At 33.4% G+C, this 576,716-nt stretch overlaps 4 protein-coding genes and 1 pseudogene across 8 annotated transcripts; 4 read left to right on the top strand and 1 right to left on the bottom strand.

Annotated features, from left to right (window-relative positions):
- The first annotated feature begins 36,096 nt into the window (after positions 1 to 36,096).
- LOC123538424 (medium-chain acyl-CoA ligase ACSF2, mitochondrial-like) lies at positions 36,097 to 41,830 on the top strand. Its single transcript, XM_045322519.2, has 4 exons — positions 36,097 to 36,203; positions 36,439 to 36,547; positions 37,205 to 39,173; positions 39,885 to 41,830. Exons 3-4 carry the CDS (start codon positions 38,238 to 38,240, stop codon positions 40,665 to 40,667), a joined length of 1,719 nt encoding a protein of 572 aa, XP_045178454.2. The 5' UTR covers positions 36,097 to 36,203; positions 36,439 to 36,547; positions 37,205 to 38,237; the 3' UTR covers positions 40,668 to 41,830.
- A 17,608-nt stretch (positions 41,831 to 59,438) lies between these two features.
- On the top strand, positions 59,439 to 61,849 carry LOC123538747 (3-[(3aS,4S,7aS)-7a-methyl-1,5-dioxo-octahydro-1H-inden-4-yl]propanoyl:CoA ligase-like; annotated as a pseudogene).
- A 7,924-nt stretch (positions 61,850 to 69,773) lies between these two features.
- Positions 69,774 to 71,847, top strand: LOC123538848 (uncharacterized). Its single transcript, XM_053530395.1, has 2 exons — positions 69,774 to 70,311; positions 70,907 to 71,847. Exons 1-2 carry the CDS (start codon positions 69,837 to 69,839, stop codon positions 70,921 to 70,923), a joined length of 492 nt encoding a protein of 163 aa, XP_053386370.1. The 5' UTR covers positions 69,774 to 69,836; the 3' UTR covers positions 70,924 to 71,847.
- Positions 71,848 to 82,234: 10,387 nt separating this feature from the next.
- On the top strand, positions 82,235 to 93,055 carry LOC123539113 (uncharacterized). The gene is made up of 9 exons (XM_045323595.2): positions 82,235 to 83,206; positions 83,593 to 83,752; positions 84,886 to 85,031; positions 86,386 to 86,556; positions 86,962 to 87,123; positions 87,515 to 87,700; positions 88,252 to 88,452; positions 91,078 to 91,356; positions 92,046 to 93,055. Exons 1-9 carry the CDS (start codon positions 83,134 to 83,136, stop codon positions 92,780 to 92,782), a joined length of 2,115 nt encoding a protein of 704 aa, XP_045179530.2. The 5' UTR covers positions 82,235 to 83,133; the 3' UTR covers positions 92,783 to 93,055.
- Positions 93,056 to 141,223: 48,168 nt separating this feature from the next.
- On the bottom strand, positions 141,224 to 544,513 carry LOC123538982 (innexin unc-9-like). 5 transcript variants are annotated; one of them, XM_045323426.2, is made up of 6 exons: positions 544,126 to 544,513; positions 430,650 to 430,731; positions 353,714 to 353,776; positions 151,787 to 151,945; positions 148,026 to 148,751; positions 141,224 to 146,250 (listed from the first exon to the last, which is right to left on the bottom strand). In XM_045323426.2, the coding sequence occupies exons 4-6, from the start codon at positions 151,942 to 151,944 to the stop codon at positions 145,914 to 145,916; spliced, it is 1,221 nt and encodes a 406-aa protein (XP_045179361.1). In that variant the 5' UTR covers position 151,945; positions 353,714 to 353,776; positions 430,650 to 430,731; positions 544,126 to 544,513; the 3' UTR covers positions 141,224 to 145,913. The 5 variants fall into 5 exon arrangements, with proteins under 5 accessions (XP_045179361.1, XP_045179363.1, XP_045179358.1 ...); XM_045323428.2 differs by lacking the exons at positions 430,650 to 430,731; positions 544,126 to 544,513 and adding an exon at positions 354,380 to 354,830; XM_045323423.2 differs by lacking the exons at positions 353,714 to 353,776; positions 430,650 to 430,731; positions 544,126 to 544,513 and adding an exon at positions 299,072 to 300,393.
- Between the last annotated feature and the right edge of the window lie 32,203 nt (positions 544,514 to 576,716).

The raw sequence follows: 576,716 nt of genomic DNA, 5'->3' as shown, positions 1-576,716 counted from the left end.
CCAAAAAATTAAATATTTAAACACCTTTCTGTTGTTTTTATGCAATTTAGGGTTTTCCAAAAAACCCCCCATTTCTATCCCCAAAAAAATTTTCGACAGAAAAAAGGGGTGCTTTTTTAAATTCATTCAGTAGAAGCACGCCGTGATAGTTAGATGTTTTCTGTTCATGTGCCAAAAACAAACTTTTTGGGTTTTTGTAAAATTTAATTAAATTTTCGTTTAATTTTTAAAGGGAAAAGGAGTTTTTATTTAAAATGTTTACAAAAGAGCAATTTTTGGTTTTTTTTAAAAAACCCGTTTATAGGTAAAATTACTATTTTTGTATTTTATTTTTAGTTTTTTTGGTTTCGGGGGTGTTAAAAAAATTATTTTGGCCCTGTGTTCAAAGAAAGCAGGCCCCATTTTCTTTTCGTTTGTTTTTGTTATAAAATATAGTTTAAACCCAAAAATTTTTTATATTTTAAAAAAGGGTATTTTTTGAAAAAAGTTGAATTAGAAGCTTTCTAAAAGTTAAAAGACTTGAATTACGAAAAATTTATGGGGACGGAAAAATTTAAATTGTTCTTCGGTTTGGGATAAGACACATGACCGAAATTTTTGCGGTATGGTAAATCTGGGGGGGCCGCTTCGCTGCCCCCCCCCCCCCCCCCAAATTCTTCAAATTATTTTTTTGAAATTTAATGTTTCTCTTAAAAAAATGGAAAACAAATCGAGCTCTTACTAGGGGCCCCAAGGGGTTTTTGGCGCGGCGTCATTTCTTAAAATGTTTTTAAATTTTCCCGGGACATTGTTCAACTTTCATATTGAAAAAATGGAATAAAATTTGCCTTTAAATTAAAAAAAAAAATTTTAAGGGGACAGTATAAAACCCAGGGTGCGTTTAAAAAAAAAAATAATTCCTTCAAATCAGAAATCTTTTAACCCTTTCAATTTTGAAATACTTTATGAGGTTTTGGCCTTTGCCCTTTTTTTTTTATTTTGTTTAAAAATTGAAAACCCCCTTTAAAATTTCCTTCATCATGGCGCTTTTTGACTGGGAAAAATTTTGGGTTTTATTAACAAAACTTTCAAACTTGGATCACTTTAAATTTATTTTTTTTAAAATTAACGGGTTTAAATTTTTGGGTTTGCCACCTATCTAGTATATTCGGAAAAAAATTGTAAAAATTTGGTCTATTCAAATCTGTTTTCATTTTTGTTTAAAAAATTTTTTTTTCCAAAAAGGGGAAAAAAATTTTATTTAAAAATTTTTTTTCAAATCTCACAAAAAAATGTAAAAAAAACTTTTTCCTTTCTGAAAACTTTTAAAGAGATTCTTGATTTTTTAACTTACTTACTAGTTTTTTCATTGGGTTTTTTAAACTTTTGGGGGCCCAACCAAACAGAAAATTGAATAAAAAACCTTTTTGTTTATTTTCGGGTGAATTTTAGTTTTTTGGGTTTATTTTTCCCAATTTCGCGTATGTAGTTTTTTTTGGGTTCGTATTGTGGGTTTAATTTTTGTTTTGCTTTTTTGGGGAAAAGGGGTTAAATTTTTAAAAAGTGGGGTTTACTCAGCAGTGTAGGAAATTTATTTTTGTTGAAATTGTGAAATTTTAAGTTAGTGTGCTTTTTTTAAAAAAGTGTCCCATGTTTGTAAGTGTTTTTACTTCAGAAACGCGTAGGGTTGTTTGTTTTTTAGTTTTGAAAGTTAATTTTTGTGAGATGGGTTTTGGGGGGTGTTTTTCATCAGCGTATTGTAGTTTTTTTTGGACTTTTGGGGAAATTTTTAATTTTTGGTGCTTTTTTTAGGGGGGGGTTTTTCTATTTTTGGAAGTGTTTTATTTTTCAGCAGTGTTTGTATTAGTTTGGGTGTTTTGAAATTTTTTGGTATTGGCCCCAATTTTTTTATTTTTTTAAAAAATTTTGGTTTTGCTTGGTTTTTTCTTACAGTTGCCTTTGTTTTAATTTTTTGTTGAAATTTTTAAAAAATTTTTCCCGTGCCGTTTTTTTAAATTTTTTTTAAAATTTAAATGGTATTTCCCCCAAGCCCCCCCAAGTGGGGAAAAAAATTTCAAGTGACGGCCTTTATCAAAAAACGTTTACAGGGGAATTTTCTTTTTTCCCCATTATTTTTTATAAAAGAAAAATCAAATTTTTTAAAACATTTTTTAAATTTAAAAATTAAAACTGTCAATATAATTTTTTTTGGGTCCCTCAAGTAAACGGGTTTAATGTGCCCACTCTAAATAAAAACCCATTAAAAAATTTAAAGGTCGAATGCTGTGAGTCGTTTTGAAAATTTTGCCGCTTTCCTTCAAAAAAAACCCTTTGGGAGCAGAAGTAAAAACCTAAAATTTTATTTTTCCACAATATGTAACAAAGTTTGAAGGAAAAGGGTAAAGAACTTTGCCCCGAAATGAAATCGTTTTTTTTAAAGGGGGGGGATGTCTAATTTCACTTCTGTTGCCCCGAGGTAAAATTCACTTTTAAAAAGCAGGGAAAACGCTTATCAAATTTATTTTTCCCATTTTTATGCAATAAATCATTAACAAGTCTTTTAAAGAAGTGAAAATTTACCCCCCCCAAAAAAAAATAAGGGGAAAAAAAAAGTTTGTTCCCGTGGGGTTTGAACTACGGGGGCCCCTGAAATTGCAGTCAAAGGGAGGTTTATGGTAAGGGTTTTAAATTTTTTTTTCAAAAAGAAAGGGACTCATTTTGGGCCTAAAAACCTTTTGGTTTGTGGATAGATTAAAAATGTGTATACTTCAGAAGTGTTTTGTAGTTAAATTTTGGGTTTGTGTGCATAGTTAAGAAAATGTGATAATTTAGGAAGTGTTTTATAGTTTAGAAGAAAATTATAGTTTTAAAAACGGGTTTTGTACTTTTGTACGTGTGTTTTAGTTTAGTACGTGGTTTATTTAATACGTGTGTTTTAGTTGGAAAAAAAGTTTTGTATAGTTTATTGTGTGTGTACTTTAGTCGTGGGTTTGTTTTGGGGGGTGTGTTTGTTTTGTCGTGTGTATTGTTGAAGAAGTTTGTATAGTTTAATTTTGGGTTTTACTTTAGTACGTGTGTATAGTTTAGGAAGTGTGTACAGTTTAGTTCGTGGGTATAGTTGAAGAAGCATGTATAGTTTAATACGTGTGTGTATGTCAGTACGTTCGTATAGTTTAGGGGTAAAAGGTTTTGTACGTGTGTAATTTTAAGAAGTTTTGTTAGTTTAATACGTGGTATATTTGATCTCTTGCACTTTTCCCGGGGATATTGAAGTCCGAACGACAACTCTGCTCGGAGTTTTGGGGTTTTTAATGTATAAATGGATATTGTTTAGTTAGCGTGGGATACTTAAATTTTTTGAGGTTATAGTTTAATTAGTTTATTAGTTTAGTTTTAGTGGGTTTGTTTGTTATTGTTTACAGTTTTGTTTTTTAGTTTGGGAGCCCTTTTTTTGTGGTAAAAGTTTAGTTAAATTTTGTACAGTTTAGGGTTGAGTAGGGGAAATTATTAAATGTGTTAGGTTATAGTTTTTGTTTTTGAGAAACTGCTTTAGTTTTGGTGTTTTGTTAAGTTAGTATTTACGTTTAGTTAGGGTTGGTTGCTTAAATAAGTGTGTAGTTTTGGGTTGGGTATTTATATTTAGTAAGGTGTATAGTTTTGAAAGTGTGTTAGTTAAGTTTGTGTGTTAGTTTTGTTAAATGTTTTGCTTAGTGGGGTGTTTTAGTTTTTTTAGGTGGGGTTTTGTTTGTGGGGTTCAATTTTGTGTGTATTGTTCGTATATTTTATTTTTGTTAGTTTAGTAAAAGTTACGGTTTTGTTTTTTTTGGGGTAGCTTAATTTAAAAGTGTTTTATGTTTTGTTTTGTATTGTTTTTGTGTGTTTTTGTTTTGTAAGTTTTGTAAGTTAGTGCGTATTTGTCTTGTTAGTGTGTATAGTTTAGTTTATATTATCAGGGCGGTAACGAATAGTTTTGGCAACCTTCCCAAAAAATAAAAATCTATTGCCGGAAAACAATGTCCCCCACCGGAATGCTTTTTTTTGCTGTAGAAATAAACATTTAAAGGAAAAGGGCCTGGGTTTTCCCCAATTTGCCAGAAGGGTTTGGCAGGTTACACACGGACGGGGCTGGGGAAAAAGGACCAAATGAAAAAATTTTTCTTTAAAACCCTTTGTTTTAAACCCTTTTTTTAAATTTTTAAAGATAGTAAAGCACTTTTTGATTGGAAATTTTAATTTGGGAGTTTTTTTTGCTAAAACTAAGATTCAGTCTTCGATTCGTTGGAACGTTTTTTTATTTGAAATTTTCTTTGCATGTAAACTTCTTTTTTTGTGTCACAAAGGGGGGTTCAAAATTTTTTAAAAAAATCAAAACGTAAAATAATATGTTTATCCCCCTTAAATTTCGGAAAAAGCCCTTAGGGCCCGGGGGCGGGTTTTTTTTTATTTTTAAACGATAAAATTTTGAGATAAACTAACTCGAAATTTCGAGTAAAACGTTATTCGAAATTTCGTTACTACCCCCAAATTTCGACTTATTTCCCGAAAATTTTGCTTCCCAACTTTGAAATTTCGGTTTCTATCCGAAATTTTGGGCGTTCGTAACTCGAAATTTTGGGTTTCTAAATCGAGTTAGATCTCGAAATTTCCCTTTTTGTTAAAATTGAATGAAAATCCCGGTCGCGTGCAACCCCCAGGCCCTTTTTGTCCAAAGGGCACACGCGTGTCAAAAGTAAATTTTGGGGTTTTCCGGGCCGAAAATTTTAAAAAACATGAAAAAAATCGTTTTATTTGGCACCCTTTGTTTGCCTCAATGGATGAGGCCGTACACAAACCCCAGGACCCCATTTTTAAAGGTCAAAAGGTTTCCCCTTTGGTTTTCCGGGGAAATTTCCCAAAAATTTTTCCCGGGGTTTTAAATTGACATGCTTTGGGGCAATCCCTTTTTTAATTTGCAGAAAATTTTTGCCTCCAAAGAGGGTGAGTATCGAGTGATTCCCCCGTCCCTGTTTAAAAGGTCCAAAGGGCAAACCCGGGGGGGTGGGATTAAATGTCTTAAAAAGTTTTTGCCTAGGCCATTTTAAATTTGTCTTTTCCCTTTTAAAAAAATTTTTTTTGTTGGCAGAAATAATTTTCCCCTTTTTTTTACTGCTTTAAAGGGGCACCGGCTTACCTCAAAAGGGAAAAAGGGCACACTAAGGGGTTTTTTGGGCATTTTTTTTTTGATCTACCCCGTTCCTTTAGGGTTTTATTCATGATGAAAAGTGTAAAAATCTATTTGATCGCTAAAGTTTTTCGGGGGCCTTTTAAACCCCCTTTTTTTGTTATTCTTTTTGGCGTTCGCATGCTAATTACAATTATGTTGAGGGGTGCAAGGCATTTCGTATTTCTTTTTTGCTGGGAAAACCCAGTTGGAAATAGATTTACACAAGGTTTTTTCCATCGCCCCCAAAAAACTATAAACAATTTTATATCTGGGTTTTATTAAATTCTTGGTAAAACATGATAACTGTTTGGAAATTTATTACTAAATCGAAAATTTGGTTTTAACCCCAAATTTCGAGTTTTTTTTAAATCGAAATTTCGAGTTCGTAAGTCGAAAATTTTTGGGTAGTAAGTCGAAATTTTTAAAAAATTTTTTTACTCGAATTTTGAGTTAAAATTTCTCGAATTTTCGGGTTTTTTAAAAAAAAACGCACCTGGGGACTAATACTTTTTTCGTACTTTTTTAACCCCACCTTTTTTGGGCCGAAAATTTTTATTATTAAAAAAGTACTTCTTTTAAATATACCTAATATTTTTTTAAAAACCCTTTTTTTTTTAAATCATGTTATAAAAGATGTTTTTAAAAATTTATTTTTTTAAGGGAAAAAACCAAAGCCAATGCCTGCTTCCCTTGTCGACCCCTCGCTACCGTGGTTGAGAGGGTGGGAAAAATGCGACCCTTTTCGTGGGGAACAAAACCCGACTTAAAATAAACATTTTCCATTTTGGGGTTTTTGGGTCCCTTTTTCATTTTATCAACCAATTTTGTTTTCTGAAACGCGTTCCTTTTGCCAAAATTTAGGGGAATGTTAAAACACGTTTTAAATCTACCCAAAACAGCACAAACAGCCCCTTGTAAATTTTAAAACCCCTTGATGGACGCCCAAATTTTATAGAGCAAAAACCCTATATTTTTGTAGATTTTCAGAAAATTTTCCAAACCTTCTTTTTCAAATTCAAAAGGACGAAGGGAAAAAAAAAAAGGCAAGGGGAAAAGGGGTCTTTTTTCCCTGGTGGGATGGAGAAAAAAAGCAATTTAACAACACTAAAATAAAAAAAAACATTGAAAACCCTTTTTGGAAATTACTAAATTTTTTTTCTGAAAATGAATTTTATCACTCGTTTTAAAAAATCAGAAATTTATAGTTTTGTTCAATTCGTAATTTTTTAAAGGAAAGGGTTCGGGCGGTCAGTTCCAAAACCGGGAAAGTACGGGGGTGTCAGTAGATTTTACAAAAAATTTTATCAGTGTATGTTGGAACCTTTTGGCTTTGTCATTTTAAAGACAAATTGGAAAATTGTTAACCAAATATCTGTGTTTTAAAAAGGGAAATTTTAAGATTTGCAATTTTTTTAAAGGGGTTTTTTAACAGTTCTTTTAAAATTTTTAAAAAAAAGGGGACTTTTTTCTTTGCTTACGACCGTTTTAGTTTAAAAACTTTTTTTTATTTTGTTTAAAATGGAAAAAAGATAATTTTGGAAGGAAAACAGTGAAGAAAAAATGTAATACATTAATAACGACACTACCTTTCTACTGCAAAAAGGGAACGTTGCACTTCTGTATAGAATTCAATAAAAAGGTTTTAAAAGGGAAAAAATAACAAAAAAAATAAACAAAAAATCCGAAAAAATCTTTGTGGCCTTTTTTTTTTTATAGTAGGAAAAATGTTTTGACTTTCAAATTTTTTTTACACCTTTTTTTTTCCCCAGCTGAAATGGTTTGGGGGCCCTTACACAGTGGAAAAAAAAAAAAAGTAATGGTTAGGAACTTCAAAAAAGGTGGGAAAATTTGGGTTAAAACAATTGAATAAAAAAGATTCAGCGTGAACGGGAAGGTTTTTTCTATTTCAAATGTGTCTTTGAAACCCTGGGGGGCATCTGATATTCACTCGTAGTAAAATTATTGTCAAAAAATTAAAAAAGTTTTTTTTTGTAGGGTTCATAAGTCAGAAGTTTCAAGCGGGGCCGGGTTTGGGGTTTCTTTCGGGAAGACAATTTTTAAATTATCTTTAAAAAACTTATCAAAAAACACCACAAAAATTTTTCCCCTAAAATAAAATTTATTAAATTTTTTGAAATTAAATTTTTGGGGCGTGCTTTTGTTTAAATTTTTTTTTTTAAGCATTTTTATAAAATTTTTGGAAGTTACTTTTTTTGCGATTTTTTGTCATGTTTTAAAAGTAAATTGAAATAAAACAATTTTTTTATTCTTTGAATTCGAAGGTTTTTTATAAAATTTGTTTTTTCTTCGTTTTGGAAAACCTTTGTAGAGTAGACTCAGTAGTATAAAAAATTGTGTTAAAAAATGAAAATTTGTTTGCCCACTTCCCTAAGAAAATTTAAAGTTTTTCGAAAAAAATATTTGGGAAAAAACCCCTTTGAATGTTTATACAGGGGAAAGGGGAAAACAGGGCCCCTTGCCTGGGGCCCGGAGCCCAATTTGGGAATATTGAAGAAATATTTTCGAAGCCCGGGAAATCTGGAAAACCCGAACTAGTTGTAGAAATCGTAAAACACTGCCCCAAATTTTCCCCCAAAACTTTTAAACCCGCTTTCCTTTTTGTTTTGGGCAAAAAAATCGTTTTTTTCAATTTTAAATATGTTTAAAAGTGTTTTTGTAAATAAAAGGAGGGGGCGAATTTTTTTTATAAACCATTTTTTCTTCGGCCCCGTCATTTTTGAAACTTGGGAAAAATTTGCCCCCGGTTCCAAACCCAACGACATCCACATTGAAAAAAAATTGATTATCTATTGATCTAACCCGGGACACAACTTTAATTCTTGCATATGGACTTGGGGTTTTTGGTGATTTCACCCGGTTTTGGGGGAAAAATAAAATTTTTACACCCCCGGGGTGTAAATGCCCTTAAAAGAATACATCTGTACAGTAAAATTTTTGTAAGGGAATAATAATGTTTTACGTGAAAAAGAAAAAAATCAAATACCTTTTATAGTTTTCTTTGTTTTCCCTTTTAACATATTTTCGATTCAAAAAAAGTCATTTTACGGGAAAAAACATAACGTTTCTCTGCGATGATTAAAAAAAAAAATGGAACTATTTTGTTTTTTCCGTCTTTGTAACGTCTGACGTTCTACCTGTTTACGGAGTAAAGTTCCCCCGCTTTTTTAATACGCTACTTTAAGGGAAAAAAATGCTATAAGAAAATCATTTTTTTGAATTTTTTTTTTTAATTTTATTTTTTGAATTTGGCATGCAAAAAAAAGATTCAATCAATGGTGGTTTGGGGCAGAGCAAAAAAGCCCCGTTACCGGGCCCTAAACGTTACCCGAGAGGGCCGGGTTTTTCCCCTCCCGCACCTACCACCCCTAATAAAAACCGTTTAAATTTTTTGGTGAAAAAAGCCTTAATTTGGGGGGTTTCTATCTGCCCCGCTTTTTTTTGAGTAAAAAATAAAAAACAAAACAATTTGCGACGTTTTTCAGGTAGATGTCCAGTTTTTTGGGGAGCTTTTCAGGATTCGAAAAGTTTAAAGGTCTGCCCCCAGGGTTTGACATTAGACAAAATTTTTGGAAAAAAAATATGTTAAAACCCCTTTTGAAATTATATGTTGTTTTGATCCCAACTTCTGAATCAAATTATTTAAATTTTAAAATACTAGGACATTTGTGCCCCCTTACGTTTCGCGTTTAGTTTCTCTTCCCCCTTTTTATCAGATGCTTAGGTTTTAGAAATACCGTTCTTATTAAATTTTGGGGGCATTTTTTTTTTCAGGTCTTACCCGGGGGTATATTTTTCCCAAAATTTCTCGAAAGGCCCCAAGCAATCCAAAAAAAGAAAAAATTTCGGGCATCCCGGGTTTCCCGAAAAAAACCTTTCTTTTTTTACGACCCCCTGGGGCCCCTTTCTATGCTACACTTTTTACTAAATGTGTATTTGTTTAACAACTACTTAACGGACTTTTTAGTAAGATTTCAGTTGTGAAACGAAAGCAAGTTAATTTTGTCAGTCTTCCTGGTTCCGTACAAGTAATAACGTGTTCTCCTCGCAAATAACTAAAAAACTTCTTCACTTAAAAACTTTCTGTGAAGAACGAATTTATCATTTAAGAAAAATTTTGCCCCTCCTGGGATCAAAACTGCAATATTTTGAAATTTCTGTAGTGGGCGGGTGGGCTAACATTTTTAAAAAAAAAATACCCCTTTTTTTACATTTCCGGGGGTAGGCTTTGGGGGCCCCTTCCCTCGGTGTTGGGAAAAATCGTTTTTCACAAATCGGAGTGTGGGGCGGACTCCTGTGCGGTAAAAATTCGTCATAAGAATAAAAAAAGTTTTAAAATTTAAACGCTTCTGTAAGAAAATTTTGGGGCGAAAAGTTTTGTCTTATTTTTTTTCTTTCAATTTGTTGAAAACGATTCGTGGTAAATTTAAACTTTCTTCCCCTTTGTGTCTTTTTGCGGTAACTCGGGGAGACCTTGTTACCCTTTAAAAGTTTATTGCAAGCCGGATTTTCCCTTAGCGATTTTTTTTATACTACACCCTTTCGTTTAAGGGAATTCATTGTGGTAGTATGTGCATTTTTAAATAATTTTTTTTATTAGACTGGCCTAAATTGGGTTTCAGGTTAGAAAATTTTAGGGATAATCAAGGACGATGGTCTGTACTGAGGGTTTTAAACTAACGGGGAGTGTTGGGTTGGGGAAAAATCCAAAATTTTTTTAAAAAACATTGGGCAGGGATGCCTTTATTTAAAAACCCCGAAAGCAAAAGAGGAAAGTTAAAAAAAGAGAAGTTTTTTAGAAATTTTTTTGGGATCGTACTAGGAACCCTTTTTTAAATTTTAAATACTTTATTACTTTGGAAAAATCATCAAAAAACGATTTTGATTGGGGGTTTTTTTTGCGTTGTAAAGTTCAGCCCTTTTTTTTCAAAAATTTTAAATTTTTTCTTTTTTTTGTTTTTTATTGTTATTTTTTTAGTATCAATTTTTTCAATTCGAAAAATTTGTTAAAAAATTTTTTGAAATTTTTTATTTCGCAAAGGATTTTGGGGGATTTTTTTAAAAGGGGGAAAAAACATTTTTATTTTAAAATAAAAAAGTCATTTTAAAGATATTTTTTAAAAATTAAAAAAATTTTAATTTCTACCACCCGGGGGGACCTTGAGAACTATTTATTAGTTTTAAATGGTCTTCAAAATATGGGCGTTAGGTTTTCAAAAAGTAGAAATTTTTTTAATGGGGGAAAAAGGAAATATATCCTTTGCTATTTAAGGGTTTTCGTAAAATTTATAAATTTTATGCTTTCTGTTTTAAATGTTTGTTTTTTCTGCAAATTTTGGGGTTTTACATGTTTTTGGGAAAACCCCCTTTTAAAACGCCAGCAAAATTATTAAAAACTTTCCATTCGTGCAGGTGGGAAAAAAACATTTTTCCCTTTCGAAAAAACAGAAATGCAGTATCAAGTTTCAAGCTGGGGATCACAAGAACGGGATCTTTGGTTTCAATTTAATTTCCTCTGTCAACCCCCGGCCCATTTCAGTAAAAGTGTTTTTCTTTATTCAGGCGTTTTTAAGGAACTTTTAATTAAAATCAGCTAAATTAAAATCAAAAATAAATTTCCCTTTTGGGCCTACTTTATAAATAAAAAAACTTTTTTAAATGTTGACGTGCCCCATTTAAATAAAAATTTTTTTAACCGGCAACCTCTCAATCCGGAAATTTCATTTGCTTTCGTTAATATCAAATTTGGCTTTTTTTGGTTTTTTTAAAGTCTATATGAAATTTTATTAAAAAATTTTCAAACGCCGGTTTTCTTTAAAAACCGAATTATCAACACGGGCTTTATGTTTTTTTTGGTTATTGGGACTTTGTACAAAAATTTTTTTGTTTTTTTTTTGCGAGGAGAACCCGGGGAATGGGAAAAAATTTTTTTCGGGCATTTCCGGGGGAAAACATCCCTTTAAAGAGGGCACTAGATGGGGGAGCAGTGAGAGAGTTTTCCACAAAAAGAAATTTTGGGGGTTCCCCTTAAAATGATTTCTTTAAAATTTCTTTAGATCTGTTTTTGTTTCGTTCTTGTTCAATTTTAAAATTTTGGAAATTTTTTTCATACCGAAATTGACAAAGCTTTTTTGTTTAAATAAATTTTGTTTCTTAGGTAAACATGTTTCCTTTTTTGTATGCAATGAAAAATTATCAATGGGTAATTTTTAATTATTTTAATAAATTAAATTTTTTTTTTCAGAGCCCGGGGAACCAAAAATATTATTAAATTGAATGTCGTCATGCGGGATTTGTGACGTCACTTCTCGTGGCTTTGGGCATTTATTGTTCCTGTGGAAAATGGGGGAAAAATTTCTTAACATACTGACCCGGGGTTTCCCCTTTCCCTTTCCCGGGGCTCCCAACCCCTTTTTGTGTTTCCCCATCCTGACCCTCCAAAAACAACTTTTCCCTTTTTAAAGGTTTTTGGGGGGGTTTTTTAAAATCTTTCAATCTTTATTTAACAAAGAAATAATCCAACAAACCAAAACAATACTTTAGTTTTTTGGGGTTTTTCCAAAAACCGACATACAATGTTTGTAACTGGCCCGGGTTTTTTCCCATGAAATTTATGTAAGCCCTTTGTTCCCAACCTTTTTTTAATCAAAGTGTGAAGTAAGCTTTTTTCGCGGTTAAAAAAGAGATTTTAAATTTTTTTTTAAATCGAGAAATTTTGCGGGGAGTTCACTCTTGGTTCCCTTTAAGATTTCTTGATCTTGTTAAAAATTCCCCTTTTAAATGAAAAAGGGCGTTAGTGTAGTCTTTCTGACTATTTTTTTTTTAAAGTTGATTTTCTGGGGAGTTAAAATAATTTTTACTCGAAAAAGCTTTCAAATTTTTTTTTTTTAGGGTAGTTTTCCTTTAAATGACGCAATTTTTCCCCGTGAATACCCCATTCTTTGTAGGTATTTTGGCTTTCCTTTTGGCAAGAAAAAAAAATTGCTTTTTCGTTAAAGAAAACCGGGAGAATGCCGGAAAGGGGATACGGGAAAAAGAAAGTAATTGAACGCAATTTAAAGCCGGGTTGTATTTAATTTAAAAATTAAAGGGGTTAAAAAACAGGTTTAAAAGCTTTGTCAAATTGTGTTTGTGATTTTTGGGGGATATCTTTTCGATTTTTGCTTTTTTTTTTTGTGGGTTTATTTTTTGGGAAAAACGATTTTTGGAAATTTTTAAAAGTGATTTTGGGAAATTCATTATCTTTATTGTCTTACCATTGTTGTTAAAGGGGAAATTACTTTGTTTTTTTCAATTTTGTTAAATTTTTGAGGTTGGGGGGAAATTCTGAAATTCCCCTTTTAGGGATTTTTAATTTATGGGGTTTGGTTTCTTTGTTTTTTTTTTTTATCATTATTCCAAAAAAAAAATCAATTTCCAAGGGGGGAACAAAATTTTTTGCTTTCTAATCAAGCATTTTTTTTATGAAAATTTTAACAAAAAAAAAGGTTTTTATGTCTTTTTTTTTAGAGCATGTTTTACCCTTTTAGGCATTTATCTTCGCAGTGGGGACAATTTTTTCGGGATTCGGGGAAAACTTTTGGAAATGTCTTTTTTCTTATTTATTCCCCAAGAAAGGTTTTTGCAAAATCGAAATCGTGCGTTTTGGTAATAACTCGCTTTGCGGCCCCAAAAATTCCCGTTTTCATCAAAAGTGGGCACTGGGCAGTCTTAGGAAAAGAGTGACCCCCAGCACGAGAGGAGGAGGACGACAAAGGAAAATTTCGCAATTGATTCACGAATGACGTTCATGGGGGTTTTGGCCATTGTCCCGGACAGAAATTTTGTTTCCCCTTGGGGTTTTTACGCTGGTTACCGTCCTCATGAACCCTTTTTATTTGTTTTTTGGTTTTGTTTCTGGAGGAAAAGCAATTGACCCGTAGAAAAAATTCCCCTTTGTTTTACCATTTTTCCTTTTATAAAAAATAATTTTAATATCATTTTAATTTTTTTACTGTTTTTTTGAGATTTTTCCCCATGTAAAACCCGAACCCCAAACACAAACAATCGCCCGCCCACGCACCACGCGCACGCTTTCGCACAAGCACACAAAACCCGGCCTTTAGAAGTGACCATCACCGACCCAGTAGTTTTTCTAAAAAAAACCCTTTTGGATAGATTTCCCGGGGGAGGTAAGGTTTTTTAAAAATTTCGAGGAAAAATTTTTAAAATTAAAAATTTTTTTTTTTTGGGGGTTGTAGGGGACGGATGGGAAAATTTTTCCGCCTGGGGTAAATGATGAAGCAATTTTTTCAACAATTTTAAAAACAAAAAAAATTTGGGTTTTTGATAGCACTATTTTCTTACAGTAGTGTATTTAAAACAAATCGAGGGTAACAGAACAAACGTCACGACGTTTCAAAGACGAACAACAGATTTGACTTCCGGTTTTGTGTTATTACCTGACATTTAAGTTTTCCAGCAATGGTGAAAAAACCCGGACAGTTCCGTCCAGTATGCAAGAAATACTGCTGTACAATTGTCAGTCGCGATTACCCAATCCTGCTCAAATGTGCTTTGGTAATCATAGTACACGAGGAAAGACAACAAATGTCATTACATCGTACACCTATTTCTTGCATATCAGTAAAGGGTCTGAGGGGTTTTTTTTGGTGCTGGAAAACTCTATCCTACTTCCTGCGTGTAAGATGACTCTCGTGCTGTAAATGACATGTAACGAATTACATATATGTAATAGATTTCTGTAGTAATTTTTTAAACGTAAAACCGGATAAAAATTAAATTTGTATATTTCTTGATTAACAAAACTTTTCTTAACGAAAAATGCATAACATTAATAACATTAATCTCCTACGCAGTGAGCTCCCCTTATAGTAAATTTTAAAATTTTTATTTATCGAAATGTTTTTGTGTATTTTTCAGAAACTTAAGGCTAATGTGGGTGATGAAGTGAAAAATGAAAAATAGCACCGAAAAGAAGAAAATAATTTTTGAATTTTGAATCATTCTCTTCAACGGTCATATGATTTTCTTGGTCACGTGGTATTTGTGACAGCAGTGGGATTACTGTGGCTCATGGGGAGATAATCAAAACCTAAACTGTTACTCCCACGGCAAAAGTTAGAAAACCTAAAGTTGTTATCAAAACTTACTTTCGTATGTCCTAAATAGTTGTTATTTTAAGAAAGAACTTAGGAATTGTCTTAACAAATTTAATGTAATGCTTTATATAGAAACCTTTTTATTTTGAGTGTTATATGATTAAATGTGTTTTACGGGCACGAAATCTTTCAAAAATGATATAAATTTATTCGTTTTTATACAAACTGTGTTGTAATCTTTCATCATAACACTTGAGATACCATGGAGAACACGATCGAAATACAGATTTTAGGTTTTAAAGTGAATCTGTGTCATTTGTACGAAAAAACACCAAAACTGCATTTCCTGCTGTTCGATCCACTTAATCCTTAACACTGCTTCCTACTGATTTATAATCCATATGTGATCTTTTCTGTATGTCTTGGAACTTTCTGAAATTTGAAGGTATTTTAATTACAACATCAAAAATGTAATATTCATAGGAAAAATATTTGTATTTCAAAAGTTTACAAATTTTTATAGGATATATATGTATACATATAGATGGCCAGCAAACGTAACCATTTTGTACCAGAGCTGACATGTTCTCCGCAACTAAATGATAACTTCACCACATTAATAAGGTCTAATTGACGAATAACTTCAGACGTATTTGGCCTTAGTCAAATTGCTATGGAAAGCAATCACTGGAACTTCAGCAGGACGATCCGTATAGGCCGGTAATAGAACTAGAAATTATGTCAGAACCTTAAACTAATTCAAACATAAAGCCTTATTTGTGATTTACAATCTTTAGTTATTCATGCAATAGCGAAAAAGTCCTCAAAAGAAATCCAAGCCAAACTCTGAAAATTAGGTGATAATTGACGGTAGCTTCCTTAATTAACAAATATGCAAATTTCTAAAATAATCATAAACAAAATAGTATCATCTTATTACACATATTAAGAAATCATTTAAAGACATTAAAATATTACGACTTTAGTTAGTAATTTATGTTATCAGTACACACTCATGTAGACATTACTTGAATCTCTAAATTTGCTTGTTTATATTGAGATACAGTTTATAACCCCTTAACTTCAATTGCCGACAAGTTGGTTTTAGAAATTGTAATTTGTTTAGAAATTATGTTCTGATTTGACACTATGTTGAATCTTAGGCCCGACGCCTTTTTGAAAAATGTAAAAACTAAACGTTGCTACATATCGCTAGAAATCTTGAAATATTTTGATATTCAAAACAAACATTTATGCTATAGCATACCAGTAGTAGAACAATACAGCATATGGTCCACAAAATTTGTTGGAATTAGTTCAACCCCAAAAGTTAAAATGACCAGCCTATATAAGATCAAGACGATGTGTTTCATGTCAAACTATTTTATTGAATGAATGTAGCAGTATGCACAGTATTTATGTATTTTGTTGAGTTTAGTCTACACTTTTTTTCTACAGAGGAAAGCGTATTTAAAAATGTACTGAAAAGGGATTGTATAAAAAAAGTTTGCAGGTGAAGTTGTGAAAAAACATTAATTCAGGGAGGGCCTAAATTGTCCGCCTATCATCTTGTGGTATAACTATATTATACCAGTATTGTCAGAATGATTTTCACGAAGTTCATGTGGGAGGAAAAAGTAGAACAATTTAGCTTGTGATGGGTCTTTAACGTTTTAGAGATATACGAAATAAGTACTACCTATTGTTAAATATTTCTATTTGCAAAATTGCCTTCTCAAGGTAAGCGTGTGATCTGTGTCAATACAAGGTTCTGGACTTTGATGAAAACTCATTATTATTCTTTTTGTCCAAAGGATTATTTTAGTCCCTGAACATCCGTTGTATTTTCTTAATCAGAGAGGTTATCATTTCATACCTGTACAGGTACGCGTACGTGTATGAATTGTTTATCTATTTACGCGACTGAGGAGTCATATATGCTTATTATCATGTTCAGACATTTTCTGCACTTGTGAGCACACGTGTAAGTATGAAATTGCAACCTCTATTGAGACACGGACGTTCGCCATGTTAAGTTTCATCCTAAGTCATGGTCGGACTACACTTAAAGGGAGGATTTGTCTAAAGTTTGAACCTAGATAAAACATGTTTATTGAAACAGCTTTTTGCGGATTTTACTCCCGAGTTATATCGTAATTTCAAACTTTATAATAAGTAGGCTTCATGAAACGGGCACCAACATGAATATAATATAATATGTTTAAATATTATGTAACGACCCATTATTTCATTTTAGTACTACCCTCTTTAATAGCTGCACTTTATGTAATGTTTACGTTCCCCACCCGTGTTGAAAATAGCACTTGTTGTTGTTGATACTTGTTCCTAAATGTAAATTCATTAATTTTGTTTGTAATATGATGTACATAAATATGCATGTTTTCGTTTCCAGATTTTATTTTTACTGTGCATCGTCGTTCGCGATCGGAATATTCATGGAAGTTTGTGCATGAAATCGGCAGTATTTATTTCTGGTGTAAATGCTAGATTTCTGCTATTCAACTGATTTACGCTTCTTTCAACCGATAAAAATCGATAATAAATGTGATTTACTTTCGAAATATTCCCGAAATATCCTTTCATATTGTGCTTGTTGCTTAAAATCATGAAATAAAAGTGTAATTTTAAGTTACTTCCTGGTTTTGGAGCCGCCATTACTGCGCTTCACTCTTCACAGTCTCAGAGTATAAAAGTAGGAACGGCGCGAAATTCAAAACAATACCGAACAAGGACGGTATTCGTGCGGTACGCCTACCAATTATACCGAAAATAAATATAATAGCTTAATATACCAATTGGTATTAAATACCAATACCAATTTAGAATCTAGAGCTACCATCTAGTTCATAATACCAAATTTGGTATTTACCATCTAAGATGAGCAAAGAAGAGGTAATATTCTTAAATAAATAAAGTGTGGAATTGGTTCTCCTTGTCTCCATCTCCTGCATTATCGTATACCAATTGGTATTATATACCAATACCCGTGTTCTTTACCGTACATACTCATATATCAAACTTCATAAGATTACTTATAATCTAATATCCTTGGATTGGTATTCAGTGTTTATAAATACCAATATTGGTATACATCATCTGGTATTAATACCAATAGAGAAATACAGTGTAAAATATCTTTTGTGTTTATACCGGAAGTCGCGCTATATGTGTAGTGGTCGTAATAATCAGCTTAATCTATCATTGATACCAATTGGTATAATTGGTATCCGATACCTTTTATTGGAAAATACCAGTACATATTGAAATAGCGTGCGATACCAAATACCAACGGTGTGTTACAGTGTGAACTTTCTTATAAATTTAAAATTCTAAATAGTTGTGTTAGATACGCGTAGTGTCTATTATGTTTAAGCAGCAGTGATACCAATTGGTAGACAATACCAAATTTACATACGAACTGCAATACTGTGAAATCATTAATTTTCGTGGGGGACTAATTTTCGTGGATTTCGTTGTAGAGTCAATCCACGAAATTTAATCCCAACGAACAAATAAGATTCCCATTTATTTTATGTTCAAAAGTTGAAATCCACGAATTCATATCCCCACGAAATTGCCGTTTTGACCAAAACCACGAAATTTCATGCCCACAAAATTAAATGATTTTACAGTATTAAAGCAACGTTTGTCGTATTAGAGCTATATCAATACCAATAATCATTGATAGTTTATCTATTAACTGACGAGTCATATTTAGTGAATTACATATACCGGCGAGTTTTAATTCTGTGTTTCTAGTGCTGAAAGTGTTACCTATTTCAAGGAAGTGTTATAAAATAAGTGTGTGTTTTTAAGTTGAAGTGTGTAATTAAAGGAAAAGCTAAAGTGATTTATGGTGCTTAACTTTACAATTACGGGAGAAACGCGATGCACAGATAACATTTGACTGTTATAAAAATTGTCTTTATAGCATATTATTACATTTCCGCTTTTACTTTATATATTAATACGTAGCTTAAGTAATGCCATGCTAGTGTTTTGTCTTATATTTCTGTAGTTAATAAAAGTTACAGTTAAACTTTAAAATTGACTCCGTTATATTTTCCTATAATTATCTATGAAAATCACTTTCGGTATTTGCCAAAAGCCGGGCCCAGGCGGACTCACGTAGCACCCTTTGCCAACGCTCGACGGTGGGGGGGGGGGGGGGGGGGGGTTCGCAACAATTACTAGCACCATATAAGTAGATATATTATAAATTGTTTTTGTTTATTCAACGTTCTGATGAAGTAAGGTTTGAAATGACGCATATCCTGCACTTTAGTGTGTCCATTTTATAACAAATATAGAAATGTGCATATTCCAAGATATTTTTATGGTGGCTGATTTGTGCCATTTCGTTATTTCGTTCTGTCGCAGCGACAAAACGACAAACTTCGTTATGGCACCCCACCGAACGTCGCCCCGCCGAACGTCATTATAGCGCCCGGACAAACTTCGCTCCGCCGAATGTCGCCCCACCAAACGTCACCCCGCGGGGCGACATTCAGCGGAGTGAAATTCGGCGGAGTGAAATTCGGCGGGGCGACGGTTGACGGGGCGAAGTTTGTCGGGGCGACATTTGAAAGAGCAACGTTCGGTGAGGCGTCATAACGACGTTTGTTATTATGTCGCTGCGAAAAATAACGAAATGGCGCAATCAGCCACCATATGTTTTAGAACTCATCCAAGCATATATAAATCCATTGCAATGTTTAATTTATTGGTGGTTGCTAGGGTATTTATATATATATACAGTCAAATCCGGCTGCAGAACCTCCCTTGGGGACTGAAAATGCTGGTATTTATGAAAACATAATTTTTCAAGACAGGTGACGTGTGACCATAGTAAGCAGGTTATATTTTTTGGAGGCTGTCTACAGTACGGGTCTGACTGCATAAGGGAGTTCATCGGTTCTAAGACAAAGGTGAATGTACCGAGTAATATAGCAAAAACAAAATTATGTGGGATAAGGCCGTGACTTAATTGTAAATTTTCAAATGAAAATTATGGCATATTGTAAATATATAGCATGGTATATATGAAAATGATGAGAAAATATGAAAGACAAAGATCCAGCTAAAATGCCTGGAAGCAACATAGCAGCGCGAAGGTGCAGAAAACTATGAAAATAAGCGCAGAACATACCAGACCTAATAGGAAATTGTAGGTTCTAGTACTTCGCACTAATGAGAAACGAGGCAAAGATGCTCTCACCGGTCTCTATGACATGAGATGATATATCAACAAAAATATTCTTACTAGATTAAGTAAATACGAAATGAAACATAAAACCAAGATCAAAATAAAATCTGATATAAGTCAAGAAAGTCTTCAGCAAACAAACGCACAAAAATATTAAAATATTGAAAAATTGTTTCAATGTAATATATGAACAAACGGACCGGTGCGAGGGAATGGTTATAGCAAACTATGCTACAATAATAATATAATCCATCCAAGCGATTGACTGAGCTAACCGGCAGACTGGAAACGTAAGAAAACAGGGGGCATTTACATGTCTGTTTCAACATAACCCATGTGTTAGAGGTTTGTAGCAAAGTGATCCACAAATTATAATAATATGTACGGACCTACACGTACATATAACAAATGCAACTTTCGACTGATCACTAATAATCGTATGGCCGATAAGTTGAACAACCCTGTTTATATAAGACACAGTCAATCCATGGACCAGGTGAATGGCCGACCACATGGTACAAGGCCCCCTCTAACGGTTAAAGAGCGCCCGCCCAATAACACCAATAATAAGAGATGACCAACCGAGCGCGAGGTTGCAGATACGAGAAGGTGAACCTAGACAAGTGAGCTTCCATTTTGATGCTGCCGTAGTATACAAGAATAAAATATTTTGTGGACCACTAAATATTGCTCACAACACGGGCAAAAATTAAAATGAAATTAGAATTGACTTGAGCCAAACATTTTGATTAAGAAGACTTTCTTTACTGTACCCCGAATAAAGATTACAATTTATAAGCGCTATTTAAGTCACGACAATAAAATAATTCTAAATTGATGAAATCAGATCAATGCAAGTAATATATGTTTACTAATAAAATCAAGTTTATATACGCATACACGCTTTATTTTCGGCCTCTCTTCGTTCGTCCGAAAATAAATTATTTCTTTCCTTTACTATATAACTAATACCAAACAAACAACTTAAACTGGTTTCAAAGATGGTGGTTAACTACTGTTCATATAACAATTCAACATCCCAATAACACAATGCATCAATAGAACGTCTTCGAAATATATATAGATAGAAATACCATAATTCTTTCCAAATATGCATGTACTTAAGCAATCAATATGCCGAAAGAAACATAAAATATACCGGACTATTTATGAACATATGTAGTAAGACAGAATACAGAATGGACAATTCATATGTAATATGACAAATACTTGTCATGTTATCTTAATCTTTACGCATTATTATTATTATTTGTTTTAATTTCATCTAGAAACTACCCAGAAAGACAGGTAAATCGTATGCTGCGAGCCGGCTGCCCCAACTCTAACTCTTTTCTATTTTTTATGATATCTTTATATAAGAGGGGGGAGGTAGGGAGAATCCGAGGCTCTAACCAGCGAAAAGGCTCTCTCCACCCCCTGCTTTCCGAGTATTTACTATCATCAATGTTTCTAGTAGATAAGATAAATGTGCCAAGCAGAACAAAAACAACACGAAAAACTGGGTAATATTCATGAGCTGTCATCGAATTATAAATCGATGTACAAAACGATGTCCTACAAAAATATTTCAATTATGTTTTTTTTTTTTTTTTTTTTACAGAATAAATGACATTAAGACCATCTCCTCATATTTCTGCAAATACTATGCCAGAATGTAGTAAACCCGCGTTAATTCATGATATCTTCGTGCTTAAATTCAAACAAAATTTAACAAAAAAACAACAAACAAAGTACCAAAAAGAAAAAGATAGTAACATTCGGAATGTTTATAAATGAATACATGCAGTTTAAAATCAAGCCGGTTTCATTCAACCGTATTGTTCCATGATGATTAAATGTACCAACAGAAGCATACTAGCAAAATTGAGTTTATACACACACACTGTAAGAGTTTGTTCTCTAATATACCATAGATTACAGAAGCGGCGTGACATGTTTGGTGCAGCAGTACAGTTTGTGGCAGGGTTCAGCAGTATGATTCACCATTGTGACCCTGAAATAGATTAAACTTGACGGCAGAAATATGTTAAAAAACAACCAATTTACTGTAATGGGAAGGGTGGGAGGGAATTTTTGTAAACGATCTGTCCTCTACGGATTTCCGATAAAGAATGTACTTGTCACTGCACTAAATTTGCCCATGAAAATCCCGTGGGATTAAAACTTGTCAGACTAGTATTTGAACTGATACGACTATAAATACAAATACAGGTGCGGATTAGCAGTGAGACGTTATGTTAGGCAAGACGTTACCCACCAAAATTAAAACAATTTATTTCATTAGAGAACATAAATTTACTTAATTCAAATAAAAAATATGTTCTGCACGAATTAGCAGATGTTTTGTGTTTAAAATGTTCCAGAATTAGAAATGATTATTCAAATAACTAATTTTTGGAAGGTGATTTATCAAAATCACCTTCTCTATGTAACCGCGCAGAATTCAATCAGGAATAGACTGTCTCACAACTATTTCGTATCTATCCGCTGTACAATGTAGTTCAATGCGGAATAATTTACCACCTCTGACGTCATTATCGTTACAGACCGGAAAATTTGGCCTACTCTATCACCACCTTTGAGGCAGCCGTGGACTTGATCACAAACTTACAAGTACTCATGCCCAGTAAAAATAGTTCAACATACTTTGAATATATACCAATGGCGCAGTAATTTACTACGAATAACTATCGGCTGCATGCCTTTACTTAACATCTTACTTTACAGGGGGTTTGAATGCATAACTGTATATATCACCAAATCGCAGTATCATATTGATGATATGGTTAGCCGAATCAAATCCTATATGTATTGGGTTTCTAACTATCAAAGCGCTGTTAGCGCTTGTGCCATTTTTGGAATGGATTCTTTTCATACACGTACTAACATAAATAACCTTCCATCAGTACTCCCTTAACCTCCCTTTCCCTTAACCTCTGTTGGTTTAAATCAAGCCTTGCTTAGAGTTAAGAATTCTTTCATGTAAGAAAGCTATGTGGCTGTCTTACGGATGATTGATGATTCTATCCATGTGCCCGCCTGTGATAAAATGGAGGGGTAACTGGGATTTTTCTCTATCATCAAAAGACGGAAAGTCGCCATATGACCTGTAAATGTGTCTATGTGACGTTAAATCTAACAAAAGAGTAACTAACGACTTCTCCGTGTGACTCGAATGTGGGGCACTGTCATGTGTCAAATCGTTAAGAAGAACATACGGCGCTCCTGAGGATCGAAGTCGAGACCTTTCGAGCCAACATTTCTAAGCTACATGTACGCAGCAAGAAAATGAATTAATGACATCAGAATTTTACATGTACCAATTGTTTAAATTTTCTAAATAATCATTATCTCTCGCTGTAATTTACAGACATCCAAAATCACGAATTACAAATAATAACGGGAGTCAAAATTCGAAATATACCGTGCTACCTTATCATGTAGCTTTTACAAAACATTGTATGGATATCTCAATAACCGAAACTTGTCACCCATTAAAATATTTTAGGTAATTCCCGATTTTTCCCATTAGTTTTCTACTGCGTCATCTAACTTACAAATCGTTCACAGTAAGGTTAAAGCGGACCATCTCATATGAAACTTTATAAGAAGGTTTAATAATAGAGGTCTTTTTTATATATAAAATTTCAATACTACATTTCACGCCATTTCTCAACAAAGGTATTTGCCTCCTATTTTATCCGATTTGAAAGGGTTTAAGTAATATTTCAATCTTAGAGATACGTTATACGCTTACAGCACATGTGGATATCGTATCATTTACCGGCAAGTGGTTCGAATACTTGATCATGTAAAAATTGTGTTTGAAATTAGGTAAGTGCATTTAAATTTGGTCAATATATAATTTTTTTTATTCATTATTTTGAACTGCATTGCACCATTATCTTTTGCGAGGATACTAAGATTTATTTTTAATATGCCTCACATCCTTTTCACTGGCTTCAGCTTACCTCTGCCATACAAATATGTTTAGCGGGCTCTATGATCAAATGAGATCAAAACAATTTAAACAACATTATGCCCAAGTATTCAGGGTAGCGAATAAACGTGACCTTTTGGTATCCGTCCCGAGAGGGAATTTAAGAGCTAGCTACCATGTCCTGTACTCAATCAATGTGTTTTCCACTGAGCTACATTATGAAACAGTGACCTGACATGCTTTTCCTAAAACTCATTGAACCAAACATCGAAATTGTTTCAATAAAACTATCCTAATGACAAATAAAGCTGATGAATTTTATGACTTTCAACACCTTACACGACATAGAATCTCGCAAGGGTCCTCGATCATGCTCACTGCATAAAAAAGGGTGCCACTAATTTTACGCTGTACGGTGTACATACGACCTTATGAATGTAAAAAAAACATTTTTTAGATGTTGTAAGTGTTTGTTTGGGACTGTTTCTGAAAATAAATCTGTGCTCTTATCATTGTGTACCGTCAAATTTCTCTACATTTACTCCTTATCCACCCTTTATATTTTTGTAAATACGTCACGTGACGACATAAAGTTAAGCACGATTTCTGTTTTAGACTAAAAAAAAAAATAAACAAAAAATACTGAATCATACGTGTAATTGCTGGCTATATTAACAGTATATTCATTCATATTAAAATATACTTAAATACAAGATATAAAATTAAAGTATTTCTATAGATCATGTCTAAACCCTTATTTAAGGGATGTAACACAAGCTTTCAAAATTTGGCCTTGAAACTTTAAAGGTGTACCAGACCCAACTTTCATATTTTAAAACTATACATAGTTTATGTAAAGCATAAAATTTACAAGTATGTGTGCATTAACAGTGAAAATTTGTGTGCATTAACAGTGCTATGCATTAGGTTAGAAAAAGTACATGCTGTATACATATATGGCAGAAATACATTACATTGTATGTACTACCACTATAAAACTGATGTTTTATTTATAGGTTCGACTGTTACTGCATGACATTTGATTATAAATGTAACTCAACATACACAATTTATATATTTAGTAAAGTTAAATATATTTGATGGGGATTTTCTACATTTGAAGTAAATATCTGAAGTATTTTTTGTGAAAGATAGCCATTTGATATCTTTAACCATTTTCAAAAATTTAACCCGTAAGTCAGTTTCATGCAAATTTTATATATGCCTATGCACGTATGTTTTATTCAAATATGAATTCTGTTTACATGCTCTGTAATATAAATTCAAGATTGAAAAGTGGACTACTGCGTTTGTGAAGTAAAAATCAAACACTGGAGCCTGTTTCTCGGCACTCAATCTCTAACTTGTGGCACGGGAAAGTGGATATAAAACATTAACGTTGCAGGGGCCAGTTTCGTATTGTGGCCCGGGTATGTAATATTTTGTATAAAATAGGTATATGTATTTTCGAAGCATACCTGATAACAGCTCATTGAGAAACGCAATGTCTCACATACCTAATTACAGGTCAGTTAGAAACGCAATATCTGACAATAAGAAATGTAATGTCTCATATATACCTGGTCACAGGTCAATAAGAATGTCTTGAATACCTGATCATAAGTCAACAAGAAACGTAATGCTTCGCATCCTGATCGCAGGTCAATAAGATACTCAAAGCCACAAATACCTGATTACAGGTAAACAAGAAACGACATGCCTCACATATCTGATCACGGGTCAAAAAAGTATCCCTGAGCCAAACAAGAAAATCACTGCCTCACATACTTGATCTCAGGTCAATAAGAAGCGCAATTTCCCATAAGCCTTACCACTGGTTAACAATGAAGTTACTGCTTCACATACCTGATCATAGGTTAAGAAGAAACGCAAAGCTTCACATATTAAATATGTGATCATAGGCCAACAATAAACGCAATGCCTTATCTGATAAATAATCAATAAGACGTTTGTGTGGAATATGCTATTTGAGAAAGATATTTAGAAAAACAACGGTGTTCCGTTGGGACATTTATGATATATTCATCAAATTAAGTAAAGTTGAAACAATGAAACCTCGACGGTAAAACGTCAAAAATACGATGGCGATAGTCAAAAATACGATGGTAAAAATGAACAAAGAAATAACACTGGTAAAAGGTCGAAAGTACATCATAGTTTCAATTGTTCACCATAAAAAATTGGAGATGTGTTGACTTTTCGATTTTTCCCGACCGTTGTTTCAACGTTTTATATACCGAGATGTCCCGAACAAGACATGGATAAAACACTTGTACATAACGGTTTTAATATGTAATTCAATGCTATTAATGACTGACTGTACGACATATTTGTTTCTGTGGGTTTCGATCAAATTGTTTACTTAACGTATCAACGAGATATATGATGAAGATGAGCAAACGTATTTTCTCTATTTTTTATTGCTAATGAATAAATACAAAATGCACATGATATAAGCAGGTGAATGAATGAAGATTTTAATGTAATATCTGGAATAATTCTTTATTATACAAAACACAAAATGCATTATCTCACTGTGTATGAATAAAACAGTTTCTCTTTAACTATAAAACTACACTTCTCACTTAGTTTTATTCTTAACACTCATGCAACACCTCTGTTTAATAATTGCATTTAATTTTTCCTTTCAATTTGCACGCTTCCTCTCTGAACTAATATTAACCAATATTAACTGATATTCAGTTTTTCAATTTGGTCATATGTCTTCTGAAGGTCCGAAACGCTCTAATGCTATTCTCTCTAACTCTTATCGATACGTTTTGCCACTTCTTGTTTCAGGAAACTTCTCAAAGAACATGTAAAATTTCGGAAGAACGGTGAAAAGCCCTGGTTTATCAGCATGATATTCACGGCAATACGTTTGGACATCTGTTCCGGTTACTTTTAAAAAATGCAACACAGTGAGAAATAATGTTAACTTTAACTGTATCAAGTTAATGCAATTTTTTTAAACATTACTGTTACGGTTCCACTACCTTAATATGATATTTACTGGTTGTCAAGAGTTTCCCGACTTTCGGGCAAAAGCGATTTTTTCCGTTTGTCCCGAAAAAAATGGGACATCTTAAAAACCTGTTGGATCTCGGACCGTTACATTTTGTGCGTACGAGACGTTTAAAATAATTTCAAGGGACTAAAAAGGTACATATTTACTAAGGACAGTTAATCTCATACAAGAAACGGTTGATTACATCCAAAACAGTTTGTGGTAGAATTCAATATGACATTGAACATGGAAGTTACCTTGAAATACAATTACATTTATTACCAAGTAACAAGTTGCCAAAACATAGCAATAGCAACACAGCTTCTCTTGGACTCAATTTTGTTATATGCACTGGTCTTTTTATCTCTCTTCCAAAGACTTAAATATTAGAATATTTGAACGTAACTACCAAAAATACTTAAAAATTATTGGCTATCTAAACAGCATATTTAAATGTGAATGCTGAAATAATGGAGAACTTAAAAAAACAACGATGCGAACTTTATGTGTTATACAATATTATAAATGTTTTGAAGCATCCGCTTTATAGTGGAAAATACATTTCCGTTGAAATCATCCGTTTTATATCCATATATTGTGATGTTGAATTTGATTATTGTGTCACAAAACAGAATGTTAACCCAGATATTTGATATTGTAGTTCGAGGACAAACTTTTATATTTCAGCATGTGTAGATCATATAACCGTTAAAAGTCAAATAGAGATACCTTCAGCATGTCAAACAACTAGTCCATATGTGGAGTCGCTTTGACATAAAAACGTTGTTATTATATACCAATGTCTATCTTTAAACTCGGACTCAGTTGTTTCTTTATTGTTTTGTATTTTACAACACTATTTCAAGAATCATGTCGAGAAGATATATAAAAGGGACATTTAACAAGTCCATATCAGTTTTAGTTTAGACAATGTGATAAGAGGGCATGTCAATTGGCAGGCCTTTCCGTGAATTTTGCACCAAGGAGTCAATTCAATATTTATGAATGAACTATTAAAACAGTCGTTATTTGCTGTGTAACGGCTGTACAAATTCTCCAAATAATTAGATTCAGTGTTGTTCTGATCCCTTGAATTCATGTAGTCCAATCTCTATTACATTTATATTTGTTATTTGCGGAAATGTTGCAGTTGCAAATTTCATTATGCCACATTAATTACTGTAATAAAGTCGGTTTTGCTGCTATCTTGGACTATCGCTATATACTTCTAGAGAGGGTTGTAACAGATTATAGAATCTAGGAAGTTAGTGGCACAGTAGTAAGCAGCTCGGATTACACAACCAGCGACTGTGTTCGATTCCCGAATTTCAACTTCATGTGTATACACAAGATCATTTTCCTGTCAAGTGGCTGTCGTAATATGTCATTCCATAACTGGACAGAGTGTTTTTATTATTCCTTGTCCTGTCGGCTCTTGGAGTCAGTTCAATATTTGTGCCCCTACCACTCAGTAAAGGGGCATATAGATTTGGTCTTGTCCGTGTATCTGTCCCTGCGTCCGTTCGTCCGTCCGTCCGAAAAAGAACGTGACGCGCCTAGCTCAAAATGTATTTGATATAAATTGATAAATCATTGCATGAGTCTTAATCATGACATGAACTTGCGCATCTCCTAGTTTTCGTCTGGCTCCGCCCCCTATTTTCAGAGTTATGGCCCCTGAGATAGTAAAATATGCCCTATCAAACAAATGAGCCATGCGGTAAGTTAAACAGTCCTCTGCTAAAAATGGTAAACGCACATCCACGTGCACACAATAAAATGAACTGGTGAACAATTGGATAAAGATTAAATGCTAATACAATGCAAGTCAGTAAATGTTACTAATAATAGATTTAAACATTAATTTTTATTTAGGTGGTATTTCATGATACATACTGAACCCGGATGAATTGAAAAGCACGTAACTCGATATGTATAATCGGCGCAGCTGCTTTAACGTTGCATAGATGTCTGCTTGATATTTTAGTATATATATTACCATGTCAATAACCTGACAGAGTACAAGGACGAATTAATCTAAAAATATGCTGCAATACACGCTAATAAATACAAATACATGACATTTATATAGCGCAAAAAATATAAAATATTCTATTGCGCTTTACAATAACATAACACACATTAATTTTAAACATATACATTCAAAATATGAACAGGATTCTACAAGTTAGATTTAGACATATATAAATACTATTTTATACCACTGTTATTTTGTATTTAACAAGAGTACACTCATTGTTCGTGTGTTCGTGAAACTGACTAAACAAATGTGTTTTCAGTTTTGATCTAAAGCTGGCTTTAGACTGAATGTTTTTCTGATATCTAGATAGATCGTTCCACAATTTGGGACCAACGACGGCCATAGATCTGTCTGCTAATTTTTTTCGCCGTCTAGGGATGTTAAAGTTAGTGTCACTTTGTTATCGTAGTCTGTACCGTTGTTGAGCAGGTAAAAATATTTTCCTCAGATATACTGGAGATGTACCATTCATGAGACGGAAGACTATCACTAGGATTTTGAACAAGACTCTAGCCTGAACTGGAAGCCAGTGTAATTCTTTCAGAAGTTCAGCACATGGTTGTTCATAGGAAGCATTCATGACTACTCTAGCGGCATGGGTTTGGACTTGTTGTAGTTTGTTTATTTGGTAGGCTGGAATTTCGGTAAATAAACCGTTGCAGAAATCAATATGGGAATGAACCAATCCATACACTAATGATGCAGTTGACTTTTGTGTGAGATGTTTCCGTATAGCTCTAAGGTTTCGTAACTTCACATGAGCTATCTGGCGGAGTCTGGTCAGGATCCATACTGTTCGCTTTCAAACCCTATTGCAGTTAGAAAAAAAACTGTTCACGAACAGCATTGATCCTGTCGAGACTGCGCGGATGCGCAGTCTGGTCTGGATACATGCTGGTCGCAAATGCACTATGTTGGTTTTCTCGTGGCGTAGCTTATATGTTTCTTACACCACTATATACTTTCTTTGACAGGTCAGATGTGTCATTCATGAAGATTTTGTCTATTGATTGTTTGTACTGTTTGTATCCTGAGTACCAAGGAACTGTCGGTCTACAGAAAATAGTTCTTTCCTTTAGAGTGGCATGTTTCTGAACAATGTCTGACGTGATTCACAAGATCATTGACATTGGACGAGTGCACTACAATGTTGTTTAATTGCCCAAATTCTGCTTGTAACATGTCTGGATACAAATTTCCAATTGCGAGATTTGATTTATTTCCTGATCAAGGGAGGGCGACACTGTTCAATTTTACAACTAACAAAGCAGTGGTCAGAGATGTAACAGTCTGACAAAGGTTCTGAGACATTCACATGTTTGTCTTCTAGCTTTGTGCTCATCAGGTCAAGAATATGACAACCAGAATGAGTTGGAGCATTGACATGTTGAACCAGTCCAAACGATTTCAAACAGTTCTGGAATTGTTTGGTGTAGCAATTTGACTTATAGTCCATGTGGATGTTAAAGTCACCTAACAACACCAGAGACTCAGATCTGATCGTTATTTGTTCAAGAAACTCAGTGAATTCTGTCATGAACATAGCCTGAGTCACTTAGTGTCTCTCTAAATACGGCGGTCTATATATTCCAAAGATGTAGAGAATGAACGATTTACTACATACTTTCCATTTAGCACATTCAAAGGACATACTCAAAGCCGTAACCTTTCTGAGACAATTATCAATTCTCCCCTGACACTGTCATCACCATCCGGCTGTAGCCAAGTTTCAGTGATCACACAGAGGTCTATACCCTCTTCCAATATGTGCTGAAAAAAGTCAGCTGACTTTCCTTGTACAGACCTTATGTTCACAGTTGAAAATTTCAATTGTTTCTTTCTGTAGGTGTTTAATAAGAATGAATGATCTAGTTTAATTTGGGTAGAATTTGAACGTTTCAATTTTTTTTTCTGTGGACATTGAATATGAATGTATCAGGGGCGTCGGAAGTGGGGCCGCAGGGGCCGCGGTTGCGGCCCCAATAATTTGCCCCAAAACGATTTTTTGTAAATTCAGAAGTTGGAGCCGCAGATCCGCGGACCCAATATTTTGTACAGTATATTAAATTTTGCTTCTCTTTAAACAATACACGCTGTCCAGACTAGTGTGTTACCGTGGTGACGGTGACACGATCGGGGTGTTAATTGGAGTCATACACACGTGTCCGTGATTGGATTTACGCATGAACAAATCAGCATGTTTTTAACTGGCATGTCTTTAGTTAATGGTACGTTTAAGCTATATCCCGCCGCAAAGATCTAAGGTATTAACTTATAAAATTCAGAAAAATAATTATCATGTTTTTATTTTATGAAAGAGGTAAGGTTTAAGATCACACCGCTAAGATATAAGGAATTAATTACATAAACTGTTTTTACTAAAAAAAGAAAAGAAGAAGATATTTCAAACAAAATAAGAAATCCTTTATGATACTCATAATGGATACTCCTAACCAACCACTAAATTTCAAATTTCCAAAACGCACGTTTGGAATAAAAAATCCTGAACAGCGCTCTTTCAATGTTCAGTGGTTCAAAATTCATCCTCGGATTCACTATGATGAGGTTTTGGAAAAGTTTAAGAGACTGAATAAGCCCACTTAGCTGATTTGAGAATGTTGAAAACTGTTGAGTGAATTTACTTGAGTTTATTGAATGTAACATGAATGATTATTGTCCAATACATTAAATACGAAAAAAAAACATATATGCATTCTTTGTATTGCGTTACACATTATTAATTCTGATAAGAGTTTATTAAACATTATTTTGCTTATAGTCATGTAAATAGTAAGAAAATACAGGCTTGAGATGCGATTCAGTACCCCTAAAATGCACCAGAACTCGCCATTTATGATCCTGTTTTTAAAAAATTTCAAGGGGAGTTCCACCTTAACACCCTTACGGGAGGGGGATACCCCCTCCCGTACCTACCCCCCCCCCCCCCCGCATCCTCGCGGCCCCAATATCAAACACCTTCCGACGCCCCTGATGTATGATCTAGTTTAATGTGGGTCAGATGTGTCAACTAAACATCAGCTTTAGGATGTATCCTCGGGCGAACAGCTAATACTTTTTCAGCATAGCTAATGCCTTCTAGGCACAAATCTATAATCCAATAATTGGTCTCTACTGTACTGCCTACCTATACATGGATTAGCCATAACTTCGAGTGAGATGTTGTTCACCAAAACTGATGAAATTATTGAAGCGTTACTCCAATATTTGAGCCGCGCCATGGGAAAACCAACATAGTGGGTATGCGACCAGCATGGATCCAGACCAGCCTGCGCATCCGCGCAGTCTGGTCAGGCTCCATGCTGTTCGCTTTTAAAGCCTATTGGAATTGGAGAAACTATTAGCGAACAGCATGGATCCTGACCAGACTGCGCGGATGCGCAGGCTGGTCTGGATCCATGCTGGTCGCACACCCACTATGTTGGTTTTCCCATGGCATGGCTCATTTATCAATTTGCAATTGTTTTACAGCAGAGTTATTCATTAACCCGAAGATAATTCCATAAAATAAGTACTTCAGTTTGTTGGTCACCAGTTTATAAAACACTGAGCCAAAAAACCAATCTCTAGTTTTTGCAAAATAATCCAATTTTGCAGAGCAGAAAAAATTGCAGCTTACACCTGGCGCAGAACAACAATAAAGTACAGGCGTGATTTCTAAATGATTATAAACTCCCGTAAAACGGGATGTATTTTTGAAACACGTGAAGTGCAAAAAGTCTATAATTAATTTCCTAATCGGACTTTAGGGGTGGGGGGTTGTGGTCATTATAGAGTGTCTTAATTAGTAATCTTGGTAAAATACAGTATTCACACTACTACTACTATAATAATATTTTTTGGATTGACGCCGAGACAATTATAGGTCATATACCTCCAAACTTTAGAAGGTTCAGGAAAAAAACCTAGGTGTCTCTCTTGGCATTATTTCACCATTTGCTTGCACCTGGGTAGAATCATCCAGCTGGGTCGACCATAAGCAGTTATAGTAGTAGTAGTAATGGTAGTAGAGGTAGTAGTACTATCTATGAAATGTTGTTATTATTATTGCTCAAAATTTTGTTATAATTATTTTCTTACTTTTACAATCCGTCCGTAAACAAAACGTCCTTTGTGAGAACGAGACATGGCAGCATATCATTACACTAATCAATATATGAAACGAGTTGTTTGCATAGCACATGTTCCACAATGATAATATCTTGAAGTAGTTTTTTTAATCTAACAGAAGGTGATCATCTACTTATCCTAATTAATAGTACCTTGAAACTTGCATAGATCAAATAAAATCTGTAAAATGATCCTTTCTGTAAAAAGCGCCTCGGCTATTGACAGAAAACATTGTTCATCCTCATACGTACTGCAACCTTACATAAACATGAAGTTGTCTTTTAACTTACACTATTTTAAGTCAATAAAACAAAATTATGTAACATGCATTGAACCTTTCAGATCTAAAGTTTATAAATCCAGACATTTTTTTAATTAGCCATACATTTATCGCCGAGGATTATTTTTTTAACAATGAATTCTGAAAAAATAGTTGTCATGCATGGAATTTCTGGCATTCTCTCTACAGTGCACGCAGTGGTCGAGAGGGCTAAGATGCTTTCCTACGGCGGTGAAGGCCCCTGGTTCGAATCCTGGCTACTGCCGTTGTGGTGTGTCCTTCGGCAAGGCACTTTATCACGATTGCCTCAGTCGACCCAGCTGTAAATGGGTACGAGCAAAATGCTGTTGGTAAGGTATAATTGGTTTTAATTTTTCTTAAAATAGGATCGCTCAAAAGCTCAACAGAGCTTATGTTAATTGTTTCACAAAGCGACGGTAAATAAAATTTACCTTTACCTTTAAAGTTACCTTTTACCTTTAAAGGATGAATAATAATGATGACGTTTGTTTATATGTAGTAATACAGATGCTGGCCACGCATTAAAAATGCAATGAAATTCTGGAGACAATAGAGGGGTAAAGTGTTATTTAGAAAATCTGTATATAGTACGTATTCTAATTAACGCCAGAAAGGCTAATACAATTAAGGTTTAAATAATTATATCATCATGCCTTCTAAAGATTAATTGAAAGATGAAAGTCACTAAAACGGGGCATTCATTGACGATAACAGTTACGTAATCAGGAGTTATGTACACGAATAAAAATATTTCCATTTTTTTTTTCAAATAGATGTAATTATTACCCTCAGTTTTCGTATACCGCGTCCAGATTTATTCTACGTTGTCCGGATAAATGACATTACACCATTACTTCTGGTTTATCAAAATTACACAACTACCTTAATAGCATGTCTTAACTATTAACATTACTCGTGCTATATACACTTAACTTATATTAAGGTAGCAAGGTACACTTGGATTCAAACATTTTGGACACGGACAGGATTACATGTAGCGAGTCGTAATATTATACTTCCCTAGTGAACAGAATCAGGGTGGCCATTTTATAAATTTTGTGTGCATGTTTTGTGCTTTTAATTAATGACAAAATCAGGACTCTCATACAAGAATATAGAAGGTTTGTATCCCACCCATAAAAATAACATGCCAAAATAATCAATTTTGCACTTTTTAGACAACCTGCAATGACCCTGTTGCAGGAACAATGTCCATTATTTTTGCATTTCTCAATTTAATAGGCACTACTGAACTTCAAGATATAAATGGAATGTCGGCCAAGCCATCTCGTTTTTTTTTTACAAAGTGGCAAAAATGTACCCGAGTGTCAATTAACAAGCATGGAACGATGATTTGAATTTTCCGCACTGAAGATGACTCATCGATTCATACAAAGCTAGCAGTATTCATGTTTTACAACTGACATCAGAAATTTATATGTATCAGCTGTTTAAATTTTCTTAAGAATTAACAATCATTATCTCTCGCTGTAATTTACAGACATCCAAAATCAATAGGTTCTAATTATTACAAATATTAACGTGGGCCAAAATTCGAAGTGTACGCTGCTACCTTATCATGCAGCTTTAAAAAAAAACATTGTCTGAATATCTCAATAACAGAAACTTGTAACCCGGTAATCCCCGATTTTCCCATTTTTCTATTGCGTCATCTAACTTACAAATCTTTCACAGTAAGATTAAAGCGAACAATCTCATATGAAACTTTATATAGTAAAATTAATAAATATACAAAATGTATGTCTTTTTATACAAAATTTCAATACTACATGTACATTTCACATTATTTCTCAACAAAGGTATTTGCCTCCTATTTTGTCCGATTTGAAAAGGTTTATGTAATATTTCAACCTTAGAGATACGTCATGCGCTTACAGCACAGGTGTTTATCGTACCATTTAGCGGGAAGTAGTTCAAATACTTGCTCATGTAAAAATTTAGTTTGAAAAGCTTTTAGTGCATTTCAATTTTGTCAATAAATTGAACTGCATTGCATCATTATGTTTTGCGAGGATGTTAAGATTTGTTTTTTTCAGGCCTCACATTCTTTTCCTTGGCTTCAGCTTACCTCTACCATACGAATATGTTTAACGGGCTCTATGATCCAATGAAATCAAATATAATTAAAACAACACTGAGCCCAAGTACCAAAGGTGGCGAATAAAAGTGACGTTTCGGTATCCGTCCCGAGAGGGAGATTAAAGAGCTAGCCACCATGGAGTCCCCCTTCTGTCCCGTCTTCAACCAGTGTGTTTTCCAATGGGCTAGATTATAAAACAGTGACCTGACATGCTTTTCCTACAACTCATTGAACCAAACATAGAAACTGTTTCAATAAAACTATACTTATGACAAATAAAGCTGATGAATTTTATGACCTTTAATACCTTACACGACATATATCCTCGCAAGGGTCCTTACTCATGCTCAGTGGATAAAAAGGTGCCACTAATTTTACGCTGTACGGTACATACGATATTATGAATGTAAAAAAAAACCAACAATTTTAGATGTTGTGTTAGTTTGGGACTGTTTCTGAAAAAAAAACTGCACTCTTATCATTGTGTCCAATCACATTTCTCTACATTTACTCATCACCCACCCTTTATATTTTAGTAAATACGTCACGTAAAGTAAAGCACGATTTCTGATTTAATCTAAAATAATGATAAACGAAAACAATACTGAAGCATACGTCTAGGTGCTGGCTATATTAACAGTATATTCATTCATATTAATAAATTATACTTAAATGCAAGAAAAAACATTTCTATAAATCATGTTTAAACCCTTATTTCAGAGATGTAAGACGAGCTTTCAAAATGTGGCCTTGAAACTTTTAAAATATAGAACAGGTATGGCTATAAATAGTATTTTCCTCTAAAACAGTCATGATTTGTCATTGTCACCTGTGTGTCTATAAATACAAAGAGGACAAATGGCTCAAATGACCGTTTATGACGAACCAATATATTTAAAGAGTGTCATATGATATTCAGAAATAAGCTTGCAAACTTGTTTTTGCTAGACGGCTAGAAAGTTTAACTGCAATATAACTTTGTTATACTTTGTAAAAATCACGCATCATGTGGATGCAACAGGATACAAACCAGCACACTTGTCGAGTTTCAGCCATTGTCATTGTTTAATATTCGGATACAATTTGCACATAACTTTACGGCAAGACATTATTAGGTTCTTGTGTTTCTTTTTTGTTTTTGTTTCGTAACAAGTTCTTTCTAAATCTGTGTGCCATATAAAAATAAGCTTGCGATTTATTCTAATTTTTGTTTCAATATTATCCATACATGGCACTAATAAGTAATTTCGTTAGCTGATACGGATTATGTTTAAATAAACAGTGGAAAGACATCAATACATCAATATATCTACCGCCTTTTCGAAATAATTTGTCTCATTAATATTTCAGGTACGGGCAGGCACCTGGGAAGAACTACTGATCTTCTCTAAGCCAGCTGGATGGCTTCCTCAGTCATGAAAATATTCTACAACCAATACGAGGTTTCCAACTCACATCGGTAAGGAGCAAGTGATTCAAAGTAAGCGGCTGTAACTGGAGTTCCCCCTTGCACCTCATTTACATTAAATTTTTATATTTGACAATACAAAGAATGCCGTTATAGACTGATCATATGTGTATTTATTAAAATAACATACAGTCAAACCCGTATTAAGCAGACAGTCAAGGAAGCGGCACAGTGTGACTGCTTAAAGCAGGTGACTTCTTTTTAATTACACTGCAAGGGTTGATTTCATGGAAGCACAGAGCACAGCATCCACAGTCAGAGCCATTCATCTAAAAGTAACCCCTCCGCAAGCAGAAACTGTAGTCTTTGGTTGCGTCGAAAATTCAAGTACATTTTAATGTTAATAATTGAACTAGCGATACAATGAGCTTCATATGGTTGTTTATGTAATTTTGGAATCAAGTACATTGTTAGAAGTTTTATTTGCTGGTCATCTGTACGGACTTTCAAATTAGAAACTTCCGTGATGTGATCAGTGATCAAATGTTGTTCAACAGAAGTACTCAGTGTATAAGCTTTAGTACTATTTAATTCGTTTCGTAAAACATTAATATAATGTAGGCGTGAAATGATGATAATATTGTTAGCCGCCTTGTCTGCTGGAACTAAAACATACTTAGAATGAAATTTTTGTTTTTTCTTTTTCAGATGTCTTAAAGTAAACTTGGGCTAAGGTGGAAGTAGGTGCTTATTTGTTTTATACAATTTAATACGGGAATCGACAATATTAAAGATGTTACGTTTCCAAGACGATAATGCATTGATTTCAAGACATTGGTCTATACTGAATGTTGATCTACAACCTGAACATTTTGGAATATTGATCCACGATTGCAGACCTGGGTCTACGTTGTATGTCGCCTACGACCTGTAGATGTTTTAACGTTGATCTGCTATCAGGACATTTTCGATTTAAATTTAAGACCTTGTCTTTTTAATGTTGATTGAAATACTTAAAAATAATGCAAAGTTCATAATACGTTAACATATTAAAATACCACTTAAGACTGGATATCGATCTACGACCTAGGCAAGTTTGAGTGTTGATTTCGGATCTGGATCTACATTGAATTTCATCTTCGACCTGATTATTTTCAAATGTTGATTTCATGACCTTGAATTACATTGAAGTTTGATATACAACCCGAATGTTTTGGGACTTTAATCTACGATTGTACACCCACGTTTACACTGAATGACGATTTACAAACTGAAAATTGTGGAATATTAGATTTCAGTTTACGATATTAAGTCCAAGTTTTTATCATGAAAATATGTTTACAATAATACAATCCTTTCAATGTTAGTGAAGAATAGGGGATGGAGGTTTGGTGTTGTTCTTTTCATTACCGTTCATAAACCAAGCCTGCTATTAAAACACTTCGTTTCAATCTGTGATTAAAATAATAGATCTCGTCCTCATATAATCGTATAAAACAAATTGGATCTCGACCACGCTACTCGTGAAGTATTTTATCTATAAACCAGTCGATAGAAATAAGCATACCATATATATACACATATTACCAAACAGAGTAGACAGATAAATAGGTTATAAAACTGGAACATGTCATGTAAATTTGTTTTTTGCTGTTATCTCTATTCGCATGAGTACGTATATCAGATTTACATTTGAGGACATATAAATAGTTTCAAAGGGTGACTTCACGTGAAAAGTAAAATGGATAAAATGTTTACGAAGAGTTATGTTAAAATAGATCGTCCTCCAATTGAATTAAAACACAAAACGATTCCAGAAGTATTGAAGTACTTCTCAGAGACAAAGGGAGACGGCGAATCTATTATTTTCGTGACCACGGACGGGGGTCGCAATGTTGTCACTTGGTCGGAACTTTACCAAAAGTCTTGCAAAGTAGCAAAATCTCTTATTAATTTGGGAATTCGGAAACAGGAAATCATCGCCATAAATTTGCGATGCTGTCCAGAATGGTTGTATGCTACATTCGGAGCAATAATGGCTGGGGCAATCCCTGTGAGTATAACGTTTACGTATACAGATGGAAACGACCTTATCGCAATGATGGGAAAGCTAGAGAAGTGTTCGCTGCTAGTTCTAGATCCTGGATTAGAAAGCATTAACTGGGACATCCTTCGGAGGCTTCTTGACGAATATAAAGCGGACGGTAAAGTTCGAAGTAAGAAAATGCCTTACTTAAGACATTTGTTATGTGTTGCGTTCGACAGAGAACCAGATGCTTCGAATGTTAAGGATTTCAGAGACCTTCTAGACGACTACCATCCTGACATAGAACTTCCCGACATAGACTCTAGTGAAATTTGTGGATTATTTCAAACGTCAGGAAGTATAGGGGTACCCAAGCTCGTAGCGCAGGTGCATCTTAGCACAATGAAATTAGCAGAATCACATGCATTCGACATAATAGAAGACAAGTACATCTTGTTCAACGATCAACATTTTAACTGGGGCGGAGGTTATCCATTTTCCGTTCTGACCGGTCAAACAAGGGTTACATTGTCCGAGTTTTGTGATCCGCCAAAAGATAGGATTTCATTTATGATTGAAGTTATAGAAAGAGAAAGATGTTCCATGGTATTTGCTCTACCATCTTTGATGCAAGAGCTTATTAAAAGACAGGTATAATAACAATTTTGCTGACTTAATTTCACTGAACTGGGTCCAATGATCCAAAGCCATTACTGCATGTTTTCATATTTAAGAAATTAAAGACTAATCTAATGGCTGTATAGCTGATGGCCCCTGTGTAGATGCTGGTTTTTTTTCAGTGAAAATCAAACGCATTTTTCAGTCGATCAAGTCTTTATTTTAATTTATGCTGTATATACTATAAGTTAAAGCAAACCAGTTTGATGTAGTCACAACGAATATTTCGAAAAGTATGAGACTAACTCGCTTCCGTAGAAACTATAATTATTGATTAAGATTACTTCAAGGGGTTTTCAATAGCCATTTTCGTTGGAAATTCCAACACAGTTGTTTTTGTTAACGCTGTATCATACCACACTCTTTATACACTGGTGTTATTGTGTTATTTTATCGTACGCATTGAGACTCTTGGTAGAAAGGAAATGGGATCCTACATAAAAATGCTTTGTTCGCTGAATATACAAGTGAAGCAGATTATACAAGAAAGCTGATAACGGTAATTCTTCCACATCCAATGACAGTATTTTAGGTCGATAAGGCTATTCAGTAAGGGAGAATCTAGTAAGTAAAAGCAAATCAGGTTGATGTAGTTATTAATGATTAATGTGCACATGTAAATACAATTACTTAACTCATAACAGAATGAAGACATTCTCAGTTTTATTTTATTTACTTTTCCAGGACAATTTACCAGATGACTGGCCTGTAGAAGCTATTTTAACCGCAGGACAACCTCTTACGAGTCGACTTGCTACCTGTGTTGGTAAAGCTTGCAAACATCTACTGTGCTTGTATGGTGGAACAGAAACTTTTGGCGTGACGGAGGCGAAAATAACGAACCCAGATGATTTCCACGAATTTGGATGCGGAAAGGCTGTGAATGTCCCCGGATTGGAAGTGAAAATCGTTAACGAGAATGGTGAAATTGTCCCCGTCAACCACAGAGGAGAAATGTATGTTCGATCGGAAATTATGTTTAAAGAATACTTTCATGATCCTGAAAAAACAAAAGCGGTTAAAACTCCAGACGGATGGTATAAAACAGACGATATCGGCCGGATGACGGAACACGGACAATTCTTTGTAGAGGGTCGGAAATCAAACATGATTATTACGGGTGGTTTAAATGTAGCTCCTGAAATCCTTGAAAACGTCATGAAAACATTTCCTGGTATCGATTTAGTAGTCACAGTACCAGTTCCAGATGACGTATACTATCAGGTTTTGTGCGCATGCGTGATAAGGAAACCAGGATTTACAGTTACCGAAACAGATATCCAAACGTATTGCCGTGAATATCATGCTGATAAACCAGGGCTTTTCACCGTTCTTCCGAAGTTTTACATGTTCTTTGAAAAGTTTCCTGAAACAAGAAGTGGCAAAACGTATCGGAAAGAGTTAGAGAGACTAGCATTAGAGCGTTTCGGACCTTCAGAGGACGTGTCCAAACTGAAAATCTTCTAAGAAGACATTAAGTTATTAATGAAACATGCTACACTTATTATAAAACAGAAAAACGATTATGTGTGAGTGTTGAGAATAGTACTGTTAATAAAGGAAACATTGTACTATTTTCGAGATAACGAGTAAACATAAAAAGAAAGTTTTCTTTACTACACAATGGGAATATGCATTTTGTGCTTTGTCTAACAAAGAGATACGCCAGATATTACATTTAACACTTTTTTCATTTGCCTGTTTTTGTCAATTGTATATATATATATATATATATATATAGTAGAGAGAATTTATACGAACTAAATCACCACCACAATATACCAGACCAATTACGGCAAAGCGCCTAGCAGTACAAGCGAACACGCACATGTCACAACAAGTCCACTAACCCAATAAGATTAGTTTCGATGCTGCTTTATATGCAAGCCCAAATTGCACTACACATTCGTACTGGTTCAACATTTGCATATATATACTTAAATCTCTGTTTTCATGTCTCACAAATCAGTAGTGACATTTTAGTCTTTTTAACTGATTGGGACCAGAGAAGCTATATTTTCTGTCTCTGAAAGTTAACTGGATCTCGAGGATACATTGGATATATAGAGATAGTTTGCATTTAGGGATATAATTATATTCAGAACAGTTGACTTTGCCATACGTGAGATCCGCTAGGATACAAGTTCGCATTATAAATTATTATATAGTAGAGAGAATTTATACGAACTAAATCACCACCACAATATACCAGACTAATTACGGCAAAGCGCCTAGCAGTACAAACGAACACGCACATGCCACTGCAAGTCCACTAACCCAATAAGATTAATTTCGATGCTGCTTTATATGCAAGCCCGAATTGCGCTACACATTCGTACTGGTTCAACATTTGCATATATATACTCAAATCTCTGTTTTCATGTCTCACAAATCAGTAGTGACATTTTAGCCTTTTTAACTGATTGGGACCAGAGAAGCTATATTTTCTGTCTCTGAAAGTTAAATGTATCTCAAGGATACATTGAATATATATATTGTGACGTCTGTGGGTACACACGTACAGGTTATCATAGTTTCATGGCTATTGTTCATGCATGCTTTTGAAACATTATATGATATCGAATAGAAATACTGACATCTTATATTGACAAATACATATATACTGTGAACGGTTAGTTTTGGCTACAAGGCCGGATTTGTTACCATCTATTTTGTATCTATGAACCTTCAGACCTCGCGATCAGTATTACCTGAAGTAAGAATTCATTGGTCCCTTTTGTTTTATACAGCCTTTGGTGACTTTCATCACGTGGATTAACTTATTTTTGCGAATTTGTTCTCGTACACAAACGTCAACTTTCCTTCTACACATGTCTTTGTCTGCGCAATTGCAGTCGTTTTAACGTGCAACTTTGTATTATTATACGGGCACGGTTTTTCCTTCATTACCGGCTCTTGTAGATGCATAGCGCATGTGCATCGGCTCCGTGGATTCGATCTGCGCCTCAGTTACGTGCACTGCACATATGCATCGGTTCGGATACGATGTCAGCACGTTCGCGCTACAGACTTGGAACGCTCGAAACAGTTCTTGGGAGTTGCTTTCTAGATTTTCTACCGATCAACAGACATTTTATCTAGCTTTTAAAACCACTAACTTAAGTAAAATACGTAAACTTACAGAAATTTAGGTAAAGTTTAACAATTTAAGCATTTTAAATTGTTTAAATATTCTAGTAAGTGTTAATGTCCGTTTTTTGGACAATTTCCAAATTTATTGACACTTTAAAAATTGCTAGGGCTTTGCTTCTTTTTGAGGTCTGACAGCTTGTGTTTAGAGTTAGGGAAGTATTTCTATATTATCTTTGATAAATTACTGCACCTTTTGAATTAAATGAACACATAAATAAATTATTTTAACTGTTACACGGTGTAATCATTTCCGTTCAAACTGTGACTCTAGCCTGTGACATTTTAGTCACCGCGGCTACATCACCTCCAGAAAGAGAAGATCTAGTGTCTTCGTCTGAATCACATCACTTAGAGAACCACAACTTCAGAGATAGATCGTCATTTATAGCACTACAACTCTACTGAGCCCGCCCCGCCCCCTCTAAAATATCAGCCTTGGCTCATAGTGATGCTTCCACAATTTCTCCACCGACTTATTTTCATCACACTGGTGGGCAGCTAGGCAGGGATTTGAACCTACGTTTCTGGGGCCATTCATGAAGAAATATTCAGTCAGCCGTACTTGAAACGTTCTACATTTTAACTCGTTAAACATCAACCTACCGTCAAGGTCAGCTCCGCTCATTTTTGTAAACAAAGGGAGACTACGCATACAACGGTTGTTACACCTATTGACATAGTTACTTTTTTCGCGTGTTTTCGCTTGACTGGTGAAATCTTTGCAAATTTCGAGAAGAATGCTTCAAATTAATCAATCATTGGCAGAATAATTTAATTTACACGAGTTGTAGGCTAATAGAATGCTGTAGCCATAGAGTGCAATTTTCATCACAACAGAGAGACTGATCGTCTATTTCATCCCTACAATTACTCTTAATAGGCAGACTTAGATATTTTTAGATATGCTGGTAAAGTGAGACCCAGCATATACGACCCCCTGAATACACCACAACCGCAAACAACAGAACCCTAGAGTGATTCAATATAGTTTGTACTCATAATAGTTACAGGCAGATTTAGATTTTTTTCTGATTTGCTGGTCCAGTGAGATCCTCCATATATACGACCCCCGGAATACAGTACAACCCCAAACAACTGAGGCCTTACAGATTTTAATAGATATTGAGCATTTCTTCATTAATTATTAGGTTTAGACATTGACACCAAGCCCAGGGATACCATGATGAGTGGAGATCAACCCCCTACTACAGCACACGAGTTAATAAAGTTAGACACAGATAAACCTCATCAAGATGACCATGTTCTGAACCAGCTAAATGAAAGTATAGTCATCGGTAGAAAATCTAGAACGTCACTCACTTCTAGATAAAAAGATAGTCTGGATGAAGAAATCTTGGCGACTCCGAGTGGGGAGGTGACCTTTAAGGCTGCCAAGACAGATACAGGCTAACCCAGATAGAATGACCCGAGTGGAGCCGCCTGTGTCCGGTGCGGTATTGGACCATGATTACAGTAAGCAAAATGACGAAACTGTGCGCAATAAGTATAGATGTTTGGGAAATGAAGAAATGCATAGGTGTTGGGCTTAGGGTGTCCTAATGAATAACCCTGTTACTGTAGAAAGCCGTGACCACGGATATGATACGGACATGATAATATGACAGCTCAGGTTGCAACAAAATCCTACTCAGTCAATCCTTTGGTTCTTGAAAGGTCCCGACTACAACTGAGTTACGAGCAAGCAAGTCTTGAAGGTTTGAGTGGTCGCATGAGTTCTACACACTACCTGACGGTCAACTATTTGCGAACCACAGGTGGCAACGACACCTAAGGTAAGATAGACTTCAAGCAGTGACGACCCTGGGGATAAAGGAAATTATTATTTTACTGATAATCCAGTACAGATGTCTAGAGATACTGCAGCCGTGTTCATGACACAACTAAGCAAAAGTAGATTTAATGATTGCAATTATAACCTAGGTTTTATTCGGGTATTAGACAATTACGTTCAGCGACAGACCACCTCATTTGAGAATAAGTTAAGACAGTTCGAACTTGTGGCCAGAATGAATAGATGGTCGAACATGGATAAAGCCGTGAATTTAATTATTAATTTGAAAGTCAAGGCACTTAGCTCATTAAGCATAAAGCACAGCTGCAAAGCAGACAACAGAAGAAAAATGAGACTTTCAAGATCTCGCATCTAGCACTAAAGAACAAGAAAATCATTCCCAGGAGCTACACCTTTAACCGTAGAACAAGAAGCTATCACATACTTCTTACAAGCTTTAGAAGGTAGTAAGTTGCGATTTTTTGTATACAATCCAGACCAGATAATCGACAGAAAGCTGTATCAATGACTTTAGAATGTCAGCTTTTTCTTCAAGAAAGATGGAAGGGCATGCGTTTCAGTCGTGGTATTAGAGACAATGACTGCCAGCATGCCCACCAGCATATAAGTATTGACAATATAGAAGACAGACTAGCAAAGATAGAAAACAGCACTTAACAACCTAGTAAGCCAACAAAGAATAAGAGTAATATTGATTACTTTCATTGCGGTGAAGCCAGAATGGTTACAACCGAGTACCAAGACAAGCAAACCAGGCTCGGAACAAGGTAGACTTGAAGAGGCTGTAACTGAGGGTCTAGATACATTAATTTCAAACGACCCAAAAAGTATAATGGAATGTATATGACAGTGAAAATTTATGACACAGTATGAGAAGCTCTAGTTGATACCGGTGCAACTTGTACTATTTTACACCCGAAGATATATGCAGAATTAGCCCAAATGTATGATTTATCATCAAGATGTGAAGAGCACTCCAAGTTAAAAACATATTCAAACTTAGGGTATGGTAAAACTACATATAGTGATTAATCGACATAAATATAGACCAAAGGTGATTATCACAGATGTTGAAGTACCTATGGTGATCGGATTAGATTTTCTACATGAAAATAAAGCTCAGATAGACATTATTGATCCCCCTATTCTGTTACAGGGAGAAAAAGTAGTCTGCCAGTTAAAGAACAAAGCAACTTCAGTATACAAAATACAGTTAGCACAAGATACTGCCATACATCCTGACAGCGAGCTAATTGTAAAATGTAAACTAGACCGTCAGCCATTTGATTTCAACACAGGTATGATAGAAGCACCGAGTGACGTATGGCAAAAAAACAACAATGTGTTCTAGTTGATAAAGCCTTGGTTAACCTCAACTACGACCGTTTACCAGTAAGAGTGATGAACATAATAGATAAACCTGTGAAATTATACAAAAATACAAAGGCATGTCAGATTAAACCAGTTGAGAGAGTAAAGCCAGAAGAAACCAAAAGGGCCATCTCACAACATTTATACTATAGGAGAAGAACTGTCACCTTACAAGAGATACCTGATCAGTATATAAAGCTTGTAAGCCAGACCTTACAGAAGACCAGGTAGTTGAAGTTAAAAAAGAACTATTAATAAAATATCGAGATGTCTTTTCTAGGTCAAAAACAGATCTAGGTCAGACAGATACAAAATGCAGTAAAAGCCAGGTTAGCACCACCGATAAAGCAATAACCTGAAAGAGTACCTATAAGTATGCGATGCGCGAGAACGTAGAGACAGAAATGATTGATGCAAAATTAATAGAGCCTAGTTCTGATCCCTGGAGAAGTCCCATAGTTCGTGTGAAGAAGAAATCAAAGGAGATAAGACATGTATAAGATATGTGTCGACTTCAGGAAAATTAATGCTGTAACATTATAATAAAATATTCTTACCCTTTGCCAAGAACACGTGATTGCTTAGTTTCCTTACAAGGAACAAAATAGTTTTCTACTTTAGGTTGCATATCTGGGTACTACCAAGTGCAGATGCACCCAGACGACAAAGACAAGACTTCTTTGGTTTGTCACAAAGGGCAGTTTGCCTTCAAAGTGATACCTATAGGAATGTGCAACAGCGCTAGTACCTGTCAACGCCCCATGGAGCTTATAATAGCTGACTTACAATATGAGATCCTCTTCATCTATTTAGATGACCTGATAGTATATGCACAAATAATTGAAGATCACCTGTACAAGTTAGAGTTGACACTACAAAAACTTCAAGAAGTCAAATTGAAGGTATCTCCCAACAAATGCTTCTTGTTTCAGATAAAGGTTAATTTCTTAGGCCACACTGTATCGGAAAAAGGAGTTCAGACAGAATCCAGCAAGATAGAAGCAATAACAAAGTAGCCAAAACTAAAAAATGTGACAGAGGTAAGAGCCTTTCTTGGAAAAGCAGGATACTATCGCTCATTTATCAAATCCTTCGCTAAAATTGCCCGCCCCTTACACAAATTGACAGACAAGGACGTTCGCTTCATATGTACGGATGAGTGCATGCGAGCATTTTTAAAATTCAAAGATGCTCTGACGTCAGCCGCTATTCTGGGATATCCCAATACGAAAGACCACTACATTATAGACTGCGATGCCAGCTCATTTTCGATTGAAGCCGTTTGCTCACAAGTACAGAACAATGTTAGAGAAAGTAATAGGTTATTTCAGTAGAACATTGAACAACAAGAATTCAAATATTGTACAAGTAGAAGAAAACTACTTGCAATAGTAGAAATCAGCTAAATATACTCATTACTATGTGTATGGTTTGTCCATTAAGATTAGGACAGATCGCGCCTCTAAAACTTGGCTTATGAATATGAAGTTATCAAGCGGTCAATTAGCCAGTTGACTGGAGACATTAAGATCATATGATTTCGAAATTTCTCACAAAGTAGCGCGAAACGGCCTTTCAAGCAGACCATGTGACCCTTGTAACGTCTGTGAAAGACGCGAAAAAGCGTCGAGGGAAAAGAAAAAGAAAGAGACGTGTAGAAGTGTTACTCAAGAGTTTCCAGAGAATAATGAAGCATTAGATTTTGTGACTTCAGTGAAGAGGGATGAGTGTAATCATAGGACCCATCTACAACACAGTGTAGTTAAACCCAATTGCTGGTCCATCAGTTGGACAGAGAGACAGCTGGGTAAAACCATTAGAAATAGCAGTTACAGCAACGTCAATTACCGACACCGTCACCAATGACGACCGCCGACATCGACGACTACGCCAACCGCCGACAACGTCGCCAATTACAACCACCGACTTTGACGCTTACACCAACCGCCGACATCGACGACTACGCCAACCGCCGACAGCGTCGCCAATGATGACCGCCGACATTGACGCCAACCGCCGACACCGGCACACAAGTCCATCCTCCATATTCAACGAATAGTCGAGCTAAGTACAATAATGTGTTTAATGTTTGATGCAAACTGTGACATGCAATTAAAAGATTAATAGAAAGATAGAAATATGCCTTATGAAGTAACAAGATTTCAATATAATGAGAGATAGATAAGTATTTGGAAACAGCTCGTCGGCTGTCTCTGCAGACGATGCTGTAAACTGACAAATATAATATCTAGAGAAACAAAGCAAAAGAAGCAGATGTTTGAAATTGCTTACCTAAAATACCAGTTCTAAATAAAAAGAATCATTACAAAATTTCTAAACATGCCAGACTTAGTCATCAAAATTTCAAAATCAGTCTTCCAGTTTCATTTTCTAAATTAGTGCTATCTTAATTATTAGTGCTAAATTAGTGTTAACTAAATAGCATGATTTTTCTCACAGGAACACTTGATCCGATCGATCTAAAATATATCTTCGTCAGAAAATCAAGCAAATCAATTAAAACGATTGACAATGCATTAAATTTCTTGTATAATACATTAAGGTAAGGGCTAAACATAGCACTGCTTGAATATTTTGCTTTGCTAACACTACAATATTGCATCTTATCTTTTCCCAGTATCATAATTGGTTTAAACATATTTTATTCCTTCTTTTTTATGACAACATATACAATTTACATATACAGAACATACACAAAACATCATAGGAAAGGTAAAATGGTTGGACCACAAGTTCATCTAACATCAGTATTTCGGTCCTTCCGTCCGGCCCGAAGGTATTTTTAATGGAAAATTTATATTATTGATTGCTTCATAGCATCACTATTCTAGGAAAATACAGTGGAATCTCTTTAATCCGAACATGCTCGGACCAGAAAAGAAGTTCCGTTTAGAGGGGTTTTCGGAGGTTTTTATTTTAGACCGAAATTTTATGCTGTTTGTTATACATATTATGAATATCCATGCACTTGTGAATGGATTAATAAACAGAACTAATATATAAGCAAGATGTCGATCTATTTAGTGTCATGTCAATTTTCATGTTAATTTAACCTTTTCAATATAAATTATAAAGTTTAACGTCAATTTCACCATTCTTACATTCGCAGAATGTAGCTAAACGGAGAATATTTTACTTGTCTGGTTTGGTTCCACTTACAGGGAATCAAATACCTGCTCAAGTCCTTAATTCATGAAATAAACTATTCTACTTCTTCTTCTTTAAGAAATTGTACAAAAATATGCAAAGATTGTACAGAACAAACAAAATTATAAGGATCTATATTAGCAGCACTTATCACAAGTACGGCTATTCTTATAATAAATTACAAATTTCGCTTAAATCTTTTCACGTCTGTGGTAATTGCATTCATCTACAAAGCAGACACCTGACATGACTCAGTTGTAATTACCAGTGCTAGGGAGCCTTTTGTGTGTTGAAACCTTTCTATTGAGCAATAATTAAAACTGTAAACAGACTCAGGAGTGTCAAAAATGAGCAAGATTGAAATGAGAATCATTGATTTTCATGGCAAAGGTTTGGAGTAGAAGGGTACATTTTAACGTCATTTAATATAAAAATCTAACAATTTCAGAGGATAAATGAAAGTATCGAGACCAAATTTGTTCTGTCAAGAGAGGTTTTCGGATTAGAGGGGCTCGGATTAAGGAGGTTCCGATGTACTTTGGGATTGCTTAATGTTTTTATTGTTTTTAATTTTGTACAGCTATAGATATGCAAACGTATTAAATCCTTGTAGTGTTGTGTTATGCTATGCTATGCTGTGCTGTGCTCTGCTATGCTATGCTATGCTATGCTATGCTATGCCATGCCATGCCATGCCATGCCATGTTATGTCATGTCATGTCATGTCATGGCCATGTCCTGCCATGCTCTGCTCTGCGAGCAAGATGTTTGATTATTATTGACCAGTAAAATAGAATTTTCTTCTTGGCTAGCCTAGATTATTTCCGGTAATGACTTACTTAGAAAGTGGGACCAGAGCATTCTAGACCTCAGTAACACATTACTATGTCTTGCTTGTTCAAGTCCTTTTCACTAGTAAACATTACTTAATCTTGCATGTCAAAGCCCTTTTCACTCGTAAAACATTATTTAGTCTTACTCGGTTAAGCCTTTTCACCGGTAACATAGAATTCGGTCTTGTCCCTCCTTTCAGCAGTTTAACATTATTTCGTCTTGCTTGCTGAAGCCCTTTTTGACCAGTAGAGCATTACTTGGTCTTCCCTGTTGAAGCCCATTTCAGCAGTTATTTTGTACTTTATCTTGCCCATTGAAGCCCTTTTCACCAATAATAAGATATTAGTCTTTCATGTTGAAGCTATTTTCATCAGTAATACGTTAATTGGTCTTACCTGTTTAAGCCCTTTTTATCAATAACATAATGGTAATTGGGTTGCATGTTTTATTCCTTTCCGAAAGTCAAACGCTTTTTGGTTTCGCCAGTTAAAACCCTTCACACCAGTTACTTATTATTTGGTCTTGCCTATTAAAACCCCTTTCAGCAGGTAAACTTTTTTTGTTTACCCGTTAAAGCCAGTTTTACCAGTAAAACATTATATGTGGTCTTGTCTGTTGAAGACCTTTCCATTCAGTAAAGTATTATTTGAAGCCCCTTTTCACCACTGAAACATTATTAGTTTTATCTGTTTAGGGCATTTAAAAATTAAAGCAAGATTTATGCTACCTATAACGCGCAAGTTTATGGCTAAAATAAACTTTTTTTCACTGCTTAAAATGATACAGAAAGTAAGGTAAAAACTGACAACAACATTTGTTTAAAGGATATAATTTTCTAACATTTTATATAAATCAACACTAAACAAGACCAAGGTCAATGTGTGTCATTTCAGACATGCACTGCTCTTACATTTTGTTCTCTACAGATCAACGTTACTTTTAAATTTTCATTAAGAATAATATTATTTCTCGATACTTTCCTTTATCTAACTGTACCGCAAATTGCTTATTATATTCACAGCTGTGCATTTATCGGACAGAAATTCAGTCGAACGCATGAAATGTACATAAAATAGAAGGATATGCACTATAGTATAGATTTGTGAGGCTGAAATCACACTGGCCAAAACTTTCGCGGAAGCGGTGGTTCTAACGCCGCGACCGTGGAGGATTCGTCGCAGAAACGGTGGATGAATATTGCCGGATGAATGTAATCGGTATCTTTGCAATGAGTTTTATCTTATTTATTTTCACGTTTAGCTAGAAACAACAACTGAGACAGGAACCCACATATGTACTCTTCCTGTTGAACAATTGTTCAATGCAATTCCTCGTCATTAATGTAAACACTTCTGAGGGACTGCTGATTTTGTAGAATTTCGATAAAAGTTGTACATGTTTTGTACAAAACGACCCCTGATTACGTTTGCATTATAGCGTAAGTATGACACTATCAAACAACAACTATTTCCTCGTAATCGGTCATCGCAGGCATATAAAATAATCGACCAAAAATGATTCCAACGCAGGGGCGCTGGATACAATTGCAACGCATTACCGTGTGTCCAATTCCGTTAGTGACCGTCTGGACTTTTTACTTACCTGAACTATACTTATCCCGGGATTTTGACTGGGGTACGACCATTACATTACTTTGACAAAAGACAGAAATAGAAAATGGATGTTTAGTAATAATGTTGTATTGATTTTACTATCCTGTTTTGACTGTTGAAAGTAACTTATATGTTTTGAACCATATGTTACTGAACCTACTGCTAAGAGCTAACGCCATGTTCTTATCGTAAAAAGTGCATATAAAATATGCTGCGTTTTGTATGTTTATAATATGAACGCATGAACGTGTACTTTGACATTCATTTCCCCCCAAAATATAAAACAAAATTTCAATGGAGAACATCGAATACTAGTATTTGAATAATGTCTGATCCGATTCGATTTTTACATCATATATCTTATCATAATGACAAATGTACAATACAACAAATAATACGAAATGAACAATACAACAAATAATACGTAGACATCTACAATATGCTTTTTTTTCCAGAGTTATATAACAGAATTTTAATATGACAAGAAAAAAATTCAAGATTTCTTTTTTTGATATTGAAAACTAAACAAAGAAACATATTATCAAAGTTTAACAAAAGACAATCAGGAAACCATGATACTTTTAAAAGACTAGAACTTCAATTATCACTCAAAAAGGTCACAGCGCCAATCAAATATCAGAAAACTGGGCGCTTTGATTTATTCTTGAGATGGTACATACATTTCTTTCCATTTTTAATTTTCACAGTGATCCAGAGCAAAAGGTAAGTTTCCGTATTGGCGTAAATATCCAATTAAAATTGTAAAATACCATGTAAAATTTTAATATCAAAACTTAAATGTAAAACCAAAATACAAAGTTGTCATTCCAGAACCAAAATACAAAGTTGTCATTCCAGAACCAAAATAACAAGTTGTCATTCCAGAACCAAAATAACAAGTTGACATTCCAGAACCAAAATACCAAGTTGTCATTCCAGAACCAAAATACAAAGTTGTCATTCCAGAACTAAAATACCAAGTTGTCATTCCAGAACCAAAATACAAATTTGTCATTCCGATGCATGCGTAGCACAGTTCATGTCCACGCAAGATTTGATAGTTGCCGCTCATGGTGCAGGACTACGATGCAGTCCGAATGTAACAAACTATATGGATATATATGAATAACTGACTAAAAATAAGCTCTCCATGCTCTGTGGCGGAACAAATATCACGAAGATTTAAAGCAAAATAACTGTTGTTTTTTTTTCCAACTACTTTCTTAGTAGTAAGTTGGCGTCGATTTGGGAAAAGGATGAGAAAAAAATTTGAATGAAATTATATCGAGTTCTTCTATGTATTATCTGAAACAAATAAGAATGTTGACAAAGAAATTTTATCATTCCGGAAATCGTGTTCATAGGGGAAGTTTTTAAGCGAATGGACAAATAAGTATCCGTGGTTGATCAGAAACTACGTAACATCCATTTGAATAGTTTTACTGAATACACATAGTGATCAAACGTCCTTTAATCTGTTTATTTCTTTGTTCTTCAGTTTCATCCGTGGTGAAACAGTTTCATCCGTAATGAAAGCATAAAAAGGCAATATACTCCCACTAAAATACTTGGATACCAATCTATTGCAAAGAACATGGGGTAACGTGTTTTATAATACCAAATTCAGTTTACAAACAAAAATGATTAGGATGGGGTAATGCCCAACCCACTCTGAAGACTTACTTGTTACTGTGCACAATATAACATTTAAATTTTTGATTAATTAGCACTGTAAGTATGTGTTGAAAACAGACCGGTCATATAGCATAACTAAGGATCGTGGATTTATATATTATAAGGAGTCTTGGGTTATTAGTCAGTGTGATGTAATTGTCGTAACCAAATCAAATCCCGGGAATAGTGCAGTTTAAGAAAATTTAAACCCCAGAACGGACATTTAAGGAATCGGACACACCGTAACGCGTTGCAACTGTATCCAACACCCACTGCGTTGGAATCATATTTGGTAAATAATTTCATATTCATGCAATAACAATTCAGGGAATACGAGGAAATGAATGGTGTCATACTTACGCTATAATTCAAACGTAATCAAGGGCCGTTTTGTATAAAAATTCTACCAGTTTGATCAAAATTCTACAAAATCAGCAGTCTCTCATCAAACTGTACAGAAGGCAAAGGCTTGCACTGAACAAGAGTTTGTAGCTAGTAGAGTACATATGTGGACTCCTGTCTTACTTGTTGTTTCCAGCCAAATGTGAACAAATATGATAAACTCATTACACCTAACCGGCCATATTTATCCACCGACGAATTTATCTGCGACGAATCCCCCACCACCGCGACGTTTGAGCCGCCGCTTTTGCGAAAGCTATAGCCATTGTGGAAATGTATCTCCTTGTTATTCCAATACTAGAAGTTATCCCTGTTTTATGATAGAATTAATAAAATATCTTCATGAAGACACATTTTATGTTTTAAAAGCGTCCGAATATCCTATCTTGGAAATAAAAGCCACATCCGATAATTCCTTGTATACTAATAACGCTTGTGTTCTTGAGGTCAGAGGGAGCTAACTGAATTTCCATCAGCACACAGTGTAACGTTTTGGGTTATGGGCCTTTCATAGCATCCAAACTTTTGATACCACCTACTTAAGATAAATGAAATATCATAGAAAAATCTATCATAAATTTGCAAGAAATATGCAAGCTAGCCGTCGCTTTTGGACACTTTCTTCGCTTTCAACTTGGTTACCAATGACCAGGTAGTATATTAAAAATACCACACAAACATGAAAATACCCTTATAGTATATTATGTACATTTCTTATTCAAAATGCATCAATCTATATGATGTTGGTCGGTAAACATTAACTAGAACTTGATTTATGAAATAAGAAGGTTTTCAAACACACCAAACACATGTTATACCAATGGGAGACCACTTTACATGGTAAATAAACACCTCGGAATTCTCTATACATTTTCAACAAATCATAAGCCATGTGAGTCGCTTTTATTTGGCCTAAAATATGATTACCCGGTGTTCATTTTATTACATACGCACATCACAATTTTTAATTCCAAGGCACAAAATCTGTATTTTACGGTCCTTCCGATAAAAATCTTGGATTCCACTGTTTGAAATTTTCCGTAATTTGTTACCATCCGCAGCAGAAGTTCTAGAAAAAGTCTTCCTTTATGTCCCCTAAATTGTTCTTAAACTTGAGCTGTCTTAAAGACTCATGTAAAAATACGACGGGCACAACGTTTTTTTTTTCGAATATAACATGTACAGTGTCAATATTATTGCCGCAAACGGCCATGCTTATTTCAGATAAAATTTAATAGTGATATAAATCGAAAAAAAAAAGTATGGTCATACTTCTTTTCAAACGATCACATCTTTGCTGTCGTGTTCACACTGCTGTGGCCTGTCATGTACCACGGTATATATCCAATTTGCTCATTATTTATACCAAATTGCAAAATTGCATGCACGATGAAATTCCAGCAAACTGGGCTCAAGACTGGAGACACAACGATGCTTGAGCTGTAGGCTATCTGCCTGCCTGTCTGCCTCGCCCCCTGCCTCCCACCCTACCTACCTACCTTTTCAGTTTGGTGTGTTTTCCTACCTGAGACTGTTATGATAACTGGTACAATTTAACGTATTCTGAATCCCTAGTATCAAAGCCACTATTACAATTGGCCAATCAAATTTATAATATCAATTTCAAGAGAAATGCCGACTTCTTAGAAAGACAAACGTCGAACAACAGCCTTGAACAGCAACAAACAACGTGCCTGACATTGACCAATGACAACGGTTCGTGTTATCATAATGCGTTCCTAATTAAAGGGATATTTCTTGCTACTTTTCGCATTTCTACGCAGTAACTGCTATTACTCGAAGTTTATAAAGTGAACACATTCTCCTTGGTAGTAACCAAGATTAATCAAAGTACTGAAAGTACAGAAAGGCTGGCTACCATAAAACACTAAATGACTATGTTGGAAAACTGTTTGCAAAATCTGAAATATAATGTGTTTTCCGTATCAAACTAAGGCGAGAGGTAACATCTGAATTAACTTGAAAAAGGTAGTGTTATTACAGACTATAGCTGGTGAAAAACACATACATAGTGTTTGTTTCATTGGGGATAACACAGTTAGTGAGACAAACAGAACGTAATTCTCACTTGGGAATCTGACAAAATATGCACGAAGTACATGTAAAACTTATAGACAACAAAGACAAAATGAACAACGAAAGGAACACAATCGGGCACCGTCTTGTAATTGTCTGTGGCAAACACACCATTACTTAATTTAAACCTGCGTTTGTATCATTATGCTTGGTCCTCACAATGGTTCCAAAGACAACTCTTAAAACCAAGTTGAGTCATTGACTTTGATATAGACTTGCATATAAATATAAATGTTTGTTTTTTTCTAGAAAAAAGGTCATATTAATATACTGAGAAGCAATCACATGGAAAATGTACAAACTGTAAGGGGTACAAACGAGAGAAGTATTGCAGAGCAATACAAGACTTCCTACTTGTTAAGAACATTGCAAGCAAAAATGAGGTATTATAAAAAACAGTAACTAGAAACGGAGGAACTAAAAAGGTAAAAGAAAAGTTAAATTCCTATAAACATATATACATATACTTAGCACAGTAAGGTAGAAGAAGCGTATGTGCGGTAGGGCTTTTATTATGAGCCGCGTATAGCCTAAAGTAAAACACGGAAAACTAATCTAAGAAAATCTAACAATAGAGTATGCCTGGGAAAAACTCCATTCTTTTTTTAAGCAACTTCGGTATCTTCATTATTTATTTCGATGTTTCTAACACCATGAAATGTGTAATATATTTTAGACTCGTAAATAGACATAAATATATAAAGTTGTTGACAAAACTCTAATTGCACGATTTTAAAAAGTCAGTTTGTGTAAGAACTTAACGCACTATTTCTGCTTAAAACAGACTATCCCACAGTTTTAAAATAACTTTGTTTGCATGCATAATGTAACAGTCTATATAGATGTGAATGAACAAGCATAGTGACGTTACGCCAGCTTAATAAAGAAACGCGTAGTAAGTTTGAATATGTAATTAGCAATACCTTTATAAAGATCTGTTTTTTCTTTCAAATATATTTCCCTTAAAAGAAAACATTATAAAATTTATTATAAAATGCTTGAAAAACAGATTTATTGAAACAAGTAAGTTTATCCATTTTTAAACAAATTCATGGTAAAATTGATATACAGCAGGGAACTATTTGAATTGCGCATGAAATAATTTTGTGTTCTCAGTCTCAGCAGTATTTGTGATTTTCTATCTGTGGCAGTTATACTCTAGCGAACGAGTTCGCCAGCCTAAAAAGATAATGGTGAGTAACATTTTGATACTAGTTAAATTTGATCATAATTTCATTCTTCCATTCAAATTTCAACACAACTCCAAAAACATGCATGCAAATGACGAACTTGATTTCAGATCTTTATAATTGCATGGGTACTGAAATTATATATTAAAGCAAAACGTAAGGGTTAACAACATAAGGGTTTGTCCTTCCCAATTGTCACACTGAAATAAACAAAATGAGCATCATAAGAATCTTTCAGTGATAGAAAGCGCCACAGTTACCCGACAGCCAGATCCTTCAAGTAGTGATAGATTCTTTTTCATGCATATATAGAAGAAATAAATAAATACAAATGCTTTTCTTTTAAGCACTGTGTTATTAAAGTGAGTCACTTAAACCTGGGGTGTAAGACGAGGCAAAAACACGGAAAAATCCTGTCTGGCAAAATGACTCACGTGGCGCAATTTAAGATTCATACGCTACTATAATAAGCTAGTGCTCAAACGAAAAGCATTTGTTTTATTTCGTTTTACTTTATTTCTTCTGTTGTTATTTCTATTATGGCCACATGAAACAACGATTGCGTGCGTCTTCAAATCTGGGGTTACATGCACGGTTATCACATGGATGACTTTAATAAAATTCGGCATTAAGACTGTTACGCTTGTTTTTGATTCTCGTATGATGTATTTGACAAAAAGAAAATATGACTTGTTGTTGCGGTTAAAAAAATTTGATACCTCACAACATTTATTAAGTTATTGAAGTAAACTAAAAACATTAATCTTGCTTTCAATGGGTTTATTTTAAAGTTATTTTTTATGTTTTGTTGCTTCCCCAAGATTTTGAATATCACTGATTTTACTGATTTTGGAATTTTTGCCCGTCTTAGTACATATGTACCGATTACACCGGATAAACATATAATATCAGGTGCCGTTAAAGGTCTCTGAATTAGATGGACATGTGTTTTAAATCAGCCGCCTACCTGTTTAATTTTGCTTGTCTATCATCTGAGGCGGCCTGTGTCGACTTGCTGAAGAGGACACCGGATTTCGCTTGCGACAGTTACATTGTGTATATTGATTTTTTTTTATGTACGATCTGATTATTTTTGATTTTTGCCTCACGATTTCAAGACCTTGGTCTACACTTAGTCTGAATATTGATCTGAACAAGACCTGAACATTTTGGAATATTGATTAACGATAATTGCAGACCAGGGTCTACGTTGGAATATTGATTAACGATTGTTGTCCTGGGTCTACGTTGAACGACGATCTACGATCTGAATGATTTTGAGTGTTGATCTCGCATTGCAGACCTCGGTCTGTATTGTATGCCGTCTACGACCTGTTCGTGTTGAACGTTGATCTGCGATCACGGCATTTCGAACTTGTCTTTTTAATGTTAATTAAAATACTTAAAAAAAATAACGTTAAAATATGAAATACCATTTTATACTTCACTGGATTTTGATCTACGAAATAAACAATTTTGAATGTTGATTTTGGACCTGGATCTACATTGAATATTCATCTTCGGCCTGATTAATTTCAAATGTTGATTTCAAGACCTTCCATTATATTGAATTTTGATCTACGACCTGAATATTTTGGAATTATGATCTGCTATTGCAGACGCGGGTTTACACTGAATGACGATTTACGAACTAAACATTGAATACTGGATTTTATTTGACGTCGCGGGAGTGTAATAGCGTCATTACATAAAAATGATATTACACTAGTGTAATAAAGCTTTGACGTCGACGTCGTTATAGTATAGGAGACTTTGGTCAAATTGACTTGTTTATATAGTAAAAGAAAGTAGAATTTTTAATGTCTCGACAGCTACAAGTGATAAAAAGAATACTACATTTATGACATTCCACACTGAATTTATTAAACTCGTTGAATAAAATTGATAAAATGCTCGGCAGAGCCTAGAATTTTATTATTTTATTCAAATCGCTTAATAAATTCAGTATGAAAAGACACTCATGTTATATCCTCTATTTAATCTACGATATTAAGTTCAAGTTTTGATCATGGATATGTTTGAAATAATGCAATCCCTTCAACTTTACTGCCATCTTATTGGGGATAAGGGACGGGTTGGGTGTTTTTTTATTTTTCATTACCGTTCATAAACCCTGTCTGCTATTGAATCACTTGGTTTCGAACTGTGATTAAAATTATTGATCTCATTTTCATATAACAACTCGTGGCCACGCTACTCGCGAATTATTTTATCTTTAAACCAGTCGATAAAAATAAGCATACATAATATATGCAAATATTACTAAATAAAGTAGATAAAGGAGTTCTAAAATTGGAACGTGTCATGTACATTTGTTTTTCCTGTTATCTCTTTTACATGAGTATACGTATCAAATAAAAAAAAATTTGGTCATTTAAATGTGTGTTAATCCTGTACGTGCATTTTAGGACTTATAAATAGTTTCAAAGGGTGATTTCACGTGAAGAGTAAATTGGAGGAAATGTTTACGAAAAGTTTTAATAAAATTGACAGTCCTCCATTTGAATTAAACCACAAAACGATTCCGGAGGCAATAAAGTGTTACTCAGAGACAAAGGGAGATTATTGGATTTCAATCTACGAAATCAAAACAAACCAGAAAATTCAAGTTTTCTGATCATAAACATGGTTGAGATAATGAAAATCCATTCAACGTTAAGGGTATGGTGGGGGGGGGGGGAAGGTCGGGTGTTTATCTTTTCATTACCGCTCATTAAGCGTCCCAGTCAAATCCTGTCTGCCATAAATAATTTTGTTTCCGTGTGTTCTTAAAATTATTATTCTCATTTTCATTTAATTATATAAGAAAAGCTCATGGCCACGCTACTCGTGAAGTATTTTAAACCATTATATATGCAAGTAATAATAAATAAAATAGACAGATAAAGTGGGTTCTTAATTAAGAACAGGTCACGTTATATGTGGATTTTGCTCTTATCTCGAGTATGCATATTTGATTAAAGTTGTGGGTCGCTGAAAATTGTGTGAATTTTGTACAGATAGAAAGTTTTAAAGAGTGACTTCATTTGAAAAGTAAAATGGAGGGTATGTTCACGAAGAGTTATGTTAAAATTGACCGACAACCATTTGAATTAAAGCACAAAACGATTCCGGAAGCAATAAAGTACTACTCAGAGACAAAGGGAGACGGCAAATCTATTATTTTTGTGTCCACAAACGGAAGTCGCGATGCTGTTACGTGGTCGGAGCTTTACCAAAAGTCTTGCAAAGTGGCAAAGTCGCTTGTTAACTTGGGAATTCGGAAACAGGAAATTATCGCTATAAATTTGCGTTGCTGTCCAGAATGGTTGTATGCTACATTCGGAGCAATGATGGCTGGAGCGATCCCTGTGAGTATAACGTTTACGTACACGGATGGAAACGATCTTATCGCAATGATGGAAAAGCTGGAGAAATGTTCGTTGCTGGTTCTAGATCCTGGATTAGAAAGCATTAACTGGAACATTCTTCGTAGGCTTCTTGACGAATATAAAGCTGATGGTAAAGTTCGAAGTAAGAAAATGCCTTACTAGACATTTGTTAGGTGTTGCGTTCGACAGAGCGGCAGATGCTTCCAATGTCAAGGACTTCAGAGACCTTCTAGAGGAAGATCATCCTGACACAGAACTTCCCGACATAGGTCCAGATGAATTTTCCGGACTATTTCAAACATCGGGAAGTACTGGAGTACCTAAACTTGTGGCGCACGTACATCTAAGCTCAATGAAGTTAGCAGAATCACATACATTTGATTTGATAGAAGACAAGTTCGTCCAGTTTAACGACCGACCTTTTAACTGGGCTGGAGGTTATCCAAGTTCTGTTCTGACCGGTCAAACAAGGGTGGAGTTTTCCGAGTTTTGTGATCCATCAAAGGACAGGCTTTCATTTATGATTGAAGCTATAGAAAGAGAAAGATGTTCCATGGTATTTGCTCTACCTCCTTTGATGCACGAGCTAATTAAAAGACAGGTATAACGACACATTGATATCATATAAGTTGCTAATTTCATTTCATTCAATTATAATTATGTATCCAGAATTATTACAGTAGCTTCGTATTTATTGAAACAACAACAACAACAAAACTCTAACCTAATGAACATGATCGTAATGAATTCTGCGTAGAAGTTTTCAGTGACAATCAAACACATTATGTCATAGCTTCAGTCATCAATTCCAGAATTTTTAGCGCCTTAAATCAAACCAATTAGATGTAAGTTATACATAATACATCTACAGAATGAATTTGATATAAAAGTGCAAACATATTCATTTTTTTTCTTTTTTCATTTACTTTTCCAGGACAATTTACCTAACGATTGGTCGGTGGAAGCTATTTTAACCGCAGGACAACCTCTTACGAGCGGACTTGCTGCTTGTGTTGGTAAAGCTTGCAAATATCTACTGTGCTTCTATGGTGGGACAGAATGTGGTGGCGTGACGGAGGCGAAAATTACGGACCCACATGATTTCGTTGAATTTGGATGCGGAAAGGCGGTGAATTATCCTGGATTAGAAGTGAAAATCGTAGACGAGAATGGTGAAATTATTCCCGTCAACCATAGAGGAGAAATATATGTTCGATCGGAAATTATGTTTAAAGAATACTTTAATGATCCTGAAAAAACAAAAGCGGTTAAAACATCAGACGGATGGTATAAAACAGACGATATCGGCCGAATGACGGAACACGGTCAATTCTTTGTAGAGGGTCGGAAATCAAACATGATTATTTCGGGTGGTTTTAATGTGGCTCCTGAAATCCTTGAAAACGTCATGAAAACATTTCCTGGTATCGCTTTAGTAGCCATAGTACCATTTCCAGACGACGTATACTATCAGGTTTTGTGCGCATGCGTGATAAGGAAACCAGAATGTACAGTAACCGAAACAGATGTCCAAACTTATTGCCGTGAATATCATGCTGATAAACCGGGACTTTTCACCGTTCTTCCGAAATATTACATGTTCTTTAAGAAGTTTCCTGAAACAAGAAGTGGCAAAACGCATCGAAAAGAGTTAGAGAGACTAGCGTTCGAGCGTTTCGGACCTTCAGATGACAAGTGTCCAAACTGAAAAAACTTCTAAGAAGACATAACGTTATTAATGAAACATGATACACTTATTAAATAGAAAAACAATAAGGCATGACTGTTAAGAATAATACTGTTCATAAAGAAAACATTGGAAAGTTTTTTGGAGATGGCGAGCAAACATAAAAATAAAGTATTTATTTACTACACAATTTGAATATGCATTTTGTGTTTTGTTTAACAAAGAGATATGCCAGATATTACATTTAACACCTTATTCAATTTTCTTGTGGTTTTTTTTTTGTGTCATTTATGTATATATACATAAATTAAATATGCTTTTTAGAGATATAGATTCAGCAAATGAGATGGCAAAGAGGACCTCTGTCTAAGCCTGACTGTCAAGAAAGATACTTCATTGATAGACCACACGGGACAAGGAAGATTCTTCCGCATGTTCAAAAGCTCTTCAGTTATATACATTCTAATACACTATAATTGTTTGATAGTTATCATTGAAATGAGCCTCCGGCAGTGAGGTACTAAGCAATAATTATTTTGAATCTATTTTGATTTACACTATTCACTAACCTTGTTTACCTACGAGGGTCATCCATTAGATGGTGAGAATATTTCTACAGCACTGCCTGATTAATCGAGTGTATTCATATTTACATATACCTGACTTATAGCAATAAAAGTGAAGTGTGATGTCATAACGTCGCTCACTCATGCGTTAAGCTATGGTCAGTTTAAACATATTTTATTGCTCATTCAGTATTTACAAGCTCATATAACATTTTTTACAAACACAAACAAATAAGCAAATGGGTCGGGCCACAAGTTCTTACAACATCCTATGGTCAAGCTATGGTCACGTTGAAGATAGAGGAACAGCGCTTACAATAACATAGCTTCTTTCTAAAGGAAACCGAGTGTAGAAATATTTGAAACTCTTCAGTGTGTTTGTGGAAAAGATGCACTCCCACAAGATGCAGTGTATAGATGTTGTTTTTTTTTAAAGATTGGGCGACACGGTGTACTGCGCATGCGTCAACCGCGCAAATAAAAAAATTATGTTAGAAAGAAATTAATATTTTAGTAAATCAAGCTATTTTAAACGAAGGATTCCAGTTTTTACGACCCTGTTTAGGTAAAAGGAACATTTTTTATTCAACTTTCGTCACCTTTATCAGTTTTACTGGAGCTTTTAGAAGTATTTATAAGACGTTAGTATTACCGGACGCTTTGTCTACATCGGGGAGCTCTTGAGCCATAGACGCTTATTAAAAATAAAGGAAATGGTGCATAAAATCATTATTTTTGAACTGTTTATAGCCGTTTAGCTAATACAAGTGGGTAACTTCATATATGAACACATTTATAATGATGCAGTACCCATAGTTCTGAAAGTCTGTCATCCACATGGCATCAAACTGATTAATAATGTTAATAGACATTTGCATTCGGGGAGCATAAAAATATGTAGTCAATCGATAAAAACAGTTCAACGTTAAAATGTTAGCAAACAACCATTTTTATCATTTGAACCACTAAATGTTTTGAGAAAGTCCCTAAAGTATACCCGAAGTCAGATTCGGATTCAGCATCGGATTAATTCGCAAATGTCTAATAGGAACATATCATCGGATGACGGAACTGTTATTTACATTCTTCATTTCATATTACCGGTGAAAGCACCGTAATAAGTGTTTTTGACTTGATTATTTTCATATCAGTCATACAAGAAGAGTAAAATCCACAGCTATCATTTTTTTGTACTGTTTTAAGCTCTACCTACTTATTCTATCCAGGGATATTGAAACTAATCCAGGACCAATAAAGTATCCATGTGGTGGATGCTACAAGCCAGTTGCAAAAACACATCGAGCCATCTATTGTGATGCGTGCTACTTTTGGTGGCACATTAAATGTGCCGATATTACAACTACTAAATATAAACGTCTTGGTAATATCGAAGACCCGTGGATATGCAACCAGTGCTCAGCCTTCCACTTTACTGACAGCTTCTTTGACAATACTGTTTTATCCATAGACAACTCTCTAAATTCTACAGGTGAAGAAAATATAGACAATTTTGAGGGTGTAACTAAATTGAGGAAGCAACACCCACGGAGATTTTTATGTGGATGTCTAAATATCAACAGTTTACGTAATAAATTTTAAAGTATTCAAGAACTTTTAACTGAAAAGACTATTGACCTTCTTTTTCTTTTAGAAACTAAAATAGATGAATCCTTCCCAGATGCTCAATTTGCAGTCGAAAACTACCACATGTGGTGGAGAGCTGACCGAACATCCAGTGGCGGAGGTATTATTGCATATCTAAAATCAGACATTGCAGGAGAGTGTGTGTGTGTGTGTTCGGGTTTAACGTCTTTCTCAACAATTTTTCAGTCATATGAACGACGGTGTCTACTTGTAGCAGTGAGCACAATGCTCAACTTTATAGTGCTGCCTCACTGGAATATCACGCCGTAGACACATGACATGATACCCCACCCAGTCACATTATACTGACACCGGGCTGACCAGTCCTAGTACTATCCTCTAAATGCTGAGCGCCAAGCGAGGAAGCTACTAGTACCATTTTTTACGTCTTTGGTATGACGCGGCCAGGGATCGAACCCACGACCTCCCGCACTCGAAGCGGACGCTCTACCACTAGGCTACCGAGGTGGTGCTTGCAGGAGAGAGGAAATTAGATCTAGAATTTAAAGTAATAGAATCAATCTGTATTGAAGTAAAATTGGAAAATAAGAAATGGTTAATTTTTGGAACATACAAACCTCTATCTTTAACAAATTTAACTTTTCAAGAAAATTTTGATATAAGTCTAGACATGTCCCTTACCAAGTATGAAAATATAATGATAATCGGTTAACTTGAACATGCTCTCTGATGATAAAGTCATACACTAAACAATACTTGTGATATTTTTGCCCTAGAAAATATTATTAAAGACCCTACTTGTTTCCAAAATCACAGTGACCCTACACTCTTGGATGTTATTTTAACAAACAGTTCAAATCGTATTTCCAATACAAGTAACTTTGACTGTGGACTGTGGACTGTGACTGCCATAATTTCATTGGCGCTCAATGTAAACATGATGTCCAAAAGCTGAATAATAAATTTTGCACATATAGAAGTTTTAAACATTTTGATGTTGAAAATTTTCATCAAGACTTACTCTGTTATATTTCTAAATTAGACTGCCTAAGGGATGATGTTAATTTATTATATGATGTTTTTAGCAGGACTTTTTTAGATGTAGCAAACAAGCATGCACCTTTGAAAAAGAAAAGGGTTTTGCAGAAGCCAGTATCATTCATGAATAAAACTCTGATACAAGCTATTTACAAGAAAAGAATGTTTTTCAACAAATTTAAAAAGAATAAAACTACTAAAAACTGGGAAAACTTTAGAAAACATAGAAATGTAGTAAATAGCTCGAGAAGAAAATCTTTAAATAAATATTTTATTGACAGATGTGTAGGGGTGCAAATCCAAAAATTTCTGGTCAACCGTTAAACCTTTCCTCACAAATAAAGGTTGTACTAAATTTAAGGACACTATTTTATTAGAAAAAGATAAACTTATTACTGTTCTACAAGAAGTCTGCAACGTTTTTAATGATTGTTTTTGTAAATGTGGCTAGAGGAATTGGTAATGACAATATTATCCCAAATGAAGACCATCCAAGTATTGTTGTTATTTTAAATAATAAATCATGCCAGTCAGAACTAATTTTTGAGCCAGTTACAGAAAATTACATTTGTAAACATAACATATCAATCAGTTAAACATAAAGAAAACCACTGGAGCTGACCATTTATCAAAACTTGTAAAACTAGCCGAACCAGCAATTTCAGGTCACCTTACCCTTCTGGTTAATAAATCTTTTTCAGCTTCAGTTTTCCCCGATAGCTTGAAAATTGCTCAGGTGACACCACTGCATAAAAAGAAAAGTACACTAGAGAGAGCTATTAATACTCAAATTGTATTTTTTAGGAACTCGTTAACATGTATTTATCCGCTTTTAGTTCTGGTTACGGTTGTCAAACGGCCCTTTTAAGAATATTTGAAGATTGGAAACAAGCCCTAGATGAGAACAAATATGTAGCCTCAATTCAAATGGATCTTTCTAAAGCTGTCGATTGTCTACCACATAATTTACTCATTTTGAAACTTAAGGCATATGGTGTATCCGGAAATTCCCTAAAATTAATTCGAAGTTACCTTAGTAATAGGAGTCAGTGTATTTAGTGTCAATTTAGCAATGATTTTAAAGACATCTATAAAGAAGTTCCACAAGGTTCCATTTTAGGGCCGGTTCTTTTCAACATCTTCATAAACGATATCTTTCATTTTGTTACAAGTTAGTAAATTGTATAACTATGCTGATAACAACACTCTATCACATGCAGATCATAATATTAATACTCTTATAACTACTTTGGAAAATGATAGCTTATCACTCATTAAATGGTTTTCAGATAACAAAATGCAGGCAAACCCAGACAAATTCCAAGCTATAGATATTGGTAATAAAACAAAGAAATGTAATGTCTCCTTCAATCTAGATGACAACATTATTTCATGTGATGAAGAAGTAAAACTGTTACGATAGATTTTAAACTTAATTTTCATTCTCATGTTTCAAGTCTTTGTAAAAAAGCATCTCGGCAATTGAATGTATTAAAACGCATTGGACGTAATCTATGTAAATTAGGTAAACTTAACATCTACTACTCATTTATCATGTCAAATTTTAACTTCTGTCCATTGGCTTGGTATTTCTGCGAAGAAACTAACACTAAGAAAATAGAAAAAATACAAGAAAGGGAATTACGTTTCATTTATAACGTCTATAGTTCAGATTATGCAACTCTTTTAAATCAGTCTCAGCTTCCATCTCTGAAAGTTAGGCGTCAAAGGACAATTGCTATAGAAACTTTTAAAATAATTAATAAACAGACTTCAGCTACCTTCATGACCTAATAAATATTAATGATAAACCTTATTCTTTTAGGTATACAAACACTGCAGAAGTGCCACAGGTAAGGACAACAAGGTATGGTAGCAACTCCTTCCGTTCTTGCGCTGCCAAGCTCTGGAACTCCTTTCCTCAACATTTTAGAGATGAGTCGAACCTAAATCAGTTCCTGAGCTTGATCAGTGCTTGGAACGGACAGAGTTGTCGCTGTTCATGTTGTGCCAACAATGCATAACTGTTGCTCATGTATTTATGACAATGCTTTTTATGTACTGCATGTTGTTTGTTTTATTTTGTTCGTTTACTGTTAACTTTAGTACATAGCTTGCCAATGCATACTTCACGCATGTAAATTTGTTGATTTGCTCTGCTTATAGTTATGCTAGATATCAATTATATGCTTATGTATTTTGCAACCTGTAACTGCTTTTGTTCTCTGCTTAGTTTGCATGGTTTTTTTGTTTATTATGTATATGATAAGTTTGCATTTTATAAACTCCGTTTAATATCCTACCTGACAGATATGTGCTAATCAGGTCTCTTTGAATCTTATTCAATGTGATATATGGTTTTTGAAGACATTTTTTACCTGGTGCACTTCTGTGTTTATATTAACTTAGATCTTAATTATATTTAGACTGTGGGTGGTCAAAATTAGCAAAAAACTTTCAGTTTTTACCTTATATAATTTGAAGTTCTGCAGCTGTATTATGTATAATGTGCTTTTTTATGCTTGATAATTCATGTGCTTTTCTAGGTGCTTATTTGTTTGTACCATAATATGTTTGTTTTTTGTTATCTGTTGCTAAGTCGACCAATAGCTATTCATTGCTAATGTTGTAATGTTGACACCAAACTTTAAATAAAAATTTGTATCTTGTATCTTGTACTATCAAAGCACAGTCAGTCGCGACCAATTTAGGAAACGATTTAAGAAAATACTGGGGAAGTGAAAAAGTTTTTGTCTCTGATACATAAATAACCTGCGAAGAGATATCGCATGATATTAGAATCAGTCAATGGTCCATACATACGATTTTTACGAGCAAGACGGTCATGAAACAGATTGCGCAAGACGGGTAGCTCATTGACTGACGTCAGGGCAAAACAGAATTTATTCGGGATAAGAAAGATTAAATATAAACTGAACACAACTAAATTCCATTGTTGTTTATTTCTTATAAAAATCACTTATTTATGGTCGTTTTGAGACATTTTCTAGCATATTAGATTTTCAGAAACTTGTATTCCCACAAAGAACTATATCGCTACTATAGAAAAAGGGTATAAGCTTTAAATTATGAAAGAACGCTACCCTTCAAATATTACAATCGGCTAAATTTACTCCTTCTCGCTACTTTCAGTGTGTCTCTTTTCGAGACATAAAATTCTTACGCCACCATTCTTAACTGACACCCGATAGGAACATGCACATTTCGACAGAATCCTACACATACATACTGAAATGCAGTAAAGTAAAATATTACAGGATGGTAATAAGAAGAGGCTCGAGGAAAGGAGAAAATGTAAGGGTTATTTATATTTCGACTACTTGAGAATAGACCTGCATATGTTACATTTGATATTTGTTGTTGTTGGATTTAACGTCGCACCGACACATGATAGGTCATATGGCGACTTTCCAGCTTTTAATGGTGGAGGAAGACCCCAGGTGCCCCTCCGTGCATCATTTCATCACGAGCGGGCACCTGGGTAGAACCACCGACCTTCCGTAAGCCAGCTGGATGGCTTCCTCACATGAAGAATTCAACGCCCCGAGTGAGGCTCGAACCCACATCGATGAGGGGCAAGTGATTTGAAGTCAGCGACCTTAACCACTCGGCCACGGAGGCCCCTACATTTGATATGGTAGTGATCAGCATAATTATATAAACAGACGCCAAATTCTACAAAATATGACTTTTGAGCTGTATACAAACGTACACAGGGCAATTATGGGCAGCAGAGCAACATTTGATCTGCTCCAAGTACATATCTATTAATTTTCTGTAAATCATCTTGATATCTGACGTAATTTTCGTTTGAAATCAGCCGCCTTCCTGTGGATGTTTTGCTTGTCCGCCATCTTAGGCGGCCTGTGACTACTTGCTAAAGAGGACTCCTTGGATCTCGCTTGCGAAACATGGTGTATATTGAATTTTGATGCACGACCTGATTATTTTGGATTATTGAACTACGATTTCAAGACCTTGGTCTACATTGAATGTTAATCTACGACCCGAACATTTTGGAATACTGATCCACGCTTGCAGACCAGGATGAATGTTGATCTACGTCATGAATGATTTGAGTGTTGATCTCACATTGCACACCTGGGTCTACATTGTATGTCGTCTACGACCTGAACATTTTCGGCCGTTGATCTGCGATCACGACATTTTCGACTTAGATTTACGACCTTGTCTTTTTAATGTTGATTAAATTAGTTCAAAATAATTCAAAATTAAAAATACGTTATAATACAAAAATGCCATTTTGGACTTCAGTGGATTTTGATCTATGATCTATGACCTCTGAAATTTTGATTGCTGATTTTGGACCTGGATCTACATTGAATGTTCATCTTCGACCTGATAAATTTTAAATGTTGATTTCAAGACCTTGGGTTACATTGATTATTTATCTACGACCTGAATATTTTGGAAATTGGTTCTACGATTGCAGAAGCGTGTTTACACTGAATGACGAATTGAATATTGGATTTCAAACTACGAGTCCAATTATTAAGTCCAAGTTATGATCATGAACATGTTTGAAATAGTGCAATCCCTTCAACTTTATTGGGGGATAGGGCATGGGTTGGGTGTTGCTCGTTCATTACCTTTCAGAAACCACCACTGCTATTGAACCACTTGGTTTTGATCTATGATAAAAATTATAGATGCTATTTTCATATAATCGTATAGAAAACTCGTGACCACGCTACTCGCGAAGTATTTAATCTTTTAACCAGTAATCTTTTAACCAGTCGATAAAAATGTGCTTTTACAGTAAGCACATATTACATGTATATAACAAACTATTACTAAACAAAGAAGACAGATAAAGGAGTTCTAAAACTGGAACATATGCACATTTGTTCTTTTTTATTTCTGTTTTCTCTCTTCACATGTGTATGCATATCAGATTTAAATTATCGGTCATTGAAATATATGTTGGTTTTGCACGTTCATTTGATGACAGGTAAATAGTTAGAGAAGGGTTACTTCATTTGAAAAGTAAAATGGAGGGTATGTTCACGAAGAGTTATGTTAAAATTGACCGTCCTCCATTTGAATTAAAACACAAAACGATTCTGGAGGCATTAAAGTACTACTCTGAGACAAAGGGAGACGGCGAATCTATTATCTTTGTGTCCACGGACGGAAGTCGCGATGTTGTTACGTGGTCGGGGCTTTACCAAAAGTCTTGCAAAGTAGCAAAATCTCTGATTAATTTGGGAATTCGGAAACAGGAAATTATCGCTATCAATTTGCGATGCTGTCCAGAATGGTTGTATGCTACATTCGGAGCAATGATGGCTGGAGCGATCCCTGTGAGTATAACGTTTACGTATACAGATGGAAACGACCTTATCGCAATGATGGAAAAGCTGGAGAAATGTTCGCTGCTAGTTCTAGATCCTGGATTAGAAAGCATTAACTGGAACATTCTTCGTAGGCTTCTTGACGAATATGAGGCTGACGGTAAAGTTCGAAGTAAGAAAATGCCTTACTTAAGACATTTGTTAGGTCAACTTGTTTTCTGCCCATCTTGTATTTTGTGTTGCGTTGTTGTCCTGTTGTCTTGTTCTTGTTGGCATTTCTTTCCTCGTTCTCCTTACTATCCATCGCCCCCTCCCATCCCTTCTCCTTGCATTTGTACCCCCTCTCCTTTTACTATGAGTAAGTTATCGTGCCCACCATAATTTTGGTCGCCGGCCGTCTTTAGGCGGTGCCCGACTGTTCTTTTTTCCTGCTTGTGTATGTATCTTGGGCGGTACCCCACAGTGTTTTTTCCTTACTCTTCTGTCTGTTTATCTGTGTATGTTAGTTGTGTGTGTGTGTGTGTTTGTATTTTGTACGTTCGCTGCTAGAGAGACTGCGTCTAAGGAACGTTGCTTTCCCTGTGGAATATTCACCCTTCCTCTATTTTCCCCCGTCCCTTTTATCTACCCTTTACCCCTCCCTTTTTCTGTATTTCGCATGTAATTAAAATGTACTTGTTGTTGGATTTTTGAAGCAACCCCTCTACAATATTTTTTCTATTTACAAAGTGCAAACATCCTCAGGTTTATTTCATTTTCTTTTCAAGGACCATTTGCCAGATGACTGGCCCGTGGAAGCTGTTTTGACTTCAGGACAACCTCTTACGAGTAGAATCGGTGCTAGTGATGGTAAAGTTTGCAAATATCTACTGTGCGCCTACATTGGGACAGAATCTTTTTGCGTGACGGAGTCGAAAATTACGGACCCACATGATTTCGTTGAATTTGGATGCGGAAAGCCGGTAAATTATCCTGGATTAGAAGTGAAAATCGTAGACGAGAATGGTGAAATTGTTCCCGTCAACCATAGAGGAGAAATATATGTTCGATCGGAAATTATGTTTCAAGAATATTTTAATGATCCTGAAAAAACAAAAGCGGTTAAAACCCCAGACGGATGGTATAAAACAGACGATATCGGCCGAATGACGGAACACGGTCAATTCTTTGTAGAGGGTCGGAAATCAAACATGATTATTTCAGGTGGTTTTAATGTGACTCCTGAAATCCTTGAAAACGTCATGAAAACATTTCGTGGTATCGATTTAGTAGTCATAGTACCAGTTCCAGACGATGTATACTATCAGGTTTTGTGCGCATGCGTGATAAGGAAACCAGGATTTACAGTAACCGAAACAGATGTCCAAACTTATTGCCGTGAATATCATGCCGATAAACCGGGACTTTTCACCGTTCTTCCGAAATATTACATGTTCTTTGAGAAGTTTCCTGAAACAAGAAGTGGCAAAACACATCGAAAAGAGTTAGAGAGACTAGCATTAGAGCGTTTCGGATCTTCTGATGACAAGTGTCCAAATTGAAAAAAAAAACTAAATGCAATTGTTGAACAGAGGAACGATTACCATGGTGTTGCATAAGTGTTAAGAATAAAACTAATTGAGATCTGTAGTTAATGAGGAACTGTTTTGTTTATACACAGTGAGGAAATGCATTTTGTGTTTTGTATAATAAAGAATTATTCCAGATATTACATTGTAATATACCTGTCTCTGTTAAAACACGCATACGCTAGAATGACGTTACGTTAACGTGCGGTGACGTCAATGTTTTTCTTGCGACCAAGAAAGAGCGCTACCATATCTTTTCTACTATTTTAGATTAAGACCATATTAGAATCGAAATAATTTATAACAAAACCGTATTTAACACTATTATACACTTGGGCGGTAATACGTCGTACGAATAATTTCACTCGGGCTGCGCCGTCGTGAAGTTATTACGCCCGACGTATAACCGTCCATCGTACATAAATAGTGTTAAAACACTCTTTTGGTATAAAGTTATTCTTAATTAAAATCTTCATTCATTCATCTGTTTATATCATGTGCATTTTGTATTTATTCATGGGCAAGAAGAACTTGAGAAAATACGTGTGCTCATCTTCATTAACTGTCTCGTTGATGTGTTAAGTAAATACTTTGATCGAAGCCTATAGGACAACCATATCGTACAGTCAGTCAATAATATATGGAATTACATGTTAAAACCGCAATGTACAAGAGTTTTATCCATGTCTTGTTCGGGACATCGCGGCATAAAAATGTTGAAAGAACGATCGAAAAAAGTCGAAATAACAATGGTGAAAGTCAACACATCTCCAGTTTCTTGATGGTGAACCGTTGAAACTATGATGTACTTTCGATCTTTTACCATCATTGTTTCTTTGTTACGACTTTTTACCATCGTACTTTTGACTATGGCCATCGTATTTTTGACTTTTTACCGCCGAGGTTTCATTGTTTCAACTTTACTTAATTTAATGAATATGTCACGAATGTCCCAACGGGACACCGTTGTTTTTCTAAATATCTTTCTCAAATAGTATATTCCACACAAACGTCTTGTTGATCATTTATCAGATGAGGCATTGCGTTTCTTATTGGCCTGTGATCAGATATGTCAGGCACTAAGATTCTTGCTAACTTGTGGTCAAGTTTATGAGACACTGCGTTCCTTATTGACCTGTGATCAGGTATTTGAGGCATCGCTTTTCTTTTTGTGTTCACGGATACTTTTTTATCCATTATCACGTATGTGAGGCATGGCCTTTCTTGTTTACCTTTCATCAGGTTTATGTAGCTTTGAGTTTCTTGTTAACCTGTGATCAGGTGTGTGAGGCACTGCGTTTCCTGCTGACCTGTTATCAGTATGCGAGGAATTACGTTTCTTGTTGACTTGTGATCAGGTATGCAAGACATTCTTATTGACCTGTGATCAGGTATGTGATACATTGCGTTTCTTATTGACCTGAGCTCATGTATGTAAAACATTGCGTTTCTTACTGACCTGTGCTCAAGTATGTAAGACATTGCGTTTCTAATTGAAACGTGATCAGGTATAGGTGACAATGCGTTTGTAATTGACCTGTGATCAGGTATATGAGACATTGCGTTTCTTACCGACCTAGCGGGAAAATATACATTTGTCAGAGCATGCGCCAGGGATTTACAGAAGGTCGGTGGTTCTACCCAGGTGCCCGCTCGTGATGAAATAATGCACGGAGGGGCACCTGGGGTCTTCCTCCACCATTAAAGCTGGAAAGTCGCCATATGACCTATCATGTGTCGGTGCGACGTTAAATCCAACAAAAAAGGGATAGATATTCCTGTCTTTCTCTAGAGAAAAACCTTGTTTAAAATAACGTGCACGTTGGCGATGTCACATAGTGCTGGCACCATAATGACGTCATAAACTATAAAAAAATAATGCCAGAATATACCCAAATCTATTTGTCACCACGATCTATTTTGAGCGTCATAGGCAAGAAAACTGATCTTGCATGTCTGCCTGTGTAAGACAGCTGTTTTCCAAACCCTCGGGACAGCTTGGATAAAAACTTCGCTAACGCTCGGTTTTTCATTCCACACTGACCCTCAGTTAGGGAAAAACCCGTCTTACACAGGCAGGCATGTAAGATCCTTATAATTTTTCTCATTGAGATGTGGTAAGGTTTATGAGACATTGCGTTTCTTATTGAGCTGTGATCAGGTATGTGAAACATTGCGTTTCTTGTTGACCTGTAAAAAGGTACGTGAGACATTGCGTTTCTTGTTGACCTATGAATAGGTACGTGAGACATTTTTTTTTCTTACTGACTGTGATCAGGTATGTGAGACATTGCGTTTCTTATTTACCTGTGATCAGGTTTGTGAGGCACTGTGTTTCTTGTTGACCTGTGATCAGGTATGCAAGGCATTGCGTTTCTTGTTGACCTGTGATCAGACATGCGGGACAAGGCGTTTCTTGTTGACCTGTCATCAGGTTTGTGGGTCATGGCATTTCTTGTTGACCTGTGATCAGCCATGCGGGACATGGTGTTTCTTGTTGACCTATGATCAGGAATGCAGGGCATTGCTTTTCTTGTTTACCTGTGTTCAGGTATTTGAGGCACTCTGTTTCTTGTTGACCTGTGATCAGACATGCGGGACAAGGCGTTTCTTGTTGACCTGTGATCAGGTTTGTGGGGCATGGCGTTTTTGTTGACTTGTGATCAGGCATGTGGGGCATGGCGTTTCTTGTTTACCTGTGATCAGGCATGCAGGACATTGCTTTTCTTGTTTACCTGTGATGAGGTATTTGAGGCATGGCGTTTCTTATTGACCTGTGATCAGACATGCGGGACAAGGCGTTTCTTGTTGACCTGTGATCAGGTTTGTGGGGCATGGCGTTTTTGTTGACCTGTGATCAGGCATGTGGGGCATGGCGTTTCTTGTTTACCTGTGATCAGGCATGTAGGGCATTGCTTTTCTTGTTTACCTGTGACGAGGTATTTGAAGCATGGTGTTTCTTATTGACCTGTGATCAGGTATGTGAGGCATTGCTTTTCTTGTTTGGTTCACGGATTCGTCTTTTAGACATGTGATCAGGTATGTAAGCATAGCGTTTCTGTTGGGTAATGCGTTTATTAGATTTAGCAAAAAAAAAAAAAGAAAAAACCATACAGACAATGTTTGGTATCTATAAATTTTTTGTAATATAATAAAATGCGAGATATTGCTTGCACATGGGTAACTTTCGCGTATTTTGAATTTGGAGGCCTGTATTAAATGCTCATTTCTCTAGATTTTCTCAATATTTTGCAAAGGAAACTAAGCAGATCGTTGTTAAATAGGTGTGTTTTGAGAATGGATGCTAATTCTGGATAAAATAATTTTTTTTTCTTGAAGCATTCATTTATCTTACACAACAATTACCATTAGTCCTATAAAAGGCATATGAGCCGCACCATGAGAAAACCAACATAGTTCGTTTGCGACCAGTATGGATCCAGACCAGCCTGTGCAGTCTAGTCAGGATCCATCCTGTTCGCTTTCAAAGCCTATTGCAATTAGAGAAACCATTAGCGAACTGCACGCATCCTGTCCAGACTGCGCGGATGCGCAGACTGGTCTGGATCTATGCTGGTCGCAAACGCACTTTGTTGGTTTTCTCATGGTGCGGCTCATATATAACCAGTTGAATGTAAATGCATTTGAAAAACGCAGCAGTCCACATTTCAATCTTAAAATTATATTACAGAGCACGTTTACTTCAAAGAATTGACATTTGAATAAAATACGTCTATTGGCATATATAAAATTTACATGAAATTGACTTACGGGTTAATGTTCTGAAAATGGCTGAAGATATCAAATGGCTGTCTTTCACTAAAATACTTTAGAAATTTACTTCAGATAGAGAATGTCCCCATCAGATATATTTAACTTTACTAAATATATGAATTTATTGTGTATGTTGAGCTTTCAATCAAATGTCATGCAATTACAGTCGATTCTTTAAAAAGTGCCAGTTTTTAGTGGTAGTACATGCAACGTATTTATACTGTTTTCCTCCATACATGTATACAGCATGTACTATTTTAACCTAATGCATAGCAAAGCACTGTTAATGCACACACACTTGTAACTTTCATGCTTTACATATTATTAAACTATTTGTATTTGTTCATGATTTAAAATATGAAATTTGGGTCAAGTACACCTTTAAGAATTTATTTCAATGTAGACTACTTGGTACAATAACAAAGATGCAATTTAGGTTTAAATATCCCACAGAAACTATACTGTACATTAAATGTGTTAGAACAGTTAGTGCATGGGCAGCGGAAAAAATGCTTTTTTTTTTATAGAATAAAGGATAACTGACTGAACTGAACTTTTTCCGTTGAATTTTAAATTTAGTGATATGGAAAATTATGGATTTTTTACTGTGAGTGACACAATAGTTTTTAAGGCTCTAGAACTTTCTTGTTTGAATTTAAGTCAGAACATCTTTGTCTTTAAGTACACGCGTATATTGGGGATCGGATTTGTGTTTTGCAGGCTCCATCCTCTGACTAATGGTCGATTCCTTATTCTGATTTAAATTACTTCTCGGCTCAAACTTTAATGAATGAAAGTAATAAAACAAACTCTATCACAACCCAAAACAGCCAAACATCTTGAAACTATTTCAATTACTTAGGGGAAGAATTACGGCACAAACATTGGGAAATGGTGTTGGGCCCGGTAATGACTGATGAAATGTGACACAAATTAGCCAGAATCCTGTTTGATTTACTCATCTACTTTCTATTAACTGGAAAAGTACCATCACATCTGAGGCTGACAAATGTTTGTGTTATATAAAAAGAACAACGACTCAAATTAACCTTTAACCTGCTGAATGCAAGCAGTTATACCTTTGCGACCTAAGCAGATCAAGATCAGCCTGCACATCCGTACAGTCCGATCATGGTCTGCACCGTTCGCTATTCAGTCAGTAAATAAACACCCTTTAAATGATAAATGGTTCTGCTCAAATTAAATGACGGACCAGTCCATTATAGAAATTTAGCAGGGTAAAGGTTAAAGACCAGAACAGTAATATGGAGAAAAAAAATCACTTTTAAGAAGTTAATCTGTTCCTATTTCTGTTTTTGTCCCTTAGGCCCTTGTCCCACCCCTAGACATTATTTCTAGTATCGGATCAATATTCACCTTTCCGCCTTCTTGCTAAAAATACAAGTCTCTACATAACATACACTTTCTGAATGGCCTGTCTTTCAATATGTGTTTTGTTACATGACATTAGAAATAGAGTTTCTTTTTTCTTAAGTATCTGACTTTGTCACAGCAAACTATAGCAAAGCAACTGTTGACGCCGGTTATACGAATAAAATGAATCATGTAATAATTGTAACATAATTATGACTACTTGAAAGCATAATTACTAAAAATGGCACACATTTTATCGGAAACAGAAAGCATTGCAGCACATAAATCGATGGGCCGATGGTCTAGTGGTAACACGCTTGACTGTCAATCCAGTGGTCCGGGGTTCGAATCCCGGTCCAGGCACTGGAAATTTCTGAGATGCTCCTGAGTGTCTCCCACCTAACTAGAGGCCTGTACCGGTTCTTCCCAGGAAAGACGCTTCGCGTGTACCGGTGCTATACACCGGGCACGTTAAAGAACCAGACTGTCTATTCGCAAAGAGCTAGGCTAAGTTAGCCAGACACGTCTGTATCTAAAACGTTCTCTCTGTCTGTTCTGGGGGCTTTATCTCACTTTGTCCCTCTGGTCAGATCGCTCTGTGTCTGTACTAGTAGAGGATGAATTTCGCGCCCTGTGTGGCTGCGTCTGCTATATGTAAACCGCCTTTAAACGTGTTTATCATGAAAAGGGCGCTATATAAATCTGGTATAATAATAATGATAAATTTTACGGAGATTCCTAGATTTATAATTGACAGAAAATCTCTATAAACTATCTTTGCATCTAACTTCGTCAAAGCATAAATGTGAGGTATGTCATTTGATAACCCGAAATTTCGATACACAAAGATCAAAGTTTCGAAATACGAACTCGATCTTTCGAGTCATGAAGTCCATATTTCGAGATACTAGCTCGAAATTTTTGTTACCTAGTCGAAATTTTGAGTTACTTACTACCATAGTATACGTAAATGATAAGGACCTAGCCAAGATTAACCTATAGCCTGCTGGCGGCAACTGAATCTGCCTTTGCGGCCATGGTCTGCATTGTTCGCTATTCAGTCAGTAAATTTTCAGTGTGCACCCCTTTGAATAATAAATGGTACTGCCCAAATTGAACGATGGACCACTTCATTTTAGAAACTTAGCAGGGTAAAGATTAAGTACACTGTACAGCGTCGGATACCCCTAGCCGTGTAAGATGACCGTGCAGCGTTCGCTCGTAAAATATTTTCACTGTGTTAAGGTTTCCGACCAAGTTTGAGTATACAGACATTCCCTACACGAACGTGTAGTTACCGGCCAGACCAAGAACGGTTACCTGTGTGGTTCATTGAGAGGCCTGGTCATAGAAGGTAGTCGGGTACGTAGTGTTGCAACTTAGAATATTCCACTATTTTGACCATACCTTGAAGGTTTTCGACCTAGTTTGATTCCCTACCACTGGAGCACATCATTCATGTAAATGTAAGTATACATTCTAGATACAGTTTGAAAATCTGCACTATAGCTCTAGATCACATATTGATGTATGATAGTATAATTATGTTCAAATCTCTACATGCTGGGCACAATATATGGATGTTTAGGTAAACACATCCACTTTACATTTGAGCCACGTCAAGCAAAACCCTACCTTCCGGGTATTTTCGTGACTTTCCGGCCAGTGTAGATCAATGCCGTCATGCGCATCATTCATATTGAATTAGGATCATAATATTGCTTCTCGAAACAGAATTAGTCTTTTTTGACTTATTAGCGAATGGATGCTCATGTAGATCTGGGTCCATGCTGGACGCAAAATTCCAAAGATTACAAGGTAGGTTTTCGCTTGACGTTGCTCATTTTTACTATCTAGGAGTCAATAAAGTAGCCCATTAACATGTTTGGCCTATGAAAGGCAGACAGACAGACGTTTATTTTTTTTTTTCGGATTTAAAGGCAAGATACTAAGTCGCAATTTCGAGATATCGAGTCAATAACTTTAAGTAAACCAATTCGATCGATTTGAAATTTCGAGTTACTGGCCGCATATAACATCACAAAATAGTCGAATTTGGCCTAATATAACAAACTAAGAAGAATCGCAAGCTGGAGCCAATTCTGTTCAGAGTAACTTAATCGTACTCGAAACAAGTAAACTCACATTTCTTTTCTATACTGTAACAATGAAAAATCAAGCTTTCTCTCCTCTTTACACGGTCTCTTTGTTTACCGTCTTGTTTGTTTAGCTGCCACCTTAAACCGATATGGGCGACTCATCATGAAGGCTGTAAGCAATGTCAATAGAAGGATAGTGCAAAATACAGAAGATGTTCCGATTTTCAGAAGCTATCCTGGTTTTTTAGCGCGCCAGGTGACTCTTAGTTTCGTAGTTAGACAGTGATACCACTGGACTCCCGCGTTCACTCTTTCTGTAACTTTTTTTCTATAGAACTTTAAATGACTAACCTACCGCAAATTACGTATATAGGTCAGCAGAGAATAAATCAATTCCTAATGACATATTTATTACGTATCTGGTAATAGTTTACAGCCATAGTAACAAATTATTCCCCTTATAAAACTGTCACTATTTTCTCATATAATTATGCGTCATCAAGAAGAAAGAAAAGATATGCCTATTATCAGAATTTTGTTTTTGTTGTTGTTGTTTTTATTTTCTATTGCTTGTTGATTGTAACTCTCCTAATTATTTGGTAGTCCTGATTTATTTTTGACATTACACGTAAACAATAACGAAACGACGGCAGCAATAATAATTTTAGTAGTATATAAGTGTCTCATCCATATACAAATACATATCATACATTGTAAGAACACAAGACATATCAAATATGCAGTTTTAAACAACATTAAACAATGTATATGGCCATTTACTTTATAACGTGGACGCAGTAAAACCACATTTTACCAGTATTCAGTTTGAGTAAAATTCTAAAAATTATCTATCCTTGTTTAAAGGGAAAGAAATAAGATTTTAGTCAATAAGACTAAAATGTCTGTATATAAAATATATATTGGCAATGCCTAAAACCAGAGATACAATAAGAGCTGTCGAATGACAGTACCCTCGACTGTCTGAGACCTATCCACAAAAATGTTAGCTTAATTAACATACAAAAGCTTTGCTAAAATTCACTTTATTGAAAAAAGGAAATAATTTTGTTATGTCAAATACTCATGAAGAGCCTGAGAACATTAAATACACTAGTCCCTGTAAGAAACTTGCATACATGCAACTAGAATTTCTGTATTAAAAGGGATACATTTTTACAATAAAATAAGCTCGCGTTAGGATGTCCAAGACTTAAAGCATTCAGTTATTACATGACAAACCTGCTTACATGAAATATATTCAGAAAAAAATTCTAACAGAAGTTAAAAAGGACGGATTTTGACAAAGTGTAAAATTCACTTTACCTGTGACAGCAACTCGTGATGCCAAAGAATATATGAAACTTGAAGGTATTCAACCTAGTAACTTTTTTTTGTAAATTTTAAACAAAAATTCTACGCGAAATAAAGGACATAATTTAGACTAAATAAAAGCTAACGTTATATAACCTGTCCTGTTTGGTCATCTTATTACACCGAGGACCTGTGAAGGTTGAAAGCATCAAAACAAAATAAAGTTAGAACATCTAGGAAGAAAAAAATATGTTTAATTCAATTGATAATTTATCTTTTTGCATTGCTTTAGACATTTGGACAACAGATAAGTCACCCGTCATACTGAAGATCTATTAACTATTAACGTCACTCAGAATTTATTTACTTTCAAATATTAGTTTATAAACATTTCTTTCTGTTTTTTTTTTTTTTTTTATTGTCTGAAAACTGTTTACATTCTTTCGCGCAATAATCATGACAATCCTGTTTACCAGTAGTGAAAACTGAAAAAGACATACAATGAAATCATTTCATTTCGTACACAGTTTTGGTATAACCCTTATCATGCTGGACACGATTGATTCTGTCTATGCGGCCAGTGGAGGTCATAATCAGCCTGCACATCCGTGCAGTCTGATCAAGAGCTGCGCTGTTTGCCATTAAGTAGATATCTTCATTGGTAAGCAGCCCTTTTAACAGTTAATGGTACTGTCCAAACTGAAAGATGGGCAAGTTCATTATAGAAATTTAGCAGGTTAAGGGATAAACAGCTATTTTATTCGTGGATTTCGATCTTTGAACATTTAGTGAATGGGAATATTTTTTGTTTGTTGGGACTTTTTTTACAACTCAGCCAGAACATTCACGAAAATTAGTCCCCTACGAATATGAACAATTTCACAGTATGCCATCGAATTTAAAATCGTGTACCATTTTACTTTAATCGACTAACAGAATTTCATTTGACGTTATATTTAAAGATGGAATATGCAGTTGCTAAAATATCTTTTAAAATTAACTATAAGCCAACCCGCATATAGCTGAAAACCAACACGGTAGTGGACAATGTAATTACTCGGTTATAACGAAGACAATTTACCTAATAAAGATATAAATTGTCTATGCGCAGAAATATGCGCAGAAATATACGCAACTATTCAAATTCGTCACTTTTTTGGGGCCGGTGACGTAAACCACACTCATGTTGTATCTTAGACGACGACAAGTTACTACAATCTCGTGTTTTACAATGACAATTAATGACCAATTAATGACTGTATTAATAACTCTGATAATGTTACATACTTTACCGATTGATATGTCCCATTATTGATAGGAGAAAAAATAATTGATAATACCGTATTGGTGTTTATTTTATAATAATGTTGATCTACTGACAGCTTTTGGCCTGATTAATTTCGGTTTGATGATCGAGTTGTTTTCGTCAAAGATCGGCATAGATTGAGAGTATTTTCGTGAGTTTACGTTACGGTAACAACCGGAAATTATGACTGGAAATGATTGTTTTTCTATGAACTGCTTACAATAATTTTGTGTTTTAACTAGGACGGGTTAGTGTGCTTAATGTAAGTTTAGTGTCGTTAGATAAAATATTTATCAGAAAAAAATAACATCTGTTATAAATTTAACCTTAACTTTAACACGGTTTACTGTTTCGTTTAAATAGTGAAATATTTTCTAATGTAATTTTATGCTTTTCACTTACATTTTCAACTTCGAGATTTACCAGCCTTTGGACTTCTGTAAGCGGTAAAATATCGATTTTATTGACAATGGGTTTTATTTTTGGAGATTTACACACTAGATTATTGCTTTTTTCAATTAAGGCTCATCAGCAGTCACGTTTATTACAGATTGTTGTGTATGATTAGAAAACGTTAATGATTTTGATACTTGAAGATTTATTTAATGTACGGTTTTCAATAAGCAGTGCTTTTCTATTCTTGCCGGGTTTTGTTTTTTTTTTTTTTTTTTTTTTTTTTTTTGGTATAAGCAACGCATGATAACTTAAATATTCATCATATACAATTGTTTTCGTCTAACATTAACATAAACATCTGGAACAAGCACACTTGTATTCTAAATGCGCAACTAGTTTTGTTTTAATTGTAACATTAAAAAACTTTTTTTATATTTTAGACAGTAATGCAGTTTCATATCTTGCGATTATTGCAGAAAAGAAATGTATTTTTTGTCAATTTCACTACATTATTTCCTTGCCAGTGAAAACATGCCAATCAATCAGTGAAGTGTAAACAAAAGAAATGTAAAGGGGAAGGAATATGTTGCGATCCAAAAGACTGAATGGTCTAAACTGGTTTGAGCTCTGCTGATAACATTTTTATTTGTTGACATATTTATTCGCGGCCTTCGATTACATTTGTTTTGTTGAGTGGAAAATTCTTTCGCTGCCGATTTGGTTATGTATATGTAAAGGAAGATTATTTTACGTGAAAAAAAAATCATTTGGATAACCAAACAATATTCTTTCAAACCTTATTTATCAGGCATATCTTGGCGCACTTCTTTGTATATGACTTATCGTCCTTTTTATGTTTTCGCTATTTTGTAATTCTAAACATTTATTACAGAAGTTAAAATTTGTGAAACTTCCTTATTTTTGCTTGCGGACGACTGTAAGAGTTAATGTGAAAATTGAAAAATACACAGTTTGCTTTACGACAAGAATGTGCTCGATACATTGGTTCATTCTTCCTATGAGTTTGAATATAAAATAATTTTCGAAATTCGAGGGTGAATTGAAATACATCAACAGTTTAGTTCACAATGAAAATATTCCGCGTATTAACTGAACATATATTATTTTTGAACATGTATTTCAGTTAAGATACAGAAGATTCCAGTATGGATAGAAAAGAGATAAACAGTGTAAGGATTTACAGGATAGTGCTATGGTGTTGCATTTTTGGTATATTTGGTAAATATTTCTGTTTTGTCTTTTTCTGCACGATCATAACATTTTTCGATTAACACAATTCTGTATATCACATGCTTTACTTTATGATAAAATTTCTTCTTTATTTCTTTCATGATAATATGTAAGGTTACAAATGCCATTAGATCGCATGACTGTTCATTTATATTTGCATGTACATATTACTCGAAATTTAATTTTATTTATAAACTAATCAATGGAGTAAAAATGGTATAAACAGGCTTATAAGGCCACTGTTTGATTTGTTTACTCCAGCTTACGCACATGAAGACCGTGGCGATGGTTGTTTACTAAATGGCCAGAAATAACAATTATTTTCTAACGCTATATCTGACATAAATATTATCAGAGCTTTAACACTATTCCAGAATGCATTGAAATCAAAGTTAAGAAAGGCAACTCGGCTGAGTTCGAGCTCCCAGGGATTAAGTCTTGCGGTCAGTACTCGCTGCTCAGTCCAGCTCTTCGTCCAGTCGTCGTGGTAGAGGGCAACAATTCTACAAATATCATTGCTCCATATGATAAAAGGTAAGAAAAAAATGATTGTGGGTCGTCACTATGAAGTTATTTTCAAGAATTTGGGTCTAATATTATCATTATAAGTTTTTATGACTAGTAGCTTATGTAACTGTGTATATCGTTAGTGCTGAACAAAACGGGACCCATATTCGAGATGACAATGATGCAGAAATAAAATTCCTGATTGACATATGTGAAACATAATTTCATTTTCATCTTTTAATTATAAACGTATCTAAAACAGTCCGGTCAAGGTAATTCGTACCGTACATCTAGGTTTTTGTAACAAATGTAGGTACCGTCCCGCAGAGAATAGAGTCACGGAATAGGAGAAACTATTTCTGCGTGCAGTATGTACATGATCTTGCCAAAAAAATACAATACATGCAACTTGTTTATTTGTGCAATATAGGTCAATATTCTTTTGAACTCATCCTATTTTTTTTTTTTTTTTGTAAAAGCGACTTTACTTCAATACACAGGTCTAATGGTTTGATGACGGGGTTTAACAGCATTTACTTTCAAAATACCGTAGAAAAATCTATGTAGTCTGAAACTGATTGAAAATAGAATGATGCATAATTATTATAGATCTGCACCCTGTCATTTGTCTACAGTAGGCCTATTATTCACTAGTTATAATGTTCGCTTAATGACACTTGCGTGTCAGTTATAACCGCCGAACATACTTTTTATTATTGTAATTAATACGTGTATAAATAGTAATAATGTGATTTATATGAAATGATAATAAAAATTACTTACCGCATTAGAAACACAATACAAGAACGTCTTAGTTTTCTGTTTCGTATTTAGACTAAAAGACTAAAATATTTAATTTTGATTGACAATGGTCTTGAACGTGTTCCGTAGTATAAATTGGATGTGTCCTTGATCACATATACTTATTGATACGTATATTCTAATATTTTGTCTGCGAGCCCACCTGAATGGCGAAGGCATTTTCAGTGAGAGTCTATCAATCTATCGCGATTTCGATATGACAAGGTCGAAGCTATTTTGACGGATTTGACGAAACACTGTACGATAAAGACCTAAGTGATTTGCAAACAACTAACCTCTATATCTGCTATGCTAATTCTTCATGAGCCAATTTACAAATTTTTAAATTTGATTTCCAGAGCCTCTATAGCTGAGACAAGGGATGGTTTCAAACTTACATTGAAACATTTAGCAGAGACGGACGCCGGGAAGTATAAAGTGACGTCATCATCTGTGAACTTAGCCCCGCCCTGCGTTATTGAATCTTTTTACGTCACAGTTTTAGGTAAGGTAACTGATATATGAAACAGTTAAAAAAAATTGGCTGAAAAAAAACCTCTTCAAATCAGCTTTGATATTATAGCGTTACAGCATTTAATTTTGTATTTTGTCGGAGGCGTTTCAACAGTTGCGCATACATTTAATTAACTGTCTATCATGACCCATTTCCAGAAACTGTGTTCTGCACAATTAAAATGTAACAGGGTATGTAGTAATTTGCAGTTTTATCAGTTTTAAATTATTATTTACATTGTCGGCGAACAAAATATTTTTGCAGTTATGCATACACATTTTCCGGGCGAAACGTAGGCCTAATAAAAAGACAGAGAAATGTGTGTTGTAGAGCAGCTTCCACCTTTGATATGATCAGAAAAACTAAATAGAATTAGCGCCTATCCACCAAAGAGTACCAAAAGAGTGATATTATATTTAAGGTGAGCCGGTGGTCTAGTGGTAACACGCTTGACTGTGGTAACACGCTTGACTGTCAATCCAGAGGTCCGGGGTTCGAATCCCGGTCCAGGCCCCGTGTTCACAAAACATTTTCAGTCTCAGCTGAGTCTGATAATGAAACTGTATTTGTCATTTATATCTAAACAGCATGTTTAAAACGTACTTTTATATTAATAACTATTTTCAGGTGACTATTCAGTATTGATGGTTAGTCTTAGTTGGCATTTAACACGGAAGTTGTAGTAAAATTGATTTAAAATTTCAAACTCAAACTCAGCTGAGACCGAAAAATGTTTTGTGAACATGGGGCCAGGCACTGGAAATTTCTGAGATGCTCTTGAGTGTGTCCCACTTAACTTAGAAGCTTGTACTGGTTCTTCCCAGGAAAGACGGCTTCGCGTGTATCGGTGCTATACACCGGGCACGTTAAAGAACCAGACTGTCTACTGTAAAATCATTTAATTTCGTGGGCATGAAATTTCGTGGTTTTGTTCAAAACCGCAATTTCGTGGGGATATGAATTCGTGGATTTCAACTTTTGAACATAAAATGAATTGGAATTTTACTTGTTTGTTGGGATTAAATTCCGTGGATTTACTCAATCACGAAATCCACGAAAATTAGTCCCCCACGAATATTAATGATTTCACAGTATTCGCAAAGAGCTAGGAAGTTAGTCGGAGAAGTCTGTATCTAAAAAGGATTTCTCTCTATCTGTTCTGGGGGCTTTATCTCACTCTGTCCCTCTGGTCAGATCGCTCTGTGTCTGTACTGGTAGAGGATGAATTTCGCGCCCTGTGGCGGGGCGTTTGCTATATGTAAAGCGCCTTTGAACGTGTTTATCATGAAAAGGGCGCTATATAAATCTGGTATAATAATAGTAATAATAATAATATTCTTTTCAGAACCACATGACGTGCATATGGAGCCCTGGGAAGAGTGGTCATTTTGTATCAGTCAGTGCAGCCCACATAGACATAGGTCAAGGTCAAGGAAATGCAGTGTTAAAGGAGCTTGTGATGACATGGGACCTACATTTCAAACAGAAACATGCGATAATGCAGCACACTGCCCAAGTAATTTTTCTTCTTTTTTTGCATGAGAAGTACTGTTATAATAAATTTTATTCATAAGAATAAAATTCAATGAACGCGCAAACGTGAATTAGTCCTGAGATATCTGACTTAGTACTTTTTTATATACTTTCGCTCCTTGTAGCTTTAGTTCGGTCGATTTATAGACACTAGTACATGTATATTCTGTACAAGTTACAAACAATTCTGTCAGAGTTAAGAGGTAGAAATGCTTCACACGAGTCAAAGTGAGAAGAGATATAAGGACAGATGACCAGTCTAATATTTACTATACATAGCCTTACGAGTATAATAAATTAATTACGTTTTAAGACAGCAACTCACAAATGGGCTGTTTAAAAATCGATAATATTATAAACGACTATATTTGTAATAATTACATTTTAGAATGGTCCAGTTGGGGAGGTTGGGGAGCATGCAGCGCAAAATGTGGGAAAGGATTTAAAATCAGGAAGAGGGCGTGTCTAAGTGGAAAATCCTCACTCGTCCGGAGCTCTGAATGCCGTGGAATATCCACTCAATCACACATGTGTCTGACTGTTTGTGAAGGTAATGCATTTGAATGCCTGAAAATTGAATAAAATAATTATATTTTTGGAAAACTGTTTGTATAGTTTATCTATATTTCTTCTGAGAGAAATATATATTTTAAATTACATAAATTAGATTGGTTATTATTTACATATTAAAACATTTTATCTTTTTTTACCTTATTCTGAGTCTTAAATGTTTTAATGTTGACCCAAATTGACTGGTAAACGTTAGTCTGAAATTGCAACATTTCCATCGGTCAATATCTAAACAGAGATAAGGATTAACCGATCAGAGGGGTTTAAGCCACATCAAAAACTCACACTTTTTCTCCCGCAAGTGCTCATTATATTAAGTTAGCTCACGTGCATAAAGTTTTCAATTTTAGTGAAAATATTTATAATTACAGTTGTCGGTACATGGACGCAGTGGTCAGCGTGGTCAAACTGTACCGCATCATGTGGAAATGACGTCATAGCACGTGGTACAAGAACACGCGAAAGATCGTGTTCAACAGATAGCAGACAACGTTTTGTGACACAGAACTGCATAGGAGACCGGACGGAAGATGAAACTTGTAGTTCAGAGTGTACCAGTATGTATCTAACTTTTTGTTTTCTTCGATTCCATAGTTAACACTTATTGAATGGCTTGCCGGACAATAGTTAAAACCATTGCCCGAAGTCCGAAGGAATAGCGTTTTTAAATAAAAAGATATCTAAGAGTGACCGGAAGTATATGACAGTTTAGTAGCGTTCCTGTTTATGAATAAAATCTACATCTTACATTCAATATGATCACAATTCAAAGAATGATTTGATGTTTATATACGCGATGTACAATACCACTGTGATTTCTTTGACAGTTTTTCAATATTCATATTTATGTATAAAATCTGTTTAAATAGAAAACTATTTAAGTGACACGACATTTACGAGCTGATCTGATATTGTTACAAATAATATTGTTCTTGCTTGCATATCAGCATTTATGCTCCACTCATCAGAATGGACTGGTGTTTATGTATATGATGTTTGAACACTGGCTATTCGAACGAATAGATTCTATTTTTATTTCTTTGGCTGTTCATCAGTGTCTGTGTCTACTATTCAGTAAGAGAAAATGTATATTTTTTATTCCTTACAGCCCCGACTCCGTCAGAAAACAGCACAGAAGCGGTCCACATACTAGGTGTAGCAGACGACAATTCTGGGACGACCTTTAGCATAATCCCTGTGGTTGCTGGATCGGCTTGTGCTTTGATTGTTATTGTTATTTTGATCATCTTGATTGTACTTAAGACTCGAGTTCAAAGGAGAAGAGACAGTGTGCCAACACTTAGACCATGTATGTATTTCTATGATTCATTGCAAAATAGGCTGGTAACAACTGTTGAAGTTTAACTTCCCATACCCATACCCCTTTCAATCGACAATATGCTAAACTTCATTTTTATATAGAATTTATATGCAGAAAGTTTCTTATTAGCTCGATTATTCAAAGAATAGGTAGAGCTATTGGACTCACCCATAAGGCGGCGCCCGCCCGCTTAGCTCAGTAGGTAGAGCGTCGGTCTACGGATCGCGGGGTCGTGAGTTCGATCCTCGGGCGGGGCGTATGTTCTCCGTGACTATTTGATAAACGACATTGTGTCTGAAATCATTAGTCCTCCACCTCTGATTCATGTGGGGAAGTTGGCAGTTACTTGCGGAGAACAGGTTTGTACTGGTACAGAATCCAGGAACACTGGTTAGGTTAACTGCCCGCCGTTACATGACTGAAATACTGTTGAAAAACGGCGTTAAACCCAAAACAAACAAACAAAACCATAAGGCGGCGTCGGCGTCCCGATTTGGTTAAGTTTTTGTATGTAAGCTGGTATCTCAGTAATCACTCGTAGCAATGGATTGAAACTTCATACACTTATTAACTATGATAAACTGACTAACATTGCACAGGTTTCATAACTTTATTTTGCTTTTTAGCTCACCTGATCGCTCACCGTCCGGTGTCCGTCCGTCCGTCCGTCCGTCCATACTTTCCTTTAAACAACATCTCTTCCTAAACCACTGGTCCAATTTTGATGGAACCTCACAGGGATGTTCCTTGGATGGTCTTCTGTAAAAATTGTTCAAAAAATTGAATTCCATACAGAACTCTGGTTGCCATGGCAACCGAAATGAAAATTTTTCAAAACCACAGGGTCTAGGGCTTTGATATGTGGTATGTAGCATCAACTAGTGGTCCTCTACCAAATTGTTCAAATTATCTCCCTAGGGACAAATGTGCCCTGCCCCGGGAATCATATGGTTTATTTAGACTTTTATAGGAAAAACTTTAAAAATCTTTTTATCTGAAACTGGAAGGCTTAGGCTTTTGATATTTGGTATGTAGCATTGCCTAGTGGTCTTTTACCAAGATTATTCAAATCTTTTTGTCTGAAAGTTCAAGGTTTAAGCCTTTGATATTTGGTATGTAGCATTGCCTAGTGGTTCTCTAATAAGATTGTTCAAATTATGCCCCTGGGGTGAAAAGAGTCCCAGTCCTGGTTGTCATTTGTATATGAGTTATATAGGAAAAAATACTTTAAAAATTATCTGATCATATTTCCTGTTTAATTATAATTACCTGATGATCTCAAGTAATTAGGGGTCACTTGACTGTGACCTTGACCTACTGACTTACATTTTTGTTTTTTAAGATACAGCCTTGAAATTTGGATGACATTTACAATTTTGCACACCGATCTTAACAGCATAGAAATTTAGGCCACGTCAATAACTTTCGATAAACATTTCAGTACTCATCTTTAATGTTCTTAGCCCTGACCTACTGACCTACTTTCTTGTTTTTGAAGATTTCGACCAAATGTATAATGTTTGATACAGATTTCAATACTTATCTTCAATAGTCTTAATCGTGACCGACTGACCTACTTTTTCGTTTTGAAGTTACAGTATAGAAATTCAAACCACTTGTATATTTTTTATACAGATTTCAATACTCATCTTGAATAGTCTTAATCATGTTAATCGTGACCTCTGACCTACTTTCTTGTTTTTGAATATACAGCATGGAAATTTGGACCACATGTAGAACTTTTGATACAGATTTAAATACTCATCTTAAATGTTATTAACCCTGACCTACTTTAATTTTGAAGCTACAGCAAAGAGATTTGGACCACCTGTATAATTTTTTAACAGATTTCAGCACTTATCTTGAAGAATATTTACCTTGACGTCACCTAGTTTTTATTTTTGTTTTTGTTTTTGAAGCTTTAGCAAAGAAATTTGTTCAAGCAAGCAATTAAACTCAGGTGAGCGATATAGGGCCATCATGGCCGTCTTGTTTACAAAATTATGCCCCTTTTCCGTCCTAGCAGGTTTTGGTTAAGTTTTTGTATGTAAAGCTGGTATCTCAGTATCTACTAATGGGAATGGATTGAAACTTCACACACTTGTTCACTGTCATGATCTGACATGCAGTGCACAGGTTCCATAACTCTACTTTGCATTTTTACAAAATTGTGCCCCTTTTTGACTTAGTAGTTTTAAGTTAAGTTTTTGTATGTAGACTGGTATCTCAATACCCACTAATGGGAATGGATTGAAACTTCACACAATCGTCCATTGTCATGAGCTGTTTTGCATTTTTACAAAATTCTGCCCCTTTTGTCGACTTTTATATTCATTCAATTGACAAGGCTGTTGAATAGTCGAGCGTTGCTGTCCTCCGACAGGTCTTGTTAAAGTAGCTTTTTACTTGTTTAAATTTCGTTCGGAGTATTTAAAGTATTTCAACTAATACGACAGACTCTAAATTCCCTTGCCACTGACGTTTGTTACCAGCAGATACTGGAATGAATATTAAAAATAACCTCATATAGCCACCCAACGTCTCGCAAACACATGCATTTTCATTATTTCTATGCTTAATAATTTAACATCTCACATATTTCAATTTATATAGCTGATGCGGCGAGCAACCGGAGAAAGAAAGTGTCTAAGGAACGCCGGTCAGGCACACCATGCAATGCTGTTGAAACAGGAACCGGAAACGTGTACTCTGAACTGAATTCCAGTTTCTGCTATTCGTCGTCTGAATTTGACTCAGTTTATTCTGTAGACAATCCTGGTTTCCCCAAGTCATCTGCTATTAACGTCATGGAAACAATTAAAGATGATGAAGGCGAGGAAGAAGTATCAGACGGCTATGACAGCGAGTTTGATGACAATCCAGAAGTCACAGGTACTGTGATTTATTTACAAAATTCATTTATGTACTGCTTTCTCTGCGAGCATTAGGCTAGCGTTTAGGAAATGAGCTAAGATGGTTACAGGGCCTAGATATGGTGGACGGATAGCTCAGTGGTTTGCACAATGGCCTTCCAATCCTGAGGTCGGGGGTTCGATCCCCGGCAGCTACTCGGGAATTTTTCAGAAACGCTTTTCAGTGTTTCCCACCCAGCTAGAGGTGTACTGGTCAGGAACCCAGGCAATCCTTGCGTGTATCAGTGCTATACACTGGGCACGTTAAAAAACTAGACTGTCTATTCGCAACGAGCTAGGCTAAGTTAGCCGGAAAAGCCTGTATCTGATTTCTGATCTCTCTGTCGTGGGGGCTTTCTCTCACTCTGTCCCTCTGGTCAGATCGCTCTGTGTCTGTACTAGTAGAGGATGAATTATGCGCCCTGTGTGGCTGCATTTAAACTATGTAAAGCGCCTTTGAATGTGAAATTGATCGTGAAAAGGGCGCTATATAAATCTGGTATAATAATAATAATAATAATAATAATATACAGAAATGTTACCATTATAAAGCAATCTCCATACTTTCACATCTTGAAGGTCGTATTCCTGTTTTTTTAGAAAAACATAATTATTCTCAAGCGTTTTCATGTAAAACATCTTTATGACATGCTTTACCTTATTTTGTAGGGAGATCAACAATATGTGAAAGAAAGGAGATCATTTACGAAAAATCCAGAGCTTCGTGCCAAAGAACAAATTCTGAAGAAGATAAGGTAAATTACGGTGATAATAAATCAATGGAGTCAGAAGACTTTGTCGTCACCGAGAATGAATGTTACGAACCTCCTGAATTGTGGAGTAACGATGACGTCATACATAGCTTTGGAACTAATACATGCCACGATGACGTAACACATGCTAATGAGATAGAAAGTATATATTATGAACCTCCAGTCGAAAACGAGGAAGATGATGCTAGTAAACGGGCAGAGATGAAAAGACAAGAAAGTGAAATGACCGAAGAATCAGTGTATGAAAATTGTGAAGCAAGTAGGGGAACAATTAAAACTTCAAAACAAATGCATGCTGTAGAAAATAACGACGATTATTATGAGATTCCAGAGAACACTAAATCTATTTCTACAAAGGAATCTAATACAAATATCACTGAAGAAACTGAAATGGACATTCCAAAGTTTACACAAGTTAATATGAGAAATGGTAGCATAGTAACAATTGATGAAAGATATCCACATCTTTCTAAAGAAGATTTAGACAGTGAACATACTTATGTAAATGAAAAAATACCTGATGACGAAAAACACTTTTATGTTACACCGAAGTATTCATACGGGATAGGAATGCAGGAAAATAAAAGAGATAGCAAGGAACACATATATGACATTCCTAAATTTGGAAAATAATTGTGACATAAATTCTGATCGTATTTTATCATTAGCATTAGGGACTTTTTGACGATCTTACGAATTTAATTATGTATTTCTATTTCTAATATTTCTAAACTGCAATGGATGGCCGAATTATTAATAGATGTTGTATGCATGCTATCTAAGTAAGCGTGCGAGTGTATGAACTATTTTTATAATGTGTACAAAATGACATGCTTCGACGTCATCAATATTTAAACGATCTATTTATTTCATTTCATTTTATTGTAAACTTGTTACTTTTTAGCTTTAAATATAAAACACTTGAGACCTATATATCTCATATATATAATTTTCCTCTGACTACCTCGCCTTAATAGTTGGTGTAGCAATGCTTTTCAAATGATTTAGATTTTAAACTCAGTTATTTCATGGATTACGTAAATCACGCAATGCTTAAACTAATGTCATACAAATAATAATATTCAACTTATCTCTCATTGGCATGAACTACTATACCTGAAGAGTCTTTTTATTGAAGTTCCCAGCAACATGCATTCTACTTAAAGCTGCAACTCATTATATTTGCTCTAATTCCTAGATTCGCAGCCCTTTAAGATGTAACCACGATATCTTGGTTGTGCTCCGCCAATATTGCTTAACCTAGTCTGTCTGTAAGCTGGAATTCTCCTATTGCCCGGGAAGTCCTGAAACTTCTTATCTTTCTACAAGCTTCCCTATGCATAGCTTATGCAATAGTCTATAGCACTGGACATTATTCCGTAAAGGTATAACCAATAGTCCTTAGCTGTACTTCGGCAGTAATGCTATACCTAGTGTTAAAATAGCTGGAACTTTGTTAAATCTTCTCAATGCTGGTGAAAATGATTGTATTAAGACATCAAATGAGTCAGTATATTCTGCAGTTTTCTCCCATTTCCTGTAAGCTAATATAATCTCTTATGGTAAGTAATCACCTGATTGTACTACATAATGCGCGTTGCAACATATATTTACATGAGCATTATTGTATTGCGAAAGTACTTGCCATCTATCTCATAAAACGCATTAAGAACTTAAACGCCTAAAGCTAATATATGGCAGAAACATACATACATGTCCGAAAACATAAATTTGTCTATGAAAGAGCTGAAAACGCCTTTCTCATTTCTTAGAATTATCGTAAATTTCGACATTGATTTCCACACTGAGATAAACAAGAGGAACATACTGGTCATAAGCTACTCACCTGCGTTTCTCATATCAAACGGGTTTCAGTTTTCTACAAACATTACAGTCAAACAACTTGAAATTCGAATGTTTTCTATGTAGTTATAGAGTGAAAACAAATCCCGTCCCAGAGGTAATGATTATTGTCCAATCAAGATTGCTTGGCTACTTCTGGTAGAAGGAGAAGTTTCCATTATATACATATAAGGAACAGTGACTAGACTACTAATGGCATTGTAAATAAATTGACACCTCTTGTTAGAAGATCACCAAAGGAACATTGCTGTAAATCATTTGCGCAATGTTACACAAACAAAAAATAATTTGAACACTTTTGGTAGACGGTCAACTTAGAAATATTTATCTGATTTATTTTAAATCGAGTATTCAGTTTCTGCACGATGTTTAAAGTTTTCATCATATACATATAGGAAAAAAGTGACCATGCCTTGTTTAACGAATCAGTATAATTTAATCAGTCTCTGTTGAGGGTCACTCAATGAACAATTATGTTTAAAATTATTTAAATCTATTATTTAGTCTATATGGGACTGGTAGTTTCTAACAATAAGATTTTTTAAGTTTCCACTATTTACATATTTGAAAATTGACCAAGCCCGTTAGCGGTCATGCTTTTTGACGAATCGTAATTTTACGGCTTCTAAATCCCAGCTGCACCAGCAAAATATGCTGATAAGGAAAGGAGATGCCGACATTCCAGCATTGCAGCTAATGACGATTTCAAAGTGTGAACATATAAGTAAAATGTTAATTTCATTTTTATATCTTACTCATATTTCGAATGTAGTTCTATGCTTTCGTTAAATTATGATGTTAATTGTGGTGGCAAGAGCTTTTCAGACACTAGAATTGCCTTTTTTATATGGAAGACTGTACTATAATACCAAAGCAATTAACTGATACAATATATGAGCCGCGTCATGAGAAAACCAACATAGTGCATTTGCGTCCAGCATGGATCCAGACCAGCCGGCGCATCCGCGCAATCTGGCCAGGATCCATGCTGGTCGCTAACGGTTTCTCTAATAGGCTTTGAAAAAGCGAACAGCATGGATCGTGACCAGACTGCGCGGATGCGCAGGCTGGTCTGGATCCATGCTGGTAGCAAAGCCACTATGTTGGTTTTCCCATGGCGCGGCTCATATGTTTAAATATTATGCGTAAACTAGATCGAACGTTCTATAATTTCCTTTTGATTGCACTGTCAAAAAGATATGTAAAATGATGCCGATGAAGTCGACTGGAAATTAAAAAATGAATTATTACCTCTTGATATTCAACAAGTTAATATATTTAAGATGCATCAACAATATGTGTTTAAAGTATGTATAGTGATAATGAAGATTTAACATAAATCAAATGAATCTACATTAATTTATACACGTGCGATCGGATATGCCCAATACACCCTATGTAAGTACGTGAAACGGATCGATTGGATGCGGGAAAACAATATTTTGAGTAGTTGTAGATGATTTAAAGCGACGTTCAACTATATTATATCTTGTTTCTATATTGCAGCATTGCAGCTAATGACGATTTCAAAGTGTGAACATATAAGTAAAATGTTAATTTCATTTTTATATCTTACTCATATTTCGAATGTAGTTCTATGCTTTCGTTAAATTATGATGTTAATTGTGGTGGCAAGAGCTTTTCAGACACTAGAATTGCCTTTTTTATATGGAAGACTGTACTATAATACCAAAGCAATTAACTGATACAATATATGAGCCGCGTCATGAAAAAACCAACATAGTGCATTTGCGTCCAGCATGGATCCAGACCAGCCGGCGCATCCGCGCAATCTGGCCAGGATCCATGCTGGTCGCTAACGGTTTCTCTAATAGGCTTTGAAAAAGCGAACAGCATGGATCGTGACCAGACTGCGCGGATGCGCAGGCTGGTCTGGATCCATGCTGGTAGCAAAGCCACTATGTTGGTTTTCCCATGGCGCGGCTCATATGTTTAAATATCATGCGTAAACTAGATCGAACGTTCTATAATTTCCTTTTGATTGCACTGTCAAAAAGATATGTAAAATGATGCCGATGAAGTCGACTGGAAATTAAAAAATGAATTATTACCTCTTGATATTCAACAAGTTAATATATTTAAGATGCATCAACAATATGTGTTTAAAGTATGTATAGTGATAATAAAGATTTAACATAAATCAAATGAATCTACATTAATTTATACACGTGCGATCGGATATGCCCAATACACCCTATGTAAGTACGTGAAACGGATCGATTGGATGCGGGAAAACAATATTTTGAGTAGTTGTAGATGATTTAAAGCGACGTTCAACTATATTATATCTTGTTTCTATATTGCAATGAAAATATATGTGTGTATTAAGACTATTATTTGCACTAGGAAAAAAACACAATTCCCACAGGGGTCCGTAACATGGAAATGGTGGAGCTTATGTTCAGTCACAATGTTCAGCGTAGACATGTATTTTGCAAGTTACTTGCTTAGATATTCAAGCATCTTTCAATATGATAAAAGATTCTTGTACATCTGTCCAACTGACATTTGATTCGTTTTTATCAAATTTTGTTGCCGTTTTATTATCGCTTATCTGTATTCAAATACCAAATGTAATATACTGGTGGAAAGGTCGTCACTTTAGGTTTACAATGACACCCTGATCATGAAACTGGTTTGTTTGTAGAAGTCGTAGGGGCTTGTTGTCATGACTCTGTTCAGGAGCCCAGTTAACAGATTGTTTTCGACTTACCTTGCATACATTGATATTTACTATAGAACAGAACATTCCACGTACGCTCATACTGTTAGTGAACATTATTGGTAATGAACACATTACTAAATCTTGCATCTAACGATACTATGACTTGATTATACGGGTAATATACCACTAAGATATGGCAAGAGAGAACCGGTTATGGTATTACAAGCCTTAGTAATTTTAGTATTTGTTTCTATATTGCAATGAAAATATATGTGTGTATTAAGATTATTATTTGCATTCGTTAAAAAAACACAATTCCCACAGGGATCCGTAATTGGTATACAATGTATGGGGATTTTTTCGAATTTCGGCAAATCGTTCATAGGGCCCTTTTAGACGTTGTCTAAAAATGTCAGGTTATGCCTCGGATGTCAGATATTTCCGAATTTGAGAGCTTCAGACCTGGGCAGTTTAGAAATATTTTCAAAATTAATTTCGTGTTGTAAATATTGATTCTACGGGAGAGTAAATAGGCCACTTAAGGCTAATACATTTTAGTACGTTACGGCTATGGAAAGGATATGCTATGAAAACGTGAATGTAAAACATGTAAACATGTTGTAAATGGAAATGGTGGAGCTTATGTTCAGTCACAATGTTCAGCGTAGACATGTTTTTTTTTGCAAGTTACTTGCTTAGATATTCAAGCATCTTTCAATATGATAAAAAAATTCTTGCACATCTGTCCAACTGACATTTAATTCGTTCTTATCAAATTTTATTGCCGTTTTACTATCGCTTATCTGTATTCAAAGTCCAAATGTGGAAAGGTCGTCACTTTAGGTTTACAATGACACCCTGATCATGAAACTGGTTTGTTTGTAGAAGTCGTAGGGGCTTGTTGTCATGACTCTATTCAGGAGCCCAGTTAACAGATGTTTTCGACTTACCTTGCATACATTGATATTTACTATAGAACAGAACATTCTACGTGCGCTCATACTGTTAGTGAACATTATTGGTAATGAACACATTACTAAATCTTGCATCTAACGATACTTTGACTTGATCATACGGGTAATATACCACTAAAATATGGCAAGAGAGAACTGGTTATGGTATTACAAGCCTTAGTAATTTTAGTATTTGTTTCTATATTGCAATGAAAATATATGTGTGTATTAAGATTATTATTTGCGCTCGGAAAAAAATACAATTCCCACAGGGGTCCGTAACGGGTATACAATGTATGGAGATTTTTTTGTGTGAACTTCGGCAAATCATCATAGGTCCTTTTAGACGTTGTCTAAAAATGTCAGTTTTTGCCTCTCGGATGTCAGATATTTCCGTATTTGAGAGCTTCAGACCCAGGCATTTTAGAAATATTTTCAAAATTAATTTCAGATTGTAAATATTGATTCTACGGAAGCGTAAATAGGCCACGAGAGGCTAATACGTTTTAGTATGTTACGGCTATGGAAAGGATATGCTATGAAAATGTGAATGTAAAACATGTTGTAAATGGAAATGTGGAGCTTATGTTCAGTCACAATGTTCAGCGTAGACATGTATTTTGCAAGTTACTTGCTTAGATATTCAAGCATCTTTCAATATGATAAAAGATTCTTGCACATCTGTCCAACTGACATTTGATTCGTTCTTATCAAATTTTGTTGCCGTTTTACTATCGCTTATCTGTATTCAAATGCCAAATGTAATATACTGGTGAAAAGGTCGTCACTTTAGGTTTACAATGACACCCTGATCATGAAACTGGTTTGTTTGTAGAAGTCGTAGGGACTTGTTGTCATGACTCTGTTCAGGAGCCCAGTTAACAGATTTTTTCGACTTACCTTGCATACATTGATATTTACTATAGAACAGAACATTCCACGTGCGCTCATACTGTTAGTGAACATTATTGGTAATGAACACATTACTTAATCTTGCATCTAACGATATTTTGACTTGATCATACGGGTAATATACCACTAAGGTATGGCAAGAGAGAACTGGTTATGGTATTACAAGCCTTTGTAATTTTAGTATGTATTTCTATATTGCAATGAAAATATATGTGTGTATTAAGATTATTATTTGCGCTCGGAAAAAAATACAATTCCCACAGGGGTCCGTAACGGGTATACAATGTATGGAGATTTTTTGGAACTTCGGCAAATCATTCATAGGGTCCTTTTAGACGTTTTCTAAAAATGTCAGTTTTTGCCTCGGATGTCAGATATTTCCGTATTTTGAGAGCTTCAGACCCAGGCATTTTAGAAATATTTTCAAAATTAATTTCAGATTGTAAATATTGATTCTACGGAAGCGTAAATAGGCCACGAGAGGCTAATACGTTTTAGTATGTTACTGCTATGGAAAGGATATGCTATGAAAATGTGAATGTAAAACATGTTGTAAATGGAAATGGGGAGCTTATGTTCAGCCACAATGTTCAGCGTAGACATGTATTTTGCAAGTTACTTGCTTAGATATTCAAGCATCTTTCAATATGATAAAAGATTCTTGCACATCTGTCCAACTGACATTTGATTCGTTCTTATCAAATTTTGTTGCCGTTTTACTATCGCTTATCTGTATTCAAATGCCAAATGTAATATACTGGTGGAAAGGTCATCACTTTAGGTTTACAATGACACCCTGATCATGAAACTGGTTTGTTTGTAGAAGTCGTAGGGACTTGTTGTCATGACTCTGTTCAGGAGTCCAGTTAACAGATTTTTTCGACTTACCTTGCTAACATTGATATTTACTATAGAACAGAACATTCCACGTGCGCTCATACTGTACGTGAACATTATTGGTATTGAACACATTACTAAATCTTGCATCTAGCGATACTTTGACTTGATCATACGGGTAATATATCACTAAAATATGGCAAGAGAGAACTGGTTATGGTATTACAAGCCTTTGTAATTTTAGTATTTGTTTCTATATTGCAATGAAAATATATGTGTGTATTAAGATTATTATTTGCACTCGTTAAAAAAAACACAATTCCCACAGGGGTCCGTAATTGGTATACAATGTATGGGGATGTTTTCGAATTTCGGCAAATCGTTCATAGGGTCCTTTTAGACGTTGTCTAAAAATGTCAGGTTATGCCTCGGATGTCAGATATTTCTGTATTTGAGAGCTTCAGACCTGGGCAGTTTAGAAATATTTTCAAAATTAATTTCGTGTTGTAAATATTGATTCTACGGGAGAGTAAATAGGCCACTAAAGGCTAATACATTTTAGTACGTTACGGCTATGGAAAGGATATGCTATGAAAACGTGAATGTAAAACATGTAAACATGTTGTAAATGGAAATGGTGGAGCTTATGTTCAGTCACAATGTTCAGCGTAGACATGTTTTTTGCAAGTTACTTGCTTAGATATTCAAGCATCTTTCAATATGATAAAAAAATTCTTGCACATCTGTCCAACTGACATTTGATTCGTTCTTATCAAATTTTGTTGCCGTTTTATTATCGCTTATCTGTATTCAAAGTCCAAATGTGGAAAGGTCGTCACTTTAGGTTTACAATGACACCCTGATCATGAAACTGGTTTGTTTGTAGAAGTCGTAGGGGCTTGTTGTCATGACTCTATTCAAGAGCCCAGTTAACAGATTTTTTCGACTTACCTTGCATACATTGATATTTACTATAGAACAGAACATTCCACGTGCGCTCATACTGTTAGTGAACATTATTGGTAATGAACACATTACTAAATCTTGCATCTAACGATACTTTGACTTGATCATACGGGTAATATACCACTAAAATATGGCAAGAGAGAACTGGTTATGGTATTACAAGCCTTTGTAATTTTAGTATGTATTTCTATATTGCAATGAAAATATATGTGTGTATTAAGATTATTATTTGCACTCGGAAAAAAAACACAATTCCCACAGGGGTGCGTAACGGGTATACAATGTATGGAGATTTTTTGGAACTTCGGCAAATCGTTCATAGGGTCCTTTTAGACGTTGTCTAAAAATGTCAGTTTATGCCTCGGATGTCAGATATTTCCGTATTTGAGAGCTTCAGACCCAGGCATTTTAGAAATATTTTCAAAATTAATTTCAGATCGTAAATATTGATTCTACGGAAGCGTAAATAGGCCACCAGAGGCTAATACGTTTTAGTACGTTACGGGTATGGAAAGGATATTCTATGAAAATGTGAATGTAAAACATGTTGTAAATGGAAATGGTCGAGCTTATGTTCAGTCACAATGTTCAGCGTAGACATGTATTTTGCAAGTTACTTGCTTAGCTATTCAAGCATCTTTCAATATGATAAAAGATTCTTGCACATCTGTCCAACTGACATTCGATTCTTTCTTATCAAATGTTGTTACCGTTTTACTATCGCTTATATGTATTTAAATGCCAAATGTAATATACTGGTGGAAAGGTCATCACTTTAGGTTTACAATGACACCCTGATCATAAAACTGGTTTGTTTGTAGAAGTCGTAGGGCTTGTTGTCATGACAATGTTCAGGAACCCAGTTAACCGATTGTTTTCGACTTACCTTGCTAACATTGATATTTACTATAGAACAGAACATTCCACGTGCGCTCATACTGTTAGTGAACATTATTTGTAATGAACACATTACTAAATAATTCATCTAACGATACTATGACTTGATTATACGGGTAATATACCACTAAGATATGCTGCTCTTTATGTATAAGCGTAGCATTTTAACACAGGATTTTTTTGTTTACTTTCCAGAATTCCACTCCTTTGTAGAACTTTATTTTACGAAAGGTCTATATACCCCTTTCAGAAAAATGAAACTCACGTTGAATTAATTTACCATGCAGAGAAACGCAAGACAAACTTTATTCGTGAGGCATATAATGTTTTTGCAGTTGAAACGGCGATCTGCATAGTGTTTGTCGCTCTACTTCGTGTGTTTTAAGCGTGTGAATTACAATAAGAAATGTATCGCTTTGGAATCGGTGCAGTGGTAAGGACAGGATGATGTTCTCATTTTAGACAGAAATTAAAATTTGACATTGCAAAAGTTAATACACATGACCTATTAAATACATTTGGTGCTGGCTGTTTCTTTGCGTAACAAAACTCATTCTTATACGGCTCATCGCAAGAGAGAACTGGTTACGGTATAACAAGCCTTAGTTATTTTAGTATTAATTTTGATTATTATGAAGTGAAGTCTTAACGTCAGACGAACGTATGCCACTCCTGATAATATGTGCATAATGTAAAACTATATCATTCTTTCAAAGTTAACATTTCTTCTGACAGACAAGTACGTTTTATATTCTACTGAAATAGATGAAAGGTAGATTAACAAATGTTTCGATGTCTAAACAAAGAAAACATCCAAAGGCTGGAACAAAAAAAAAAAGCTCAAAGAAAGGAACATTTTCACAATCATTTCAACAATAAATCTTGAATTCTGCAAAGAAACAGCTGCTGTTGGCCATTGAACGAGATCACTTATGCGTGAAAGCGTGTTTAGAGAACAGTCGGTGTTATTATTTACATATTGCATATGATAGTGCATTACAAAAGCAAGCCCCATTTCCAACTGTTTTACTCTGAGAAACCAACAGTAGCATATAACCCTAATGTGAAAATAGTCTTAGTCCTTAGCAACATAAGCTGAAGTGAACTTCGTTCAATCTTGACTAAAATATCTTTTAACGTTTTCTAGCTTTGTAATATATAAACAAATCAGCAGTGAAATGGTGGTGTTTTTTAACCGAATGGAGCTAAAGAAGCTATTCATTTCCTCTCTGAAAGTTAACTTGGTCGCGAAAATGTAATGCACTGATAAAGATAGTGTGCATCAACAAGAGAAATAATTAAATTTATACTGTTTCTGCTTATGTGACAACCGCGAGTATACAAGTTCGCAGTATAAATTATTATAGATAGAGAAAATTTATGCGAACACACTACCACCATAATACACAAAGCCAGTTACGGCTTTGTACAAACGAGGTGTATACTCGACAACAAATCCTCCAGATCAGTAAATGAGCCGCACCATGAGAAAACCAACATAGTGCATTTGCGACCAGCATGGATCCAGACCAGACTGCGCAGTCTGGTCAGGATCCATTCTGTTCGCTTTCAAACACTATTGCAATTAGAGAAACCGTTAGCGAACAGTATGGATCCTGACCAGATTGCGCGGATGCACAGGCTGGTCTGGATCTATGCTGGTCGCAAATGCACTATGTTGGTTTTCTCATGGTGAGGCTCAAATGCTGTTTATATGCACGCCTGGACTGCACTACAAATACAACCACGGATTACTTTATTGTTTTCTGCATCTTCAAAAAATGTAAACATTTTGAGGATTTGACAGACATCTGCATAAGAATTGGGATGAAAGTCGTTAATTCATTTGTTGGCTTTGGTTGGACATTTTATTCCAAATCTACGTAAATACTTTTAAGATTTACTAACAGTTGGGAAGAAATGTAACGTTGACATATGCCATTTTTGATTTTTCGTTTAAACGAAAATAATATTTAACGAATATTTACCTTTTGACATGGTGAATCTACACACTAAGGCACTTTTTCTATCACGAGAAACTTTTATGAATAGTAATTTGACAAAAACACCTTATCTAGTCGTCTAGGCAGTATAACAACTATCAAAGATATATTCAGGTATGAAGATTCTGACATGTGTTATCGTTTCTAAAAATAGTATATTCTTGCAAACATATTGATTTTGTCGAAGACTTTATGTAATTCTAAATCTTGAGAAATGTTGATTTACAGACATAAATCCAGACATAGAGTAGACTTTTGTACGTTACATTATAGTAAACAAATATCAAATGCATGCGTTCGTATACAATAAAATAAACTTGCAAGGGAACTTAGTACCTTTTCATTTTAAGAAAGGTGAAAGAACCATTACTTCAAGAACGCTCATTTTTATGGGGGCTTCTGCTACCACTGTCTAAAAGTATACTAACTTTGAGATATCTAACAGTTCTTAAGACCATCCTAACAATTACCCTGAACAATGATTTCCAACCAAGTGTATGAATACAAATATGCAAATTTATGGTAACGTAAACAAAACAAGACCTCCGAAGGGATGATATTTAGCTAGTGGTTGTTCCTTCATAATCGTATCATACCACAGTACTGCCTAGAGATCTCGTAGTATTAACCCTTACCATGCTAAATTTCTATAATGGACTGGTCCATCTTTCAATTTGGGCAGTACCATTTATCATTTGAAGGGGAGTTTACTGAAAATTTACTGACTGAATAGCGAACAGTGCAGACCATGATCAGACTGCACGGATGTGCAGGCTGATCTTGATCTGTACTTGTCGCAAAGGCAGAATCATCTCCTGCCAGCAGGCTAAGGGTTAACAAGCCGTCCGACATGACAGAATTGAAAATGTTGCACGGTGGTTTGACTAAGCGGCAGTTCATGGAGGTACTATCGTCTTACAATTTCATTTATTTGTGAGTTCGTGAAAATTGGCCGTATCTTATCATGCAGCGGGGCAAGCTTTTATGCTTAGCGGATTTTCGGGGAGATAATGTTTGCCTCTCCACTTGTTTAATTGTAATTACTTACTAATACTGATATTTAGAGATGCATGTGTTCGGTGTTTCCTACATAATGCTCACATGAAAACCAAAGCTGTATAAAAAGTGTCTATATAGTTAACGGTCGGCAGTGTTCAAAACCATTTGAAAGAAATCTGAAAGGCTGAATGACTTAGAAAACAATATCTATTTATTTTATATAAAAATCCTCGGGTGTAAGTTTTGTTTTAATTTTCACCACAAATAATCGAATAAAGACCAAACCTTAGATGAACCAAACCAAGTTCACCTAAGTGTTAACTATAACGTTGGAGAAAATACATGTATAAACTAAACTATACCGAGTGTCTCTGTGATTAGAAATATTAAGGCAATGTGACCGTGGTAAGATGGAAGATAAATCACAACTTGTTTAATATGTATAGTACCAATTTACCTAACTGCGCGTTTTTGGTGAGAAATGCGAGATGGAAATGGGTAAGTATATTTTGCCGTTCATGACCATGATTCTTATCGTATACCTAGGGATAGGGTTCAGTAGCATTTTCTTTCTGGTGTCAGTGGGAAAGACAAGTTGCTAATGTTGTGAGACTAGTGGGTAAACCCTTTTGCCTAATATAATAGTTATCTGTTGACATAAGTATATATTGGCAATAAAATATGTTAAAACTAAAGTCACATATTGTGATATTATATCTAAATTTGGTTAAAAAGTTGTATTCATCTTCTGTTACAAATATTTTACATAAATCACATTTTCATCGGTGTCAGGCTGTATATCTCTGACTTTCTTTTTCAATATTTAATTAATGAGATTTAAACGCGGTATTTAGCTATGAATATTTATTTAATATTAAACTTAAATTTTGTCTAATTTCACTGATGTAAACTTTGAAGTTAGCTACATGACCAGTTGTTATTTTGAACGGTCCGCAATTATTATAGTAACGACTGTCTTACAATAGCTCTGCTACGCTATAAAGTGAATATGTGCCGTCTATAACGGTTTTGCACAAGGTTAAATCGCTTCTGCATTACAGAATTAGGTTAATTTCAGTAAACATTGTGGTTCCATTGTTTCGACCAAATTGATATTGATTTTGCAGTTTGTTTAACCATATCAAAAGCCCGAGATTAATCAAAACTGTGTATCTGAAAGTTGTTATTGGCATTGAATGATTTCGTTTTGTCCCTGAAGATCTTCATTGCCATCTGATGTATACATTAATGGTGTTTTACTACTGCAATTTTGTCTCTTTTACAGTCATATTTACTACAGTTGTGGAAATGGGCCATTTTCTTGTTCATTGACCCACTTAAATGAAAGGAAATTTAACAGATACCATTGACTGACGTGAAAAGAACATCAATTATTGATGAAAGTTAAAATTCTTGACAGAATGTTGAATAATGGAGTGTTAAACTCTTTCTTTCCATTTTTAAATGGCACATAGCAGATCAGACTCTTAAACTGCCAATATTTGAAAATTAAAGTTGAACTAAAGTTTTAAAGTGTACTTACTTGTTTTGTAATGATGCCTAGGGGAAGTAATTTTGATTTTATACTTTTTTTTGATGCAGAAGAAATATATTTGCAAAACGTCATAAAGATACAGTGTCATATGATTTGTTATTACATTATTACATGACATATTGCAATATTCATGTAATATCGAGTGAGATTACGGACGATAGTATCTAGTAAGGAAAACAAATCTTAATGCAACATAAAACATTCTAAGGACAATGTATATATTTCTGATGTTTCATTCATATAACTATTAAGGACATTTCGAAAAAGTAGGATGTTGAATAGCCTGGCAGGGTAATTCTGTTTGTGGCCATACAAGCCAAGTTTTATTTTAAAACGGAAGAGTAGGTAAGTGTTAAAAAGCAGTTTACCAAGTTTATGTGAGAAATCAATTTTATTCAATATATAAAATTAATGTAAATTTAAAACAATTTAACAATGGCCTATAACGGAACGTCTAATCATATATTTTCAAAGACTTCACTATCGTTTATAACCAATAAATACAAAAAATGATTATATCATTCCAAAATGCCTTGTAATACTATTGTATAATCGATAGGAACATGCTAGTGAAAGATGAAATATTCAAGAATGAAACAGCTGTTCAATGGGAAATGTGACTTGCCTTGAACTATTAAAGAAGCGGTTAGGCATAGGTCTGTTTAATCATAGTTTCTAAGTCACCTTTGCAATGTTGCCGGGATACTTGAACTATAAAATAATCTATTAGGCTAGGGAAAATTAATCATTTGTTTCCAAGTCACCTTGGAAAAGTTTTCGGGAGTCAAAAGCAGTGATGATGCTATCAGACAGAGATTGAATGTTGAAACTGTCTGGCTTGTACTAAAAAGCATTGCCAAAAGAAAAATATGATTATTAGTTTCTTTGTCACCCTTGCAATTTTTATTTGAAATGTAGTAAAATATGCGTCAGGTAAAAAGTTATTTAATGTAATTTATAACCTGTTAAAGAATCTGTTAATCTATTAAATGTTAATTGTTAGTTTCTCAGTCGCCTTCGCCATGTTTTTGGAGACTAAATAGAACGTAATTAAAGCATATTTAACAGAAGCATATTCATAAAATATATCATATTTAAAACCGCTTGCCATCCTGTATCTATAATGTCATCCGATAGCGTTTATATAACAACAACATTTTACATTTGAGGCAAATATAATTTGTTTTTGCATATTTTTATATAATGATTGAGGGATTTTCTTTTCCTTATTGTAATGCGGCGACTATAGCCGGTTCCACATCTAGTCCTACATCAGAACAAACATGTCTACTTGAATGTTTATCCATTTCACAGAACATTATATAGAGGAAGGTCCTGAAAGATTTCACTAATTGCAGAGATATAAGCATGAATAAGGCAAGCATTAGAATTCGATATAATAAGAAACTAAAAATTTCCGCTGAATATTTGCAGAGAATAAATTTGATACTGGAATTAGCAGAAATTACTAACTGGTTTTATTTGAGGCTGGAGAGAGAGAGAGAGAGAGAGAGAGAGAGACCGTCTAGGTTTCGTTTATTTGCACTTAATGTTGCGTATAATTAGAAAATAAAAAACTGTAAAAACATCCTTTGGAATCGTATAAGCAGAGTAATAGCACACTCGGTAGCATTGAGTCTGTTCATGAGAGGTAATGGAAAGGAGAGTGCAACACCTCTCAAGCCCCCTAGCACCGGTGTAAACGGAACTCTAATACAAATCTATTGAATGGACTCCATGATCACAAAGGACCAGAAAATAAAACAACACTGAATCCAAGTACGGGGAGATTTTTTACAGCCGCCACACGGCACTTAATGCTGTTGTGATAGTTAATTAAACCTTTGAAGGCAAAGAATGCAACCGCAGAGTACGTTCATGAGAGGTAATGAAATGTGAAAGATTTGAATATGACATGAAATGAGCAGAACAGTTAAATATGTATCTGTTCGCTTTACAACTTTAAATCACAACAGCATGCATTGATTTATACACTTATATATGTATGGAGTTATCCACATGGATTGATTTGATGCTGTTATGAGATAAGTTATTATGTAATCATTTTTATCACGGGCTGTGAAAAGAAAATGTAATGAAAATGCACATCTGCGGTCATTGATCTGTTAGCGCTCAATAAGCTGTTTCAGTATTTTATATATAATAATAAAAGTTTTTTCTTCCATTTCATTCAAGACAACTTCCCTAATGTGCGTGATGTCCCACAACTGGATAAGGTCGACGCAAATCCAAGTTGTAAAACTTTTCGCTTTAAATCGTACAGTCTTGTGAAAAAAAAAAAACGGAATCGAATAATGCCTTAACTAACCCTGAAGACAGAGATATTTGATTAATGTGTCTGTCTCACGATTCACTCCAGTTCTCAGCATATTTGTTGTTCCTGTTATATTTTATCGTTGCAGACATTTATCAATGATATTGTAATACGATATTTGGATCTTAAATAGAGTTGGTAAATAATTACATATGATTTTAATAGCAGACGATAACTAACAAATCAATGAGCTTCTGTACCGAATAGACAAGAAACAATGGTTTTTGCTTCAAGTAATAACCCAGTTTATGCCTTTAGCCATAATAGTAGCTTTATTATGCCTATAGAAATTTAATGGGTTTATTTATGTTTCACTTTATTGCATTTTAACGTCTTAATAACGCAGATTCACCATGATATATGCCAAAGAAAGCTAGTGATTGATTTCTTAGAAATATGTTTCATAACTTAGTTCCTTCTTTTATCCTACCCTCATATAAGATATAGCACAATATCGGCCTGCCTAATAAACTTTGCTTTATCTAGTCAGTGTCAAGATATCACTTTTGCGGGAATTTTTGAAATCACTTATTTCATCAAAATTTTGCATTTAAATCATCACCATTGTATTGGAAATGTCTGAACTTGGAAAATGAGTGGTCAAATCAAAGGTTTTATTCTGAAACAAAAAAGTTAGTGCTATTTTTCACTTTTACAGCACTTCAGTAGGAAATTTTGAAAACAATTTTTTCCGAATTTTTCATTGAAACTGTTATCATTGTATTGGAAATGTTCTAACTAAGAAAATAAGTGGTAAAATCAAAAGTATTTATCCAGAAAGAAAAAAATTATTGCATTTTTTCAATTTTCCACAAACTGAATTACACTAGCAAACGTCATATTATATGACGTCAAGTCTGCACGCTGTTGCTCTTTCAACGACTTTCCCCAAGTTTTCTGAACAGGTAGGATAAATAGAATATTAGATTACTGTCTGAAAAAAAATTAAATTTATTAGGCTCGTCTACGAAAAAATATAAGAATCGGCAGAGCCTCGCCTAATATATTTTCTTCTACTCGCCTAATAAATTTAAATTTATCAGACAGTAACCTAATATTCTCTATTTATTACACATTCTTGGCACACTATAATGACAAATATCTATCGAGAAAAACTTATATTCAATGAGATAAAACAATGCTGTTTGTATAAAACAATCACAATTTCTTTTGTTAAAATGTAATATCTTATGCACATTATGTATGATTCCTGACTTCTAAAATACACGGTAAAATATGTTAAGCAGAAAAACGGCGAGATTTCGTTATATTTGAGACTCACGATGAGCTAGAAATATCATATGTATTGTAGCACTTATCTTGTGGATGATCCGGGTTCTAACTTTTAGACAAGGAAACCACACGCCAAAACAAAGAATCTTTTCTGCAAAGAAAACAAAAAGAATCAATGAAAGATAAGATATTAATTAAAAAGTATGGACACCAACAATGACACAACATACATGTATACATTCTGCTATCAAAAATGTAACATTTAAAATGCTACAAAAAGATACCAAAAGACAATCTACAAAGCTGGTCCACAGTACGTGTGATATTACAGTCACGTGATGCACAGTCAAGCGCTTACTTCGTATTACCACAATGACCGTTTTTCGTGCATTTAATGACAGCAAGTCATTATTCAAATAATTCGGTAATTATACGGTAATCTTTTTTGTACCATAAAAACGCATAAGGGAAATATATATTTTAAGTTTGTTCTCTAAAGGTCCAGCATTTACCGTAGTAAAGCTGTATGATTTCGGAAGACCCCAGGTGTTCCTCCAAGCATTATTTCATCACGGGCGGGCACTTAGGTAGAACCACCGACCTTCCGCAAGAGAGCTGGATAGGTTCCTCACTTAACAAACTCTATTTAAACATAGATATTCATTACAATTTCTTTATTTGTCCGTAGAAATTTTCTTTTTAACAGAAACAAACAAGTAATGAATAAAACGACTTGAGTTCATTTTGAAAAAGTGTTGCCAAAGTTCTCTCGAATTCCCCATATATTTTCAAAATTACAAAACACCCCTTTACCTTCGTTAACTTTTATATATATTTGACAAAGAATTGATGTAAATGTACAAGACTGCGCTATGTCACAGTTACAAAATCTTTTCACATTAAATTCTTTCTTCTTCACAAGAAATCTACTTATATTTCTAAAAATGACTTATTCATATCCGTTCACACGCTAGCAATATAACTAGGGCGCACTCTGCTATAATTCATTATTTATGTGAGCTAAATATCACAACTCGAATATAAATCTAGGGCACTCTCTATAATTCATTATTTGTGACTAATATACAATCGAATATAAATCAAAGCTAAGAGAAAATTCGGAATTTAGCTGTAAATAATGTTCAGCACTTAAATTCAGACATAATCCATTTTACAAGTTCCCCGGTTCGTCTCAAGAAATTTAAGGAGGGCAATTTTTCAATATTGATGCATTTCGGAATGAGTTTAACAAACGGCACCAGTTTAATGATTCTATCTCATCCCTGTACACTGTAATACAACCATTTTTAACCAAAACGACTGACCCAGTTAATACGTTAGTCAGTTGTAGTGTTCAATAAAATACAGGGAAAGTGTACCAGTAATACATGATTCTGGAGTGATATTATGGGATTCAATCTAGCAAATCTATAAAATTAGCGCCAGATTCGGCAATGTATTTTAGCGATTCTGTATTATCGAGATCATGGTCAAGCAATCCATTGGCGATATTAATGATCTTGGATATATACGTTACTAAATTGGTAGATTTATGAGTTTTAGCATAGTGAGTAAAATTTTAGAGTAAAAAAAACAACACTTAAATGATATCAAAATCGGGACTATTTTGAATCTTTTGTTTATGTTTTGGTTTGGGACAGAAGGTTACGTGTGGTCAAATAGTTTTGTTTGTAAACTGTATAGAGACACACATATATAGGCATACATGATTTTCAAATGATATGTTTACCATTTGAAATTCATATGATTTTCTTATGATAGCCATATCAGTTTCATATGTGACGACATTGTCTGTGTAACTCAACATAGTTAACAAATTCAACTTTAGTGCAGTGCGTGTAATATGAATAATAAGTTCTTATTCGTCAGAGCCACCGACACTGACACCAGGAAGAGGCCGGTATCTGATGGTTTACAATAATTCGGACAGGATGTAAATAAAGAATTCGGACATGACGTAAGTAAAGTTCAAGTTTAGGAGCATATTTGCATAAGAGTTCTTTAAATTCAAATCAAAATATCCAATGAGAGTGCTTCAACTGACTTTTATCGTTCGCAGGTACGCATGGATGACAACAGAAGAAATCTGCTCAATGCAACGTTACCAGCTTAAGGTCAGTCACCTCCAGACGCTGTTGATTTATTGAATAATGAGAGTTCAATTGTAGCGTCCGTTGCATCTACTTATATATTTACAATGACACGTTTGTCATGATTTTAACCATTTCTAGAGGAAGGATGGTATTCAGACTATACACCACTTAATCTGGGTATCATTTTATTTCATATAGACTCCATTTAAATGGTAACGTTATTTCGACAAATTATAGAATATCAGATTTTCATAGACTGACGTTCCCATCAAGATTTGTATTTCTGCTATAGAAAAATAAATAGAAATGGGTGCTAGCTTTTATGTATGAAGTTGTACCACAGTAACTGCAAACATCTAAGTTAACTCCTTTTCTCTTCTTTCAATATCCGTTTTCTGGAACTAAACTTCTTACACCGCCATTTTCTATCTAGCATGTGATAGGAGCATCAAGATTTCGATAGAATGCTACAACAAAATACTGAAATGCAGTAAAGTAAACGAAAACATACTGCTGTTCAGAAATGGCAAGAGGAAAACAAGAAACACTCAGGCTCTTTTGTATTTAGGCTACTTGACTGTAAGGCTTACTGTTGATTTGGAAGAGATCGGCATAAGTCTGCCGTTATCAATTTTATTAGATTAATAGAGAAACACCTGACTGATTACTCTAGTTACTCAACTTTATTCATTAAGATGTGAAACAGTATTGCAATCTTTAACATGTAAACTGTTCACTTATATTTGTAATTTTGTTGAAGTGTTATCAATGTTACAATACGATATCAGTCGACGTCAACTTAATAAACAACAGCTTTATTTGTTTCTTACCATAAAACCCAAATATAGTCACAAATTAGGATGAAACATTTGTCGTAAACAAATAAACATATACATGTACATTAAATGTAGAAATCTAGAATCTTTTAAATATGTTCTAATATAATAATGAACGAAACGAAAACAATTCCATTCATTTGGTACTGTAATGTTGGAGAAACAAACACAAACATTTGCCTACAGGAAACAGATGCAAACGTCTGCTCCTAAATTACAAAAATCTGAGATGTTGCTGCCACTGATAAACACTTCTAGCAGGTCTCTGTTTGCATATATTTAAATAAAAACAAATATTTCACTAAATGTTTCAACAAGCGTCTAATTCCCCTTTTATTGAACTACTGGTAAAGTTATTTATTTGAGACTCACACGATAAGCTAGAAAGATCATATATATTATAACACTTATCTTGTGGATGATAATGGTTCTAACTTTTAGACAAGGAAACCACACGCCAAAAACAAAGAATCTTTTCTGCAAAAGAAAACAAAAGAATCAATAAAAGATATTAACTTATTGATAAAAAAAGAATGGACACCAACAGTACGTGACACATTCTGCTATCAAAAATATTACATTTAAAATGCTACAAAGAAAACAACAACAACAAAAACCACCCAAACGACATTCTACAAAGCTGGTCCACTGCACGTGTGATGATACAGTCACGTGTTGCACAGACAGAAATGTAAGGTTTACTTCGTATCTCCACAATGACGTGTTCGTGCATTTAAAGATGACAACAGCTCATTATTCAAATAACTAGATAATTACACGGTTATGCAGAAATCTAGAATCTTTGAAATACGCTCTAATATAATAAACGAACAATTTCGTTCTTATAACCAATGATGAAATTAGTCCTGGGACTTGGCAGTGTTATGTTGGAGAAACAAACATTTGCCTACAGGAAACAGATGCAAACTTCTGCTCCTAAATTACAAAAATATGAGTAGTTGTTGCCACTGAAAAACACTTCTAGCAGGTATCTGCTTGCATATATTTAAATAAAAAGCTTCACTAAATGTTTCAATGAGCATCTAAATCCACCGACTAAAATCGGGTCATTATAACAGTAGCTCGATCTGGGAATGCTTTAATCATTCGGTTTGAGTCGGATCTCACGAGGCGTGCAAGCACCGAGTGTGATCCGTCCTTGCAAAATTCACGAGAGCCGAATATAAATCCCAGATCTAGCTACTGTTGTAATGACCTTTTATTATATACCTCCACGTATTAGTTTATAAAAACATCTAACACGCATAAACTAATACGTGCGCATGTATTACTTCATACGTAAGAAGATGGGATTTTTTCCATACTAGTACGTGCGCACGTACTAGTATGTGCGATGATGTTTTCTGTACTAGTACGTGCGCACGTATTAGTTATTACGTGCGCACGTATTACTTTATACGTACGAAGATGTTTTTTATACTAGTACGTGCGCACGTACTAGTATATGCGATGATGATTTTTTGTAATAATACGTGCGCACGTATTACTTTATACGTACGAAGATGTTTTTTATAGTATGTGCGATGATGTTTTTTGTACTAGTACGTACGCACGTATTAGTTATTACGTGCGCACGTATTAATATAAAAAACATCTGTGTCACCTCTGTGCCACAGTAGTTAAATCACAATTAGAATTGTTATTCATTTCAATAGTTAAGCAATTTCTGTAAAATCAAGGTCTATTCAAGTTTGCTTGCTTTAAAATGAATAGATGGATAGGGGCTGGCACAAAACTGCTATTTCACTAGTATTGGTCTCAATTGAAAGCCTATGCTTTGAATTTTAATTTGGTGTGCAGGATAATTCCTACATAACCTATTTTCATTTGTTAATGGCCATTAATTTCTTGACAAGTTAGTTGTTAATGTCCATTAATTTCTCTCAGCTAAAATAAATTGAGACTTGACAAGTCATCGAATACAGTTTAGGCTGCAACATTGTATAAGATATAATATTGATGTAAAGCAAAAAAGCAGCGTAGTTCAATTTAATTATTCTTACACAATGTATAAGTTCAAAGCTAAAATATTGAATTCATCAGAGAACAAATAGAGTTTCAGGTTATGGTGTATTTTCTCGTCGTATAGAAGTAACTCAGTTGCGCGACCCTAATGTCATTGTACTGTCAATGACTCTGTCTGTAACGTTGCATATAGTTAAAAGCTAATGGTTTTAAAATGATAGATTTTGACTGTAATCATCGATCTGTTCGACACTGGAAAGGCCGTTGAATAGAGTTTTCGCAGTAGTCACTAGTAATACAAATGTATACGTGCTACATGCCTTTGTAAAACTATGTCATTTTATAGAAGTTTACATAAAGTTACTGTAAACAAACAAATACGTTCTATTTTCTAGTATATCTTCCAAATAGAATAAAACAAAGATAAAACAAAATTTCCGCATTCTAAAGAAAGGAAACATGCCGTGCATCAAAATCACCTCCATCATCAAAAGCTGTGACCTAAATTGTGTCGGTGTGTAAACCGAACAAAATCAACAAAATCAAAAACAAGATGCGTAAGAATCTCATCGAAAGGAATATTTAGACAATCAGTTCAACAATAAATCCTGCATTCAGCACAGAAACATACAGCACAGCTGTTGTTAGTCATCAAACGCAATCACTTAATCTTGAATTGAACAGTCGGAACTGCTATTAATATACTGCGTAGAATCGTTCACGATTTGTTTTGCATTACAAAATGAAAGCGAATGTATAATTGTGCATACCAAGTTGTAATTTTCACTTCGTAGTGAATCTAGCGACCATTTTCCTGAGCTGTGTTTTTGTTTCAACTGCACGTATTTCGTATACATCTTATAATTTTATATTGACTGGTTGCCCAAGCTGTTTTGAAACGGAATAATATGATTTCATTACGGACGGGCCAAATGGTTTTTACACTGGTGTGTACGTTATATGTTTAAACACTATAAGTGGAACTTAATTACCACAAGGAACTCTAAAACAGGGAAGCTGGCACAACGTTAAATTCTGGCTTGAAGTTTACGACCGTTTATATAACTGTAATTCATGCGTTTTGATTTACCTTGAAACAATGATATACTTCAAGAAGTGATGTACATTCGTGTGCGTTAAGTTACGGTAAACTGAAATTACAGAATTTGTATCAAATGCGCACGTTAAAAATATTTAGAAAAAACGCTTACAAGGAACCTATTGGGCTTCAAATATTTGATTTGATTTGATTTAAAGCTTTATCTGTTGCTTAGTGGAACTAAACAACCTACTTATATTTGAAAAGACACCACTATGTAGCCATACAGACAACATTTGGTGAAATTCCATCAAATAATTATCAGGACGTTGTTGTAAGCTCTGTCGATTGCTTTGAATTGCTTAATAAAAGAATTGAAATAAAACTTCTTGATACAAGTCTAACCATATACCAGCTTTGAAACAGGTTTTTCGTAGTACTTTTTGAAATTTTACCTTATATAAATTTTAGTTTGCAGCCATTTATAATATGTAAAGTGACAGTACCATTTGAGCAAAACGTGAAAGCGGCATATGATGCTACATGCAAAGAGAGGAGGATACAATAAAGGTTCAAGTATAGAAGTTATTTAAAACATTTTCTTTCTAATCCCTACATAGCCCTGGCGGCATATGTGTACAAAGGGTTGGACACTTCAGTAAACATTTTAGAAAGACTTCAAAGATTTGAAAAGATATTACTTTCTAAATTTTGTGAACAGCAACCGAGTGGTTCATAAGAAAGCATTGTTTAAAGATATTCAGTTTTTTTATACAGATGACAAATAAAGAGTGGATCTATTCACACAAGCCTAAGATAGGACAGTACAGCTTTTAGAATAGTGTACTACGAATTTATAGGTGAACAGAGAAAGTAAATTGTGAGCCATTACAACTAGGCATAGACCTAGGATCGTAACTGATTCAAATATCTTTTGTGTACCATATTTAATTGCATGTCGTTTCACCTTGTGCAAGTACTCAGCCTTGCTTTACTGCGCATTAAATAATGGGTCGGCAAAATATCTGGTCGGCTAACAAGCTTTGAATGATGTAAACAGTTTCAGAACATGATAGATGATAACGTTCTTGCTGTTTCAAAAGTGCAAATGGTATGCCAGTCTCGTTCCTTTTCAAAGAAATATAATATTGCTGCGTTTACAGCATAGAGCATAGGAATGTCTGCAGGAACAGGAATGTTTGAATAATAATTAATTTTGTTTGTTTGTTTGTTTGTTTGTTTAAGGTTTAACGCCGTTTTTCAACAGTATTTCACTTATATTACGGCGTGCAGTTAACCTAAACAATGTTCCTTGATTTTGTACAAGTACAAACCTGTTCTTCGCAGGTAACTGCCAACTTCCCTACATGAATCAGAGGTGGGGGACACAATGTCTTTTATCAAATCGCCACGGAGAACACACGCTTCGACAAAGGATAGCACTCAAGACAGACCCTGTAATCCATAGATCTGCGCTCTCCCTACTGATCTAAGTAAGCGGGCTTAAATAAACATGAAATCGTAATAAAATATAATATTTATACAAGTGACCGGATATAAACAGGTCTGATGCAATGATTTTCAACTTCATATATCCATCCAAGTCATTGTCTTATAAAAGCTTTTATCACAGGTTTGACGTCGCGGGAGTGTAATAAAGCCATTACATAAAAACGATAATTCACTAGTGTAATAAAGCTTCGACGTCGTTTATAGTATAGGAGACTTTGGTCAAATTGACTTGTTTATATAGTACTTGTTTATATAGTAAAAGAAAATAGAATTTTCTATGTTTCGACAGAAAAAAGCTAAATTGTGATAAAGAGAATATTACATTTGTGAATTTCCACATTGAATTTATTAAACTCGTTGAATAAAATTGATAAAATGCTGCTCGGCATAGCCTCGCATTTTATTATTTTATTCAACTCGTTTAATAAATTCAATATGAAAAGAAACTCATATAATATCCTCTATATATTAGTCTCACCAAAACCAAAATGTTAATACCCTTCTGGGTGAAGGCGCAATACATTTATGATATATAAAAATTAAAATATATGATTATTTGTCAAGATTTGAACCCACATGTATATACTGTGATTTTACCAGCAAGTTACAATATCGACCTCTTTACCGATTGTGCTGTCTGGACTCTTGTTAAAAATGGTATAAAGCGCAAACTCAAAATGCGCTTTAAGCGATAGTGGTCGGACCAGTTTTGGAATTCAGATATCTATCACAAGACATTTATTTAGTAAGTTTCCAAGAAGTAAACAGGGCATGTTCTGATTGAGTTCAACATTAAACACCCCAGAACAAAATGAACATTCTGAAAGTTTATTGATCAAAAGTGGTCAGATGTACATGTACAATTTTGCAAACAAAAAATGAAATAAATTTCACACAAGATATAAAATGCAAGAAAGATATACTTACTAATCTTCATAGAAAATAATTATTTAAAATCACAGACACGTGCAGAAATTGTTGAAGTTATGCATTTTCAAGTGCATTCACTTGTTAATGATTCCCTAGCGGAAGTGATATTGATCAAACAAGAATGCAGGAAGAAACTGTATTTTGCAAGATGTCACAACGAAAGTTTAGTGATGTGAGTCTAGATACCTATAATAACTTGCCCATTGCAACATCGATGAAAAAAAATAGTGAAATTACAGACTGAACTCTAGAAGGCCTGACTAGCCTAAAGGAACTAGCGTTGGAGCCAGCTTGTCTAGCCACGTAATGGCAGACATATTTTTAAACACTAATTGTTCACTTAGCATGGCCACAATGGTTTTAATTAAAGATGCTTTATGTTTAAATTTTATTGTGGATGTATTTTCGACATTTTGGTAGAAAACATGGAAAAGAAGGTTGTATTTGATGGAGTGAAAGTAAATTTTAGAATGAGTAGTATAGCAGGTCACAGCAGTGTGATTTTGATGTGATTTTGCAGGAAGTAAATGTGACAAGAGAAAACTCTCTTTGAAGATACATGACTCCTACTTTTCGTTTCATTTTATGTCAGTATTATTATTATTCTTCAAAATTAGGTTAGGATTTGTTCTCTGAAATTGGTCTAGCTATGTTGTGCAGCCAGTATTATATAGTATATGCAGGGAATACTATTCAGGCGTAAGTGACCTAGTTAGGGAAACTGACATGAAAGATCGACGAAGTTGTAGAATTCTCGTACTAAACCGTGCAGTCTTCCATGAAATACAAGTCGATTGGTGTCTTGATTTCAGGTAACTAATTCGCAGACCCAGTTCTATCGGCAAAATGATTTTAATATGTCTGTCTTATAGTCAGGTCCAGTTCTTAGCATATCTATTGTCTTGTTTTATATTATCGATAATAAACAATCGATCCTATTATGATATACTACTGTATAGATATTTATAATCGAGACAATTAACCTCGAGTAAAGCGTTACAAACGTTTTTCGATTTCATCGTAAAAAGTAGTAAAAACAACTAATTTTCATGCGTTTCCGTAACATATAGTCTGTCAGTAATTAAGTTTCAAAGCATTCTCAAGAAATATAGCATTAATTTCCAGATAATTATCTAAAAATAGTTTTTTTGTTGTCGAACGATCTGGAGGACCGAGTATAATACTTAAGTCTTGATTTGATCATTTTGAGACATGTTATTTAATATTTTCAGAAACTTTCTTTAAAACTCTTGCAAACTGTCCTATCTATCAAGCCAGTAATAAATATTTAATCCCCAATTATATCTGTATTATTGTGGGAAGAACTTATCTCAATGCAAAACATTGTCAGATACGAGCATATTGTATAACAGAAAATGTTTTTAGTCTAATAAAATAAATTCAGATCCATTATTTATGCTGTTAAGATATAATGTCGTTTGTACTATAACACACAACATATAAATTATAAAAACAAGAAAAACACCAGTATTTACCATAGCAATTGATATTACAATGAAATGACCTATCACTAAGTTTTTAACAATACAGTTATTTCCTTTTAACTTGTGTCATACAGAGGTATAGGTAAATGCAAGGTAGGATTAATATTTGTGTCATTGATTGATCTCTAGAACTACATCTACGTTTTCTTATCTTTCAAATGATTCCTTTGGGAAAGGACATTAATCAAGCGGAACGTTATTGTCGTCATCTACTTAAACATGCTTTTAATATTGATATTAAGAGCAAACAAATCGAGCAGCTACATTTCCAAATGGACAAGAAACATGGGACTGTACGTTTGCATGTAAATTTGTACTAAGTCTTATAAATTTATTTATTCATTCGTATATGCGTATAGAAGACTTCATTTTCGCTTAGATATAACGATTTCGTTAGCCTAATCAGTAACATGTGTAATAAGTTGGCTAGACAATCGACAATCGACATTCGCCATTTATATAGGAAAAACCAAAGTCGAGCTGGAATGTTCAGCTAGCTAAACCTTCAGTTCGGCATTCGTTTTTATATAGCGAAAACTTATGTCGATGTGGAATGTGTATCCAGCTAGACATTTAGCTCGACATTCGCCATTTATATAGAGAAATCGAATGTCGAGCTGGAATGTTTAGCCAGCTAGACATTCAGCTCGACATTCGTTTCGGTACAGCGGAAACCATTGTCGATCTGGAATGTTAAACCAGCTAGACATTCAGGTAGACATTCGGTTTTATATAGCGAAAACAAATGTCGAACTGGAATGTTTAGCTCTTCATTCAGCTCGACATTCGCCATTTATATATGGAAATCAAATGTCGAGCTGGAATGTTTAGCCAGCTAGAGATTCAGCTCGACATTCGTTTTTTTATAGTGAAAATCAATGTCGATCTTGAATGTTTAGCCAGCTAGACATTCAGCTCGACATTCGTTTTTATATAGGTAAACTTCCTACACATACCAGTAACGACTTCCTTTGATATTTAGATGTTTGATGTCACGTTTTGCGTGCTTACGGATTTATTTTTAAATTCAAGCGGATCAGCGTTTAAACTTTTAGACATAGAAATAACATGCACACACAAAGACTAAGCATCATTTTTGCTAAAAATTGAAAGACAAATGAACGAAAGATAAACTGTTGCAATAAATCAGCGAATAAGTATAAGATTGTACTGAGCACACTTTGAAACAACGCCAAATGGTTAGTGTCTGGGACTGTATATTCGATACAGTGTAAGTTTTACTTAGAACAGTAAATACCATGCTTAAAAGTTTGTATAGCCGTTTTGTTTACAGCTAGATACTGAAACATTTCTGGTAAATTCGAAAACATCATATTTACGTCGTGTTGTGTTGTTGTGTTAAAAAGGTCAACTTAATTTTTAAGTTTACTATGAATAGTAATACAGATGGGTCATTTTTCCTAAAGAATCAGTTGCACGCCTTGATTATTTTGACATGTCTGTCTAGCTAGCCGGTCATATTACTGGTAATCGTTCTTCCATCTACCGAACGTTACGTTACAAAAAAAACGCATTACGTAATAACAAAATCACAAAACACAATGGACGCCATGTTGAATATCAGTTACAGTAAAATTTGCTTCGCTGCTTACCTTCTTTTCAGGAAGTTAAAAATAAACAAAAAGGCATCTACCTTTACATCTGTTTGACCCCTTTACTGGTTATGCTTGATTTTTTGTAGTTAGTGTAGTGTACATTTTTCGTTCTGATCGAGCACTTCTACTTTGTAGTCCCTACATTAATCAAAAACAATTAGCAATGCGTGCTAAACGCGTTCTTATAAATTAGTCTAACTGATTTTCTTTCAAGAAACCTGTAAACGTAATTTATATCATGATGAAATAGCCGGTTACATGTGAAATCCATCTTATATATAAAGTTAAAAAGATCTACTCGGGCCCCCTTCTGTACTTCTGTAATGATTTGTTTCATTTGAATTAGTTATAACCTAGTTTGAAAGGCATTGTCATTTTAGCATAGACCTTCGATTCAGATGACTGGTTTTTATTGTTTTACTGCGTTCTAATTGACTGCGTCTTTATAACGTTTAATGGCACTGACCACCAGATTTTGGCTAAAAATATTGTTTCTTTGAAAAGTGAAGTTTGATAATCAGTTTGAACATTAGAATATGAGCTTTTGTTTCTAAACTATCTTAAAAATAACAAATCAAGAAAAAAGCATGCCAGAGGCGGGAATCAAACCCAGGCCGCTGCGGCAATAAAACAATTCCAGAGTTCTTGACCAAAACACCACGGATGAATACGTTCTTCACGGTCGTTGAATATATAGCTTTAATAAATAACAAAAGCAATTTACCTCCGGTATCCCTTTGCAAACGCTTTCCAATTTTAAGTAATAAATAGTAAAAACAACTAACACTATATTTTTGTTTTCATAACATATAATCCGACAGTAACTAAGTTTCAAAGCCTTAAGAAATATAACAATAATTCTCTGATATCTAAGAATTTTCTTTTTTTTTGTTGTTGTTGTTGTGGTTCGATCTGGAGGTCAGTGCCTTATATGATTAACCTTTAGCCCACTGGCGGCAAGGGATACTGCCTTTGCAACTAATGCAGACCATAATGATCCTGCACATCAATGCAGGCTCGACTTGGTCTGCACTGTTCGCTATTCATTTAGTAAATTTTCAGTAAACACACCTTCGAATAATAAATGATACTGCCCAAATTGAATGATAGACCAGTCCATTTTTAAAAAATTAGCAGGGTAAAGGTTAAAAATGTCAAGAGACACCATGATTGTGACTGCATACACACGTTGCGAAATAATTACCACTAATGTAACTATTGGCTTCATTGTGTTATCGATCCTAAAGAAGTCAGCCACTTTTAGGTTGTTCACTGATAGATGAAAAGGTACGTATTAAAGACGTTTCGATTTTGACGTTGCCCTCCTTAAAGCAATGATCGACCTTCAGGGAATAATCGCCTTCAAGCTATAGACTTTTGGCGATTATTCAAAGTATCAGTGTCTAAATAATCGATGACAACATATTTTAGTTAATTGCACAACATCTGTTGCACAGCTTTTAACTGAACTATCAAATAGCTTTGAGGAAGGGGAGGTAAATCTTTAAAAAAAGTTATTGTTTTATCAAGGATATAAAAACCATAAAAATGCCATGTTTTTGCTTTGTTTCTTTAGCACACATTCTCGAAAATAAAAGATAAAATTAATTTAAATCTGTTTAAACATTCCTTATTTTTCAAAGGAGTTTTCTTTTTTACAGTAAAAAATCAATTGATTAATGTTACAGTACAGAATCACTTTAGTTCATCTTGTAATACTTATACTATATTTCTAGTTTTCTGCATACATTGATTCAGTTATTACAAAAATATCATTTGTAAATATACGTCAATATGATACTACGCCACGAGCACAAATTTTCGAATATTACTCAAATTTCTAAATGACATATCTTTGCACATGCTAGCGGATTGTAAGCTTTTATCTATAATTTAGTATAATTATCAAGCTACCTAAATCCGTAAATACCCTTTTTAAGTAAATTGAGTTCGAGAGTATCTCGATTATATGAAATAAAACATTAATTCTTTTGCTCTAGTTGGAAAATGTTGTCAGAATTAAGGAAACCGTGGGCCTAACAGAAAGAATGTACATTATACCAATTTTGCATTTCCATTTGAGAATTCTTTGGTTTTGCAATTATTGTACGTCACTAAATGGGATATTATTAACTTAACTGATGAAACTTTAACATTTGTATGGATTTAAAATACATATAAATGCGCCACAGGTACGAAATAACAAGAGTTCTTCCATATATTTGTTCAGAGTGGCAAATACTTTTGACAAAATGTGCATGTACAACATAACGACAAGGCATCTTTACAAGTAAAGAAATACCCTTTGTTGTAGACTAAAGGTGGAACACCCTGGGCAATAACATCATCATACAGTTTGTAATTCATGTCCAATTTTGTCTTATGATTTAGCAACATTTGTAATATATGGTGGTGTTAAATTAGGTACAGTAATCATTAAATGTTGTTTTTTTTTTTGCATGAGTTACATGTTATAGTGAATCAAACCTACTCAATTTATTGTTAATTTCAGAATGTATATCTTAATTTCGTGAAATACCGATTTTTCTTGAAATTATCGGCACGAATTTTAGTTATCGAGTCTATATTGTCCTTCTAATCATTTCCATACGTATAAAAGCATAATAAACAATATTTGATTGTGTATTCACCAAAAAACGCAAATCAATTATAATCTTGTGAACAAAAGATGAAAAAGATGAAAACGTTTAACACACTTGATATTTTGAAGATTCTAGATTTTATGATTTTAAATATAAATATATGTTTGTGAGAAAATGTAACCCTTATAATCAAACAAAACAAAACAATGACCTTATTCAATCTAACGAAACAAAAACAAATCTTTCCTATAAACAAACTGTGATAAATTTAGCCTGGAGGTTTGGCATCGTCATGTTGTAGAAGCACTATTCACAATGCTACAGGAAACAGATGCATACTTTTACACAGGAATTACAAAGTTCTGAGAATTTGTTAACATTGAATATCACATCCAAACGTAACGCAGAAAGGTGTATTTGCTTAAGAAATAATATATAGCAAAAGAGTGCTTTAACACTATTTATCATTTAAGTTATGCACGATGGGTGGTTATACGTGGGGCGCAATAATTTCACGAGGGCGCAGCGTATTACCGCCCGGGTGTATAAATAGTGTTAAAACACGGTTTTGCTATAAATTATTCCGATTCTAATTTGCCCTTAATCTAAAATAGTACATTAAATATAGCAGCGCTCTTTCTTGGTCGCAACAAAAACATTGACGTCACCGCACGTTAATGTGACGTCATTCTAGCGTAAGAGTGTTTTAACAGAGAAAAACATATTAGAATTGTATATATTTGCATGAAGACAAGCAGTTTAACAATATATACTTTAACGCGCGTATACTTATTTGTATCAATAAGAATATTTAAGAAGCTCTTTAATTTGGCCACATTTTTCTCCAGAACGGCGACATGATGTGAAAATGACCATTAACCTAAAAGCAGTTATTTATCCGCTTTAAAACCTGACGACAAATCTTTTCTTGGAGCTTAACCAGACATTAAACCTGATTAAATTTATTATTGATAGAAAATCTCACATATATATTAACCTTTCATTTCAATTTTATTTAAAAGCTATCCTTTCGAGAGCAGTGTGTAGATCTATGTATAATACAGACGGCATTGATAGAAATTAAATGCTTTTGATACGTATATAATAACTACTGTAAAAACATGCATATTCGTGTAATAAATTTTAAATGCAGATCTTTTGGAAGTACCTAATGCATTCAAGCAAAGAAATAACAGACATGATTCATGAGAGGTTATGAAATGTGCAACACCCCTCACTCCCCGCTAGCACCGGTTTAAGTGGAATAAAACAGAATAGACTAAATGTTCCCAAAGGATCAGAAAACATAACAACACACGCCACTGAAAAAAAACTGTTGTTGTGATAGTTCATAAAATCTATAAGATGATCCGTAGGAAGCATAGAAAGCTAATGTTGTATTCAGTTAGAAGTTACATTTTTTGAAGTAGCAGTTATTTTATTTCTTTCAACTTACTGGGCACCATTCCCAAATTTATCAAATTTTATTTGCATAAAAAGTGGGAAAACAACAAGAAAGAATAACGTATCCCTTTTGCATTAGCAGAAAATTTTGAGAAACAGTTAAAAAATGTGAAGGATCTGACAGGCGTTTTCATAACCCGTTTCTCCTTTGAATGTCATTGTCAGACCTTTTTCGCACAAAAAATATTCATAAGTAATACAATATTTAATGTTCTCGTAGTCAGTTTTAATTATTCCTTCGTGCACAGATATTTTTAGAATTGTTAACCGGTTAAAAAGTTTTTGACACTAGCGTATACGTGGTAGATCTAAGCACACACTACGTTTGCCGCTTTTCGTATTACAATAAACTATTGTAAATAACAGGTTCACAGAAAAACTTATATATATTCGTCTAGACGATATATCAACCATCAAAGACAATTCCATCACGTAACATTTTAGTGTGAAGAATTTTGACATGTGTTGTTATTTGAAAAATAGGATATCCGTGCAAACATAGTGATTTTCTTTCAACCCTCTGACAGTGTGTAACTGTAACTCTTGAAAAATGCTTAATTATTGACATACTTAAAGAAATAATATATAGATGCATATGAACTGAAGATATATCCAATGCATCCGTTTGTTTGGAAGAAAGCATTTTCATATTATGAAAAAGGAAATTTTTTTAATAAATAATCATGTTACCAAAAATAGGGTCTTTTGCCAGTTTGTATTGTATGTAAAGAAACAGAAACAATAAACTAGCTCATTTCTTTCAAATGTTAGATTCAATTCTGCTATAAAAAAATTCACACAAAACAAAAACACAATTTTCAGATAAAAAGAATATTGTTTTGACAAGTAAGGATCATGGGTCCCTTCTCTTATTCTTAACTAGAAGATATCATTTTAAAAGTGTTTCTATCTAGCTAGGTTCAAAATATCGAGTAGAATAGAAAAATCTAGTTTTTTTTCAATATTCAATACGATATCACATATACACCAACTTTCACAATTCTTGGAGCACGGGTTGTATAATTCTACACATTTCTGTAAATCAGCTTCTAGTTTGACCGACCCTGGATTACAAAATGCAATGTATTGATGTCACGACTTACATGGTGCTGCAACCCCACTTCTTTAATTCATGGGCTGTTGTCTTTAAACTCCTCTACCTTGTTAAAACAGTTTCTACAAACGACCTACCTTGCTAGAAGTCAGTGGGGTCCATTAAGATATACACTAGAGCTTTCTACCCCAAAATCCTGGTGTTTCGACTTCCGCACAGTTTTAAGATAAATAAAGAACTGTGCACATTAAAATCTTGTTAATGTAGAGCTAAATGTATTATGTTTCGACAATTAAGGAACACTGATCTCTTCCCTGTTGTTTTTTTTTTCAGAAGATATATTGTACTTATATAGCTACAAGTCACTAAGCAAAGCGCTGGCGGGGCACATGAATATAGGGTTACATCGAGAAACTGCACATCACGCAAATGCCCCCTTGTGATATTCTACGTAACTGCGTTGATTCTGTTTTGCTTATTAAATGAAACCAAACAGTTTCATTAATCGGGGACACATGCATCGAGAAACTTCACATCATGCAAACGCCCCCATGTGATATTCTACATAACTAATCACTCGTTACTGATTTGATTCTATTTTGTTTAACATTCTACTTTTTAAAGACTCTATCGTTTTCACTCTGTTTTATTAAAGTTTCGGCTTTATGGCCTTTATTAGAATGACAAATTTCGAGAAAATTTCTACATCATGGCGTTCTTTCAGTTCAACAACAATTGAAATACAAATCCGGAACTGACGTAACGTTGTTAAACGTCACCGTCGAGTCCCGCTAAAAATCGAAACACATTTACGGTTCACAGAGAATGGCAATATTTATCTTGTAAATATTATAATAGCTCTATTTAATTTTACATATTGAATGATAATTATTGGAAACAAATATGTAACACAAATGTGTGCAGATTCACGACAATTGCATTCTAAATCTTCCTATGTATTTTTTTTTTTTTTGTTTTATAAAAGTTGGGTGAGATATATGTCAGTATACTGCTACACAAGAGTAATGTAGCAATATATACTACAATTATATTTACAAAAAATAGATAAACTTAATCAAATACTTTGACTAAATTTTCAGTAAATCGTCAAAAAAGTATTAAAACATAATATTAACTATAGGAACAGAATAATATGATTTCTATCATTATAAAAACTCTAAAAAAATAAGAACAGTTTAAGTATCAAGGGAATTAATTCAAAAACATTTTTAACGTAAGAAGACGAAATGATATACGGAGACAGGTAGGGAGAATCGCATATCTATACAAGTACAAAATAATTCAGATCTTATGCTGTCTTATTACTGACAGTGCAATATGTAATATTAAAGATAAATAAGAAAAATCTTTAGAATATGTTTGGAACTATTTTTATTCGCTTCGGTCACATCCGGGGTTTTCTGAAAATATATTAAAGGAATACATCTTCACATTTCAAATTAGCCATGATGGGTCAACAGACATATTTAAACATATTTTCTCATGACGCATTCTTTAACCTGATTGTATGAAATACCGACAGACTGTAGAACAAGGTTCAGACATAACAAATATCTGTCGATTTGCTCGAAAACGGGTAAAAGCCTTTATGTTTCTCGGACCCTTCAGTGAAAACTGTTCGGTTGATATTCTTGCAAGCTCCAAAATACGGTAGTTATAGGTCTAAACCGCTATGCGGTTTCAACCTAAACACCACCGAGTACGGGTGATTTTTTTCAGTAACGGCTGTGCGATTTAATATATCAAGTATTTTTTTATTTTTAATTTTACCAGATTTCTAGTATCCCGTATATACTGGTTGAAATTACAAAATACATTTGTGTGTGTGTGTGGGTGTGTGTGTGTGGGGGGGTGTGTGTGTTTGTGTGTGTGTGTTTTGTTGTTGTTAAGTTGTATAAAAATTTGGCAATGATCAATGTAAACAGATAGTTTGTAATTCATATCCAAATTTGTTTTATGATTTAGCAACATTTGTAATATATGGTGGTGTTAAATTAGGTACAGCAATCATTAAATGTTGTTTTTGTTTGCGTGAGTTACATATCATAGTGAATCAAATCTACTCATTTTATTGTTAATTTATCTTAATTTCGTCGTGAAATATCGAATTTTCTTCATGAATTTTAGTTTATATTGTCTATATTGTCCTATTTCCATGTGACTAAAACCTTAACAAAAGTTTATTTGATTGTGTATCACCAAAACAACGGACATCAATCATAATCTTGTGAACAAAAGATGAAAAAGATGAAAACGTTTAACACACTTGATATCTTGAAGATTCTAGATTTTAACATTTTAAATATAAATATGTGTGTGTGAGAAAATGTAACCCTTAAAATCAAACAAAACAGAACGATGATCTTATTCAAAGTAACGAAACAAAAACAAATCTTTCCTATAAACAAACTGTGATAGATTTAGCCTGGAGGTTTGGCACCGTTTTGTGGTAGAAACACAATTCACAATGCTACAGGAAACAGATGCAAAGTTTTACACAGGAATTACAAAGTTCTGAGAATTTGTTAACATTGAATATCACATCCAAACGTAACGCAGAAAGGTGTATTTGCTTGTATATACATTTGTATTTGCATTTTAACGCGCGTATACTTATTTGTATCAATAAGAATATTTAAGAAGCTCTTTAATTTGGCCACAGTTTTTCTCCAGAACGGCGACATAATGGGAAAATGACCATTAACCTAAAAGCAGTTATTTATTTACTTTAAAATTTGTCGGCAAATCTTTTCATAGAGCTTAACCAGACCTGATTAGATTTATTATTGATAGAAAATATCACATTATATATTAACTCTCCATTTTAACTTTGATAAAGTTTTCTTTCCGACAGCAGTATGTAGATCTATGTATCCTACAGATGGCATTGATAGAAAGTAAATGTTTTTTTAATACGCAAATACTAATTACTCCATCAACATGCACATGTTTCATATGTAGATCTTTTCGAAGCATCTAATGCAATCAAGCAAAGAAATAAAAGACTTAGTTCATGAGAGGTAATAAAATATGTAACACCCTTAGTACCCCCTAGCACTGGTTTAAGTGGAATGCTTTAAGAGTAAAATAGAATAGACTAAATATTCCCAAAGGATCAGAAAATATAACAACACTGAATCGAAGAACAGGGAGACTATCCACAGGCCACATAAAAAGTGCTGTTGAAATGGTTAATAATAACCTTTAAGTAGACACTTTTGAAACATAGAAAGCAAACATGCAAATTAAAACCAGCCTCGGCCAATGAGTAAATGGCCTATAATTGTGTCGGTGCGACGTTAAGTGTTTAATTTGTGTATTAACGTCTGCAAAAACTATGTTGGCTTCTGCAGACGTTAATACACAATAAACCTGTATTACCCCTATATTTTGGCCTCCTAAGTTGCAAATTCGTTACTTTATAGGAGGTTAAATGTTGTGCGTTAACTAGTTCATCTAACTGCTTTCAAAATACGTGTGAATGTGTCTTGTCTTTATCAGGGAATTTAAATGTTATCATAGGTCCCATTCTGCTAATATCTTGTGAAGCCAACTGTGTGCAATTCTTTTTATAGTCCTAAGCAATTTGTTATGAACTCAATGTCCTTCGAAGAAATCTTAGTTAAATTGTCCGCGTGCCTAGTCCTTTATGTTCCTGTGAATTTGCAGCACACTGAAAAGCATGTTTTGTGTTTTTAGTAATTTATTGTTGTATTCAGTTAGAAATCACATTTTTGAAGTAACAGCCATTTTATTTCTTTCAGCTTACTGGGCACCATTCCCAAATTTATCAAATTGTATTTGCATAAAAAATTGGGAGAACAACAAGGAAGAAATAACGTATCCCTTTTGTATTTAATTTAGCAGAACATTTTAAGTAACAGTTAAAAAATGTAAAGGATTTGACAGGCGCTTTCATAACCCGTTTTTCCTTTGAAAGTCATTGTCAGAACTATTCCGCACAAAATCATTCCTAAGTAATATATTATTTAATGGTGTCGTAGTCAGTTTTAATTCCTTCGTACACAAATATTTTAAAAATTGTTAACCGATTAAAAAGTTTTGGACACTGGCTTATAAGTGGTAGATCTAAGCACACACTAAGTGTGCAAGTTTTTGTGTTACAATAAACTCATTAATAACAGGTTCACAGTATGTAATCGTCTAGACGGTATATCAACTGTCAAAGACAATTCCATTACGTAACATTTTAGTGTGAAGAATTTTGACATGTGTTATTATTATTTCAAAAATAGGGTTTCCGTGCAAAGATAGTGATTTTCTTTCCAACTTATTTTGTAATTGTAATTCTTGAAAATGCTTAATTACTGCCATATTTAAAAAAAAATAATTTATAGACGTGTGTTAGTAAACGGAAGATATATCCAACGCATGCGTTTGTTTGAGAGAAAGCATTTTAACGTTTAGAAAAAGTAAAAAATGCACCTTAAGTAAATAATCATATTACCAAAAACAAGGGTCTTGCGCCGAATGGGGTCACTTGCCAGGATGTATTGTATGTAAAGAAATAAAACAGTAATTCTACGATAAAATATTGATTGAGTAGAGACAGACCAAAACGTTTTCAAAGATAGTAACACATTCAGTAAGACCTGGAAATTGACTTCTAGGTCTTCCAAATCGTCAAGAATTATCATAAAATAGAAATTTTTATATTAATATTTGAAGTTTTTATTCACTTCCTGCATGTGTCTTCGAAGAAAGACATCTGTTGCCTTAGCCATATGCTTACAAGCATAGATATCTACTTATTTACTTCCATTGTACTGACACAATTAAATGGAAAATGAAAAAGACAATAAGGGTATATTTATATGAGCCGCACCATTAGAAAACCAACATAATGCGTTTGCGACCAGCATGGATCCAGACGCGCAGTCTGGTCAGGATCCATGCTGTTCGCAAACAGTTTCTCTAATTGCAATAGGCTTTGAAAGCGAACAGCATGGATCCTGACCAGACTGCGCGGATGCGCAGGCTTGTCTGGATCCATGCTGGTCGCAAAGCCACTATGTTGGTTTTCTCATGGTGCGGCTCAAATGTACTTCAGTGTAGTGCTACGTTACTTACAAAAACATTTCTGGCTTTTTCACAAGAATATTATTCATATTTATTAAAATAACTGAATCAAATCTGTGGATATACTAGCAGTTTTTAAGCATTTATCTGTAATTTAGTATGATTATCAAGCTATAAAATTGCGTAAATACCCTTTTAAATTGCGATAGATTCTCGAATTTCTGACATAAAGCATGTTAATTTCTTTCATTCTAATTGGAACAAGTAGAGACTCCTCACCACGTAAACATAATGACCGCCATTCTTTTATCAAATATTGATATGTTCAAAACTCGCTCATTTTTTTGTGCGATTTGAAAAGTTTTTTTATCTACCTTAAATGATTTCACACTGGCCATAGCTTTATCAGATCAAGTGGTTCCAACGTTGTTTGAGCGGTGAATTTTACGCCGATCAGATGGAGAAATATGGCCGATACTACAAATTTCCGGTATTGTAAGTATGATTTAAAGGAATTTCTACCCGTTAAATAACGAATCAAATGAAAACGATGGGTGCACCTGGAGCGCAAATGTGTCTATGTTTTAGCACATGTGGCCATTTAGCTGAGATTTGTGCCGTTTATTCAAACACTTCTGTACAGTCCGGCGGGGAAGCAGATTTTTAACAGTTTTTGACAATATCGCATCAAATATAGTGTTAATCGGGAACAAGTAACTGTTACAACACTTTTTATGTAAAGGGCTACCTCTTAAAACAAAGCGTGTGTATTTTCATAGAATTATTCAGGGTTACTTCTGAAAAATTGGCCGAAAACCTAATGCAACGCCGTTTCGAGTGGGTCGCTATGCAACGCAATCAAGTGGATACCGTTCTGTGTCTTACTTGCAAAGTCTTATCCGTCTTAAAAACAGTCATTAAAACCTAACAATGAATAAATTTAGAGAGTTTTATAGCATTATAATGATCCCGCAATTTCTAATATATTGTACATCGAACAATATCATTAAGTAAATAATAGTAATAGTTCGTAAAAACAAGAACCAGTTCACGGATATCTATCTCCTCCACGAATGGTACTGAACTGCATACCAAAAGCGGGTTGACTCTTTAAATCAGTATAGTTACAGTTGGTTACTTTTTAGTCCCTTAAAACCGATACATTGCGATTTCATTACTAATTTGTTGTGCATTTAAGCTGTTCATACAAAATAAATAAAATTTGGTCCATGATAAAAGTATTGATCAGTTGTTTGTACATATTTTCATTCATATTCCTGTGGTAGCGTTCATTTTTTTTCAGAGAAATAAATCACAAAGAACGTTAAAATTGGCCAGGGAAAAGACAAGATTTTATTTGTCCTCCATAAAACAGAAACGACGTAATAAACCTCTATGGTCCCGTTCATAAATGAAAATACAAATGAAATACAGACACCAATGAAAGAAAATAAACGGACCGGCAATACTAATAGAGATGTGCCACAGTTGTACTAACCAAAGAAGAAAAGCGATGTTTGCCAACGGGTACTTATTCGATTTGATAAGAGTTAGAAATATTGTAAAATAATGTATCTTTTGCTTCAGAAAGTTGTCTCAGGACAGCCTTGTCGCTTGCAATGTCTAAAAAACTGTCTCTTCAACTGTTAATTCTTCAAATATTTCATCACATAAAACTCTTTCTTTTAATACCTTATTGTGAACAGTTTTTTTCTTGATATTTTCGTGCTTGAAGTTGGAGTTAGAAGTCTTTTGGTTTTTTTTTTTTTGGGGGGGGGGGGGGTTATTCATTTTGAGGACATCGAGAAAACGCTCTTAATCGTTTGCTTGATGACACGTCTCTGTTAGTATTGCTGGTCCGTTTATTTGTTTTTCATTGGTGTCTGTATTTCATTTGTATTTTTATTTTTGAACGGCGACCATAGAGGTTTATTACGTCGTTCTGTTTTATGGAGGACAAATAAAATCTTTTCTTTTCCCTGGCCAATTTTAACGTTCTCTGTGATTTATCTCTCTGAGAATAAATGAACGCTACACCAGCAATATGAATGAAAATATATACAAACAACTGATCAATACTTTTATCATGGACCAAATTTTATTTATTTTGTATGAACAGCTTAAATGCACAACAAATCAGTAATGAAATCGCAATGTATTGGTTTTAAGGGACTAAAAGTAACCAACTGTAACTATACTGATTTAAAGAGTCAACCCGCATTAGGTATGCAGTTCAGTACCATTCATGGAGGAGAAAAATATCCGTGAACTGGCTCTTGTTTTTACGAACTATTACTATTATTTACTTAATGATATTGTTCGATGTTCATCCTTGCTTTATGTTTTTGTGTTGATGTTTTTTGACAATGTCCTAAGAAATATGTTAAATGTTAAGCTAACATAAAATGTAAAAGTACAATATATTAGAAATGGCGGGATCATTATAATGCTATAAAACTCTCTAAATTTATTCATTGTTAGGCTTTAATGACTGTTTTAAGACGGATAAGACTTCGCAAGTAAGACACAGAACGGTATCCACTTGATTGCGTTGCATAGCGACCCACTCGAAACGGCGTTGCATTAGGTTTCCGGCCGATTTTTCAGAAGAAACCCTGAATAATTCTATAAAAATACACATGCTTTGTTTTAAGAGGTAGCCCTTTACATAAAACGTGTTTTAACAGTTACTTGTTCCCGATTAACACTATATTTGATGCGATATTGTCAAAAACTGTCAAAAATCTCCTTCCCCCGCCGGACTGTACAGAAGTGTTTGAATAAATGGCAAAAATCTCAACTAAATGGACACATGTGCTAAAACAAAGACACATTTGCGCTCCAGGTGCACCCATCGTTTTCATTTGATTCGTTATTTAACGGGTAGAAATTCCTTTAAATCATACTTACAATACCGGAAATTTGTAGTATCGGCCATATTTCTCCATCTGATCGGTGTAAAATTCACCGCTCGAACAACGTTGGAACCACTTGATCTGATAAAGCTATGGCCAGTGTGGATTTTAGAAGACTGAATATCTAGCAGACACAATGAACCTGATAACATTCTTGCATTTTCTTTTAAGGACTTTTCAGATACGCAGTGATTGTACTTGGCTAAATGAGATACTGGGGACTTAACTTTAAAACATACCATTTGTTCAGATTCAAAATAGATATACGTGTGGAATTGTGCCACGGGTATGTGATACTGAGTGTGAGGTCTATTCAGTGTGTTAAATATTGCAAGAAATAAGTATATTTATCAATGTTTGACGTCGCGGGAGTGTAATAAAGCCATTAAATAAAAATGATAATACACTAGTGTAGTAAAGCTTTGACCTCGACGTCGTTTATAGTATAGGAGACGTTGGTCAAATTGTCTTGTTTATATAGTAAAAGAAAGTAGAACTTTTGATGTTTCGAGAGGAAAGGCTAACATGTGATAAAAAGAATATTACGTTTGTGACTTTCCACATTGAATTTATTAAAAACGTTTAATAAAATTGATAAAATGCTCGGCAGAGCCTCGCATTTTATTATTTTATTCAACTCGTTTAATAAATTCAATATGAAAAGACACTCATATAATATTCTCTATATAACAATTAAATATGACAAGTTAGCTTTACACGCAAATAAACAGTCCTTGCAGTGAATCCTGTGCAATAACCTAATACATTTTAGGCCGAATAAAAACTGACAAATATCTGTATTAATTTTCATATCCCATTTTATTCCATGAATTGGCAACATTTGTAATATATCATGGTATAAAATTATATACAACAATCAATAAATACTCATTTTTTGGCATAATAATACGTGATGATATAAGTTTAGTATACTTTAAAGTACACTTATCATTGTGGATTAAATTGAATTAATTTGACTAAAAGGAAAATACAATCACATAATCACATATCGTTTAAAATGGAATATATATCTGAAAAATATATGTTGTGATGGGCGACAAAATTTGCTTAAGGAAAAATGAATTGTTTATAAAAATTGAGAAACAAACTGCAAACAACCACAGAGAAAGCACAAAAACGAGACAACAAAACTGGGTTATCTAAAACATAAATGAAATAATTAAAAGAAGTCAAATGATCAGGAGATTAATGTTGGCAGATACGCTCAATGATGGATGAATATAAGAGATATATCTTTTAAAAGGAAAGGACCCACTCTGCTATAATTCATTCTTAATGAAAGTTAAATAACACAACAAGCATTATAAGTGTATTCAGTGCAGAACTGTAAATTCAGCTGGTGATTCCATAAAATGCATTTTGCAGGTGAATTACTATGTTTTAAATCAAAGGTAGGCAAAACACCAAAAAGAAAATCAACGATTGAAATTATTTGTATTTGAGCGTTTGGAAAAGTGGAAAATACCAACAGCTAACGGTAAAAAATGTACTACCAACTAACAAGGACACTACTAGCTAGCAATTCATACAAGTGGTCTAAATTATCTGAATTTAAGGCTTTTTCAACATTTGTTTATAATAGACTTGTGCCTAAATATTCGAAAAAGAATAATTTACAATTATTAGATTTTTAAATATTATTTTTTCGGTGTCTTTGCATAATATTTGCGAATCACAAATTTTAGGTAGAATATTTTGTACATGTACTTTAAAGATTTAATGTGGACTAGGAGTCGATAATAGCTGAAAAATAGTGATGAAATGACTTTGGTGTGAAGAACGGACAAGCTCGCAAAATCTTCAAATAGTTGTAAAATGCATGCATAAAACAATTCCATATGTACCTAAAATTGCAACTACTGGTTAGGACATGGCAGTACTACTAAATACTGAACAATGTGATTGTAAATTTCAGTACATCGCACATTTAAATGAAGAAATAAGTTACATTTTCACAAATGATCACTTGGCCTGGTAAAATGCAAACTTGGTTAGATAGCTTAAAATACCTTATGATATTTACATGATTTCAAAAAATATCCGTACAACGGAATTAAATATTTTAAACAATTAATATCATCTCAATATAATTTTTTTTATATACGATGAAACATTTCATCGATTTATCTGAAGTCATTTCTAACTAGAAATGTGTCAACAAGACACGGATGCCCCCACTATGTGATGTAAGCAAACATAAGTGCTAGTTCTGTGAGTAACAGCACTTTAAAAATAAGACATGTACACTGACCTATATATCTATTTCACATTTAAATGATAAAACCCTATCGGTTTGTGGTGAAAGTTTGTTGTCTCAATAAACTTCAACACCAGACAAAAAAAATGCCATAAAATCTTTAACCTCTGAGGTGTGATCTTGGCCCTTAACATTTAGGGATCTAAAAATCTATAGGAAGATCCTTTGCTTAAGTCTTGCACTTGACGCATCGTATTATTATAGTGAATATTTGTGCTAAGTTATTTCAATATCCTCCTATGTGTGTAAAAATACAAAAAGGCCGAACAAGAAAAAATAAGTAAATTCTTTGACCTCTACGTGTTTCATTTACGTTACGTCTAAAACTCAACGCATTACCTAGTACTCGTAAAAGTATGTGCCAAGTTATATAAATATTTATCCATTTATATAAAGGTTACAAACCGCAGGTCTTTGACTTCTAAAGGTGGTCTTGACCTTTAAGCTTGGTCTTGCAAACAATACATTGTCTAGTTTATACCTAGTTACTAGAATATCCATCCATTCAAACAATAGTTATAGACCGGATACGAAAACACTTCTATGTATGACCTTGACCTTTAAGGTAGATGTCTTGAATTTTACACTTCTTTGGTGAATGGTTGTGCTAAGATTGGTTTTTAAGTAATAATCCTCACATAAAAGGTTGTTGAGTGAAAAGAAAAAAACTTAAATATTTGACCTCTTTGATTGTGTGTGACATTGACCGTTAAGATGGGGATATGGGTCTTAAACGTTGTACGTCGTCTAGCTATGCTGAATGTTTGTGATAAGTTATTTGAATATCCTTGCATGCATAAAACGGTTATAGAGAGGACAAGAAAAATGACCTTGACTCTTTGACCTCTGACTGTGACCTCTATAGATGTTGCATGCGGCATGTTGCAATGTTACGGTTATTATAAGTGCCAACTTATTTCAAATCCGACAATGCCAGACAATATTTCATGAACACATATCGGACGCACATACGCACGCAAATACATACACGAAAAGGGGTGACACAATAATCACCATTTCTAATGGCGGGGACATAATGACATATAGAGTTAATAGCTCATTGATTTAATTTGGTGTTATAAATTATGAATCCTAACATTTGGACCAAATTACTGTTATATTTTAACAAATCCCCTGTAAGTTACTTTACTTAACTTGAACAAATAACAAATTGCACTACCCGAATAAATACAAACAGTAACAAGACAAACATTAAAAGACAAAATAACAGTAAGAATAAATAATCTGAATGCTTAACTATGTAAAACCAAAAATAAAATATTTAAATACTATATACATAGAAAATTTGACTTCTGAAGAAAGGTGAACTATACAGCACCCAAACGGAAATGAGCATCAGGGCATACTTTTAGTAGTCTGTTTATAAATACTTTTAGGATAATCAGACAATATGTTATTTATCGTTTTACTGATATAAAGTTATTACACCAATTAATGTACTTATTGATACTGATTATTTACAACAAATGTTTATAAATGTGACTTTTTTTTACAATTCCCTATCTTTATTGTTATGTAAATCGCCGGTTCATAATTTGTGCGTTATAACTTGTCTATCATGTACGCATGTTTGTTAGGCGAAAGTAAAATCTTGAACAAAAATCTATGCAAAAATTGTATCTGGTGCCATGAAATAAAAATTGAATAGTTGTAACCATTGACTATCAAGTCATTTATTAAAAGTGTGATATTTTACTTCAGTTACCAAAGAGTGAAAATCACTCTATAGTACATGAGTTTACCAGAAACACTTGTCTCCGTGGAGCAAATGTAACTGCTTTTTGAAGACCACAAATATCTAAATTTAGAAAACTAACTGATATCAATATTAAAAGTTTTTTTTTTATTTCCCCCTAATCTTTCATCTCCCTTGTACAGACAAGATGATGTCACTGGATTTTGGTTTGGAAATTATCTATACAATTAAGATATAGTTTGCCTAAATATGGAATATATGCCCTTATGCTCATTTATGGTGTACAAATGTGTCTGTATAGTGTATGGTATCTGTACAACATGTACAGTACAGCTATTGTGCTTTTAGGATAACTTGACATTCACGTAAGTTGGTATTTATTTCCTGCGATTTCATTAGCAAAATAGGCACTCAGTGTATTTTATAATATTTAGCATTCCTTTTCTTTTATATATTAATACATGATAAACCTTTTTCAAATAAATATTACCTAATAACGTGTATTCAAGTTATCATAAAAGCACGGTAACAATTTGAATATAATTACATATTACAAGCTATAAAATTTCTAAATATATTACTAACGGTTTTAAATACTTAACACATTATAAGAGATCAGTGGAGAATTTGGCATATAATAAGAGAACACGATGACAAAATAACGTGTTAACCATATACTTAAAAATAAAATCTAGTCAACAGTCCTTTTTTATTTTATTTTTAAAACCCAGAAATTGTTCTGACGAAAACTTTTGATACCTGTCATAAAACTTCACAATGTTTTATAAATAACGCATTAGCATACCCTTTTCAAGATCTTGATAGAAAATATTTATTCTAAAATAAAACAAGAGGACCATGATGGTCCTGAATCGCTCACCTCTTCCCACATGACCCAGTTTTGAGTATGACGTCATTTTTTCTATTATTTGACATAGTGACCTAGTTTTTGAGCTCATGTGACCCAGTTTTGAACTTGACCTAGATATTATCAAGATAAAAATTCAGACCAATTTTCATGAAGATCCATTGAAAAATATGGTCTCAAGAGAGGTCACAAGGTTTTTCTATTATCTGACCTATTGACCTAGTTTTCGAAGGTACGTGACCCTGTTTTGAACTTTATCTAGATATCATCAAGGTGAACATTCTCACTAATTTTCATGAAGATCTCATGAAAAATATGGCCTCTAGAGAGGTCACAAGGTTTTTCTATTTTTAAACCTACTGGCCTAGTTTTTGACCGCATGTGACCCAGTTTCAAAATTGACCTAGATATCATCAAGGTGAACATTCAGATCAATTTTCATGAAGATCCATTGAAAAATATGGCCTCTAGAGAGGTCAAAAGATTTTAATATTATTAGACCTACTGACCTAGTTTTTGTCCGCAGTTGACCCAGTTTCAAACTTGACCTAGATATCATCAAGATGAACATTCAGACCAACTTTCATACAGATCCCATGAAAAGTATGGCCTCTAGAGAGGTCACAAGGTTTTTTTATTCTTTGACCTACTGACCTAGTTTTTTAAGGCAAGTGACCCAGTTTCGAACCTGACCTAGATATCATCAAGGTGAACATTCTGACCAATTTTTATGGAGATCCATTCACAAGTATGGCCTCTAAAGAGGTCACAAGGTTTTTCTATTTTTAGACCTACTGACCTAGTTTTTGACCGCACATGACCCTGTTTCGAACTTGACCTAGATATCATCAAGATGAACATTCAGACCAATTTTCATACAGATCCCATGAAAAATATGGCCTTTAGAGAGGTCACAAGGTTTTTCTAATATTTGACCTACTGACCTAAATTTTGATGGCACGTGACCCACTTTCGAACTTGATCTAGATATCATCAAGATGAACATTCAGATCAACTTTCATACAGATCCCATGAAAAATATGGCCTCTAGAGAGGTCACAAGGTTTTTCTATTATTTGACCTACTGACCTAGTTTTTGAAGGCACATGACCCACTTTCGAACTTGACCTAGATATCATCAAGATGAACATTCTGACCAATTTTCATGAAGATCTCATGAAATATATGGCCTCTAGAGAGGTCACAAGGTTTTTCTATTTTTAGACCTACTGACCTAGTTTTTGATCGCACGTGACCCAGTTTCGAACCTGACCTAGATATCATCAAGATGAACATTCAGACCAACTTTCATACAGATCCCATGAAATATATGGCCTTTAGAGAGGTCACAAGGTTTTTCTATTATCTGACCTACTGACCTAGTTTTTGACGTGACCCAGTTTCGAACTTGACCTAGATATCATCAAGGTGAACGTTCTGACCAATTTTCATGAAGATCTTGTGAAATATATGGCCTCTAGAGAGGTCACAAGCTTTTTCTATTTTTAGACCTACTGACCTAGTTTTTGAAGGCACGTGACCCAGTTTCGAACTTGACCTAGATATCATCAAGGTGAACATTCTGACCAATTTCCATGAAGATCTTATGAAATATATGGCCTCTAGAGAGGCCACAAGGTTTTTCTATTTTTAGACCTACTGACCTAGTTTTTGACGGCACGTGACCCAGTTTCGAACTTGACCTAGATATCATCAAGATGAACATTCTGACCAATTTTCATGAAGATCTTGTGAAATATATGGCCTCTAGAGAGGTCACAAGGTTTTTCTATTTTTAGACCTACTGACCTAGTTTTTGACCGCACGTGACCGAGTTTCGAACCTGACCTAGATATCATCAAGATGAACATTCAGACCAACTTTCATACAGATCCCATGAAAAATATGGCCTTTAGAGAGGTCACAAGGTTTTTCTATTATCTGACCTACTGACCTAGTTTTTGATGGCACGTGACCCAGTTTCGAACTTGACCTAGATATCATCAAGGTGAACGTTCTGACCAATTTTCATGAAGATCTTGTGAAATATATGGCCTCCAGAGAGGTCACAAGGTTTTTCTATTTTTAGACCTACTGACCTAGTTTTTGACCGCATGTGACCCAGTTTCGAACTTGACCTAGATATCATCAAGATGAACATTCTGACCAACTTTCATAAAGATTCCATGAAAAATGTGACCTCTAGAGTGGTCACAAGCAAAGGTTTACGGACGGACGCACGCACGCACGGACGCACGCACGGACGGACGACGGACGACGGACACCGCGCGATCACAAAAGCTCACCTTGTCACTTTGTGACAGGTGAGCTAAAAAAAGTACGCAACCAAGTATTGATAACTCGAATTCAATAATCCCAACTTAAATTGTAGTGAAAGAATTCGAACAGAATCAAATCAATGTTTGTTAAATTCAGAATTTATACTTCAACTTCGTGAAATGTCGATTTCTGTTAGAAACTACCGACATGTATTTTAGTCTACATTGTTTGTCTACTGTTTTTCCAAACTCCCCGCAGGATTACTTCCCCTTACGGTACATAAATCACTGCCGTCACGAGTTGCTTAACCAGATTTGTTGGTTTTTTTATTTTTTTAAATTGCATTATTCGCATCTAGATGGTAATATTCGCGCACATAATGGTTCAAATAACAAACTGAAGTGACTTTTGTCAAAAATATCTATTGGACACAGGCTGTCGGAATTTGTTTCTTTGGCGTCCACGCTATTTTGCAGTGTCATGTGACTTTCTTATCGTCACGTGGTATCTTGTGAATGCAGCGGTTATAATGAACGCAAGGGAAGGTAACCGCTGTGAGGAGCTTGCTGTTTTTCAAACACAACAAAAAAGATGTCTGTCCACAAAAGCTTAATAAACAACAGTTTATATTTATCACCATAAAACGCAAATATGATCATACTGTTGTGAACAAAAATTATGATGAAAACATTTACATTCACAAATATACATATATATATTCAAAATGTAGAATCTAGAATCTTTAAAATATCATAAAACTATAACTTTTATAATCAAACAAACAGAACAATGTTCTAATAAACGGAACGAAAACAAATCTGTCTTGTAAACAAACTATGATGAAATTAGCCTGGGGGTTTGGCACCGTTATGTTGGAGAGGCACATTTTACAATGTTACACGAAACAGATGCAAACGTCTGCTTCTAAATCACAAAACTCTGAGGGTTTGTTAACATTGAAAGTCACTTCCAAACTTAACGCAGAAAGATATATCTGCTCGCACATATTTACATTAATACAATGACTTTTACAAAATGTTTCAAAGATTGATATTTAAAAAAGAATCTAAACATTTAAATATCAAGAATATTGAATAAAGTCTATAAACTGTACTCTAGATTTTTTTTAGAAAATACCGCGGTATGCGTTAAAGTTATTCATTAACTTTATTTTAAGTTTTCCAATATGTAAATATATGTATATTACAGATGGCAGTGATAGAAAACTAAAAAATGGCTTCATTATGTCTTGATGTTCATTAACTGAATATATATGCATATAATAATGTGTGTATCAACATGCATATGTGAGTAAATCATGCATAGTTTTAATGACGGCAATGTGTTAAGATATGCTCTATGATAAATCATTATGACCTGCATTTATGCCATGTAATTTATCAAAGAATTTTGTAAAATAAATATCCCAAATAAAAAAAAATCAATACACTCTGTGTTAGTTTAAAATACATATAAGGTTGACACGGGAAAATCGACATAATATGCATTTGATTTGGTTAACATAAATTTGTAATCCAGATAAAATTTACATTTTAGTATGGACTTTTGTAACATTAATAAGTGTTCTACTGACAAACAAATATGTTCTTTATTCCTGTTTGTCTATACAGTCAAATAGATCAAATACAGATTAAAACAAGTGTTTCGTTTTCTAAACAAAGAAACCTTGTTTCCATATCCCGAATACTGATACCAAAACTCTTAGAAAGGAATCTTCAGACAATCAGATCGACAATAAATCTTGAATTCAGCACGGAAATTGACGGAACAGCTGATATTAGTCATTAAACGCGATCACTAAAGCATGAAAGCGTGTTGAAGTTAACAGTCGGTACTGTTATTAACATATTGCATAGAACTGTGCACATGTTTTTCTTTTGCATGGCAACAACAAAGTTAATGTACAATTAACCTAACTATGCTAATTTGTAAGTTTCACTTACAACAAAAAAAACATAAGTTTTGACCAATATGCTGCAAATGAAATTAATTGAAAAAGTGTAAACCCCAGTCTTTCTAAAAACAGGTGTGCACGCGCATTGTCCTTGTCGGGGGACTTCAATATGATCGGTGTGAAACCGACTGTGTGGAAATATTTTGTAGTCCTAAGCAGCAAATGCTGAAATTTACGTTGCTCAATAAAATCTTAATTAATCTTTCTCAAAATAGGTACTATGCTCATTGTCAGTCAGTCAGTTTAAGTTAAATAGGAGTCCATCCGCCCTTTCAGGCACAATATAGCATAACGCTATGTAAGAGTATAGACCCCCGGCATGTCACCAGGCATACCGTTAAAGAGGATTTTTGAAGTCAAAGTTGTGAAGAAAATTTACCTCTACGCAATTTCCGTAGAGTATTAGCCAAAAAGTCCAGCCAAACGCTGATCTCGGCCGCGGCCAATGAGACCATGAACGACAGAGACGTGGTTGCAAGACAAATACTAGAGGTATCGAAAGTCGCCCTAACAAGGGCGGTTGGAGCCGCAGGTAACTGGCTGGTAGTGTTAGTCGCTGGTCCCTCGTCGTAGAGTTGATGTGCCCCTCCCCTCCCGCACCCCATGTTGAGCGTAGGAATTAGGAACCTCGAAGGTAGCTCCTTCCACACAAAACGGTTCCTTTTAGGGCCACACCCGCCGGCTTCAGTCAGGACACAGACAGAAAAAGGCCAATATAATTATGACCTAGTTCCGTCAATGCCCTGTGCCTTCTCGAGACGTGCACTCACCGGCGGGTCAGAGAAGTGACTATGCGCATTGTCTTTATCGCAGGAGTGGGCCCCGTTTGTTTACCGTGTGAAACCGACTGTGTGGAATTACTTTGTAGTCCTAAGCATAATTATGCCGAAGTTAATGTCGCTCAATAAAATCTTAATTAAAATGTCCATGTGCCTTTTCAAAATCTACAGAAGAAATCTTCTAGTTTAACAAATGTTTCCCATACATTCGTGTACATGCGCATCAGACTGAATGATATACATGTGTTCTGTGCATAATAGTCATGTACTGTATTTTGTTTATGACTGTTGACAGGCATTACTATAGATGTATTCCAATGTCAAGGAAGAAGTTACATTTTTCTTTCATTTGAAGTAAGCTGCTACACTTTTTCTTTAAAGCTTACCGGGCACCACGTCCAAATTACAAGTAACTATCTGCATAAAAAAGTGAAAAAAAAAAACAAAAAGAAGAAAGAAATTACGTGTTCCTATAAAGATTTAAAGGATCGCACAAGCGTCTCGTTAAGAATTCCTTTATTTGCTAGAGCAACAAGACCATTGTCAGACTTTTTTCCGCGAATAAATTTTACTTGAATAATGCAATATCAAATGTGGCCTTAATGTAACGTTGTCGTTTTCAGTTTTGATTTTTCGCCTCAATTCACCAAGATTTGCCTCTACACAGATATATAATGAATTATTTACTCTCATACGGGAACTACTTTTGACACCGGCGTATAACGTGGTAGGTCTAAACACAATTATAAAAATTTGCTAAGAATAGAAATGACAAAAAGAAAAGTATCTAGTCGTCTAGACAGTATATAAACTGTCAAAAATATCTGCACTACGTAACATTCTGGTGTGAAGATTATGACATGTGCTATCACTTCTAAAATTAGGATATTTGCGTGCAAACACACTGATTTGTTTCTTGTTTTTCTACAATAATGCTAAATTACTGACATACAATGTACTTACAGAAATAATCTGAGTAAACTAAAGATATATCCAATTCATATTTTTGCTGAAGAGTTTAGGTAAAACTATCAAGGTCAAAAACTGGACCAGACCAATTATAAATGGGCAATTCATTCATGACGTCTGTACTCAATGTGATTTGTACCACCTGACAGAGGTTTTATTGATCATAATATGGATATACTGTGTATGTGCCATTTCAAAGTTTAATAAATATCTCATAAAAGTAAAATGATTAATACTATTAAAGAAATCAACAACTATTTCATATACACAGTTATTAAACTGAAAACTTAAATTGAAAAGACTGCTTGCTCCTAAAAAACAGGTTCTGGAGTTATAAAACTACTTTAAGCTGAATCTCGAGGATTTGATATTCGAATTTTGAAAACGACTGAATACAAGATTAAAATCTGACTTTTGTCTCAAAATTCACTGTCTTAAAATTTAGTTTGGTAGTTTGGAATAAAGCCCAAAACTCTAGTATCTGATTACTGAGTACAATTTTGAAATTTGACAATGCATTATAATATTTCATTCTTCAATCTGTCTCAAACTTCTTTTGTAAAATATTGGGACACAGTCCCGAAGTCGCAACACTCAGTTTTAAGACCAGTCTCAAAACACCAGCATCTGACAGGTTGATTCTGAGATCAAATTTGACCTTGACCTATGACATGGCTGCATTTTGAGACTGGTCCGCAAACACTTTTTTACAATCTTGTGACTAGGAGTGTTGAGCATAGAAGTAGTCGTTGTTTTTTTTTTTGTATCTCATAGCAAAGACCAAGGACGACTGTTTGCCGTACGAACATTCCCTGCAGATTGTCCACGTATAACATACTTCGAACTGGGGGTTTGTGGCACGTAATTTTTACCATAGAGATATAAGCTTGACCGGGGATGTGGCCTGCCTCGATAACGTTCTGTCCATAACATTCTACGACCTAATCTCTGGAATACGCTTTGAAACAAGCGGAAGAAGTCCTACCGGAAGTAAGTGTCATACCGGAAGAAGATTTTCTTACAGTCAGACGTCTTCAGCCGCCTCGTCGAATTCATTTCCTAGTGAGTTGTTTCTTATCTGTGCAGCCTTTTTAGTTCTATACATATCCCATAATCCTGCTAAAATTTCTGCAACAACTATGTCACTTGAATTTTTGCCTACAAGTCTTAACGTAAAGACACCGTCATGCCTTAAGTATTCCATGGTGAATCTATTAGCTAGTTTCTTTTCCGGTCCAGACCCTATACGGTCCATTACGCGAAGGAACTTGCGGACATATTGCATCCGGGCAGTTGGAAAGACGGTGTACCAAATCCAGTGTGCAAGACTGTAACACGACATAATTGAACAAAAGACGAACCTGTAAAAAGCAAAAAGATGCAAAAGTAAGAAAACGAAGGGTGAATAAAATTCTACAAAGCAGTTTTGTTTAGTCTTAGTTATCTGAATAGAATCAATATCAATTTGAAAGTATTTCTTTGGTAAAAACAGCAGTCTGTAAACCTAGCCAGCATTCTTGTGTTCCATATAATATCAAAATAATTGCTAATTTACCAATATGAATCAGAGCTTAAAATCAAACAAGAGGGCCATGAAGGCCCTGTATCGCTCACCTGACCTATTGACCAAAAGATCATCAAAATTAACATTCTGACCAAGTTTTATTAAGATATGGTCATAAATGTGGTCTCTAAAGTGTTAACTAGCTTTTCCTCTGATTTGACCTGGTGACCTAGTTTTTGACCCCACATGACCCAGATTCGAACTTGACCTAAAGATCATCAAGATTAACATTCTGACTAAGTTTCATGAAGATAAAGTTATAAATGTGGCCTCTAGAGTGTTAACAAGCTTTCTCTTTGATTTGACCTAGTAACCTAGTTTTTGACCTCACCTGACCCAGATTAAAACTGGACCTATAGGTCATCAAGATTAACATTCTAACCAAGTTTCATTAAGATATGGTCATAAATATGCCCTCTACAGTTTTAAGTAGCTTTTCCTTTGACTTGACCTGGTGACCTAATTTTTGATCCTACATGACACAGATTCAAACTGGACCTTGAGACCATCAAGATAAACATTCTGATCATGATTCATGACGATACAGTCATAAATGTGGCCTGTACAGTGTTAAGAGGCTTTCCCTTTGATTTGACCTAGTTTTTGATCCCTGATGACCCAATACCAAACTCGTCCAAGATTTTATTGAGGGTAACATTCTGACCAAATTTCAGTAAGATTGGGCCAAAATTGTGCCCTCTGGAGTGTTAACAAGCTTTTCCTTTTATTTGACCTGGTGACCTAGTTTTTTAACCCAGATGACCCAAAATCAAAGTCGTCCAAGACTTGAATTGAGTGTAACAGTCTGACCAAGTTTCATTAAGATTGGGCCAAAATTGTGACCTCTAGAGTGTTAACAAGCTTTTCCTTTCATTCGACCTGGTGACCTAGTTTTTAACCCCAGATGACCCAATATCGAACTCGTCCAAAATTTAATTCAGAGTAACATTCTGACCAAGTTTCAATAAGACTGGGTCAAAATTGTGACCTCTTGAGTGTTAACAAGCTTTTCCTTTGATTTGACCTAGTGACCTAGTTTTTGACCCCAGATGACCCAATATAGAACTCATCTAAGATTTTATTGAGGGTAAGATTCTAACCAAGTTTCATTAAGATTGGGCCAAAATTGTGATCTCTAGAGTGTTAACAATCAAATTGTTGACGACGACGGACGGACGGACGGACGACTGACGGACGACTGACGGACGACGGACACAGGGCGATCACAAAAGCTCACTTTTGAGCACTGTGTGCTCAGGTGAGCTAAAAACATATTATGTTCCGTAAAATCGTTAAATACTAATAAATGCCGGCAAAGTAAATACTTCTTTGTCGACAGTTTATACGGCATGAATATTTATTCAGCAAAATCTTTTTTTAGAATGTGACTATTTTTTTTGGATACTGATGATGACGACGAAGATGGTGGTGCATTTATACCGCTTTTCAAAAGTTTCTTTTTTTCAGTAGTGTTCCTGGATTCTGTACCAGTACTGAACTGTTGTCCGCAAGTAAATGACAATTTTTCCACATGAGGTAAGTGAGAGAGGTAAACAATAACAAGATACTTACCAAAACCAAAGAAAAATATATATCTTTTCTGAGAACAAGTTTATAGGAAGAACACATTGTACGGTATATCGATGAAGATTGTTGAACTGTCTGATTTGAAAATCACAGAGTGTCACTCGTGGAAACCTATGACTTGCTGTCCAGTCTTCCTTTCCATTTATCAAGTCTTCCATAACTTGAAATCCAAATAAATTAAATTCTTGGCCTAAAAATTCATTGAGCAAAAATAACTGGCCTATAGCATTTGCGATATAAAATGCTTTTGTAAGAAAATATACTCCGACTAAATAGTTCCCATATCTCTTTCCGCACAATATGGATAACTTTGCGGAAAGGAAATGGCGTATAGATACACAGCAAGTGGATCTACTTTCTCTTTGATTGTCTAAGCAACGGTCTAAATGCCGTACCACGTACTTTATAGTCCGGACCCTATTTTCCGGTGATTCATACTGTGCATCGCTAGCAAGGGAGACAATTCTGTCAACGTTTATTCCTGACTGTCCGTTTAATAACCTCCAAATTATACATGGCAAGTAAAAAAGAAGTGCTTGCACTAACAGCATCACAGGAATCCATTGGTAATAGTTGAGTTCCTTCCCTTCTTTTTCGTGAATATTTAACGGGATTGGGTCCTCTATATGTACGTAATATGTGTTTGAGATCCAGCATATATTGTTCGCATAGTCCACATGTGTTCCCGGAAATTCTGCGGGACACCAACATCTGAAGAAGACAATTAATGTGATTAGCGTATTCAATAAATCTATGCAACCAACTATTTTCTTTTGATTTTAGAGTCTAAAATTGAATCATCTGAAGACATGTGAAGGACGTTCATTGTAGGGTCATAAGGCAAGGCTTCATGAAGAGCCTCAAATTAATGGGGAAAACCTTGTGATTGAGATTTAACACTCGCTCTGAACTGCTGACAAAAGTATTGGATACAGGGCTGTCCCAGAATGCCATTGACAAATTTCGTGAACGGGTTATTCGTTTCAGTTGTTCAAAGTACTGTAAAATCATTTAATTTCGTGGGCATGAAATTTCGTGGTTTTGGTCAAAACGGCAATTTCGTGGGGATATGAATTCGTGGATTTCAACTTTTGAACATAAAATAAATGGGAATTTTATTTGTTCGTTTGGATTAAATTTCGTGGATTGACTCTACAACGAAATCCACGAAAATTAGTCCCCCACGAAAATTAATGATTTCACAGTATATCAGTTGGCAACCCGTACGTGCAAAGGGAGGGTTCAGTTTGAACATAATAGAGGAGAGGCGTTGGATGCTACAGACAAAATGTGGCAGCGATCCAAGTCTTTCTCACTCTCTTCTTATCCCTAGCGACAGTATGTGTGCATTGGATTAGAAGCATCCATGCACATTTTAGTAAGATCTTACAAATATTTAACAATTTATCTTTTATGAGCAGAAATCGAGAGGTTAATAAAAACATTGTTTTATGATTTTCTATTTTTTATTCTGATCACTTGTATGCAGTTAAGTGTGGAACCTTTGCTCAAACCTAAAAGGATGAGATTGTCAAAGCTTTAAAAATGATGTTCGTTTGTTTTGGATTTAACGCCGTTTTTCAACAGTATTTCAGTCATGTACGGCGGGCAGTTAACCTAACCAGTGTTCCTGGATTCTGTACCAGTACAAACCTGCTCTCCGCAAGTAACTGCCAACTTCCCCACATGAATTATCAGAGGTGCAGGACGAATGATTTCAGACACAATGTCTTTTATCAAATCGTCACGGAGAACATACGCCCCCGCCCAAGGATCGAACTCGCGACCCCGCGATCTGTAGAGCAATGCTCTACCTACTGAGCTAAGCGGGCGGGCTTTAAGAATAATATACTAGGAATTTGTGTATTTTAACAGAAAAAGGAAAATAGTCATTCTAACTACAGGTGCGTTTCAATAATTTTGTACCAATGCATTTATAGTAAAAAGTCTTTGCCACATTGAATAATTGAAATATTACACAGAACACATGTAATAATTAAGTATTCAGTGATAAAGAAATGCAATCTTTAAATGACAAAGTTTAAAACCTGGAAACAAAATGTATGATTTACCTAAAACATTGTGTAAAGAACATATTCTGCAAAAAAAAAATAGTAAAACAAGGTATCAAAGGCTACATTTACCCAAAGACAGTCATATCCTTACGAAATGCATTACTGTAAAATCATTTAATTTCGTGGGCATGAAATTTCGTGGTTTTGGTCAAAACGGCAATTTCGTGGGGATCTGAATTCGTGGATTTCAACTTTTGAACATAAAATAAATGGGAATTTTATTTGTTCGTTGGGATTAAATTTCGTGGATTGACTCTACAACGAAATCCACGAAAATTAGTCCCCCACGAAAATTAATGATTTCACAGTATATGGAACAACCACCCGACTTCCCATTATAACATCAAATAAACATTTAAGCGCTTATGTACTCAACATGGTAAATACAATTGAAACTCTATTATCATTTCTATCATTGTTTCCCAAACGACATATTTTACTTTATTTTTGAGAATCCATTTCGAAAAACGAATTGCTTATGTTGTACAAATGTTGATTTACGTTAAGGCATCTTGGATCGTCTGAAAACATCTAACATTGGCCTATTATGCCGACTTTTTCAAAGAAACAGCAGGTATTAAAATACCATAATAGTCTAGTTATTGCACTACAGACTCTGTTTCATCTGCGATAATTCTGAATTATGTATTGATACGTGTTTGTCTTCTATGGAATACTTAGGTTAGTTGCAGGCTTTGTACAGAGAAATTCATTGGGGTTGTGTAGAATGTTTCCGATGAATCTCTGTCGGGTTTTTCATTTTAGAAATATGCCAACTATATTATATTCTATTACATGTCATTTCACCGTGTGCGACTCCTCAAAACTAGCTATTATACATATAAAGTGAGTGGCCATAAGGACATCCGGTCGCAAAAAAAATTGATACGAATCCCACTAGAATCAAGACCATGTCCCCCAAAACACTAATAATGCTTTTTGGCAAGACAATTACATCACCTTTATTTAAAAGTGGTTTTATTTTTTAAAATCGATCTGAAATAAACAATACTTAAATCAAAATTCATTTGAAATTCAGTAAGTCGAACGTTCTTGTACGATTAAAATTCTTGCAATAAAACCCAATTAAAAGTAAAAGAAAGACAAATCCGCTATACAGATTATTTGAACTCAAAATGTTTTAACTTAAGCTATAGCATGAAAACCCACATTTACCAGACATCGTTATTTGGCTGTAACATCCGAGTTTATTGTGGTCTCGTGATATAACTGTAACATAAGAGCTCGCACGTCGTTATTCAACTATGATAATCTGCAATAATCAAATTCAGGTAACCCTAATATTATAATTCAACTGAAACATTTGTTTCACGTTAGTTTTCATATGTATCGTCGGGGTTCGCGTTACCATCATGTCGCTGTTTAACTTCCACCATAAAATCCGATTTCAAGTTATCTTAGTTTCGTGTTGCAACTGTAACATCTGAGTTCGCATTAATATGTTACCGATAATCAATTTTAGCATCCGAGTTATTCAACCCAAATACTGCAAATCAAGTTATGATGCTTGCAATGTAAGATGCAAGTATGAGTAAACGGGGCAATTTTCAGCTTCAATGTTTAAAAAGGGATCATTTATGTTTGAGCTATCTTTTATTCCAATGAAACTTCTGAGGTCGATTTATCAAAAATCAACGGTTACACACATACCTTATAGGATCGCCGACGTATTGTCTGGCACTAACGACGACGGTGAAGATGATAAGGATGCCGGTTGTATAAAGATGATTCAGTCGGTCTACAAGATCGTCATCATTGCGCACTTTGACGTTAGCTACCCGTCCTACAGACCCAATAATACTGTCCATCCTGAAACATATAAATATAACAAGGATGAATATACAAAAACGTCAAATATACAAAAATAGCATTCTACATTCCAGCCTGGAATATAAAGATATGACAACATCAAACGAAAATGTATATTAAATAGCAGGTTATAATCCATCCTGAAAAAACAGATATTACACAATTAAACACAGATAGTCAATTCTTTGCAGAAATCGCAGGCCACATTTTTGTTCTGAAATATAAAGATATGATAATAAAACGAAACTGTCATTATCTTAGAAATAACATCCTGAAATATTCAGATATGACAAAATTATACAAAAGGGTCATTGTTGAAGAAATAACAGCTTATCATTTAGTATACTGAAATATTCAGATATGATAAAATTAAACAAAATTGCCATTGGCGCAGAAATAACAAGATATAACCTAACCTGAATATACGATTATATTGCCTCGTAACTTAAAAGTAGATACTTATGTTACTTCATATATGTTGCAGAGCACAAACCAGAAACGAAGGGATGTGTAATTCAATTTCTTAGTGTATTTTACGTTGCGTTGAACATATTTCTTCAACGGGCACATTGATAAATAGTTGTATTTATCTATCTCTTAATTAAATCAAAATTTCGTTCGTGTCAGGCTCTACTATATCTACGGGTTCTTCAATATTTTGCATTTAACTGATGTGATTAAATGTGTCATTCGGGAGTTATATTTTTATAATGGTAAACATTATTTTTTACCATTATCTAAAGACTGAACACTGTAGTAATTTTTTACTTTGTACGGCCTGCAAATACTGTAAAACAAATATGCAGTTATTGCTTGTGCAAATGTTGGTCTGGCTTAGACTAAATCAAAGCTTCATAACAAAACTTCTGCATTATGTGCTTCCAGTGTTTCTTCAAAATAATATTGATTTTCCATTTGGTTCAATCATATCCTTAGCCCTAGATAAATCAAAGTTGTGTATTTGAAAGTCGGTTTTGTCATTATATGTTTTTGTTCGGTCCCAGTAGAGTTTTAGTTTATTTGATGTTTATATTGATGCTATTTCACTTTGTGCCTCGTGGCAGTCAGAATTTTTTCACTAGGGTAATAATTAACTGTTCTCCTTCGCCCTCTTAAAGGATATGAAAATAAATGGATTGACGTAAAAGTGGCACCAATTATTCGTGAATATTTAGAAATTTTAACAAGCTTTAAACGAAGCAATAACTTTCGAAATGGGACAGATGTTGGGGTTTAAAGCTTTTTTGCTGTTTTAAATATCACGTGGTAGGCCAATCTCTTATTTTGCTGAAGAAATATAATATCTGCGACATTGTTTAGCACAAAAAAATACTATAAAAACAGCAATCAAATGTGGAGAAAATATTGATACTTGAATAAGTAGACTGATATTGCAACTAAGCACGACCTAATATAAGCTGGTTTGAAGCAACCGTTTTCAAATACCAGCTGTTACGCTGAATTATAAAACCAAGCACACTTCACCAAGATCAATGATATTGTCCTGCATCTAAAGGAAATGGTGTCTGGTCGTAACTGGAGTATATAATTAATAAAACAAACTAAAATATATGTGTAGGTGTGAAAATATGAACCAAGATCAATGCTGCGATATTGCCGTTTTTTTTAGGTCCGACATATTTACCGACTGCGCTATTGACATGTCACAAAACTGTAATTACGTGCTAGCTCAAATTGCGCTTCACAAGTACCAGATTAGTCGCGGTACAGGTCAGGCTGGTTTTGGAATACATTGACATGAATTACATTTTACGAAGTAAATAGGACTTATTTTTGTTACTGCAATATATAACGCCCTAAATTAACACGTTAAACATTCTGAAGAGTGCCCAGATGTACTGTTTTGCAAAGATGAATAAAATGAATATCACATAAGATACAAAATGAAGAATGATACAATTTCTGATCTGCCTACATGTATTTGATTTTATAGAAAAGAGCACTTGCATAATTGCATTTGAAAAGTAAAGTAAAACGTACACATTTTAAGCGTATCATGTGTTAATGATATGTACCCAGGTAGAATGTATCCTGACTAAATAATGACGCAAAACAAAAAAAAAAGCAAGATGCCACAAAGATACCTTTTAATGCGTGTCATGTGACTTATTGTCTTATTAACTTAATAAAAGTATGATTTTCTAAGAAGTCAATAAAGTCTTATACTAAAAGTGGGTATGCAAAAAATGGCATCACCTGAAACCATTAATTTACTTTGTAAAGACTTCGGTATCGCATTACATAGGATAAATAAATTACATATCAGCTTACAATATTTTCCATTAAATGCCTTATAATTCTACTGCCACATATGGAAACGGAGTGTAATATATAATCGATAGGAGCATGCTGGGGAAGATAGATGAAATATTGTAGAATGAGACAGCGCTTTAATGAGAAATATGACCCGAGTTGATCTATTAAAGAATCTATTAGGCTAAAGAATGTTTTCTTATTTGTTATAAGTTTCTTAGGCTCCTTTCAAAACAAATGTTGCTGATAAACTAAATGTACATAGAATGTGATGCCTACTGGGGAATCTATTAGGCTAAGAGAAATTTTATTGATAGGCTCCTAGTCATCTTTGCAATGTTATTTGGAGATAACGTGAAATATGTCGCAATCAAACAATGGTTTTATATGAAATATGGGTCTGACTTAACCTTTATCCTGCTGGCGGCAATTGGTTGTGCCTTTGCGACCAGTGCAGGCCAAGATCAGCATGCACATTCGTGCAGGCTGATCATGGTCTGCACTGTTCGCTATTCAGTCAGTAAGTTTCCAGTGAACAGCCCTTTAAATAATAAATGGTATCACCCAAACTGAATGATGGACTAGTCCATTTTAAATTTAGCAGGCTAGAGGTTAAAGAATATGTTTGACTTGGGGAAATCTTTGGTTACTCACGGTTTCTTACGAAATTTTGTTCGGCTCGAGTCAAAAGTGCATGCTAGGCGTAGGAAATTTCTATTATTTGTTTTGAGGTACCTTCACTTATATAGTATTAAGAAAAACATTGTACTGTTCGATGGTAATTATATTACGTCATGGATGTAGGGTCTTTCAAATAATTGTTGGAAATGAATTTCAAGTATATGTCCACAAGAGTATACAAGTAAACCCCGATCAATTAATAAATCTTTCTTTAAGATAGTCTGGCAGTTGCTAAATATAAGTTTTTATATTGATATAACTTCTATATGATGCCTCAAACAGGTGATTACATATCATCTAAATGTATGTGCGAGTTAATTATAGCTTGCTTTCAATCTCTTTGATGTAATAATTTTTGTATTTTCCTCCTTTTCTTCGTTCCTGAAATGCGATAAATGCTGCCATCTTAGATTAGAACAAACGCGATAACTTGAAATAATTTTTCATAATCAAATTTAACACCATACTTAACTTTATATAGAGGAAATTCCTGAAAGATTTTAAAGACTTCAGAAAGCGATAAGAATAATTAAGACTGTTGAAACTAACTAAAGATACAGAGTTTGATATAAATAAGAAGCCCGAAATCTCTGCCGAATATAATTTGATTACTTTTGTTTGCTGAGGCAAAAGTATTAGATATTATATTAGACATCATGTACTGGTCCCTATGGATGTAGGAGAGGATGACATCGCTTGGGTTTCGAACCCGTTGTGTATTTGATGTAATGTACATTAAGGAAGATTTGTACGTGCCGCTAAATGAGCAGACAAAAAATAACAACAAATAAACGCCAACAACATGCATTGATTTGTACATATATATGTACGTAGAGTTAGCAGCATGTGTTACGATATTTAATAATAATGCGAGCTTTTTTGTCACAGGCTGTGAAAAGAAAATGTAATGGAAATGCACATCTGCGACCATCGATCTGTTAACGGCAAAAGATTTTACTGTGAGACTTCAATGAACTAATACGGTATAAAAGTCGTTTTCATTTCTTTTAAGACAGTTTAATTTAGTGTGCTTGATGGTATGCAAACTGCAGCTCTCATACATGATCAACGTGTAAACCAAACTGTACATGTTTCGCATCAAATCATACATACAGTCGTCCATGAAAAAAAAAAACAAAAAAAAAAAACAAATGGAATCGAATAATGTCTTACAGCAGACCTAGATCTATCGTCTACAACATTTGATTAATGTGTCTATCTCATGATCGACTCTAATTTTTAGCATATTTAAGGTATTTGTTTTATTGTTATCGTTGTTAGCAATCATTGATGTAATTCTATACTACTGAGACTGAAAAAAGAGAATAATTAAGATTTTTTTCTTATCCAGTAACTGTTTTCTATCGAAAAAAAAAAACGTCATTGTTTTATAAGATTTTTATTGTCGCTATCATATTTGACGAGATAACGGAAAAGATCGAAAGCTTTTGAACAACATGTTTAGAAAAGCAGAATTAAAGAGCTTTTTATCTGAAATGACGAGAAACAAGATCTGATTTGTCCTTTGTCACAGTAGATATATCTGCCTGTAAGCATGTTATGAATTCCTTTTTTTTTTGTTTCGAACTTCTTAACAACTCAATTCTAATCAAACGTGTGGTGAATGCTCCAGAAAGGTAGTGACTGATTTCTTGGAAATATGTCCTTCATTCATACATTCAGTTTCCATTAAAGTGGTAAGTTATATTTCAAAGTTTATCTCGTTTGGATAAAAGAATACCATTATAAACAATAACACTCTTGTTTTGATACATGTGATATTTCATGTACATTTTGCATGTTTCCAACCAACCCAGATTAAGTATAAAACACAACGGATAAAAACAAGCGGAAAATGCCGGCAAAGCATGACTTTGGCGGCATACAAAGATCTCTATACATGTGAGCCTTGCTTCTAACTCTAAGACTTGAAAATAACGCAAGAGAAAAAAAAAACAACAAAGAATCTTTTCTGAAAAAAATACGAAACGCAAAAATCAATGTAAGATAAGCTGTTTATCAGTGGATAACTCTTCTATGAGACGGTTCTGAGTGCACTTTGGAACGAAACCAAAAGTTAGTTTTATCAATTATTTATTCAATGCATTGTTTGTTTTACGTAGGACGGTAAGTGCCATGCTAAAAAGTGTGTAGTGGCTGGCTGCTGGCATCTTCTGAGAAAACTCTCAAATCAGAAAATGAATTTGACCATTACATGGCTCGTAATTTAAATCACCGGTTCATATTTTGTGCTACTGACCGGTTTATTCTAAATGATTCGAAGTCAACAACCTTAACCACCCGGCCAGTGTTTGATGTGTGACGGCCATCCAGGCGCCTTAAAGAAGATCGGTGGCTTCCCTCAGGTGTCCGCTCATGTCTGAAACAATACCTGGAGGAGAACCCTAACCTGGGTCTTCCTCCACCATCAAAAGCTGGAAAAGTCGCTCTATGACCTAAATGTGATCGGCGTGTCTATAAAAAATAATTGAAATGGTATATCACCATAATCGTCCGTTTATGAGCGTCTAATGATACAGACAACTCTCCAATCTTTGCGATAAGGCGCTTATTATACCATAAAGCTTTATGAAGAAATACGAGGGTAAGATTTATATGTGCATTATTATCATTATTATTTGTTTTGTTTTTTTGTTTTTTTTATCCGAAAACAACATACTTTGCTGTGCTGTAATGCTGCAGTCATTTTAATTGAAATATAAAAACCTTTAAGGAAGGCACAGTAACTCTTTCAAAGATGAGAATTGTTTTTTGTTTGTAATTAAGAATATAACAATGTGCATAACATTTGAGTTTTGTGTAATTAGCACGCTTGCTGGCTATAAAACTATTTTTGTCTGAAAATTTATTGTAGTTTCTTGATTTTTCTCTAAGGAATTTTCCTCCCGACAAAAACAATTCAGTAATTAAACGAACCGTTTGATACAATATTAAAACTTGCCATTCTTCTCGCTTTCCAGAAAAAAAATTATGCAAAGAACAAAGTTTAACTTTAATAATTCGATGCTGATGTTTTAAATTATTTTGCTTCGTCACTTCCGTTATCTTGCCACGTCATTATATAGCTTCTTTACAAATTTACTCATATTTATAAAAAGGATTTATTCATTTCAATGCACGTGCTAGCAGTTATATGCATCTGTTTGTGATTTAGTATACTTATCAAGTTACGTAATTGCGTAAGTAAAGTAAGTGCGTAGTTTGCTTTGTCAGTCGTGCAGAATTTCAAAGAAGAAAATGTTCAAATTAGTTATAAGATAAACCGTATAATGTTACACTCTTGAAAAAGGGTAACGATGGTAACAAGATGGAAACAGGAACCTCCTTTTGAGATTTGTTCTTAAAATTCTATTACATGTAATTCTGTTACAACGAACGCAGTAATCATTTCTAAGGGTAAACTCTCTTTTTCATTAAGCCGGTGTCTTATTTTCAATAAGAAATACAATATAATAATCTTATGACAATTACTTACATGAAAGGTATATACATTTAATGACTGTTCAGCTGTGTAGTGAGGTGGTGTCTAACTTTTTGATGGTAGAGGAAGACTCCAAATGCCCTTCCGGGCACAGATTGGCACCGGGGTAGAACCACCAACATTCCGAGAGCCAGCTGGGTTGGCTTCTTCACACGAAATAGTAATCTACCTCATGCGAGGTTTCGATCCCGCAGAGGCGAGAGGCAAGTGATTTCAAGTCAGCGACCTGAACTTCACGGCTACGGGAAACACGCATCCTGCGCCGTTTCATAATGATAACTTTTAATACATATGAACTGCTTACACATGTACTTTGTAATTATCAGTAAACACAATATATTATATTACAAATATGAAAAATATATGCTATCTTAACTATTTCACGGTATACTATATATAAAAGTATAAAACACAAGTATCGTGCTCTTCAAGATGTATTATGTATGCTTGCTAGACTTTCAATCTAATAACATTTCCTTATAAATAAAAGTATCAAGTTTCAAAAATTTCATTTAATTTCCTTTCTTACTGTATCAAGGGGCCGGAAAATTATTTTGCTACATCATAGTCCTCACAAACATTCACGAAATAAGACATTTAAAGGATACGTTCTGGTTCTCGACCGTAATGTTACTTCCTACATTTTTGGGGGTTTCAAGACATAAAATTGCCTTACCCCTTAGGAAAGCTTGAAAGTGTAACTGACCGGCTGTCAAAAAAGACGTCCTAACCAAGAATAAGGAATGGCTATTAACGCGATTTTCTGGACACGACACCAATGTTTTGGCTACATGACAGACAACATTCACCTATGGCCTGGCAATCAAGCGCTGTATCATTTCCGCTGCCAATTAATGGTGTGATTGACATGTTAAGATTGCTGGATATAAGACCTGTGTGATTGTGATAGATAACTTTCCCTAGATTATACTATCTCGACCATCTCGTGCATCAGGAGGCGCTGCATAGTTTGAGAATACATGATATATATCCGCGCAGTCTGGTCAGGATCCATGCTGTTCGCTAATGGTTTCTCTAATTGCAATAGGGTTTGAAAGCGAACAGCATGGATCCCGACCAGACTGCGCGGATGCGCAGGCTGGTCTGGATCCATGCTGGTCGCAAAGCCATTATGTTGGTATTCTCATGGCGCGGCTCATATATATCTATATCATATACAGACTCTTTTGCAAATGGTAATATTTTTCACAAACATTGAGCAGTGACCTCAACCGACAGAGAACGCATTTTAATTTAGCAATATATGTCTACAATGAATGAATCACGACATTACATTTCCGTTCAAATTTTATAATCATATTACCTTGGACTTGGACAAACTGTGCAAATACTTTGTTTATTATTTGTTGTTGTTTGATATTTTTAGTTTTTCTAAAAATCATTTTAAGTAAGTCCGTGCCAAACTGGATCTATTTCTAGCTTCCTCGACAGGATTCGCTTTCAGCTGACAGATAACTAACCCAAACAATTATTTCTGAAAACGTTAAAAACAACCAGTTGAATGTTAAAAAACAAACAACAGAATATTAAGAACAGACAGACATAGTTTTCAGATAGTTGTAGTTGAAAAAAATGTCAAAAAGGCCACACTGAAGCAATTTCCTTAAGATTCTAGTTGTGTTTGTTTCACTAATGGTGTATGCTTTTCTAACTGGTAATTTGTATTTTGTGTCTGCGTTATCAAACACCTTTAGTTTTGTGCCAAGTAAGATGGAGTAGATACAAAACCTAAGTTTTGTGTTTTTATTGGCTCTTCCGTTGTTTTTGCTTGCCTGGTAAGTAAATTTTCAAAAATTACGAAAACGCTAACCAAAGATTTAATTTAGTATGGCCTCGTCCATATCGCTCTACATAATTAAAAAAATCATAGCCTCTTTACTTGTTCCTATTTTTCATTAATTTTATTATTATATAAAATCATTTATTGTCTTTTATTCCTGTCAAAAGTAGACGTTTCTCAAAATCTTTTATTTAAACGCTACAACGAAAAAAGACCTGCAACGTAAAGCTTAAATTAACGTTTAAAAAAATGAAAATACCTTTTTTTTTTATCTTTTTAACGGTGTAACGAACGGCTAAACGTATACTCGATATTCTTTTCTCACGACCAAACCTCTGTACAACATAATGCAAATATGAGCGGTAGCCATGCTTCGTGCAGAACCCCCAAAATACCACCTTCTTACTTATATCTTATACATAACGGAAACCATAATGAATCAATTTTAAGGGTTTAGATAAGGCGCTTTAAAAGTCCTAAATTGCAAGATGAAGAACAAAACTATTGCAGCACAGCTGCTTGTTTGTTTTTGTTTGTTTTGGGTTTAACGCCGTTTCTGTACTAGTACAAACCTGTTCTCCGCAAGTAACTGCCTACTTCCCCACATGAATTATCAGAGATGGAGGACGAATGATATCAGACACAATATCTTTTATCAAATCGTCGCGGAGAACATACACCCCGCCCGGGGATCGAACTTGCGACCCTGCGATCCGTAGACCAACGCTGTCCCTACTGAGCTAAGCGGGCGAGTGCAGCACAACTGTGACCATATGCATGTATATGGGATATACGATACACATCAGTATATTGATACGTATCAGTATAACCAGATAGTATCAACGGTGTATATAGATATAATACAGAAAGGAATTAAAGTCAAGCTTTCTCATATCTTCAGGTCTATCTGCTATATAGAATACTGTTTGGAAAATACTGTTTTCGTCTACAGCTGAAAGGTGTGACAAGACCATAACAGAACGCTAATATCTGAAATTTACATAGGAAACAGCTCGCTCACACTGTATATGAGTGGAACATTTTATTGAAATATATAAACATTTTGTAGATAGCAACATTTATGCAATAAGCACAGATCTCACATAAATATTGTTTAAGTTAACATACTTTTACATGGTTCAAAGTTTTCCTACATTACTGCGGGAGTGATGCAATAAACAGTATTTTCTACATATTGAAACATGTGTGAATATTTTCAATGAAAGCGCAGTCTTAATTTAAGTAGTGAAGATTGTTCTTTAAATAAATTCCCGCTTTTGGGTAATATTATATTAATTTGTTCATTTTTAATAAAAGGAATCCTAACAAATAGTTCACATAAGTACTAGCAGATTCTATATGGTTTTTTTTATTACAAACCAGGCTCAAAACTTGGTGCAGAAAACTCTCGAACGGCGCCTCATAAAAATAACACTTTGTAATTATTTGTGCAGCTTGTTGTTCTTAATGCAATGCTAATAGTTCTGAACGCTTCTAACATTCGTTGAAAGAATGTTCGTACTATTTGTAATAAACATACCAGGTTTCGTGCTTATAAATCGCAGAAAATATGCACCGAGAGAATCTTCAGTCTTAATCATGCATTCCATATGTTAAGATTTCATTGGCCCTCATCAATGCAAATCTGGGCAACTGTTGTTCCTACTGAAATATCCGTCTTCTATTAATGCGAATATAATATTATAAGGCAAAACATAAATAAATGAATGTACCTGGCTACTAGTGAGAAACATTTTGGGATAAGTAACTGAAGCCAGCTTATGTCTTTGATGGCGTCTCGTAAATCCCTCGCTAGTTGCAAGTTTTCGTTAAACGTGTTTTGTATTCTCCGCTAAACAATTGAGCAAGGGGTTGGTTTGGTTGCAAGAAACACATATATTGTTCTTATGGCCTTGTAGATGTGTGCAGAAGATAAATAACATTCAATATATCATTGCCAGATGGATTATAATGTATAAAGAGCATTCTAATCAAATATTTTGATGATATTAAGTACTTAGAAGTGAGTCTGCACCGGAGGGGATCAAAGCTAAATAAACATCACGTGTATGAAGATACTTTTCCAGAAATTCCAGACAATAGGTTTGATATGTCTTTCATTACAGCAAGGTTATAACATATGATATATTTTTTTCTCTACAGAACATTGGCAAGTCATTATAGAAGTTGAATCTGTTGTAGTCGTAGAGGATTTATATCAAGAATCAAACGCCATTGCTCCATAGTAATATAGGAATGTGGCTGCTAAATAAAATCCGTCTTGACGGATTTTGAATAATACTAACTCGCAAGTAACTGATACCCAAACCAGGTGTAGGTTGGGGCCGGGGTTTGTGGAAGGAGGCAACGAATGCCATAATACGTATTGTATTCTGTCAAATTGTGATGGAAATCACATGTAGAGATAGAACCTAAAACTTTTAAAGATAGAAAGACATCAAATAATGTCTTGAAATTGATTTCTAAGTCATTCAGATAACCGCAAATGATTTTATAAACGTGAAATTTTATGAAAGTTTTGTTAATTACTGAAATTTTAATATTTATTTTAAAGCTGTGACCACAAAGACTGACAACTCTTGCCTTAAGCAAGTACTTGCAAGCAGTGATATCTATAGTGGTTTACTTCCCTTGACATTACACAATTGAGTGGAAATGGAAAGGATTTTAGACACAATCATACTTTTTTTATAACGGAAACAATTAGAAATACATTCATATGTATTTGATTTACCCTTAAAGAGCTGCTTCAGAGATTGTTTGGGGATCAAACTTGCGACCACTTGGTAAGCATGCGCTTCCAATCTGGGTCCATTAGCAACTTATCTATAGTATGCTTAAAATAGGTGCGTATATTTTTCTTGGGCTGTTTATACTTACATATTTCTATGATAATGCATTTTTGTTATCCTTCCTGTCAAACAATGCCTCCGTTTGTAAACAAATGTCCATTTATTATATCATCTATTATATTCATTACGCATCCGAAAAGGTGAATGGTCCGAAAAAAATGAACACCTGTGTTGTATTTTCCTGAGCACGAATATTGCGTTCAAGGTTCTTATATTCATTTTATATATGACTATTTTTAGCATCGTGTAGCTATTTTTGTCTTAATCTCGCCCACATGCTATCAAGCAATATGACAAAATATCGTATATATTTTATATCTGAAAATTAACACGTTTATTCCACTACATATTTTGAACGTTCATCAGTTTTTGTCTTGTATCTAAAACATCCATAGAAGTCTGAAATATCCACAGAAGTTACATTGATGTTACCATAATTTCCAACATAACGTCTATTTTCAAGCATCTAATAACTGCACATGGAAATAATAGTTTAACTGTACTATACAACTATAAAATCGCAGTTTTCAAAGTATGTCGTAACACCGGAACAACAGCTTTTTGGCAATTCCTCATTTGGGGCTTTGTTAAAAATACACTCAAAACAATTTCAACACGTTCAATATTCTGACTCCTTAATCCAGCTAATCTTGTGCTTTCAAAAATATCAAAATGAAATAAGCCATGTATCAAAATGTTGCCGACAAACGTCAGAGTTTTCATACCTAATCATATCAAACTGGGATATAAAATCATTTCTAATTAAGAAACCTAATGAAAGATAGTCTTAAAACCATGGTAACGAGTATTTATTTCAAGAAAAACCCACGTTTTTTTTTTCTTTTCAAATGAACTTTAAGTAATGTCTAAAATTTGATTTTGTTGAGAAACAGACGTGAGTTTCACTTAAAAGAATCGCGAATGATAAGGTGTATGCAGACCCCCTCCCGTTATGTGTTTTTCTTCAGCTGAATTTGTTTATATAAAAGTGATAAGATTACACGTATCTCTTAAAGAGCGATCATTCAATGTTCCGACTGAACTTCATAAACGCAGTTTTAAAGGGACATAACTCAACTTTCGAAAATTTGAGAAAATAAATCATATTGAAATTCGTCAATCAATATCATTTTAATTGAGAATTTATTATTGTAATATCAAGTACAGCTGAATTCTTTCTATCGTACATTTCTTTCCTATTGTAAATTACATTTCTGTTGTGCGTCGCATTTCTAGGTACATTACAATTCTATTGTACAGCATTTATATGTACCCATACTACTTGATAATATATGTACCCATACTATTTGATTGATAATATATGTACCCATACTATTTGATAATATATGTACCCATACTATTTGATAATATATGTACTCATACTATTTGATAATATATGTACATTTACTTATCCTATCTAATCATATTATACATTCGTATAATTTGATAATACAAGGCCTTTTGTTACAACCTAGCATGTTTTATAATCTCATCAAGATATTGTTTTGATTTATATTCAACAGCTAGCAAGCAAGAGTAATGTTAAAGAAATCTAAAAACATTTGCCATAATACGAGGAAGCTGCTCTTGAAAAAAGTATTGTCCAGTTGGATAAAAACATTCATATAATCAATATAATTTAGTTTTAATTACTTTCTTCAAATTCCCTGATTAGTTAAGTCATTCAGCTGGAGTCTTAAGTTTACTCAATCTTAAACTCATTAATAATTTGAACAGGTTTTTCGTGTACGACAATCCATAAATATTCCACAAAGTCTACATCAATCTTTTAGATCATTCCATGCCTCCATATGAAACATATTGAACAAATAAATTGTTCCTTCGTCAGATTATATTCAATAAATGAAACGTACATTTTATCTCATTTCGAAGCCAAACTAACTTCAAACTGGAAGCCATGCTGATGTTAGGATTTGAAATGTAACATATGCACATCATATGTCTTACATGCTGGATATGAGCCGCGCCGTGAAAAAACCAACATAGTGGCTTTGCGACCAGCATGGATCCAGACCAGCCTGCGCATCCGCGCAGTCTGGTCAGGATCCATGCTGCTCGCTAACGGTTTCTCTAATTGCAGTAGGCTTTAAAAGTGAACAGCATGGATCCCGACCAGACTGCGCGGATGCGCAGGCTGGTCTGGATCCATGCTGGTCGCAAATCTACTATGTTGGTTTTCTCGTGGCGCGGCTCATATAATGCTTTCAAAGATCCCACAAATACATTTGCTTTTAGAAACAGTACTCTAGTTCGGTTAATTCATAAGAATTTCAATATTTGTGGGGAAATTAGGTTGTATCCTTACGTAATTAGGACATGTGTATGTACGTATATATAAAAAGATATCCAGCTGGTTTTGTATACATTTCAATTTAAGCAATTGCAAGAATGAAAATTTGTTAATTCAAAGTTCCATATAAAATCCCAGACTACTATTGAATTGCGACTATGTAAATTCACACATTAATGCAAAACAGCCCGAGTCAGTTTTCGTTCTTTTACATATTTCACTTTCTTCACACGAGTTTCGAGACTGTAAATATTTCAAATGTTCAATTTTTTGTCTGTATCGGCTTACCATAATCATTTTTTTAAATTTCACAAATGGATGCACAAAAACAAAACAAAAACAAAAACAAAAACCCGAACAATTTAATCCAGTTCCATCCAGCTTAAAATATCACATAACTTTTTTTTCTTAGATTTTTTCTCCGTTTCATATCGAGGTATTAAATGATAGATGAATTCAATTAGACATCCTATATATTTTACACGGAGGTTCTGATTATTTTTTTATGGCGAGATGGAACCAGATGTTCCATTTAGTTTTCTCAGGTAGTTAAAACATGGATAATGAAAGAAGTCACCTGAATAAAAAAATGTGTGGTTATGGAGAAATACAATAATATGTACCGAAGTGTACGATATTTTCTAAGCTTTATTGTATGTGTACTTGTAGTTTCAATTAATGCATACACGTATCTTTCCAAAATAACAAAATTTGATTACTCTACAAATAATTAGTCTTTAAATAAATACCTGGTGTTTTTTTTCTGTCTCATTTACCATATATTCTTTTTTTTAACATGAATGATATTTCATTATTTTTTCTCACTAACTGACCGAGTGACCAAGCTAACTGGTTACATTCGATTCATTTACAGGGACAGTGGCCTTTTTTCTTCTTATTATCAAACACGTGACAGGCAGATCTACAGGTAGACTTGGGCCTAGACACTGATATTTAATGTTTTGAATTTCTATTTTCAAAAGTTGTGGCTGTAGTTCTTCTATAGGTTATTGTCCAGTATGATGATCTTACAATCAATTGTTTGAAAAAATCTCGTACATGGACTGGCTTTTGTCGTTATTACAGTGACTAAAGAAATAAAAATAGTCCAAGAATGTGTTAATAAAACTGCATTTGATAAAGACCAAACATGCTGTCAATTTACAAAAACTCAAACGGTTTGGCTAATTGCATTCTTAAGAGCATAATCATAATCATTGTCCAGTCTATCAGGATTCTGTTATACAACGGCATCAGAAGCGCATGCGCAATGACCTACTTAAACTGTGAATCTTTATCTACTTGATATCACCAAAACCAAACTTTTATTTTTTTACGTCTTTCAGTTGCACTGATAAGTAGAGATCTCAATCTTGTAACAAAATGTCTATTTTATGTGGCTTTTACGTAAATAGCTCAAAGGTATATTGCTTAGAAAATATTAGTATAAATAGAATGGAATTTTAAAAGCGTTGAAACATATTGATGTCTTAGCAATAAGATTTTAGTTCGTGACATAAATAAGAAGGTTGTACTAAATACGGAATAATAGACTAATAATAGACTTGTAAACGTTCTCCATAATTAAATGTTTCCCGATTCGTTCTCAATACAACTCGACTCATTATTTTTTCAAATATCAGCCGAGTCTGTACTTCAACATTTACCACATGGAAAAATAAAGACAAAATACTTTGATTAATTTATCTTCTTGACTGTATTACAGTTAAGTGAACGAGGCGATAGGGATTTCATCCTATTGATCAAAATAAGCCAAAATAACCTAGCGTAATTGTATTAGTAAAAATAGTAGAGAGAGATTCCTATACAAAAAAAAAATCATTACAGCAATTTAGGCAGTTGTTTCGCCAGTAGATTTTTCTCTATTCTGTTGATCGGACCACCTAGACGTTTCAACAAAAAACGACGTGAAAGCAACAACGATTTTGATATTTTTGGTTATAAACTTACAATGCGTACTATTTATGTAACATTAATTACAATATTATTTTGAAGGATAGTGTAATATACAAATGACGATGCAAGTTCTTTAATGCGCAGTATGTATGATAACGGAAGCTGTAGACTCTAGACATCAAAGAATTTATAAATATCATAGATTATAATACCATGTAACAATACACTTGACTGACTTAAGACACTAAGCAAACATCCACTCTTATTATAACAAAAGCTATAATATCAAAAACAAGACTGTTCCTAGGATGCTACTATGCCCCATGGCACTTTGAATGTAGTATGGCCGAAGTTAAGTTTAGAACTTTGACAACGTGAGCTGGTTTGGCGCGACAGTCTCTATTGTGTCACACTATGCGATATTTTACAATCATGCATAAGAAAGATTATGACCGACACTTCCATAATGCATATCGAAAAATGACCTTTAAACGTCCAAGTGTGACTTGACTTTGAGCTACGGACCTGGGTTTTGGTGCGACAGCGCTACGTGACACTTTATGCAAGTATTTTAAAATCATCATCGATGACAAAGATATGGACGACACGCCCATTTCATGCAATCTTAATGTAAAGTGTGATGGCCTTGAGCTAGGATGGGCTTGCCGAACACGTGTTCTGTGTACTATTCATGCCAAGTTATTTGAAATCCATCATCGTGACAAAGATATGGACCGACACGAAATTCGGAAAGACGACAGACGGACAGACGGTATCAAAACTAAGCTCCTTCGGGATAAATTCATTACAATATTTCTGATCCATGAAGTGGAAATGTGCTATAACTTAAAAGACATTTCGTTTTAAAACATTCGGCGCCACCGTAACATTTAAAAGTTGGGCCATACCATAATAGCATATCATAATCATTAGGCATAGTATGAAATTGATCGTATTTTTAGTCAGTCACTCAGGAAAAGCAACTATACAGCCAGTAACAACAAATACTGTGTATATATGTCATGCGTGCGTGAAACATGTATGCGTATCATATGTATGCGTGTAACATATGTTAGCGTGTAATTTTGCATGCATGTGACTCATGATTAAATATGTAATGTAAACAGTTAATTGGGTCACAGGTGACATTCCTGCTTAATTTTAGAGGAAGATCATGTCTCACCAAACATAGCAAACTATATACTATTGTCAGTTTTTATTTTGTAGGGTATGAACAAAGTTAGAGCGATCCAGCGACAAAGGTTTCATTAACACATATGATTGTATCAAGGTAAAAATTCTCACTTATATTTCATTACAATGAAGGGATATCGTCACGTATGAAAGAAATTATGTGACTTAAGAGAGATGTTGCATGCAATGTTTTTCATGCACGACTTAATCGATACAGCCTGTACTCACATGCAGAAACTTTTAGAATGACCCGTCAATGTGTCATGTAGAGAACATTTTGGCAAACCAAAACCTATCTAGACTATTCAAATGTCCAATAGTTTGGTTATTATTTTGTAAGGGTTTTGTGTTAAAGTGCATTTTTATCTCGATGATAAAAATTGCCATAATATAGACTGAACAAGTGATGTTAAATAAGACTCATACTGCTCTGTTTATGTGCTGCCACACTTGTATGACATGAATATATCTATTCTTGTAAATCCTTTCATATAATTTGCAGCTTTAATCTTGATTAACGGAGTATAAAAATATTGATCCATTCTATAATTACGTCCCTTAAGCCTAAGTAATGTTCGGTGTAAACGAAGACGTGATTTCTAACGATGGGATCCGCAGACATCTAGTTGGACAGCTGCTTATCGTTTTCAACATAATATTAAACCTTAGGACTTTAATCATAGTAATATACGCAAGATCTGTTTGCTCAAGTTTTGTAATATATAATACCTATGTATATTGATATATGAAAGTATTTAAAGGTTTATTCTGAACAGTGTAAGTTTTCAAAAGGTAGACCGTTTTCATATTTTGGGATAGTCTAGACATGGGTAAAGATTGGCTTCATTCTTCGCGAGATTGTGAATAATATTACAGGAGCCAAAATAAAAAACAACGCTTATTTTGATGAAATCGTCGAAATTTAAACCGTGCCAAATTCTACCAAAGTACGGTACTATGTCTTCGAAGATTGTTTACACATTTATTTATTGTGCACAAAACATGACATTTTTTTTTTCATAATATTCAGTATACTTTAATCCCAAATCGTGCAACGCCGCAAGGAAACATTTTTGTAACAAATAACAATTAGTTTACGAAACAACCTATACACATCTCGAGACACCATTAAACCATTTTGTAGCAAGAAACTGCTAACATCATAGGAACTCCTAATTAGCCAATTCCCATAACGGCTTCTACACACGAAAATTAACACCAACAAAGGCAACACGTTAAACAGCAAAATATAGATAATAAAAAATGTTTTAAGGACTGGTTCCATATTTTCTATAGATCAAAAATGGTGATACAGTTTTCTTGTCAAATAACTCTTAAGTTTTATTCTAAAAACAACTCCTTTTTTAAGGACAAATGTGCTATATAATATAGTTTTTCAGGAGTATTAAACTTATTTACTGTAAAACTCAAGTTTTGGTAGATTTGGATGTAAATTGAAATGATATTTTCTTACATGTACGTATAATATCGTTATCTTTTTCCTTTAATGTAAACGGAGAATTAATTTGCCAATATAGTGTGTATTTAATTTAGCTAATTTCGCATGACTGTATGAAATCGTCCGTCTGACACAGACAATATAGTTTACATGTCATATATCAGAATAACAAAAGAAATAGTGTATACAGTTATTCGATTATTTCTCTAAATTGCTTCTTCTATGCCAATACAGAATGAAACTTGTGCCTAGAATAGTTAATTCATAACTGCTTGCGTACAACTAATGAGAAATTAATAATGTAGATAGAAAAAAAACAAAGGAAAGAGGTTGGATAAAAATACATATTTGAGAAAAAAAAAACCTAAGACTTTTAAAACAAAAAAGGCTTTAAAATATCTCTGTTGCAAGATGCACAATCGAAATATAGAAATGCCTCGGGGTACAAATCAATTAAAACATATGTTAAGTACAAAAGTATTTGTAAATTGATAAATAAAGATTCAAAATATATTAAACTTACGTGCTGGTAAGAATTCCATAATACCTATCATTATTTGATGCACACGTTTCTCGTGGAGAAAGTTTATAGTTCTGCTAGATTAGGGTTCTGTAAAGTCTTAATTAATCACACAGGAGCATTACAATAGAAATAAATCGGCTTCTGTAAAGAAAGATGGTATCCAATTAGTGAACGACAAACACTTGTCTATACATTCAAGGTCTATTTGTTTTATACTGTGTTCGTATATAAGCTTTAACCGGTTGAGTTACCCTTGCAAAATAGTGTTACATTTGCCCCTGTCTTAATATTAATCATAATTTCTTATGGTCTTCTTCAGCCCGTCTTGTTCCGTTTGTAATCTGATTCACAATTTTTTGTGCTGATCTGACTAGCTCCACCACGTGACTTTTCTAGAGATATAATGCTACAGTTAATGCCTTTACCACTTTCAAAGGACAAATGTCTAAGTTTCAAACATGTGACCAGCAACAACCAATCAGATGTTATATAATGTTGACATAACCATGACATGTAACAATACACTGATGAATTAAAATTTTTAAAACTCTGATACAATTTGTCTGCTCCACAATATGGAGAGCGTTTCTTTGCAGTTAATGGGAAATACTGCACACAAGAATGTATTCTTAAATGTATATTTACGTTTAAGGTTTGGTCTATAGACTCAAATGTAAATTGTAATTTTAATGTTACAAATATGTTGGGTTTAACGTCGCACCGACACAATTATAGATCATATGGCGATTTTCCAGCTTTGATAGTGGAGGAAGACTCCAGGTGCCCCTCCGTGCATTATTTCATCACAAGCGGGCACCTGGGTAGAATCACCGACCTTCCGTAAGCCAGCTGGACAGCTTCCTCACATGAAGAATTTAACGCCCCGTGTGAGGCTCGAACCCACATCGGAAAGAGGCAAGTGATTTGAAGTCAGTGACCTTAACCACTTGGCCACGGAGGCCCCTTAATGTTACAAATCATACTAACATTTCAACACAAAATAAACTTTAGTTACTTCCGCATTACGTGTCTGTGCTAGGACATGTAACAAATGAAATGTTACATAATTTGCATACATACTTTTAAACAATTAAGACATATACACTACAATGTCATATATTTTCGCGATCATATTTTTCTCTCAAAGTCATCCTCTGTGAGATTTTCGATATCGAAATTTTCTTTTCTGTGTAAGCGTTATACAATCGCTTGTATAGTGGAAAAAAATGAATGTCAAGATATTTGTTTACAGGCCAGTTTAAGGTGAACATCTAGTCTAAAACAGTAATTGGGTACTTCGAGTATATACGAGCAATTAAAATACATACACTTACGTAACATGTGTCCGGGCTGCGATTTATCCAGTATGTAAGCCTGTTCAAGGCAGATAGCTTTATTCGGCGAAAATAAAAGTTTTAAAGGCGTATGCTAGAATTCCCTGTATATGAGATGGGCGAAAATTTTCCCAATAACAGAATTTCTTTAAACTTCGGATATTGAAGGACAATCATCTAAGAAACAAAAATATGCAATAAAAATCATACGTCACCGGAATCGAAAAACGTCATTTTGGGAGGAAATGCCGTTTTCAAGGGCAGATAACTCTTTTTCGATACCGGTGACCTATGATTTTTATTGCATTTTTTTGTTTCTTAGATGATTGTCTTTCAATATCCAAAGTTTAAAGAAATTCTGTTATTGGGAAAATTTTCGCACCAAATTCTAGCATACGTCCTTAAGGCGGCTGTAACTAGCAAACTGTATCTTTAAATACACTGTTATTTACACAATGTAACTTTGTAACTTTCATTATAACGGTTCCCAATTTTGCGATATACACATGATGTAAATGTAACCTTTGTGGAAATCTGTAATTCTGTAATTAACACTACGTAATTGTAACTTTTTCAAATATACTGTAATCCACATTATTTTCAAGTATGATGACCACTAAGTATATATTTCTGCAATGAAAATACTATTGTAGAGTTCTGAATAATAGTAAGTGCTTTTCAGCAATTTTTTTATGAATAATAAGTAATTAAAATTGAAAACTAATATATCGCATAATGAGCGTTAATTAAAACAGCTGGTGGTAATAACCACTGTATAATGAAAGCACGTGTGACTAGGAATAAAATCCGTTTAAAACATTGTTGTTTTCATTGCAATATTATAACGTAACAGCGTAATTTAAGACGGAAGCAGTTTGTGCAAGTCATTTGCCAGTAAAGCCTGTGAAATCTTACACAACTGTGATTTGTCATCAGTTGACAACATGATATCTTTTGTAGAAAATGTTTACAAAAGCTTAAAGATAAAGATCATTTCATTTTTTCTGTTGCGGGAACTTCGTGCAAAATATATGAAACAGTGCATATGTAAACCTTTAAACAGAATACAGATGTTCCATTTGATTTAACATATCCCAAGACAAAAAAAGTATGCTTGGCAATCCTTCCATATGTTACATATAACGTACATTCAGCCATAAAGTAACTTTCTAACCCTTATGTTTATTGCATAAAGCTTCTTATCCGAACATTTCCGAACATATATGTCGTCAAAGTTGGTAAAAGAATGTGTAGGTAACAATATATTATTTCGGTATGTATTTACCTTAAGTTATACCATTATATGTATATCGTATTTCAATGAAAACTTGTGTTCGACACTATCTAAGTTGTGTCAGAAATTTCTCCAAAAAGCAGACGTACATTTCAAACCTGAAATGGTACAACTGTCATCTTGCTAACCGGAAATTCAGGAAACTACGTCCATTTTAAATCCAATCTTCGCTGCGTTCCTCGCATGTTTTAGGAAATCCTGCTCATATTTGTAAATTTCGTTTCTTTCACAGTTTAATTTTTAAAATCCAGCAGATGTATTTGAGAAATCCACTGCCCATTCAAGTAAAATATATATGAGCTCAATTCAATTCTCTAGTAAAATGCAATTATAAATTATAAATATCACTTTGCCAAAATGTCAACTTCTAACTTTACAACAGATACATTTTAAAAGAAAAAAAATCCATCATTTGATAACAAACAAGCTAATTTCGCATGTATGAAATCGTCCGAAAAGCACTAATCTCGGAACGGCAGTAAATATCACTGCTTTAGACATATGATGGACATAACTTCGGATTGCTTTGTAAGAGATGGTAATAATTACTCTGAATCTATGAATGTCTAATGAACATAATATGTTGCTAATAGCCGCTGCGATTTCCGTTTGTTACCTTTTGTATTTATGGTAATCACTGACACTAAGTGGTTCAGACATGAAATATTCTGGTGGTCCAGCAAACTCGCCAAAAAACATGTTTGAGTAATTTGGCCAGGTCAACAGTACTCTGCACCGATGACGTCACTTTCCAATTATATAATCTTAAACCGAAAGTGGAAACACAAAATATGTGATACTTACTCAGCAGGATCTGCCTACTCAAAGTTTGAATCAACAATTTTAAAAAACAATCATGCCTTTTACAATATCTTTTCACAATACTTCATAGACAATTAACATGTACTGACAAGAACTTGCGCAAAAAAAATCTATCAAGTCTGCATGTAATATATTCAGACATAATGTAAGAACATTCTTTGCAGGTTCGGAAAGAATCGCGAATACGCAAAAACGATTTCAGTGGAATAGCGTTCAGTATTATTACAAACCCCAAGCAGTTACTGCAAACCATTGACATACACAACGAAAATGTTTGGTTTCTTTAAACTTGACAAAAAGTGGCCAAAATTACAAACATAATGCAGTAGTTGTTTACGGATGTTTCTGTATGCCAAAACTAAATTACACGTGTTCTGAAAGGTTATATCGGGCGGGTAAATAAAAAAAGCACTTTTGAATTTCATGAGAAATATATCAAATCTAGATACATGTGCACGAAAGATATGCTCACTGCAATGTTAAGCATCTTCCATAATCGTATGAATATCCGCAGATGTCAAACTGCACGCATAGACGGATTAAACTGTAGGAACAGCCTTTTTGCATCTTTACGCCAGTTGAATATAATAACAGATTTATTCGTTTAACTGAAGGTTCTTTGTAGTTGTTTTGTAAACATGCATATTTTTTGTTAAAACCGCTGTTTTATAGATATTGAAATCCACTTGTTCGTTGTTTAGTGTCGCCGTATATTGTACTAGATAACATTTAACTACTGCTGTAATAGTATTATCAGTGTGGTTGATCAGTTAGAACACGAGAAACCCATGCAGTCTACTTAAATTGTACAAGTGCCAGCAATAATTTCGACTTCCCCTGTTATCCAACAGGAATATCTCTTTTCGCTGGCTGTAATGTTAAGTTACTTTATATTCTTTCTTTAAATAACGCGAAAATAACATCCGTGCCATCAGTTTTTGAACAAACGAAAATCTCGAAATTTGCCTCTTCTTTAAACCTCTCAACATAACAAAAGAAACCTTTTGGATCCAAGATGACATAACAAAGTTTGGAGTCAAGTCTCAAAACTCCATTATCTCATTGGATGATTTTGAGCTCAGTGTTAGACTTGACCAATAGAAAACATGCTTACAAACTCTATTTTAAAATCTCAGAGCGTAAACCTTTTTTTTTTTCAATTTCAAAGCATATACATACACTTCTGTATATTTCTAAGATCCAGACTTAATGTAATAATAATTTCAATGTGAGAAGGTAATTATAATTGTAACATAACAAGTGGCCATTGATTTTAGCACTATGTAACAAGTTAACGTCAACAACGGAAAAAAATCTCCTTTTTTTTTGTCTTGATATTTCCCGACAATTGCCTCGCGCCATTAATTATTACGACTTACACGCGAAACAATGTGGACAATAAAGTATTCCGTAGGGAACTTTATATCAAGTAAATCTTCTTGGAAAAATAGAAAAAATATGCATAATAGACTGTGGGTTGTAGCCAATTAATGCTAATAGATAGAGATTTTGCATTAATTAGCATTGTCGGTGGGTAATTAATGACGTTTAACGCCAAAAGTCTCTGATGTTGTGCTTAAATTCTCTCATTATTACAGAATCCAAAGATCTTTTCTTCTGCAATAAGCACCACATAAAAATAAATCTCGACAACACAAAAATGCTGTATTCTACGCATATATAAAGGTAAACCTGATAAGCCTATCCCAAAACCAACCCTGATGAAATCTATCGATCTATACATATATAAGAATACGTGCTTTTACTGGTTTGTCGAACAAGAGCATAAACGAAACAGAATTTTGCAGATGTAGCAAAATATTAAGAGGAAAATAAAACTGAATACAATGGACTAAGGAGAAATAATTTGTAAATCTTTCGGTACAATCTTTTCTATTAGTTTTTGTGAAAAAGTATGTCGCAGATAATTAATATTTAAATTATTTATACTATGGAAAAAGATACCGGCAAATTTTTGCTCCTCTACAGTAATGTACACGCCACTACCTTTCATAATAACGCCTCATGTGGTTCTGGGACGATCTGTGTATGAAAAGAATTGGAACCACTGCCTTACCCTTGCATGATCGTAAGAGGCGACTAATAGGGTCTTAACACTTGGTTTTGCAGTAACTCTGTGATTCCAGCAGGTATGCAAATTTTGATTCCATACCTCATGTTTTTATTTCGATGTAAATGAGATGTGGATTCAAAATTTGTAGTCCTGTTTGGCGCCATATAACCTATACTGTGTTGGTGTGCCGTAAAACCCAAATAAATAAATAAATTTTCATAATAACGACTAACCACGAGAAACAGTAACAAACTGCACACCCACTGTTACCATATCAAAATGTTCATCCCTTCCATGTTCGACTTAGCATGCCCGCAGAAGAGATACATAATTGCTCGTTAGTAACCGTGATAATTTTACTCCTGGGGAAATCAATAGCAACGCACGTGAGGACCTTACTTCGATTTCAAACAGATAAAAATCATAACTGTTTCTTTTTTACAGCATGTTCCTTTGAATCGCCCACACCATTAAAGCAGATTAAATCATGTTGAAGAGAGAGATTTTATAGCCAATACGTTTATTTCATCATCTCACCAGATTAACGTCTAACAGAAAAAGACATAATTATGCGTGTATGTTTGTTTGACATAAATTTACAGTTAACATAAAAAAGTATTTCAGCTTTTCAAACAAAGAAGGTGATGTGTTGAAAATATGACAAATTATTCCAAGCGCCGATAGTTCAAAGAACAATATAAAATGCAATTCCTATATATACGTACCTAAATGTTTTTATACTGATACACAGTTACTGTTATTTCAGAATTTTAAATTATTATTTAGACGGATTTTTTCCAGGAAAGAAAAAAGCTATGAAACGACGAAAAGCGGAAAATATACGCTTCAAGAGTTAAAAAAAAAGAAAGCTTTACACATAAAATAATAAATTCACATTTTAAACTACCATCTGCTGCTGAGTAACACATAAAAAGATGGTTCCGGAATCTCATTTCGGAACTATTTTCGACGAAATGTTACACATAATATCTAACAGACTTTATTTCTAAATGAATAATTGTTAAAACGTTTTAAAAACACTCCTCATTAACAAACACAATTGAAATAAATTAGAAACATCACGTTTAAACAAGAAATTACAGGTAAACTAAAAGGCCTGTGTGTGAGTCATAATGAATAAAACACAAACTGAACATGGTTTTGCATATGGAATGCATGATATGTATTAACGTCTGTAAATGTTATTAATTAATTTTGGGAATGTATCCTATCTCTGTATAGCTCATTAGTACCAAAAACCAAGAAAAGATCCGGAGATTTGAGAACAAGATGCAAATACTGTAAAGCAGGAAAGGTTTGCGGAGATAAAAATTCGCGGACGTCGCGAAATCAGAATTCCAAACTAGATCGTATTAAATGCATGTAAACTAATGTCCTATATGTAAACGCAGCGATTTCTGACAGAATTTACTGCTTATTTTGGTTTAACACTTTTTTTCAACAGTGTTTCAGGTATGTATTTATTACATGTTTTTTTTAGGTAAATTATCGAAGATTAGAGTGAAATATATCTTGTATAAATATATTTTTACTGGTAAGAAACTATAAAACGGGCCGGTTTATTTAGTCAAAACATAAAATAAAAAGAAAATTTGTTTGTTTTACATGTAAGATCAACATTTCTTTCACTTATGAACATCATTTATTACATTTTCACTCGTGGCTGTGTTCACTCTTGAAAGATATATCAATATTACACTGAAACAAACAAACTTTAACCTTTAGCCTGCTGGTGGCAAGTAATTCTGCCTTTGCGACCAGTGCAGACCAAGATCAGCCTGCACATCCGTGCAGTCTGATCATGGTCTGCACTGTTGGCTATTCAGTCAGTACATTTTCAGTAAACTCCCCTTTGAATAATAAATGGTATTGCCCAAATTGAATGATGGACCAGTCCATTTTAGAAATTTAGCAGGGTAAGGGTTAATATCCTCTATATATAAGAATTGCACGAGCAGCAATTGGCTACACTAGATTAGTAGGCGAGTGTAATAAAATCGTGATTGAAAAGCGTGCTCCATCAAGGTTTCTAAATTTTCTTAACGAGCCTGTTAGCATAGTTTTGCTAGCTATTGTACAAACGTTTCTTTCATTATGCATGTCTGAAGTTAGAATACGATTTTAGATGAATTTGAATCAGAATTTAGCAAGGCTCGGGGATTTACGTTCGAAAACAGGGATGACTTACCGAACAACAATACCAAGTTCCGGGTTTAATGTAATGATCTTAAGCGTCAAGTTGTGAGTTTTTTGTTTGTTCTGATTTTCAAAACCTCAAACATACTAAATTATTTTCAAAGCTACAAAATTTAGTTTTAAACATGCATTCCATGCATTAATGAACGGAAATATGTCCTGCTGTTGTATTTTCAGCCAATGATCATTGGTCAAATGGACCTAAACGTTCACTGCTCTACAGAAGAATTAATTGAATTGGCCAAGTTGTCAATACAAAGATGAATAGTGAAAATATATGTTATGCTGATATCGATTCATAACAAAGTTATAGCCTTCCAATTTAACAGAGCCACATGGTGAACATTGTTTGATTTAGAATGTTTAACTTTGTGCCTTATCTACAGAAAGGAAACGCGACGACGAGCTTGTGGTTGAGAGGAGCATCATATTTTAATACCTTTTGTGAACTCTTAAGAAAACTGAGTTCTGTTTCCTTCCAGAAGATATTCTTATTAAATATTCAACGTGAAGGCATTGTTAAACTGTTTAAAATAAAACTGAAGCGTTTATTTCTGTGACAGTCGTGTACATGATCATCATAATTGTGATTTAAAAGCAACAAGAAAGACAGACGCCATCAAATTCCATGGAGGCTATTTTACATAGCTTTCTGTGCGAGCAATTGCAAATACAATGGCAAGCCGGGAAACAGCTATTGCAATATTTAAACCAAAAGAGACTCTTTCTAAATGAAAGCTGTTTCCTTTTTTGTATAACTTGTCGTTGGTATACCAGTAAATGTACTTCAAAGAGCTGTAATAAACTGGCAACTGACTATCCTTTACATAAAGCTAACCCTGTGCATCATTAAGCGACTTTCTATTTTTGATGGTGGAGGAAGACCCCAGGTGCCTCTCTTTGCATTTTTTCAGGTATTGCGGGCGCCTGGGTACACTAACGAATATGAACATAATAATTATGTATGTGCACGTTTATAGTACAAAGTAAAGCTAAATTACATCCATTTTTAACATCAAAATTAATCTTTTCTGTAGATTTTACAGACAGGTCGATGATCTTACCGAGTCACTTTGATTTATGCTTAATTTAGTATAATATTTTGTTCTAAACAACGTCATCTTTTATAAAAATTGAAACAAAATTTAAGGCAGTTTTGATACGTGGCCAATCAATTTTTAATTGTTTGCCGCCACTACGAAACTTAAACGCAGTTAAGTGAACACTGGGCTTTATTGTTTTCTATGTTACATAAAGGTATTGTAACCGTTAGGAATGTTACTATTGAAGTAGTACCTCTATTTAATGAATCATTTATTTCTTACGCACACATGCTCGTATCGTCAGCGGGTAAGTGCATATCTCTTACATCAAGTATACCTATGACGTTTATATATTCCAAGTTTTTTATTTAACCTGAGAAATACCTGTAAAACTGCAGGCATTTCGACATACTATACTTTGATTATTGCATGTTGATGTTGTGGTTATACTAATAGAAAAAAAATCAAGGATAAAGACATGGTAGGAAAAGCAACGTTCTAAGAAAGAAGTCCCTTGAAAAGAAACCCTAAATTGGTGAAGTATGGATGTGTATATTAAGACTATATACAATGTACCTAAAATACGAGGGCAGAGTAATCAAGTTTACAACACACTAAATAGCTGTTCTTCTTTACTCTATATAAAATTGATATATTTCCAATGGCCACAGTACACATCAGGACCCATTTTAAATGCATGTAACTTTTCCTGAAGAATAATTTCCGCGCTGAATAAAAATCAAAAGAAAAGTGGGGTCATGTCTGATGCAAGAATAATATTTTCAGTCAAACACACAAACTGCAAAATCAGCTAAAATGAGACCCCAAATTGTAGTGATGGTGTATTATATAAGTTTCCATGACAAATTCTGTCATGTTATTATTTCATTATGAAAATGCTACCTACATGTCAAACATAGATATGTCATGTAATTTCAGCAAAAAAATGCAAAGAAATTAAGGAATAGAGCTGTACAGAGCAAAAAAAAGTCTGAGGACTATTTAAATCCGCCATTATGCGATCATTTTCCTATTTAGTGTCTGTAAGCCTCAAGTAAAAGAGATAATTGACCGGTATTTAACCTACTCATGTTAATAACGTGTTCAACGCTCCTTTTCAACAGTACTTCAGTTATGAAACGATGGCCATTTTAGTAACAGTTTTGCGTTTTACGTCAATTTGCGCCACTTTTCAACAATAGTTCAAGCTATATAACGATGACCCGCTAAGGTTTAATTAATGCCCGGAATACGTATGCCGGTTATGTCATATTGGACAATTGTATAAAAGATTAGTTTTGTGCTGTTTTTTATTAAACAACAATGCAACTATATAACAATGGCCGGATAGTGATTTATGCTAGTTGTTAGTTGTTTTTTTCGGACAGATTAGTGTCGTCAGCAAGTTCAGTTACTATTTCATTTCATCTTTTCTTTTCCTTTACTTCACTTCTCTTCAGAGTTCCGTATGCAAATACTACATGTCATTTTATTCCCTTTATATCATATCATGTTTTTAAAACCCTTACCCTGCTAAATTTCTATAATGAATTTGTCCATCTTCCAATTTGGACAGTACCATTAACTGTTGAAAGGGGAGCTTACCAAAAAGATACTGACTGAATAGCGAACAGTGCAGATCATGATCAAACTGCACGGATGGTCGCAAAGGCAGAATCAATCTGTCCAGCATGGTAAGGGTTATATAGTATTTCATCTAGTATGTTAAGCAGTTACCTTTCAGAGTTTCAATAATTACATATATAACATGAAAGAATTTACATAAAAATCAATATCTACAACGTGGCAATATTTGAAAACTAACTCACCAGGAAGAAGCCGACATCTTACGGAAGCCAGAACTACAATACTTTGCAAAAAGCTCATCTAATCGTCTTTTAACGCGTTTTCCATGTAAAATTAAACTAACATCAATTGCGTTTGTTACACTTACACCTATTGTGTTATTAAGATGTCCGTTGTGAGGTGAAGAACGACTTTAACATCAAAGTACATGTAGCACCACGCCCTTATTTAGAAACATTGATCAAACGTTTGTGTTTTTTTTTTTTGTGTGTGTTGAGTTCGCGTTTCAACAAATGATACAATAGATCTATAATTAAAATATTTCCTTTTACACAAGAGTCGCTTTATTTAGTGTTTAGTGTTTATAAAGATTTTGCAGATGCTAATGTTTCGCTGAGTCATGATGACATAATACTGTAACGGAGAAACACCTGTAACCCAACGATTGACAAATTACCAAAGACATCGACGTCAAAATGTAAGTCTTAAGTCAATATATTAGACGGTTGACCAAACATCTTACTCTGAAGTCCATAGCAACTGTGCGACTAGCAAGCTGGTGTATGCCTCATTTTTTGTTATGGACTCAATACAAAAAAAAATGAGTATTTTCACGCAAATTTACACTACAAACAACATTTTCTTTGTCTTTACAAAATTTAAACTACATCTGTCGAGAGTTACAGAAACTGAATCAGATGTTTTGGATTTATTATAAACAGGCTGTAAGGCGGTTACCATTTTCTGTAAAAATTTTTTTTTTTTTTGGTCAAATAAGATCAAACTGTGTCTAAGCAAATCACTGAAACTGACTGTAAATGATGAATGGTTACACCATAGGAAAAAGACGTGGTCAGCAATTTTCATAACATGTCGTCCATACACCTCACCGTCTTTAAAGTAAAGACGTCGGTAAATTAACTCCCTTTAAATCGAAATGATAATAATTTAAGGTGACATATATCACTAGAATGGAAGTTTGTATACTTTATTTAGTCACCGTTTCTATTTGTTACGAACCAGAATGCAATTTCAGGGAACATCTCCAAAACAGGGCTCCCATCTGGCTTTATGTACTGATAAGGATTTCCCACTAACCAATCACGTGCTTCATTTTAGAGAGGCCCTGACTTAAACAATTTGTCCCAATTCAATACTATATTTTGTTCGTAGGCCATATCTTCTTAAGTAATTCAAATGTTGTACAATTATGCCCAACACATGCAAACCAGAAGTAGGATGGAATTTGCTGAGATGGTTAATGCAAAAAAAGACAAAAATATATAGAATTTTGAAAAATATTTTTGAAGACTTAAAAGAAGTTAGTTAGTCGGTTGTAAGACTACTTGTGAAAGTATCCTTTAAAACTGACTCAGTTCATTTTAACAGGAACCAACCTTGCTATAAAGAAATCATACTTTTCACCGATTATTTGCTTTAGTTCTACGGAATACTGTTTTGTCGATAATTTGGAGATGGGCAATGGTAGGATAATTATGAAGAAATCCGTATTCCGTACTGGTCCGGACGCGGTTAATTCTGTATGTACATAATTGATACTGATAAATATTAAGATGAATCATTATAAATATTGATTATCTGATAAAATATATATATATATACTGACGATGTACTTGATAAAAATGATGAATATGTAATTATACTCATGTAAATAAACATGTATATGCACAAAATCGTTATATCATGGACCCGCCCGTGGCAGTGTATGTCAGCGACTTCCTGGTAACTGGTTAGATTTGGGCTGATAAAGTGGAAAAAAAAGGTAAAGGAAGATAAATGGAAAACTCTCACGGAAACGATATACTCTGATATACTTGAACAATTCTATTCATACAGACTTGTAATGTAAATATTATATAAGTGGTACTTAGTACCTACTCTGAAGAGAACATTGTGCTTATCCAGACAACGACCACTGATATTTTATTCATAGTTCAGATAAACCGAAATATGCTCACATCCCTTTTACCTATATATACTCAGACCGACGTCGATTTGAAACCAAAGGATCATACTTATGTAAACTCTTCTATAAAATTATATCTAAAAATAATTAAATTAGAGTCATTTTTATAGATATATGACCACGTTACTTAAAAAAAAAAATGAAATAATTATATGTTCTTTGTACGAGCTGTAGATTTTTTTGTCATTTAATATTGAAGATTTTAGAACGTTGCATTACTACCAATAAAATCGCCGGTTGATAGTTCGTGTTATCGACCGGTGCTATTGACCGGCAAATTGTGCAGGGCTAAAGTCATAACTTTAAAGAAAAAAAAATATGACAATTTATTTTTGATGTAATGTGATAAAACGCTTGTTGAATGACATGCCTGCCTGTAGTAAAATACCATTTGTTCATGGTCCTTCAGACCTGGGTCAATAGCTTCGTGTTTTAAAGATACAAATTGCTGTCTTGTGATTAAATGTTGATCTCTTATCCTAGAATCACCAAACACATTATAAGACGAACTTATAATACGAACTTTATTAAGCATTAAACATACAACAACAAAACTACAGTACAGTCAGAAAATGACAAACATTCATGAATTTTGCAGAGTAAATTACATAAGTCAAGAAATAAAATAGTTCGAAAGTTTTTCAAAGAAATTAAAATAAAAATACTCTTACCATGAAGCGTGTCAAACAATTCCCTGATTTCTAGTTAATAAACCATTCACCAATTCCCTGATATTTAGTGAATAAACCTTTCACATTTTACTACTATAACGTCTGTTTTAATGAACAATATCGCAACTTTCCTGTGTGTAAGGCTCTCTTAGGAATTCTTTGTTGTCTTGAGTCATAACTTTCAATCCCAATACTTATGAATAGTACTACGCGTAAATGACGAAATATTTCCTTTAACTCTTCCACACCCTTAAAACTCAGTTCGATATCATGAATACATGCAATTATTTGTTACAGAGACAAGGTAATGATATAACTTTATCACTGATCATTTGTATAGAGAGAGTAAAAAAGATAGGCTACATTATTATAGTTACCATAGAAACAACAGCGGCTGTACCGTTTACTACTAGAGTTACACATGTGCAAAAGATTATTAATAAACCCCACGCGCCGCACATATTATTTGCATTGTAGTTCTTAACGTTCTTTGGGTTCTTTGAGTCACATTTTGCTAATCAATATTCCCAATAACTTGCAGCTATATTTTCTCTGGTGATGTGGGTTACCGATAAACGATAATATTACGTAATTAATTCAATTAACGTGATTAGGAGATTGATCAAAATATTAAATATAACATACAATTTTTTGCCGTCCTAAACCAGCATCAAAGTTCTGTAATATTTTTGCTTATGCTTATTTTTGTCCATAGAGTCTGTTTATAAGAAGGTTTATAACAGGGCTGCTTAATGATAAAATACTTTTCTTGTTACGCATATTCATAGCATCCCGTGGTAAAAGTGGGTTTAATGACCAAAGGTTTGTCAATAGAATCTATACACATGTTCGCTTTAACGCGGTAATTTAATAATAAAATAGTATCTTTTTTCTTTTATACATAGCCATAGCATCCAGTGGTTAAAACATACATTTTTTTTCAGGAATAGCATGTACTTTATAATCTTAATATTAATGTAATATTTACTCTAATATTTACTCTAATATCATATACACAAACAAAGCTGAATATTCGGACACAGTGAACTGAACGGTTAACAAGCTGTTATAAAATGATAGCTTAAAATGATGTAAACGTCTATCAGTCTTAAAAAAAAGAACATCATATTCCCTAGACACGACCTAAGGAAACAAAGTCCTGTCTAAGGAAACTATTATAGAGCGCGCATGAAAAACAACATAGACTTGCGACAGCTGCATCAAGACTGCCTGTGCACCGCGCAGTCTGGTCAGATCCATGCTGTTCGCTTCATAGCTATGAATTAGAGAAACCATTAGCGAACCAGCAGGATCCGACCAGACTGGCGGATGCACAGGCAGTCTGGATCATGCTGGGCAAAGCACTAGTTGGTTTTCTCATGGCGCGGCTCATATAATAGTTTCATTAGACCAACATATTGCGATTGCCACCAGCATGGATCCAGACCAGCCTGCGCATCCGCGCAGTCTGGTCAGGATCCATGCTGTTCGCTTTCATAGCCTATTGGAATTAGAGAAACCATTAGCGAACAGCATGGATCCTGACCAGACTGCGCGGATGCGCAGGCTGGTCTGGATCCATGCTGGTGGCAATCGCAATATGTTGGTTTTCTCATGGCGCGGCTCATATCAATAAACAGTTTCGATAAGTTCGTGATGGTATACATCAAGAGCGTACAATATCAATATTAATATTACTTCTCGAGAAACGCCGGTGATATTTAGCTTCTGATAACTTCGGAATTTCTACGAGAGTACTTCCTAATTCTTTTGGTCCATTTAATCCGTTTACCAGACAGTATTAAGGCCAAAGAAAACAAATGTTTGTATTAACATTGAACGATTATTGCTACTTTTTTTTCCAGCGGTTATGAAGAAATAGTTACTTATGCACACTGTTTTTGGTAATATAAGGATTTGTTAATTTGAAAAGGTACGGCCCTTTGTTTAGACTATGGTGCATGATAAAAAAACAACAACAAAAAAAGAACAACAACAACAACAACAAAAAAGGAATAAGACGCATCTGAAATGATGGATTAGAGAAATATTTGGCCTATCAACATTCACCTCTTTTCACTTATTTTGTTACATTACATAGTTTGTATCAAACTTTGTTGAAATTTTCTTGAAATGAATTTAAGATAACGATCTATGTCTAAAACTTTGAAGAAAATGTTAAGCTCCAAGTCAATTCACCATAGTAAAAAGAGCAGGATGTTGACTTATTAATTTCTAAGTCAAATTAATCTTGCAGGAAATGAGAAAAAAATACAGATTTAGAAAATTGCTGTCGGTTAAAATTTACTTCTTTATACTGCTAGGAATTCTAAAATGTCAAGCCAATATATCAACAACAACCAACCTTTTGTAAGGAAATTGTCAGCAAAAAATGAACCCAAAGCAAAACAAATTAGTTATTGAAACAAAAATGCATTTAATGTTTTAATCCCAAATTTCTAAGAACAGCCGAACGCTCCACTTAACGCAGACAAAATGAACGCAAGAACAATTGCGTACAAATACATTAAGAAGTAAGAGACACATAGAATCAAGTCTCTGTGCTCTCGGTAATCAATGAAGTTAATGCTAATAAACCTAAACATGTGACGATAAAAAGGCAAGAAAGAACAGCTGGCCAGACCATTCCATGAATTAAGCTTACTGGATCAATATTTGCACATATGTTGTACGTTCATTCATCCACCTTTGGTATTTACACCCACGAAAGTGTTTAAATCGGATTTGATACAGTGATATTTACAAAACTTTTATTTTTATTTATCAAAGCAGCAACAGCAGCAGACAAAAACAACTGTTCTTATACTCTAAAATAGATACAGTAGATCAGCTTATAAATACAGTTTTACAGCCTTCTATTGGTCATATTTATCGATAAAAAACATGTAGTATACTTATTTATTTGTTTATACTAATTTATTTTAGGTCGATTGTGAATCAAGTTCCACACTCTAAATACCTCATTCCTGATGGAATACATCGCCACGAGGGTATGTGCGAAAAGAAGCCAGTTTCCCTTTTAATGCTGAGCGCCACGCAAGGGAGTACTGGTACCATTTTTCACGTCCTTGGTATGACGGGACCGGGGATCGAACCCACGACCTCTCGCACTCGAAGCGGATGCTCTACCACTAGGTTATTGGTACTATAGGTGCCCAATCGTTCTCTTTCAATACATATAATAACATTGTATCGCATCATACATGAAAGTGAACTCGAACATAACAAACTTTGAATTTCTCAGTGATCGTACCTGTAACCTTATTTAGTGTTCAGTTCCGTTCAGAAGACTATTAAGTAATTTGTATTCAGACCCTAGGTCTTATATTATTATGCCCTTGTATTTAAAGTACGAAGATTACAGAGCTGGGACTGAAGTTTTGCTGGGATCGTAAATTTTAAAGTGAACAACAGCAGTTTAGACATTTTTTTATGATAAAGATTATCAAGTTGGTAGCAGGACTAAGAATTAACTAAGCGAAAATTTAATGGACGCTTATTAGTAAATTTTCATATGTTTCCAGTTATTCTTATGTCTAATTTTACATTTTTTTCCCCTCAGTTTGTCAGCTTTTTAATTGGAAATAAGTGTTAATATCTACATTAAATATAAATTACATTAGTTTTCAGCTTTATTATGTTTGGGTCTAATACCTCCAGATAATCTGATGAGGGCAATGGCTCCATTTGCCACTTTAATATCAAGCCATTGTTTTAAGACTTTTCAAAGATACATGACTTGTAATTTTATGTAGAAGTCCTGGTTATACGCAGCATTGGATTTATATCTATATTATCTAATCAGGCAGCATGTGGCACAGTTAATAATAAATCAGCTGTGCACAAATTTTCCAACGAAAAGGCATAAACTCTTGTGCCCGATAACCAAAATAACAATTCTAAGAACTAGTTCAGGTTAATGCCCTACCGAGAATACCATTCTTGCATTGATTATTTCCCTTTCACCGTTACTGCAGAATCTATTAGTATTTTTTTTTTCGTTCCTTCAAAATCAGTTGCTTTTTGATCCCACCAAGTGTACTATTATTTCGCACGAGAAACACGTATATGGAAGGTCTGTGCTTCTACAAAGACACCCGTTCTCGCCGGAAATAAAGAGCGAAGCTTCCTCCGCCATTGAAAAAGTCACCACATTTGCGACTAACCCCCCCCCCCCCCCCCCACCCACACACACACTCCATGGACAGAGGTTTTTAAGAATGTGTCGGACCAATATACCAAGGTTTGTAATTGACGGTACCAAGTCATAATATTTAAAGCTCGAAAACGAAGCTGTATAATGAAGGAAATGTCCAGACCATGTGGCCTTATAGATTGATAAATGAAGGTCTTCGGATGTTTGTAGACTCTTCGGACGAAGTACACCTGTCATTAAAATCAGTGCGAAGTGGATTTATAGAAGTAGTTAAAATATATTTCTGGACAGTTTACCGAAAATAGTTGAATTTTATCCTTAAACTTCAGAGAAAAGAACGCCCAAATTCTTGTTATTGTTAAATTGCTTTTGTTTGTGTACCAGTACAAACCTGTTCTCTACAAGTAACTGCCAACTTCCACACATGAATCAGCGGTGGAGGACAAATGACTTCAGACACAATGCCTTTAATCAAATAGTCACGGAGAACATACGCCTGCCCGGAGATCGAACTCACGACCCCGCGATCCGCTGAGTTGCGCTCTCCCTATTGAGCTGAGCGGTTCCAGCGTCGTGGTAAATATAGATATGGAACAGTTTTAACGCCAACAGCCGCGAAAATTCTAAGCGAGATTTAATCAAACAAAATAACAGTTATCACGATTAAGTTGAAAAGTAACAAGAGTTCAATTCATTCATCAAGAAATTTCTTACTTTTCACAGACAGTAGAACTGACATATATAATATATTTCCATATCGTGTTTAACGCATGTGCGATCAGGTGGGCGATACGGAAATATATTCAGAGGGTTGAGGGTCCGATAAAAAGCAATAAATGGCACCTGGAACAGGTCAATAGTCTGGATAAATGTCAGAATCACTCATATTCATTCCAGTAGAAAATTAACTCAGTAGTCTCCCTTACATTGTCTTGTTCTTTTAATGAGTGCGTATTCTTTTTTTCTTTTTAGAAACATATGACATATTTCTCACTGGTGTTGAAAAGATGATTTTCTGGATTAGCTGACCCCGAAATTAATTTGTAAACATTTGTTTAATAACGAAAAGACAGTTTCCAAGAAAAAAAATATGTTCCGTACTATGAGCATGCGCAAACGCGTTAGTAAAATAACTTACCCGCCTTGAAAATCGAGGATTTCCGCAAGTATCATATTCTCATAAAAATAAGGTTCGGGCTACAATCAAACTTAACCGTGTAGTGTAAGATTTACATAACTCGGCACAGAAAGGGCTGGTTTCAGTGTGTAGGGGACATTGCCCTGCATTATATTGGGACCTCACTGTACATCTTTCAAATACCAAAAAACCTCTTGTAAAACCATACACACAGAAAAATGTCCTGCGCACATCGATTTTTTCCAGTCCATAACAATAATTCATAGTTTATATTCGTCGGTGACTATAAATCTGAACACGTCTGACACGTTAATTTGTCCCCAGCGCAATTAGGCCTGTGGTTTTACGCATTTTTATGTTGCCATACATGGCATAGTGTGGACGATAAATGTTTTCTCCATTAAGAGAGCTACTTTTTGTATTAAAACCGCATAGAAACTGAAACTGAAACTGCTTTATTTGATTAAACGCCTAATTTTACACATAGTATATTCACCGGCGTTGTACATTAAATTATACCAGATTTATAGTTCAAATGCAGCCACACAGGGCGCATAATTCATCTTCTACTAGTACAGACACAGAGCGATCTGACCAGAGGGACAGAGTGAGACAAAGCCCCCACGACAGAGAGATCAGAAATCAGATACAGGCTTATCCGGCTAACTTAGCCTAGCTCGTTTCGAATAGACAGCCTGGTTCTTTAACGTACCCAGTTTATAGCACTGATACACGCAAGGATTGCCTGGGTTCCTGACCAGTACACCTCTAGTTGGGTGGGAAACACTGAAAAGCGTTTCTGAAAATTCCCGAGTAGCTGCCGGGGATCGAACCCCGACCTCAGGACTGGAAGGCCAGTGTGCAAACCACTGAGCTATGCGTCCACCCAAAAGTAAGTATTTCTTTGCTTGTCAAATATACAGTTCTTTAGTGGTGAAAATTATGTCAAATGTGATGCCTCAGATACGGTATTATAGCACTTGTACATATAGGAAACTTTCACCGTGCCATCTTTTGCCAAAACGGAAAAAGAAAAATAGTTTCCGAAGCATTTTAAACAGATACAGGACTAATTTGACATTGACCTTCGAGAGAAATAATCCTTAATTAAAAGTTGTTTCGTTTAAACAAGTTTTGACTTAGCAAATGTTAAACTGCAAGAAAAAAAAAAACCCGCTTTTAATCAAATAGCGCAGTGTTTCCGGAAATTGAATAGTCCGTTTAAGATAATTAAACTTGAGAGATAATAATCCTAAAATGAAGTTTTCAAAAACAAAAAATGTGGATTTCAGAAATATTCTGCTAATTACGAAAGTTTACATGTAATGTCAGAAATACTGGTAAAATTTGACATTTAAACATAACTTGAAATCTGACAAGGCCTATCTAAGTTGAGAGTTGAGAAATCGAAGAGATATTATCAGAAAGGGTGTACAATTTTTAAATGGGATATGGTATGGTACTGATTTATAGCTTGAGTAAGGCCAGACCATTGCTATATACATGCACACTCGCCTTTATATATATTACTGTAACATATTATATGACAGTATCATATTATGTTCTTATTTGTATAAAATATATCCTCAAAGCAGGGGTCTTTAAGTATCTTTTGGCGGCCGTACAGTTGTAAAGTCTCTCCGTACTTGGATTCGGTATGATAATAGAGTATATTCAAACTTGTGTACTTTAAATTGGTAGTGTTCCACATTTACCTCTCATGAACAAACTCAGTGAAACTAAGAGTGCTTTTGTTTTGCTTGGTTGTGCTCTATTCTTAGAATCTTCTTAATGTATATTTTATTAACTATCGCAACGTAAGTCATTAAGTACCAGGTGGCGGCCGTAAGAAATTTCCCCTTACTTGTTATTTTGTGTGATCTTTTGGGATCATGGTATGCTAAGTAGCGTGAGAGGTGTTGCAAATTTCATTACCTCTCACGTAAAGACTTATCAAACTTAGTCTGCTATTATTTTGCTTGGTTGCATTCTTCATAAAATATATGTGTTTTAGTCCTATTGTGTCATTAACTCTAGCTCAAATCAATTCTAAGATATATACATGGTAGAGAAAAACGCAAAAGTGGCATTAATATGATAAAAGATGTACGATATTGTAAAATATGTGACGTCTCCCGGGAAATATGAAACCTCAAACTCTGAATCAATTATAGGCATGCATTACAACTCACTAGACGTTTACACACTCCAAAGATCATCTCCCGTATATCATCGATTACAAATGTAAGCGTTGACGTCACGTCAAACTACTCTATTTACGCCACAGAATATATTTGCCGTATTTACACCACGGAATAATACTTCCTTTTCAATTTGTTAACATGAAAGATACATTAGAATCGAAGTAAAATATAGCGGGACCATGTTTTATCACATCTATAGTCACTTCGAATCGGTTATACGCCGCGTGTAATAATTCACTCAGGGTATAACCTCGGGTAGTTATTTTGCAGGCGTATACCCTCCTCGTATTTTTTCGATATGTTAAAACATGGTTCTGCTATAATATTATCTCTTAACTTAAATCATAATATCATTGCACTATTTCACGACATGTATGTTGAATTCAGTGAGGAATATGTCTTGTACGACTGTGATTGCCAAGTTTCGTGCTATTATAGAATATATAAAAAAAAATTCAGATTCATGTAAGCTATTCGAAGGGCTACAACTCTAGAACCCAACAATAAGAATACATTCTGCACGGATACAAGACGATTTCAAACATTGGAAAATTGCCGGTGTATTCATTTTACAAAAATATTTCTTTAAAGACTGCTAAGCAACAATAGTAAAGTGACTTTTCTCCTTAGAATTGTGGGCTTTTAAAATATCAAATACTTGTAATGATCAATAACAGGATATATCCTACATAGCACTGCAACAAACAAGATATATCAACTGCAATGCCATCAAATCATTTTAATATTTATTGCCAAATCATCTGCAAGAACCTGGCAATGTTTTAGCCCTCAGTGTATAAGTGTTTGACACTATAAATTGTTAGACAAATTTTATGATGATACTGATATAAATATAATCAGACTTGTAATTCTCAAATGACACTTCACAGTTGGCACTTTAAGCAGTTACACAAGAGTTCAGGGTAATAAAACTGATTTTTAGGTCGACAGAATCTTACATACAGAGAATGGATGATAACATTCATTTCCACTCAGGTTTAATTTTACTTCTAAGATTCCATCACAGTTCTTACGTGTCTTGTAATAATGTGTCCTCAGAGTATCTTGAACTATAAATTGTTAAAACTGTTTGGTTTGTGCTTCGCACCGTTTTTCAACAGTATTTTAAACTATACGGGTTGTTAACCTAACCAGTGTCCCTGGATAAACTATTGTCCGCAAATAACTGTCATCTTCTCCTCATGAACCAGAGATGAAGGACGAATGATCTGGGAGACAGTCGTAAAGGAGGGCATATGCCTCAATAGGGGATTGTACTCACGATCCCGCGATCCGTAGGTCAGCGCTTACCTTGTTTATACCCCAGTCACAAATACGGCGCGGATAGCTACGTCTAGCCACGGATAGAAACGTAGTAATCCGTATCGATCCGTATCGAGCCGTACCTGAGCCGTACCTTAAAGTAGTAATCCGTATCAATCCGTTCCAATCCGTACGGCTCAGGGACGGATCGATACGGATTACTACGTTTCTATCCGTAGCTAGACGTAGCTATCCGCGCCGTATGTGTGACTGAGGCATTAACTTAGCGGGCGGTTAAATTTTTATGATTCAAGCTTATATGATATGAGTATGATATAAACTATAGCTAAAATTCGCTTCATTGCAACAACTGTTTACTGCGTGAATAACACTTCTTTTTTGGAGCTTTCATACATACCTTACGACAAACCCAAATGTGCTCCTCAGAACAATGTTGTAACTGGATGTTTATAAAACCTTACAAATTTTAAAAGTACTTTTTGAACTTCGAAAGTTAAAGCATACATCTGGAGGATGGTTACAAACGCAAGCAATGACGCGCAAGGAATGGGTACGCATCTCATACGGGATTTCCAAATTGCGGCCTCCCGTAGTTTACATTAAACTGGCATAGTTTAGAATACGCTTAATTAATTTTCAGGCGTCAAGAAAGCTGTCACAATCCCAATTTTTCCATGAGTAGACGAATAGGAAAAGGAACCGAATACAAAAGGAGACTGTTGTTTATACCCCAGTCACAAATACGGCGCGGATAGCTACGTCTAGCTACGGATAGAAACGTAGTAATCCGTATCGATCCGTATCGAGCCGTACCTGAGCCGTACCTTATAGTAGTAATCCGTATCAATCCGTTCCAATCCGTACGGCTCAGGGACGGATCGATACGGATTACTACGTTTCTATCCGTAGCTAGACGTAGCTATCCGCGCCGTATGTGTGACTGAGGCATTAGCTTAGCGGGCGGTTAATTTTTTATGATTCAAGCTTATATGATATGAGTATGATATAAACTATAGCTAAAATTCGCTTCATTGCAGCAACTGTTTACTGCGTGAATAACACTTCTTTTTTGGAGCTTTCATACATACCTTACGACAAACCCAAATGTGCTCCTCAGAACAATGTTGTAACTGGATGTTTATAAAACCTTACAAATTTTAAAAGTACTTTTTGAACTTCGAAAGTTAAAGCATACATCTGGAGGATGGTTACAAACGCAAGCAATGACGCGCAAGGAATGAGTACGCATCTCATACGGGATTTCCAAATTGCGGCCTCCCGTAGTTTACATTAAACTGGCATAGTTTAGAATACGCTTAATTAATTTTCAGGCGTCAAGAAAGCTGTCACAATCCCAATTTTTCCATGAGTAGACGAATAGGAAAAGGAACCGAATACAAAAGGAGTCTGTTTGCTTAGTTAGATTGTCCAGACCAGAATTAAATGAAAGTAAATTCGCGATGAATGCGGAAGAATTAATGGAAGACAGCTGACTGGCAGGAAGAAATAGCACTTGTCCACATCTCCAAATGTTATTTGATTATCATATACACTGATATAATTAGATTTCATTAATTCAATGGATGTTTTTTCAAGATTGTGACGTATCAATTTTTTTTCTGATTTTCTTGGTTTAGGTCAACGGGTGTCATGTAAACAGCTCGTTGTAGGTTATGACAGAATCTGCTTAATGTTAAATTTGTACTATCTGTTAGAGTAGGGGTTGGACTAAGGACATATGTGATCGGAGGATGTTTGATCAGGGTCCAAAGTTCTCATGAACAGAATCTAGAGGCCAGTCTCAAAACTTAAGAACATGCTGGTTGAATTGGAGCTCAGATATGAAACAGACCGACATCCTGATTCAGCTTTATAGTTTTTGGACCCAGTTCTCTCGGCTTATTAAGAATCTGTCCTTGGTCTCATATTTTGAATTGGAAATGCAAAATATTTCACAAGTCTATTTGCTACAAGCTTGAGTTCAAAGTTTCATTTTGCAGTGAAATATCTCCTAGGTTATTCAATAGTATATTTTATTCTAAGTAGCGAATTGCGTGTTTTCAGTCATCATATTCGTATATTAAATTGATTAGGTTTGGACTATAAAGCAAAACTAATGCAGCAGTCAGCCTATCCACTGGGAAAGATTTCGCACAAATCGGCCTAGAAGCAGAAACATTTTTAGTGTGTAGGCGCCATGGTTTAAAATTATATTCCATGTAAGTGTACTTGTATCAGGAAACGTATGATTCCATTACCACTTCCACAAGACTCTTTTTAGACATGTCCTGAGTACATCGATTTTTATCTGCTCACTGCAATAACCCAGTGTTTATATACAGCACGAAATATAAATCAGAACACTTCCGACACGAAAACTTGTCCCTATCACAATTAAGGGTTTGGTTTTGCACTTTTAATGTTGCTGTTCGTGACGTTGGATGAGCGCTAAACGTTTCTACCATTGACAAAACTCTGTACTTTTGGTTTGAACATCTCAGATTCTGTGTGATTTTCATGTCGGTCATAATCCTACATATAGATATTTTTTTTTGAAATTTTAGATGCAGATTCATAGCCAACGTGGATTAAGGGAAATTGAAATGAACTAAAATAAAGGCTAATTGAATTAGACTCTTTAAGTTTTGACCAAATGTTTTATTACATAACAATCCTTAAATAATGAAGTCCTTGCAAAGGTGAGTGTTTCAAAATTGTTTTGAAAGCTTATTCATGATGTTTAAAATGCTGATGAAATGTAACATTTTGACATTGCTTGGATTTATCTAAGTTGAGACTTTAAAAAAGATGGAAGTTGGAATATCTTCGAAAATCATGTCAATTATGGTTGTGTAAAGAGAAAGGTTTTGGTCAATATTGCAGTTACAGCTGATATGACGTTTGTCTGAAACAACAACAACAGACCATTGTAGTATGTAAATGTTCTTGTAGCTGTGAATATATTGTCTGACTGACTTATCTTACCTGTATTATTACATCGCTTTAAAACGCCCTAGTCACTATTTTAGCAAGAGATATTCTATAGATGAGGCAAGACCTACTTTATAACAGGGGTTAAACAGTCTGGTAGTCTATTTATTGTAAGTTACGCAGCCTGTAAATACATGTTTTTAAGTAAATGCCCCGAAAATAAACTATTCCATATCATTACTTATTCTAAATAATACCACAAAATTTACTAGCTTAATCTTGTTTAAACATAATTACTGAAGGGAAAACATGCTTTGGTGTAGTATACAGTGTGTTCGTTTCAGACAGAATCGATCTTTCGTGATGCAATTATTTACAAGTTCAGGTACAGATAGACATAAAATGGTATTTTAGCTACAAAAATAGCGAGAGCACCTTAAATATTCGACTTTTACAATCTTTATATTAAAAAGTTAAAGAAAGAATAAGAAATTTTCGCCATTCACCATCATGTCAATTCTTACTATTGACAGAGGAGTTACAATGAAAACGCAACAGTGTATTAATTGATGAAAGGGTACCGATATCGTAAAATATATGACTCTCCCGGGATACTAAACCTATGAAAAGTTTATTATAAACACTGGCATTTCCATTAAAGAAATGGATTTTATATAACAAATATTTTCTCTAACATCTAGCAGAGATTTTAGAATTTTATGATATTTATTTTTGTGCTGAGAAAAATGACCTGCTTAATATTTTTCCTCGAATGCATTCTATGAACAATTCTAAATAATGTGGATATATCTTAGAACGGTTACTTTGCTAGAACCAAACCAAACCATACCAAAACAGTTGCAAACATGGCATAATTGTCGGTTGCAGCAACAAAAGCATAGCTTTCAACTTTTACTCTTTACATGTTATTTAAAGGTCCATTACTAAGGGAAAGTGAGTTGGCAATTTTTTTCATAGCCAGTGCATAGACTTCTGCAAGACACTAAATAATGAAGATTGGCAGGTCAAAATTTACAGAAGGTCTTTGGAACTCAAAGAAATGTATGTGTATTATGTTGAAATTTCAATGAATCGACAGAATGACCCACCAGGTCTTTTTAACTTTCTTCATACTTCATAGAAAAATAATTGTACATATACTGCGATTTATTTCGAATTTCTACATACCAACTTTCATTTTCCAATAAAATGAAATAGTTTCTGTACTTTTTAAAAGAAATTAAAATGTTTACTTTCCTTAGTATTGGACCTTTAACGTTTTCTTTCATAGCTCAGATATTTTTATTACTCAATATTCTTCGAAATAATTGGATATGTTCTACAATTTCAATACGACAAACAATACATAATCAGTTGCAATTTCATTCAATTTATTAAAGCTTTTATAGTTAATTCATCTATTTGACCCTGATAATGTTATAATATTAGATGTATAAGTGTTTCACTTCATAGTGCGTTAGACGTATTGTCTGATATTAAACCAGTCTAATGGGTCTCAACTGACTGTTTTATTCAGTTGCTCTAGGAATCAGGGTAATAAACTTATTTTTAGGTCGGCTTAACCTTTGATAGTCGGTTGAGATGCAGAGAAAGAATGGTGGTTATTTATTCCTGATATTCCGTCTGTGTACTTAAGTGTTCTGAATTGGAGATGAGCGTAAATGTAATTTAAGAGACTCATCCCCTGTGTAACATAAGATCGTATGGTGACTTGGAAGCTGTTGACACCAGGTGCCGCTCCTGGTGTTATGTTTAGTACGGGTGGATGATTGTAGATGACGATGATAATGATGATCAAGGACAGAGTACGAAAATGCCATCTCTTATAGCTGATATGAAACTGGCAATACGTTAATACTATATATCTAATTCATTGCAAGTCATTTACAAATTACCTTAACGTCACTGTTATACATGAATAGAAAACAAAACACACCATGTCACAGAGTAAAATAGGAAAATGTTTGTAGAGGGAGTGTCCGTACTACAAATAAAAGAAAGTAAATTTGATCTGAAGCGGAAAATGAAATACGGCAGACAGTTGACTGGCATGAAGTGATAAAGGACCGCACCATATTTGTGACTGTCACTTGATTATCGTGTCCACTGAAGAATTAGATTAAATTAATTCGATAGAGACTTTTCAAGCTTGGCACGTATCATTATTTATATGATTGGGTTATTGTAGGATGTAAAATAGTTAGTTTAAGGATAGGACAGATTTTGTTAAATGTTTGGGTACGATCAAAGTTAAGGTATGCGCCGCTGTACGAGCCTGTGCCGGTGTAAAGCATGGATATTTCGTACTGAGGCTCGATGTCTGATTTACCGTACGGTCGGGCAAGCAATAGAAAGTGGGCTGTCGAAATGATTCCGTTAATTTATCAAACAAAAAATATGGAAACGCTGATAGACGCTGTAGGTAGGTCAGGCATGTTTGATAGAGACGGAATGTCGGAAGTTGTGGCACACAGGAATGAAGAGATGTCTATCAGTTAGATTAATTACAACATTTGCACATCACATAACGAGGATGCCAAAATCTTATATATTTTCTAGTACAGCCTTTTAGACTTTTTAAATGACTATTTCAAATGCAAAATCTCTATAAAGGTTAAACATTTATTGAGCAAATCACAATTCACCAGATCAGAGGAAATCTCTATAAAAATTAAAAATTTATTGAGCAAATCACAATTTGATATCCGGGCTGCTGGAGTAGCGCAGTAGGCATAGCACAATGAATGGAGAGGTCGCAGGTTCGATGCCAGGGCGCGGTGGAGTTTGACAGAAGACAGTGCGTCATTTATCTTCCACGTTTGTATTATATGGAGAATTGATCAGTCACTTTCGGAGATTAAGTCAGCAATGCTTCGGATTCCAGAATACCGATAAATTGACATAATTTGTTTAAATGAGATGACTTGAAAAAAAATATGTTAAACCCAATTAGTCCAACAAGCAATCAATTGAACAGGTAGAAATAATCAGGCTTGGAACATCATATTTTGCTCGACAAGCGTTTACAGAAACCATTGTTTCCAGTAACCTGAAAATGTTGAATTAATCCTGAGAATCCTGGTTTCCTATCTGTTGTTGTTGAGGAAAGGCTCGTGTTATTAAGTTATTAGAAATAAATACATTCAACTGTAATTTCAATTACTTTGAGGATGTCTGATTTGTTCTTGACATTTAATAAGTATCTTCCTCTAAATTGGCGAAGGGAAAACATTAAAAGAAGTGCTAGACAATATTTATTGATAAGGTATTGTGACTATCTTATCTCCGTGACTCCTACCGCCTCGGTAGGTTAAGGTAAACCCCTCGCTTCGAGTGCGGGAGGTTATGGGTTTGCTCCCTGACCACGTCATACCAAAGACGTGAACAAGAAACTAATAGCTTCCTTAGTTGGCGTTCAGCATTAAGAGGATAGTATTATATCCGGTCAGCCCGGTGTCAGTTTAATGTGACTAGGTGGGGTATCATGTCGCTTGACTACGGGGTGATATTCCAGTGAGGCAGTGCTATAAAGTTGGACATTTTGCTCACTGCTACAATTATAAACAGACAAATAAAGGAATGGTGTTTATCTTGAACTACATATGTTACGTAGAATGAACTAGTAGCAGAAATCTAGCGCAAACTTTCTTTTTTGCAATTATAACAATAAACCTTAATACAGTTTTACAGAATGATCTATTTACTCATATTTCGCAGAAAATATCTTGTTATGTTCTATAACACTATTTTTTTTTTCTTCTGAAAATATCAGATACTTTTCTCTCTGGTTCAATTAATGGTGCTCATTCTATAACAGATATTGTGGCAAAATTGCTCTGGTTCATTGACCCACATTTATCAATGACTGGGAGTAAAAAAAAACATACAAAGAAGTGAAAACGAAATTTAAGCCACAATTGAAGTGTGTAAAGGTAATTGTTAGAAAATCAGGTACTTATTTTATTAAATACTGATGTCAATTTAGACAAAAAAAAATATGGTCGAATCCCAGTTATTTACACTCAAACTTTTATCAGAATATTTTTAATGGAGCAACAAAGTTTTCAATTTTGTTTTTGTCAACCAGTAAATTCAACTGTGTTTGTTTACATTTTAATGACCTGTGACATAGGTTGTTCACATATTGACTGGAGACTGATATATGTCCAGATTTAAAATGCTTTAATACATTTCACTTACGCGCAATAATTACTAAAACTACCGACATATGTATTTGACAACATTTGGCGTGTACTGGGGAGGACATTTAAATAGGCTTTAACCGTTTGTGAGATTACGTTGGAAATGTTAATTTTATTAATGATTTAAAAACAGTCCCTATGGAAATTTGTTTTATTTCTTAACCTTTTTTCATAATTCGGTTTCTTTCATCAACTTTTGAGAGGAATTCTTCTTTTTACCATAAATGTGAAAATAAATCGCTTAAAACAAAATTCATACAATCTATTGTAAAACGACGAATAAAGAAGATTATTTCCGTGATGTTCGGTTGACACAAGGACATTTTATCGATGAAGACGGGATTCTTTTTATCGCTGGAGAAATTATGAATCTGTAATGCCGTCATTATTCAAATATTTCTCAGATAAAATCTGATAAAGAAAGGAAACAGTCACGACGAACTGTTTGAAAAGGCATGCCGACTGACGAACGTCAATATTTTAAAAGGAAGAAAGTAGACAGGATATTAAGATCAATATCATAACGATTATGTCACTGTTACTGTTGATTTGGTAACATTCGCGATGTGTGTTTTTTTATATTCCCGCTGATAACCCCGTATAATCCCACCCACGATTTCAAAATATTACATAATGCCCTAAAACATAAACGCTTACGCAGCGCAAATGAGAATGCTAACCAAGAAATAGGCGAAAATTACCTACTCCAAATATTCAAGTTAACATTAGATTGTTATCTGTTTTACGGCTAATTGTTAGACCTGTCTTTATAAAGAATACACAATTGTGGCTTTGTTGTAATTGCATTTCATAATGCATTTATATTGTCATCAATGTTAGCGATATCCTTTTAATCGCTGACAAAATCTCAATAAAGCAGTGCATTTAAACTGCACTCAGTTTTACAAATTGCAGCTCTTTGTATTAGGTCTCGGCAGAGTATTTGCATCTTTTAACCTTTGCATTCCGAAGCCAAATTATGCTCCGATTTGTTTATCATCTCAATTTGCTTTGAATAAGTCTGGCTATTATTTTGATTGGATGCATTCTATGCTTCCAAAGGATCTTCTTATAGATTTTTATTAGACAGTGGGTTATTAGATATAAAATTATATTCCTGGCAGCAGCCGCGGTAGCTGTTATATATTAAGTGCTATCTTGTAAATTCTGGCTTAGCTCCTTGAATTACGACAGAAATCGCACTTTACACTGCAGTTATGCCAGATAGATAATGAAAGGCAGCGATTAGGATGAATATTGTATCGCCCTAAACGAAATAAAGACAGATGGCTCTCTCTTCCATTCCGTCTGGTAATTAATTTGATACAAGAGAGCACTTTAGGAAGTTCTAAGAGTCATTCTATTTGAGAGAGACAATGGTTTAGGAGAGATTAAATAGTGTCTGTTTCCGGTAAATTGGGTTTGAAATGCCTCGATATATTTTATAACAACAGATGATTGACATCGATGCGATAGCTCTGTTTTTAAGAACAAGTGTCTAGTATTAATCTTCCTCAATGAAATCTAAAAGAGGATCTTTAGAAAGCATTAAACTGAACAAAGCCAAACCGTAACACATTCGGTTTGACTGAGTCTGTTCATGACAGGTAATGTATTGTGAAACACCCCTGACGCCCCCTACACCGGCTTAAACACAAGTGCATTGAATAGACTCCATGTCTCGCCCCCTGTGGACCAGAAACATAACAATACTGGGTTCAAGTATAATTGCAAAACCTGAAATTTCGTAAAATTAGTTTATTATTATTGCTCTCTGGTACTCACTATACAAAGTTCGAGTGCTTCAAACGTAAAGAAAATATAATTATGTTAATTTTGAAATGAGTTTATGCGTTATTGCTTTCTGGTACTCACTATACAAAGTTCAAGTGCTTCAAACGAAAAGAAAATATAATTATGTTCATTTAGATAAAAAATTTAAAGTTACGTTTGAGACTGATTTTATAGCGAATTAGTACGGCTGCACATAAATTTTTGGTAACTAGTAAAGTATGTTTTATTTTTTTTTTCACTAAGAGAAACGTAAGTGTAAACTCATGGATGCGATAAAATTGTTCTTAACATGCTAAAATATTATTTGTTATGCAAGTTTGTACATATTGCAGAAAAATACCTGATATACCGCCCGGATGGATAACTGGAGTGTTCATCAACCATTTAAAACTCGTAAGTGGCATTCTACCGAACATTTTCTGGTCTAGCAAAGAACTCGACCCAACAAAGGGAATTCTTTTATTCAGGTATCGACCAGCTGGTTTTTCTTAGTGTAAACTTTCATTTAGTCAGACTCTGTGATCCACATGTCATTTCCCCCTATGTCGTACATTCTCCTAGGCGTTATTCCACGAAATTTCACACTTTATACTTTTTATGGTGTCTAGTGCAGACAAATTGAATTTCCGAAGCAATCTTCCTTAACATGGTTTTAGGTGCATCCGTACACTTGATTGTTTGAAGTTGGGTTTAGTTAAGCAAATTGAAAGATAGGGGAAAATTTACAGTGTAATCAATATGGCGCACGTCATTGCTAGGCTAAGCTAAAGATGGGTGAAAAAAAAACATTCTAGTATGCAATGTGTTTCAGAATTCTTTTCCGCGATACCTTCGTACATGTTTGAATGAAGCATGAATGCTGTTTTTTTTATCAATTTTGCAGTTATTACTTAGTGTCACACTTACTTCAATCTTATTGTACTTTTTTTTTACCACAAAAAAACCCTTACACACTTTTATACGAAACTTGAATATTATACGTTGTAAATATATCATTCTTGATATTCTAAATGAATGATTGGTTAGTCTGGATCGTCAATGCAGTATATTATGACAGGTTCTTATAATGGTGGATGCATTAGTGATATAAGTGTGACGGTTTGTTTGCGCATAGTTTGTTAAATGTTCAATTTCAATTTTTAATTGATATTATGTATGTATGTTGAATTTACTTCGTCACTGTCCAGAGAAGTATTCAAGGAGCAAAAGGTGAGTTTCATACTGACACACATACATTATCGGTTGCAAGTTCGTTCAAATTACTTTTTTTTGTTCAGTTATCTACAGATGTCTGGCAATTCATTTCTCCCAAATAGTACTAGAGTTTGGGTTAATCGTTTTATAAAAATATGGCAAGCCTGTTATGGTATTCAGGTAAGCAACAAAGCCATACATTCACTTCTCAACACATATTCCTGGCATCATTGCTACTATGTGGCTTAGTTTGGCAGAGTTTTTCCTTCTCCGATACTGACTTGAAACTGCTCTCATTCCACAAGTCCAGTACACATATACGGTCGGTTCCAATAAGTGCATGATAAGTGTGTATACAGTAAAACCTGTCTTAAGCAGCCAGCCAAGGGAGTGGGAAAATGTGGCTGCTTACAGCTGGTGGCTGCTTAATGTAGGTAATATAGAATGAATGACCATTCTGGGAAATGAGACACTGACTGCTTAAGACAGGTTGACTGCTTAACAGAGGTGACCGCTTAAACAGGGTTTACTGTAATTGGTTTCAAGACCGGCTTAATTAGGATTCGTTTTTTCCCTCAAACTTACTCGAAACCTTTCTAACCCCATTTCTAATGTCGTTAATGACAGACAAACTATAAATGTATATTAAATGTTTGCCAAGACGTTGAATATATGCTGGAAATAAAGTCTGCAACGGATGTCACTTATTTCATTAACTGAGTATATGTCTCACCCAGGCCTTTACAAGAGTCTTTTATCAATCTTTTAACCATTTATATCGTCGTCTACAATTATACTGTATCCAGTGGAAAGCACTTTCTTGATTTTGGTGTAACACAGATTTGTCTAGACAATATCTTTTCCGGTGTTGTAAAAATAAATACGATTCAATTATTATGATAAAGTCATTATTTTGTTGCTATTCATGAAAAAAAGAAAACAATACGCTATGTTATTGAATACAAAAGACATCATTCGCTGAGAAAATTTGTTCGGATCAGAGAATTGTGAAAGCAATTTTTCGCTGAATGTGGGGCAATTTATATCAGACAGATGACTGGCATGTAGTGATAGGGGTTGTCTACATATCTGTGTGTTATTTGGTTATCGTATCTGCCTAATAATTAGATCTCCCTTTCCCCCTTTCTTCAAACACAACAAACACATTTTTTTACGCTCTTAACGTTTCAGATAAGCGTTTTATTGGATTGCTTTTATTAAAGCAAAACGAAGCCTGAAAATTGTAATGTATTATCTGCAAAATGTTAAGATATAATGATATTAATGTATAGCTGTGGAACCTGGAGTTCTGACCTACATCGTCCAAACATTGTTCAAAACTATCACTCATGACCCATTAATATCACATTCACAGGAACTTAAGAAAATTGATTTATTTTATGTTTTCCAGTGAATTATAGAGTTTTCTCAGTGAAATAAAAGTGATAATCCACCGTTTTGAAACAGTAGATTATCATTTTTATTTTTCACTGTTTTTGCCGAACTAGTTCCGGTCCTCCGTCGCGACTGAAGTCAAATTGTATACCGAGCGTTATGAATACGGGGGACAATAATGACGATGACGTCGTTAAAATTACGTCATTTGTGTTATGCTTTCTGTTGATCTTTCACGCGATTTTCGACATTTTATAAATAACGTGACAAATGTAGAGTTTTACACATAAAATAAAAAGAAAATTTGTTTGTGTCAGTGAAATATCAATTTTATTTCACTCGTGAGCACCAAAAAAAGTCATTTTCACTCGTGGCTACGCCACTCGTGAAAATATCAGTTTTTGATGCTCACTTGTGAAATAAAATTGATATTTCACTGAAACAGACAAATATCCTCTATATCTCTGTTATTCTGATATAATTCAGAACGTTCTTAATGCTGAAGATGACAGCAAACAGTTCAAGTTGTGAAAAATATTGATGGTGTACATAAATAACCATTGAACATATTAGTGTGTATTCAAATACTTTATTAGGCGTAAAGTGAATTTGAAGTAATATGCAATGTAATACGGATACAGCAAACAAGTAATTGGGGAATTAGTTTTATCTAAAAACTATCAGCTTAGTATTCTTCAGAAATGCTTTTGAAACAGCGCATCCTCTCCATACTGCCTCATGGAAGGCAGTGCTTACTGATATATACTGCCCGGCTTATGTTTGATCAATTTTATTAACATATTACTTTATATCAAAGATGTTTCAATCGATAAAGGAGGATAAATGAAAGCTGAAAAATATGAACGGTAGAGTTATGGTCTCTGTACACTGCACTTCCCCTAAATGTTCTCTATCATTGCATGGCATTTGCATGAATTCCCTACGGCAGTTTTACAATTCTGTTCTGGAGTTCTCAAAAATAAGGATGGTAGAGTTAGGGTTCGTAAGTTCGTATACATATCACCTTGTTATGCTGATCAATGTTGCCGATTCTTTTAAATCCATCATCGATGACAAAGCTACCAACCGTGCACGAAATGCGGACGGACATTCAATTAGTGCGTTTTACAAGCGTTTACATTGATAAATAACTGCAAAAATAACAATTAAGAAATTGACTAGTTTACTTCAAAGAGTTTTAATGTAAAAACGTAAACGTTAGAGTAGAGGTAAAACTTCAAAGCATGTTCTTAATTCAATTACATTCTGCTGGGCGTAATTCGAGAAGGTTTCACATCTCATACTTTTTAAATCATTGATTCCAGAACATAGAATCAGAAGCGATCGCCGAGACGACGTGTGCGCTTGAATAACGTTAATTTAAGAACATATAATGAAAAAAGGCAATTTGTTGGTAAATAAATAGGTCACATCTTTCTCCTATCTACGGTAGTGTCCTGGTACTAGCAGAGATATTTGTAATAATCTTAGTGAATACGTACGGCTTGCTTATTCATACGAACGACGTATTACCTCATACCTACGTCTCACTAGTTCGTATGTACGTATAACTATGTCGCACGTAGGAGTTACCAAGTCATGCATAAGAGTTAGTAAGTCATACATATGAGTTAGATCGTCATATGTATGAATTAGTTAGTCGTACGTATCAATTAGTTTGTCATATGTAAGACTTACTGCAAATCTATCTACTGGCATCAGAACTCATTATTCTTTACGAACGTATTACTATGTCGTACGTAGGAGTTCGTAAGTTATACATATGAGTTAGATGGTCATATATGTTATACCTGAATTAGTAAGTTGTATGTATCATTTATTAAAGCGACGTAGGCCTTACTACAAATCTCTCTACTGGCATCCGAACGCTTCCATATCTATCTGAAATGGTTCATATGATAAAGATAATCAGTAACTGCATTATTTCGTGACGCTCTACATACGAATGACTTTCATTATCACTTTTACAGCAAGGACACCTAGTTACTCACGGTAATGTCAAAATTGTTTCATTTTCATTTTAAATATTTTTCAGTGTGTTGGTGAAATCCCTTGCAGATTTTTTTAAAACTCAGATAAATTAGTATCATTTTAAAATGATTTTGAAAAGTTTCATTTAATGATGATCAAGTTCTACGTAGTGTCGGCAAACATTAACAGTAAATTAGATACTATCGAACTACAATTGAGCCGTGCCATGGGAAAACCAACATAGTGGCTTTGCGACCAGCATGGATCCAGACCAGCCTGCGCATCCGCGCAGTCTGGTCAGGCTCCATGCTGTTCGCTTTTAAAGCCTATTGGAATTGGAGAAACTGTTAGCGAACAGCATGGATCCTGACCAGACTGCGCGGATGCGCAGGCTGGTCTGGATCCATGCTGGTCGCAAACCCACTATGTTGGTTTTGTCATGGCACGGCTCAATTATATTGCCTCCTCAAACAAATTTAATTTACACGAAGATTTGCAGACAAAATTGTGCAAGTCATTTAATTAACTGTATTCTTGTCAACACCTGGTAGTAGCAACTGTCGCTTTCTTGTAACCTTGGCTTTTCTCCTTTAGGTAGTGGAGTTGTAAAGATGCCCGAGTGATCAAGTGTTCACGATAACCATTTCGGCATTCTTCGTTCGTAAATGTAGCTTTATGTGGACTTGGATTTCCGTAAAGAAAACGGAGAATACCGAAAAGTATGATAGTACACTGTACTGGCTATATCATACATTTAGTGAACCTTGAATAATAGTACTAGCTTAGACAGATATCTTTATCAATTGTTGAAGTAGGACTGACCAGTTATTCCATGCTATCATATTCACTCATCCTGTTGAAATCTCTAAATGAACTGATTGGGAATAAATATGTTACAGTAGTGCAGTTATAATAAGTGTAGTCAAAATGAATAGAAACCAGTCCATTTTAGAAATTAAGCAGGGTAAAGGTTAAAGTAACGACATCAATCGAATTTGCACATAATTGGACTAAAGGCAAGCAAGATAAAAATTAAAAAAAAAAGAACAACGATCGGGAATTTGATCTTTAATACGGAATAGAAATAGTTGGCACCATATTCCATTTAGTCTGAAAATACATTTGATACAAGAGAGCGCTTACAGAGGTTCGGAGTGCCATTCCCTTTGACAGAAGCGGGGCATTAGGAGAGATTAAACGCTGTCTGTTTCCGGTAAATTGGTAAGAAAATACCCCAATAAATTACAAGTCGACAGATGATGGACATAGAGTACAGTGCTAAATCTCAAATGCTATTGGAAGAGGAACATACTATATGGTTAGTGTATTCTTCTTCATATTTGTTGTTTAGACAATGTATTTTCTAAATTATACGTAAGGAAACATACGGACTCTGTCTTTGCATTTATCTGGATAAAACACTAAACAAACAACAATTCAAGTTACATAACAATATCACTAATTTCAAAAGGAACGACGCTTTCTGATGGCTTCATTTGACTTTATTTAAAGGCAACAGACTGGTAACTTATAATAAATTCTGTTCAGTACTAACAATGATTGCGAAAAGTATTAAGAAATCATAGACATAGAAGCAATAGAATCGCAAGTAACCTCATGCGCTAAATTAATTAGAAATAAGTTATAAAAGAAATGCAGATGTTTTAATTTGAATATCGACTTGCTAACTCCGGACTTACGTTACACTCTTTGATTAAAGTTACCAGTAATGTCAAGTCATTGCCCTCTTCTAGACAAAATGCGTTATTCCAGAGAATTTCACACATTGTACTTTTTGTGCTGTCTAGTAAAGACTAATTGAATTGTAGTAAGAATATTCATTAGCAGGATATGTCTAGATCACAGACTGGCTTACTTAGATTGCGTTAAATTTAGAAGTAGTAAAATCAATCGAGCGCACATCTGTGCCAGCTCGAAATGGCGGTACAACTGTCATTCTTTATACAAGCATTATTTAGAATAATATTTCATGATGCTTTTTGAGATTCATTGCATCGCGGTCATTCTGTAACGATAGTTCAGTAAAGCTTTATATCATTAACTTAGCAGAGGTCTCCGTGGCCAAATGGTAAGGTCTCTGATTTTGAACCACTTGTATGTATCTCTGTGGGTTCAAAACCACACATGGGATACAGAATTCTTCAAAGAGGGGATTTCATCCAGCTGGTATACAGTGGTTCTACCAAGTTTCCCGCCCGTGCTTGGGGGTCTTCCCTAAACAACAAAAGCTGAAAAGTCGACAAAACTGTGTCTGTTTTACTGTAATACCAATAAAGAAACACCATTACCAATTTATCAGTTTTTGCACCTTGAAATTTCATTAGTTTTTCAAATATTTATATTTTTTCTCATTTTATCACAATTTTACGCTTTTTATTCATCCGCATGGACGTTTTTTACGGCTTATCAAAAATAAACATCCGCCATTGAGTAACAGACTGATTGTTTAATACAAGCACTGTGTTATCATGAACAAACTACTGTTATATTGTTTTATAAACAAAAACTTTCTGAAAATGTAAAATTGCACGTAATGCAACTGAAAAAAACCCACCCCCAATTGATTAATCATACTTAGAATTTCAAGCTAGGTTTGTTTGTTAAACAATTAATTAACACTGTAGCTATTATTCAATCTTTAACTTAGTATCGTCCGTGCTTCGAATCTACCTACCTTTATCTTTATATGGTTCACCACGTACATTTCTTGATTTGTTTGATTTTGTATGGTCTTTCAACAGTTATGGTATCTTAAAAGGTCTCACACGATAATGTCCGGAGAGCATTACAAATTTTTGCGTATTGCTTTGCAGGTAATCGTGTATGGCATTTCTACAGTTTTGTTTGTGAATCACATCGGTTTATTTTATCTTCATTTTAAGAAAACTCATAAGAAGATCCCTTGGATGCATAGAACGCAACCAAGAAAAACAGCAGACTAATTTTGACTGAGTCTGTTCGTAAGATGTAAATGATATATACAATACACGTTAAAAGGGCATAAAAAGGTTTCAGAGAGCCATAAATGTTAACATTTGCCTATTCCCTTATCACACACACACACACATTTAAGTGACTTAAATATGGCATTCCCGTAACAAAACGTACATGTATTTTTATGCATGTAATAACGACTATTAAATATACCTGCTTTCTTATTAACTTCGTGATGGTATATACATTAATATAATACACAGTAGAATATATGTCTCCTGGAAAAGTAGAACCATTAAACCCGTCACTGTTCCAACAGAGCTTTTTCCCACGATAAATATAAAAATCAGGTTTACTTAAATTTGAAGGGAATTCCTATTATAACATGAAACAGTAAAATATGTGTCTAGAAATTCCTCAAACGTTTGTGATGTTCTATTCTTGTGTCCATTTTCAAAATGCGTTTGAGTTTTAATCTAATGTGTTCATTCACTTTTTAATGTGTGATGTGTGTCTTTTGTTTGTTTGTTTTGGGTTTGGCGCCGTTTTTCAACAGTTCATTTCAGGTATGTAACGGCGGGCAGTTAGCCTAACAAGTGTTCCTGGATTTTGTACCAATGCTTACCAGCAAGTAATTGCCAAAGTCTCCATTTAAGGTAGAGGATGAATTAGCTCAGACCCGATGTTTTTTATCAAGGAGAACATACGCCTCAACCGAGGATCGAACACTTGACCCTATGATCCTGAGATCTGCCTTCTACCTATGTCAGCGGGCTGGAAAAGGGTAGAGTTAAGAAAAATGTTACCGATACAACTAGTAAACTAGATAAACTAATGGGTGTTGTTGATGTTGCCAATGCCACCGATGAATGATTCAATTTAAAAGACATAATTAAATGTTATTTGAAATAAGTGAAGGCAAATGTGTACTGTGTGCGGGAGGTTTAATATTAGACAGCTGATTGACGTAACTGATAGTACTCGTCAACACCTCAGGGTCTTATTTGATTATTGTATCTTCTATATAATATAATTTGATCCCTTTTTTCTTTACTTTTCAAAAGCTATTAGAACCTGTCAATAAATCCTGATACAAGTGACCTAGTACTATAAAAAATGTCAGGAATCTGTCAAGTATTTCCTATTAAATTTCTAGTTTTATTTCAGATACTTTCTCGCAACCTGATCTCCTCATTGATTTGATCTGTTTTGTTTACGTTTTCTGGATTTTCCGCGAAGTACTGACTTAGAAACGGATGTCCTTCAGAAACTCTTGAATTCGAGCTTCTTCATGGGTATTCATACAAGGAAGCCATCCCATTGACTTTTCAAATGCCAGTGCGCCTTCCAATAAGAACCTCCATCATTCACGTTTGAAAATTTTGCATATGACATTTTTAGTTGACTTAAAACCTAACGCAGCAAGGAAAAAATCCTTTTAAGATTAGTTTCTAATAGTGGACATGCCATAGATATTTTAGGGATACATCTGTAGAAGTTAAACTTTATAGAAACACCAAAACAAGTCATGTTCTGTTGCGATGTTCAATCTTTATTGCTGGTGATAGACACGGGGTTACCATTCATGCTTGGAAGGAAAATTTGGCGGAGCCACTGACCTTCCCGCAGCTACTGTAGACTGAAAGTTTCCCAACAAGAATAAATTTGACACACCAAACAAAAATCAAACCGAAAGCGGAAAATGAAAAATGATTATAAATTAAATATCTTAACTACTCTGAAACGGATATCCATCTACCATCAGAAGTTACAAAATGTCGCCATATGACCTAGATTTTGTCGTGTTTTGACTCTACACCAAAGAAAAACAAACAAACAAACGCAGATTAACAAACAGAAATGAATCAAACTGGCATAAAACAAAATTTCTATGTTTCACAAAAAACTTTTAACAGAAACTGAGATTACATTAAGTTTGAATGACGTCTGAGAAATGCAATTAAATCACTTGTGCAAATGAACTGCAGCTCTTTCAATTACAATAGAAAATTGAATCAAACAGTCCATTTGCTGAATTTGTTATTACGAAGCGTTCGGCTGACGCATTACCATTTCTTCGTTGTAGTTGAAACAATTTCATTTTGCAGCAAATTGACTCTGATATTCGAACATTATTCAAAATATTTATGTTTATAAATAAGATAGTGAACAGTCTTGAAATGTTAAATGTTCGTAGTTTATACATAAAATTTTGTATTGCTTTTATTGTAGTAAAATGAGCCGTGCCATGAGAAAACCAACATAGTGCGTTTGCGACCAGCATGGATCCAGACCAGCCTGCGCATCCGCGCAGTCTGGTCAGGATCCATGTTGTTCGCTTACGGTTTCTCTAATTGCAATAGGCATTGATAGCGCACAGCATGGATCCTGACCAGACTGCGCGGATGCGCAGGCTGGTCTGGATCCATGCTGGTCGCAAATCCACTATGTTGGTTTTCTCATGGCGCGGCTCAAATGTATATTATGGTATTCGAAGCACTCAACTTTCAGTGTTTCTGTAAGTTAGTGTGACCGTTTTTACAAACATAAACCGCAGTGAACTATGATATATATATAAGGTCTAGGAGACACACGCTTTCATAAATATACCTTGGAAACTGTACACACAACTAATGATGGGCTGTGTACCTTAGCTCAATTTGCCCCTAATCAACGGTTCTGTAGACATAATTATCTTCGCAACAGTGGTTTATTGTAAAATGAAAGCGTACTTTTAAAATTTCTGGCTTCTTTCTAAAACTGAAGACAGAACTCGCAGAAATCGCATTTTGCGCTGATGTTGCGTCTTTTGAATAAAAGGAAAATATCGTATTGTGTAAATAATTGTTTTGCTCGTAGAAAATTATGACACCTTGTAAACTGAAGCTCTTCCATTCTCTCCCCGATTATTAATTTGATAGAAGAGACAGCACTTACAGAATTTCTGAGTATCATTCTCTATGACAATGTCATTCGGAGTTTAGGAGAGAATAAATTCTATCAATTTCCGTCAAATTGGGAAGTAAATCCCTCCATCAATAGCATATCAATGTATGATTGACACAGTAAATTGTGATATATCTCTTTTGCTACTGAATATCAGAGGTAATACTTTTCTGCTAATGTAGAAGCATGACTAAAATAAAAAATGATTAAACAGTAAACGCATATCAACAAAATAAGAAGAAGAACTCTATAAGACTTGACTTTCGTTCTAATCCTTTCCATCAACTGTACTTGTAATATAATTATGTATATTGTTGGGAATAAGTATGCATAAACCAACAAAATAAGAGTATTCTAGTTAGGATTATCATGCACACTTTAACGTTCCCTTTTAGGGACTACAGTTAAATGAGTCGGAATCTTAGTTGAAAAATATCTTACATAATCACAGTTTTAAAAACTTAAAATTAAATTTATACATATAATATATTTAATAAAACTTCTAACTCTGCATATACCTCTGTTAACTAAAAGATGTTTGTAGGCAATACAGGCATATGGGAATGAATGACCCTGTATATTTTTTATGGAGAGGCAGATACTTATTATAGTTTCGCACTAAGGTAATATCGATATCGACAAGAACCTTTTCTAAGAGTTTTAATTAAAAACAAAAAATATTCTGAATTCTGTGGGTGGAATTAAACGGAAACTTCAGGCCATTTCGCTTATCTAGCCGCAGAATAAAAGAGAATGTCGCACATTATACTTTTTGATGCCTAGTGCAATGAGCAAGACGTCAATTAAGATCATGATCTTTCACACATGAAAAACTTTACATTAAGAAAATTAAGTAAAAGGTGTAATTTTCAGGTAAATCTATAGCTTGCAACAAACACGATGCTCATCAGCTGCGATAGCGTTACAAGATTTATTGTTTCTTCTTTATGTTGTCACTTAGATGCTGTACGGCACTGAGTGCTATTTTAATGTCATCAATCCAACCTAGTTTGCTGATATCTTGCTTGGTTACCTTCTGTGTCGTAAATGAAGGCCTTCATACTAGACTAGCTACTTGACTGATAATAAAGAATTTGTCAAACAATTTCGGATTTTTGTAGTTTTAATTTAATCTTATGTAGTAGTGACAAATGCCAGTCTATTTTATCAATTTTTACCTAAATGAGATACTGAAATAATGAAATAGTTCACTATACTTGATATGAGAAGAAGTTATAGACTTTTACAGAATATGCGGTGAAACTTCAAGTGTTGGAGGGCAATTATCTTGTACTGATCAATCCATAACGTGTCAATCATTTAATATGTATTTTTATTACATTCATTTTTGCTAACGGTTAGTAGAATTTATGAAAACGGTGTTCAATCAAAAGTATTTCAAGAAATCTGTAGAACACTGTGGGCTTTAAGTCAGGGCTGTGTAAAAATAATGGAAGCTACATAGTGTGAAACTAAAACTAAAACTGAACAGATAAAAGTGTAACTTCAGACACTAACATACGTATAACTAGATAAATTGTGGGAACTTTCAAAATTACAATAAAACAGATTAAACTGAGATGAACATATCACTGTAAAGGTTTTGACTTTATAAATTTCGTCTGAATATCTGAGAGGATGATTAACACTTTATATCTTACTGCAAAAATTGGGTCCCAATCGCAAGGAAAGTTTCTATGCACTTTCATCTTTGTTTCCCTTTACCCGAATGTTTTGTTAGAAATGTAGAATATACTTTCAAGTATGTATATGAACATGTTTTTACTGAAATTCAACATACATAAAATGTATATATTATACAAATTCATATTGTAAGGTTAATAGGTGGATGGGCTCTCCGACCCCTATTATACCATTTACGGGGATAATAAACGGGGTTGCCATCTGGGCCTCAAAAAAAAGAAGAAGAAATACTTTCAATTAGATACCTATGTACTTGGAATTTAGCCTAGGAATAATGATCCATTAAGAACAGCAATTATTCTTTGATATTTTAACCGCAATCTATAATTGAAAACTGTTTTACACGGCCTAAATACATCAGCCACAAAAAGCATTTGCTTTCAAGTTGTTATTATTTGTTTGTTCCTCTTTCGAGAAAAGACTCAAAATTTATTGAAATTCAATGTTTACGAGAGCATTAAATTGGCGGTGTTGAATTATTCAGTTCTTTACAAAATATCAGCCGATAAGGTCATAAAAATGAAAAAAAAAGCTAATAAAATCTGAGAATTTTATGAAACACATGCTGTGAAAATCATTAAAAGTTTGGCGTATAAAAAATTGATTTTATGCCATTACGTCAAGTATTAAAGCGTTTTTCTTGTCTTTATTAGTTTAAAAGTAATTGGTATTCTAACTAAGCACTCTAAGACCCGGAAGAACTAATCAATTGTAAATTATCTCTAGGAATGTATTTTTAAACAAACTTATAACTACCCCTCAAGAACAGACTCTATAAAGCAAGTCTGCTCTTATTATGCTTGGTTGCATTCTGTGGTTCCAAAGGAGGTTTTTAATGATTTTATTTATACAATGATTATCTGATTCCAGTCAAAGTTTAAAATATGTCCTAAAAGCTAAAGGAAATCTATAAAACATGCAAACAACAGGGGATACTGACGAAAACAAATTGTACAAAAGCTATTTACGTTTAGTCCTTTTACAAAATGATGTTGACAGATGTTTGTATTCGTACTTGAGCTAGTGAAATTTGCTATGGTCGGGTGTATAGGGTATATTTATTTATATATATATTATTTACAAAAAAAATATAAATAGTGATTAATTGTTCTCTATATACCCAACAAACTTTGCTATGCTGAACATTTGAAAGCATATTGAAAGCAGAAACATTTTCATGGAAACATGACACTTTTAAACATTGTCTGTTTATGTGTTATACATTAATATAAACTAGAGTAACATAGACCTTTGTTAGTAAATCATCAGAAAATATGATTCCAACGTAGTGCTATTGTCAATGTGTTTAATATTACTTCCAAAAAAATACAAGAAACATTATTACAAGCTAGAACAAAAAACAACAACTTAAAAGTTGTTTTGTTAGATACTGATATATATTCAGTTATAGTGTACTAAATTTTGAACACTGCATCTATCTGAAAGTCCATAATCTTTGTTTCCCTTGTAAATAAATAAATGGATCATACAAAATTTATATTAACAGTGGTTACCTAAATGGTGTACAGACATGCAATTGAATCTAGATACATTTCTGTATAAACAATGCTGTAATGTGACATTTAGACATCTATTCATTCGGGAATATCGTAGCAGTGACATTAACAGATATGACATCCGACATTGATAAAGCTCGATGAATGTTCCGATCGATGGAACCTAATGGATATAATTACATTTTAAACACCAATATATCTCTAATGGTCATGCGGCTTAAGAAAGTAAATATCACAACACGAGCGTCCGTATTTATTAATGTATAATTTCTTTCAACAGTACTTGGCCTTATATGTAACGCCGGCCATTTGACCCAACAGGTTTCCTTGGATGCGTGAAAGTAATAACTTTATTCTGCGCAAATCTCTTTCAACTTTCGATCATATGTCGAGTAACACTAGATGCATGATAATAATTACTGTCTCCCTCTTGTATCGGACTAGAGGCCCCTTGGTTGATAATCATGTGCTGTAACTACGTACCAAACGTACTTTAATATATCGATTACTTAATATACTGGTTGCCTTGGTCCGTAGCCATGAACGTTTGAAACAACATACCATCAAATTTCCATGATTCTGCTTTATGAGCATTTGAAGTGAGTTTTCTGTAGCTGAAGAAGGCACACTCTTGTAAAGTTTGATCACATTATGCACTAATTTAATAGAGCAAAATGAAAATATAGGATTCTAAAGTCTAAGTCTGAATTTCAGTCTAAATTTCAGTCTGAAAACTAGACTTGATAAATATTGGCACTGATTGTCTTCCAGTGACAAAATCTTTTTTCCCCGCTTTTTCTTTTTTATACTATATATTAAATAGTATTTGAAAAGAACAATCAATGTGTTTTTAACATTGAAGTAACGTTAATGATTTACTTTACATGGATAAATATGGCCTGAATGGGGTCAGTAATATATGGAAGGAGGAAGACGCCAATTAGTAACTAGATACAGTTAGATTTAAATGTACATGTAAGTGGATGTCTGAATGGTCAGTTACCTACTTTACATATATTTGAAATTCGATATCTTTAACTCTCTTATTTCAAAATTCCGGCTATCTCGAAAACATTTTCAAGTACCGTCCGTCCCGAAAACACCCTTTGAATTCGAGATATCAAGATTCAACTTTATTAAAAACAAGTTGCCTCCATGTCCGGGGGCTTTAAATCGATATCCTTGTTTTCCACATATAGTCTTGCCTCAGGATGTTGATAGATTTCACTTCGGAGTGTCATTATGGAAATGCTCAGTAAAGCTCAGAGCTCATCAAATGTGAAACTTGTTAATTAACAAATTCTGTAGCAAGTATGAGCAAAATAACTGTTGCCGCATAATTGCACGTTTCAGTATGAACGCATTTTTTGAAAATATATCAAATGTATCTAAAGTAAACGAACATATACAATTATTCAATTAACACAAATAGTCTATTGGGTTGCGCAATTCCTTTGAGATGCGCACGAGTTATTATCGTTACTGAATTTTCAGGAAATACTTCTGTATGACAAATAGTATTTAAGAGAGAGAGAGTGAGAGATTTTGCTCCTACTGATATCTGGAAAACTTCATAAATCTTCATAATAATAGACAATTAGATCTTATTGCGTATGTAATTTATCAGATATATATAACAATTCAATTAGTTTATACGTATATTAATAATAGAATAACAGTATATTGTAATGAGCAAACAGTAACTGACAACATGCCTCTAAAAAATACTGTACTAAACTGATCTTAACCAACACAGTTCTAATTCTTCTAAATGAAATAAGTGTTTGACTTCCTGCTTATCATCCGCGTTTAATACTGGGGTTTGAGCTCCGTGTCAAATACATATTCTGTTTTGTTTTTTTTTTATTTTGTAGAGATAGTTATGCAAGCTTTAGTCTGAACGCTATTGAACTGTTATACAGATAAGCATGTCTCATGTTACTCCGAAATAAGTCACAGACCAGACCAAAAATGTAGTTTGTAGTAACAATCAGGGATGTGCCTAATTATAATTGTAATTTAATTAATTATAATTAATTACAACTGTTGATCTAATTGAAAATAATGAATAATTAAGCACAAACTAAATTAAAGTAATTGAAGTTAATTAATTACTGACTTAGATTTGGGTTGTAATTGTCAATTAAATCTAATTACTTTCAATTACTTTGGCTTTTTTACTGATCAATGGGCGTGTGAAATTTTCACAGTGACAGTAAATAGCTGACAGGTATTGTTGTATCAACAATCAGGTGTTAATGTTAATCCCTATTCAGTTCTGTTAAGTGTGATCACTGGGTGAACACTTTAGTCACTAAACCTATAATTAGGAATGACGTACAGAAAAACTGATATTGAAACTTGTCATTCTGTCGTGGTATTACACATAGTGCACATCATGAATTCAATTTGCTGCTTTTATGCACATTAATGTAAATAATTATGTTGAATAATAAAAATTGTTTTGCAAATGACTGAATTGTTTGAGATGAAATAATTAATTCTAATTAATTACTTTTGGCAAAATAATTGTAATAAATTAATTACGTTTTGAAAATGGCTTGTAATTTAATTTAATTTAATTAGCATTTTTCTCAATGTAATTGGAATTAATTAATTATTTTTGAAAATAATTAGGCACATCCCTGGTACTAACAATATTGTAAAATGACAAAAAACATTCGTGTAGTATACTACAATAGAACATTATACTCGTACTGTTTCTGCACCTTAGGGAAAAGCTGAAGAAAATCTATTTATTTATATCAAGCCATCAAACTAGCCATTTTTGTATTAACCGTGAAGTGAGTCCGGATCAAAGCAAAATTTATTTACTTGTTAGGTGAAAGAAACTAATTGTGCCATTAGGTTTGATATTGTTTTGACAGAAATAATTGGTATATCTTGTCGCACGTCAGCAGGAAAGATACGTTACTAGATACAAGCAGACCGTTAATTTGCATTCCTTGAAAATAGCCCATGATTTGTCTATATTTAGACACTACAAATATTAATTCCAATCCTATGCGAAGAAAAGTCGAACCGTTGCTCCTAGCCACTTGATTTTAAATTAGTTTCCAGGCATCAGAATAGCATAGCAATACATGCATGGCATTATTTTAGGCAGGGACGAATAAACTGAGTAGAACCACAGGCCTTCCGAAAGCCAGCTACATGGTTTCCTCACACGAAATAATCCTACACCCGAAGCCAGCCTCATTGACCACTCGACCACGAAGCCCCTTTTGTGTTCGTTCAATGTATATTGTTCCAAAATTCCAGGTTTAAAGATAATGTCTCTTACTAAAGAAAGTGCTTGACTTAATCATCCTCTTTTGAGCCGTACAAAATATTTGTTGAGTTTAGATATTACGTATATGAACATTATGTTGTGGATGAAATACATACTTCAGGTGATAACAGTAGAACAGAAACAAAGCACTTGTAAAAAGTCAATACCGACAGCTCGTTGGATCTAGAACCATGTTTGATCGTGGGAGACGTGATCTTTTCTCTGCATGTCTCATTGCCGAATTCCCGTTATTTATATAAATTATACCATAAGCTGAAATGCACATATCTAAATTATCTTGACATCAATTGCAAATCGTTTGAACATACTTGAGTTCCCCCATAGATGACAAAAAAAAATGCTGTTATCTTGCTTCAACCTTTAATGTACATTGTTGGCTATAATATTTTCACTATTGGAAGCATAACTGTTCTTTGCAGAATATTTGTATTTCCTCATGTTGTACATATGTACCTGAGATGAAATAAAGAATTTGTCTGTCTGTCTGTCTGGAAATGTTCAATAACCTTTACAAATATAGCTAGTAATACAAAAAAAACTCAGATTATACCATTAACGACCCATATATTACTATCCATTTAATAGTGTTTGTTACAGATTATGCAGTGCTTGACCAATGTGTTCGTTATGAAACTGTCGCTCAACCACGTTTTTTGAAATCCAGTTAAGTTATGTCATTAAGGGACTTAAACATCATTGTCTTTCTTAAAAAAACGAATTCTATTTTCAGGCAGAAAGTATTTACATATCTCCAGCGTTTTTAAAAAAATCATTTTTACTGTTTAAGACAATTTACTGGAACTGGCTGCAATTAGCACGGGCACATCTGTATTCAGGCTCTACAAAATCCAACTAGATTCCCAGTCAAATTTCTCGCGCAAATCCAATTGATGAAATAAATAGTTAACTTCCAGTATGATCTGAAGAGAAAATATCAATTATTTCGGATACTTCATTTGACTTCAAGAAAACCGTCAAAGCAATTCAATATGTATTAAATTGAAACATGTTGTTTCCAAGCAACAGTAACCATGCTGTCTCTCTTTACATTTATTCATCTTTCCACAAGAGGCTTGTTTCTATATAAAACATTTAATAATCCCCGAAGGGTATCGTTTACTTTGTATCGGAATTTGCAACATTTCAAAAGTACTTTTGTGGAATTTCTTTATAATCTAAAGGGCCAGCTTTCAAATTTCGCTGTGAACGGTAGCATATGATTCATTTTAGCAGCATTCAAACTGTTGTTGTCAACAGTTGAATAAGATACATTTCAGCAAGTCTTAGAACAAAACCACAATTACAGACTGAAAAAAAGAAACCTGATAAACATATTGTTACCAACAGTTGGCTTTAGATCCTGAGTTTAACTATTATGATTAATCAAGAACTGTCATTTTGAATTCTGACTAAAACCTGTGAACATTTATAAGACTTGGTAACGGAAGGGATGGAAACTATTATGATCATTTTGATTCAGTTTGTGAAACTCTACTTTAAACAATCAATGAAAGAAAAAAAAAAAGAAAAAAAAAAAAAAATGAAAGCGAAATTAGAAATTGAACACGCATTTAAATCTTAACAATCTGGCTGGCGATCAGAAGTAATTGGGAAATTTATCCAATACTCTCATTTTCCACATCACATGAATTTTCTAAATGCTGAAGATCTAATAATTAAAGTCAAAGCAATAAAATTAAGTAAGGGCTCAGTTCCGAGTTTTTTTTCTCTCGAAATATCTATTAAATGAGTACGTCCTACGTATTGGTTCAATTTTTTGATAAGTTACTAAATGAACTAAATGATCACAAGTACAGTTTCTTAAGGATGTACGAGTGTTTTCTTCAGGATATCCGCCATTTTTAATTATATTTCTTCGAATTTTTCTTCCTAACAATTTTTTTTTGGCGAAACGGAATGCTAAATAATTGAAATATGGCTAATTATGTACCATTTTACCAAAACTATTCTACCTTTATTTTGGCTGGCATTTGCCTAAAACTGATGTAAGATGTATAAAATGGGGTAGGTGTCGGTAATTTCAAATATCTATGAAAGTAGATCAGGTTTGGTTCTGATATTTTTCTGACTGATATATATAATGATCAGCTATAACTGAAATAACAGTTTTCAACATAGCACATATTTTCCAGGAAATATAAATTAAAACAAAAAGAACCAAACATATAAGAGTTCACCAGTTTTTAAACATTTTTTCTAAATAAATCTCTTAGATGCACGGTGACCCCTACTTTTTTTCTTTTCATTTTGAAGCATTTTTGCTTTTACATTTATTCCATTGAAAATAAAGTGGGTGGGGTAATTATGTCAGCATGTAAAAATGAAAGAGATTTGTTAGTGACATTTATGCGTATATAACACTGATATTACCTTGTATTCATAGTAACCGGTAAGACCAGAAATCCCTATAACATTTAGTGGGATATCATATGTTTTATAAAGTACCACCATTTTTTCAATTTGACAAAGTTTCAGAAATGCTTAAACAGTGGGTGAAGAAAAACCCTATAAAATTAAAACGAGTTCGGTGACCTGTGCCTTTTCTTCTCTTATCTATCTTAGAAACTAATGTTCTTCAAACTCACAGAGTATGAAAAAGTTCTTAACGTTAGAGAAAAACGATCCTACATCCTTAACATTGCTGCCTTTCGTACGATAAGACCCAGTATTTGACATAATTTGCTTATTTAGATATCCAACCTATCTTATTTATAGTACTGCTACAAGAATGCTGCTTAAAATAGGTTTTTAATTCACATAACGTTTTTCTATATATAGTCTAACGAAACTTTTTTGTACCTTTAATTATATAGTCTAGAAAATGTAGATGCCTCGCCTGTCAAATCTAATAAAGACTATGACAGTGTTGAGCCCAGCTCCTAAAATTTAATCTGGCAGTAGTTTGTCATAGCGCTTGAGTAATCCTGCGATTCATTATTGTCATGACTGGTATGCTTTACAAATTGACAGATTGTACCTTTGATGTTACTTCTAACTATAACGATTATGATCAAAAAGATTGCAAATAAACATTCTCTTATATAATCTTGGTACATCTTTTTTTTACATTTCCAATTCTACTGTTGCAGAGAATTATATATGGCAACTGATCTTGTTTACTACGATACGGAGGAGGAAATATCACGATCTGTTTGGAATTTATTTCATTATTTTAGTTTCTGGATTAGAATAGAAATTGTTTATTGCTTATTATTCTTGAAATAGCTAAGATATTAAGAAAACTAAGAATCTAGGTCAACGACTTTTGCTCTAGAAATGCTGTCTATAACGTTTTAGTAGATTAGGTATCTTTGAAATACACTATTTTAACAAAAGTTGGTTCTGTGCACAGCTTCACTATTTGCAAATAATACATGTTGCCTTATGTGGAGGTACGTTGTTAGTCTTTTGGTAAATATTAGCTTTTGATGTCGTTGGAATTTGCCTGTAGGAAGCGCTTGGGAAATATATGGCGTAAACAGTAAAGCCAATGTCTGGTACAGTTACACATATTTTCCACTTCCGGTTCGCAGTACAAATAATTGAGAGCGTTATTTGATACTGATTTTCTCTTCATGAATTTGGTGTATGTCTCCGTGTGACACACAACTGATTTTCGGGTAATATGCATCGAAATTCAGCGCTTACTGTCTTGCTGATGTAAGTATCTCGTTTTACTAATAAACAAAATGTGTGACAAGTATGAATTCAGTTTACTGTGAGCGAGAAGTTAAATTAAGAAATCATCAGATGATTGAATAATACTGTATATATTTTATGATTTACCTGACTGCAATAACAACTTAATTTTGAACATTGCGACTGGAAATTGTTTACACTTGAAAACCCTGTTTATAGCATTTTATTTAACTGAAAATGCGATACATATGACAGTTATAAAAATTAGAAGTCTGCAGAACTAGCTTAACACTGCTGTACAGACCTGACATTCAATCATTATAATTTTCTGTATGAACAACAGTGTAAAGGGACTTTAAGACATATGAGCCGTGCCATTAGAAAACCAACATAGTGGCTTTGCGACCAGCATGGATCCAGACCAGCCTGCGCATCCGCGCAGTCTGGTCAGGATCCATGCTGTTCGCTTTCAAAGCCTATTGCAATTAGAGAAACTGTTAGCGAACAGCATGGATCCTGACCAGATTGCGCGGATACGCAGGCTGGTCTGGATCCATGCTGGTCGCAAACCCACTATATTAGTTTTCTCATGGTGCGGCTCATATCTTTTCTTTCGGAAAAAGGATGGTATTGGCATTTACAGATATGACTCCTGACATTGATATAGTTGGATGAATGTTCCGCTTGGGAGAATCATATGAACATGCCATGCCACAAGGTCGTAAACTAGGTGCTAATTCTTTAGGATGTGTCTTTCGTTCTAATCCTATTCATCGATCCTATTTGTAAATATTCGTATATGAACATAAAACAAATATGTTATTTGTACTAAACCTGCTTAAAACAAATTGTATTACACAAAGTGTCATAACTAGGTTCCTGAAATTTTAATGACTTTACTTTGCAAATTTGCGTCATATAGATTTAAAAGCACCCTGTTTATTCTTCTTTTATAGTGTTTCATTTGAATCAAATGAGCTTAAGTAAAATTCACAAAAATTAAAATTTTCTGCAGTTAATTGGAATATTTCATTTTTAAGGGTTTAAGAAAAGCTTTGTGATATCCGAATTATCAATACATAATAGAATTCTTGAAATAAGTTAACTACACAATTTACGTGTTTTTTTTTTTAACAAAACGCAGAACCAGTAAGATATGGCCAAAACAGACATTTTTTTTTTCTATTGTCTGTTTGACATTGTGTGTTTGAACTTAAATCGACATATAATTTGTTTAGCTATCTTTTCATTGTATATGTTTGTTTTCATACGTTAACCTTTACCTTGCTCAATTCCTTAAAAGGACTGGCCCATCATTCAATTTGGGCAGTTCGGAGGGGTGTTCCCTGGAAAATTATTGACAGTGCAGACCATGATCCACAGTGCAGACCATGATCTTGGTCTCAGTGGTCGCAAAGGCAGAATCACTTACCACCAGTTTTAAACGTTCAATAATATTTTAAATCCGATATCGTGATGAATTTTCGGAAACAGTACAAACGTGTGGCATTAAGCAGTATATGAAGAAATTATGATTGAACATGTTAGTTAGAACTTTTGATTAGTTTATTTAGATTCATTTGCGAACTTCTATGGATTCGCCAGAGACGTACTGAAGTCAGCTCCAATCGTAATTGAATCTTCGGAAAGTGTTTCGTTTATGTCAAAGAGTATTTTCCAGTGATTTAGCTCCCAGTGGTATCTTGTAAACTTCACAAATCTTCATAATCATAGAAAATCAGATCTTTTCGTTCGGAGATTCTCACATACATATAATGATTCATATGCGCCGGGAATCGGGTAAAGAAAGAACTAATCTTATATAAGAATGCACTCAACATCACAAATAGCAAAATATATCAACACATTCAGAGCAAAACATAAGAAATTCATGAATGGAATCAGTTTTCCATTAAATGAGTCTTAATTCAAAACCACACTTAAAAGTGTATTTTCACAAATTACGTTTCTTTACATTCTCTCTATGAATATCATATGCAATATTTGACGATCAACAAGTGCTTGAACCTTATTTAAATTTTGTTCAGAATAAATATGTTCAAGAGGACGAATAAACGTTCATTTTATGACACTAAGATTTTAGAATATTTCTTGCATTCAGCTGTGTGAGCATAAAACTGTTCACTAGATAATATAAACAATTTCTTTATGTTTAAAGATACACTTTCTTGACATACACGTCTGGTCTTTATAAACTGTATAAGCACGTAGATTTTCGCTAGGTGCCTTTGTATTTCTAGATTAACGAAAATTATATGACAAAAATGCAAACAAAAAACATGCTATCAATAATCATATATAAATGGTCTACAAAGCCGTAATTTTGCAAAAAGTTATTTCATATTTCACTAGTTTTACACATTCTTTAACCTGCATATCAGTATGTAGCGTAGCATCAATTTTGTCAAATTTATGCGCATGCGCCGAGATAATAAAATTTTATCTATACGAAAAATTTAAGATCTCTTTTAAACCCTACATGTATTTTAATATCTTCAAGTATTTTCGCTATAATATTTTGAAACGGACGGTAGGTTGCTTGTACTGACAAAATAAAACTGGTTTTCACTTAATTTAACTAAGTAAACTGATTTCGTAACCTTTAGAATGACACAGTCCAATTTGCCAACCTTCATTGTTTATTAAAAGATCAAAATTAGCTGATAGGTTTCTACTAAGTATCAACATTTGGTATTGTCCGTGTTACATTCTAGTAGTACAGCAGTCATGCAAGCTTTAATCTGAACGTTCTTTGCACTCCTAGACAAAAAGACAAGTTGGTCTCTAAATTGGAAATCAGATCAAGAGTTAAGCTTCTAACAAACATTGTTATACTACACAGTAACAAATTATTTTCTTGTAATATATGTAATAAGCATAAACCATTTCGAAATTTCTGGAAAAAAAATACCCGAAGAAGATCTATTTACGTAAAATAATCTAGAATCAAGTGAGTCATTGTCATGTAAACCGCGATATGAATCCGGATCAAAGCAAGATTTATTTGTTTGTCTGGTAAAAAACTAATTATGCCATTACGTTTGATATGGTTTTGACAGAAATAATCGGTATGTCTTGTCGCACGTCAGCTTGGAAGAAATGTTATTAAGTACAAACAGACTGTTAATTTGTAGTCCTTGAAAACGTCTCATAAAGTGACATATCAGTCTTTATTTAGAAAATACAAGAAAATAAGACAGGAAACGTTAAACGTAGTACGAAAGGCCGAACAGCTGTCGTATTGCCTGAAATGGTTTTTGCTGTAGCTAAAGACAAACTGCACACTGGTCCACCAGGTTCATGTTTAAGAAGTAATGCCTCTTACTAACAAATATGTTTGAATTATCACGGAGACGAACAAAAGTTTTTGTCGGAACTGATAGATCAATCATACCCGAAAAGTCGAAACAAATCGCTTTTCAAAGGTAAACCAATGGTAGAAAAAAGTAAAAAAGAAAGAAAACAACAACAACAAAAAGAACACACATATACAATTGAATATGTACGGCTCAAATATAACCGTCCACTTAATTGTGCCTGTTACTTACTACGCAGATTTGTTTCTTCAAGGAGCGACCAATACGCACTAAGCTTCTTTTATTTGACGATGTTTACTGACTTAAGACTTAATGCCATACCATTTCTCAAATGAAGCTTATTTTCAAACCAAACTGTAAAGTTCTACATTTTTACAACATTTAATTGGAAATGCATCAAGTTGATATGGGCATATCAATTTAATCAGATCTGTACTGCGACTCTACAAAATTCCATTCTAAATTATCAGACAAATGAACTCGAGAAATTCTGATTTGTGAAATATATAGTTAACTTTCCGCTTTCCACGGAAAGAAAATATCAATTTCTAATACTTCATTTTAAGCATTGGCTCCAAGAAAACCGTTGGAACTTTTCAATATGTTGTCAAATTGAAATACGTTGCTTTCCAACAACAGCGACCATACTGTCATGCTCAACATAAAAAAACTTATTTTTAAAAAATGCGTGTTTTCATGCAAGACATGTAAAAATCCGCGAATGGCTTATTTTAATTGTTGAACTTAGCAACATTTCTATAGCATTTCTGGCATCTTTAAGAAATACGCCAAGACAAGATCTAAAGTAAGCCTAAAACTATTAGACAATTTGTGTTGTCAAATGCAGAATCGTATACATTTCAGCAAGCATAAAACCATTATCACTTCTAAAACAGTAGAGGTATTGACAGTTTGGATAACTCATTAATACACACTTCAAGTTTTTAGTATAAGAAATGTAAAATAGAAAGAAAACTGCATAATGTTTAGTGTCTTGCAGTATGTTGTCATCGTACATTCTTACTTTTTTTTTATTTTAACGGCTTCGACTTACGCACGTTATTCATAGGACCATACCTTACCACAATCTTTCATCTCCGGACAAAATTCAATGGATTTTATATATCTCACAAATTTAACCTTGTGTTAACTGTTGATGAACTATTCGCGTACGCTTTAAGTGTTTTACCATGATTACCTAAAAGCGTACATGCATGCTATTGGTTTAATACATTTTCCTGTATAAACAATACTGTTATGGGACTTTCAGACATATTTATTCTCCCGGGAATGGTATGATAGCGACATTTATTGATATGAAATCTGACATTGATACAGCATGATGTATCGTACACACGGAAGAATCCAGCTACAATAATGCAATTTTAACAGTATGTACATGTACCTAAAGGTCATATAATAGCGTATTTATTCACTAACCTATTATTAAGAAGCCATTAGATAAGACACAATTTAAAAAAATAACAGTTGAACTTCTCTTCGTTAATTGCTGCAACGGATTTGAATAATACGAAATTCGAGATATTATTTGTTATGTATTTCGGTTAAGTGCATGCGATGTCGCATTCAAAAACACGTTAATGAAATAACAATTTGCATTTGCAAAATGTGACGAGACAGTAGATTATTTAATGAAAAAACATTTTGCAGGAGCTTAGTGTAAGATATACAGATATAATCAAAGAACTAGAATCTCACCTTCCGTACCAGATTAATGTTTAAAGATATATATACTAATAATACAAGAACAACATCTTGCCTACACTATGTCGTATACAATGATTTTTTTCTGTTTTGACAGAAAGTGTTTCTGTATACATGTACGTCGACTACCGGAACACATACTGCATGTTACAATAATTATTCAAAGAAATCTGTTTCTTCAAGCAAATTTCTAAATAAGGTCACCTTTCCACAGCAGTGCCCTCTTACTCAACAAACAAAACAAATAACAGACTTCCATGAGATATTTCTGTCAAGATGTCGTGCAACATTTTTATTGTCGTGCAACATTTTTATTGTACCTAACATTAACTGACTTTAAATTACAAGTGATCAGGTATGAATGGAAAACATTCCATATCTTATGTAACTTTAAGTAAATATTTTCGGGGATAAAATCGAGAAATTTCATTTATTATTTTCTGAATACGCATTCAGTTGTTTTATTTCTCATTTTATCACTAGCCCGGTCGTACCTGAAAAAAAAAGCCAGCAGGGGCAGCTGAAGAGGCTGTAGTAGGGAGTCTTATGACCTCTTGCTGTGTCGGTGTGACGTTTAACCTAACAAAAATAAAAATGAAAATTACGCGGATATACGAACAAGATTGATGAAGTTGTACCCAGACTAGAGGAATAGATAAATAATGAAGTTTCACAGACTACCTCTGCTATTACTAGTATCAGTCTGCCTAAGCTAGAAATTAATGGCATCATTCAAACGCTCAGACGATTCTATCGGTTAAGGAGAACCAACTGCTGTTATGTACACTTAGAGTTGTCTAAATTAGACGGCTCGTTTGTCTGTGTTTAAGAAGGCAATTTTATCATCTAAGAGAGGCAATCTTTAGTAAATATGAAAGATTCCACTGTGTTACCTATAGTGTACCTGTTTGTCCTCTTTACTATTTGCCTTTGGTGTCAATGGCCAAAATATTTAGGCTCACTGTATTTATTTGTACAGTTATATTCAAAGTGTTCCGAAATGTGTATAAATCTGTACATATGCCTTCATATACTAGTATCGACATAAGGCTGACAATATTCAGATTTCTATTTATTTGATTACGTAATCTCCATATGCGACATTCCCCAATCGTTATAAGGAACCATTATCAGTTACGGCCGAAGACTGCCGAACCAGCATACGAAAACAAACGAACTTGTACGGAAATTGCCGAGTGCCGGTTACACTATTTTAAAAGCAGGAAACTGACGAATGCAGACGATAACACAGCAATATCATTAGACTTTGCTTTAGGTCTTGCAAGCTTTTCCACAGGGACGTGCAAAACTTATAAATAACGGAAGGCAATATAATGATACCATCTTCCTCAAAGTAATTCCTTATGACAGATAGTATTTTCGCGCGAATTCGATCCCAAAGGATTCTGGGAAACTTCATAAATCTTAACAATTATATAAAATAGATTTCATTACAGTTTTAATTGAAACCATTTATTGTATCGTATACACGCACACACACAGAGAAATAAACTGGAATAAATATGAAACCTAACAACATTTTGAAAGGTATCAATAAAAGATTTTATAATATATCAAGATATGATATATTATATTCCTGATCATGTTAATGTGTAAAACAAAGAATTAGGAATGTATAGAATTGGAACATGTGGTTTTCCCCAGTTAAATCTTATTCATGAATTTCCCGGATAATTTGGACTATTGCAGGTTCAGTTTCATTAAGACTTAGTATTAAAATGTAAATGTCTTAACTCTTCCTAATTTAAGGTAGTGGACCCGTAATTAAAATCGCCAAATTACGTGTTCACTTTATGCGATGTCGGCATTCTCCGGTTTTTAAGGAAAGCAGTGTTGGCGTTGAGCTATAATTACATACGGAGAAGAACGAACAGGCTAATAAGAATACGTAATCACAATGGAATTGTCGAGCATCATTGCGGGTCCACAACCTTAGATACATTTACTTTATATACATGTGCTGAAGAAGAAATCATTGTTTTTCAATCCACGCTCACCACTCTGTCTTCTCTGTTATGTAAAGTATGTAGATCCCTTGATATAGTGCAAGAGAAATATGATTTTTCTGCTAGGACAAATACGCCTCTGAAGTTTCCTGACACAAACAACTGAAATCTCTCGCTGGTTCATTTTTCAGGTTTGTGTTGTTCAGATGTGTTACATGACAAACGACAAAGTATAACTAAATCAAGGGAATTTAACAACAGCTCAGTCAAGAGACATCAGTTGTAAGTTTGTAAGAAATGACACATATTTTGGAACAAGTATTAGTATAACAAATGCTCACAAACGTCATAAACTGAGACAAAAGGTGAATAGACGGAAATCAGACTGTAAGAATTGCACAGGCTGTCAAAAGTTGCAGTAAATGAACATGTAATTATTTCCTCCTTTCCTCCAAAGATGGAGTAGCACGACAAATTTTCCCGCCGTTTATTTCATTAGCCGCTTATATCATTATTATCAATGTATTCATCTTGACGTATCATCCATATTTGTGTAATGAGTGCGAATGAATAATATTGTCTGGCGACATGAGGTGGCTTCAGTGGAAATGTTTATTGAGATGAGAGATTTTGTCTAGTTTTATAAGTATTGGCAAATTTAATGTAACCCTTTGGTACTCATTTAGGTTATTAGAAACGAAACAGAAATGAAATCAGAGATAACTTTATTTATAGACTCTTAAGAACAATTTAGACTATTTAAATTCCATACGCCAAGAAACCAAAATTCTATGCTTAGTCGTATGATTAGACAGCTAAATTCCATGTTAAGTCATACAACCAGAAATTCTACGGTAAGTCGTATGACTAGAAAGTTGAATTCGATGCTAAGTTTTAGGAACAAAACGCTAAATTCCATGACCAGAAAGCTATGAACAAAAGGCACTGCCTCACGGATTTTATCAGCAATAACGAATGAGCAATCGTTTTACATGCTCTTAATATTTAAAAAAAAAAAACTATTTGTCATCTGCTAGAGATATACGACAGTAAATGTGATAACTTTTATTGTGGAAGTGAAACGAAATATAGTACTTCCAGAGTACTGAATGTACTCTGTGAACTTTAAGTAATGATTATGTCATTACTTGTACCAAGTTTGCTAGAAGCTCGGAAAATACGGGTTTCTTAATTGCACACTGACGTCATAGATGTAAATATGGATAACATTTAGTGTCACCTGTATGTCTGAAGCTTGTACACAGTAATACAATCAAAAGGAAAGAAATGAACGCTAACTTTAACTACTCTATCATGTTTCTAGCATACAGTTAGATATAAAACACGAAGAAAAGCAAGAAAATAATTTTTATAACTGTTATACCTTGAGGAGGATACTATAAAATGGAACAGAGAGAACTGACTGAGCATAATCAATGGAAGTAACGTAAATATCTACAAACTCGTTCCACGGTTGTTGGACTTTGTCGAACCTTCCTATTCCTTGCACAATTAATTAGCATTCATGTTTTCACATCTATTCAAAATGAATTTCTATATCTAACTTGCAACAGGTGGAAATAATTCCTCTGAGGACAAATAAAAAGGAAAGGAAGAAATAATTCCAGATGAATTTCAAATTAGTACAACTAGGAAAATCAGTTTAAATAAACAAGTATTGGCAACAACAAAACCGCGTATCTACTGAATGAAGGAATATTTGCTACCACGCGATTAAAATACTCTTGCAAAATAAGCAAAATGGTTACAATTGTCTAGCGTCTGCAGGGTCAGCGGAAGTGACCTTAATGTATCACGTTAAAATACCTTAAATATCAAGCTGTTAAACTGCTATATTTGCTTGTGGTGCGAGGGTCACTTTCCAATAACATTTGGCGAATTTAAACTAATTGCAGCATACGTTTTACGTTGATTGTTATAAAATTTAAGTTAATGCGAAGTAATACTTTTCTTCTCAAAAAAGAAAGAAAATTGTTTATCCGTTACAAAAAATAATTTTGTCTGTCTGCTTCTTATGTCTAAAAGCTGTAAATTATGACAATGTAATTGATGTACGTTACAGACAGATCAAAAGTATAGTCGATTACGTAAATAATAAGCGAGATTAACAGATAAGATTGACCGTCGCAAAAAGTATTGTTTCTTGTACACAAAAAAACAAAGTATTAGTTTTTACAGCTGAAATTACAAAAGAAAAAAATAGCAAATGTTTTTTCAATGTACAATTATCCTGTCTTGCACTGTCGTTTAATACTTTTTATCGGGAAAAAAGTTGCAAAATGTATAAAGAGGAATGAATGTTGATCAGAATGATACTATATTTTGCAGCAAGTGAAGTTATTGAGCTAGCCGACCGTCTCCGGCGTGACAGGTCACGGATTGGAATTCTAGTCAGAGTTGAAGTATGTTTAGTTATTAATTGCTATCTGTGGCAAGTTGCCTATAACGCATTTAGCTTGGAAAAGGGCTAAACTCGACGTGGACACATCACCACTTTCATGCTGATATATATTTCCATTGACGTTTGTTATTAATTTCCCACATGTATCCAGGAGAACTGACAGTATCAAATGCTTCAAGCGTCAGCTTGGTTACGACATTTAAAATACCACAAAATCAAGACATGATTTTAAAGTTATAATGTTTCCCAGCAATAACGAACATGCTGCATCGCTCATTATAAAATGACACTTGTTTAGACTAATAAATCACCTTGTAAAAACTGTATAACATTAAGAAAGCATTAGAAAATTCACTAAAAGATCCTGACATTGTTTAAACATTTGTTTCATTTACATTGGTGCTGAAATGGACGACTGAATTCCAAAAATGAAACGTAACGTGTGTTGCAATATGACACTGATAAATATAGTTTAAAATTATACAGTCTAATACTTCTGGCAATTTACTTAGTTATCAGTAAAGCTAAAAGGGAATATTTCTGTAATTTAAAGCACTTGTTAAATTATTTAAAGAAGAGGACAAATAAACGTGTTGGTCGTCTGATGACAATACGCATTGCCAGACAGGCTAACTTGAATGTCCGGTAGATAATCACTCACGATTACGCCAGTTTTCAGATGCTGATGAGCTCAACGTAATAATTAAGAGACTAAAATGGAAATTAAGGGGCAGTAAATCAACAAGTTGAGCAGGCCGAATCCATACACAAGGCCTCATTTCTACGCCTTTACAGCATCGTTTGAACCTAGACTGGCGAAGCCATGCCCATGCCACCGTTTCTGCGCCTATACAACATTGCTGGTTCCTAGCCGAATCCATGTCAAAGCCCCCGTTCTTACGCCTACACAACAATATCATATGAGAGTTGTTGAACTTCAATCATAGAACGTTTCTCATAAGAAAGTTTTGCATCTCATAGGTTGCGCTATTATATACAAGCTTGATTAAATATAGACGTTTAATGAAATATCCTGGATTTGGTTTCCTATTTCGTTTTGGAAAAAAACAGCTAATATCTTTGATGTTACTTCTATTCATAAAGATTATAAAGATACCAAATGAATATCGTCGTTTACAATTGTATCAGCACAGATTTCCAATATTGCCGCTGGAGAGATTTTCTGCATTTGATCTCTTTAACTGTGGCTCAATGTCGCAAATTAAACGTTTTTTGTGTGTGCGTTTATGTTAGAAGCTGTGTTCTTTGGATGCGTAGGTGAATATGGTTTATACATGCCATATGGGATTTGCTTGCTGTACGTAAATGCAAAAATCTGTAGATGACTAATCCGTATATTATTAAGCTTTATGTTTCTTTGTTTGAATAATGAAACAATGAACATATGAACATTAGAATGAAAACATCATACACTGCGAACGTTCCTAATAATTTGAAATGTTCTTTTTATAGTGCTATGAATGAAGACATTGATTAGTTGATTAATGTAATTCTTGTCGACGAAGACATATTTAAAATTACAACTAACTTTTTAAAAGAGGTAAAAAGATAGAACATGTCATTGACAAAAAAATATTAGAGGTACAAGTCATAATCATCTAGGCCTCTTAAAGTGTTATAACAATGGACAGGAAACATTCAGTAATTTAATGACATTACTTGTTTACGCTTAAAGCTGTGTAACTGGATATGTAAGCTATACAGTACCATCAAGAGTTCAGCCATGTCGCACTTGTTGTCCCTACTGGTGTACAAAATCTGTCTTTGATTAACAACTGATCTGTTTAGACTTTTTAATAATTATCCATTACATCAACTGATTATGGAATTTTTGCACAAGCATATAAAGCTGCTGAAAGCAAAGGTCTGAACACATCAGAGCATAAAATATTCACTGCGAGACCTATTAACACTTTGCTGCATTTGCAGGCATCACTGCTGTTTACAAAACAGAACTCATCTATTTTCCTCGTCTAAATAAATCTCTGAACTTTACATGGAGACATTTTTGTTATCTCACAATAAATATTCGAAGTAATTTCTGTTAAATCAGCAATTTGAAATTTGAAAAAAAAGCTACAAATACTACATTAAGAAAGTAACAGGCCATTATCCTCATTTAGCTACAACTATACTTGAGTAATTGAAAACAACTATTCGCTTTCAGTTTTGACCCGCCAACATGGAACGATACATATGACGTCATTGTTATAGATTTGAAATCAGTTGTCAAAATCTTGGAGATGACTATTTCAGTTCTTAGGCTGAAATATAGTGAAAAACATATTGTTTAGTTACATCTTTTTCTATTAGTTTATTTAAAAAGGCCACATATGAAAAGTTACGTTGTAACAGTGTAACTCCAAAATTACGAAATAACTTAAATAGTTTACACTAAGGCGATTAGACTAGTATCATATTTTCATGTATAAACAATACTGTAGTTTGACCTTCAGACCTATCTATTCTTCCGGGAATGAGCTGTATGTTAAGAGACATCTATAGATATGATTTCTGACGTTAATATGGCGTGATGAATCATCCTATAACAATACCTAAAGGTCGGGTCTTTTGGAGCCATAACAGCTTCGAATACGACTCAGATACGAGAACAAATGATCTAAGGCCAATCATTTTCTTTGTTGCTAAAACAGATAAAATTTGTAAATATCCAAGATGATAGCTTAAGTTTATGATAACATACGAATACAAGAAGCTTTGGATAATTAATAGAAATTTCTTTTCAATATGCGTATATTTACACCGCAGTGTAATGCGTATTTGATATTTGGTCAGTTAACAAAGCTGTGTCGGGAGATGGGTAAGCTTGTCTCGCAAATATTTAAGAAAATGAATAACAGTTAAAAAGCATCGAACGAAAACATAACTAGTCAACATGTACAGTTAAAACAAGACATGCTTATTTTTGCGACCTTCACGTCATCTCACTATATTTGCGTCAGTGTTTTTTAAAAACCCTTCAAGGGAAAATAAATTGAAGTGACAATAAACACAGCATTTTCACATTTTATCTCACAGTCATATATTGATTTTGAATTAACATGGTTAGACAATTGATTTCTGCAAGTCGTCCTATCATGGCAACATTGGCGACAAAATCCCCAGTCCAAAAGCAAGAAAAGGTACTGAATGCATTATACTCCAGACTAAAGGTTTAGACATAATAATGAAGTTTCACTGACTAGGTCTTTGCTGTAATATTTGTATCTTAGCTGGAACTCATGACATTCTAACCCTCAGACGATTCTTAGCTATCACTTGAGAAGAACCAGCTGCTATTATGTACACTTAGCCCTGTCCAAATTAGACGTATTGTTTGACTGTGAAGAAGGTGATATATATCATTCAGGAGACGTTAATTATTTAGTGGTCATGAATAAATATGGCCTGGGTAATGTCAATAATCTATGGAGAAAAAAAACTAGAAGTCTCCCTAGTAACTGAGCAACTTCAAATAAATATTTTCAGGGACAAAAATGACAGGATCAGAAAGATGAGACTGTGTTATTTTTAAGCTACAAATGCAGTTTTAGCTGAAATGATATTTGTCTAACGCGAAAGACAAGATGACATTCCCTTTGAAATATGTGATATTTCGATTTAAAATAGAAGATATTGACTGCAGTCTCGATGTTGAAAGCCGCAAAGTAGTCATCCAGATTTCATCATTACACCTATAATGAGACAGTAATGATCGTACGTGGTGTTGTACAAATAACTGCGCAGTAAATGCAGAGCTTAAAACAAGCTTCAATAATTAATTGTCTTTGACGGATCTTCTGAAATAATGCGTTACGACAAATGAGTTTCTTCGTCAGGCTCCCAATGGGGTTCGGAGAAACTTTATTAATCTTCTTAATCATGCAAGATCAGACCTTTTTCCTCGTATCTATTTTCTTAATTTAATTGAAAATGGCCATGAAAATGAAGTGATTTGTTTTCAGTGCATATACATGTGCTAGTGTATGATATTCAAAAATAGAATATTTAATATGTCAAAACATGTGTAGAATATTCAAAATAATTAACAAAGAACTAGAAAGTAAGCAAAATATGACATAATAACGTTTTGAATATGTTTGTTTGTTTGTCTTGGGTTCAGCGCCGTTTTTAAACAGTATTTTAGTTATGAAACGGAGGGCAGTTAACCTCACCAGTTAACCTGTTCTCCGCATGTAACTGTCAAGTTTTCCGCATGAATAAGAGGTGGAGGACACAATGTATTTTATCAAATCGTCACGGAGAACATACGCCTCGCCCGGAAATCGAAATCACGACCCCACGATTCGTAGATCAGCGCTCTCCCTATTGAGCATTTCAAATCTGAATTGCCAACTCAAGTTAATTTTATGTTCGGAAACCAATCTTTATTTATTGTTCCATTCCATTCAGACTACAATTCGAACATTATGTGTTCAGTTTAAACAACGAATGGGTAACTGATCTGCATATAGAAACAATCTTCAATTTTTGAAGTTCAAAGTAACCCGTACTGGCACTGCTACTGAGTTACAGATATCTGTATTTAAGATGTACAAATAAGCAAATTCATGCCAGTTCTGCCTTCACTATATACTGCAACAGGTAACAATTTGCATGAAAAAATAATAAAAAACATAAATAAATAGAATAAATATAAAAAAAATGAATAAAATAAAATAAAATAAAATGAAAAAAAAAAAAAAAAAAAAAAAAAAAAAAAAAAACAACAAAAAACAAAAAAAAAAAAGACCAGCCGTGTGTGGTGTAAGACTAGGTTTATGACAACCTCCTCAATCGCCAGCAATAGCACCAACTTTAAATTGTACACTATTCCATTAAGTTATAGATACTTAAAAGGCTGAGAGAGCAAAACTTGAACGTAATCAATTCTGTGTTCATTGAGTTTATTCAATATCTTTGTAGCAGAATTCACCTTAAGCCGGTGCTAGGGGCGTTATAAATGTTTCTCTTTCCATCACCTGACATGATCAGACTCCCATCAAAAAGCTATAAAAGTATCTAACTAAAACCTTCTTAATAATGTACATGCACGTTCCAAACATAAAATATAAATTAGAACAAAAGCAAACGATATTGCTTATTTTATTTTAGAGTTATTGTTCAGTCAAACAAGAGTTATATTTGCTAAAAATAAATGCTCAATACAGACGATTTTTACAAATTTACGTTTTTTCTTGTGTGGCTGTTATATCTGTAATCTTAATTCAATGACAACTGAATTGACGGTGTTTGCCTAATTCAGTTTGGTATATCAAATTATACAGCCGATTATATAAATAATATATTAAGTAAAGACGAAGTAAACTAGAGTTATCACTAAAGGTGATGAATGTACCCCCCGCATGCACTGACACAGTACACTGCAATTTGACGCACACAAGATTGCATTATTATGTGGACAGTATGTATATAGACTGTATGTATACAGTATAGTAACAAAAAAAAAGTCCGATAACTATGCAGAATATTTATCTAAAAGAACGTAACATGCACCATGCACAACTAGGGTTGGTACTGATCACTTGTGTGAAGTTTCATTAAATTGTGTGCAAGAGTTCGGAAGATTAGGTGCACACAAGATTGCATATGCAGACTGTATGTTCATAGTATGTTAACAAGAAACAAAGTCCCATAACTCTGCAATTTTGTCGTTGAAAGAACCTAACATGCCCCATGCACCACTACTGTTGTTACTGATCACTTGTGTGAAGTTTCATTAAATTGTGTCAAGGGGATGAGGAGAGATGGTGCGCACAAGATTGTGTCTATATATATAGTATAGTAACAAAAAACAAAGTCCCATAATTCTGCAACTTTTTTTTCTGAAAGAACCTAACATGCCTCGTGCACAACTACTGTTGTTACTGATCACTTGTGTGAAGTGTCATTAAACTGTGTCAAGGGGATGAGGAGAGATGGTGCGCACAAGATTGTGTCTATGTATATAGTATAGTAACAAAAAACAAAGTCCGGTAACTCTGCAATTTTTTTTTCTGTAAGAACCTAACATGCACAACTACTGTTGTTACTGATTACTTGTGTGAAGTTTCATTAAATTGTGTCAAGGGGATGAGGAGAGATGGTGCGCACAAGACTGTGTCTACGGACGGACAGACAGACAGACAGACAGACAACCTGAAACCAGTATACCCCCCTTACAACTTTGTTGTCGGGGGGTACAAAAACAGGCGCCTTAGAAAGTTCTACCTCTCATTGAAATAATAAGAAGAATCAATAACCCGCTACGGTAATAGATTTTACCGTTCTGAATATAATATATCATCAATTTCAAATTGTTTCTTGTAATTTTCATTTGCTGGATTTCCTCCAATGGCTTCACAAATCATTGATATTGTATAATCTCGAAAGTACTCAAAAAACTTAAAAAATGTTCGCTGTAATCATGTCACAAAGACAAAGAAAAATATCCTAGGATTAAAACCAACTCATAGTTTAAAAAAAAGAAATTTTATAAGTTTGTGGTCTGGAGTGGAATTTCTTTACTTTAATTTTAATTGGAATGTCATAAACCAACACTGTGAATCCCTAATGATCACTTTAATTAAATCTTCATAGTTATTCTTGATTTTCCCGCGCAATAATCTTCCAGAAACTATATCATTAAATTCCAGTTTTCAACACATTAAGATGTCTCCCGCTGTGTCTTAGTTCCAAGAATACCATTAAAGCAATTAAAACAAGAAGCATAAGATTGAAACATACTTGATTTGTTTTTACGTTTCCAAGCAACAACGAGTATGATGCATATTTCATTACAAACACCGGAGGCGAGTAAATTATGACACAGAAGGGATCAAATACTATCATATATAAATGCTTTGTTTCATTTTTTTTTATAAATATGCTTAAATTTAATATTCTAAGCGTCAGACAAGACAAATAAACAGAACCCAACAATAAAGTCATCTGATTTCATAAACTAAATAATTTTAGGAATTCGAACTTTAAACTGGAACCACTGCCTTACCCTTGCATGATCGTAAGAGGCGACTAATAGGGTCTTAACACTTGGTTTTTCTGTAACTCTGTGATTCCAGCAGATATACAAATTTTGATTCCATACCTCATGTTTTTATTTCGATGTAAATGAGATGTGAAACCAAAATTTGTAGTCCTGTTTGGCGCCGTATAACCTATACTGTGTTGGTGCGCCGTTAAACCCAAATAAATTTAAACCCACGTTAAATGGGAGTAAATTCTTTTTTTAGTACCAGCAAAGTTAAAACGAATTCTTAGTTCGATAGTTTGTATTTCGTCCTTCGTTTTACTACTTTCAAGTGGAGCGTGATTTGACATGAAAAAGAATGACTAAAACAAATGCTTGCAAAAAAGGGATAAAATTGAAAAATACAAATATTATTCAGGTCTTTTACTTCACCATTTAAGTATACAAGGCTGTATTGTTCTTTAAGCAGAAAATACATTTCAATATATTAAACAGATAAAATGATTAATAGCACGGGCGATTTAATGTAGTAAGTATATCGTCTTACTACTTTGAATACTTACATAGTATAATCTTTACTCTAAAAATAAAAAATAGAAAGTTTTCACTAGTACATATGCAGACGGATTCATCTATGCGTGATCTTGTGGAACTTGCATGATCTTCGTCGAACCTACACAATTACCGTGAAAGAATCTTCCGCACTATATTTCCTTATGATAAATAGTGTTTTCAGGAGATTCCGAACCCAGAGGATTATTGGCATCTTCATAAATCTTCATATTCATTGGCAATCCGACCTTACTCCTCAGGTTACAAAAAAATAACTGTAAAATAATTCATTTTATTGCAAATACATTCGCAGAATTAAGAGATCCAAGAACAGGATAAATATTTAATACCATTAGTAAAACTATAAGTAAATATACTGTAGCATAATGTTTTATTCCAGTTGCAAACACGTCTACTGACACAGGTTTACTTTGATTAAAACTATTTCACTAAGTAAGAACGGATTGAGTGGAACATAAGACATGTGTTTTTTTCCCAAATGTTTTTATTATTATTATAACATAACTTCTGGTATTGATAGTCGACATCGCGTCATGTAAATTTTTGCTCTACCGACTATGAAAACTAAGTAGAAAAGCAAATGTTCCGATGCTTTTATAAAAAGGTCTGAAAAATTAAACAGACCGAACCCAAACAGTAAATTGTTACATACACCATTCAAATACAGTCAAATAAAATGTGTTGCAATGAAATAGAGCGGTACTCAGGACAAAACTGACAAAAATCTATTTGAATAAATCAAATTATCTTGATTGAAGCGATCCGCTTTCATATAAAACTTGATTAACGTTCAGCTAGATGCAAAAATAGTTTGTGTGCTGTATGGCGGAAAGTAATGGTACCTTTTTATTTGAGATAATTTTGACAGGGATAATGTATATGAGCCGTGCCATGAGAAAACCAACATAGTGGGTGTGCGACCAGCATGGATCCAGACCAGCCTGCGCATCCGCGCAGTCTGGTCAGGCTCCATGCTGTTCGCTTTTAAAGCCTATTGGAATTGGAGAAACTGTTAGCGAACAGCATGGATCCTGACCAGACTGCGCGGATGCGCAGGCTGGTCTGGATCTATGCTGGTCGCAAACCCACTATGTTGGTTTTCTCATGGCGCGGCTCATATGTGTATGTTCTGTTGCCATTCAGCAGGGATCATCTAGTTTATGGAAGTGTCTGTGGAAACTGTAAGGTATTATATTTCTAAGAGGATAAACCCATTCAAATGTCCCATAAACACGTTTTATTTGTCATTATTTGGTGGCAATAAAAGAATCTACTGTGTTCTACTTCCTCCAAATTGGGTAGTCAATTTTGAAATCAGTCTATGTCTCCCTTATGAATTCTTCTATAACCTTTAATCGAAAGTAAACTTGACTACAAATTAGTCAAGTCGTTCAATAGTTATTTATTGTTAATAAACAATATATCTTTTAACTTGTTTTAATATATCTTAACTCTTATTTCATCAAAGATTCTTTCATGACAAATAGGAGCAGTATAATATCAAATTCACCTTACTTATCAAAATATCAAATTAAGTCAAACCTACAAGATAAGACTGGTAACAGAAATGTGCTATTGCACAGTATACATCGTACAGAGGGTAAAATTACAGACGAACAGTCGGTCGCCAGAAATGTACAAAATCTTTTCAAAGTTATCCAGAGAGATGATAAAGGGATTACGAGCTTTCATTATAAGAAATCTCTGTTTAGTTCTTTACATTTGAACATGATTATCATGTTCATAGTTTTTCGAAGCCGAAGCAATTAACAAATAATGTAAGCACAACCATCATTTCATACCCCAAACAAAAAAAAAGGTATTACTGAAACATGATTTGCACATCGCATTTACAATTTCGTTTTCATTCTTTGTTCTAATTGATCCAATATTGCATTCTTTGCAAACTTTTGAAGAAACAGATGTCTGAAACGATAAAATCGTCATCTTAGGAAAGCTGTTAGAATAAGTCTAACGTGCCGCCGTAACCTACGCTTTCTACGATAAACGTACAGACAAATGCACGTTTCTCAAATGACTGTGTCACAAATGTTGACAACGTAGCCACTCGAGTGCTGCGACCTCTGGAGGAATATCCCGTTTTTACATGACGTCTTAGCCATATTGTAAGCACGCGATCATATGTATACAGAAGTTATGAAAAAAGTAGTTTTGATTTTCAATTTAGCGTAAATATAATAAACAGAATTAATAATACACGAAGGTATATCTTGACAGACGGACTATCCCTTACATTTAGATATAACCACCAATTTGGTACTTCCAGAAGTCCGAAAATTCGAAGCCAAGAGGGGATAAATATTACAATTTACGTATTTTGCTATAGTAATTTGAAAGGGATCATTATATTGCCTTTAAACTAAGACAACTCGAATGTACATAAATATACCAAATGACTTCAACGTGTTCATGACTCCTTTTCAAGTGAACTTGATTCTAGGGGCAATAACCGTATTATGCTGCTGCTATGTTTATCTCAAATAGTACTTTAAATAACAGAAGTCGACATGGGAACATCAATTCAAATTTAATATGAACTCAGATTCTCCAAAAAATTATTGCAGATTTCTAAACAAATTGGATAGCGCTATAAATTTCCATAAACAATATTGTTAGCTTCCCGCACGTTCTAAGAGAAAATATCAATTTCAACTGCCGTTTGTGGCGCCATGTCTCCAAGAATACTATGACAGCAATTAAACCAAGGCATCCAATATGCCATAAAAATTGGAGCTGGTTTTAAAATTTATAACGTTTCTTAGCAACAGCAACATGCAGCATCGCTCGTTATTATTTGACTTCACCTCCGGATGCGTCCAAATCATGCCACATATTAATTCTTTAAAGTATCGTTTACTTCCAACAGAAATTTTATCAAGGGAATTTGCAATGTGTGAAATAAAGTCATAAGAAAATCTGTTATAAAATTGGTTTATCGAACCATGCCATTGTCCTAATATGAATGATAAAGTGCTGTTATAGTGTAACTTAAACATTCTTTATTTAAAACTTTATACGATATCTTTTGTTTAAGAAAGCTTTTACAGCAAGAGCAAAACATACGAAAACCCTGTCAAAACTATGAAAGCTCCTTTATGATTGATTAATACAGCGTGTGATTCGGACAATTTGGAAATCTAAAAAACTCTTGACAAATAAAAGAGTTTGGTTATAACTGAGACATAACATTGAAATAGATTTTTATGATGCTTTATGATTGTAATAAAGAATTATTAGCTGGACTTTTGAATTAGGTTTCATTATCACAATCGAACAATAAAAGCTAAACTGAGCAAATATAATGCTAAACAATACAGTCAAATGCCTGGGTAAAGTCACTTGAATCATGGAAGGCGTCCAGGTTTAGTCCAACAAAGTAAAATGATACGTACATCTACACTTCATTGTGATCATTTGTATGAAGTCTGTTTTTTATGGGCAGTCAATAAGCAAGGATTTTGACCTGCGGATACAAAACAATTTTGTTTGACACATAATCTTACTGGTAATAACTGAAAGTGTTGTTCGCAACATTATCTCATTATGGTATATGTGTTTGCATCAAACATCATTCACCAGAAGCTCAAAAGAATATGGAAAGGACACGAACAATATCTTTTAACTCTGATCAAACCGCAAGGCTATAAACTTGGACCAATCTAAAGATAATTAGTAAGTAATAGAGCAATATTTCAAAAATAATTTCTTGCATTAGTGAATTTGTGATGAATATGGTATATGTTATTTTCATGAGTTTGATATAGACACGAACAATATCTTTTAACCTTAGATCAAACCGCAAAACTATAAACTTGGACCAATCTAAAGATAATTAGTAAGTAATAGAGCAATATTTCCAAAATAATTTCTTGCATTAGTGAATTTGTGAAGAATATGGTATATGTTATTTTCATGAGTTTGATATAGACCTCTCTTCCAAAAAGTTTATGAATTAACTTGATAAATTTCTCATTGTTTTTCGTTTTATTTTGTTACGCGGATTGAAGATCCCGGTGAAGTTTACTTTATTTTAACATATATTCAATCCTGTTTTCAGTATGCTGATGTGTTTAAAATGAAGCCAGCTGAATATGAAAATACGAACCATGCCGAATGTTTCAAACTTCAGGCTAGACAAAAGAACGACGCTTCATTGACTAGATCTCTTCAATCTATGATCTCGCTGTCTAAACTTGAAATAATGAGATTTTAAACCTCAGACGATTCTCAACTATCACTTGAGACGAACCAGCTGCCTTTATGTTCACTTGCCCTGTCCAAATTAGAGGTATTGTTTGCCTGTGAAGAAGGTGATATATATCATTCGGGAGATTTTAATCATTTAGTGGTCTTGGATAAATATGGCCTGGGTAATGTCAATATTCTATTGAAAATTTCGAGTCTCCTATGTAATTTAGTAACTTCAAATACATTTTTCCAGGAGTAAATAAGTAATGTGTTGCTTTTGAGGTTGCAGAGCTGTGTCGAAAATGAAATCCGCCGCTAATGCAAACATTAGACGAAATTATGTTTAAAACGTGCGATGTTTCGATCAGAAGCAAACGTTATTGCGCTGTTAAACAATGCAAATAAAAGATGCAACTGTTGCCCTCGGACGTAAAAGAAATATTTCTGTTGTGTTTAAGGGTAACAGTGACGTACTCACTTATTTCCCATTATTATACCCACAATTATATTTTGCGTCATACAGTCATTTTCACAGTAAAATGCAGAATTTAAATAAGCATGAACCATCAATTATCGCTAAAAAGACTTTTGGTGATGACAAATGATTTTCTTTGGTGATTTACTCCCCATTGGGTTTGGGAAAACTTAAAAATGTTCGCCAATGTGGGAAGTGAGACATTTTTCCCTTTCAGTATAATTGATAATGGAAACGGAAGTGATTTATTTTAATTGAAGATACATACATATTCAAGTATTTAATTAGGACAAGGCTAGAAAAAAAGTAGACTATTAAAAGCAAATCTAGATATTAGATAGATAGATAGATTTATTCAGGTATATATTAACGTTTTAAAGAACATATACGAATATATGAATTATTGCCACAACTCTTTTTTTCTACGGTATATATCTGGTTCAAGTGCAATATTTATCATGCACGGAGGGGCATCTGGGGTCTTCCTCCACCATCACAACTGGAAAGTCGCCAAATGACCTATAATTGTGTCGGTGCAATGTTAATCCCAACAAATTAATGAATTATTATTCTTAACTCTTATTTGAGTCCGATTCAGGCTTCAATATTAATCAAAGGCCTGAAGGGCCTGAGTCGGCTAATGAATGATGTACTGACAGTATAGTCTACCAGTTTCAGTTTGTTTTAGTGTTTTTCTTAAAATTTCATAACACAGCTCGATATTTACCCAAAATATTATATCCGGGTACGATTACACTTTTCTCCAGTTTCAACAATATATTTTACAAATTGTGATGATACGAAGACATTTAGCAGCAATTGGCAGTATCTGACATTGAAGTTTACGGTTAAATTACCTCTTATTTAAATCTTTTCATAAAAAAGTTGTTTCGTTTCGTGAAAGCAGCCAAACATAGACGATCTACTTTCGATTTCAAAAACTACAAGAAAATACAATTTAATGTTTCGCCGATTTGTTTATTTCTCGAAAAATAAGAATTAAAATCATTTTTAATATCAGTAGTAACTAAACAAAGCAGTAAGAGCTTCTTCTTCCGATAATTTATCCGTTTACTGACTGCAAAATTCAACCCACGCAAAGTTTATAGAAATCATACGATGCGTGTTTACGTTCAATGTGAGAGAATTAAGGCTGATCGGCTATGTTACCTAATGCATCCAGACGATTCAGATTTTGTTTTTAAAAAAGCATTGTGTGCGTTTCTGTAATTTTATATACGTTTTTATACGCTTAGAAATTATTAGACATGCGTACTTGCATTATTTCTATACGTAATTTACGCTAATGCGCATCTTATCTGGAGCCCTGTGGAACTATTTTTTGTCTTTCGCTGGATGATACCCAAGCTTTGTAAGCCTGCGCAATTCTTAAAATGCACATTTATGCTTAATGAGTTACATTCGAGTATTGCACAATTACAAGTCATAAATATGACAGATTACATCGTATATTGGTCATAGCAAAGGGAATTGACACAACTTAACTTCATTCATGCAGTGAACTGTTTGAAGTTTGAGAAATCTAATGGAACTACATCCCTTCACGTGTTATTCGGTCTATTTAGAGAATCGCTGAACAGCAAGGACTCGTCAAAAGGCTTTCAGCCTTTAGCCGACTCAAAAATTAAGAAAAAACACCAACAACGAAAAAAAAAAAAAAAAAAAAAAAAAAAACAACCAACGAAAAGCAGACTAAAATGCCATGGACACTTACCTGTTATAAGGATAACATGAGACTAACATTGTATTCTAAATTTGAGAGATCAATATTAAATGACGTAATAAATCATCTGTTTGCAAATTTTATTGACGTAAAAATTTGAAAGCCTCAGCTGTATTTTTGAACATTCTGTGTAATGAAAACGGTTATAGTACACGATCCTGACATAAATCAATATCGGAAGACAATAATGATTATATAGCTTTATTTGTCTTTTGTCAGAGAATGGCTGCTAAAATTACTGTTTGGCGCAAAAGTCAAAAGTGATTCGCTAAACATTACAGTTATAACTACTAATATCGTTCGAAGTCTTTTGTCTGTTAGACACGTTATGTCTAGCACCTAACAATAATGACAACTTAACTGACAACATTTATCTAAATCAGTTTTGTATATCGATACATAATCGATAATGTAAATATTGTATTAGGTAAAGACGAAATAAAAACACTTCTTTAGACAGAACAGGCGGCCAGAAAGGTTATACTTCTTCATTAATATAATAAGTAGAATTAATAACACTCTTTGGTAACAGATTCCGAAAAATATCATGTTCAAAATTTGTTATAGCTGGATTTCTTCGAATGTGTTCCAAAACATCAGTATTGCACTGTCTCGGACTTGCTCTGACTTCTGGAATAATGACCGTAGCTACATTACAACTGTGCGATTTTACTTTGCCAGGGAATGAATTAATGTGAATCCAAATAAAAACAAAACAAAAATGTGTTACGATGCTGTGACCTAAAATATTTTTACAGGAAATGTATTCAAAATAAATGTTTTATTTCGACATGTTTGCATTAACAACGATCATTCATAATAATAATTATTATTGAGTTATACTGCATAAAATCTTTATTGACAGTATTGTTAACTTCACGTTTACTGTGAAGGGAATGCTAAAATTTAACATGTCTCACACGGCGTTTTAGTTTAAAAAATATCACCAAAGAAATTAAAACTGAAACATACTTTGAAGATGTTTATGTTTCCAAGCAACAACGGAGATGATCCACAATTCGTTATTCATTGACAATGGATGGGTTTACAGTATCACACAAAATAAAAATTTGAAAGAGGAGGGATCATCTACTAAAAAAAACTTAATGTGTACTATGTCTCAAATATATTACTAACACGCTTTTAATTTGATATTTGAATCTTAGGACAAAATAAGATAGCAAAAAAATGAAACCAGTTAATTACACAAACACTGGTTGAGTTTTAAGATGATGTTTAGACACAAACACATTTCTAACAGTTATGTTATTACTTATATTTATGTTAAGGCGCATACTTAATCTCATAGCTATGTTATTAAGACGCAAACTAAGACTTTTATTTATGTTAAGGCGCATACTAAATCTCATAGCTATGTTATTAAGACGCAAACTAAGACTTTTATTTATGTTAAGGCGCATACTAACTCTAATAGCTATGTTATTAAGACGCAAACTAAGACTTTTATTTATGTTAAGGCGCATACTAACTCTAATAGCTATGTTATTAAGACGCAAACTAAGACTTTTATTTATGTTAAGGCGCATACTAACTCTAATAGCTATGTTATTAAGACGCAAACTAAGACTTTTATTTATGTTAAGGCGCATACTAACTCTAATAGCTATGTTATTAAGACGCAAACTAAGACTTTTATTTATGTTAAGGCGCATACTAACTCTAATAGCTATGTAAAGACGCATACAAACTCTATCAGTTATGTTTAGCATATACAGAATTATTATTATTGTAAAGAATCATACCTACTGTAATATTTTTTTTTAAAAACGCAACTAGTTCTAATAGTTATGTTAAGAGGCATACTAACTTTAATAGCTATGTTAAAACGTATACAAACACTTATATTCATGTTAATATGCATACTACCGTAACTAATTAATATTCGCGTCCAGTTATCGCTATATTCGCGCAAGCCACCTTTCCGCAAATATTAGTTTCCTCACAACAAACCTGTAATTTTCGCGCCCGGTTTCACCTTGGCCGTACACAGCACGGCTATTACCGTCGTATCCTATAAGCGGTCTTAAAATATGCGCCATCTCTCAGGGATGCATAAAACCTTCAATGAATGTATGCGACTATCGTGAAAGATTCCTCAGCAATAATATTCCTTATGACAAATAGTGTTTTCGGGAGAAGTCGATCCCAGAGGATTATGGAAAACTTCATAAATCTTCATAAACCCTTAGAAATCAGACCTTATTTCGTATTTGATTTCTCTGGTTACCACTAAGAATTATCCATATGATTCATTTTACTGCAAATGTATTCGTAGAATTGTGAGCGGAGATTTAAGACAGCTTATAACAGACTAGTCAATACCATTAGCAAAACGATAAGTAAATATATTGAAGCATGGTACTTTGTTGAAGATAAATTAAGAGATATTTAAACCTTTATTGACGCACGTGTAGATGTTAGTATTTTGAATTAAAACAATTTTACAAAATTAGAATGGGTAAACCGGAACGCAAGATTAAGTCCGAGTTTTCAGGATTTTTTATTGTCTGTGATATTCAGACTTACGCTGTTTATAAAGGTACTGCATCATTTGCATTTAAAAAGATATCTAATGTCATGTTGAAATTTGGTATAATAAATAATTGATAATTTTGTTCAGAATCAACTGTAACAGTTGCAAAATGCTTTGCTATACCTTCAGAGATGAATTATATTGATTAATATTCATTTAAAGTTAAAACCATGATATTTCTTCCAGAATGTATTTGTTTTTCTATTGTCAGCATGGCCAAGTGTGGTTTACATATATTATCTGATGCTGAATTATGTAAACATGAGCTTGAAACCGTATTTTGTGGTAAAAAATGGCTCAGGGGTTTGCCCCTGATAAAGCTAGAAAATGGGGAATTGGGGCTAAAATAAACCCCAATCAGTCCCCTAGACCATCCAAAGAAACATTTGGGTAAGTTTCAGGGTTTTCTGACAATTTTCGATTTTCGACTTTTGTGGCTATTTTTTGGCAATTTAATATCTGGATATCTAGGAAAATTTGCTGCTACCTTTGATAAACCTAACACACAAAATCAGACTAAAACAGTAGATTATAGTTAACTATCTACACAAATACGAAATGTAGTTCAATGAAAAACAATAAAACACATTACAATACAATTGTGCATTAGATCATTTCAAAGCTGAGAAAAATGCCGAAATTCTATATAAATAAATCCAATTATCTTAATTGTAATGATTCACTTTCATATAATAAATTGATAATCTTCCAGATAAATACAAAATTCATTTGTTTGCTGTATGGCGGGAAGTAATTATATCGTTAGATTTGATACAATTTTGACAGGGATTATTTATATATTTTGTCGCCAGTCAGTAGGGAAGTTCTCGTTTTGACAGACATTATGGAAGTTAAATTAGTTAATATTAGGATTCTAAGAGAATAAATGGAAGTTAAATTAGTTAATATTAGGATTCTAAGAGAATACATTGACATATAAATTAATGCCATCTTATTTTCAAGTTTTCCGGCGTCTAGGTTATGGATTTAAAAGCCTGTGAGACATTTATTTTCAAAGTGATTTCCATTTAAACGAGATAGTTCATGTCCTAAACAAATAGTGATATATCATGACTCTTGTAGTTTGAACGTCTATAATTCTCGAATGAACGTCTATTATTCTAGAGCAGCCTCTACCATTCATAGTATGAAAGTCTGTTATTTCAGTATGAATGGCTATCATTCTATTATCAACGTCTATCATTCTAGATTGAATGTTTATAATTCTAGAGTCAAAGTCTGTCTTTTTAAGTAACTATGAAGTCCATCATTTTTGAATGGGCGTCTATCATTCTAAGTATGAACGTCTATCATTCTAGTATATCATTATAGTATGAAAGTTTATCTCGCCTCCTACAAGTTTTTTGCATTTCTATTGGTCAACAGACGTCACGTGGAGACAGGATATATTCCATATCCTGCTAGTATATTTCAGATATGAATTTTGATTAAAACAAAATGGCTGCCACACTGCTGGCTTAATTGAATCAAGCCAGATTATTTATTAGCTCCAGTGATAGTATCGTTTCCGAGAGTAAATTTAGTGTTTTCTTGCCGATTTCATTCTATTTAAGTTGAGGCTCATGAAGTTTGACAAAAGTTAGCCGTAAAAGCGGAATAACTCTGTATGGAATACACAGACGTTGAAATCTTGTTTTGGAAGTTAAATAGTTAAATCATCGTGAAATAAAGGAATTGACATATTTGTTGCTCAGCAGTTTGTTGTAGGATCATTTAATCTACGTGCAAGATAAATGATTTAACAGGAAACGGGATGAAAGCCGAAGTATCAAGACATTTATGACATCGTGATATCCGGTAACTTTCGAAGGGATGGAACAAGAAGTTTTTAGTGTTTCTAATATAAACCAGTTCATAGTCTGTGTAAATGAGCTTTTGTGTTTTGTGATTTAACCAAAAGACAGGTCATTTTGCATTTTATGGCTGGTGTAAATCAACTAGTGATGACCAAACAAATGATTTGTCGGCTTCCAGTCTGCACTGTAAGTAGCTTTGTTAATTTACAAAATGTGTTGATTACTGTATCGCCTGATATGGATTTCCTCGACAGCGTATATCGCGTATCCTGTCACCAACAAGCAGTGTAACTAATATTAATATTCTAGTATTATACGTAGAGACTTCAGTGTTGTTATATTTTCTGGACCTTTGGGATCTTGGAGTCCATTCAACATGTGTAATTGAGTTCCGCTTAAGCCGGTGCTAGGGGTGTGTGAGAGGTGTTGCACATTTCATTACCTTTCATGAACAGACTCGATCAAACCAAGTCTGCTATTATTCTTCTTGGTTGCATTCTTTGTTTCCAAGGGATCTTTTTACAGATTTTATTGACTAAATTGTCTATCAGCTTCATCTTTAATTAATTAGCCAACTTGTTAATAAACACTATTTCTAGCAAACTAATGAAAAGTGTCTGAATTATCAATGATTCCTTAAGAATAATATAATACTACTTGTATGGCATATCAAACATAACGTACATAATATATTTACTAGATAATAAATTAGGTAAAACCTAAATTTAAGAATAAGAAAAATCAAGTATGTATATTGTCTATAGTTAAAAGAAGTAAATAAAAGAAAAACATAAGAGAAAAACTCTAAGATACTAAAAAGCTCTTACATAGACCGGCAGTCAAAAAAGTGTCAAATATATGGTAAGCAATGTGTTATTTACACATAGCTACAGCAAACGACTTTATAAATTGTTATTCCAAAGAGGGTATTGTGTTTAAGTAGGTCCAATGTGCTTGTCATTTCGTTGTGATAACTAGAATCTAGTTTATAAAATGAGTTCAAATTTGTGATTCTAGAGCAAAAAGATGTGTTGTATCGTTTCCGTGTTCTAAACCTATTTGTGACATTCTTCACTTAAAATGGCAGAAATTGACGTGGGCACATCACTTTGATTTAATAAGAATTCATGTTCAACAAAATCAACTGCAGATTTCTAAACAAATTTGATAGCGCTATAAATATTCATAAACAACATTGTTAACTTCCCGCAAGTTCTGAGAGAAAATATCAATTTGAAATGTCATTTTTGGCGCCATGGCTTCAAAATGCAATCATTGTAATTAAAACAAGGCATTCAATATGCCATATAAATTGGAGCTGGTTTTAGGATTTATAACGTTTCTTAGCAACAGCGAACATGCTGCATCGCTCATTACTAAAAGACTTTATCTCCGGCAGCGTCTTAAATATGCCACTCATTAATCCTATGAAACCATCGTTCCCGTCCTTTAGAAACTGCGTCAAACGATTGCGCTCTGTCTAGAAGTTGTAAGAAAGTGTGTTACGACCTTCAGTACTTGAACCTTACCATTTACCTAATATAAACATTAATAAAACCATATTTTGATAGTTGGTACTTCCTGACGTTTCAAATTCTGTTTTATAAAAAAACATATAAAACAGTAATGGAAAAAAAACGACATTGTTCAAATTTAATGATAGATACAAAGTATTCTGAGCACTGCTTCATTTTGAAATCTAGAGAACACTTCACAGAAAAAAAACGCGTGATTGGCCATATTTTAAAAACAAGAACATAAGACTCTTAACAAAAACTAAATTAGATTTTTACTATGATGAAGAAGTGCAAGCTTGGCTCTTGTATTAGTTTTTAGTCCTACAACCCAGATAAATTGAGGAACTTAAAATGAACTAAACGCTGAACTGTGTGACAGGCATACAATTTATCGAAAATAAATTGACATTTCCCCCCAAATAAACCTTCGACTCCCCGCAGGTGTTCCGGGCATAATTACAATCTGATATAGTCAATTCGATACAATTATACTTGATTCCACTTGTATACGAGCATTTGTGACAACATTTTTGGTATAATAGTAATGCAGGTTTTATAGATCATTATGTACTGATTAAAATATTTACTTTGACTGGTTTAAGGATTTTAGTGACCATTATTTAGCAAAGGCGGTACTGTTTTATGTGTGAGTACAGTAGTATTTAGCGTTTAGCAGAGCAGATAGGTAAAGCATATCTATTAAAGTGCAACCCTTCTTTGAAATCGCCAGCCATTTTGATTGGTGAGACACCATTGCAATTAGTACATATACCTGCCGAATGTTTCCTGTAATAACATATATCAGGCAGTTAAAAGTAGCTGGTGGCTCTCGATCTCACTTCAAAGCTACGCAAATATACAAATGAAACGAATAAAGTTATAATTCCATTTACAAATAAAACAACTGTATTACAGTACAGATGATGTGTCTTATATGTCTCTTGACATTATGATAGCAGTGAAGTTTATTACAGGTGCTATGGTTTAATTATTATAAAAACTGGGTTTGTTTGTTAATTAAAAGGGAAGACTTGATAGTGAATAGTTTGATATCTTTGAATGAGCATAGCAAACCTGATATTAAATAATATTGGATTCATTTCAAAATAATTGGTTTCAGATTGCACGAAATTTGATATCATTCTAATGCATGGAATGGAATGAACAGAGGTTTTTTTTATACAAAACATATTTTCTGGATTCTTGCTAAACACATCACAGACCGCAGGGGCAATTTTCATACAATGTAATGTATGCTCATTTGAAAGTTAAACGGTTTGCAGATATAACTTTAGTGTTACGAATCATAGCCCATATAACACATTTATGAATTACAGTAGAACGATTTCACTAGTTTTTAAAAGGCATCGTATGTAATATAAGTGCCTATTCATTGGAAATAGCAATCGAATTACAGGAAGCTATTGTTGGAAGCACAGACAGAGAGCAGCCAAGCAAAACAAAAATAAGCATGATCGGTGTAATCTACTATGTTAATGAGCAGAAACTGAGTAGTAACTTCTCTTCACCACCAACCTCACTCTCAAGAACCAGCTTGAACAGAACTCTGTTACAAACTCTTCGCCAACACCCTCACTCTCAAGAACCAGCTTGAACAGAACTCTGTTACAAACTGACATCGAATGCCTCCTTTGCCAAGTGGTTTATGCCGTCGACTTCGAATAAGTTGCCGTTCACCGGTGTGGACTTTAAACCTCACTCAAAGTCAGACTTTCTCACTTGACAAACCTATTCAGCTGACGTATGCAATTCCCGATGGGGTAACTGGGATATTCCTCTACCATCTTAAGCTGGAAAGCTGCCATACGACTATAATTGTTCACCTCCCTATGCTTTCACCTCAACCCCAGTCTCAACGAGAAAAAAAACAACAAGAAAGTGCAAAAAGAGAGAAAACAAACAAACAAACAAACAAAACAAACAAACAAAAACAACAACAACAAAAGAACGACACTGAGAAGTCTCCATGATCCCAGTTATGACACCAATCCCGAGTCCAACAGTCCAGCAGGACGACTTTTAACGACCCTCGCACAGCACTCCAGAGACTGGTTTGATGGTTTTACACTGTATCAAATCTGTAACACATCCACTCTGAAGCATGAAACGCAACCAGTCAAAGCATTTGAGGACTCGGCTTATTTACCGCGCTTCTTGTCTTACAATCAAATTCAACATAAAAAAATATTTTAGGTACTCAGGTACTTTTTCGTCAGAAAAGTTTTATAATTTGTATTTGTCAGCTAACCTTGTCAATCAAAAGAAACAGAAATAAATTCCAGTTATAAAGTCGCCATCTAATGATTTGTGAGAGGCGTATTAACTATTATTGGCTACTGTACATAGTGGACAAAAAAATGTAAGAGGTATGCCACTATCATAATGTCATGTCCATATGTTACTAGTTTCAGATAATATCGTACACTGGTAAACATAAGGTAAATTTGTAAACTCATAAACAATTGCAAGTGTGCCATCAAGTTTCAAAAGTCTTAAAGGCATCCGAATAATCATTTATCTAGTAATGATATGGCTGACCATTTTAAAGTGACTACAAATGAAATATCTACAGAAATAATTGTGCGTTCTAAAATCTCAAAGTTACTTTTAGATGGTTTTACTAATTAACACAATGGTGTATAGCTTGCATGTTTACTTGAATGTAGGACGCTAATAACCCGCTTAAAACTTAGTAGCTATTTACTGGTTCTGTTGTCTTCAGTTTTTTATTTCGATGAAAAGAAAGGATGGCACGCAATACAAGATATTGTGCGTGAAAGATGTTTCAGGTAAGTATACACGGGCAATATATTTTACGAAACAAACGACAATAAATACTCACATATTCACTGAAAGTTATTGATATTAAATAAATAATATTCATCCATTTGCCAACCCCGTATTCTTAATTAAAGTGAACATTCATAACCACTATCAGGATGGCTAAAATATTATATTACCTATTGGCAATATCTCAGGCAAAAATGAGAGTAATAAGCCCAGTCAGACGCCAGAATATATATACGTCCGAAGGGCAAAAAAGTTAATTTCGGTAAATATCGATTGTACCCCTCACCCAAGCTGGGATATTTCTGTCAAAATAATTATCGAGAATATCAGTCTGGAAAATGATTGTGTTAAAAGATTTCTGTAGCATACATAACCAATAAACTGTATCTCTTTCCACCATCTCAGTGGAGCGAATGAAAGTAATTACCACATGCTGCCTTGGATATTTTTTCCAAGTTTCATCTACGTTTAACACTCAGTAATTCTCTTGCCTTGCACGAAGGTTTCAAAGATTTCGTCCTTATTTTCACAAACATGTAGGAAGAGCATCTACAAAATTTTATACCTACAACTTGCCACATTTCCGTAAAAATAATATTTAAACGTGATTACAATTATGGTTAAAGATATAGTATGCTCAACATTTAACAATATATTTGATCATAAAATAATATATTTGGATGTAGCAAATCCTCATTAAATCTAAAAACTAACTGTATTCACAAATGTCATGTATTTTCAGTTATTTGTTAACAAAAGATTTTCACGGTAGTACGAATTCATACTTACATGTACTTTTTTTTATTCTACCCAATGCATGGTTGGTTTTCGTGTGTTAGTATTTATTTTCAAATATAAGATTTTGGCACACGGTAAGACTAACACTTTATTTCAACATATAGCTTTTAACAATAACGTAAAATAAAAAAAAAAAGCATATAGATCAGATAACCTATGAATGAATTTCCACTTGCGTCGACTTACAAACGAAAGAGATAGTTCGAAGCAAACCATTAATATGGACCGTTTGTTACTGCAAAGATGCAACGAATATTCACTAGAAAGTGAAAACATTTCTAATTTTAAAAGCAATGTTAACAATTAAATTACTCCTCAGAGCTTTCATTCTTACTTTTAACACCATATTTTACTAACATAACATGTTTCTGTTAAAACAATTAATCAATGAAACTAAATAGCTAGATGGTGTGTAAAAAACATGTCTGGAGGGAGGATAGTGCAATAATCCTTTGCCGAAAAACCTTTTCGCTCAGAGTTTTACGAATATTTAGGCAACTTCTACCAGCCTACATACTTTGATTTGTTTATAATTACACGCGGGGGACTTCGGAAAAGTAAATTATTACTGCAGAAGAGAAAGATTTCCTCCAGACATGCATGGTTTTGTATTAAAATATTATTGTTGGTGCCAGATGCAATTATATGACATGACTACACTCTGTTATTCGATGTAAATGTCCTCAGCTGGTGTAGAAATAAATAATAGCTCAGGGGAATAGTAATGCATAGAAACAGACTGAATGTCACAATAATATCTTTCGTAAAGTGGAAATAACATAGATCAATGGCTTTGACACGTACCGTTTTATATATATTACATCTATGTCTATTGTTATTGAAACAAAATTTAAAGCAATGAACGTAAACAAGCAAAATTCTTGTAATACGAAAGAATTTCTTTCTGATGGTATCTCTTTATGTGCATATAAAGCACTCTGTCTACAGTAACAATTTCAGCAATTTTAGTGTCAAGTGTTCTAACGTACAGGTTCATTTTACCAGGTCCGGAAGTTTAGAAAGATGAAAACCTTACTTTTTTTCTTAAAAAACAAAGCAATACCATGCTACTGATAAACAGAAGTTACATGATTCAAAGTTTAGTTTGAATAATTTCCACAAAAACATACATTCTTTAATCAAAGATATAATATTATGAAATTTATGATCAAATTACTAAGAAAGTGAAAACATAATGGATAACAATTGACACTAAACTCCACCAGGCATTGTTCTTTTTATATAATATTTGAAATTTGTGTAAATTTTATCTTAATATCAAAATGCATGAGTATCTCGAAGCTGTATCAGGACATCTTCTCTACATTGTACCTTACTATTAAACTTAGGTTGTTCTTTTAAGACTAGAAAGTCTACTCACAAATTAACCTTCTAGACACTTTGTGAAATATCCTAAATGTAACTGCCTTACGCTTTGGTTTTGGCAGCATTTCAATCAAGTTGTCTAATCATTTGTTTTGGTGAATTATTCTACTTTTTTTAACAAAACACGTCTGTTCTTATCTTTACTAAGCCTATGAGTTCATTAACCCTTACCCTGCTAAATTTCTATAATGAATTTGCCCATCTTTCAATTTGGACAGTACCATTAACTGTTAAAAGGGGTGCTTACCAAAAAAGATACTTACTGAATGGCGAACAGTGTAGGCTGATCTTGGTCTGCACTGGTCGCAAAGGCAGAAACTCTTGCCGCCTAGCAGGATAAGGGTTAAATACTAACGAGTTCATGTTCCATACGCTAACATATGGTTCACTGCATCAGGAGAAAAAATAAACAGGAAAAGTCAAGTTGAAAGAATGCAGTCACCAATACTGCACTTAAATGGAAATAGTGATATATGTAAACGTATAGGGGTTAACATCGGACCCACACTGAAACAAAAATTATGTCCTGATACAATATTCACATACATACACTTACACTTTTGAAATCATTTACAAAAGTTTAATTAATAATGATAAGAATATGTTACATTTAATGGGATTTTAAAAATGAACCTCTTACAACCACAGAACACAAATGCACATTTTATGTCAGGTTTCAAAATTTCGATGTTTTACAATGTCACGTTATCAAATACCACTATTTCAGTACTCAGACAGTATAGACATAACGCTCAATGCATAACGTAAAACAATACCAAGTTTACAAGGAGGTTAGTTGAAAATGTATTAAATTGAATGTCGTTGTGAAAGACAAAGTAATGTGCTGCTATCAATTATGTTACTTTATTTGCAACTTAAAGAATATATTTGATATTATTTTTTACAGAGGAGGTAACAGACAATCTTATCTTTGTTATCGTATACGGAATCAAGCCTTCTTTAGAATTAAATGGTTTTTAGATAGCAATAGATAACAAACACCATAAGCTGTAATCATGCCATTATCATACTTTAATAACTTAATCAGGATAAATAATATGACCTCTTATCTTGACACTGACAGTATGAACAGGTATTTTGTCAGCCGTACCAAATATCTTGTCATTTATAAACAGACACCTTTGCTGCTAACAACAACAAAGCTACACACACTAATGAGACCGGTAGACATTCTGAGAAGCACCTTGACTTTTATTGCGATCTGGTTTGGTTTTGACATTTTATTCAGATTGGTTTGAAATGTGCCACATCTTTCAAGAAACGTGGCTATCATTATCTTAACTTAGCCTGAGATAGCTCATTAAATACCAGAGGTCATATTGAATTGCACATACCTGATACGCTAACGCATCGATTATTACTGTTTACTGTACCAAATATAATGCATTTTATTTATCTATATACACAAAAGTTATGCATACTTTTGTCTGCTGTGTTAAGAATGGGATTAAACCATTCCAACAATCTATGTTTGTAATGAGAATTGTTACCTTTATGAATTATATATAACATTATTTGATTAAGAAAATGTATTCATTCATTTTGCAAAGCATTAGATCTGTCTAGCTACTTCTACGAACAAAATAAGTTTATTTAATCTAATGGTCAATTTGATAAAAGAGGCTGACACCATTTCAATTCCTGGAATATCATTGAACGATTTCCATAGCATGATAAAAGCTTTTAGCTATAACAGGAAGTTATATGGCATGTTATGAAATATTTACACAAATATCATTTATCTTGCTTTTGTTCATGAAAATTGTTTTATGTCTCATACAAAATCTCTAAGCCCATACAAGTGATACATTTTATTCTGACAGGAGCTTTCTATGTTATAAAAGCTAGATAAAAGCTAGATACATTAGGCGACATTAAAACTGAGCAAAACTAAGATTGGAAACTGACATACTATTGCACGTATTAAAAGTGTTGAGTTTTTAGACAATGCTAGACATTTGATAGTTCTGGAACGTTCTACTGAGTAAAAGTGAAAACTATTTTTGTGATGAAGTGTGCTTGCTTGATTTGTAGAAAGGTGCAACGTTTATATACAATATTTTGTTGCGAAATCAGTTCTATTTAGCATCTAGCGATGAATGAAACGCAATTAAATGTAATGTTTGAAGGTTAGACTAGAGTTCTAGAAGCACTAACAATCAACTCAGGAGTTCGGATAAATCAGCAATTGCGGTTTCTTTGCAAACAAATAGTTTAGAAGCAAATAAAGAATGTAAAAACTATTGTTAACAAACAATTAGATTTCAATTAAACTTTTTGGAGATCTTTAATGCAAAATTGATTTACCAAAAATATAAAACTTCTGTCCAATTTTGGGGAGAACTTACATATTTTATTATTATGCCATGAAACGATCCACTTTCCTCAACACCCCAGTCTTTTTATCTACCCCTTACCATTGTTTGTATTTTGCATATAATCAAAATATACTTGTTTGAACCTGCTTTGCGATGCATGACTCTATGGCTTTTTTGTAGGGTTGGCGAGATTGTGGTAGTAATCTGTCTGTGCTCTAAGTTTTGCCTTCATTTTATAAGATTTGCAACCATAATTTAGATATGTAACCAAAATGAGTAAACCAGTATCTTATTGAAGAAATTATCTAACCTCTAATTTGGGTCCAGGCAGTTACCAGCAAGAAGCTAAATCAAAGAAGACATCTCGTGGACTTGGCTTTTAGTAATCTTATCAATTCTTGTGACATGGTTATACAATCGTAAGAGAAGCAGTTCGTCCAGTTTTGTTTCATTGCTGTAACAAAACACCACCTTGTGCCTAGGTCTAACACAAACACCATACAGTTGACACAGAAGAGCTACATTTATTTTAGTGAAATTGGTGCGTACCTTGGGGTCCGGCCTTTGTTTGCTTTTACTTAAGTTAAAATATGCATGAATTTATCAGCTTGTTAAATATCCCTCGCAATTTCCACTGAATATATTGCCATGTAGAATTCGAGGCAATAAAATACTATTCAATTAAACGAACTTTCTGTGTTTTTTTTCCAAAAAGTGCATCGATATATTTAATGGCTGCAAATAAAATACCCAAATGTTGCTAGTTCTATACATGTAATACATTTTGCAGATTTTTTATCATTTTATTACATTTTCATTTTTTTCTATAATCTGTATAATTTTGTTTATATCTCAAAAATGTCATGAAGTTGTATATGAATTAAATAGTGTTCTCTGTGTACATGTACACAACAATGTTTTGTTGATAATACCCAAAAATCTCGATAGTAAGTAACATCATTTTTTCATATTATTCAGTCATTTAGGCTAGGAAGCAGTGGCTTATATACAGCCTGGCTTAATTTCGGCGTAAGAGAATACGAAACGCTTAACGAAAAGCAAACTGAAAATAACATACCAATAGTGCCCATGACTCCACATCACACTTTTTCTCTGTATCCTGTGTATTCCCGCCAATTTTACTCCAACGACCAGTTCCCTCTAAGGTTTATTTCAAATATCAAAATCAGTCAGTCCCAATAGCAATTAGAAATTCAAATTTAACAATTCTAACCAGTTTAAAACAAATATAGTAAAACCCCGAACAGAAATATTTTGTTAAAAACTAATTTCAATTTTAATCTTGGTGTAATTTAAATGAATTTCATGGCACCGCATAAGCTGCAATTACAATTCTCTTTTGATGCGGCAGTAACAGATAACTAAATGGCATGGGTCAAATCAAGAGCATTTCACATAACAATATATTCATACTTCCATTTATGTGTTGCAATATTTCCGATACAAGTAAGAGCCATGTGAAGAAGCAATTCCTTAAATCAAACAGTCTATAAACATTCTAAAAAGTACGTACATAGTTCGTACGTACATAGATATCTACTTCAGAATACCGGCAAAAGCCCAACAAGTGGCTTGAGAGTAAAGTTTACACAAACGGAGAAAGAGAAATTTATGTTTTTTGCGCGAAGGCAATAAGTAAGGAACAATCACTGTTTTCTTCCAAAAAGATATAAACATCGCACTACCAATTGTTTTAACGGCCAAAGACTGTTAAATCGATTTATACGCCCTTATCTGAGACAGAATATTGTCTCTGTCACAGAGAACAGTTCTTTCCAAACTATTTAGAAATATCCGAGATTTTACTCACGTCAATTGATGAATTTCTACTTAGGAAGATGAAGTGTCTAATTAACAATTTTGTCTTGTGATAATTCATTGATAAGAGAACGCTACAGTAGAAAAACACAATGCAACAAAGTAAATGATACTAAACAGCTTAACATATAAAACAGAGAACTTAACTTCAAGTATTTTTTAGATAGGTCGTCGTATGAAAAGTATAAAATCAATCAAAATTCCATTTGAAATGTGAGAATTAAGGTCAGGCTTGCAACGAGCAATGAGACAAGCGGATTCGCACGGTTATATTACATTGTATTCCATAAGGACAACACTTTTAATGATTTTCACTGTGTCATATATATGTGTTAAAATTCCCGAACTCTAAAGAACTGCTATCATTTATATTTATTTATTTTTTTTAACCCTTATCGTGCTGGACACCATTGATTCTGCCTTTGCGACCACTGTAGATCTTGATCAGCCTTAACATCCATGCAGTCTGATCAAGATCTGCACTGTTCGCCAATCAGTCAGTATCTTTTTGATGAGCACCCCTTTAAACAGTCAATGGTACTGTCTAAATTGAAAGATGGACAAATTCATTATACAAATTTAGCAGGGTAAGGGTCAACTATAGTAATATCATTTTTTTACGTAACTTTCGAATGTTGTATTTCATTTATATATTAACGATCTCTACATTCCTGTGCCGACAGTGCTTGCTTGGATACTTAAATAAACCTAGTACAATTTAATATCAGCCAAACTATTTTGTATATCCTTAATTTTCGTAAGGTTGTTACTAATCTGACTTAAGTATTCCGTAAAACCTTTTGCAAATCATAAACAATTACTAGTAATATCGTTATCCAGATCACAAAAAATCTTTTTAAAAATACGGTCAAATAGATTTTTTTTTGTTAACTCATTTGGAACTGGCTCAAATCCAACAAATAAATTACGTTATCCCGTGTTTACCATGTTTAATAACTCCATTGATTCCATTTCTATACTTTTGTTTATGCGTTTTTATCTTAAGCTATCGAATTGCAGTTTTTTTGGGAAGTAATGATTTTAATCATAAAATGAAAAGATAGCAATTACTTTTAAAGCAGGCAATGAGCTTCTAAATGATTAGCTCATCCGAAATGCATGTTTTTACTAGTACGTAAGTATTACAATGATTGCAATTTATCTAAAATACACTTTTTAAATTAAGAACAAACTTTTTGGTTAGACCATATTTGTATCAAATTTAAGTTTACCCTTTCGACAAACAACGCCATAATTGTTCTTTTAAATATCAATGTGACACATGTTTTGCATATTTCATTATTGTATGTCATTTTATTTAAATGTGGTCAAAACTGCTAGTAAGTATTATAGTGATTTGAACACAACTTTTTTTTCTAAAGTCAGCTAAAGCATGACTGCAATTGTTTCCATTGCTCTTAGCATTTAATTACATCAATACATTACATAAATTTAACAAGGTCAATAAATTTACATAAAACTGTATATAACCCAGAAATATTGATTTTTGAGTGCATTCCTTTGGTACAAACCATTTGTTAACGCAAATATTGAATATGTTAGAAAAACAAACATTTTAATGGACTATTAGTCATTCAGAAAGCAATATCGATAATTTGAATATTTCCATAGACCTTTAATGTTTACTTTCAATAGCATGCTTACTGAATTATTGTTTTGATTCCGTCTGGAATTTTGATACAACAGTATAAGCTATCCATTCTCATCTAGAATAAGGAATTTCAATATCCTCAGGCATACATTTACAAAGACAAATTACATGAATATGAACAAAATGTTAACCGAGTCAGCTACCATGGTGTTTAGTTGTTGTTTTATAATTCTACAGGATCTTCCAGCTGAATAACCTTCACAGCAGTTAAGTATTTTTACGTTCTGCGTCGTGGTCGTAAAATGTCGTCCCGTACTTGTACTTAGTGTTGTTATTATCTATCGGGGTCTATTCAATTTCTTATTGTAGACAGTGTTTTTGTTGTTTCTGATCCTTGATCTTTTGTAATCTAATAGTATACAATTTTTTATAGACATTGGTTAAACCATAGCTGGAGGACATGAGGGGTGTTGCAAAATTCAGAGTGCGCTTTTAGTTTCCCTCGTTGTGCTTTTACGCTTTTTCAAAACGATTATATATTTATAGATATGTTTTATTTCAATTCATTTTCAAAAAAGAACTAGCTCTACAGTTCAATGATATTTTGAAATGTATAGTTAATTGATTTATACCAGTATAAATTTTACCAAAATATAAGTCAACAAAACAAACCAACCAACAAGAACAAAAGTTTTGAGTATGATGTTTACTTAAAAGTAACCACCTTGAACACAACTTGACCACCTTGAACACAACTTGACCACATTGAACACAACTTGACATCTGAAAACTACAACCTGTCGTTTGAGAACACACCCTCGATATACATTGCAAGTGTGGATTCTCGGTTATGTTTACACGAATATTTCTGAAACTTTTACTTTAACTAAAGTATCTACTTTGCTTTACTGATAATTGTACACCTGGGTCTTAAGAGGAACAAAATAATTACTCGATGTTTATAGAATATCATGTTTGGTACCAGATACAATTATGTATCAAAACTACAGTCTGACGCTAACAAGCGGTTGTGTTGCGACTAAGAAACCAGAACAATATACATGAAGGGATATAGAAAAGGAATGAAACTGACAACAGTGTTCTTTTTCACTATAAAATAACATGACGTAATGAAAAAATAACATACTCAGTCGGACAAGCATTTTTTTCTAACCAAGTAAGCAATCAACAGAAACATGCTCAAGATCTTCAGCTACACTGCTGTTCTTTCACGTAAATGAAAGTATATCTATAAAGATCAAATTAATAACGTTGAAATTCTTTAAAAGGTGCTATTTCAGTTATATTACCTTGTTGTCTATGTTCTAAGCACGTTCATGGCCTTACAATAAATGAAAGGCTATGGGCTAATGAACATGACAGGTATTATGAAAAGAACACTGAATTTTATTGCCATTTGAATGTGGTATATCTATCATGGTTTCAGCAATGTTTCCTTTGAAACGCTCCTTTGTTTAGAAAAAGCGCCTGGTAACAAGACCAGCCGCTCATTAAAATAAAATAAAGAAATATTCCGTTTCACACATTTAATACGCAAGCGTATGGTTTTTAAGGTTGTATTGCGGCATATAGTAAAATATAAAAAAAAATCTGTTGAAAAGATATTAAATTGCATGCGAAGATTCGCGTGAAAGAACAAGTATACCTGAAAGGCATGGTGTTTCTAGTATTAACGAGTTCAAAAGCATCTGTCTAGTCAATTCACATTAAATGTTACGTTGTTTCTATGTACAATTTGATAGTTACGTATATCTTTCAAACTGAAATTAGTAAGCGAACCACCTTATGTACGTGGTGAAATAATACCACTAGAATTGAATTAGATGCAATATCCTGAATTATTGGGTATATAATACTCATCTCTTCTGCAGAACTTTACACGTGTTTAGCATGTTGTACGAAAAGTGATATGTCGTATATTGAAATAATTTGATAAATAAAAGGAGGCGGTGAAATAAGTGTTCTAGAAATGTCCCTGGACGATTATTAATCACTTGATAAAAGCTTTTAGCTATAACAGAAATTTATGTGAAATGAGCCGCACCATGAGAAAACCAACATTGTGCATTTGCGACCAGCATGGATCCAGACCAGCCTGCGCATCCGCACAGTCTGGTCAGGATCCATGCTGTTCGGGGCTAAAGGTTTCCCTAATTGCAATAGGCTTTGAAAGCGAACAGCATGTATCCAGACCAGACTGCGCGAATGCTAGAATGAACGCTAGATACACAATATGAATAGCTGCAGTCAGGTAATTTTGCGGAGAACTTAATTAATGCTTCTCGTTCCGTTCAATCGACAGCAACAAGTAGCCGATTTATCTTGTACATTACGTATATACTTTATACATTCAAGTTTTCAAAAATATAGCCCTTTCTTGTAAAGATAAGTGTAAGAAGGATATATGAAATGTAAGTAACACCCACTAGGTAATATGGTATGACTGGGAAATGCTCAGCAATGCTGATGTATTTCAGGTCGGTTGAAACGAAACTTTTACAACTATTATTTACAACTATTATTAATCTCTCTTGGTATCTCATTCATAATGGATATTTTTCATAACGAGGTATGAGAGAAGAGGTCAGTTTCCTTTTTAATGCTGAGAGCCGAGTAAGCCGTTTTTGGTGTGGCGCGACCAGGGAGCGAACTCGTGACCTCCCCCAAGCAAGTCCAAGAAAAAAGGCTTATAAGGCGCCACAACGTTGACATAAAACATAAACTGAAAATAAAATAGTTTTGATAAGACGACTAGCATATTTTTAATGGCCCCTACGACATAGGTATTTTCCATCTAATCTTCTTATTTTTTTGATTTTGTTGGGTTTAACGTCGCTCCGACACAAGTATAGGTCATATGGCGACTTTCCAGCTTTGATGTTGGAGGAAGACCCTAGGTGCCCCTCCGTGCATTATTGTTTGTTTGTTTTGGGTTTAACGCCGTTTTTCAACAGTATTTCAGTCATGTAACGGCGGGCCTCCGTACATTATTTCATCAAGAGCGGCCACTGAGTAGAACCACCGACCTTCCGTAAGCCAGCTGGATGGCTTTATCACATAAAGAATTCATCGCCCCGAGTGAGGCTCGAACCTACATTGATGAGGGGCAAGTGGTTCTTAGTCACTCGGCCACGGTCTTAATTTATATAATACTTAGAAAGAATGAAAACCTATTTATCGCATTTTCGTCATTCAAGGCTATTTTAGATTTTTTTTTAACCTTTACATTGTAAGAACAATTTAACATACATAAACATCTAGCAGAAATGCCTTAAAACCATTACGTTAAGGGGAATCCTATCGGGGCCATCGTTTATTCGGAAAAGCCCACGCTGAAAAGAAAACTGAAATAAAAACACAGTCAGTAGCAAAATGTTCTTGCTATAAAGTATCCAGAAACAGCAGTAATTTAGTTACAGCATGAAATAATAGGCCTTCACCAATTAGCTTATTATTAGGATAATAGCATAATAACTATATAAAGTACATCCAGTCTCGAAAAGTACATTATTATTTATTTGCAACAGAATTTAACCCTTAATTTATTTTCATTGTTATCCAGGTATTGTCTAATTTCATGAAATGATCGAAAGGCAGAAACAATGTTTTGACCTTGTATGTATTCATTAAATTGCCAATTTTGATTGAGACATTTGTTTACAGTGATATATTATACTAGTGACTTCCTTCTTTGTGCATTCGTTTCCAAATTGGATTCCAAGTTATTCGACTCTTTATGACGCTGCTTCCATGCATTTATTCGGTTTGGATGTACTCTTGTTAACTTACTGGTCTATGATATTAATCTATATTTCATTGTTCTTTTACATATTCAAAAAAGATTAAATGGTTTTACATTTGTGAAAGACAACTGAAATATATGACTGGTGGATTTCACCGAAGGGCACAGTTGTGAAGATGGAAATGTATCAAGAATTGAGACAAGCCCTAAATTCAAGTTCACATTAAATGAATATATCCAACATTAATCGGTTTCTCAAGCATTGTTAAAATGCAACAGCTTTATCGACCTAGACACTTGGAAGAACTGCATTCTTACCATTTATTGTTGCATGTTAACCTACACGTAAGAGAAACAATCATGCAGTTTATCCTATAATACCAAACAATTTCATTTTTATGACTTGAAGTATTGGTAGATAAAGCCAAACACTCTAAACATAATAGTCATGAACCATCAACAACAAACAATAAATAATTATCTTTATGGGTCTTTAAGCGTGTTAGCAGCAGAATAATTCGAATGAAACACCAACTAGAAGAAGGAAAATAAACATGATTATTTATCATGTTTTTGTATTTTGGACAAAGATTCAATCGTTTTCTTTTCTACTGCTACATTTTACAAAAAAACATTATCTCAAAAATAGACTGTTACCTTTGCCAAAACTGAGCAAAGACATAGACTTTTTACGAATGAGAACATTTTCGATTCTAAAACTTCATTGCTAATACATACATGTGTTCATTTCTTTCATTTTTCTGCCTTCATTTAACACTTAATAAGATCAAAGCGAAAAACGTTGTTATTTCGATAATACAAACAACATAATAACTACATATATACTCCTACGTCTAACTTATAATTAATCAAGTAAAACATGCTTATTTCTATTTTGTGATAAAAATACAATTTTGGAGTAGCAAAATAAAGAAGGTTTTCTAATTAAAGAATAAAACCGATCTTTATGAAAAGATACACAATACTGCAAAAAGACTGACATACCAAAAGTGTCCATGACTCCACAGCATCGTTTCACTTTAAACTGTATCTTCCAGCCAGATAGCCCCAAAGCAGTTTAAACGAGTTAGCCCCAAAGTAGTTTAAACGAGTGCTTTCAAGTGTGCAAATGTATTTTAAATATGTCACTCATTCATAAGATGATTTCCGGATACTGTTTCAAGTCTCAGTATAAACGGCATGACACTCACTCATGATAGGTTTTCCGAATACCTGTTCAAGTCTTGAGTCAAAACGTTATTACACCCAGCCTTAAGAAGTTTTCCGCAAACTGTTTCAAGTCATAGTCAGAAAAGCAACACACTCATCCGCAAGAAGCTTTCCGAATTCCTTTCCAAGTCTCAGTCAAAAACGTACTTCATTCATCCATATGTTTTCCGGAAACTGTTTCAAGTCATAGTCAAAAAAGCAACACACTCATCCGTAAGAAGCTTTCCGAAATTCTTTCCAAGTCTCAGTCAAAAACGCACTTCATTCACCCATAAGTTTTCCGAAAACTGTTTCAAGTCTCAGTCATAAAAGCATCAAAAGTTTTCTGAATATTTTTTTCAAGTCTCAGCCAAAAAGGCATTACATTCACTTATATCCAATTATAAATTTAGAATTGAAAAAAAGGAAACATTTGAATTTTCTGCCTCCTATTAGTCAATCTAACAAATGTTACATGTACCTTAGTTATTAAAGTCTGTGAAATATCCACAATTATTACTTTAATCTGTAATAATTTTGTAGCAACCCGTAATAAGTCATTACAGAAACCTTTAAAATATAATAAATAAATGAATCGTTAACATCAAGAAAGTTTCATGGTTCAATATATGCTCTCATTCATGTGTTGCTAAATTTCCAATACGATGAACGAAAATCTGAAGAACCAATTTCTATGACCAAATATTCCTTCTTTAGAAAGATGACAAAAAACGTATCCATTTAGGACACTTTAACAAATGAGTTAATAACCGATCTTGAGTAAATAACGATTGTCACTGAAAAGGAAAAGAAAATAAATCCCACAAGTGCTTTGAGAGAAAAATCTTAACACACAGAGAGGAAGAGAAACCTAATCATTCATTATATATCTTTACTAGAGGATACGATATATTCAGTCTGTTCTAGAATCAAATGCTTTAAGAACTATTTCACTTCAAAGGAGTGTTGGAGCGTTAGATCGATTAATACGCTCTCATTCGCAGTGAAACAGTGTCATTGTCACAAAGAACAGGTCATCTAAAATTTTCAGGAGAGGTTCAGAAATATCTGACATCGATCGATCTATGCCTAACGAAGGAAATGAAAATCGTTGATTACGACTTTTGTCTTATGATAATTCATTGATATGAAGTGTTGCTTAAGGAAGGAAACGAATAAACAGCAATACAAAAAAAAAAAAAAAAAAAAAAAAAAAAACAGCTTTGTACATGTTTCCATTCCTGTGATGATGTGATGATTTAATGATATTAAATGAAGATCGAAGTAAGACCGTAGGTGTCTATAAATTTTTTATTGACAAAAATTTTCTAAATACAGAAATAATTTAACAGACTTTAATGATGTTATATGTTGATCCTTTGGGATCGTGGATACTCTTCAATTTTCTTTTTATGATACGATTCAAGCTTAAGCCGTGCTTAATGTGGTTTTGGATGTTTCACTTCTCCTAACCTGTCATGAACAGATTCACTCAAACCGAGATTGCTGTTATTTTGCTTACACGTATTTGCATTCAATGTTTCCAAAAAGGTTTTATTGTAGATTTATGTATAGTAGAAAATATGTTCTGTATGGGCATAAGGTTTTCATCTATTCATTCATGTGAAATAGTGCATTAAATTCATGTGAAATTCTCACTATTGCAGCTATAAATAGAAATAAAGTGAAAGTGACATTATGAATGCCCAAAGACAACGTATCTTAAAGTGACAATAAAGATTGAACTTAATTCCTCAGCTTGAACAAGGACTTAAATTGCTATGTATATGTGTATGTGTATATAGGCCTGAATATTGTAGATATTACATGAGCTACCCTATTATTGGAGCAAAGAAATAATTCATTAAGTCTTTAGAATAGTCACAGGTGACTACGTAACCAGAACAATTTGTATATAAGTATAATGAATATTTAAGTACATCACAAAGCAAAACAACCACTTATCGCTGTATGCCATTTCACAGCAGGAATATATAACAGATATAAAAAATGAAAGCTGTTATATCAGTTAAAACCGAACTAATGCACTCGTTAGGCAAATTTGATGAAAGGAAGGTTTGAGACAAATACCATGTTGTACATAATCATTTGATTCCATTCAGATAAATTAAAACCGAGATGTCTTCTCACTTGAAATAAAAGATCGCACGAGATTAAACCCAAAAGTAATGTTTAAGATATTTTACAGAGAAATTGCATAATAACACAAAAAGCACTTTAGAAAATTGGAAGTGAATGAATTGAAATCGATACAAAAACAACAAGAAAAACAAGCTTGTTTCGAATAAAAGAAAATCTTCATGATGATTAAAATAAAGAAATTAATCAGGAAATTTGACAAATTGAAAAAAATGTCAAAGTTAACAAAATGGAAAAACAAGAGATCTAATCTGTTAAATTTCTGTAAATTTGTTGATCAAACTGAAAATTTGAACATTTTGTCCAGACAGTTTCTTAAGATCTATGGATATGTAACGGGAAAAGAAATAACTGGCGTGACAAGGAAACTGTGGAAATATATTTAATGTCACAAAAGTGTTGACGGAATAACCCCTCAGGAATGAAAATTGATGACAAACTTCGGTACTGAGTTAACCACAAATGTAGTTGAACTGCAAACGTGTACGATGCTGAAAAAGTTAAAATTCCAAGGGATATTCTTGTACTTTTATTTATTAAAGTAATATGCAATGTTTTATCCAGTGCATCTTTTTATATTAGAAAGTATATAATTTATTTATTTATTTATTTGGGTTTTACGGCGCACCAACACAGTATAGGTTATACGGCGCCAAACAGGACTACAAATTTTGGTTCCACATCTCATTTACATCGAAATAAAAACATGAGGTATGGAATCAAAATTTGTTAAGACCCTATTAGTCGCCTCTTACGATCATGCAGGGGTAAGGCAGTGGTTCCAATTCTTTTCATACACAGATCGTCCCAGAACCACATGGGACAGAAATATATAAATCTATTCATTCTTGAAAATGTTTTTAGATCTTTAATTAGACAGAAGCTCTTGACCGTCATCAATTTACAAACTACAGGTATATCAAAATTTTGTCACATGGTTTCCTCAAGCAGACAATATGATCGTGAAAACGCACTAAAACTATTTGTTAACCATTGATTGCTAGTAAAACAGTTTTCACATTTAGTGACATATATTTGTTTCAGTAATTTTTAATGTTTATTATTTATTTAAAGATTTAGAAGACCTTGGTATACCTGAAAACTTAAATAAAGAGATATAGTTCATTAGGCGTTATACGATCTCTGAAAAAATCATTTATTGCTAAAACGATTTCAAGTAGCTTATGGGGGTGTTACATTAAAAAGTACGCTGACAAGCGTGCAAAGGTGTGTAAGAACTGGGACTTGCAGCTTACGACTAATTTTGTTATTTGTTCAAATCAAGTAAATAAGGGGAACTGAACATTCAACATAATGTCCTTCATTGCTTCGAATTTCTTTTTTATATTGTAAAATGTGCAAAGGCTTTACATGCTGGAGTTAGGATCATAACTACATTAATTATTAGAGACTACCCTATTTAACTTTACATCAAGGATAAGACACGATTTAAAGTAGCTTAATGGTGGTGTTACATTAAAAAGTACGCTGACAAGCGTGCAAAGGTGTGTAAGAACTGGGACTTGCAGCTTACGACTAATTTTGTTATTTGTTCAAATCAAATCAAGTAAATAAGGGGAACTGAACATTCAACATAATGTCCTTCATTGCTTCGAATTTCTTTTTTATATTGTAAAATGTGCAAAGGCTTTACATGCTGGAGTTAGGATCATAATTACATTAATTATTAGAGACTACTCTATTTAACTTTACATCAAGGATAAGACACTCATGAAAAGATTTTATTTTGTAATACGAATCAGATGAGGCCTAGCACCCGATATCGAAATTCATATACTTCTAACGTTTCCTCGACTTAGTTACTAATGTGTTTTTTATCTGAGCAATTACAGTTGAACTGGTATCCCCGTCAGCTGTTACAGGTACCAGTACATGTGAAACAGGTATCTTTGAAGCTTAAAACCATGTTTTAGGTAGTAAAGCATAATAGTAGATGCACTTGTGAACTTGTCAGACATACTTCTAGTATGAAGAACCTTGACCTTTATTACCGTTTGGTATTGGCATTTTGATCAGAACGTTGAACAGTTTACTTCGGCGAGTTTCAGGTTTTTTTTTCGAAAAGCGCCTGTTGTTGTCTTTATAAACATAACATATGAGCTCATCTGATGTCTTAAAACTCATGTTCCGTTTCAGTGAGCGGCTATGCAAACATAATGTCCACCTATCAAAAGTATGTTTTGGTAAAACAAGTTTACTCAAGCAAAGTTAATTTTAAGTCCATATTTTTCAAGGTTATTCAGAATTATTCCATTGTTTTGACGTATCTACGCACATATACTTAAATGTATCCTCTAGCTGTAACATCATTTAGTTGTATCTGAATTGTGTATATGTCTAAAACGATTTAACTAAAGAATCTGCAGAGGGTTTACGTGTCTCACAGCCATATTGATAAAGTAATGCATCATGTTCAAACAAAATTATGGCATACTGAACATAAGAAGGCGAGTTTAAATGGCTCTGAACGATTTTCGGTCTGATAAAACGTTTTTACTTTTGTAGAAGCTGATGCAAAGGAAGTATATATTATCACTTTATTAAATTCTTTCCGTTCCGTTATCAAAACTGATTAACTTGTGTTTTTATTCATAATTTGGTATCTGTTAAATGAAAAGATGCCTAAGGTTTATACCATTGTCAAGAAGATACTTCTTGCAATAGCAAAATTTTTTTAAAGCTGTATCGACCAAGACGCATTGAAATCTCAGGGTTCTATAACTTTAACAGTTATTTTGCAATTATTCACTACTCGAAAGAGACATATTTCAGTATCCCGCCATAATTCCAGTATCATTTGTATCATTTTATAGATGTCTGTACATATCGTTAGAATATTATTCTCATCACACAGAGATCTATATATATATATATATATAAAGAGAGAGAGTATATATATATATATATATATATATATAAAGAGAGAGAGAGAGAGAGAGGTGGGGAGAGAGAGAGAGAGCTTTAAAATTAGAAATAATAGCAGCAGAAGAAATACCGCTCCTACTTATTTTGAACAATTAGGGACAGGAATTATGCTATATTTAGTATAATAACAATTTCAGGGGAGCTAACAAACATGATATAATCTCAGTCTAACAACTGCAAATTGTTTATAATCACTGATTAAGCTAAAACGTCAGAGAATATTTACGGAGGTAAGACCTGAATATTTGATGATCTTCAACGGAATGTCTCTGTAGGACTTCTGAAATACATCGATCTATACAAGAAATGAAGTGTCAAATGCTCCGGGTGTTTCTTTGATTGGTGGACATCAATAAAATCAAATCTGACTTTAAAAAAAACAACACACTTTTGCTCATTCAAAACCGACGATCGAGTGGTTGTTCCGCTATGATCACAAATTATAAAAAGATAAAATAAAGAATGAAAACGTGTTGTTAAGTAAAATAACTAACCTGACTGGGCTTTCTCGTTTATTAAAACACTTCTTTGGTCCTAATTTATTCTACTTGAGGAAACAGGAGAATACAGAGGTTTCGATCAACATGACAGAACAGAGCTTGCATAAATATCACTTAAATGAATGTACATGTATAAAAATATATACAAGTAAGAACATACCAGTAGTGTCCGTGACTCCACATCATTCTTGTGCCTTATCCGCTTTCTTTCCGAATTAGACGTCTAATAAGTTTTCAAGTAAGATCAATCTTGCAAATTTATGCCAAGTACAAGGTCGACTTCACATTTGTTATTGCAAGATGGAGGTCATAAAAGCATCAAACACGTACTTATTAGAAGTTATCCGAATTTAAGTTTTCATAAAGAATCATTTACACTTCTGGCACTTTTATCGTTGAAATACAATCATCAACAAAACAAACGATGTAAGCTGTACCAAAAGTCAATATCATTTTCCTTCAGTCTATATTAACAAATTATTTCTGCAGAAATTTCATGACACTGCATGACATTGATATAAAAATGCCCTTGATGCTCGCACAGAAACATAAACTGAACAGGCCGCCGCGAAATAAAGAAGTTTCAATGATTAATGTACAGTCATCTGTGCGTCGCAACAGTCCAGTAAACCAAACATACGAATGAAAATCAAATCCACAATTTGAAATGCAAACTGAAAAATGTACATTTGATACATAATTAGCTATTCTATACCTTTTTCTCTCGAAAGAAAACTTCATCCCCATGGCGATTAGAGAGAAATAATCACTCTCTTATACACAGAGAAAGCGGTCTGAGGATTTTTCATTATATATCAGTCATTCACGAAGGTAATAAAGACAAAAATACAATTCAATACTTTGCCTCAGTCTATAAACACTCGTTTTGCAGAATTTATCAAGTATTATCTTAACGGGCAAAAAGTGTGGGACCACGAGATCGATCTACACACTCTTATTCTCGGCAAAGTGTTGTCATTGTCGGTGCCGCAGAGAACACTTCTTTTCAAATTTTCAGGATTGATTTAGAAATATCTGAGGGTAAACTGATGTTAATTGAATCTCGCTTAATGAAGGAAATGAAAATACTTGATTGAGCGTTTTGTCTTTCGATAATTTATTGATATAAATTGCTTCCAAAGTGCGAGAATAATATTACATTAAGCGCAAAATGAGAAAAGAAAGTTTTTATTATTGTATAAAAACAGCTCCACTGGGAACATATAGTTTATACATGAATATCATTATTATTAGAATCTTGTGAAATGGAATATAGTGAATATACTTTTTATGAACATACAAAAGACTTGTGTTCAAATGAATAATGTAAGTTTTATTTTAGATTTCATATTTATGTTCATAAATAACTTAGTATTAGGGTGTAGAACAGATCGATAAATAAAATCAAATATTTTTTAATAGAAAATTGTAAGAGAGTTAGCAAATTTTCCTGCCTTGGGGCATGCCTAACAAAACATACAAAGTCATCTTTAAAGTACAATATCTAAGTAATTAACAATTAAATGAAATGCATGACATTAGAATACATTATTAAGATGGTTCTTATGAACCTTTTTCACAATCTACACAACAGTGGAAGTTAATACCAGTGTATGTTGATGCATTGAGCTCTTGTGCATACAGCCCTAGTGTATGCTACATTTAGCTATAAATATAAAATAAGTTATTAATTGTGCCTGGCTTTGCATTCAGGAAACTTAACTATATTTTGAAATTAATGTTAAAAATGATAAAAAACAAATGCATTTTATTTCACATGACAAATCACCTTGTAATAGTAAATTTATATGCAAAGTAAAGTTACTGAGCGGACAGAAATGACCTATTATCCTTCACCTCTACGTGTCACCTTGACCTTTAAGATAGGCGGCTGGGTCTTGCAAGCAACATATCTCCTTTCGGGAAACATTTGTGACAAGTAATTTCAAAATCACTTGAGGAATGGCAGAGGTATGGCCTCGACATGAAACAGACCCTGTTTAGTTTCGATCTCCAAGTGTATGCTTTACCTTGGAGCTATGTGTCTTGTTCTTGTGGGTTCTAAGTGACTATTGTTTAATCTTGATTTATAAAGTTTGATAATTTATATTTACGATTAAGGTTTAAAGCAGGGTACTCAAAATGGGTGTGAATTCAAGCAACGTACTAACTCCTTGTCGTATCGTTGTTTTGCTTGGAATACATTTCAATGAACGGAGATTTCGAACTTCAAAAAACCGCAAATCACATGGGATTTTATACAAAGAAAAGTGTTAAGCATTTTTTTCTTTTTAATTTCACATTTAAATGATACCCTTGTCATGTATAATTGACATGCACGTGACAGAAACACAAATAGAATTTAGGAAAATTGAACTAAAGTTTAATAACAAATCCCCCTGTTTCAGAATTAAATACTTTAGAGAAAAGTTGTGAAGAAAGACTTAAATAAACTGAAGACAAACTGCAGAACAAACTTGTGTAAAAATTCCTTTCCGTATATTTATTTGAAATAGTGAGGTAGGAAATATGCCGTAGATAAGAAATAATAGTAAATGCCAATGTGACTATAGTCGCAGAATTAGACAAACTATCGAACGTTATAGATATTGACAATTTCTGCTAGAACGTCTGTAGGCAAGTATCAGAAAAATATCTTTAATGGTGTAAAAATGACACTGCGGAAATAGATTTGGTGTCACAAAAAGTGTTGATGACAGATTCCCTCAGGGGTTGCCTGAGTTATTATGGATGGACAATAGTCTGTTTTGAGTTAATTACCCATTGCGAATGTGGTCATAGATATTCCTAGCGAACACTGTCTTAAAAATAGTTCGTTCAAATTAGACATGCTAAAATATACTAGAAAGCTTACTTGCACACACATTAAAATTATTATCATTTTCATGAGATTAATAGTGTATGCCTACTTTTTGATATATGTGTTTTTACACTTTGGTATTTACACATGCGATTTATGGGTATCTATTATTGTTTTATCATTGCATCGCGAACTCTATCAAAAAAAAAATAAATAATTTGAAATTAATAACAGAAGTTGAATTAAAACAATACCTATGCTCCTTTGCAAACAGTTTACTGTCTTTACAATTCAATGGCCTGCAAATCAAGTATATTTTCGGGCAATCTTTCTGAAGTTTTCTCCTTATTTGCTCTGTGTGCTTATTTATTATACAATATCTCTGCATTTAATCTTATCAAATACAATTACGAGTCACCAAAGCAAAAGTGTTTAATATATGCTTGATATTTGTTGCTTTTTTAATTCAAAATTTTCAGTAGATTCTCAAAATATAAAATTGCGAAGTTTATACATTTCAGGAATATTCACTGTAAATTATGTATAAAGTAATTTTGAAATTAATGACGTTATTGATAATGTTTGAATAATACTTAATCCTGTTTCTATTTATTTAAGACTTCAATACTGATTGTAAATATTTTTTCAACGAAATGCCATTCTTCAGTATGGCATTATTGGCTCTCTCTACCACTGAAAACTCACATACATGATAAAGATTGCTGCTGATCTAATTAGGTTGTTAGTGTTCTATAAACAAGCAACACTGTAGTTATGCTTATATTTTAAGGGTGTTTAGCTTTGTTTACAAATCTAGCAGTACATTCCAATATTTTACCAAATTTTCCGCCGCCGATGCCTAGGAAAGACTTAACAGAATTATTTTGTAAACTGATTCGAAACGGGCTGGTTTCCAGTACGATAATTTTATGCTTCCAAAAGTTTACTTTCTCTGTATTTCAATAATCCATTCTATTCATTTAAACTTAATCATATTTCTACTTTATTGGATGATGCAGCCCGTATAATGATAGAATCAGTCGTGAAATAACCACTTAACGTAAACGGTTATGTAATTAAAACATTAAAGCTTACTTTAAAGAGCCCTTTTTAAACATTCTCAATAAACATTTACTTCATTGTAAAATACATACTTTTAACACTCATTTATCTTTGAAATTTAAAGGTAATAAACTTATGAAATGAAACATTGTGCCAAAAGAAGTGGGTGGCCTTCCATTACTTTTAAACTAATGTCAAACATACGTTGTAGTTAGTTCTTCCTCTCTGGTGAAAGATAAACCTGTTTGCACTTTATATTGTCCTTTCATTTATCTAATCACGGTTACGGCAAAACACTTTTAATTTTTTTGTACAAATGTAGGTTTTGCGAAATTTCTTTCAACAATTTTTAACAAGTATTTTACATGGCATCGAGGTTGAAACATAATTATGTTCTTGGACAAAGCAGTATGACAACAAAATGTTTTTCGGCCGAATAGATTGAGACGTCATGTATTATTTGATTTATAATACAAAATAAAACGACAAGAAGCTACTAGAGTAATATTTGTTGAAAGGAACGGTAACACTGTAAACGTACATGTCGGACAATATACAAAATACTTCGTTCGATATGCTGTTTTATAATCTGAATAGCGTCACATTGAAAAAAAAAACATTTTACATTTAAAAGATGATATAAGCCAACAGTTTAAAATCTATAACGATGACAACAGCTCAGAATTAATTGAACTTAAGTAGCGAAATTAGATTCTACACAAACCATCAAAGCTCTTTCAACGCACACAGAAATATAAAGGCAATGACATATCAGGAAGTGAATAAACCACTTGTTAATCCGCTAAATTCTGGAATATCTGTACAAAGATCAGGTAGATGAAACAATTATGAAAGCACCCACAGGGATAAAGAAGCAATTATATCCACACAAATGCAAAAACAGAAAACTTCCATCCTATTAAAGTCATAATTCACACTTATCATACAAATCCATCTGGAATTCATAATAATGAAATATTTCACTTTTTTTTGTAATAGTTATTGTAGTTAAAAACAAAACCGAAGGCGGTAAATATGTCGGCAAGCAATGTATAATCACTTGTAAAAACTCCATTAGTTCCCAAGAAGTTAATTATTAACTGACGGTTTCTAGCAAGGTTGATGGACTTCTTATAATAAGTTCTTAGAAAAAAAATCACCCAGGTGTACAGTGCTTTTTACGTCTATGTTTATATTTCTAACAGCTGTTACTAGTGTGTTGGCAGGTTGAACATTTTTTGTAGTTTAATTCACGTTGTTGGCATATAGAATTTAATATAACATAAGAAACACTTCAGAAGATTTGAACCAGTAATAAACTGAGTTATTAAGCGTTCATAACTTCTAAAGTAGATTTTAATGTGCAGTTTGATGACTGCACTAAGGAGAATGCTTCACCTGCAAAATGGGAAACTCGTGAAAAATGTTGAAACGCAGAGATAAAGATATGGCTCGGTTATTTACATCATTTGTTCATTTTACATGATGAGCTGAATTAGGTTAATTATTGGCAAACATTTTAACAAAAGATTGACCCAAAAACGATACAAAAATGGCTATAGTATTTAAACAGATCATTATTTTATTTTTGAAAATATGGCACGCTTTCTCCAAGCTTTTTCGTATAGGGCATTACCTCAAGCTGCAAGCTGTAAAGAAATATTCCGCTCAGTGACCAAACTCTTGTTGCAGTTTCTAGTTCTATTATCGTTTATATATTTTTCCTAAAATAAATACTTCCTAAATAAAATATAAAAAAAGATACACGCACATTTGAAAGTTTAAGGGAATATACTTTTATAAAGCGTGACGCGCCACTTTAATAGCAACTAGGTTTGTATCAAGAACTTTAACTTAAGACATATTAGACAATAGGAAGATTTGATTTATTGCTTGGAACAAAAATAATGTATTTTGCTCGAAACAGTTCTACCAGTATCACATAAATTCATTTGCTTTTATTATCTCCTTATTGTCTCTGAATATCGTTTCCTTTAAAACGGAAAAAGCTGTACGTAGGAGCTTAAGCAATACTAAATTAACTTTGTATGAAACGCAAAGATCTTAACGCTTGCTAACACAATTGCCTCATTTTTCTAAATCTTAAACATTTACGCGAGAAGGCGCCCCTCTAGGGACAAGTGTATAATCTTTTGGAGAACCGGTTTCTGAACTGATCCAATGATTGAATTAATTATCTCCTATCTTTATTTATTGCTTCTTTACTATGTTATTACAATCGAAGAAGCACAACACGGAGCTGTTTTAATATCAGAAACGGCTGTGTTATCTAAGGAACAATAAAAGCTTAAATGTTGTGTAGATTGAAAATAACCTAAGCAATTATTAAAATATGTGTAATTGTTTTAATTGCTGAGTGCAACGGTGCATTTTGGACTAGCCTCTATTTGCAAAACGAAGTTGATTACATGTGCCGATTCTTTAATGTTTTAAAATAATGGCTTGTATTTTCACCTAATTGTTAGGTTTAACGTCACACTGACACAATTGTAGGTCATATGGCAACTTCATACAGCTTTGCATGGCGAGGGAAGACCCCCTAGGTGCCTCCATGGGTATTATATTCGGTAAGATCAGGCACCTGGGAGGAACCACCAACCTTCCGAAGGCAAGCCGGATGTCGTTTTCACTTGAAAGACATTTATACCTTAAGTGCAGTTTTGAACCCACAGCGGCGGTGAGGACCAAGTGATTCCAAGTCAGCGACCTTAACCACGCGGCCGCAGACACATTAATTTGTCATAGTGAGTTTACAACATTACACTTAATATAAATATCATTGCCACAGAACAGTTAGGTGTGTAAGAAATTACTTTGATATTTTTGATAAACAGTGATGTCGGTAAAAGTAATAAGGTTATGAACTATTTAGCACGTTGGTAAATATCACACTTGTTGAAATACCTTAAATTAGGAAGACTGTTAGATCTTTTGACGATCTCTGAACGTTACAAGATATGTTTAAATCTTTAATATTCTAGCTGTAAACCTGTTTGATCGATTGTAGGTTTAAAGTAAAAATTATTATCTCGGTCTTAAAACTCGTATATTCTTGCTAAAGTAAAACATCTGCTAAAGTAATTTGTAAACCAATCATTTTCTACACACCCATCTTAACATATATATGTACCATTTATACTAGTTGCAAATCAGTGGGAAAGAACAAAGGTATGCAATTAAAGGTATTACTTTCCATGCGTTTGTACAGACACTAGTACATGATCGGAGAAATTATAGTATTTACTAGTTGTAAACGCTGTGCAAAAGGTCAAACTATATGTTAAAGACATACTTATACATCAATGACTGGGCAAAATGCCTGCTGCTTCTATCCTAATCTAATCTCAATGATTAGGTTTTTGTTTTGTTTTGTTTTTGAAGGAAAGTAATGATGATTCTTTATAAAAAATATAGTGCACCCAACTCCTAAATGTCTTTTTTTTTCCATTTAATTTATTACATTGACTAAGTAAAACATTTAAACAACAAGTACAAAGGAAATTTAAAATAAAGATAACGAGGCACTGCCTTAAAACGGTATGCGGCAAAACACCACAGGGGAGACAAAACTGGATAATCATGAGCACCAAACCTCACTCGAATGTAACCTGGCCGTGACCTCTTTTATTAAAACGTTTTATAATTTTACCACTTAAGGAAAATCGCAATGTATATAAACATCTCTATACGAATCAGGGTTTTATTATACTTAGTCGCTGAAGTCATGTGTCTTTTGATTACTTAAAAAGGACCAAATCTGAATTATGCAAGTAATATCTTTTAATTAAAAATAGGCTTACTCTTTACATTGTAATAACGGGATGGTACTGGAAAATCATTATGTTCATGTCTTCAACTTGACTATACGTACACCTTTGCAAATCTCATAATATACTTTATCAAATTATCTGATTTTCTGAGAAGATGATAACAATTTTTAGAACAAGAGATTGACTGAGCTTTGATGAGCTTTATACGTTTGCTTAGGAGTCCAGTGTATACAATAAGATCTGCAGAAAAATAGAGACACATATCTGATGTTATGCGAAATAATGTTATTTGAATTCTGTTGTCGATAAAAAATGATTGAGAAATAAATGAAATAAAATAGATATCCATATATCAAACATTCGGGTTCAACCATACTCAACGTTATCAGAGCGGAATGACTCATTTTCAGATGTGAAATTTGACTGATGTATCTAATTGTATGTAAAGTTATAAGCATGCAGAATGTTTTGTCGTACGCTGTCCATGTGTACCGAACAAAAACTGAGTCAATTGCTGCCTTACAGGCTATTATTATCAACCAAAGTTTAGATATTTCAGAGAAAACGTGATTTATAGATGGGAAATACCAATGAACGAAACTACTTTAAGTAAGCGACAAGTTATTTCCCTTACAACAGAAAGCTACCAAAATAAATTCCACAAAAATTAAACCTGTCAGAAGCATTATCTCAAGAGAATGTTAAACATACTAAGCAGCCATTTATACCCCCTGTTAATTACCTTTCTAAGAGAGTACCTGCTACATTTTTGTTATCAGATAAAGAAAGCAATTTTGTAGAGCAACGGTTGATCTACGAGAACAGGCTGCAGGTGCCTGGTGCACCAAGAAGCAGTTTGGATTATGTAACAACCTGTCTGGTACAAAGGTATAAGCAATTTAATTTTTTTTACATGCTGTTTGGAACCAGGAACGGGACATGTGTTGGCTATAAAAATGAGCGCTGCTACATCAGCTTCTTTTCTTCTACAACGCAGACAGAAAAGGTGGAACTGGTAAAGAGCACTTATAAACTGAGCAAACAACAATTATCTCTAGGGGATCAGGTTATATAGCTGCTTGTTGTTTCATGATTATTATAGGAGTTCTGAATTAAAATTTACGAAGAAAAAAAAACAACAGAATAATAACACAATATGTATTTGTTGTTTGTTCTTCACTTATCATTGCACGAATAAAATGTTTACTGTTTGCTTTTATATACATGATACATTGACAAAGTTTTTCTTTCAAGTTTTATGGAATTAAAAGTAACTTTAACAAACTTATTTCTTATGTATTCAATATGTACGCGATACAAATATACATGTGCGCTAAACAGAAATAATACTGTTTCTTCGTAATAGAATGACGTTTAGCGTAATTTCGTATTTTCGCAGGTAAAACAATTGTGCTTTTCTAAACGAACTGTATACATTTAAAACACATGTTGCACCGTTCGGTTTATAAATTCAGGAAAGTTATTTCATTTTTTTTTCTAAATATCACGCGTGTTTTAAGTTCATTTCAGGAAAACAATAAAAAATCCACTCTATTTATTAATACGCATTGGTATATCATGGTTTAATCTTTATTACATAAAAATGTCGTTTAAGTACAACATTGGGAATACGATGTTATGGATGTTGAAACTGATTGCTGTCATTTCGGCTTAATCGTGCTTGCGTATCGTTGAATCAAAAGCAGTGTGTATTTACTTATTCCCTACAGCGAAGAATCATTGCTTATTTCGCTTCTGGTTAATGCAAAGTCGTCTGCAGCAGATAAATAGAGACATGAATGCATATGATAAAATCACAGGATTTGTCGAAAAGCTCACTGTCATTTGTTTTTACTTCAAAATCGTGTTGAAACTTACGGAAACATATATCATATCAAAACGAAATTTGTTATTAAACAATATTGTTATCAGAAACGAAACATATATAATGCTTTTTTACATCATCGAAAAACGTTTTTCTTCCTTTAACCCTTATCATGCTGGACACAACTGATTCTGCCTTTGCGACCAGTGTAGACCGTGAACAGCCTGCACATCCGTGCAGCAGTCTGATCAAGATCTGCACTGTTCGCCATTCGGTCAGTATCTGTTTAGTAAGCACTCCTTTTAGCAATTAGCGGCACTGTCCAAATTGAAAGATGGACAAGATTATTTTAGAAATTTAGCAGGGTAAGGGTTAAATTCAGAATTCCTAGCATTAGATGTTTTAGAGAAAACATTACATCGAGTTACTTCTGTAGTCAATTAAATTCAGTTAATGTTGATATCCGAAATAATTTCAAAAATTAATGTAATATCTAACGCTTCATACACTGGTGTCCTTACTAACATACAGGGCTAGCTTCTTATAAAAGCTTATAAGTGGAACCTTAATTATGCTAATGTTCAAGATAACTGAGACTGAAAGATCTGTATGACCTTGACCATTTACGCAGAAAGGTCTCTTTCGGTTTATATATAATTGCTTGTTCTCAGCTAGCCAATGCATTTGCCATTATTGCTCTCACAGAAAGCAGGGTAAAAAGACTTCCATGGGATTATAAAGCCTCGATCATATTGGTGGTTTAAAACAAAATTCCTTTCGTAACAACGACACGTCGAGTTCCTGACGCCGGAACAAACATGTACCAGGTTAAAGAAAAAACGAATGATCCGCTGTCAACTTATCTTAAACTCCAAGAAACTTTCTAAATTATTCCTGCTGACACAAAAATATGAAATTTGTTTCCCCTTGCAACAAGCGCAATCGAGATTACATAATAAATCAATGCAACTGAACAATTAATTCGTGGCATAAAAAAGAAATCATCATAGATATTTACTTTGATTTTTGTTTATTGCCAAATGTCGTAGGAAATTGCAGTTTTTATCAAATCAAAGTCAGTTCTCAGACTGTTTATATGCACCTGAGGTGGAAATAATCTTCATGAATAGCTAAGCTTTATAAATATATCAATTTCTAGAACAATCACCGTTGTTTTTAAGGAAAAACGTCTTTATATCAGAAAAAAAAAACGTTAATGCAGAAAAAAGTTTCTAGAAATGTCAAGGGAACGTGTATGAATTACCCAATGATTCGAATCCATAACATATCCTGTTGAAAGATACTTTGATCGTGACCGCCTCTTATTTTTTTACACGAGTACCAGCTAGGGTGTCCGGGGTAAAGAATAAGAGAATCGCAGAATTTAGATGATAGACGTTCGTATACTCGTGCTATTGCGAAATACACACAAATGTAAGTATAAACTAAGCTTTCCTAATTAAAACAAGACATGTTCTCATATAAAGCTCATCATTTTTCTTTTTCCGCTTAACATGCAAGACAAAATCAAATTAACATCCTAGCCAACTTTCTAACAGTTTAGTTTCAAGAAAACGAAATTTTCTCTTTCTTTAGGTATAATATCAATCATCAGAAATGGCTAATTGAATTTGACTTACAAGTACAACTGTACATTCTTGTAATAATCAAGACTGACTGAAAGAAAATGTTCTAGCTGAGAATTGTAAAATTGGCTTCACTTGTACTAAATTGAGCGTAGTATTTTTGTATGAATAAGAAGATACTATAATTTTAATTCTTTTCAACAGATTCTGATCATTTATTTCAAGAAACATTATCAGTTTTCATATATAAATCGAAAAGATCATCTAAAACCAAGCAAGAACACAATAACAGTAACAGTTACAATAACATCAGAAACATTATTAATTAAACACTTAAAGATGTGGAAAGTTCTTTTATGTGAATATTTTTAACCGGAGAAAAAGACTTAGATTGCCAAAGTGAAATAGCAATAAACTAAATGAACATTTGATATAAAATATCATTAAGACATTATGATATTCATTTCAGTATAATTTATGTAAAGTGAATACGTCTTTTTAATAAAAGAGGACTGTGCGGTACTGAGACTCAATATTTCAATGATTCTGTTCAACATTGGGTTAAGCTTAAATCAATCTTTTAAAGATGTTCATAATGTGGCTACTACATTTTTTTTTATTACGAACATAAAATATATTCATTTCTTTTGAAATCACATTTTCAGTAATTGTTTTCTCTAACATTTGTCAAAGGTTTGAATATTGATTAACATATTACAAAGTTTTATTGAATACATTGTTTTTGATACCCTCCCTTTACAGCTCTTAATGTACAAGTTCATGTACAGTATTTCAAGTAGTGCTTTTCTTACCAGATAATTATGCATAACATCTGTTTAGACAGCTTTATCATATGTTTTCAATAGAAATTTTAAAACCGTATGGGACTTTAAATTATGGCAGACATAAAGTCAAAACACAGCTTTGTTTTGTGATTATGCGCAATTTATATTCATAAACTCTAGAAAGCAATATGAATTCATACAAAGGGAGATCAAGGAAACTCTGATGCATTTCTAATATCCTTTTAATTTCTTTAAAAACTTAGTAAACACGTCAAATGTAAACGTAAATCGTATTTCTCAGGGCTGAAAAGTAATTAGGTGTATACTTATGTTAAAATAATATCAGTTCTGACATTAACACCACTTGAAAATTCATTACAGATAAGAAATCAGCTCTGTCGATTCATCATTGAATCATCATTATTTCTTATCTCACGTGAAGGCATTCATATCAATTTTATTCTGTACGCGTATTACTATGAAAAAAGACAAGGCATTTCTTTGTACTTATCAGCACCATGCAGCTTTTATTCAAAGCACGGTACTTGAATATATGTTTGTATTAAACCTTATCACGCTGAACACGATTGATTCTGCCTTTGCGACCAGTGTAGATCAGGATGAGCCTGCACATCCGTGCAGTCTGATCACGATCTGCTCTGTTCGCCATTCAGTCAGTATCTTTTTGGTATGCACTCCTTTTAACAGTTAATGGTACTGTCCAAATTGAAAGATGGACAAGTTCATTACAGAAATTTAGCAGGGTAAGGTTTAAAGAGAAAACTAAATAATAAGCTTCAGTTTTAAGTCACGAAATACAAATAGCTATTGACAATTTTCTTTTAAGGTAGACACAACAACAATGACTATCGATTCAATGTTCAATGTTTTAGGGGTTCGTCTCTCAAAGAGCTAAGTTAAAGAAGTTGAACTTTAGTCAAAGGTGGTTCTCGAAAGATTACTAGAAGAAAACTGAGTAAGCCCTTGACTCCGAAATACGGAAATTTAACTTATTCACCATCATAAACCTATGTCAGAGACTTATAGACCTGTAACGATTTGAAGTAAGTACCTGACTTATATGTTTTGCAATCATCATTACGTACTTGTGTGTCACATTTAACACATCCAGCGCTCGTACGTACAATACAAACTATGATAGCAAAATGTGGTCGGTTTACTACATGAAACTGAATCATGCGATATTTGTACCACACAACTCATTTCATTTAAAGAAAGGAAGAAAAAGCCATTCAATGATATCAAAATGATGCTACAATAGGAAACAAATCGATCTGTAGAAAAAGATTTCTATATCTTAAAACGTCCGAACGCTATCTAATAGAATTAAAGATATTACGTGTTTAAGAAAGATTGTATGTAAAACAACAAAAGAATAAAGTATGTACATTTGAAACAAAAATCAATGAATCTTACCAGAAATAAACTGTTTGTAGCATCCTATGTAATAATGCAAGTTTTATACAGGACACATAGCTCTTTGTGTTACAACCAAGTTTGTCCTCAACGATAAGGAATACGAGATAAAAGGAAATTTATGGAAACTACATCCTGATTGGTTGCTATGGTGTTGACTCGCATCCCATATGACATAGAAATATTAACTGTTCTGTGACAAATGAAGATAAAATAGACATTCATTGATATTTATTCATCCCACTTTAAACATTAACGGATTTGAAATTAATTTTGTATTTCCCACGCGAGCTACGATGCTCAATTGTAGATGGCATTTTCTTATCTATAAGGCAATAAATAGTTTCGCTTCTTAAGAAATGTATTGTCGATATTTGATTTTATATACGTTATAAGCTTATTAACAAGTACAAAAATTCTCAAACAATTTTGGCAAGTCATCCTATGTCATTTTGGCAAGGTACTATGTGTTCACCCGGTTTGGTTTGGTGCTGTTTACTGCAGGTATTTGGACATTTTGAATTAATCACTTATTTTTCTGCAAAGAAAAAATATTCAGCTAGTCTTTGATATGCAAATGAAAGATTAGTGTCAGTTACCCGCGTACAATTAAAAATGTATTTGCCTATTAAGGCATATGTATCTACTACCGAATGTGATTTTAAAACGTCACTTTATATAAATTATACATATCCATTATGCATAACTTTCACGAATATGCCACGGCCTTTTCATAACAAAAAATAAGGTCAACACTAGTAGTCTTCCAAACAATAACATTGTTATTACACTTGTTCGAACGTCAAATTTTGTCATTTATCTCTGCAATGCAGAAAGAAACAGTTATGGAAAGTCTGCCAAGTTAAACTTTGCGTAATGACCGTTCGAAAATTTTAATAAAAGAATCTGAGTGTATGATACTACATCTAAATTTCAAGCCTAGTCAAAAAATCTGAAAACAAAATCATCGTGTGATACATGTATTCTTTTGAACTTTAAGAAGACAATTTGACGTTAGATCGACAGTGTATTTTTTATAAGATTTCTATTATTTCTTAGCAGCAAGGATTTTCTGATAACTTACAGTTGTCTTAGTTGTCTTAGAATATGTAACGACTGAACATTTTACGATGACTCAGAAAGTACCACGTAGCTCTTTTCAAATTGAAATAATTGTCAAATTACTGATACATGTAATTTTTATTGCTATCTAGAAATGTTTTTTGTTCGAGCTGCAGGATACAGTGTATGCTTTATGCAAGAAATATAAAGGTGGCTACAGTCCTAACAAAAGCTGTATTCATGATTAAAGTTGTAAATTGTAAGACCACAATCTTTATGTATTTTAGATATTTAAATAACTATGAAATTATATCTGGACATCATAACAAATGAGCCGCGCCATGAGAAAACCAACATAGTGCGTTTGCGACCAGCATGGATCCAGACCAGCCTGCTCATCCGCGCAGTCTGGTCAGGATACATGCTGTTCGCTAACGGTTTCTCTAATTGCAATAGGGTTTGAAAGCGAACAGCACGGATCCTGACCAGATTGCGCTGATGCGCAGGGTTGTCTGGATCCATGCTGGTCGCAAACGCACTATGTTGGTTTTCTCATGGCGCGGCTCAAATATTGATAATTGTTTGCTGCATTGTCTCAGTATATTTAAATATCAAATGTACTGTTGCGGTATTATGCTGAAAGCTAAAGAATGGTGTCGGGTGATATTTACAAATTTGATTGATTGGTTTGGCCAATTCGCAAAATACATACAGAATAAAAAATAACATGTTTTGCTTTACTGGTTGCAAAAATAAAAACATTGTAGTTATAACAGTGTGGATATGAGTACTAAACTTTCAAATTTGGACACACTTATATCTATCAACACAAACAGGTTCTGTACTACAGAAAGTCATTGGCAAGATGATCCTGGGTTCTGTGTAACACATTCGCAATATATTGTTGCATGGGCAGACAACTATCGGGGAAATTATTAGCACGCGGAATCCGCCTGTAATCTACATATAACTACCAGGATCTTGAAACTGTAGACGGCAAGTGCCAATCTAAAACGTGAAAACAAGATAAGCAATGCGGAAGACAAACACTTAAAATTTCTGACTAATACGATACTATAGTTTTCTTCTTATATATTCAAAACGATGTTGTCAACATCAGTGCAGAGACTTCAACAAGTCTTGAAAGTTCAAACTGAGCATCAACATTGATGCATACTTCAATATACAGGAATCATTTAGAAATCGACTTTCATCTTTATTTTAATTTTGTTGGGGTTGGAGTGAGAGAATAATTTGTGCTCAATAAGTCATACATGGATCACAACCAAGCAAAATAATAACAGACTCGACTTAACTGAGACTATTCAAGAGAGGTTTTGATACGTTCTTGAAGATGGGATGTTTGAATAGACTGAGAGTGACATACTGTTTCGACCTTGCCAAAATATATCTATAATTAAACAATATCTCAGACAAATGAAAATCCAAGCATAACTCTGTAAATAACTGGTTCTCAGATAAAGCAATAAACAGTGTCATTTTATAGTCCCGGTCTAATATGCTTCTAACGAGGTTTAAATACTCATCTTGGTGAGAGCATTATTTATTTTCTGGCAAAACTTATGATCACAGCTTATTAAAAATCTGTTTACATACAATTTTATTAGTTGAGAATGAATGGTGTTTGATAAAACAGCGGGAGCTTCCTTCCTTAAATCTTCTCTTGAAGAATTTTATTAAATTCATTTTTCCACATGATCATGATGCAAAGCATACAGGGCCGAAAACGAGGCGGGTAAATACAATTATATATTGTAAGCCTCAGTCAAAATTTCTATATTATGATTAATGTTTTAACGATAGCAATCACTTTATATTCAAAAGGGATAAAAAAAGTATTTTAACAAGTATCTAGTGAATTCATCAGATTATTAGCAATACACATGAATCTAATAGACTTGTAAACAATGTAAGTTTAATATGACCTATTTTTCTAAGTAAGTGACGTAACAGAGTGACGTTACTAACACGCGACAATCTAGGTCTTTAACTTGTTTTGGCTACGCAGTGTTATTAAATACTAATAGAAGCCTGTTGCATTAGCATCTGAGAAGGAAATGGCCAAGAGATTAAAGTCGGGCTTATTCTAACACAGACTTTATCAAATTAACTATGGAAATTAACTTTAAAACAGACTGAGAGCTTAAAATAGAGTTAAGCACGTTGTAACTGGGGGTTTTAAAACAGTGTATAAGGCTTTCAATGATATTAACGCCATCGCCGTCAAACAAATGGGACCATTAAAAACCTCATATACTGTTGGAAATAACATAATTGCAGTAAACTTAACCCTATATTACAAATCGGCAAATCTAAACAACCGTGACTGAGACGCCCAGATGCGATTGCCAGCAACTGAATCGATTTCAAAGCCGAGACTTCCTCATTGATTCTGCATAGGCAGTCACAAATATTAGTTTCGATCAACAACCTTGTTACATATTTCAACACTCCTAGCTCATTAAGATAAACAAGTGGCAATTCTTTGGGTGAAAACGAAAATCGCGGAGAAAATTATTCGCCAGGACGGGACTGAAAATAACTTTAATGTCGACGTTGCCAAAGCATATTATGTGTCATCTCACAAATCTCTGGTACTTAATACTGAAGAAAACAGAGGCACGTCAATATGTATATATTCTCAAAATAAGCACACAATACCGCTCAATGTAGAAACTTACTCGTTAAAACACAGATACATTGTATAAAGCATGTATTAGCCTGCTGTTGTAAAAAAGTTTATTTAATACAGACGGAACTGTTTTAAGCATTAGTGTACATTTTTTGCAGTGGTATTAACAGATTGCACAAAATTTTATTCAAGATTATCATCACAAGTCCGAATATGCGTAATTAAGAAATAGTCTGTTGATATTTTTATAGAAATAGTACCCACATACGACTTTAATAAACGTATTTCGTAGACAAAACAATGAAGGTAATATTAGAAGTAAAGTGAAGTTGTAAATGAACAGTTAAACAGAATAATATGCACCACAGAAAACATATGCAAAGGAGCTAAAATTTTAGAACCGTGACTATACCGCTCAGGTACAACAGTCAAACATCCAGACAATTTTGCTTCTTTATTCTGTTAACTTGAATCAAGGTTCTTTCAATATCAAAGAAAAATGTTGTTAGGGAAACCGTTTCTATGCTGAGACTGAGAATAGCATGTTACTTTAACTTCGCCAAAACATATACATTTGTATGTATAACATTACGCTTTCTCTTGCACGAAATAGTTTATCTGCAAACAACCATTTTAGCAATTATTTACTATTTACTAAACTTACCAGAAAGTATTTTATAAACAAAACAAACCAATGAAACATTTCTAAACATTATACGTTAAGGTATATAGTAGGATATCTAAAGGGTTTGCCAGATAATTGAAACACCGCTGAAAAATAACACTTTTATCCAAAGTTAATATGATGTTTGCTTCGGTTCCCTCAAACTGGTAAAATAACCTTGGCAATGTCGAAGTCTTGTGTGTTTGCTGATTGACGGCATTAAGCGACAACGACATGCTTATCGATGGAAAATTTCCATCTATTATTATACTAAACAAATTGATTCCTATTGAAAATAATGAGAGTGTTAAGAAAGTAAGAGGATAAAGTTATATGTGTGAAGCAATTATCAACGACTTGACAGGAGCAAAGCCACAGAAACCTTCGAACCATGACTGCTTCGGCTGTCGGTAGTATTGCAAAGCAGTATAATTTAGATTGCCGGACTCAGATTCGATAAACCATACCTTTTTGTATAATTATTAATCAAAACTTGTCATTATCGAAAGGAGTTCAGTCATTAGAGTCTTGTATTTGAAATAAATAAACAATTTATCTTTTCGGTGACTCCGCGACATGTGAAAAATATCTAGTATCTGGTATTCGTTTCGATGAAAAACGTTTAGATCTTACGCTTAAAGAAATAATTGTTCTTTATATATTAGAATATGTCAATTGCTAAACTTCTAAAAAATAATCACACTAAATGCCTCTTCGTGTACGAAATAAATGTATATAAGGTTGTAACGAGACTTCAAAATTCCGTCTAACAAAATAAAATGATCTGTATACACCCTTCAGCTAAGCTCAAATCAGGATTACATTTTAAATCAACACAGGTGAATAGTATATACTTGACATAAAAAGAAATCATCGTAAAAGTATATCTTGATCTTTATTATCGTGGGGTTGCAGTTTCCATCCGACAAAAGTCAGCTCGCAGTTTGTTTATAGGCTTTATACTGATATCCCTATGTCTTCAAACCGCAATATCAACATGAAAATCATTGATATAGCAGACAATTGCAACTAAAAGTAGTAAATGAAACGTTAATGTACATATTAATATAATACACAATCTCCGATACTGGGGTTTCTGGGAAAAGGATCTAGAGAGTGATTGAAATAAGTTTGATGAAATAAAATTTGTTTAAACTAAACATCACTAGTTACAACAAACGACGAGAGGTAAAAAAATGCAAGACACCTCAGACCACTAAGCATTGGCTTAAGTGCAATTCTTTTACAGAATTATTGAATGAGCTACACGAGGAAATATCACAACGTAGAGAACACAAAGGGAAACTTCTTACGGTCAATACAGGAAATTAAAACTGTTGTTGTGATAGTTAATGAAATTCTAAAAGAAAATCATTCATTTAAAATGATAACAAAATAATGCAAAACATGGTTATATAACTTATCGCTCACATTTAACACTCAATTTGTAGATAGCTGTCTAACAGTCAAGATTCAGACCCCTGGGAATCCAGTCTGACAATTTCCTTTTTGTTCTGCAAATTGACAAATTGATAATACCAGAAACTCGATGAATGCCAATTAACACTAATTAGCGCAAATTTAGAGAGATCTTTAATGCATAGATAATAGATATGAGTTCTTATTATCAACAACTTCCAAGGCTTAAGATTCAGCTAAATGTAACTTTTCAATTTATCTTCCTTTAGATTGAACATCAGTCGTCAGAAATGGATAATTAACTTTGACGTACGAATACAACTGTACATTCTTGTTTTCACTGAAACATCTAGTCCGCTTTTGTAAAATTGGCTTCGCTTATAATAATCTGACGGTAGTATAATATTAAGAATGTTTACAATGAGATATCATGTTTCTCGAGATACCTTGATGATGTTTTAAATATCAACAACCAGTGTATTTTAGAAATGGACAAACTCATGTTCTTTTTTTAAAAGATAACAACAATTTAATAAAGCTTATGCCCAGATTTAGAAGCGTTATTTTTGCATTTACATTTATCAATTACTGTGAATGGTAATTTAGAAACAGAAATATATGATAAAAAAGACGATTTCGATTTGGATATTGTCAATTTTCCCACCTGAACGGTGATGACCCTTGAGCAACACCACATGTTTTCCTTTGAAAATTTGAAAATCTTTATTTCATGGAAAATTATCACTACATTGTACTTATATATTAAGTGAAAAAATTAAGCAAGTGAAACACACGCAACAAGAACAACGATAACAACAATAACTATAGCCACTACAACGGTAACATAAATAAACGATAACATCTTAAATAACATTTTATTAAACACACGAAGAGGTAGTAGCTCATGACCCCTGATGTGAATCGATTTGTGCAATTCTTAGCCCGTTCCAATATGCCTTCATACTGATATATACATTAGCTTAGGTAAAGGTAAATATAGAAGATTTTCTAAGCTACAATGAAACCAGTTGTATGTGTACGCTAGGGTTAAAACAAAAAAAAACTACTGACACTCAAACTACTTGAAAATTCATTATTGATAAGGAATAAGTGGACGATTTCATCTCTGATTCATCAGTTTTTTCTTATCTCGTGAAGGCATTCATATCAAATCTATTCTATGTTGTGTATTACTATAAATTAAAGCAGATGTAATATTTTTGATTTTAACTTTATTTTTACATATGCACTTGACGTAAGACAATAGTAAATTCCGGTTCAAACTGACCGATGAAATTCAAAAAAGTACTAAATCAGCCTCTTGACAAAAATAATGCGACGCAACGTTTTGCAAAAGTTTTCTGTAAATACGTTTGAATGTAAATACAGTCAAACCTGTCTATAAAGACCACTCTTGGGAGAGCCAAAATGTGGTCTTTATTGGGAGGTGGCAACACTGTAAATGTTAAAACGGGAAACAAAATATGATGTCTTTAGAGCCAGGAGGTCTCTGTTCAGAGGTGGTCTTTAACACAGGTTTGACTGTGTGTTCATTCATGAAAACGTATCATGCACGATTTGAAACATGTTACTCAATTTAGAATAAAGGTAATTTATTGAACAAATGTGCTGCAAACCGTGTCATCTCCCAGGTAATACCATAAAAGTAGGACACGACGCGAACAGTAAAAACTAAATTCTAAAATCTATTATTAGTTCTTAAAGTTCCATAAGGCTTTAAATTCTATATAAAAGCAGTTAAAACAGCTGTCCAAATAGGTGTTATGCATAATAACATGCCTAGAAAAGTGCTACTTTTAAAACTGCACACGAACTGTTCTAGTTAAAGCCATAAAGGGAGGTAATCAAAAGCAACATATTCAATAAAACATTCTACTATTTTCATTAATATTCAAACCTTTGACAAATATTAGAGAAAACAATAATCAAAAATCGAATTTAACACCAAACTAGAAAATGCTTTTGTAAAAAAGCGCATGTCTCCCCCAATGCAAAGTCCTATAGGCAAGAAGTAAATAGGGGTCAGGAGCGAAAGTCAAAGAGACACTGATGGTTGGCTGCAATAGGGATCATCTACTTGGCATGTCCAGTCATCCCGCTAAATTTCAACACTCGTGGCCTAGTGGTTCTCAAGTCACTGTTCAGGCTCCTGTGACCTTGACCTTTGATCAAGTGACCTCAAAATGAATAGAGGTCATCTACTCTGCATGTCCAATCATCCTATTAAGTTTCAACATTATAGATCAAGTGGTTCTCAAGTTATTTCCAAATAATGATTTTACATGAACAGGCCACTGTGACCTTGACCTTTAATATACTGACCCCAAAATCAATAGGAGTCATCTACTCTGCATGTTCAATCATCCTATGAAGTTTCAACATTCTGGGTCAAGTGGTTCTCAAGTTATTGATCGGAACTGGTTATCAATGTTCAGGCCCCTGTGACCTTGACCTTTAACGGAGTGACCCTAAAATCGTTAGGGTTCATCTACTCTGCATGACCAATCATCCTACGAAGTTTCATCATTCTGGGTCAAGTGGTTCTCAAGTTACTGACCGGAAATGGTTTTAAATGTTCGGGGCCCCTGTGACCTTGACCTTTCACAGAGTGACCCTAAAATCGTTAGGGTCATCTACTCTTTATGACCAATCATCCTATTAAGTTTCAACATTCTGGGTCAAGTGGTTCTCAAGTTACTGACCAAAAATGGTTTTCAATGTTCAGGCCCCTGTGACCTTGACCTTTAATGGAGTGACCCCAAAATCAATAGGGGTCATCTACTTTGCATGTACAATCATCCTATGAAGTTTCGACACTCTGGGTCAAGTGGTTCTCTAGTTATTGATCAGAAATAGTTTTCAATGTTCAGGCCCCTGTGACCTTGACCTTTGATGGAGTAATCCCATAATCAATAAGAGTCATCTACTCTTTATGATGAATCATCCTATCAAGTTTCAACATTCTGGGTCAGGTGGTTCTCTAGTTATTGATTGGAAATGGTTTTCAATGTTCAGGCCCCTGTGACCTTGACCTTTGACGGAGTGACCCCAAAATCGTTAGGGTTCATCTAATCTTCATGATCAATCATCCTATGAAGTTTCAACATTCTGGGTCAAGTGGTTCTCTAGTTATTGATCGGAAATGGTTTTCAATATTCAGGCCCCTGTGACCTTGACCTTTGACGGAGTGACCCCAAAATCAATAGGGGTCATCTACTCTTTATGACCAATCATCCTATGAAATTTCAACATTCTGGGTCAAGTGGTTCTCTAGTTATTGATCGGAAATGGTTTTCAATGTTCAGGCCCCTGTGACCTTGACCTTTGATGGAGTGACCCCAAAAACAATAGGGGTCGTCTACTCCAGCAGCCCTACATCCCTATGAAGTTTGAAGGTTCTAGGTCAAATGGTTCTCCAGTTATTGCTCGGAAACGAAGTGTGACGTACGGACGGACGGACGGAAGGACGGACGGACGGACAGGGCAAAAACAATATGTCTCCTGGGGGAGACATAATTAGTATATGTTATGTTAATTGCGGAAAACGTGACAGCCACATTTTAAACAAAGACATTATGAGTGTTTAAGGCCATTCAAAAACGACGACTGTAAATTTGAATTAACAACAAGAAGTTTCTTGCAATGTTAAACATAGAGCAACTTCAAATGATTATAGAAAGAATAAAATCATACTTGTCATCAAGTATTGAGACTTAAATAATACATGCCAATTATTGATGAAGAATCATTCTGTGCCAGCAGCAAAAATGAAAAGAATGATGTAAATTAAATAATATTCTCATAGGAAATAAACTGTGTGTAACATCCTAAGTACTAATATGTGTTTTAATTGGTAAAAGCCAAAATTTCGTTAAACGATAAGAAATTATACAAAATGAACGGAAATTCATGAAATTACATTCTAATTGGTTGCTTACTTACAGAATGATAAATATGACTCAGAAATATCAAATGTTCTACGACAAATGAATATAAGACAGACAGTAAATGATAATTCATCCAATATTTAAATACTAGCGGACGTTAAATCAATTTGTCTATGCCATGTGATTATGACACTGTGAAAATGGAATTATTCTTATCTCTATGTTAAATAGTTTAAAGCAATTCTTTTCAAACTCGCAAAAACTTAAAGGCTAATATATTTAGCAAACGTTATAAATGACGATAAACTACATGTGCACATACTGACCTCATAATCTGATATAATTTTATGACGTCGTCGTGCATGAGGATTTTCTTAATTTATACTATTTTTATAAAAAAAACAATGATAGTAACTGTAGGCAAGAAACATGATCTAACATAATCATCTGCATGAGAATGACCGGTATTTTTCGAATACTGGAGACAATATGAATAAAAAAACTCGTTAGCACACTTTTGAAGCTTACTTTATTTACTTTTAAATAAAAATCGAAAGATAAAGTAACAGCTTGTATATACACATGTTTATCATACCATAGCGGATGAGAATCCTTGATAATGTAGAATTCTCTTAGACCTTTTCTTGTTACCTTTTCTTCAGGTGGTAACTGATTACTTTATAACCTCTCAGAAACAATCAATACGGAAGTAAATGTCAAATCACTGATTATCTTTAAATATCTTCTTTAACCGAGTTCTTAAATGGATTTAGACAGTGAATCTATGTTTTACGCAATAAAGGGAGATTGAAATCAGTATAAAGCAAAGGCCATATCCATGTCGAATTGTTCACGATTCCGAGGAACTGAAGAGAATTTTTATCAAAGCAAAACCATTCTTGAAACAAATTTATTAATATCTGAACATAAACTGACTAATACTGATCAAAACTTGAAATCGAAAAGAAAAGTAATGTTTTGAAACAAAAATACTAGGTAAGCTAAACCGTAAACGGATGATAAAAATATGTCACAGAGTTAAAAGAAAAGCTCCACTAGCAAGATACAAACAGTAAACATCGACGTCAGAACAGAGACTTATACAATCAGTCCCGGGTAATAAATTTGGTGCATGTTTGAGTACGTTTGACTGCAGTAGACAAAATATGGAAGGATATTAGATAAGTCATGAACACGGAATCTAGGCACATGCTGAGAAAGTCGAAATAACTATATAATCTCACATTTTTTTAACCCATGATCAGTTAAAGATAAAGAAGCAAATAATTGGTTCTTGGATAAAGCAATTATCACAATAATAATGAAACTGTCAGTTTTTATATGCCGGTTCTCAGCCTTTTTTTCTAACGGGGTTGATAGATACTCTTATAGGTCGTAGGCTGGACTGTCTTTTTTAAAAGAAACCCTATACTGAAAACGTTTTAGAACTATTTAAATGTTTGGATAATTTAAATGACACCTCAAAGTATATTGGAAAGATCGTAATGTCACATGTCACAAACAAGTCACAAACAGGGGAATCATTGAAAACCGTGACTTTGCCGCCAAGATGTGTTTGCGAACCTTTTCAATCGATTTCAAAGCCGAACCACAGCCGGTCACAAATGTTCAATTGGATCATCAATCTTATTGCATATTTTAGCACCCTCAGCTCGCATAGGCAAACCACTAGCATTGCTTATGGCGAAATTTTCAAGCGTAGAGAAACGTATTTTCTCTGTCGGGACTAAAAATAACTTGTTATACCGACACTGCCAAAGTACAAGTATAATCAAACAATATAAATGCTACTGAAGGTAGAAATTGATTAATTCATACTGAAAAGAAGCTGATACAAAGCATGATATAGTTAATCTAATATTTAAAACAGTTATGAATATTTTCATGTCAAGTATCCTTCCTTGTTTACATACGCTTTTCGCGGTTGCAGTGCATGTCAGTTAAATATTTCACACAACTAGAAAGTCTTAAGTCTATGTATACAAGGTTTCTCTTTCTATGGTGATATTCAAGATGGCACAAAATGTTGTTACTTCTATACATAGAACTTCAGTGTTTTATAGATGTCTTTATAGTGTCTTCGTAGATCTTTTAATACTCACTTATAAACTTCGGAGAAAAGATAATATAACAAATAAAGCGGATGGTTGATGAACAGTTGTACAAACAAATACATGTGTGTATGCATCGCAGAAAATACAAACATATGCCAAGAAACTAAAACCTTAAAACCATGAAAATACGGGCAAAAGCAAACTTGATAAAACATTCAAAGAGGTTTGAAGTCGTGATTCAATAACTTGACGCCGCCTTTTCTATTAGCTATTGTGTTGCATATCTCAACACCCTTAGTTCGTTTAGAACAAAAAATCTGACATTTCTTTGGATGGAAAATTCAAACACGGAGAAATCTCTGACGGGACTGGGAATAACATGCTATTTCGGTTTTGCCAAAAACATATGTATAATCTCACATCAACTCTAACAGGAAATAGCTTACAGAACCAAAGTTACAAATGCGAACTATTCTTCAGCAAATGAAGCATGTATATAATTTATAACTGTTTCTAGTCTAAATAGTTTGATATTTATTAAATATACTAGAGAAGTGTTAACTATTAACAAAGACGATTCGTGTTTGCTGTTATACAAAAGTAACAAATAAAACAGAAAAGTGGAAACGCCACAGGTCGCTCAACACGACAAAATCGAAAGTTTGATTGCGCCTGTTCATGGACGGTAGTGGAAATGCATGCTACCGTTCACGCCCTCTAGCCCCGGGTTGAGCAGAACTCAACATTTTCAAATGCTACAAGTACAAAATCAATTTAGAAACATCCGCAGATGTAAATAAAACCTGTTTTAATACATACTATCATATTTATAATGTGGCATTGCTTAACGGGTTAACAGATAAGATACATATACTGAAAAATGTTAGGGAAATCACTTTGTGACGTGATAAGCTTAGAAAACCAAATGTATCGTGTACATTGTGGAATTGTTAAACTGTGTGACATTCAATTTCTGAAAAAGTATCATTCAAGATTATTTTTGATATTTGAACTTCATTAGTAACTTTTGTATTATAATATAATATGATACCAAGCATATTCTGTAAAGTATTTATAATCTGAGCAAATTTACAAACTATTTTTCAACTTACAGATGAGCACCGGTACTGTCACCTACAGATTCATGCGCACTTGGGGTCGATGAGTGTGACGTCAGAGCAATAGTATGTTGTATGTTATCTCCTGATTCCGAGCCCCTTCTAATTGAGCTCCTACGCCGTCCTAAATGCCCGGGTGTCAAACCAGATCCAAGTTCACTAGCGGGACCAGCAAAGTCACCGATAAATCGTACCATAGACGGCATAATGCCCGTCAAAAAACACGTGACATAACGTCACGTAGTTTCAATGTATGTATGTTAATCCATTACGTCATTAGGTTGTAAACAAATAATATTAAAGGAATACTAGTATTTGCCTTTAAATTGCTAACGATATGTACGAAAATCTTTGGCATATATCTTCTTTAACGAACAAAGATGGAGAAAATCACGTTAAAAAGGTATGTTTCAATATACTTATTACTTAGTGCCAAAAGGCTAAAATGGTAAGCTACACGCAACACTTGTAAAATACGCTAGCAACGTCTTGTGTTTCAAATTGAACGTGTCACCTCGAATAGATTTTACACAATTTTCAAATGGCAAACCAGTGTTAAATCATTTCAAAGAAAGTTTGACAACGCTGCATGCTTTGAAAATGAGACGAGCACTGTACATAATCAGAAGGTCATCCCTGGAACAGCAAAACTGTTACAGCTGGGTTAAGAAGATACTTTAATCAGTGTTGCAGTTTCCATGAATTTAATAAAAACATTTTCACAATCGACTCTTCTAAGATCTGAAGGCATCTGTTACAACGTATTTATTAATATTTCCGTTGAATAAGTATTTTTGCAGAAAGGTAGTACTAAGAATAAATAAATCTTAAGAACTCCATTATAATGAAAACTGTACCATTTTACATAAAACAGATTTACATTTCGAAATAAAACAAACATTTACTAATTTATTACACATTCACATTCAGCTCGTATTTCCATTTCATAATAAACATCAAACACAAAAATCAAACAATTAATTAAATATTTGAAATGTCGTTTTTATTTCCTTGTACAGGGTATAAGATATCACGAATAATTTATTATCTTTAAGAAGAAGCCAACGATAACTTCTCCACTGTTCGAACTTCTGCAACAATTTATTATTCGTCAGTCACAACAAATCGGTAAGTTTGACATTCTCTTTACATCATAAACTAAATAAAGAAAAGTTCCTCGAGGATTGTCTAATTATAACAGGTACCTGGATTTGCACAAAAGTTCCACGTAAAACTGTCAGTTAAACTCCTTCTCCAAGAATAGCTTGCCATGTTATATTAACAATTCATCCTGGGTAATACGTAACACAAAGTCTTATCCGCTAACACATGCATCGAGTGTTTATAACTGCACGATTTTAATGCCAAGTTCAAAAGCATAAAAAAATAAGCTCAACCCCAAAGTAAAAGTGAAAGGTAATCGTTACCTGTTCTCTGTATAATTTGGTATAATAATGTAGCTTCGTTTACTTGCATGTTAATAGGTTTCTAAAGTTTGATTTGTGTTCAGTCTGTATACATTTATCTTAGCCATGTATTTATTTTACTAACTGGATAGACTGAAACTATAAACATCAATTTTTCCCATCATAAACTTCACTTAATATATTTAACATGCACGTGAGGTTGATGTTTGTAGAGCAATTTGACACACTTGAGACTTCACCTTGGTAAGAAGGAATTTGTTTTCCGTATGTAAGCAACATATAGTTTTGAATTCAAAAGCTCATTTTCGAAATACCTGAAGTGCACTTTGCTTTTATATTCAAGATCATCCGAAAATACAAAGTTCCATAATGCAGTTTTATGAATTTAATACATGATTGAAGTAAAGTGGAAAAGAGTACTTTGTCTAAAATGTTTAAGCCAAGGATTCTTTTTTATGATCAGATGAGAGACTGTGTTCAAACATAAAGATAAGCCAACGTGTTTCCCTCGGCGTGCATGCCTAGACAATTACTGGCAAATATATTACGAATGGTTACGGTTTGCCTTACTGTGTAAAAATCTGAAACTAAATTTGAATAATTTCAATGTATCTTCTGGGAGCGTATTGCATTGGGAAGCATAGAGTGATGCTAAGATAACGGGCAATGATTGAGTTTAACTGGTAGGCTTTATTTGGTGATATACGTTCGTGATGATTGTAAAGCTCTCTGTTAGAGAATGGCATTGATCAGAATTGCAGTTCTATTTTACGTCAATCTGACTAAAGTACATATCCTATTACGCTACGCATAGGATCTGAGAACGACCTATTCATTGCCTCGTTCTGACGACCCTTTCGCTAGCCAATCAGAGCCTAACTTACAACATCTTGGAAATCTACCTGTAGCCTTGACTTTTGATATTTACAATTTTTATGTCATAATTATTCAGATAGCCGGTTAGCTCAGTCGGTAGGCCACTTGCTTTGTAAGCGAGGGGTCCTGGGTTCGAGCCCTGGAATAACTGCAAATTTTTATTACTCTTTGACATTCGAACATGTCGTCTGATTGGATAAAATAAAAATAGCAATACTGGAAATCCAAAATATACAGAAGACGAATGTGAATGGGTCGTTCTCAGATCTTCGTTTAGAAGATCAAGTACTTTAGTCAGATTGATTTTACGTATGATATGTGTTGCATCTTCTGTTGCAGTACCGCAAAAGCTTCCGTGAATTTGTTAAGTTTTATTGGTCTTTACATCTTTTGTAACAATATGCTGTTATCAGCGGGATTTTTTCTTTTGTTTTGTTCCGTACGTCAAGTTGAATAAGGAAAAGTGTGAAATTTGGCATAACCAAACGTGTTAAAACTTTCAGTTCCCTTTATAAGAGTTAACGTTGAAAGTCGGTGTCTCTACATTCAACTTATGTTTATTCATACAGTAAAATAAGTATTGTGTGATGCTTTATTTGTTGGTTGTGTTCCCAAAACACCTCCTCTTTCACCTCTTCCCATATTGCCTACCATTTGTATAATATTAACACTATGATAAAATGTATATTTTGATGGTTATTTGAAGCGACCACTCTGTTATGTATTTCCACAACAGGGTCAATTTTTTAGTGTCGGTTTGTGTCTCTGTTTGCATTTGTTGTGCTTAATGCTTCCAAAGACTCCCCTCTCATGTTTATATTTCTTCGGGATATCTATCCTTGGTTTTTATCTTGCGAACTTGCTACAAGACTCGTTTACAAATAACAAAAAAAAAAAAAAAAAAACGGTTCTCCTATCTTCATACATTTTGTCGGATACATAATTTCAGATTTTGGAACTAGTTTCACTTAATAAGTTTTATAATAGTCTTTTTAAATGATTTAACATTGTGTATTATTTCTTCTGGTATAATTCATATAAATTTCATATTGAGATATGTGACTGAATTATACACAACATGCTTGAACGTTTATATAAATATTCATTGAAGACAATCGCAAATTGCCGTCATGAATGTGTGTAGTTTTTATTGGCGTTGACGAATAATAAAATAATTAATAAATGAAAAAAATATTTTAATAAAATTTGTAAGAAATGCTTTAAAACCAAGCAAAACAGTGTTCGTGACAGGTAACGAAATGTACAACATGCAACACTGGCATATCTCAAGATATATATCGTTTCTCTGTCTTAAAAGTTTACGAACGTTGAATCTATTAGAACCTTTGATAAAATCTAAATATGACACGTTCTATACTTTTATACAGCATGCAGTGTACAATATTCGTGTCGCTGCAAATAGCATCTGGTTGACAATCTGCGTTACTAATTACCTTTTTACACATACACGGTTTTGACATATTATCAGCACTTAAATTTAGCAGCGCCACTATAAAACAGTTTAATGTCATATATTCCTGGAAATATTCTGTCAGAATGTACGCAGCGCTAAATTTGCTTTTCTAATGATTTGCAGCTATGAGAGATTATTAGGTGCGCAGCTGGAATTTAACATTTGATTTGGACTTGTTCAGTTAATTGCTTGAAGAAAAAAGAAAATAATCACGTAGGTAAACACTCTCTTTCTTTCATGTCTTAATCGATACCAGATCAACAACGCACCTTTAAAGTAAATGAAATCTTTCATTATCAAGGTTAACACTATTTTTTTTTATAAAAGACAAGAAGTTTCACTACGTGTTTAGGTAAATATTAAATAACACTTTTATATAAGTATCTTTGTTTGTTAAATAGACTATATGAGACAGTGAATATCTTAAAGCTTATAAAAATGAGTTTGGTATAATGTTAAGATAATACATGTATATGTAACACTTCCTGTCGTATTATATATACTCTTTATTTCCACTTTTCAGTGATATACATGTTAATCACAACCTAAATTAAAGATGAGAATGAATATTAACAAACAATTTTGTGCAAACTATATAAATTGCAATGAGATTAGTTCAAGTTTTCACTTTGAATCCTAATTAACTTGTTTATTTACATGTGGAGAGAATCTATCTTCATTACAGAAAATATTTGTAAGATGCAATAATTACATTTATTCCCTTATTAATTGAATTTTTGCATAAATTAATCATCTTTGTAAACAAAGTACATACATGAAACAACATATCGAATGGCAATTCTTAAAACGTGTTTATGAACTTTTTTTTTCAAGTGTTTACCAATGAGTTTCTGGAATATTGTGTCATTGTCGTCGTTCAGTAATTCATGCAATACATTATTATTATTATTATACCAGATTTATATAGCGCCCTTTTCATGATCAATTTCACGTTCAAAGGCGCTTTACATAGTTCAAATGCAGCCAAATATGCAGGGCGCATAATTCATCCTCTACTAGTACAGACACAGAACGATCTGACCAGAGGGGCAGAGTGAGACAAAGCCCCCACGACAGAGAGATCAGAATTATAATTATACAGGCTTATCGGAAAAATTAAGCCTATATAATTACAAAAGAATTCACCTCGTTTATGTTTCATTTCATCACAGTTATTTGCTATACGCACTAACTTGTTATTACACAAATTTCTGCCAGAATCGCAGAGAAAAAGGTATTTTGTGTGTAAAAGCTTAACTTGCATATATGGTTTGTTTTACACCGTCGATAACGTTATGGGCGTTTTAAATATGAAGGCTTTGAAGTAAGTACCATTGCATACCATTTACTTTAAAGTTTTCCAACTGACGTATAATTATAACGTTATAATCTAGAATGGTTCGACTTCAACGGTAGACTTATAGTCTTTCAAGTTTACGTCATGATGTCTTTTAATTTTATGTTAAAAAAGAAATTTCCAACACTCTGATAGCACGCTGATGGTAAGACATCGAGGAATGGAAGTATTTACTGGGAAGTGGTAAATACATATATTGAGGACATCGCGAATATTGGTCACTTAAGGAGACGTGTGGTATATCGCCTTTGATATTAATTTGATATAAACACAGGGCGATGTCGAAAAAAGAAATCATTACATATGGAAGTTTTGCAGACATCTGCCTTTTCTGATAGATGAAAAATCTCCAAATATCCTGTTAAGTGCACAGTATAAAACCTACATAAACTGTTTGATTGCTAAAAGACATACGTCTGGTGATAAAAAAATGATTTATAATATACAATAGGTATTTTCTTTTTTGTTATAGTTTGAGAATAATTAATATGTGAAAATCAACGAAGACATACAATTCTGGTTACTTTTCAAAAGCTGACATTGCCCGAAGAATTTAGTGTTTATAATCGCTCAGCTTGAATAGTATCTGTAAAATTTACCTTTCCTCTTTACATTTCCTAAATAACAAATGGCGGTCCCAACGGTTTTCAATTAGTCTGAAAAATATTTTTTTTACCATGGAAAAAAAAGCTAGCTTGTTGATCATAAAAATAATAGCAATAAAAAGAAAAGCGTTTGAAAGCAGTGCATGTCAGAGCAACTAGAAATTAACACACATCACGAAAGTTTTGATTTCGTCAGTTAATATTATATATACATCGTATTTATGAATTTGATTATATCCCAAAATACAAACTATATGAATTCAGTGTATTAACTTTCAGAGAGATAAGATATAGCTTCTCTGGTCCCAATCAGTTAAAAAGATTAAAATGTCACTACTAATTTGTGAGACATGATAACAGAGATTTGAGTTTATATGCAAATGTTGAACCAGTGCAAATGTGAAGTATAATTCGGTTGTGTATATAAAGCAGCATCGACGCAAATTTAATCTTATTGGGTTAGTGGACTTGGTGTGACATGTGCACGCTCGTTTGTACTGATAAGCTCTTTGCCGTAATTGGTTTGGTATATTGTGGTGATGATAAGTTCGTATAAATTCTCTCTACTTGTAGTAAACTTCGGAGCTAATAGAAATAGAAAATTATGACGTAGCTCTGTGCGCTTGGCTTTTTTTGAAAGTACGTAAGTGTTGTTAAATTGTAACATATTTACACCATGTTATCATTAAAGCTGCGTCTAACTGGTTATAACTCGAATTACATACACCGGTTGCTCAAATCCTTTCCCTCTTACTCATTCTATTATTTTTACCTGCAATGCCATCAAGTACATTTACATGCAAATTAGCATATATTGTGAAGTCTATCATTATTAGAACATTGATTTGTTATTCGTATTTTGAACTGAGCTGACTTTTCTGATATAAATGAATTTATAAATATTCGTTTCTCATTTTTCTGACTGACGAAAATATACAATAGACTATATATTTAAAACAGGAAATTTACCTTTTTAATGTTTCTAAATAAATCAACAATCTCATCTATATTTCAAAAAAGAAAAATACTGGACTTGAAGTTTTTCTAAATGGAACATACGAAGGGACTATTTTATTAACTTACAGATGTGCTCCTGTACTGTCACCTACAGATTCATGCGCACTTGGTGTCGATGAATGAGAAGTCAAATGTATTGTGTGCTGTAAGGTATCCCCCGATTCCGAACCTCTCCTAATTGAGCTTCTTCGCCGTCCTAAATGCCCGGATGTCAAACCAGATCCAAGATCAGCCGCAGGACCAGCAAATTCACCGATAAATCGTACCATGGACGGCATACTGCCCGTCAAAAAGCACGTGACATAACGTCACGTGATTTCAACATAAACGCCAATGGATGTTAATTTATTACGTCATGAGCTTGTAAAATATCTGTTTAATAAAATCCGTACCTTTGACGTAACAATATGTGAAATAATGTTTGGAAAGGCAAGTAAATCGTTAGTAAAATAACAAATAGCTACTTTTTAAATCGATGATAAATCTATTTCAACAAGAAACTTCTGTTAGTCTTCACTTTTCCAGATTTTGATGCAAATTATATTTACAAAATCCGTTTGACTGACAGTAATACTTTATAGCTATTCGCTGTAATATTCACAAGTCTTAATAACAAACTGTTCAAGTATAATTCTGTATAGAGTATCATTAAAACAGTTTTAAAGCTATTTGGCGTAATGTTCAAGCGTTTTAGATTGTTTGGTATTAAATTGTTCATATTGTGATATTATGTAAATTGCCCTTTAAACAAACTCCAGTGCGGCTATGGTTCCCTTAGGGTTGTCGAATGCTTCCAGGGGTTTTAGTTTGCTTCGTTTTGTAGACTAAGAAAATTATCAAATATTGTTTCTTCTCTTTTCAAATATTGTTTCTCTGATCCTGCTGTATTCTGTATTCAAATGGATGATATGCAAGATTTATAATACCTCAAAAGGGGTAGACGATATAAGCAACTGATTTGAATACACAATACATCTATATGCATACAAATACAGTTTAAATTTCCAAAAAGACATTTCACTTTAAGCACAATACTCACTTAATGGTTCAGACAGTTAAATTTTAGTCTGTATTTCTTTTTAACAGTGACGTTTCAAGCAACACATTTTAATTACTAACCATCAAGAAAAATATCCCTTTTCGACTGTTAATTCACCTGAAATAATCCATTACTTTCAAAACACAACAATTCTGTAAGTTTGGCATGAACTAATTAAAGGAAAGTCTCCGGTTAAATTTCAAATTGTCAGTGGTACCAGGTACATAAAATTTTCACGTAAAATTCTCGGTAAAACTTCCCTCCCTGTTTATTCTGCCATGTTATATTAACAATCCATCCCGAATACGTAACACAAACAATCTTATCCGTGAAGCACATGCATCGGTTGTTTATAAATGTAAGCTTTTAATTCCACGTTCAAACGCAAACAAATAAGCTCCGTCGAAAAGTGAGAGAGATACATAGCAGTTTTCCATTTAACATTATCAATGAAGTATATTTACATGTTTTTTTCTTCCAGATTTACATATAATTACAGAACTGATTTATTAATTTTAAATTTTTGGACATAATTTCGTGTTAATAATAACTTCTTTTTGCTGAATAATTTGCACCCATATACTTAAGTCTTCGTTTTATATAACTTGAGAAAAAAATCACGTTGTGAACTTAATATATCCGAATGATAGGCAAGGTAACTAAACATGAAACAACATTCCCTTTTTTTTCTAAATTTTGTAAAATAAGCACTTTGCTTTTATCCAAGTTATTCCAAAATCAAAAGTACCACAAAGCAGTTTTATGGTTTTTGTAGACGATATACTGAGGCTTGATGAGACTACTTCGTCTGAAAATTTAAGCCAACAGATATTTTTATGTTCTGATGGGAAACAGTGTTCAAAGATAACAGTAAGCCAAACGATTTTCCCTAGACATGTATGCCTAGACAATTACTGGCAAATATATTTTCAAACTATTCATTGAACTATGGCTACATGGTTACGTTTAAATGTAAAAATCTGAAACTCATTTTTCTTGTTTACAAAATCTCATGTGGGCGAAAGCATAATGTTCCATCTAGATCAACAGGCTGTAATATGTTTTACAGATTTCTGGTACGGAATATTTTATGATGAGCTTTCGTCTAGATAATACATTTGGAAAGGAGCATCATCAATTATAGTTCAAAATGGCTACTCGAAAGTATGAATTAACAGTCATTCTGTATGTAGAGTCCTGGGATAACACGAAAATTCCATTGTATTACTATTTGACTTTAAGGCGACCAATCAAGGTTATGGTCAGCACCTTTGCTCGCATTAAGGTAGTTCTGTGCGTTTGGATAATTTTTCTTTCTACAATGTATTTGATTAATTCCTCACTTTGTAAAACTTCAAAATGTACTTAGAATATAAGGCAAATGAAAAAGTTAATGTCGTGTGCAAGATATTTTTTATTTGAAACTAGAAAATTGGACCCCACACCAATTATCATAATGGGACTCTATGAGGAAAAGCACAATTTTGATCACATTTTTTTTTACAATTATACAGATTTTAAAATATGCTACTCACGGTTATGAACAAAGATGTTATCTATAATATGGTGAAATGAAATGTAAATATAATAAAGTTTATGTATAATATTTGTATCTATCAGACAATTATGAAAAAGTAACGTTTAATCCGACGAAGAATATCGTCATAATCAAATTACATAGGATACGGAGTGTATTTTACCAATGCGCCTGATCATTACGAAAATAAAACATTTATTTGAAAACACGTATTACTTTACTTTTATATGCATACAGACCATACTTATGATATATACGTATTTGACTAAGCATTTGCAAGTCTAAAGAGACTGAAGGGTAAATATATATTTACATGTGTTTTAAATTATTCATATTTACGTACGAACCGGCTAAATTACGTATGGTAAATTACTCTATCAGTTCTGTCAGATTTTACAGAAAGTTTTTTTATGCTTTTCTGATGATGTGTAGAATTGAAAGAATATCCGATGCGCAGCTGCAATTTCAGTATTTCATTCCTATTTTGTTTATTTGAAGCCGATGGCTTGAAGAAATTCATTATCGCGTAGGTAAATATTTTCTCACTTTGCCTTTCTCGAAACCAAATAAACTCAACACCTTTAATGTATATGTTCTTTTGTCTCATGAAAATTATCTTTATAATTATTTTTGAGAAACAAAAATTTCTATTTTTGTTAGTAAATATATATTATTTCTATATACACTGATAAACTAATTTATAAGTCAGTACTTAACAACTGTTAAAAGCAGTATGCTGTTAGAAGTTAAATTTCAAACATTACTTTGCATAAGGCGGCGTTTAACGGATATGGAATCTTAATAACTAAAATCTACATACGGCTTTTATCCTTTTGATATTATTTTTAGAAAGTGTATAAACATATACATTTCAGAAAGGTCTTGCAAATCTCTACACGTGTAAAACACACTGGTCATATTGCTTATGACTGCAATAAATAATGGGTCAATTATTAAAGAAATGAAATGTCTCATTATTGTTTCTAGGCAAGGGTCATCCCTTGAATGTACCCAAATGTTTAATCTGATTATTGATCTGAAAGACCTTTCTAATATGGTCAGCTAGAACTGGATTTACACTTTTCATTTATATCTCCAGCTGATGTAAAATTGTTTCTTTCAATCATAACAGCTTACCAAAGCACCTTGTATAAATGCCTAAGTACAAAACAATATTAAGCCAAATCTGATAAAGGCTCGAATGAATGTCAAAATTACCAAGGGAAAACTACTCACTTTTTCACACCCCGTAGCTGGTTAATGTCACAGGTAATGCCAATAATTCGGAGCCAGATTAAATCATTAGTTCAAAGTTCATACAAGAGAAAGCATTTCGTTGGAACGGTTAGCCTGTAACTGGTTTAACATAAACCTACGTTATAAGTCGTTGGACAACTGTGTCACTTTACCATCAAGATCTAATCTAACTGATGGAAATCAAACAATATTGAACGGTCAAAAGCATTATTTTCTTGTCCTTACTCTCAAATTGACTTAGCACAGATCCAGTTAAAATATTGGGCCAAATGTGTACATATATTCGGAGATCTTGCAAAGTTAAGAAACTGACATGTAGCATTATCAGTCAATAACAATGCTCCGTGATCAACTTCCCCGAAAGTTCCCTTGACAAAATTGATTTATTCGCCGCAAATTTAACGAATTGGTATGAGTATGCACTTATATCAGTTATTTTTTCTATGATTTACACTTCGTGTAAAAAAGTACAAACATGTTTGACACTGTTCCCTTCCGTTTTCGTAATCCACAGCTTTTTATGTGTATTTCTACCACACAAAAGTATATTATGGGGTTTCATTCTGAAGGGAATGCGTGCTTGAAAAGTGTTTTTATCTAATATCTGATCTCTGTCCCTTTTCTCAATGTGCCTTGTAAAGCTTCCTTTATCCAGATCTGGATCAGCTACATACATGACCACTGATTACCACAAATTGTGTTTATATTGCTTAAGCCGTGATACAGAAATGTAAAAAATACAAAATTTAATGAAAACAGGGTTAACCTTAATTATATAAACACTTATAAGTGGCCTTCTGTCTCACTATCAGGGTGGCTTAGTATCGGTAATGACTTTATTATCTATCCATCGCTTAAGAATCTACAATATCTTTCTGGCAACCTATCTAGGAAATATATGAATTAGTTTGATAAAACTGATAGAGAACTATTGGTTAAGGAAATTAGTGAATTGGAAATAACATAAATCTCGTATTTCATTGACTCTTTAGATTAATACAAATACTTTTTGCTATCATTAGCTTAGTAACAAACCATGCTTTTGGACATCAACACTTCTGATGACACATGGTGTAAGCGAAGTTGTAAAAAGTTTACAAAATTATCTGTTCATATCTTTTTATATCTAAAGTGTTAGATCAGATGCTTGATTCAGTTTTCTCTTAGGCCTGGGGTAGGTGAATTAATTTGCTTTTTCATGTTAATATTGCTCATAGAACCGATTGATGGTTTCCTTTTCCTGATAATTTGAATTTGTAGGACGTCCAAACTTCTTATTATATGAGCCATGCCATGAAAAAACCAACATAGTGGGTTTGCGACCAGCATGGATCCAGACCAGCCTGCGCATCCGCGCAGTCTGGTCAGGCTCCATGCTGTTCGCTTTTAAAGCCTATTGGAATTGGAGAAACTGTTAGCGAACAGCATGGATCCTGACCAGACTGCGCGGATGCGCAGGCTGGTCTGGATCCATGCTGGTCGCAAAGCCACTATGTTGGTTTTCCCATGGCAGGGCTCATATGAAAATTCATCACAGGAACTAACAATTAACAAAGAAAATATGATTGGTATATATCCAAACTGCTCCGAACGTATGAAACACTGATAGTATAATAATGGACTGATCGTAGAATCTACGATTCTTTTTTAATAATTGACAATAAAATCAAACACCGTTGGTGTTGCAAAAGTTTAGACATAATACAACATACATATTCATCTTTTGACCTACGTTTACAACTTAGTTCATATAACACAGAGTGTAAGTTTGACATTTCGTCTCCTATAAGGTCATTAAACCAGTTTTGAATAACCTAAATGCCATCGATTGCAAACTTCAGAATATAATAATGTAAATCAACATATTAATTCATGTGGATGTGATATTTGAAAAACTGCAAGTGCACTCTTACTGTGTGAATGTTAAGATATGATATGTAAGATTCATTTCTTAGGTATTTTAATGAGACATATGAGCTTTAGATTTGATAGAAATAAAATCTGAGTGTATGGAACTCCATTTTCTTGGTACGTGATTTATGATACAGACAGGAAATATTATTCCACGTGCCAAATTCTTGCAATGCATGCGCTTCAAAAATTGTTTTGGACTACAGTTATAGTAATGAGATCAAATACCTGCCAGATTTGGACTTCAGTTGTAGTAATTAGATCCGATACCTGCCAGGTTGTATTTTACTACAAAGCAAACAATTGCAATTGCAATTAGGAAAATAGTTGCTGAAATCAGGCCACCCACTGGTAATGCATCTACTTCGACTTTATTTTGATTGAATAGCGGCTTAACTATCATCCCACTATCAGTTTATTCACTTTCATTTAACAGCGTAAATGATCCCATCGAACATCTTCAAAATGTTGTTATAATTTTTACTTAAATTTGATATTCTACGCAGCAAGTAAAGTGGTAGTTTCTCATGGTGGCATGTTTGTTAAAATTTTATATTTACATATTATATTCTCTTGATCTTTAATGTTCTTCCACAGCTACATTCAATTTGAATATTTAGTTTTTAAATTCGAATGTTTCACTTAAGACACTACAAAGCAGCTTTGTAATTGAAAAGCAATTTGATATTGATAAGTTTTCTTATGAAACCTTCATTTCTTGACTAGAGATTCTCACATTTCAGTTTTCAGGTTTGCATTAAGCAAATCTGCAAGTTATTTCCTTTTGGCTATTGACAAATTTTGAAGTCAAATATGGCAATGTTATTATATATTACATGAAATTACAATAGAATAAGGGCAACGACGATACTACATCGTCACGTACACCGCCGGATGTAGACTAAACTGTGTTTTAAACACATGTGGTACTAATGTGCACTGACAAAAAGAGGGATGCGTCCTTTCTTCTATTTTTTCCGAATATATTTTGGCGTAATTGTCAGTAAAGTACTATAAATGACCGCGCAAAAGCAACATTTTCTCTAAGACTGCAACTGTGGACATAAAGTGTAGACATATTTTAATTGAAGGTTATGAACAAGGCAGATGTTGAAAAAAAAAACGTTAAAAGTATTGTCAGCTGCCAAGTTCGTACAGCGGTGTCCCCATAATTATGGGTCTTATTTAGCTTTTAAACATTTTCACCTTAGTTCTTCACCTTTTCTGGGTTATACCACGTAGTAACTACTATATATGTACTAACCGTAAATTCATTTTGCTCGTCAGAAAATGATCATTTCGATTTCCTTCAAAATACTCCATTTACATCGGATAATTGAGTTGCTTAATATAAGAAAGTAAGGTTTAGCAAATTTAATTCGAGAAATGTTAGTTTGATCGTACATATTAAATCGGGTGATATCCAGAAATAGCAGCAAAGAATTATTCAAATAATGTGCTACATATAACCAACTTATAACATGTAACCTTCAGAGTCATGTGGCGGCTGTAAACACTCTCCCCGTATGTTGTATTTTCTGGTCCTTTGCACATTTCATTGCCTTCATGAACAGACTCAATCAAACCGAGTCTGCTATTATGTTGCTTGGTTGCAGTCTATGCTTCCAAATGATCTTTTCAAAGATTTTACTGGAAGGTCTGCACTTCTGATTGCTTCTAAAACTAATGATGTTTCAGATTAGAGTGAGAACAATAAAGCAGATACAGTGTATTGCTTATTGCTTACCATTTTGTTCATGTGTGTGTGATATATAAACGAATTTACATCTTTTATTGAGAAAGCCATGACATGAAATATGACAGCTGCCAAAAAACTGCATATTAGCAATTAGGAGTGACCTGTCGCTTTTATTTTTAGATTTGGATTTTCCAGACTGTTCCATTTATTGAATAAGAGTTTGAAAGATATTTGACTTTTACAACTATAAATATATTTCAAATAATGTACAAATTGAACATGCATCGGTAGCTCAGTTGGTACCATTGAGGAATCTTGTTAGTGATTTAACTTTTGCGATTAGGATGTGGGTTCGAATCCCACAAAGAGCGATTTGTTTAAATTTATGATTGAATTTGTTTTATTTATATTTTTCATGTATTTTTTTTCTATTATTTCATTTTATTTCATCATTTCAATTTCATTTTCAATTTCATTCGTACAATTTCAATACATTCAATACATTTCAAACACACGCGTCCAATGGAGGATCTTCACACTCGCTGGCGGTGTCGGATTCTTTTGAATCAGTGTCATCAGCTAGTTGAATGACCAAACTGTCAAGAGCTATGTCAACCATGTTGAATAATATCAAGAAGATATTTGTTATATGCGAAAATAGCAAAATGACACATTAAGAAATGCGATTCAAATACATGTTTAACATTATAATAATTTTTAAATGTATGTTAGCAAAATATAAAATGAAAAAAAAATATAAAATGAAAAAAGAAAAATCTTGATCTCCGTTGGAATTCGAACTGGCAAAAGTTAGATTCTAGAGCCGTCACGCTTACCACTGCACTACGGCATCTAATTGTCGAAGAAGGCAGTCATTTAAATATTTATTACAAAAATAAGTTATAAAAAGGTAGGGTACCCCTTTACTGAAGTGGTTTATTCCAGTAACCTTTCAAATCTATTAATAAAAGCGACAGGTCACTCCTAAATGCTAGTACTAATATAAATCAAAAGCAGGCGGCGGTTATACAATTTGTAAATAAACGCAAATGTTTGCATTAAGAGAATCCGCAGGTAGATAGATAGAGGGTTTAAGGTTATGTTCATGGAAATGGCTTTTAATTTTCACCGAATGGTATCAAAATAAAATATTTAATATGTAAAATACCATGAGAAGAAAACATAACCCATATTCATGATAAAACTTTAATTTTCTTTTATCAGAATTTACACACGATTGAGTAACATCATTTGTTTACATTTACAGCTAGGGACAACAACAAAATAACATTTTCCGTTCAGTTGGAATAAAAAGACTTTTCAGCAGCAGCGAAGATATTAAATCTGAGCTTTTATCTGAACGAGTTGCGCAAAACTCGCACTTTCCGCAAAAAACATTTATTGCTGTTTGGTAGCGGTAGGTATTTTCTGGCCTTAGATGCGAGTTTGTCAAAGAAAGGCTCAGAATGAATGCCTCGTTTTCCTTCAAAAATAATAGAACTTTAGAACGGACATTAAGTATTCAGCTGGCTGTAACAGAATTTGTGCCCTGAAGTAGGCCAAATGCAAAATTTAAAATTTCGACTGCTAGTTTAAAGTGCAAATGTCAAAACAACAGAGATCTAATTCAGTAAAGTGCATTGAAAAGAGTAATTGGTTGACAGGTAGTTTTGTTAGACTTATTAAGAGGAGAGGTTTATATGCAAGGCACTGAGATTTGCTTAACTCCCGATATTCCCCTAACCGTTTGCCAACAAGCCAAATATGTTATTATTTTGGAAAATTGGCTTACATATTCGCAGAACGAGGTTTCACTTTTAGATATGCGCACGGACAATAGGTTCAAAAATTAAATAATATGAATTTTAAGAAACACACACAAATACATAATAACTATAAGCCTACCAAATATCTTCCAGATATCTGGATTTATGTGATGTCTGCTGAATCTAAGGGAAACCTTGTTCAACCGGTTTGCGAAAAGTCCAAAAACTGGTATCTGCTACTCTACTGCTGCAGATATTCAGGATTTCTAAAGCAACTTATTACAAATAGAATGTAACCTAGCGAAAATTATACAAATATAACGGAAATATATCTTTTGAGACATTATCACACGATTTATATTCATTATCAACACTCCATTCTACAGGATATTTTTCAATTTATTGAATGTAGAAAAGTTCCTCTGAAAGGCATAAAAGCCCTCAAAGTTCAAAGGTTCTTCCACCTTTTGAGACCATCATTTATCATGGTTTTTGATTTTTGATTAAGAAGAGAAACAGTCTAAGAAAATAACCTTTGTTACCAAAAAGATAAACTAAAAACCGACTTGTAATACTGAAGACTTTACACTTACGAGAGGAAGCCATCAAATAATTTACGTGCAGGTTTTAACATGTACATTACAAGTTCTGCGAAGCGACTGATTTATATCTACCGGGTATTTTTTTTAAAAGTAAGAAAATTGTTTATGTATTCAGACGCATCATAATATACAAGGTTTAACTATCACAGCCGTGAGGCGGCTGTAAAAGTCTCCCCGTGCTTGGATTCTGTGTTGTTATACCGTATTTTCTGGTCCTTTGGGATCATAGAGATTATTCAATATTTGTGTAATAGAGTTCCGTTTTCTGCAGTTATTCTGCTTGGTTGCATACTATGCTTCCAAAGGATCTTTTAACAATTGTTATTGATCCAGATGTAATGTCACAGCGTCATCATCGTTTTATTATTATAAAAATCATTCATGATGTATAATAATTCAGCGCTGATTCCAGAATAAATATATTTTTAACGTTTGTTTCATTGAATAACATATAAACTGTATACCACTTACACCATGTCACAGCACGCTAAGATAATGCTGGTTTCATAAAATCAGTGAAACAAAGCTAATCACCAGTTAATTGTTCAAAAATCAAAATTACATGCAAAGTCATAAAACTTAAACGAAGTGGTGTAACATTTTTTCTGCTGTCTGCAATTAAGTATACAACGTCATTAGTGTGAGGTTCTCGTCATTATCTTATTATTCTCCGTATATTTATGTCGATATCTTGACAACTTTGCAATATAATAAAGTATGTCAATTTCATCCCACTTACAATTTGCAGAAGCCTACTTCGACAGGTGGAATATTTTAAATCACCAGAAGAGCATAAAATATAAAGATTAGCATCTACTTTTTGCATGATAAAAGCATACTTGACACATTGCTTCTTTCATGTGCAAAACCTTCGTTATTATATCTGTAACAGGTTTAATATGTTTTGCAATACTTCCTTGACAGTTCAATATGTCTTATCTCACAAAACAAAGTAGTAATAAGTCCTCGGCATGAATGTCTAGCATTTGTTACACTGCAAGATTCGGGAACTGTAAAGTGTGTCGTAAAGCATTACAAATCAGTGTTTCCTTCCCAGATGTAATAAAAAAAGCTAAATATATATGCGACAAATAAAATAACTAAAAGTACCGAGCTAAATTGTGATCTTTTTATACATTTTATGATTTTTAGGTGAAAAGTACTGCATGAATTTTGTTTTGTCATCAACTTTTAGCTTTTTGGTCTTTCTCTTCTTGTGTGTATAAACTGTTTTAGGATTGTATTTATATGTCTACTTTGTACAAGCATACCTGCTATTATGGCATCTGTGTCTTTGTTTGTATATTATGTAAAGTAACGTATTGTATTCATCCAACTCTGAGTGTCTTTGATGAGTACGACGACTTTTTTTATTCTAACGCATAGTCGAAGAAGAGAGACAACAAAATAGAAAAATGACATTTTAATATAAGTGCAAATGTAAGTTTTGGAAAGACAAAAGTTTAACACAGCCTCTAAGGCAGATATTTTGATAAATCAACATGCCAATCTTATTTATTTTTATTATTCTTCATTGAATAACTTGATACATATATGCATATATTTTCCCATGAACAAAAAATGTGTTACAAGATAATTCTGCCATTTGTTCCTGTCCTGTCTTATCCATATGATACCAATTTAGGTATGACTTGGTGCTAATAAACAGACTCAGTAAATCCGATTCTGCTGTCATTTTACTTGGTTGTGTTCTATGCTTCCAATGGACCACCCTTTAGATGATATTGGCCTATACCAAAACCTTCAAATAAAAATAATTAACTATTTATTCCATTCGGCGATACACGCATGATTACGAACTCTGTTGATGAATACATTTTGTATGTGAAGCATCGCATCTTGCATTTCATATGTAGTTGTCTTATGCAAACAGATTTTGATATTAAAGTGAGATGCTGAGTGTCTCGTTTAGCGAAATTTCAAAAAGCGTCAGGCGATGTTAGACGCATATCAAAAATATTCCTTTAAGTGCTGCAGAGACTTGTTTTTCTGACACGTGAAATTCCTCAAAGACACCAGTAGAACATTAAAACGCAAAAAGTTTTACTCGATAAAGACACACTCCACAAATAAAAAAAGAATACGCTTTCCTTTGAGAGAGCTCTGACGTTTTTAACTGCAAAGTTTTCATTTTTGGTAATAACGTTTACTCAGTCAATCCATTTTTATGCATCGATAATACATACGTTAAATCAAAACTAAATACAGAGGTAAAAAAAGCAATCTGATCATAAATTTTGCTGGGTGCTGGAGATATTCAATCCCCTCTATCCGCTTCCCCCAGCCCTCTTGGCTACCCATCTCATGTAAAATTGAAATGGAACTATTATCAATTATGTGTTACGTTTAAATCAGTACTTGATCTTAATCTGATTTTATGTTTTATTTAAAACAATAGCTTGCAGAAGTATTAGTGACCAGATCAAATGAATTCTCTCCAACAGGATTAGCAAAACTTAATAGAGACAGAGAGTAATGCCGCCTAGCAAGTCGATAACGAGCAAAACGTAAAACACTTCCAAGCAGATGGAATTAAGAAACCATCTTATCAGGTTGTACATATTTATGTCGCGCCAATTATAACATTTCTCAAATTTTCGAGAGTTTTGTAGCACACTGATATTACAATTTCGTGACTGCTTTCCACCAATATTACTTTAAAATCCAGACGATTTCTGAAATTTGTATTGATCACAACAACAACAAAAACAACCCTCTCAATAGACTACAAAACAGGTATATACATGTATTACAATGTCATGTTTCTCAGTGAATTATCAAAATACCAAAGTGACATATATCTGGTATTTTCACAATGAAATATATCAAATATTTATTTTTAATGGTAAAAAATTACAAAATGGGCTAATGTAATCAAAACAAGAAATGCAGAGAAAACTTGTTTGTGTTAATCGTGAACATCATTCTACTTTAACATTCAATCTTACACTGAAACAAACAAACACTCTATATGTAATAAACCGTCGCCTCACGCTTATAGCGTGCAGAGAGCCATTTTCGAAAGTATCAAGGTTTCGACTTAGACAGAGCAATCTATTATGGCGTCTCCACATTTCGCAGACATTTTTGAATATAACACTCTTGGTGTTAAAACAATATAATGGTGAATTGATACATTCTACCTATATATTTTAACTTTTTCGTTTCCTCACATACTGAGCTTACTCCTATTTGTTTAATCATGTTGTGAGTTAAAACCTTTTTAATTTAAACAGTAGAGTAAGCAATTTCTAACTGTAAAAATATACCTTTATTTCAAATACAACCTTTTTAATAAAGTATGTGAAAAGATCCTTTTGAGGCATAGAACGCACTCTAAGCAACACAATAGCATACTCGGTTTGACTGAGTCTGTTCTGAGGGTAATGAAATATGCAACACCTCTCATGTCCTATGTAAAAAGATACCTTAATTTCAATTACAATGCCATCAAAACAAATACTTCGTTACTACCTTAGTTAATGATGAAAAATTTACACATATCTGAATCCTTCTGGAATCATAGCATTACCGATGTAATACATGTATAAGAAGTTGTCGTCCTATCCCAAGCTTGGCTTGAACAAAGGTTCTCCGGATTGGGCAGCCTACACTAAACCATCGTCCCCTTCTTCCTTGACAATCCCTTATATTTTAATTGATTACAATTACGCGTAAACTTCTTTTATAAAATCTTGTAACCATGTAACAAGGTCTTATCCGTATATTTGTGTATAACTTCAACAGCATCGAAAACATGTTGGAAATCTGCACAGAAGTTTGCAGTCACATGTTTTTTGTGACAGACGAATTATCTTAGACAGCCTGTCAAAAGCTAATGGTAAATGTTTTGCTTGATAAAGGTGCACAAGATGTGTTTCATTTTGTGCAGATTGTTATTCTCAGCAAATTCAACTCTTTTTTTGCAATACTTTATTGGCAGTTGATTTGTCTATAATATACAAAGAAAGACACACATTCTGTTACCTCAAAACACTGAACTGCAAAAAATAATTGAATAATGAAATTCAATTAGACTAAAGAGTATCAGCAATATCTTTATTTTCGCTGATATTTATGACCAGAGCAATTATCAAACTTAAAAGTCTTCAGTAATTAGAAGCATTGCCTTCAATGGTATAAATAGACTGGAAGGCGTAAACTCGTTACAATGCAAAAACGGATCTTGTAAATGAAAGATACGAGAAAATTACACAATCTACAGTAATGGGGTTGTAGAAAATGTTTCAACGTTTCTATTTATCCCAAATTTCATCACCAAATACCTAAACTTTACATTTGTAACAACCCGACCGGATCTGAATTTCGCATTTATTCTAGCGTTGTGAGATTAATTTTTTGCACCTAAATGAAAGATTTTAGCTGGAGCTGAAGCCGCATGAAGCACGGACAAATTCCAATATCAGGAACCTTGTCTCATAAACTGATGATGAGTTTATTACCCTGCACATAGGTAGGAGCCTTTAGTTTATCTACTCTGATATTTATCTCCTTTATCTGCAGACCTTTCCGATTTACGAGATAGATAAAAAGCGCACTTAGGATCAGAAATAGAATAGGTTTCGTTTAAAGCCACATGGTCTATTTATATATAATTATTTTGTTAGAAGTATTTTCGTTCGTTGCTGCTATTTGCATTGTACCTTCTCAGAAAAAAAAACTTATATTATATCACAAATAATATTTAACGAACAGTAACCTCTATTGAGGTCAAAAGGACGAACTGTCTTGACTATATATCGTCAGGTCTAAATCTGAGTGAACGTCTGATTTCTGAATGTTTGCATATCTTTCTAAATTTACTGTAAAATTATAGCATCTAGTCTTCATCCGGGGAAATATATTTCAACATTTCATTGAAACAAGAGTGCCATGATGGCCCTATATCGCTCACCTGAGTTTAATTGCTTGCTTTAACAAATTTCTTTGCTAATGTTTCAAAAAAAAAAAAAAACTAGGTGAGAAGGTCATGGTAAAGATTCTTCAAGATAAGTAATGAAATCTGTTAAAAATTATACAGGTGGTCCAAATCTCTTTGCTGTAGTTTCAAAAACAAGAAAGTAGGTCAGTAGGTCAGGATTAATAATATTTAAGATGAGTATTGAAATCTGTATCAAAAGTTCCACATGTGGTCCAAATTTCTATACTGTAACTTCAAAAACGAAAAAGTTGGTCAGTAGGTCACGATTAAGACTATTCAAGATGAGTATTGAAATCTGTATCAAACATTATACATGTGGTCCAAATCTTTTTGCTGTAGCTTCAAAAACAAGAAAGTAGGTCAGTAGGTCAGGGCTTAGAACATTAAAGATGAGTATTGAAATCTTTATCGAAAGTTATTGACGTGGTCCAAGTTTCGGTGTGCAAAACTGTACATGTCTTCCAAATTTCAAGGCTGTATCTAAAAAACAAAAAAGTAAGTCAGTAGGTCAAGGTCACAGTCAAGTGACCCCTAATTACTTGGGATCCTCAGGTTATTATAGACCGCCTCGGTAGCCTAGTGGTAGAGCGTCCGCTTCGACTGCGGGAGGTCGTGGGTTCGATCCCCGGCCGCGTCATACCAAAGACGTAAAGACGTAAAAATGGTACTAGTAGCTTCCTCGCTTGGCGCTCAGTATTAAGAGGATAGTGCTAGGACTGGTCAGCCTTGTGTCAGTATAATGTGACTGGGTGGGGTATCATGTCATGTGTCTACGGTGTGATATTCCAGTGAGGCAGCACTATAAAGTTGGGCATTGTGCTCACTGCTACAAGTAGACACCGTCGTTTATATGACTGAAAAATTGTTGAAAAAGACGTTAAACCCGAACACACACACACACAGGTTATTATAATTAAACAGTCTAGGAAATATGATCAGATAAGTTTTGAAGTATTTTTTCCTATATAACTCCTATACAAGTGACCACCGGGGCGGGGCCTCTTTTCACCCTAGGGGCATAATTTGAACAATCTTGTTAGAGACCTACTAGGCAATGCTACATACCAAATATCAAAGGCTTAAGCCTTGAACTTTCAGTCAAAAAGATTTATTTTTTTCCAAAATAAGTCTATGTAAAACTTGGGACCCCTGGCGTGGGGCCTCTTTTCAACCCAGGGTTTTAATTTGAACAATTTTGGTAGATGACCATAAGGAAATGCTACATACCAAATATCAAAGGCCTAGATCTTGTGGTTTCAGACAAGAAGATTTTTAAAGTTTTTTCCTATATAAGTCTATATATAATTGGGACCCCCGGGGCGGGGCCTCTTTTCACCCCAGGATAATAATTTGAATAATCTTGGTAGAGGACCACCAGGCAATGCTACATACCAAATATCAAAGGCCTATGTCTTGTGGTGTAAGACAGGAAGATTTTTAAAGTTTTTTCCTATACAAGTCTATGTAAAACTTGAGACCCTCTGAGCGGGGCCTCTTTTCACCTCAGAGGTATACTTCAAACAATCTTGATAGAGGCAACTAGATGATGTCACATACCAAATACCAAAGCCCTATGCCCTGTGGTTTTTGACAAGAAGATTTTCAAAGATTTTTTCCTATATAAGTCGATATAAACCTTAAGATTTTTAAAGCCTTTTCCTTTTGTTTGCCATGGCAACCAGAGTTTTGTATGTAATTCATTTCTTTGACTAATTTTTAATGAGGATCATGCAAGGAACATTCCTGTGAAGTTTCATCAAAATTGGACTGGTGGTTTAGGCTGGGAGGTGTTGATGGACGACGGACGACGACGGACGCCGGACAATCACTGACCACAAAAGCTCACCCTTGAGCACTTCGTGCTCAGGTGAGCTTACAAGCACAAATTATAAAGAGTCAGAACAAAACAAGTACTCGAGTATCAACTCGAAGGTATTACTCAGTCATTTGTTTAACGAAACTCGTCAAGAATGTGAAAACATTTAAGTAATCTGCAAAGACATATTTCAGGAAATGATTTTAACATTTATAACGTCTTAAAAATAAATAACAACGTGACAAATAATTTCCGCATAGGTATGAAAATATTATTAAACAGAGAATTATAAATCGTTAAAAGAAGTGCAGGCAGTGATAAAAATCTATTATTTGAGTTCGCAGACGCATTTCATCTGCATGTATATACACTGTACGTATTATAACATTATAAATTAAATAACTATGTTAACATTTTTCTTTTTATATTTGCGATGCTTTTTCCAGTCAATGATTTAGTATATCATATCTCATTTTCTTATTTTGCATAATATTGTTAGACTAGCTTTTAGACTATGATATAGATTTTTACATTTTTATGATTGAATGTAGTGAACTGAGGCAGTCTATATCCTATGTCCAATATGATAATATTAATATCATTCCTCTGTGAAGTAAGAACAACATGAAATGGATTTTGATAAAAACGAGTGTCTACATTTAAAGATACTCGCCTACAGTTTGGGTGAAATTTTTCAAGACGTCCATTTCCGCTAAGCTTGGCATATTATGTAAATATGACTCCGAGAAATGGTTAAGTGTGTGAAAATAAGCGTAAGATATGAGTAAAAGAGCATGAGGAATGTTGATTTTCTCAAACCATGTTTAGATATTACACTGAACGTCTATTCTTTGTATAAACATATTGTTGTCATAACACGATATGCTATGCTTTGTGGAGGCCTCTATGGCCGAGTGATTTAGGTCGCTGACGTCGAATCACTTGCCCCTCACCGATGTGGGTTCAAGTCTCACTTGGGGCGATGAATCCTTCATGTGAGGAAGACATCCAGCTGGCTTACGGAAGGTCGTTGGTTCTACCAAGGTGCCCGCTCGTGATGAAATAATGCACGGAGGGGCACCTGGGGTCTTCCTCCACCATCTAAGCTTTATAGTCGCCATATGACCTATAAATGTGTCGGTGCGATGTTAAACCCAACAAAAACAAAACAAAACAAAGCTTTAACAAGAAATATCTTTAAAAATGATGGTCGGCGAATTGTAATAAGGAAAGAAGTTTATGAATTTTTAATCTAACATTCATCTTTCATCTAACATTTTTCAAATTGCAAAACTAAACACCGCACTTTAACAATTTAAATGGTTCTCTTTTAATTTTTCGCAAAGGTTTCGTAGGGTTGCAATTTTGTTTCGTTTATCCTTAGACGAATAATTACAGCAGTAGTTTGATGAAGATTCATGAAGCGGTTCATGAGAAGAGGTCATTAAAAGTGTTTATATTTTTAGCTAAATTGGTCCCTATCCACATTTGTAACAAAATAGCAGGAGACCTTACGATATTGTTACACATCGAGTTTGATAAAAATCCATTACATTTTAGTGGTTAATGCGAAGAAAGGCATATCTACTTTTAGCTATAGTGGTCCCTAATAGGGCCCAAGTTCCTATATAAATAAATTTGGAAGAGGGCCTTATAATGATGCTCCAGACCAAGTATGACAAAGATCCATCAAGCTGTTCATGAGACGCTGTATAAAGGCATTTCTAGTTTTAGCTCTAGCAGCCCCTAAAAGGGGTTAAATGTCCCAGCTGAACAAAGTTGGCTGCGGGCCTAATAAAGATGCTACAAATCAAGTTTGATTAGAATACATGAGAAAAAATCAATTCAAGGATTTTTTTATTTATTATTTTTATTTATTTCCAAAATTGGCCAACTGATCCCGCTTTAACAAATGCATATTCGCTATTCATGAATCTTTGGACAATGACGTCACACCTATAAAAAAGTGAAGGTCAGGCAAAACATACAATTGTAATTATTTCAATATTTCTGTTTCATAAGCGAAGTTTGTCCGTAGTCATATCACATAGATAAACTGTATGCATCGTACCTTCTTTTCAGTGTAATGAGATTCAGTCATTATATAGCATATATATAATAAAACAGATTTCAACTGAGTTCAATATTTGCATACCATACTAAAGAAAAATATTCATATATAATAAATCAGTTAAATAATTTATAACAAATATATCAAAGCAAACAAGTACTCATTTTAATATGCAATCTGAATAAGTCACAAAAGCAAGAAACCTTTTCAAATACAGACGACAATTGTAACAAGGAAAATCTTTTAAAAAGCACTTCTCTACATAAAAGACTCTTATCACACCCTTATTCATGTGATACGCAGACCGTATTCAGCTCTTTCTTTAATTTGATATATGTTGGTATTTGAACAGGTTTTTATCATATTTATTAAACTTAATTATCATTTTGAGATATATCAATATTCTTGCTAAATATACTGAGCCAAAGTTAGCTTTAAAACTGTGAACAGCGTCGTTTAGGATAAACGCTTTGTCTACATTTCACTCAGCGTAGCACAATCAACAGAGTGAAAGAAATTGACACTCTCGTCCAATCAGGCAGAGCGTTGCATAAATCTTCCATTTTGATAAATTATCTATAATGCGTTATCAAGTAGTTTGATTTGCAAACTGAAGTCACGTGGCATAGGTAACGAAAACGAATTTAGACGGCGTCGCCGAAAAAAATATAACCTACAGGGTATATTGCTGACACTGTTACATTTTACAAATATGTATGATGTAAATTTCACCTGCATTTAATAACCCATGAAATGATATATTCTGCGATATCACTACGAAAATATCATAATCCTATTGACCTTTGCGAGTTATCTTTGAAACAAAAACAATAGTGCATCTGGTAAAGTAAGTAAGTTTAAATGATCTGAATCGAATGCTTTGTATTTAATTCATGCAAACAATCTCAGAAAAATCTCACTCTTACAATACCATTAGGTAAATAATCGAACACAATATGTTTCGCAAGAATTTGAGATTTATGGGACAGGAAATAAACTGGAGTGAATATAAATGCCAAATTTCTTCCTTTTTCCGTGCTTTTTGTCATGCAGTTCTTGATATTTAAACACAACGCTGCAACGGTATGTTGAACTACGGCTTTATAGGTTTGATTATTTATTACCCATGATACCTGCATGACAAAGTCAATGTGACATTCGTATCAACATATTTTCCTTACCCGTCTACTTGGCACCAATGTGAGTGTGGGCATCTACTTGTGTGTATCATTTTTTTTTTTTTTGAAAAGTATAAACTGTGTTCCTCCATTGTTCAAATTTCAAAATGCTCGATAGTAGCTGTTAGACGTATTTTGAAATACTACAAAGACTTGTTTATGGCAGCTGAACTCTCTTATAGACATTAGTAGAGTATAAACGACTGCCAACATTACATTTCTGCACTGCAAAAGCAAACATTACAAATGACGTGGACGGAATGTGTTCATAATAGACTTAATATCAATGCAATATTTTGTAACAGTAATTATGCATCGTCAGCCAGTTTAATAGTATACATCGACAATATAGAATAAATATAAAGAAACAAACTTAACACAATAGGAGTATACTGTAATGTTCGACTGATGAAGCGTTTTTTTTTTAAATATTGATATAATTACATTTAATTATCTATATTGAAATATCTGATGTCTACTTAGCATCATACGGTACTGTTGTGCAAATGTTATAGATAACATCCGGTACAGCTAAAAGTGTGATATGTCAAACTGGTGACGAGATCCGGTGACGATGAACGTAATGTCATATAAAACCTGATTTGCACTGAGCAGATTTTATGGACAAAAGCTTATAATTCTAAACTGCAATACTTTATAATCTCGATTGCATTTTAGGTTTTCTTTAACAAGGAAGCGTGCAAAATACATTTGTGATTAGATCAAATGAATTTCTCTCTTATAAAATCTGCAAAACGTTACACAGAAAGATAATTAGAATGCCTAGAAAATGGGCAAAAAAATATAAAACATTTCTACTAAAATGGAATAACGAAATCACTACTACAGTTTTTGCATATTTATGTCGCGCCAAAAATAACATTTTCTCAGGTTTTTGAAATGTGCAAGATGGAGCACTTTAATATTGAAATTTCATGACAATTTTCAAACAATATAATTCGGAATCCTGACAAGGTCTTGATTTAAGAATGGTAACTAAACCTAACCATGTTTAAAGAAGATCTTAATATTGTTTGCAGGTTTCAGAAATTCTTCTTGCGTACACTGCAATTTGAAAAGTATAATCATACCATCTATCAATGTCCGAATGACATAAGCCGTCATCAAGCTAGATACTAGAATAGGAAACATATAGGTAATTCATTACTTAATAAATGTAAACGATGCTGTGTTTTTAAAAAGTAAATTATCCATTTCTAAATGGAAGCTTTGTCTAGCAAACAAAAGAATACAATATTGTACGCAGGTGTTCCTCATAAAATTAAAGTATGTAGGTCTCAAAAGAATGTTTCGTTCAATAATAAAAGCTTGTCAGTATGAATTTTATTCATATCTCTCTATACCATGCAGTGCCAAACCTCTAAATAGAAAAAGTGGAAACTCCACAGGTCACCTTACACGACAAAAAAATGAAAAATGCAGCAGGCTCGGTTTGATTGAGCCTTTTCATGGACGATAATGGGAATGTATGCTACCGTCCATGCCCTCTAGTCGGGGATTAGGCAGAACACTACATAAGTACATGTTACATTTGCCAAAAAACAATTTAGAGACATCCGCAGATGTGCACAGGAGAAACAGTAAATGTCAAATGAAGGATAACAAAACTCCAGTTGAAGTAGATAGTAGTGGCTGATCCAAATCAAAAGAATCAAATCTTTGCTTCTGTTTCAAATACCTTTTCTATATTTCATTTCATGTATCTAGAGTTTTATTTACGAAATATTTTTGTGTACTTTTTTGCATATTGTGGCTTAAACTTTCAAAGACGCATGCGTAAATTTTAGTGATTGATGGAACGAAACCAATTTCAACGCTGTAAATACATCAATGTGCCAGTCACGACGACCTGCTATACGAAACTCATTTCTCCGGCATTTAGAAAGAAACTGATTCTTCAATACAAACCTTCAGAAAAATATGTATACACAGAAAAGTATGTGTAACATTAGAAAGACTTTAAAATCCCAGCAAGACTCAAATCTTTATTATTCAATCACATTTATTATAACTAGAATCCAATTATTAAATTAAAGCGCTTTAAGAACAAATACTTCTGTTACCGTTTAATTTCAGTACTTTATTAACTTGATAAAATTATACTTATTTTTTTTTTATATATAAAATAATACCTATAACAGGGACGTCATGTATACTTCAGGCTTTCATTTTTATATTTTCGAAAGCAATACTGCACTTTGCTGACTTGATATATTTATTTTGTGCAGATAGTTATCTTTACGGCAGATATTTTAATTTCTGTGCAATAGCTAACTGACAGTTTATATGTCTTAATACACACAACAATACAAGCGGACCACAAATCTTTCACTAAAGGTATATTAAACTTAAAGCCAAAAGTGTGATAGGAAATAATAATCGCAATGATTTATTTACGCTTAGATTCATGATCAGAGCAAGAGAGCAATAAGATATCTTGAATATTTAGAAAGCAATTTCTCCAAAAATGTCGACGCGAGAATTGTACAGTCTACAGTAATCTACAGCAATTTTTACTGCGGTTAAAACATGGAGCTTAATCAAATTGTTCAAAGTGAAAAGTCTGTTTCTTACGTAAATAATTACCTTGAATATGCACAAACATTTTACATAGTGCAGATGTACAAATGCCAAATGTAAGTAAGAACAAACTCTCTGAGATTTATATATAAACAAAACACCTAGCGTTTTGCAATTAGAGAGATTTCAGCAACAAAAATAGTGGTTGATTACCACCTAGAAGTAATTACTCTGTCATTTGTTCAACAAAACTTGCCAAGAATGTGAAAAATATAAAATTAATCTACACAGACATATTCCAGGAAATGGTAATAACATTAATAATGTCACTATATTGGTATTCAAAGTGAATGATAACGTAACATATTTCCGCAAAGGTATAACAATTAAACAAAGAAAAGTATAACATATGTCGTTGGATTCGATTGTCGGCACAAATCAAGCGTTAAATTTGTCTTGTAACCAAAGAAATATGTCAGGTAAATTACTTCGTCAGTAATATTCATAAACTAACTGCTAGTAATATCCATAAAGTAACTGCTAGTAATATTCATAAAGTAACTACTAGTAATATCCATAAAGTAACTACTAGAAATATTCATACAGTAAATGCTAGAAATATTCATGAAGTACTACTAGTAATATTCATAAAGTAACTGCTAGTAATGTGCATAAAGTAACTGCTAGAAATATCAATAAAGTAACTGCTAGAAATATCCATAAAGTAACTGCTAGTAATATCCATAAAGTAACTGCTAGTAATATTCATAAAGTAACTGCTAGTACTATCCATAAAGTAACTGCTAGTACTATTCATAAAGTAACTGCTAGTAATATTCATAAAGTAACTGCTAGTAATATTCATAAAGTAACTGCTAGAAATATCCATAAAGTAACTGCTAGTTATATCCATAAAGTAACTACTAGTAATATTCATAAAGTAACTGCTAGTAATATTCATAAAGTAGCTGCTAGAAATATCCATAAAGTAACTGCTAGTAATATTCATAAAGTAACTACTATAGTAATATCCATAAAGTAACTACTAGTAATATCCGTAAAGTAACTACTAGTAATATTCATTAATTACCTATTAGTAATATCCATAAAGTAACTACAAATAATATTCATAAAGTAACTGCTACTAATATTCATAAAGTAATCGCTATTAGTATTGAAAAATAAAATACACTCTACACATTCTTACCGATATTATGATTATATGGTATATATATCAGATAATCCATTGTGAGCATGCAACGCAAACAGGTAAACAAAAATAGAAACGGTGTATATGTCTTATTATTAACAATCGTGAAATGTTTACATCACATACTTAAAGGGATACATGAAATGATAAAAGTATACGTGTATCTCATCATTTCACTTCATACAGTGCGTGGGCCTCCGTGAGCGAGTGGTTAAGGTCGCTGACTTCGAATTACTTGTCCCTCGCTGATGTGTGTTCGAGCCTCATTCGGGGCGTTGAATTCCTCATGTAAGGAAGCCATCAAACTGGCTTACGGAAGGTAGGTGGTTCTACTCAGGTGCCCGCCCATGATAAAATAATCCACGCATGGGCACCTTGGGTCTTCATCCACCACCAAAGCTGGAATGTCGCCATATAACCTATAATTGTGCCGGCGCGACATTAAACTAAAATCTCTTCATACAGTGCGAATGGGAATAAATTTGAACAAAAGTGACTACATTTGATTATCTGCAACTCTGATGAATGCTAATATAATTTTGGGAAAAGTCATTTAATAAAGTCCCTGAGCAGACATTAAATTCATAAGAAGTAACTTCTCAGTTACTCCTAATTATTTATCCTTCTGTAATAACTTTTCATATAACACACATCCAATGCAACCTACATTTCTGAGAGCTTTCTCTGATAACATCTTTTTTTAGAGCAATTGCATGCATAAACAAATTGAGAATCAAACAATCTAACTAGGGCAATAACATGAGAATAATTAACGATCCCTTTGGTAATAATCTCAAGCTAAATTCATAAATGATAGCACACTACATCAGTGATGCAAATAATACTTGTTTTATACGACTGCCAGGGCATTGCGTGCATATCTGTCTTTCAGAAATGATGTATGCACTAGTGCATATTACAATTAATTCGAAATTTAGGCACGGGACAATGCTGAATAAATTTTAAAAGTACTTGACTGAAGTTTTTCATAAGACTGTGTAATCACGGATGACATGTTTTACGGATTACTGTCAATGCACTACTGCAAATTTGTAATCTCTTTGTAGTTTATTTGTCTAATACCGCGAGGGGCGACACAATAATTTTTTTACACAGAAAGGCTCAGGAATGTGTAGATTTGATTTGTATTCAATGCTTGAAAAAAAAAAAAAGGTTTACGGTTTTCAACTTTAAAATTGTTATTACATGAAATATTGTAATCGTTTTATAGAAACAGAACTGTTTAATAAAAAGCCGGCTTTGTATGAACAGTACGCAATAAGTTAATAATTAAATACTCAGTTTAAAAAGTAAATGATTTTATGTAAAAGTCTGATTTTCACAAATTTCTGAAGATTTCAGTTTCATTTGCAAGACCAAGACTGCAAAATCAGTACATTTAATTTGTAATTTTTTGACAGGATTCTCCCCGTTTGATTGTTAGCTGATACCACATTGTAATCACCTTAATTGAAACTAACATCCCAAAGAAAAACATGAGAAATCACTGAAGCATGTCATATATTAATAATCCCAAGACGTGAAGTGTTAAAATGAATAAAGTTTTCAATGAATTGAAATACTTCGTGAATGCATTTTAGAATTAAACAAATACAAGAGATGGTTTCTGGGAATAACTGTCTTTACTTAATAATAGGTATTCTGATTCATGTTGACAAACGTTAAAACGATTGGTTAATCAACTCGAACACTTCACAAAGTAACACTTTTATTGTTCTTGATTGTTCTTGATTGAATACGATGAATCACGTGTGTAAATGACAGAGCTTTCAGATTTTCGCAGTAAAAGAAATTCTTTCAGATTATTTCCAAATTCGGGAAGATTTAGTTCCATTAAAACGCCAAATTTGTCAAACACGTATAATCAATTATTGTATACTGTCTGAGATTTTGTATATCAGCAAGTATGTCTATATAATCCTCGGAATCTAAGTGACACTAAATTCTTGAGGTATAAACAATTATATTATATTATAAGACCATAAACTGGTGAAATCGATCCAATCTATACACATGTGGTTTCCCAGATATGTCGACCTAGCTCCTTTAGCACACCTCATATTACATAAAAAGCAAGGTTTACGGCTCATTTTAAATAATTTTAACATACGGAATCATTTTATAGCTAATATTCCAAAGAAGAATGTTGGAATGTCTTCTGTTTTTGTTTTGTTTTGTTTTTTGTCGAAACGTGAAAGGGTTTTGTCCTGGTGTTGGCGCAGTATAACCTTAGGACGGCCAGCACATATTTGTGCAATTTCGCCAGCCACATGTATGTTTTTGACAACACAGAAAATGACGTCACTCGACCTTCAGCTATTTCCGGAAGTAAATAAAATGAAAGTAGAAATGCTAAACTTGAAAACACAAGCCGCATTTTGATTCGTAGATAGTCAGGGGTCACGCGCAGGGGTCACCCCGTCTAAATGTATGCGCGTGGACTTCTTTTTTTTTGTTTGTATTTTTGCTATTGGGGAGCCAATTTTCAGCACTTTATTACGAATTGAAATTACCTGGGCTTTAGTACAGCATGTCAGCTTTTAATCTATGAAAACATATTTGAGCTCTGGATAAACATAAATCCCACAGGGGTCCGTAACGGACGAAGGGTACATCGATAATTTTGGAACTTCATCAAATCGCTCAAAATGTCATTTTTGATGTTGTCTGAGAGTGTCAGTATATGCCTCAGATGTAAGATATAACCGTATTTGAGAGCTGCAGACCTAGACATTTCAGAAATATTTTCAAAATAAGTTTCGTGTAATAAATGTTGTTTCTACGGAAGCGTGAAAGGGCCATCAGACGCTAATACGTTTTAGTACGTTAAGGCTGCGGAAAGGATATATGCATTTATGGTTCTTTAATCTAGCTTTTTATATCAGTTTATACTTTACACACCATGCCTTCTGCTACTATGGCGTGTGTTAAGCATTCAAATGGCGGGGATGGGATAACTTTTATTTACAGTGTTTTGTAGTGGGGATCAAAAGTGAGACATAGAGCACCATTAATCGGTAGTGTTTTTCCACTGACCGTTCCAAAGAGGTGTCCCACTGTGATCCTGTATTTTTCCATTTCGTCCTCTCCTATATCATTTATTTCTACTGTATATGTTTTTGCATATGTAAATCATATACATAATTATCAAGAAATACACTACTATAATTTTGAGAATATGTTTTAAGAAGGGTGCGTTCATGGATCTTATCTTTTTCCGTTGGATCTGTATATCCTTGCTGTTTCATTTTGACAGTTGCATTGGAGCTCCTAATCAAGTATTTAAATTTATTGAACAAGACAGGTGAAGCAGACAAGAAATACGTGACGTAATATACATTTTGTACGGCAAGATGAAGCCTTCAAAAGAAAATCCAAATTACTAATCAATTATGATACTGCGGTTATTGTAACAAACGCCTTCAACATTGAATGAAAAAGCTAGTGTTACATATCACACATATTATACAGTTGATAATTAAAACCTAAATATTTGAAGGAAGAATCGTTTAAGTTTTGACTGTGATGAAAGGTTTATCACTATTACATTTTCTCGCATCTAGAACTGGCTCATATCTCTTTCATCTAACTTTGTATGTTTATTTCATTGGCATGAAATAGCCCGTGAAATATCCTTGAGAAATATAGATCATCTTCTCATTCAACGACAAAAAGGTGGATAACGGCGGATAACAGTGTCTATATTCAATGATTTAATTGTAATGATTGTCTTAAATTATGCAAGTCAACCTTCATAATGCAAGTCAGTGAACTCTTAACCCTCATCCTGCTAAATTTCTATTATGAACTTGTCCATCTTTCAATTTGGACAGTACCATATATTTTCGATATTAGGTACTGTACATGTAACATTTGAATGATAGAAAACGGCACAAAAAAAGACATACACTGTGCTTCATCATATATTTATACAATTTAAATAGCTGGCAAAGGAACTGGGATGGAAAGGTCAAACTTTTGTCAATAAAGTATCAGTAACACACTGAATGGAAATATACACATGTTTTACTTTTTAATAGCAATTTTTTAAATGACTGCCTGAAAATAGTCCAAAACTTAAATTACACATGATGTAAAGATGCACCGTCTTATGCTGTGTTTTTGAAAGACTTTCGCATATATATTTATTTCTTATTTGTTCTGATCAGCGTCGAAAGCCGGTATATTATGTAAATGATACGTGAAAATATAGAACACATGTCCCTCTAATCCAGTTTCCATGTTGAACGATACCTTTATTATCATATTTACCTAATAAATGAGAAAAGAACGCAAACATGAAAGCAAACATTGGCATGTTGCATGATAGAAAAGAAAAGACAAGTGTCGTATTCGATCTTAAACATCGTTCAAATGACGTAACACGTTTATCTTTATATAATAAATACCTCTGACGACACCAGAAGCCGCCTATGAAAATTTCACAATAATTCTAGCAGGACAGAAAATTCTACTTCAGATGCAAAAATAAATTTCATCATAATTGTAAAGGTCTTTGTTGATTGGTAGGAGCTTTTAAATTTATATAATTTAATTTTTTACCCTGACATCTATAACAGACAGTTACACGTTTTATGTGTTAAAGACAGTTTATTGTTAAGGCTTGCGGCAGCAAAATACTGCAAATTGATCTAAATATGCACCTCGGCTGTACCTGCAATTCTCATAAGACTGATTCGCTCATTATAAAAAGTTTGCCAATGTGATCTTTTTTGCATGTAAGTACATACAAAATTATGCCAAAATCTGATAAAACCCTGTAGATGTCAAAATCATTCACCTTTTTACAGCTTTACGCTGAAGGATTTATCAGATGGGTCTGTAGATAAATAATATATTTTATATGAAAAGTACCTGTATGGATGACTTTACGATTTAAAGCATTTTTTAATAAAAAAAATTCAAACAATGTAAATATCTTTGTTTTTCACTGTTAAAGAACTACACTTGACTAAGAAAAAATGTGAATTATAGATAATCGGAATCCTTTGCAAAGAAAAATAAAACTTCAATAAAGGTACAGTTGTATGTAAATACCTACACGAAAATAAAGATGTGCGCTCCACCGTTATAAAATGTAAAACAAATCTAGAAACTTCATAGAACTATTTGACAATTTTTAACATAGATATCGTGACGTCACTACTTTGTAACGTCATGACGCAATGCACGCAACGTTGTGTGGGTAAAGCAGATATAATTTGGTTAAAACCATTAAAGATCTAAACATAGAAATAAAATTTGTTTGCTTTACATGTAAGATCAACATATATTTCACTCATGAACACAATAATTTACATTTTCATATTAAACATTTCACATGGTGTTCACTTGAGCAGTGAAATACAATTTAATCTTACACTGAAACAAAAAAATATTCTCTATTTATCTGTGAACACTGCGTATGGGTGTTTTTGGTTTATTAAACGAGTGCAATACCTTTGGGAAATCAAAGAAAATGGCGGGTCTAAGAGCAAATATATCATTTCAGTAAATGTTATCATGCTATAAACAATGCTCTGCACTTCAGGACAGACACAATCGAATTTATTTAGTTCGCCAGTGTAGGAAAACTTTACACATGAAGCGAAGAAAGGAAAATTAAAATGTTTTTTGGTACAAATTAACAAATTAAACTATGAATGTTTGTTTAATGGTTCTCTCACTACCTGTATCAAACATACTTTAAAATAGAATTAATATGACTGAAGCCCCAATAGCCCATCCAGTACCTCGTGACAAGTACTTTAATTTTTGTGTTATCTTCATTAAAATAAAAAAGGGAAATGTTTTGAGCGGTTTTACCTTTAACACTGATACATGTATGATAGCCTGTTACTCGATTAAGGAATATGCTCAAAAGAGAAGTCGAGTTCAACTTTACTTACTACCAGCTCCGTCTTCTTTTCCACCGCCCCTTACATTCCTATGCGACGCCTGGACTTGGCGAAAAAGAATGCCTACCATGCTATAGACAGTGACACTTCAACAGCAGGAACAGATGTATGTCATATTCTAAGTTCACATAATCTCCCAATGTGTCGTCAGTGATGGTTAGTAATGCTTTGCTGAACTGGTCATACATGTACGTAAGCTTTTAATTAGTTTTACTTATACAATTAGAATGATCGTCAAAGACTTAAATAAGATATATTTTACGATTATTTTTGTCTGATTTGTATGTTCTTTGGTTAGAGTCATAAAGATTAGTTAAACAGTTATGTGTCTTCAACTGAAATGGTATTTTTGAATAATATGTAAATATGTAAATCTTTTACAATTTCAAAATACAAATAAATTTGTACTTGGTATATATTACATGCCGAAGGCTTCATGAAACGGGCCCCAGTTTGACTCCATTATCGCTTTGTTTTATGTTTTTGTTTTGTAAACAGCTATTACTTCTGAAATTAAAATTAATACCGACTCTACCAACTTGTGTACCTTTAAAATGTTTAATAATTAAAATATTTATTTTTGTTTTAATGTCTTTATCTCTTAAATCAGCCTGTTTATTAATAAATTAATGCCGTAAATATCATCCGGCAGGCAGTTAATAATATATGTTTGTTTTTAGAGCGTGTTATAAGCTACTCTTGGGTGGTATTATATTTCGTTCAAGTAGAATTTTAAGAACATGCTATATTTTATTACATGTTGAATCAAGAATAAGTATAATAATCATAAAGTAAATTGATATTTGAAATGTTTCAGTCTGTTAAATTTACAAGTAGTTTCCATTTCACTTTTATATACAACTTATAGGAAGCCAATTATTCTATTTTTGAAATTTTACGAAATAATCATTAGATATTTATAATAATTAATCTCTTTTAGAAATGCATTAAAATACTTTTATCTGTTCAGTTCCATGAGGATAGCTCAAAAAATAAAGTTTTTAGATTTAAACAACAGTGCGATGATTCAAGGTAATGACCATTGGTCTTTTCACAGTAAATCGTTCCTATTGTCGGATTTACATGTATAAACGTGTGCATTCTAAGTAATTTTCATCATATTTGCTAAAGAAATGTCTTCCCTTCTGTGTAAACAATGTGAAATGAGGTAAATTTGGCTAACTAACGAGTCAAGAATTTAATGTTAATATTACAGTTTAATTATCAAACTTGTCAAAGCAGTTTAATTTATGTAAATTCTAAGTAGATTGCATAAAGTTTGTTGAAGATAAAATGTGAGAACAATGTGAAATGGGGTTATTTTGAAATATATATTATAATAACGAAGTGTGACCTTGACCTTTGAGCTAGGGTTATGGGTTCTGCGCATGACACGTCATCTGATTATGAGGAACATTTATTCCAAACGATATTGTAATCCTTTGATGGATGACATAGTTCTTGACCGGACACGAAAGCGACCCTGTTCATGCCATGCTAACATTTGACCGTAACGTGTGACCTTGACCTTTTAGCTACGGGTCTGAAAGTAGAGTCTGACACATCAGTTTATTATGGGGTACATTTGTGCCGAGTGATATCAAAATCTCTTAATGGATTGTTGGTGACAGACAAGACATGAAAAAAGCCCTGTTGACCTCATACCTCCAAGTTTGACAAAACTTTGCGCGTTGTCTCATCATGGGGAACATTTGTGATGGATGTAATGTTCCCTTGATGAGTGACAGAGTTACACGAAACTGTGGACGGACAGACAGATGGACGGACGATCCACCATATGGGGATTTATGCGGCTACTCTTTTGTTGTCTCTATTGTTCTTGTAGCCACGTAAAAGAAAAATAGCCACATAAAAGCTTACGGAATGAATGACATCAAAGAAAAAGTGCAGTTACCTATTGTTCCTATAGTCACCTAAGGAAGCAAATGTAAGTTCGGAATGACAGAATGACAGACGGACAGAAAAGCGCAATCTTATAGTCCCCGAAACTGGCTTGCAACCAGTAGGGGACTAAAATACATCCAAAGGGTGTTTCAACAACGTAAAGGAAGCATTGTTTTCTAATCCAATGCTCAAAGTGCTCACAACTCTACATTATCATTTATTAGATCTTTCAGCAGTAATAATTCTGCCTAACTTTCACAACGAATTCTTCCATGTCAATAACGTGAACACCCACGATTTTGCAATAAAACAGGCATTACCAAAGTAATATTGTCTATCATCAAATAGTTTATGTTTCAAACTCACATGAAAATTTCATAACAGCCCCGGGGTTATGTAAGCAATTTTTCCCACCAACAAACTTGTCCGAGATCTTGTAATCATATTATTTCTAAATGAAAGTGCGATGGAGTTTACATATGATGACAACATAAGCAATGACAATTATGGCTCATTCAAGGGCCAAATTCTGATTTTATTGAGAATATACATTCTGATTTTCAAAGTTTACGATCAATCAATCAATCAATCAGTCAGTCAGTCAATCAATCAATCTTTGATTTTATTTTCTTTTAGTTTAAGCATACTGTCATTGAAAAAATATATACGAGTTATCTGAACGATAACAAAAATGTCATATTTGTCAGCTTTCATCAAACATATACATTAACAAACACTGCAAGTAAAGAAAAAACAAAACACCTTCTGTTTGGCAATTAGCGAGTTTTTAGCAATGAAAAAGAAGTTGCTCGTTAACGCCCTAAAATAATTGCTTTGCCTTTCATCTCACGTCACGTGCCAGATATGAAACCAACTTTGAAACTGGAATAGTTTCTGCATTTACTCGTACATGTGCATGTTCGTGGAAACTCCAAGAAAAGAAACTATAATAAACTAAATAGCAAAGAAAATATTAACACGATAATGTATTTTTGTTGAAGTTTGCATCTATATTTTACAAATATTTAAAATATAAGGCCTTGGATATATTAAATTTATATATATGATTTTCTTCTGTGTTTATATTTACTTCAAATCAAGGTGTTTGTATTAATGGCAATGTATCTCCAGTGATCTTAATTAACTTCTGTCACTCTTGTTGCCATTAATAGGGCAATTATTTAGTTCAAGATGCTGTCCTCCGCCCTGGCAGCTTTCATATGTTTATAAGTAATGAAAACAGGTACATGTATTATACTACAGTTCATGTATTTTTTTTAAAGAAGTGAAATTACTCGTAAAAAATACAATTAATTTATGTACATCAAAATGAAACCTCCAAACAAAAAGTGAATTTTTAAAAATGAATGAATTCAATGCCTTGGACAGGGTCATATTAATTATAATTTTGCAGTTGTTGTAACATATGTATGTAACATTATGAAATACGCTTGGTTCACATAATACACAAAGATAAAGCTAATCGTTAAAACCTAAATACCTAAGGAATAATCGTCTTAGTCTCGACTGTGATTGAAGTATCTGAGAAAAGTTCATAACCATTAAATTTTCTTGTAATTCGTTCTCTACCATCTACTAATGTATGTTTATTTCATCGACATGCAATAGCCCGTGAAATATTCTTTCGCTGTATTGCTTTGAGAAATATTGACAACATAGATAATATTCTCGTTAAACGATGAAAAGAATGGAATGGGCTTAACGTAAATTGTCTAATGATCTAAATCTAATGACAGCCTGAAACTACATAATGAAAAAGTAGAGTGGTGAAACCCTATGCTCGCGGTATTTTGTACGTATATAATCTATTAAAGAAGCAAATCGAAATTACAATTTCGATTTGCCTATGTAAAAACATAAAGTTATCCTCCTTTAATCGAAACATGTTGTTGATGTGCAACATAATGTGACTTAGTCGTCTTGTGAGCTATCGACACGGCATACGTGAAAAGGTGAAATTTCGCCCTGAAGGGAACCTACGCTGGCGGTATGTTATATTTATTAAACTAAAGCCTAGAAAAAAATTCAAAAGGCTAAACGTTAACAAACAAGCATATGCGAGTATAATATTAGAACATTACACACTTATTATGTGAAAATCAAAAGAAATGAGCAAGAAATTTCAATAGTATGTGCCTCTATGTGTATATTTCTCGTAGACAGGAACGTAGATATTTGCATCTTACGTAAACATTCTTTCGGCAGTAAACGTTTTTGTTTTATATAAATATCACTTTTTAAACTTCATTTTAAAGAATAATAATTCTGTTTTTATCAAACTAATTCAAAATAGTGTTTTGTAAAATACCGCAATTTTGCGCTATGTCACAGTATGTGTCAAAATTGACAGTTGGGGGAAAATTCATTATAACTTTGGATTTTACACATTTATTTTTTTACCAAAGTTGCTCTTAAATACATGTTATTTTTTTACTGCATGATTTCTAATATACTATCTATGACTAGGCGATTTTGACGTATTTGTCTGAGATTTGTGCGTCGAAAACGGATCGGCTGCGGTATACGTCACGTAAGCCGCACGCGCGGCTATCGCTACGTTTTGTTGTAAAGACATATCATCACTGGTCGGTGTTGAACATAGCTTGATAAAATATTTTCATCTGTGCTTCTGCAGAGAGCGTTCCACCACTCTAAACTCTTACAATTCGACAATTTACTGTAACATGTAACATTTTAATTATAGAAAAATACATACAACAAGAGGGCCAAAATGGCCCTAGGTCGCTCACCTGAGAAACAGCCCATAACACACCATAACAGTGTAAACATGTTTGACCTAATGATTTCATGGAAAAAATATTCTGACCAATTATCATTAAAAATGGAGCAAAAAATCTTGAGTATAAACAAGTATTTTCTTTAATCTAACCTAGTGACCTAGTTTTTGACCCCAGATGACCCATATTCAAACTTAACCTAGAGTTCATCAAGGCTACCATTCTGACCAAATTTCAAAAATTATTTGAAAAATACAGCCTCTATCGCATACAGAATGTTTTTCTTTGATTTGACCTAGTGACCTAGTTTTTGACCCCAGACTACCCATATTCGAACTTGACCTAGATTTCATCAAGGCAACCATTCTGAACAAATATTATGAAATCCAGTGTAAAATGCAGTCCCTATTGCATACACAAGGTTTTTCCATTATTTAATCTAGTGACCTAGTTTTTAAACCCAGCTTATTCATATTCAAACTTGACCCAAATTGCATCAAGGCTATCATTCTGACAAAATTGCATGAAGATCAGTTGAAAAATACAGCCTCTATCACATACACAAGGTGTTTCTTTGATTTGACCTAGTGACCTACTTTCTGACCCCAGATGACCCATAATCAAACTCAACGTAGATTTTATCAAGGCAATCATTTTGACCCAATTTCATGAAGATCAGTTGAAAAATACAGCCTTTATAGCGTACACAAGTTTTTCTTTGATTTGACCTAGTGACCTACTTTTGATCCAAGATGAACAATATTCAAACTTGACTAATATTTTATCAATGCAATCATTCTGACCAAATTTCACGAAGATCAATTGAAAAATACAGCATCTATCGCATACACAATTTTTCTTTGATTTGACCTAGTGACCTTATTTTTGACCCCAGATGACCAATATTCAAACTTGACTAATATTTTATCAATGCAATCATTCTGACCAAATTTCACGAAGATCAATTGAAAAATACAGCATCTATCGCATACACAAGGTTTTTCTTTGATTTGACCTAATGACCTACTTTCTGATCCAAAATGACCCATTTTCAATCTCGGCCTAGATTTCTTTAAGATTATTATTTTGACTTAATTTCGGGAAGATCAATCGAAAAATACAGCCTCTATCGCATATACAAGGTTTTTCTTTGATTTGACCTAGTGTCCTAGTTTTTGACCCCAGATGACCCATTTTCAAGTTCGACCTAGATTTTATAAAGGTTATCATTCTGACCAAAATTCATGAAGATTAATTGAAAATACAGCCTCTATCGCATACACTAGGTTTTTCTTTGATTTGACCTAGTGACCTAGTTTTTGACCCCAGATAACCCATTTTCAAACTCGGCCTAGATTTCATCAAGGTTATCATTCTGACCAAAATTCATGAAGATTAGTTGAAAAATACAGCCTCTATCGCATACACAAGGTTTTTCTTTGATTTGACCTAGTGACCTAGTTTTTGATCTCAGATGACCCATTTTCAAACTCGGCCTAGATTTCATCAAGGTTATCATTCTGACCAAATATCATGAAGATAAGTTGAAAAATACAGCCTCTATCGCATACACAAGCCAAATGTTGACAGACGACAGACGACAGACAGACAGACGACAAACGCCGGACATCGAGCGATCAGAAAAACTCACCTGAGCATTGCTCAGGTGAGCTAAAAAGACATAGAGTAGGCTTCTATATATAAGTCAGTATCTAGTAATACATTAAAACAATTAGAAGTGCAAGCAGAAGAACTGCTATATAAAGGTCAACAGTAATGCAATAGGACTTTAAAGGATGACGTAAACACACAAAATTGAATGGGTATATTTTAAATTAACGTAATTGCAAATATGTGTATAATTGAACCACAACAAAATTTAAAGATGTCCCCCTCCCCCAGTAAGAAGTCGTAGTATCGAACTTCGCTTGTTTGAATATTGACCATTTTTTGAAAATAACTACCAGCTACAAGGTCAACGTATACTGAATCAGGTAAATGTTTCATAATAATTTGTTTGCTATCTTAAAAACTTCAAAGTTCTTAAAGCTGAAAATTGTATATGTAACCAAGTTCAGTACAGTAACGAGGTCGTTTATTTGGGCAATGACAACGAGTCAAATCAGCATTCTATATAGCTTGCATCAAACATTTTAAAAAGCAACGAAAAGAACACAATAACAAACAAAAACCTATTCAATACCAGCTCATTGGAAACAGTTTTACAGCTTAATTGTGTCAGTAATGTATCAAAACATTCTGACCGAAATATGTTAGTTAAGTGTGTATAATTATTCTTGACAAGTATTTGTCAGTATACTTGAGACAACATAAACATGTACTATCTACTAATGCGACTACTATCGCATTGCCAACAGATTCATCTGTATATTTAGACATAGTTTCAAATTTTGATATTTTAGAAAAATAATCACTCTCATAGTCCAATTTTCGCAGCTGAACAACTTACTATGTACAGCAACGTAAAATTCATACGTCAGATGGCGCGGACGGTAGTATGCATTTCCACTACCGCCATGCAAAATCTGTGAAATTAATAATTTTCAACAGAACACTTTGGCGACCTTTTATGTCCTTCAGATATACAATGAAACAGTCGGGGTATGATGACACAGGATGCCTGCCTCTCCTAGGGCACACGACTTGTTAAGTTTAAGATGGTTTCATGGTATGACAGATTTCTAAAATACCGCCATTCTGTTGTAGGTGTCTATATTTTAAACAAAATTATGGTTACCGGTAAATGATAAACATCCTATACATATAAATTATAATATAAAATGGAAAATTCGCTTAAGTAATTTTGAAAAGATTTAATGTCAAAACAAGAAATTATGACACATTTTAACGAATTAGCGGGGAATACATTTGCAACTGTACTTTATATGGATATTTATGCCACAAGCCTATGGTTTACTTAAATAAAAGTCACTATTATACCGAATTCTGAAGCCCACAACTCATAAGGATTCAATGTTTTAATACTAAAAAATCACATGTTTATGTGTTACGCTAATCCTTCATTCACATATCTCGGTGCTATCTCATAAAAAGTGCATGAAACGCATTTTATCTATTCCCTTTCATTTTTATATGTCACGGCTACCTAAAAAATAATGTGAGATATGCATTTATGTACCAAATCATTGAATACCGACGAAACACAAAGTCGGCCACGAAAACGATTCCAAGGTCGTCATTCTTTCGAATGATCTTGAAAAGCTATGATTATCCAGAGCATCTACTTAAACCCGAAAGAAACATAATGTCTTCGCATCCGCACATATTCAATTGTTTCTAAACTGTTTATTACAAAAGATAATGAGTTATCTTGAAGCTGTAATTACCTAGGTTTCTAGAAATGTCAAAACTTGTGCTCAGTCTGTAAGAAAACTCTAAGGTCAGTGGCCTTTTGGATGAATTGAAAGCTACATTTCGTATTGCCTTGTATGTGAAATCGACTGTAACAAAACAGAAAAAGAAATAGTATATATAATAGTCAGTAAGCTATGAAACATTCCAACCTGATTAATTTCTCCAAAAAGATCTAGCATGTTTGTGAGGTTGGCTAAAGTGTGTTCGTTGTTTTTTTCTACTGTTTTTGAAAACAGGCTCCAGACATAACAATTATACTGAGTTTATTTGTTTTGTCTTTTACCTATCAGCATGTTCCACAATTCAATGTTAAATGCATTATTCTTGCAAAGATATTCAGGGTAATTAGAAATATAAATTATTGCACATGCTCATGCTCGAAACGGAAGAATTTGGCAGTATTTTAAGTTCAAAGACATTTCTAATTGCATTTCCACACTTGCCAAATGACATTAACGTTCTGAAAAACAAGTAGTTGAACATTAGTTTAAGATGAAAAGGATTAATGTATAATAAATGACGTCTCAACATAAAAGAACGTTTGATAGAAGGATAGAAGTATTATTACATTGGGTGATTACAACAAATGTATAGTAACAATTATCATATTGGGGATGAAGTGCTATTTAGGAGGGTGCTACATATTTGGGGCACTCACATATTTGCTGTTCACAATCTACGTCAGCCAGCTGAAGCAAATTAATGAAGTAACCTGCAATTTACACACAAAATAGTTTAATTTTTGTTTTAAGTAGAGCAAACTATATAACTACATAAGCAAAAGCATTCCAAACGTTCTCGAGGAATTTTCGATGAACATTAAAATGCACAAAGTATTATTTTAATTAGCCTAGTTACCAGTGAGGGGATATAAATCGTTTCCTTTTGTTAAATATTAAGTGTTATTATATTCATCCAATGAACGTCATATGAAATTATTATCTTCAACCTCTTAAGTATTTTTGCTGTAAAAGTATACGCAGACGTGTATTGAAAGGTAGCCAACAACATTATCAACTTTGCAAAGCCCCTCTTATTTTTATTTTTTTCGATTGTTTTCTCCATGTGTTTTAATTCACAGTTCGTCAGATTTTATTTTGTATAATAATCAATTATATGTTAGCAAATTCATGTTCTGCTCTCGATATCAAACACATTGTTATAACAAGGATGAAAGTCATATCAATGCAGCTTACAATGATATATCCTCAATACGTTTAAGAGTCCTGCAATCTGAAAACACAGTAAAGTCATTCTCCCTGTAATTATCATGATAAAGTTGTTTGATATATAGCAATAGTTTGCAACCTTAACAGGTCTATTGCTACTTGCAGTTTGCAAGCTTTGAAGTTATGTACACTTTAGATATATGTAAAACAAATGCTAATTAAGCATTACGAAAAACTAATTTTGAAAAAGAAGCATGATGTCCTCTACGAGATAGATGATTATAGTGCGGAGAACGTGATACAGGGCAAAATGTATCTATTGTAACAGATTTTAGATTATCTTAACGTTGTTTTTTTTTTTTTGCTATAAGTCGCGCATGAAATACTGTCATGGCTGTGACAATTCACGATAAAAATACGGAGCGGAAATAGGCCATAGGACAGGAGAAGCGGTAAATGTACATGATTAACACACCATGTTAGGAGCATAGTTTTTCTTTAAAAGCCGAACAAAAGGCTAAAGAGTTACAAAAATTTGATGTTGGCTTATCAGCAAAAGATTTTATTACTATTCGACATTTGAAGAGACGTTCTTCATTCAATTGAGACAATTGGCTGAGTTCCATAACTAAAATGTTTTTGTTCTATATTCGTCATTACAAGTTCAACAGAAATGAAGATTTGGCAGGACAATATAAGTATGATTCATACTTTTACTTTAATTCTATTACTCTGTTGTACTCTCAGCAGATATTTGTATTTTAAATCATAAATCTTTTAGTGAGCTTTTGGTTAGACGGACATGGAGCCATTTGATACTACGCCCCCGTTAATGATCAACCACAGTTCTGTTCGGGACGCCAACTCTAATGCTGTGTTCATATGGAAGGTTTAGTTAATGATAAGGTCTATTAATTTTGCTCCGTCAGATCTGAATTTTGGGCCATTTGAATAATGTACAACAACAAAACAGCTCGGACGAATGTGTTCTGTTGGTAAATATATTTTACCCATACAAATATCTTTTAATCACGCCAATTACAACGCCTAAAATAAACAGCAGGTTTAAACCAAAGAAAGTACAGGAACTTCAACAACAAGAAATGACGTTGCTTGAACCTGAGATTGTCAAACTAACATTTTACCGTGATTATCAGAAGAAAACGCATACATCTGCTATTTTATCAATCATTGATAATATGGGCCCATGCGGGAATGTTTGTATTCATTTTTGTCTTGGGAAAACATCTCATGTTTTTACCTACTACATACTTGCCGTGTACGTTTACATGTACGCCGGAAAATTGGTAAGTTTTCAATTTCAGTAAATAATTTTTTGGTGCCGTTTCTGTCCGGGTAGTTAATGCCGCTACGTATGATCACTACACTCGTATTGAGCTAAGGCAAGAGACTTAGATAGATAGTTTAAATGTGACAACTATCCTGAATATTTCACACAATATTGTATACGCTCAAAGACAAAGCTTATCTACATTTCAACACTTTCTATTCAACTTGCGTGTATCACTCAAATAACCCTGTATTGAAAATAACCGTATATTAAGATAGATATACCAAAGGGTTTCTTTGAAACAAATTCGTTTTTATTATTCTGTAGCATGTGAAAAATTCTAACAACTAGGTCATTTAACAATATAATAATATCATTTAATGTTTACGACCCCTATTGGAATTATGAAATAGTAGAAAGTAGGATAATAGAGAAATACAACATAAAGAAATAAAGAACGAGCTTCCTGATACATTTTACACTTTAGATGCTTCTGTTGCCAATTTTAAATCTAGTCAGCATCTTAACATACAAGGAATAAAGCTGTATGACTTGCTACAAAGTAGGCCGTATATATTCTGTAAAAAAATGAAGCAGTCTTGGATCAAGTAAAAAAAACTATATGATATGAAAGGACAGTGCCGTGCATTAAAAAGCACAGTTTGTTTCTTAGATTTAAATCGGTAACAGACAGTAAATCTAACAAATGAGAACCAAAATTAAAATAGCTGTGCTTAAAAAAATCTGATGCACATGTATAATAATTTAGTGATGATAAAACTGCAAACATAGCACGGAACTGCTGAAATGGGTTATCTAGCCTACGATTCAAGCGTTTATTGTTTGCTTTTATAAAAATTATGGTGTATTCAAATACATAGCACGTTCTTATTATTATTGTTCCTGTGAACATATTACGCCATTTCAAACTTCTTATGATGTCACTTTGCCGAACAGAAACACAAGAAAAAAATTTACAGACTGGAACCCAGCCTGTGTGACCCCAACAAAAGATAAAACTGAAACTAAAATTCTTCAGACAACAAAATAATTTTTGTAGGGAATGGGGGAATTTACCATTTCACTTAAACTAGATTTTTGTCTTGGTGTGGGGTTGGTTTGGTTGGAATGGGAAGGGGAGGCATTGTAGCTATTTTGTTCATGAATACCTCGATAATCATCTAATTAAAAATGTATTCTTCAAATGATCTGTGTCCATTATTAGCAATAATGCTTTACATGCCAAGAGCACCTTCTGGTTGGTTTGTATTTTTTGACAAAAAGGTTGGCTTAGTTAATACCATAATTTTAAAAAAGAATTATGTCTTAATAGAAAATATTCTTATCAGCTTTAGCAAATATCAAAATACTGGACTTATAGGCAGGAAAACTGTACCGGTAGGGCAGTAACAATAATTATGTTACTAGGTTCAAAAATAGATTTGAAGAAAAAATCAAACGCCAGCATGTTTGTGAACAGTACGTTTTCTAACTTTATTTAAGGTTATACTTCAAATAATGTTTTATATTTACATCTGGCAGTTTTGATGGATTATATCACTGGCGTCTGTGTTTTCTTTGATTTTCCCGCCTTCCTGTGTAAATCTATGTTCCATTAAGAATAAGTTTATTTGCTTTTACGTTCTGGTAGCCAACATATTTCTTTAAGTTTTATGCATTAACCTTACAAAGATAATAAATGTAATTGGAAAAGAATTGCAGGCAATCTGTTCTTAAAGTATTCTTAATTAACTCCTGATCAAAGAAATACCTAATGCATTGACAAAGTTGCCAAAAGAAACAATGTTTTGCAAACAAGTAATTGGTTTTATTTCAAGGTAAACATACTTAGTTTAATGTTAATTACATATAAATTAATTGTATCTATTAAACATTTAACATAATTGTGTTGGAACAGAAATTACTAATCTGATAACTGGTACAAATAACCTTAGTACATGTATTAACAGATCACTTCGAAGCAGGTTTACACTGAGTGAAGACTCATTTGCTTGGAAATGTCCACTAACTTAAACTCTAAACTCTTCCATAAGTGTTTGTAGTACAAGTATTATTTCAAAGATAAAATTATATTAAGTTAGATATCAATAATCTTTTATAAGTTTTTAATGTTTATAATCACCCTAGCGGCATGTAACTTCACTTAACCCCAGGCAAGGTTAAGTAATGGCAATGTATCAGAAACTTGAAACGTATCTATCTTGTCACATTTTATAAACATTAAATATTTATTTGTAGGAAGTAATAAGTCACTAGATATCTGAGAGTAAGTGCTTTCTGTGAAATAAATCACATAACTTCTGCAAAATCACAGTATCCCTTTGTTTGTTGTTAATTGCATTGTTATCACAGAATGCAATTACGTGCTAAGATGAAATCAAAAGGCTTGACAGCGCTCATAATTACTTGTGCAAAGGTATACTTTTTTTCTCATTTTATTTTTTACCTATCAACATACTGTTTCGCGTATGGTTGCAACCTGTATGGGTAATCGAACTTGCAAACAGAAAAAAGTATTGAACACAAGACGTTTGCGGCATCTTCACAATGGTAGTCGTAACATGTTAATCAAGACATATTGTGAAACCATTAATATTATTGGGGGCTACATTTAGTGAATTCGTGGATGCGTCTATCCACCAAATTAAATATCAAAGAATTAATGATATTCCCGTTCATTTTTTCTCAAACGTTTGAAATCCACGGAATTCAAATCTCCATGAAACAACCGATTTGGCTCAAATCATGGCATTTCATTCCCAAGTACTACAATTTGTAAATTAATGTTACCAGAATTTGCGAACATTTCGTTAGGCAAATATTTTGTTTTGTTCTTTTGTTTAGAATATCACAAAATGAAAGTTGATTAACAGTAAAATATACCTGTAAAGTGTTGCAGAGCAACGTACATGTAAGCTGATTTATTCTGGCAAATGCTTCCATACCAAACACGACAAGCAACATAACTCACGTGAATGGTATTCAGAACATTTTGACAATTTGATGGTTATCATGAAACCAACAAGCATAGAAATAAAAATCAGTCTTACTTCGATAGGTTTTCGTAAGGCATTCATTTTGAATACAACACAATGCGCTTGGATACAGCTCTTTTATAAATGTATTTATAAATCTGAAGATTACAGTTTTTTTCTGTACCGGGTTCAATATCGTTCTAACTTATTTACATTGTACATTTACTATTAGAACAATGACAAAGTGACCCAGTAACAATTTTAATAACTGAATTAATACATGTATTATCTCATCGCTATTTACTAGAATAAAATTGCATCTTTATTTAAAAAAAAGAATGTCGTTTAGTATTACGTTCCTTAACATTTTACATACGGGAAATAAACTGTGAAGTAAGGTTAAACTTAGTAAGAAGGAGTAGTTTCCCTTTCAAAAGAAAATCATAAATATGTCGGCGTAACATTTGAGAAAGCGTTATAGATATTAGACTGTATAGGAAGATAAAATTTAATATATTTTTACATAGATGATACAGCGACAGCCCTACATTAACCCTTCTTATTCTGGACACGACTGATTCTGACTTCGCGACCAGTGTAGATCAAGATCTGCAGTGTTCGCCATACAGTCAATATCTTTTCGGTAAGCACCCCTTTTAACAGTTAATGGTACTGTCCAAATTGAAAGATGGACAAGTTCATTATAGAAATTTAACGGGGTAAGGGTTAACTTAAGGAAAGAAGACAATGGTACGCAAGTAGGAGGAAAAGACCAAAGTAAGATTGATCCACGATATGAGACTTGTGAACGTGTTTCCAATATACTTATTCCTACAATTTGGTACCCTATTCCGATTTGCCTTACAACTGGCGCGCTGTAAGGGTACTTAATACAACAGCAGTATTTCAATCTCAGTTCTATAATGCTTTAAACTGAGACATCTAAATTGAAAGAGTTTTGTATCATCTACCCTATGAGGATATTCTGAAACATTCAAATTCTTATCATTTTTAAATATAATTTTAGTGTCTTGCGATGTGTATTATTTTGTGATAGAATACATATTGCCTAATAATAATCAAGAGCTATTTATTTAAATCAATGTTTTCTAATAAAAATATTTTTAAAAATAAATCGTAATATTAGCTCATCGCTATTTACTAAAGGGAGAATAATATTGCATATTTGAAAAGAAGTTCATTTTGTATTACGTTCCTTTACGTTTTACTTACGGGAAATAAACTGTACAATAAGGTTAAACTTAGAGGGAAGGAGTTGATTCCCTTTCAAAGGAAAATCGTGAATATGTCAGTGTAACATTGCAGAACGCGTTATAAATGTAAAATTGTTTTTAAAGGTAAATGTATTTCTTATTATATAGACGATCCAGCGGCAGTCCTACATTAATGTCGCTTTTTTTAAAAATCGCATTTCGAACACTTACGCCGTTCAAATCACAAATATCTGAAATTTTATGTAATCAAACAAAGGTATGAGGTTACGACAAATATAAATTGATATGATCATTTAGTCCTTTGTAAGATATAAAATATAAAAAATGTTCAACTAATTTGCATATCACAATATTACCAGCAAATGCATACATCTGTTAACTTAAAGGGAGAATAATACAGTATGTCCGTCAACAAAGTTCATTATGTATTACTTTCCTTGGCATTTTTGCATAAGGGAAATGAACGATAAAATTGCATTAGTTGGTTCCCCTTCAAATATGATGTGTCGATGAAATATCTGAGAAAGCGTTGAAAATCTAACAAAAACATTAAATAAGATATATGTTCTGCTAACAGCAATGTCCTTATTTAATCGCATTTAAAACTGGAAAGTATCTTTAAAAAATTATAAATATTCTAACTGAAATTTGATAACATCTATGAGAGTATGCCAAAATGCAGTTGTTACAATTTAAGATGCGTTGTTTCACAAGTTTGTGATTATAAGGACCTTACATGCCTGTTTGTGTAAATCAGGGTTTTCCATCAGGGAATAAAAACCGACCGCTAGCAAAATATTCTATCAGTGTTGTCATCAGGGATAAAATACAGCGAGAGCGCATGATATACAGATCCCAGGGTTGTGACTTCGACTCCCGGGCGAGGCTTATGATCCCTGTGACGATTAGATAAAATACATTTTGTCTGAAATCATTCGCCACAACTTCTGATTCATGCGCAGACGTTGGTTGTTATTTGCGGAGAACATATTAGGTATAGGTACACAGTCAAAGAAAACCGCTTAAGTTACTATCCGCCTTTACAAACAGAAATGATGATGAAACACATAAAACCAAAAACAAAGAAAGAAAGAAAGAAACAAACAAACAAGCTACCCCACAAAATGTTCTTGCCCACCTTGCAGGGAAAAACAGGGTAATGTCTTCATAGCATACCAGCTTATTTTTTCAATAACTACATGTGCGACTTGTGACGTCATAAAATTCCAGTGCGCTATTCACAATTTACATTTATTTCATAAAATGTTGAATAATGTCATTAGCGTGAAGAAAGTTTTAAAAATCTAAGAACATTTAGAAAGACAGACATCTTGCTTATATTGATAGTAAAACGGCAACCCTACATTAATGTTCCTCATTTTAATCGAATTTCGAATACCTTAAAAATTGGTAAGTACATTGTCTTCCCGTCTGTGTAGGCAAGAAAAACTTGTCTTTCCCAGGTACGTAGGGAAGAATATCTTTACTTACTCCGAAAGGTGTTCTTGTCATCCCATTAGCCCCAAAAATGGGACTGATGAACTAACATATCGCTATGTAGGATATCTACTAAAGGGAGTATAATCTTCCAGGTCTTAACGATGTTCTTATGATGGGAAGAAACTATTACAAATTTAAGCAAAAAGGAATTGTTTCCCTTCTTAAATAGAAAACGCACGCGTAGTTATTTACGTCTGTGGAGTATTGTAGAAAATGTATTAAAATATATGTCACACTTGTTGCTTGTGGTATTGAAAAAAATCCCATTGCTTCTGGAAGATGATGCTTTCCATGTCATCAATAAAACTTTATTAATAATCGAATTCAAGTATATATTTTTATTATAGAACATTATAAATCTCCTAGGTGAGACGGATGACATTACTACTCTTATTCTGGTATAACATATTAAGATATTAAGATCAATAAAAACGTCAAATGAGACTGCAATAGATATATATATTGGGGTTAATAAATCAAACTGTTTTTTGTCACATTTCTTCAAGTGCTTGATTTTGTTGAAACGGTGAAAATTGTTTGACTGCAGTTAATTGCACACTTGAGAATTAATATCGTTAAGTCTTAAATACAATCTTCACAAGATGGAAATAATTCGAGGTAGGTAGTCGTCTTTAATTAAATTTGTGTTCGTAATTAATTGTACCACTCAAAATACAAGGACTGTATTTCATGTCAAAAGAGGCACGTGGTTCCAGGCGTTCGTTCCAACATGGCAACCGGGGCGTGGGGAGGAAGTTGGAGTCATGAACTTTACGTTAAATTACAAAGAGCTAGATTAAATCTCATTTGACAGATTGATCATTTTTATGAAGTAAGGACAGTTCTTGCAAATTGTGTGGAAAGTTTCACATGTTTTGATTTTCTTGAAAGACAGTGCATGTAAGATGTTAAAATGACAACCAGTTTGGTAGAAACCATGCCTTCTATAGCTTTTTGTATTCTTATTATGGTTAACTGCAAGTTGTGTGTGAGCATCCGGTGTCTTCATAGTAATAGGCACAGAATACTATATCGAATACAATATCGTTATGTCGAATACTTAAGCAGACACAAATGAAGTTCAAGACATCTGTTGTCGTATTGATATTATAATGATACTATATACCAAAAAAAAAAAAAAACAATTTTCGTAAAACTTACGTATTTCTTACAATAAATAGAGAACATAATATGAGCCGTGCCATTAGAAAACCAGCATAGTGGCTTTGCGACCAGCATGGACCCAGACCAGCCTGCGCATTCGCGCAGTCTGGTCAGGATCCATACTGTTCGCTTTCAAAGCCTATTGCAATTAGACTAACCGTTAGCGAACAGCATGGATCCTGACCAGCCTGCGCAAACTATGTTGGTTTTCTCATGGCGCGGCTCATATGTTGCTTGTAATACAGTTAAGAGATATAGCTAAGATGGGCTGAACAATTGTTTGTCAAAGAAATAATCGGTTTAAACTTCCGAGCAGGTGACATAGTTATAAACATGTTAATTTTATAAACATATTAAGTCTATGATCTATATCCCTAAAACACGTACACTATATTAATACTTAAATAGGAACCAGTATAATATAAATATAAAGTTATAGAATTATGTGCACATAATAACATTATTGTATCTTTCTGTTTTTGAAGAATAAAACTGTATTTTCATTAGGTTAAAGAACATATATAGCTTTACAACTGATTTCAAAAAAGGACAGAACAAATTTTGCAAATTCACAACTGTACAGCGGAATCCCTTTTTATCTAGCGGCTCCCATTTGTATAAAAACAGTACGTTTTTTGCTATATTATAAAACATAAATGTTTTGGGTGATATATTATCCTATTCATAAAAACATATACTGTGGATCGCATAGGTATGTACTGTCTTAATGAAAATATATGATTTTTTTTCTGTAGAGGAGACAAAACGTAAGGCGAATTCTATGGATATTTAAGCATGAATGTATACCCTTAAATATAACAGAATATAGAAGTAAAGAATGAAACAACACTAACCTAACTAATATACACTGAAAACACTGTAAACAGTTATTACTTATCACTTATTATATTAACTAACTTAAGACACGACACTTACCTTATTCTCTATGTAGATCAACATCGAAAAATCCTTTCTTTTATACACGAATGTTTAAATTCCCTGAAAATAGAATGAAAAAAAGATAGTTAGAGTGCAGCTCAAGATGACATATGATACAGACAAAATAACAGCAAGATGCTTAATGTAAAAAAGATTTACGTAGTGTATATAGCAACGTTAATATTTTTTTTATATCAACTTCAAAAAGCTCTTTAAATAACTAAATAACCTATATATTTATTAATACTGAATGTAAATTAACTTTTAACATTTACACATAGTTTATTATCGATTGTTTTGTCCAATTCAGTTCTTATCAAGAAAAGCAATCTTACAGATGGTAACATGCTCTTTGCAATTAAATGAAAACGTTTGATATTGCCTTGTTTCATAGATTTTTTTTTCTCGTTTGAAACAGATTGCTCTGCCTACAACATATGAACATATTTTAGAAATAATGCTGGATCTTATGTTGGTGAAAATTATGATGTCTTATATATATGGTAATTATCTATATTTTAATTATTTACAATGCTTATTGTAATGTAATATATAAATATTCTTTAAACATTTAGACCCGAGTGGACGAAAGTCAAAAAGGTGCATATTTAAATCTCTTGTTTTATATGATAAATTATGTTATTTTAATATGCATATACTTACACAAAGAAATGCGTTTTATCCATTTTATCAATACATTCCATAAGTAAATGCATAAATTATATTCCAGAACCTTTAAGGTAAAAAGAATAAAAAGAATTGCTTGGATATTGTGTACACTATTTTATATAAGACATTCAACAGTCTTGTCATAATAAACACTAAGTTATACAATTGCTTTCCTGTTGCAAAGTTTGGTTGTCTGTGTTATTCCAAAGTAATTTACTAACTAGCATCCTACCAGAGCATTGTTTGTCTCAAACACTTGCATATATGCACATTTTTTTTATGCTGCAAACAAATACACTTTTCTGATTCAGCTCATGCACGTAAAACAGGATTGGTGAACAGTAACGCATAAATGAAATACATTTGTATTCATGAATAAAATGTAACATATGTTCATTATAGACTTATTTATTTTAAAAGAAAGTACACTATTGTTTTCTGCGGTCGGTTGCAATTTTGTTTAATTGGATTTCCGTGCAGTGAGTAAAGGTAGGCATTGCATCATGGGAAAGGAAATACTGCTTCATGGAAAAATGCACAAATACTAAAGGTGTGGTTTTCCTGAAATTGGCATTTGAAAGTGCATCTAAAGTATTGTTTGTTGAGTTGAAATAGCCATTCCCTTTGAATATTTGTATATGGATAGGGGCATATTTTACATATGCAGGAGTAACCAATTTAAATTGTATTTAACTGGATTCGAACGAACGCACGGGATTATTTTACAAACCCCATTTTATAAATAAATGTTAACATCTGTCATTGTTACAGCATAATGTCATGTTAAACTCGGGTAACAGTTTGATGTAGTTTGTACCTTCAAATGAATGATCAGTTTTATCATATTTATTGGCTACGCTGTTAAAAGAAACAAATGATGGCACGAATTATTATTAGATGTAACACAGCTTAGAACATTGTCATGACGTCACTCCTTTGTACTCGCAGAACTATAATTTCAAAACTGGACTGCTTTCAATGGGACTCAGTACTGTATTTTCCACTCGGAGTCCAACATTTTGTATAATATAGGCTAGTTCATTTAAAATTGGACTGCACGAGATAAATGCGTGTATATGAAAACGATTAATATGCTCATTAGTTTTACTCGTGTAGTTCAATATTTACCAACATCTGGAATCCACATGGGAAATAAATTACAGTAAACCATGGAAACCAATACAATATTAAAAACAAAAGACTGACAATATAAAAAAGTGATCAATATTAAAATATAGTTTTATGTACACCTAATCAACACAGAAGTATTCGCAAAAAAGATTTAATTATAATTATGCGATTCTTTGCATGCTTCCTAGAACACCAGCCATCCTTGAAAAATATTATTAAGGTTTCCAATTTCAAGACTCGTGTAAGAATTTGATCCCATTCTACATCAGACTCGCTTTTATAAGACCATTGATGCCAGTTGTGAGAGGCTGTACTGTATTTAGTCTCGAATCTAGGGAGGACCTTCTGGTCATACAGCCACAAGGCTCGTTTATTGAACAAACTGGATAGTTACTGCTTATATTTACTTTGAAAATAAATCATAACTACGCTAAATATACCGTTATGTCTGTTTAAATGTACTGATTCAATGTTTAATTTGAATTTAACATTCAGTGTACCTTCAAGACAAAATACTGAGGTTAAGATGAAACATATTATGTAGGTTTTCTATTGAATGTAAGAAAGAAAAATTCTTAACTGCTGTTGTTATACCCTCATTTTCCTTTCGAAAAAACTTGCCGACGTCCGTATCGCTTTTAAAATATTAACTTTCTGCATGCTTTTCTTTTGTTAGAGCGTAACAATAGATATCGGGCCCGCATGCCCAAGCATTAAGATATTTTAAGCCTTTTATGCCCGAAACATCAACCTATCTAACTACATGTATGCGTTTATAAAACACTTGACATTCCGTAAACTTGTTTTCTATTCAAAACATAAACTTTTATCGCACACCATATGCATCAAACTATCTTGATTTCTTTGGTCTGAGGCATTTCCTCAGACTATCCATTTGAAAAGAAAAAAACAGACCTCTAGAAATAAATTACCCCAGTTTCTTAAACACAATGAACCTGAATTTTGTCACAATGATTTATAATTCGTACTCATATATTCTTTTTTAATATTTCATACACGAGTATTGTACTATTTTATTGACCTGTCAAAACATGTTTCTGGCTTTCATGTTAATCTTATTAAGGCGTGAACAGAATATAATGAAAGCCGGGAACATGTTTTGACAGGTCAATAAAATATTACAATAAAACAATTAATAACAACACCGGAATCATGGGCTAATAAGTGTCCAGTATCACGAAGGCGAGTAACATGAGAAAAGCGCAAACTGGCATTGGGAGAAAAACGTGTGTAAAATGGTATGAGGATCTGCAGAGTACTTCTTATCATATGACCAGTTTAAAGTATGATATAAATCTAATATAATCAAATATGAAAAGTAATGGACGGTCCGCAGGGCAGACGCGCTTCAGACAGTCCAGTTTTCGTCTTATATTCTTTGCATAAATAACAATCTGCATGAATAAGGGAGAGCATAGCTATGAACTCGAATATTCTGAATAACATCTGGAAGGTCTTTTATAAGCATAGAACGCAACCACGCAAAATACCAGTGGACTCGGGTTTGACTGAGCAATAAGACGTAATGACGTATGCAACACTCTTCACGCCGAGTGGCACCGGCTTAAGCCGACTTCCTTAAGACCAAAAAAAATGTAACACCAATGAGCTTAAATTTGGAAAAACTATTACAGCCGCTACACGGCACTTAAAGATTGTTGTTGAGATATTTAATAAATCTGCTAGAAAATCCCTAGAAGGCACAGAACGTACCTAAGCAAAATAATAGCAAACTCGGTTTGATTTAGTCTGCTCGTGAAAGGTAATGAGATGTTCCACACCCTTCACATCCCTGGCTGAAGCAGAATTCCGTTAGACAGATATTGAATGGACTCCAAGATCCAAAATCACCAGAAAATCTGATAACACTAAGTTTATTTTACTCTCGCCACAGGACACTTAAAGACAGTTGTTTGGGTACTTAACCTTTACCCTGCTAAACTTCTAAAAATGGCCTGGTCTATCATTCAATTTTAGCAGTACTTTTTATTTTTCGAAGGGATGTTCATTGAATATTTTCTGACTGAATAACGAACAGTGCAGACCATGATCAACGTGCACAGAACGTAAACAAGCGAAATAATAGCAGACTTGGTGTGACTGAATTTGTTCCCGAGAGATAGAAAGCTTTCTGAATAATGGCATTGCCATTGCAATTTCTATTCTAAAGGGCAGAAAAACACCGTACGAAATAAACATACCTCTCACCTCTTTACGAAAAACATAATTTTATATTGTCTGAAACAATTAACTGTAACTTGCGGATTGGTCTTTTGTGTCTGCCTTTTGGGTTTGTACAGCTAAATGTCTTTATTGAGGCGATTATCGTGAATAATAGTTACACAATATTCTAACACGACCAGCAAATAACCTACATACATGTAGAGTAAAATCTATCTCGGGTCATTCTGCAATAAACCACTCGCGTGCAATGACGTCATCCGATCCAGGTGCGTAGCACCGTCGTAAAAAGTAGTTACCATTTTTTTCTTACACTGTTGATACTAGTATGTCGTGTTATAATCGAAATAATAAGTTCTCAAGTGTGATTTATCGTAGAATAACCCGAGCTTTTCGTTTTTATGCGAAACAATATATCACTCAGGCCTACGGCCTTTGTGAAATATTCTTACGCATAAGAACTCAAAACTCGGGTTATTCTACGATAAACCACGTTTGTGAACTTATTATTTCTTAAATAAACCAAAAGTAAACATGGGACAACTCTTTTCTGCTGTTTATAAATAATTTCAAGCATTTGTCGCCCTTTAACGTTTTATTAAAACGTGATAATTTTCAACTGTCAAGTTGGTGCCGTTTCATACGTTTTGAGTCTATTCGATATTCGATATTAGATATTCCATTTAGTAGAATAGTTGTATTATACTGAATGTTGAATTCTTTTTAAATTTAGGGTTGTCAGCCAGTATTAACACTTTTTATACCATTTACGATCTTTTTTGAATGGATTTTTTGAATTAGCGATGCATATAAATATTCCAATATCAAGAAAAAGAAATTTTGCCTATCCAAGCATGAATAGTGCAAATTACACTAATGAACTAAATGTAGCGGCTGGAGGAAAAACAAACTCAATGCGAAACTATTAAAATGAGTGGACGAACTTAAAACAGTGAAACAATACTTTATTGGATCCCATATTAAGATATGTGAACACGTAAAAATGACAGAAACCATGAGTGTTATTTAAATGTTCATTATTTTGTGTTTCGACGCATATTTCGTTGTGACGCTAAACCGAACAATCCAACAGTTCATTCGTGTTCATTATTGTAAGAAATTCAGACAACATAGCCCAGTCTTTTATTTTTCTATTTGCAATTAATGCAACCTGATAAGGTTATTGTTTAGGGACGTCTAACTATATAGATAGTTAAGATAAGTATGCCTCATTATTTCTTTTATACCCAGATACATCAGATTATAATTCACACACCTGTACCAAAAAATGTTGATTATAAATCGTTTTTTCTGGCCGTAGACGTGCAAATAATCGTTTCGTATGATAAGTTTGGTATAAATTATTAGACACTGTCATATCATATCTAGTTAGTACGTTATTTAATGAATTGCAGGCAACATATTTTGCAACGTTTCCAAGACGTCTTTCATGGGAAACAAATTGAAGATCTATTACATATTTAAATTATTCTTAATAAAATGAAGGAAATCATTGAATAAATACATAGTTGACCGATGTATAATATAAATTCAATCTTTTTTCAAACCTTATTATTATAATTATAATATTATCATCATCACCATCATCATCATCATCATAATCATTATACCAAAATGTTTAAAGTACACTTTTCTGCATATATATGCATTTAAGTGCTTTACAGAAGACTTCTAAAACAATTCAAAGGACAAGTTGTTGGATCAGCCAATAGCCGATCACTCAGAATATACCAAAGCCCAAGTAACGTTTTACACGCGCTTTAAATTTATTCTTTAGTATCTAATGCTTTAAAAGGATGCGAGGAACATTTAATCATTTATCTCGTAAAATAATACGCAATACACTTAACATATTGAACAGCTTCCACATAACAGATTACTAGAATTTTGATTTGGACATAGATTAAAAGGGTAAAAAGCCAACAACTGTCTACTGCCAGGTGCAGTACCAGAGCTGTCCGTCTTCGGTGATCCGAATCAGTCAGTGAATAAAAAAAACTGAAACTCTCTTCTTTCATCTCTAGTATGAGATTGGAAATGATATATTGCAACTGAAACAGATCACCTTGAATATTTGGATAACAGTTTATTTATGAATTCTTTCATTTACAGATATAAATGATTTATTTGATTATGGGCCAAACAAGAAGTTTCTACTAATTAAGTTGTATCCAGTTCGGCATCAAAGAGGTCTATATGACAACGATTTTGGCTGAGCCTCACAGCTCATGTGATTAATCAAAGCCGTTTCTCTGACAGGATATTTGGCTTGATCTCATAATTCGTGTGATTTGTTCTAAATGTATGTCTATCATTATTTCTTAGTCCTAATTTCAAATCCATTTGTTTCTATAGCAGGTGTGTGTCTAAAACGTTTCCCAATACATCCTTAATATTACATGTAGTACAAGATATGACGACTAAGTATGCAATAAAAGACATACCGTGTAAGAAGTACCGTAAATTAATTACAATTTTTTTGAAGTTTTTAAACAATCAAAGTAAAAAAGAGAAACGAAGAAAAATGGAGTAAGTATATTTTAAATCGTCTTCCCACTATATGCTTTAGTGATTTATAATCTACAATAAAGAGACATGGTACAGATATAGGTAACTAATACACATTGATCAAACATTTCCTTGCTCCACGTAAGGAGTATAGGGAACGGAATACATGCCTCATCGTTGCGCAGATGTATACGTACTTAACGTGATTGTTAATTAATTCGATATACACTGAATTACCTTTTCAAACTGTAAATTTCATCTGTATTTGTTTGTTCTGTTAACTTGAAGTTGAGTTAGATTTGTTGCTAGTTTTAACAAGTTTTATTATATTCAAAACAAAATAACTCTTCTTGTATATTTTCCAAGTTATAAAATTCGATTCAAATTTCTCAGTATGCATGTTATACATAAACATGAGAACATATTCCAGTTATTTCAAAGACATTTAATCTTGTTAAAAACGTAAAAGGATACGTTACTTCTCTGCCAGTAAAATAGCATACTGTTTTAAACATCATTGGATTCCTGAAAAACAGTGCTATGAAAAGGAGGTGACTATGTAGGGATAATGCATGTTTTTTCGTGTTATAACGTCTGTAGAATCCCGAGGGATTCTGAAGATGTTATAACACGAAAATAACATGCGTTAACGCTATTCTAGCATAAAACGTGAAAAAACGAATAAATGAATACATTATTCCTCAACGTCATTAAATTTCCATGAAATGCGCGGGAATATCCGAGTTGTTTTTTCACGTTGACGTCATTTCCATTTGAATTATCCGTTTTGTGGCCGTAATACGTTTACGTTCTGCAACGGAACGCGCATTTATAAAAAGGTGTTATAACAGCACGTGAGCGCGAGAATCTCTCTGTTAACACACGTTTTCTCTCCTGTTAAAACACACCCAAAAAGTGACAAGAACAGCAGTTTTATGCTAGAATCAAAGTTTATAAACCTGATAAATGCGATATCACAGAGGCCAATAGGCCGAGATAAATATCACCTTTGCATGGTCCACAAAAATGATATTTACCCTGAAATACTTTCTTTTAAGACTACACTGAAATAAAAGAATATTGTTCTGTATCTAATAAAAGAATCAATGTCAACTGTAATTGTCAGACAGACAATCTGTATTATATTAAACTAATCCTCTAGAAAAGTTCTCATGCGATAATGAGAATATGAGACTATAAATAAATATTACATTTTCAAACCAATGTCATTTAAAAAAGATATGTTATCTAAACAAGTGTAATATACATGGAAAACAAGTTTGCTCACAAGAATAACACTTTTCTGGGTGTATATAACTTCCTATGGACTTCCATGAGACTAGTTACCAACAAGTGAGACAAGTCATAAAAATAAGTATAACAGAACAGTACGGTAAAGTGCTCTTTATATATCATTACCTGAAACACCCCATTTTTGAGAAACCTACGAATGATGTATCCTGCATCCTGTGTCCATTATATTCTCAGCAAACGAACGCAGTGTATGAAAACAGTGTTTCAGATATTACTATATCTCGATATAATTTGTATATGAGAAAAACCAACATGGTGCTTTTGCGACCAGCATGGATCTAGACCAGCCTGCGCATCGGCGCAGTCTGGTCAGGATCCATGCTTTTCGCTTTCAAAATCTATTGCAATTAGAGAAACCGTTAGCGAACAACATGGATCCTGACCAGACTGCGCGAATGCGCAGGCTGGTCTGGATCCATGCTGGTCGCAAATGCACTATGTTGGTTTTCTCATGGTGCGGCTCATTATGATTCAAGTATTTATTTTTCAAACAGACGTTTGATATAAGTGCATGAGTCTGACATCCTAGTTAGACATTATAAAAAGTTGACAAGTTAAACACGCCAGTTTAAACAAATAACATAGAGAAACCTTGTTAACCTTCCAGAATAAACCTGGATAACTGGCGTGTATTAGACTGAGATTTGTTGTTGTGAGGTTCCCAATTTCTAGTATTAACAAGTTTTTATTCCAAATCTATGCAGTGTGTTTAATTCTGAAACAATTAACATTTGTAACGTTTTTAATCGGGTTTATATATTTGTACTGATTTTCAGGAGGCGTATGATAACATAAGATCATTAAACTAAGAGGATGCTACATAAACTGTGTGCTATAATCATGTAAAGCAATGTACATTATACTGAGCCTTTGCGAAAAAACTTAAATGGAAGTTTCAGCCTGGCCTTGGTGAAAAAAGTCAAGGTTTTTAAATATTAAAAATTACAACTATGAGTGATTTTTCAAATATCATTACCTCTCAGTCTATAGATATGTTACCTAGTTGCGTTCTGTACTTCCAAGGATCTTTTCACATATTTTATTAAGTTTAATCACAACAGCATTCTTTAAGTGCCGTGTGCTGGCTGTAAAATGTCTTCTCGTACTTGAACTCAGTGTTGTTATATTTTCTGCTCATTCAGAATCATGGAGTACATTAATGTTTACTATTATAATAGAATTCCACTAAAGCCGGTGCTTGTTGGGTGGGGTAGAGAGGTGTTACACATTTCAGTACCTGTCGTCAGCAGACTCCAAACAAACTGAGTCTGCTGTCATATTGCTTGTTTGCGTTCTATGATTCCAAAGGATCCTTTCACAGATTTTATTAATCAACATAGAAATTAAAGTAAATTATGTCACTAACATCGGATCGGCAGTGGTAGAGCATTTAAGGTTTTCTTTTTCTAAGAACGCTATACAAGGTGAACCTAAAACGAAGTTATTAAGTAATATTCACTGAAATGTATTTTATTATTTTGCATAAACATCAAATACGACGTCTTTGTACTTAAAATGGATCGAATTGCAGCTTCGAGATATCCTAAACTTCTCAAACTGAATCCCACATCAGCTACAGTCGTTCAAGAGTTTGCCACCATCTGAGAACTGGTTTAATCAGTTAATTAGAGTTTATTTCTATTAAAATGTCAATAAAATATCTAAAGATAACGCTGTTGCCAGCTCTTAACTACCACATTAAACAAGCCGCATTTCCAATTCCATAGGTAACCAGAAAAAAATATTCTGAAAGGGCACAGTAATTTGCAGGTGAAAATGATAAGGCCATTTTGATCGATATCACACAAAATTGTTTTTTATGTCAAGCTGTATATATCTCGGAAGAAAATGAAAACAGTTAATATAATCAGGAAAATATGGTCTGGTTTTGAGTATTTTGAACATTGTTGTGTATTTTACTTGTATTAATGTTTGTATACAAAGATTAACTTGTTTGTTGCTATGAAAGCCGGATAGGTTACTGACCAGAACAACTTAATTCCTTTAAAGGTACATTAGTTCCAAATTTCATAATATTATCTAAAAACATGTTCAATTACTTCATATAGTTTATGTAAACATAAAATTAACAAGTTAATGTGTATTAACAGTACTATGCATTAAGTTGAAAATAGTACACACTGTATACATATATAGATCAACACAGTATAAATGTGTTGTACACTAAAGAAATGGCTGTTTTTTAACACTCAACTGATACTACATGACATTTAATTGTGAATGTAGCTCTGTATGCAAACTTTATTTAATATATATTTAGTAAAGTTAAATACATTTGATGTATACATTTGATGTAAATACCTAAAGATAATATATTTTAGTGAAATATGGCCAATGGATATCTTTAACAGATTAATATTGAAAGTTGAATTATTTAAATATAATTACATTATTCATGTGTTTTGTATAAAAATACAAAGAGGCGTTTATATTCATATGAACAGCATTGGCATAATAATATTAATGATGTCCATTTCTACGAGATTGCACGCATGATCTGATGTCATTCACAAAAATGAACAAAATAGCGTCGTTTGAAAAATAAAACGTTCAAAATTGGGCACAGAAATTCCAAAAAGAACTTTAAATTATAGCTAGATCATTTTTTATGGTAAAGATCAAAATAAAATCGATTCGATTGAATGTTTTTTCCAGATAATTTAGGATATTTCAAGTAAAAACCAGGAACTGTTCTTTTTTTACAGTTTAACGTGGGTGGGTCTTTTTTCTTTTCTATGTAGAGTAAGTGAGTGAGTGAGTTGGGTTTTACGGCGAATCGACACAAAGTGGTCATATATCGCCAAGTGTTCTATGTAGAAGTAAAATCAATATTCTGATATTTTATTTTGATTTTCTGAAACTCAGAGAAAGCATACCACTTATTTTTGTTGCACATTGGGACTTTTTGCAAACCATGTAAGAATCGACAGGCTCTTGCAAGACTTACTGTAAAAAAAGGATATACAATAATTTGAATTTCATCAGTCCTATACCTTCAAAGTGTACACAAGTAATTATGGATTTACTGATTGAATTTTGATTTTGCAATCGTTACAGTTCAATGAATTTACGCCCGATCGTTATCGTTGATATATCAAGATAAGGTAATCATTAATCATTGTCTCCAATTTGCAAATCTGTCAATGTTTAGCAAAGATATAAACAAAACGGAGTTGCTAAGTATATCTTCATTTCTACATTTATTAGCATAATTGAGAAAGTCTCTTTTGACGTTTTTACATTTTTTTTTAGCATTTAAAGGTAATTATGTAGTACAGAAGCGCATGCTGTTACGGCGTGGTCTTATACAAGATATATACCATGGAATTTTTGTCCATTTCTACAATGAAAAATTGCCTTTCTTTACCGGAAAGAATCACTCATGTTTGTTTGAACACACTTCCTTTACACACGTTTTCTGAACACACACAGCGAGTAACCAGCATTGAATATTGCCTAGACATCATTTAAAAATACGTTTAGATATAATTTCAAACATATGGCAACACAAATGTTACCAAGCAAATTCAATACTTTAAAACTACATTGTGAGTAATCTGCTTTGAAGTAGTTACGTTGATTTTTTTCAAACTTGTATTCTGGAATATTTAATGCGATCAAAAATATGTTCCAGACGTACGTTCATCGGAAGTGCATCAGTCATTTCTCAATTGATTTGACCGGCTCATTCAGGCTAACGATCCATTTATCAAATTTTCGAGCAGATGCACATTCTATTCGCTTCATTTTCTTTGATGTGCACTTGCTTTGCCAATACAGGAAACGTTTGTGATATTTTTGTATCGCTTCTCCGTTAACTGATATCATCGTGGCGATGGGCCATGTTTTGTAAGCGAATTTGAAGGAGCACAAAAGTAAGGTTGGACACACCTACATAAAATAAAACGCCATTATGCCTCATTTCCTTCCTTTTATCAAGAAAAAAAATGAACAAGTTTCACCGGACTAGTCATCTTTATCCACGTTAATTTATGTATGTATTGTCTAGTAATTGACTGTTTTCTTGTCCATGTATTGCTGAAAAATGAATAAATTAAGTGTCCTAATATAAACTTAAAACAAGAAGTTAAAATTGTTTTTGTTATTGAAATTATATTAGGTACCAATGCTTCATAAAATCGGCAAACGGAAAAAACGTATATTACAATAATGGAGTTTCTTTCATATCAAATGTATTGACAAAACGGTCACGAAACGAGCGCAACTATACAAAGGAGAAAAATCTGTTAAATGAACCTGTTTTTGGGTGAAATACTGAAAAATTATTTGTTTATGCTATGCCTTTTCGGAACTGATTTTGTCATCAATCAGAAATATATTAAGTCTCTCAATAATTATATTCTTCAACAGTTTTCTATTTTTACTAAGATCCTTCAAAACGTTCAGTCACTAATAGGATTTTGTAGTTTTAGCCCTAGTATATATTTTGATACGCTTCAGTGTTTCCAGTCCCATTGTGGGTATACGCTGCTTACAAGTCACCTTGTAACATGGGCGAAAAGGCTATAATTTATGGCTGTACGAATTCCACCTTTGACTTGGTATAAAAGCAAAGCAAATATTTGATATACGTTTAATATATATCAATCACATAAAGGCCTGCCTTTTTAGTGCTTAGAAGGTTTTTCTACGATTAAACCAAGTGACCTAATTATTGACCCAAGATAACCGAGTTTTAGACTTCAACCGAAAAGTTTCTACCAGCTTTTTTATGTACATTTGTAGATCAGGTAGAAAATAGACGTTGGTGTGTTACGAATATTCTTCTAAGTATGATAAAAGCAAGTGACCAAGTTCTATATCCCAGATAAGCCTATTCTAAACTTGTTCTACAATTTATAAAGAGAAGTGTGTTTTATGTAGAAAATATGACATCTAGAGTGTTTGTCAATGATTTTACTTATTGACCTAGCTTTTAACGCTAGATGACCAAGTTTACTTAGCCTTGATTATGACAAACATTATGATAATATTTCATACAGATCTAGAAAATAATTTAGTTTCTATTATTTGACTTGTTTCAAAGTTAACCTACATTTTCTTACCCGGTTTCATAAGATAAAGTAGAAAATATTGTCTCCAGAGTGATGACAATGTTTGTTCTATGATACCACCCGGTACACAGATACTTCAGTTTCAAACTTAGTTTAGATTTTATGAAGTAAAACATTTTATTCAGGTTTCATAAAGATCGATCACAAACCGTCGTCTCTAGTGTGTTAACAATGTATTTCTGTAATTTCAACTAGTGATATTAATATTTCAAGCTAAATCATCAAGTTTCAAACTTGAAGCAGACATTATAAAGACAAATATTCTGATCACTTCCAATATAGTCAAGTAGAAAAAAATGGAATCTAATGTTAAGCAAGTTTTTCTTTGATTTGACCTAGTCACCTAGTGTTTGAGCCAAGATGATCTAGTTTCAAAATCGTCAAAGATTCAAACATGCTGACCAACCTTCATAACGATTGGGATACAATTGTAACTACATTCTCGTATGCTTGCTTTATCTAAAACTTTTTTTCCAAAGTCCCCCGTATATAAATTTGAGCGAGACAAACTACACCGAAGTTACAGTTATCTACAAAATTCTAATTGGTAGATCAATTTTATGTGCAAAGCCCAATTTCAATCAGCTTATCATACCTATGCTAGTCTTGTAATCATACCAACTATGCTGCAACTATTTCGTAATTACAACAGTCGCATTATAAATAATGCATAGTAATTGCAAATAATAATCTGCATAATATAATGTATCTTTCATTCACTGTGCAGTTATACGTAATCTAAGATCAAACACTTGCTTCTATAACCGAAGAGCAGTGTCAGTGCAATGGCTTTGAATTCTCCTCAGATAATTTGCTTTGGTCTTGAAAAACCTCTATCGCAATTCTCTTAGTTTTCAGTTTTTATAATTGTTGGAATGTCGTTCGAATCTAGAAAACAAGAACATATTAATCTCTTTGAGAAGTGTAACGCTTAGGTGCATACTTGTGCATTTTGTTTGTACTGCATGATTATTAGATTGCACATATAACAACTGTTTACTCGATGACATGAGTACTTGTTAAGCGGTACATGTACTTGTAAATTTTCTAAAACACTTCATTGCTGCATTATCAAAAACTGTGAAATTTGATCAGGGCATGATATACACGTACGAGTATGATGACTATTCGAAGTAACATTAATACTATGGCATACACTGTAACTGAAAATTGTAACGCAATGCCTTTAGATAAACACAAGACAATTACAGCGTTAATTACATGTTAAATTATTATAAATTAGTTAATTAAAATTGATATTTGCTCAGTTTGTTTGAAATCATTGCTAATTATATCAATTTGTAGGACCTTGCCTTTTTACGGAAGCAGTACTGTATCACGCTGTCTGTTCGCATGTCCGTCTGTATTTCTGTCATTTTCCGGATACTGCTTTTTTCCGGGCCAAAAATTTGAAACTGAAAAATTTCTATTCGATTTTATTATGTTTTTCACGCAACGACAGAGGACTTTGATAGAAATAGCAATTAACAAGAACCATAATATAATTTCCTTTTGAATTATCTCTAATTTTCCGATTTACGATTTCGGATCGTAACTCTAAAAATACTGGAGGGAATTTATTTATACTGTACACAGCAAGAAAGAAACATAAATGGAAAGAACAGTACAAGCAACATAGTATCAACTTACATACTTTTGAATAATCTCCCTTATTCAATTTATTCACAGCAGTTTTGCCGGCAGAGTCTTAGTTTTACACAATAACAAATGATAATGGGAGGATATTTAGTGTATAAAAGCCATACCTATACCTTGCTTACTTTTAGAATTAACTCTTTTTATTAATGAGCTCGTGCCAATATCCCTGTCTTGACAGAATTTGTCGACAGAAGATGTCCTCGCCATGACTCTAAAAGGACTGAAGGATGCAAACAAAGATAGAGGACATTCAAAGAAAGTGCAGTGCACAAGAACGTAACTCAGTTTCAACTGAGAACATTTATCTTTACTGTAATAAAATTTCGCTTAAGCCGGTATTAGGAATTTGCACAATTTATTACCTTTCGAGAACAGTGAGTGAAACCATGTCTGCTATTATATTACTTGTTTGCGTTATATCTTTCCAAAGGATCTTTTCACATATTGTATTTATATTATATATATATATTGTCGTTAAGTGCTGTGTGACGACTTAAAAATTCTCCCCGTGGTTGCACTCAGTGTTGTCATATCTTCTGCTCCTTTTGTATGATGGAGAACATTCATTGTTATGTAAATGTTGAGCCTAAATTTATTTTCTTCATAAAGGCATAAATAATCAAGATCAGTATTATCAGCCTTAGTATTGTCCTTACAGTTGTGTTTTAGTTGAACTAAAAGCACACAATGAGCTTTTGTTATAATTATACATCATGTTCGTTTAGAATGACAAGCATGTCGATCGTTTTGGTACTGCAGGCATTTTTGTTAATGGCCGTCTAGGTCTAAATGTGATGTGGATAAGAGATGTGCATTATTATTTCTTTCAGACTGTAATAAATCAGATATCAGCTTCCACAAAGGTTCGCAAATGCGTTTGTAAAAGATCAGAAGTGTAATAATTCATACACCTATAGCAAACAATGCTGGTTAATATTTGTAATTTTGGGCTCAGTCGTGCAAATAATCTTCCAGTATGATAACAATGATAACAGTGATATGAATTATTAGACAATGTCATATCATATCTGATATACACACCATTTTGTAAATTACAGGCAATGTTATTGAAACGTTTCCAAACTTTCCGTTGTGAAAATATGCATACGATATATGAAGACTAATTCTATGGAACAAAAAAAAACTTTTCGAGACAACATAATACAACTAATGAAAATATTTCGCTAACTAAGCATCCTTTTCTGAATTTATAAATATCTTTATTCTATTATCTATTTTATCTATCCAATCCTGAACGTTCATTTGCAACACGTGACCGTACAATATATTACCATATTGGACGCACGTGCGTACAAAAATACTGTATTTTTTCCGTATTTGGACGGTTTAAAAAGTCCCATGTTAAACATACGATAAAGCCCTAAATGCGTGAAAATGTTCCAAATGTAAATCGGGTGAAGTAGGCGCTCTATGTTCAGAGTTAGATTATGCGTCTTGAAATGAGGAAGGCAGAAATACAATATTTAGTGAATCATTTTTAATTTAAACTAAAATAAAATAGATATAGAATAAACATGTTATTTAACATTGAGCTGTACAATACGAGATATATTTGGACTCGTATCCAGCTGTAAAAACCATATTGGACGAGTCGCTAGCGACTTGTCCAATATGGTTTTCTCAGCTGGGTACTCGTCCAAATATATTTCCGTATTGTAGAGAACAATGTTAAATAACCTAATATTATTATATACATATAATGAAATACTGGAAAATATTGATGAAATATAATTCATATTTTCACTTTATTTATTTTTCTTTGCAGTGAAACATACTTTTCTATATTTTAACTGCAGTGAAACATATTTTCTATATTTTAACTGGTTTTCCGGAACTACTTTGGTATTATTGGGCAGTTACATAGGTATATTTACAATTTGAAGGAGAAAAATGAATACGAATAGAGAAACAAACTATTTCAAGTCAAAATATAGAATGATCGCAGCCCGCATTTGGTACATTCTAACTGGTATTTGTACGAGTACACGGCATTTAACCCTACGCGAAAGGACATTACTCAGGAGAATGTTTGAGAAACGCCAGAAAAAAACACAACAATATGTCGAAATTATCGGGAACTGCGAGTTGTACGCAACTCGGACAACCACACTTTCATATTTAATGTCTGCGGATGCTGTAAAGGTGACGGTTTTTGTTTATTTCTAAAATAAGACTAAATTTCGGCTGTACTGAAAATGTATTGTTGTTGTTGTCGCCCGTTTTAACTTCTAAATGTAAACAAACGACGTTTTAAATCATTTGTGTATATAATAAACAGAAAATTCAAATGTTTTTTCATGAATATGGTTTTTACGCCACGAGTGAAATATGTTATTTTTCATACCTCGAGATGAAAATAAAAACCATATTCGTGTAAAAAAACTTTCATATCCTCTATACTAAAATATCTATACGCTGGTAGCTAGCGAAATTTACAAAAATATTGTCTACAAACTACAGTACCACAATACATCCTATCATCAGTGTAAACGACGATATTAACAGTTTATATAGTTACTTTAAATAATATAGTTCGGGGGCCAATAAGGTCAACCATGCATCCCCGCCGCCCCCCAGCCCCCCCCCCCCCCCCCCCCCCCCAACCCGCTAGACTTTTTTCATAGGTATCATATTGTTCGGCAGGACCAACTCTTTCAAAATAAAAATTGTTCCCATGAAAAAACTCTTTTGAACTATATATGATTTCACTGTTTCCATGGCAACCGCTCATTTTTGGAAAGGACAAGCATATAGATGATAATCAGTCATATCCTTGTCAGTTCTGGTGATAAAACAACAAAAATGGTGTCAAAATAGAGCTAAGACATTGGCCTTTTAACGGCAGCATTTTTATGTTAATCAACTAATTTGAATATTCATGAATATTATTGAGAATGTTACAAAATGACAAAATTTTGTTAAAAAATAACATGTTCTAAGTCCCCCCCGGGATTTTTTAATATATTATTTTGCTACTCTTATGGTATTTTTTTTACTGAAAACTGGATGTGCTCAGCTAATATGCATAAAATGAACCATTAAAACTGAATAAAATGATATAATTAATTGTTATCAATGAAATAACAATTTTTATGTGGTCTATAATGTTCGCAGACATAGAGTTAACACTTTATTGAAGGAAGAATAAAAATGTTACATACATTACACATTTTACGTTACCATTTCAACAACCTTGTTGTATTGCATCAATTATTTAAAAAATATTCCAGAAACATAATTAATATTGCTTATTTCGTACTATAATAATACAAAATTCTTCTTTACTTGTTAGACAGTGAGATTTCTTTCCGTAACACTTTAAAATACGTTTTCACAACAAATAAAGTTTGATGATCAATTAAGTTAGGTACCAAAGGTTATGACAAAGCCATGACCTGTCTTTGTCAAAATTTCAAATCGTAGCAAGAAACTCGAGAGCATGATACAAAATGCTTCAGAATCAAAGTGTAATCAAATGTCATTCTTAAAAAAAAATAAAGTGATTTTTTGAGAGCCTGTGATCTTTTGTCAGTTGCTTTCTATTTTATAGATAATATGTTATAAAGCAACATATTATTCATAACAGCTACATGTAACCAACAAGAGAGCAAATACGATATCTTAGGTAACATTAAAGTGAAAATATCGTAAGTCACATCTTAATCAAGATGTGCATAATGTGATTCTTGTAACACTGCTGCCTCAAATTGTGCGCAGTTAATATTTTTCAGACATTTCGTGTGATTTTAGATCCAGATTTTAACTAATCCATACAATTTTACTATAACAGAACACTGTTTAAGCTATTGCTAGGGGTGTGAGGGCAATTTCACATTTCACTACATCTAATGAACAGACACAGTCAAATCAAGTCAGCTATTATTTTGCTTGTTTGTGTTGTTATGCTTCCAAAGTATCATCTTAAACAAATATTTGCTATCAAAAAAGTCTTTAAGAGCCACGTGATGGTTGCAAAAGGTATCCTCGTACTCGGTTTCAGTGTTGTTTATTTGATTTTCTGGTCCTTTTGGACCATTTTTACTAAAACAGAATTCCTCTTAAGCCAGTGCTAGAGGGCGTACGCAGTTTGCTATTTATTTGCTTGGTTGCGTTCTTTGCTTCTAAAGGATCTTCGTAAAGTCTATAGCAAAATGTTTACAGCAACTCTGAAGTGTCGTTCAGAAGGCATTCGGTATCTTCTTTGAAGTTTTGAATAGCATTATCTAAATTGTTTTCTTAACAATTTTGCATAGATTAGTTTTATGCAAATTAGCTAAAATAACTAATGTAGAAAAAATATTTACCTTCAGAGTAGCAAAATACTATTCTAGAAAATACTGAGGGACATTAGGACCAGATCAAAACTGTCTGATCTATATTTTCTAAATAATTGATGTAATAAAACAAGGTTATTAAAATGGTAACGTAACATGTGTAAAGTGTATTACATTACTGGTTATTCTATTAATTATATCATTTTATTAAATTTTAGTGGTATCTTGTTTCCTGAGACGTTGGTTGTGGTAGTGGTTAATTTTATGCAAATTAGCTAAACATACCCATTTTGGAGTAAAACAGAAACTACCATCAGTGTTACAAAAAAGTATTTACGAAAACACTGAGAGACTTTTAGAACATGTCAAAACTGTTTGGTACATATAAATTGATTTAAAACTTAAGAAACTTTAAAAAAATTGTCAGGTTGTAACATTCTCATTAATATTCATGAATATGTAAATTAGTTAATTAATATAAAAATGCTGCTATTTTAAGGCAAATGTCTTAGCCCCATTTTGATACCATTTTTATTGTTTTATCACCAAAACTCACCAAGATATGACTGATTATCATCTATATGGTTGTTCTTTTCAAAAATGAACGGTTTTCATGGAAACAGTGAAATCATATTTAGTTCAAAAAAGTTTTTTTCATGGGAACATTTTTTATTTTGAAAGAGTTGGTCCTTCCGAACAATTTGGTACCTATGAAAAAAAGTCTAGGGGTGAGGGAGGGGAGGGGGTGGATGCATGGTAGACCTTATTGCTCCCCCCCTCCCCCGCCCACCACGCACACACACACCTAATAACTGTACAACATTTTTGATGTATAACCTACAAACATTTGAATAATAATGTTTGATCTTGCTGTTGTTGCATTGTAAATTCAAAGCAACAGTTTTAATTATAACAGTGAAATAATAATTGATACACGTACACGTGAGTAACATTACACTTTATAAAGAAATAAAATACATATCAAACGAACTGATACAAAACTATAGTAGTTAAGATTCAATTGCAGTGAAGCGCCACTAATATCATTTCGGTGGCTTTTAATCATGACTTGTGCATAGCTAGATAATTTCTGTCATTGGCAAAAATTAGAAAAAATGTGCTACCAAGCTAATGTTTCTGTATTGTATAAGACTATTACTGCAAAAAAAATGATGATTATCAAGTTGATATGATCAAGTTTGTGACACATATGTCTGATTATTTACTGTTTCAACTAAAAACGAAAAATTATTATTAAAACTTCCTGAAAAAAATGAAAGCAAATATCCAATTGAAACAGCCATTCAGAGCAGCGAAGCGACTAGGATGTGTACATGAGACAGTACAGCGTGTAGACAACGTTTACAACCAAATGAAAGAAACAGTGGACCACCGCCCTGATAGGTCAATGGAAAACATATAATCGGGAACTGAATTCGGTTTAAGAAAACCTAACTAATTATATACGCTGGCACTTGGCTGAAGTCCATTTTTAATTAACATAACCCTACATAACAAAGAACTTATATTAATGATAGCATACGGCGTTCGGACAATCAACTGTCAAGCGGCGAAGCATATACTTAACTTTGAATTCAACATATATTAACCATTTTCTTTGATTTTGTATTCAAACTACCCGGTGTTGAAATATATATTAAGGTATTGGCAGGCATAAAACGGTTTAATAAGTGATTCCGGCGACATTTATGATTAACGTACACGTTATAGAACATTTGTGCATGTACCACCATTAAACATGTCAAAATCTAGTTCTTCAGGTGAATTATATCCTTTGCCAATTAAATATCATTAAGAATGAAATAAACTGTCAGTATTTATATTATAAGATTGTATTAGATACAATATCATTGTACTGAAATGTTGAAAAACATACTTGACTTTCCTTTCATTCGTAATCTGTAGACATGATGAAAAGGATTAGGTGGAACATAATAATACATATACGCTCTGTTAAACATCATCATTATCATCGGCATGTATATATATTTTTTAATAATTTCAATAACTACAACACGAAGTTTCTTGAAAGTTCGAAGACGTTTTATATTCCATATATTAAAGTTTTGAAAGCAGTACGAAATATTTCTGTTTTTAAGATTTTTAAGAGAATTGGTATCAATTCCATTTTTGTTCTGTAAGGTCAGAGATGAAATACTGTATTAAAGATAAACAATAGTAAGATAATTCAATAATGAGGTTGTATATTGTGTCACTGGTAATTTCAAATGTACCAAATAAAATAATTTCTTAAAATTTGTTTGAAATAAACTTGTAGCTGGAAAGAAAACTATGTGATTCTCATATGCACTTTAAGAGAAATATATTACCCTACTTCCTTGAAAGTACAAAATATACCACATTATCATATTATAAACTTATTGAATGGCTTGCCGGTCAACAGTCAAAGCTATTGCTCGAAGGCAGAGGGTCAGTAGTTTTGACTATTGACCGGCAAGTCTTTCAATAAGTGTTTTATTACATGACACTAAAATATAATTTAAAAAAAGTTTATATTTACAATTTTGTTTCATAAGCGCTTTGAACATGTGTTAAATATAAATCGGTCATAAAACACAAACTATAGAACGGCAATTTATACAAGAGTCATATAATAAATGTAGAAAATGCATATCTTTCATGATGTTCTTCACTTTGTAATATAAATAGACACTTACTATATGATAATTAAAAAACACGTTCCCTTAATTTAGGATTCATACAATACAAATTAAAAGTATATAAAAGAGCACACACATTTAATATTTTAACATTGCACCTTACAGAAAATGGCATAAATTTAAGTATGAATACAAAGTGGGAAAAAGAGGTGTTTGATATGTTTTACATTTTGCATTTAGTTAATTGTTTCATAAAAAGATTCTTACTTATATTAAATAGTTTTCAACTAATTTATAACTGATCGTGGAAAACGTGCTTTTTAAATTATTACATTGTTTTCAATATTGTCTTTTTAGATGGAATTTCGCTTATCCCCCTAACTTGTTGTTTTAATTGTACTCTAGGACTGTCTATTAATGTTTCTGTTTAAAGTGTTTGATATTTTGTGCTAAAACTGAAAGAAACGATTGGCATTATGACCATATACCATTTCAATATACGCTTTTAATACACCCTGTTTGATTCAAACACAAATTCAGTTTGTTTCGCATAAAACAATATTTATACGTGATACGTTAATGAAAGTGGCAGTTTTTACATTAACGTACAAATTGTTTTGACCTTTCAACGCTTCTTCTGGTTATCTTTCAGATTTGAAATATTGTTTGTTTTAGTAGATTAGAGTTGGAAACGTTTCTATCTAAGAATTTGATTGACATTTAATAGAGGTAAAGACAGAAATCCGCATAAATCATTTGATAGAAAATGTCTAGACGGTGGAAAACACTTTAAATCTGGCAGTTTTCTTTCAGGTTTAATAGATTTTAAAACATGAGATATTTTTAATTGACGTCTCGTTATTTTTTTCAAACCTACACCTTTTCTTTTATCTCGTTCTCCAAACTAATCAATTTACAAGTTGTTAAGGATGTTGTCAAACTTGACAAGTGTCTTTTAAACGCGCATGCCACACACTGCAAGTTATATTTTCAAAGAACATTTAGATGTACATTAGGTGGTATAATAATTGTTTATAGATCCCATTAGGCTTCAGCAACATATTATTAGTGACGTATGTATAGTTGCCCTTCTGATAATAATGATAAGTTATAAATTTATTTTCAAAAGTGGGGTTTCTATGAAGTGATAAAGCTTAGTGTGTGTAGATACAGGTTAATGACTGACAGGATTAAAATGCTTTCCGACAGGCAACTATTTTTCTGGAAAATATTAGCAATCAGAAAGTAAAAGCATGTTCTTGGGAAATCTAAGCCATGAATATTTCTTCACATACGTCGTATGTATTTACTGCTATTTTGATATCCCACGACTGAATATGTTAACATAATGTTGATCGTACTAACTTTCTTATTTCATAATGCTAATCTTTAACACGCATGTGTGAATGTCAGTTATTTGCATAATCTATACATCCTTCGTTTCCGTATGGTCCTATATAATCCGTATCCTTGTTCTAGACTAGTATATACATGTAGTACATACACGTTTGGTTGGCAGAGTGGGCACCGACTTTGAATTTTATTGTGTCAGTATTTATTTTACTTTAATTACTAATAGACCAATTTACGGATAGAGCTGGAAAAGGAGAACATTGTAATACATTTGACACTGCAACGTTTCCTCCTAATATGCGTACATAGTATACAGTAGGAAAATTTGAACGTTCTGAATTATAAGAGAAATATATAGCACGTTAAAACCATTTCAATAAAAGTGAAAGTTTTATACAAAACAACGCTTTTGATGAATCACTGTATGAACTCTGACTCAAAGTAGGTTTAAAACTAGAACTTTTTTTATCATCATTTGATATTTTTATGGCTAACGTTATCATCATAATATCTTTTATAAATGCTCCTGCCAAAAATGTCTCAGTTTTGTAATGAAAATATTACTAATACTCGCGAAAAAAGTTGCCTTATCAGTGTTTGCCAACGTATCAGAGTGGCTTAATCATTTAGTGTCCCCATATTCCTATATAAAAAAAAATACATGTACCAGTTCAGTAAACTTTGCTCTAGTTCTGATGTTTAACGAAACTGAAAAACCAACTACAACATACTGAAGGCACAGACACCTGTTTGTGGTAAAAACGTTATTGTCTTTGGTAAACCTTGTAAAGCGTTTCATTTATTTTACATGTTACGGCTCTTGGTGCTTCAGTTATCAATTCTTCGTTTCGGATACATGCAATGTATTGGCCGATGTCTCAATGCCATTATGAAATAGAGCCAAATAAAACATATGGTTAAGTTTAAGGCAACTCATTTTAAATTATATAACTTATATGCATTGAAAGAGATAAACATTTTGCATGACATGACCTGGCTTTGAGTAGGATTAATTTGATGCTAAAATCTATATCAGTATCAAAAACTTAGCCCAAAGATATTCCAAGGCTTTAACTTACACAAAAGTACAATTTAATGCAAAATTGTAATTTATGTTCATTTGTAAGCACCTGTTCTCAAAATGTAACAACAAAATATTTAGACAATGCTATCAAAACAAATGTTGTAACTATCATAACAGTAGTTACATTTTACACAGTACATACCGATTATTTTTCTAATACATGCAGATAGATATATGTTCTATCCACATTATAAATGCATGTAATCAAAGATCAAACATACGCTACAAAAACTATAATATTTTTGTGCAATAGCTTTGAATCGTCTTCAGTTATGAACGCTCTCTAGTACACTAGTATGTGATGCAAGTATGGATTTATTTACTAAAGATTAATGAAGGAATGCCGACAAAGAATATTTTCATACCGTTAAGGACTGGGGCTTATCTGTAATATTTCGTAAGTATATAATATTATATTGTGGTGCCAATATATTAGTTTTATGCTGGCTGACGTTATTTGTACTGCAAAACTCGCCGACAAGCAAAGAAGTTCACTGCAAAGTTATCAAAAACTACGATACTTCATGAATTTCTTCATTGCTTGTCAGGACAATTTTCTTGCAAGACCATAATTTGTTTCCTTTTTTTTGGCATTAACACTAGTCACGATATATATATATATATATGTGGTAATTTAGCTGAACATGAAAATGACTTGCCTCAGTCTTAAAAGAAATTAGCAACGTGCATTATATTAAACGTCATCAACATTACTGATAATAAAACACTTTTTATTTTACAATTACTAATTAATGAACGCCTCGTTCGAATTTGGGTGAACTTTCATTTTAAATTTATATTGTTAGTAGTACTTTTGAAGTATGGATAAAAATCAAACTACTCTTTATCTAAACTAAATTCATATTTAATTCGGAAAAATATATACTTTGCATTTAAATTATTATTGAATTATTCAACAACAGCATATGCATAGTATTTGAAACGTGTGATGTTTTATTTTTATAATACCTTTCCTGTATATTACGGAGTAACTAATGTTGTTCAACCCAGTCTTAATAAGGCCAGCTGAGTTGTAAATATCAAATACTCATTATATAGCATTATGCTTTATACAAGTCATGATGAACATGTAGAAGTTCATTTTGTATATTGTACTTACATGTATATTTTGCAATCTTATAGCATTATTGTTGATGGAAAACTTAGACTAGGGATAGTTTGAGATAGGAACACATTATTATTTCTTTCAGACTATGATAAGTCAGATATTACATTCTACAAAGGTTAACAAATGCGTTTATAAATGACTGGAAGATATCAATAGGCGCTATAATTCACGCGAAAATGTTGATTACGAATTGTATTTCTGGACGCAGACGTGCGAATAATCTTAATGCATGATAACATTGATATAAATTATTAGACACTGTCATATCTTATCTGATTTGCAAGGCATGGTTTAAATTGAGGGTAATAGGTATTGCAATGTTTCCAAAATTTCTGTCGTGAAAAACTTTCTACAATATATGGAGAATTATACTGAACTAAACATGTGTGGGAAGAACCATTAGACCTAGGCTTTCAATCATTATGCACAACGGGCGTGCGCATAACTAGCATTGTTCGTGTCAAGAAACTATGATATTGCAGTACCGTTCATGTTCTTTAAAAAAACTCCGTATATTTCATACAATACATACATAAGCTACAAATATTTAGAAATTAAACTTGTTGGTGGTGCATAGAAGAGTTACTCCATTATTGTCAGTTGACGGACATATCACTTAAAAAAGAATTTAAAATATACGCACACAGGTTTACTCAGTTTAAGTTTGAGTAGTCGTCAAAATTGTATTTCAATGAATCCATAAATAAAACTTATTAAGAGACCTTGAACCAAGGTACATCTAAGCACGTACTTTGCAGGAGATTGGATTTTTTTTTATTATTCACAGGTGTATGAGTGGTCGTCAAAATTGTATTGCTATGAATACGTGAATAAAATATATTAAGAGACATTGAACCAAGGTTTTTACATCTAAGCACGTGCTTTGCAGGAGATTGGATTTTTTTTTGTTATTTACAGGAACGGAATTCTGCGTAGTTGATGATTTTATTGGCATGCACTTTAGATTTCTAATCTAATTTAAGCTTTAAATGAATATGTTGCAGGGCTCGTGATTCCATGGAACGACGTTTTAAGTAACAATGGCAACAGAAATGTTTAAAATATCTTATATCTTGCTTTTTATCGTAATTTCTTAGAAAAATATCAAATAAATTTATCTTTTTTGTTTATTTTAGCTTCAAAACATTTTATTTCTACAATAAGTATTATGTTCGTTTTATTTACATTAATTTAAACAAATATCAAAGGTTAAAATACTTATAGCCGTACTCCTAATCTGACTTTTTAATGGAAAAAGCATGTGTGCTTGCAATTATTATTCTCTTGGATGGTGTTGAAATACAGATAAAAAGCTGAAACTGTGTTCTTTAAATAGATCAGTGCCAACGTCTTTTTTGCATTTTAAATTTATATGTAGATATATAGGTCACGAGGTTCGTTTCAATGCTAACATTAATTTGGTTCAAGATATTTCTGTTTTCTTCTAAGACATGAATAAGTTTAGAGCATAGGTTTAGCATATAAGTACCAAATTATCAATGGAAACGGAAAAAATAGGTATTACAAATCAAATTGCCCAATTTTTATTTGCAAATGGCCGTAATACGTACCCTTGCACCCAACTAATTTCCCGATAACATCAGTTGCCATTATCCATTTTCTTACATTCCACGCGGCATTTCAATATAAGTACATAAAATACCACAAGATATTGATCATTATTCAAAACGAAAGACTCATAAAAATATATCGGCAAATAATGGCTGTTTAAAAATAGCTCAAGTGAAAATAAATGCTCAAAATTACGAACATTCATGACAAAAGCTATTAATTTTGAGCAATAACTGACACGTAACGTCATGACGTCATTGACGTCATTTTAACAATCTTTTGTTGCGTTTCTGTGGTAATGTATTCACTATTTCAGCATTCTTAAACTATTTAGCATCAGATCAGAGACAGGTTAATGAATTTAGTTCAAAAGAATACATATACAAACACATTTAGTTTGATTAAATGTTGTCGTAAATTGTCATGTTAGCTTCCGATGGCATGCGCACATACAAATGAGAATTCTAACATCTGAACGATTATAAGCCAGACGTTCAGAGCCATAAAGTAGATAAAGCTAGTGCATTGTGTGTTAAGCATTGTTTTTTTGTATGATAGTGTCCGTTTAAGGACAGCACATTATCCGATATTATACTAACAAAGTGATAAGCATGTTCTTTGTTACTCAACATTTGACGAGAAAAGCATATGTGCGCATGCGTCATCATACATATTTTTACATTTTTGAGTGTCATATGCAATTATTCTTAATATTTTCTACAGTCTTACGCGCGTTTCGTGCCTGAATAAAACTAACATAAAACCGTTTTATATTATGAACATAGTTTGCTTGGCATTTACGGATTTCATGATATTTTATTAAGCTGTCTATAACTGTGGAATTAATAAATGTTTTTTTTTCTATAATGAAATCGGTAGCTAAAAGATACAAAGTTATTCCTATGTGAGAGATTTTCCTAATGGTAAGTACTAATATCTGACTGCCAATCAAAATAGCAGAAACAAGAACATCAACAATATACTGACACATTGTACGTAAAAATTGAATAAAATGGCCCCATCGGCAAATAACACAGTTGAAAACAAAGCCTAATAATAATACTTAACACTATTTGTACGTAAGTATACATTCCTGTCAAAGATAAATTGTCATAATGAAAGAAAAGACTTGTGAAATAAAACGTTCTTGTATTACAACGATAAGGCTGCATCCTTAAGAAACTGTAAGTCCATGCATAATATGCTTATAATATCAGTAGGCAAAACATATTCCCTTTAGATTTCATAATCTTACGATTATGTTAAAGTAATAACGGTCCTTGCAATGAGACAAATTATTACTTTTGCAACTGAATCCTTAATTAACTGAGTCCTTAATTAACAGTCCTTATTTAACTGAGTCCTTAATTAACTACAAAAAATTATAATTACAAAGCAGTGAACCACTGTTATTTGAATTGAGCCAGTTGGATAGGGCATTATCAAGATATTTATTACATATTCTCAACAAAAACAATAGGCAATTTCTAACAATGGCTGCAAGGAGTATGTTCATTTGCTTTTTGGATGCAGTAAAACAGAGTAACACAATGCGAGTGAAAACTGTCATTTTTAATTTGTTAAAATGACGTGCATTAATATCATACAACAAAAGAAGCTGTTTTTCAAATTTTCACAGTTAAATGATGTCTATCTAATACAAATTAATTAAAAGCAAAGGTAGGTCAATAAAAACCGCCAAAGACAATCAAGGCAATTCATTACAATCGACACCCTATACGCAGGACATCACAGTATCCTTTAAACTATTATATATTATATATATCAACTTTCCATAAGATCCAAAATGGTTACTGACACCATCAAGCTTTTACTGGCCTATCACGCGCCGTAATTAGGTCACTTATCAAAGGAATTATGCACTGACCACGCAGCGGTTCCATACAATCTTCACACCGTGATAAATAGCACCCGGCTAAAAGGGATGTTCAGTAAGTACGACACATGAGGGTGGACTGAATTGTTAAACTGTCCAACAGGTCAACTCAAACAACTTTTTCTTCGAAGAAAGTACCATTTTTTTCCAGAATGGATATCATCTTTAGTTTCATTCTGCAGAGGCATGAGGGTTATCCTGCTAGCAGAAATGTAATCATGGTTATTGAGAAGTATTTGTAATGGGTTTGTTGTGTAATTGTAAATATACACTTCTCAGTGTTTCAGACTGTATAAAAACAAAATAGTTTTCCTTAATACGTTGTGTTTGTTGCATAATTAATTTGCATTATGTCTGGAAAAAAAGTCTTTCTTTTATTCAGTCAGCTCAAAATGTAGACAAACGCGTAAGCTTTTAAAAATATTGCCTGACGTGTTTGTGTCTTTTTTATTACATTTGGTATATAAACCTGTATATTTTTAGAAAAGTATTTTAAATCTTTAAACAACAAACACAACATTGAGCGCACAGTGAAAACAAATGGTTTGGGGGGGGGCGTTGTCGGTATTTCGCTTAACTTGAAAAGAAATTAGAATAGAGACGGCGTGGGCCTCGTGCTAAAGCCATAGTTGGCTAACTCATATATTTAATGTTTAACAATGCCAAGCGTTTTAAGATAGTGCTTGGGGGAATAGTGTCACATATTATTTTGTATGACAAAGGGGACAAAACATTCTGCCTCTGCACATAAGACAGCATAGACTTAACTTGAAAATTGATATAAAAATCTGTGATATTATTAGTTCAAGTAAGAAACACTAGATACATGGAGTAAAACTTTATGATATAGGAGTCACTTCTGCCTGTACGCCTTGTTAAAATTTGATAATAGTTAAAATATCTTATTGCCTTTTTATGACATAAACCGTTATGTAGGCCAAATAACTGAACAATCATGTTGTATATGCTTAGAAATCTAAACGACCTTTCCAAAAGTGTGTAAGTTTATATTTTTGTGCAGCAAATAAAATCTCATAAAGCGTAAAGCGTTACGTTAAATCATGTCAGTACCTATAAACCATTCCTTTAGCTTTGAGAACAGATCGATAGAAAAACTAACATGACAAACTAAGAAACTTAGTCTAATAAACTTAATAAATCATAGAGATTTTGGCAAAAAGTTTGAAATATCAGTTTTGCTGTATTTAATCAGCCGTTCCTATTACACTTTTTCATTGTAATGTTGCCTAATTTGATAGCAAAATCCAGACATCTATTAATTAAAGCATGTCTGCCATTTGTTAATTGATTTGACTGGTTCGTTCAAAATAACAATGGATCCATTATTCAAATTTTCAAGCAGATGCACATCTCCTTCAATACTATGCCTTAATTTTTATATTGTTTCTTGCCAAGACATACACGTTTCGAAAATCATGATTGCAGTTATTACTGCGTATATTAATTTGCTTTATATATTAATAAAAACACTTTTCTGTCCTGTTAAGAGTGTTTCCGGTTAAAGCCATTTCTGGACGTTATAAGAAGAAAAGTAGAAGCAAATAGACAAGTATCATTTGCTCTTGTTACAAACATAAAAACTTTTCTGTTTATTTTTTCAAAGCAACACGTTATTTCAAATTGTCACTATTTAAAAGTGAATTTATACTGCAATAGTAACTCTATTAGTTATCGTGTAATTCGTCAATCACATTTTAATTGCGAAGTGTCTGTAATATAGAAGTTATTACTCTCATGCGTTATAATGGCAGAAAGCGAAGTCCATATTATTCTAAAAATGGTTTGCTTGTCATCGGCACTATCACCACACCAGAACTCGAATGCCATTATACATAATACTCTAACCTTGTATAGTATAATAAATGTGGTCAATTATAAAAAAATAGCAGCCCATTTCAAATGTACATTTTTTACCTAAAACACGCTGTTCAATCGAGCAGTAGTCATTTTTTCTCAAATTGAATGTTTGTTTTCACCGTAACACTGCGAGGTTTCAATTTTACCCATCTTATAGAATTTGTCTAATACTTTTGCGGAGAAATGTGCGTTTGAAATGGGCTAGTATTTTTCACTGTTCACGACCATGTCTGTCATACTAAGCACAGCGATAGGATATTATGTTCAATGGCGTTTTATTTCTGGTCTGGCACAAGTGGTTAGTAACGATTTGTTGCTCTGCCATAAGATATACTTGTTTCTACAATGTAAGTAATGCAAGTGAAATACTCCACTACCAAAATGTTGCATTTGATTTTCAGCTTTACATTTCATTATCTGACAAAAATAGCCTGAAGGAAAATGTTGTGGTAATTGGTAGAAAAAGCTAGGGTCAGCCGTACCAAACCTGCATTGGGGATATCCGATGCTTCCAATGGATCTTCTTACAGATTTATTTTTAATATATGAATTGTGAAAATTAAGTATGTTTATAGTAAGTTTCAAAGTATTTTAGCTCACCTGAACACACAGTGCTAAAGATGAGCTATTGTGATCACCCTATGTCCGTCGTCCGTCGTATTTACTTTGACTGTTAACAGTATAGATGTCACAATTTTTGCCAAATCTTAATGAAACCTTGTCAAAATGTTACCCTTAATAAAATCGCTAACATGTTCGTTACATGGTCATTTTGGATCCAAAACTAGGTCAATTAATATAAAATAGAAAAAGTGGAAACTCGACAGGTCGCTCAAGACAACAGTAACGGAAATGTTGCAGGCTCGGTTTAATTGAACCTGCTCATGGACGGTAGTGGACAGTCATGCTACCGTCCACGCCCTCTAGCCCCGGGTTGAGCAGACCTCAACATTTAGCATTCAACATTTGACTTTGTTAATATTCTTGAAGCCACATTTTGAACCTGATCTCCATATATCTTTGTGAGAATGTTTGTCTTTATGAAGACTAGGTCGGGTTTGAATCTCGGATACCTGAGATCTTAAACTAGGTAACCAGGTCATATAATAGATAAACTTTGTTAAAACTCTAGATGCCACATTTACTAACTGACTATCATAAATCTTTGTCAGATTGTTTGCCTTCATTAAATATAGAAAAAGTTTGAAATTGGATTACCTGAGGTCAAAAACTAGGTCACTAGGTCAAATCATTGAAAAACCTTGTTAACACTTTAGAGGCAACATTTTTGATTTGATCTTCAAATTTTTTGTCCGAATGTTTGTCTCTGTATTACATCTAGATTAACTTACAATTGGTTTACCTTCGGTACTAGGTCACTAGGTCAAATCATACAAAAACCCTGTTTGTTTAAACATTTGTCATTTGATCTTCATAAAAATTGCCAGAATGTTTATCTTTGCGGAAATTAGGTCCAGTTAAAAGCTACGTTACGGTTACTTGAGATCTTAAAGAAGGTCAATAGGTCAAATCAATAGAAAAACCTTGTCTACTCTCTAGAGACTACATTTCCTACCTGATCTTCATAAAACTTTCTTTCTCTCTTTCAAAGCAAGGGTAGGCTCGAATCTGGATTGTCTAGATCAAATACAAAGTCACTGGGTCAAATCAGAGAAAGAAATTTTTAAAAACTAGAATGCCATATTTTCAACCTGATCTTCATGATATTTGATCGGAACATTTGTCTGTTTCAAATGAAGGATAAATTTGTAACAGGGTCACATTGGAAAAAAACTTGGTACTTAGGTCAAAGCATAGAAAAATCTTTGTTAACACTTTAGAGGCAACTTTTCAACTTGATCATCATAAATCCTTGTAAGAAATCCTTGTAAGAGTGTCTGTCTATATGAATTTGATGAAGTTCAAAAGTGAGTGGGGTACCTAAGGTCAGAAACAATGCCACTAGTTCAATGAACTGCTTGAAGGATTTTCAAAACCTAGTTAGAAGCAAGGTCAGACGGTAGAGTTCCTCTTGAGGAGAGCGACTTAGGCCCAGTCGGGCCTCTTTAAGGATGCTATGACTTTATGTGTAATTCATAGTAAATCACTCTACGTTCAGACTAAGCTTAATATAAAACAACATTCTTCGGACAAGAACTGGTATATTAAACTTTATGGTATTGAGATTAAAAGATTATGACTTTCCAATCCGGTTTGATATGAAATCAGCTGGTTGTATACAGGTAGTTTATATGTGTATGTGCGTTTTCTTAATTCAGTCCCTTTTGTGGTGCTAAATAAAATCAGTCTCATCTGCTGAGATGCTTCAAAAACGTTTACGAGTATTTGCAGACGCAAGGTTACATATACATACTGAAAGAAAAATGCTTTCTGAAATGAAATTGTCAGAGTTTTACGGGATATTTCATAACCTGGATTTGACGTACCTCTATATAAATCAAGACTGGTGGGCGTGTACAATGCTCTAGACTTTGTACTCTTAGCCTTAATAAGCAGCAAATATGTCCCATGCACATGCAATTTACGTGGATAAATAATAAATTTCTACATCGTCGTGCACAGCACAGATTATGAGATGGTACTGCCACGATCTCTGAAAATATAACGAATTAATGAAGTTCTGTCAGGTACTATTACTATATGAATGTTAATGTTATTTCCGGATTCATGAAATGATAAATTGAGCCGTGCCATGAGAAAACCAACATTGTGGGTTTGCGACCAACCAGCCTGCGCATCCGCACAGTCTGGTCAGGATCCATGCTGTTCGCTAACAGTTTCTCCAATTCCAATAGGCTTTAAAAGCGAACAGCATGGATCCTGATCAGACTGCGCGGATGCGCAGGCTGTCTGGATCCATGCTGGTCGCAAACCCACTATGTTGGTTTTCTCATGGCACGGCCCAATTATGTATTACTCTGCAAGTGTTTTACCTACATCTGTAAACAATAAAGTGTTTTTGTAAAACGCTGAACAATGCCTGGTGCATATGTCCGCTTTCTGTAAAACGCGGAAAAGTTTTAACTGAGCAAACAGTTGCCAGTGAAGATTTCTTGCTCGTCTAATTTAAGAAGTATTGTTCTACTTAGAAGTAGGTACGTCAAATCAGAATTTGTAAGATTTCTGTTGTTAGTTCAATTGATATGTTTTGTTAAGGCTATATAGAAAATAACGTAGTTTGTAGCGAAGCATCTAACATTTTTCTTTAAGCATGTCCAATATTTATTTAAATCGTTGATATCTACAGTAATAAAAGTATATTTTTGGAATATGCATAACTAGAATGCTCTTTATTCGTAATGATATCCAAGTTGCCATATGAGGTATTGCAACAGCAACAAAATATTACAGCTAAATTAACGGGATGTTATATGAACTCTAAGATGCCATTCTCAGTCATTTCACTTGTAATGACCTAAACTTTGAATATTTTTCAAAACCTGTCACAGTGTTTAATGGAGGCATAAGGTGCACTTAAATGTACTACAGGGTTTAGTTACCTTAGAAAGTGATAAGACTTATATTTAAGGTAATTTCGCACGTTCTGATAATTTTTGTCTCTAATGTAGAATTTGGTTAAACCCTTATTTCTTCAAAATATACTTAGAAAACTCGGGAAATAAAAAAGACAGGGTCGTGTGCGTGATCTTTTGCTAGACTGATTTGAATTTTTGATCTCACACAAATTTCATAACGGGAGTCTATAGAAAAATCACAATTTGCCTGCTATCATTTTGCTTGGTTGCACTCGATGCTTTCAAAGGGTCTTCTTACAGATTGTAATACATAACGAACAGATTAAATCAAAACGAGTCTGCTACTCTTTTGCTTCGAGGCATTCAATGCATCCAAATAACTTTTTAAAATCTTAACTATCACAACTGTTACAGCTGTAATTGAGTGTCCTGGCGGCCTTAAATTGTCTCTCTGACCTGTCGTTCTTGTAGCTTTTTCTGGCACTTTTTGTATCTTAGAGTACATTCTATCAATACTATAATAGAAGTCTGTGTAAGATGATTAGTGGGTGTGAGGCTGTTGAACATTTCATTGCCTCTCATGAACAGATTCTATACTTCCAAAGAATCCTTACAGAGCCCCGTCCTTGTTGATTTAACTTGTCCTTTGGGACTATAGAGTCCATTTGATATAAACCGGTTAAACCGGCGGGAGGGGACCTGAGGAATGCTTGGTTTTGCATTACCTTAACAAATTCTGGTCTGCTATTATTTAGTTTGAATGCGTTCTAATGCTTAAAGTTGATCTTTCACCACAGGATTGTTTTTACAGGAACATAACCATGTTAGTCGCACGTGTGTTGTTAATTCACGTGCCCATTCCACAACGGAGTAAACTTCGAACATTAAAAACTAATAACAACTGATCGGCAGGGACTCAAAGGTGATATCAGCAGGTCTGATTTAAGTTTATTTTCCTCGGCATTGGATATAAAGCTTAATTTTACAGAGCCATTTATAAATGCTTCGTATATTATTTGTTATTAATTTAAAGAATGTGTAAATGGGTGTTTGAAATTAATTTTAAATCACCAAACCTTTCGCGCATAATTTATGAACGTGATTTCAATGATTATATAATTTTGTACGCAGGTCATTTAGTAACACACTCGAAGTTTTCATGTCAATTTAATTGAATTAATTGCACGATTGCATTAATTTGAATTCCGCTACTGATTTCGCTGGGCGAGATATTGCCAACAGCTTACTTTTATATCGCATCAAAGGAAGAACACGTGAACAAGGGTAGTCAAAAATACAGAGTATCACGAAAAAACAAATGAAATAGTTTGATATAAATTTGAAAAAGATGTTACACAACAAACCCTCGAAAATCGTAAAGCTATTGAACAGGGAGAAGTTGTACTACAAATAGTTTGATTTAACCACATTGCAGCAATATAATGTGCCATAAAATATTAAAACACTTAAATATAGAGTGGGTATGTAAACAAGATGTCCTGTTCTATATTAAATGTCTTGAATCCTTCAGACTGAATGACACACATGCTATTTTTACAATTACTTTAATATGTGTGCTAAGACCCTCATTTGAATATGAGTTCCATTGTCCACCATAATAGGCATGTATGTGACCGGTTAATAAGTGAAAGTAAACCAATACTGGAAAAATGTTCTCTATCTAAACTTTTGCTGAATTTCAATGTGTTGATCATTTTGGCAATTACAAACGTAATATCTGATTAAATATTTTAGTAATAACTCCTACAGACAGTAACACGAATGGATCATAAATGGAAGACTCTAATAAGTTAAACTGTGACGTTTTTAAATGTGTTGAAATTAAGATATTAATTAAAGATTAATGTGAAGAATGTGTTCTAATTACAAAACAAAACACACACTATACATCATTTAACATGCTGATCGTATACGAGTGTTGGCTAATTTTAACATATGAAAAAAAAAAACACTTTTAAAGAGTTTTTCAAATATAGTTAATCCCAAAAGAAAACAGTTCTAAAGTTTAGAGTTTCAAACTCTCTTGAAAGATCGAATGATTAATGCGGATTTCTTGTCTTAAATAGAATCATTGTCAATTATAACCTTCTAAAACAAACCACTAACATCAAATTTGAAAGATAACTAAAAGGGGTGTTCAAGGGTCAAAGAAACGTGGACTTTTGTCTTGAAATCAAATTGAATTTTTGATAGAAACAAATGCATTTCCACTACCGTCCATGAACAGGTTCAATTAAATCGAGCCTGCAACAATATCATTTTTTTCGTGTTCAGCGACCTGTGGAGTTTCCACTTGTTCTATTTAATGAGAGAGTATTTCATTGAAGTTGAAAACGTCTGTAATAAGAAATTCTTTCGTCAAATATTGATCACTGCAACATGTGATCAGCCTATGAGATCGTATATATAGTTACGACTTACAGAATATAAACTGACATTTAATTCAACAATTCTTAAACATTAACAGTAATGAACCAATGTTATAGCTACGTCTGCATTTTTTTCATTTTTTTTCTAAGTAGGTGGTGTTCCGGTTTACAAATAACGGAATGTAAACTGACATTAAATTCAACAATTTTTAAACACATTAACTGTAATGTACCAGTGTTATAGCTACGTCTGCATTTTTCATTTTTTTCTTTGTAGGCGGAGTTCCGGTTTACAAATAACGTTTTTTTTATATTTATTTTGAAAGTAATTGCGTACAAAATTGCAATTTGAATCGGATTGTTCTTCACTCACTTTTAGTACGCCCACATCATAGCGCCACCGAGACGACTCTATCGGCAAATATAAGGCAAGTACAGCTGTTCGTAGAATTTTGTATTGGTTTTCGTAAATGCTTTTACGCGGTTCTGCATTAGGTTCAAGCAAGAATGAAGGAAGACACTGCATGGAATAACTTTACTTCATTTTGTTTAAGGTGCTTATTCTGTTGGTACAAATTATATATAAATGCAAAGACAATCCTACGAGTACATAATACTATTATTTTTCTAAATATACAGGTTATTAATAATGCATAAATATAAACTATAATTGGAACTAAGTTGGTAACTGAAGGGTATAGTATACAGCTAAATCATTTCTACTTTTATCAAATATTACATAGCAAGTTAGTTTCCATTACATATTTAACAGAATACATGTATAAAATTTCTAATTAATAAACAATGTATTAAATTTGCACTAAAATGACAAAAAAAAAAACATAATGATATGTCGCTTAATAAGAATACAAAGGGTTATTATAACAGTAGCTCGATCTGGGATGATGTATTCGGTTCGAGTGAATTTTTGCCAGAACGGATCAAGTTGGTAACTGAAGGGTATAGTATACAGCTAAATCATTTCTACGGATCTCACGAGACGCGCAAGCCGAATACAAAATCCCAGATCTAGCTACTGTTACAATGACCGTTTTTTATATCCTTAGGACGGCCAGCACATATTTATGCGATCCTGCCAGGCATATATATGTTTTTGACAACACATAAAATGACGTCACTCGACCTTCAGCTATTTCCGGAAGTAGAAATGTTAAACTTGAAAACGAAAGCCGTATTTTGATTCGTGGATAGTCAGGGGTCACGCGCAGACGTCACCCCGTCTAAATGTATGCGCGTGGACTTTTTTTTTGCTATTGTGGAGTCAATTTTCAGCACTTTCTAACGAAATGAAATTACCTGGGCATTAGTATTGCATTTCAGCTTTTCATCTTCAAAAAGATATTTAAGCTCGGAATAAACACAAATCCCACAGGGGTTCGTAACGGACCAAGGGTACATTGATAATTTTGGAACTTCATCAAATCGCTCGAAAGGCCGTTTTTGATGTTGTCTGAGTGTCAGTATATGCCTCAGATGTACGATATAACCGTATTTGAGAGCTGCAGACCTAGACATTTCAGAAATATTTTCAAGATAAATTTCGTGTAATAAATGTTGCTAATATGTTTTAATACGTTAAGGCTGCGGAAAGGATATACCTCTACCTTTTTGTTTGTTGTTTTGTTATTGAACGAAATCTTCAATGTTTACCAATATCTAAATGTAACTAAGTGAAATTTTTATATGCGCTATTTATAGAACTGTGTCAGGTCATGCATATTAATGAAAGTAGTCCGGTAGCATACAATACGGAAGGTACAATACGGAATTTAAAGGTACAATACGGATTTTTTTCTGCCTGTTCATATTTAATTGTGAAATACAAACCGATTTCTTTACAGCATTTATATAGGTATATAATAAAAGTCATTATCCGGTTGGAGCAGGCACATGATGGAAGTAAACCCGTTTTCTGAAGAGTTCTCCTGCGCAAAATTGATATAAAAAGGGGTATTTCCAAGACAAGCTGCATCTATAACAGGCATCGAATAGCCTTTGTTTCAATGTTCTGCTCTTTTAAATGTTCGTGTATGATACTTATTGTCAAAGGTTATGGTATTTCATGTAAAGCAACTAGTGCATATTTGCGTTAGGGTATTATAATGGTATCGTATAAGTGAGGCCATATTATTCTATATAATAAAATGATATACTATTAGATATTCTTTGTAATAAGGTAAGTATTAGCTGAACTGTGTTGTCGAGTGATAAGCATTAATAAAATCGGAAAGTAAGTGGATTTTCCATTAGATAAAAAGTACTTGAAAGAATATCACGGCGTTCAGTTTGATAACAGCTATGCTCAGTGTACAAGGACTGTAGTGTAGTGTCTTAGTAAAATGTCAATGGACCATTTATAAACCTTTGACCGTGTGCACCGACTCTACTGTCTTGCGTACATAAGCCGTATATTAGGAATTCATCATTCAATTTTGTCTCGGTACAATTGTGTTCTGAGAAAGGATTTTAAAGTGTTTTTTTTTAACTTTAAATCTCGATTAAACATTTGTTTAAAAGCAAGTTTAAGGAAATTAAAACCGTTCTCTCCTAGGCGGTTTGCTTCGCTAATTCCAACAAAATGACCGGAACATCTGCTTTCTGAGAGTTTTCCGATCTCCAAGAAATACCGAACTTCACTCAAAATGCCAATAATAAGCCGGTGATCTCATTCAAGCTACTTCAGAAGTAAATGTCGCCGCTATGAAATAAGACGGAGAAAGCGTACACGTCGAGTAGGCGTAATCATAACTTCTTTAAAGCTGTTTTGAGTGTTATATGTAATTGTTCTTGATACTGTTGTTACAAACTATTTTTACAGTCTTACAAACGCATTTTGGTTTGTTTTCTGATATAAAACTTGCCAAAATGCGTACTATTTTTAACAGTCTTACAAACGCATTTTGGTTTGTTTTCCGAAATAAAACTTGCAAAAATGCGACGTTTTTGATAAGTATGACTTGCTTGATATTGATGTTATTCCTGATATGTTATTATGTAACCTGTTGATGGATGAATAAATGTCATTCTCTTTAATAATAGTATGTGGAAAGAATAAAAAGAGTATTTCCTACGTAAATCGTTTGTAACATCCGTAATAATATATACACATACACCGACATGCTATAAAGCTGAACACTTGAAAGTTTTTCGGACAGAGAAAGGAGACGCTTTCCCAAATACCTTGTCCAGGTCTATGCTAGCAACACTTAAATTACAATTTCTCAATTTACCTAACCTAAAATAAGAAGTACATCAGGCGATTATTTGTAATAGAATGTTTGTTCGGAAGGACGGAAAGGTTCTGACACTTTGTTTGTTTGGTTGTTACCGGAACTGTTTATGGTTGTTACCGTAACTGTTTATGATTGTTACCATAACTCTTCATTATAGTTACAATAACTGTTTATGATAGAATTAGAAACTATTGGTAGCATTTAATTCTTACGGACTCCCTTTCCGGCTTGATAAAATGTTGCGTTTAACCAGCCATAATATTGTTTACGGTTAAAGGGATAATGCCAAATGGAAGGTTTAAAAACAGCCAATAAAGTATCACTGACGACTCACGGTCATCAGGTGTAATAGACAGCGTTATAATGACACTGTGGTAACGTTGCCTTAGTAATGATCAATAAATAATGTTCTGATATCTGTAAATTAAGTATTTACATTCACATTCACACCATATTATCAATTCACCAATTTAGGACTGGAACTAAAGATACAAGAGCACTTGTATTTTTGAGCACCCCTCGTACTATGTAACACCGCGGTAATGCTAAAGACTTCTCAGAGGAAGTCAAAACAATACAAGAATAAAACAATAAGACAAGAAAAAGACACATATATGAAAACGGAATGACAAGACTGCCTTTATCTTGCAAAAGTAAGTGCAAGTGTTTACCAAAGTTATTCATACACTATACTATTAGAATACATAAGAAACTGTCAATCATTTGTGTCACAAATGTTTTGTGAAATACAAAGTAGTATCATTAACAGTGAAAATGTACTTTCGCGCCTTGCAAACAAAATAGTTCCATGCAAATACTAATTATACCGGCAGGTAGAGAATATTTCCTTCAGATATTAAACAATATCATGTGAAATGTTAAAGTAATTACTGTCTTCGGAGAGTGACAGGCTACGTATTAATATTTTGAAGCTGAATTTCAAAATGACTAACGAACGTAATACAGTTGTACAATAGTGAAAAACAGTTTAAATTTACTGATGTTAAAAAGTTTCATTTTGATGGTGATAGATATATTTTCTATGTTCTGCAGGAAGAAGAAAGCAATGCACACTTTTATGACTGAACAATTGCTTTCTTGGATGCATATTTGTTATCATGGTAATCGAAGTTTAATATATGCATTTGAGAGAGGTAAACGCATATGACAGCTCAGTTTTCACGGACGTCGAACAAACTAAAAGAGCTTCTGTTATGCAATTTTTTTTAAATTCAACAGAAAAAGGTACTTTAAATGAAACATTAAAAACAAGAACAAATTGAGTTATTGCAAAAAATATCGCTCTTAATAATTTTTGTCTATACTATTAATTAATATTTTCTTAAATTTACTGAAGGTTTGTCGTGACAAAAATATTTTTAAAGTTTAAATTGATTTTCCATATTACTTCATGTATAGACTCAAGTGTTCATGTTTATATATTTTTTCAACAAAACACAATTTAATTCTTGCAAACATACTGTATGGATTTAATTATTCTAAAACCTTAACATAACATATTTTGGATGAAATAAAAGTGGTCCAGACCTTTCGGGAAATGTGATTTGTAGTTTCGTGAATACGGCTTGTCCCGCCTGGTTCGGGTTTTCTCATAGTCGTGGTTTTCCTGTATTCAGAGTTCGTATATTAAATTACATATTTTCATATATATATTTTTTTTAATTAAACAAAATGAACCATATGAAAACACTTTTTAAATGACTGTAATTCAACAGAATCAGTTTATAAAATTTCGATAGAGTTAGTTTGTCATGATTCCAATAATGGCCACCCCACAAAAATTAGTTTCAAATAAAATTCTCCTTCATTTTAGCACTAAAATGTGTACATCCCGTTGGCATTTAGTTGGGATTCCCATTCATAAACATTAAGACAAACAGTAAACCGTTCAAACTAAATATTGAAGTGCAGGCGAAAGCAGTGTTGAATCAAAAAAGCACGGAAACTCAAGTTTATTTTAATTTCTTCATGTAATTATTCCACATGGTGGAGCAATGCAAATGTTCAAATCCTGCTGTTTGCAAATGGCTTCACAGTAACAATTACAGGTCAATGTGAACCCAAAGATAAAAATAGACGTGCTCCTCCTCCTCATCAGCATTATAGTGGCATATGATCACGTTTTCTCTAAACAATAAATCAGTTTGTAGATATCCCAGAGACCCGTTTTACAAGGACTATTTAGGAAAAAATAAGCTAAGCACTAAGGAAAAACACGTGTCGCGAACATCAGTTTAAATAGATTCATTTTTACTACTCGACTTTACCTAGAATCTAAACCGAAGAATAAAATAAGACGGATCTACAAAAATGAATTAATGAGACCTTTTTAGAATGATATAAAATAAGTGTTTTAAAAGTCCATACGAAGGAAAAATCATTGGATGAAACTAATGACCTTTCGTGAAACAGGCCCATGAGTTTAACTAAATGTAATTAAATAGATACTCTTATTCTATATTTCATTATTTTGGTTAATTTATCAGTTTTTTCAGCGATGCTATTTAGGTTATTGTAAGGATGTAGTTGGTATAATTATCTTACCAGTCATGTTTTAGAATGTAGTAGTACTGCCCCTTTGATAACATGGTATTTACATATTTACAAATGTAACTATAAATAGATCAAAATAAAACATACTTATTAATAAGTCAATATTTTTTGTAACTTGTCAGAACTAAACATTTCTACTTTTCTTGCCAATGCCAAATAGACAACAGGTAAGGCATACCTGATTACGTTCAGCTGATCTTTTGCAGTGTGGGTTCTCAACTCAGTGACGTCAGTTAATTATCTTTTCTTTTTAATTTTGCATCAAAATATCTAAATTTGTTTCCGTGTTTCTTGAAAACAATCATATCATAAGATATATCATTTGTTCTATGACGCAACGAGGCGGACATTTCCGAAGCCGATATTGCACATGAGAAAACTAATGAGTTATAATAGATAAACATATAAATACGAAATAAATCACGTATAATGTTAAAGAAAGACAGTTTTTTTTCCAGAAATAATTAAAAAGAACTGAAAAAGAAAAACAAATTGACGGATTGGAAACAAATAACATAATTATGATCTGAGAAAAATGCAAATTCTTTGAAGACACGAACCAGTTTCAATATTTACAGTTTGTCCGATTTTGTTCTTTTAGCCATATACATGTTTGGCATATAAAGCAAAACGAAGTATAGGTATTTACTTGCTAAATATTGTGCAAGTGATGATAATTGTTTTCTCAGTTATTACTAAATAAGCGCGTAATCGCGTTTGCACGGAAATCACGTTACCAATGGGCCATAGTATTTACAGGTGTGTCTAATGTAAAATCAGTTACATGGATACAGTAAGCCAAAGCTCTTTAATAATGTCAGTATCAAGGCACCGCTTTTGAAATTTTACCTTTGGGAAAAACTTGAGGATTTAACGAAATAATTAAACAAAGGAAGATGTTTCCAAGAAGTTTCCAATTTAAAACTTTTTATAGCATTAATGCCGTAGTTTCAAAAGTGATTCGCAATATGTTGCTTAATTTCATAGAAAAAAAGTCCTGACAGCGATTAATTAAATGCACGTCTGCCATTTTTTAATTGATTTGCCCGTTTCGTTCAAAATAACAAGATATCCATTAATCAAATGTTCAAGCAGATGCACTTCCTCTTAAGTACTTTGCTTTGATTTATATTGCGTCTTGCCAAAGATAAAACCTTTGTAACTTGCAATCTTTAAACACTGTAAAATATTTTCTCTGTTAGCACAATGTATAATGCTTTAGAGAATTAAAAAATGTGATGTATTATTTTAAAGAATATGTATTATTTCAAGAAACTCCGACCATTAACAATTTACAATTTCTAAGATGAATATGACCCTATGCTTAAATCTTTTTTTTTCTTCAGAACCTTATGATTTCCCGCCATTCTTTGGAAGTTGCTGTCAACGGCTTTATCATTTTGTTTAATAGCATTGAAAGTCGAATCAAAGTTGTATCTTCGTCCAAACTGAACATATTATATCCAGTACAGAAATATATTGGACGCTCAGTTTTTATAAATGGAAGAGAAAATAGGTATAGAATAAAGACCAATATATATTCCGAATAGTCATAAAGTCAAGATAAACTGAGCCGAAATGCACAAGCTTAAACAAGAGCAAACGTCTCCTATACATAAAATCGACGTCAAAGCTTTATTACGCTAGTGTAATACCAAATTTATGTAATGGATTTATTTCGATCCCGTCACGTCAAACATGTGATAAAACCATGTAAAAAATTGTAACAATGCCCCAACGAATATTTGTTTCAAGTAACGCAGCACCGTATTAGATAAAGCCTTATCTACATTCTCTCACTGGTCGAGTTCGACTTATGTATGGAAACTGTTCTTACTTGCTGTCATAAAGTGATTCCTTTGACAGTGTTAATCGTCTGTAGTATTTGTATTAGTGTTGATATTTGAATGATGCTTTAGTTTAAAATTAAGATATTTTTACAAATCATTTTTATTTTAGAAAGAGTTGGGTCTGTCAAAGTGTGGTAAAAGACAGATTTCGGTCGAAGGCGTCGTTGTACTTCTTGTTATTTTTCACGCCTAATATCCTAAACAGTGTGAGTGAATTAGGTGTATCACCATTGTGTTATATCATTTCGATTCTGAAACGTCTTTTATATAAAACAGTAGATCAAAATAATGTAGTAACTCTCCTTCTCAGTGCATGTATGGTGCCAAACAGTACGTCAGATTTCCGTAATGTAACGGGAATGTCTATAGATTTTACATATTAGAATACAGCATAATGTATTCTTTCAACATTTAAAGGTAAATTCCGTCCCTTAATGCATTTTGGTGTCTTAATAGACGTGGTGTGTCGAGCAAGATTGTCTGTAATTGGAATAATATTCAGCTGTTGAATGTTATGTATTATATACGTGTGTTTCTGGCATGGGAAATGTGCATGCAGGATCGTCTGAGGCAATGCTACAACGGTTTTTATCGAGTAACATTTAATGAAAATGTCCAAGTGTTTCAGTAGTTTCTTTGTGTTCAAGGCCATATTATTTCCTAGCTCATTCCATGTGCAGGTATATCAATGATTACTGGCGGAAGTGCACATTCTTCAGGCCTTTGTTGCTTGAGCCTTAAATGAAATGCATGTTTGAGCAAGCAGCAAAGCTCTACTATGTGCATGCAAGTTTGGCGGATATCCAGGCAATTATTAATTTCTGCATCGTGCAGAAAACTGACAATGACATTGTACTACTACAAAGTACGTCAATAGCTTGATTTCTCAGTTCTGCCAGATAATTTTTCAATATGAATGTTAATGTTATATCTGGCTTAGTTATATGACAAAATCATTTATTACCATTCTGCAAGCGCTTAACCTACATATAGACCAGATATTGCAAAACATTGAATAATGGCTGTTGCAAATTTCCGCTTGCTGTACAACACGGAACGTCAAAAACGAAATTTATCAATACAGAACAGTTTTCCTTGACGATGTCCTGTGCAGTGAATTGTAAATATTACTGTATACAAAGGCATTGTTTGTTTCTCTGCATTGTTTTATGAGACGGCTTGATAGAAGAGTTGTTGTTGACTTCTAAAGAAAATGCGCTCATAGATAAAAGTGTCAATCTTTTTGTACATCTTTTCCAAGTCCATCTTTTTGTCTGGCTGTGTCTTATTTCTATTGAGTTATTAAGATATTTCATGTCTAAGCTAATGCTATTTCTTGTACAAAATCCTTTGGATGCATACAACGCAACCAAACAAAAGTAACAGCAGACTCGGTGGGTCTGTTCATAACTTCGTCTTTCCGCATCTTAAAGACCCGCAATTGTCTAAAAGATATTTTCTTTGAATATCAGGTAGATCTACTAATTATATTTCTCTACAGACATTAATTTAGGCAGAAATATTTTTGTAAAAAGTGATCCAGATTATATGTCATGCACACGGGATAAGATGTCGGGCGTTCGAGATCAGATGTTGAGTGCTTGGGGTGAAATGTTGAGCGTTTAAATACGATGGTAAGCTGTCGTGTTTACTGGATAATTTTTGTGAACTCGAGATAATATGTCATACACTATAGACAGTTAAACATACCACAACAGTTAACAAATTTCTACGTTCGCTATTCTTTACGTCAAACCCATCTTTCTGACATGGGCTTAATACCCATTTAATAATTAGGTTTATTTTACAAAAGATAAGGGGTGTAAATGGTTCTTTTCCGATATTGTTTTCGGTTATTTTGTATCCCCGAATGTAGTTTAGTATAATAGGAGAAGCCGGGAAACAAGATCCAATCAAGGAGGAGATTGGTCAACGTTATCTGTTTCAGCCCAATAGACAGTTCGCTTTTTATTACCGGGCATTATATTTGTTTTTTCCCTGTGAAATAAAAGGCCTAAAAATAGCCTAGTCGAATTTCAAAATACAAACCGCTGCTTAGTTACCAGTATAACTGTGCATCATATAACAAACAACAGTAACTTCCTGCTTAACATCCGCTTTTGTACTATTCGCCAGCTTATTTATATATTTATAGCTGACGTCCAATGTTCGTTGTAATATAAAATTTAGTGCATCCTGGTAGTGTTCGCTGTTTATGTTATCCAAATGAATATCAAAACAAACGACAGCAAAAAAGTAAAAATGAGAACTGCCACTTTATCAAAGGTAGAGAAGAGTAAAATTATAGATGAAAGGGAATGTTTCCTGATAATTATTAGTTATATTAAGTTTTTGAAAGAAAAATTAAAAGCTTTATGTCTGTCAAATATTGGTTCATAACATTTAGTCTAGAAAGGAACTTTGATTTTGATAAAACAATTGTTGACTCTTCAGTCCTAGAATATGATGTGATATTCACCAGAAGAATGCAATATTGACCAAGGTGATGAAGTAATGTAATTAGCCAAATGGGAATCCCGGAGGAAACTTTGCCGCACATTTCTGTGATTAAGTTATTGCCGATCCCATTAGTGTAAGTATATAAAAATTCTTTATACAGGTTGAGGAAATAAGTTTCAAGAAATTTATTTTCAGGATATTGTGTACATGTCTACATTTTCAAGCACCGGACTCTGACTAGCCTGAAACAATTTCCTTCTAGAGCCTCTCCATGCTATTCCTTTATAGAAGAATTTGATATCTGTATGATAATAGGGGATGATATAACAAGTATTAGGACAATATAATGCATATGTGTACGACTTTGGCATGTAATGTTATTTTGAATCAGACTTGTTTATACACGGGGCGGTGAATATGAGTTTACTAATTCCGCTTTCGCAGAACGCACATTGTGACTACAATGCTTATACCATTTTTAGTGGGGAATGTGAAACTAACTGTCTGTAGTGCTTTTACAACCCTATAAAATAATTCACACAATTAAGCGGTTATTACATGTATAATTTGTAAAGACACCTGCCCTGTTCAAAATTCTATTATCATTAACTTCACGTTGTCTAAGGCTGTACATGAGATTTCAAACACTGGAATAGGGATGCAAGGATGCATTTTAAGCACATAGCTATACTACACGTGCTCATTAACACCAGACATAATCTCTTTATAAATGTATTATGATCCTTATAATCACATATGTGATGCAACGCGCTCTGCTTCCTGTTAGATGCAGTTTAACGGCCAGTTTGCATTTAGACACAATCAAACATAAGAGACTAATGAAGTAAACATAAAAGATGGGCAGAAACTGAAAGGTGAAATAAGGAAATAAGCAGGCATGATCCTTGCTAATTTTTAGTTCTATTGAACGAATATTTTACTATTTTTTTCTTGACTATTAAAATAATGACATTATGATTAATTAATTTTACATCAATGCACGTATTACAGTAAAGGTGTTTGGAATTAATTTTGGGCGCAATTTAAATGATAAAAGATGTTTGTATTTTCATTCATGGAATAACAACGTGTTTTATTGTCAATTTTATTGCATTTATCGTACGTGGGCATTAACACCGATTATTGCAAATATCTGAACTTTATATGACATCAAAGAAAGAGCACGTGAAGAAAATAACACACAGTCTCCTATGAGAGGTGTTTAACTTTTATTTTAACAGTTTGAAACCTTACGTATATATTTAATGATTTGTATTTCATTGCAAAAAAAAAATGTTCAATTTGAGATCCGTTCTAATAGAAAATCATTCTGCAACTCTCAGACCAGTACAACAAAACTGCATAAACAATGTATTAGTCTGCGTCTCCCGTCTTGTCGTAAGGATTTCCCAAATATCAAAGGCTATTTGGGCATCGTACAGGGACTTTGAAATCCATTCCTCAAAAGTTATTAGATAGAGGATATTTGTTTGTCTGCAGTGTGATATTGAAATATATCTTCACCGATAACGGAGACAATTTAATATGTCCACGATGGCGGAGTGCATTTCAATAATGTCGGCTAAATTGAGTATTTGGAGTTTGAACATTTTAACATATTAATTATAGCAATGCAGTTGACAAAGCAACGATCTACCTTCAGTATGTACTTATACAGCGACAATAAGAGGACGTTACGTTTTGCAAAGACTTCTCAAGGTTTGCCATTGCATTTGTAATATGACTAACAATGCTTTAATCATCACAACAGTGTTATGTTGACGTCACGTCAACGTGGTATTTTTCGCCATGTACGCATCAAGAAATAGCCCTCTCAAATTTCATATTTTACTTAATAACATGTTTTAAAGGAAATGTCACATTGCACAAATGTGTTGATTAATTTACATACATATTGAGTTAGTTATCCACTTTGCTGAATAATTCGCAATAATATTCGCCCGAACTGAACTCTGCCGCAAGACGTATTACCATTTCCGGCTGCGCCGTCGTGAAATTATTACGCCCGACGTATAACCGCCCATCGTGTATAAATAGAGATAAAGCACTGTTTTGCTATAAAATATTTCTTAATTATACAAATACATGCTTTTGTAAGAATAACTACATACCTGAAGAGCCAACAAGAAAACTCAGCACTTTTTAGCAATATTTCATAGTTTATATGTAAGGTCATTTTAATAATTATAATTTTGGAATTCTCTTGCCTTTAAATAAAAAGACATATCGAAAAATGTTTTCATTCATTTTAAAAAAATAAGTTGAGCTGTCGCACAATGCTTGCAAAGTCATTGTTGAAAATAATGACACGCATCTTTGTATGCTGTCGGCGATGAAACAACAGTAAATTATTGTTTATCTTCAATCTGGTATAAACCATAAAAGTAACCCACCTTTTCAATCTGGTAAACCCACCAAAACTTCATTTTTGGAAATATTAAAATGCAGCTTTTCTTTATACATATTTAATTGAATTTTAAAATAAATTAGCACAGGCATATCATACTACTAGAGTAGAAGAAAATAGATGCAAATTGTATTGTACTTGAATACGATGCATTGCGTATTAGTCGGTTAAACGTGGAAACTCCATAGGTGGCTCAAGATAATAGAAAAGCACTGTCTGTAAAACATTAAAATGATTTTTTACATAGATAGTACAGCTAAATTCCTCCTATTTAGGTCAAATATTTATTGTGTAATTAACGCAATATACATTTGTCTGCATGTTTAACAGAATTCAGATGCTTTAAATGCCTGGAACTCAAAGAATGGCTGTAGTTTAATTTCTATTTTTATTTCTATAAATTTTATTTCGTAAATTTCTACAAAACAATAATGGCCCGAATGCTCGTTAATGAAGTAACTTGAGAATAATCATACCTCGTCGACTGTTTTCAGTTAACTGCTGTTGGCAGTAGGGACGTTTATAAATCACCTTATCGTCGATTATTGTATGTTTAAACGGCTAAATTTTGCATTATACGCGTTTTGATAAGAACACAAATTTCAAAAACTTCAACAAGAAACAGACATTTTTATGACACTTTAGATAATTATATTTTCTGTAACAGTCCGTTTTTGTTGAAACATCGCAGTTTCATATTTCTTTTCATATTTCTTTACCAATACTATACACTGTCAGTAATATTAAGATCTATTCTTAAAAGAATCCACCTCAGTCAAAAATTTATTACACTTGTTTAAGTTCAAAAATATGACATGGCGTTATTTTACTCCTACGACTTCAAACTTCCAGAAATTGTTACATCAGATACTGTTGATGTATATGTTGTTATGTTAAATCAATAGTAGGTATGTATACATTACATGACTCATATCCCATAATTATGAAACTTTCAAGGCACCGCTTTGCTTTGGCATTTAAATTTGAAAATAAACTACTGGATTAACTTCTAAGGAGCACTAATTAAGCTTAAGAAGGCAATCATTTCCACTTCATTTGATTCCTTCGTGTCTTTTTCGCAGTGATATTGCCTGATTCGATTGAAAATATCCGAACGTCTGCCATTTCTTAATTGATTTAATTGATTTAACCAGTTTATTGAGACAAAATATCAAAACATTCATTGTATCTTGCCAAACAGGAAACATTGTAATTTGCATTATTTTAATTGTAATATAACTATCATATATAAAGTTAGCATTTTTGATTCCCCTTTAAGAAGCTTTCATTAAAATGTAGAGACATCACAGTAAAATAGTACAAAACATAAACAAAGCTGCGATTTATTAAAGCTATAATATGTTAATTATTAGCCAATTCGAATATTCCTATAAGTCATGCACAAATGTATGCTTTCGAAGGGTCTTCTCTTAGATGTTATTTAGCAATGAAAAGAACCTACACGATTTATGTCAGCTCGACTTGAACTTTATATAATTTTAGAAAAACAGCTTCAGAATATGTCCTTATTGAAAACTTTGCAACACCTCATATCTTTCCAGTTCAAGATCTTTCACGGATGAACAGAACATTCTTTATGAAAAAGCAGTGCTTGCTGGCAGTTAAAAGATGGTTTTCTACGAGTGACGAATAAATACATAACATCTGAAAAAAGAAATCAGGGTAATCGTCAGTACCGAAGAGTTGATACTTCTAAAAATAAAACAATATTATTTGACATTGTTTTTAGATTCGTTAGTTATTTACTATAAATTTTTTTCGGCTGCTTATAGATATTTGTTTTTTGAAAATTTGACACAATCTTAATTTGCTGAAGTGATAGAATTCCCGAAAAAACTGTTCCTTTCTTATGTTCGTAATGGAACTCTATTTTAAGCTCAAAATTAAGAAGCTGAGCTATCACACTATCGTCCTTGTTGGCACTTTCAAAGTCAAGATAGAAGTTTTGTGTCTAGGATATATATAGACAATCATAAATAAATAATTGCACAATAATCTAATTGTTTCGATATCATTTGAAGAAACAGCTTATTCAGACTGGTATTTTTATCCCCAAAAGTGTGCGTTTTAATAATTATTGATTTTAATGATTGTTTAACGTATCTCTTTTAAAAATTTAAATTATTTCTATTCTAATAATGTGTCAATTTTAGCCTAATGAGGTACGCCCATCGGGGATTAGAATGTCACGACTGATTTTATGCTTACGTAAAACGTTTTACATGAATGATAAAACTAAGAAGGAAGAAACTGAAGCAAAAATAAAAATCCAACTTTTATAAGGTTAAATTTTGATATTTGCGTGAACTTCGTAAATCTGTTTATTGGAATATATATGGTATTTAAACTATAAAATGAAGTATAAAATTTACGTTCTCCATTTGTCTGACCTAAAGGTTAATTGTGCTCATTGTTTCTCAGGTTTCATCAATCATATTCTACTTAAAAGAATCTTACATATATAGAGAGATTTCATTATCATTACTGAATTTATTGAATAAGAAATGTTAAGCACACCAGAGACTGGCATAATATTATTTTATTGAACTAACTGTACTCATGTGGTGTCTCAAAATCGTCTCGTAAGTCTGTTTCTGAAAGAGAACTTAATATAAACAGTAATTTCAGCATTCAAAAATCAAACAATTATAGACATATTTTTTAAAGAATATATCCTTCAGAAATTGCAATACACCCCTTCTTGCAGCGTTACTAACATACGCTTATTTCAAATGCAGTTGTATGATATTCTAGTAATGTTATTTCGTCATTAAGCGGACTCGATTACGTTATCCGTCCATAAAACTTAGAGTGGCTAGTAGATGCCTACATATAACACAAACACTGACGGCAATCTTTTTCATCGCATGTATCAAGTGTTTAATAATTAGCTCTACTGTTTTTGTGTAAGATTAAGTTAGACAACAAATTTGATGTGATGTAATATATTAAAAAAAAATATAACATAAGATAAGCAGTTGATAATGGACTTCAGTTGACAGTTGGCGAAATGTGAAAAATTAAGCACACAGACCTGTGCATTTGTTTTGTTGTGTGATTGAACATAGGTAAATCTTCACCGAAGAAAATGTTACCAAAAGTGCGATTTTGCCATTTCAGTAAGATAGTTTCAGACAAAATTGTCATTATTTCTAATTTTACACATTCGTGTATAATGCATAATAAAATCTATGAGAAGATCTTTTGGAAGCATACAAAGCTACCAAGCAAAATAATAGCAGACTCGGTTTGAATCTGTTCATGACAGGTAATGAAATATGCAACACCTCACCTAACTTGCCACATAGCATCGGCTTAGATGGAATTCTACTGTAGTAAAATGGGTTACTCCCCACGACCCCAAAGGACCGGCATATAGAACAACGCTGAATCAAGATACGGGTAGACATTTACAACCGGCACTCGACAGACTAAAAGACTATTTTTTGGTAGTTCACAAAATCTGTGAGCAGATCCTTTGGAAGCATAGAAGTTTAAGTCCACGTGTGCCACTCTTTACCTGCAGACGCTGCATGTATATAAAACGTAGCAAAATTTACAGGTCGAATATACGTCTAAACAAAATAATATCTTCTATCTTAAAATATCTACCCGATGAGGCATTCGGTATAGATATAAAAAAAACTTGTGACACCATTTTGGGACAATTAAGGCTTTCCAGTATAAATACTTTTGTTATTTTGATTGAGCGAAATAAGTTGTCTTACTACAAGCGAGTAAGCGTAAACACATGTGAGATGTATTATAAACATTACTTTTCCTGTCATTTCTTATTGCAAAATGACAAAACCTGTAAACAATCTTGGGAAATGTAAATGTCAAATTAAACACTGTAAAGCATAGCTGCTTGTAAAAGCATACATTTATTACCACGTATGTTCTGCACATTTTTTCGATATTTTGTTTACTCAAATCATGGCGAAGGCACACATGTTTATTATATAAAGTAACAAATTTTGACAGCGACCTGGCACTTCTCTGCCGTAAATATATTGATATATTATCACGCGCCATGCCTATTAGCGGCTCAGCGTGTTTAGGAATTCGAACTGCAATGTTTAAGAACTATGCATTTCAGAAAGTGTAATGATCTGTCAGATTCATATATCAAAGATCTTGAACCTAACACAGCCTAATATCCTTGCCAGATATTTGAATACTGTGAAGTTCATATGATACTATGGGGACAGCTGTCCATTCAAGTTGATAGACGTAGGTCGATAAACTCTGAAGAACAAGTTAGGGAGTGTGTAACCAAAACAATTTGAAGGTCCGGAAATTAAACAACAAGTAGAACATTTAACGCTGTATACAACAACAGATTTCTTTGTTCTCTTGAGTCATACATTTCATTAGCTTCACTGTATCTCGAACCGACACATTAACCTTTAGCATGCTAGATAAATTGTCGTCTGCTGGAAATGTCGTCTGCTAAAATTGTAGCAGTTCATTCAGTTTGCTCCAAAACTGGAAGAAATATTGTCAGAGTAGCAAACAGCTTGGAACCTGATCAGACGCCGATTTAATCGGCGTCTGATCTGGTTCCAAGCTGTTTGCAAAGGCTGTTAAATTAGCCTGCAGCAGGCTAAGGGTTAAAATTGAGTCTGCTATTAGTTTGCTTGGTTGCATTCTATGCTTTCATAGACCTTCTTATAGTTGTTTTCATTTCTTCTCCTCTATATTAACATTGAATTCAGGAAACTCACAGACAACAGAGCAAGACATGAATAAAATTGAAATTTATTCATGTTATAATGCGTTAATTAAGAGCCAAATCATTGCTGTTCTGTTTTCCAAGTAATACAAACAATTATTTTCATTAGTTATATACACAGAAAACTTCCAAAGGATCTTTTCGTATACAGCTGAACCTGCCTGAGCATTCACCTCTATTAAGCAGCCACCTGCCTTACTTCCCAAATTGACTTTCTATTCTAATTTCAACCTCTCTTAAGCAGCCACCTGCCTTTAGCAGCCAGATTATCCTGCTACCTTGGTTGGCTGCTAAACACAGGTTTGACTGTATTTAATTTATTCACGAAAAGAGTCTACACCGACATATGAAAGCTCGACTTGCAGGTAATATAATTTCAGTAAAAGATTTCTTGTCATTAAAGAAAACATTGTTATTTCTAAGAAACATACATAACATTTCTTTACCGGATATAACCAGAACCTTCCTAAACAAAACGCTGTTATGACTAGAAATCATGATATGATTACATCTGAGTGACGAAATGTAAGCAAGGCAGAGTAATCAGCTGTATGGTGTTGAAACTTTTGAAAGACACTCCTCTTATGAAGTGATATTCATTTTTAACGATATTTTTGAAAACAATTCAGAAATGTTTGTCATGTGTTAGTAAACTGTAATATTGATGCAAGATAATACAGGTAATATCTAGTAGTAGTTGCACAAGATTTCTAAATCATCCTGGCGTAGCTTTTTAAAAAACATTCATCATCCAGTCTTGCATGGTATATAAATGCGAGTGACCTTCACCTAGGTATACTGTAACGGAATAAACGCATAACTGATTGACTATTTACCAATTTTGAGAGGCATTCAATAGATATTAAATCGAATTTTCCGGGAACAACAACGCATGTTACATTTATTATTGTCATTAACTTAAGATCAATTTAATTATTGACAGGTGTAACATATTGAATTTAATGTAACATTTATCAAATAATTCTTACAACTATAGCGTTTTAAACATTTTTCATATGGCACGGACCTCATGCCTATGGACGTCCTCAAGACTGCACGCTTATCTGGGCGGAGTCAAGAGTGAATCATTACACGAGCTCATGATGACCGTCCAGATGGAACTTGACACGGTACAGATATCTTTATGATAAATTCGGCCAAACACTACATAAAATGTATTCAGTCAGAAGGGGAATACTTTAATAACGAAACCTCACTATTTTGACGTTTTAAGTTCTACGTGAGAAGTATCAATCATAACGATATTTCAAGTTGTGAAGAATTTGTGTTGCAAAGACGATTAGCAGTTAATGATGCACGAATTGCTCGTCATATTTGAAAACTTCATAATATTCATATTACCTCAAAATCATTTACCCTGACCGGTTTTTATTTCACTGATAAAACACAATATTGTTGTAAATCTGGAAAAGTAAATATGTATCTTATTATAGAAATGACATTAAGAATACGAATCCATCTTATTTGAGGTATACACCATCAAAAGGAAGGACGGCGCATACGACGTTGCATTATCTGCATTATATGCAAATCAACATGTTCGATATAATTTTCCTATAAAACCTTAATCTTTTCTAAACATTTTGTATTTAAACAAACCTCATACGAAAATTATAAAAACAACTATCCAAAAAGAAAGGTAAATTTATTTATGCTGATAATGTTTTCCTGTCGTGCAGGGCAGAGAACAAAAGTGTGGTATCTACACAATATTAAATATTGAACTGGTATTATCAATTGCCAATGATGACTGAAGGGCTATAGGTACAACCTTATGAAGACTTCAGCGATATGCATCTATAAATTGCTTTTGTAGTGTGTGTTCATAGTGTTTATGAAATGTATCGCATATGTCTGCTTTAGAAAAAGCACATTCATTGCCAACGACAGTAGTACAAAAAAATCGGAATTATTAAAAATACAACAGTAATTTTGGATCTTGTAACAACAAATAAAAAATTACCTGAAGAGAGAAAATTGGGGACAAACTATTAACCGTCATGATATTTTGTCACCGTTAAAGCATGAATTTGAAAGGTGATTTTCATTATTCGTTAAACTATAGCTAATCTCACAAGATTGTATTATCGACCAGCATGATAGGGAACATGAAAATAAATGTTCTTTCCGCAGCAGTATTTTTTCTAATGGCTGTTTATTAGTGTAAATATTGTAAGAAAATACATGAGGTCATTTACTGAAATTTTAGTTAAAGTTATTTTTCGTATTCTAGATATCAGACTGCAATACTAAAATATGTAGCTTTACAGAATTTTCACTCTGTTTATGATGAGATAAACGTGTTACACACGTGTGCAAGATTTTTTCTTACCTGCCAAATGCCAGTGGTTTCGATAAAAATGTGCTATTTTTACTATATCTTTAACCTGTCTCGGAGATTAAAGTGAAATAGATATAACATTAAAGAGTACGTAAATAGATTTTATGACACACACCAAATTCATAAAATGTCTTTCCTTGATATGCCTATAAATAAAAACTTTTTTTACATTGCAATATGTATAAAGAAAGCTGAAAATCTGTCACAAAAAATAATCTAGTGAGTAAATTTGAACAAAGCAACGGCGATAAATGATTCAAACTACAACAAAACCGTCAGGCAAACAACTAATGACAAATTTATCGTTCTTAAGCTATATTTATTTTTTATATCCTCGTTTCACTCAGTTTGAAATGATTTGAGGTAGTTCTGCACGTTTGATAAACCGGAAGTGATGGCGTAACGTCATTTATCCGGAAAACGTAGAATAAAGCCTGGATTCGACGTACGGAAATGAAAATAATTCTACGCTTTAATCGAAACCTGTGAAAATTTATTACAGTGGCACTGTTACTATATTTCTAAAGTCAAATATGATATGAAAACATATGACACGCTAAAAAATCAAAATAATGTCTTAAAATTAGCGTGAAATGTTCGGTTTACTTTAATCATGGTCAAATATCTCAAAAATAAGCACACGGACCTGTCCATTTTATTTCACCAAATTATAGGCGCCATGTTTATCTACAACTGTGAGAAGTTTCATCAAAATCTACATTGTAGAAAAAAATCTATTCGCGAAAATGTTATGAAAGTTATGATTTTCCCATGGACTCTCATTATGAAATATTGCGTAAGGTCCGAATTTTTCAAATCAGTCTAGCAAAAAATCAAGCACACGACCATTTCTTTTTTATTTGTTGAATTTTCTAGGTATAATCTGAAGTCTTGAAAAATCAGGGTTTAATTAAATTCTACATTGTAGAAAAATTTTCGATCAAAACGTGCAGAACTACCTTAACTAGCTAATTCTACTTACCATTGATCATTTTTAGAAGAAGATGCAGATGCCATGTAAAATTCAAATTTGCCAAGATGTGAAATTTTATATTACTTTGATATGTTTCAATCGTCTATCAGTTCTTATAATATTTATGGCGTAGTAGTAGGAAGATGACAAGTGTTTAGTAATACTTGTCGAATTGGAATAACTCTATTATGCGCTGGAAATTAATACATTGCGAATTCTGAACCTTCACAAAGCACATACTAAAAGTAACAGATGCGCTTGCATAATGTAATATTGAGTAAATATAAAATGTATATGAAATCTAAAGGGATAAACAGATACAGTGGGCGAAAAATAAATTTCCTTTAAAGTATGGTAGAAACATTACTTCTCACGTATTACGGATATGTTTGATTATCTCTTAAATTGACGACGCGGTTGCACAATGTTTATGACTTTGCTGAACTGAACAACGTATGCAAGGTTGGAAAAACACCTGAAAATTGCTATAAAGTGTCAAATTCTATTTTTCAATATTTGATGCTAATAATTGTTATCACCGACAAGTTGAGCTAATTCAAGTTTGATGGTACAAACGTTTAACTGATGATTTGCTTCATGTTTTAATGACTATAGCGATTATCATAGCAAGATTTGATTCGATAAAACAGCCTCTTTCGGTTTTCTTTAACTGACTGTATAAAATAGTTTGAATAAACAATGAAATTATTTCTTGAAAAACACATGGATAAGTCTTTTCTAAGATATGATTAATTTAAATGTGAAGAGTTTTTAATAACTGAAAAATTACATCTTACGGTTCATTTACAAAATGTTAATACTGAAAACAAGATATTAATAAAATGTTACCTATGAAGCGAATGGCTTCCTAGATAGTTCTTAGCTGAGCTTGTGCACTAGGAAAGCGGCAAAAACAGAATGTTTAACATTATTGTGAAATTCTATGGGTTTATCTTGAGAGTTCAAAGCAATCACTTCTATATCTTGAATTACTATTTCAAAGCCAAATAAACATTGCCAGAATGTGCATTACATAATTGTGTTTCTGAATGGATCACATCCGGAAACAAAACAATGGTAGTTCACGTAGAAACAACACTTTCACGAATAAAACATAAAGTAAGACAAAGACTCATTGCTTCTAATAAAATATGAAATGTTAGGTATATTTAATATCATTTTGATTAAAGTAACTGTTGCAAATTTTGTGATATTAACTAATTTTGCTTTTTATCACGGTCTACATCCTGATAAGAAATGCAAATTGGCAGTACAGTTAAAGACGTGTTGACACGTGTTGATCGATTTTCAGTATATATCTGATATAAATCTTTTGACAAAATAAATTATAATGGTTTGAATCATATCTATGTAGATAAAACAAGCGAAACGTTTGAGACCTTAATTCTTAATATTCTACATGCACCTTTGCAAATAACTAAATGTATGCCTTTTTTGTAGATGCATTTACATCATATGATAAATCAAATGCACATAAAGCTACTTTAATTTTCACACTTACTGAGAGAGAGAAGCTTTAAAAGATAAACAGGGTACAGCGGGAGGTGATCGTGCCCTTCTACATATCATGCCAACCTATTTATTATCTTTCTTCTAATATCAGGCATTCATACATCTCATAACATACAAATATAACTACAATAGCAAAACCAAAACATAGAACGATGAATTTTTCAAACTGTTTATAATGATGAAATGTTTTATCTTTGCAAATATACATGTTTGAATTAATGCAACTCTTCTACACAACCTGGGCCACCGGTTCTATTTAATTTTGTTCACTTTTTTGTTTTTGGTTTTCTTTGTTTTGCTATTAGTTTGTTGCTGAAACACAGGTATAACATGTTGTTGAACGATTTACCGACAGCCCCCATATTTCACTGTGCGTAATTGTTTGAAATGCCGCAACACGCGGTGTGTAATTAACAGACTATATTCATGCGTAAATCTAATTATGCACTGAGAGTGCAATAACCTGCCTGTCATATGTATACCTAAAAGAATTAACAGAGCATTGTGCATGTAATATATAAAATGCTGATTTCTTGCCAATTTCTTTTTTTATACTTAAACAATTAACATAACGGTTGGACATCTTACAGAATTTATTACTGAAACACAAATCGAATTACATGTACCAAATGAAAATACATTGAGTTCTGGTCCTTTGGGACCATACAGAAAGTTCAGTTAAATGTTATTTAGTAAGAGCAGAGTTCCGCTTAAGCTGGTGTTAGAGGGGGCGGGGGTGTGGAGCGTAAGTGGTTCAGCTCGTTTCATTACCTTTCATAAACTTACTCAATATACGTAATAAATTCTATGAAATTTCCTTCCAGATAATCTTCTTAGAGGTTTGGCTGAATTTTTAAGCATATATGAACATGTTTAAATCGTAGTATTTTCATACACATTGCAAGACAGAAATATTCAGGCATTGAATGTGGAGAACTTTCGTCTCTCAATCATAACATTTAATCATGAGCCCAATACAGGATATCCTGAGATTTGATAATGAAACACTTAAGACTTTTTAAACATTTCTTTATGTTTTAATGAATGTTATTTATAACTGCATTGGAGTCTAATTGTTGTTTGATACATATTAAGATAAGCTCTTATTTACAATACGGTCTTCGAAAATATTTTGTGGCAATGACATCAGCATGCATGTAATTACGTTTTGTTTTTTTTTTCAACAAAATACCGCCTTACAAAAATAAACTCTATGTCGTTACAAATGCTGTTTCCTTATCTTCAATTGTCAATATATTTAAAGTTTAGATCGGGAACTGCTGTCGAACAGGGTATATATCACCTACTTTAATCTACATAACATTAAGCTCTATTCAGCATGTTCAAAGTAAGTTCAAGACACTCGGCAAATATGTCTGCATCATTGTCTGCATTGTTACATACCATTCATGCTGGATCAACCTTCAGAGTGAGGCAACAGGTGGCCTGGAAATTTTCATTACGGTTTTGATTGATTTCCCTTCACCTAGAGATGCCTTTACTTTTATACGTTCTGTAGCAGAGTCAGATAAAATCCATGTGAAAAGCCTGTTAGACCCTTTATAAACACATGTATACTTCAAAGCAAATGCTTTAAACCACGAAAACGTAAATAAGTTTTTCTTACTATCAGCATACCTCTGTTTGCTTTGTCATACTTTTGGTTCTTGTTTTGCTTGCATTATTCTTTGTTTTCTTTGGTTTATTGCTTAATTATTTGCTGTGTAAGACTGTTTCTAGCTTTGATATAGCATGAATTCACTGTCAGTCAGTTCACCCCATACTTGGAATGAGTTAATATGAGTTTTAGCTTGCTTTTAATTGTCGGCTTTTGCTTCACGTTTGACCTCAGTTTCTTAGTTTTTTTCTGTTTTATAGCAGTTTTTAACAGATCGCTTTTGTGTTTTTCGGCATATATTCTTCCCAATCTTCACAACTTTGTTCTGTAAGACTGACAGTGATATCATGTCTTTCAATTTTTAAAATTTGCATAATTATTCAATACAATATGTTTGTAAATACATATGCATATCAATATATGTTTATTCTTCAAGAAAATTGTATACAAAATGTAAGAATTAGATCTTTTATTACTATCTATATTCAGATATTAACATATCATTGGACTATCTGTATTTGTGTTCTATTATAATTTTAACCGCAGATTTTCGGCCTTTAAATATTTCATCAAATCATGTACTAATGTTTATCTTTATCCATACAGGTGTTTGTTTTACTTTGTTTCTGTCGGATAATAGTTCAAAGCTGTGTTAATTGTTAAATTCATAACCGACTATAAATGAAGTATCTTGAATAAATGCCTTTAACTGTAGGTCGTTGCCCAACTTCAGCAGGTTATAAATTTATATATTTATTTTTAAACTATTTAACTGAACAAAACAATTAGACTTATTACATAAGTAAATAATAAAACAGGTTAGGTGGATACGAACGTGAGCATTGCCAGCACTAATAGATTACAAAAATGCTTAATTGACTTGCATCCTGAATTTTGTAATTATGTTGAACCGTTAATTAGCCCGACTCGTCATGAAACATTTACTCTGCATTCAGTGACATGCCAAGTTCCAGTCAAGATGTCAGATTTGCATAAACAAACAATCAAACCATAACACAATGATGTTTTGTTAAAAAAACTTACCCAATAAAAATACTTTGTACAGTCTAACATAAAGTAGCAGAGGATACTATTTTGCTGGAATTGTATCTATTTGCATATTTCTTTTGTACTTTTTGAGCGATCTCGAGTCTTGTCAAATCAGTAATGACCTTCACACTTATTTCGTAGTTCCAAATTGCATTCTTTATTAAGAGCTCGTTCGCAGAATGTTAACATGACTTTTGTTTAAAATGTGTTGCGCATGTGATATGTTCAGCAAGACATTTGCATCGAAATCTGGAAATATTGAGATCTCTGTATGACACAGGAGAATTAAAACCCAGAGGGAGACGCCCGGCCCGCTTAGCTCAATAAGGAGAACGCAGATCTACGGATCTCGGGGTCGTGAGTTCGAGCCCTTGGCAAGGCGTATGTTCTCCGTGACGATTTGATAAAAGACATTGTGTCTGAAATCATTCGTCCTCCACCTCTGATTCATGTTGGGAAGTTGGCAGTTACTTGCGGAGAACACATTTGTACTGGTACAGAATCAAGGAACACTGGTTAGGTTAACTGCCCGCAGTTTCATTACTGAAATACTGTTGAAAAACGGCGTTAAACCCAAAACAAACAAACAAACAAACAGAGATTTTTTTTTACTGTTAGTTGCATAATAGTATTCCGTTTGGACAAAAACACTTATAACATATCGTAACACAGCGAGTACTCTTCAATGTTCCTATATTTTATCAAAGACAAAATTACGTGCTGCTGTCAAACTCCACTTTAACAATTTTAGAAATGCATCACTTATATCGCTCTAAATAAGTCCCATATCAAGCATAGGATTGATTGTTGCATTATTTGTAACTCATACATGACAAAAGCCATTAAGAAGAAACGGCTGTTTGCATAACTGTATGCTTTATAAGACACACGCTACAAAAATAAAAGTCACAAAATGACATATAATAAGCCTGTTTCGTTATCAGTTTCGAATATGAGCTGACAGTTTCAAATACATTGGAATCTTTATCCAGCATAAAGTGTTGTTTCGCTTCAAGGGATGTATTCAAATTAAACCTTCGAAATTTATATTTGTGTTTCTGTATGCCTTAAAATGGGACAGGTCTACGTCTTATAATTTTTGCCGCAGCCTTAATGTACTAAAACGTATTGGCGTCTGATGGCCCTTTCACGCTTCCGTAGAAACAACATTTATTACACGAAACTTATTTTGAAAATATTTCTGAAATGTCTAGGTCTGCAGCTCTCAAATACAGTTATATCTTACATCTGAGGCATATACTGACACTCTCAGACAACATCAAAAATGACATTTTGAGCGATTTGATGAAATTCCAAAATTAGCAATGTACCTTTGGTCCGTTACGGACCCCTGTGGGATTTCTGTTTATCCAGAGCTCAAATATTTTTTCATAGATTAAAAGCTGACATGCTGTACTTAAAGCCCAGGTAATTTCAATTCGTAATAAAGTGCTGAAAAAAAAAAAAAAAAAAAGAAAAGAAGTCCACGCGCATACATCCAGACGGGGTGACCCCTGTGCGTGACCCCTGACTATCTACGAATCCAAATGCGGCTTTCGTTTTCAAGTTTAGCATTTCTACTTTCATTTTATTTACTTCCGGAAATAGCTGAAGGTCGAGTGACGTCATTTTCTGTGTTGTCAAAATCAAACATATGCCTGGCGAAATTGCATAAATATGTGCTGGCCGTGCTAAGGATAAAGAAAACATGAACGTTAATAGAGACAGACGTTTATCAGTACTGAGCTTATATATCGCGGACGCGGAATTGGTGATATAAAACCTAAATTATTTACTTCACTTTTCCGCATGAATGAATTCGAAATTGAATATAAAAAATTACACGTTCATGTTTAGTTAATATACCTATATACATTAAATACACGATGATTTTGGCTGAACGATTTAAAAGCGTTTCAGTGTAGTCATTGTCTAATAAGGCGATTTTTAAAAACGAAAATTAAATTGGCAAGGTAGCGCTTATTTACAGATGGATATTTATTTTCAGTTTAATTATCATGGCTCTAATATAACGTCTGCGCTTTCAATAAACATACACTCGACAAAATTCCTAATCGGTCAGTTTATATTGTATTACTTTTTTGTTAATAATGCATGTATTCACACGAAATTTCATATACCGACATTTGAATAGGTACTGCAGCTAATTATTAATTTATTTTTGGCCGAATCACGGCCAAAGTAACCGCATTAGTCGTTTTGACCAATATAGCATATTTTGCACGTGCAGGGCATGTGCACGTGTTCGTTTACATTTTTGGCATTACTGACGAACGTCCTACTAGATAAACACATATTATTGTGAATTTGACACAAGAGCAACGCGATCGAGATCGAGCTATCGGAATGTTGCTAGCCGGGACACATTTACGACATGTGGGTAATTCATTTTGCAATTTCAAAAGAATTTTGATATAATTTGTTTGAAGCTGTTACTTTGATGGTTATTTCCATTTTTAACCTTATTTCCGTTTACAAGAATTTAATCGGTGGCTATCTACCTTCCGAGCTCTTTTGGCGAAATTTAACCCAAGTACAATTCATTGAACTAACCGATTTGGAATTATGTTGTAAAATTCCGACAGCTCGGGCGCGTTGCTCTTGTGTCAGTTTCACCATGATATGTGTTTTTCTAGCAAGACATTCGTCAGTAATGCCAAAAGTGTTCATGAACACGTGCATAATCGTGCACATGCCCTGCACATGCAAAATATGCTATATCGGCCAAAACGTCTACTGCGGTTACGTTGGCCGCGAGTGTGCCAGAAATAAATCAATAATTAGCTGCAGTACCTATTCAAATGTCGGTATGTGAAATTTCTTGTAAATACATACATTATTAACAAAATAGTTATACAATATAAACTGACCGATTAGGAATTTTGTCGAGTGTAGTCGATAATAATATGTTCAAGTTCGTCAATACATTCAGCTTTTTGTCTTCAGCATTTTAGGTAAGATAAGAGTTTGGAACTTCGTTCTAATGATTTTCTCGGACAGTCTGAGGCTATTATTCTTCGAGTTCATTAACCAATTTATATACTCTTTGGTATGCATCTCCATTTCCTTTCATATTGAAAGATGGCACTGTGTGCCTCAGTGCCTAAATACTTGTCTTTGATTCAATATCTGTGTGCATGAATCTGAATTGAAACAGAACTATTCTCGGAGTATTATCAACGATGAGAATATAAATAAACCTAAAATAAATAATTCGAAGCATGAAACTTTCTAAAAAGAATAAAGTTTTAATCTATTTTTCAAGTATTTTTCAAAGAGTTAGACACAGAAAATATATAAATAGTTTCAAACGGAGAAAGATTCAATGTCACTCATATTTGTTTACTTCCTAATTAAAAAGGCTTAAAAATTTACAAAGCGCATTGTTTAAATTGTTTAGTAAAAATGTATTTCAATTTATATTACTGTACTCCAAATAAATCACTTTCAAATTGTTTACTTTAACGTTTTCGGGACGCACGTTTACCAGGTTACAAACAACTGTTATGATCTCGCCCAACACATAAAACTAAGGGCAGTGAGGAATTTTGCGCATCCCATTACCTCTCTCACAGACATATTCAACGCTAGTCTGCTATAAGTTTGCAGGTTCCATGCTTTCAAATGCTCTTCATATTAAACTAATCATCTATGTGTTTTTATTATCATCTTGTGCTGCAATACAGAGGACAATAACAATGACGTGTAATGAAATATCTATATATTGTTTCTGCTGGTATCCAATAAATGCCATTTGTAATCATTTATGATTACCTAAGTGCTATAGACACAACCGTATGAACACATCAGAGATATATTAATGAAAACGACAATTACATAAAGGCGTGTACAAATTGCTTTTATGGCGCTCATGGTATACTGGCTACGCCACGATTCAACAAATACAATCTTTTCCTACAAAATGTACACATAAACTTAACGACAAAGGAAAATTACAACACAAAGTGTTTTTGAATAACTCAAACTCTCAAAGGGTTATCATAATTCATATTGAATATAAGCAGTTAGATGCAAAGTTCTAATTTCTTTAATGTATAACTCAAACACTGTCGATGTGGTATCATGATAATTTTATCAGATAGATGCATTCTGAAGCAGAGCATTACGCTTTTATGTAAAGCCCAAACACTGTCAAAGGGTATTATCTTATAAGTAAAGGTAACAGATGACAAACTGTGCTGCGGAAAAACATTGTGTCTCTTTAAAGTACATAGTTCACAATGATACTTGTCGGTAGATAATATCTGTAAAGAAGTTGAGTCCTGTAATTATATTATGGTATACAAATCAATGCCTAGGTGTACTGAACCCCATTTACTTTTCATTGACTGCTTTATATTAAAACCTGATTTTGTCCATACTATTCAAATGTTTCTATTTGCAATATAATTAGCAGAAAATACAGCCTGTGTTAACTGCTGTTTGATGAGGAAACTGTCAATACATAAACATTTTATCTAAATCAATATTGTGAAGAAGGAATTAGGATATGTTCAAATTATCTGTCTGTACTATATACACGCCGCTCTGTGAAACTCAACTTTTAGACCAGCATTGATCCATGTCGGCCTGCATTTTAAAACAATAATTTTCGCTTTTCAGTTGCATACAAATACTGAAACTGCAATGCCAAACGTTGGTTTTCGTCTAGCAGCGCTAAATAATAATTATGACGGAGAAAATTTCCGATATTACGACCTTATTATAAAAATGCAAAACTGCTCGTCAATATGTACAAGCTCAACTATGAATTTCCTGCAGTGCATTCTATAACAGCGGAGTTATTCATTAGGAGCAAACATTTCGCTTCTTACGACAAACCGCATAAATACTAGTATAGTTGCAACTGATTCTTGCAGAACATCCTATTCTTGCCTGCCATATTTGTACATATTACTAATACATTTTGTTAATGATGAAGATGTTTGATCAATTATTATCATATTAATTTCTATATCTTGTAATTGTATATTTTTTGTTTGTTTTTGTTGGGTTTACCGTCGCACCGACACAATTAAAGGTTATATGACGACTCTCCAGCTTTGATGGCGGAGACAGACCCCAGGTGCCTCTCCGTACATTATGTCATCACGGGTGGGCACCTGGGTATAACCGCCGACCTTCCGTAAACCAACAGGATGGATTCCTCACATGGCAATTTCAACGCTCCAAGTGAGACTCGAACCCACATCGGTGAGGGGCAAGTGATTTTAAAGTCAAGAGACCTTAACCACTCGGCCACGAAGGTCCCAACGTGTATAAGACTGCGACTTACAGATGATAGGTATTGTTTGCAACAAACGATTCTGTCTTGAGTGATGTGTTTCATAGTAGGTGAGAAGAAATTATAAGTGAATCTCATCAATCACAAAGGCATATCAGGATATGATAGATTAGTGCATGCATTCCTAGCGGGTGAGAAGACGATTAGTATGCAGTTATGCAGAAAATGAATTACTGTCAAAACGAAAATAGCTCTATTATTGTCCTGCAAGTTTTTAAGTTTTACACCTGTCACGGTGTTATCTGAACTTTAGAAACTTACAAGGCATTTGCTATATTGTACTACGTATAAATGACTAAATATAATAAAAGCCAACTATTTTATAGCCTACACTTCATGTTATCTTTGAGTATTTGAATGGCGTAGTCGCAAGTGAAACGGAATTATTTTTCATGACATGAAAATAAAACAGGTTACATTTTCAGTTTATTTATTTAACTAAAAATTGATAACGTCATTTGTTTTATATAAACCCAAATAACACTTCGAAATGAAAAATATAGTTATCGTAAAATCACCAACGCAGATACATTGTAGTTACCAGCATATTAAGCTATATGAATTGCACACGAAAGTCAATTCCCGATTTCAATGTTTTATTTTACTGCCTTCTCATATCAAAGCGAAAACGGTTAGCAAGAGAATAAATACCATGTACTCGATATGTACATGGTAAAAGTACCACAGAATAGTGACCGATTTTTGATACTTGTACATTTACATTCTGACCTTTGCTGAGTAGAGAAAACGATTTTCTAATATTTATATACATCTTGTCTCTTTGTTTCTGCCTGAGGATACTGAAAAGGTTCCGATACACTGAAGAAAATACTGAAAGTGTACCTGAAAGATGTGAAATGATAGAACATGTGTTTCACTATTGAAACAGTAAAATACAAAGACATTATGTATTACATCATCAATATTTCTTTATATTTCAAAAAGCTCAACAGAAGCACAGATTACATCGGAAGGCACATTCAGTGTTTCTTCAGATATTATTAATGACTAAATGTTATTGCAGTTACAAGCCTCACGTTATGGCAAACCATTTATTTTCGTGATAAAAACGTGTTAGGAAACTTGTTTTCCAACATCTTTATACATAACTACAATGGCAAAACACTGTAAACTTTTATTGTTTCCGCGTGGTTGCAGTAGTGACAAACGGCGTACTTTCTAACAATAAAAAATAAAAGAAAACAATACAATTACACTTAACAATACAATTACTGTCTTACATATAGTCGACCTAACTTCACAACGCCGTAAGTTCATTTTTAGCATTCTCAGAAAAACGAGTTAAAAGTTATGAAATCTTTTAAATGATTAAACAGACAAAGCTTTTTGGAATGGCTCTTTTTGTCTTATTAACTAGGTCTATAAAGATGCATATTGTTTAAGCAAATATAACTCTTCAATACGACCAAATTGATAACAAACTCTCATATTTCCCAAAATAGGCCTGTACCATTTTTTAATTAATCCACGAAGTGTTAATGCTGCAATACTGTTGGTGGCACAGGAGCGTAATTTTGAAGCAAGCCCCGGATACTCAAAGATTTCCGGTTGTATTAAATCAGCCAAAAAGTAGCTGCAGCGCTTGTGCTTTATTCTGTAAAATGCCAGTATTGTGTTATTCAAAATGACACTATTAGTCAAGACCTTTGGAATCGCCTCTAGAATTAATAGGCATTAAAACTTACGCCCCCCAGGGACCTCCGTGGCCGAGTGGTTAAGGTCGCTAACTTCAAATCACTTGTCCCTCATAGATGTGGGCTCGAGCCTCACTCGGGCCTTTGATCTTCATGTGAGGAAGCATCCAGCTGGCTTACGGAAGTCGTGGTTCACCAGGTGTCCGCTCGTGTGAATAATGCACGGAGGGCACCTGGGTCTTCCTCCCAGTAAACTGGAAAGTCGCCATAGACCTATCATTGTCGGTGCGACTTAAATCACAAAAGAAAACAAACAACAAAGAACTCCCAACCCTCTAATCAATGCATTTATGCATTTGATCCTTATTTCCAGCACATGTCATACACGCGGTTGGTACTTAAATATAATTTGAACATGTTTTCATATAGATCAACGCCTTGTAGAGCAAAGAGTCTGCCAAGAAGTGCAGTGAGTTTTATGAGAAAATGCAGGCTAAAAATATTTAATGCAATTTTACTACAGAAAACACATCGCTTCTTTCAAATATGCCCCTAAAAATAAAACCGCAAGAAATTTATGGATCTAGGTGTAGCCAATTGTTCGCATCTGCTATATTAGATACATGATGCATGTTTACATTGATTTATTTGAGAATTAACTTTCAGTAATTAAAACAATATTCATTCATTTTGAACAAGGGTAACACAGAATTTTCAAAATGTCGGCCGGGACAATAATTTGAAATTGTTCCCTTGCCGCCTTTCAGTTCCATTTAACTTAGCATATATAGCATGCCTTTGCCCCAGGTTAAGTTATATATTATTCCGGACTCCTCCTATTCATAAAAGATCAGTCTGTATTTGTAGGGGTAAACATTTATAATACAGTGTCAGAAATGATCAGGTATTTTTTATGCAAATTGGTTTATGGGCACTAGCATTATTCTGAGAAATGTTTTAGTCAACAAACAAGAACTGCATTGATACTAGACGACAGTAGTTATCCAGGAGAAATAAAATTAGCTACGAAGAAATTCATACACACAAAAGATTTTTATCAGTTTTAATTGTTTATGTATCTCCGCGGAATAAATAAACCATATTTTAAAAAAACCTCAATTCAAACTATAAAAAAACCTTACAAATAAAGTTATGTTAGCGTTAGAAAATGTCTTTGCAGAAGATCAATTGTGACGAGAAATTGCTAAAGTTTGAAATTATCGTACGGAAAAAATGCAATCCTTCCTGAACATCTATAAATGGCTGCCTTTTGCGAAATCATGCAAAACAGTAAACTATGAAAAACACGTTCATTTGTGAAAGCATCATCCACATTTTTGTCAAATATTCAAACAACATTTCCGACAAAAGAGATAAACTGGTTTATAAGGCTGTGACATTGGCATTAGACATTGGATTGCTTGATTTAATATTTTATCTGCTGCCTATGATTCCTCAGATTGTATTTAATAGTAAGATGCATGTTCGGTGCAGAAATACATGGTCTATTTGAATTGATTTAATACTTCTTTACGCACATAACGTAAGCTCCTTTTAATAAGACGAAACAATTCCGTATTATCCGAGATCATCCCCGAAACTCAGGTGTAAAATGTAATATAAAAATTACTGACATCCATAAAACGCCAAATCGCGGCGTCAAATAAATTGATTATATATAAGTATGTACTTTATTCATCAGTATAGTGACTGAATTGGCATCCTTGAACAAAATGATACACCATTACCTGTGTACAAATTATTAAATGAAATAAACTAAGACTGCGTTTTGAACTGTCTTAGATGTTTTAAATGATTTGTACAGCGCAAGCATGGAGGAGAGAAATGTGTAAGATATGTGTGACGTTTACCATCGGTTTTGTTATATTTATTACCACATCTTAAACAAGTATAAGAGATCTTTGCGAAATATATGTGACATGAAATTGTACCTACCTGCTTTTGTGATGTAAACGCTCATAAACAGATACAATACAACCATCTCTGTCATTAATTTTGCTTGCTTACATTTTCTATTATTCAAAAGGATCTTACTATAGATTATACATTTTATCAATCAGAAAATAAGTTCCAGTTGCTCATCTAGTCTAATCTTCTATTACGCTTGCTTGATTGTTTTCAATGTTTTCAAAGGACACTGCTACAGGTTTGTCAATAGCCATAACTGCTTTAAAAGAACTTTCTTACAGATTATCAAAAGCCATTGTAAAAATATTTAATTTCATTCTTTGGAAAATATTAACATAATTCCAATTAAACAGTTTAAAATGTAAACAGAACGCATTTCAAAAGTCTAATCACATTTCAAAGGAAAAAAAGTAGAAGTGTTAAACGTTTCAAATTGATATAAAAGTCAAGTTAATCGTTGCAATAAAGTCTTTGTTGTTCTGTCTACCTCCTCGTTAATTAAAACCACATTAATCATTTATTACCTATTAATGACTAGATAATTTATCTAAAATCATCCATTAAACTAATTTAAAACAACCTTTCAAGCAGATACACACGTCTCGACATAAATTTTCTTTGGTGAGCAGACTGTCGTGCCAAGACTTATTCTAACTCCCTATAAGTAATACACATAAATATTCAGGGCGTAGTACAATTTCGGCAGTAAAACCTTATTAGATTTATACTGATACCTTGACAGTTTGAATTAATTTGTCAAGTCGTGAAAAAAATGAGGATTGCCTGCCTCGCTTATCTTTTTAGAACAGATATGTATAAAGATAATATCAACATTAAATATCACTGTTATTTAATTTTATAGCTTTTAAGTGTGGAAGAATATGACTTGACTGATGATTTGCCTGATTGTTTTATTCAGGAGATATTAATTTCAGTGCATATCTTTTAGGCATTGGAGCTAAAAATAGAAACTTCAAGTAGGCACGATCTATTTTAGGTATATGTGTAGCTGACTGCATCAAAGTACACAGTCTGAAAAAATATTTATGATATCATTTTCTCAAAAAAAGAGTTATTTGAGCTGAAAAAAAATGATCCTGGGTAAAATATTTGGAAAAAATGGAGACAACTCCGCTCAAATTGTATTGTAGGCTTAGGTGACTAATTTCATAGTTTCTTATGCAAACCATGCACTTTTACCTTTAGGCAGGCAAAATCATGCATAATTACTGCAAGGGTCAGCACTTTGAAGAGAAAAAATATGTAAAGATCAACACATTTAATGCCCTGGGGAAAGTGTGACATCATTTATGGTGAAATTTGTCAACAAACAGGCGATTTTTTTAAAAAGTTAAAATCCAAAGACTATGTTGAGAAAGCTATTGCTGGATAAAGAGAACAATCTCTGCTACCCATATATTTGCGTCAGAGTATTGGAAAACATCTAGAAATATGAAAAAATTAAAGAAACGATTTTAGGACTGTGTGATGCATGGCCGAGTTATCCTGTATAGCAGGTAATATAGATAGCCTACTTTCCATTATACTGACATAACATGGACAGGATTAGGATTGAGAAACGGTATTCACTCAACAATTTCACCCTATAAACAAATAGTTTTCCTTGTGTAAAGAGGGCTTAGGGTAAGTCTCTACATCTTTGTAGCTTTGAAAACTACCCTGTAAGTACATGTAATTTGCTGTTCAAATAGAACAAGTGAAGGATTTACTAAATAAAAAACAAAAATAATGATTATAGTAATTATAAACACTTTTTTAGATCGAGGTTACTACTTTAAACGCCATTATCTTATTAAAATTACATTAGTGTAAATGTTATAAAGCAGCATGTTATATTAGTACAAATAGCATACATAAATGTGAACAACAACTCAATGTAGTTGTAAGACTGACACGTGTTAAACGCGTCTTATTTGAAAATGAAATATATCAAGCAACGTATCTCTTCAATTATGAAGCCATGTCAGGATAATATTGAATTAGTTCTCTTTTCTAGTGAGTGAGAAGACGATTTACAACCAATAATGATAGAAATGAATTACTTGTCAAAATGAAAACAACTTCATTTTGGTGTGGAACTTTCTTCAATCATCAATCATGCTGTCTTATAGCATCGTCCAATTTTTGTATACAGTATAAATTGATAAATGATTTTTCTTCTTAAGGGAATTAATTTCATGCATGACATGGTTACATGTACGTCAATGTACACAATTCAATTAAATCCCGATGAACAAATAAAATAGCAATTCACAATTTAATTTCTTAATCATTCATGAATAACAACAATGGTAAATGTAGCTCACAAGCATTGCTCAGACATTAACTAACTTAAATGTATGCCAAATCATTATGAATTAGAATCTTTTGCTTCTTCGTATAGTGTCTTTAGATATATGAATACTTTGACATTTGATTGATCGTTTTTGAATTGTTAAAATATGTTTAACAATGCCAATTTTATGACAAAAAGTGCTGTTGTTTCTTTTCATTATAAAAATGGACAATAAGTCACTTTTTCGAAACTATTTATAACTTTTTAGAACTGTAAGAGCTACGACTCCTTGACCCTTGACAATGCTGGAATAAAACATTATTGTTCTAGACAATTTACCTGTAACATAGTTAGATATTGAAATTAATTTCATCCGAAAGAAGTCAGTAGTCTGAGGCGATTGTAAAATGATGTACACAACATTCTACACTCGCTTATATATATATCGAAATCAGATTTATATTCAATATTTGTCTACTATTTTTGAGAGTCATCTGCCTATGTTATGTCATACTAAGTAAAACCAAAGCTGTGACGCAGAGAATATCAGGAGATAATTTCAGTGTTCTGTACACAACTACATTGAACGATTTCTGCTGTTTGTTTGGCACTATTGTTATAGTGACCAGATAAATATTTCTAAATATTCAAAACTATATGACAAGAAAATAGATGTTTTACTTTTTACCTTAGTAAGTTACGTTTAAAAATTGAATAAATATATTATATTATAACTAACAAGACAACTACTATTGCAAAATAATCTGCCTAATGGTTTTGTTCTATTTTGCTTTCCATAAAGAATGTACGTTGGCCGCAAAAATCTGCTTTCACCATTTAGCTGTAAAAACTGATAAAAATAAATTACAAAGCTGTCAATTTGCATCTGATTTTTAAAGCTTTAAATCTCAAAAACCCAGTATTGTATTATTCGAGTCTATGTATACAGTTAAATTACCAGGTTTATTTTGCAAATATTAGAATGCGAACTTTAATGAGTAATTGGATGAGAGTATAATTTGATTCAATATAGTACAAAGATCTTCCAGTTTTAGCATAGCTCTACATGCTTTGTCATCCTTGGGCAATTTATTCACGGGCACAATAGCCGTTCTCTGAAAAATATCACTGGGCCATGCCAAAACCAGCAAAGCTATCCATGAATATTATGAAATTGTAGAATATGCTAATGGTCACTATTTCCCATGTAGAACAGAACAGAACATAAGTTTATTTTTTCTAGGAATTGAACCGAAGTTCCTTTTCCAACCACACAAATAATAATGATACATGTATCTCTCTCCAAGTTCGGATGGGCGGAGTAATTATGTCATTAAGTATTGTAACTGTTACATGTACGTGAAGTAACAGTTCAGATATGTTTTTCTATCTCATTCTAATAATCTCCGTAAATTAACAACTTAAAACTAAAACATATACCGTTTTTTTTTTCTTGTTTTTATTTTTCAATACTTCTATATATCTTTTCTCAAACCGAACCATAATAGAGGTTAAAAAAAATAAACGAACCAAACACATCATACAGCCGTTTGTTGCAGAAACATTCACAAACACTTAAAATATATTTCTGTATACCGAAAAATCGCATTTTTTTGTGAAACGCAAATAAGTGCAACATTTAATGATTTTATTTTAATTTCTCGAGAATACATCGCGGCTCATACCTTAAGCTTTGATTTAATGATTTACGTGTATAATTTGTCTGGACTAGAATTTTAATTCAAAATAAACAAATTGGCATAACGATTGTTTTCATTTATTTTTATCTAACTATAGATCATTACACCTATAGAAGTAATCGCAGCCGTACAGTTAATATTTCACTTAATAGGCAGTTGAACTGAAAATACAAACTTCAAGTAGGTACTACCTAATTTAGATATATGTGTAGTTCACTGCATAAAAATTATTAAAATGTCATTTTCTGAAAAAAAAGTTATTTGAGGTGAAAAAAAAAATCCTGGTAAAATATTTGGAAAAATTAAGACAACTCCACTAAGACTTCATGGTAGGCTTAGGTGACTATTGACCTACTACCTAATGCAAATCGTTCACATGTTTGACCTCTAGGCAGAAAAAAAGCATGCATAATTATTACAAGGATTAGCAATCTGAATAGAATACTATGTAAAGTACAAATCAGTTAATGCCCTGGGGAAAGTGTTACAGGATAAGGATTGACAACAGGTGTTCACTCAACACTTTCACTATATAAACAGATTGTTTCCCTTGTGTAAAGAGGGCTAAGGGTAAGTCTCTACACTTAATACATTAATCTACATTATAAGCTCGATTCACGGAAATCCTACCTGGCGAAATTTGAAGACTCAATAGATGTGTTTGCATCGGTGTCTGCCCGTGAAGTTGAACTAATCTTTTAATAAAGTTGACACTTGGCTTGGAAGGTTTTGCTAAGGTTTTAATTGAAGTAACGTTTCTGAGACATGTATTTATATTTTATTAGCGACTTTGAATTTAGTAAACAAGAAATATACGCTGGATTTCGTGATACTTTTCACTATACATGTAGCAAATAAAATCATAAAATAAATGCCATTCTGTTCCAGCTTTTTCTATTTTATTATGGCCACATATTGATTAATAGATTTTTAAGCCTCTTTTGAAATGTCGAACAAATTCAAAATGCTATTCGTTCCTAATTACAATTACTGTAATGCATTTATAGCAATACTAATTTAATTCATCAAACAACGTGAAACCAGTAAGGTAAATACAAAATGTGTCAGCATTACCACTAACAATAAGGTTTCAAAAAGACTTGCAATCCAAATTCTTTCGCATGTTGAGCCGATAATTGGCCCGTCTCGTCATGAAACATTAACTCTACATTAAGTGGTATGCCAAGTTCCCGTCAAAACACAAGGTATGAATCATATTCCTGTTTCCTGTAACACATATACAACACGTTACAAACGCAGCACTACGTTTTTGTTGATATTACGTAACAAAACTATTATCTAACTGAAAACTGTTTTCAGTTTCTTTTTGTTGGTACTGCAGCTAGATGATTGTTTGATCATTAAGTTTCGAAATACCAAGTATTGTTAACGACTTGCTCGCATTAGTACTTGCGTCATTTGCTGGTCCACAATGATTTTGTTCAAAATATAATATGCATCTGAAATTGACTGGAAGAGAGATTCTATGACACTTGGGGACTCATATAGGAAATGTTCTTTGACAGCTAGTTGCATATTCCTTATGGATAAAGCTACATAAATCGCATAATAACTCCCATTACTTATTGTTTCTACACTTCATACTTGAAAGAAACATATGTGCTACGTCAAGTTCTAAATATATTTTAATGTTTAGTTTAAAAGTCGAGCTATCGCCAGTAGCAATAAGATATTTAATTTTAGTTTACTTATATTGGCTGTAATATAAGTCTTTTCAACGGTAGTATTCGAAATCAATAATTGTACGTTAAAAATTATGGTTCGTCTTGTCAAAATATCATGCTGTGTGTCATTCAATGCATGTTTTGTTTATATCTCGTGAGGATGGATGTTGTTGATAGAACAGATACGTCTGTTCTGCTAACGAGAGAAAAGATGATAAGAAGGTTTTGCCTTTAATCATAAAACTGTTCGCAAAAACATGGAATTTTATTTTTGCTGCGCAATCTGAATTCATTTGTGCCTGTTCATGTAATTTTGAAATTTCAAAATAAGCACTAGTTAAAAGTGTTATTCCTACATAATATGACCACCTTGCTTGAAAATGGTATCCTTATTATTCATTTCAATCTTGATTTTAATGTTTCGAACTATTTAAACAGATGTTATTGGACAATTCAATTGACTCGTTCAAACCTGAATAAAAATTAATTTTCAAAACAATCATATAAAATCTTCGAAAGTATCCTGTAAAGAAAACGAATGATATTTTGGAATTATCATATTTTTTAGAAATATCTAATAACAGTTTCACTCCACTAATAAATGTTCACCAAAGCTGTGAATAATTACTTTCAGGTCTCTGTTAAAACTGAATCAAGTTCTCGAAGAAAGAACAAAGCATAATTACAATTTCTTATAACACACTTAATTTTCCCCGAAGAATCACAGTTATTTTCGAAAGAAAAATGGCATAATAACGCACCTCTCAATGGGAATCACGGTTATTGTTGAAAGAAAAGTGACGTGATAACGCACTCCCAATGGGTATTACGGTTATCATCGTTTGAAAAGTGGCACGATAACACACTACAAAGGGGTATTACGGTTATTTTCGAACGAAAAGTGTTGTGATAACGCACTCCCAAAGGGATTAAAGAAAAGTGGCACAATGACGCACCATCCAATGAGAATTACGGTTATTATCAAAAGTAAAGTGACATGATAACGCACCTCTCAATGGGAATTACTCTACTGGTAATTCTTAAAAGAACAAACTAGCTGATTTTATGGTAACATCCATGCTGTGAGCGAACATTTTATTTGGTATAAGCTACCTATTATCCGCATTAAGTAATCAAAATCACTTACCTATTGCTAAAGAAGGCATTTTTGTACTTGGCAGTGTCTGTTTGATAAATGTATTCATTTTAATAATCCATGCTGGTTGAATCTGTAACAGAAAACATCAACGTTAGTTCCATGAAACGTAAGAAATAAATGTACTAGTAAACTAGACCCAACTTTCATTTTTTTAACAATTACAGCATCTATAAGTAGCTTATGTAAAGCTTATGTAAACATTAAAAACACTAGTTTATATGTATTAACAGTACTATACATCAGGTTGAAATATTACACATTTGATATATGTAATAGCTATACACAGTAAAAGTGTCTACTACCTAAACTACTGGAAGTATTATGATTTTATACTATATATAACAATTGATATATGTAATAGCTAAACACAGTAAATGTGTGTACTACCTAAACTACTGGAAGTATTATAATTTTATACTATATATGACAAACGATTGTTACTGCATGACATTTAATTATGAATTACATTTAAATAGCTCTACATGCACACTTTATGTATATACTTAAGTGAAGTTTAATATATTTGTTAAAGATTTTCTACTTTAGAAGTAAATATCTATAGATGAAATATTTTACTGTAAGATGGGCAATGGATAATGTATGGCAGTTATATTTTTAATCGCATGTTCAGAATTTCAAAGTTCATTATACTGTTTTTCTTTGTTTCGTGTTATAGTTTCATTGTCGTATATATCATGTTGTAACACACATTGTTTCATAAAGACATTGTTAATTTTTCTGAGGCCCGTCACTTTTACCAGCTTTTTTTACAAATATTGTATCTTATGTTACCTACATCAAACATATACTGTAACTTTTCTAAGTTAGCTGTGAATACCGTTATCACGTTTGCATCGTAACATTGGTCAGTCAAATATTTTGTAAAGTCTATGATTGGTTGATTAGTTCCTATTCATTTAATATAATAGCTGTTTGCATTTATGTTTGAAAAAAATGTACTATCAGCTATGACTATTTATCACTCACATTCACTACTAGGTAATCACAAACACTGACAGAGTGAAGATATTTGCTAAATGGTGCATAGTATATGTATATGCAGCATGTATTGTTTTAAAGAGTACTGCTTGAGAGACAAAGCAGGTGGGTGTACGGTTAATGACGGATAATTGACTAAAACAACTGTTTTATATCTCATATTTTGCGTATATCTTCATTCTTTAACAAATGGGGTATTTTTGCATGTATCAGTTATCAGCAGTGTAATCTAACTTCGCCCTAATATGAAAGAACGTGTTGCTTTCTAGAATATGCATGTTTTTTTTTATCTTGAAATAAAATTATATCGCTAAATTAAATAAATTTGTACTGTACATTTAAAGTAACCCGAAAATACCACTGTAAGAACAGTCTGCTACTTTTCGAAAGAACTATTTTTTAAAATATTAGATTTGTTTTGTTTCTTGCTTAGTCGTCTGATAACATTAAAATAGCTTTAAAATTAAACTTTCATTCCAAGGAAGAGTAAAATCTTGCAGACGCATAGGAGGTTATATACAGTACGAGACAAATTACACATAGTATTTATTGTACTTTCAAATTATGATGCGTTCCAAATGTTCAGGTTTACTGGAAAGTACTGGACTTCATTTGGATATTAAATAAATTTAGATAAAGTATCATTGACCTTTTAATTAGAACACGGTAAGATATAACCATAAGCGGAATTGCCATTTAAGTAAATGACAGTGCATAAGGTGGCGCAGTCAGTTGCAGAGAATTTTCTGTCATGGTTTGAAAGTTGGCAAATCAAGAGCGTAAACTATATTATATCGCCTATAAATCGGCCAGTTTATTTTCAGTGAGAAGTGTGTATACCTAAAGTTTTGAGCATTTAAACAAGGTAGATGTTAGGGCTACCATAGACTCTAAGCCGGAAGAAAAGAGATCTTTAACAAAATTCCTGTTTTTGGATGTTGAAAAACCATTTTCAAAGGTTGGGGATTTCTAAAGCCTGCATATCCCTCTCAGCCTTTTATAGCTGGGTTTCACAGTCAAGTGAGAGCAGGACAAGCGTAAAGGACAAGGCAGGGCAGGGAGGCCCGCTGAGGCAGTGACCATACCATGGTGGCAAATATTGAGGATTTTGTCAACAAAGACCACAGAGCGACATTGCAGGAGGTAGCCAATCAGTTTAGGATCGATAAAGCGTCGGCACATCAGATTTTACACGCAACGTTTGGTATGAGAAAGGTAAGTGCTAGATGGGAGCTGAAATAGCTGACAGAACACCAAAATGCATCCAGGGTGACATAGCAAAATGATATTTTGGAAGTTTTAACCGTGATGAAAATATATTCAACTGTATTGTCACTTTGGATGAAATGTGGGTTCAATATGCTGAACTTGAAACAAAGACTTAGTCAAAACAGTAGAAACGAGCTGTTTATTCCCCGCTGTCTCCATTTGCTGGCAAGGCTATGCTGCCTGCTTTTGGGATTCTCATGGAATAATACTGGCTCATTCCATACCAAAAGGTCAAACTGTGACTGCTAGTTACTATTCAGAAGTAATTTTGAAAACAAAACACACACAAACACACACACACAAAGAAAATACTGAAAACGTTGCGTCCAAGGATAACCCAGAAAAAATGTCCTTTCTTTGTATGGCAATGACTCCATGTCATACTGCATCAAATACAGTAGAACTTACCAACACCTTCAACTTCAACTGGCTATTATTGTCCCACCCTCCGTAGAGCCTGAACCTTGCCCCCTGTTACTTTTATTTGTTTCCAGAACTAGTAAAAAGGCTCGCTGGAAACAAATATGAGACCAGGGCGGCTTTGATTTCAGCTGCAGATCGGTAGCTCAGCATAAGGTCTTTATGCTTTGCAGAAAAAAAGTACAAAAACTCCAATGAAGATATCAAAAGTGTATAGACGTAGGTGGGGAATACTTTGGAAAAGAATAAAACAAATAAAAAAGATATTGAAGGGTTTTTGAGAAAGAGCAAACAATTCGGTTATTTTCCGACCGCCCCTCGTATATAATTAAGACTGGTAATAATTCTAAATAAATATAATGTAAGTAACTTTACTTATAGATGTCACCGTTTATTATGAATTGTTTTTTACTTATTTTTTTGTTTTTGTTTTCTTATCAAAAGTGTTTTATGAACAATGACGTTTTGCGTGGTAAACAGTGTAATAATTATAAAATTACAAGAGAACCAAAATACTTCAAAATATTTGTAAAAAGTAGCATTGATTTAGAAATTCTGGCAATTATTTCTAAAAATTCATATCCTAGCATCACATATACCTCAATGGTGAACATTACCCTCATGAAAAGATCACAAATGCCTATTATAAGTAGGAAAAAAGTACTGCATTATATAACAAATCGTTATTATGAAGTCTAAGAAATAGTTTGATATAATCAGGAGTGTTGCCGAAAGGGTGCTCGATAAAGAAGTCCATAAAATGATAGGTATTCCTTTTCTCCAACAATTTTATGTCAAGTTTGGAGAAACACTAGATTTCGCGATAATAAAAGTAGAAAACAAACAATATATTTTGTAATAACATAAAGAGCTCCCAATCTTTTAACAGTTCATAGTGATTATCTCATTTATATCTGGCATACTGCTAAGGTATACTCATTTGAAATACATACCCCTTTCACTCCATTGTAACACGTACATATTGCACACAGATGCCAAAGAATGCATGATATATATTTAATATGCAGTCGCTGTTTGACATATGCATTGTTTAATACATTGCACGCTGAGAGAAAGTCTGGCAAAGAATACAGGCAAGTGTGCTTTGAAACATGCGTGATAACTTATGGTAACCACATTTCTTATATATTTGCATGGCATTTATAGCCTGGTCCTGAAAAACTTCAACCTTACCAATATATTATTTAATTTATTAAAACTAAACATGAGTATGCTTACGATATATTATAAATAAGCTATGAAATAAACAGTTAACACCGTGTATTAAAATCAGATCTTAAATGCCCAACAACTGTACTTAATAAAGATCAGAAAATCAGTGACGTATCTCTACGGAAGAAAAGCTACTTGTAATAAAGTATAACAGGCAACAGTGTAACGAAAAGTTGTGGGAAAAATCATTGACATTTTTCAAGCGTTATCATATAGTTGCTTTCCCAGCAACTCGTTACGTACATTTATTTTTTTGTGTGAAATATCTGCTACTTTAGCTTTTACAATGAATCTAGGGGGTAAATTGAAATAAATAGATGATATACTGGGATTTGACTTGAATTTATACCATTAAATGACTTTTACCAAACGCTCTATAGTTTTGAAATTTGCATTATCATTATTTTGGATGATTTTAACTGTCAAAAACATTTCGGTATCAAAACAAACAGGCGACAAATATTTCACAAATTTTATATAGCCCAAAATGCATCAAATGAACTTTTGAGGAAACAAAATTTGCTCGCAATTTTGAAGCCATCAGCCGAGTCTAAAATTAACAAAAATTCACAAGAAAGTTTCTGTAACTTTTACATTCTCATTCCTATTGTTATTGCACTAGAGTCAAAGAGAGAAACAATGTACTAACCGTCAAAAGTAAGACATTCAGTTGAAATGCCATATGACGTTCTACGTTGTGAAAAATTATAGTTAAAAACAAATCAGACGCAAAAACTCGTTTAAAACAGCTTTCCACATTTAGAAAGGTTCAGATTACAAAACTCCGAAACAAGTTATAAGCCTCCATTGATGCTTATTTTCATTCGGAGAAGGTATCATTGAATTTGAAATGTTATTTATATATATTAAGGCGGATAATTCTTGGCCTGCAGGTTATCAAATGATATGATAAATCTGAAAGGCAGGTTGTTTTAACCTCAAGCTGAAATGTAATCAGCCAGAATAATTGACACGTAACATATAACAGTACGTGTAGTCTTCAATTGCAACATAATGCTCATTACATATCACATTCTGATGTTGTGTGCTGTTTGAATTTTAATACATGTTGTAGATAGAATAAAATGTGTCTAAGGCAGAACAGAACTATATCATTTAATAGCTAGAAAGGTTTTACCAACAGTGAAACAATTTAAGTCCATTCCAACAAGATAGCAAGTGATGTTACTATAATAAATAATCGCTGTTACAGAAAGTAACAACCAAATTCTAGCATATTTTTGTTTGCTTTGCATTCAGTTCCGATTTTTAATATAATTTCAGCTACGTAACGGCGGTCATATAAACAGTTTACCAGGAATGTGTACCAGTACTTACATGTTCTTAGTAAATAACTATCAACTTCCAAACATGAATGAGAGGTGGAGAACGGATAATCTCAGAGACAATGACTTTTATCAATCGTCACGAAGAACAAATGTCTCGCCAAGAGATCGACTTCATAAACCCCGGAATCCGTAGATGAATGCGGGCATGATATTTTGGATAGAGCTCTAAAGATTTTTGTGTCACGTAAAAGAAACGTACTCATGGAGATGTTAAAAGCCATTAAAATGCCTTTACGTCTCATTTTTACAGTAACTGTTTCAAACATTCGGATGACTTCCTCACATAAAGAATTCAACGCCCCGAGTGAGGCACGAACCACATCGATGAAGGGCAAGTGATTTGAAGTCAGCAACCTGAACCTCGGCCACGGAGACCCCCAAGTAAAAGGAAAAAAAGACATTAGTTAGATCATTTATATAAGGAATCTAAATGTCCATTAGAACCTGTTGATTGAGTGCCTGAATGCAAAACAATTCCTTCGGAAAAATGAGTTCAATGAAGTATGTGTTTAGCACATATTTCTGTATTTCTGACACATCTGGCTACCACCATTGTGGCGTTTCTTTCGGCAAGACACTATTGTACAATTTCCATATAGAATAGTCGATAGGGCTGTAAAAATTGCTGCATATTAAATTGGTTTTAATTGTTCTTAGATAGGGTCTCTCAAAACTGTTACAGAGCTCATGTTCATTGTTTCACAATGCGTTACCTCTACCTCCTCGGGAGGTGAGAGGAGGTAATGTACCATCATATGCAAGGCTTGTTGATGGCTCAACATGCTTAGAATTAGTATGCAATGCGTTGTCTCTCTTATACAGACAAGTTAGTGATCTAACCTAAGGAAACGTTTACTTTTAACTCACGCATGTTTCCTGTCTCATAAACGTACATTCTGTATTGGAATGAAGATAACATAATGGGAAAAGTCACGAGAAATTTAAACAATACTATATAAAATTACCGGCTAATTAAGCATTCTGTCTTTTCCATTAAACGAAAACAAAGCTATTCATAAAGTGGTATTCATTCGTTAAGTTATTAAGCTCACCCAGTGTTCAATCTATCATCATTTGCAAATTACAACAATTTTTGAGTGTAAGTATGGGAAGCTTATGAAAATGCATGATAGCTTTATATTATTGATATAAAGTGGACACTATATCCAATACATTAAACTGTAATGATTTAAGTTAAAATCTAAATTAGACGATCGTATTCAAACCAGTTTGTAAAGCATTTGCGTCATGCGAACATTATATAAACTATAATGCAGTTTAAATGATGTTTTATCTGGTACAAGTCAAATTCATTATATATGTGATAGCAGAAAGTACCTTTAAGACACAAAATATATTTATTAAGACTTCCCTGAACGAAGTCATGTGCCTGAAGGGTCCTTTAAGATTGCTTGATTAGAACTTCAGCGTTCTATAACAGGTGTCATTAAGGTTTAGAAGGACTTTTTCTTATGAATGAACGTCATTCAACGTCAGTTGCATAATGAGAAGATAGGTAAGTGTGGCACAATAATGTGTTATTTTTTATTAAGAAACAAACTCACGGATTAACGATCTGCATCCATATTGCAGGTGTATTTTTGAAATGATTATCATCGACATCCGTGCGGATATGTGCTTTTTATATCTAGCGTAACTTGCAGTGGGTGTGCATCATGACTTGGCTTCAGAGAGATTACTTATCAGAGATTTAGTCAACAGATGCGTAAAAACTAATCTTCATGATTGATAACTATATGTCAGAAGATGTTTATTGTGCAAGCATCATGTATATCTATAAAGAAACTATGGATTTCGAAACATTTACTCGGTATCGTATGAAAGGACTGTCTGACACTCTGGCCCCGTGTTCACAAAACGTTTTCAGTCTCAGCTGAGTTTGATACTGAAACTTTATTTGTCATTTATATCAAAATAGTATGTTTAAAACTTAATTTTATACTCAAAATTATTTTCAAGAGGCTATTCAGTATTGGTGGTCTGTCTCAGATGGAATTTAACCTTGAAGTTTTAGCAAAATTGATATTAAAATATCAAACTCAAACTCAGCTGAGATCGAAAAATGTTTTGTGAACACGGGGCCTGGACAGTCAGGAATTGACAATGTAAATAGTATTTCTCGATATAGTTATTGATATAAATTTTCTATATAACGTACATGCACACAATTTTAACAATCTTTTTTATTGGGAAATATATATCATGGAGTGTAAAAGAAAACCACTGTGACAGTCCTGTCTGAAACACTACAGTTTAATAACCAAGTGACGTACAACTAGATTAAATGCAAACGTTTAGCCTTTTGATAATTTAAGAACCATAAAAACATAATTTGAATGAATACAAAGCGTAATATGTGTGTATATGCATGTAGCGATGTATATCATAATCATAATTATTTAAAGGCGGATAGGTGATCAGATATTAGGAATAATCTAATGACTAAGTCGTTATAGGAACATTCTCCATTCAGATTCTCTGTCTCTGTCTAATAGTTTTCTTTGCAAGAATTGCAATTTTATTTTGCAAAAAGTTCGATAAATAGAAGTATAATCAATGTAAGTAAAATTAATGGTCCTCAAAAGTGTATTACGAATAAGGACTGCGCTTGAGAATACATACTATAGGTAAATCATGTGTTTATTTCAAATCAATGTTTCTGTTAATGCTAGCATTCCATTGACGTGTTAAGCGTGCAAATTATATCATGTATGTTCAAGAAATTTGTTTTGTACAAACAGAATGGAAAAATACTCATTTAGATAAATATACTTTAAACAATAATTAATATAATGACCACAAAGTAGATCATAACATCGTGGATTGTACATCTCGATGCATTTGCCAGCCGGAAGAGTTTATACGTCTCCGAATGTCTGTTCTGTGGAATTGTATATATTAGTGCATGCACTTTTGTTGAATAGAAATATTTATGTATGGGTATCTTTATACTGATCGTATTACTGTGCTCCCTTACTTATATGTTTGTCCTTGTTGTCAAACTAGTTATTATTTCATCTATGTATTTTTTGTGAATGTCAATCATTTACACATCCATGCAAATACTCCTGTAAGGTTTAGTTTCAGATAGGCGCTGATTGTTCCTATTGAATCGTGAGCTAATTATGGCAACATTATTTGCTTCCAAAGGCTCTTCTTCTTAACCTTTAGCCTGCTGGCGGCAAGTGATTCTGCCTTGGCGACCAGTGCAGAACAAGATCTGCATGCACGTCCGTGCAGTCTGATCATGGTCTGCACTGTTCGCCATTCAGTCAGTATCTTTTTGTTTAGCACCCGTTTTAACAATTAATGGTACTGTCCAAATGTTAAAATGGACAAGTTCATTACAGAAATTGAGCAGGGTAAGGGTTAATTTTAGGACTATCAAAACAGCAGTCTTTAAGTGCTGTATGGCGGCCGTAAACATCTCCTGTACTTGCATTCTATATCATACTTTCCGGTCCTTTTGGATCATAGAGTACATTTAATCTACTGTATGTATAATATTGTTCCACCTAGGTTGATGATAGGAGGCGTTTGAAGGGTGATGCATATTTCTATTCCTCTCATTTATCTAAATTGAAACTGCTTTATGTTTACATTTTGCATTCTATGCTACTTACAGATTTTATTGATACCATTTTGGTTCACCTCACTATCCCTGTAAAACCTTCCGCCTTTCTGGCAGTAATACCTTTCTTATAATAAGAGTTTTGAAACATTGTTTCTTCTTCGCAACATAACCAATATTATTTTGACGGTCGACCATGTTTTAATTGTAAATATTTGTTAACACATAAGTGCTTTAAAGGAGGAAGTAAAAGTGGCATGTCCTAAAAAATACGATTATTACCGAACAGGTACTCAAAAGAATTTCATTGTGTGACTAATTTCCGCTTTCATTATACTTGATGCCAAGATGGAAATTAAGAATAAATTTTACGACAACAGAAGTGATTATAATGATCAGTTTGTGCAATATCTTTTATATCTTCCAGCCTTTTTCTATTGCGTTGGATGTCTTTGTTACATATAATCATATATCTGCAATAAACCACCCGTTACAACCATTTCCTTATTACCAGCTCACCCAGAGAGCAAATCACTGCCAAAACATGCAACATTTCGGTTGATAATCCATTGCTAGACTGTATTGTATTAATCAGTTCATGCTGAATACACTGCTGATAGACAATGCAGACTTGTGTACTCTTAACCCTTTCCCTGCTAAATTTCTATAATGAACTTTTCCATTTTTCACTTTGGACGGTACCATTAACTGTTAAAGGGGGTGCATACCAAAAGGATGCTGACTGAATGACGAACAGTGCAGATCATGATCAGACTGCACGGATGTGCAGGTTGGTCATGATCTCGTGTGAAGCATGACAAGGGTTAAGCACACATGTTAACTGAGAACAAACACAAGTTCCTTTTTTATATTTGGTTTCAATTTAGATTGTCTTTTCTTTGAAAATATGGCAATCGGAGTTACATTTAGATGTTTTAAATAACAAGTCCTTTCCCGCATTGAGACATGGATTGCACAAACAGTCTATAGGTAAAAGTGATTATTTGCTACTTAAACGTTGACTGTTCATGAAATGTCTTCATTTGAAATTGTACATTACAATAAATAAGCACTGGATGTGTTGGTATAAAAGGAAAAATAAAAGATAGTCAATGACAATCCCGAAAAGAAAATTATGATAAAACACGAAAAAGCGGTGCTAGAAATAAGTAATGTCTAGCATTAGGGGAAGCCGGTGTGTAGGTAATATTGAAGGTTTTATAATTGCATAACATCTACCAATTAAGGCTCGTCACTTAAGCCAAAGAAACGGGAAAAGAAACATTTATTTTTATGAAAACTCATTTAAGCAGGTAGTTGGAAAGTCAGTGCTCTCAATTAGGTATACATTCCTGATAATTACCCAGAGGTATACATGTGGTATTCTTCCACCTTTATGAAATTTATTTTTTCATTTAATGAACATTCAGACTCTTAATATAACTGAGCATTTATGTCTAATGTATACTTGTGCTAACTTGAAAATTACCCTATCATATAGTGGACGTCTCTTAAAAACGTTACAATGACCACATGTTCCTTTTAGTGCAAGAACTTAGAATATAATTTTAAACATGAATATTAGTTACAGAATCTTTGCACATGACTTGCCTATGCACTCTCGTTTTAGCTACAAGTGTTCATATGTCGTCTTGTTATTAGGATTAAAATTTTCAATTATGATATTAATTCTATATGCTGGTTTGTCACAATATTTGGCAAGCAACAGTCCAAAACACATTGCAAAAAATCATGGCAAACAATTGTTTTAATCAATTTATAATATTATGTTTACCTTTTGAATTTTACACCTGGCAAAGTGTCTGGATACCTGTGTTTATAATTCGAATACAGGATGACAAAAATATAATGAATATATCAATATAATGTATAACACAAGTGCAACCATGATAGTTGCAAACTTGAATTTATAAAACAAATGAAAACATCTAGACACCAAACTAGCTAGGATAGGCTTTGGACATCGTTTAAACTGGTTACAGTTTATATGGTAGGAGATAATCGCTTGTTTGAATTGATGTAAAAATTCATGCTTTTATGTAAAGTTCTTTATGCGTAAAACTGTTCAGCGTTTATCCAAAAGTGCAAATCTTTTTTACCGAGCATAGTATCAAGAAACGCACAAAAAAATTTCATGTAAATCATAATTTCTTTAGTCTTTTTAGTATTTTGTTTTCTTTACAGCTAATATAAGCTTCCCAATGAACAATCAGCAGACGATATATATCAGTCTATTGGCATTCAGTTCTCATGAATATGGTTTGTATCGAATTGATTAAAGTTATGACACCACGAAATATTTGTTATTTGACAATATACAGAAACAATTTGCTAAGACAGTGTTTTGTTCTAACCACCCTGATAATGTCTATGGTTTATCTATATTACGTATTAAATAGTATCTATTTGAAGGGTGATAAGTCGTGCTATGCAGGTTATTTGATGAAACGATAAATGAAACGATGAATCCGATGTTCATCTTGATACGGACAAATGTCGGAAAGTATCGACATGCTATAGATGCACGAAGTCAATACAGATATCAGTTAGAAGGCGTTATGTCATAAAATGCTGGAAACTCTTGTTACGTTTCCATTTAAATAATCAGTTTACCTGAATGCTGACGCATTAACATAACGAATTCAATACAATACTATGTATATAATTGTTACTGGCAACAAATTAAATGTAAATGAAATCAATGTAATGTAAAATCTTTAAATTTATTATGAATTGCTTTATTTTCTTTCAAACTGATAAATATGTTTTCTTATCAAAAGTGTATTACAACGTGGCAAAAAGTGTAGAAATTATAAAATTACAAGAGAAGCAAAATACGTCATGTCATGTAGATTATAAAATTACATTAGAATTTGCGGCATATTTTTTTTATAATAATTCATATCCTAGCATCACATTTACTTCAATGGTGAACATTATCCTCATAAAAAAGATCATAAATGCCGAATATTAATAGAAAAAAACGAATGCATGATATAACAGATCGTTATTGTGAAGTAATATTTTGATATAATCACGATTAGATGCTCGATAAATAAGTCCGTAAAATGTTAGGTATTCCTTTTCCCAATACGTTTATGTCTAGTTTTGTGAAATACGATAATAAAAATGGAAAAATATAATACATTTCGTAATAACATAAAGAGCTTTTAACAGTTCATAACGATTATCTTGTTTCTATCAGGCATACTGCTAAGGTATACTAATTGGAAATGGGTATCCTTTTCACTACATTGTAACAAATGTACTAATTGCTTTCTAGTGCCAAAGAATGCAAGATAAATATTTAATGTGCAGTCGCTGTTTGACAAATGCATTGTTTAAAATAAAACATTGCACACTGAGCGAAAGTCTGGCTAAAAAGACAGACAAGTGCACTATGAAACACGAGTGATCATGGACGGTAACCACACTCCTTATATATTTGCATAGCATTTATAGCCTGATCCTAACAAACAGTGAAACACAAAAACTGCAACCTTCAGTTGGTTTGTATTTTACAATATATGTTCAGAATTATACATGAGTATGCTTACGATATATAAGCTGTGAAATAAGTAGTTTACATCGTGCATTAAAATAAAATATTCAATGCCCAACAACTATACTTAAAAAAAGATCAGAAATTCAGTGACGTATTTCTACGGAACAAAAGCTGGTTGTCATGCAATGTTACAGCCAGAAGGGTTTCGAAAAGTTATAGGAGAAAAACATTGTCTAGCGTTTTCAGGTAGTTTTTGTGAACTATCTACTACTTTATCTTTTACAATCATGGATCTTTGGGATAATCTGAAGTAAGCAGATGATTATAGTAGGTCTTGACTTGGAACTGTACACCATTAATTGTCTTTTACTAAATGCTCTATATTTTACAATCTGTACTGTCATTAGTTTTGATATTTTTTTCTGTCAAAATCATTTCCGCATCGAAACAAACAAGTGACGAACATTTCACAAATTTTATATAGGCCATAATGCATCAAATGAACTTTTGAGGAATCATATATTGCTTGCAATTTTGAAGATATCAGCCGAGTCTAAAATTAACCAAATTCACAAGAAAGTTTCTGTTATTTTTATATTCTCATTCTTACTTTTCTTGCACTAGAGCCAAAGAGTGAAACAATGTACTAGCCGTCAAAAGTAAGACACTTATGAGGTTCTACGTTGTGAAAAATTATAATGTTAAAAACAAATAAGACACAAAAAATATACTTAAATGATTTCCTCTGTTTAAATATAAGTTAACCCAAAGGGTGGATATTGACCGCATTAAATGTTAAAGAAATTATATTTCGTTGACATCTATATTTGATCCCATAATCCAATTTAAAACAGATGTTCATATTTTCAAAAGGTGCAGATTACAAAACTCTGAAACAAGATATAAGCCTCCAATGATGCTTCGTTTCATTCTGAGAATGTATCATTGAATTCTAAATGTTATTAATTTATTTTAAGGCGGATAATTCTTGGCATGCAGGTTATCAAATGATATGATAAATCTGAAAGGCAGGTTGTTTTAAGCTCAAGATGAAATGTAATCAGCCTGAATAATTGACACGTAACATAAAACAATACGTGTAGTCTTCATTTGCAACATAATGCTCAATACATATCACATTCTGCTGATGTGTGCTGCTTGAATTTTATAAAGTCTAAGGACATGTTGTAGATAAAATAAAAGGTATCTTAGACAAAACAGAACTATACCAACAGCCAGAAAGGTTTTACAAACAGAAACGATCCGCGAATGAAACAATTTAAGTCCACTCCAACAAAATAGCAAGTGATATTACTATAATAATAGATAATCACTGTTACAGAAAGTAACAACTAAATTCAGGCATATTTTTGTTTGTTTGCATTACGTTCAGCGCCGTTTTTTTTCCCTTAATTACTATCTCAATTATGTAACGGCTGGCATATAACCCAAACAGATTACTAGGATTCTGTACAAGTACTAAAATGTTCTTGGTAAATAAAAACCAACTTCCGAACATGAATGGGAGGTAGAGGAGACAATGTCTTTTATCAATCTTCACAAAGAACAAATGCATCACCAAGTGATCGACCTCACGAATTCGCGATTTCCGTATATCAGTGCTTATCCTGTTTAGGCGGTGTCCAACTGTGTTCCTTTATTTGGTCGTTTTGTCCTTGTGTGTTTGCTTTGTGTGAGTGCGTGTGTTGGTCGTGTGCGCGTGCGCGTGCTGGGTTTACGTTTGGGGAAGCTGTGGCTTACCCTGTTGGATATTCATCCTTATTTTAGTAGCTATGGAGATACATCATATAGGATGATATTAAAGACCCTTTATATCAGAAACCTGTTTATTGAGTACCTGAATGCAAAAGAGAACCTTTGGAAGAGTGAGTTTATTGAAGTATGTTTTCAGCACATATTTCTGTGTCAGAATAATTTGTATGTTTAATATATTGATAACGTAACACGTTAAGCACAGATAGTGCTTGGCTCCCTTTCAATGCTATCATACTATAATTATGGTTGCATTGCTGTAAATAATAGAATTTGGGTCATTTGTGGCTGATTTGGGTTGATTATGTGAATGACTGGGTCCCAGCTTCGCACATTATGTCATATACAAAAGTTAAGGGAACCAGATATTTGATAGAGCAAGTACTCGTTGTAAAACGTTAAGTTTAAATTTTGACCAATCAGAAACAAGTTCTAAAAATAGCTCGTCTGCTGGGGTATAAATAGGTAGATGGATGACAGAGAGCTCATTCGGTATCCAGGGGTTGAAGAAGAGACATCGAGGGTTCAACTAATAATTTATCCCAGTACCTTGATAAGGAGTCTATTGCAGTTACCCTGTCAGGGCGGATAAATTATTAAAAAGAAGACTTTTGAAGTTCGTAGACTAAAGAAGAGTTGCAGAATTTCAACCAGGTTTCGAGCTATAGGGCCAGCGCATAGAAGTTTTACCTTAAGGGTAGTTGAATGCTATATACGATAGCATATATAGGCTGAGCATCGGAAAGCTGAGACAGAGACCCAGAATTTGGTAATCTACTGAGATAGTAGGAGAGTTCCAGCTTATAGACGGTTTAGCGTTATTGGCAGAGTACAGCCAAGGCATCGGGGATATACCTATATGGTAGTTGAATGCTACATGTGATAGCATATAGCCGCTGAGCATCCAGGAGCCAGGGTAATCATATAAAGTTGAGAGGACAGAGGCCGAGCATCTATGCGATAGGACTCGTATGTTATTGATTCAAAGACATTGTCTGACGGGAACTTCAACAAAAAGACCAGTCAAGTGTAGTGTCTCCAGCCTATAGGAGTTTGAACTAATTGAAAATTGTTAGTTTGAAACATTTAGTGATTTACCTGATCCTTGAAATTGTCTAGCTCATACTTAAAATCATTTACGATGAACCATTGGTACACGAATCATTTAGGCAAGGTAGCCAGAGGAAAATTCTATATATATGAGATATTTGGTCTCACCAGTTATACGTTTTAACAAAGGACATTCTACATCGTTTGTCAGCTAGTCTAAGACATAGTCACCTTAGCGATTGGACCCAAACCATTGTTCAAGATACTAAAGGCGTAGGCACTTCCCTGGGTCATATAACCAGTATCCTGACATTCTGTATTTCTGACACATGACTGTTCAAGATAATTTTTAAAACATGCGTCGTCTGTTTCATTATCATTATTATTTTTATAATAATTACTATTATTATTACTATTTAAATGTGGAGTAATTGAATAACGAAATAGAGTCCCCACTCCAACAGAAAAACACACGTTTTCGTTAAAGTTTTTTTTTAGAAACGTGGAGGTTGATTCCCCACTCCAACAGAAACACACACATTCTCGTTAAAGGTTTTTAAGAAGCGTGATGGAAAAGTTTAATCTGACCACATAAAATTTTAACAAAAACACAAGAATGTAAGCCAGTGTTCAATATTGCAACGTAATAGAAATAGCGTTATAGAACGTGGCTGATATTTGACGTGGACGCACTGGTCGGGAGGGCTAAAACACTTTCCTAGGGAGGTGAAGGCACCTACTCCCATTGCGGCGTGTCCTTAGGCAAGACACCTTTTCACGATTACCATAGTCGACATGACAGTAAAAACATGCTGATGGTAATATATAATTGGTTAAATTGTTCTTAAATAGGGTCGCTCAAAAGCTGTACATACATTATGTTCATTGTTTCACAATGCGGCGGTAAATAAATTTTCCTCTACCTCAACCTCTACGGGGGGTTAGCAAAAGTAATGTACCATCACATGCAAGACAAATTAACGGCTCAACAGGCTTGGAATTAGTATGCAATACGTTGTCTGTCTTAAGTTACTGTTACAAGCTAAAAAAATGCTTACTTTTTACTCACCGTACATTTTTGTACATGAATGAAGATTACATAATGGGAAACATCATGAGAAATTTATTTTAACAAGACTATGTAAAATTACCTGTTAATTACGCAGTCTGTAAAAGTTATCATTTCTTCTAAACGAGAACAAAGCTCTTTACAAAGTAGTATTCATTAAGCGTTTATTTCATGTAAACATTATACAATCCCGGCAGTTTTAGTGCCGTTTTATCTGCAGGTACAGGTCCAATTCATTCTAAATGTGATTTCCGAATGTACCTGTAAGACACAAATTCAGACTGAACGAGACCGTGTGACAAAAGGGTCCCTTAAGATTGCATGATTGAAAACTTCAAACAGATAGCTTTCTATAACAAGTATCATTAAGGTTTAGAAAGACGTTTTTTATTAATGAACGTCATTCAACGTCATTTGCATAATGAGAAGTAAGTGTGGCAAAACAATGTAAGATTTTTATTGAGGAACAAACGAACGGATTAACGATCTGCATCCATAGTGCAGGTGTATGTTTGAAATGATTATCATCGACATCAGTGCAGATGTATGCTTTTTCTATCTAGCGTTGCTTGCCGTGGGTGTGCATCATGACTGTGCTTCGCGGTAGATCCGAGCCATTACTTATCAGAGATTTAGTCAGCAGACACTTTTATTGCATATTTGTATTTCTTAGATGATTGTCCATCAATATCCAAGTTTGAAGAAATTCAATGTTTTTATTAATGCTAGCACTTTATTATTTTAAGCGTGCAAATTAAAGAATGTATGTGCTAGAAAATTTGTTAATTGAAAAATACTCATTTAGGTAAATGATAAAAAGAATAATTAATTTAATGACCACAAAGTAAGTCATAACAGTCAATCGTCTTTTTGAAACATATTGTCCTTCACGGTTGCATTTTACGAGATTTTATATCAGTCAGAGAGTCTGTAGCGAATACTTCTGTAAGCCGCCGTTTCAGTTTGTTTTGAATCTTAATCTAGTTATAGCAACATTGAGTACTTCCAAAGGCTCTTCTTCTTTATTGTAGGACTCTTAAAGTGCTGTATGACGGCCGTAAACATCTCCTTACTTGGATTCTATATTATACATTCTGGTCCTTTTGGATCATAGAGTACATTTATTCTATGTATAATATTGTTCCGCCTAGAACGGTACTGAAGGGGGTGGGGGGGGGGGGGGGGGGGTTTCTTTTCCTCTTATTAACATATATTTTAATTTTAACTGATTTATTTTTACTTTTTGCATAAAAAATGCTTCTCACAGATTTTATTGATATCATTCATTTTTGTTCACCTCACTATCCTTTTAAAACCTTCCACCTTTCCGGCAGTAATATCAGTCTTACATTAAAAGTTATGAAACATTGTTTTTTTTTTTTCGCAACATAGCCACACAAAGTTTTACAGTCGATAATGTTATAAGTGTAAATATTTGTTAACATATACAAAATGTAAGTGCTGTAAAGGAGAATGTTTATATTCAGTATAAAGTGGCATGTCCTAAAAATAACGATTATTACCAAACTCCAAAGAATCTCATTGTGTGAATATTTCCAGCTTTCCTTATTCTTTGTGCCAAGATGGAAATTAAGAATAATTTTTACGATAACAGAAGTGATGATAATGATATTTTTGTGCAATATATTTTATATCTACCAGCCTTTTCTATTTGCTTTGGATATGTTTGTTATATTTAATAATATATTTGCAATAAACCACTCGTTACAACCATTATCTTATTACCAACACGCTCAGGAAACTGATCACTGCCAAAGCATGCATAATTTCGGTTGATGAATCAACTGCTTGACAAATTGTTCGGTTTCAATCAGTTCATGCTGAATACGGTGCTGATAGACAATGCAGACATGTGTACAATTAAACATTCTTGTTCACTAAGAGCAACAACAAGTTCCTATCTTATTGATTATCTTTTTCTGTAGGTAAAAGTGATTATTTTGTACCTTAAACGATGGCATTTCATGAAAATTCGTCATCCCTTGCTTTACAATTCAAAGTGTACGTGACAAAAATGCGCTGAAGTTGTGGTGGACATAAACAAAAATAAGATAAAATATCGCCCATGACATTCTCGAAAGGAAAAAAGGAGAAGTACGATAAAAGACAAAAAGAGGTGCTGGAAATAAGTAAAGCATTAGAGGACGCTTTCAATAAGTCCATCTCCATGTTGAATATTGAATGTTTTATATTTGCATAAGAGCTACCAATAAGCCAGAGAAACAGCAAAAACAAATTTTTACTTTTGTGAAAACACAACCAATCATGTATTTGTAAAATCAGTGTCTAAATTAGGTATACATTTTTTATTACTACCCAGAGGTATACATATGGTATTCTTCTAACTTTATGAAGATTATTATTGATTCATTTAATGAACAAACAGTATTCTAAATATAAATGAGCATTTATGTCTAATGTATATCTGCGCCAACTTAAAAATAATCTTATAATTATGAATGTCTCTGTGAGTCCTTTCATAAACACACAGATAAGACTACTAACTGACTGAGGTATATACAAACAAATCACCGACTTAGATATTAAAGACTTAATGTAAATAAATGCAAAACGTTAAAACGAACACATGTTCTTTTCAGTGCAAGAACTTCGAAAATAGTGTTAAACATGAATAAGAGTAACTGTTACAGACTTTTGATATATTTGCTAAATCTATGACATCTCTCTAAAACTGTCGTTGCAGCTACATGTAGCTTCTTATTTCGTCGTGAAATTGGATTTCAATTAAATCTATATGCTGGTTTGTCACAAAATTTGGCAGTAAATAATCTATAGCACATTGTACAAAAAGCGTGACAACAAACACTTTTAAATCAATTTATAAAATCATGTTTTCGAATTTTGCACTGACATAATGCCTGGATACTTGTGTTTATAATTCGACCACATGATGACAACAGCATAATAAATAAAAATTATATCAAAACAAAGTATGACACAAGTGCAACCATAATGATAGAAAACTTGAATTTATTGAAACAAATAAAAACGCACAGTCACCAAACTAACAAGGGCAAACTTTGGCCATCATCTATTCTGATTTCATTTTATATGATTGGGGATTTGCCATTGTTTAAATTAGTGTATAAATGCATTAATTTATATCAATTTCTCAATTCGCAGAGCTGTTCAGCGTAAATCCAAATATGCAAATCTTTATGTTGAGAACAGGAATCAAAAACGCTTAGAAACATTTCATGTAAGTAGTATTTTTATGGCTCTTTAGTATTTTGCTTGTTTGCAACTAACATACGCCTCTCAATGAACAACTATTAGAAGATATATATCAGTCTATTGACATTCAATTCTCATCGATTTGATTTAAGTTATGATATCCTGAAACGTATGCTATTTGACAGTATACAGAAACAATTTGCTAAGACAGCGTTTTGTTCTAACTATCCTGATGTCTGGTTTTTAAATGGTGAATATTTGAAGGGTGATAAGTCGTGCCATGCAGGTTATTTGATAAAATAATAATCCTGATGTTCGACTTGTTACAGACACCTGTCGGAATGTAATCAGACTAAAGTGCCGACATGCAACTGATGCAAGAAGATACAGATACCATTTAGAATGTGCATATGTCATAGAATACTGGAAAATTTTGTAACGTTTCTATTTAAAAAAATCAGCTTACCTAAATGCTGACACGTTAACATTACGAATTCAGTACAATACTATGTATATAATTCTTACTGGCAACAAATTATATCAATGTAATGCAAATGTAACTTTACGTATAAGTTATAAAAGTAAATTTATTATGAATTGATAAATATGTTCTCTTCTCATAAGTGTATTACGAAGAGTGAAGTTATGCGTGACAAAAAGTGTAGAAATTATAAAATTACAATAGAACCAAAATACGTCACGTCATGTAGATTGTAACGTTACATTAGAAATTCCGGCAATTTATTTATAATAATTCATATCCTAGCATCACATTCACTTCAATGGTGAACATTATCCTCATAAAAAAGATCATAGATGCCGACGATTAATAGAAAACACAAATGCATGATATAACAAATCGTAACTGTGAAGTAATATGTTGATATAATCACGATTGGGTGCTCGATAAATAAGTCCATAAAATGTTAGGTATTCCTTTTTTCCAACAATTTTCTGTCTAGTTTTGTGAAACTAGTAGATTTTACGATAATAAACGTGGAAAAAAATATAATACATTTTGTAATAACATAAAGAGCTCCCAATCTCTTAACAGTTCATAGAGATTTTCTTGTTTTATCTGGCATACTGCTAAGGTATACTCATTTGGAATGGGTACCCCTTTCACTCCATTGTTACATGTACCAATTGCCTTCTTGTGCCAAAGAATGCATAATATATCTTTTATATGCAGTCGCTGTTTGACAAATGCATTGTTTAAAACATTGCACGCTGAGAGAAAGTCTGGCAAAGAATATAGACAAGTGCATTATGAAACATGCGTGATAACTGCCGCTAACAACACTTCTTATACATTTGCATAGCATTTAAAGCCTCATCCTATGAAACAGTGAAACACAAAAACTGCAACTTTCAGTTGGTTTGTATTTACAATATTGTATTTAAAAATATACAGGAATATGCTTGAGATATGAAACAGTTAACAACTTTTATTAAAATCAGATCTTCAGTGCCCAACAAATGTACTTAAAAAATCAGAAATTCAGTGACGTATCTCTACGAAAGAAAAGTTGGTATGCTATTTTGGTTGTAATAAAGTATAATAGCCTGCAGCGTAACGAAAAGTTGAAGGAAGGAAAAACATTGACTTTTTTTCCTAGCGTTATCAGGTAGTTGCCTCATTGCGCACATTTTTTATCTTGTGAAATATCTTACAATAAATCTTCGGGAAAATCTGAAGTAAATAGATAATATAGTAGGACTTGACTTGGAACTTTACACCATTAAATGACTTTTACTAAACGCTCTATATTTTGCAAAATGTACTTTCATTTCGTTTGATATTTTTAACTGTCAAAAACATTTCCTTATCACAACAAACAAGCGACGAACATTTCACAAATTTATATAGGCCATATAGATAATGCATAAAATGAACTTTTGAGGAAACATATACTGTTTGCAATTTTGAAGCCAACAGCCGAGTCTAAATTTAACCAAACTGACAATGAAGTTTTTGTTACTTTTACATTCTTACTTTTTATTGCACGAGAGCCAAAGATTGAAACAATGTACTAGCCGTCGAATGTAAGAAATTCAGATTAAAGGCCTACGTTGTAAAAAATATATACAGTTTAAAACAAAGTAAGACACTTAATGAGGTTCTACGTTGTGAAAAATTATAATGTTAAAAACAAATAAGACACAGAAATATACTTAAATGATTTCCTCTGTTTAAATATAAGTTAACCCAAAGGGTGGATATTGACCGCATAAAATGTTAAAGAAATTATATTTCGTTGACATCTATATCTGATCCCATAATCCCATTTAAAACAGTTTTTCACATTCTAAAAAAAGTTAAAAGTAAGCTTCCAATGATGCTTCGTTTCATTCTGAGAAGGTATCATTGAATTCTAAATGTTATTAATATATTTTAAGGCGGATAATTCTTGGCATGCAGGTTATCGAATGGTATGATAAATCTGTAAGACAGTTTGTTCTAAGTTGAAGATGAAATATTATCAGCCTTAATAATTGACATGTAACAGATATAACAGTACGTGCTGTCTTTATTTGCAACACAATTCTCATTAAATTATCAAAGTCTGCTGATATTTGCTGCTTGAATTTTATAAAGTCTAAAAACATGTTGTAGATAAAATGCAAAACAGCCAAAAATGTTTTACAAACAGAAATGATTCGTGTCTGAAACCTACCTTCACGGGGCGTAAGAAACGTATTGAGTGTAAGTATAAGAAACTTATTTTGTAATAAAAAGGTATAATACTTTACATTATTGATATAAAGTTGTCACTTTATCCGATGCATAAGATGTAATGATTTTTAAAGTAATTATAGAAATCCTTCAAACATGAGTATACGTTTTAACAAATATTGTAAAGCATGTTATCGTCATGTGAACATTATATAATGTTTGTAATGCAGATTTAGTGTTGTTTTATCTGCATGTACATGTCTAGTTCATTCTGTATGTGATATCTGAAAGTACCTGTAAGACACAATTAAAATATATTTATTAAGGGCATTAGGTTAAGACTTTCTTGAACGAGATCATGTGACAGAAATGCCCTTTAAGATTACATGATTAAAAGCTTCAAACAGAAAGGCTTTCTATAACAGGTGTCATTACGGTTTAGAAGGAAGTTTTCGTATTCAATGAACGTAATTCAACGTCATTTGCATAATGAGAAGATAGGTAAGTGTGGAAAAATAATGTATGTTTTTATTAAGAAACAAACTCATGGATTAACGAATTGTATCCATATTGCAGAAGTATTTTTGAAATGATTATCATCGACATCCGTGCAGATGTGCTTTTTATATCTAGCGTAACTTGCAGTGGGTGAGCATCATGACAAGGTTTCACGGTAGATCCGAGAGATTGCTTATCAGAGGTTTAATCAGCAGATGGGTAAAAACTAATCTAAGTAACTGATAACTATATGTCAGAACAGGTTTATGTACAAGCATTATATCTATAAATAAATTATTGGTTACGACATTGTCACTCAGTAAAATACTGTCTGACACTCCTTGATATTTCTCGATATCGTTACTGATGTAAATGTTCTGTTTAACGTACATGCATAAAACTTTAACAATATTTTTATTGGGAAGTTGATTCTATATCATAGAGTATGAATATTCAAAATACCACAGTCCTGTATGAAACACTGCCGTTTTAAAACGAAGTGATGTACAAATAGATTAAATGCAAACGTTTAAACTTTTAATAATCCTTGAACCATAAAACACAATTTGAATGAATACAAAGCGTAAAATGTGTATATAGGCATGTAGTGATGCATATCGTTTTTAAAAGCAGATAGGTGATCAGATATATTATGATTAATCTAACTAAATGTGTAACTCGTTATAGGAATATTCTCCATTCAGATTCACCATCTCGGTAATAATGTTTACTTTCAAGAATTACATTTTAATGTTGCAAAAGATCAACAAATATAAGTTTAACAAATGTAAGTAATAGGTCCTCAAAGTGTCTTATGAATGATAAGAACTGCGCTTAAGAACTCAGATTAAAGGTAAATCAAGCGGTTTTTTTAAACGCAATGTTTTTGTTAATGCTAGCAATTCATTGTATTAAGCGTGCAAATTAAAGTATGTACGTTTTAGAAAATTTAGAAAATTTGTTTTGTACAAACAGAATGGAAAACATATTCATTTAGATATATGATAAAAAGAATAATTATAATGACCTGAAGTAAATAATAACAGTCATTACTTTTTAAAACGCTTTTTTCACGATGCATTACGCGTTTTCCGAGATTTATACCACCAGAATGTTGTAGCGAATATCCTGTAGTTCCGTTCAGTTCCTATTGAACTTAATCATTATAGCCAACAGTTTCTGCTTCCAAGCTTTCTTAATTAGGACTCTTAAAGTGTGATACGGCAGAAATTAACTACTTGATTCTTATTAACTATCCGTCGTTTGGTCATAGAGTCATAATGATGTAAATGTCGGAAGGTATTGCATATCTGCCTCATGAACGAGATCGAACTCCGACCCTGCGTGTAAATTGAAACTGCTTATACTACTTGATGCATATCATGCTGTCGGTCAGATTTTATTGATATCATTTATTCATTTAGATATATGATAAAAAGAATAATTAATTTAATGACCTGAAAGTAAATAATAACAGTCAATTATCTTTTTTAAAACGGCTTGTTTTTCACGATGCATTTGCCTTTTCCGAGATTGTATACCACTCAGAATGTCTGTAGCGAATACTCCTGTAAGGTTCCGTTTCAGTTCCTAGTGAATCTTAATCTATTTATAGCAACAGTTTCTGCTTCCAAATGCTCTTCTTAATTTTAGGACTCTTAAAGTGGTGTATGACGGCAGAAATTAACTACTTTGATTCTATATTATACTTTCCGGTCGTTTTGGATCATAGAGTACATTTAATGTATGTATAATATTGTTCGGTTGAAGGGTATTGCATATTTCTTTGCCTCTCATGAACATATGTTCTCCAGCTCTGCGTGATTAAATTGAAACTGCTTTATGCTTACTTGTTGCATTCTATGCTTCTCTCAGATTTTATTGATATCATTTCAGTTCACTTCACTATCCCTGTAAAACCTTCCACCTTTCTGGCAGTAATATCCATCTTATAATAAGAGTTTTGAAACATTGTCTTTTTCGCAACATAGCCAAATGAACTTTGACAGTCGACCACGTTGTAAGTATATGTATTTGTTAACATATAAGTGCTAATATTTGTTCAGGATAAAGTGGCATGTCCTAAAAAATACGATTATTACCGAACGGGTACTCGAAAGAATCTCATTGTGTGAATAATTCCCGCTTTTCTTATACTTTGTGCCAAGATAGAAATTAAGAATAAATTTTACGACAACAGAAGTGATGATTATGATCAGTGTGTGCAATATCTTTCATATTTTCCAGCCTTTTTTATTGCGTTGGATGTGTTTGATATATGTTTTCATACATCTACAATAAACCACTCGTTACAACCATTCTCTCAATACCAACACACTCAGAGAACAGATCACTGCCAAAGCATGCTTAAATCCACAGCTTGACAGATATATTGACAGATATATTGTTTTAATCAGATCAAGCTGAATACGCTGCAGTGAACAATGCTGACTTGTTTACTCTTAAACATACTAGTCTTGTTCCCTAAGAACAGCCACAAGTTCCTATGTTATCGTTGTCCAGCCAAAGTTCGTGGATAGTGTAAGTTGTGGATTCCCCAACACATATGACGTCACACTCCAGCTTTGGCGTACGCGCACACTTGCCAACAGAAATTCCGGAAGTAAACACAAACTTTTGTCAATCACCAAAAGACGTCAAAATAAGAGGTTTTCAAAGGTAAGAACACCAATAAATGTCCAAGAATGCAATTTACTAATCCCAAATTGCCACATTAATTACCATAGAATGACATTTTTATTTCCCAAATACCGTATAACGGGTTATTTTCACTGCTGTAAAAGTTTACGGATTTGGGGTAAAAGCACACGATTTCATTTTATACGATTTTAAAATTTACGAAATCACAAGGTCTACCGGTTTATTTGACTTTACATGGCAAATTTATACGAGGCCAATATTTACGAATCTGATTTGGTCGTAAAAAATAGTGAAAATTAGCAGCAGGTAAAAAATACCCATTATACACTATCATCTCGTCTGCTTTGCTTGACAGCGCCGTTTTGGTTTTGACAATAGAGAGTTTGAGATTTCAAACTTCGCCTTCCCCTTCAACGTCTCTCATATATATTTTGGGTAAAACGTCACCGATATGCGTGTATTTTATTTAAATCACACGTTGCTACTAAAGTTTTCAATGTAATATCACGTAAGCCTAAGACTTCGCTTTATTAGTATGCGAAATAAAAAAGCTTAGTTTCGGGATTTCTGCTTATTAAGTTATTTGATTATCCATATATATAATTAGACTAAATTTGATGCGAAACACTATCAATAGGTATAAGAATAATGAAATTTTGTATGGCTAATGATTTTAACTAAACACATTGAATTGAACCTGGAAGTATAAAGTTATCAACTGATTTTGAGAAACTTTGAGATTTTGTTCAAACTTTAACTTCTACGGCATATTTATGTCCCCAGGCGGTACCGATTATACCAGATGGGCCTTTTTGTCGTATGAAGTGAAGTTTTGAACGTCCGAAGATGTGATATCACGAAAGTCGAAACTTCATTCTTTTTACATCTACTCTATCCACATACTCGGCATCAAAGACTGAAATCTGGATGGAGGCACATGGCATGACAGTCATTTTACTTGAAAAATAAATAATTAGGCGCGATTATCATTTGGTGGAACATTTTATTTCAACATCCAAATAAAATCAATCTGTTTCTGTCGGACACTTAATACGACAGTTGCGTTTTAATTATAACCATAAACTGGTACTACATGTAGTAAAACGGAAAATTCTTTTGAAGTATCAGACAATTTCAGATTTATGATATCATGATGAGAGACTTTTCCTGTTAGCCGTATGGGATAACTTCATTTTTTAAATGCACGGAACCAGAGCCTGGCAGAGAGACATTGTGGGTTAATTCCCCCTTTGATTCTTACATTTTACAAAGAAAGTCAGTCTTGAAACTCGGTGTGACCCTACCCTACCCCTACCCTATCAAAGTGTAAAAGTAAACAAAATGTTGCATAAATTACAAATTAAACAAATACACAATAGCAACAAAAATCTAAAGAAACGAGATTCGCAATGGACGGACCGTCAGGGGAGGTAACTAGAGTCACGGATTGGGACTAGTCCGATATGAAAGCGTTCAACGTTATGATATGGAAAAATATTGCACGATCACGGTCCATTGAAACCCAATGGAAAATAATTTTAGGTATGTAATAATCATTTTTATTTCCTCTCGTGTATGATTTACAATCGTGCATTGTATACTGACTATACTGACATAATTTTATATAAAACCTAAATGTTTGGAGCAACACTAACGAGTTTTTACATTGTTCACATTGTTTTATCGTGTTTTTGTTGTTGTTGTTGTTGTTTTTGCTTTTTTTTTTGTTGGTTTTTTAGGTAATCGCTCTAATATCCATGCGATGATTATATTAATTGATATGTTTGTTTTTTTCATTTAATTTACATTCTTTTCATTTTTAAAAAACCTCTTGTAAAATTCCTGCCCTTTCGGACAATTGGTATCAAAATGCACGAAAAAAACGATCATAATTATGGATAAATTGAATGGGCGGATTAAAAGAAGTAAGGTTCATTCTAATGTTTGAAATCTCAAGGAATTTTAATCGAACTTCAACTTCATACGTTAACTTCGCAAGAGACGTTGAAGGGGAAGGCGAAGGTTGAAATTTTAAACTCTCTAATATCTCATGAGCACATAAACTGGTAATTTAAACGTCATCCATGAACTTGCAGGAAAATGAAAGTAGGTTAACTAACAGACATGCATGTTTTGTTCTGCATATTTCTGGAAGGTTTATGGTATTTTTCATGTTTTTGCCTGTCTTTTAAAAGGATATAGATTAAATATTTGATTGTAAATATACATTTGTTGCTGTTTGCTAATTTTATTCAAACATGAAATGATTGTTTCTTGTATCCACGAACTTTGACGAGACAAGGATATATTTAGTTTCAATTTTGATTGTTTTTTCTTCTTCAAAATTTGGCCATCGGTGTTACATTTAGATGCTTGGAATTACATGCCCTTTCGCGCTTTGAGACTTGGATTGCACAAAGTACCTGTAGGTAAAGTTGATTATTTGCTACTTAAGCGTTTGATTTTCATGATATGTCGTCATCCCTTGTTTTAAATTTGAATGTGTTTTGTGACAATAAATTGCACTGAATTTTTCAATGACAATCACTCAAAAAGAAAAAGTACTATAAGACACAAAAAAGCGGTGCTGGGGATAAGTAATGCCCAGCATAAGGGAAGCCGATCTGTAGGTCATTAAAATATTTACATGTTGAATATTGAAGGTTTTATAATTGCATAACAGCTACCAATTTAGGCTCGTCACTTAAGCCAAGGAGGCAGAAAAAACAAATTTTTATTTTTCTGAAAACGCAATCAGACAAGTATTCTACATGTCAGCGCTTAAAGATATACATTCCTGATAATTACCAACAGGTATACATGTGGTATTCTTATACCTTTATGAAGTTTTTTGATTTATTTAATGAACGGTAGTTGAACTATCAGACCGTTTATCTAATGTATGTCTGCGCTAACTTGAAAATTACACTGTTATAAGGAATGTCTTTGTGAGTCCTTTCTTAAATACACAGATAAGACTACTTACAGAATGAGGTATACATAAACAAATCACCAACACAGATATTAAGAGCATAATGTAAATAAATGTAAAACGTTACAATGAACACATGTTCTTTCTAGTGCGAGAACTTAAAACAATGTTATACATTAGTAAGAACAAGAGTTGCATACTTTCAAAATCTTTTCAAAATCTTTACACATGACTAAACCTGTAAACTCTCATCGTAGCTACAGGTAGCTTCAAATTTAGTCTTGTAAATTAGATTTAAATTAAGAAATTAAATCAATATGCTGGTTTGTCAAAGTATTTCGCATACAAGGAACTAAAAAGCATTGCACAATAAGCATGACAAACAAAAACTTTTAAATCAATTTATTGAATCATGTTAACCTTTTGAATTTTACAATTTTACGCTTTGCCTAATGTCTGGTCACTTATGTTTATAATTCGCGTAGAGGATATCTACATCATAATAAATATATCAAAACAAACTATAACACAGGGTAACCATAGTGAAAAATGAAATTAATTTAAACATTTGAAAACGCCTGGTCACCAAACAGTCCAGAACATCATCGATTCTAATTTCATTTTATATGATAGGAGGAAATCGATTATTTAATTGCCGTTAAAGTATAAATTCATGTTTAAATGAACATTTCTATATACGTAAAGCTGTTTAGCGTATATTAAAATGTGCAAATCTTTTTAGCCGAGAGCAGGTATCAAGAAACTTGCAGAAACATTTCATGTATTTATTTATTGTCGCAAGGACACAATCATAGGTCATATGGCGACTTTCCAGCTTTGATGGTGGAGGAAGACCCCATGTGCCCTCCATGCATTATTTCATCACGAGCGGGCACCTGGTTAGAACCACCGACCTTCCGTAAGCCAGCTGGATGGCGTCCTCAAATGAAGAATTCAACGCCCCGAGTAAGGCTTGAGCCTACATCGATAAGGAGCAAGTGACTTGAGGTCAGCAACCTAAATCACTCGGCAACGGAGGCTCCTCATTTCATGTAAGTCATATTTTCTTAAGTCTTTTAAGTATTTTGTTTTGAATGCAGCTAACACAAACTTCCCAATACATACATTCATTAACATTCAGTTCAGTTCTCATAAAAATACTTTTCTTCGATTTGATGTACGTTTTGACGCCCTGAAACATTTGATGTTTGACAATATACAGATACAACTTGCTAAGACAGCGTTTTGTTCTAGCTACCCTGATAATGTCTTGTTTATCTATATTACGTATTTAATGATATAAATTTGAAGGGAGGTAAGTCGTGCCATGCAGGTTATTTGATGACATGATAAATCTGATGTTCGTCTTGATACAGAGAGATGTCGGAATGTATTCATACTAAACCATCAACATGTAATAGATGCAAGAAGTAATATAATACAGATATCATTTAGAATGCGTTATGTCATAAAATGCTGGAACATTTTGTAAAGTTTTTTTTTTAATTTTAATAACCAGTTGATCTGAATGCTGAAACGTTAACGTGATTCAGTGTAATGGCGTCATTCATGGCAGATGGCACAAAAGCTGGGTCAAGCCCTGCTATAGCGATGCCAAACAATAAATTAACTGAGTAATAAACGTGGTTTCTGCAGAAGTTTGAAGTGCCAAAGTCATAATTACACATATGAAGTACGTAATGACTGTCTAGGATGCATTGTGTCTTTTTACGAGAAAATGTTACCCTGTTTGTGCTTTAACTGTAGATCACTTATATTTGATAAATTTGACTAACGTTTTATTGGACGGGGTAATTTCAAGACAAACGCGAGGTTCGTTAGCCACAAATGTTCATATTTGAAATACTGTTTATAACATAATTTTTGTACCATGTTTATTTCGCAATTTAATATAAGTTAAATATATTCGTTCGCGATGACAAGAATTTGTGATTTGAAGTATATGATACTTTTGGGTTTTACACAGCTAATTATTCACAAGTGTTTTAAATTTGCGTGTCATTCCGTTTGCGAATAATAGCGAAAATGACACCAAGCGATTATTACTGAATTTACGGTAAACGATATTTCTCCCAAATTGAATGTGCATGAACTATGAGATGAGTATGCAACTGACGCCAATAAAGTGTCAGTCCTTCCGACTATCTTTGTTTTTACCATTTCTTAAGTTATCTTTTTTTATATGGTAATGGTATTACACATATTAAACATTGACACTTTTATATTGACTATGTTTATTCAAATAACGCATTACTTCTAAATGCATCTTTTTGTTCGTACGGTCGCAAATGATATAATGCTTTCTTACAAATTGATTATCATAAGACTTAGTACTGAATTTCATCGATTTTATTCTGCGTTAAATGACTGCCGATTCAGACATTTGCTGTAAATATTTGAAATTTATTTTGATTAATGCGTAAGTTTTTACGCAGTATCCTTGCTATTTAATAACCGCAGACAACATACGAAAAAATCGATAAATGGAATGTCATATCTTACGCAGAACATACGTTTTAGCAACAAAGCTAAAACAATGTGCGAAAAAAAAAAATAAGTATATAGACAATAAGACAACAATTGTTGCGGTTTTTATAATTCCTACAGAAGAAGAAAATCATTTTTGTTCGGGTTTCATAATGAATCTATTGCAAATGAACACAAACACTTTTATCTGAAAATTCGTTCTCAATTTGTTATGTAACAATAACTGTGAATAAAAAGTTATATTGATATATCAACAACTGTACGAAAAGTACACTACTTAAAATGCTCCTTGAATGTACATATAATAACACTAAGAACTGACAGCAATAACAGATTCCGTTAATTAAATTATTAGATCCAAAATATGTTCTGGCATTTCACAAAAGAAAACAGATTAATGACGACTGTTTATTCATTGTCTGTTTTCAGAACATTTGACTTTCCTGTTTATGAGTTTAGAATGGCACAAACCATAGGGTCTGAATACAAACCGATTTATTAAGATTTGAGTAACTCTCATTTAATTCTTTTAACAGTTGATTTTGCATAGATTAACAAAGTGGTATCCACAATAATTTCATGTATATTTGTACCTTTGACATAGGAATTTTTAGTCCAGTCAGTTTTATCAATCCATTATTCGATTCAACGTGCCTTCCCATTAGCAGGACCGTTTCATTTGTCTTACAGTTTGATAATGGTTCATGTCTTAGTAAGATAAAGTGTTACATTTCATGATCAATAATAAGACACAATACATAAATGCAAACATTAGTTTTTTATTGACCATATATTATTAATTATTGGGTTTGTTACTGACCCTCTACGGAAATATGTAGGGTCAGTATGCTTTATAGAGGGCGAGGCGAGAGGGTCAGTATCAAACCAATAATTTATTTGTTTTATCGGCCACTTAATTACTTCTCCCGGGCAAGTAGGATATCTCCCTCATTCATTGAATAGTCAACCTAAAAAATGAAACATTAAATCATAATTAAAGAAGAAATATAGAAGAAATGTTCGCCATTTTGAATTGCAATTCTCATATAGGGTCACCCTCTGTCCCTCTATGGAAATATATAGGGCAACCACATGACACTACTCAACTAATGAAAGGGCTAGAATCTGGTGGGAGGTAAAACAATAAATATGTGCAACGTTTGTTTTTCAAACATGGTCAACAATATTCATGATATTCCAAAGATCCAGTCAGCGAAACGTCTTTGATTTACATTAAGATTTGAGTATTTGTTTTTTGGAACTTTAGTAACGCAATATTGACATCGTCAGTTACTAATTTTACTTAAATCAAGATGTCCATAAAGCAAATTTTCCATTTTTTTGTGACACATGTTAGCTTAAATGTTATAATATTCATGGATGAGCGTTCATGTATGTAAAACAAATTTCACTGATTTATACTCGTGGATAAAAACCCTGCTCATTTCAAATTGAATTTTTGTTTAGTGTGTTTGTCTTATAATTTGTGCTATTGTTACTCTTATTTTTGTAGATTCTGTTTAATTACATTTATATAGAAGACCATACTGGAAATAAGTTGTATATATTCTATGTACTCTTAATATGTCACCTTCTTAAAGTAAAGTAATTATTATCATAATTATTATTATTATTATTAGTAGTAGTAGTAGTAGTAGTATAGCAGTAGTAGTAGTAGTAGTATAGCAGTAGTAGTAGTAGAAGTAGTAGTAGTAGTATAGCAGTAGTAGTAGTAGAAGTAGTAGTAGTAGTAGTAGTATAGCAGTAGTAGTAGTAGAAGTAGTAGTAGTAGTAGTAAACATTTACTTGGTCATCTCTTGTAACAACTGTTGTAATTGAATTTTTGTTTAGTGTGTTTGTCTTATAATTTGTGCTATTGTTACTCATATTTTTGTAGATTCTGTTTAATTACATTTATATAGAAGACCATACTGGAAATAAGTTGTATGTATTCTATGTACTCTTAATATGTCACCTTCTTAAAGTTAAGTAATTATTATCATTATTATTATTATTATTAGTAGTAGTAGTAGTAGTAGTAGTATAGCAGTAGTAGTAGTAGTAGTAGTAGTAGTAGTATAGCAGTAGTAGTAGTAGTAGTAGTAGTAGTAGTATAGCAGTAGTAGTAGTAGTAGTAGTAGTTGTATAGCAGTAGTAGTAGTAGTAGTATAGCAGTAGTAGTAGTAGAAGTAGTAGTAGTAGTAGTAGTATAGCAGTAGTAGTAGTAGTAGTAGTAGTAGTAGTAGTAGTTGTATAGCAGTAGTAGTAGTAGTAGTAGTAGTAGTAGTAGTAGTAGTAAACATTTACTTGGTCATCTCTTATAACAATTGTTGTAATTGAATTTTTGTTTAGTGTGTTTGTCATATAATTTGTGCTATTGTTACTTTTATTTTTGTAGATTCTGTTTAATTACATTTATATAGAAGACCAACTGGAAATAAGTTGTATGTATTCTATGTACTCTTAATATGTCACCTTCTTAAAGTAAAGTTATTATTATCATTATTATTACTATTATTATTATTATTATTATTAGTAGTAGTAGTAGTAGTAGTAGTAGTAGTAGTAGTAGTAGAAGTATAGCAGCAGCAGTAGTAATAGTAGTATAGCAGCAGCAGTAGTAGTAGTAGTAGTATAGTTGTAGTAGTAGTAGTAGTAGTAGTATAGTTGTAGTAGTAGTAGTAGTAGTAGTAGTATAGTTGTAGTAGTAGTAGTAGTAGTAGTAGTATAGTTGTAGTAGTAGTAGTAGTAGTATAGTTGTAGTAGTAGTAGTAGTAGTAGTAGTATAGTTGTAGTAGTAGTAGTAGTAGTAGTAGTAGTAGTATAGTTGTAGTAGTAGTAGTAGTAGTAGTAGTATAGTTGTAGTAGTAGTAGTAGTAGTAGTAGTATAGTTGTAGTAGTAGTAGTAGTATAGTTGTAGTAGTAGTAGTAGTAGTAGTAGTAGTATAGTTGTAGTAGTAGTAGTAGTAGTAGTATAGTTGTAGTAGTAGTAGTAGTAGTAGTATAGTTGTAGAAGTAGTAGTAGTAGTAGTAGTAAACATTTACTTGGTCATCTCTTATAACAATTGTTGTAATTCAATTTTTGTTTAGTGTGTTTGTCTTATAATTTGTGCTATTGTTACTCTTATTTTTGTAGATTCTGTTTAATTACATTTATATAGAAGACCATACTGGAAATCATTTGTATGTATTCTATGTACTCTTAATATGTCACCTTCTTAAAGTAAAGTTATTATTATCATTATTATTATTAGTAGTAGTAGTAGTAGTAGTCGTAGTAGTAGTAGTACTATAGCAGCAGCAGTAGTAATAGAAGTAGTATAGCAGCAGCAGTAGTAGTAGTAGTAGTATAGTTGTAGTAGTAGTAGTAGTAGTAGTAGTAGTAGTAGTAGTAGTATAGTTGTAGAAGTAGTAGTAGTAGTAGTAGTAAACATTTACTTGGTCATCTCTTATAACAATTGTTGTAATTGAATTTTTGTTTAGTGTGTTTGTCATATAATTTGTGCTATTGTTACTCTTATTTTTGTAGATTCTGTTTAATTACATTTATATAGAAGACCATACTGGAAATAAGTTGTATGTATTCTATGCACTCTTAATATATCACCTTCTTAAAGTAAAGTTATTATTATCATTATTATTATTATTATTAGTAGTAGTAGTAGTAGTAGTAGTATAGCAGTAGTAGTAGTAGTAGTAGTACTATAGCAGCAGCAGTAGTAATAGTAGTAGTATAGCAGCAGCAGTAGTAGTAGTAGTAGTAGTATAGTTGTAGTAGTAGTAGTAGTATAGTTGTAGTAGTAGTAGTAGTAGTAGTAGTAGTTGTGAACATTTACTTGGTCATCTCTTATAACAATTGTTGTTTGTAAATATTTTATGTTTGTTTATGTAAACATGCATATGATTGATGGTGGTGTTTGGGCAGGAGGCCTAAATCACAATAAAGTTTTAAGTTGATTTTGGTCGTTGTATGTTTTAAGCTAATAAAATAATTTCGGGCTATTATAGAGGATATATTCGACTGTTTGTTATTGCAATATAGATTGTTTTAAAAGGTATAAAACGATATCGCATATATCAACCACGTGCTGTAGATTATAAATAAACAGTTAATTCAGTGCTATTAAATAGTTGAAATAAAATTATATGATACAAAAAATCAAGGTAAGTGCAAGATTTTCATCCATTTGAAGATAAAAGTTTTATATCGGAGATGTAAAAGTGAATCAGTCTGCACGGCAGTTGCTTATGATATAAAACGAAGCTTTGAAAACGGCTGAACAAATTCATTCGGTATTATTTCTCTATAAAATAAACCCTTTACAGCTTTATCACGCCTTAAGCTTAATAAAGTAACTGTATAAACATTCATTCTACTTATCTTGATGTAGCCTTATATACCAGTCTCTTTCAAATTTATACTCGACGTCTGGTCTTGCAGTTGTGCGCTATTTTAAAGGAATGTTTAACAAGAGAAGAGCAAAAGGCAGCTTCTTTATCATATACCTTTTCATTAATAATACTAGGTAATATTTATAGCCAAAGCAAATATAACTTAGGTTTGCTTTCTCCTTTGCATTTGTCCATTGAAATAAGATGTATTGTGGGTTGGCGGATAGATACAACCTAACTGAAATAGGTTTCCTGATTGCTTGTCTTATGTGAAGAAAAAAACTAATCCGTTGAGCTCAAGACAAGTTCAGTTCGACAATGATAAGATCAAGACTGAGACATAAAGTTCATTCAATGACAAGATACAGACACATATGCTGTTCTTCATTTCACTGATACTCTCAAGTTATCGTTTTGATTTGAAGTGTTGTGTATTTAAAGGCAGATACGGTGTGACACGCAGGTTATCTGACGAAGTGATCAGTCAGAGCTGCAGCTCGTTAAACTGTAATGTGTCAAAAGGATTATGTTTTAAACTGTAACCGTACTTTTCATCGACACCGTTAGAGGGATTCTTGAGAATTTCTTCTTAATATTGTATGAGTCACGTAGTAAACACATGCGAATAATTGATATGCAAAAAATATAATTCAAAAATCGTTTTATTTTGCTTTTTAATTTGAAATGTTTATTTTACTGGGAAACAAGGACAGATTTTCAACAGGAAAAGTCACATTTAAAGAACTCAGCCGCCCATACAGCACACCACACCACTATGTTTACTACAGTTTATGCTCAAGTGAAACACATCGTACCAAATATTACAAATTATTTTTTGGAAGTATGAAATATTTACATTAAATCATCAGTTTTTGTTTTGCTTTGAATTATTCATTGCCTGCGAAATATAAGAAGAGAGAAGTAAAGTGGCAAGAAAATAAATATCCCTGCTTATTACAAATGCTGGTTAGTAGGACAGAATTGGTCTTTCCAGACGAGAACAGACACATCTGAAGCCATCTAGAAATACATGTCTACGAATGCAATAATGTTGTCGCGAAAGATTATACCTTTCACATCATTTACTGCTACAGTGTTGTATCTAATTCGAAAATAAAATGTTACCCTTTATCTGAATTTGCTCTTTCCAGATAAAGGGATAATTGGCGTGTGATATTTTCTACACGCGGGATGTACCTTAACATTTCCTCATGGTCTTTCTAAAGACGTGCATTACTTAAAGTTTCTATTATCCTGATGAACTACATTTTGTAACTGCGGTAAATTTATGAAGTTGTATTAACTTTCAGACGGTTAAATAATTATTTTGAAAAATGTCATTTCTTTGCATTTATACAATACAATTAGAGAAATATATTATATAGGGTAAAACGAATTATGATACATGAGTAATCAGGCCTCTAAAATGTATAAATACACAAAATCCACAGATGGCTCTGTCAAAAATGTAGATAAATATGCAGATAGAAACTGTACTATTTACGGAAACCAAGGTCAATAAATGCTTATGGGAGCAGACTAAGTTTTGAGATGTCTTCGAAGATTTATTTTAGTTATTTTTGTAGATTGTAAACGTAAGGCATTATTTGGCTCTATACGATACTTGGAGAAACTGAAATTTTGATTTAACTTTTAATAGATATGACTAAAAAGTGAAACTTTAAAAACTATTTTATTTCATGGATTAATACCTGCCTAAACAGTAAATTACCCGATAGGTTGTATCAACGAAATATAGCATTGAAAGGCATTCAAAATTTTAAACATGCCAACTACATGATCCACTTTGAACCATATGGAAAGACTTATGTAATGTATTTGTTTTTGTTGGATCAGAAAGACATTAACATTTTAGCACGGGTATTGGAACATATAACTAAACAATAATAACACTTTAGGTATTTACAATTTAGGAAGTCGCGCCAAATTAATTCGGATTAATTGTTACATGTGTAGTAAATGTTGTATAAGGTAAAATGGTAATGTTTGTTGCATTCGCAGTTTCGAATCCTTTGTAGTTATTATAATTATTACTCATGTAGTTACTAAGTCAAATGAAACGATATACCTGCTATTTTTATAAGGCGAGTGTTAAATTCTATTTTTTTTTTAAAGTTGTGTTAAAGAAGAATTTGATTGCACCGTGAATTATTTGGTAATTGTAACGAAACTGAGCTTATGTAACTTAGTACAACAGACAGCATTTAAGACAAGTACATTGTATGAGTAATACATGGATATTTTCATTCCTGTATTATATAGATGATATTTGTTTGTTTCATTGTAATGTTGAAATATCTATTTCGAGTGAACACCAGATGCAAAATTTTCACGAGTGGCATAGCCAAGAGTAAATATATAAGATATGGTGTTCATGAGAGAAATATATTTTGATCTTACATGTAAAACATAACAATATTCTTTTTATTTCATGTTTACCCAATTTACAGTTTCTTACCAATGTAAAATATATTCGATATTTTTACTGTGAAAACACCAAAATATTTTACTCTTATATTTCGATAATTCACTGAAAACATGTAAATATAAATACAATAAATGTATTTTTAGAGTAAAGATAACGATGACCGCAATCAGATTTACATTTGGTGCAGCGTGTGTCGTCTTTTAAAAGCCTTAAGGATATTGGAATTGGGAGGACTGTAATGTGAAAGTACCACGAACATATGAGAAATTGATTTCAGTTCAGTGCTGAATCTCAACGAATCAGCAATAGTGGCAGTTTTGTAGGCAACAGAGGCAAAGCGAAACGCATTGTGCAAATCATATCCAGAACTTTATATTTGAGTAATATTCTGCACAGTTTCTTCATAAAGAGGTTTCGTTTCAGATTTATATCTAACTCTGAATCTAAATTATATAGTCTCAAGATAACAAATGACAGAATTGAACGTAAACCAATAAAATATTGTTTTTTTGTATAATAATACCCGAGAACTTGGAAACAGCACAATAACAAATGTTTGCGGGTGGTACGTTATTTATGAGCGTTGTTAAAGCAATATGAAATGTGAAAATGTGTATGCTTGCTCAGTGGAGTTGTGTTGGTTTTCATACTATCAGTTTCTGTTTTAATTTTAACATGACGAAGAAGCGCCATCTGCATTAAAAGTCAAGTTAACAGCCGTCCTGAAAATATTTATTTTCTTTATGAGTTAAGCGTAAGACTGCATCATTAATAGATGTATTTTTATGCATATTTTTTATAGGTTTATTTCTCTTCAGCATTATTAAACGGTAGAACTAGAGACAACCAACTATGCTATAAGTACAAATATTCATTAGAAAATGCCAAGGCGGTGTTTATATATGTTATAAAGTGGTATTTTCTAACAATAACGATTATTACCAAATAACTCCTCAAAGAATCATTTTGTACTAGAAAGCATTCTCCACCTCACTGTACTTGCATATAACGCCAAAGCGTATATAAGGTATAAATTTTACGACAATAGAAGTGACAATAATGATCAGTTTTTGTAATATCTTTGATATATTCCAGCCCATATTTTACATATTGCGCTGGATATATTACATATATCTGCAATACACCACTTATCTCAAACACTCTCTTATTATCAACACTGTATAAGAGAAAATCGCTGCCAAGGAATGCATAATTTCTGTTGATGCAGCCACTATTTGACAAATGTATTGTTTCAAACAGTTCTTCCTGAATGAGATCCTGATAGACAAGACAAACTTCATACGCGATAATTGACAACAGCCACTTTTTTCTGTCTTATTTTTAGATTTTATTTGACGTACTTTCATTAGATATGATAATCGGTATTACATTTAATATTTGCTAGGCATTACACGCCCACCTGGTTTGCATATAGGTAAAGGTCAAGGCCACTTACGTAAAAGTCATGGCATTTTGGGTATCTTTGATAAAACTGTATGCATATATAAACGTATAAACCTTTCTCTTAGCTTCGCATTTCGTCCTGTTAAAGGGATTCCAATACGTACCTCAGTTACCACGGCATAATAATGGCTTGTCACTTAAATTCTTTGTGTTAGCAAAGACTTTTAAACCCATTCTTCAAAGTCATTATATACTTTTAGAATTTTAGTTATCAGCCCACATGAATTAATATTTTAGGATTATGATCTAAATATAAATCTGAGCAAAGATCCTTTGGAAGCATAGAAAGCAACCAAGAAGCGTTATAGCAGACTTGATTTGATTGAGTCTGTTCATGGAAGGTAACCAAATATACTAGACCACTACCACTATCACCACTAGCACCAGCTTAATTGGTTTCTTTTTCAGTGAAAATGAATGTTCTCCATGATCCGAAATACTGAGTCGTCAAATTGGTTTCTTGCTGTCAGCTTCCAAAATGAGCCTGGTTATATACCAGTCTATGAACATTCAATCCTCATAAAAACGGTTTGCAATGTATTAAGTTATGACACTCTGAAACATCTGCTTCTTGACAATATACAGAAACAACCTGTTAATACTGCGTTTTGTTATAACCACCCTTTAATGTCTGTTTTATCTTTCTGATGTTAAGAATTGTGTATATTTCAAGGGAGATAAGTCATGTCATGCAGGTTATCTGATAAAATGATAAATCTGATGCTCAGCTTGTTACAGGCACAAGTTGGAATGTAATCGGGCTGAACTATCGACATGAGATGTATGCAAGAAAATAAATGCAGACTTCAGTTAGAATGTGTTGTATCATGAATTACTTAGTAAAGTTTTAGTTAATATATTCCTGTGCACCTAAACGCTGAATTTAAACGTCGTACTTTCAAACTTGACTTTATCGCAAGTGTGATGTTAAGCCCTTTACAGTGGGAAGCATCCCTGGGTGTATCTGACGGAACAGCGGATATATAGGTACCATGATATTTGTCTTCTGTCCTGGTTCTTAACTAGTAATTCTGTTTGCAAAATCTATTCCTACATACGTATTTTCATATAATGCAGTTGACATTTCTGTGGTGCACATGTCGTGTCTTTTGTTACCATTTAATGCAGAGGAAGTCAACGGGGACATTTATTTGTTAGTAAGTCCTGACAAAAGGTTGTGAGTAAGAGCGAGGTTCTATCCCTAATTATTAGGTTCAAACGTCCCACTAGTCTTTTCTTCAATTACCGTGCCACAGCATGGTCCTGTTTTATTTCTTTGATATATCTTCGTGGTCAATACAAGTTTCTTTTCTCTCCAAATTATAAATGCTACCTATTATGTAAACATCCATCAATACACTGCTATAGAGATTACTTTCAGGGAATTTGGGTCTGACTAACTGAGTAATTAGTTAGCATAGAAATGTGTTAATTTTCACTCTAATAAATAAAATATTTTGCATGATTTAAAATGATGGCGCTTGAAAACATATTAAGATTGAAGGTATGCGGATACTGAAATTATACTGAAATAATATTTTATGTAAAATTGGTCCTCATTCTGTTTGAAATCGATTGATGTCGTCTGATTATATTTTTGTTAAGATTAAAATGTTGTATATTTCATAAGTGTTAAGTCGAAACATGCAAATTATCTGATAAAAGATAAAACTGATGTTTAGTTTGCTATATGCACTTGTCAGAATTATAACAATTATATAAAGTCTTAAGTTAGACTGTATCATTAATGAAATCTGTTTTCGATTACAGGTCTTTGAATGATTAAATTGTACTCCATACTATTTTTGCCAATCAATTTTATCTTAAAATTAAAATTTTAAGGTAATTATACTTTGAACGGCGATAAGATATATTATTGTGCCTATTTAGATATCATAAAAATTTTGGGATTAATATATATTTTTCTTTGTAATAAAATTACAGTTAAATTCGTTTGTTTTTGCTTTTTGTAAGATAGCAGACATGAACTGGCACCTGAATAGAACCATCGGCCCCATGTAGGCTAGCTTTTATGTCTAGCTTACACTTTATTTCTGCATGTACAATTCTTCACGTACAAGGTAATTTTTAACAATAAATGCTACTTTGAAAAGAAAAAGAAAACAACAAAAAGTTCAGTTAGACTCCTTTGAGATGACAGTGAATCAAATTAATTATCGTTAATTAAGTTTTCCTTATTTTGCTCCATGCAGGCATAATGAGACCTGAATTGTCTAAAGGCCGACTGTTAGATTAATCTAGAACAAAACTTTAATCAAAATTCTAATGTAAATTCCTATTCTAAATTGTAAAATGCATAAAACTCAACAACAATTGATATCTTTATCTGTCTCAGACACTGTGAATAAACTATTCCGACAGATAAGGAAAATCATTTTGTTTCGAATTAACATTTGATTCTATGATTCTAGATTGATTGAACAATATCTATCATCTCTTGTTGGTGTACAATTTTTTTGCGAAGAAAACAAAATGTAAACAACTACCAGGAACCATATATAGTCACATTAAAGAATCTTAACGCATGTACTCAAAGCCTTTACGGGAGACATGGAATCAAGAAACATCATCGAGGGTCCGCCGAAACAGATCACAAGAGGAATATCAAACCAGTTCAGACCCCGAGAGTTTTAAGAATCGCACTTTTGGCAGGATAATAATTTCAAACTCTCTATGTTGGATGAAAGTCTGAATTCAAACATCGATGTAAAAACTAAACATTCCTATCTACCAATTTGAAATATTAAAATAAACTCTTAATGGTTTCCTTTTTACGAGAAAATTGTAATGCCCTATTTATAAATTTTTTTCTGTCGAAGACGATCATTTAATGGTCGTACATTTCCTTAAAAAACATATTTGTACTACAGATGTCTTCAGCGGCTCTGAAAACAGACTGATTTATTGATATCTGAGTATCTGCAATATTTTTCGTAATCCTTTAAAAGCATTTGGATTGCGTAGTTTAACGGCTAGCTATCTAGAACACGTTCATAAATTTATCACAAGCATTTATAAAGCTAACATTCAACTTTTTCCAAATAATGTTATCTTTCATTTTTGTCTCAAAATGCTTATTATCATTAGTTACAATTTTGTTTTTGTCTTTTGTATTGGCAATAAAATTGTTTCAAGATAAAACATAAACTCACATTGATGACGAGTATTTACTGAGTACATGACTGCATCACTTGAAGGAACCTGCGTAATCATGTCTAAATCAGGGTATTATAACGTCTGGCCGACGTTTAACGTGTAAAATGGTCAATAAATTGATTCACAATTACAATGCTTCCAATGTCGAAGGTTCGATGGCAATTTACTAATACAAAACAATTGCAACTTTGATATTCTCAGCTATCCGTAAATTTTATTAGTACAGTACAAAATTCTGACCAACACCTGTAACAAGGCTTTACATTACCATTCCCAAGACTACATAAGGGATGTGATAGATCCAGATAGAAACCTAGATCCCAAGACACTGTGTCATTAGTTGTGCCAATGACTAGAACCACGAAGTGTAATCAGAGAACTGCCCTCAAGCTTTTGAACTCTGTTCCCATCAAGAATAGGGAAGCTTTTATACGTCGGTGGTTTTTCACAGTATGCTTAAACCCCATTTCCCCGCAAAACAATTCGCAAGTTGACCTATTCGTCTCTTCATACAAAAGTTTAGAATAGTATCATATCCTACAAATATCTTAACGTTTTTTATATTTACATTCTGTTTGTCTTACTTTGAGTGTATATCTGTTGTTTTTTTTGATATTCTGAAAAGCACCTTTCTCTTGTAAAGTTGTTGAAAGCAGTGTCTGTGTCGCATTTTGTTTGTTTTGGGTTTAACGCCATTTTTCAACAGTATTTCAATCATGTAACGGCGGGCAGTTAACCTAACCAGTGTTCCTGGATTCTGTACCAGTACAAACCTGTTCTCCGCAAGTAACTACCAACTTCCAAACATGAATCAGAGGTGGAGGATGAATGATTTCAGACACAATGTCTTTTATCAAATCGTCACGGAGAACATACGCCCAGTCCCGGGATCGAACTCGCGGCCCCGCGATCCGTAGACCGACGCTCTCCCCTTTGAGCTAAGCGGGCGGGCTTCTGTGTTGCATTTATATATTTCAAAGAATCATAAACGAGTCGAACGATTTTCAAAATTGCTCTTAATTTTCGCATGAACTTGTTAACAATGACAAACCTTATTGGCAGGTAGTCATGCAGTTCCTGATATACTAAGAACAAAATTTTTATTCCTATTTTAAAACAACAATAATATATATACACATACAGCGTAAAATTGAAGGATCGCGACGTTCTTTTTACAACTTAGAGTATCGTCTTTATCTTTCTTTACTGATCTCACTGGTAGTTTGGTGCAGTCAAAGGTACCAACAGAAGACACTGATTTTTTTTATCTTTATTAGAATCAGGTTGCGTTTGATGTTTATTTTACAGTATACATGCCCGGTACAAAAAATGATATTAACCGTAAAAATAAGTTGATTAACGGTTACATACAGATGTATAAATTGCAGTTCATGTAAGTTCCATGAAACTACATTTTTTTTGCAGTATTTATGGTAGATGAAAACGAACTGTGCAGTAATTGCTTGGAATAATTGATGATTTATGTGAACATTTTTACATATTTAATGCCAGAACATATAATTACCATAAAACTTATTGAAATTGAATAGCACTCAACAAGTTAAGCTGGTAAGGAAATTTGTAATCAATAAAACTAAATTAGTCGCCCATTTTAAAATTATGATTTAAAATTTGGGTCTGTATACATGCCCGGTATAAAAAAAAATATTATACGTAAATATTAGTTTATTTAACGGTTACACAAATATATATAAATTGCAATTATTGTAAGACATGTTTCTAGACAATCTGTGAAAAGCTGAATGAAACTCAATTTTCCTTCCAGCATTTAAATAGAACAGTAGATGAAGACGGTATTTTGCAGTAATTGCTTTGAATAATTAGTGATTTATGCAAACACTTTTACCTGTTTATTGCCAGACAATTACAATAGAATTTATTTGAATTGCAAAGCACAAGTTTCACTGGTAATGACACTGGAAATTTTACTAGATGTACTGAGTTAGTAATAATGTACTGTTAACTGATAGAGACAATATACCATAGGCTCATTATTATCACACAATGAAAAGCTACCTGAGTAATTGCTGCCTGGGAATTGTTTTTAACGCCGATTTGCTAACTGTGTCCATTACTTGCGCATTGATAACCATATGTACAGAGAAGGTACTAGACTAACCGCTTTTCTGTTACTCAAAACAGTAAGTATATTTTGATATATTCTGGGAAACATTTAATCATTTAAGTCCATGTGTGTACGATAAATATCTTGGTTCATGCAGTAATTAACTGGCAAAGAATTTTGTATTGTTTGGTTTAACTTTTTTAAACCGTCATAATATTAGGTTTTTTTTGGCGACTTTCAAGCTTTTGATGGTAGCGGAAGAGCCTGGTTACATTTTCAGCATTGATTCAGACACGGATGGGCACATGGGTAACAACCGAGACTTTCCATCAAAAGAAAAACACTCGAGCGAGATTTCGAACCCACAGCGGCGTGAGAGAAGTGATTCGAAATCAGCGATCTTATTATACGCGAAGAAGCAGTGCCAACGGAATTAGGCCTGTGAGGAAATTTTGGAACTAAGATAAACTCATTTCTATATATTACATACTTTTATAGTTTTAAGGTCAGAGAAATTTGTGATTTTATTTTATTTGATATTACATGCATTATTACAATCTGCTTTATTTTTACACCTGCACTTCATAGGAAAATATGCAACTTATATAATGGAGACTACACACAATTTCTAACTGGTCACTCTGAAGTCTCAAATATTTATTTCTACTGATATATTTTTCTATATGTATATTAATTTAGTGTTTGTAGTTTTCGATTGAAGATGCATTCTTATCGTTTGCGGGTAAAATGCATATTTCGTGTAAGAGTTATCGCGCATGACATTAAAACTGAAAATTATTCATAAAACCACATGGCTGGTGTGTATTGTTACAGCATATAGGATATCAGAAATTGTGTTAAAAAAAATAACATTTTACTGTTATGTTGGAATGCTAAATTTTAAAAATCACCTCCCAGATCATGTACCGAATAAAACTGTAACCCTAACTGAATGTTTTTATCAAAACGAAACTGTGCTGAAAATACTTCATTTAAAGTTAAAATATTGTTTAATGTTTTATTTGAATCACTAGAGCAGTTGATATTTTATTGAGAAAGGAAACCAATAGCCCATTTACCGTCTGAATATTACTCTACGCACACTCGCTCTATAATGATCAATCCGAGTAGCTTGGAGGTTAAATGTAGCTTAGTTCGATTCGGGAATGCCTATTTTAGTCCTCAATGTTCGGCTGCAGCAGCTGGATGCATACGAATGCCAGAACTGTATGACTTAAAATAGCCTAATACTTTGCGAATTTTTGTGGTGTGGGTGACTCATGTCTGAAGTTTGCGGCTCGCTACATATTGGATATTATGCAATGACGTTTTCATTTTCAACAAGTACAACGCAGTTTCTTTGGATATCTGGAAAACCTGATAATATAATATATATATAATTTATGATAAGTATATATTTTTGTTGTAGCATAAACTTTACAATACAATTACAAATGAATATATCTGTTTGAATATGCTGATAAACAATGAACATAATTATAAAGTAACAATAGTCACATTCAATAAATATGGAATTAAATTAAAGTTGATACGGTTCAGTTGATACAATACTAATACTAAATACAGATTTAAAAAATACATTTAACATGTTACTCACGTGCTGATTCATATCTCATGCAGCATTTTTATTTATTTTGTTACATTTCAGTTTGAACTCGAATGCAGAGATCTTCTCACATTTTCAATAAACTCGTCGACTTCTTTTTATTGGAATTCTGGCCATTAAGTTTGCTCGGAAAGGAGTTTGATACAGTTCCCAGTCTGATTATATATATTGACATGAAATATCTAGGAATTTCAACAATAAAAAGTTGTCTTAGGGTTGCTGAACATTTTGCCAGTGGCGGAAAACAGCTTATGCGTCTGATGAATATAAAACGTATACAGGCAGTAATAGTGTTAAAATACTATGATATGACCAATAAATTAACCATTCTATGTAATGCATCTTGTAAATTATTACTTGTTTTCCATATCAATAATTCATGGACCCACTGTAAGTAAGCATTAAGATAATACATTATGTATGTTACTGTTTGCCTGCCGCAGCACCTGTAGATTTTGAAAGTTAAAATAACCACTCTAGCAATATTTCAAAATTGTGTACGTATATACTCCCACGTGCTAGAGCTTTATGTGCACTTACAACAGAAACAAAAAAAATATATGCCGAATAAAATCAAGGTAGGTGCTACATTTCCACTCATTCGAAGAAGATAGAAACGTTACATTTGAGACAGGAAAGTGAATAAAACTGCACTACAGTTGTTACTGATATAAAATAAAATTAGCAAGCAAATTCATTTGCTATTATTTCTCTATAAAATACTTCCTTTTCGTTATTTACAGCTAATGCACTTGAAACCTGTACTATACAGTATTTAGTGTTGTGCTTATTTTTATCTATTCAACTTCCTGTTGCAACATACCATCATTGCAACTGTACGCTTATATTCAGACTCAAAAAGAAAAAAAAAAGGTTAGGATAAATTTTCCGGGGGTACAGAGCACCCTAAACACAGACAGAAAATCATACGCCCCAAAGTAGGCCTGCAACAAAAAAGAACTGTAGTGGAAAGATAATTATATCAGACGGACAGCTGTAAGGAATATTTAAGTAAGTTTCGGAAAAGAAAGTAGCTCTGTCTAGATACTCTGATACTCTCTGTTATTGAAAAGTATGAATACGACCTAAAGAAATATCTCATGTAAACAGTATTCTTTCTCTTCTAAAATGTTTTTGCTTTGCTAAAATTTTTGGCTAATTATATTTTCAATTGTTTTGCTTTAGCTAATGTTATTTCTCAGCCATCATTGCTTGAAAAAGTAAAGAAACATATTTAATTTGAACCGAAACAAACATAGCGAAATTATCTGTTAACCTTAGACATGATCTACCTGAAATATGCAATACAGCTATTTAAACATTTTGTTTTATTACAACTACACATATAATTCAGCGTACCTTAATTAAGTCTCTTATTGTATTTTATTTATCCAATTAGTATTCTGTTAAAAGTCGATGAATATTTGCTGAAAAAAACTGTGATTCGAAATCGTTTTTTTTTCTGATAATAACGCGTATTTCCTTATTGTTTATAAATGGATAGGAAATGATTTTGATTTATTTTAAAGTATTGATAATAATTTCACATTATCTTTTGCGTTTTATCCTAAATTTAGTTAATATTTTAAGCGTTATTTACTACTTTGTTTGCATTTCTGTATCTCGTAAATTCTGCATCTAATTATACTCTGGTTCTGCAACAAGTATTCTAAGAATTGTGTTGTATTGCTTTAAAAGTTCAGAAATTTTATAAAAACCGTCCACAATTTGTGATAACGATCACCTTGCTGAAACGGCATTCCTAATACATGTAACAAGGAATCGGTTAAACCAAATGATGCTCCCCGTTACAATATGGGAATAACGTCTTAGAAACCAAAACCAAAAATGGGGACAATCAAAAGGAGAAAATTGAATAAATCAAAAGCAATGGACATATCATTAAATGCAATTTTTGCCTCTATCATTTTGTGAAGTTTAAATGAAATGCCATTAATACTTTTCAAGTAATGCTCCTGACGAGCCTTATTTTGTATAATAAAGGGAGATAATTAAAAAACTAGGTAAGGTAGAGCTATGATTCTTTGACACTGCACTTTGTCTCAATAGCCTCTATGATTATGTAAAGTTTCAATCAAATGCCATTTATACTCCGGACAAAAGTGTGACGGACGGACGGACGGAAGGACGGACAAAGCGGCAACTATATGCTTGCCCTTCGGGGAGCATGAAAATATTATTATGATTAAAATCCTATAATTTGCAGCCTTCTCTTTTGCAAAACAAAAATACGACTTGGATAAAAACAACAACAGTCATTAAAGTAGAAGACGCCTTAGGTACTGACACATCCATATATTTACATGAAACAAATATTTGTTAAATAAGGTACACAAACGACAATAATTTCTCATTTTGTCCGTTATGTAGATTGAAGAAGAAATCACTCAAGTAGCATCGTTACGAGTCTATATGCCAAAATATTTCCTTCATTTATTATGATAGAGTTTTGCCTAGCTGCTTAATACAAACTTTTATATGAGACAAACTGGTTCAAATAGGCTTTCAGTAGTATTCACTAAACGTTAATCGTTTAGTCCGTGCATCTGCACTAAAAAAGTTATATCTGCATAAACAGTACTTCAGAGCGTCTGTTAATTTCAGCTTAAACAATGCTACAGACAAGTAGCGATCATAAAAGAGGAAAGGAGAACAATGCGCTATTGTTGATACGAAAACGCACTTATCGATGATTGTTGCAAATTATTCACCAATTATTCTTAGCACTGCAAGGAATGACTCTGTTTGGAGTGATTTTTGGAAGCGCATTAAGTGAATAAAGTATGAACGACAAGTAACGTGCCGCTTTGTTGTTTTATTTTCACCTTACACACACTCTAAGAAATGATGGCTTTATATTTACAATTAAATTCACACGCTGCTATTTAAACTTTTCACATTATTGTAGTTATTTCATTCTTGTTATCTCAATATTTTACATTTTCATGCATTTAGATATTTATGCAATAAGATCATTAAAACAGTTCTTGTTCTTGCTGGGTTTTAATGTCATAGGCGAACAATGATATGTCAAGTGATGACTTTCAAGCATCTCCCGGTGGAGGAAGACCCCAGGTCCCCCTCCAGGAATTATTCTATGCATCGGCGGGAACCTAGATAGCACTACCGACCTTCCGTAATCCAGATGGATAGCTTCCTCAGATGAAAAAAATCTAGAATCTTTAAACTGTGCCTTGTATACTTGTAAACCTTTTAAAAACATGTACCAGTATAAACTCACATGGTCTTACTCTGCTAATGCATCCAAAAAGCAAACGAACTTACTCCTTGCAGCAGTGTTATTTATTGCATATTGTTATTACATTTGGGGATTAATATAAACAATAAGAAATGCCCTGTCCAACTGGCTCAATTCCAATAATGATTATAATATGCAGTTCATACTGTAATTCAATATAAGACTTTAAAATCAGTATTTAAACAGGGGTCACGGGTCCGGAATAATGCCGTTTATGGTGAATGGGTTCTTGATAAGGTAAGGATCAAAGCAAGGAATATTTTTCTACTTCAAGAACAAGATAACTTTATTTATTTGAAAATAAAATAATTATATTTCAGACGTAAAATAGGAGCTTCTTTCGCACAGCCGTTGTTTCTTGGATGTAGATTTAATTGCTCAAACGTCTTACGAAATCTACTTACACTCTTGACTAAGGAAATCTCTTTTTATCCTTGTTATATTATATTCATTGCGTTTCAAACAATAAAAACAACTACCCATGCACTCTCACATGTTGCCAACATTTTATTTTTCTTTATTGCATCATATTTTTTCATGTTCTGATGTTTTGCAGTTGAATTTGGCAAAACAGCTTTGTTCAACAGGACAGTGTATGCAAAGCCGAGCAGGTTTACAAAGACAATTTCAAAACACAGTTATTCTCATCGTATTGTATCGAATCCATTTCAACATCTTGTCTGCATTGGAATTCATTATATTTTTTTCCCTACATGCACAGTTTTCTTCATCGGAGCATATTCTTTTACAAGATTTTCTTTTAACAAGACGTTTTTAAATATGGCAAATATGTTATCTCATTATATTGTAAGACATTGTGTCGCCACTGATGCAGTTTTGTCAGATAAATTGGTAATAAAATGTCGGCATGGGTCTAGTTTTCGCCTAAAACATGCACATGCATTACACATATTGTTGATAAATATCAGCAGGATTTTGTAAAATCAATCTTTTTTAGTCAGCCTGAACTCATTTTCTCAGATAGCAGAGAAATCTATAGAATATTTTAGTTTCATTGAGGAAACATTTCTTTTTAATTAAACGTTCGTACCTGATTTACTTGACGTTGTAAGTGTAAAACAACTACAGATATACTTTATCTTATTTACCTATGACTGAAAAATTATACACTTGAGATAATTTAGATCCCAGGTGGTTAGATGCGGTTTAACTTGATTAGAGATAGACAACACAAACATAGTAACACCCCTAGAGCGATATCAGAAGAGAAGATCTACTAAACAATATTGCATTTCCAGGGATACACGGATTATACCAGTACGATTGTTTGATATTTATATTTTAACATGATCTGCGCTATTTATTTTGAAAGAAATCAATGATATAAAATGGTATGATAAATGAGAAGTAGTATCGTTGTAGATCAGGTCAGACGTGTTCATTATTGAATTGTTTTCTTTCCTCTGGGGCTTTTTCTCGATTTATTGAAAGGCGGGATTTCATGGTCTTTAGTTTAGAAGTTCCCCAGAGTTGGTCAAATGAAGAAAAAAAAAATTGAATAGAAAAAAATTAAATTTAACGCTTCCTGCGCAGACTGAGAGTATTGTGTTTCTTCCAGCAAGCACGGACCGAGCCACCCTTGGAATTGTTGAACTTGTGACACTTTCCAAGACCACGAGACGACTTTCCTGCAGAGGTCAGACCACGTACTTCTCTGTGCTTGTGCACAGGTCTAAATGTGTTCCATTCATAATTTTAAATTTGATGCAACCAACCATAATGAAATGCTGTACAATTTTGCAGGGTTTTATGTCTGTCAGTAAACAAACGTAAAAATTACCTAAGAGTAACTTGCATTGATAATTTGATAGCTATTACTCGGAGAGTTTGGATCATTTCTAATATATACCGTTTATTCAGAAATTTAGTTAAAGTCTTGACTTCTTCTTGCCAATGTTTTAACTTTACACGTAAATGCAAAATCAAAAGAAATAATGTGCAGTAAAGATATTAAAACCTCCGTATGAGAACTAATAGACACTCAATGCTTTTCTTCAACAAAACATTGATACACACGCACACAAACACATACACAGAGAGAGTGAAAGAGAGAGAGAGAGAGAGAGTTACAATAGTTACAATGATATCAATATCATTTTTAATTTATACTGCGTTTATGTTCAACTTCATTAGCTTCGGCAGATCCAGACGTCTGGTTATTTCATCATGCACTCGAGCAATGGTGTGTTTAAGATACAGAAAAAGAGAACAATACAGCTCTAGCTAAGAGAATGTAATCATCTCTGATAGTTGCACATTCTTTACCAGTTTGTATCAGAACAATCAGATTTGACTGACACTAATGTGATATGCGCTATAAAAATGTTATAAAATATAACAGCATATATATATATATATGTGCAGGTAATTGCAGGAAAGCTCTCCTGCTTTCAATATGTATATCACTTTTGTAATAAAAAATAGTATGAAAAAGAGTTTAGTTTTAAATATTTGTAAAAACAAGGCAATCGGTAACACCGATGGATGCTCCCCGAAGCAAATATCCAAAAAGTTGGGCAGTTCAAAACCAAGGTAATATAGAATTATAGTTTTTGGTTACTGCACTTTCTCTCAAAGACCTTAATAAATGTGTTAAGTATAAAGTCAATCCTTTCTATAGTTTTCAAATTATTCTGAGCGCAGTCTTAATACAAAATAAAAATAGGGTAATCTAGATTATTGTTCATACGTACTGCTCCCCCCCCCCCCCCCCCCCCCCCCCCTCTCAATATGTTCTGTAAGAATTTAAAGTTTGAAGAAAGTATCTCTTATGGTTAAGGAGATATGCTCTGGGCAAAGATTATTTTTACAAAAGGGGATGTAATTAAAAACGAGGCCGGCTAGAGTTACTGCACTTCCTCTGACTGACCTCTATAAATGTGTTAAAGTATTGAGTCAATCATTTATATACTTTTCAAGTAATACACCAGAAACGTTGTCATATATAAAGAGAGATAATTCAAAAACAGAGTAAGCTAGAGTTATTGTTCTTTTACACTGCACTCTCTCTCTCTATCTCATTGATTTCTATCAATATGTAAAGTATTAAGTTAATCCGTCATATAGTTTTCAAATTATGCTCTGAAAACGCTGTTATCACATAAGGGGAGAAAATTCAAATTGGGGTCAGCTTGAGTTATGGTTCTTTGACACTGCAAATCCTCTATCTATATGTAAATTATCAATCCAATCCCTTTCATAGTTTTAGACTTAGACTCCAGACAAGCATTTTACATTAACGGAGATAGTTCAGAAATGGGGTCAGCTAGAGCTATAGGTATTGGTTACTTTCTTTCAATGACCTCTATATTTGTGTGTCGTATCAAGTCATTTCCTTCTTATAGTTTTCATATTATGCTCCGGACAAACTTTTTTCACATAAGGGGAGATAATTTAAAAAGGATATCAACTAGAGTTATGATTCTTTGACACTGCACATCCTCTCACTGACCTCTAACAATATATCAAGTATCAAGTCAATCCTATTAATAGTTTTGGACTTAGGCTCCGGACAAGCATTTTGAGTTATGCCCCGGACAAGAAGTGTGACGGACGGACGGACATGGTTGCGACTATATGCTCCCCATCCAACACTATTTGAAAGTAGCATGACTGAACATTTAAAAAGGGCCATATATATATATATATATATATATATGGTATATTACATTTTTGGGGCCTCCGTGGCCGAGTGGTTAGAGTCGTTGACTTCAAACCATTTGCCCCTCATCGATGTGGGTTCGAAACCTCATTTGGGGCGTAGAATTCTTCACGTGAGGAAGCCATCCAGCTGGCTTACGGAAGGTCGGTGGTTCTACCCAGGTGCCCGCTCGTGATGAAATATGCACGGAGGGGCACCTGGGGGCCTTCCTCCACCATTAAAGCTGGAAAGTCGCCATATGACCTAAAATTGTGTCGGTGCGACAATAAACCCAACAAAATAAATAAATAAATATTACATTTTTACTGAACACAGAAAATTCTTATATCCATCTGGAATTTTGACAATAGCATCATTTTGTCAATAGTTCAATCCAAAATTATATTTACAAGTCTGAATATATACACTGAAAGATTAGTTTATTCTCGGCAAATAGATATATGAAAAGGCGTACTATAAATTAAAAAATCCAGCAAAACAGTTCAAAATGTTTACAGCTGGAATGCGTTTTTTGTAGTCTCATTAAAATGTAAAAAAGATTTATTGAAGACTATCTGTATAGCAAACGGAGCGAAAGACAATCATTCCATTTGTTCTTATCCGTTCGTAATTCCAAAATAGCTATGCTTTATTTATAGCAAATGACTGAAGTGTTGAAATGCAAGTGTGATGCTGTTCATAATTTGATACATAATTAAAATCAGTTGAAAAAAAAACGACAGACTCAACAGGTGGTGGTTTTCTATAAGTTTGTTACTGTTGCCTTATTTTCAAATGTAAGAAACCGGAATATTTTAAGTTCAAATAGGGACTGGACTGGAAAATTCGATCAATATCACAGATAAAAAGAGTTGATTGCGATGACCGTTTAAGACTTTTATTCTACTATGATATAATATTTACACTGTTAAAAGTAATACATTAATCATAATTTATTCAGACATTTCATGTTGTTTTTCTTCTCAAAAGTTATAACTCAAAGTAATAAATCCTTTAGTTGATAAAACTGAAAATAATAAAATTATTTTTATAAAATATCAAGAAAATAGTCATTAAAGTCATCAAAAAGTAAAGTAGATTAATGGAATAATAAGATGTGTACAAAATAACGTAAGTATATTATAGCAGTTTTCCTCAAAGCAAAAATATATATTGATAAAATTAAATGAATTATAAAACAAATGGGTTAAGATGAAATATGTCAGATTGACAAATTTGTTTGTATCCAAAAATCTGGTGTTCATACAGTTTCGTTTAGAACGCTAACGAGTAAATTGCGGTCTTAAGTTTAGTCACAAATAACAGTGTAAGAAAAAACGTTTCAGTAAATTGAAAGCCACTAACTTCTGAACAATTTATGAGACAACAAACAACTTGTCGAATTAAAAAGTTGACTGAAAAGCGTAAAAGATACGTTTAACATATCGACACATTTTGGATTTGTAGCTAGAAAAGATGTACAGACAAGATTATTCAATAGGTGTATACCCATATTTACATGTTATTTATTTTCAGGAACATCAAGATTAAAACAATAAGATAACTTAGCTTTTTCCAGACAGATTAAGAGAATTCGATATTCTCAGAAAACGCGATAAAATAACTGAGCGTAAATTCGAACTTGTAAAGAATACAGTTTGCATCTAGATTGAATATTGTACATACAGCTGAAAACAATATGCATCATGGACTAAAATGTAAAGTGTTGACAGCTGAATAGAATATTTATTCTGGAATTATATTCATTTAGTGTATTGATTTGATAGATGTTCGGTTAATATCAGCTGAATATATTGTATGCTCGAGAGTGATTTTCAGTCGAATACATTTAACACTGACGGTGTCTCGAGGACAGGTTATATATGATACAAAGTTACCGAAAACTTTATACGGCGGACAAAAAATCAGTTGTAGAAGTTTATATCAATTATTGCTTACAATCAAATATTTGTACAGTTGCTTCCAAGTTTCGGTAAATTACCCAGCCACGACAATCGTTGGATTGTGCTAATGATCAAACTTATTTCCTCGTCGTTTACCTCATTTATTATTCCGTGTCTGCAGGGCTTCTTTAGTACAGATTTCCTTCACATACGTATCCTGCAAACTATCCATTTGTTCTTATTGTCTTTATATGTGTAGGCAGCAGTAGCATCCATCATTAGATATGATACAGCGTTTAGACTTCTGAGATATGCAAATCTGAGTGTCTGATTTATTTTGACACCTCCCACTTACCGACTTTAACTACCTTTTTATTTTATTTTTTTTGCATTAGAAGCACTATTCTTCTTTGATAATTAAGAATTACATTGGCAAGAAACAATATAATATGTACAACACTTAGACAAGAGCGTTCAGGAAAACATTGAATGTTTCCCTGCAAAACACTGACCTACATTACAAACTTTGCCTGGTCATTGCTACTGCATTCAGTTCTTCCTTACTTTCCTTATTCGTGTTCTGTAAGAGTGTATTGCATTTTGTTACCATCGTGACTATGAGTATCCTAGCGAAATAACATCTTAAAAATGACCTAGTTGCAACTGTAATATACTGTAGATGTTGTGAATATTTTACATTACCACTTGATTAGACGTTTTATCATGAAATTGAATTATACTGCATGTAATTCACATGAAACAAGTTTCCTAATATCAAAAATAAAAGAATATATAATTATTCCGTTAAGGTAGAATTTCTCTTTGATAAAATGTTCGTACCCAATTTACGTGTAAAGCAACAACCTATATGATTAATCTTGCTTATCTATGACAAAAAATTATACACTTGAGAGAATTTAGATCCCAGGTGGTTAGATGTGATTTACCATGATTAGAGACAGACAACACAAACATAGTAACACCCCTATGGCATAATCTGAAAAATTGATCAACAACAAGCTCTTTCGTCTGTCAATGAAATTTCCGAAGTAGTCCAGCTCTGTATTATCATAGTTTCATGAATTATTCCATTAAAAGTGTTCTATTTTCAAGTAAAACATAATCAATGATATCGGTTTTCACCTTCCGACTTTCTGTCTAATACTTTGTTATAGTAATTAAAAACGTGTTTGTAAAATATGTACGTGCTATTATTACGGACATATTCGATCTTGATACTGTTGGGCTGCTGCAATTCTGTTTTATTTTAGGAAAATGCCACCATAAGCATAAACAGTTGAAATAAAGTTATATGCTACATTAATTCAAGGTAAGTGCTAAATTTCCATCCATTTGAAGATAAAAGCTTTATACCTGAGATGTAAAAGTGTATCAGTCTGCACGGCAGTTGTTAATGATATAAAATGAAGCTTTAAAACGTCTGTACAAATTTGTTTGGTGTTATTTCACTATAAAATAAACTCTTTTGGAATTTATTTTTACAGCTTCAGCGCTCCTTACGCTTATAAAAATAACTGTACAAACGTTCATTCTACTTATCTTTATGCAGCCTTATATACCAGTCATTTTTACTCGACGTCTCGTCTTGCAGTTATGCCATATTAAAGAAATGTTTAACAAGAGAAAAGCAAAAGGCAGCTTCTGTATCAAATACTTTTTCATTAATAAGAGGTAAAGTATATAGCCAAATCAAAAATAGCTTAGGTCTGCTTTTTCCTTTGTGATGCATTTGTCAGTTGCAATAAGATGAGTGGGATGTATTTACTGTGATTGGCGGATGGATACAACCTAACTGAGACTAGTTTCTTGATTGCTTGTATTATATCAGGAAAAAAGCTAATCCATGGAGTCCGAGACAAGTTCAGTACCGACAATGATCAATCAGAGCTGCATATCGTTGAACTGTAATGTGCCAAAAGGATTATGTTTTAAAATATAACCGTACTTTTCATCGACACCGTTACAGGGATTCTTGAGAATTTCTTCTTAATATTGTATGAGTCACTTAGTAAACACCTGCGAATAATTGATATGCAAACAATATAATTAATAAAATCGTTTTATTTTGCTATTTAGTTTGGAAGTCTTTATTTTTCGAGGAAACAAGGACAGATTTTCAACAGGAAAAGTCATATTTAAAGAACACAGACGCCCATACAGCACAGCACACCACTATGTTTACTATAGTTTATGATCAGGTAAAACTGATTGTACCAAATATTACAAGTTATTTTTTGGAAGTACAAAATATTTATATGGAATAATTTGTTTTTGTTTTGCATTGAATTGTTCATTGCCTGCGAAATATAAGAAGAGAGAAGTAAAGTCACAAGAAAAGAAATATTCCTGTTCATTACAAATGCCGGTTAGTAGGACAGAATTCGCCTTTACAAATGAGAACAGACACATCTGAAGCCGTGCTAATTACTGAATCTAGAAATATATGTCTACGAAGCGCATTAATGTTGTTTCGAATGATTACACCTTTCACATCACTTACTGCTACAGTGTTGTCTCTAATTTGAAGATAAAATGTTACCTTTTATTTGAATTTGCTCTTTCCTGACAAAGCGATAATTGGTTTGTGATATATTCTACACGCTGGTTGCACCTTAACGTTTCCTCATGGTCTTTCTAAAGACGTGCATTACTTAAAGTTTCTATTATCCTGATGAACTACATTGTGTAACAGCGGTAAACTTATGAAGTTGTATTAACTTTCAGACGGTGTAATGATTATTTTGATAAATGTCATTTATTTGCATTTATACAATGACAATTAGAGAAATGTATTATATAGGGTAAAAAGAATTATGATATATGAGTAATCATGCCTCTAAAATGTTTAAAATACACAAAATCCACACATGCCTCTGTCATATATGTAGTAAAACATACAGGTATAAAATGCATTATTTACGAAACCCAAGGTCAATAAGTGCATATGGGAGCTGACTTAGTTTTGAGTCGTTTTCGAAGATTTTTTTTTTCATTATTTTTGTACGTTGTAAATGTTAGGCTTTATCTGGCTCTACAAGAAACTTTGTCAGACTGGAATTTTGATTTGACCTTTGATAAATATGGCTAAAATGAAACTTTAAAAACTATTTTATTCTATCTAAAGAGTAAATAACCCAGCAGGTGGTATCGGCGTGTATACCTGTATATTAAATATAGCATTGAAAGGCATTCAAAATTTTAGACGTGCCAACTACATGATCCAGATTGAACCATATGGAATGATTTATGCAATGTACTTGTTTTTGTTGGATCAGAAAGGCATTAACTTTTTAGCACGGGCATTGGAACATATAACTAAACAATAATAACACTTTAGGTATTTACAATTTATGGAAACGCGCCGAATTAAGTCTGACTAATTGTTACATGTGTAGTCAATGTTGTATAAGATAAAATGCTAATGTTTATTGCATGCGCAGATTTGAATCCTATATAATATAATTATGTTTTACTTTTTGTAATTTAGCTTGCTGATTCAAAAGCTGATTCGTGACAGGCCGTTTCATTGCCTACTTAATTCAGTGTATTTAAATGTTCAATTGTTCATACATACTACATAAGCCTGTTCTACAGTCATTAGTTGAAACTGGTGTTATATAAAAATTTTGGTATTCGGATTTGTTATAATTGTTAAAGGTAAAGGTTTCTTGAATGTGTAGCATTGACAGTCGAGTTTCTTGGATAAAACATCTTATTTTCAGTAAAGCCAACAGAAGTTGTAACATTTACAGCCCCAACATCCAGTCTAGGTCGATACTGCTGGAAGCAGTACCAATTTAAATAATAATCACACAGATTTGAACACTAGTCACAATATATGTCGCAACCGGTAATCAAACCCATATCACTTAGTGGCGTTGTAGTCAAACGTGCTAACCACTGCGCGATTGAACCCTATGTTGGCTCTAGTACATGTAAATGAAATCATCAGAGGAAAAAGTATAAATGAGCACTTTTCAATCAAAATGTATTTTGCGAAGTAGCAATATTATTTTTACATTTTATAAATCATTTCTAAAGCTTTTAGGCTTATTAATCATGTAGTTACTAAGTCAAATCAAACGATATCCCTGCTATTTTTATAAGGCGAGAGTTAAATTCTATTTTAAGTTTTAAGAGTTGTGGTATGGAAGACTTTGATTCCCTCGTGAATTTGGTAATGGTAACGAAACTGAGCTCGTGTAACTTTAATTTAGTACAACAGACAGCATATAGGACAAATACATTGCATGAGTAACACATGGATATTTTCATTCATGTATTATATAGAGGATATTTGTTTCACTGTAATATTAGAATATCTATCACGAAGGAACACCAGATGCAAAATGTTCACGAGTGGCATAGACACGAGTGAATATGTAAAAAAATGGTGCTCATGAGATAAATACATTTTGATCTTACATGTTAAATATACCAATTTTCTTTTAATTTCATGTTTTTATTAAATTTACCTAATTTACAGTTTCTTACCAGTGTAAAATATATTTTGATATTTATACTGTGAAAATACCAGATATATTTCACTCTTATATTTCTACTTCAATAATTCACTGAAAATCATGTAAATACAACAAATCGAGGGCTTAGAGCGAAACTGGTCTATCTGCTTCTGTTTCTATATACAGATAGACCAGTTTTGCTCTAAGCCCTCGAAATGTATCATTAGAGTAAAGATAACGATGGCCGCAATAAGATTTACATTTGGTGCGTGTGCCTTAAAATGACTACAGGATATTGGAATTGGGAGGGCTGCAATGCAAAGGTACCTCAAACATATGAGAAACTGATCTCAGTCCAGTGGTGAATCTCAACGAATCAGCAGTAGTGGCAGTTTTGTTGACAGCATAGGCAAAGTGTAACGCATTGTGCAAATCATATCTAGATCTTTATATTTGAATAATCATCAACTTCTGCACAGTTTCCTCATGAAATGTTTTCATTTCGCACTAATATATAACTCTGATTCGAAATCATATAGTCTAAAGAAAACAAATGACAAAATTGAACGTAAACCAATAAAATGTTTTTGTTTATTTCTTGTAATAAATAATACCCGACAGTTTGGAAACAGCACAATAACAAATGTTTGCGGGCGGTACGTTATTGATGAGCGCTATAAAAGCAATACGATATGTGAAAATGTCGCTCAGTGGAGTTGTTGGTTTTGATTTTATCAATTTCTGCTTTAGTTTTAACATGATGTAGAAGCGTCATTTGCATAAAAAGTCAAGTAAACAACCGTCTCTGAACATATTTATGTTCTTTATTAACTAAGATTACGATTGCATCATTAAAAGATGTATTTTTGCATATTTCTTTACGTGTGTTTTGCTTTTCAGAGTTATTAAACAATACATCTAAAAGAGACCACAAACTATGTTATAAGTACAAATAGTCATAAGAAAATGCTAAGGCGTTGTTAATATATGTTATAAAGTGGAATGTTCTAACAGTCACGATTATTACCGAATAACTCCTTAAAAGAATCATTGTTTACTAAGCATTCTCCTTCTCACTTTACTTGCATATAATGCCAAGGTGTAAATAAAAGATAAATTTTACGACAACAGAAGAGACAATAATGATAAGTTTATGTAATATCTTTGATATATTCCAGCCTTTTTACATATTGCGCTGGATATGTTACATATATCTGCAATGAACCACTTATCTCAAACACTCTCTTATTATCAACACTGTATGAAAGAAAATCGCTGCAAGGAGTGCATAATTTCTGTTGATGCAGCCACTATTTGACAAATGTATTGTTTCAAACAGTTCATGATGATTGAGATCCTGATAGACAAGACAAACTTCATACGCAATAATTGACAACAACCACTATTTTCTTTTGTTTATTTTTTAGATTTTATTTGATGTACTTACATTAGATATGATAATCGGTATTATATTTAATATTTGCTTGGAATTACACACCCACCTGGTTTGCATATAGGTAAAGGTCAAGGTCACTTACGTAAAAGGCATGGCATATTCGTTATCTTTGATAAAACGGTATGCATATATAAACGTATAAACCTTTCTCTTAGCTTCGCATTTCGTCCTGTTAATGGGATTCCAATATGTACCTCAGTAACCACGGTATAATGATTGCTTGTCACCTAAATTCTTTGTGCTAGCAAACACTTTTGAACCCATTCTTCAAAGTCATTATGTACCTTTAGAATTTTAGTTTTTAAATCAGCCCAAATGAATTAATATTTTAGGATTATGATCTAAATGTAAATCTGTGAAAAGATCCTGTGGAAGCATAGACAGCAACCAAGAAGCGTTATAGCAGACTTTGTTTAACTGAGTCTGTTCATGGAAGGTAACGGAATATGCTACACCATTATCGCTCCCTAGCACCGGGTTAATTGGAATTCTTCTTCAGCGAAAATTATTGTTCTCCATGATCCGAAATACTTAGTCGTCAATTTCGTTTCTCGCTGTCAGCTTCCAAAATGAGCCTGGTTATATACCAATCTAAGAACATTCTATCCTCATAAAAACGGTTTGCAACGTATTAAGTTATGACACTCTGAAACATATGCTTTTTGACAACATACAGAAACAACCTGTAAATACTGCGTTTTGTTATAACCACCCTTTAATGTCTGTTTTATCTTTCTGATGTTAAGGATTGTGTATATTTTAAGGGAGATGTCATATCATGCAGGTTATCTGATAAAATGATAAATCTGATGCTCAGCTTGTTGCAAGCACAAGTTGGAATGTAATCGGACTGAACTATCGACATGCAATGTATGCAAGAAAATAAATGCAGACTTCAGTTAGGATGTGTTGTATCATGAATTACGTTAATATATTCCGTGCACCTAAACGCTGAATTTAAACGTCGAACTTTCAAGCTGTACTTTTTCGCAAGTGTGGTGTTAAGCCCGTTACAGTGGGAAGCATCCCTGGGTGTATCTAGGTATATAGATACCTTGATATTTGTCTTTTGTCCGTCCTGGTTCTTAACTAGTAATTATGTCTCCCACCACTCCAGTCTGTGTGTGTGTCTGCCTGTCTGTCTGTCTGTCTGTCTGTCACAAAGCTTCTCCGCACTCTAAGTCGAATGTTTCTCACCCAATCTTCACCAAACTTGAACAAAATGTGTTTGACCATAAGACCTCAGCCAAGACCGATAACTAGCCAAATCGGCCGAGACAATTCGGAATTATGGCCCTTGACAATAATTAATGAATCACCTAGATTCATAAAAATGCTGAAGTCTTCATTCTCAAACATGCACCAAAAACCATTCATCTTGTCCGCACTCTAAGTCAAACATTTCTTATCCGATCTTCACCAAACTTGAACAAATGTGTTTGCCAATAAGACCTTGGCCAAGTTCGATAACTAGCCAAATCGGCCAAGACACTTCGGAATTATGGCCCTTGACAATAACTAATGAATCACCTAGACGCATAAAAATGCGGAAGTCTTCATTCTCAAACATGCACCAAAAACCATTCATCTTGTCCGCACTCTAAGTCAAACATTTCTTATCCGATCTTCACCAAACTTGAACAAAATATGTTTGCCAATAAGACCTTGGCCAAGTTCGATAACTAGCCAAATCTGCCCAGGGTCTTCGGAATTATGGCCCTTGAAATAATTAATGAATCACCTAGACTCATAAAAATGCTGAAGTCTTCATTCTCAAACATGCACCAAAAACCATTCATCTTGTCCGCACTCTAAGTCAAACATTTCACATGCTATCTTCACTAAACTTGAACAAAATATGTCTTGGTCAAGTTCGATAACTAGCCAAATCGACTCAGGCACTTAGGAAGTATGGCCCTTGAATTACCAAAAATCAGCCTTTTACACTTGTCTGCACTATAACTCGAATATTTCTCATCCGATCTTCACCAAACTTAAACAAAATGTGTATGACCATAATTCCTCTCCCAGTTTCGATAACTAGCAAAATTGGCTTAGGCACTTCAGAATTATGGCCCTTGAATTACTGAAAATCAGCCATTTTACTCTTCAAAGGTATATTTGTTGTGACTAAACAGTATAAAAACACTGACTTAGTGTTTAGATGATTAGGCAGTTGTGGGAGACATGCGCTTTTCTCAAAAGCAGCTCTAGTTCTCTGTGCAAAATCTGTCCGTACTTACGTACGTGGTTAGCTACGATTTTAGTTCATATAATGAAGTTGACATTTCTGTAGTCCACATGTCGTGTCTTTGGTTACCATTTCATGCAATAGAGATCAAAGAGGACATTTATTTATGGTAGTCCTGTAATACAGACAAATGGTTGTGAATAAGAGCGAGGTTCTATCCATAATTATTAGGTTCAAACATCTCAAAATTATTGTCTTCAATTACCGTGCCGAGGCTGCGCTAGACTTCTTTGATACATCTTCGTGGTCAATACAGGTTTCTTTTTCTCCGAATTATAGATGCAACCTTTTATGTAAACATCCATCAATGCACTGCTATATAGATTATTTTCAGGGAATTTGGGTCTGGGTAACTGAATTATTAGTTGGCATATAAATTTGTTAATTTTCACTCTTGTGAATAAAATATTTTGCTTGGGTTATAAATATGGCGCTCAAAAATATATAACGTTTGAGAGTATACTGATACTTAGATTATATTTTATGTAAAATAGAAAAAATGTAAACTCCACAGGTCGCTCAACACAACAAAAACGAAAATGTTGCAGGCTCGGTTTGATTGAGCCTGTTCATGGACGGTAGTGGAAATGCATGCTACCGTCCACGCCCTCAGACTGTTTCTCATTCCGTTTGAAATCGGTTAATATTGTCTGATTAAATTTTTATTACGAATAAAATGCTGTTTATTTTAGAAGTGATAAGTCGAAACATGCAAAATATCTGATAAAAGATAAAAATGATGTTTAGCTTGCTATATGCACTTGTCAGAATTATAATAATCATATAAAGTCTTAAGTTAGACTGTATCATTAATAAAATCTGTTTTAAATTACATGTCTTTGAATATTTAAATTGTACTCCATACTATTTTTGCCAATCAATTTTATCTTAAAACTAGAATATTAAGGTAATTATACTTTGAAAGTCGATAACGTATATTATTGTACCTATTCAGATATCATAAAAATTTGGGGATTAATATATATTTTTCTTTGTAATAAAATTACAGTTAAATTCGTTTGTTTTTGCTTTTCGTATGATGGCAGACATGAACTGGAACCTGGATTGAACTATCGGCCCCATGTATGCTAGCTCTAATGTCTAGCTTACACTTCATGTCTGAGCATACAAGGTAATTATAACAATAAATTATACTTTGAAGATAAAAAGTAAACAACAAAAATATTCAATAAGACTCATTTGAGATGACAATGAATAAAATGAATTATTGTTATGTTTTCTTATATTGCTCCATGTAGGCATAATGGGACCTGAATTGTCAGAAGGTCGACTGTGAGATAATTTAGAAAAAAAACCCTAATCAAAATGTTTATCTAAATTTCCTATTCTAAATTGTAAAATGCATAAAACTCAGCAACAATTGATACTTTGATACGTCTCAGACACTGTTATTTAAGTACCCCAGCAGATAGAGAAAATCATTTTGTTTCGACTTAACATTTAATTCTAGATTGACTGAAACAATGCCTATCATCTCTTGTTATTGTACGATTGCTTTTACAAAGAAAACAAAATGTAAACAACTACCAGGAGCCATATATAGTTACAGTTGTACCGCATGTACTCAATGCCTTTACGAAATACATGGCATCAAGAAACATCATAGAGGGTCCGCCGAAACAGATCACCAGAGGAATATTAAACCAGATCAGACCCCGATAGTCCTAAGAATCGCAGTTTTTGGCAGGATAATTATTACAAAATTCTTCATGTTGGGTGAAAGGGATGTCAAACTTCGATATAAAAACCAAATATTCCTATCTACCAAATATTAACATAAACTCTTAATGGGTTCCTTTTTACGAGAAAATTGTAATGCCATATTTATCATTTTTTCCTGTCGAAGACGATCATTTAATAGTCGTATATTTCCTTACAATTTTACTTGGCCTTGAAGAAAAACATATTTGTACTACAGATGTCTTCAGAGAGGCTCTGAAAACAGACTTATTTATTGATAGTTGAGTATCTGCAATATTTTTCGAAATTCTTTAAAGCATTAGGATTGCGTAGATCAAGAATGTGTTCATAAATTTATAACAGGGTAAGCATTTATAAAAGCTAACATTAAACTTTTTCCCCGATAATGAAATTATCTTTCATTTCTGTCTCAAAAGGCTTATTATCATTAATATACATTTTTTGTTACAAGTTTCTTGTCTTTTTTGTTGGATACAAAATCGTTTTCAGATAAAATTCAAAACATAAACTTCCACAGTGACGACATGTATGTACTGAACCTGCTTATTCATGTCTAAATCAGGGTATTATAATGTATGCTCGACGTTTAACATGTAACATGGTTAATGAAATCATCCGCAATTATTACAACAAAACAATGTTAATGCTTCCATTTTAGAAGCTATATAATATTATATTCGATGGCAATTTACTAATACAGAACAACAGCAACCTTAGATATTCTCAGCTATCCGTGAAATTAACATGTATGGTACAAAATTCTTACAAACACGTATAACAAGACTTTACATTATCATTTGAGACATGATAGAACGAACGGACCAGTTTCAAACCTAGATCCCAAAACACTCTGTCATAAGTCTTGCCAATGACCAGAACCGCGAGATCTAATCAGAGCTTTCCCTGCACTGCCCTCAAGCTTTTGAACTCTGTTCCCACCAAGAATAGGGAAGCTTTTATCCGTCGGTGGTTTTTCACAGTCTACTTAATTCCCATTTCATCTCTCCATACGAAAGTTTAGAATAGTATCATATCCTATAAATATCTTAATGCTTTTTATATTTACATTTGGTTGTCTTACTTGGGTGTATATCTGCTTTTTGATATTTTATCTCTTGTAAATTATTGAAAGCAGTGTCGGTCTCGCGGGCAATATATCTCAGATAACCATAATCGAGTTGATCGATTTTCTAAATTGCTCATAATTTTCGCATGAACTTGATAACAAAGACAAACCTTATTGGCAGGTTGTCATACAGTTTGTTGCAGTCAAGTAAAAGGTACCAACAGAGGATAGTGGTTTTATTAACTTTATTAGAATCAGACTGCGCTTGATATTTATTATACATTTTGGTTCTGTATACATGTCCGGTACAAAAGTAATATTATTCGTAACGATTAGTTAATTAACAATTACATAACTATGTATAAGTTGCAGTTCATGTAAGACATATTTACACACACTCTGTGAAAAATTCCATGAAACTTCTATGTTTGCTGTATTTATGGTAGATGAAAACGAACTGTACAATAATTGCTTGGAATAAATAATGATTTATGTGAACACTTTTACACGTTTTCTGCCAGAAAATTACCACAAAATTGGTTGAAATTGAATAGCACTCAGCAGGAAAGTTGAAATCGATAAAATTAAATGAGTTGCACATTTTAAAATTATTATTTAACATTTTGGTTCTTCAAACATGCCCGGTATAAAAATGATACCTATAAATTGCAATTATTGTAAGACCTATTTATATTTATATCTGTGAAAAGTTGTATGAAACTTAATTTTCTTCGAGGATTTATATATAATAGTAGATGAAGGTAATTTGCAGTAATTGGGTTGAAAAATTAGTGATTTATGCAAAAACTTTTACATGTTTTATGCCAGACAATTGCAATTAGATTGAATGAAATTTCAAAGCACACGTTTCACTGGTAATGACATTTGTAATCAATAGTTGCACATTTTATAATTGGGCATTTTACTACTGAGTTAGTCATAACTGTAGGTTCATTATTATACATACAATCAAAATCTACATGTGTATTTGCTGCCTGTTATTTATTATTGTGTCCATTACTTGCACATTGATAACCATATGTTAAGACAGAGTACAATAATCGCTTTTCTGTTACTCAAAACAGTTAGTATTATCTGATATTCTGAGAAACATTTAAATCATTTAAACCCATGTGTATACGATAAATATTTTGGTACATGCACTAAATAATTGGCAAAGAATTTTGTATTGTTTGGTTTAATGTCACATCGTCATAATATTAAGTTACTTGGCGACATCCGAGCTTTTGGTGGCGGTAGAAGACCCTGGTTAATTCAGACACGGATTAGCACCTGGATACCCACCTTAACTTTCCGTCACAAGAAAGGACTCTACAGCCCAGCGAGATTTTGAACCCACAGCTGTGTGAGACAATTGATTCGAAGTCGGCGATCTTAAGCGAAGAAGCAGTGTAACTTATTTGCAAACGGAATTAGAGCTCTGAGGAAATTTTGGTACTAACAAAAATTTATTTGTATATAACATATGTTTATAGCTTTAGAGGCCAGCGAAAATTATGATTTTTTCCATTTAATATTACATGCTTTCACAATCTACCTTATTTTTACACCTGCTTTTCATAGGAAAATATGCAACTTAAATAATGTAGACTTCACAAAATTTTTAAGTGGTCACTCTGAAGTCTCAAATACTTATTTCTATTGATATATTTTTCTATATGTATATCAATTTAGTGTTTGTAGTTTTCGATTGATGCTGCATTCTTACTGTATTCGGGTAAAATGCATATTTCGTGTAAGAGTTATCGCGCATGACATTAAAATTGTTCATAAAAGCACATGTCTGGTGTGTATTGTTACAGCATATAGGATATCAGCAATTCTGTCAGAAAAAGTAACATTATACTGCTATGTTGGAATGCGAATTTTTGAAAATGACCTCCCAGATCATGTACGGAATTAAACTGCAAGCCTAACTGAATGTTTTTTATCAAAACTAAACTGTGCTGAAAATACTTCATTTAAAGTAAAATATTGTATAATGTTTTATTTTAATCACTAGAGCAGTTGATATTTTCAATGAGAAAGCAATCCATCAGACCATTTACCATCTGAATATTAATCTACTTACACTTAAATTAGCTCCGAATAGCTTGAAGGTTAAATGTAGCTTAGTACGATTCGGGAATGCCTATTTTAGTCCTCAACAGCTAGATGCATTTATAAGAGTGCTCAAAATAGCTTGATATTTTGCGAAATTTTGTGTTGAGGTTGACTCATTTCTAACGTGTGTGGCTCGCTTCATATAGAATATTATGGATGTCTGGATAAATTGATAACATATATTCGTAAATGTGTGGAGACCAATAAGTAGTTAATGACGAGCATGATATATATTTGTTGCAGCATAAATCTTCTAGCATTTAAATATTCTAATAATTATGTTTGCTTTGAAGATGATATAGAAAGGAATTAGATGTATTTTTTTTCCAAGTTTAAAGAATTATTGAAGTTAGTTTAAGCGTTTGTAAACGGTCAGGTTCAATACCATACGTAATACTCAGTTTAGATGAAAAAAATACATATAACCTGTTACTCACATACTGATTCATATATCAAACATTTTTTATCTATTTAATAAAATATTAGTTTCAACCCGAATGCAGAGATCTTCTCACATCTTATGTTCAATAAACTCGTCGGCTGCTTCTTGTTGGAATTCTGGCCAATTAGTTTGCTCGGAAAGAAGATGGATACAGTTCTCAGTCTGATCATATACTGACATCAAAAATTGGGAATTTCAACAATGAATTAATTGTTTTGGTGTAGCTGAACATGTTGCCAATGGCGGATAACAGGTTATGCGTCAGATGAATATAAAACGTGTACAGGCATTGATACTGTTAAAATACTATGATATGACCAGTACATTAACCATTCTATGTAATGCATCTCGTAAATTATTACTTGTTTTCCATATCAATAATTCATGGACACACTGTATGTAAGCATTAAGCTAATACACTATCCATGTTACTGTTTGCCTGCCGCAGCACCTGTGGATTTTGAAAGTTAAAATAACCACACTAGCAATATTTCAAAATTGTGTAAGTATATACTCCCACGTGCTAGAGCTTTATGTGCACGTACAACAGAAACAAAAAAAAAGTTATATGCCTAATAAAATCAAGGTAGGTGCTACATTTCCACTCATTCGAAGAAAATTAAAACGTTACATTTGAGACAGGAAAATGAATAAAACTGCTCTACAGTTGATAGTGATATCAAATAAAATTAGCAAGCAAATTCATTTGCTATTATTTCTCTATCAAATACATCATTTTCTTTATTCATAGCTAATGCATTGAAATATCAATAGAGCAAACTTTACTATACAGGTATTTACTGTTGTGTTTATTTTGATCTATTCAACTTCCAGTTGCAACCTACCATCATCTCAACTGTACGCTTATATTCAGACAAGAAGCAGAAAAAAAGGGAAAAAACGTTAGAAAGGTCAGAGTAGATTTCCTGAAGGTACAGATAACCCCGATCACAGCCAGAGAATCATACGCCGCAAAGTAGGCTTGCAACGAAAAGAAACTGTATTGGAAAGATATAACTGCCGGATTGCTTAAAGATACAACACTTAAAGCACGTCTTACAACTGTAAGGAATATTTAAGACAGTTTTGGAAAAAAAGAATATCGAATGTTTTCATCCCTGTCTAGATCCTCTGATACTCTCAGTTATTGAAAATTATTAATACGAACCAAAGAAATATCTCATGTAAACAGTCTTCTTTCTCCTCTAAAATGTATGTTTTTGCTTTGCTAAACGTTTTGGTCAGTTATATTTTCAACTGTTTTGCTTTAGCTAGTGTTATTTCTCAGCAATCTTTGCTTTGAAATGTAAAAACATATTAATTTGAACCGAAACAGAAATAGCGAAATTATTTGTTAATCAAAGATATGATTAATAAGGCCATTTAAACAGTTTTCAATTACAACTACACATATAATTCAATGTACCTGAATTGTCTTTGAACTGTTACAGAAATAGGTCCCTAATTGTGTTATTATTATATTTATCCAATTAGTATTCTGTTAGAAGTCGATGAATCTTTGCAGAAAAACTGTGATTCGAAATCGTTATTTTTTATTTCTGATAATAACGCGTATTTCCTTATTTTTTATAAATGGATAGGAAATCATTTTGATTTATTTTAAAGTATTAATAATTATTTTACATTATCTTCTGCGTTTTATCCTAAATTTAGTAAATATTTTAAGCGTTATTTACTATTTTGTTTGCATTTCTGTATTTCGTAAATTCTGCATCTAATTATATTTTAATTCTGCAACAAGTATTCTAAGAATTGTGTTGTATTGCTTAAAAAGTTCGGAAATTTTATGAAAACCGTCCACAATTTGTGATAACGATTACCTTGCTGAATCGGCATTGTGTAATAACAAGGAATCCGTAAAACCAGATGATGCTCCCCGATGCATGTCCCAACAATATGGGAATAACGTATTAGAAACCCTCCAAAAAATGGAGATAATAAAAAGAAGATAATTGAATAAATTAAAGCAAGGGACATATCATTAAGTGTAATTTTTGCCTCTATCATTTTGTGAAGTTTAAATGAAATGCCATTAATACTTTTCAAGTAATGCTCCGGACAAGCCTTATTTTGTATAATAAAGGGAGATAATTCAAAACTTGATGAGGTAGAGTTATGGTTCTTTGACACTGCACTTTCCGTCAATGGCCTCTATCATTTTTTTGAAGTTTCAATAAAATGTCATTTATACTGTTCAAGTAATACTCAGGACAAGGCTTTTTTTTGTATAATAAAGGGTGATAATTATAAAACTTGGTAAGGTAGAGCTATGATTCTTTGACACTGCACTCTCAATTACCTCTGTGAAGTTTCAATCAAATGCCATTAGTACTCCGGAAAAAGTGTGACGGACGGAAGGATAGACAAAGCGGCAACTATATGTTTGCCCTTCGGGGAGAATGAAAATATTATTATGATTAAAATCCTACAATTTGCAGCATTCTCTCGCAGAACAAAAATACGACTTGGATAAAAACAACAACAAACATTAAAGTAGAAGACGCCTTAGGTACTGACACATCCACATATTTACATGAAACAAATATCTGTTAAGTAAGGTACACAAACGACAATATTTTTTCATTTTGTCCGTTATGTAAATCGAAGGAGAAATCACTCAAGCATCATCATAACGAGTCTTTATGCTAAAATATTTTCTTCGTTTATTATAATAGAGCTTTGCCTAGCTGCTGAATTCAATTAGATACAAACGTTTGATGATATATGGAACAAACTGGTTAAAATAGGCTTTCAATAGTTTTCACTAAACGTTAATCGTTTTCTTCCTGCATCTGTACTACATATGTAGAAAAGGTATAACTGTATAAACAAAACTTCAGCGCGTCTGTTAATTTCATCTTAAATATTGCTTCAAATATGTTACGATCATAAAAGAGGAAAGGAGAACAATGCGCTATTGTTGATACGAAAACGCACTTATCGATAATTGTTGTAAATTATTCACCAATTACTCTTAGAGCTGTACGAAATGACTCTATTTTGAGTGATTCTTGAAAGCGGATTAAGTTATTTTGAATCACAGAATAAAGTAAGAAAGACAAGTAACATTTCGCCTTGTTTTTCTTTCACCTTACACACTCTTAAGAAATGCTGGCTTTATATTTATAAATAATTCACAACGTCACCGGTTACGATTTACACTTTTCTCATTATTGCAGTTATTTCATACTTTTTATTTCAATATAACACATTTTCATGCATTTAGATATTTAGGCAATAAGGTAATTAAAACTGTTCTTGATCTTGCTGGGTTTTATTGTCATAGGCACACATTTATAGGCCAAGAGGTGACTTTCCAGCTTCTCCCGGTGGAGGAAGACCCAATGTGCCCCTCCATGTATTATTCTAGGCACCGGCGGGCACCTGGATAGCTGCCTCACATGAAACAATTCCTCACTCTAAGCGAGGTTAAGAACCCACAGCGGTTGAGGTAAGTGATTTGAAGACAGCGATCTTGGCCACTCGCCCAAGGACACACTCATTAAAATTTTTATTTCATATGGGGAAAATATTTTATTTCATCAGTGAAAACAAGTATCTATATTAATGTTCTCTATGCGACTGTAGGTAAAAAGAGGTATTGACGCCAAGCATTTTCACTGCAGTTGAGTGCACATTTTATGATGTTCTAGCATAATCATTGTAAAAATAAATTTTGATTCGCTTTACATGTTTTGTAATATATAATAAGATATTAGTAATGCATTTCTTCAATAAATTTTATAACATAAACAACTTTTATCCCTGCATAAAGTTTATATCTCATTCATAGATATTTAAATCATCATTCATTTAGATGATATTAAGGTTAAAGTAGATTTAGCTTAAGAAAGTAATTTTATACGTTTTATTCTCAAAAAAAGACATAAAAACAGAGATTACTATACATTTTATCCGTCGGGAATGATATTATAAATCATGTATAACTTAATAGGCACACATTCAAATTAAATACAGATGTTTTCCGGTTTAATAAACTTTATTTAGACGGAATCTTGCAAGAATCATACGCGTTTCGCAAAATAATAATAATAATTAGAATTAAAACTTTGAAAATTCAAAGCACATTGCAAATGATTTAACTTAACCGTTCTGTTCGTAGTCCTGGACACATGTTTGCGCATTTTGTCAGTATTTCTGTTATTTTTGTATGATATCCACATGTGTTAAATACACTATTTTTATTGTTTTGAACGTGTTACAAAGAATAAGGTTATTTTCTGAAGAATCTTTAAATTGTGCCTTGTAGTATATTATCTTTTAAATACATGTATATAATGATTATAATATGAATTTCATTACTGTAGTTAAATATAACACTTTAAGACCAGCGATGTATGTAAACAGAGGAAAAGGGTCTGGATGTGTGCCTTTTATGGCGAATTGGTTATTGATGACTCATGGACCCAGGCAAGAGGTCTTTCTCTACTTCAAACAAGATAACTTTATTTATTGAAAATAAAATGATTATATTTCAGACATAATATATGAGCTTCTTTCGGACTGCCGTTGTTTCTTGGATATAAATTTCATTGTGCAAACTTCTTGCGAAATTTGCTTATACTCTTGACTAAGGAAATTTCTTTTTATCCTTGTTATATTATATTTATTGCGTTTGAAACAATAAAAACAACTGCCCATGCACTCTCACATGTTGCTTACATTTTATTTATTTGATTGCATTATATCTTTCATAGAGGATATTACATGAGTGTCTTTTCATATTGAATTTATTGAACGAGTTGAATAAAATAATAAAATGCGAGGCACTGTTATCAATTTTATTCAACGAGTTTAATACATTCAGTGTGGAAAGTCTCAAATGTAATATTCTTTTTATCACATGTTAGCTTTTCCTGTCGAAACATCAAAAAATCTACTTTCTTTTGCTATATAAACAAGTCAATTTGACCAACGTCTCCTACACTATAAACGACGTCGACGTCAAAGCTTTATTACACTAGTGTATTATCATTTTTATGTAATGGCTTTATTACACTCCCGCGACGTCAAACATGTGATAAACGTTCTTATGTTATGCCGCTGACTTTGGCAACACAGCTTTGTTAAAAAAGACAGTGTCTGCAGAGCCGAGCAGGTTTACAAGAACAATTTCAAAACACAGTTATTCTCACCGTATTCTAACGAAGCCATTTCTTTATCTTGTCTGCTTTGGAATTCATTATATTCGTTTTTACCTACATGTATATTTTTCTTCATCGGAGCATCATTCTTTCCACTTTCATTTTAACAAGACATTTTTAACCCTTATCCTTCTGGCGGCAAGTAATTCTGACTTTGCGACCAGTGCAGATCAAGATCAGCCTGCACATCCTTGCAGGCTGATCATGGTCTGCACTTTTCGCCTTTCAGTCAGTATCGTTTTGGTAAGCACCCCTTTTAACAGTTAATGATACAGTCAAAATTGAAAGATGGGCAAGTTCATTATAGAAATTTAGCATGGTAAGAGTTAAATATGGCAAATATGTTATCTCTTTATATTGTAAGACATTGTGTCGCCACTGATGCAGTTTTGTCAAATAAATTGGTAATAACATGTCGGCATGGGTCTAGTTTCGCCTAAAACATGCACATGCATTACGCATAGTGTTGATAAATATCAGCAGGATTTTGTAAAATAAATCTTATTTAGTCAGCCTGAACTCATTTTCTCAGACAGCAGAGAAATGTATAGAATATTTTAGATTCATTGAGGAAACATTTCTTTTTAATTAAACGTTCGTACCTGATTTACTTGACGTTGTAAGTGTAAAACAACTACAGATATGCTTTATCTTATTTATCTATGCCTGAAAAATTATACACTTGAGATAACTTAGATCCCAGGTGGTTAGATGTGGTTTAACTGGATTAGAGATAGACAACACAAACATAGTAACACCCCTAGAGCGATATCAATAGAGAAGATCTACTAAACACTATTGCATTTTCAGGGATACATGGATTATACCCGAGCAATTGTTTGATTTTCATAGGTAACATGATCTGTGCTATTTATTTTCATAGAAATCAATTATATAAAATGTTATGATATATGAGAAATGTTATCATTGTAGATCAGGTCAGGTGTGTTCAAAACGGAATCGTTTTCTCTCTTCTGGAACTTCTTCTTGTCTTAGTGAAAGGCGAGACTGGTCTTAAGTTTAGATTGATTACTAGATGTGTTCAATTCATAATTTTAAATTTGATGTATAAAAGCTGAACCTTAATTGAATGCTGTAAATTGTGCATGGATTTGTGTATGTCTGTAAACAAACGTAAAAATTGCCTAAGAGTAATTGGCATTGATAATTTGATAGCTATCACTGGGTTTTAATCATCAAATTTGCAAGATTATCTAGATTTACTGCCGATTCGGTAATTTCGGTTCATTTCTATTATATACCGTTTATTCGGACTTAAAGAATAGAAGTAAAAGTCTTGACTCTTTTTATGAGTTCACACAATAAATACTGGCCAGTAAAGATTTTAAAGTCTCTGTATCAGAACTCGTAAATAATCTTTGTTATCTTAAACACAAACGCACGCACGCACACGCACAGACAGACAGACAGACAGACAAATATAGATAGGTAGATAGATAGATAGATAGATAGATAACAAATCAGGTTTCGTCTAGCCATAAACAATGATATCAATATCATTTTTTATTTATACTGCGTGAATGTTCAACTACATTAGCTGAAGCAGATCAAGACGTCTTGATATTTCATCATGCACACGAGCAATAGCGTGTTCGTGATACAGGAAAACAGAGAACAATACAGCTCGGTAAGAGAATGTAATCATCTCTGATAGTTGCACATTCTGTACCAGTTTCAATCAGAACAATAAGATTTGACTGACACTAATGTGATATGCGCTATGAAAATGTGATAAAATCTAAAAGCACACATATATATTTGCAGGTAATTGCAGGTAAGCTCTCCCGCTTTGCGTATGTAAATCACTTTCGTAATAAAAAAAATCTGAAAAAAGTTAAGCTTTAGATATTTATAAAAACAAGACAGTCGGTAACATCGATGTATGCTCCCCGAAGAAAATGAGGGTGGGGTGTGGGCAATAAAAACAGGGTCATATAGAGTTATGGTTCTTAGTTACTGCACTTCCTATCAAAGACCTTAATAAATGTGTTAAGTATAACGTCAATCCTATACATAGGTTTCAAGTTATTTTCAGGAAAATCTTTTATACATAAGGGAGATAATAAAATAGGGTAATCTAGAGTTATTGTTCATATGTACTGCACACCCCCCACCCCACCTCCCACCTACCCCCAGTGTGTTCTGTAAGAATTTAAAGTTTGAAGAAAGTATCTCTTATAGATAAGGAGAGATGCTTTGGACAATGTTTTAACACAGGGAGTTATTAAAAAATGAGGCCAGATAGAGTTATGGTTCTAAGTTACTGTACTTCCTCTTACTGACCTCTGTAAATGTGTAAAAGTATTGAGTAAATCATTTATATACTTTTCAAGTATGCACCGGAATAATTTTCATACATAAAGGGAGATAATTCAGAAACAGAGTAGGCTATAGTTATTGTTCTTTGAGACTGCACTCCCTCTCATTGATTTCTATCAAACTGAATATTAAAAATATTAAGTTAATATAGTTTTATAAGTTATGCTCTGGACAAGCTTTTTTCACATAAGGGGGGGGGGGGGGGTAATTTAAAAATGGGGTCAGCTTGATTTATGGTTCTTTGACACTGCACTTCCTCTCACTGACCTCTGTCAATATATTAAGTATCAAGTCGATCCCTTTCATAGTTTTGGACTTTTTTGGCTCCGGACAAGCTTTTTGAGTTATGCCCCGGACAAGAAGTGTGTCGGACGGACGGACAGAGAAGGTGGCGCCTACGTGCTCCCCCTTCGAGGAGCATTAGAACTGCTCACACTTTTTGAAAATAGCGTACTAAACATTTAAATAGAGCCATTTGTGACATATTGCATTTTCACTGAACACAGAACATTTTTTTATTCATTTGGAATTTTGACAATAACATAATTTTATCGATAATGCAATCCAAAATTATAATATTTACAATATACGCACCGAAACATTAGTTTATTCTCGGCCAATGAATATATTAAAATGGAAATAACAGATTAAAAAGTCCAGCAAAACCACTGAATTGTTTACAGGTGGAAAGTGTTTTTGTAGTCTCATGAAAATGTGAAAATGATTGTATGTGATAATTGAAGACTATCTATAGAGCATACGGAACAATAGACAATCATTTTATTTGTTGTTACAAATAGCTGTGCTCTATTTATAGTGAATGAACAGTTAAAATGCAAGCGTGATGCTGTTCATAATTTGATACATATTAAAATCAATTAAAAAAACGACAGACTAAAGAGTTAGTTTTCTATAAGTTTGTTACAGTTGCCTTATTTTCAAATGTAAGAACCTTTCGAGTAGAAAGTTTTCTTGACAGGAATGAAATTAAGCGAAACTTGAATAGCGTAGAAAGAAAGGCTTAAATCTAAATAGGAACTGGTCTGGAAAATTCAATAAATATCACAGATAAAAGATCTGATTCTGATGACTGTGTAAGACCCTAGTCTTTAGTTCTACCATGATATATTCACATCTTTCCGTTAAAAGTAATACATTAATTATAATTTATTCAGACATTTACGGTTTTTTTTTTCTTATCAAAGGTTATAACTCAAAGTTATCAATCCTTTAGTTGAAAACAACTGATATAAGATATCAAGAAAATAGCCATTAATCTCTTATCAAAATAAAATAGATTATAACGGAGTATAAAGCTGTGCGCAAATATAACTTAAGTTTATAATAGTGTTTTCATCAAAGCAAAAATATACATGCACTATAAAACTGGTGGGTTAAGATGTAATACATCATCCAAACATCTAGTGTTTATATAGCTAAATTTAGAACTCTATATGTCTAGCGAGTAAATTGCGGTCTTTGTTTTAAAATAACTATGTAAGAATACAAAGGAGAAAACAAAGTTTCAGCAAAATTGAAAGCCATTTATTACTTCTGAACAATTTATAAGACAGCCAAACAACTTGCCGCATCAAAAATTGCACAAAATGTTGCAGTGTATCAAACAAACGAATAAGAGAATCCAGAGTTATAATAAAAAGTCTACAAGTCTATTTTAGAGCAGAAAATGGTAAGCGATGAAACAACTCTTGATACAAATCATTAAGTGAAAAGCGCAAGTGAAACATTCAACGTATGAAAATATTTTGGATTTGTGGCAAGAAAAGACGTACCACCAACTGAGTAAGCTCTAGCCCTAGGCATTACATACTGAGAGTATTCAATAAAATATATGTTTTAGTTTTCAGAAACAATAAGATAACTTAACCTTTTCTAGATTCTCTGAAACGCGATATAAAACTGAGCGTAACTTCAAACTTTAAAGAATACTGCAAAATGAAATTTTGCATCTAGACTCAGTTTTATTTTGAATATTGTTCTACATACAATTGAAAAGTATATGTATAGTAGTCGCAACTTGACTGCGATGGTTGACGTTAGGTTGATTATTCATATCGATTATTTCATTGTAGAAATAAGGGGTGCTTAGGGTAGCCGTGTATATTCATGTGGCATTAGTTTGTATACAGTGCAGTATCAAAGTATGTATACTTACATTTCATCAGTTAAAACTTTCCAATACACTAATTTATATTTACACAAATTTATATTTCCATTTTCTCGTGCAGCTCGTGTTTTACGTACACTCCTTTTCAATAATAGGTTGTGTCTCATTATGTATTATAATACAAAGGTCAACCATCGGGGTCAAGTTGCGTCCACTATATCATGGGCTTAAATGTAAAACGCCGACAGCTGAATGGAATATTTATTCTGGATTATTCATTCTATATTGAGTTGATGGTTGTTCGGTTAATATCAGCCAACTGAATGTATCTTATGATCGACAGTGATTTTCAGCCAACTACATTTAACACTGACGATGTCTCGATGACAGGTTACAGATTATAAAATGTTACCGAAAAAATTAAACGGGGACAAAAAACGATTGTAGAAGTTTGTAATTGATTGCTGCTTAGAATCAAATGTTTGTACACTTGCTTCCGACCCTGCCACGACCATTGCTGTGTGTTAATGATTATTAATAAACTCTTATTCTGTGTCTGCATGGCTTCTTTAGTACAAATTGCCTACACATACGCATCCATCAAACGATGTGGCCCAGCTGTCTATTTGTTCTCATTGTTTATACATGTATAGGCAGCACACATCATTAGATATATTGTTGCGTTTAGATTGCAGAGATGTGCAGTTACACCTTCAACTTACCAACTTTGGCTACCTTTTTTCTTTATGTTTGAATAAGAAGCCTTGTTCTTCTTTGTGAAGAACACAAAGAAACACAATATAAAATTTAGAACTCTTAGACAAGAGCATTCAGGAAAAATTAGAATCTATGTTTCCCTTACAAAACACTGACCTTCACTGCAATCTTTGTTTGTCGTTGCAAAAGAATTTAATTTTTCATTACTTTTGTCTATTATTATCATCACTATTATACCAGATGTATATAGCGCCCTTTTAATGATAAACACTTTAAAGGCGCTGTACATATAGCAAACGCAGCCACACAGGGCGCGAAATTCATCCTCTACTAATACACACACAGAGCGGTCTGACCAGAGGGATAGAGTGAGATAAAGCCCCCAGAATAGATAGAGAGAAATCCTTTTTAGATACAGGCCTGTCCGGCTAACTTAGCCTAGCTCTTTGCAAATAGACAGTCTGGTTCTTTTACGTGCCCGGTGTATAGCACCGATACACGCGAAGCAGTCTTTCCTAGGAAGAATCAGTACAGGCCTCTTAGTTAGGTGGGAGACACTCAAGAGCATCTCAGAAATTTCCATGCCCTGGGCCGAGATTCGAACCCCGGCCCTCTGGATTGACAGTCAAGCGTGTTTCCACTAGACCACCGGTCCACCTATGTCTATGTCCTTGTCCGTGTTCTGTTAGAGTGTATTGCTTTGTGTTACCATCACGACCATGAGAATCTTAGTGAAACTACATCTGTAAAAATGACCTAGTTGTGATTGTATTATACTGTTAATATTGTGAATATTTTACATATTCACCAGGTGATTAGATGTTATACTTTAATCATGAAAATGAATTGTATGTATACCACATTAAGCAATATCAAAAAGAAAAGAAAATATAATTATTTCGTGAGGGCAGAATTCTCTTTGATAAAATGTTCGTACCCAATTTACGCGTTATTCTACCTGTAAAGCAACAACCGATATGATTAATCTTGCATATCTATGACAAAAAAATTATAGACTTGAGAGAATTTAGATCCCAGGTGGTTTGATGTGATTTAACATGACACTAACATAGTAACACCCCTACGGCATAATCAGAAAAGCTGATCAACAACAAATTATATCGTCTGTCAATGAAATTCCCGCTGTAGCTCGGCTCTTAGACTACCTCCTAGACTATGATATATCATTTTATATTTTTATGATTGAATGTAGTGAACAGAGCCAGTCTATATCCTATGTCCAATATCAATTTCAACATCAGTCCTGTGTGAAAATCTCTAAAATAGACTTTTGTCTCTATGAAACTGAATTCATCAAAAAAGGGAAAATTATAGAAATATAGTTATTATCAGTCTAGTGGCTAGTCTACTCGGCCCTGTATTATCATAGTTTTATAAATCATTCCATTGAAAGTGTACTGTTTTCAAGTCAAACATGATCAATGATATCGGTGTTCATAGAAATTATATAAGAGACAAATCCTAATTGGAAACTGTTACACTAATCTAAACACGTTTTCGTTTTATCGGAAAGGGAAAATATTATTCAATCTATAGTTTATTCTTCTTTAAAATACAATTATCTGTAAGTTATTGTGCTTTGAATTCATCTTGTATCAGGCATTTAAACATCAAATGCGTGATATTACGACTGTAAATAAACCAAAAGAGTTATTTGAGCCGTGCCATGAGAAAACCAACATAGTGGGTATGCGACCAGCATGGATCCAGACCAGCGTGCGCATCCGCGCAGTCTGGTCAGGCTCAATGCTGTTCGCTTTTAAAGCCTATTGGAATTGGAGAAACTATTAGCGAACAGCATGGAGCCTGACCAGACTGCGCGGATGCGCAGGCTGGTCTGGATCCATGCTGGTCGCATACCCACTATGTTGGTTTTCCCATGGCACGGCTCATTTTATTTATTTTTTAAAAATGTATCTCAAGTTTGAGTTAGTTCTGCAAAAGTGCACTCTGCTGTTATTATGAGCATGATGAGTGTGGAGCTCATTTATTGTTATTAAAAATATTTCTGCTAAAGATGGTGTTTTGGGGTGTTAGAGTATTGCAAAAATCACTACCTTTCATTCACAGAAAACTATTAAAACGAATACTGTTCTTATTATTATCTTTTGGGCTGAAAAAAGAATCAATCTCTAACAGGTTTGATTAAAATACAAGCTATACCAGATGGTTGGTCCATTCTATCAATCATGAGAATTAAAAAAGTAGACTGCTCTATATTGCAAATCATTATGTATTGCATTATTTTCGAGATACACTCGCATCTTTTAACTATGTGACAGGTTCTACAAGTACACATACACATGATATAATACCAAAGAGAAATACCGTACAATTAATATGTTAAAGCTTATTAAAAGTTTAAAGTTCTGCACAGCTGATCAACTTTAAATAATGATAAACAAAACAGATATATATTGACCTATCAGATGCCGCGTAACCGATGTATTAGCAATATCATGATGTTATTTTAGAACCCTATACCTGCGTTAATGTTGAACTACATAAGCTGCTGCAGCTCAAGACATCTGTTTATTTCATCATGCACTTAGACAATGGTGCATTCATGAAATATAAAGAAGGTAAATGCAGATATTGTTGCACATTCTTTACCAGTTTCTCTCAGATATACAGGAAATAACTGACGCTAATGTGATGTTTACTTCTGTAGATAACTGTATATTACGTCTTCACAAACAAAAATAGATTCTTTTCCGTGAATATTTAACTAATCGTAACGGCTTTGCTACCAGTATGGATCCAGATCAACCTGCATGGATCTGGATTCATACCGTTTGCTTAAAGTTGCATACAAGCGATGAAATTGATAAACTAGCAGTATTGATGCTAGGGTAAACAAACGGTATGGATGTGTACAGATCTGGATCCTTGCTGGTCTCAGAACCGTAACGCTGGTTTTCGTACAGCGGCGCTCAAAGTATTATATGCTCATTAAAACATGTAGTATTAATACAAATAAGATACCGATAATGTTTTATTTTCTTGTTCTTTGGGATCATGGAGTCCATTCCATGGATGTGTAATAGAGTTCCACTAAAACTAGTGCGAAGGGGCATGAGAGGTGTTGCACATTCCATTACGTCTCATGAACAGAATCAATCAAACCGTGTCTGCTATTATTCTACTAGATTTTATTAAAGTAATATATGAGCCGTGCCATGAGAAAACCAACATAGTGGGTATGCGACCAGCATGGATCCAGACCAGCCTGCGCATCCGCGCAGTCTGGTCAGGATCCATGCTGTTCGCTAACAGTTTCAGATCTCCAATTCCAATAGGCTTTAAAAGCGAACAGCATGGAGCCTGACCAGACTGCGCGGATGCGCAGGCTGGTCTGGATCCATGCTGGTCACATACCCACTATGTTGGTTTTCCCATGGCACGGCTCATATATCAGATTTAGGTTCCCACATTCATGTAGCTATGTTAAGAACAAATTCAAGTGACAGAGTAGAACATTCCATTGCGTATACGCTTCACTATTTTCACGAACAAAGCCTTTCCACCTAGAGAATGATTTAAAATATTTACCCTAATTAAATGGATGATTTCATTTACGAAATGTGTATGAAATATTAACTGGACATAGAAAATAGAAAAAAAATATTTTCCCGAGGTTCCTGTAACTAAGAAATCGGTTGAATAATTGCCTGATTCATTTCTATCTATGCGATTGAAAACAATGCACTTAGAAGAATAAGAGCTTTAAAAAGCTTTATTTGTATTAGTTTTAAAGTCCATGTTGCATTTCAAACGCGTCAAAACATCCGTCAGATATTTTCTATCAGCAGAAATTATAACAATCAGTTAGTGTAATCGGGTTTTTGTGCGAGTTTGCTGCTGAGACGTCAATGAGCACTTTCTGTTGTTCTGCTACGTTCATCTCCCGATCTTGGCTGTGTTTTCCTTTAAATTAAATTGAATGTGATACAATTTTCTTGGATAACGTTCTGTGCTTCTTAAAAATCCTTGAATTTTATTACATAACAGTACGTGAAATGCATGGAGGAACGTAGGTCAATATTATACATTCCAGCAATACAAAAAAAAAAAACAGTATCAAAAGTAATAATGCAGTTTACCTAATTATGATTAACATTATAAATTTTGTTTCCTTTGCATATCCACATGAATTTTATGCATCAATTATACAGTTGTTCCTGAATGAAGATACTGACAATATATTACAAACATTTCTTTGAATATTAATTTTACACAACATAATATACGAAGCAAACAAGTAATCTTTCTCGCACATAAACAGGGAAGAAAATTAGTAGAAAAAGAAGGCAAACAATAGAATTGTATTACAGAAATCAATCAATCAAATACACATGTTCCTTTAATTTGAATTGATAAAATCTTTGTCAAAAGATTTACCCTGTACTTGCAAAATAAGGAAAAGGTGTATTATAAAAATTGAATCCAGCAGCGTCAGTGTCGGTTTCAGAAAATATATAATTAATTCAAAACCCATTTCATCTAAGAGACTGCCAATATCTAATGATATTTGTTTCATGTAATTTATCCGAACCATTTCTTATATGACACAAAGATTTACGTTTTAAATTAAAGATATTGTAAGCGGTTTATTTTGTTTTTGTTCTGTACACCTGCTAAAACGTTTACACTTTTTTGCTGTTTTCATTGAATAACAAGTGTTAAGATTTATAGTTGGATAGATACGCTTTAAGCATCAATATTTCCGACTTTCTTTTCTTGATAGATATTTTGATATATTCATGAGATTTTAACATTGTTTTAAATGAAACACCGCCAATTTCTTTCAGGTGCAGAAAGGTGTCTTTTAATGATCGTATTCCCCAGAAGACCCCGACGAAATAAACAATCTGTGGAATCGCAACCAGTTTCTTAAACAAATTTAGGTGCACGAGTGGTTACGGTAATTGAATGCCTTGTTTTGTAGTCTTGTTCCGGTCGTCATGTGATGAATACAACCAGCCAGTTTCCTGTCGGTAATCAACATAATGCCACAAGACACCAGTGGTCTTCCTCCGCTGTTACCTGAATTAACTGGAAACTAAGTCGTCATGTACATGTATCTGAAATTCAAGGCTCATAAAGGGAAAAATTACCTAAAAATACAGGTATGAAAATTGTTGATAATTTAAAATATCAAATCACAAATCAATCTACAAGACATTTAGAATAGTTGAAAAAAATTAAGCTCATGGAATTAGATTGAATGCCAACTAAGATTGCAGAATAAGTCAAAGCTTAGTAATTGTGTTTCTGTGGACATGTTTAGCTCCACAACACATTTGAAGCAATCTAGTCAAACGAATAATGATAGAAGTCTGCATAACATATTATGGACATGAAAATATGCACCATATACATGTTCGATAAAAATGTCAAATTAATGTTTGATATTGTAATTTTCGGTTTTATAAACTGTCACCTAACATCATAATTGCAGTTTATTTATAAATTCAATGACATTGGCATGTCAATATTGATTATTTAAAACGGTTATATTGAAAATGTGTAGAACTGCATGGACGTAGAATTGATCAGTTGTACTGTTCTGCCTTGTTATTGATGAAACGCATAATATATACGTGACTGCAACGTATTCGATTCAGTAAACAATGACGTGTTTAGTAACATAAATAAACTGATAATGTTGCTATGATCTTGTAATGTTGTATTTATGGACAAGAAGCGGCTTCAATAGCAATACATTTATAATCAGATGTTGCTTTTATATCAGCATCGTAGATTAAGCTGATAAAAGAAGATTAATGCTATTTTTATAGTTTGATAAATCTTTTAGAAATAGATCATTTTATTACCAGAATTCCGCAAGATCTAATCAAGATGATTAAAACCACTCATAGTTGTCAGATAACTGCGTAAGCATTCTACCAACGAGACTGTTAATGACAAGAACAAAACAACATGAAATCAAAGTGATTATTTGCTACCTCAGAACCTTTGAAGAATACTGATTTAATTAAAGAAATAAAAAGTTTAATACAGATGCATAGCGGTTCGTTTGGATATAAAGTATAATTTAACATAAGGGTTGAAGGAATCATTTCGTACCACGTTCTGATTGAAACGTCACTGTTTATCTCTTTGTTGCTTCTAACAATTATACCGTTTCAATAACGCAATTGTATACAAAACTTTCATTTTAAACCTACATGCTGCGAATCTTGTTGAAAATATATGAAATATTTTTCCTTCATACCAGTGAAAATGTGAAACAACTGTCCACAAAACAAGGCCTTTTACCTTTCTCACATTTAGTTTGACTGAATAACTTTGATCTGTTCGAATTTATTATATGAAATAGGAGTAAATAGTGTATCTCTTTCAGTCCTCTTTTATCATCATCTTCTTTACACCGCCAAGAAAGCTCCCATTTAACTCTTATTATAATAAGAAAGTAACATTTAAAAGAAAATAAAGAAAATATTACAAGCAATAGTGTAAACGAAAATGCTTATCAGAGTGTAGAAAACAACTGTATCACCTGACGGAGTTTACGCCTTGATTTTGACGGCGAGTTTAAAAAAAAAATATCCAGTGTTAACTGTTCAATAAATAGTGAGATGAAGAATGTCCTAAACTAAAATTTGGAATCAGTTATCCCAGGAAAAACTTGTGTATGTAATAAATATTATTCAAATGACAAAATGGTTTTCACAGATGCATGACGTTGTTACTAGTTTAAATTAGTGACATTATAACGAGATAGTACATATCAGTTTAGCGAGAAACGACTCTTATGGGCTTATGGGTGAAAATGTGCCAGTTTCTCTTTTCAAGGGATTATTCATAAAAAAAATAATTAAAGACATAAAATTCGCATGGCAACATCACAGCCGTTTATTCACTGTTGTATATGAGATGTCAGCAGATGTAGCATGGTATTAAAACGAAACATAAAAGTTTCTCTGAAATACCTTACGTATACATTCTATAGAACGTTTCACAATGTTTTCCACAATGATATGGATACCTCAATGCGTTTATCAGATAGATAATAGTTTATGAATTTAGTCACGCCTCATATACTTGTCGTCTTAACTATATAAACAACCACCAATATGATTTATCTTGTCTATCTATAACACAGAAAAATTATACACTTGAGAAAAGTTTGATATCAGGTGAGTAGATTTGATATCGTTTGACTAGAGAGGTAGACAACACTAACAAAGTAGCACCCCTTGGGAGTAATCATGGAGCAAGATCTCAAGTTCTACGAAAACAACATATCTGGTGCCAGGCTTTTTTTACGCACATTTTTACATTGTAAATATATGCAAAATGCCTTCAGACATAACTAACGGGTAATCATTTTTTTCCGAAAAATGCATTTATATAAGAATAATTTTTCAGTTTCTCCAGCTGTCTCATTTATCCAAAGACGGTAAAAGTTGTTTGTTTGTTGTTTTATTTATACCGACACAATTCAGGTTATTTGTCGACATTCCAGCTTTGATGGTGGAGGAAGGCCTCCGTGCATCATTTCATCACGGGCGGACACCTGGGTAGAACCATCGACCTTCCGTATGTCAGCTGGGTGGCTTCGTCACATGAAGAATTCAACGCCCAGAGCGAGGCTCGAACCAACATCGGTGAGAGGCAAGTGATTTGAAGTCAGTGACCTTAAAAAATCGGTCTCGAAAGCCACTTGATAAAAGTTGTTATCTAATAATAAGTGGCACATGCATATTTATTCCACAGACGCATTTATCATAAATAATTTATACACTTTAAAATCGCATTTCTCACATATACTCCTTCTGTATTGAGCTTGTTTAGAGGGTGTTTGGCTTAGTCTAGCAAAATATGCTTGTATACTTGTATATGTACCGCATGTAGCAAGCAGTTTTACCATAAAGAGACCAGTCTAGTTGATTGCTCCAGACTTTCTCCAATTAGAAACGGAGAAATATGTAATAATTGAATAACTGGTAAAATAGGTACATGTATGTGGACTTCTGAATTTTAACTAGAAGCTGTGTACATGCTTGTTTCTTCCAACTATAGAAGCATAATACTTCAACATGTTTCATCGTGATATGTCTATTTATAAATACACATATTAATGTGACGAACACAATTTTCATGGATGAGTTTATCATTCACTTCGAGATTTTGATTATTTCTACAAACCTTGCTAGAATACAAATTTGGCTTAATTTATGATCAGAGATTGATCTTATTTTGATTTGATAATATATTTTTTAGAGAACGCTAGACTGTTCAATTTCACTTCAATTTGCTAAGAAGTATAAATCATTTTATTAAACACAAGAGCTAAGCATTTGTTTCATTTGGGAACAGACCGTAAAGAAGACGTTTTATGACCTATCCGCGATATCAAGCAGCAATTAAGAGTAAAATATTAATTACAGCTTATTCAGAAATTTATGACTTTGTCTGATCGCAAGTTATAAATCTTAGTCATAAATCCTTAATACAACTGATATAAATAAATCAATGAGATAATCATTTAAGCCTTCGCAAAATAAAATAGATTAAAGGAAGATAAATCTGCCCGTAAACATTGATAGAGAAATGTATTCCGCAAAGCAACGTTACAAACGACTGGAAGCTGCTGAGTTTAGATTAAAATATGTCATATTTTCTGACGAAAATGTGCATCCCAGTTTGTGGTGGATCATTGTCGAGTAGATACTTGCAAACAAAATTAATATAATGCCTATCTTAAAAGTCGTACCTGCAAATTCATGCTGATTTCAAAACGATGAAATAACCTAAACAAAATTCCTGCCTTTTAGTTTCATAACAGTTTTAGAAGAAAAATTAAAAAAAATATATATACAGTTTCTTTTTAACTGCATAATGCATAGCTGTAGATCCATATCCTAAATTTTATAATTGTTCAGGTGATAATCCGATAGTTCGTGTTCTATGCCATTACCAATTCCATGAATGAACGTTTTAAAGTGTTCGCAATAAGAGGTCATATCAATTATTTATAGTAACTAAAGTTGTTTTGTTTTTATAGGGTGTAATATGTCAAAACGGCAAAACACATTCAAGCTTTTAATATTAAAAGAAGCCACTAGGTGACCTACTGCCACTCTTTCAGGCTCAGACCAGTAGAGCAATTCATCTGTACTGTTCGGAATATGTTCACAAGTAACTCTGAGATATGTTTAAAATGATCAAATCTTTATCTGGGCTACAACGCTTCAAAGCTATATTTGTATATATATTTAAGAACTAAGGCTTCATGCCATATATTAAAACAGATGTGAACTTATTCAAATGTATTTTCTTATTTAAATGTTTCAATCAAATACACATGTTGTTTTCCACTTGATAATTTATCGCTGGTTTAGTGGTTATCTTGTACTATACACCTGCAAAAGAGGGGGCCAGATGTTTCTAAATTAAGCCAACACTTCATTTCGTTTACAAGACTTTCAAATACAAAAAATATATTTTTTTTAAAAAATCCATACATTTTTATGTCTAGACATTCACCAGTGACGCCAACAGAAGGATTCATGTTCTGTTTTTTTTATATTTTATCAATGATTCTTTTCTTTTTGCATTCTTTTCACCTGCTACAAAACGTCTTTGGGAGTTTTTGTGATAATTCAAAAGTAAGCTTATAATTTGATGGTATGAAAGAGCGTAAACTGAGCTTTGCGCATGTCTTAATAGATACAATAAAATATATTTAAGGTCTTTATCTATTTGCTTAATTTCTCTGAGGAGAAGAATTCCTTTGTTTTAAATTATCTTTTTCAAGATTGTGTTGGGGTTGGTAGCTGCAGAATATCTTAAGTCAGAACTGCATATAATTTGGTTACTAGTGACAGATACCCATAAAAGGTACCCAGTAATATGTACCTTATAAGCACACGACTGGTTTATGGTTACCGTCATAATATTGTAATAATATATAAACCATATTGTTGTTTTTGTTGTCACTTCAATCCATTCGTGTCAAAATATATATCTCGTAAACATATGAAATAACAGTTAAAGATTACTTTCCAAGGGAAAGGCCATTGTCTAATTAGTTATCTTTTTTTTTTTTTAAATTGGATCATTCTGCTGTAATTATTCGAATGCATATGACATACACAATATAAACCTAAACTTTAAACGAAATAGCAATAGGTACATGTACAACAAGTCCGGTTATGTTTTTTTTCCGAAAAGAAATTAGGCATGTCCATAAAAAACTGTGCCAAAAAGGACAGCGAGTCATGTGTATTAGACATAATGCATTGTTTTACCTGGTGTCCCGCTAACATATTTAGAAAACAATTTATGTTAGCAAATTAATGCAAAAAATTGAAAGCAGCAGCAAAATTCTTTTTTATACCCTTATCATACGTTAATATAAAAGTACATGTAGATACCCGATGAAATGAATCACAGAATGTAATCACTTTTTATCTATCCTAATTTAGTCGCCAGTTTGTAATTTTTTCTGATTGTTATTATATGCCAACGTTCGACTCTAACATTAAACAGCATATAAAAAATAATATCCGGCAACCAACTAAGGTTACTAAACAGATGTGTTTTGCAGTAAGTTACAGAAAATTTGAGAAAAAAAGGTTTATGGTGTTGCCGTTTAACTTAGAGTAATTGCATTTGCCTATTGCAGCAATTTACAACATAATTACTCAAAATAGACTAACAGATATGTTAATTTGTACATGAACGTGTACTTGATTAGCTTCATGATGACTATAAAACAGTGAAGGTAATTGAAAATGTATATGTTCACAGGTTCCAATCAGTTAAAAAGACTAAAACGTCACTGCCGTTCTGTGAGACATGATAACAGAGATTTGAGTTTATATGCAAATGTTGAACCAGTACGAATGTGTAGTATAATTCAGATGTGTAAAGCAGCATCGAAACTAATCTGTTTGGGTTAATGGACTTGCTGTGGAATGTGCAAGAAGATAGTTTTTTTACTGCTATGCGCTTTACCGTGATTTATTACCTCTTCGTTAATATTAACTCGTATAAAACAGTTGAGATATGTACGGCAGTATGTAATTTACAGTCCGTGGTTGTTCTTTACTGCATTTTCATACACAGAACATAAAGATGTGAAATGTGTTACACTTTCTAAATGACTTGACGTTCAATAGATAAAACTATTGCACAAGGTCCGAGGACTGATGACCAATAGTTTTTGACTATTGACCGGTAAGCAATGCAGCAAGTATTTCATTATATGACATCAAAAACAAATTTTTATATTTGTTAGTGCTGACTTAAGCCTAGTATAATTTAGTGTTGATCTATAGACCAGCCAATAGTAAAATTGTACAAACTATGGACTTTCGATTCAAGAAATCATATATTTACTAAAAATTCTATACCCTGCCTAGAAATAGAATGATAAATTTATTGTGATCATAAATGATGCATTGTTGGGATTAGTATTGCTTCAAGAGCAAATCGTTTATAAAACAAACATTAATTTTATTGAAACATCATGGATTAAGATGATCGGGGAAGATTTATGATATCTTTTAAAGCGTAATAAATCTTTAACAAATACGTAATTATAAAATATATCTAAGCAATTAAATTAAGACAATTCAAATCCTCATGATTATGAGATAAATCTGTTCGTTACCTGGTAGTTACATATAATTAAACAGTGGAAAACATGTAATCAATGGTGTAAATTTACTACAAGACAAGAGTAACTGCACAAAGAACAGAATGTTAAGTTTGAAGATCCTGGGCCAAACCATTCTTGAGTAATTATCTGGAATCTGTTTCATTTTTCAAGTTATCTTCCGGTAACAGTTTAACTGTTCCGGGTCACTGTGACTTTGACATTTGTCCTTTTGATCTCAAACTCAATAGGGGTCATCTGCTGGTCATGATCATTTCGTGGTCCTAGGCCGAAGCGTTCTCAAGTGATCATCCGGAAACAGTTTAACTGTTCTGGGTCACTGTGACCTTGACGATTGGCCTACTGAACTCAACATTAAAAGGGGTCATCTGCAGGTGATTGCCAACCTCTCTATCAACTGTCATGATCCTAGGCCAAAGAATTCTTGAGTTATCATTCGGAAACCGATTGGATTACGGACCGACCGACAGACCGACCGACCGACATCAGCAAAACAGTATACCCCTTCTTTTTCGATGGGGGACATAATTACATTCTATCATAATGATTTCAGGTGGTCAATTTCATTCAAGCAAAATTTTATGGCATTTCTTCCTTTTCGTATACTCTGAGATTTCTAGTAACAACAACATGTTCGTTACACACAGTAAGATCCGTATTAGAAAATTATGTATTGCTGAAAATTGTTATTACCCCCTTCAACATATGAAAGTATTTAATACAATATCTAGTTATAAAAATCCATTTTAAAGATATGGGGATACCTGAACGACCTGGACCAAGCAGCAAAGTTTAAAAGTGCATGTGGTTGCAGAATTGTTTTGTTTCCAATTTATACTGGATTCCTTTTCTAACAATCTCTTAAATTTAAGAAACATTCATTTGATTGTCTCTTTGATTTTAAAAACAACCGTAGCTTTTCAATTTGTACCCAAATGTTTATTTTCATGTTTTCCCTTTTATTACATCCTCATGTCTGTGGGAGATATTTGCAGCTGCCCTTCGAACAGATTGTATGAAATAGATTCAAATACTTGTTTGAAACCCTCGATAAATTAAATGCTGTTAACGCAAAAAAAAAAATCCACACGTCAATATATCCTCACAGTAAACAGTTTTCAAGTCATCCTCCTTACTTTCAAACAGGACAATCCTCCTCCTTTCGAACATGGTCATTTTCTTTAAGTCTTCTCTCCTATCAAACAGTGCAACCTTTGTGTCGTCATAACAAAGCAATTCTCTTCCCTTTGTAGCAAAGTCTCCCCCCCCCCCCCCCCCCCCAATCTATCTATGTTGCCAAACAGCTATTACTTTCATTTCCCTTTGAGCACATATACCTCATTCCTTCTAACAAACTAACAAAGAAATATTCTTTCCTTTCTTACAAAGTCTAACATTTCCTCTTATGTCCTTTCGAACAGAGTAATTTTCATTCTTATCTAATGGAGCAGTTCTCTTTCTTGTAAACAGAGCAATTCTCATCCTTTTGTAACAGCGTGATCGTCTCCTTTCTAACAGCAACGTCCCCTTTCGTTTCTTACAGAATAATCATCATCTGTTTGAAAGAGAGGAATTGTATAAACATTCTTACTTAGCTGTCGTCTTACTTTTTAACAGAGCAATTATAAAACTTTTCTAACGGAGTCATTCTCTTTCCTTTCTTACAGGACAGTTGTCTTTCCTTTTCCTTTCCAATAGATTCATCTTCTTTCAAACACAGCAATCTTCTCGAACTAAGATTACCTTATCCTTTTTTATTTCTAACAGAGCCATTCTCATCATACTGCAAGCATAGACTGGTCATCGACATTATAGGTTCTGTTATGCATAGTATTTTATCATTTTAGCAATCTACTCTCTATACCATGAATAAGTTAATTTTTATTATAAAAGATAGCAGTCGAGAAACAATATGAAAGAAATAACAGAAATGATGAAAGACAGTTTTGATGATGAAAGACAGTTTCCATGTCAACAAAAGAAGTTGACTGATGGACTGAAACGGAATTATAAAAAAATTATTGCTCACCTTATTATCTTTACAGACTCAGTCAAAACTTGACTGCTCTTATTTTGCTTGGATGTACTCTATGCTTCCAAAATTACAGATTATAAAGGTACTTCAAAGTCAACTTACTTCAGTTACGCATTCTACAACGTTTCCCGAACATTTTATTACCAGAAAGATAAAAGGGTTAGTTATATTTTTTGTACCGTCGTTCTAATTGTAAAACAATTATGTTGTGATATCGCTTGATTTGAAGTAGACAACACTAAAAGTAGTACGAAATGTAGCAGCAATAAACATGGAAACAGATCTCAAAATACCATTCTATTTTCTTAGATGTTTCATGTGATGCGATAGTTGTTTTAGTTTTGTCTTCGCACATTTTCAAATATATTATGTTTACGCATGCTTAAATAAGTATTTAGATAATGCCTTTTGAATCCAGTTCCACATAATGATTAAGATACACAATTTACAATTGTACTTACCTTGCGATTTGAAGATTCTTTCTTTTACGTTTGTCTCGGCTGAAATTATCAAATACCGGTGCTACATTTGAAATAAAGAGAAGACGAGTTGTGTGGTATGTACATTGTTTGATTCCTTTATCTATAATGCTGAAATAATTAAGTTCTAAGTGATTAAAACATACTGAAGGAAAAAACAAACTTTGGTTGATCTCTTTGTACCTTGTCAGCACCTGTAATTAGATGGTACATTTTTTTCTGGAAAAGATTGGAGTATATCCGAAAGGGCAATATGTTTAAAAGATCCATTACAAAGATGCGTTTGTCTTGAATTTGATACTTCCAGGAGGCCAAGCAAGATAATAATCGTGATTATCATTTCTTATCAAACATTCAACAAACCATTAGCACATTTCTTTTCTCAACGAAACTTCACAGACAGATGACTTATCTCAATCATTGATTAAGGTAGAATTTTATAGAAGAGAACAATGAGGAGTTCCTTCTTGTAGGCCACAGGCAACTGTCGGAATACAAACATCTACAGAAATTCAATGTGATATGCAATATGCTTTTGTTATACATATACATTTATTCCAAGTTTTTTTGCCTGTTCTGCTGAACCTAAGCTTGGAATAACAGTACATTAATATGCATCAAAAACACTTATACAAACTGGATTATTTTTCATCTGCTACTATCATGTTTGCAGAGAAGAAGGTGGTGAACTATCTTTATCTTAAAAGAAGCCAATTGGTCAATTAAATCTGTATAAGAAATCAAATGTACTCAGCCAAGTTTTTGAAAGTAAAATAAATGCTTTACAGGGAGAGTGATCGCCATAATTATATATCGTACAAGACATCATAATGAAACCAGAGAATCAGATTATATGATCCCATATAAATGAATATGCACTTGTAATTTAAAATATTATTATGATTACCCATAATTCATCACTATAAAATGATTTGTGATAAGCAGAGGAAAAATGATTGTATCGTTTACGTTAAATTTTTCATGTCAACGTAAAAACAGTCTAGGTAGAGTTATGAGGGCTACACATACCAAACAAACATAGTCGTCAGATGATGAATGTATAAATGATTGTAAAACACTTGCAATACCTTCTGTGAATTAGAAAACGTAGATGCCAAACCATTTATCAAACATCAACTCAAGTTTGTATTTTGTTTAAAAAAAAAGTCACAATTAAATCTAGACGGAATCAGATCGTTAAAATTTTAATCAGATCCACGTTTTCCCTCTCAATCAATATCTGGTAAAAGTGGAAACGTATAACGTAAATGAAGACATATAGTTCTTCTTTATAAAATGCAGCTGGCACTCATATATCAGCTTTTTATTTAAATAAATCAGTCCAGAAACACTGTATCTTGAAAAATGTTCTGATATCATTATCAAATAATGAATTATTATCTTTCCATGTACTCACTTCTGGCTTGTACATAATTTTATTTTAATAATATACATGAAATGATGTTTATCGACGATCCTTTCGATACCTGTTTTCAATTTTATCCAGTTTTACCATCAAAGACAACTCCTAATCGCAAAGAGGGCGTGAGAGAAGAGACGTCTGTTTCTCTTTGGCTGCAGGATGCAACGCAATGCCTGATGACGCACTATTGGACTGGACTCAGAGCTGTTATTTTTCCGGTCTTTTGGGATCGCAAAGTACATTTAATTTTACCGTAAAAGAATTCCCCTGAAGCCGTAGCTAGGGGGTGGGGGGCATGATGGGTGTTGAACATTTCATTACTGATTTAAGCATGTTTTCGAAATTTGCATTTGCCTGTTAGGATTTAAATATTAAAAGTGTATACATTGTTTACGGCTAAATGTTCCAAATTCGTAAATTGTAATTTTATCAATCGTGCATATCGATAAAAAGCGAAAACTGTAGAATATAAAACTATGTATGTCATGGCATATGTTTCTCCTCAGACAGGAGAAGTAAAATTAAAAGGACTGACTGAGCATACTCCCTAAGAATCATTTTCCACGACAAAGCAGGAATATGTCGTCCTTTCGCGTCCTTGTGTCGTCGTCCCAAAGACACGGCCATCTAAGAATCAAGTTTAATATGAAATATATTTCTCCTGTCTTTAATCATAACCCTCCTATTGTGACTGAGTGACAGAGAGCTAAACAGAAAAGGCAAACAATAAAGAACCGACATAGTATTACATGTTCTTCATGATACATTCTATTAGTGTATATCTTGTAGTTATAATGCTATGGCAGGATCTATCTTTTGTGACAGACAGAAAGACAGACGGGTGGACAGACTGAGAAAAATATCACTTCTTCCATATTATCATATACTTTTACAACATATTTCATAAAATTATCGCAGGATCCGCTTTTGTCAAGGTTTGTGTTTACCCAAAAATTAGCATCCATGTGTAGTTATAGCAATACAATTCAAATATTATATATACAGTTTCGCCTTGTATTCACTGTTCCTTATTTTATGAAAAATGTATCGTTATCGCAGGATGCACTTTTTGTGACGGACCGACTGGCACAGACTAGGCGCAAACATAAGACCTTAACAATAAACCACCATTTGAGACTAATAAAATGATTACATCAATTTCTGGAACACATTCTTCTGACAGAAATGCTACAAAATACACTAGATGTTAGAATAGATCGGTCATTCTGAAATGAAATGAGTTTTCAAAACTCTTAATAAAATATGTAATATTCATTTGTGTAATACAATGTACGTTTAACTTTGATACATTGAATCTGAACTATTAAAATAATTGTTCATTTTTGAAGTCGTTGTGTAACGTCATTAATCAGGATATTAATAAAATTTGGAACGAAAATCATCGTACGAATTAATAACAACCCGTGTGTATATTTCAAAACAGCAACATTTCTGTCCGATTAAATATTAAGTAATGTTAACATATCAATCATTGCAAATGGTGTGAAAAACAGCCTGAAAAGAGCGGATGTCTTTAAATTGAAAAATGTCTCAAATTAAGCAAATTAAACTAAACATTTTATTTATTTATATCCACCATATTTTTGCCAACACGGTAGACGTTTTATAAATAACATACCATGTAAAAGGTTTTCTATTGTCGAAATTGTAACTGAGACTTTCACATAGACTCCCATTATGTAAACTGGCTTGAGGTCAAATATTTTTAAATCAGTTGAGCACAAAAATAAAGCGTAGCACCGTTTGTTCATATCTGTCGAATTTTCCTAGCATGTTCTGATGTTTTGAAAAAAAGCAACATTTAAACAAATTCTGCATAATTGCAGTAAACATTGTTTCGAACCTGCAGAACTTCTTTAACTCCGATCCAAATATTGAACTAATTACGATCTAATTATTCGTACTATCGTTAAATAAATAAATCGTTAAATTATAAGCATAAATGGGCGGAGTATACTCCAGAAACTATACAAATACAATAGCATTTATTAAATGTAGTTGTTGTCTTTCTGTTATTGATTACAAATCAAATATGTCTTTTTGCAGTCAGTTAATATTAAGTATAAGCCTGGGCAAATTTCTAGGTACCGGAAATATAAATATGCGTTTATGTTTATGCCTGCTACAACAAAGAATGTGTTTATTACGTCATAATAACCAGGATAAACTGCAATTGTAAACGATAAGGGTGAAGAATTTATTGTTTTTCGGATGCATTCTTTCTCCTTGGTTCGTAGCAGCTTCTTGCGAAATATCGTTAAAAAGTTTGTTTTATGTCCTTACCAATGCAGTTAAAGGTCCAATGGCGACTTTCTAGCTTTTGATGGTGAAGGAAGACTCCAGTTTGCCCCGGACTTTGTTTCATCAAGGGCGGGAGCCTGTGTAGAACTTCTGACCTTCTGTAAGCCAGCTTGAAGTTTCCTCACAGAAAGTATTTTACCTTCCAAGTGAAGTATCGAACCCATTCCGGTGAGCTGCTAGTAATTCGTAGTTAAAGACATTAACCTCACTGTTATATAACATTCGAAAATGGTCAGGCAGTCCTCAAAACAGGGCTCATCATAGCAGACACAAAACAGCAGTGACGTCAAAGAACAATGCTGCTGTAAAACGTTTGACTGATGAAGACGCCTGTTATACAATGTCCAGGATAGCGTCTTTTCTTGGTATGTCAACGGGGAGAACTCGTGAGATTCTCACCAAGCATTAGGGATAAAGAAAGGTTTGTGCCCCAGATGGGTGCCTCACATGTTAACTGGGGAGCAAAACGTCAATAGGGACAAATGTAGTAAAGAAACGCTGAAAAGGTTCTCAAATTTAGATGATCGCAAAATGCCACAGCTCCTAACAGGAGATGAGACCTGGATATTCTTTTATAAGCAACAGCGACGCGTTGACAACAGACAGTGGCTCTATTCTTCGCGGTCTTCATTAACCCATGACAACGCTGCTGCCCACAAGTGTCATCGTTCAAGTTTCTTAGAGAAGAAAAAGTGGTAAAAATCAGTTATCCCGCTTATTCACTAGATATGTGTCCTTGTGACTTTTTTCTTTTCCAAGGCTGAAAATGATGCTGGCTTGCCGCAAATATTTATCGAATAAAGCGCTTGCGAGTGATACTTAAGACCATACCATAGTCATACTACTCAGCAGCGTTCTACTCTTGGATGTCTCCACTGCGGAAGTGTGTGGAAGTCAAGTGTGAACGGGATAAACTAACTTCGAAGTCTGTACACGAGTATATACCATATTCCAGCACGATTTTCATTGGTTTTAGAATGTTCCTCGCACTAGACAGAGGAAAACAATTCGACATGAAAGAAATAACAAAGAAATAAATGGAACACAGCTGGACACTGCCTTTGAACAGTCAGAGTTGAAACACCACTTTCGAATTTAAACCTCTTGGTGCGCACGAAACCTAACGGTTAACCTACATCACGCCTGCCTTACATGTGATGCCAATTCCAACTTTAGTCACCCCCTTTGTTTAAGAGTCGCATCTAAGCTATACATCAGTGTGTTACTTAAATAATTTAAGTAATTTCAAGTTGACATTCTATGATGCATTTTGACAATGTATATTTTAACATAATTCTCATTCACTTTACTAACGAAATATGCGTTAACATGAATAAACCATTCATCAACTATCTGATAGTAGACAGAAACAAGTGCTGGATGTTGCTTCTTGAAAAAAAAAAGAATGGTCTCGGTAGACTTAGTGATTGCAAATGAAATGATTTTTCCAATTAAACAGAAAAATATCAAACAGGATTCCCAATAAAAGAATCATTTTGAATTTTACATTTTGTATCAGATGTAAACATGTAAATATGAAGCGCATCTGAAAGTTCGGAAACATTGACCATATTAGTTAAATCTATCAGAGGATTCTTTGGAAGCATAGAACGCAATCAAAATAATGGCAGACACGGTTTTATTCAGTCTGTTCAGGAGAGGTAATGGAATGTGCAAAAGTCCTTACGCCCACTTATCACTGGCTTAAATGGAATTCTGTCACAGTAAAACTGAATAATCTTCGTGATACCAAAGTATCAGAAAATATAACAACGCTAAGTCCAAGTACTGGGAGACATATACCAGTCGCAACACGGCACTAAAAGACAGACTACTGATATGATTGTTAATAAAATCTACTTGTCAAGAAGATCCTTTGGAAGCGTAGGACGCATACCAATCAAAATTATAGCGGACTCGGTTAAATTGAGTCTGTTCTTGAGAGGTGACGGAATGTGCAACACCCAAAAAGCCATGCAATGACATTAATTTTAAGTTTTGCGTAACGTTCAATACCTTTATTAACATTTTCTTAATATAATAACAGATCTGCAATTTATGTAAATCTTTGCCACACTATAAATCTGAGAATATTAATCCTCAGGTGGTTAGATTTGATACTGTTTTATTTGTTTTAGACATCACTTAACTATTAGCACCCATAGAGAATAATCCTGAAATCATATCTACTGCTAGCACCATGTTAATTTTAGAAATATTTTCTAGGGTTATCCCTATGTTTATGTTTATAGAAAATATGATCGATCGCTTTCGTTTACAATGAAATCAATCATATGAAAATTACAATGATACACACTTTATGTCTGATACAAATGAGTCTTAGGTCAGATGCGTTTCTGCAATGTGTAAATAACAGAACATTTCTACATATAACCAGCAGAGATGTTAATGAAAGCTAAATTTTCGCGGTCTGAAATGATTTAGATTTGCTTATTTCCGTTTTAAAAAGTACATATTTCTTTAATACGAAACAGTAAAATATAGCACAAGATTAGTTATCACCTAGTCATATTAAAATGTTTTAAGAAATTAATTACAAGAGTTATATCAATTACGTGGTCCCTTTCCTGTTTTTGCCAAACACTTATTGAAATATTGCCAATGCTTTGTATTTATACACTGCAAATTTGAAGTAACAGCACATGTTGCATTGTTAAAAGTCTGCTGAACCACACGTTTTTTATTCAATAACCCATTTCAGTCCCATTTCCAAATTGCATTTTCACTTAGATAAATAGCATATAGTTGTTGAAACGAAGAGGAATACATATTTGGCAAACTGGCCCCGTGTTCACAAAACGTTTTCAGTCTCAGCTGAGTTTGATAATGAAAATTAAACGTCATTTATATCAAAGAGTTTGTTTTAAACACTTAATTTAATATGCTCAACATTATATTTCAATCCTTCATATTTGATGGTCCTGTTTCATGATTAAAGTTACCTTGAAGTTTTTAGTAAAACTGATATTACAATATCAAACTCAAACTCAGCTGAGATCGAAAAATGTTTTTGAACACGGGGCCATGTATTAGTAATTATCATTGATACGAAATATGCTTTATGCATCAGGAGACATCATAATCTACTTCAAATTTAATGTAATGATATTAAAATTGATAGAAATTCAAACAGATAATCTAGTTACATGTTAATGTCTTCTCGAGGTTGCTGTAATTTTGCCTTGTGACGTTCGATCTTCTCTTAGTTTGGGTTTATAAACAATAATGAACGTTGAGTATAAACTTTAAAAAAGTTAACAATCAAAACGACATTGCAACAAAGAATAGTTGCCGATATCATGAAGTAAATGTGTCTTTAATTACTAGAAGTTTTCGTACCCATTCTAATGTGAAGAACAACTCTCAAGGGGATTTATTTTGTTCACCTCTTCTAAAATGTATAAAACTGATAAAAAATTGATTTAGGAGGTTAGATATCGACAGCTCAAAGATATACATCATTTACAAAATAACATCCATAGGGTGGTCACATGTCTAAAACAAACAATCTTATATTTCTATGATGAAGTATCTGGCGTCAGCGCGTCGTGTTATTTTGATGCATTATACATATATGCTTAATAATAGGTTTCGTAAATTGAATATTTATATTTACATACAACACAGAGAGGTAAAGACATATAAGAAGTTTGATATGTATGGTTTTCGTCATACAAAATGCATGCATAATTACTTCCCTGCAAAAAAAAGGATTTTAAAAATGTAATTTTTCATTACCCTCCAGCTGTCTCATTAAAACAAAAAAAAGTGAGAGATTAAATGTCTGTTAGTGGGTGGTATATGCATTTTTGTCTCATAGCATGTTCAATGAAACAAATTTCTCGCTGAGATTCGTTCAAAAAAGTTTTCCCTAAGCCTGTCCACAAACGTATCAGCATAAATCTACCTAAACATACTTACATTGTTAGAGTTGATGAATTATTGGAAAAGGTCGTAGAAGTCTTTGTTACATTTTGTAAAACATAGAGATTATTTTAAAGACTTGACACAAACTGTGTTCGTTATATGGAATTTTTCATCAGCGCAGTGGTTTATAATATAATGCAGAAAAATGCATATTTAAAGCAATTCATATCGACCTATATACAGTTTTGCACGTTTCATAACTTCCTTGTAAAATAATGCCATAAGAGTCAGTGTCTTAGTTTCTTCATACGGTGTTGTCAGACATCTACACAAATATAACCAGGAAACCAATAATATTCGCACTGATAATAAGATATATACTATTGCATAAGAAAAATATAATTTGCTTTATTATACATTTAATTACAGAGACACCACAAAACACCTGTTTATTTCATCGTTAACGATGAAGAGGAACAATGAAGTTATTGATAGAGGATTGCATGCATTCCAGACCCGTCTGTTGCAAATTCTTAATCAGTTTAGCCCAGACAGACAGTGTGAAATTTGGGACATTTGTTAATATATGCTTCACCGTAGACGAGGAAAACAGTGTTAAGAAATAGTTAAAATATTGTTTGCTGGACGAGCTTCAACCTGTTCTGAGCACGAAATTTAATAGGAAACATTCAAATATCACAAAACGTTTGCTGTCAGTTTGTAAAAATCAAATAAACCAAATTATCAATTTATGTAAATTTATACAATCGTTTATTTCCATGATAATGTAATATCAACCGTCTGTATCACTTACACAAGTAACGGTAACATATGTAAATTATAAAAATGCTTGTCAAAAATATAGAAAGCTTAAAAAATACCATACACAATGTACGCATGTATGCTAATGGATTGCATAAGCCAGCATAATAAGAAAAGACAAATTTCATGGACCTAATGAACTGGATATAATTGAGTCTACCACCCTGTTCCGTCAAGTAAGATAAAAGATTCCAGCATAGCTTTCAGTCATAAAGCTGAACACCAAAAATGCCTTGTGTCTAAATGCTGCCGGACCATTACCTTTTCTAAGTCAAGGCTTTTATTCTTGCAACGAAAACAAAAGGAAAATCGCCCTGCATCACTACTTTGTGAAATTTGTAATTCCAATAACCGTCAGGTTGTACCTTTAAGTTAGCAATTTACTGACAACCGTTGACAATAACGCAGACCTAACGAGTAAATGCGATCTAATTCAACTTGTAGTTGCATATAAAAAGGAATATGTGATAGATTATTAACATGTCGTTATACTATGATTATAAACATAATATTGTTTTTTATTAATCTTCAGTTTTTGATCCGCCTACCTCATTCTGTCCTAATTATCTAACTAAATGTACATGGATTTGTTTCGGTTTGACTTTGTATTTTACTAACATTATGAAGCTTTGTTCAAACGTTAACACTTAAATGGAATGATCATAAAGACAAATACGTGTTTGAAAAATACGTGTAATTCCATCACCTGTGCAATAGAAAAAAAAGATGCCAGAGCATTTATCAAATGTCAGACCGGATTTCAATTTAGAGGAAAACTGAGATGAAATGGAAGTTAGACGGAATCAGATCGTAAAATGTGTAATTAATTCAAGTTCCCAGTCTCATTAGTTTGCTAGTAACACAGGATATCGTGTCAGAGGTGCATAGACATTCAAATGAAGATGTATGATTTTTTAATAACATCCAGCCGGTACAGGTTTATCACATTTTATATTTGGTTAATATCGAATCCAAAACAAACTTCAATTTGAGGAAATGTTTGTCTTTGTTAGACCCCAAATCTTAGAAAGTTTGTCAATCACATATTAAGAATTATCTTGCAAATACAAGAAAGGTTCATGTTCCGCCATTAAAAGTCCGAAATCGGCATTATCGGTTCTAAATGAAGTACAACCAAATCTGTGCTACTGAGTTAGCTATTGTAATGCTCCCGTCTAGGTAAAAACAAACCGGTAAGGATGTTAAGCTGTGTGATTTTTGTTTCTGTGTATTTAATTGATGTTATCAATCATTAAGTACATGTAGCTATCACTAAAAGGTAGAAATCGTGTCAGAAATTATTACTGGTTTTGCTTGAATTATGACATTTAACTTTTTTTTACCCAATCCAGTCGACTCTCGTTTATCCTCTTTTCATTCTTTAAAAAGGCGGTAAATAAAACACATTGCAGCAACAAAGATTTGCTGATATCGAATGATATTTTTATCAGACAATTTATCAGATTTTGTTTTGTTTCCAGACGCTCTTCAGTGATTGACTGCTTGAACAGTCTTCTTATCAAAATCCAACTTTAGGTTAAGGCGAAGCAGAGGGCATAAGGCGTGTTGTACATTTGTTTAACTCTCATGAACTGTCTCAGTCAAACCGAGTTTGCTATTAGTTTGTCTGGTTGTGTCTTATGCTTCCGAATAATCTACCTATTTATGTAACCAACTACAAATTCAGTCCGTGTTGGCTGTACAAAGTATCACAATCCGTCCGTTCTTGGACTGTGATGATATACTTTCTTGTCCTTTGGAATGCTTCTGTATAATAATAAAGTTCCACATAGCCAGTGCTAGGAGTATGTGAGTAGTGTGAACGTCAATTAATCGCTCATATGAGCAGACTCAATGAAATCGAGTCTGCTATTTATTTGTTTTGCTGCGCTCAACGCTTTCGAAGCACTTCTAATAGATCAAATAATTCATATGCACCTAGTATTGAGAAACAATTATATTATCATCCCTTACAATGCAAGAGTGTTTTTTTAACTATAGAGTTCAAGTACCCGTAATAAGTTTTGACCTCATTTTAAAAATGTAAATGGTGTACACACTTAGTATATAAGTGAATTTAATGGTTCCCTTTTTCAGAATGTATGTAAATGCATACATCATTTGATGGAGGCAATAACGACTGACATACTGAAGAAACAGACGGTCCATATAAGTGTCCGCGAACTTTTATATATTTCTAGTAACCAAATCGAACGATTCAAATCGGAAAAAACTGATTTGGAAAAAAGGACAAGAATTACACACAATAACTGTAAAATGTAATTGCAGAAAAACTGGATCAGCTTTTTAAGCTAATTTTAGTTTTTTTACAGACGCTAGTTATCTAAAACATTGGTCATAAAGGTCATAAATATTAATGTCCGTAGTAATTATTCCTAGCAAAAATGACTTACATCCGCTATACTGATCATGCGTAACAGCAATGCTGTTGGGTTGAGAAAGGTGGATGCTTCGGAAAAGTTGTTGGCCATCAACAAAACTAATGCTAAATGACGCATATCTTTTCTCCTACAGTCAATTAGGCTACAAAATGTCGATGTGACATACAGTCCAGTTAAGAAAAACAAACAAACAACACTAGGTATGTGAGCCTCATATTTTTTAGTGTTCCATCCAGTGTTTTTCATTTAATACTAATAATCGTAACGCTTTAGTATTTTTGCGCTACACCTTGCTATGATAATGTACCTTATCATATACATATCATTGACAAAGCGTTCATTACAACTTTGCAAAAACTCAAATAGTCTTTCTCAATAAAATGAGCAAACCAATTGTGCCGTTATAATGTCACAAAACTGTATCAAAATAACAATCAATGCATATTTAATACCGTACTAACGATATAAATATAGTATTAGAACCAATTATCTGTATAACAATATGTTTAACTGTAATAACACCAAATATCTTATAAGGACCATTACACGTTATTTAGTGAAGAGGAACAATGCACTAATGATATGATGCTTCCAGTCAGTGTAAAATTTGGGATGTGTGTCGAATGTAATGTTTAGATAATATGAAATATGTCTTAAAACTTAAAGAAGCGGTGACAGTATTATGTTTTCTGTGTAAATTTAAATATTGTTTTATATATTGTTTTATTTCTCTGAGAAAGTCGTTTAATAGAAAATAAAAACACCTTATTTGAGTGTTACTGAAAACATTGGCACTATTGTCCATTTTCATGTCGACAAACACGGTATATTTCTCAGCATCTGTTATTCACCAATAAACCTGCCAACAACGTTTGTTAGATAATTTAAAGGGTTTAATTATTAAACTTACAAATTGACTTTCCTTTCACTCTTTGATTTACCTCATTCTGGCCTAATTACGGAAGAGGATACGGCTTAATTCCAGCTACACATTGCATTTCTCCCGCATTATGAGCTGATGTATTAATGGAAAATGTTGATAAGTTTATTCTGGCAGAGTTTATCAAACATAAGCGTTTGAAATGAGGACAGACATACAATTTATAAACTGTGAGGAAGAAAATGCTTGAAATTATCATATAAAGATAGAAATCATTCTTACCGTACAATTTTAATGTTACTACTGTGGCAATTTCACTAACCTGAAGTAGTGTTCGTGGTGTCTGGATAAGTTAACAGGTGTTTGAAGGTAACAACGACTTTCGGCTGCTGTTTAATCTAGCACGTAATTTAATCTTCAGCAGTTTGCTTTTATACTGAGTATATTTCAAGATATACAGAGGAATGCATTCTGGAATTTATAATTAATTATAATATATTAATTATAATAATTGATGCAACTGAGAAGAAGAAAATATTGAACACGATACACATGTACTTATCAATACCTGGAAAGTAAATTATATGTTTAAATTTTTTTATAATCATTTATCGCTATAACTTATATACTGTATATGTATTTCAGTTGTTAATGATAAATCCAAATAGTTCAGTGAAACGTTCTTAATATATTTCAGGCTGACTTATAGATAAAGTCTTGATTTTATGCATTCTGACTGGTCTGGTTATGCCAGTTGTAAAATCAGAACCTTTATGATGTTTCTTTCTTGAAACCAAAAACTGAACTCTCTATGAAAAATAAAATTCTGATGCACCAAAATTTATACAAGCATACAATTATTTCAGAAACATTGACAGATATTAACATAAACGTTTTGTTATTATTTATTTATTGAACAGTAAGTTGATCGAGTGTAAAAAAAAAACTCAAGATAAACAGTCGATTTACTTGGAGTTTAGAACAGAAGCCACCATCCTGACGTATTTAAAAGCAATGTTTTTGAGACGAATGCAAAGGTGCTATGAACAATCGAAAACTCTGTAAGTTATACTCAAGTATTTGTCCTAATTAATTAAAACTTTACCTCCACTATCAAAGTTTGAAAGTCGTCATATGACCTAAAATTTGGTCGCTGCGACGTAAACCCAACGAAGAACGATAACACACAGACAATAAACTAATTGCTAACAAGAAGAAGAGCAAATTGTATTTGCCTCGATGTTTAGCTATATTAAAATCACCACAATACATCTGTTAGGATCATCATTACCAATAGACGTCCTGTGATGAAGAGGAACAATGCAGCTATTGATGTAAGGAATGCATTCATTCCAGATCCAATTGTTGTGAATTCTTTATCAGTTAGTGTAAAAGTTAGGACGTATGCCAATAGCCTTAGGATATAAAACTGAGTTGGAGATCAGTCCCAAAACTTCAGCCTCTGATTAGTTGAATCAGAACTCAGTTTTTAAACTGATTAATTGCAAGGTGACATTTTGAAAGTAGCACCGAGTTTTGATTCATCATCTTGTAATTGAACAGTTTATATTACAGACTAGGAATGCTTGTTGTAGAAACAGTTAAAAATGGAAATATATGATTCCGTTGCTTGATACACTGTTGATTGTATTTACTCTAGCAAGGGTGCCCTATAGGAAAGAAAACTACTACATGTAATTTGACTATCACAGGAATTTTATTTATTTATCTATTTATTTATTTATTTGCTTTTTTTCCAAGCGAGGCTATCGCGTCAGTTAAATTTAACTATATTTTCTCTGCAGCAAAATTGAATGCCTATTTTCATAACCGTTGCTATAAAGCTATGTTGAACAAAACTATTTAGTTGGTATCTCATAATCTTTATTATGGACTTGCATTAGCTGTATGATATCAGTCTACAGTTAGTATATCTAAAAATTGATTTCATTCGACTGATTTTCATAATTATTAAAAACTGGTCTATACTTTTAGCTCTGAAATTAGTCATTTGTAATTCAGTTCCCTAACTTAGTTTTTAAAATAACTTACGTTTGTAATTTCATAATTCACTGAAAACTTAATTAAGCCAAAAAAAAAAAACTAAATATAATCTATTACACAGTCTCAGTTGATCTACAGTAAACAAACCGGCAACCATGACTAATATATCTAATGTGTTTCTTTAATAATAATGATTTGACATCATTCTCAGTTTTTGTTTTGCCTATTTCATTCTGGCATATTTACTACAAAGGTTATGGCGTAATTCCAGTTATACATTGCATTACCCTCGCGTTATGACTGCTGGTGTTATCATAATGAAAAGTTTATTCTGACATAGTTAATAAAACCTACACAATTTTCCAAAGAGGAAGAAAATAGTGTTCATATAATACAATTCTGCAACTTGAGATAAGACAATCTTGAGCAGTTACAATTCCTGAAACTTACAGGAAGCAAATATTGAACATATGATACAAAGACAAGATATATCAGCGCATGGTTTGAAATTGTGAATCATAATTAATACTATTTGCTTATCATTGGCTGAAGGTTTTTATTCTATATCAATGTTAACGATGTAGAAGTGTTTATTGTGTTACCAACAGTAACGTTTCTAAGCATAGAAGTGTTGCGTTAATGTTGAATTGTACCACAGTTGTTGTTTTCTATGTATTTGTATTTGATCTTTTGTCACTAAATGTAATGTAATAGAGAAAATTTATTATTACACTTGATGGAATAAAGTTTCAATAATGCAACTAAAATATGTGCGCATATAATTGTTTTATGGTTTCCTTTTCAAATTAAATAAACCATTGCCATATTATTTCATCTTGTAACTATTTCCCGACATTTATAACTCTTTAAAGACCCAGAAATGGTTAGAATTATAATTTACTTGAATGACATTGTACGAACGAAGATATATACTATTTTGTCTATAAATTACAACCAAACCTCTTTTATCTCATATGATTTTCGTTTAAATACGATACATCGAAAACACATAACAGTCATAAAGATTTGCTGATGTCAATCTTTATCGTACAATTAATCGAACATTTTGTTTCTGTTTCAAGACGCTCTGCAGCGTTTAATGTCTTTAATGGATTATTTTACCAAAATTTAATATCCGATATTGACATGTATCAAGTAGTACGTAATGTAATTGTTTCTTCCTTTCTTTCAAAAACTATGTTCCAGCAGTTTTTTGTCACACATTTAATACGCGTAATATACAGTCTGAGAGTAGTTCTGATGCTTTTTCAGTCGAGAAAAGAGTGCTTTACACAATAAATAAATGTATTTCATAAAGGACATACCATTCATTTAATGACATTTTCAATAAACAAACGTTCATCTTAAGATAATTAGATATAAAAAGCAGACAATGAGGTGATCATTTTTAAAAATAAATGAAGTGTTTTATTGTTTATTAAAGTCTAATCAAAGTACACAAATCAATATTAAAGACATGATAAATGTTCTTTGCCACTCTTAAATAGAGTTATAAGAGACTACTAAAACATAATATAATACTATCACAGTTTTCAATAATTACAACACATTTAAAATAATAATTCAAATTAAAAGCCGCTTTACATTCTATATACATATTATGTATATATGCATGCATACATACTTATGTATTTATACATTTAAACCCGGAATTAGAATAACAAGAGGGATTTAGTATGTAATAAATATTACACAAAATGTACTACATGTTACAGATAGTGAGGCCAAAGCTATATTATTTAATAGGATTTAATATTATGCGTTTACTAAAAGCAGAAAAAGTCATAACAAAAGCCCCGAGTTTATTCATTCATTTGACAAATTGAATTTATTTAGAAAGAATATGAATTGTTGTAATAATTTTGAACAACGGACGCTATACTAATTTAAGTAGGAAACCGCAAGGCCAATGGAAATAATTAAATAGGTAGCTTTTGAAAGAAATCAGCTAACTGTTATACAAAAATTTTCAGGACACCCACTGTGCATATAACAATAATACATGACATTTGCTTTAAGTTGATTATTATACACGACTATTTATATAATATAGATGTTTCTGGCCAAGCTATGAATTTCAACTTAACTGTTATTATCATAAATCCGTAATGTAATGTAAATGGTAGTAAATTAAAAAATTAAATGTACAAAAAGGGTAAAATATCTTCGCAAAATTAACAAAAAAATAATAATAGCGTATACACCCGCCATCCAATATTTCTAAAAAAGATTAAAAATCTACTTCGAGTACTTAGGCACGGAGTCATAATTTTTATATTAAAATGACTAAGTATGTATTACTTTAAATAAACGGACGTAATATACAAATGATAAAAAGAAAACGCAATGATGTTGATCGCATAAGATGTAAACTTATTAAAAGAATTTTGAAGTAGTAATTAGATATATCTGTTATGAATGATCATTTATATGATCTTTCTGTTTACTATTTATAGTCATATTTATGGATATGATAGAAGTGTATAGACCAGCTAGAAATCTAAGATCAAATAACACGTTGTCTTTTGTTTTATCCAAGACTATACCCGTGATGTATTCCGATTGTGGCTTTTCGTTCACTGCTCCTAAGCCTTGGAACTCCTTTCCTGTTAAAATTAGGGAAGCTGGTACACTCGCTGCTTTTAAAAGCCTGATAAAAAACACACTTCTTTCTGCAACATTTCGTAAAATTTTCATATCAAAGGGCAGAACGGTATTTTAAAGTCATTTAAGGTTTTTATATGACTTTTTACTTTTGTGTATAATGTTTGTCTTGTTTGTTTATATCTATATTTTATATATTACTGTTTTAACAAAGTAAAAATGCAGCATTGAATTTCGTAATTGTTTATATGGAAAGAGTGCTTTATAAATGTGGTTTAATAATAAAGATAATAATAAGGACTATATTTTTTTAAATATGTCACACCTTTTCGTAGACTTTTAATTGTTTATAGTCTTTGGCCATTCTGAAATGTCCCAAATCCTAAGTGCAAATCATGTGTGAAATCCATTCAGTTTATCGGGGGAAGATCGGTCGTTTGGCAAGTTGTCGTTGATGAGGTAGCGCACAACCGTCAGGACAAAAGAGTCCGCAGTCGTCAAGCATAAAGTCCGCTAACCATCCATTCTCGATAGTCGGCATCCACCCAGACTAAAAAGTCCTCAACTGTCCTGTCTCTTTTAATAATCCAGACTCTACAGCCTTTATCCGTCTAAGTATTCCGCAACCATCCAGGCTAAACAATCGGTATACTAGTACATTAACCGTCGGTGTCATTTAATCCAGTAAAGCAAATCGTGTAAACATGACCAGATCTAGGGGTATGTTAGAACGCTTAGCATAATCATCAGATACGGAGTGTTTTTCTATCAATATTATTTGCAATGTGGTCGCCTTTTTTATGTTACACCTTGTGATGATAAATTACCCTTATCATAAAACCTATCATCAAGGTATAATTTATTACAGTTTCTGCAAACCCTCTGTGGCACATAAAAACATATTTTCCCTCATCAGCTAATAAATCAAACTAATATTTCGGACAGTGCCTTCACCTAGGATAAAATATAAGCATCTTTAGGCTATGTGGTTTACAGTGTTTGATTATCTTTTAGGGCATTGTAGTGCTGCAAAGATTACACAGAGGTAGAAATAGAAGTGCACTAAAGTTGATTACAATTGTATAAGACGAGCTCTTGATAGATACAGCTGCTTTTTTGCTACGAGTGTAACAAAAGAATTTCATTTATAATATGTCAATGTTTGAATATAATTCTCGTCTTAAGTGCCTTTCTGAAATTAAATCTCATAAAATATCAAAACTAGTTAAAATTCTTTGATCAGTGATTGTGTTACATATTCAAATGCAACTGATTAATTGATTAATTGAGTAATTATAATGATGAACTTCGGTACCCTTTAGTAATTACCCTTCTTTTTATCAGTGGACTAGGAAATAATAAGTTGAGGCTGCACAGATAATTTGAAACAGAATACAAGGAAGAACACTATATTTGTAAAATAAGTATGCCTTATCCCCACAGATCTGCACTTTCAAAGTTCAGAAGTGGCGTTGCTCCAGTCCGCATAGAAACAGGCCGATATAAAAATCTGACCGTACAAGACAGAACCTGTCCATTTTGTAAAGTCTGTGTCGAAACTGAGTTGCTTGTCTTATTTTCTTGCCCTATATACACAAATATAAGAATAGGTTTATTCAACGAAGCTGAAAGCCTCTGTCAAAGATTTTCTCTGCTGGAAAATATAGAAAAACTGAAATTTCTTTTCACTAACGAGAAACTAATAAGAACAGTTGCCAAAACCTGCTATGATGATTTTAGTTCAAAATATAGAAATAACCTTTTATATAACAAGTAAGTTTGTAAAATACAATAGTGTTTATTCCTTTCACTTTTATCAAATAAAGTAATTACTTTAATGCTGTTATAATATCAATCTTGGTGTTTATACAAATACAATATTTGTGCAAATATGACTTCCCAAAACATATACTTAAATTAGAGCTATATGTATTAAGTACCACCTTGCCTCATTCCATCTGAAGTTATTTTAGTACATGTGTATAGTAATATTTTATATCTGTGAGTGCATTGTTAAACAATTAGTGTTATAAACAGTAGCTTTTTACTTAAATAGGGGGCCAGTTCGTTTCACTCAACCCGGGGCACGCCGGTCACGTGGGCGGCAAGAAAAAAAATATCGCCGATTTATCAATAAAACGAACGCTTCGGCGTACGTCAGCCACGAGAGCTGCAGAAACAAAAAAAAAATAAGTTTCCAATTTATTATGATTTTCTCTTGCGGCCTTTTCCAAATAAGTTAGCAAATAGTTCTTGCAGCATGTTTCTACATTTACTGGTATTAATACCCAAATTTTCAAATGTTTACTCGATTTTGTATCGCGAAAATATATGATTTGCCGGTTAGCCTATCTCGCAAGACCGGCGCACATCGGCGTACGCCGGGTAGACCCGGGCAGTGCCGGCAAGCCAAACGAACGCCTAGCCGGTTGTACGCGGCGAAACGACGTACGCCGCAAAAGTGAAACGAATTGACCCATTCATACCAGTGAAAATCATATAAATCGTATTATCACAAAGTTTTAAATTGTTTTTACGTCATTGGGCTCACATAGTTAATCGTTTCATCAGCAATGTCTGTAAATTGTATGTTTTATGTCTATGCCAACGATGTGTACGTACATTACCAATAGTCACTTATAATTCTTTTAAAGAAGGGCCATTATAAACAATTAGACAAAGTGTATTTTTAAAATGTAGTTCATAATTTTATGTAAACTAATTGTACATGAATGAGATTTAAATAAATAAATAAATATAAAGACGTTGTATATTAGACACCTAATTGGCATCCACACGTAAAGGGATAAATGGACAATCAAACAATGATGCGGACAATTAATCAACAACACATTTATGCATTAAAGATAAATCATTGTCAAATGAAATATCAAAACAAAGGAAACACTGATATTTGTGTGTTGCTTTTTTATTCACACTGTACCTATTCCGAAACGAACGTGGTATTTCACTTTATAGTGCATTTTACAGAATTGCGTAAGCATATAAAACATTTTCCTAACAAAAACAATGTTGTAGTGTCTCTAAAGCAATCATGCAATTCTGAGGTAAATGAAATGCATGCATCTTTGTTGACCAGACACGGATATTCGTAACAATATATAAAAAAAGTCCGCGGTAATGTATATCAAAATCTTAAACCAATTAGCGATGTAAATTGGCTGGAAACTTGCGTTCGAATCGAGTCATGATAACTCCTTCTTCCTCGTTATAGTGTACGCAATGTTCGTAATACGCATACAAAAGTTGTTTATCTCGTTTCGCAAGTTTAATATTAATATGAACAAGTCCTTTTGGAACTACTGAGAGTGACTTCAAGGTGTTATATGTTAAGTATAATAACAATTTGCTAAAATATATATCATTCAGAAAAAAAAGTATTGTTACACATTTTATAACCTGCCCTAATTGAAAAATACTAAATACACCATTAATGGCTAATATAAAATCCCATATGAAAATATCTACAGCCAAAGAATATAACTATTAACGAGAGTTTCTAAAAAGTCTTTGAACAATATGTCCTCTAAGGTTTTAGTCATATATTGATGGTGTCAAAAGTAATAATAACTGTATCGATTATTTTTATAATGACAGCAAAACACAAGATAAAATATATCGTGTATATACGTAGGAAGCAGTTATATCTGAGCATACACTTCTTATACTTCAAATGCTGAAAATGCACAATTATAGTCATGAACAGAATTTAATGAAATGACTGCATAATTTGTTAAGTTTACTCTTATGTATCATCGTCAGTTTATAGTTGATATATATCTTAAAATATCAAAACATCAAATCAATTGTTATAGTACTTGTCAGTGTTGCATATATCCTCTATTTCAAATATTCTTTTAATAATAGCGCAATAAATATTGTTTGAGAGAATTTTTCGTGACGGACCATAAAAGCCTGCTTTAAATATTTTTCATATTATTTAGACCTTCATGTAGGAATTATGAAAATGATGATATTTGTGAAACAATATCCATCCAAGTATTTTAAAAAATATATACTTTAAGAATTATGTATTATACTTTTAAGCAATCACAGATTGAATATTTTAATTATTCATATAATTTTTATGTACGTAAATTATTAGTATCCTCTTAATAGACTAGTATGTTTAGTATGCAATACAAATCTTAAAGTACTTACATTTACACCAGATGACGTCTCTCTCGTATAGCCTCAGCAACGTACTCCAAAATAAATAAATTCCATTTCAATTCACAAACACAGACAAAAGTCTCAGCACTTAACAATATAAATTATAAATAAAACACAATTACATCATAAAGCAAATGCGCTTCAAGCAATACTTTTATTCTCAATCTTAAATATTATTACATCAGAAACGTATAAACAATCTATTAAAGAAATCAAACACTATAAAATCCTTTGCAGAATAACTGTAATTCCTGTTTATAATGATTAGAAAGTAGAAAAAATGAAAGGTAAACAAACAAATTTGTTCAAATGGAAAAAGCACTTGTATAGTGAAACACAGAAGGTTCATTCAGCCTTAGAACCATGCAAATATACAGGTAAAGTGTTTGGTATATTATTAACTGTACCGCGGTATACCTGGTTAAATGATGTATAATATGTTTTCTGAAAACTGTTAATAATTGCACATGATGAAATGCTTTTTAGTTTTACGAGTGATTGTTTGTTGATACTAGACTCGTGGTTTCAATCAAGGTCACGATGACAAGGACGTTGTGGTTACTGTACAGAAGTGGGTTTTGAACAGCATCAACTGGAAATGACTACGTCAAATATATTAGAACTCCACTTCCTAAATTTTACGAAAAGAAGCAACAAGTAATAGTCGACAACTGATATCTCTGATTCATTCTGTCTACTCATTTCATACAGTAGACTTGAATATACATGTAGCAACATTTTGTTTCAGATCATTTAAATCTATACATGTTTATACCATACACCTAAAATGAATATGTATCTATATATACATTGAATTGACTCGGTAATGCCAGAGGGACAGAATATATAACACTGACCCTGTGTAAGAGGAGACGTTTAACATCAACCGCATGTCAAGACCGCTTTTGTGATAGTTGATAAAATGTATAAGACGATTTGAAAGCATTGAAAAAAAGCAAACAGAAGGTAGGTTACATGTTAGCATAAGTATTTTATCAAAACAATTCAGTTACAGACTACAACAATTTGTTCTATGTTTTCCCTTTTGCAAGTAAAACGTTACATGGGAATAGAAATTTCACTGTATGACATTTAAAAGTGCTTTAAACGACGTAATCAGTGTAATTTACTTTGACATTATGCAATTAATGATATGTCAAAGGAAAATATCTATTTCATTGGCTTGAACTGAGCAACAAATCTTGATTTGATATTTCTCCAACTGGATTAGATGCTCTTCTAACATCAAAAGCCAACAAACAATAGGCACAAACGCGGTACCTTTTATACTTGGATGTATTTCATGCATTATTAACAACAAAATGCTTCAACTACTTTTAATAAATGATTTCTCTATCTTTATTAAAAGTTCTCAGTTCACAAACATTTGCTCCAAAAAGTCATCAAAGCCGAGAGTGGAGATAAAATTAATACAAGATAATGCTAGGAACATTAGATATTCACACCTGTTGGTTCATTTGGATTTACTTTTATTTAAATAGACATTTAATATAATTGATTAATGACTTTTTATAGAGCAATAATTATTGGAAACGCTAGAATTATATCAGCATGCGGTCTATGATGTTGATATGAATGTGTATGCATATGTATTTCATTATAACGCACTTTTCGTCACTTGTTTTTGCAAACATGTTGCTTATTTCTACGGCACACTCAGATGTTATAAACATACTGAAAAGGTTCTTAGATATTTTATAATTATATTATCTGTACTAATGTAACGCGTGAACTCCATGCTGATGCCTCCAGGTTTAGTTAAACTCGTGCACATTGCTGACGAGTTTAAAAGATAAGGCTGAATGTATATAATTATTATTATGACGGTTTTATAATCTTTGATCGCCTAATTGAAAGAAAGAGTATGTCTGACATGACCAGTGATACATGTATAGCCAATCTATTTTGGAATGCGATTAATGAAAAACAAAAAAGCTCACTTTGAAAAACATTGAAAACACATGTGTTTTACTTTAATATCTACCGTCCAAGAATAATGCTGTTTTTCTTGTCCATTTAATGTACATGGTGACAATTATGTTACTGTCTGATAAAACAAAACTGAAAATAACGACAAAAAATTATTGACTGAAATTCAAGACCCAACGCAAATGTCTTCAAATACATGCAACAGATCATTGAAATTACTTCCGAATATTTGAAACATGTCTTATATCAGAAATAATATTGAAATTTATAGGGTTTAGGAAAATAACAGATTAAAGGCTAACATTAATTAATGTTATAAGCATATTATATTAAGCTTATCAGCTATTTCAACTGCACTGGCACTCTAAATCGCAGTTTTTTCCGTTATCCGATGACGTCATTGAGAAATATAAATATAAATTGATTGCTGTGTGGTTTCTACAAGAAATTAGGTATGAATTGTTTAAACTGTGCAGGCGAACAATATTTTTGTTGATGATAAATCTAAGAACAAAATGTACTATCTCACGTGCCAGTATCTAATTCGCATCATCGGTTAATCTTAGAACACATCTATCAATTTATAATAAGGCCATATATCACAAGAAAGGCATTTACTGCCCCTCGTTTATGCTCGCTTTAAATGCGTCAGATTATTTTGATATAATGAAAACATTTTTTTTCTAATTAGGTTCTAGTAGGGTTTTTTTTTAGGCTGGGAAGAAGAAAATCTCCTGAGTCATCAGAAGTGTATTAATAGTGATGTCTAAAATAGTGCAAATATTTTAATATTTTATGACATATAAATATATGTTGATTTAATCATATGTGACTATGTAAATGTTGTAAAAACGAGTACACTAATTGATAAACGGAATCAGAAAATAAACTTTTGAAAAAATTAAATAACAGCTTCTACTTAAAAGCAGTGATAATTTTAAACCTTTCCTCGCATAATCTACGTTTAAACTAGTCTTAAGGTTGAACACCGCTTAATCAGACTATTCTTTCTTAGTTACACTGCTTGTTCGTTCTGAATACTAATAGTTTAATAGGTTTACGTTGTGTAAACATAAAATACACGTATATATAACTTACGACTTTCATTTTTCCTGAATTCACTATACTTACTTACCAATTGGAACATTTTTAAAGAAAAAATACATAATGACCATACTATTGACAGTACCTCCTGCCTTTCCTGAAGAAGTTATGTAAGTAAACGTATTTTGTAGTCGAGTTTGTGTAGTAAAACTATATATAAGCAAAACCAAAAGTGTATGTTGTGTACTTAGTGGAAGGAACTGAATACAACTTTTCATATTATCGACAATCAAAATTACATTACTTTATAAAACCCTACGATCACGATTTTCAGGTTTTTTGTGGTTTTTTTTTTTCAAAATTAGAATTAGTATTAATACAAAACAGTTTCTCTGATGTTTGTATTACTGAAGAGTTTAAATAAGTTAATAAGTTAATATCCATGATTTATTCGTATTATTTTGTATTCAGATATGGATATTAAAATGACAAAAGTTGTTTTAACTGCTTTGGATATATACTGATTATTTCTTTACACCAGCGGATAATGCCAATTATAAATAATCATACAAACTGAATCAATGCATTGCTTCTGTAACATAGTAGCACAAGTTTACTGCAAACCACATTTAACCTATCCTTGACTGACGCCTAACAAACAAATGAAATTTTTCATGTGCCGATATCTTTATACTATCATTGTTTCGTCCAGAAACAAATTCATCAGGTCATGAAAAGGTGATATAAATCATGAAAGAAGTCTTGTCAGATTATTTTTGTGACTTACTTCAATTAACTACATGTTTTGCTTCTAGTTAGACAATAAAAAGGAAAACAAAATGGCCTGGAAATAATTCCTGATTTTCGTTTTATGCTCATTATTCAAGCTTTGCTTTCGAGCAAAAGAAACCAATCAATTATGATTGTATAAGTACGAGATTCAAAAGCAATTCCGTAAAATAATGAAAATAATCGATGTTTCTAGTCAAACATAAACTAATGAGCATAGACAGAATTAGTTTTGCAATATTTCAGTTTTATAACAAGACTTTCCAAAAACATTTATTGTTTTATCGACCAATTATCAATTAGTAATGAGTCAAATGTATCCATACTTCCTGCATTAAATAACCGACATTGATTGAAATATTGCTAAAAACATTGCATAACATTCTACGTAACTAAAGAGCAAACATGTACCTTAAAATTTGTGATGATAAATGGTCTCAAGCATTCTCATTTAACCCTTAGCCTGCTGGCGGCAAGTGATTCAGCCTTTGCGACCAGTGCAGACCAAGATAAACAGGCTAATCTCGCTATTAAGTCAGTAAATTTTCAGTGAATACCCCTATGATAAACAAGTGGTAGTGCCTTAATTGAATGATGGACCAGTCCATTTTAGAAACTTAGCAGGCTAAAGGTTAAAAGAGCGTGAAACATATTATTTGATAAAAGACACCAGTTACATAAAATTCGTTAATCATTGGCTTATAAATGAACATGACATCAGAAGTTGGGTGTTTATCATCATAAAATAACTCATTGTAATTAATATGTATTGTCAATTGAATAAACGGAATAAAATCAATTAATATGAATAAATAAGGCGTACGGCGTATTAAACAATCAGCACAACTATTGACAATTATTTTGGCTTTAGACATTGAATCATAAAGTGTTTGAAACAGTGTTGCTTTCTGCAGGTCAAAAAATAATTATAATCGACAAACATAAACTAGGGGTAACTTGGTAATATTAAACAAAGTTCACAGATGAAGAGAGAATATTTTTTTCGTGCCCGAGTGATAAAGGTCTTTGAATTCGAACCAGCATGTAATGTCGATTTTCTCCTTCTCTTGAAATAATTTGTATTGATTGTAGAGGACCGTTGCTTGTCTGTGACCATGTGCTCGCTTCGTCCTGAAATGTAATATCCGAAGAGGCCTTTTAAACGCCCGTTTTAGAAAAACGGGACATATGATGTGATGGCGCGTGCGTACGTCTGTCCGTCCGTCCGTCCGTTCGTCATAATCCGTGTCCGGAGCATAACCTTGTAACCACTGAAGGTCACAAATTGAGCTAAAAGGTCAAAACTGTCCATCATATTTTGTATCCGGAGCATAACTAAATAACTATGCAAGGTATTGACTTCAAATTTGGCATTTAGGTAGGTAGTGATGAGACCATGTGACGAGTGCAACAATCTGTATTTTAAGACCCCCAAAAATCATTTAGTTTCTTGCCCTTTCGAATCCTGTCACCACCACCGCGCGCGCGCGCACACACACACACCCTGCTTCACCCTCCATCCCACACCTTCCACCAAAAAAGGTCGTTTTGTTGCATTAAATCTTGCTGTGGTAGTCGCTATAGGACTATATATTAAGTTGCGAAAACATAATGACAAATCGTCCAATCAAGAATTGGACTATCAAACTCTATTTATCTGACATTTTCCGTGGTACAAATGAGTAACATCAAATGTGAGGTATGATCTTAACCTGGCTTACGTAGATCTGGTTAGTAAAGGCTGAAACGATGCGCCGCCACATCGTCAAAATACGAAACTATTTCATCTAAGCATATAGGTGAAGTATGTGGAATGTCTTTTCTAAAAAGATTTAAAAGATTTTAGTTTTTCATCCACAATTATATCTATGTTTCCTTTTTAAACCAAATTTGAAGCAAAATTGGCAACACAAATACTCTTTATTATCACATTAAACATCTCTATGTTTTTATCAAAGGCTACAGAGTGTTGACTTAGCATGGATGAGGTTAGGAGTCAACCGTACTTCTGGCCAACGGCCGTCCCGGGACGATGCCTCGCTGTGGTTTTTTTTCCTGTTTTTTATTCGCTGTTGTTGTTGTTGTTGTGTGTGCGAGTGTGTGTCTCCTGTACGTTCGTGTTTGTGCTGCTGTGGTTGGCGTTGTAGGGAGACTGCGCTTTTTGGAGCTTCCCTTTCCCTGTGGAATATGCATCTTTGCTTTTTACCAATTCCATAAACACCCCTGTCCCTTAATCTGCACCATTTTTGTATTTTGCATATAACTACAATGTACTTGTTGCTGGATTTTTGAAGCTACCCTTCTGCTATATTTTTCCACTACAGTTTTTTTGTTGTTGCGGGACTACTTTGCGATGCATGGCTCTCTGGCTGTGTTGTGGTTGCTCTGTGCTTCCGGAAAATCTACCCTAACTTTCATTTCTACGTTTACAGCTTCACTAATTAAATAACGCGAGAATGTTCTCTGGACAAAAAGCATCCGAAGTCATAATTAAGTAAGACTGGTAAAAGCTTAGGAAATAGCAATAAAGGAGGTTCACACCTGTTGGTACATAAATGATGTTTCTGTGATATGACAAATTAATCTCATTTAATGGAGCAAGGCTAATTTTGTTATTTTTGATGGAAATTTGAGTACAGAAAAGCAGCAAGCATTTTGTTATTTAGGTACTGAATCGAATATATCATGATTCTATTGAGGAATATTTTCAATTATTTCGTTAGATGTATAAGAAAGTTAAGTCGCTTAACCATAGTGCATTTTCAGATGATATCTCATATTGAGTAGTAAAACTAGAATCCCATCGCTAATTGAACAAAATCAGCATGCCCATACATGCACACTGTGAACATAATAAATACACCTTTCTTGAAAAAATATCTTTGAATGTGTAAATGGTATTTTATCAAGAATCTTACTCATCAGACACAAAATAAATAACTTTATAGAGAGGTGTTTACTCATCGGAAGTATTGTGAACATAGGTTATATTGTACTTCAAATATAAAACCTCTACGAATACGTTGAGATACTAGTAAATCATCTATTAAATTATTCCATTACAAAAACATTAGAGTATGAATAATCGACAGACCGCTGACTGGAGAAATATCAAATTAAGACATGTGTGCTCACATAATATAATGGTGATCATAAGCTTGTAATTGCCATAAGAAGTCGAATACTAGTATTAAAGACTTTTTATGTAATGAAAGTCACCAGCCATGTAAAGACAAAGTATCGAAACATTCAATGATAAAAAAAAAAGATATGAATCTGGCAATAGCATCCACATTTATATGTCACAAATGCAGAGACAGCATACTGTGTGATTATAAAATATGTTTCAACTGCATCGCATGTTTAAGGCTCGTTTAATTAAGAAAGCCGATGACGTCAAGTGAGAAAGATAATTTTTATATTGACTGTCAGGCCTTGTCTGCACTACAGTATGTAACATTCGCAGATGAACGATTAATCAATTGATGTTGAACTGACGGGAAAGTGCAATCTTCATTTTATATCAGAGTAATGACTAAACACATCAATCAATCTACAATAAGGCGATATGTTAGATACAAACGCTTTAACGTCTCTCATTTAGGTGCGTTCTATCTTGGTCAAGTTGTTTTTGTGATCGAAAAAAATAGTTTTCCTATTATCTGTTGATTTTTTTGTTTGTATTTCCGAGGTGAAAGGAACCTAACCTGCTGAATTAACATTTCAGCTTTAACTATATACATTTAGAAAAGTGTAATATTTAATCATTATTTACTTTTCTTTATTACTCTTTAAATAAGTCCGCCCGCTTAGTTCAATATGAAAAACGCAGAATTTTTATCGTGGCGACGTTTGTTTTATCCGTTTTATCCCCGAACGGGGCGTATTTTCTCTGTGACGATTGGCTAAAGGACATTGTGACTGAAAGCATTCTCATCGACCTCTGATTTATGTAGAGAAGTTAGCAGTTACTTGCAGAGAACAAGTTTGTACTGGTACAGAATCCAGGAACACTGGTTAAGTTAACTGCCCGCCATGTCATTACTGAAATACTGTTGATAAACGGCGTTAAACCCAAAACAAATAAGAAAACAAACAAACAAACTCTTGAATTATCCTTTAGGTATTTCTTATTTTTGGTTCGTTAATCATGATAACGAATAAAATATGTTCATGGTACCTTCAGATGTAACTGAACTGAAAGCGTCTAGTGACTATAACTGGAGTGTTTTCTATTATGTAGTAAATGCATCACATTATGATAGCACTGATGCTTCATCTGCAGGAGCTAAAGTAAAGTTTGCACGGCACTTAGACATACCTTTCTTTAATTTCTAAGTGAGATGAAATAATAAAGGTTTAGAATCATACAAATTTATGCGAGTTTGTATAACTTTTAAGAATATTCATTTCCATGCAGTAAAAACGTTAGAGTCCCTAAACATCGTGACTACCAAGATAGATCTCATTTATCAATGAAGACACTTTCTTTGCTCTTAAGGGGGCAAGGGACAGTAAATTTGAAAAATCCAAAAATCTTCGTTTTGAGAAATGCCAGGAAAGTGTTGAGCGGATGCATTGCATATACTTGGCAATTCATCATGTGACATTTTCAGCCTGCCGATTCCGTTGTTTCTATGATAAACACGAGTAATACTACGGTTTCAGGACACTAAATTTTGAGGCAAAAAGGGCCCAAAATGCATATTTTGCGCGACCTATACTGTAATATCAGCAAATGACTGACCTAAAACATGTGTATATTTTTAAAGCATGTGATCAGACAAAAGTACCGGCGGAAAGAAAAGTGCCTCATAACCGTTTGCTTTTTCTCAAATTGGAGCTGAATCTGGATGGATGACTGTTTCCATTTTAGAACCGGCCGTCTACGCGGAGCTATGAAAATCGATTCAAACATTTATTCATTTTACACAATAATTACTCGTCCGCAGGAATCCTTAGTTCTATAAAAATCGTAAATAACCAGTTGAATATACATGCCTTAGAACATCGTAAATAACCAGTTGAATATACATGCCTTTAAAATACATCTACTTATTTTATTAAAAAAAACGTACCCGAGCCACAATACGAAACTGGCCCCTTCAACTTTACTATAGAAACGCCCATGCATTATAAGTTTTTCACAGTGGCACGTGATCTCACGGGAAAACAGCCAGTTTAGACTTTTATCATTTGCTCTTTCATCAATCAGTTTTAAATTTTATACAGGTTTTTTTTTTGACGAATTGCTTTCAAATATATCTTATTAACTTGTGTATTAAATATCCCGTCCTGTTACATATATCCATCAAAGTGCCAGTTCGTGGGTGGCTTACTTTACGATGTGTGGCTTTAGTTTCATTTGATTTAATTAATTCTTCCAACTTGATAGGAATCTGATTATTTGCTTTTATGTCGGTCCTCCTACCGAGCCTGCCGATCGTGCTCTGATAAATACTTAAGGGAAAAGTTAATGATTTGTAATAAAGGAAGACGATCATTGGTGGTAAACGGCAGACCGCTGAGAAGGAAGCTTTTTGAAAATACTTATACTTAGCGCACTTATACAACAAAACATATTCTCTTTCTCTTCATATCTGTTGCATCAATTTATATGAATAATGAGGTATAGGGATGGCCTCAAGGAGATTATTAAGCTCTAGCCTATGATTTGTGTGGATAATATTTACAAATGTAATAAAATATCGTGTTTTTATGGGCAAGATGTCAAGATGAAGGTGGGCCGGTGGTCTAGTGGTAACACGCTTGACTATCAATCCAGAGGTTCGGAGTTCGAATTCCAGTCCAGGCACTGGAAATTTCTGAGATGCTCTTGAGTGTATCCCACCTAACTAAGAGGCATGTACTGGTTCTTTCAAGGAAAGACGGCTTCGCGTGTATCAATGCTATACACCGGGCACGTTAAAGAACCAGACTGTCATTTCGCAAAGAGCTAGGCTAAGTTAGCCTGGCAATCCTGTATCTAAAAAGGAAAATAAAAAACAGATTTCTCTCTATCTGTTCTGGGGGCTTTATCTCACTCTGTCCCTGTCAGATCGCTCTGTGTCTGTACTAGTAGAGGATGAATTTCGCGCCCTGTGTGGCTGCGTTTGCTATATGTAAAGCGCCTTTGAACGTGTTTATCATGAAAAGGGCGCTATATAGATCTGATATGATAATATAATAATAATAACGTCTTTGGGTTTTTTGTTTATTATAATTTTATGGTTTAATGTCACTCCGACACAATTGTAGACTGAGTCATGTGGCGACTTTCAGATTTTTTATGGTGGAGGAAGACACGGACGGGCGTCTAGGCGGAACAACCTGTTTCCCGTTATCCAGCTTGATGGGTCTTTCGCAAGTTCGCGTCAAAGAGAGTTATTCTTTTTCATGACTGATAACGTTGTTTAATTAAAAACGTGGCTCGGGCGGTCACTCCTAAAGATGTTATCCAGTTGAACTACTTTAGGATCGCCAGGATTTATATTCAGTAATAGTTCTGACCATTCAAAACACATTATCTTGAATAGTACAAAAACAATGAGAGAGAAAGATAGTAAGTCTTTTGTCTGTCGAATCGTGAAGTTAAAGTTAAGCAAAAATAAAGTAATATACCGGATCGTTTTATCGCGTATAAATTTTATATGCTATTTTTACGTATAAATACAAGTTAAGGAGGACAGTTACTACTTTGCTTATTTAAAATAAATATAAGTTTGCTTCGAATTGCTCTGTAACTATAGCATGGATCTCAGGGTCGTGAGTTCGATCCTCGGGCAGGCCGTATGTTCTCCGTGACGATTTGATGAAAAACACTGTGTCTGAAATATTTCGTCCTCAACCTCTGATTCATGTGGGGAAGTTGGCAGTTGTTTTGTACTGGTACAGAATCCAGGAACACTGGTTAGCTTAATTGTCCGACGTTACATAACTGAAATAATGTCAAAAAAACGGCGTTAAACCCAAAACAAACAAACAAACAAAAAGTTTATGAGCGCATTTATACATCCTTGCTTCTGAGCTAGCTTTCATAGCGGCGTAGAAGGGTTCCTCCTTTAATGTGAGACGTCCATATGCAGTTCCTTAAAATATTTTCAGTCTGTTACATTTACAAATGAAGCTGCTATTTCTTTAAAAAAATAAAGGTTGATAAAAGGTGAATGCTTATCAATGCCGATAATTCGGATTCTTAGAACACCTGATCAAATGAGTACTATATCTTTCATAAAAATGGTAACTCGGAATTGGCAACCCACAGTAGAGGGAGGCTAATTAAGAGAAATTGGCACACGTTTCAAACAGGATGATTTCTGCCGGATCTCTGTATTTCTGTGCTAATTATCCACATCTGAAACGGTAATGTTGTTTCAATTGTCCATTTGATGTCATATCGGATCAATTTATATAAGTAGCAAGGTAAAGAAAATGAAATGTCATTAAATGGGCGTTATACTACTAGTTTCTTCTTGAGGCTAGTTTATGATTATTGTAGATAAATTACTGCAAATATACAGAACGTGAAATAAATATTACCTGGCATCTAAGGCTAATATATTTTCATCAGTCGATGACGTCAAGTACGAATGGGATTAATTCACGGTGTAAGACATGAAAGCTTTAAATGAACCGATTGAAATAGAGAGGATGAACGCTTTAGTGAGTTATGCTGAGCTTGTTAATGCATTCCGTGTTCTTCATCCACAATTCAAAGAACATAATGTAATGCTTCATCCACAATTCAAAGAACATAAAGTAATGCAAACTGTTAAATTGCTGTTCTTTTTCTCGCTTTATTAATAAAATTATGTGCTTTATTATCTGTTTTGTGATGGAATTATAGATGCATGTAAATGGCGCTGTCGTAACTATCTATTGCTAGTGCAATATTGTTGTTATTTCATGACCTCTTCATTATGTAAAAAAGGTTTAAATGCATAAAGTAAATTTAATGGTATCGATTGAGAATAATTAAATTATTGGATAAACAAACTTGTTCTGGTAACGTTACGATATTCACTTATTATCGAAATATTGAAAACTATGACCCTTTATAACCCGTTCAAAGAAGGCGCCAGCAGCATATTACATTATGATAACTCTATTTATATTCCAACTTTAATGCAGTTTTTACATATGTAAACATGACTATACTGTCTTTCGCCCACTGGAGTGAAAATGTTCCTTGCTTTTTCCAACAACTACTATAAAATATCGCGATTTATATGTTCCTCGTGACATTTTGTACTATTTCGACAGAAAATCTCGCGAATTTGTATGTTGCCCTCGACATTTTATACATAGACGATAAAATTTCTCGCGGGCTTAAAATGGCAGCATTTGGCCATCATATTTGCTTGTGTGTTATGGTTTATGATTTACAAATCTAATGTGCGAAATTGCGTGTCCAAGACAAAACACTTATTTATCATTAGAAGAAAAACACTTAGTTTCCTTAAAGAGGTCAATAGGTTAGTAAATGATAGAGTAAATTGAAATTTGATCAATGTGAAAACAACTAGAGCTATCACTAAAGGTGATGAATGTACCCCCCGCATGCACTGACACAGTACATTGCAATTTGGCGCACACAAGATTGCATAATTATATGGACTGTATGTATATAGACTGTATGTATACAGTATAGTAACAAGAAACAAAGTCTCATAACTATGCAGAATATTTATCTAAAAGAACGTAACATGCACCATGCACAACTAGGGTTGGTACTGATCACTTGTGTAAAGTTTCATTAAACTGAGTGCAAGGGTTCGGAGGATTAGGCGCGCACAAGATTGCATATGCAGACTGTATGTACATAGTATGTTAACATGAAACAAAGTCCCATAACTCTGCAATTTTTGTTGCTGAAAGAACCTAACATGTCCCATGCACAACTACATGTACTGTTGTTACTGATTACTTGTGTGAAGTTTCATTAAATTGTGTCAAGGGGATGAGGAGAGATTGTGCGCACAAGATTGTGTCTAAGTATATAGTATAGTAACAAAAAACAAAGTCCCGTAACTCTGCATTTTTTTTTTCTGAAAGAACCTAACATGCCCCATGCACAACTACTGTTGTTACTGATCACTTGTGAGAAGTTTCATTAAATTGTGTCAAGGGGATGAGGAGAGATGATGCACACAAGATTGTGTCTATGTATATAGTAAAGTAACAAAAAACAAAGTCCCGTTACTCTGCAATTTTTTTTCTGAAAGAACCTAACATGACCAATGTACAACTACTGTTGTTACTGATCACTTGTGTGAAGTTTCATTAAATTGTGTCAAGGGGATGAGGAGATATGGTGCGCACAAGATTGCGTCTACGGACAGACAGACAGACAGACGGACAGACGGACAACCTGAAACCAGTACACCCCCCCCCCCTCCTCTTACAACTTTGTTGTCGGGAGTACAATAGGCTGGCAACATTTCGTGTTTAGTGCTTGCTTTACTAATTCTGTAGCCTATGATATTGTTTTCTATGAGATGACCTGGAAGCTTAACGGCCTAATCAAATAAAGCAGTTTCAGTTTCAGAAGCTTTAGGTGTGGGGCCATTTTTTGTTAAAGTGTCAAACTTGTAACCTATATTATATATGGAGATGTTATTGTAAGTTACGTTTAATTTTGTATAAGTCTTGGGTCGCCACCCGATTGAAAACGGCGAATACGCCAGTGAGGCCCTATTAAAAATAAACACAGACAATAATCGAGCCTGAAATTTAAAGGCTTAGTATATTTTAACACAGTCTCAAATGTTGCCGACATCTTAATTTGAAGCACTACAATTAAGGTGTCTACAAATAAAAGTTAAACTATACACAAGGACGTTGTAGTTGACGCCGCGCTTATGGCCTAGTAGACTTTTCAATGTGAACGGCTTTTCGCGATTATATAAGAGTCGAAATAGAAATGTATTGATGGGTTCAGCGCGAAACTATTGCATCTTATATCTATCTCGCTGAGCCCTTTGAAGATAAGGAACATAAAGAATATATTATTTCCTGTATACTGCGCATCATGTAATTAGATACAGATTTCTCATAGTTGACAGAGTCAAGCAATTTTAGATACAAATTGACCGGCACTACGAAGAAAAAACATGTCCATAATATATGCCAATAATATCGTACCCCTTGTATATGGCTTCTTTTTCAATTTATCAAACACCGACGTAAGTTTTAGATTTATTTAATGAAATAAGTTTCTGGAATTGAGGGTGAATCTGTTCAGTAACTCTGTGGTTACTGATGCCGAACTAATGAACAATTACATCTATTCGTGTGGCGGTTTCTGTATCTTAGCTTCAGTTTGTATGAAATACTAATTAGATGATTACCACCAAAGAACTCTACTGTTCTTCCAGTTTAATCTTTATGTGAAAAACCAATTCTTTCTAATCACGTGCTTCTGGTTTCTGATTACTTGCACCGAAGGAAGAACAAAAGTAAGAGTTATCTGGTTTAATACACTAAGTATTTACATTGCACTCGTTAATATTTGCCTATTTTTTTGGGTTTGTTATTTTTTTGTAAATTTACGCGATATCTGTAGCCTAAAAATATTTATACGTACTAATATATATTAAGCATTATAGTGAACAACTAGCACGATGACGTAAGTGAAAGATGTCCACACATGATACCATAGATTCGAATACAGTACAGAGTATTTGTTTAATTTAATAATTTTGTATTGATGTAAATTTATTTAATGTTACATAATTCAACTTTGTGTTATTTTTTAAATGTTCTAAAATAGTATTATTTGGTTTGAGTCTATTCTTTCTTGTCGTTTGTATTATAACATATCAATGCATTTGAACAAAAAAAATGGTTCAGACGTCGCACACTATTGTTCGGAAACACACGGAATATTCATGTGTGCCATGTAAATACTTATGAACAATAAGAGATCATTTTCGAGTATCAAATGAGTATCAAAAATAAAATTCAACAAAATGTCTAGTACGTTATTATGTAAAAAAAACTTTAAGATTTTCTACATCCCTATTTAGTCCAATACTTTGAAAATAATAGACCATAATATTTGAGCTTTAAAATATCAAATGGAAGCATAAAGAAGAAACAAGCAAAATAAATTGAGTAATCAGTTTGAAAAAGTATGTTCCTGGGAGTTAATGAAACGTTAGACACCCTACAGCATCTTAGAATCGGCTTCACCATATCTCTATTATAATGAAACTTTAAGTAGACCCAGTGGTCCTAACAGATTAGCAGTAACACAAACACTGAGTCCAAGTAGAACGGGACCTTATTCAGTAGCGTAATGGCTACAATTGTGATAATAAAATAAATCCACGTAAGCACAGAATACAACTTCGCAAAATAATAACTGGTTTTACTGAGTCAGTACAAGCAGCTGTTTTACGGAAGAGCATTAGTGCCAGGTGCGTTTTTTTATTATCTCGAAATTTTGAGTTAATACGTCGAAATTTCGAGTTACGTAAGTCGAAATTTCGAGTTACTATCTTGCCCTTTTATCCGCAAAATTTGAACGTCTGTCCGTCTGTCAAAGGCCAAAAATGTAATGGACGACTTTTGACTCTTCGAAGTGGAATCATTTATTTAAAAATCCATATGTTGTACCGAACATGTAGGGACTTGAACATATACTACTATACATCAATGTATGACCTACCATAGCCTCTAGAGCTACTCCAGATTTTAAACTGCATCCAGGATATATACCTTCATTTACATGTATAGTATGTTCAGGTGGTAGTGGCTCGAACTAGGTCGAAAACCTTCCAGATATAGTCAAAATTGTGAAATATTCTAAGTTTGAATACTTCCCGCTCACCTTCTATGACCTCTCCTCAAAATCAAGATCTGTCCAGGTACCCGATCTTGGTCAGACTCATAACTACACGTTCATTTAGGGTATGTCTATATTTCATTGCCATATGGACTCAAACTAGGTCGAAAACCTTACAGACTTAAACATGGTTTAGGCACCTGGGGACTTCCGCCAACATAAAAGCTTGGAAGTCGCCATATGACCTATAATTAAACCCAACAAAATAAAAAAAAAATAAATACGGTTAAAAAAGTGATATTTTCTATGAGCAAACGCTGCCCGGTCATCTTAACTATATGACCCTGTAAGGCTACCCGATGGATACACCAGGTACCTTATCTTGGCCAGGACCTATACATCAACGTAAACTATGTAGTTAGTTACTGGAAATTTCGAGTTAATAAATAACATACACCTGGCACTAATGCTCTTCCGTATGTTTTCAATCAATAAGCATCAGTATAACTTTCACCTTGTATTCAAGCACAACAGTCACGACATAAGTGGCCAATTTTTATGTATGTTTGCCGTTAAGTAATCTTTGGTGATATGTAGGAAACATAAATGCTTATCTATGTCTATATCTATCATTGAATAAGAGACTACATTTAACAGGATTAGAATGTCTGACATGAAGATAGTTTCATTTTTATGGACACTAATTAGTCATAATTATTAACTAATACATTATAATTTGCACACTTACCATTTGATGTCATGTGGCAATGGTTTATTTAGCTAATAAGGCAATTAGGGATAAAATCAAATACAAACGCTAGGCGTTTTATTTTCTTTCGCTTTTGGTTTATGATTTTTAATATAAAGTTAACTAAGGAATTGTATTTACTTTCATACAACTCTTCGTAAAAAAAACCTATTATTCTGAACATTTCATGTTGATGGTCATTCACATAATCGAAATTATAAGCTACCTGCTAGACTTTGATATATTTTTAGTTTTATCTTTTTCAGTATTTCAGTTCTGGTGTATGGAATAAGTCTTATCATATATCCAGTATCATATTTTATAATAACCTTACAATCATATCTCTGAGAAAACGTAATGAATAGACACATTAATTAATTATTAAAAATTAATTAAGAAATTTTAACATAAAGATGTTGGAAATGAAACACTTAAAAATTGCATAATCTGTAGTCTGGCTATTAGAAATTGTGTACCAGTTTTAAAGGACGATAAGTGGCATAAGGAACGCCCCCGCTTATAATCGAGAACATTTAATGCTTAGGGTTATTAGTTCACCGATTTCCTAGAAATAGTTGCGTCTGCAAGACGGCAGACATCATCCAGACAAAAACTGTTGCATGTGTTAGCATCTACAAATAGTAAGATTCATTAATCTGAGCATTTAACAGTTGCTGTATCTCTTTTCTATGGCTCATTTCATTTTATTAGCCCATGACGTCAGTTTTCGTAGAAGTTTTTAAATACATCACGAGGGCTTACCCATTTAGTAAACGACTAAACGATAGTGTATATGGTGCCAGAGGTATGAACATATGTATTCATCACACACCCTGGTATATTATCCACAGTTAGAACATTTTTTCAATTTCTATATAACTATAACATGTTTCTGGAAAATGAACTCTTCTGCATTGTTTAGTTACTACATGCGATTAAAGGCATATTTCCACCAGGAAGCTGCTTCTGACATTTTCATTGAAATACTGAGACAGATAGAACAAAAATATATCTGCAACAATCTATGAGAACATTCTTAATACAACATAGTTCTTTCAGTGATATTTAATATGTTTTTCTTGAACAATTTAAATATTTGCATAAGTCTCCCATTAGTTTGATACCTGAAAAATGATAGAATACATGAATTAATCTACAAGAGGAAAGTTCGGAAACAAAATATAACTAAGCAAACTTATTTTTAAGCGAGTTTGGTCTGATGTGAAACCCACACTGGCTTTATAAAAGAACATAAATGGCCATCAAACGGCAATTTTAGTTGTTTTGATAATTTAATAAACATTATGAAATTCCATTAGAAACACATAATGAAACTAAGTAAATTGAAATGCATTTGTTTAAAAGAAGTCTAGTAAAATATCAATTGCATGGTCTATCTTGTTTAGTTGATTTATTATTATTTTTTCTATTTGAAAATTTAGGGCTGAATCAAATACTACATTGTAGAACAAAATAATATAGACCTGAACGTTTTGCCTTAAGTTCAAAACAGGTTAAGCAGCTCAAAGAGAAGATGGGTTTCTCTTCATGCTAATGTTGTATAGTTTAGAATTCCAAATTAAATATTGTAAATTGCGTATAACAGAAACGATGCCGACATTATCTTTCCTTTATGTGTAAGCAACTTTAAATTATTTGAGTAAATTAAAAGTTCTGATTTAAGGACAAAGTCTGTTTAAAGAGTACTGAATTTCGCAGCTGACGTCACTAGATTCTAACGATAGTAAACGGAATGGTTAATGCAAATGTTTCAATGCCTTTTATTACTTAGATATTGATACTAAACCGCAGTTTTGAAATATTTTGCGCATCCGTATAAATATAATCTCCCTTATCATGTAATAAATAGAAGAAAGACTGTTGCTTTCCCTCTTTTAAACAAGCATTATATCGGATAACTGATTGTATCTGATTACCTTCTGTAATATAATAAAGAGGAAAATAATCAACAGGTAGCGCTACGATTCTAATAATAGACTTGACATTCTACCACACGTACTATGGTTTAGCAGCTGGACATATAAGTTGACAAGGATGTTTGCGAATAACGTCAAATAAAATATTGAGATTCTGGGGAGGGCCCTAGATAATGTTGGAATAACTTTTGGCCCAGCCCATTTGTATGTATTTGATTTTATGCTTGTATTGAATGTGATGTATACATGTGTGAATATATATATACAATAAAATATGATTAAACCAAAATACTGAGCTAAATTCATCGACTGAAAACGATCACATATTATTGTTTTTATCTGATTGTTGTCCTTGTCTTGTTTATCCGCCATCTGTGATTTCAACCAAATTTTATTTGAAGTTATGGACATTCTTTAAGTTATATCATCCCAGGCCATAGGAGTTCCAAACGTGATATTTCGTTTGCTTATTAACTGAATGTTGTTTTATTGTATGTAAGGTATTTATTCTCTCTTTTTATATTTGTGTATTTAATTCCTGATTATAATAACATCTAATTTAGTTGTTATGGTGTTACTGAAAATGTGACTGATAGTCAGCTTCGAGAGACTTAATTCAATGAAAATGCCGGCCTTGGTATACACCACCATTTCTTTCAAACGTTCGAATCCCGGTCCTGGTACTGGCAATTTCTAAGATTCTCCCCGAGTGTATTCCATCTACCAGTACTTGATCTTCCAAGGAAAGATGGATTCACGTAAGTCGGTGCTACACAATGGGTACATTAAACAACCAGGTTACTGTTTATTCACATATCTTAATGTTTTAAATAACAATGACATATGAAAAATACAACAGAATGATAAAAAAATTCATTGACGTTGAAAGTTCGCAAAACGTGCGTTTTAAATAACAGTAAAATTATAAATTAATGAAATATCAGTATGATAATATTACACAGCCAGCCATGGTGAATATGGTGAATGCTCAACAAGTTTGCATATCATGTAATTATCGAAATATGTAAATGTGTTTCACATGCATCGCTTGAATCTCTTTCATTTCGTTGGCCGATGACGTCAATTGAGAGCTATGTTCTAGCACTGCAGTGTGTCTGCACAATGGTTTGAACTGCGCTGATGAAACGATATAATTATGTTAATAATGTGAAACAAGTGTACCAGTGTCGGGATAATCCAAGAACAGTTTTCAGTTTATAATAAGGGCCATATATCAGAAAAAAATCATGTCTCCCGTTTGTATGAGCTCTGGTTTAGTCGTCTTATTTTGTTTTGTAATACAAGACAGCTTTTCAAAAAGTTTGCTGAGTATTTCCTATTCCAAAGAAGGATTGCAAACACCAAGTCTGCTTTTAATTTGATCGCAGCACTCTTTTTTTGCATAGATTTATTTTGAAAGCTGTTCGTACACCCTGGCCCTTAAGTTAATCAAATGATTTCCTATAAAACTGAAATAGTCGCAGGTTGGTTTATGTAATAATGTTTCTTTTGTCGCAATTTTGTATAATAATGCTTCTCTGGTGGTCGAAAGTTTGAGTAATAATGTTTCTCTAGTCGGAAGTTTATGTTTTTTCCCAGCCTTACGTTTGTGTAATAATGTTTCTCTAGACGCAAGTTTGTGTATTGATGCTTTTCTAGTCGCAAGTTTGTGTAATAAAGTTTTTGTAGTCGCAAGTTTGTGTAATAATGTTTTTCTAGTCGCAAGTTTGTGTATTGATGTTTCCTTAGTCGCAAGTTTGTGTAATAATGTTTTTTCTAGTCGCAAGTTTGTGTAATGATGTTTTTGTAGTCGCAAGTTTGTGTAATAATGTTTTATCTTGTCACAAGTTTGTGTAATAATGTTTTTCTAGTCGCAAGTGTGTGTATTGATGTTTCCTTAGTCGCAAGTTTGTGTAATAATGTTTTCTCTAGTCGCAAGTTTGTGTAATAAAGTTTTTGTAGTCACAAGATTGTGTAATAAGGTTTTTCTAGTCGCAAGTTTGTGTACTGATGTTTCCTTAGTCGCAACTTTTTGTAATAATGTTTTTCTATCGCAAGTTTGTGAAAATGATGTTTTTAATTTGCAAGTATTATAATAATGTTTAAACTTGTCACAAGTTTGGGTAAAATGTTTTTCTAGTCGCAAGTTTGTGTATTGGTGTTTTCTTAGTCGCAAGTTTGTGTAATAATGTTTTTCTAGTCGCAAGTTTGTGTAATGATGTTTTTGTAGTCGCACGTTTGTGTAATAATGTTTTTTCTAGTCGCAAGTTTGTGTAATAATGTTTCTCTAGTCGCAGTTTCGAATACCATTATCATTTTTATGTATTATTTCTATCAATAACTTTCTAATTGATCCCTGTAAAGAGTAGCATTATTATACAAATTTGCAACAAGAGAAACATTAATACAAAAACATTCGACTAAAGAAACAATTAAATAACATACAAAGTTGCGAGTAAAGAAAAATATTATAGAAGAAAGAGTTTGAAAATTTGACCCGTGAAATTCACTATGCTATAAGGTGTGAATACTGTAAATACTAACCAATGCCGATAATTTGGGTTCTATAAACATTTTTGGAATAAGTGGTCTTTCATAAAGACGGTAGCTGGGAATTGGCAACCCACTGTAGATGGAGGCTAGTTAAGATAAACTGGCATACTTTCAAACGAAATCAATCCTAATGAATGTATTCTTTTCTATGTTAATGATCCTTATCTTAGATTTAAATGTTGTTTCATTTGTCCATTTGGTGTCATATCATGTTAATCTATATCAATAGAAAGGTAGAGAAAAACAAATAACACCAAATGGGCGTAACCTTGCTAACCTGTGATTACGGCTGACTGGTGGTAATTGGTTACAAACTGCAACTTAGAATGTTCAAAAAAGAAAATAAAGAATAAAACGTTACAAGTATTCAAATTGTATAAAAACGCTTTAACAACGTGAATGTTTGTGTACTTTGTTTCTAAGATTTATTTAATTTCACCACTCGTAAACTATGATGTATGGAATAAATACACGATTCCGTGACGAAACCGATAGAGATTGATACAGTGTTACGTTGTTAATTCAGCACGTCGGCCAGATTATGCAATATGAAAGATGTGATCTTTTATTTGTTTTACCAATTCTATTTTCTGAATTCATCGTGAAGCTGCAAACGGTTCTGTGACTGTATCTGTGGCTGTATGAAGAAACGAAATCCTGTTATCATGTTTAGTCATCTGCTTGAATGCTATCTGTTAAACTGTTTCATCTTTCCAACAGTGGTCTGATTCTTTCCGCGTAATGAATTGCTGGCCGCTATGCAACCCTTCTCCTTTAGCCCTAGTCAAAAGAGAAAAATATGGTTCAACTGATTATTTGATGCAATGCTGCATTTATTTTAATCGCTAATAAAAGCACATAAAATGATGGACGTTATGTCATCTGCAGGTTGTGTTTTATGGTCATACATTTATGTGCATGCCATGAGGTTTCCTCGATAGGCTAAACAGAATAGGCCAGTTCCGTACAATGTTATCGTATGTGAAATTAACACAGACAAGAAGACGAACCTGATATTGTTACCAAAGCCGAACGAATTACCGAATGAAGTTTTGCATGATTTTACACATTTTACTGGGTGTAACAGCATTTATCCGAAAATGTTTGTGTTATGTAAAGCTATACGATACAAAATTTTTAAAAAAAGATACGACCCATAATGATGTGCACTGAATAAGTTGCCGACATCCAATATTTGACAAGTTCAAGCAGCTGCAAAATGCAAGACGATAGACACTACTAAGAAAGAAAATGTCAGTATAGTATGGCTGATGTCATTTATAACTGTTACAATTAACCTACGATGTTCGTTTTTATATATAATTTCGAAACAAAAATAACATTCCAGCACTTCCAATTTTCTGAAAACAAGAGACAATCTATTTAGTAAACTGATAACTGCGACCACTGATGCTGAACTAATGAACAAAATATATTCCACGTGCCTATCTCTATATCTTTACTTCAGTTAATCAAATAAAACATCTGTTAATTTCCAATTAAATGATTATCTTAAACAGGAACCAGGCTAATCTTAGTGCTCAAAGATGTTATTTGCCCATATGTCATATAGTATCTTAAAAAGTTTGTAAACACGAAATACACATGTTTTGTTTGTGTATAAATAGTATTGTGTTAGGAAATCATATATATGTTACAGGCATTTTCTGACTTTAGGCATTTTGTATAATGCCTGAAACTTTTAGGCATTTTGTAAAATGACTGTGTGTTTTAGTAATTTTACAAAATGACTGAATTTTCAAGGCATTTTACAGAATGCCTGAAAATATATGTAGGCATTTTGTAAATTACCTAATTGAGATAAAATAAAATTAACACAGTTTATTAAACAAGAGTGTTTATTTACACACATTTCTCGACCTTTGGATACTGTGCTTTTAAAGAGTCACTTATTTTTACATGACAAATTAGGGTGACACCTGCTATTACAAAGCTGTCCTGACTTCCGACATAAACACCGTTTAGTGTTACACCGAGACTTTATATTTGTACTACATCCACATTTAGCAAAGCCCTGTCCATCGCATAATGAACCGGACTTAACGGCCTGTCTCAGAGAAATTTCATTGTGCATATTCACAGATGTAGGCGTCAAAAACATATTATCAGCGACATCAAATTGATTCCTAGTATACTTTCCAATCAATTGACCTTCTTTCGTACCAAGTTTATAACTGTTTCAGATTTTGACAGAATTATAGCCATCACATTCTTTGGATCACCCTTACCGCGATCGACTGAAGGTATTGGAATTAGAACATTTGTACCAATTTCAACGTCTGATGAGATTTTTTCTGACATTTTAAGCATTCTATTAGACTGCTGTTAAGTGAAATTGCAGCTACTGATCTTTCAGATAAAATAATTTGCTCAGCAGCGCAATGTTGACAAACAACTGAAGAATCGTAACCTTCGTCATCGTTAATGGTTCGACAAAAAGCATGAACAGTATTGTGACACATCGAACACTTATGCGCACCATCACTTGACTTACTGCATACTGCGCATACAAGTTCATTCTCTGCATGAACTTCGATTTGTGCTTCATCGTCAGTTGTATGCAACTCAGTCTCCTTCACACTCTGATTCTGTCTGAGAGCTAGTGCAAGACTCTGGCTGAGATTCGTCAAGCTGTGCCTGAAGATCTTCTTCAGGTCTAGGAAAGTGGTATATTTACAGATTATGTGTAAATTTACAGATAATCTATAATTTTACAGATTTTTCGATCTGTAAATTTACAGATCAAATGTTTGAAAACTGCTAAAATCTTACTTTGACTCAAAATCGCAGCTTGAAATTAATTGATTTACTTATGGTACGCATAAATAAAGGTCAATTGTAACTTTCAGTCATTTCTGTTGAATTTGATTTTTTTGAAAATGCCAAAATTTCAAAGTCAATAAAAATGGCTGAAACTCACAAATAATGTTAATTTGTGCATACTGTAAATAAACCAATTAATATCAAGCTGCGGTTTTGGGAATAAATGTAACTTTATCAATTTTCATACACACAATCTGTTAATTTACAGATCGAAAAATGTGTAATTTATAGATAATCTGTAAATTTACAGATAATCTGTAAATATACCACTTTCCTAGACCTGTTCTTCGCTTTCCAGTGAAGAGAGAATATCATTTGGAAGTAACGATGTGGTTAAACCCATTTTGGCATCACAACCAGACATAGCTTTGTATGGACTGCGTTTAATTCCGGAATGATAACTGTTATTTTTTATGAACTGAACAAACTTCAATCCAATAGTCCCGGACTTACTTTGATTTTCTCGCATCCAAGCTACAAGCATGTCTTTGATATCGGCATTTGCACGTTCAATACTTCCTTGTGTCTGTGGATGGCGTGGTTTACCATGAACAACATATTTCGGCCTAGGCCATACAACACTCTTGTTATTATTCTCTATGTTTTTAAATAAATTAATTGTAAACTCTTGTTCATTAGACATGCCAATCTGTGCCTGTGCCATTTTGTCTAGCACTGAACATGTCAGAATGAGAAACTACAGTATATTTTATTATTTAACAGTAAATGTGATTTGACATTATGCACATGTAAGGGGAAATCTGCCCTGAAAACATCTCACTCAATGACCAGCAGGTATACAAAGGTCATTAACTAGGATTAAAATCTTATAATCGATATGAAAATGGTCATACATACTATCAATACCAATTAATAAGCCTTACTGTAATGACAGTCAATCTAACAAAATTTAACAAATTGCCGGAGTATTATCAGGCAATATCTTAAATTGGTCATTGATTTTCTAGGCATTATACAAAATACCTTAATATTTTAAGGCAATTTACATAATGACCAACAACTTTAGTCATTTTGTAAAATGCCTTAAATTTTAGACATTATACAAAATACCTAAATTTAGAAAATGCCTGTAACATATATATGTTTAACTAGCCAAGTATGAATTTGTACCATCTCTATACTAGCATTTATTTTAACAATGGGAACAGGACGTTTAAATGTGGATCCAGCTCTACACACACGGCAAAATATTGTAGCAAAAGATGAACATAGTATATCTTTAAAGGGAATTTTAAATCCAGCTTTCTGCCTCTAGCTATTTTATTAAATCAAAGCCCTGAAAGGACTGATAGCCAGTGCTTATTGAGTGATATTTCAATCGATACACCTGAAGAATTAACATTTCATTGTGCATAGACAGGTTTGATTGTATCACTTCGTAAGGAGGTATATTAATACCGATAATCTGGTTTCTTCGGACGTTTGATTAGATAGATATGTCTTAATTAATGGCTGTTCGAAACTGGCAACCCATAGTAGAGGGTGGCTTATTAAGATAAGTTGGCACACTTCTCAAACAGAATGAGCTATGCAAAATGTTTTTATTTCTGTCTTGGAGACAGAAATGTTGTTTCAGTCGCCCATTTGATGTCATATCAAATGAATTTATATCAACAGGAAGGTAGAGAAAACAAAAGAGAATAAACATGGCGTTACAGCGCTAGTGTCTTATTATTGTTGGTTAATGATTATTGGTAATAAATTGTTTTTCACCATCTGAGAAACGATATAAAAAAAGGTTACTAGAATGAAAAACACATTGAAACGCCCTAACATCGTTACGTATAAACAAGATTTCATGCACCTGGTGTTAAAAGTTCAGCAAGATATTTTTACCTGAAAAGAACATCACCAAATCAGGTGAAGAAAGCGTTGTTACAAAAAAAAATAGAGCACATGAAACATGACATTGTGAATCTTTCTGAAAAACAGTTTGTCATCTGACTGCCATAGCCTTTGTATTTTAGGGACCTGTAAAAGAGCTACACTTCCGAACGAAACCAGCGACCTTGAGCTGGAGCCACCGCTCCTCCAGCTAAAACTATGCTACGTCCTCATATCAACGTATTATGCTCTTCTCTTAATACAATAATTTCGTATGTACATACTTATTGTTCACTCTTTAGATAGACGGATATAAAATATTAAAAGGTTATTTTTAAATTACTGTAATTTAGTGGAAAGTCCAATTTATGTTATCTACGTTCTAAGGTGACTTCCTCTATGTAATATCCGATATTCGCATTGTTGCTAAATGATTTTGGATAAGGTGGTCTCACAGGAATGCGAGCTCACGATTTCCGGATCAGCCCATCGGTCTGTCCTTGCATTACACTGCGAACAGATGACCATTAAATGCCAAGTTCATTTAATCCATAAAGATTCTTCATCATATGACACAAATAAACATTGCTGCGACAGTTATTCAGACCTTATATTTACTATTTCGTTTCGAATCTTTGGAAACAACAAAGGTTTGGAATAGCATTCTACTAATGTCGCATCAGAACGTTATTTCCATGTGTTACTTCCGGTAAAACGTGTATATACTTATCTCTTCTGGCGGTCTAGCTTATCTTCTTTTGATAAAAACAAACATGGTTTTGAGAGCCATCGTTGTATATAGTTTAATCAAAGAGGACGTATTTGACGATATGCCTGCAAGAGAATAGACATTTTCAAAATGCAACGTCATGTTTTGTTCTATAATGCATGAAAATCACTGATAAATGATTTAGAAGTGAATGATTTTCAGTCTTCACAAAGACCAATTCAAGATACTTTTGGAAAAATATGTCTGACGGGGTTGGCAGGCTTCTCTGCTTATTAATAATACAATGTAGTTTGTACACTTGCCAAACATAAATAATTCAGTAGCACGTTTCTATTTACAACGATGAGCGTAACGTTATTTCAGTTGTGCATGTGATGTCCTGTTGTATTAATTTATATCAATAAATGAGCTGTTAGGAATAAAAGCAAACCAGTCCTGGGTTTTTAATTGTCTTTCGCCTGTGATGTTTGGTTTGGTTTATGATTCACCAAGTTACGGTATGTAATAAATTGTGTGTGCCTTTATTCCAAGATGTTGTTTCCTTATCAAAATAAGGTAATTATTTTGTTTTAATGATCACACATGTAACGTTTAACTGGATAAGGTTAATCACATAGAAATAAAACAAATGGTCAGTTTATACTAATTTATTTAATATTGATTGTGAAACAAGTTCAACAACTTATATTAATTACTCTCGACACCTCATTCCTAATGGAATCCATCGCCACGAGGGTATGAGGGAAGAGGCCAGTTTCCTTTTTAATGCTGAGCGCCAAGCAATGGAGCTACTGGTACTATTTTTCATGTCTTTGGTATGACGCGGCCGGGGATCTAACCCACGACCTCCCGCACTCGAAGCGGACGCTCTACCACTAGGCATTCGAGGCGGTAAAATGGTTTGTTTGGTAAATTTTAAAGCGCCTTTCAAGAAGGCATTATATAGTAGTGTTATGGTGAAAATTAGTTGGCTGAGAATGGTTAAAATGTAAAAGTCATATTCTGGGATAGCGTAACTTATTAAAATATCATGACGTTGATACGTTTTTCAAAAAATGTTGAAACCACTAGTCGTATATGTTGATGCTATTTAACAACCTGAGCATCACCCGCTGAGTAAAGTGAGTTTCAAAAGCAGAGCGATATCGTAACTGAAGCAGAAGTATTTTGCACGTGTTTTAGAGATATGACTATGTTTTTGCTTCAAAACTGAAACTGCATCTGCACCGATTGAAATACATCATTACAGTTTTATATGATTCTGTTTTCAGGGGAAAAAACTAAGTAAATCGTATTGCACCAACTTGATATCTATTAATTTCAAAATTAGAAACCATAAAATTTCTGAATTTCCACACTGAATTTACAGATATGTTTTAGATTTCAATATCAAATGAACCTAATATATGAAAGCGTTTAACATTTTTAATTTCTTGCATACACAGTTGTGCTGAATAAGTCTTATTGCACAGTTTAATATTCGTGAGTCAGTTAACAATTAGCATGCTAAATTTCTAAAATGGATTGGTCTGTCATTCAATTTGGGCCAAACCACTTATTATTCAAAGGGGTGTTCACTGAAAATTTTCTGACTGAATACAGGCTGATCTTGGTCTGCACTGTTCGCAAAGACAGAATCACTTGCCGCCAGCAGACAAAAAGTTAAGAAGCTTGACATGAAATTCGTTAATTGAAATGAGAGATTAAGAAATTAAAAATGATCTAGAATGTGAAAAAAAAACTTTAATAAACTTCTGTGGTAAAAGGCCCTGTCTTGTACCTGAATACTTGACTGTATCAGTTTAAAGTTGGATTTCGCTAACTTTCCATAACGGCAAACAGACGTCAGATACTATCCAGACGGATGAATAAATCAGACTGTTTAATTGCAGTTCTTTTCTATGGCTCATTTCATTTTATCAGAAAATGACGTCGTTTTCAAAGATGTATTCTGAATTAATAAAACGTTCCGGCAATGCAAGGTTAAACGAGGGTTAACCCATATAGTAAACGCATACACGCTGCGGTAACTGAAGACTTTAATCATTGATTATTCCTATGTACAAGTTAAAGCATAGCAAAAGTTCCTTCTAGGGCATATCTATATAAATATAAAATGATCATCTTGTAAAATTTTGGTTGCAATGTCTGTTTTATACTGCCAACAATTTTCAAGTAAGTCTTTACGCTAGTTATTTAACATAAATTGTTAAATCCAACAACAAATTAAATCTGTTACTACTTTCAGTAGAGTAAATACGGCAATAAGACATTGACCCGGTTAATCAATTACGATTCGATGCGTGAATTTGTTGCGCATAATTAGAGGGTCGCAATGGGGTTTGTTTTCATATATTAACTATGCATTTCAAGGTAACGATAATATTTAGTTGTTTACATTTAAATTTGCTGATATATGTCTATCTGGTCGGCTGAATGTATGTTATGTTCCGCAAGAATGGAGGAAATAACATCCTCGGGTTTAGTAATATGTAATCCACGGAACGCGTTCAGTCAGACAGTCGCCTCAAATAGGAAAGAATAGTCTAACGTCAGAGGTTATTTCTAAGGTCACGGAGTTTTATTGGCCAGCTTGTAATGACAACAGCTTTCGGTATCAGTAGCTCAATCAAGTGTGACTTATTGAACTATAATATTCCTTCTCAAGAGAAGGAATAATAAGGAAGTCCGTGTAAAATAAAAGGTAGAATAATTTAGATAGGGTAGCTTGTCAATTTATCTTCACAGAAAACAGATAGATTTACATGTCAACATTGAATACGACAGAACAATATGAATTTATTAATTACATTACTTTCGAATGAATAATTTAAATCCATTTCTACATTACTGTTTCCACCAAAATACCTTTTCTAAAGACTTACACTAATAAAACCGTACTGTACAAATGAACGAAAGGTAGAATTTCTGTTCGACCTGAGATATAACGACTTATCTCGTCATTTCTAAAAGACAATATATGATATTTGCCTTAAAAATGAATACACCTTGCGTCGTACATGATTTTGCCAAATCTTTTTGCATCTCTCATTCTCATCTCAATACTTGAATAAATTCCGAACGTATCAAATCTGACAATCACTGATACAGTTTTTCTTAATTCTTTATTCATTTTCAATTATATTGAAAAGAACGGTCATTTATGTCCATGCCATTAACGATAACCTAAATGATTATTGCGAAATGGAGGAGTTCCTTTCTGAGGTGTATCGTCTAGTTAAAATTGATAGATGCATTCCAAGATTTGCTGCTGATAATATATGTTTACTGGCGATGGTAACATAGCCACGGTGTTCCTCCACAATGCGCCCTGAGTTACACTCAAGCATCAGAGGCGCAATAAATGAAACAAAGAGAAAGCTTTGAAATAAACAAACTCCAAAGTTCGTTTTATTTTCTTTATAAACTTTCAAATAAATGCTCTAAATTTAAATTATTGCTCTCTAGTTAAATGTACTTGAAACTGCTTTGAACAAGATAAAAACTCAGTGTGTTTTCTTTTATAATGATGATAAGTCTTTTTGTTGAATGTATAACGATATTATGTTTGCTCTCGAAATGGTGCGGACGATGGTTCAATAAATTTGGTTTACATTTCTTGCCTAACTATAATTTTAAATTTCCTCTATCAAATCCGTTTCCCTAGTTACAATTAATGTTGACTGTTATTAAAGTGAATTGAAATAAACCACCAGGTGTGGTTGTCGTGTGTTGGTATTTCCCGTTGCCCTTTTCAGCATTTTTGTCGTTAATCTTGCTTTTAGTAATTCTATTGGATCATATTCTCTAGTTTGAGAGAAGAAAATTCCACATATAATGGTTAATTATTGAAACCACATTTTTTTGTCAAACATTGAATCAGAATATATCTATGGCACGTTGAATTGTTCAAAAACCCTTATGCTTTGATAGAGTTGCTGTGTTATAAAGTGTTATGAAAAGGTGTACCTTACTGAGAAAGACTTCTTGCTATATCATTTATTGGTTTGAGAGGTATTTGCACATTTTATTACTTGACATGAAACAGAATCTGCTCTAAGACTTAGTAATCAAACAGAGTCTGTTTCTGTTCTTAGTTTGCTTGGCTACGTTCTATTACACCAAAGGATCTTTTATAGATAATTTTAACCGTCACAATGGCAGTCTTTAAAGGCTCATAAATGCCTTTGTTTAAAATGTGGCTGCCACATTTTTGGTTATGAACAAAAAATACATTAATTTCTTGTAAAATCCTATTTCTGATAATTACTTTATTTAATATTTGTCAAAGGTTTGAATATTGCTGAATATACTAGAATGTTTTATTGAATCTATTGTTTTTATTATCTACCTTTATGGCTCCAATTATAACAGTTCATATGCAATATTAAAAGTAGTGCTTTTTTAACCATGTAAGTAGGCATAACATTTATTTGAAAAGCTGTTTCATCTTTTTTAAGATAAAAAATTTAAAACATTCTGGACCTTTCAAGGCTCATAATGCCTTAGTTTAAAATGTCGCTGCAACATTTTCCGTTGTGAACATGTAATACATAAATCTCTTGTTAAATCCTATTTCCGATAATTATATTCTATAATATTTGTCAGAGGTTTAAATGTTGATAAATATAATAGACAGTTTTATGGAATCTGTTGTTTCTGATTACCTCCTTTTATGGCTCTAATTGTAAAAGTTCATGTGCAGTATTAAAAGTAACACTTTTCTAACTGTGTAATTATGCATAACATATACTTGAATATTTGTTTAAAGCCTTGTGGAACTTAACGTGCCTTCTGGTGGCCGTAAACAGTTTCTCATACTTGGACTCGGTGTTGTTATCATATTCTATGGAATCCATTCAAAGAAGTTGAAAATGTATTACGGAATTTCGCCTAAGTCAGTGCTAGACGGGAGTGATGGGTGTTGCACATTTAATTACCTCACTTGAAGAGATCAATCAAGCCATGTTTGCTATTCTTACAAAGAGTCCATTTAGAGGTTTTATTGTACCAGATCTTGACAAATAAGTCAAAGAAAAATATGAAAATGTTAATGAAAATCAAGCTCAACTTCAGCAACAGAATTCATATAGATGCAGAACATTTGAATTAAATCTTTTAAGTGATTACCATTTAACAAACATGTCGAACAGAGCATACTTTGTAATATTTTTAAGGTAAGAAAGGGTAAAGTTCCAGATTACAAATGAAAAATATTTCAATCATTAGGTCACTATTCATAGCTTAGTCACAAGACTAAGGGTACCTTTGCTGTTTCAAACCTGACTTAACCAATGCCCACGAAGCCTCCTTGTTTCCTATTCAAAGATTGTCGGATTGATGCCCGGATGTTAACTTCTAATATACATTACATACATAATGTTTGGAAAAATGTTATTACCAATGACCGATTTTAGAACTGGTGGAAAAAATGGAGTAAAATATATGTATAAGGGGTGGGGGTGGGGGTCACATTTGATTTTGTATTTAAAGGCACCTGGCCTCCAGATCGTTCGAAAACAACAAAAAGGATTTTTTAGATATCTGGAAATTAATTTTGTATTTCTTAAGAATGCTTTGAAACTTAATAACTGACAGACTATATGTTACAGAAACACATGAGAATTAGTTGTTTTATTACTTTTTACGATGAAAATCGAAAAGCGTTTGTAACGCTTACAGACTATATGTTACAGAAACACATGAGAATTAGTTGTTTTTATTACTTTTTACGATGAAAATCAAAAAGCGTTTGTAACGCTTTACTCGAGGTAAATTGCATCGATTATAAATATCTATATTTAACGCGCATTGAACTCTAAATCCTCTATGTTACATAAACACATGAGAATTAGTTGTTTTTATTACTTTTTACGATGAAAATCGAAAAGCGTTTGTAACGCTTTACTCGAGGTAAATTGCATCGATTATAAGTTTCTATATTTAACGCGCATTGAACTCTAAATCCTCTATAGCGGTATTGGTAACGACAGTGGAAAACTTTATTGCCGCGGCATTCCGGGTTCGATTCCCGACGCGATGAAGTTTTTTCTTGATTTGGCATTTTTAAAATAGTTTAGAAACAAAACTCATATTCTAATGCTCATGATATGACCAAACTTCAATTTGAAAAAAAAGATCATTGTTTAGCAAAAATATGAAAGTCAGTGCCTTTAAGGTGAACTATAACGCTTTAAAAATATTATTTTCTATAATCGTCAAACTGTTTTATAATTTTTAATTTACAAAGTATAAAAACATTTTTTCTAGACCAGTTTATCACCACTAAAAAGGTAAATGTGACGTATTGTTTGAAAATTGATGATTAAGACATTTTCTTCCTGTATAGTG

This window comes from Mercenaria mercenaria, chromosome 18, assembly GCF_021730395.1.
Source record: "Mercenaria mercenaria strain notata chromosome 18, MADL_Memer_1, whole genome shotgun sequence".
Lineage (NCBI taxonomy): Eukaryota > Metazoa > Mollusca > Bivalvia > Venerida > Veneridae > Mercenaria > Mercenaria mercenaria.
This window is presented reverse-complemented; position numbering and strand designations above follow the sequence as displayed.

Excerpts from the sequence above, each read along its gene's own strand:
- LOC123538982 (XM_045323423.2), bottom strand. The coding sequence starts at position 299,283 with ATGCCGTCTATGGTACGATTTATCGGTGACTTTGCTGGTCCCGCTAGT. Across the intron at positions 151,946-299,071 it reads GACAGTACCGGTGCTCATCT|GATGGACAGTATTATTGGGT; the intron begins GTAAGTTGAAAA and ends TATATGTTTCAG. Across the intron at positions 148,752-151,786 it reads TACGTCGGCGATCCTATAAG|ATGTTGGTGTCCCGCAGAAT; the intron begins GTATGTGTGTAA and ends TGTCTTCTTCAG.
- LOC123538424 (XM_045322519.2), top strand. The coding sequence starts at position 38,238 with ATGGATAAAATGTTTACGAAGAGTTATGTTAAAATAGATCGTCCTCCA. Across the intron at positions 39,174-39,884 it reads AAGAGCTTATTAAAAGACAG|GACAATTTACCAGATGACTG; the intron begins GTATAATAACAA and ends TTACTTTTCCAG.
- LOC123538848 (XM_053530395.1), top strand. The coding sequence starts at position 69,837 with ATGGAGGGTATGTTCACGAAGAGTTATGTTAAAATTGACCGTCCTCCA.
- LOC123539113 (XM_045323595.2), top strand. The coding sequence starts at position 83,134 with ATGGATAGAAAAGAGATAAACAGTGTAAGGATTTACAGGATAGTGCTA. Across the intron at positions 83,207-83,592 it reads TTGCATTTTTGGTATATTTG|AATGCATTGAAATCAAAGTT; the intron begins GTAAATATTTCT and ends ACACTATTCCAG. Across the intron at positions 86,557-86,961 it reads TAATGCAGCACACTGCCCAA|AATGGTCCAGTTGGGGAGGT; the intron begins GTAATTTTTCTT and ends ATTACATTTTAG.